At 39.6% G+C, this 576,716-nt stretch overlaps 5 protein-coding genes across 10 annotated transcripts; 1 reads left to right on the top strand and 4 right to left on the bottom strand.

The window, feature by feature from the left end:
• Window positions 1-118,116: 118,116 nt before the first annotated feature.
• LOC146306758 (C-type lectin mannose-binding isoform) lies at window positions 118,117-123,757 on the top strand. Of its 2 annotated transcripts, XM_084711010.1 has the most exons (4): window positions 118,532-118,580; window positions 118,901-119,266; window positions 121,889-122,203; window positions 122,955-123,757. In XM_084711010.1, exons 1-4 carry the CDS (start codon window positions 118,550-118,552, stop codon window positions 123,320-123,322), a joined length of 1,080 nt encoding a protein of 359 aa, XP_084567136.1. In that variant the 5' UTR covers window positions 118,532-118,549; the 3' UTR covers window positions 123,323-123,757. The 2 variants fall into 2 exon arrangements, with proteins under 2 accessions (XP_084567135.1, XP_084567136.1); XM_084711009.1 differs by lacking the exon at window positions 118,901-119,266 and having other exon boundaries at window positions 118,117-118,580.
• A 43,657-nt stretch (window positions 123,758-167,414) lies between these two features.
• grm8a (glutamate receptor, metabotropic 8a) lies at window positions 167,415-454,515 on the bottom strand. 2 transcript variants are annotated; one of them, XM_084710663.1, is made up of 15 exons: window positions 454,389-454,515; window positions 453,865-453,985; window positions 445,942-446,759; window positions 343,751-343,967; window positions 262,139-262,274; window positions 261,387-261,541; window positions 256,950-257,087; window positions 227,634-227,834; window positions 206,601-206,740; window positions 202,412-202,558; window positions 200,104-200,525; window positions 198,184-198,550; window positions 171,512-171,652; window positions 170,797-170,906; window positions 167,415-168,234 (listed from the first exon to the last, which is right to left on the bottom strand). In XM_084710663.1, exons 3-15 carry the CDS (start codon window positions 446,482-446,484, stop codon window positions 168,222-168,224), a joined length of 2,730 nt encoding a protein of 909 aa, XP_084566789.1. In that variant the 5' UTR covers window positions 446,485-446,759; window positions 453,865-453,985; window positions 454,389-454,515; the 3' UTR covers window positions 167,415-168,221. The 2 variants fall into 2 exon arrangements, with proteins under 2 accessions (XP_084566789.1, XP_084566787.1); XM_084710661.1 differs by having other exon boundaries at window positions 170,801-170,906.
• Window positions 454,516-462,190: 7,675 nt separating this feature from the next.
• Window positions 462,191-498,007, bottom strand: znf800b (zinc finger protein 800b). Of its 4 annotated transcripts, none has more exons than XM_084710946.1 (12): window positions 497,784-498,007; window positions 481,752-481,863; window positions 478,833-479,166; window positions 474,699-474,794; window positions 472,430-472,573; window positions 469,326-469,497; window positions 468,940-469,129; window positions 468,600-468,762; window positions 467,576-467,946; window positions 464,462-465,652; window positions 463,234-463,347; window positions 462,191-462,663 (listed from the first exon to the last, which is right to left on the bottom strand). In XM_084710946.1, exons 2-11 carry the CDS (start codon window positions 481,806-481,808, stop codon window positions 463,246-463,248), a joined length of 2,820 nt encoding a protein of 939 aa, XP_084567072.1. In that variant the 5' UTR covers window positions 481,809-481,863; window positions 497,784-498,007; the 3' UTR covers window positions 462,191-462,663; window positions 463,234-463,245. The 4 variants fall into 4 exon arrangements, with proteins under 4 accessions (XP_084567072.1, XP_084567073.1, XP_084567074.1 ...); XM_084710947.1 differs by lacking the exon at window positions 497,784-498,007 and adding an exon at window positions 496,076-496,190; XM_084710948.1 differs by lacking the exon at window positions 481,752-481,863.
• A 19,614-nt stretch (window positions 498,008-517,621) lies between these two features.
• On the bottom strand, window positions 517,622-554,064 carry atxn7l1 (ataxin 7-like 1). The gene is made up of 12 exons (XM_084711339.1): window positions 553,907-554,064; window positions 553,406-553,480; window positions 545,152-545,256; window positions 535,028-535,226; window positions 533,902-534,348; window positions 529,890-529,968; window positions 526,942-527,198; window positions 524,695-524,905; window positions 523,653-523,774; window positions 521,706-522,251; window positions 519,840-520,092; window positions 517,622-518,261 (listed from the first exon to the last, which is right to left on the bottom strand). Exons 1-12 carry the CDS (start codon window positions 554,001-554,003, stop codon window positions 518,244-518,246), a joined length of 2,409 nt encoding a protein of 802 aa, XP_084567465.1. The 5' UTR covers window positions 554,004-554,064; the 3' UTR covers window positions 517,622-518,243.
• A 5,626-nt stretch (window positions 554,065-559,690) lies between these two features.
• sypl1 (synaptophysin-like 1) lies at window positions 559,691-572,129 on the bottom strand. Its single transcript, XM_084711331.1, has 5 exons — window positions 571,567-572,129; window positions 562,942-563,060; window positions 561,766-561,970; window positions 561,448-561,639; window positions 559,691-560,170 (listed from the first exon to the last, which is right to left on the bottom strand). Exons 1-5 carry the CDS (start codon window positions 571,636-571,638, stop codon window positions 560,039-560,041), a joined length of 720 nt encoding a protein of 239 aa, XP_084567457.1. The 5' UTR covers window positions 571,639-572,129; the 3' UTR covers window positions 559,691-560,038.
• Between the last annotated feature and the right edge of the window lie 4,587 nt (window positions 572,130-576,716).

Genomic DNA, 576,716 nt, shown 5'->3' with positions numbered 1-576,716 from the left:
TATACACTGTAAAAATAAAACATCTGTTTTAACTTTAAAAAGTTAGCGGCTGGGCTGCTTTAAAAATTTAAGTCGACTGAACTTGAAGAGACAAGCTGATAACAAACAGACATTTTTAATCAAATAAACTTGATATTTATTAAGTTATACTTGAGAAAACCTGTTCAGTAAGCTAAAGATATTAAGTTGAACCAACAACTCTTCAGTCTTTTTGTGAAAATCACCAACCATAACTTAGCTTAAAGACTATTAGAGGCACACAGCAAGTTTTTATCATTCATGTTTTTCTTTAAATAATAAATAATGAAGGGTCTCAGGAGTTTAACTCCCACACAGTGCATGCTGGGAAGTCTGCTAATATGCAAATCATGATTCTTTAGAAGCTTACTTTAATGAGCTGATTAAACTCATCACTTCATGTCAAAATACTTCACAATCCTAGATGTCATGTTTATATGTTCTGAAAACAGATACTAGAAATTCTAAGTTTAATGGAACTTCAACAAATAAAAATAGTTTATTTGTTAAGACTGTTTGACAGGATGTGCTTCAGACTTTCATTACACTGTCATAACAATGGTATGAAACCTGTCATGAACATCAAGGGGTGTTCCTGAATGTCTATGTCATTTTGAAAACAAAGTTGCTTGTGCCATGGACTACTTAGTAACTACTTAGAATGATCCATGCCAGGATCTAGTTGAGTCCGGCTCGGCTGGAGATTGTGGCTGTACCGTAACCAAACACGGCCTTCAAGACCCACAGAGGCCAGTTTGGCAAGCAGGCTGCGAGCTCTACGGCTAACCAAGCTAACTAGCTAATGCCAGCTACAGATAACAACAGACAACAACAAGCAACAACAAGTACAGCTGTAAACTAGCTAACTACTGTCAAGTTATCATGACAGGGACATTGACAGGTTATCTTGTCTTGGCTAATGTCAAGTTGTCATAACAAAGACATTTTTGTCATCTGAAACAATTTCATCTTAGCATTAAAAATGACATAGTAGAGCAAATGGACATAATGGAAGAAGTCAAACATTCAAAGACTGCTTTATCTTTATCACAAAATATAGTTTATTCCAATGAATTCCTGTATATTTATTTTATAGTGTACTGACATTATTCTACATGCTGCAGTGCAACACACAGCTGACACGCAGCCACACAGCTAAGCTAAAAGGGCATCCATCTACGTGAACACACAAACAATTTTTCCAGTCCTGTCTCTTTTTCCATTGACCTTGAGGACGAAACAACAGCCTCTTTTGAGCAGAAAGAAAAAGTACAAGTTCCTTCATTTTCACAGGTAGTCTTCCATCCCAGTGCACGTTCCCCAAAAACAAATGTTCTGCAGTCTAAAAGACGAGGTTTATGCATCAACTCACAATGAAATTTCACATCAGCAAAACACGGCTGATGTTCTTTGACGGCAGAGGCAGCACAATAGAGATGAACGGGTAAAGTAAAACGTAGCGTTTCCACATCAGCACACTCACGTCAAAACAAAGATGCAAAGTAATTCCAAAGAGTGTCAGCTAAAATGTCTGAGACATAAAAGCTTTTAAATGCAGTTCCTTTTCTCTCCCTGCAAAAGTTTAGTTTACATCCTTGTTTTTGCTCGTGCCAACGGTTATGTCGTCAGTGTTTATTTATTTATTACTCAGCTTTAACTACTTTTGGGGTTTAGCATCAAATATGTCCTCGCAGACTTTGTTGACATTTTGTAAGAGGGATTTGGAACACGATTCACTAGAATCACATTACAAGCTGCAGTCAACAGAAATGAGAAGGAAATCCATGTCTCCTGACATCCCCTGCTGACAGAATAAATATTGATTTTTTTTTCATTTTGTAACACATACAATGTTGTACTTAAGCCTTTTACAGTGGTAATAAACTGTTAAAGCTGCAAGGTATTATATATTTGTTCTCAAATGGCCTCGTCCTACTGTCTGTACAGCAAGTACTGTAAGAAAGCACCAGGCTTAATGTCAAAGATAAGTCTGCATTGATTCAAACAGGGTGGGGAATCGCACCTTGATCGAAGTGTCACACCATGTTCTCTGTGCGCCGTACTGCTATGTGCCCTTTCTGTAATAATGCCTCGTTCAAGCTGGAACATCATCCGACAGATAACAACATTTCGAGTTACTAAAACGAAGTTGTTAAGATATAAATGAATAAATTGAAAAATGCTAGTATAGGAACAAGGCAGTGAAATATTCAGTGAAGTGAATTAATTCCATCTCTCTATATGCAGCAATTAACAAAAAAAAAAAAAAAAGAGACACCATTTCATTTTCTCATGTTTCCCACAGCAACAGCTGGGCACATCTAGTTCAATTACTGACGCAAATGCATTCCAAACATTAGCAGGATTACATTAGTTTTAATTAGGTAACCAGTGTTGGTTATTTTACATATGCTGTGTTTTGGCTGAGTTATCACATTTTAAGTTTGACTTCCATATTATCTGAATTACACAATTTCCATTACATAAAATACATAAAGATAAATGTGACAATTCACATTACATAGAAATTGCTTACATTAAGTTAATAAACTGAACACACTTAGTCTGGAGGGGTGTGCACAAGACTGTCATTAAGCTACCATAACTATGTCATTATACCTATCATAAATATGAAGGAGTCTGTATGAATGTTGTCATTTTCATTCAAAACTGACATTGTTTGAGATGTTATTGTTACTACAGATTGACATAAATCAAACAAATGATCAAACTTAACCGTTTAGCATTATATTTTAGCATTACATAAAATGTGTCATGAATATTTTCCTTGACCTCAAATTAAGTGGTTCCATTTGTACTTGTCATAAAGAAGTCATTAAAGGTTGTAAGGGCATTTTGACAACAGAGCACAAGGTCATTCACAGAGCTACCTGATGGACAGATAGCAGTTAGCTAGTTTACTTGTTGCTAATGTGGGCTAGCCACTGTCTTCTGTTAACTGTTGCCTGTTTTAGCTCGTTAGCTCAGTTAGACATACGGCCACAGCTGAGTCAGCCCCAGGTTGCCAGGAGCCAAACCTGGCATTTATAGAGATTAATTAATACATTCTCTAAATGTAGACAGCACAAAGTTACTGACAGTAATCTAAACTGAACAAAAAATATTAGACATGCACATACCTAAAAAAAACAATAAGCAGTGTCTTTTGAACCTCTCTAGGCAAAGTAGTGGCCACAGCATGAACAAATAATAGTTTCCTTCTTTAAGCTATAATATTGCGCTGAATGTTCATAAGTGCTTTTATATGAATATGAGGCAGGCTGGTGGAAAAAGCAGCAAATCCTTCACCGCATGAATAAAACTCTGGAAAAATTGAACAAACCGCCCTGTTGGAAAACCATTAGTTTGAAATCAGTGGAAGCCGTGTTCCTCAGGGTGCTGTATAATAATACTGTATGTCAGGTTGTGATAAGCAGGAGGCAACAGTCACACCCATTAAAACTAATTGATAAGTAGGATAACAAATACTGGGGAGTGTCAGTCTTTCTCTCTGTCACATACACACTATATACACAAAACTCTGCTTATATTTTCCACTATTTTTTGTCTCTCTTTTATATGTACGTCACTTTCAGACTCCCAGTTGAACGGTAACTTTAAAGTTCTCAAACTCAAAACACTCCCCTACTTCTTTTAGCAAAACCTTTCCATAGCTATCATCATTTTTGCTTAGACCCTGAGAGTACTGAACAATAAATCTCACACAGCAGGCTGAAATTCACTTAGTGGGTTCATATTCAGCTAGGTGAAGGTTGGGGGAGCTTAATTAATTTCCATGGTGATATGGATTGAAGCAAAGTGGTGTAAAAGTCATAAATGTCACACAGTGCATTTATCAAAAACAGGGAGAAGAGCTAGAAATGACTAAATTCTGCCATCCATTCATTTAGCAGTGATTTTTTTTTATTACTAGCTTACTTGTTAAAAGGTCATGGAGGGAGGGTAGAGCCTATCCCAGCATGCACTGGAATAAACAAAGGGAATACCCTGGAGAAGCTGTTAATCTGTTGCTGGGGGGACAAAACATTTGCTAAGACATGAAGAACATGCAAACTCCACACTGAAGTGCACAGATTTGAATCTAGAATCTCCGTTAACCTGATCCTCAATGATCCTGATCCTCATCTGACATACTGTCTCCTTATAAAGAAGACATAACAAATGTGTTATGAAAGCAGTCGCTTATTTACACATCCAGTACACATGGAGCAACATTAGCATTCAACTGTAGTTGTATCTGGCCAATTTGTCCAATATTTACCCTTATTTAAGCTACCTTATTCACTCCACTAACTCTTTAGCTGCTAAAATCTTCACTATGTTCTCTTGATTGTTAATAAATAGCTTGTGAAAACAGCTACCTGAATTATCTAGAACCACTGCTGAGGACTGTGGTCACAGAAAAACAAAATAGGAAAGTCGCTGGCTGAGAAAAAAAACAGAGGAATGAAAGATGCTGAAATGCTCTGTAGAGCTGAGGCAGACTGCAGACTAGTCTTCACTAGTCCAAAAATTTGAGCCCAAAGAATCTAACACAAAACCCCCTAAAATGAACAACCCAGAACCAAAGCAGACCTGTCTATTGATTGAAAGCTGGGACCCGGTCACATGCAGAACCGACAAACTGAACCACAGGTCAACTTCACAGCTAACTGTTAATTAACAAGAATGTTCAATTATAAATTGTCAAAACAAAACTTAGTGTCTTATCTAATGTAACATTACTAGTCTTCTGCCCTGTATCTGGCTGCGACACATATAATCCATCCTCCTCACTAAGAAAGTTGGTAAAATACATCCAAGTTTTCTCTTGCTGATTGAAACAGCATGGCTAATCAACTCGTTAGGTTCGTATGCTGTCAAGGTGACAGATGACAAGCGCTACTCGTCTAGAATCATCTGTGCAGTTTTGTTGCTTTGAGCAAAGATAACTTCAAATGTTTGCTCTGATTACTGATTACTTGTTTGTTGCAGTGGGCACTGCTAACATTAGCATTGCTAATTTACTATTGCTCCACCACCTTGTGGCCTCAGATGCATTTTGCAGTCTCCTTGCTGAATGTTGCAGTTTACAATAAACATAGCACTTCCATCATGATCGACACTATGCTATCTGATGGCTGAGTCTTCTTAGAGCCACTCAGGTATTACACATAATGTTAAATAAACTTGGGACCCACAGAAATAGAATAGGAAATAACCCGGATCTAACTGACCTAAAAAAAACGTGCACCCAACATTCTCGGGTGCCAGATGGGGACTTGGGTCTTAGGTCTCGGGCGGACTCCTGAAGAACTCTACTGCAGAGTGTGATTATTCTCTTACCTCATTAATACACGCGGACTATTATGAATGTTAATTTGATCTGTTAATATAAACGTATTGATGATAGCAGCTTTCAATTCAGCTGGGACCTGCTGTCTGCTCCAGCAAATTGGGACTTTATGTCCAGGACCAACAGGTGACGCCACTGAGCACTGATGTAACAGGATCATGTGTCTGACAAACCAGTCCGTTCGCCTGGAGCCTAATCCCTAAAAAAAAAATTGCTACACAAGTCCTGCATTGGCGCCCATTTTGGTTCCCATCTCCTGAAAGAAAAAAAAAACAAAACAAAGCCACTCCCTCATCTCCTTCCCACCCATGTCTGCTGCGTCTTCCCACCTCCTTTCCACTCCTCTCCTTTCTGCTTTATGCTGGGTTTGTATTTTGCGAGTACAGAGCACAGTGTTTCTGTCATTGGGGAGTGTCAGCATGTCTCTTCACTTGATATGCATTAGATTTTCCACACTTTCTGGCAGTTATCTGATTCCAACTCAATACGCTGCCGAGGGAAATTGAGTCCTAAGGCCAAGAGAGGGAGAGAAGTTTTTGGCGGCTTTTTAAATTCATTACAGTATTCTGTTGTGGTCTCAATGGAGCTCGCCTGGCAGCACAAGGCCACAGAGGTGTGTGTTATAGCAACAGAGTTAGAGGGGAAAGCTTGGCAAACCATGCTGCTACTGCAACACAGGAGCTGCCCTCTTCACCACACTTTAATACAATCTGCTTACTTGTTGAATCCGTGCAAGAGAGTGGAAAAACAATGAAGATATTAATGTCCCAGCCTCATACTGAATGAAGAATTCAGTGTTGACAGGTGGAAACTCCAGTTTCTACTTGAAAGCCTGACATATTTTATCATTCTGTAATGTCCAAATCGTGCTCAGCTGCTTTTTCCTTACTTGTGCTGGCTTCTATGAACATCTTAGTCAGTGAATCAATCAGTTGGCCAGTCCATCCAACACCTTGGTTCAGAGCAAAATAATCTAATTGGCACATTACCATTACATTTTCAGAGCACATTCATGCTTCAAAGATGAAAACCCCTTTTGATTTTAATGACCCATATGGCCTTTTCTCTCGCACTATCCTCCGGAATCAACTCTACATTAGCTGCACTGGAAGTAAGGCTCTGAAAAAGTATTCCAGCCATTTGCATTTTTATAAAGTTAGCAGACTTGGATGAAAAAAAGTCAAAAAGAAAGGTCAATCAGTGCAGCAGAGGAGGAAATACTGTCTGGTTCCTAGTTTGGGTCAAACTCCATGATACAAGCTAGCATGTTTAAAATCAGTAGCCCCTTTTTCACGCAGCTGAAGCTACATGGTACAACAGATTGAAGGAATTACATTTTGGCAAGTGCACTTATTTGATTTCCTGCTGATAGTTGGATAAGAATATTGATAGTTACTGATAATTACAGTTACTGAATGCAAAACATCATTTTTGTAATTAGTGATGTTTGTTTGTCTATCTGATTACAAAAGGTGTAATCTAATCTGAAAACTTCTGTATTACCTTTGGATTATTTTAGAAATCAAACATTGAATTTACACTTGTTGCTAAACCTTTGCAGTGAAATGTCCTTGAATTCCTCCAAGACACATTTTCTGCTGGAGTAAATGGAGCTGAGCAGTTGGATGTGGCGACTCATCTGCCTTTTTTTTCTAATTGAAAAATGTCTTAATTTACTCAGAATTAATTGTGCCATAGTCCTGCTTAAGATAATCAAGAGCTAAATTGCTTTGTGCGGCGTATTAATTTAATGTTTATCTAAAGTCTGGCTATCTGTTATATCTAAGTCACAGTCAAAATCTATCTTTGTGAAACCGGCCCCTGATCTTATTCATGGCCTGAAATCATTTAAGTCTATTTTCCAGAATGTCAAATTATTCTTTACTTCAGTTTATTTCATGTCTAACGTGTGCTGCACACCATTTGATTGCTTTTGTATTCAGTCTAAATTGCTAATCTTTACTTTCCCAAAGACCTCACCTGAACCGTTTGTGTCAGTTTGTGTGAGCTTCACTGTTCACAACAGCAGAAAACTGATGACTGCAATGTGCAGCACAGCTACATGTTTAATATGCTCTATGTTAACCAGTCAATATTAGCAGAGGAACACTGCAGCACTTTTATTACATGCCCAATTCCCAGGCATGATGAAAAATGGTTTCAATCTGTATTTCTTGGCTGAGGCATACTCACGTATCTCAAGGAGCAGCAAGAACAGAGACTGCAGTAATGTGACAGGTGATAAAAGAGAGCTGTGCTAATCAACTGCTGGTGGAAGACCACTTTCTACTTTCTAGGAATCATGTCCTTCCTTGCTTTGTTTTTCCACCGTGTTGCCAGGTAATGTTTTAGAAGAAGGCAAGCATTGATAACATGAACATCTACAATGAAAGCCAAAGGGTAGGGGAGAGCAGGGCATCTTGTCACATGGGTAAGTTGTCACTATGACTGTATCTCCAACACCAGACGACGATATCTTAAAAAAAAAAAAAAAAGTAGCATGTGTTATCTATCACTCTTATCTGAGGTGAGAACAATTATCATATTTTTTAGCCATAAAAGTAAAAACTAAGTGTACCATTAATAAGTAAGCATGTTCAGTTATATTATTTTTGCACAGAACAGATGAGAGAAATGGTGTATTTTGATGCTGAAACCAAAAGCTAGCTTGTGGTACAGCTAACGCTGGCGCAGGCAAAATAAAAATACATGTATTTAAGCAAAGAAGCTGATAAATACAAAATAAACAATGGGGTGTGAGTATCAGTATCAGTAGAGTCATTAAAAAAGGAAAGAAAGAGCTCTCTCAGCCAAAAGGAGTGTTTTTCATAGCGCACCGGGCCCAGGAGTCCTCTAACTAACTCTATATTACAGTGAGAAGCAAAAATCTGAAGATAATATATTTGTGTACAAGGATTTATTATTTAGTATAATATGGAAAATAAGTGGCTGTGATGTATTGAGACTAAGAAATTGAAGTGAAAGCAAAAAGTGTGACAAGATGCCCCAGTCTCCCCGAGCCTATTGACACAGTGTCAAATTTTCTATAGCATATAGTATATGTCAAGCTGTCTCTCTGTTGAAGTGTCTCGTTTTTCGTTTTATAAAAACTCATTTCTGCGTCTGGTCCCCAGTCACAGATGAGAAATGGCTTCGGTCTGTGTTTCGTAGCTAAAACAAACCCAAAGCAGCAGCAGGAACATGAACTTCTCTTGAGTAACGTGGCAGGTGATCTAACAGCGCGCTGCTTAATCAACACGCTGACAAAACCGCTAGCGGAAGAGCGCAGCACTTTGAGGGGGGTATCACCGCTCTCTGTGTTTTCTGTTATCCACTGAGCTGACATCGTGTCTCTGTTCTTCTCTAGTGATCTTCTCTTCTACTCAGATTTCATTTCCATCTTTTGTACTTAATTAAGTAGCAAAAGCTGTTTTGATAATCACAAAGCGCCATTGTTCCCATACCATCCCTTTGTCGTTGTTTAGCCCGGGCTTCTCTTTCCTGTCTCCTCTTCTCTTGCCTCCATGTTTTATTTCTTCCATTATCGTGTTGTCTTTTCCTCCCCCCTCCCTCTCCTTCATTTTCATGCTCTCTCCATCTTTGTCATTTTACCCAGTCTCCCCAGTTTTATCTTTCTCTGTCTCTCTGCCTTTTGAAGACCGGTTAGCTGACAGATGTGTGTAGAGAATAGCTTCTGACAACTCGGGCATTCCTCTCATCTGTCATCCTGACCGCCTGAGTATCTGTGCTTGAGAGAGGGAGAGAGACGCAGAGAGAGGAGTCACAGGAGAACCAAAGAACGAGAGTACCAGGGGAAACAATTACTTTGAAGGAAAGGCTTTTGCATTTTTTTTGTGGTTAACTGCGTGTCTTGTCATTAGGAATTATCCATTTATTTAGCCAGTCTTTGTTTATTTGCTTTCTTAGTCAACAGGTGGTGAAAAGTGATTGGCTCCAGAAGGGGTACAAGTTGTTTCTTCTATTATTTCCAGTGATTAACAAAGATGGTCTCCTAAAGGATTCATTTACTTTATGTTAAGCTTCTGTAGCTTGGATGAAATGACTTTAAAAGAAGTCATTTTTACACGTAGAAACCCACAGTTATCACCTGACTTAGGTGTCTTGGTGTCTTTCAGCTCACTGTTTTGGTTTCATGGCTCGCAATTATATTGTTTTGATTCAGTCTCACTGCTCAGCACTACTTGTCCAGCACCAAACAGGAGGCAAAATTAATTATTATGGTGTACATGCTGCTAAAGAGCCAGATATTTCCAATAAAAGAGCTAAAGCAAACTGAATGTTTTTGTCTAGTAGCCAGGAATATGACTAATTTAGCTGTGTGTGGCAGATGAATTAAGTTAGTAGTAAGTAAATAAAGGTTTCTAACTAAGCTGAAAATATGCAGTATTGTATTTAAAATCTATTGTGCTGCCCTCAACTGGCCAAAAAATAAATTAAAACAGGCTTGAAGGACATGGAATTTATGATAGATGAGGTAAATAGGGCAGCACATGGCGCAGTGGTTAGCACTGTTGCTTCACAGCAAGGAGATCCTGGGCAAGTATCCAGAATCAACCAGCAGAGACCTTTCTGCTTGGATTTTGCATTTTCTCCATGTGGGTTGCTTGGGTCTGAGGACATGTAGGTTAGGCCAATCAGTGATGCCAAATTGCTGTAGGTATGTATAATGGACAGGGTCCAGGGTGTATTCCAATTTTTTGCTTGACATGAGCTCGGAGAGGCCGGGGTTATAATAAGTGGGAGGACATAAGGTAAAATATTACACAGAATTGTAAAATGAAGTTATGCATCTGTAAAGTATAGTTCGAAGGTATGTTTACATTATGGGAAACATGGACGGATTACTGAAAGGACCAACCTGGCACAGGCCCATCAGTTTGGATCGACAATTAACATTACTTTGTGAAAGTCAGTCATGCAACTACAGAGAGACCAAAAGCAGACCCCCCCCCCCCCCCCCCCCCAAAAAAAAAAACGACCACAAGGAGGCATAAAACTACCACAAAAAGACACAAAAGTGCCTAAATTAAACAAGAAAACAACCATAAGGAGACACAAAGAGACACAAAACTACCACAGGAGACAAAAAACGCCCGCAAGAAGGTGCACAACTACCATAAGCTACTAAAGGAGACCAGTCCCAAAGAGAGACGAAACAACTACAAAGAGACACTGCATCTCTGGATAACCTCATTTATAAAATGGGTGGGAGCCTTTTACATGTCTACTTTTTCTTCCTCACCTTTGGATGGTGCATGTTTCTTTGTCAGCAGATTAGTGGAATAGCATTTCACAATGTGTATTGTATCAGCTGACTGCATGTGCACTTCGTAGTACGGTTAAAGAGGAAACATGCTCAACCAAACACTGCTCTATTGTACCACCAGTGCTGAAAATCTCTGCAAGGCAGCCTTATGTTAATCCCTAATAGAAGCACACATGAAATATCAATAATTAGACTTAAAAATACCACTTTCACATGTGCCTAGTATAATGCCTGGTGTTATTTAAAGGATAATTGCATCGCTACCTGTTCTGCATACAGTGGTGTGGCCTATGTCCATAATAATCATTCTTCTCTCAGTTGCAATGAGCACAATGATAGTCAAGTGTTAAGTGCTCCTCTGCCGGTTGGCAGGATCCTGGAATGACTTACAGGGCCTTTGGGACTTCCAGAGCTCATTTTGAAACCTTTGTGCCAGCCGTGCTTCATGTTGTGAGAAGGTAACAGTGCAGGGAGTGAAGGTCCACTGGTTCAGTGAGGCTCTCATTACTCTGTAAAGGGCCAGAGGAACTGAGTGGATGAAGCGCGTCTTCTCTGTGCTGGATAAGAGGGTCAACTATTCTTCCACAGGCCTGTAATCAAAACCCATTTTGCACTTCCACCAAATTACACTGAGTTTCTCTGCCAGCGTTTGCTGCTGTTTTGTATGCAAGGACAGTCTGTGTGTTTGTGTGATCAAGCATACATGCATTTCTGTAAGAACACACGAGGGCTTGTGCTCACTCATTCAGCACGCATGTAGATTTGTTTGTTTCTGTGATTTCCAGAATCCAATCTTCAAGGCTCGGCTCCCACCCTGCTCTCATCAGCCCCGAGTCCTGACGTGAATATAAATGCTGCCTCACTTCTCCACAGCCATGTTCACATTACCCAAGAATGTCAGCCACCGTCTTTTGGGTCTCAAATTGAAATTTCAATTATTTTCAAATGTGTTCTCTTGCCAGTTTAATCACAGGGTGCACAAATCAAAATTTAAATGGAATAAAATCGCCTCTTCTGTTCACATCAACGTCTTCACACGGTCTCTTGGTTGACATACATGAAGACCTTCCCAATTCATGGCAAAGAACTTCTTCAAAGTTTCTCCCATTTCGACATAAACCAACACCCACATAGATTTTAGTTATACCGTTTTCGAAAATTAAAGTGAACAACAGAGCAGTGCATCACAGCAAAGATTTACTACAAAATGATTTGCTTAAGAAGCCCCTTTTAATTAAAAACAGGTCAAATGACCAGGCAAAGATTAGGTCCTTGCAGGAGTGAGTTAACATTGATTGCTCAAGGTTTTCGCTAAGGAAATTGGTTAGTCGAGGTGGCAGCTTCATTTGGTAAAAAGGTGCAGCCGGTGATTATCAAACTAACTTTAATCTAGCGTTTGGATTTCTCTGCTTGTTCAGTGACCTTTTCCACACACATCTCTGCCCGATTGTGACTAATTTGGCCATTTGTCTCCACTTGTACCAACCTGTTTACTCGTCAGGCATTGGGATATGTTGCTTTGATCAGATAAATACCAGAGCAAATGTATAATCTGATTGATCAAGCACTACCTGTTGATTTAGAGAGATACTGATACGTCTTGTCGTGTGATTAAACGTGAATAAAGAGGTTTTCTAGTGATTTGGATTGCACTTCCTTCAAGTAGTGTTGTAGTATTCAAGACCAACAACAGTCTCAAGAGCACTGTTTGAAGGTTTCAGTATTGTCTTGAAACTACTTAATTTTTACTCACTCATGTCTCTGTCTCAGACAACATGGACTCACTGAGAGGACTCACTGTGATTGGATGTAAAACTTCCCGTTTCAAATCTAACTAATAACATTAAATTTAATGGGTATAAACCTTAAAGCTTTGAAGGACTTTTTAAAAAAAATATCCTTCAACAATGCATGTTTTGAAGAGTCTGATTAAACATTTGCTCTTTCTGTTCAGACTGCGCCTTTATCATAGCAGGCTTTAACTGTTGGTTATTTGTCCTTAATAACCGTATTATGTTGTTATTTTTAATTAAAGTCCAAAAAATCAAAGTCCCTCACTGGGAGAGACTGAAGCCTGATTACTTTATTTAGTCTGTTTATTCATTAATAGGCAATATTGAATTTACGTTCATTAGCGTAGGCTAATGAGAACGCCCTGCTGTGTGTGTGTGTGTGTGTGTGTGCTTCTGTTTATATGTGTGTGAGTGCAAGCAGGTGTGTGTGCCCAGTATATGTGTATGTGTACATTTATCTAAATCTACGTGTGTGTTCATATTCACAGGCGTTTGTAGGAGTCTGGAGTTGTTTGTGTGTGTTATCAAATATATACAGTTTATACTCATGGGTTTACGCACATGTACATATGCTTTTATGTTCATGTGTGTATCTGCCCCATCTTACAACTTGCAGCAGTAAACAGTGTCCTTGGAGATACTGAGCAAATCTTGAATACATTATTCATTCCAATCATCATTAAAGTCTCGCTGATGGTGAACAATGGGATCCACACAGGAGTGTAATATATCAGTGTGATGGTGCTCTCAGGTCCTGTAAATGTAAATGAATAAAAAAAATGTACTGAACTGAATGTGTGCAGTAATTTTCCTGCCAAAACAGTTACATCAAACAGTAATTAGTCCAAACAGCTGTGAACAGACAAATTGAAGCCTCATTACTGGTTAGTCATTACTTATTAATAATGGCATTTCTGACAAGTGAAGTGACATGCAGATAAATAAAGCTGGCCTGTGTGATTGTGGGGTGGATTGTTAACTTTTTCATCATCAGAATTACAGTGTTGTCAGCTTTTTGCCACTTCACAACAACGTGTAGAGCACATTTGAATTGACAGGTCCTCGCTATGCTGAATGACATTGACTCTGACAGGAGGGTGTATTTCTGCTTTGAAATATGAGTCAGTTGTGTAACTTATGAGAGATGCAAAGAATTGCCTTAAGTTCACCTTGTCTTATCTTACCTCACTTTAAATTACTTTCTGAGAAACGGTCAGCAAAGTAAACTTTTATCTATGTGCTTGCAGTGGAAGATCACTGTCTAATTTTTTTTTTTTCAAAGTTTCTCTTTGAAGTTTTAGTTTTCATCCCTGCCAGGCGTAAGCTGGGAGGGGATCATGTAATCACTTTCCTGTGAGTGCGCCTGTGTGTGTATGTGTGTAAGGATCTGCAGCTAAACTTGAATTACACAAATCACATTCATGAATATAGGCTGAATGTGATTCAGAATTCTTGAAAAAAACATGTAAAAAATGGACTATGGACTAAAATTGCGATATCTCAAGAACACCTTGAGGGAAGTTCTTTAAACTTTATACAAATGTTCACTTGAACTCAAAGATGAACTGGTCATATTTTTGTGGTCAACAGTCAAAGATCAAGGTCACTGTGATGTCATGTCCGTCTGTTTTCAAGAAAGTGATATCTCAAGAATGCTATGAGGGAATGTTTTCAAACTTGACACAAATGTTAACTTTGCCTCAAAGATGAACTGATTAGATTTTGGTAGTTAAATGTCAAGGTCACAGCGACCGAACTAAACACATTTTTGGCCATAACTCACAAGTAAGACAAAATTACACACAAATATCTAACAGAATAAAATGATGACGTGATGACATTTTATATCCAAAAAGTCAAAGGTCAACTTCACTGTGACATTATGAAGTTCAGCTCTCTATCAGTCCTCTGTACCCTTCTGTAAAAAATAGCCTCTAAGTGAAGACAACGCTGGAAATAATTCACTGGAATCAGACATGTATACTGATTACTTCCATTTTGCCAAAATATACACTTCATATCTTTATTAAATACCTTCAAAGTGACAGGTCAACATAGTGGTAGGTTCCATATTAAATTCACTGGCCACAAGTGATCAACAACTGCTTCAGTGTGAAATCATGTTTCAGCTAGGAGAGCTAGGTGTCATTTTAATATTGGTGGAACTTTGCAAAATATCAGCTAGTTGCATCTGGCAGTTGTGGTGGCACTGCAGTAGGTGCTTCACCAATCTGTTGCCTGGTGGGGATCTACTGAGTGCACTGTTCCAGTTTCTCCTGGATTGACTTTTATTGACCAAAACAGCTGTGGTACTAGTGACTTTCTGTTTTCGCTGCATCCCCTCATCTCCCCTTTTCTCCCTGACTCAGGAGTTCTAGTACTGGGACCCATACGGAGTTACTAATAGCAGCAGACTATATTTTTTTAGAATGGGCTCCAGTCGACCACTTTATGGGGCTGAGTGGTCCGGAAGGTATAGCTCACAAATTAGCCCATCGTCCCCCTGCCATTTGTTACCACTGACAGAACCCTATGTCAGTGAATTACAGCTAATACACCTGAGCTGTGCTCATTTCAATAGCAGCTGCTAAAGAGGTTTTCAGCCTATTAAGCTCATTCAGGATTAAAGTGTCTCAGCTCAAATGGTATTGAACACCTGTGGCTGCGGTTTGTGTACCCAGCAATCACTTCAATTATAAAACAGAACTAGAATTTGTTTAAAAAGCACATTAAGTAACAACAAAATAGACCATTAGGTTAAAGGTTGCTTCCTATTCTATATAAAGATGTTGTTCCTTTGGCCAGGGCCAAAGAAAAACAAAGCCCTATCACTTTTTAGTTCTAGGAATTCTTCTGACTGATTAAACCTTCTGGGTACAAAAAAATGAGATTATATGGAGTCAAATGAGACCTTTGTGAAGCAGAAATGATTGCTATTCACCATATTCATATGGTGGCCATTTTCCTCTGACGTTGAGCTCAGGGTAGAGACATAGATGTGAGGTGTAAGCCAAAAGGGTTTTCTAGCTTCTGTTTTGACTTCCTGGTTATACGGCCCACTGAATATGTGCGGTAGTGTCCCCCCCAGAATTTGATAACCCATTGTGATTACCACAGTAGTATATTTTGCTTGTAAAACGCTTTTGTGTTGCATGTAATCTATGTGCTCCAATGAGCAAAATGTCATGTCACCGACTTAACCAGAATTTTTCTAAGGTCAGGTGAAGAGACAGCAAGATATATTTCAAGCTTGATTGCACCCAGCGTGTTTTACTTCCAGGCTTAAAGAAATGTGCCCAAGATGTGCGCTGATATCTCAGATTTAATTTATGTCTTACCTGTTTTATCATGTAGCATTATCAAATGGTAATGTTAGCTAGGAAATGGCTGAATGCTCATGTCAGCTACAGCAACTACTGGGTTATCAAATATGTTGTTTTAGCTTGAATGTCCCTTGTTTGAGTGGTTGTCCTAAGCTTTCTACCAAAACTAGTTCTGCAGTATCTTAATCTTTGTAAGGCCAGTCCTACTTTGGCAATTAATAGGAAATATTGTCTTTATATATACACTGGTACACTGTCAATTGTAAACTAGCTAAAGTAGTGACGACATTTTGACATTTTAGGCACGCTAGCAGCACAGCTTAAGGGACGGTCTGCCAAATACATCATCTGAACTAACTTAACTTTTCATCCAACGCCATCATCTGTGCAAAATTTTAATTTGACAAGTACTTTAATTTCTGCAAAACTAATGACATTCTCATCAGCCTCGGATATGGTTTGTGTTTAGTGCCAGTTAACAAATGTTAGCACGTTAACACACTAAACTAAGATTGTGAACATTATAAACTGTGTACCTGCTAAACATCAGTTTGTTAGCATCATCACTGTGAGCATGCTAGCATGCTAACATTCTTAACTAAGATGGTAAAAATTAGACCCCTAAACAACATCACATTAGCATTGTCACTGTGCACATTTAGCACGCTAGTGCTCCAAACTACAATTGGAAGCATATTATAAAAATCAGCATGTTAGCATTGTCACTGAGCACATGTTAGCATGCTTTAGCATTTTGCTCAAAGCACTGATAGGCCTATACAGACTCAAAAAGCTGCTCGGCTGTGGACTCATAGGCATTTTTGTGGTTGATTTAGTCAGTATGGATATTGTCTTGTTTAATTTATACACTGCATAATAATAATAAGAAAGATCGAAAGTTAAAGTCAAAAGAAGGACCCACTGGGATCAGTATATAACTGGTAAGCCACACTTTACAAAAGTAAAATAGTCTAGTATATTGTGTTTTGCTTGATTCCAAAACATTTTAGAAATGAAACTGACACTGACATTGTATTTCTCTGATTATTATATTCCAAGAGGACGTGTATCTGTCCCTAAAATAATGTTCTCTTCCTGCAGCAAACTAAATTGCAAAATATAACTGATTACATTAGTGAATACAGCACAGCATGAATTACTCTAGCAGAGCTGCTAAATCTCTTGTAAAATCTACAGTGAACATGATGTGTGACCGGTCAGTTTGTTTGTGTGCCCGAAGGGACGTGAATTGCCAGTGTGTTTATCCCCAAGGGAGGCAATGCAATGATTCCCGAGAGAGAGAGAAAGAGAAAGAGAGAGAGAAGGAGAAGCCGACAGTGAAAATCTGTCAGAGGTGGTGGGTGGAAGAGAGAGAAGGAAAGCCAGTGGAGAAAAGAAGGACAGGAGACTTGGAAGGAAAAAAAACATAACAGCAAAGAAAAAACAACAAATGTGTAAAAAAGAAAGAAAGAAAGAACAACATATTCACACTGAATGAATGATCCTCCCATGATCTGCTTTTTCTTACCTACATCTCCTTTGTAACTAATATAAACTCAATACATCAATAAGAGATAATAACTTGTACATATTTTTCACCACTTAAGTGTTGGATGTCCCTGCGGAGAAAAGAGAATCACTGAGTGAAGTGGAAAACAAGTGGATGTGTGACAGGTAGAGTTACACGACTGTACAGGAGTCATTCCCAGAGGAAATTCCCAGCTCTATTTCACCGCTGCCTTGTCACTTCAAACTCACCATCTGTTACCTGCTAACCACTGAACACCTAAATGCTACTCTGGAAATGGCACAATTTTGTAGAATTTCAACATGATACTGTTATAGCCAATTGCACACACTTTTACTTCTTTAGTAACGCTGTAGGTACGAATGCTTCAGTTCCCAGCGTCAGATTGGGATTGTTGTCCCGGCAGAGGACAGAAAATAAAAGTTTGTTGTCAATTTTGCAGTAATTTTGCAGCTTACTGGAAGCTGGATTGCAGATGAGATGAGATAAACTTTATTGTTCCCCAGGGGAAATTTGGCTTGGGCAATAGTGCTACACAAAACGGCAGTCAATTAACGGTACGTAGACCAATAAGTTTAGCCCACTTTACTTTAATTAATAATGCAGTACATCACTGTGCATCATCTTTCTTTTTTTTACCCAAACAAATCACACCTATTTACTGAACGTTTGCATTTGAAACATGCTTTTTAATTGTTGGGCATTCACATATTTGCTTATACTTATGTGAACATAAATATACTGACAACAGGCATGTGAGATTTACTCAAAAAAAAAAAAAAAGTTTGTGCTGTTGTTATTGTTGTGTTGCCTTGCTGCAGGCCTAATGAGAGATGCCATTAGGAGACTCAGGCTGTTGTTTTTCTTTGGAACCTCTTGCCAGATTTCTTGCTGACCTGTCACTTTGGTTGGTATTTGGAGCCAAATGCCAATCACTGAACACATTAGGGTTGTTTCACAAAATGAACCTAGAAACACAAGACAAATGCATTATTTTCAACCAACCTGTACCCAGCTGTCAGTTACAGGTTGTCTTCACTTAGTCTTGGATGTGCTTTAATGTTTAGCACATTGAGTTTACCTAGAATAAAAAGCGCTGCAGACACAGAAATCGCCTTGACATTAAAAGCATCTGAATGCACCTTAAGGCCGAGTATATTATTAGTTGATAATCAGTCATATTCAAATCACTGAATCATCTAATACAACATTTATTTTGGGTCAACCAGTGTTACAAAAACGGTTCTTTAAAGGAGCAACATGTAAGACCCTACCACTTAAAAATGATTACTGCAGTCCAGATAGTGAGCTGGAGCCCAAGATGGTATATTAAATAGGTTGAATCCCTATTTAATGTATATTCTATGGTTGAAGTGAGCGGTTTCCCCCCTCCCCCTTGGACACTTGACGCTCAGGCAGGCTGCAGGGACACTGAACCTATACGAGTGCAAGACAAGCACAACAGTATATTTTGACGCTAACAAGTGACGAGGAGTCCTACACTGTAAGTCGATCAGCTATTTATAACCATGTCAACTGTCAAAGCGAAGTCCGTTATCCTGAAAAAAAATAAAAGCCCACTGCTCAGAAAATACACTAAAGCTGCAGTTCAGTGCCTGAGTCTCTACCTGCCAGACTCCATTAACATATTTCTCAAAAATTCTACTCCTTCTAAAAGATTATTAATGATTTCTTATAACTCATACAGAGTTATAACTCTAAATAAATGATAAATGTGAATAGTGACAAACAAATACACTTTCCAGACCTAACTGAAATGTCAAAGCAGACATACTGGCTGTGTTTTTTTCTTGTCGTAGAAGTCAGTATTTCAATTTGGAATGCCTCCTCAATCTTAGATGACATATCACGGTCATTTTATTATTTAGTACCGCAAAAATATTACATATTTCCCCTTTAAACTCCAATGATAACAAATAAAGTCACTGTGAAAAATTATATGGGCAATTAAACACTCACTAATGAATATCTTGTCTAATAAGTTTCAAATCTCCGTGGATTGATTCTCAGAGCGCACTGCAACAAACTAAAACTAATGGCTTCCTGGAAAGACGTCAATCCAAAATTGTCCAAAATATAAAATAAGATTATAAATTATGAATAATTTGTAGTTATGGACTCCCGTACCGTCATTTTATAATTATTTTGACAAGGGACAAGTCACCCTGTTTTATGATACTTGGAGTCACCCTGCTTTAGAATTAATTTATGATGCACAAATCTCTGAATGGACTCAAGCTGCCTCTTGATGGTACTGCACACTGAGCACATAACTGCCAAACAGGGAAAACATGATGATAACTCTGCCCTCCATAGTCCGTATCCATGTTTTCGCCTTAAGAACAGACACGACATCAACCAGCACAACAGCTCCTAGTGCTGCTGTAGCCTGTAGTCAGCCTATGGGTGAAAACCACCACACAGTAAGTGAAAATGCTGTTCGCCTGTCTGAGATGTAATATGTGGTTCATTTACAGCTGCTGGATAAGAGCACAGACCTCTGCTGTGGCCTCCAAAATCTGCTGTCGGTAAACACTCTGCCCTCAGCAGTGCAACACTGATGTAGATAGGACCAGTCAGATGGACGTGTGAGCCTGTAAACTCGCTTTAAGGTAGTTTTCATTGACAAGGTCCCCGCCATTCAGGGATAAATTGGATGGTAAACCCATCTGAACTCAATTTACTCATCTTTGAAGCTGTCATATGAATCTCTGTGACATATATTCATGATGTGCTATATGGTTATGGGGGTTTAGCTGATATCTCGACTTGGCCAGGAACAAAAGATTTCAGTATTTCCCTACAAATCCACTGTTTTATTCCTGGAACGAGGTTGTGGAACATTGATTAGACCATCATGGAAGAACACCCTGATGAATAAAATCAGGAAAATATCCTCACACTTTATTTTATCGTACACTTATAAGACGTAACAAGCCATACTTTGTATCAAATTAAAAACAAGAACATAGAGGGACATCTCAACAGAACAGTACTGTAAACTAAAGTGTATTATTTCCTACTGTCCAACCATTATTAGATTTTCTTAGAGGTGATTTGAGACACATTTCAACAGAACTGTTAAAATAATAAACCTCATTACGGGTCTAAGAAAGGGTCTAATACTGTCTAACAAAGACTATATTTCTAGTTTTTGACTAATTTAATTTAAAGTAAAAATTTGTTAAGTCTTGATAGCGTACTGTAAAATAAAGCGCAAATGGAAATATTGGATTAAAAATGAATCGCATGAAAAAATACTACCAGTGTTTTGAGAATCTTTGAAATCAAAGTTGGAATGGCATCCTGAGATATACTATCAGTGAATACATTAGTTTACTAAAGCCTTTGTCAGATCTTGTGGTGTAAAAGGCCTTGTATGAGTGTGTGGTTTTTGCTCGGGTTGAAAGAAAAATGTTGATTTGATTTTTGTGCGTGTGTGTGTGTGTGTGTGTGTGTGTATCTGAAAATGGTCAGCTAGTATAAAGCATTCATACGCCCCCTAGTTGGTAATTTGCCTACTGAGACCAGAGAGAGGCCTTTCTCATAAAAGCTACAATTGCATGGTGTACAGGCTGCTGTAGAGCACTGGCACCTTTTTTGTCACAATTCAAGTGCTGGTTATTGCAAATGGTACTGTGGTATTCTGGGTGCAAGTGAGTGAATGAGATTAATTTAACAAGTCAATTGTCAAGTGAAATTCTATCACTTTGGTCCCAGTCAGAACCCAGGCCCTCCAGTGAATCTTCCCTTTCTCTTTTTCTTCCTGTTTCCCTCTTCTATAACGGTTGCGCAGCGTGACTGGGAGAATGAACAACTGGCAGGGAACTAAAACTCCCCGAGGTCCTGAGATGTCAGCCAGATAGAACCAAGATGGAGTAAGCCATTGTTCTTCACAACGGGCTCCACTTCATCAAGTCCTGAAGCTCTGATTGCCCTCTGGACCATTAGGTGGTTGAAAACAGGGTCAGGTAGGACAAAGAGTTAAGCCCTCACCTTGAAGTAATTCACCCTACGCATTGAGTTGACAAGGATTTTATCCAGCGCGGTGCTTTTCCGTGGATGGCTCTGCAAGGTCAGTACATTTTAGATGAGCAGGGTCGATCAGCTGACATGTCTTAGTTACAAAATGTTTTCTAAAAAACATTTTGTGTGTAGGTAAACAGATTCAGTAAAGGGAGAAGAGAAGAGGCTGGAAGTTTATGGTTTTTGTAGCAATATAATGTTATCCTTGTTGTAGGGCAAATTAAATGTCTTCATGGTACAAGAGGCACAATATATCTTGTAAATTATATATTGCCACCTTGCCTCAGACTCACATGTCAGTCTCTAAATACTCAAAAGGGACAGAGTCTCCTAGCATCCATTGCCAAAAGTCAGTTGAAATAATTAGAGAGTTTAAGAAAACCTCCACTGCCAAACAAATCCAAAGTCTCTGGGGCAGCCTTTCATATTGGGGTGGTGACATTGTGTGCTTACTGTTGAGGACAATGAGGGGGGAGAGCATTATTTCTTGTTAGGATTGTCCTTAAAAATGGATGGGACGTAGGTTTGTTGATGGTTGTTCTATCTGCTGTTCGAGCAATTGCCCTGCATCTAGACATCCCCAGATGACGGGTGTGCCGTGGTGACCTTGGATTGACTTGTATTGAGAGACTAACATGGCCCTAAAAAGCCAAAACACAGTAACTACATATTTTATCAAAACTAATTTAATCTCCTATGTGTTTTATCATGTATACAATGCCACACAAGTGCGTAATTTGGGGCAGCATGTAACTTAAAAAAAAGAAATGGAGTCAGACTAGCGAGCTAGGTAGGTGAGATAAGCTTAGTTGAAGTTAATTCACTCATTTTTCCTGTTTCCTGCAATTAAAAAAAAATTAAATTAGATACACCGGCATCATATTAATTGAGTTTGTTACTTCCCACAAATAAAGGAGTAACTAAATGCAGTCATAATGTGATAGATAATAATAACACCAAATTAATTACTGAGAGGTAAATGGACAGCCAAACTCATGATACCCCATCTTGGCTAACCTTTGTTCTATTAGTCTCTGTAACTCAGTGGAAATTTGTTTTTCAGCAAAAATGAAGCATGTGAAGATAAATCTCCATCACTGCAGCAGTGTCTATAAGAAATTTTGTCATTGTAACTTTCATCATTCATTCATCCGTATCCAAACATCTAAGGTCATCTTTTCAACTCGTTGTTATTACAGACATGTCTGAGCTAGCCGTGGCTTCTTGACCCGCTCATGGCCTCCTCTATCTGGCCGTGACGTTTAGCCCACAAATGTTTAGCAGTAATAGAAAATGTGGTTCGTTGAAGGCAGATCGTTTTTCAAAAAACTACTGACCCTAGCGAGAGAAACGGCATACTGGTGAGAAAGTCTCTTTTGCATAGCAGAATTTTTTAAATTATTTTTTATTATTTTATTTTATGTTACTTTGCATTGTTACAAATGTCAAACCTTTGCATTCTTGCCTGTGCTTGCCCTGTGCTGTTTAGATTATCTGAACATTGTGCAGTAGTTTGCAGTTTTTTAGGGTTCATTTAAGGTTTGTGATAATGATTAATAATCAACCTAAACGACATGGAATCAAAATTTTACAACTTATAAATCAGATACATAGTTGGGGTAACCTTTTTTCATAACACTGCAAAGGCAAAGAGCAGCACCTACAGGAACAACGTGATGTGTTGGCATTTAACAAATCAAACACAAAAATGTAGATTTAGAAAACAAAATACTTGTATAATAGTGCTAAAACACAATACTAAAATACCATAATCACAATCATCATGGTACAAAAGCTTATCTGAGGCATTTGTCTGGGTAAATATGATGTCTTGTGACATAAGAGGTGTTTGTACTGATCTCCAAAATGTGCACAATCGTCACACAGGACTCATTGCTACGTTTGATATCATCTTGATCAACTTTTCACATGTAATTCAATGAATGCCAGCTGACATTCCCAAGACACTGTATGTTGGTTAGAGATTTCATTTCAGCCTTACTGTATATCTGAAGCAAACAAACAACAAAGCAATTAAAGTAAAGCGTCATTTCCATACCAACATCTTTGTGACAGACTAACCTGATCTTATCTGAATAGCTGTTTATCTATCGGGCGCAAGTTGAAACAGATGCTGAGAGACACATGTTGATGGTGACCTTCTCAACTCATCTCCCGTCAATAGAAATCACCAGGAACAAACATACATGGGGCGATGCAGCCTCAGGGAACATTTCACAGTGTTAATCTGGAAAAACACTGAGATCCAATTGATTGAAGTTTGTCATGCAATTATAAACTGAGAAAGAATGGATTAAAGTCTTTCATTGAATCCTTTTGTTGACATTCTGAATATTAAATGCCCATGTTACAGATTAGAGTTATTCCTTTGAAGTGACAAAAAACGATATTTCATGATCAGAGGGTAGATTAATTGGTTGCTGCCATCTTAAGAAATCCTTGTTAAAGGGAGCCTCTGATATTAATTGGTGCAGTTGTGGTCCATTAGATTTTCAGTTTTACACTGTCAGTCATTGTGTAAACTGTTTTGCCATCATCCCGAGAAATAATACTTCATCAGTGGCACTTTCTAATACCACCTTGTTTGTTGTGTTAAATGCAAAGCAATTGTTTGGTGTTTGTTTTGGCGGGATGAAAGCTCAATCACTCAATACATTTGTAGACCTATTGAACTCTGTCAGACAACTTGATTAAGTTGATTAATAAAGCTTTTGTGTACTCTGATGAACAACAATGAATCCCTGCCAAAGCCTCTAACTATAATACACTGAATGTGAAAACAGGTGCTTCTGTTTAAAAGTATATAAAGTGCTGGGCTTTAACGCTTTCGAGATTAAGGGGTGAAGTTACTGTTATAATGTTTTAAAAGGCTGAGTGGATCATTATCAGCAGCAAAATAAACAGGTTGCACTTTGGTTACAGCCTACAAAACATCAATATGGGATGGGTACAGCTATGCAAACTCACACCCACCCACCTCACAAAGGTAAACACCAAAACTGTCCAGTTACCTGAAATTATCTCCAAGGTAAATCTGGACCCACCTGGAACCCTTGATATAAACTGTTGGAATGATAGTCACAAACATGGATGTATAAGAAAATGTAGATACGGCATTGCCACTCAGCCTTGCTTCCAATTTACCCGGTATTGCAGTGACAAATCCCTCGGCAGCCCTGCAGCATTTTCCCCAGGAGCCACCATTATAGACATCTATATAACTGTTGACAGGACACGCTTAACTGCAAGGTGCTGAGAAAAGAGATTCATAAATATGTGATGTCATCACAATGTAAAGCCTATGGGCTGAGCGGGAACTCGCAGGATAAACATTATTGCAAATATTCAGTGGACTGCAAACTGCAGAAGTAAATCCAGAAGCTATAGAAAAGTTTTTTGGTGTATGCACCAGGCAAACTATTCTCACTGGACAGAATAGCGCTGCCTTTGTGTCTGGTAACCTGTGTTTAATAGATCCGTACCAGAAAAACTCCACATAACTTGACATTTTTACATTTTGGTTGATGTCAACAGTAAGTTTAACAAAGTTTGTAAGTTGTATTAATTAGCTTAATGAAATTTAGATGGATTATAACCAGGGTAGCTCTTTCTCCCATTTCAGTATTTATGCTAAGCTAAGCCAGTTGTCTCCTAACCTTAGCTCCTTGGCTATGACAGACATAACAGTGGTATTGATCTTCTCATCTAACCTTCTGCAGCCAATAAGTTTATTTTCCAAAATGTTCAACTATTCCTCTAAGAGATCTTTATACACACCTGCAACTGTAATAGACACTTCTCTGAAGGGCACCCACTCGAGGGCAAACTTAAATTGCTCCCCTTTTTCTCTTGTATGTGAGTAATCAATTCAATAGGAATTTGCTTGACCTTGGTTCAAAGAAAAAGGATTTTTTTCCCTCTTAGAAACAAAAGGGAAAAGAAAATGAGGAACAGCATAAAAGATCCCTTCTCCCTTCTACAACTAACCTTCAGGCAATGCTGAATGTATAATGTATTGTTAGTTAATATATTCTATAAAGAATCTTTTTGGGCAACTTTCTTGGTTCAAATGGAAAGGGTGAAAAGCAAAATGCAATATTATACAAGGTGTGGGATTGAAATGTGAGTTAAAATAACAGAACAGAATAAACTCATCTTAGCTCAAGCAAGGAGTGTGTTCATCCTACTGCATGAAGCCAGTAGATCTGGTTGTTGTGTTGGTGCACATTTATTTTGATATGCCAACATCAATTACAGACATCAATTCATTAATATTCATATCTGCTTCAAGTTGCCCCAATGGTAACTAAGGCCCACCTGTTTCAGTGATAAAGATTGGATTAGGGGTTGGGGATGGCACTCGGTGAAGATGCGGGCGTTTTCCTTTTGGCAACGGCGTGAAACCGAACAGACTGTGTTAATCCTGAGCGTCCAACCTCATTCAAACGGTCATTCATCACTCTGGCTCTCAAGTTGTGTGAGTGGAAAAGACCTGTGAGAATCATATGGATCATACAGGAGACAGACTTATTGTCTGTGTGTAAATACCAGGAAGTCACTGTATGTGTGTGTGTGAGTGTGTGTGAGAAAAAGTAAGTGCTTTGAGCATCACAAGACTATTGTCATCTGGTTTCATTATACTGGAGAACGGACAGAAATCTCTATAGCAGATATCTCCAAAACAAGGCAACTTACACCAAAACAGTATAGATGGATAAATAGCACTAGAGGCCAGAGGAAATGTGCATTTATTTTTTATCAGTTTAAATGTATGCTGAGTAGAATACTGGAATATTTTTTACTGTTTACTGACACCCTTCCTGATGGGAAACCATCATTATATAAGCCAACATGCTCTCTCCAAACCAGCCAGTCTACCCTGCAGGGCATGGGAGTTGCTGGTCTACTGCTGCCTCAATCTGTTAGTTTGTTCATGTTATTGTGACTTAAGAGAATCCAAACTATCCTTTTAAAACCCTGAAGTCCCTCAATAACACAAACAAAGAGATTGGGGCAGCGGTAGACCAGCAAGTCTTTGTTCCGTGCATGATAAAATTTCTGATTTTTTTCCAGTGGAGTTTGGTTGGTTTAGAAAGAAAGATATTTGGGTTATATAATTTCAGTTTCCTGTGGGAAAAGGTTGTCTGATAGCAAAGTAAAGTGGTGAAAATATTCTAAATACACTTAGACTGTGAACTGATGTGAATTTCTTCATGTGGACCTTTTTATGGTGACCTTTTTATTACTGACCGCCTTCGCTTTTCCATCGGTAGAGACCTCATACAGCCCCACTTCAAATAACGCAAACTATCTCTTTAACTAAGATTCAAGCCAGTTTAACTACAGAAACGGGGACGAGTAATAATGAAAGGCAAAGGCTGTGCAGTTGTGTGTGTGATTCAGCAAGGACAGAGAGAGCTAAACAAAGAACAAAAGGGAAAGAGAAACAAAATTGTCATACACAACTGAAAAATTAAAGGATAATCAAGAGAATTTCGTTAATGCTAGGTTGAGGTATGCAAAGATTCAACATTAATTTTCTCCTCTTTTGAGAGAAGCTCATAATTCATATTCTCATTCAACATTAATGAAGGGCTGATGGAAAAGTATCAATACTGCAATACAATTAAATACATTTATATTAGCTAAACCAATTATCTATCTTTATGTTTTACAGAAAATACAGATTTTTTTTCTTCCATTTACTGCTGCCAACAGACAACCAAACCAACAGAATTATTGGAAGATATTAGCCATCACCTGACCACAGTCCCCCTGCCCTTGGCCCCCTCTGTGGCTTAGCAGGAACACTGCATAATTTGGCTGTTAATGAAAAGGTCGGCAACTGTAATATTATGCAGGAAGGCTGTCCGCTACGGTGGTAATTTGTGCAAACATATCAGAGTTAATCAGGAGAAAGAGCCTGCAGAGCAGCAACAAAAGAAAAAGAGGAGGGAGGCAGAAGTCCCAGTGAACCAACAGCATTTCACTGACGGATGATTTTCAGAAGGGCAGAATGTACTCAGGTACATACAGTATCAAGCCTAAAATAAAATAAAAAATATCAGTTGACTCCTAAATTGTACTTTTTACATGATCTAAAAATAAAACCCAACCTAACCAATTCTGCAGCAATGTCCTCATTTTAAAATGTCTTAACTTAAACTGGTTAACACATGCAGTATGGTAAGGATGGTCACAGCTCCCACACACACATGCTCTTACCTTTTGCCTGCTCACCTTGATGCAGTGGCTAAAGAAGTGGATAGCAGTTGGCCTAAGGGGAATTTTCCTTCCTGTTCATTTCCCTCATGCCTGGTTAAACATGATGTATTTACCCTGTCATGTCTACCTGTCCCCACGGAATCAATGGGCCATGGATTCATAAATGTACAGTAGTAGCCACTGTACTCTAAGTATGCCATTCTGCCTCCATCCCATATATTATACATGAGTGCTACAGGGCTGCTGCAGGAGTGTCTCTCGAGCAGTACTACAGTAAAACAGTTATATAAACATGCTTGTTAAAGACTTCTGTCCAGACTGTTCCCTACTGTATTATTCTTTGCATAACAATGCAAAACCATAGGTGAACACCATAATGGACCTTGGTTTTAGTACAAAGTAATGTTGGGCGTATGGACTGTGTGGTTGTCTCCAAGTGCATCTGCTGTTTTGGTTCATGTATGCGCAGCAGTGCAAAGTGCAACAGGACAGGTGAAATATAACTCGGAGGGTATGTGGATTAATGTTCAGTTCAACTTTTTTTTAATTTACATTTTGCACATGAATTTTTTGTTCATGTCATTTAGTTCACACGGAGTGACCTGGATTAGTTAGAAAAGTTATTTATTAGCATTTACCCTGCTAACAAGTTAGATACAAATGTATTCGGCGTACTTGAACAGCAACATGAAAATTCACTGGGACGCTAGTCTCAGCCAACATAGACACTACAACAAGTGCAACAACAACACTACCCTTTGTGGCATCCATGGTGTTTATTAGTTTGTGTACTATGACTACCCAGGGTGAATGTGCCCCTCTGACAAAACAATTGGCTCCAGTCTGGCCCATCAGTAAAACTGGTCTAGAACTGCCACTGCCAAGAAGTATGTTACTGCAGTATCAGTAGATGGTTGTGCACAATGGCACTGTGCTCTGGCGTGGAACAACTCCAGTCGGAGGCTGCAGATTTATCAACATATGTGCCTTCAGGTGGCTGCAGGGATTTCAGAAGCTACAGTAGGAGCTTCTATAGTTTAATGCATCTAGTCCACTGGGAATTTCTTGTTGTTTACTATGAATTTTTATGATCCCACTGTAAGGGCTTTAGGATTTCTGTACGTCACAAACATGGACTTGGACTCTTAGTGAGTCAACTAGAAGCTAAATTATAGTCATTTCCAGTTTTTGGCGATTAGTTTCCTCATTATGTTAATTACTCAAATTGCCTTTAGATGACATTTTAATCATAAAAGTTCATAAGAAACAACAATGCTGGGTTTCATATAATCTGAATATGGGCTTCTGGTAGACTGATGTGTAAAATTTTTATGATGCCATTTTAAACACACATGCTGTTTGAAGAGTGATTTATTACAATGGTATATTTATATTCTGAACATTATTCCATCATTGCTTCACATTTGCTCCAAGAATTTAATTAAATTTAAATCTCAGCGCACACATGTGTGTTCATGTATGCAGTTGTCGATGTCTTCCCGTCACAGTCTCAACAAAAGTGAACACTATAAGGTCCACAGAGATAATATTTGTTGTAGTTCTATTGCATTATGTTTTAAAGGTGTTCAGAGAGAACATTTAGTTGAACAAACATGACAGGCAGAGACAATCAAAGTGGTTTGACTCCCAGAGGAGTCAGTTTGTGGCTTGTACAGGTAGACTTCAGAGCTCCGTCTCTGAGGAGACACTCTCTGTAATTGCTTCATCACAGCTTATTATCATGTAGTTTGTTCATACTGTATGAGCCTGTGTGCACACACACGCTTAAAATTCAGGTTTGTGAGAGTGTCGTGAAGACATGATGGGATCTCTGGGGGTTTTACCCCATCTCAATCCCTCTCTCTTGCTCTCTCTCTCTCTCTCTCTCTCTGGCTCAGTATCTGTGATCACAGTGAGCCTGTGTTTTGTCTCAGCTCTTGTTCCTGATAACAGTTAATGAGGAGTCATAGTGACAGTGTCTCCCTGCTTACCCCTCAGAAATGATTCAATGAACCGATAATGACATTCTAACACAAAGTAAAGGGTGGAGTGGACTTCACCTAAGATATTCAGAAACCTTCCTATGATGCCATAAACATGTTTGTGTTTGTTGTGCATGTGCAGGATGGTGTAAGTCAGGCATGGAAGAAGTTTTTAGATCTTTTCTTTAAGTAAAAGTAGCAACACCACACTGTAAAAATACTTCACCATACAGTAAATAAAAGTCATGCATTCAAACCTTTACTTCAAGGACCAATGTGTAAGGTTGATTGGGATTTATTGGCATTTTATGGCAGAAATATAATATAATATTCATAATGTAACCCTATTTTCTTGGTTGTTAGCGTTTTACAATCCTTCTGGGCTGTGGGAGTAATAAGCAGGCTTCAGCTCCTCTTTATATACTCTTTTTTACTCTTCCTTTAATCAACACCAAAATGGAAATGCAGTACAGTTACTCCCAGCTTCCCTCTCTCTGGGTTCACAACAGGCTTTACACTCTACCATGTTACAACCATACCTGCCTCTCCTAAACAATGGCAGGCAGGAACTAATTAATTCATCATCAAGACCACATGACAAAGCAACGTCCTCATTTCAGTCTAGTTCTTGGAGAACAGTATAATTTAAATTAGTAAATCACATTATGAATATTCAAAAACAACACAAATTAACATAGTAACTGAAACCATTAAATTAACCCAAAATATGTTATGTGAACTTCTACGGAGTTCACCATGTTGCACCTTTATGTTTCTACATTAGCCCAGAACAGACAAACCAAACTGTGGCTCTAGACAGGCCTTTGGCGTTTTTCACCAGTTTTGTGGCCACATTAGGGTTTCCTATATGCTTGGAAGGGGAGGGTGAAGCCAGGGGTATGCAGTTGGTTGCGACATGCAACCTCAACACTAGATGCCACTAAGACACTGTTCCTTTAATTAAAAGTAACAATACCACGCTGTAAAAAAAACTATAATACCTGTGAGAACCATGCATCTCTTAAAAAAAAAGAAAAAATCAAACTTTTCATGAGCTCATAAAACCAACCCTGTTCTCAGACCATGCATTTTCCAGCTAAGCAAAGAGGTTGTTTTTTTTTTTTTTTAAGTTTATTTAGCTTAAGCAGCAGGAGAATTTTTTTCAACCAACAAAGGAAGACTTAATCCTTTAATCCAGTTTATCAGAAACATTTAAATTCAGCAAATTTGGAGAAACAGGTTTTTAAATGACAGGAAGGGTTTGAAAAGAGTAATCTGAAAAGTAACAAAAAACTAAAGCTGTCAAACAAATGTAGTGTAGTAAAAAGTACAAACGTATTTAGTGATATTCTACCACTGCAGTGTGTGTAAGAAACCAGTGTTCCTGGATTAAACTGTGTGTAGCTGTGTGTTAAGTGTGGATAACCAATCTGCACTCTCTCTCTTGTAGACATGATCATCATCTCTAGATAAAACTTTTATCTGATTTGACCTAATAACAACATGCGGAAGCGTGACTCAAGAACTTATATTAATTGCAACTCAAATCATGACAGAACGCCACTCGTGTCTCAACAATCTCATTTTCTTCTCTATTCTGTCATGAAACAGGTTACTGTTCGGATTTGTCAGTAATGAACACCTGGGCACTTCATAACCAGTGGGTGATTAGGGACCGTTTGCCACAAGGACTCAATTAAGCGTCATTGGTGTTTGGCATGCTGATGTTGGCCAGAGCAGAGCTGAAAGACCGAGTTTGACTGTGTCAAGATTGTGTCTGCCATGATCGGCACAGCAATAAGTAAACGGCAAAAGAAAATATGCTTTACTCAATCCTTGGCGATAGAAATTCTGTGTTTCTATTAATCAAGTTCACATTTAGCAAAATATTCTAATATGCTTTCATGCTAACAGTTGAATTAGATCAATACCACTCTCAAGTCTTTTCAGATCTGCCTGTCAGGATATCTTAGCAGGGATAGTTCACGCAAAATTCAGTCATGATCTACTCACCCTCATGCCAATTTAGGATTGGAAACATGAACTTTGACAGTTTTGAAATGCTGTCAAAGTCAGGTAACGTAGTATAAAGAATGAGAAAGTCTATGAATGAAGAACGTGGGTCAACATGGACGTGGGTCAAACAAACATAGGACTTTCATTCTTTCTGGGATTCATGTCTCAGATGAAACCACTAGTCAGTGTTGATTTCTTTTTAAGTCATGGAAGTTACAAACCTGATCGTATGGAAATAACATGCTTTTTTAAACCCAAACCAATTCCTTTTGCTAATCCTACCCAAGTAGTTTTTGTACCCTATCCTAAGCAAGTCTTTTTGTTGCCAAAAACTAACCATGACCATATTTGACGAAACGGGAGCCAAGAATTAATCCATTATTATAGTTTTATACAGATTAAACAAACAATTAAAGAGACAGACTAATAGGTTCCCCCTTGCTATCCGTCTTTATGCCTAGCTAAACTAACTTTGTCATGTGTGGAACTTCACATTTAAAGTAGAGATATGAGTGGCATTGATCTTCTAACTAGCGCACTGCAAGAAAACCAACGGGCATATTTCCCAAAATGTCAAACTGTTCATTTAAGTTTTCTTTGTGATCTTTCTGCACTATGGAGTGAATACAAAATAGCGATGGCATCTGTGAAAAGTCTCGCCCTAGAATATCATGAAGCTCGCTGACTCACTGCTATCTGAGGTGTTTGAAATGGAGCGTGCAGTGAACACAGCCAAGTTCCCACAGGTTCAGCAGATTGGGCCAAGCTGAAAGATCAGATAGCCATATGGTGGACCTGATGCTATACTGCTCTTTCTCAGTCTCTCCCCTCCAACAGAGAGCAAACTGTCCGATGATGAGTCGGGTTTCTCTGAACAGTCAGTCATCCTCTCACATGGGAGAGACATCAAAGGAAACTCGGCGACTCGGTCTCAGACTGAATATTCTCTATATGCAAACACACAGCTGACCAAAACAAAACAGGTTACCACGGCCTGTATTTCAAAAGCATTTGCAATTCCAATCACTCTTACATGTTCACTCAACATAATGACATTCATCTTTGTTGGAGCTGTTAGTTTGTAAACTGTTGAGTAGGCTGTTTCAATCCAGCAGGTTTCTTATAAGCCCTACTATACCGTGTCTAATAGTACAACGTGCAACTTGGCCTCTGAACTGCAGGATCAGCTATTACTTAAGAATATGATTGCTGATACACTACCATTTCTAAACTGCTGAGGTGTCTGGAAGGATCAACCTGTGCTACCAATCCTGAATTCTGTGTTCGGTGCACATAAAGTGCAAGCTGGTGTAGATACACTGTAGTATTTTTGAGAAGAGCCAAAGCTTAGTGTTATATTTGATTTTCTTCTACATTTTATATTTACAAAAATTTCTTATTTATGTCAATATTCACTTATCTTACGATTCTGTGGAAAAATGTTCTATTTAAAGAAATACTGCTCTTTAATAACTAACTGTTCTGTATAGGTCTGCTTATTCTTAGAGGGCTTTTACATCGGGCCCACATTTCAGTGTGTAAGTGTATTCAGACAGAGAACAAGATTAAAAGCTAACTGGTGGTTTTCACTCATGTGAAACGGCCTCAGACTGACAGATGGAGCAAACTGGAGGAGGACTGTAGTGGGAGCACTGGGGTGTCAGGTGTTAATGTGTGGCAACGGCAAAGGGTCTACATGGCTTTACAGGTCAGGGAGGAGAATCCCTTGGCAGAATTTTGCTTAGAGGCCCAGGGAGGTGAGGACCAGCTCTGAACGTGAGCTAAGTTAGGTAACTTTAACATTAGATAAGGATGTTGCCTGTTTGTCTCCTCTCTTATTTGGACTGACACATCCGGCTGCTCGTCATGAACCTTTGCTGACTTTTGCTTTATTTCTCAAGGGCTAAAGTTTAAAATTGCTGTTTAAGTGCACTGACTGACTGATGCATTTACCTTGAAATCTAGAGAATCTGAGTGGCCGTGATCTACCAGAGCAGAGATTTCACAGAAGCCATGATGGTCATAGCCACTGTGCCCCTTCAGTTTTGCCTTATGCCTTCTCAAAATATTATATACTCTGCGGTCTGTTCTGCCCCAGCTGATTTCACCATTGTCCCCTCTGCTTCCTTCTGTTAGTGTGCATTTTAGACACCGGTGTCTTTTGTCGAAATTCAGATTCTTATTGGGCAACATCAAGTAAAATCCTGCACAAACAACCAGTAAAACAGCTGAAAAATATGGCCACCTGTGATGAAAGTTTGGCATCAAAAAAATGACAGCACTAAAGGCTAAGTTGTCTTGCCCCTAAAATGATGCAATCCAAGAATTGCCATTTACAGTTGCACGAAAGTTGAGCAACCTCCTCCTGATACATTCACAAGCTCCAAAATAGGCAAGTGAGTGGTCCTTGACCTTCACCAAACCTCTCAGCTTACAGACTCCCTTGTGTTTCTTGCCTCATTGAACTTCATTGTAGCAATTAACAACCTCAGCACTTACTTTGGTTATTACACTGATATCATGAGTGACAGAAATCCCGGCCAAACCTACAAATTAAACAGTAATTATCCTTTAACCCTGCTCATCTCCTTTTCCTGCAGTCATCAAACTAGTTTCTGCTTTGGTAGTTACTGAAAACACCACTGGGGATTGTTACATTGGATTCCGTGATAGTAAATGACAAATGAAAAGATGGGTTGATGCTGGAAACCCCACATGTACCCAGATGGCCTTTTTGTATCTGTGGGCTATTTCAGTAGCTGCAACTATAAACAATTTTATGCCATCTGCCAAATGATGGATTTGAGTCCATCTGTCTAATCAAGCATCTCTAGAAGCGTGTTCCAGGTTTGCACGAAGGGTGAGAAATGATAATCAACAGCCATAGGTTCATACATATGTAAATTTAAATATACCGCATAGATTTGGTCAGTGGAATTAAATGTTATCCTCTGGCCACATCCTCTCCTTCATATGGATTATTTCAGTCAGCTGTGGTAGGCCACGCTGTGCTTATTTATTATTTATACATTGCAGGAGAGGGGATATTCCCTCATTGAACAGTGCTACACCGTGGCATATTAGATTGAATGTAAACTGTTTCATTCTCTCCTCTCATATGGGAACCAGGGGAAAGTTTGTAAAGATTTCCCTGACCATGCAGGCTCCATTTCAGCATTTAGAAAAATGCAGCCATCCACACGTAGTAGTAACCAGGTCTTTTGCAATAACCTCCATGTGAGAACACAGATTGAAGCATTTGTAGCCTCATTTATTGTGTGTTTTCTGATTTCTACTTTAATGAATATGAAAGAGAAACTCAACCATTCATCAAACATTTTTATAATAACTTCTGGGGCCGGTGCCTAAGCATAACCATAAAAAAGTTTAATAATGCTGGAGAGACTAGAAGCAGATATTGTATTGCAAGAGCGGATATTTTGCTGGAAAATAAATTAAGTACATTCTCAGAGAACTCGCCAGATGTATGTTAATTAACAACATTTCCTACTTATGTCAACAGCAAACATCCATCCGGCATTATGTTCTTTAAGAATCTATCTGCTGTTGCAAATAGACCTTTTGTCATTTTCTTTCAGGGGAGTCCATGCCCTGTTTCAAGGGGGCTGAGTTCTTATTAGCTTGCCCATAATTTGAACCATGTTTGGGGCTAGGAGAGGGAAGTTATGTGGGTGCTTACAGGTCAAAAACACTCTGTTGCATCATGCAAAGTTGTACAATCAGGCTTTTTGGAGCTTGACTCATAGTAGTCACAGCATGGCTGCACTCATTTCAATCAGCCTTTTTGTCGTGCAGTGTTTGAGTCCACCACTGTACATTTTATGGGAGTGCTAGGTACACCATTTCTCACAGTGCACTTATGTTCATTTTATTAAAAATACATAAAATTCTTGACAAACGTGCATCTGTAGCTCATTACAAAAAGTATTATTTTCAGTGGTGTGTTGATCTCAAGTGAAGAAAAAGTTAACCACAAACATTTCTCTATGCTTCACTGAGAAAAAAAACATTGTTCTCAACTATTGATTTCTGACTCATTTAATATACCAAATTTCTCTCATAAATTCTTCCTCTGATAAATATCCTGTATTCTCTGCTTGCTCTCAGGCTGTTTGCACGAGGTGAGCAATGCCTGGCATGAACTACAATTACTGCATGCATGGTTCAGCCTCACAAGAGGATTGGGACTATGGGTGATACATAACTGACGGCTGTTCAGCTACTTCGAGTTAAATCCTTGAAAATCCACATATCTGCACTTGGTAATTCAGCTTGAGCTCTAGGCCTGTTGGCCAAAGTGTATTATTATTTATGCTTTCACCTGAGTCCATTCCTGTAAAACATGCCTGAGTGCTCCTCTCTCCGCCCGTACCACAAATCATCCAACCAACCCATTCACAACACACTTGCACACACATACACGCCATGTTACAGACTAGATGACCAGACGTCCAACACCCATATTCACACACACACTCAGGTGTCTGGCTAACAAGACAGTTTGACATGTGCGAGCAGCTTTTGCTGACCGGTGGGGGTTTCTAACTGACGTTATGAGAAATCCCACAGTCATTTAACTCTTGGCCTGGCTGTTTTCACACCAGCTCTCTGTAGACTGCTTAACACAAGCCAGGCTGTCAGAAGGGAGAGAGAGTGTGTCTGAGCATACCTCAGCATGTCTGTGTATGGCTCTGCATTTACCTCAAGAATATTTGAATTGTATGTGAACAGTGCAGTGTGTGTGTGTGTGTGTGTGTGTGTGTGTGTGTGTGTGTGTGTGTGTGTGTGTGTGTGTGTGTTTGGAGCAGCAGTGTGCCTCTAATGAGCTCTGAGGCCAAGGGTAAAGAGGAGCCTAAAGCGTTGAAAATCCCTCATGAGACGTTCTCACTTGTGTGTTTCTCTGTGTGTGAGGATAAGACACACTGTGATTGTGAAAGATAAATGGAGAATGAAACAAAATGGGGGGAAAAAAGGAAATTCATAAATGAAACAAAAAATAGATTAAAAAGTAGAACTAATATTTTTTTAAATGGCCAAAAACAAGGTGAGCAAATGGCAAAATGATACAGTGCAATGAGAATGATCAAGCTCTTCAGGTTTTAGTGCAGTTTACTGCAGAGTTGTCCTTGTCTATCTTTATCTAAGTCCATCTTAAGCCAACTTATCCAAATGTATCATTTCCTTTTGCTTTTCCACACAAATTGCATCGTAAAGTAGCAAAGTTAGCTATTCTTAGCCGATATCAAGACTCAGACTCGAGTCACACCACACTGAGGCTTGAGACTTGACTTGGACTTGTCCTCAGAAGACTTAAGACTTGACTTGTCTTGACTTGACCCCTCTGTAGGGGTAAGAAGCAGTTGGCAGTCAAGTGAACGTGGACAGTTTTTGCTCTGCCACTCTCACTGTCTCAGTTCTCTGTGCTGAACCTCTGGTGGCTGCTGCCTGGCTCTGGCCAATGAAACAGAAGGGGGCGGGCATCATGGAAATGGCAACCATCCTGACACGAAAAGATGCAAACATGGAGGATCTGATAATCCTGGTGTCTCAGTGCCCAGAGCTGTACAACATGGCATGAGTCATTCTACTTGGAAACAATGATTGAAGGCTTTTTTGGGGGGAAGAGTTATTTACACAATGGAGCCATTTTTCGTTCCCCCCTAACTTTATTGTACACATGTTCACATACGGACATTTGCAAGGTAGTATATGTGTTTTTGTGGCCTTGAGGTGGATTGCAGAAGCAGACACTTTTAAAAATGCTTTGCTTTCTGGGGCGAGTGCTCTTGCAGGTAGGCGGTAGTCAGGGTGGTTACTGGAAGCGGTGTGAAAGCTCCTTTAATCTGCCAAGCCTAACCATAACCAACCACTTAACCATGGAGGGCACTGAGAAGGGAAACACTAACTAATGGGGGAACACACTCAGACACAACACCGCGTCGCTTCCCTCAGAGTCAGAGTCTAGCTCCGTGAAGAAATGATCAACACCACTTTGGAAATAAGAGAGAGGAAAGACGCCTGTTCGCTGAAGAGTTACAGTAATATTGAATTTGGGAACATAAGAGATTGTAATGATGTGCATAGTAATAATAGTTTGAGTGGCACTGTTGCTTCACACAAACAGGGGTTGGGTGTAGGTGGAGTAATGTAAGAAAACAATAAGTATCTGTTATTCAATAACAGATACATCATTTTCCAGGTAGATATCATTCCTCGTGGCAGGTAGAGTTTCATAGCAAAAGCAAAGTTCTTAGGGAACCAACCTAAGCGTAGATGGCGTCATATTTTATAGACACTACACTATACAACCTACATTTATCTTGTAGTGATAAGTTAAAGCAAAAAAGTTTCCACTTCATGGTCTTTTTTAGTCTAAAACACTTTACAAATCAAGTAAACGGAGGAGATATTTTGACTGTTTACATGTGACATTCTTCTCTTCAGTGCTAGATGCATTCAAGGCATTTAAGTTATATTATATAGTGTGGAGTTAAAACACAATAATCTGCAGCACCAAATGTCACTCCAGGTAATATACCAGATCTAGGATGTAATTTGACATCACATATATACACATAGTATACAGGAGTTTTTTTTACTGGTAGTGGCTGGTGTGTGAATTTTGGTGTGTCTATGTGTGCGTGTGTGAATGTGTCAAACATCCTGTTGGTGAACCTCGGTCAGGTTGATTTGTCAGGGCTGCGTGCCAGTGTGCCTGGGTACATTACACAGCACCCAAACAGTCCTGACCGGAAACAGCCAAGAGGACAAAACTCAGTCCGTTTGTGTGTATGTGTGTGTTTCTACCTGCCCGTTCTGTGTGTGTGTTGGCGGCTGCGTGTGTGTGTCTGAATGATCACAGAAGGACCACTGAGAGGTTGACAATTTTTGGAGAAAAGAGCCAAGCTCAGCTGTCCTGACAAGTCTAATTGATGCACTGCCAAGAAATCTGTCACTGCAGCGTGTCAACTAAAGTTGCCCAGAGTAAAAAGTGGAAGGCGAAGGATGTGATACATTAGATTCATGGGCATTTAGGGCAGTTTTATTACAAAAAAAGGAAACAAAGGGGGATAGACAGATGTCCTGTGGAGTGTATAAAGAGAAAACAGATAAGGAGAGAAAATATAGATATACTGCATAATGCACAAACAGAAAGACAGGACACAACAAAATTGATTGACTACACGAAAAGAAATTGAGAGGGAAAGAAGAAATATACAGAAAGAAACCATAAAAATTATTATTTTGTTTTTAGCAAAGCAACCTGCCGGTGGAAAGCACAGGAGAGGTGTGAGTGAATCAACAGCTGAGTACTTTAAAATTTAGTTTCATGGAAGCAGAACACCGGGGGTGAGGGCGGATTAGTTTGAGAAATTCATGTCTTGCTCTTAATAAGATTTTGATATGCTTGTCAGCCTGTTGCTGCGAGAGCTTAGTGACGCACCAAACACATGTCTCCTATTGTCAGCGAGCTCGGTAATACACTTCCCGTTACCTGTCTTTGTTACGCTGTAATGAGAAGTGTATTTTGCTTGATATCTCACTGGCTCACACTACCGATTCGGCCACTGTCAGGGAGGGTCTGCATTGTGGTTTTCCGATGGGAAATTAAGGCGAGCTGTGCAGAGACGGAGTGAGGGAACAGGCCTGTGGAAAGAGGGGACGGAAGAAGGGGAAAACAGAGCACCATATGCAGAGAGGCCAGTGAGCTTTTGAAAGCGATTACAGAAGAAAACAACAAGAATGGTCAGGAGGCAAAAAAGGTTAGAATAAAAACAATAATTCAACAAAGAAGATAAATTCTATAATTTGGACAAGACAGATGCCCTCAGGGCCACTTGTGTACCGTGAGTCAAGGTTAAAACAAGTTAAGTATTCTATAGCTTTGTATGAGATTCAAACCCTCCCTCAGCTCTCCGCTTTTTTTAAGTTTGTTGCATATGCATCCAATAATATCCTCCACCATCCATCACTTTCTCTTCCCATTGTTCGCAGCCCTTTTGTACATAATAGGGGATAAATATGTGAGTGTTTGCTTGTGTGAATTTGCTCCAATATTAATCTCTCTCAGTTACAAATCACTTTCTTAAATCTCACCTGAGGGGTCAGAGGTCAGTGGTAAAACATCTCAGACCTTCAGGCAAGTAGCAGGAATGTTTTATTTGTCCGCTTGACCGAGAGCCAAACTTTACTTGTCTGAAATAGAAAATGTAGACCTATTGAATTACTTAGTTTATGTAGGTATTTATTATAGTAACATACTTTTGCCTCAGTAAGGTTTAAGGCAGAACTTTTACTTGATTTTTCTCCTCTGGTTAGCTCACCCACGGCCTAACTGAACCTGTGTGTTACCGGCCGAGCCTTCCCTTTTCAGTATGTTGCCTTTGTGGGTAGTGTGTGTGAGAGTCTAGTGGATTTGCTGTTCAAGTGAGTTTTTCCTTGGTGTATGAGGGGTAGTTACATTACTTTAGCCAGTCAAGTGTGTAGATAAGCTCAGGTTGCAGTGTAATAGTTTCTGAAAAGCTGTGTGTCGTGATTGTGGCCACAGAAAAGAAAAAAGGTCCCTGTTTATGTAACATTACTGCAGAGTCAGACTGTACTCCTCACAGCGGAGCTGGTCCAGGCTGTGAGCAGCTGACGCTAGTTAGCAGTTTTATATTTCCAACCTATAGTAAACATTTGATTGTAACCATTGGAAGGTCCACAAACCTTCATTTGTAACCAATAACACATTTCACCCTAATCTGAACAAAGCACATAACCCAAATCATGACCTTTCCCTAAACCTAACAAACGAATGTTTTGTGCCTAATTTAATTTTCAGCAAGGATTTGTAACCTTTTTGCAAGGCATAGATGAATGATGTTGTTTTGCTGATAGGGGCCTTGCAGAAAATACTTTTGTCCTTAAATTTGGAGAAATTGTTCTACCAGTGACTCACAAACTGGGTGGTATAGAGCCACCGCATCATGGGGGGCGTGGATTACCACGGAAGAAACACAGAGTGAATAATAAATGAAATGATTAGCTGAATGAATAACTTGAAATAAGTAATAATAAGTACAAGACCTCAAATCTGAAAGAATGGTGTTTAATAAATGTACATTTTACTACTGGTGTACCTTCTATTGAGCAGCAACTGATTACCTACCATTGTTAAACAATTTAACCTCACAAAAGTGTACCTATTTTCTACTTGGAAATAAAGAAAACACCGTCAGTCAACACATGAGCACCCAGAAGAGATACTTCAAAGACTAGGAGGCCATGGGACCTGATGCTGAGAAGGCCTCGGGGCATAAACACATTTTGGCACCAAGAAAAAAGAAAGAAATGAAAATCCCAAGAACAGTGTTTTCTCAACAAATTGTGTAAAGGCTGTAGGACACAGATAAATATTTTCACTGCATACTGTCTGCAAAACATCCTGTTAATGAGGACAAATAAAGCCTCTCTCTAGACACTGACACATTTGGAAATGGCAGATTTTGGTGTGTGTGTGTGTTTTCAGCATTATTAAGGTAATCAAGATCTTCACAGTCAAGTAGGTGCAAATGTGAGCTTGAGTGCTTGGTTGCTAAGATATTTCCACACTTCAACAGAGCTGAAGTTTGCTGTTTTTCACTCATAATTTTGATAGCAAAAAGGGGCCTCAATGGCAATGTACTGCAACAACAGTAAATCAGTTACAGCAGATTAATTGTTCAAGATGTACTAACTTTACCCCTGAAGCTCCATTCTTCTCTCAAGTTTCTTATACTGCTTTCATATCAAAGTTGGCATGTATATGCAGATTTTTTAAATGTGACTAACATTTAACTGTGCCCCCCCCCCCCCAAAAAAAAAAAAAAATAGGCGACTGACCCTTTACCCACTGCCAGTAGACAAGTTGGTCTGTATTTTTCTGATATACGGCAAAGAGCCGAGAATCAACTCATGTGTGCAGAAGAGCAGAGATAAAGATGTTTTTAAGTGACTGTGTGTCCAGCTCTTCGTACGTTTGCAGCTTCTAACTGAATCTCTGTGGTTTTAAGTTTAGATTTCTGTTGTGTATAGCTGTTTTTGCTTTCAGGTTTCTGCTTTATTTTATCATTTCAGCTGATAGGAGTCATGTTAGGTCACTGCTGACAAAAACCACACATTTCCTGATGTTAGTGAGTGTTTGATGGGTTTTTTTGTGCAGTATAAAAGAAGTTTTTCTTCACTATGTGTACAAAAACCTGTTTGCACATGGTCACGTATTATTCTTTGAATTTCGGGTAACATTGCACAATGGAGCTGGTATTTTGGAGAAGGAAATTGAAGGTTTCATATGCGAATGACTGCATATAATTTATTCTGATAATAGTGGAAAATGTCCACAGCAACAGAGGACCCCAAGACAAAGAGAGACAGAAAGGAAAAAGAAAGAAAGACCATTTATTTAACCTGAAAGATGCGATCATCACACAGCAGAGATAAACTAGTTATCAAATTGTATGAGCACTCCAATTTGAATCCGCCACACACACACACACACACACACACACACACACACACACACACACACACACACACACACACACACACACACACACACACACACGTAAGTGGCCCAATCAACTGCAGACTGGGGAAACAATCCTAAGTAGCATTATTTGCCTCTTGACTCAGCATTTCTTCACTAACAGAAAGGCAGAGAGACAAATGCTCACAACAAAAGCCTGTTATTGATCCGATGCCTGCTGAATCAAATGCATACAGCGGGCAGAGAAAGCCAATTTGCAGAACAAACAAAGATTTTTCCTGTTAGGCTGACTTAAAAAATTACACTGACTGACTTGTTAAAAAAATCAGATTGAACTATGTATATTCTTTCAAATACTAAGAAAGCCTGAATGGGCTGGTATCTACTCACCTTATAGCTATTCTTGGATAATTAAGGAATGTAATCACCTTAGTGTCAGGGTGATCAATTGATAGATCACTGTATTTTATCGTAAATCAGCTTCTACAGTTGACCCCATCTATGCACGCTGCCAGGCACTCCTTATTGCTGATCAACGTAATGAGTAATATGACGAAACAATTGTTTATTTTCTCATGATAACACGTTAATTATCTTGTTATCTTAAGATAACAAAGCTTGTTTTTCCAAGATAATGAAATAATTAACTCAGCATTTAAAAAAAAAATAACCGAAGCCTCCATAGAACAGCCAAACTCACAGCAGGAAACTCCTCTAAAACGAGCAGAGAGGCTCTACTTTTGCCACAGCATTTAGTATTGAATAACTAATACCACTTTAAAAAAAAAGTTGAAATCATTTATTTTATGACTCAGCATAACTTCAATACAGTAGTTTTGAGAACTCAAGTAAAATACACTTCAAACTTCTAAAACATCCAAGGCCGAGTTATGAATTTGGGATCAATCGATGATGACTATTATCAAAAGCTCACACAATAAACTTCAGATTTCAGATGGGAATACCAATTACAGAATAACAAACAGTTCAACATTCTGGGAACTGCACTTATTCACTTTCTTGTAAAGAGAAAAATCAATATTACCCTCATATCCGTCCTTTTAATATAAAGCTACAGCAAGAAGTCGTTAGCTTAGCGTACACAAAAGACAATATATAGATAGATAAGATAATATATCAACCTTACAGTAACTTTAGGTGATCATTTAAACTGCCTTGTTGTTTCAAAGCTAATTTGTTAGTTAACATATCTTGGTGCAAACAGTTTTTCAGAACATTTTTAACTATCTCAAGAAACTGGGTTAGGGTTATGGTTAGGGATTCCTGGCTGAAAGATTAATAATATCAACTTACGAAAGATGTGGAATATTTTAAGGATTGTTGAAAAGATGACCTCATAGCCTTCTGGCTGTCACCTTTTAGCAGGTTAGCCGTTAGCATTCATTCAGTCATCAAGCTACATCGACAAGCAGCGATTCAGTCACTCTTCCGGACCGGCAAGCATTCAAGTCAGCAAACTAAACACTCTGGTAGCCATCCAGTTAGCCAGCCAAATATTCATTTATTCAGTAAACAAGATGATGAGCCAGCTAGTCAGTCACACAGGCAGCCGTTCAATCACCCAGCCAGACAGAGTCTGTCAGCCACAAAGCGGCCTACGTCATTTGGTGGTCAGCCAGGCTCCCAGTCTACCACACAGCCAAAAAATCCTAGTCAGAAAAGTCACCCAAATGTTTAGCGGGCCAGGCATTCCCTCACCCGGTCTCTCAGCCAACCAAATCAGCTTTTTTTCCCGCCAGCGTTGCGACTGGATTCCAAAGAAAAAGAGCGAGAGCAGACATGAGGTTAGCAAGAGAGAAGGTGAGAAAACAGACACACAAATCAAGATAAACAGAAAGGAAAAAATAGCAGCATGCCAGAGTGCTGCTCAGCATTCACCAGCAGATGGTATAGTATAGTATTCACTGCATTCATTCAGTAATGGCCTGGTTATAAGACGTGGATATATGAATAAATATGTGTGTGTAGGTTTGTGAAGGCATGTGGTACACACATGAAAAATCACTGTGATAATGAATTTCATTCTGACAGTTTATGAGACAAAATGGTGATCATTTGGAAGACAGTCAAGAAGGCTAATGGAGTAATAAACACAATAACACAGTAAATTTTTCATTTTAATAATGGGTCTGCATTAGCAGAAATGAGTGGATATAATGGAGAGTGGCAACAGATGACACAGGAGGACCTTTGATGGTCATTGTTTTATGAGGCGCAATGCTGCCAAAAGCCCTTCATCATTATTACACACAACGTCTGTGCTCGCATGCCAACACACACCTGCACACACACATATACTGTACACGCATGGAAAAATGGGTTCCACAAGGGTTCTTCCTGAAGGGCTGAGGTTATACCCAGAACCATTTACCCCTATGAATTCAAGAATTTCCTTTGGGATTAATATAGTTTTACAGAAGAACACATTTTAAGACTAAAGGTTCCATTAAGAACCCTTTTTGAAAGAAAGAGTTCTTCAAGGATTGTTGAACTCTTTTGTCAAAATTTCTCAGGAGAACCCCCTGGGTGGGTTGTTATTGGTTCTGGACAAAACTCTTGAAATGTAAAAGGTTCTCAGTAGAACCCCCTGAGTGTGTTCTAGATAAAACTCTTGGAATACAAAAAGGTTTTCTGCAGAACCCCTTGGTGGATTCTTGTTAGCACCCTTAGAAGGCGAAAAGGTTCTGGATAGAACCCCCTGAATGGTTTCTGGGTGGAGTCATTACACCACAGAAGTGTTCTCTGTTGAACCTCTCATAGGGGGTTCTGGGTGAAACCTTCACAGATGGCTCTATGTAGAACCCTCTGAAAGGATTCCAATTAGAACCAGAAATGGTTCTCCCAAAGGAACAAGCTTAAGAATCCTATATTGTTCTAGTAAGCACTTTGATTCCTAAGAGGTTAGACACTTTCAAAATGAAAGCGATAGACACACACGGCTACACACATGCACGCCTGTATAGACATGAAACCTTTGGAATATTAATTTGCTGCCTCATGATGAGAGATAAAACCTTTTGAATGGTTGGTTGAAAGCCCATTGTACCAGCAGTAGCACCAGTCACTCCCCGGTGGTGCTGTCTTTTGTTTTATAATGAATTATGCCATAACCGTGTGCGTGCCTGTGTAATAATAGAATTAAGAAACTGAATGAATCATGAAAATGACTCGAAATTACAGTTTGATATGGCAGCCAGGGGACCGAGTGTAGAGGTGAGACAGTATAGATCGAACATTTGGAAGGAGAGATAAACCAAAAAAATAACAGGCGAAGCAGAAGGCTCAGCAAATTTGTGACGACAATTAAACAGTCCGCTGAGAACAAACGCCCACATGCCTTTAACTAATTTGATTCTCAAAACACTTCTCATCACCTCAATTTTTTTTGTTTTGCAAACTCTATTTCCTTCTGAAGACATTTATATGCCAGTATTCTTCATTATTGATTCATAGCAAACGTTCTGTGCCAGTGGTGGGAGTAGTGTGACACTGATACAGTATAACACAGCATTAAAAAAAAATGTGGAGGATTCAACACCAGCAGCCCGAGGTTGTATTGTATTACTTTTGTTTCCACCAGTGAATCTTAGAAGGAGCCAATTGAAAGTCTTTAGCAGTAAACATTTTGCAGATATGTTCAATATTAATATTCTGCCTGTTGAAGGGAAATGCACCCTGGTATTAATTACCATTAATTAACATGTTTTGCTGTTGCAGAATAGTTGCATATGTTTTTTTTTTAAATTGTCTTTTGTAAATATGAGCTTAAATATGTTTAACCCTTATCCCAAAAGAGTTGAGACACTGTGTAAAATGTGAGTAAAGGTCAAATTCAATGATTTGCAAATACTTTGCAACCGCTATTCAGTTGAATACAGTGCAAAATCTAGATATTTAATTGCATACAGTTGTATAGAATGGAAATACTGAAGTAAAGCACCTCAAAACTGTTCTTAAAGAGATAGTTTTAAAATTTAAAAAAAGAACAAAACAAAAAAAAAGGTTTTTAGCCTAAATGTCAGTTGTAGCCTCTCAGACCTGATCTGCGTGCACACGACTGAAGCAGGTAAACAAGCTCTCGCCCAAGTGGCGCAGCTGCAGCAAAGAAATGAAGTGCTCTGACATTTTCTTTCTTTTCAGGTAGCATGTAAATACGAGCGTGAAGGTTGCGTAAGAGTGGGAGTGTTTTGTGAACTGAAGATCTTCACCCATCCTGACATCAGCACAGGGGTGAGTAGATATTGAGTGAAATTTAATTTTGGGGTGAACTATCGCTTTAAGTACAGTACTTGAGTAAATGTACATTAGTACTTTTCATGATTGATGTTTTGTGTGACATGGATATTTCCACAGTTTATGTTCTGTCTTTAACCAAATCCAAATTCAAAGAGGCTTTATTGGCATAACCATAACAAAGTACAGTATTGCCAAAGCACATTCAAGATACAAAATACTTAAATTAAACACAGGCAATAAGACCAGAATAACCAGAGTCAACATTACTGCAGCTTTGCTGTAACATAACTTTTAATGTTTTAATATTACAACATCTGCACTAATTAGCAGATATTAGGCTAACAATGCCACTAGCATAAACCAGCCATGCTGCCACATAAGTGTCCCAGATTTTGAATATTTTATTTAAGGTTACCCTTGACACTCTTGTGGGAAGCCATTGCATTCAAAATGCAAATGTAATTAATTTAATAGTCTGCTTCCTCTAAAATATTGGAAGAAAATGTGTTTGTGGAGAGCCGAGAAGCTCCAAGGAAGCAATGGCTCTCAAAAGCTACACTTGATCCTCCACTGGAAACGTCTCCTGCATCCAAGCCACTGCTGAGCTGAAAAGTAGCGGCTGCTTCCACTAAGTGAATCAGACTGCTCAGTCAGACGCCTTGCTTCCAGCTGCTGTTGTGCTGTACACGCTGAGCAGCTCTGCCAGCAGAAACTATTTCAACCTCAGTTTACTGCGCACACTGCTGCTGACCTGCACAGATCTCACCTTCAGAAGCCGAGGTCTTGTCAGGAATCACAGCAGTGCATCATGACTGTTAAATGACTCATTCCATTATTTTTGGTGATTAGTGATAGAATCGCTATGTGCTGGCAGACATTTTTGTTTCCCATGGTGAAAGAGTTGTTGAGCCAAGCAGCTAGCACAGCTTTCACCACTCTTTGTGTTGGCCTTAGGCCACAAAGTTTTATTTACAAGGGTTTCTATGAAAAACAGACTGCATGTCTTTGAACATACTATGAGCATCTTGCAGACAACTTGTGCAAATCATTTCCCAAAACAAATTAAAGCATTTTCCTTATGTTCTAAGCTCACTGCTTTCCATTTTATTTAAAATATGGATGACGAAGGGTGCACCTTGTACAAATTATGTTTTAAAATGTGACAATGCTTGTTAACTGGGTAGTTTTAGAGGCAGAAAAAACTCAGTCAGGGTTTGGGAAAGGTTAGGTTTGGGTTAAAATGGTCGCTCTTTTTGCATTTTTTTTTTTTTTTGTTTAAATCATATTTCTGTTGTAAGCAGTTAAGACAGGCTCTGTATTTTGAAAATGCTCCATTGTTGTGTTCATATGAAGCAAAAACAAACATGTCTTAAGTATTTCATTGGTAAAAAAGTAAAGTACACACAAAGAAATTAACGAAAATGTCAATCTGAAACAAAACGGGGTGCAAAATATTTAAACAAATCTTTCTGCTGCTACAGCTTGACACATGAGGCCCACAGCCATACAAAAAAAAGTGGATTTTTGAGGGTCAGGGAAGGTGAGGACGTCACCGACTCTTCCCAAAGACTGTTCAAAGAGTGAATAAACTGCCCACTTGTTGAAGCGCAGCAGTGGAACAAAAAAAGTCACTGGAGCTGTGATGGTGACGGGCAGGTCAGAGAGAAACAATGAACCAGAGTCAAACATCTGTTCACATAGATATGAACTTCTTCTCTCTTTTCAAATTTAAAGAGTATTTTCAGTTCAAAGCTGTGTCATAAAGGAGCGGATGAGTTGTCAGCCTTATATTCACCTTTTTCATCAAAAGGCATTAAAGAATGTGAACAAAGCTTTTGACAAACTGCATTTTCATATTACTTTGTAATAATGCAGAGTGAGAGAGTGATGTGTCATATGTACAGAAATTATAATGTAATCAGGAGCAAAAAGTCTATTATTTTGGTCTGAGGAAACACATCTCAGCTTTACTGTATGTCAAATACCTTACGTTTGTCAGTAGAAAAAAAATCCAGGACCTCCCATTAAGTCTTTTCTCCCCCCAGGTTCTGAATTCATCTAAATGCAACATAAAAGGAGATTCAGAGTGTTAAAGATAGGTATTGTATGAAATCCAAAGTCCTAAGTATGTGGGAGTATGTGGACGAGAAAGAGAGCAAGAAAGAGGGAATTAATGAAAGCAACACAGATAATGTTGTTAAGATTTTCTTTCATTCATCCTCATGTTATATTATTTCTACAGTCTTGTCAGGGTCTCTGGCTCCTTGATAACTGTGTCCACTTTTCCTACAGGGCCGATTCTAAAGGGCTTTTATTCAGCAGTAACACTATATTCTTATCTGGGAAGCACAGACACTCACATGCGCATTTACACACACAAACACACACAGGCATACACACAAATACACAAACTTGCTGGTATTGCATTATGCTTGCACACACATTGCTCACATATATGTTCACAAACACATTAACAGCACTGAAAACACTGTATTTCCCATGCATGTGGGTACAGGTTTATACGGGATGATACACATACACACACAACCACAGGATCAAACTAAAAAATCCTAGATTATTTAGAATCTCCATAGCAACAACTAGGCATAAGAAAAGTGCCATAACTGTCTGGACACAGAGCTGTCACTCATGCTGTATTGTTGTTGTGTCTTTATACAAACAAATGAAGGACAGATACAGGGTGTGACCTTGTGTGGGTATTCATTACCATACATAATAAAGGATGTCACACTGCAGATGCAAATTACAGGCTTTGTTCTTAATGAATATCTTCAAACATTCACCCCCAAGTTCACACATGAAGAGCTGAAAAAAAAAACAATGGATAGCACTAACTAAAGCCTCAGAACAAGAAAACTATTTCAATTTTTTTTTTTTCAAATATTTGGAGATAGTGACCAACTATTGCATGTTGGGAAATGTGCTTATTTGCCTTCTTACCAAGAGTTTGATGGAAAAAATTTGGTATTACTCTCATGTCTATACAATAAATATGAAGTTGAAAGTGTCTGATACATTGTCCACCATGAAACACTAGACTAACAGTTAGGAATAACAGATATGCAACTTCTGGTTACACTTTTAAAAAGTTTAAAAAGTTTGCTGAGAATCATTTCTACCCTGGTCTCCTTCGTTGCCTGTGCATCCACCCTGGCCTGCCTCGATACATGGACTTTACTGTTCTTTATAATATGCTCTTGCTTTGCTCACATCTTTATTGCCTCCTGCTGGTATTGCACCTTTATACATGTGTGTACTTTTTGTGTTTAGGCGAACCAAACTATGACACTGACACAGTATTCTCCAGTAGACAGGGGGTGTCCATTACTCACTTTGTCCTACAATAGAATCAGGAAAAATGACACCAAAATCTTCAACTTAACTTTTTTACAATAGTGAGAAATCCATTCATGTCTGTCTATGATATAACATTATTCAAAAACTCTTTTTACATTCAAGTCATTTAATACATTCGCATTAATCTAAGATGATTTAATTGGAACTTAGACAAAAGAAACATCTTTTATTACAATCAGTCTGAAGAACAGGAAATGGTAAAGAACATAAGGGTCAAAAGCACTTGCGTTTAGCTTGTGAAGAGTTTGAATTAATGTATTGTACAGGCTGGATAAGTGCTTTCAATACATGTCCATATATCAGCTAATGAAAATGGACTCATGAGTGCTTTTAAATGCTGAGTAGAAGTTAACTGAATGTGCGATTTTCATTGGAATATCATCACATTACACACTTGACCTCGGGGCGAAAGAGAGAAAAAGTGTGTGTATGTGTGTGAGATTCAAGCTATTTTTAGGGACACATTTCAGACTCAACACCATTTAATTGGGAAAGGCTTGTGCAATTAATGACAAATGCTGTGACCCCAGTTGGAAAAATGCAGATTTTTTGGGGGTCAGTGGTTAAGTTTAGGGCTATAGGTTAAGGTTAGGGTAAAGTTTAGGCAAGCAGTTATGGGTAAGGTTAAGTTACGTCTCTGGGAAGTGTATGTTGGTCTACGTAATGTCCCCAAAATGACATAAGTCAAGCATCAGAGAGAGTGTTATCATAGGTGTTTGATGCAGAATGAAGATTTTATAGTGAACTATGTGCTTGTGTGTGCTTCCACTTTCCGCCTGTATGTGTATGTGCAGTTTAGGTTTTAGTTCACTATATAGAACTGTATGTAAAGTGTGTGTGTATGTGTGTAATTTGTTGCTTTCATTCTGATTTCTGCTCCTCTCCAGTGATCTCCTCTCAGCAGTGGTCTAACCTCACTAGTGCAGAGCTGTCAATCAGAAACAGTTGCGCACACACACACACACACGTATATACACACAGATATTCATACACATACCAAAAAAAAACTGCAAAGCTCACACACCGACTTGGTCAAACAGCAAGCGGGAAAGATGTACTGACATGTACACACACTGACATACACTCACATCCAGTGCCAAAATTACTGGAGTAGCCTCCAGAGATCTCAGTGAACTGTTATGGGAGATGAACCACAGCGAAAGACATCGATTCAATACGTTTTTGAAAAACTAAAGAGGCCCAAAATGGGCAGTGCAGCAGGTCCCACTGGTGGAAGTGGAGATAATGTCGATATACATGCTATACTGAGGTAAATGTAGCCAAACATTCACTTCATTTGTTCTAATTTGTTATACACAAGACTATATTTAATGTTTATTGCCGCTACTCCCATGTGGCTCCTGTAAATGTCATCCGAGCTGTTTGACACCTCCTATTCAGAGGCCTTTTTCCCACACAGTCACAAACAGCATGACCTCAGCAAGTCCAGAGGAATATAATCAACCACTGTTAACATGTCTACTCCTCATCCCCCATTTGTGTGATCCTCCCTTGAATGCATTGAGGAAAGAGACACACTTAGCAAACCTTTGCAAAACGACATGCATTCTGTGACTCCAGTCTTTCTCAAATGCGCTGCATGTGTTTGGGCTAGAATGTGTCACATCGACACCTGGAAAACAGTCACGAAACTTGAACCACTGACTACCATAGCACTACCATTTTTTCCTTTTATTTCCCCATTGATTCAAAAGGACATAAAGCAACAGAATCTCATTATATGAAACTAACACTTACTTTAATTTCTTTTATTCTAAATGAGAGTCATTTGCAGGCCCTCATGGGTGAAGCACACACACGCCATCTGCTAAAACTCTACCTAAACACACAGTCATCTGCATAACTATATTTAAAAATATGAAGCAAAAAACAACTTGAAATGTTGTGCACATGAATACCGTAAATCCAAACTTTCCATTTAGAGTACATTTAACAGTGAACCAAGGGTTAAGAACTAAACCCTGAGAGAGATTATAACCGCACCACTGAACCACTGGATGTTAAAATACTGAGGAGAAAACACAGGAACAGAGCAGCAGAACTCAGTGACAAAAATACGACAAATATCCATACACAAAATTCAGACCTCCCTCTTGCTTTTCCTACTGTGACAAATCTAAATTTCTGCCATGAAAGGTCCTGTAAAGGGCCTGTAAAGGAAGGTGGGCAGGCACAGCAGCTGCCCACTGTGTCTGTATTTACACTGGGTTAAATTCAGACACCAAATCTCACTGTATGTCTTACTGTGTATACTTGAAGAACACACAAAAGCTACACACATAGGGTTGTGTGAAGCGGACGTGACGTGGCCTTTTACTACGAGCCAAGAGCAGCAGAAAACAGGTCTGTTTTAGCTTAACTTCCAATGCTACTTTATGCTGTTTACAAGACTTATTACTAGAAGATATGTCAACTCAATTTCTGTGAATTATTAACGTTAAAATACCCACTTCTCCCAGCAGATTTTCAAGTTCTCAGACTGTTAAACCAATCTCCATTCTAAAAGCAGGCGTTTTGTGGTAGCGACATATTTTTTCACAGAAAAAAATTTAGACTATCATTAAGACTCTTCTCTGATTCACATAAATCTACATGCACAGTCAGCACACATGTTGTTTATTCAGTAACATTATTAACTAATAATATGATGAAGTGTTTGCCACAGACATACATGTATTGACTGGCCCGGCACTACAGTGCTTGTGTTCACCCCAGGACAGTGACTACGCTGCTCATTACACTGAGTGGGATATATTGGGGGGACATAAACAAAACCTTCAAAAAGTTATGCGCGAACTACTTTAAAAGCGGAGTTGTCTTCTATTAAATACAGGTGTACTTGTATTGACTGGCCCGGCACTACAGCACTTGTTTCCTAGCAAGGAATGTGACTATGCTGTTCACGGCACTGAGTGGGATTAGTAGGTGGGACACAAACGAAACCTTCAAAATGTCTTTATGTGTGAATTATTTTAAAAGTGGAGCAGGCAGCTATGAAATATATATTTTCATTTATATAATTTATTTGGAATAAATTTACTGGGGTGGGACAACTTGTTTTTTTAGAAGCTGGTGTGCACACATCACATCCATCTCCCTTGCATCTGCACCCAAGCAGTGAGATATTTAATATTACCTACAATACTTCTTCTATTACAGAGCAGCCATGCATAGCAAATACTGTATATCCTAAGCAAACATGGATATACAGCAGTAAATGCACGTACATAATTAGTATTTAAATTGATAATCCCAAAAGGAGAAATTTAACATTATGTAAGCGTTGCATATAGACAAAGGACTGATGGCACAAATCAAGCTAATTCTTCATAATTTTCAGCTGTGGGCAAGAGCCAAATGAGCTCACTCCCTCTCTCTGTTGTTACCACAAAGTGACATCCATACAAAACAGGTAGGGTCACAGGCTCGGTGATGTTGTAGCTACTCGAAGAGTTGGTTGGTGAACAGCTGTAGCTGGCGAGCCAACCATTAACTCGCTAACCGTCTCAGTCTTGTTTAATCCCATTTTAATATTCCCATCACATCTTTAGACGATTTTATCTAACTCTCCTGCCTTTACTGGCTGCCCTTTATCATTGGTCTGAGACAATATAATTTCTTCTTTTAATAGTATACAGCTATAGGATTGGGGGCGTAAATCGACCTGATAAAATTCTTCTTGGCCTCAAGAATTCAGCTGATTAAGCAGTGTCTCCTATAATTGCCTCAGCTGTAAGAAAGATATGGGGGATATTCTTGAATTATAGCAATCTAATAGCTATTTTTATTCATTCAAAACCTAACTGTAGAAAATCCTGAAAAAAAGGAGAAAAAGAGCTGAGATACCTTTTTACTGCTGAAGTCACAGGTTCACATACTGTACAGCCAACAACCCTGATTGCTTCTCCATGGGCCTTTTTACTCCTGTAAATTTTCTTTTAAACCTTTTATTACCACATTTTCTGTTTTCTTGGCATAACATTTGCCTTAAATAGTCAATACAGACAAATCTCAGCAACAATAATAAAGGTTTACTTTTAAAAGTTACAGTTATGTAAGTTCATAGTCATACTTTCAAGTTTTAAGTTTCTGGAGACTGTAAACAACAAACACATCAGTATGCCTTTTACTCCAGGAGAGTACTTGTTTTTTATTTATTCGCCAGTGGTAGTTTGCATATTTAACCTCCTCTCTCACTCCCTCTTCTTCTTCTTCTCAGTGTATCATGTCAAATCAAATCAGACCGCGAACAGCAAACAAGTCAGCATTCCATTTATTTAATGAGTGATGCTGGTGGCCCACTTCCATATTAATAAAAATCATATGCTAATTATTGTTTTGAGCCAGTTAATTAAAAATAACCGTGCTAACAAGTATTTATTTACGGTACTCAGCTGAGTCCAAACAGGAGGCCCGGAACATGCTCACAGGTCAAAAATAGTCCATCCTCATTAGACAAAGATCTATCAGACTTTAATGTGGCCACACTGGTCAGTCACAGCACATAATATGCAGAGTGAGGCTGCTTCATGCCCTGGGTATAAAGCTGCAATTAAGTTTATTTGCCTTGTTTATGGATCAGCAGATTAGCAAACTAACGCACAAGTGTATGTATGTAATATAATTATCCCTGTTTTTAATCATACTTTAAATGGATTTGTGCCTTTTGATCTGCCCAAAACACAAATTTGGTTAAACCACATCTGCCAGCATTAATCGTCTGGGCTGTTCTACTGACGCTGAACAGTTATTTACTTTAACTGAACTATGTGTGGATGCAGCCTTCAGTGAATCCTTGGCACAGCCCTGCACATTGCATATCTGTTCTCATAATATATGTAAAACCCCAATTCCAAAACTGTTGGGACATTGTGTAATACGTAAATAAAAACAGAATGCAATGATGATTTCTACCTTTATCCAACTGAATAAAGTACAAAGACAAGATATTTAATATTCAAACTGATTAACTTTATTGCATTTGGTATATTTACACTAAACTTGCAGATGTGTGTTGCAGATTGCAAATTCAGAATGTGAGTGTATATTTATAAAAACATGAAATATATATCGTTTTTGCACTGTATTCAATTGAATACAAGTTTTGAATGATTCGTGAATCATCGCATTCTGTTTTTGTCTATATTTTACACAGCATCCTTTGTTTTGGAATTGGGGTTGTATAGTTGACTTTTTGTTATCACTTTTATCTTATTTGTTCCTGTTAGATATTTTTTCTAATTCATATTTTTCCCACTACACCTCATTAAATTTTGTCACACATATTACTTTGTGTATGTGACAAACTTTTGAGTACTTAAATCTTTAAATGTATCCCTATCTGTCTTTACAGTGTATGTAACTATAATTATATGCACTTGACAGATATATGGATTTGAATGATTTTACTGGCCCAACTGATAATTATGGTGGTGATAAGTGGCAGTTTTATCTGCTGCCAAAAGAAGTCAGCGAACCCGTACGTTTAATCATAAGCTTTAATTCAGAGGGTCCGTGAATAGAAGTGAGAAAATATTACATCAGTTATGAGAAGCAGATCACATAAATTAGCCGAAATATGTGTGACTGGGTCAAACAGATAGTCCAGACGTACAGTAGTTTGGGGGAATTTTACCATTTTCCACTTTCTCAGAGTCAGACACTAATGAATGCCATCAGACAGAACTTTTAAGATGCACTTGGTGCAGTCTGACGTCGTGTCAGCAGCAATATTAACTTAATTATCTTACCTCAATTGTTGAGTGTCTCAATTTCAACTATACATGTGGATGGAAACTAAAGTTCGTTTACACTTGTGGTTATAGTAAATTGAGGTATGGTTAGGGTCGGAGAACTAAGACGTGGTTAAGTTAGGGCATGGATTTGTTAGTAAAAAGCCCCAACTCCCAACTCCGTCTCTTCAGTCTGCTTAAAAATAACACAACCCTTCTAACCTTCCTGTTAGCTTCTGTGGAAAGCAGATCTATAGTCAGGTGAAGAGAAGGGACTTGAGCGCCACACTCTGACTGCCCTTCTACATATATGCCACACTTCCACACTGATTATGCTGAATATCGGCACTGGACATAAATCATGAGGTGTGGGATTGTCCAATATGATCATAATAAAATAAGAAACACCTATTAACTGCCATTTAGGATTTACCTGTTGGGTTGCCATACTGTCTTCTCTATCCTTGTTTCTGGCTGATGCCTTGGGCATGGAGAGTAAACATAAAAAGAGATGGCAAACTGTTTGCACTGAAGGTCAGACAAGCACAGCTGTTAAGACCTGATGTCACTGAGGCTTCACATATATTCGATATAAACTATCATTTACACTACAGGCAGCTTGAAAAGCACTTTATACTGAATACTGCACCAAATGCATAAATGTGAAATATTGAGGCCAGTGTATTTTCAAACGTGATTATGGTAATCACCATTGTTACCCCTAATTGCAGCATAAAGGCCAAAGTATACAGAATAAGCAGTGTGTTATTATAGTAGTGATTATGGAAATTAACACAGAATTACAATCAAGCTCAGATTGTTTGCTTCACGCTTTGATCTGCACGGTAGAATATGTAGCTGTGGAGACATCAAATCTATCAGTCTATTGTGATATGCAAAAAAAAACTGTCGAGTTTTGGTGGGATGCTTTTGTGTTTGGTGGTTGAACCTTCACATCCATTGTGCATTTGCATCTGTCTGCCTGTTTAAATCCACAGAAAGAGAGAATGATGCAGTGATATTTGGTATAAAAACATTATTTGCATAAAACTACTGTAATGTGTGCCTCTGTTGAGTGTGTGCACACAGTAGGATTACATAAAAGCATGCATGCATATGTGCCTCTATGCGTGTGTGTGAGAATTAGTGATGCAGCTAAGAGCGGTATTAATGGCTACGCTGAGCCCCAAAAAACCAAAGGCCACATAGGGAGAAATAAAAGCCCTGAGAGAACAATCATTATGAATCCAGCAATGAAAACACCAGAGTGTGTGCCAATCCTCAGTTCAGTTCTCTGCATTATTCATTCGCTGACAGCAAAACAAATATTAACATATCAAATATTTACATCAACTCCCACAAGACATTCATACCACTCCAGAACTAAAAAGGGCAATTTAACGCCACATTTGAAACTTAAGTTAAAGGAATGTATTTGTGTTAGTACAGGAGAGTGTTTGAACGTAAAACAGCAGAGAGATGATTTAACATAGATTGTTTGATGAATGCACCTATAGAGGCTAAATTCACTTTGAACTTAATTCAGTTCAAGCGCAATGTCAGGTATTTTACAGTAATTTCTTAAATGGTGTGAGAAACGAGCCAAGATTCATCTTTGGACTTTTGGAAACCTCAGAAATCTCATTTAGGTCTAAAGCTCTAAAAACAGATTTTCTCCACCTTTCTAGTGATAAAAAAATAGGTTCCATAATTTACCTTATACAGTACACTCGTAAAAATAAGCACTCCCAAAAGGTTCTTCATCATTGGCTACACGGAACCATTTGCTTCTGAAGAACCCTTCTAGTTAAGTTCTTTATAAGAGTGTACTGTTGCTCTTGATGAGTAAAGGCCTATTTCAAAATCAATATTCACGTCACAATTTACATGTTAAATGAACTATGCAATCAAAACTGTACATCTCTTTTGTGTAAATTACAAACACTGAGGCATCAACAAACTGAGGTACAGGTCAGGCCTCTCGACTCTTTATTATACTCTGATAGAATCACTAATTAACTAAGACACAATACAAAAACAAGCTGTTCTGCAGAACAAAACGTTCTGTGATGATAGCTGTGAAATATGTGCTGCCTGTCCTCTCATTGTACTGTATCTCTCTGGCTGCGCAGGGATTATTTTCATAGTCCGCCCGACTTTTGTTTCCTCTGTGATCATCAGGAGACACGAGGACAAAAAGAAGCGATGACCTTTTGCACCCTATTACTCAAAAATGACAAAGATTCAAAGGGAAAGTTCTGCAACTTCTTGTCTATTGTTTCTACCTTTTGTCTGCGTCTTTATCTGAGTCTTACAGGACGATCAACAGGTGCATGACTTGGACTGTGAAATATCTTATTTTTCAAGCCTTGCTAGCAGCACGGCTTTAGGGACAGAAATGTCAGTGGGATGGTCCACCACACTGGTCCAGGCTGATGGATTACCATCAAGTTTGGCAAGATATTCTGAATCCTGAATCCCACTTACTTGGTGATCCTCGTCCACGCCATGGAGTATGGACCAGACGTCTCAGTTTGTCCAGGATTGTCCAGGGTTCACGCTGGGTGTTCAGCAGGGCACTCAGAGTCCTGACAAATATCTGTAAAACAGGTGTCCAGATTTTCAACATTCACTATCAAACTGTCCCAGTTTTGACCAAAATTAAAAGAATAATTATATTAGACTTTTTTAAGTGCTTTCACAGATGTTTATCATGTTCTGTCCCACTCATAGCTACGTAACTCAATTTAAAAACAGGAACAATGCACCACAGGTCTGAATTCAACACTGATTTGGCGTGTCTATCAAACAATGTGCCGTTGTCAAGGATTTTGATAACCTATGACAACCTAGCATAGGCTACGCTGTCAGATTTCTAACATTTAGCTGTCATGCTGACGAGAAGTCGGTCTTTTCTAAAGAACTCCAGGAAGCTTCCTCCTTCCTCTCTAAAGTGCCGGAAATGAAAATGCTGCATTAATGGCGTCCATGGTGTACAAAGGCATGCTCAGCATGTACAATATGTGCTAGAATAGATGTTAGTCATCCTCATTAATACAAGGAGGGTGCCATAAGTGGTATCCATAAGTGCATACATGTACATGTGCATGAATGTGCAGCACACTTATGAGTCAGACTACCATGGGGGGCGTATCTGTGGTTTTGAGTGAAATTTCTAATCAGCTATTAGATGGATTGCTATGAAATTTCCTACAGACATTAATGTTCCCTTCAGGTTGAGTTACTAACTTTATTAAACGTTGTACTTTTCTTCATGTGCTGTTATCAGGTGACTCTGTCCAATGCTTTGATTTATGACGAAATACCTGCAAAACTATTAACATGACGGTGGACGTGATAACACTGCACCAGCTTTACTTCAGCATGTTAGTGTTATCACTGTGAGAATGTTGTTGCTGACTGTTAGCACTGCTGTACCAAAGTACAACCTCACAGAGCTGTTAGCATGGCTCAGACCACACTGCCCTCTTGTACCTGCCCTCTGTGCCTTGCAACTCACTGAACTGCTATGGAGAAAAAGAAAAAGAGGGCGTGCACTGGAAGAATGCTGCCCCTCGTCGCTTTTTTTTCCACGTCTGTCACATATTCTACACATATGGACATTGAAACTGTAGTGAGAGGCGTCATGTTGCTGATATGTCCATGTGGCTGTCAACAGATCATTTTCACTGCGTATTTTTGCCAAGAACTGCATACATCACATGGAAAAAACAGGTGAGACTTTGACCTCCAAATGTCTAGATGAAGCATGGCTATAGTGTGTAGCTGTAGTGTGTGTGCACGCGTGTGAGCTGCACTGCTTATGCAGGCTGTGTGGCTGCTTAAACCTATTAATATGGGCGCCGAAATAACAACCAACAGGATCCGCGACGCACAAGCATTGCTCACGCAGCCTGTGTGGCCTGGCTGTTGTTGTGGTTTAGTCACAGTAAAAATCAGGGTCTTTAGCATTTAGAAAATTTGTACAAAGAACTTCACATTTGGTTATATGGCCCTATAAACTAAATCACAGAAATGCATGCCTTCTCAAGCTTGTTTATAGATATTAACTGGAAATAAAACCGTGTGTGTGGATAATCAGGTAGCACAGGAAAGACAACAGGTGGCACAGAGATATGTAAATTCTTACTTGTAAAACATTTATGGGCAGCAAACTCAAACCATACAAGATGTTTCCCGTCAGTCTGTATGTAAATTATATACGAAGGAGTAACATGAAGTGACACCTGCGTTTGGTGGGAAATTGAGACTGCAGGGTTTAGAGCAGAGACATATTTTAATCCCATATGTGAATATAATCCAGCGAAATCACCTCTGGATATGCAAATGCATTTTACAGTGTCGCCAGGTGCAGAGGAAACCTGTTGAGCTTTCCTGTCAATCTGCCTCCTCTTCTGCCTTCCCTATTGCTACGTCGTCTCCTCTCCAACTGCCTACAATACAGTATGTCTCTTCCGCGGCCTTTCCTGTCTCCCCGTCTGCCTCAGCGTCTTGGCTACAGGGATCAAATCCCACGTTTTAATTGTCTCCTACCCTTTGGACGTATCCATGCTCCCAAACTGGCAGGGTGTCTCTGGGATTTTAGAAATCCTTTAACCTTTTAAAACATTCATTCACAGGGGCAATGTTTAAGCCACTCTTTGACATCCCCTGGACATCTGCAATATGGCTCAGCTTAATACATTATTTAATCCCTCCATTATGATAAGGATAACACAGAGAAGACGAACACAGAGTGTCAGTGTAGCGAAAGGGAAGGGGGAGGATAAGAAACAAGAAAGGGAAGGCTCGACCTGACATGTAACCGGCTGGTCTGACCCTCTTTGATAGCGCTGGTGTAATGTTTGACCCCAGATGGAGGAAGAAAGAGGGCAATATGGGGTGGGCAGTGGGGTGGGGGGTTGAGTGAGAGTGGGAGAGCTAGTGTTTGACATGAGTTTGACCCCTTTCAGTGAGTAATTGGCTACAGCCTTTTCTTACACAGAAAGATGAAGGTGGGAGAAATGTGATGACAACAGACAGAAATGTAACAAGGGAGAGATAAAAAAAAAAAAAAAAGACATGTACTGATTATTATACTATCAGCTTTAACTTTCTTTGATTTTTATTTTTAATTTTTAATTTATTGTGATGGCCAGTTCAGATAGTCGGGCTGCAGGAAAAATCTTGGCTCAACTCAGGCAGAAAGAAAGGGTTCTGAATAAAAAACAAGAGTTTACTGATTGAAAGAGATTGGGATAATGACAAAATAAGTAAAGGAGGAGCAGAAAAAAATAAGTGAAGGAGACAAAGACCAGAGTGGCACCAAACACTATGGACCTCAGACTTAAAATATAAGTAAACCCGACAGTAATTTTAGTGAGTGGCTTTGTGTTTTGCGTTACAGTAGAAAGGAGAGGTTTAGGTTTTCTTCAGACTTGCGTCAAAAAATGAAGCCCCCTCATTCACTGGAATAAAGGCGTAGCTGGGGTGCGAAAACGGAGGGCTCCAGCAAAAAAGGCAGGATCGTCTGCAAAAAACATTTAATGTGTCTCTAATCTAGGAACAATGCTTTTTTCAAAAGACTTGATTTTCTAAGGTAGATTTCTTGCTTGCTTACTTGTAGATAACTCAGTTTAATTGCTTTAGTAATTGTATTCATCCTGTTACCTCCTGAATGTGTCTTTTACTGTCATCTTATTATGACTGTTAAACTCTATGATTAATTCAACTTACTTGTTCCTGCAAAACATATTAGTTTGTTGCGCCATTTACAGTCTTTGCAATTGTGTGTGTGATGGGATGTCCTTTTTAATCAAGTGTGTCCCTGTGAGCTCTGATCTGATTCTGTGTTCTTGGGATTTTAACAGGCAGGGCACTGATGCAGATGCTGGAAATATGTCAGTGAAACTCATCTCACCAGTACCTAAAGCAACACACCCCCAACGATGTACCCCTTTTGCATATTTTGAATGCTTCTTGAATGTTTTCAGTCTGAAAAGGCACTTTGCGTGGGACAATCCATCTGAATTGTCCGTTTTAACATAAAATGTCATCCTAACAATCACAATGTAAGGTGAGGGAACACATCACAATTACAATTTAAAGTTGCTCTCGCAGTCTTGTTCTGGACAAGATCATTTTAGGTAATTTCTGGGGTCATGTTGATTTACCACAGACCAAGAATAAACAATCATGTAGTCCAACATACTGACAGTTTAATCATGGACGTTTTGGTGGCTTGGCAATGTTTTGGGGGAAAAAAAATCACAACTCATTTTACTCCACTGATTGACAGCTAGTCATACTGCACTTCACTGCATTTGAAAGCATGAATTATGTCCTCTAATGGTAACAAAGACCTCACAAAGAAATTGTTGTTGATGAGCATCATTGGTCGATCTTTCAACTTGACCTCTTCTGTCATTAAAAACTGACGGACAAATAAACAGAGGTTGAAAAACGCGGCATCTTGTGCCAGAGGATGTCTGCATCCTCCGTCAGTTTTACTTTTAACTTTTAATGAAGACCTGCTGAAATGCCTGGACACACAACACACCTGTTTTAACCCATTATCCTCACATTTAAGTGTTGTTACTATGGTAACTCAATTGCAGATATGTATTCAGGGCATATCTAGCTCGAAAAGTGTCATGATCAGCAGACACATTCAATATATTTCGAGGGGTTTACCTTTTGAAATCAGACATGTCACTTGGATTGTCACACAAGTACAAAACACACAATAAAGAGAGAGGAGAGTGTGGGGGGAGAGAGAAGGGTCAACACTGATGTTTGCAAAGATGGAAAGAGAAAATGAAGGAAATGAGAAAATGAAGGAAGGAGGGGAAATAGGCTAGAAAGCAGAGGGTAAAAGAAAAGCAGAGAAACTAGGAGGAACCACTGAGCGACAGAGAGAGAAAATGGTGCTGTGGTCCAAAGCAAACTTAATTGGATGGTTGGTCACACAGCTAATATGATAGGTTCCTCTGTTTTAGACCCTTCTGTTCTGTCTGTTGTTGCTGAAAAAGTCGCCACTCTCGAGATGGTTTGTAATTGGATGAAGCGCAAATTTGGCTGTCAGAGGATGAACTTCAAGTGATCACACGATGCAAATTTACTTCAACTCTGAGGGCAGTGATGGTGACAATTCCATTGAAACAAATTGTTTTCAGCTGGAAATTTTGATGATATGAATGTTGATAAGGCCAGGTCTGTTTAAAGCCATGCAGCCCCTTTTACATCCCAAACAAGCTGATGCACCCCGAATCCCCTACACCTTCAAAAAAAAAAAGTAACATAGCTTAATCAGTAATCACGTTGGCAGCAGGCTTAACAGGGTTTTCTGGACGTCCCTCTTCCCAGCAATGCTTTCTAGCTCCCTCTGGGGGATCCTGAGGTGTTCCCAGGCCAGAGGAGATATGTAATCCCTCCAGCAGGTACTGGCTCTACCTCAGGGTCTCCTCCTGGGAGGACTTGCCTGGAAAAACACCAGAGGGAGGCATCCCAGAGGCATCCTAATCACATGCCCGAGCCACCTTAGCTAGCTCTTTTCAACGAGAAGCTTCTACTCTGAGCTCCCTCTGGATGTCCAAACTTCTCCCTCCATCTCTAAGGCTGAGCCAAGCCGCTTGTATCCACGATCAGAACTCATCACTATTGGTAACTGTTAAAATGTAGATAAATTGAAAGCTTCCTCTTCACCACAACTGCCTGCTGTAGCGCTTGCGTTAATTTTGGTGCCACACCAATTGGCCTCTCATGCTCCATTTTACCATCACTCATAAACGAGACCCTGAGATACTTCAACTCCTTCGCTTGGGGGAGCAACTCACTCCACAGCTGGAGGTAGAAATCCACTGTTTTCTGACAGACAACCATGGCCTCAAACCTGGAGGTGCTGGGCGCCTTGAGATCCTGTCCATCACATCATATTTAGTCTTTGAATTTTGGACTGTTGGTTGGACAAAAGAAACAATCTGAGGAATGTCACTTTGAGCTCTGAGAAATTGCACATTTTGACTTCAACCATGCTGCCTGGTGCATGAGCACACACTGTAATACTCTTAATGAGGGCAACAAGACAATTGCAGAGGCAGAGAGGAGAGACATGGAAAAGAGACAGAAGTATAAACCAGGAGAGGGAATGCAGAAACTGGAGGGCAAAGAGGGATGAGACACGGAGAAGAAGAAAGACAGCGAGGCAAGGGGGAACTAGGCGAGGGGCGAAAGAGACAAAACAGGGGAAGAATGAGGAAATGAGACAGAAACAGATACAGCGCGGTCGGAGGATAAGCAAGGTGGCAAGAAGAATGACAGAGATTGAGGGAGAGAGTGAGAAACGCGACGGCAGACGAATGAACAAGCGAGCGAGGACGGAGGAGGAGTGTTGAGAGGAGAAGACGTTGGCGGTGTGCAGATTTCTCCTCCATTACATTCTGAAAAGAGAGAAACAAGGGATGCAAGGGAGAGATAAGAGGAAGTTGATTAAAGAGGCACTGCCAAAGAAAAGAGGCCCTGTATTTAGCATTCTCCTGGCACTGTGGAGGCTTATTTTCATGTCCTAGTTTGTCAAAATGAGAGGGAGCCAGAGGGTAACGGCAGAGGAGACACAGGCAGCAAGCACAGAGAGATAGTCATGTTATATGATTGAGGAACAAATGCAAAGCAGACTGAGGCAGAGATTGAGAGAATGAGAGAAGCTCTTCATCTAATTATCAAACCCTTAACATCGTTCCTCTGCCACATGCCACACTTCAAGGGACAGAGTGTAAAATCACATTGTTACGCACAGATGTTGACAATTACATAAGAAAAGACCCCAAAATAAAAGATATGCTGCCATTTTTTGTTGCCTCGGTAGCATCTCATTTGTGATGACTATATTGAGTATGTTGAACCAGCAGTATGGCTTGGCAGGGAGTTTCATCACAGCAAAACAACACAGTGTGTGGTCGTCAACCTGGTTTTGATTAGACTTGCAGGCGGAGACGAGGTTTTTAGCCTGAGGGTCGCATTAGCCACGTTACTCCTCAATACTTCTTACTGCTGCCCTTTTGTGGATGTTTTGCTTGTAATTTCTGTTCTTTCCTATCATTGTACACATTTTCCCTCCTCTCCTTAAGGTTGATTGGATTAGCAACAGTTTTTAAGGAGTGTAACACTACCCATATTTCCTTTTTCTTTTTTCAATCAACATGAAAAGGAATTGATTAAAGTAAAAAAGCTAAATCCTAATGACCATCTTTATGTTTAGGCAACTCAAAGCACTTGGTGAAGGTTAGGGATAAACTTGACACCATTTACACCTAATATTAAAATGTGCATCTGGACACCTCAGGAGAAACACATTATAATGCAAGGTGTGAATACATCTGGATCAGAATGTGATCAGAAATCTGGTTTGTGCTGTTGTTTTTGTTTTAGCTAACATATAATATAGGTTTTATTCAAATTCATGGAGCGAGAAGGTTGATTATATGTCTGTTCTGTGCCATGAAAGCACAAAGCAATCTGCTATTCAACACAACATGAAAGCAATAAGGATGTGTTGCATTCATCTGTGCATCTGATCTGCTGTTAACAAGGCAAAAAATAATGTATTTAGCCTGGCCTACACACCGGTACTGCAACACATGAACTGACACATTACTTTTTAAGACAAAAAAACACAATAACATTTACCAAATTTACAAGAGCGGACAGATAATTTTGTCATAGACAGCGATTCTCAGAGTTTATAAAGTGTCCCCTGACTCAGCAATTCACAAATGGTCATGATTATTTAGGGGAGTCTGGGGCTGATTTGCAGCCACCTCAAATTACTCAGATCACGCACAGGTTTTGCTCTGGAGGAAAGAGATCCAATCTCAATGAAGGATAATGAGAACACCGTAAAAATATATGAGGTATATGTACATAAGATCTAGCTTTTTTAGACATTTTAATGTGTTACATATAGTAGCTTTAGTGTGTATGAGATTGTTTTATCTTCCTTTCTCGCTCCTGTCGTCACCTCTCTTTCAAATCTCCCTCGCTTCCTCTCAACTCCTCCGCTTTACACTCTAACATTTCCTCTCCTCCCCTGTCGCTCTCCCCTCCTTCTCCTGTCTGCGCAGCCTGTAGGTGGCATAGAGGCATGTAAATTGGCACAGAGTGCAAGGAGAGTGATCTGAAAACCCATTTCTGCTCTAGAGCCGTCATGAAAGACTCCGCTGTCATATCCCCTCCGTTCCACCACACTCCTCGCGGCTTTCACTCTTTTGGCTTTGCGTCACCCCCGCTCATCCCGTCCCATCTCCTCACTGCAATTATCTATTTTCGCTCTGGCCATTTCTCTCCTCGTCCCTCATCCCTCCTTTTTTCCTCCCCACTATCTTCTCTCACACATTTACTTTCATATTCTTTACGCCCCTTAATCTCCACTTTATCATCTGACATTCACTCTTTTGTCTCTCCATTGTTTTACTCCTTCCCTCCAGTCTCCTCTCCTCCCCTGTCCTGCCCTCTCCTCTTTGTGCCAGCCGTCAGATTATGGCCTCCCAGGCAGAGTGTATTAATAACACTGTGCCATTCGTACACATTGACAGGAAGAGGAGCGAGGGAGGAATGATGGTAGGTTGGGAGAAAGACTGCAAAAATACAAGAGTGATGGGGGACACAAAATGTCACTTTGAGAAATGATGCAGATTATTCCCTGACAAATATTTTTATTGATATGACCCAAATTGCTGGTAACTAAAAGTAAATAAAAACACTCAGCCCACAAAACAGGTGACAGATATAAAATTACATTTTTATGAAGGTGCATTTGTTGGGGACTATTTCCACCTGTGGATTAATACACTTCTGGTTTGCTTTAGTGAGTATTTATGGAAGCAGGACACTGAATGTAATCAGGATTGCATTAATTATAGTTCCCACATCCATCATAATGAAGGAACATGAGACCCAGTGTCACAGATTTTGACAGTTTTTAGACAAGAGTGGGGGTCTATGGCACAGAGGAATACGCTACTATAAATCTGAATACAAAAGCTGGTATTCAAACTGGAGAATCACAAATAATAGGACTTTCATACAGGAGGTCAGGGTTCGGCTCCAGAGAGAGACCAGTAATCATTGGTGATTGGTGATTGAAGGAAGTATTTATTTAAACCAGACCATGATTTATTCCTAAACCTATCAAAGACCTTTATTTTGAAAGTGTAACCAGACGTTGCACATTTATTATTGCTGGCTTGACCCTGGAGTAGGAATGACAGTTGATATATATTAATTTTAAAGTTGTGTTAAGTGTCATGAAAAATGTAGTAAATCGTGTCCGTGTTTATTAAACTACTTTTTACGTTTCTATTTTTGAACAGAAATGACATTGTGATTCTAAGTAATTTCTTCTTTGCATTACTCCAGATCAGTGTTAAGCTGCTGTCACCAAAACTCCCCCCTCAACTTTTGAAAAGCATGAACTTGTCCCCCATTTTTTTCTAAATAATTTATATAACTGAAAATATATATTTAATAATAATATTTTTTTTTTTTTTTCTTTAAAAAGAACAATTCATCCATCAATCCATCTATCCATCCACACTCCAGTTCAAAGCAGTGCTGTAGTGCCAGCTGGGCAAGTCAATACATGTATATCTGTGACAAAGACTTCACCACAGGTTAGTTAATGATACTGCTGAGTCAATGACATGGGCTGATTGTGCCTCCGTATCAGAGTGAATCAGAAAAGAATCTAACTGATGGAGTAACTAAAGTTTTTACTGAGAAAAAATATGATCCTACCATAAAACACCTGCTTTCAGAGTGGAATTCGATTTAATAATCTGTCCACTCACCAGGAGCAGAGGGTATTTTAACATTAATAATACGCGTAAACCGAGCTGACCTGCCTTCTAAAAATGAACATCAGTAAACAGCAAAAAAGTAACGCAGGAAGTGGAGCTAAAATCGACCTGTTTTCTACTCCTCTCATAGTAAAAAGGTGGCTTAATAATCACAAGCTGCAAGGAGCGATGCACAGGTCAGGGTTTTGAAAGACACGCACCCACCAGACCCATAACGAGAGCCAATCTGCTTCACCAGACCTGCAAAAATATGTATTAATCAACAACCCAAACTCAACCCAACCCACAAATAACTAACTTTATTCATTATAATAGCACAATAGTCAGGTTGAGGCCACATGCGGCGCTCTCCAAGGTGCTGATCTTGCTGCTGGGAGCAGAGAAACTGTCAGAATGTTCTCTTTCTCCCAGCGCAGCGAAACAGTGAAAAGATCTATGCTATTTAAAAACTGAATTAATGAATTGTTAGAAAGGGGTTTTTTTTATTGTTGAACTGCAGCAAAATAAGTAACCCTTCATTAAAGGTTTGAACTCTTGCTCCTTCTTTTTCTGCCTCTCTTTTTCCCTTCATATGTTAACAGTGAATTTTGACAGAATGGTAACCTGTGTGTGAAGGTAAATACTGAGTGGAACAGCTGATGTGACTAATTCTGGACTAATTTATCAAGACAAAGGTAAACATGGATGTGTTGGTAGGACAACTTTTGGGGTCTTGCTCTTTTCATGGGATTCACTGACAATAATAATAAAAACCGGATATTACCGGACTTATCTTGAGATAATTACATGTCGGGTAGAACATGCCTTTGACTTTAGATCTCCAAGTACTTCATGTATAGTTAAGAGATATCAGAGTGTGGAAAAGCTTAGATCTAATAAAGTTAAAGAAGAATATTTATGTAGGGTAATACTGAAAAAAAAGGAGAAGTAATTCTTAAAAAGTGGAGTTGAAGAGGAGACAGGAGGGTTACAAAAGCAGCGGGTGGGACTCAGAGAAGAAGTTGGTTACATCAGTTAACCTCTGGATGTTACTGCTGGAGCTGAGCTGTGTTTTAAGTTGATGAAGCATGCAGCCGTCTCACACAGGTCCCTCCTGCATGCTCCCTCCTCTTTCTGATCTCCCTCTTTTTCTTGCCACTTTGTCATCCCTCTACCTCTCCACCCTGCCTCCTACCTCCCACCTTTATCTCCTCTTCTTCTTCACCCCCTCCCCTCCCTCTCTCCCTTCACGCCTTCCCTTCAACGGCAGAGCTGTACCTTCATGTTTGCTCCCCCCCTCCCAACCTTCTCCCCTCGCGTGATTTCATCTTTCATCTCTCCATCCCCTCCTCCTCCGTACTCCCTTCCCTCTCTTCTCCCCTTCTCTCTTTCCTGTCCGCATGCCTGCCCGTTCATTCGTTCACTCTCCTGCCACCTAATGGGGTGCTGTTGCTATGGTAACGCAGGACGAACATGCTTGCATTCCAGTATGTGAAAGCCGATCGCTTGCAAAGTGTCTCTCTCGCACTCTTTTTCACTCTTCAGTTTCTCTTTTGCACATTCTCTCTTTGTCAAACTCAAACACAGTTTCTGCATGAATGGGTCGCATAAGCAAGTGTATCACATGACATGAAAAGAAAAGGGACAATGAAAAACGAATAACGTAATAAACCCAACATTGATTAATCTGATAAATAATTAATGACAGTATTAAGTGGAATGGAAAGCACACATAAATGAATATATACATAAAATTTGCATACATATTATAGTCATACTATAAATCCACACCGAGTACATCAGGTTGACAAGATTATCATTGGACAGCTGTTTCTCTGAGCTGATGGCAGATGAGAAATCTGTGATTATTCACGTTGCATCTGTATTTTCTCTTCAGATTAATTTATACAATTAGGAAATGTATTTCTATCATATGTTTGTCTTGTTGCGAGCTCTCTGTTTTCCTTTAGACTAGTGATTTTTAAAGTCTGACAATGAGATCCCTTATGTAGACACAGAGTCAGTTCATTAGCTGTGGGCTACATCTTTTTGTTTAGCTTATATTTGTTATAATTTGGCAAATTATCTTTATTGAAAGTTTGCTGAATTAGAGTTGGGTATCTGTACTCCATATTTTTAAGCTATCAACCAAAAATAAAAATACTGAATAAAGTAGAAAAAAGTTATCTGTATTGGTATTGGTATTTCATTTTTTATAGGATACCCAGCTCTATGCCGAATAAGCTATTAGCAGCTCCTGCGTTCACGATGTGCAAACTGTCACTGGATTACTTTGGTACTAAAGAAAATTTAAGGAACCAGTGTGTAGGATTTAGCGGCATCTAGTGGTGAGCTTGCAGATTGCAATCGTTTCATCTCACTCTACCTTTCCTTGAAGGAGAACCTTTTGCAGCCTTGGGTGTCTGCAGGCTTAAGGTTTCCCCTTTCTTAACTCATCAATGAATTTAGCCGACATTATGTACACATTTCTCTTGAGAACTGAGTGATTAGTTGTAGGTTTTAATCTCATATCTCCCACTGTTTACTAGTGAAGCCCATTTCTTTGAGTTCTCTGGCTGTGGGTGTCACAGTAAAGACGGATTTAGCTGGTGTTTGTTAGAGCAGCTCATTCCCTGGCTTCTTTATAAGAGTCTGGAAAATGGTTCTGAAAGGCAAGCAGGGAATTTTGCTCCAAAACATGAAATTTTACCCGCCTCTTCAAATTTAGATAGAAATTCTCAACTTTATCCCGTTCAATAGTGGCATCAGTGAAGAGTAGGCCATGTTTAGGACCACAGAATTTGGTGGTTTTTCATTCAGTATTTAAACAGAAACAAAGTTCTACTCAAATCAAAGTGGTTGGTTGAATTTATAAAGCTTTTCTAATGGCCTGTGATGAGCTTATATAGTCAAACCAATGGTGTGTGAGAATTTCCTTCAATAGTGAAATAATCGACCTGCATCTTTTCTGAAACACCATTACTTACCTCTCTCCACCTATCTTTAAACTTATTTTTATTCTTTCTCCTATGCTCACTTTTTCTTCCATTATTCTCAATACCACAGGGAGGGGCAGAAGTCAGCCAAGGTGCGTATAAAGGAAAATATCCCTTTTATCTCTGAAAATGAGAGGTCTGTTAACACACGGTCTGTTCCTCTTTTCTTAAATTGAGAATGCAATCAATTAGGACACGAAGCTGGCCGTTAAGTCAACTTTTTCATTAAGGCTCTACAGATTGCAGCACTTATTTGGGGTAATTTTTGATCTTCATCTGACAGCAAGGTGAAGAGTTTCAAGTTCATCTCATTAGCTGTTATATATCAAACATGTCGTGCAGGACAAAAGACCAATCAAATGCCAAAAGTAAGATGATAATTCCCAGTCGTCTAAAAAACACAGGAGCTTCTGGCTGGAAGAATTCTGATGTAGGAGCATTTTTTATGTAAATGATCCTCCTGTTGGCACTACGGATGGCAGCCATGGTGAACTGATGTACTTGTTTGTAATTTAGAGGAAAAATAATTAATATGATAAATTAATTCCGTGAAAGCCAATTTAAGACTTCATCAGGGACCCATTTTTTAAATTATATTTCAGCAACAGCTAAAAGGGTTTATTGCCGCCTTCGTTGGGAAACGAGGAGCATTTTTTTTGTGATAAACTTGAATGTACTGTATGACAGAGAAAAGATTTTTTTTTTTTTTTTTCGTCACCTTTCTGTCTGACACTTCTGCCACATGCTGATGGAGTGCTGGTTCTCCCGGAGGCTTTTCACACTACAAAATGGACCAGATTCAACTGTCCATTACCAGCATTTTTGACTTAGGAGCAGTAAATCCACCAATGCCAGACCGACAGGCATGATGACAGGATTCAGTTAACCCTCCTTCATATAAATCATTTGGCATTCTTACAGGCAAAAAGAATAAATAAATTCAACTAAATTCAACACTGTTTATCACTTCAGTAAAATAACCTGAAGGCAGCCGCTGAAATTAACATATTATTTATCTATTCTTGTCACTAACGTGGCAAAAGAAAACCCACATGGAAAACATAACACAGGCAGACTTTTAATATATCAACAAATGTAAACTAAAAAGTCACTAAAAAGAACTTCCTGGACTACAGTAATTTATTGGAGAAAGCTGCCTTGAGAATGACAACAGTCCCCAAGTACTCATTGTTTTTTGTAAGACGCCACGGGCCATAAAGGTTGACAGCTACTGGCTTACTCTTAATGCATTGAATTTCACAAGATTATGACATGCTTTCTGAGGTAAAATAATAAAAATCAAGAGTTAACTGTAGCTGTCAAAAAGTTCAATATTTTCATCTGAACAGGAAAGTAGAAGTATTAAGTTGCACAAACTAGACAAAGCCATAGCCACGGAGTCAAACCTTGAAACCTGAAAACTAATTTCCTGCCATTCTGAACCATTCATTCTCACTTGACAACAACACTTAACACTTAAAAAAATGTCACAGTCAACAGTGGTATAGGGTATGCTGCACTCAAATTACATTTGAATATGCACATTTGAACACTGGGACAGACATGTAAAGTACAAGTACATCAAAATACTGCACTTTAGTCTATTAGGCTAATTGATTCCACCACTTAATGTTAATGACCACATCATCCATTACCAATACTTTTTTTTTTTTTACACACAATACAATGCACCTGTATCAAGAAAAGGAGATGCGAAGTGTGTATAGATACACATTATCACTGATTTTTATTGTTGCCCTGGTAAAATAGATCACTATGTCTCTGGTGGTTGCTGCAATGCAGAAAAAATAAAGATATGGTGATAGGAGGGAGAGGTGGGGAAAAAAAGAGCAGAATGGTGAATAACAAAGAGATGCTCAAAAGCGGAGGAGTTGAGAGCAATAAAAACACTAAAATTCTATGACAAAGACAGATGCATGATGGGAGACCTCTATAATGGCTGCTGGTACGATCTCGCAGTGTTCAAATGCATAGATGCCTCTGGGTTATTATCATGCATTGCTATGACAGTGTAGAGTCCAAACACAAGCTAGCAAATCACCGTAGAAACAAATTCCATTATCACTGCTCGTATGCATTCCCAGTTCAATTTAAGATAACAGAGGTTTGTGGTGATTGATTTTGAATGAACGACTTCCTGGAGACAGATGTGCATTTGTGATTCTAGGTTTTCTCGACACTAAATGTATTTGCAGAATGCTTTATATTTTCCTGGTGTGAACACAAATGAACAATTTCAGGCGGGACCAGAAAGAAGTTGGTGCAAATGGAAGAAATGCCTCCTCCATTTCTTTATTTTCTCTTTTTTTTTCCTTTTCGACTTGCAAAGTCTCTGGTATGACTCCTTCAGACCGAACCACAAACAAGCATGCAGTACTACTTCGTGAAGAATTCCTGTTGACTACAAACTTTCTGAACCACACTATAAAAATAAACCATCTGTTTTAACTTTATATAATTAGTGTCAGAGCTGTAGGTCTGTCAAGCTTTCCACGTCTCTACATGTTGAAGTGGTCAGCATGGTGCAGCAAGACAAGAGATACTCACATATTAAATACATATATATCTTTTTTGCACGCACATACCCGCAACCAAATTCATGTGTTTTCCGTGGTTTCTTAGTCATGGTCAAATAATGCAAGACCTTAACCTCCATGCTGGCCCCCAAAAACCAATCTTTGACACATGCACACTGCACCAGACACACTGTCTTCCTAATACGCACGGCAGTAACAGACAGATCAGAGGGCAGTTTGTAACTCCATTAGCTGAAAGGTCAGTTTGTCTCCATTAGCTCTACTCTGTCAAGACACATAAACTCTCATGTTAACTTTAACTTTATACACAATCCATTAAAACATGAGCGTAACTACAGATAGGCCGGTGCAGAATGGCAATGAAGCAGGAAATCAATTCAAAACATAACATTTGGAATAAGATGAGCTAAGGGTGTGGGTTTAAAGCGGTTTTGCTTTGTGTGTATGTTTATCTATCTGTCAGAGATCAGACAGGAGTATCGAATCTGTAGAAATTCACAGACAGTCGGTGACGTACGGAGATGAACCTCCTCCCTTCGTCTCTGTCTCCAGCTAGGTGACATTTAATGGAGGCACCTCAACAGAATGCTAACAGAGCCCTGCAGCCACTGGGAGGGATAGAGGGAACAGAGATGGAACTGGGGTGGATTAGATTTTATTTTCTGAGAGTTAAAACAGAGCAAGTAAAAGAGAAGAACCACAGGAAGAGCCACTGAACTTAACCTATGAGGAAGGGAAATAACAGATATGAGAGTCGAGAGGCTTATTTCCAAAAGAGAATAAGATTGATATTTTGAGCAGAAAAGCGGAGAAAAGCGAAAGGTTGAAGGAGACTGGGGGTGATAAGGCAGGAGGGGAGGAATAGAACTAGGTGAGGTAAAATAGACAGGTAAAGGGGGAAGAAGACTGAGAAAAGAAACAGAACCTAGTATATACAGTACAGATGGATTACTTCACTTACACTTCAGACTTGAAAATACTTGATAGCTTGCCCCAATCTCAACAATTAAAAAGTATGTTATTTAAAAGTGTGCTATAAATCAATTAATTTCCCTTCATTTCCTGAATCAACTAACCTTAATACTATTCATTCATAAGTTAAGACCTCATTCCCCAAATTCAGTTTGTTAACAGCATCATCAAGTTGTAGGAGAGAACCATAAACAGCTAAAATTGATACGATAATTATGTTCATGCGCAGTACAAGGTCGTCAACAGTTGCCATATGCAAATCATGCAGGTTGAAAATTAGCAATGGAAACACAACAAGTTTAAATTTCAAGTTTAAGCTAATCGACATAGTTATCATTAGCTTAACAGCTAAGTAACCTTGTAAAACAATGAGCCTGGAAACACACGGTTACATTATGACTTGTTCAGGACTCACAAGTTTAGGACTTGTAACTTGACTTGGGACTTGAGTGCAAAGACCTGAGATTTACTTGTAACTTGGAAAAAATGACTTTGTCCTACGTTTGGTATTTGCTCTTCTGGTTTGTTTGTAATAACTCAACTCAGTTCAGCTTTATTTATTATAGCACCTTTTATACACACAGGCAGTTAAAATGAATCAAATAAAAACACACAAAGAATAATAAAAAAATACAAATAAATAAAAATGCAGGAATAAAATTGCATCAATAAAACAATAAAATGAAAGTCAGAAGAATTAAGTAAAAGAAACACCAAAGGTAAAAGGGAAGCAAAAAGAAAGAGAGACTGAGAAAGACAAACAGATATGGTACTCTGAGACAGTAATGAAAGAACAAAGATGGGGAGGACTAACGAAAAGGAAAGGACAAGTTAAGAAGCAGGCAGTAAGAGTTTCAGTAAGTTCAATATCCCCCAAAAGTGCCCTTCCCTGCCTTGTAACAAGTTACTGTGCTCAAATGAGCAAAATGTGAGCAGTGCCAGGATAGAGAGGCCTTTGTGGTTGAATTTCCACTATAGCTTCGTTGGCAGTTATACAACAGTTAGTTCCGACAAAGTGATTTGATTGGACGAGAGTCATTCCATCAGTGCTGATATAGATTACAAATGCATGGGGACTTTTAACTACATGTATCTCTTCGTTTTACAAGTGTCCTAATAACCGTTCGCCTTAGCATTACAATGACTAACAGATAGAGACCATAGAGACAGGAGGCTTCTTGTGCATATTTGGGGCTTATTACTGTGGGATTACAGTCACACACTTTTTAATCTGACAAAGTACACAGAGTAGGATACAAGCACAGCACTTTTAACAGCTTTTGACCTGTTCATCAGGGACAATACCCGTGTTTACATGCGTGTGTTACCATTCTTGCAAAATAATTTGCATAAATATATATATAAATGTCTCATACACATCAATTAAATGGACAGATTTCATTATCAGCAGATGGATTTAACAGTAGTTCAACTTTTGAAATCACGGTAAAGCCACATATCTGCTGTCGTAAAATCCTGTGGTTCAGTTGTTTGCTTTCAGATCGCAAGCGAACTGCACCAGAGTCTGCTTGGAAGCACACCAAGTTCTACCTTTTTAAGTGGTCTCGGTGCGATTATTTGGTCAGGGTTTCAAAAATATGAACATCAACATTCAGTCCATTAGGAAGTCTTGAGGCAGTTTTATGGATCCATCTGGGCAACTTTGCTAAACTCACCGGCTATTAACAGAAGCTCTAAGTAGGATGTATATCCAGGACACATATTCATTTTATCCAGATTTAAAATGTCTTAGCCACTAAGCATTGATTGTACAAAGCAAAAGCTTCTGCACTCTGCTTTAGTCCTTTTCATATTCAAAATACTTTCAGATATATCAGCATGTTCTGAAGGGACTTTCATTGTGGTATTTTTAGTTTAGTTAGTTTGGTTAAGGTGGAATTGAACAGAATGTTTTGACATTTAGCTGACATTCTCTATGTCGAGAAAACAATAATGAAACTTTAGAATAATCAATGGTTATTTCACCATAGTCGAAAGTAAGCAAAGTTCAGGACCACGGTGCCTTTCCAAAATCCCTTTGGCTTTATAGTGATCCTGAAGGAACAGTGCTGGAGAAAAAGTAATGGACATCTAAGTGGAACGACAGAGCCAATTTCGGAAACTAAATTAGAAGGAATACAGGAGAGATTATAAGAGTCAGCAGGGACTTGAGGTTTCGCTTGATTTTTGCCATTCTAGGTTTTCTTTCCTAAAATAGTTGGTTTTCCCAGAACGTGCACAATGATCAGCTGCCCTCTCTGACACCCTTATGTGCCAACAGCCTCCGTCTTTACACATACATCTCACAACTATATCATCACTATGCACTTCCACACATGAGCCAATGACCCACAAGAAAGTAAGATGTGTACCTACACCTTACTCACTTGGTTACACACGGTAAACAATGATAGATAGATATATAGCTTTGTGTCTTCCTCATCTCAATAAAACAACCACGAACAAAGCAGTATCATAAAACTAACAACATACATTATATATACCATACATAATACATTATTTCTTAACAGTCAGTGAGCCTGCTGCCAGAGGTAGATGTTTAGTGTTTTGATGATGAACCTCTGAAGTTCATGCTGGTAAAATATTTTTTTATGGTGACTAGAACGTTGAGCAGTCGAGGTGGTTTTTGTTGCGCTTTTATCTCAGCGCACATACAAACACATGCATATTGATGTATTTGGGATATTGAGCTGTGTGGGACAGAGTTTTTATGTCTGAATTTGTCATTTCTCTTCCCGCATCACGGTTAACACCCTTTCTTCCTACTGCAACTCAAATTGCTTTGCTTGATGTGTTACTGAAAAAAAAAAATTCAGCTTTTCTTCAATTTAGGTGATGTCTTTGTAATAAACAATTTTAACTGACTTCAGGAGAAATCACAAGAAGCAGGTTTTCATCCAAAGCTGCAGTATCTGTGCAATACTTCAATGTGGACAGTGGATACATTTTTGAAGGGTTGCATATCAGCCACATGCATAGGCTCTGTTGGTTTCTTCTGCATGCTGAAACCCTTTGAGGAGAAATTTTGGTACTTTTCATGTAGATGGCGACTCAAATGTTGATGTAAATGTAGTCGATTGAAGCAATGAATTCCTTACTAACAGCTATGTACATTGATAGAGGCAAAGGCAATTCTCCTGCTGTTTGTCACTGTATGTTAATCAACTTGGATTTCTAGTCACCTCTGGGTAGCTGGCGGCGTGTCTTTGTTATCTATTGCTACGTTTTGGCGAACTAACAGCTATAGGCTAAGGTGGTGATACACTGCGACATGGGCGTGGGCATCAGAAACTTAGGCACAATGCTTCCTGGTACATGTGGGTACAGCTGCACAGCTCCGAGACCAGCTTTTTTGTTCGGTGTCACATGTGCAGAGAAATTCCTTGCTTCGATTGACCCTCCATAAGTCCCACCCATTTTTTCTCTGTGCTCCAGTAACAGTTAAGCTTAGTCAACTTTCTACTTTCCTGTTGTTTATTCATAGATAATATATGCTAGCCTCGTCTCGATTGAAAAGAAAACCAAATTCTGAAGACAGTAAAAAGATGTTGCTGGGAGACGTCTAAAACATTCACTTCTTAAAGTTATCTAGCTAACTACAAGTAAAAAGAAAACAAACAAAAATGATAGCAAACAATAACTAGCTAGCTTGATGTAGGTTAGCTAACTTGTTAGCTCACATTTTGCAAACACCAGCTATCAGATGTCAGCTAGCCAACAACTGATGATGATAAGCTGGTTATTTAGCTAGCATGTTGCTAGCATTAGCTATCAGCTTTACAAAGATAGCTAATGATTGATTAGATTAGTGTTTGGTGAAGAATAGTGGCTAGTTAGATAATGTTTTTTACATTAGGTAACTTTGTATGTGACAATAATCTCTGTTGCTTTTTGAGGTAACCCAGCAATACTTTCTGACCATCTACAAAATTTAGATTTCTTTTCAACATAGATAAGTCAAGCACATTGCATAAGTAAGACCAAGAAATGAGAAAGGAGAAAATTGACAGAGGTTCCAAAAGGGGTGGGATTTAGGAAGGGTCAGTTGACCACCATCAACACTGAATGCGCAGCCACATAAAAAATGCTGGATTTTCCCTTTAATGCTAAAGTAGAAGTAAAACTTTAATAGTGAGAGCAAAGGAGCATTGCCACCTGCAGAGGAATACAGAAGCCTCGATAAATAAAAAAGAGGAGTGGCTGCAGCAGAAGGAAGACTCTTCCGGGGGGTAAAGGAATTACTGTAGTAAGAAAAAGGGGGATGGAGAGAGAGAGAGCGAGAGAGAGAGAGAGACTAGTGAAAGAGGAGCTGGGGGCTCACTAGAGGGAAAGGTGGAACTCTCTTTAAAGTGCAAATTGATTAAAGGGAATAGCAGCTGTGAGTGTGTGTGTGTGTCACTACACAAGACCACTATATGCGCATGAATGTGTGTTTCTGCATAAGTGTGTTCCTGCAACAGTGTGAGTAAATGTGTGTACATGGAGAAAAGTTGTACAGGTGAATGTGTGTGTGTCCCAGCAGTAGTTACTATAGGATACTGTCTACTTGTGAAACCCAGTGGACAAAGATGTGTGTGTCTTGTCTTCCGCCATGAATTCATGTGAAGGCATATATGTCTATGAGTGTGTGTGATGCAGTGTGTGTCTGAGGGTGGGTGTGTGTTGCAGACAGGAGGACAGTGTCTGGATAATGGGGAGACAGAGGGCTCTGGTCTATTGGTCTATCGGTATTCTGGCTCACTGCCCAGCAGACAGAGGGAGAGTCTCTGATTGTGTGACATAGAGGGAGGAGGAGGAGAAGAGAGGTGTGGCTGCTACCTAAATCTGTTAGTTATTTGTGCTATTATGTGACATCAGTGTTTTAAAAGAATAGTTTGGATACACTGAAGTCACACAGTAACACAAACGTCTGTGAAGTAAAATGATTGTTTTGCTGAAGGAGTAGGTAGTAGTAGGTAGCTCATACAACCCCACTTCAAATAATCTGAACTATCCCTTTAATGAGACACTCAACGTTTATATCACATATGCATTTTTACTATTTCGAACCAAATTTCCAGGGGCTTTAAAGCACACACAAAATAATTTGCACATAGCCCTTTCTCACTGCCAGACCTCCTCCACCTCCGGCACATTTGTCTAGTATTTACAGGTCTATTAGAGAGTCATTATAGCCAGGCAGTGAGGAGGGCAGCTGCAGTATAATCCTGACAGGAGGGGACCTACCTCCCTGAGCCGTGATGTCATTCATATCAGACCTCATGTGTCCCCAGACGTCTCGGCAGAAATAGCTCCTCACATTAGCATATAAACACACATTTAGGCTCACACTTACACAGACTGTATATCAGTGTGCATTCAGGCACATAAACACATGAAGCGCATACGCTATGAGCGCACATCCTCATTCGAATGAAAGGAATGTGAGCTAAGAATTGCCATAGGGGGCTAAAGGTGACAGATAATTAGCATGATCTCTTCTCTTATGCTTCCTTAGACACACTCACAGTTCTTTCTTTCCTCCATCTGTCTCCGTCTTCTGACCTTTTCCTCCACTTCCTCTCTTGTCTGCTCTCAGCCCCTTTAACTTCCTCCCTACCTAGTACTTTCTTCCCTCTATCTTGCGATGAAACCGCAGATAGAGAGGAACAGCAAAGATGTGATCACTCCTCAGAGTGCAAGACCCAGAGAGAATCAGAGTGAAATACAGTGGGTAGGAGAATTCATATTCAGAGAGGATTACCTGGTATCCCTGTCACATCCCCAGTAGCAAATCATGCAACACAGATCCAAACCTGACAGCTATGAAGAAGGAAATATTGCTTTTGCTGTTATAATCCCTCAGTAAAATAGAACAGGAGGAGAGTGTTGGGAGGTTTCACCTCCCCTAGCTCCATTTTAACTTCCAGACAGACAGGTGGAGAAAGTCAGAGAGATGGAGAACAATGGGCAGCCGGCAATGAATGGTGTAATTTCTGTATCTAACACTGACAGTCATTGCACCAGTGCAGCTGATTTCTCAGGACAGAACCTTCAGAGTCCAACCTGAAATCACAGCTGAAACTGAAAAAAACCAACAAGTGAAGAGACAAAATAAAATAGGAACTCTATATTCTTTTAACACTTGTTACTGCATGTTTTATGTTTATTTTTAAAGGGATAGGTTGGATTATTTGAGGTAGGGTTGTATGAGTTGTATGATAGTCGGTGTATTACCCACAGCAGACGGCAGTCTGCACACCCCCAGTCTGGAGAAGCAGAGAAGCGTACTAGTTAAGGAAGATAAACAATGTACTGCTGTGGACAGCACAGGTTGATCAGCAAAAAAAGTAATTTAGCCACCAAAAAGAACCCCACCTAAAAAGACTAATATCAGTTAAAGTGTACACTATACGAAGAATATTTTCATTACTCTCCTTGCAGTCAGAAAGCTCTTTACGATGGGAAACCACCGTTATGCAGGCCAAATAAACCGATCAACAGACTTCATGGGGAAAAATTGGTCTGCCACTGCTGAAATTGTTAGGTTTTCTCAGCCATGGCCACAGGCTTTATGTTTTCAGGTCATTCCATTCTTGTCAATACCATATCTCAAGAACGCCTTGAGGGAATTTCTTCAAACTTGACACAAATGTTCACTTGAACCCAAGAATGAATTGGATAGATTTTGGTGGTAAAAGGTCAAGGTTACTGTGACCTCATGTCCGTCCCAATCTCGTGAATGTGATATCTAAAGCCATGTCGACCGCCATCTACTGTGGGTAATACACTGACTCTCACTCTCAAACTCTCACTTTAATGTCTTCAAGTGCTCCTGTTAAGAATCAGTACACTAATAAACTCAAAACACCATTTACTATTTATCTACTGGTGCACAGCTGCCTGTTTTTCCCTTTATACTCAATATGATTAATATAAATGATGAAATCGCTTGATATAAAAACAAACGGAAAGCATTTGCAGTTTTAATCCCGTCCTCTTTACTTGTGAACAAATATGCCAATAAAAGTTAATTGAATAAACACATTTTAAAACAATAATTGCCCTGTCAATTTGGTGAATTTGGTGTTTTTAACAGCATCAGGAAAAGACATTTTAAATTTCTTACTATTTCAGCACGGTAGATACACATGTTGTTTCAGTATTTATTAAGTGCTATGACGTTATCATATTGGCACGTGTGTAGTCTATGCAGCATTAGACATACATATTTTCTTCACAACACTTAAAAAGAGCTGTGAAACCCACACTGCCTACTGTCTATATGTATGTGCAAGCAGGCAAAACTAATGTTAGACTCAGTAAGCAGATTTCACTATAGCTTCCTGGCCTGAGGGCCAGTCCTCTAGAAGGGCAGTCAGAGTGATCTGCATCACATTTCAGGCCCAGACGCACTCTGACCAAGACACAAACACACTCACGCATACTCACAGATCTATAATGTATGCAGGAACGCACACAACATTGTGCAACAGTGCTTATGCCTTGTCAGTAAAATGCCTGAAATGCCCACATCCACCCACCCACAACCAATCGTGTAACTGTTATTACAGCTGGAGAGAACATTCCTTAACACGTCTACACAAACGCACCTCTCATCTCTCTCTCGAAAAGCCTGAGGTAATCTACCTGTAAAGAGATGCTGCACATTAAATCTATTATGAAGGTAAAGCATTAATGTATTGAAATCTAAAGGGTGAAAGTTACACAGCTTGCAGCACAAGTATGTTGCAAACTTAATGCACAAAACTACAAATAGGAACTATTTCTTCAGGCAAAAGAAAGTCCTGAGTAACTTGGTAATTATTTCTGGAAAGGATGGATGGCTGTTAAATATTTTCCATTTATTGGGGAAGTGGAAACCTTAGAAACAGGTATCTAAAAGCCTGTGCAAATAAAACCAGAATCATCTGCATGCATAGATACCACAAGAGGAATGTCAGAAAACACATTTTTGCATCTGTACTGGCTCAGAAACTGAAAATATTTGTTTCCACCAACAAACTAAATACAGAGCAGCTTGTTTGATTTATGGAAGAGCTCTTCCAGAAATGTCCTGTGAGATTATGGCTGGAAGAGCACGCAATGAGCCAGATGTTTCCTTAATGGAATGCATGTAACACAGGTGATTGAAGGTTGATGTATCGCAATGCGCAAGGCCTCCGCCTTGGCATAATTTGCAGGTTGCTTAGGAGTGATCAGCCACACAAATGTTAGAAATACCCAACAAGCAGTGGTAGGGAGGAGTGAACTACGTGTATGTAAACAAGTACTGGCTGGCATTACATATATTTGCATAGTGATTCAAGTGATCTTTCATTTGTGTAGTTAACCACTGAAACTACAAACAATTTTGGGCCATAGTTTTCTTTCATCTTTGCTTCTCTACTGACTGCTAGTCATTGTGTACAAAACCAAAGCTGACATTCTTTGCACCTTCCCACAAATAGTCAGGCATTTCCCTTTTTCAGAAAATCTATATGCATGTGGGTGAGATTAGTCGCATGGTAACCCTAAACCTAACCAAGTACTTTTGTTGCACCCGGAATGTTTCTCAACAAACATATAATTAGAATGATGCTGGATTATACTTAATATTATATTATTATATAATTATACTATTTCCAAACTGCCATGACATGGCATCACATATCTACTCCACTATATTTCAGGGAAAAAACTTGAATATTTCTTCCACCAGTTTGAAAGTGAGAAAATACTGCTTGATATTTGTTAAATTTGGGTGAACCAACCCTTTAAAATGGATTCTGGATGCAGTATTGCCTTTTTAAGACTGCAATTGGAAGCTGAAATTACTTGAGATGAGCTGAAAACGTTTCCAGAGCCTGCGAGCACATCGAGCCGCTGATAATGCATTGAGGGGCATCAAAAATGCATTGGTCTCAGTGGGAAAGACCAACCAGATCTGAATGCTGCTAAAGTACAGTCTCACAGTCTCTTTCTTTCTGCAGAACCCGGGTAATACTTTACCTTTGAAGAGCAATAAATGTGAGCTGTATCACAAATCACACGGATCCCATAGTCTGTGTGTTATTTAGTTATTTATGCCTCATGGAGAAATGGCTCTCTATTCCTTCCAAGCAGCACTTATTAGTGTCACATATGGAAGATTTCTCCCCTCAGGTTGTCATGCCAATGTGGACGTGCCATATGAGTTTTTAAATATATTTGACTGGAAGGGAAACAGAACTCTGTGGGGTGTGCAGAGGAATGTGTGTATGAGAACTCGATCATTCCTGTGTGTTCATGTGAAGTGTGCGTGCAGATTTCTGCTTATGACATTACTATACGAGTCACGCCTCTGTGATCTACTTATGCACTTATGAGAGATGAAGTGAGGGTGTCCTTGTGTCCAGAAGCATACAGTGCATGTGGGTTCATATGGTGCATGTACCTTTATGTGGTTGTGCGTCTGCGCCGTACGTGTTGAGAAGACTCTTTATCCGCAGGGGCTTTCTGCAACTTCCAAGAAATCTGTGCGAAGAGAGACAGAGAAATCGAGGGTTAGCAGGAGAGGATGCCCAGACATGAAAGCCTGCCGTAATGGAGATAATAGGCTCTGGATCGACGAGTGGAGGCCAGTAAATTAATGGGCCCTCCTTGACACAAAGTCCATTTGTTAGTTTTGAAGCGTTGTGACAGTTAATTACTGAGGGTTGGCTTCAGTGGACCACTCCACTTAGGCCGCCTCAGAGAAGAAAAACATTTCCTGGTGTGTTGGGAGACAGAGACAGGACAGCTTTAGATGCTGTGGTTTAAGTGTATTGGTGTGTGAGTGTGTAGGTTGGATGCTTTCATGCCTTTGTGCTCAATCTATAGGTGTGTGTGTCCAGGCGGCAAAATAATCCCTATTTCCAAACTACTAATTTGCTTTGCCAGATAAGTTTTGGAGGAAATTGCTGCCTTCATTACGTTTACTGTCAACATTTTTTCCCAATCAAGGACGTGTGACATCCTTATTATGCAGGTTGGGGTGGATAATTAGGACTTTCACAAGCTAGAATGTAATTTGCATCTTGTGTCCCACGTAATGTTAGGTTTGTCTGCTAAAACACTGGGTTAAGGTTAAAGAGAGACCCCTGTTTCGGTTAATTATTTAAAAAGTTTATTGCTGTTTCTGAAATCACATACTGTGCAATACCTACCCCCTAAATGTGTACTATCATTCAGCATGTATTTGTATAAATACACAGTAGTATGATTGTTTTCGAACACACTGCTCAGAGTGTATCATGTCGCCTCTTGAGAGCAGATGCACAACCATCGTGACAAAGACAAACTAAATCAAGAAAATATACTTTACTAACATTTTAACTGAAGCGTGCCATTTACTGTTATGTTGTTGACTTTGTCGTCATCTCTTCTGCATTGCACTATGGGATATATATGCTGGTGTAGTGCCCAGTGCTTGCATAATGTAATATTTACCCATAAATAGTATGCATATGCTCAGTGTTTACAATCTGATTAGCACCTTGAGATGCAAATATTGTTAATTAGGTGTTGTAGGTCCAGAGAACATTTTAAATTAACCTCTACGAACAGACATCTGAATATTAATGCAAACTAAATTTGAGAAAGTGCATGCGACTAAAACCCGCTCAAATGTGATTGGACCACAAACAGAAACCACAGTGCCTCTGATACAAAATCTTGTCCCTTGCCTATGGATTCTGAATTTAAAAACAAAACATAACTCATGTTTAAGTTGCCAGTTTTAGACTTATTGACAGTCAACATTTGGAGGCACATTCAATATGAAGATTTTACACTGAAAGTGTGTTGATTCTTTCAAAATAAACGGTTCCTTTAATGATTAAAAAAAATAAAATGTGGGCAGTATCATGTCTCTTTTAATACTTTTTTGAATATAATCAGAATTTGTTTGTGATAAATGTGGTTTTACCTTGAAAAAAGATCTGCCTAAAGCACAGCTGCAGCCCCTGTTGCACAAGTAACATCAAAAAAGTCAAAGCTTGGAAGTGCTTCCTCATGTTTGCCTCTTCCAGATGGTTCCAGATTCAAAAAAAGATCTGGTGTTGTGCTTATGGACAAATGTTTCCCCAGTTGGAAGAACAGCTGAGCCAATCAAAGCTTTGTAGGCAGGATTAATAATGAGGATGCCATCTTTCTATCGCAGTCCTGTGATTATAATACATTAAAGTAAATTACATGACACAGCTATTGTTGTAAAACCGCACACACCTTCGATCAGCACAACAAGCATCAAGTTAAACTAATGAGCACTGACAGGGATTTCATTATTGATTTCTAGTTGAAAACTGGACCTACTGTCACCTTCTTTTCAACCAGCTAAAATGCAGTTACAACATCAGTGTGTCACAAAACACAAATTTGTTTAATCATCTTGATTATTTGTTCAGTTGAAAGAGAGATGATGTTGATTTAGTGTCAATGCATTTCTCCAAAGTCATTTTTCACTGATGGCTGATATGTGGTCTACAGGAAAAGTAGTTCCACCGCATTTAATATTTCGTATAAAATATCATAGATGCAGAACTATAGAGGCTGTATGATGTGATAGAAGGAGAACTGTAAAATAATGCTATGTGCAAGTACTTATGTGTATTAATTTCAGCTGTATATTTGTACAGAAAGTTACTGTATATGTGCAGGTTTAAATGGAGGACTTTTGAATCTGGGATTTGAGTCCTGTGTGTGGCAAGTTGTATTTTTTTGTTCTGGCTATCAACTGAGAACCAGGACGTAGTTTCCTAGTCCAAAGTGATGATAGGCCATTACTTGCACATTGTTAATGACGAAAAATGTAATTGTTGCAAATCTTAGTGAGATATGGTTGAAATTTCAACATTCAATGAATGTCTTCAGCCGGTGGGAAAAAAAATTGCTCACTTTTGAACCATTTCTGAAAGCCTGGTCAATGGGGATTATAGTCTATTCTTGAAAAAGTTGAGGAAAAAAAGTTGAGAAAACTCCAACTTGCAGTCATTTCAATTGATTTTTGAGTTCTGAGTCCAACTCAAACTCTCAGGTTTTGAAAAAGATTTACCAACCAATAATGTTTCATTGGGATAATTTACTTTTCTTCTTTAGATAAACTTGAATCTTTAGGATTTAAGTTCTGAGTCGCATTTCAAAACTTACGAGTTTGATTTAAAACTCAAAAATCTATTGAAGGCAGCCGCTGTGAAATTATGAGTTTCCCCAACTGTTTTTTTTTTTCCCAGTGTATATCTGTCATTCCTGATTGGTCGCACACACCTCACCAAACAGAAAACAGTTGGCATGAGCACAATATAAGACTGAAAAATGAAGTAAAAACTACACAGCAAGCAGTCTAATTATCAGGCTACACCCACAGAGGTAACATCATTCATCTACACCATCTCCATTGTAACTGATTGAGCTCAGGAGTGGTTTTCATTAAAAAACCTGGGTGTATTTTACAATGAAGCCTAGTTTCAGTCTTTGGAGAGTTTGTTTGAGAAACATTAGTTGGCTACTGTCACATAAGACGGTGAGAACCTGCTCCTCTCTGTCACAGTATTCACTAATCTTCAAAGATAATTGCGCTGTCTGTTGGCTGCTTGGCTTTGATGCTGATACCTCTGAACACCACACAAACACAGACGACGGAAGAAATGTGAATCACAATGCCCAAAACACACTCTCATCTTTCTGTCTTTGTGGTCTATGTGCAACAAACTCCTGATTTTATCGTAAAATATCGCTTGAATCATTCTTGAAACTGTCCACTGAATATACACTCCTGGAAAACACCTCTCTGTGGTCTTTCACACTAAATTCCAACTCCTAAAAATCTGGTATTCACCCCCGTGACTCCATCCCCTTTTTCTTAGAAATAATCACAAAGTAGTAATTTGTATTCTGGTTAAGAAATAGCTTCCAAAGAATTCCAATTAGTTGTAGTTTTTTTTCTTTGTGACCAAAGGCACCAAAGGAGGTTATCTCTGCCTCGGCATACAGACCCAGTTTATTTGTGTGAAGGTGTGTGTATATGTGTTATTTTTTTTATTTATTTTTAAGCTGTGACTGGAGTCTATCTGGCAGTTTCAAAGTTGAGTCTGCAGCCAATAAAAGATGAGAAATAAGTTCACAGTTTGAAAAAGAAACAGTAAAAGGGATAGATCATATTTGAAGTGAGGCTTTATGAGGTACTTATCGATAGTCACAGTATTAGCTACAGCAAATGCCAGTCAGCACATTCCCACACTAAGCAATGAACTGCTGTAGCCAGGGTCAGCAACAAAAGGTATCTCACCTTCTTAAAACCTAAAATAAGTAAATAAATGAAACATCAATACAAGATTGAGTGTACGCTAATATTTGTCACTCTCTCCAAAACACTCCACAAGAAAAATCAATAATTTCACCTTACAGAACATGAGAGTTGCTGGTCTACCGCTGCCTCGATTATGTAAATTTGTGTGTGTTTTTCTAAACTCAGAAATCGCAAGATAACATAGACAAGCTAACAGATCGAGGCAGCGGCAGACCAGCAACTCCTGCGTTCTGCAAGGTAAAATAAGTGATTTTGCCTATGGAGTTTGGTTGGTACGGAGAGAGCGATATTTGGCTCATATAACGGCGGTTTTCCATCCATAAAGTGGTGAAATTATTCTAAACCAGACCCAATTCTTTCATCAAGGCTAGACTAACAAGGGCATTGAGTTTTTTATGTTGAATTTTATTTCCTTGCGTCACATCATTTTGTGTGTCACAGTTTTAAAATGGCAGACATCTTATTTCAGTAAAACTCTCCAAATGTCAAACTAAAGTGAGAGACTGATTTAACTTTTGTCACAGTGATCTTGTCAAACAGACACTGTTACAGCCTCCTGCTCTGTATTCACTGCCAGTGGGAAACTCTCAGAGGAGCCAACCTGCTGGTAAAGCCTCCAGAAGCTGCCGCTGCTGAAACCTGTGCTCATTTATCTGCCGAGCCCCTAACAGATTACATTTACATTAGATTATGTTTATTTAGCTGACACTTTAATCCAAAGCTACTTATAATAAGTGCATTTAAACACGCAGATAAAACACAAAACTTGCCAGAATCATGAGAGTATGACAGCTCCATCAAATATGCTGAACTGCTTCAGGGCTACATTTAGAAATTAGGACACTTGAGAGCGCAGATCTCCACAGATCTCCACATTTTGCCACTGTGCCAGTGAAAGCCACGGCACATGGACTGGAAAAAAAAAGCTCTGCTGCAGCAGGCACAGGTTTGCAGAGGTGAACACTGTGACCATTAAGCAGAACAGCACAGGAGTTTGGAGCGATGACTCACACACTTTCGGAGAGTTAAGCAAGAACTCCACAATAACTGATGGTTTGTTTAGAATTTAACAAAACAGTGAACATGTCCTGTGTTAAAACCTTGACGCAGTCATAGAGACAATGCAGGATGGTGAGTGTCGTGAACATAACGGCACTAAAATGGCAGATCCGGCAGCATATTTGAAGGCGAAACAATGCTGATCTTGTTGAAAAGAAACGTGCATTTCTTCTCTCTTTTTATTTGCTCAAATATATAAGAATAATATAAGAAAAACATGCAGAATTTTATCACTTTTAATGGGGCACCTGATAATGATGAGCTGAAATAGAAGCACAATCAAACAGTAAAAATGTGATATAAATTAATGAGAAAGTTTCTGAGACTGTTAACAACATAATTTTCTCCTTTTATCGCTGAAACAGTTAATCAGTTGATCAATTACTTAATTCACTGCCAGTGAAATTGGCGATTATTTTGGTATTTCAGTCATTTTTCAAGCAAAAACACATTTAATGGTTCCACCTTCTTAAACAGTGTTGGGCCAGTTACTTTCTACATGTATAAAAAGTAATAATATAAGTTCACTTATTACTTGGTGTCACAAGTAGTTAGTTGGACTGCCGTTTTATCTGTTTATGCCGTTTTTTTTTTATCTGAATTTCCTTTCAGATATGAACACAATTTCGAAGTGGTCCAGACCTGTCGTAGAGTCACGTGCAATCAGTCTGCTGGTATCCAAACCAAAGTTTTTCACTAATTACTGTATATTTCATTACTTTGAAGACATTTTGAGTTTGAAAAATAAATTACACTTCATAATTATCCTGTCTGGCCACATTTCAGATTATAGTATAATTGTACATTTACATATAAAGCCTATCATCATTCACACAATGATCCATTATTACCAGCTGTCAGGTGTTTGGCTGTATATCTGCACATGCGGGTCTATTAAGTCTCTGTCCAGGCGAACATCCTCATTTATTCTGTCCTCTTTCTCCGTGATGAAAACTTCCCCTTAACCCCCTCCTCTCGCTGCAGTCATCGATCACCCCGTACTGTGGCAAGAAAGAAAAAGGTAAAATGGAAGCACAGATTCAACTTCTTTACGTAAAAGTTAAAAAGTAGGGTCTGGCTCTGAAAAAGTAAAACATTGCCATCTGAAAGACATTTCCAGACAGTTTCTGTGCAAAGTTGACTGAACGTCACCTTTTCTCAGCAGTGGAGTTTCCTTCCCTTGTTAGCTTTGACCTATGTCTCTTACTTTGTTCATATTGTTCTATGTCTTTCCTGCCTGTAGCATTATTTTTTTTTTGTCTTGTCTTAAATATAGTTTTTCATATCGTTAGACCTTTTTCATCTCTTAAGTCATTTTGTTCTTGTTACTTCTATAAAATTATTTTTCTCGTTTTTTACGTCTTTTTGTCTCATGTCATTTACGCTCTTTTTCATCTTGTTACTTTTTTGTCTTATGTCTTTTACATTGTTTACCTCATTTGTTAAGTTGCTTTCATCTTGTCTTTTACATCATTTTTGTCTTGTTACGCCTGCAGTCATGTTATGTTGTTACGTCATTTTTGTCATGTCATGTCAAATGCATTAAAACTAAACTAACAAACCTGCTTTGAAAATGTAAGAAGTAGAAATTATAGGTATTTGATACAATGTAGGAAGTAAAAGTACAATGTCAGAAAAATAAATATTGAAGTAAAGTACAGATCCTGAAAATTATACTTGAGTACAGCAGCAAAGCATTTGTATGTTGTTAACTTCCTACTTCTGTATTACAGAAACGCAGTGTTTCTTGGATTAGTAACTGTAATATACTCCCCAGCCCACCCCCGACCCTCAATTGGTGCTTTTTTCCTGATATAGAAAAGAAAAAAAACCCACACACACCAAATATACCCCTGGAATCAATATACACAAACAGTGCAACTATAAAGACCAAATGGGAGCACTTGAGAGAAACAGACTGGTATCTGTGCACATGCTTGGAGGAAATCCAACAAAATTATATTTATGTTTCTATTTATTGTCTGAAATAACAGACAATTGCCTGTGTTTTGCCCGAGGCGATGTATGTGTGTGACTGAGACGTACAGCGTGGTCGAAAGAGAGAGAGGGAGAGAGAGACCGAAAAAGAGAGAGATCAAAAGTGGAAAGAAAATATTTCTCTAAGAGTTACTGCTCAGTTTGAGTGAAATCACGAGACAATCTGAAGAAGAGAAGCTGAAGAGGACGGAAAGTGAAAATGAAAGAGAGGGGGAGAGTTGCGGACAGAATAAAGGAGGGGAACTCCACTCATTATTCAGCAGCCCCTTCAGATCTCAAACACTGTCAAGCCTCTTCTGTGTTGAAAAAGGATAAAACAGGCGAAAATAAATTTGGGAACAAGATCATCCCTGAATTCATTAGAAACCAGTCTGACCTCCTGCCAATCAATAAAGTGGCGCTTTACACTGTACTGATAAAGCTCTTGACTGAGAGATTCTTGACAATGATACCATCATTAAAGCAAAACATATGTTATATGAGCTTGGAACAAGGTGGGCAATGATGTCCTCTGATATTCATCTCCAAACAAATGCAAATAAGTTCCTTAAGGAAGCTTGTAAATTTTAATGCTCTCTGTTGAAAGATTTCCATATGTCCTTTATTGACTTAGCTTTAGTGAAAGTATGCTCTAAATTCACTGGTGTGAATTTTAATAAGTGATCTTGTATCAAATTAGAGCCTTGCAGAAAACTCAGGCTGTTTTAGTGGACTCCCTGATCTACACAGTTTAATTTGTTTCCATCAAGATGCTGGTTTTACATATCCACAGGTATACAAGGTATTTTATTTCATCAGCTATTGGTTCTTTAAAGTGGCAACCTCAAAGATTTTCATTTAAATAAATGTCAGGTAAGTCACTATTTATTACTGTGGTATGTGGTAACAAAATGATGATGGAGTCTATGGCACACTGATGAAAGTACTGCAATATTTATATATTTTCAGTAGTATGAATTAGGTAGCTGCAGCAAGTTATTGATAATGTAATCTATAAACAGATACCTGCACATAAATGCAACAGGCGGAGCAGTTTGACGTACAGGAAGCAATAGAGCCTTAGGGAGCCGCCACATGCCTTGTGCAGCAGAAAAATTAGTTGCTCACAGAACAATGTAAAAATGCCAAATATTGCCTGACTTCTTTATTAAAACAACAATAGTTTGTTTTGCTGCCCCCAGAATTCTGTGACCTGTTGTATTAAGCCGCATTTGCTCTTAGCAGCTGTAGCTACAGGTGTCAGAAAATCAGCCAGGACTTAAATGTTTGAGGTTGCCATTTAAAACAAAAATGTAATATGGCCTTTTGGATGTGACAGGGCCGACTTTATTATTCTTTGACTGCCGCTTTTTAAGCCAAGCTGTGCCTCAAAATTTCTCCAACAGGCCTTCAAGCTGGAGAAAGCTACTAGACAAGACATCTATTATTCCATCAGTGTTTTGGCAGTAACACGTTACTTCTGTCTCATGTCTGTTTTTAAGCTTACTTGCCATGAACACACTTGCTAACTTGCAAACATTAGCTTCTGGTAAGCAGCTGGCTACATGTTAAATCACAGCGTTTTCTATCTGTGGTGAGCTCAGAATATGTGACCTCAGACACTCATCTCTTCTTCCTCCATTCTCCTTTTTTTCTCCGGCCAGCATAAATCAGAGAAGACTTGCCTTCTTGATATTTGGACACCAACCAATGAGATTAATGACAGCCCGTGGCCACGACACCATCTAGTACAACTGCTGTGTGTGCGCCATGTACGCAGGATGTGTGGCAGTGCATTTTTGTAGAAAGCAGTAACATTTGTTTAGTGGAAATTAACCTTTTTGAAATGCTTTACAGTGTGTTGTTTATGGTGTGCCTTGAATATCATCTCATTGTCTGCTTCACATTATCTTTAAGAACTGAATATTTTAGAGGTCTGTGGAGATGACGCTTTCAGTAGCTCTGTCCACGGTGAGAAACCGGGAACTGCAGACACATGGAGATGTAAATGCCTTCTGTCTCTTAAGCTACTGTTGTGGCCAAATCAATTCTTAACATCTTGACTGGGGATCAATAAAAGAAACATGATACAGCATCTGACAGGCGACAGATTGTTCGCTGTTGAGCTCTAAGTCGGGCGAAAGGGAGCAAACTCGCTGCCTTTTTAAACCCCCAAATCTCATATGCAAACTTTTAAACTAGGTGTAGCCTCAGATGAGGTGCAGAACCGGTTTTAAAGGACTGTTAAGGTTAAATAATAAGTTTCTGTCCAAGCTTCTCGTGCACCAGTGTGTGGGTTCGATGTTAGTCGGGAGCACAAAGGCTGTCAACACCAGGGAAAGCTTCCAGCCTAAACTACAAGCGGGCTGTGGAGCAGTAACTCTCAACTGACTGTAGAGCGTTGAGTGATTTTACAAGGAGCAGCAGTGTGTGCAGCAGCAGTGGCACCATGGAGAGCTCCTCTCCTCAGAGCGTGAACACTCGTCCACTGATCCGTACGCCGTCTCAGGACGCTGCCTTTAAAACAGCAACAGCACCACTTCTCTACAGCCATCACTGGCTTTCAGCGTTTCTGTCTTGATGTAAAATTATTATCCAGAGACAGGTGATGCGATGCATTAGCCCTTTTTAGGGAGAAGTGTTTTACCCATTTACAAAGTGCAGTTCTTCCTCTGTTGTCTGCTGGAACTGCTAGGAATTTAACCCCTTGGAGGGCGAGTCTAAAAGCTGCTGAGTGAAAGGGAAAGCTCATTTACTTTGCTCACGCAGGTTTTCCAAAGTCACTCTGGGGATCAGACTCACAACCCTCAGCGCACAAGCTTGCTTATGAGCTCTAGGCTATTGTTACCCTTCTGCTAAGGTATGAGTTAGTCGATACCGGAGAAATACAACTGGGAAATAAGAATTGCAAAAAAATTACCCATTGAGCTGTCCAACAGAAATAATGTCTGAAAGAATTTTTGCATCTCAACAACTGAGCCTCACTTCAGTTTAAATGTAGCATTTTGAAATCAAGAATCATATGATACTGTATATTTTGCACATAATACAGATGTGACATAAAGCTGCTTATATTTGTGTATTTCACAAAAGTATCTGTAGGCTATTTTAGATTTTTAGTGAAAGCAAAATCATCTTCACTATTTCATCTCCCACCATGTGTGTCATCCCCCCCCCCCCCACCCCCCCACCCCCCCACCTATTCCTGTCATGCTTCTGCTGTGTCATCCAATAAGGCACAAAAAGCCCTAAAAAAAAAAAAACAGTTACAGTGAGCCAGCTTAATTGAACACATAGATATAATGGTTGGAATGCTCCCCAGCGATGTCTCTTGGTTAAAACATGAGTGCATTATAGACTATACTATAGTAAAATGGGAGGGACATATCGTGTCTCCCATTGGACTTTATCTCTGCAAAAAGGCAGTGAATGGCGAGAGACAAATTATATTTTGATCCCATTTGAAGTTTTCCATGAATAACACATAGGATGTTTGTTAATTTAAAAGCTAATTTTACAAGTCAAGAAAGTCACACTTTAATTTATTTTGCTGTTAGTAAAAACACAGCATTTCAAGAGTGGACACTGTCTTAGCACTGACTTACAGGGCCTAATGAAATCTGTGTGTTATAGCCACTGTCCTGGATGGGTTCTTGTTAGCACCCTTAAAAGGTTGAAAAGCTCTGGGAAGAACCTGCAGAGAGGTTTCTTGGTGGAACCACTACATCATAGAAGGGTGCCCTGTAGAACCATCTGTAAGGGTTAAATGAAACCCTTACAGATGGTTCTATGTATAACCCTTCATAACGTGCATAAAAGATTCTACAAGGAAAAATCAAATCCTGAACATATTTCAGTACGTCTCTCTGTAATCTCTTCTTTCTCATTCTGGTGCTTCTATAATTGAGACATCTATCCATTTCCCTTCGTATTTTTATTGATTTTTCTCCCATTCCACATCCACAGAAATCTATAAATAATAAGGAGCATACAACCATGGGTGGACCAAATGAGTTGCATACATATAAAAACAGAGAGGAAAGAGCAATTAACGGCATAATGTCAGCTGAGCTGTCAGTCTTTTCACCGGTAAATCCAGCAGTTAAGGAGTCCCCCGGGGATTTCTTTGGACCCACAATCTAGAGACTTGGCAGTGACCTTTACAGGGTTCACACATGTTTAGAGGTCAAACTTACAAAGAGCTACCTAATTATTCCAACAAAGGAACAAGTTAACATTGATTGCAGACTCACCACAAATTAAGCCCAGTCTTAATTGGTAATCTCCCAGACAGGCAGGATCTTGCTCTTCTTATTCTTTTACTTAACTTTTATCTGTTGGGAAGGTGCTTTCTTCTCCACAGTAATTTCCGTCTTTAAAGAGGAACTAATCAGAATCGAGACAGCAAATTAATTTCGGTTACGTCTGGGATCCTTTACAATTTTAAATTATTATCCAAATTCCAAAAAGCTTTGAGCTTTGAAGTTGTGTAAGTCAGACATAAAACCGAATGCAATAATTTGCAAATACTTTCCAACCTATATTCAGTCGAATAGATATGACAAGACAAGATATTTAATGTTCAAACTGATAAACTTTGTTGTTTTTTGTAAATATACACTTTTGTGAATTTCATGCCTGCATTACATTTTTAAAAAGTTGTGACAAGAAGGGCAACAAAAGACTGAGAAAGTTGTGGACTCCTTAAAAAACAGTTTGGAACAGTCCACAGGTAAACAGGTTAATTGATAACCTGATTGGGTGTGAAGAGAATCCTGAAAGGCTCTGTCATTCACAAGCATGAGTGGGATGAGGTTCACCGCTTTGTGAAAAGCTCTGAGGGCAAAACAATCCTACAGTTTAAAAACAGTGTTTCTCAACACACTCTATCTACAATCCATAGCATTATTAAAAGTTTAAGAGAATCTGGAGAAATCTCTGCACATAAGGACCGAAGCCAAAAACCAACTCTGAATGCCCGTGACCTCTGACCCCTCAGGCAGCACTATAGTAAAAACTGCAGTAAAAAAAAAAGTGCAAACGTCATACATCAAGCAAGAATGAAAAAAGGTTTCACTTTCAAAACGTGTATGACTGTATATTTACAAAAGGCACTAACGTTAATCAGTTCGAACATGACATTAGGGTTTCTATTTCCAATTTTACACAATATTCCAAATTTTGGGAAACTGGGGTTGTACTTTACGCCACAGTTGACCAACCAAATTCAAGTCAGATTCAGAGTTTTGTCTCCTCACCAGTGATTTTATATTTGACAGAGAGTCATATGAGCAGACAGGTAGAAAAAGATGATCCATAACTCCAGGGAGTTGACGCACAGCTATGCCCATAATCTGTACACGTCAGCGAAGGGGTCTTTTGTTGTATCTCCCAAACCAACACACATACATTCACGCACACACATCCATGTACACACAGATGCGCACACACACTCTTAGCCATTTGTTAAAGTGATTCATGAATAGCAGTATTGGGAACTGATGACTCGTAGCAGCCCCGATGTCATCCAAGGATCCTCCTTTTCCTTATTCACAGCTTAACACACACACACACACACACGCACACACGCACACACACACACACACACACACCAGCCAAACCATTCATATCCACCTCCATGTTATCCATTTTCATTTGCAGAATTTATACCCTGCATCGTAGCTCTTGGCCTCCTGCTTTAAATCCATAAGTTGATTCACAGCTGATGCAACCCAGTATTGCTGTTGTTTTCTCCTGATGATTGGTGGTTTACAGGTTTATTACAGGGGTTTGACATATCTTTCTGTGGGTCAGTGAGCTTATTACTGGATATACCGTAAATCCTCACCATGATTGACAGAGGATCATGAACGCCCGCGCTATAGTCTACCTACAGAATAGATGGTATGTCCAAACTGCTGAGCAGTGTTGAGATGTAAATACAACACTGTAGAGGTGTGAACACTGTATAGATTTGTTTTTTTATATATAAAATACAATGTTTACAAGGACCTTGTGTATTTACTTCAAAGATGTAATTTCTAGATTATCTGGTTGAAGAGCTTGTTGTGAGCAGTTACGTAGTTCTGACATGAAACTGCTCACAACAAGGTATGTGGATTATCTTGAATAACTGGGTCATGATTTCTGGAAAGAGACATTTCTTTTGGATTTTTCTAGTGTATTTTTTGGCACTTTTAGCACCACAAGCTGAGTATACAATTTACTATCATTATATGTGAGAGAGGGCAGACATCTCTACAGCTGGTACTCACACCAAGACAATCTAGATTGATGTAAAGTAGAAGAAAATATCTAGTTTTGATTTTTGGTTGAACCTATAAAAGGAATAGTTTGGAAATATGCTTATTCGCTTGTCAAAAGTTACACACAAGTGAGCCAGTGTTTGGCATGTCCATTCTGGGCTACTGTAGAAATATGATGGTGCGATATGGTGGCATCCTTTGGAAAAGGCCCCACTTTTTCTGTAGATGTATGTTAATAGCTCATTGTAAGGTAACGAAAACACAACAGTTCTTATTTTTAGGTGATTAAACACAAATTAAAACATGATTATTATATTAAATTGATGCCATATTGTGCCAATAAATCTCCATATATTGTACACACTGGACCTTTAACTCTCGGTAAGAAATGAGTAAGCCTGTTTTCCAAAATGTCAAACTTTTCTTCAAGCTGTCCTCTGGAGTCATGGGAGCACGAGCCGGTGTGGCAGAAGATTTTGGGAGGCCAAAGGGAAGGATGTTCAGCTAACTTCATAGTAGCTGTGATATCTGAGGGGATTTACAGAGTGTGATGAGTTACCGTCAAATATTTTGGGATCTTGTTCATGAGTCAGAGCAAGATGAAGCGTGAGATGGACTGGAAAATTGATTTAGGCATTTTACCAGACTGTTGTCGTGAAGAGTGAGCTGAGCCTGAAGGTGAAACTCTCAAATTACCTGTCAATCTAAGTTTCATCCCTCACCTTCAGTCATGAGCTTTGGGTAGTGACCAAGAGGCAGAGATTTTGAAGGTGTCAGAATGAATTTTCTTCAGGGTGTCTGGGCTCAATCCTCGGGGGGGAAAAGGTGAGATATTTGGAAAGACCTCAGAGCAGAAGTGATTGCAGGATGCCAACCCCAAGGCAGAACCAGAACATGCTTGAGGTATTACAGTCTGGCCTGGGAACGCCTCAGGATCCCCCCAGGATCTTCTTTATCCACACTCATGAAATCTAGTAACACAGTTATTGTACTAGTACCGCTGTGACAGGTATCATCATTCAGATAGGACAGATTACAGATTGTTCTTCCATCTAGTTCAGAGTTAAAAATCTAAATTTATGTTTGAATTTAATCGTTTAGAACTTTTATACTGTACCCCAGTGACACCCTTTCATACCATACAGTATGTTATCTAATGGGCTCCAGTTGGTTGAAGGCAACACATAAAGGAAGTGGAGTGAGTAGAGTGGAGGTAATGAGTCAGGCAGCCCTGAGCTCCAGAGGGGGGACCCATAAAGTCAGAGATTGATAGAGTTTTTTAATGTGTCCAGAGTCACATCTTGTTAAGGGTCCCTATAATTCCTACCAGTGCCTGTGGGATAGTATCACTTCCTCAAATCAAACTTCAGGTTTATGACAGTGGGAGAAGGGTCAGAAAAGGACATAACGGCCATGATGACTTAGAGGCAGATGCTGAAAAACTGCAGCTGTTCTGGAACATTTTTAATTCGTAACATATTTTAAAGGCATGCTATGCAGGATTTTCTTTAAAAACATTCCATAGAATCTCACAAAAATACAAAAATGATGTGGTGTATCTGCACAGACTCTGCCTGTATTTTTTCATTTAACTGTATTTGGGAGGTTTCTGGGCATCAGCCTTTGGGCAGTGGTGTTTAGCACCCAGAATGCTGGCTTCTCAATACCTCTAAAGTATCGACCAAAAATAACCTAGCACCAACTGGTAACCAGTCAAACAACACCTATACCCTGTACCTTGTGCTTAGCCCATCACTGCAGCTTCAGCTAACAGCTACCAGCTTCATACAGTCTGTGCTGGTGAAGTCGAGTGCGGTGTATTTGACAGAGCTCGCAAGTAGCATGCCGAGATGCCACCAAAACAAAAGAAAAGGTATCAAATGAAGTACTCCATTGGTATCGGTATCACTTTAAGGGTTCTGGTATAATTTACCCAGCCTCCCCTGCCAAAAACAATGCATGGTGTGAGGCTGGGACCGTGTCATGGATACATTAGGAACTGCAGGAGTGTGTCTGTTTTACTAAGATACACACACACACACACACACACACACACACACGCCGTGAGACAATCAAAACTTTGAATGGTGTGTTCACAAACAGAAACCTGCATAGTACGCTTTTAATACAACTTGTCACATGGCACCCAGTGCAGCTTCGAAGATTTTTTGGAATTTAATCCACCTGGTACTTCATTAGTAGCCCAATATATCCATATCCACACATATTCATTTCAGCAGAAGTGGCTCTGTTTTCATACAGGACACACTGACCACAGAGGGTGAGAGTGGGGTGGAAAGGGAACACCGCACTAAACATAGAGTGGAGTACAAAACACGTCATGAGCGAGCACTAACCTCAAACAACCTAAAGTCTAGTATTTGCATTTGGGGAAATTTACTCTAAATGTATGCGTGTTTGTATGCTCTAATAACACATACACACACAACAAAATGTCACTGGTAATGGTCTTTTTCAACTTCTTTGACTGTGACATTTAAAAATCTTTGGAAAAGCAAGGCCAGTTCGCCTCAGGGTGGTGCAGAGAACAGTGAAACCAGCCACACTATTGTTTTCAATTTTAATTGCTAATTTGATAGCGAGGGACAAGATTAGATTTGGGTTTTAATTTTTCAAAGGAAAGGAAAATCGGTTGGTGCTTGTGCTCCCCAGCAAGGATTTCAGCTCTGCCATTCATTGTCGGTGGTATTCTGAGCTGTATTGACTGCGACACAACAGTAAATGACTCAGCAGAACAGAGGGCATCCTGGGAGAGAAGGGAAGAGAGCTGCTATCCAGAAAGGAGCTTCCATTCCAAACTTCCATCTGTTTCTCTCCGTTTGAATCAATATGAGTTATAAAGGGCAAAAGAGATACTGGGGAGGGTGAAAAACAGAGCAAGAAAACAACTGAAATAAAATTCTGGATTTTGTCTTATTTGCAACACTTCCACAAGGAATGTGGCGTTTCAACAAAAAAGAAAACACATCAATGTTTTCCAGCAGACTCTGGTTTTCTTTGTTCTCCCCACGGGGCTCAGGACTTTTGTCTCCGTCTCCCTGCAAGTCAGCAGAGCCAACTAAGCGCCAGCCATTCACCGACTCCATCAGATCGCAGGGGAAGGATGAAAACGGTTTTAACAAAACGCTTTCAAACACAGCCGGCCATCCCTTTTTCTGTCTGCTCATGAGTTGAGCAAAGCCGCAGTCTTTAAAATAATGAGTGTGAGGAGGGGAAAATAGCCATCCCAAATTAGGAGAGATGGAGGGAAATGCCAAAAAAAAGAGTCGGAAAGAAGTAATAATAATGAATATGGAATCATTTCAACAAATGAGACACTTCAAAGAATGACATTTTTATAATAATCTGGCATTTTAGGCTCATTTTGCAACACATTTTCACACATTGCATATATCAGAGACATATTAGGGAAAGGGCTTTGAAATGATAAAGAGGGCATACTGTTTAATTTTAAAGGCAACATATTGTGCTTTTCCTTATTTCTGGTCATATATAATGATATAAATGTCAGATTATCATATGAAACACGGCCAAGGATTTCAATGATGAATCTCAAGCAATCCCTGTGAGCAAAAAAAACTCAGGTTTCAGCTCTGAATACTAGGTTTCCAACATTTTTTTTCTTCTCTCGTGGTAACTGATGTTTGCTCATTATGAGTTTCTTTACTGATCATCTGCTCAAGGCACAGCATGCCCACAAAGTGCACACTGAGTGCTCAAATGCTTTGAGTGCCTCCCCTTGCAGGTGTCCAGAAGTGGGCCAATCAGAGGAAAGTGGGCAAAATTTTGTTATGGACGTGATGTCCGTTGCATCAATTCCATTGTGTAACATATGTAACATAGTTATTTTAACCAAAACCGCAATCTTTTCCTAAACCTAGTCAAGTAGTTGTTGAGCCTAAACCCAACCAAACTGCAACCATTTTACAGCACAAACAATGTCAAGTGTAATGTCAAGTGAGTTATGTCATTGCATAAGAGACTGTATACTGTACATAACAGTAATTTTCAACCAAATTACAATCTTTTCCTGAACCTAACCGAGTAGTTTTTATGGCTAACCTTAACCAAACTGCAACTGCTTTGCAATGTAAACCATGTACGTAATGTCACATGACGTAGTTAAGATTCAGTAAACCTACCGGTTCTCTCCACCTGTAATATCTTGTTTTGGGCATTCCTGTCAATCCTAATCTGTAGAAATGAGGATGGGTTGTTCAGACAGAGCACGGACTTATGCAAGGAATAAGATAAATGAGGACTTCTTTTTTTGCGTCCCAGAATAGAACTATTGAACTAGAGATGAGCATATTGGTCCCATTTAATCTAAATTTAACTATAATCTGGTATAAAATGCACAAATGAAAAAGGAGCAGAGATTATCAACATTTTAATCTCGCCTTCACTGACCTTTTTTGGAGTATGTCTGTGCTGGCAGCGGAAATGAAACATGATTTAAGGCCACACAACATGATCAGAGACTGATTACTCGATAATGGAAATAGCGGTAATTAGAAGGGTTTCATAACAAACCGTAATGAGAAAGCCGCTTCAAAATCTCATCTCAAATATGAAATCAGAATGTTCCATCAGGAGAGACCAAACTGAATGTTTCACCACTATCTCGGTTCCTTTGAAGTAATCTAATTTTGCGGGGAGCAGAATTGGCTGGCAGATTAACATCTTAAACTTGTAATATGTGGTTGCCAGATAAGCACCCACACTGCATGAAATATGAACACGTAAAGCTCACGGGGAGCGTGATGAATGTGCGGCGTGGATAATATTTTCCCTTACCAACATGTGCACAACTGTTCATTACCGCTGAATTCTTATTTACTTGTGCTTGATTTATGAACACTTGAGAGTATTTGGGATGGTCATGCTACTTCTGTAAAATAAGAGTTTGGATTTATAGCACTACCAGGTAGGGTGCTGTGAAAGTCAAACCAGATTGTCGTAATGTCCTATGGATGGCATGAATCAGTTAGTTGATGGAGAAAAAACAGTGCATTATCTCTAGATTAATTAAACTGCATTACACAGCATTGCCAAGCAAATCAATTTTGCAGTTTGACCATTTCTTTTTTGCATGTAGGTATATCATTCCCCTCAGGATATGCCTATCAAATACATTTACATACTCCAACAACACACTCGCACATACTGATGAGGCTCACAGAGCAAAATCGTCCAGTTTTCATACATCAACAAAGTGAACGCAGCTCATGCAACATGGAAAAACAACACCCTCATTATTAAACTGACTTTAAATGAGGCTGAATGTTCACACAGTTTGTCTTGACTGCCCCTTAGGATTACAACATCAGTCCAATATTGCCCCCAGCCTGTGGTAGTGGCCACATAAGCAACATGCTAATGCCACGTTAAGCAGTATCCATCCAGATCCATCACTGAGCTTGAACGGTTAACGGCCAGCGCTCATGGATGAAGCAGTCTGGTGGACTAAAACGCACACAAAAATCACCATCATCATCAAAAATAAACTTTTTGTCCACTCAGCTCCTTTGTTCTCTGACTCTAGAGGCCGGTGTCGAGATTTGTGCTGGTACATGATGTCAATTAGTCTGGAGCAGAGTCGCACAAAAGTAAAATACATCAGGTCGGTGTCTGTCCCTCCCACTCACAACAACAATGGATTAAGAGGTGATTCTCTCCCTGTTAAAGTACTAGTGACTAAAAGAATGGAGTAAAAAAATGTTAAAATGCTCTATAGAGATAATTCTCTGTGAATTTGTCAGTATGAGCAACAGCTTTCACAGTACATGTAGTAATTTGTCAGTGTCAATGTTAAAATATTGATTACTGCGGCTTGTGATGGATCGTATTTGGTTTCATTTGCTCCAGCTAAGGACAATACTGCTTCATCTGTATTTTGTGTACTAGGTCAACACATTAAAGGGACAGTTCATCTCTAAATCAAAAATATATATTTTTTCACTGGCCTGCAGTGCAATTTAACCATCTAGATTTTTTTGTCGTGAGTTGCAGAGTTTCTTGTCTCTTTCTAAAAATAATGACCGGGTCACAGACCTTGTTGTGAGCAGTTTCATGTAGGAACTACTTCCTTCGATTAGAATAAAAGTAGTTCCAGTAGAGTTTACTGCAAAAAGAAAGTAGTTCCTACATGAAACATGAAAGAAAGAGACAACAGGGGAAGGAAAGAAGGAAGTACAATCTGATCTTTTGAGTCTTTAAACACTTTACGCTGTACTTTTATCTAATATGCCACAGTGGTGACCCTTTAGAAAAGAGGGCGGACATAAAGACGAAGAAACTATCTAGTTGTTTCAACAAAGCCTCAGGGATTTTCATTATACAAAATTACCTGGGACCAGCACAGATCCGGCCCAGTCAGCTGTGCAGACAGAAACACAGCCCAGACTGGCAGAACAGACACAGTGTTACTGCTCAACATCCAGAACAACAATGCCTCTGAAGCATTTTTCCTGGATCGCTGGCGCTTTATGAATAGCTAGGCATGGAAGGGGAACCTGAATTATTATAAGCAGAGAGGCAGAGAGGGTGAGAGAAAACACAGCGGCAGGCAGAAAGACAGATTAAGATAGGAGAAAGGTGGTGATAAAAAGAGTGATAAAGTCAGAGAGTTGCCCTTGTCAAGAGTGAGAAAGACTGAGATAAAGAGTGAAAGATTCATTTCGGAGAGGATTACCAAACTATGCCAGGTACGGCTGTGCAGGCAGAATATACTACTGAGTGGAAAAGTATAATCTGGCTCTATACGATTATAGTAGCGGCAACACGCCAGATATGTTGATCTTTTCTAACCTTGGCTTAAAAACCAGAGATATAGACCAAGAGACAGACAAAAGAGCAAGAGAGGTTAAATGAAACTATGAAGGCGGGTAGAGAGATGATTAGGAAAGGAGGAAACACAGCTGGCGATGCTGGCAGATAGAAAAGGCACCAAATAAGAAGTACAACCGAAAAAACACAAAGAAAAGAAAAACATCATCCATTTAGTGCTGATGCAAACACTTACTCCAATAAGTCCTCCGCCATCGATTTCACAGCCAGAGAGAATTTGCGTTCGATACGCAAGTTATTCAGCACGACCATTCACTGTGACCATCTCAGCCAGGGTAAATCAATTAAAGTTAAAAATCAAATCTCATTTAATTTTGCCAGACCAACCGCCTCAGCAGGAATTTTGTGTCAAAGAAAGTTAAAGGTTTTGGAAAAACAAGAAGGGAGGAATCACCAAAAGGATGGAGGGAGTTCTAAGAGAAAGCAGAGATGTGCAGAGAGGCAGAAGAGCGATGAAGCAGGGGGTGGGCGCAGTGGAAATGTGCCTCTTTCGCTCAGAGCAGGTCAAAGCTTGAGCTACGAAATTACAAAGACGGCTATTTTTTTCCACGGTTAGTCAGTCATGAACAATCTGAATCTTCTCTTAAAAAAAGACTCAAACAAACAGAAATGAGACAATGAAGCGGCGTCTCATGAACCAAACTTCATACATCACTGGGAGCGCCCACAATAACATCAGTTTGTGAGGAAAATAGATGCTGAGAATAATGAAGATTAAGAATGGCTCTCAAACGGCATAAATCAGTTTTTCATGCATGCGATATCAGCGCATTTTCAGTCAACTATCACTGTTAATTAGATCCAACATAAATGATGCAATTATGATGATTTCAGGTGCAGATGTGCTGCATTCCACCTCCCAAAGACGTATGATCTGTTTGTTAAACGAGCCTAAAGAAACTGCTGAAAAGGAAAAAACTGAAAAAAAGGTATCTTAAAGGGATAGTTCAGATTTTTTGAAGTGGGAAAGGTTGTATTAGGTGACTCTGGTTATAACAGTAAACATAGGGTGACTGCAATCTAAGACATTTGCAGTGTGACCTCAGTACTGCAGTAAAATATCAGCCATATCATTGCCAAAATACATCTTCCACCTCCTTTCTTTATCTCAACACCGGCTGCCATATTTATACATACTCTAGAGATAGCAATGTTTGGCGTGATTCTTAGTGCATTAATTGGTTTGCATCGCAATTTTGTGAGTAATACAGTTTTACTCAGGTGAAACTGTAATATAAATATTTTCCAGAGTCCAGATCACTGTTATCATTTTATTTTTTTAACTTGATAATTTCAGAGAAATCCCATCAGTGAACTGAGCACACCGAGTTCTCCTCCGCTTGCCGAATTTGCCTGGAAGGCAGTCAGGAGCTGATTGCATAATGAGCCGCTGCCTTTGTAAATCAGTAAATTTGCAAACTTACTGATGAAGGAAATTTGAGTAAATTTGCAAACTTACTGATTAAGGAAATTTCAGTGTGTTTTCAAATGGATCAGAGAAAAAGTTGCCCTGTGCTTTCATGTTAATAAAGCATGTCTAATGTTTATTTCACATTTTAGCTTATCTTTGAGTTGGCTTTCTGCATGGATGAACAAGAAAACCAGAAAAACTGGATAATAAAAATAAACAAAGGAAGGGGAGTAACAGAGGCAAGGAGGAGAGGTAAAACAAGGTTATATGTGACATTTTAGACAAAAACAAAAACTTAAAAAAATATATATGGAGGACAAAAGTCAGAGAGAAAGAGGCATATGGAGAATGACAAAGAATGAAACCGGCGACTGAAAGAGAAGATGGGTCAAAAGCAAGGAGACAAGAAAAGAAAAACACACAAGGGTGACAGGGAAAGAAAAAAAAAGATATAGTAAAGAAAAACAAACATGAAATGACAACTATATGAGAGGTTAAAGGGAAGAAAAAGAAAGGGAACGGGGGTGGAGGTGGAGGTGATGCACAGCAGGCTCCGGGTTGGACATGAGCCACTTTAATTTGTCTGTCGGTGTACGAGTGATGAAACTGATGGATGACACCCACAGGACTGCTAACTGTAATAACTACAGCACAAAGAAACTGAGACACAGACAAGTTACAGACTGATCTGTCCTGACCATGAGACACACGTATCAGTAGCTTCAGTTTAAAGACCTAACTGATCACCAGGTAGCCTTATTATCTATACTTACTTTCCTTCACCTGTTTTCTTTCTATTTTTAATGATCTTTTGTTTGTCTGCCCTCTGTGTGCTTTGACTATCCTGAGTTGTTTGTTATGTGTCATGTGATACAAGCATTTTTTTTGCCTTGTGGTTTGTTCTCCTTACTGTTTTTGGCATTTAACAGTATGTCTGACATAATTAGAAAGTATGTCAGAAATGGAAAGCAATGTTTTGTCACATGGGTTTATTTGAACAACAGACTAAATGCTAATGAATGTCTGACCCTGTTGGATGATAAACACTGGAAAAGAAAAAAAGAGACTATATTCAAATGCTTTGTTTGGTGAAATATTAAGATTTTGTGAGATATAAAGGTCTTCTCTCATCATCGTGACCATTTGAGGGCACAAGAATCGTAGGCCTCCAGCAAGAAAACTGAAAATTTGGGCTAAAACACCAGAAATTCTGATTTGAAAAAGTGTGTGTTGATAAATATGTCAAGGCAATGCAAAGAAATCACTATATTGACATGTTTGATTCTAGGGAATTTTGGGTGGGAAACATGCTACTGTACAGAGGACTGCTTTTGTCACATGATGCAGTGATGATCACCTGAAGCTTAATTTCAGCAAAACAAATGAGACGGTGATGGACGACAACGCTTCAAATATGGATGCTGCTGCAGAGAAGCTACACATTTTAACATGTGGATGCTTCACACACATCTTCAACCCGGCAACACAAACAATCTATACCATCATCAGAGTTTCAAGGTGGGCACCCAAGATTAGTGTCATCAGTTCAGTATTGTAAATACGGTTATCGCTCCAGAAAAGTGTTTTTGCAGAACATTATGATGTCACAGTGAAGTTGACCTTTGACCGTTTGGATATAAAGCATCATAACATCATTATTTTGTCCTATTAGACAATTGAGTGAAATTCTGCCATGTTTAGTGTATAAATTATTGAGTCATCAGTTCATCCTTGAGTCCAAGTGGACATTTGTATCAAATAAAGACCAGTTTGTACTAAATGAAGAAATTCCTTCCAAGCATTGCTGAGAAATCGCGTTTACAAGGGAGGGATGAACGCAAGTCCAAGTGGGGGCTTCTGACAAATTTAAGGAAATTCCTTCAAGGCATTTCTTAGATATTACAATCAAAAGAACGGGACGGACGGACTGACCAAACAAAAACATAATGCCTCCGGACATGGCTGTCACCAGCATAAAAGAATAAGGACACTGTGGAAAAACAAGAAGCAAAATGTCTTAAAGTACCAAAATAAGACAATAAGCAAAATTAAAAAAAAAAGAAGAAGAAGAAGAAGAAGAAGAGGACAGATAAAACAAGAGACAGTTTTGCTGAATTCTGGTTTGAAATTTTGTGGCAAAATTACAAAATAAAATATATAAAATAAAACGACTTTGTATTTAAAACTTTGTATTAAAATGCTGACATCCAACAAAAAACATGTGGATAAACTAAGAAATTTTGATTGATTAGTGTTTCAATAAACTGGCGTTTAAGTATGCAGACCTGTGTCACTCTTTTTATCTGACATAACTGTCTCTGGGAAGAAATATTACATGAGAGGACTGAGTTAAGGGTTGCTCTGCATTAGTCATACGTTCTGTTTGCTGGATTGACAGCGGGAGCCAATTACTGAATGAAGCGCAGACTTGTTTGAAGGGACAGTAGTAGGACGGCAAGCTGCAGTATGAAAAATGTGCTCAGAAATCACAGCTTGTCAGACGCTCAAATTTCAAACAGTGGCTTGTAAAGAAAATGGACACTTTAAGATTTGGTTCATCATTTTAACGCTTTAAAATGACTCAGCCTCCATAAAACACAACTATGTTGCAATAAATATCTTAAAATGAGTCATATTTTTGTGAGTGACTCAAGACGAGTTGTACTTTATCAACAGTAATTATTTTGAAAGTAGATTTTCCCTTTTATCAAAATGTCTCCAGGAGGCTCAAAATATTGCGCATATAATGGTTCTACTTTTTCAAAAATAGTGCAAAATCAATATTATTTTCTTCCATTTAAAGCCTGTTCTGGAAGTACTGGTTCTACTAAAGGGGAGGCAAATATATCACTGGCTCAAAAGAACTGTAAAATTAATACAGCTACAGTTTTTATTACAGCCTTCACTTTACCATTGGCTTTAAAATGAATGGTAAAAGCCAGCCACATTTTATATTTGATAGACTTGTTGTTCTGGAGGATAACATAATAAACTTTACTGTGATTTAATGAGAGTTCCAACAAAATCCTGTCATTCATAAAAGTATAACTTTAAGGAAAAAGGGGTACAAAAAGGGACAGCTGCTGTCTTTACCTGAGGCACAGACATGTCTGACTGCACCCCTGTACAGCAGGAATTTGACTTGCTTGATTCTCATCACAGTAACTTGGGACTTACTTGTGGGTTAAGACTTGAGATCTACTTGTGAGTTGCACATGTCCGACTTGCTCTCACTTCTTTAATGTAGTGGATCAGAGAAATGTGTGGTGGTAAATTTGTTTTGCCACCCTAAATAAAAAAAGACATCGAAAATCTTTTGAGAACAATGCAAAGGCGGGTTCACATCTGAAAGTGTTTCTTTTGATGTTTTCTCCAATGGATGGGAGAGCCGAGCCAGTTTCTACTTTTCATCTCCTTTTTCTCATCTCCTCTCACATCCAGTATTTTCCACTTGATCCTCCATTTGTTTCTAAATCATCCACCTGACCTCCTCCCCTCCGTAATCTGTAGTCTCTGACATTTTGTCACTTTCTCCTTCCCTCTTTCTTACTCCTGGCCCAGGTTGCCCGTTCGTCTCTCACACTTGTTGTCTCTGACACTTGTTGACTTCCCCTTGGCATGTCTCCTCAGGGAAGACCCACTACCACCTTAAGTACCTTTCCATTACGCTGAAAACTCAAGGGAACTTTTGTGAGATGGAGCCTTCAAGAGCTGAGGGAATAAGTCAACAACCAGGCATCCTCCAGGGGTGCATCCTAACTAGACTGTGTCACAGTTTTTCATACTTTAATCTGCACAGTGCGCTGTGGAAACTTATTTAAAGGATTCAAGTAATGCTCTATCACTTTCCTGTATGTTTCGTTGTTTCTATTATTTAAAATTATTCCTCCTGCTTACGGCTTGGGCATATTTGAACCCATTAATCTTTTTTTTTTTTGTTACAGAATTGCTTTCATTGTTTGATAATGCAGCTGCAAGGAGCTCCTCTTAATGGTGTGTCAATGATGCAGGAAAATGTAAAGGCCCGATTATAAAGTACACGGTGTTTTTTTAAAAAAAAAATAAAGGAAAATACGAAATGCACGGAAAACCCACCATTTTTCTCAAAATTACGTAATTTTTTTGCATGAAGCATGAATAAGCTGTAAGCCATCTCCCCTCCTCCTCACTGCTTTGTTCTACTCCTCCTCTACACTTTGCCGCCTGGTAAAAAGCACACTGTTTCCATAGAGACAGAGTTACTGCCTGACAACTTGTGGTCAAGAAAGTATGAGAAGGAGAGAAATAACAGGGCAGTCAAACATAAGGAGTTTCCATTGTTATGCTTCAGAGACTCGAAGGAGAAATTTTAGTTTGAGGAAGAGTCCTACACCCTGTCCAAGGCTGCTGACACAGAATGAAAACCCACATCTTGCAGTTTAAGGACAATTCAAGCATTTCCTATTTTTAAATATTCTGGGGTCTAAATGACTCATAGGTACAAAATATTTTGGCAGACCAAGTATTAGTCCAAGTATTTGACAACATCATGGAAAGGATCCACGTAGAGACAGACCCTTATTGATGGGGATCTGAAACCGTCAGACTCTTGACATTAAAGTAATTTCGCCACGCAGAACGCAGGAGTTGCTGGTCTACTTCTGACTCAAACGTTTAGTTTGTTTGAGTTAGGGTGAGACTTTCGTTCTGTCAGTGGCGAAAACAAGCATTAATGGACATACTTTGATCAATTCCAAAACTTTTTGCACCTTTTTTAATGAACTTTGGTAGAGTTTGCACATGTTTGACAGGTAGCAGAAGAACTGGAAGGCCATGATAACACATAAATGAGCCTAACAGTCTACAGCCATGATCGCAGCTCTATGAGACTGTATAGCCACAACTAATGCTTAAAAACCTAATTTAGCTTGTTAGCATGCAAATATCTGCCAGCTGGCATACCTGCAAAGTACAGTTGATGCTGATAGGGATGTTTGTTTTGCATGTATTTAATTATACACCCAAGTATTGGACAAATTATAGATCTGGCCTGATGATGGATTACCAAAGCGATTACAATTTATCCTGAAGGGAACATGTCTGTACAAAATGTCATGACAATCTGAAAAAATCCAAAGACAAAACAGACAGCAAGAGACAACAAAAGACAATAAATGAAAGAAAACTGTGTTAAGTGGTAAAAGTCGCTTTTCTCTTTTTCAAGTTATTAACTTAACAACTATGAAGCCACCTGTACATTTGCTGAAGAGGTGATGACATCACACAAACTCTCAGAAGGGACTAACCACCAAGTGCATGACTTCCACATTCAAATCAAAGTGAGCACAACTTTTCAGTGCTTCACTGTTGCTCTAGTGCCAGAACAGACTGGCTGGCAATCAGCAGCTTCCAGCCGCTCCTACCTCTTACAGCAATACACACACACACACACACGTAAACACACATAGAGCTTAAAAGCTAGCCACAGGCCTGGTTAAATGTCTCACAGCACTTGTGTGGGTAAAATGGCTTCACCTGCTGTTGAATCCAGTTGACATCTCCCTTTATCTATCAGCTTTCCCCACTATTGCAGGGGCACCTAGAGTCACTGTGGCCTCACGTCTACACAAGGGGGTTGGCAGTGATTGTGTATTGATGTTTTCCTGACACACACTGCACACTTGAAGGGAGCTTAAAAGCTGGCACGGATACCCACACACGCTCCGGGCACGTTCAACCGCACTTCAAGTAGGCACAAACAATCTGTGGTGGGCGCATACCCACGTCAGTACACACAAAGAGCCGGATTCAGGCCTCGACTATAAAGTGCCATGTGTGCACACTGCTGCACTGCTTACATGGTGTCCTTCAAGCCATGATGCAGAGTCTGGCTTGGGAATATGTCCCTCATGAGCTCTATCTCAGCAGCCTAAAACTGCACTACTATCAGTTTCCTCCAAACATAGAGTTTTGCTTCTAATAATTGCCAAAGATTGGGTGTGAATTGCTGATTCATTGAAGTTGAACTTGTAGCGAGAATCACTGAGGTCCCTATGGGTATTTTATGCAGATAGTTTTGGGTTTAGGTTTAAGGGATTTGAGATATTCTCCTCTGAAACTCTGGGACCATTTTTGAATTAAAAACTAGATAAAAGTTTCAAAACTTTTATGGTATGTGGGTTATCCTAAAGGTACCTGGGATATTGTTTTTTGTTCAGTTAAAGAGTCTTGTGTTGTAATTTTTAAGTTCATACAGCAGAATTCGTTTGATTCATGTAAATTAGCCTAAAACCTATCCAAGGCATAGCAAAAGTAAGTTGAAAGCTGTGCTTGAACCTTGTACTTTGGAGCACATGCATGGTTTTGATCTCTTTTGAAAGATAATGTTCAGTTTTTCCCCCCACAAGTCCGAATCACTGTAAATGCTGTTGGCATTGAGTAATAAACATTTTAACACACTGAAGGTTTTTACTTCTGCCAGAATATTTTTGGCAAAAATATTCCTGCAGATGGCCTATAACTGGAAAACACAGTGGGACCTCAGCATTTAACCTTACTAGAAAATTGATATTTACATGTTTTTCTGAGGGTATGTCTTGGCATTATCTTCAAGAAAAAAGACTATTTGGAGACCCAAATCAACCTGTACTTGAGAGTAACTGAAGCATAAATACATTATACTTTTTTTCCCTTGTTGAAACTATACTTTGCACACATAAAGGTGTTAAAATAAATCCTATGGTGGAAAAGCAGTTTGTATAAAACCACCGCAAATGCATCCAAATTTACATAATCTCAATGTCCTAGCTTCATAATATGTGCATATTGTGCATATTGTAATTTTCGAGATTTAATTGGCTATACAAAGCGACAGTCATCTGCACAATCTGGTCCAGCTGTCTGTCTCTGTCTTAACACGAGAGACAGGAGAGAGGCAGGTGCTTCCTTTCTTGTTGCTATTGTGAGGCTGTGGACAGGACATGGAAGCTCCTATTGGCTCAAGTCAGGTACCAATCAAATGGCCAGACTGCAGTGGCCATCCTGAGACAAAGACATTGCTTCTATCTTCTAACTCCACAGAGAGACAGATCTAAGTGTAGGATTACAACAGATGTTAGCTCACTTGTGCAGTTTGTGGGTATTCACCGATGGAAAAAGTGTGTTTTGGACTAAATATGTTGTTAATGGAGTGGGTGAACTTGGGCTTGTCTCATCTGATTTCAAGGAGAATCCGACCTGGTGCGAGGCATTAAGAAAAACTATACATGACCAGTTAAAAATCTCCTTTTAGGAGGTTTAACAGGCAGGCCGTCAAAGCCCAGGAGGGAAATTGCATTCATCGCCATTACATCAAGTTCAAGTGGTGGAAATTTCTTTTCTTTGAGGTACTGGGATTAACCAGCACTTTAATTTCTAAATAACACAACCATATTATTTATAATAGTGTTAAACCTTCACTGAATTCTTTGAATGCAGATTGGTATGCTTTTGTCCCTTCTGGCCTTTTTCTCACACACAATTAACTACACACAAATCGACTCAATATTTAAAGCATCATAAAACGAGATAGCACAATCAGGATGTACAGCGAGTGCCAAGAAAATGAAATGTGAGTGGATAGGCCTGTCCTTTTAAAGATGATTTACTGTAGATTACAGAGCTGACATTGCACTGATGTGGCTTCAGGTAACATGTGCCCTCTCCATCATGAGGTGCTGTGTCAGCCACACAGAGCGCTTCAGCTACAATATGCTGTTAGACTGTCTCTCGTGTCTGGGGCCTGATGTATAGTGCTGATGCCTTAAAGTCAACAAGCAGACACAGAGGGGATTAAAGACAGATTCCATCATGTTCAGGTTTTCAAAGTGTTGCAGACTGTGCTGTTATCAGGCTACAGGGCAATTTAACACACGGACAAACATGACAGGAATATGGTCGCAGATGATAAGCAATGTATTTGGGCGTTACTTTACTGGAAAGCAGCTATTTAAAAAAATCACTGACAGGAAAATGGGTTAAATTACATTATTATATTTATTATATAAATCGCGTATGTGTCCATAACTCCAACCACAGGTTTAAAACAATCTTGTGAAGCTCAAACATTATTCTATTTGTGTCTTGCAAATACTTCTGCCTGTTTTGTTTGTTTCCATAAGATGTCTCTCTATTCAATACCAGTGTGAGAATGAGGTTGTCTGTCCTCATATATATCTTTAATGACCCTGTTCTCCTCTACAACCATCAGTCACCCTTTTGTTAGCAGCCCAAACATCAACAATGTCATTGTTTGCTATAAACTGGAGAGAGCTGGACATATTTGCATGTCTATTTGAAATTCAAATGTGTGACTATGTGCAGATGGACAAGTACAACTCTGTTCGTGATCCCTGCTCATGTGGCTGAGCTGCTGTCCAAATATTTAGATGGAAACTTCACAATATACTTCTCTTTAAAGTTTAAAGAAAGTAGTCCAATCCTGTTTTTTCTAACTAAGAAATGAAAACCCACATCTTTCTAACTAACAAATATTACTGGAACGTCAGTCAGTCAGTTTTAAGAAGCTTTTCATAACTCTTTTATTTATAAGTACTTTATCCTGTAGCATGTTTGCCCTATGTGTAGTTTTAATTGTTTATTGTTGTTTTGTTTTTTATTATTTCTTGATATTTCCTGTTTTTACCTTTCTATTTTTTTAATAAGTTTGCACTGTACAGCAGCTTCTAACTCTGGTTTTAAAAGGCTCTATATAAATAAAGTTTACTTACTTACTTAAGCTTATCATGACATAAAAAAAAACATTAAAAACTGAAATACTAATGGAACACTGACAGCTGTTGGACCAGTATGAAGAGAGAAATGAGAAGACAGGAGTTTGAGGCAAGTAAGGACATGAAATGACGTCTGAAAATAAAACCACAGATCTCAAATAGGGAAATAACCTTGCTGTGTTAAAATCACCTGGCAAGTCAACATAGAAAGTCCAATGGTATATTTTTGCATATAATCTCCTGATACACAAGGCTATTCTTTGACATCTATGAGCCTAGAGGCTCCAACTCCCTGCGCTATGATTTGAATACCAAACAAACATCATCATTTCTGGTTACATTTTAACTATGCCACACCACTGCATGGTTTGATAATTTGTGCATGACATCCTGTATTTTGACATTTCTGGAGTAAAAACAGCAGAAGTGACATGATGAAATGGCTATTCACACACGACAGCTACAGACAAAAAAAGACTACTGCTGTAACTTTAAAAGAGCAGAGCAAAATTTAGCGTTTACAACCAGGATACCAGTCTGAAAAGTTGCTTTATATTGTACTTTTCTGTGAAAGTATGCTCATGCAAAGTTAATGGGCACCTGTTTGATGGCTGGAATCCATGTTTTTCAGTCTCTTTTTATCACCGTCTACCCACTGCAGGGATACAATTTCAAGGCACACTTACCCAATTGGAAACACAGCAAGTGAAAATGTCACTAAATTCCCCAACAGACCTTGTTCACAGCAGCCATTTTCTCATGAAACAGAGCAAACACAGGTGATATCAATGAAAGTTCTGTTCCATTCAGGTCAAGTCAGAGTCAAGGCGTTGCTATTATGCATGCTGGCTCACTTGAAAGGCTCTACTACACTAAATGGAATGTAACCTAAATTTTTGTAATTGGTAACACCTATTTTCTATCAAGAGTTCTGCAGGAATTAAAGACCCCACACATAACCAGTGGTAAAACTGCTCTGCAGTGGCTATCCCATTGTTTTTCTATGACAGCGTGGTGAGGCCCAACTAAGCAGCACCACTAGCCGACCTCATGGTGAGCCCAGGAAAAAAATTTGTATTACGTGAAGGGCCCTTTGGTCCCAAAACCTGGGAATGAGGTAGCATATTAGCCACCTGGGTTCCCTTGTCTCAAAGTCAGTGGGTTTTGTGAAAGTTTTTTTTTTTTTTTTTTGTTAGATGCTTGCAATAATGTCTGTAGTTAACACAAGCTTAAGAGAGTTTCACAATTATTCTACAAAATAAAATACATCATTAAATACCCCACTTGTGAATTTCAACCTTTTTATTGTGTTTTTAAAAAAAAAAACGTGTGGGGTTAAATTTGGCTACCACGGTTGTCAGGGACGTCAAATGTCATCACACCAAACACTAGCCATTTAGTGACGGTGACATGAAGTCAGTCGAATGTTTTGAAATATTAGCTTTTGCATTTACACCTCATAAAGTGGTTTTCGTTTGAGAAGATTATCTAACTGAATCAAACATGTAAGTATCATGAAGTTTTCTTTGCCACAGAGCTTATTTTCTGCACTAATCCAAAAGAATCCAATAGAAAAATTCTATTGGCTTTTTGTTGAGGGAAACAGAGCGATGCTAAATTCCAGATCGGCCTACAAAAAAAAAAAAAAGGTCATCCCTGCAGTAGTTTTTATGGCTGCCCTGGAAAAGGTCTATTAAGACACAGACTAAGTTGTAACTAACAAACTAACTTGTACAAAGACTATAAAGCATCAGACAGGGTGAAGATGCTCGATTACTGTGTGAACAAATGTGACAACGGGAAAGAGAGATCATCAATATTACAACATGATTCTTGGTGCAACCTCTGCTCTGCAGCAGTTCTGAGATCTCAGACCTACAAGATGAGGTGTAAAAACTGAGAAGAAGACAGGAAATTTTATTTAACAATATATTTTGTTACTCTGTATACAGAATGGCGTTGCCAACATGTTGTCATCCCAGCTCGTTGACTGCTAACGCTGCTTTGTCACCACAGCTCTGTGTCTCATACCGATGCACAAGATACCCTTTTGTCGCTCTATAAAGCGCTGCCAGAAAACCTTTTTAACACGTTGTTAATGTTGTGAAATGGTCTAACCCTGTCTCATTCCAAACTTGTCACATACCCACAGTTCGGCGACTCGTACAGACACAGATGGTACCATCCAGGGCTTCCACCCAGGAAAACAGGGTGTGTGTCCCATGTGACACCAAAACAATGTTAAAAGTTCATCAGTCAGGTGTGTGAGATAATGAGAGAACATGTCTGCATGTGCAGAGGCAGTTTAGTGATTTGAAAGGCCTCGAGCAAAAATCGAGATAAGGCCCTGCAGACCAGTTTTCACAAACAAAAGCAGAGTCTGTATAAACAAGGAATATGTAGCAGCAGTCGGTAGTCCTCCAAATACAGAACTGTAAGTATATTTTAATGACTCTTTTTCAATTTACATTTGAATTAATGCATTAATAAAAACATCATTTCAAGTGTGACAACTTGCATGACAGCATAAAGAAAGGTATTCTAAGTATAACTGATGCTACCAAAGCTAGCTAGCTAAATTATGGTTTTACATGCGATAAGCAATGATGAGACAGGCTCCATAAAGCTATGTAGCTAATGTATATATAGTTATGTTACATCAACGTTAGCTTATGTCATCTCCAACATAAGGGCTTCATGCTGCGGTACGGCTCCACCACTGACAGAGCAAGAGATGTGATAGCATTTAGTCTTGGCTCTGTCTCGTCCCGCCTCGGTCTCAACCCTTCAACGTCTTGGTCATGACTTGTGGGGCTTTTCCATTGTCACTTTTGGCCATGTTGAGTCAAATCATGCCACGATGGTTCACCTTTCCATTTCCAGTTATAACACCTCCTCAGTGGGGCCAAAGCGAGCCCGACCTGCCTCCAGGCAGGATGTGGTGATGTCTCGCAAACTGCGACCAAACCGTGACGACCCCAATTCTTCTCCTCAGACATGTCTGTCTCCTCAGTATCTTTATAGCTTCTAAGGGAGTTAGGGCTGCAACTAATGATTTTCATAGTTGATTAATGGTTTGATTATTTTCTTGATTAATCGATTAATAGTTGTTTGGTCTATAAAAAGTCAGAAAGTGGTGAAAAATGTCAATGAGTTTTTCCAAAAGCACAGGATGATATTCAGATATTCAGCTTACTGTCATAAACGAGTAAAGAAACAAAAAATATTCACATTTAACAAGCTGGAATCGAAGAAGTTTGACTTTTTTTCATAAAACATGACTAAAACAAATCGATTACCAAAATAGTTGGCAATAAATGTAATAATAGATTAATAATCAACTAATAATCAATTAATCAATTAATCATTGCAGGTCTAAACTGAATCTCTGTGGTTCGAAGTTCAGTTTCTTTCCTGCGTCGCTGTTTGTACCCAGCCTTGCTTTGTCTGCTTTTGCTTTCCTAATGTTTTCTGCTTCTCCATAAAGTAGTAGAGTTGTCTTTTTGTACTTCCTAGTGACGAATATGTAAATAAGCTTTCCAGGAAAGAAAGAAAATTTTCTGTATTATTCTAAGTAATGTGCCAAGGCGTATCTTTGAATCTTTGAAGAGGACAACGCTCTGAGTCATTTGTGAGGAACCTTAATCTAAAGGAAGAAATTGAAAAACTTTTTCTCAGTATATGCTCTGTAAAAAATGACTTTTACCCAAGTACAGTGTGACTGCCATCCAGCCACACTGGAATACCTGTAGTTAATCATTAATCTCTGTCATGTCTGTTTTTACTATGTCCACAAAAGCCTGGTGCCTCTTCCTAGCTTACATCACCCTGACACTGGCTATAAAACCTGTGACTTCTCAACACTGAAACTAATTCACTGACCTGACAGAACTCTGCGCCTGATCTCAGCAGGTAAGACACTTTTTAAAATCACTAGTAGGAGTTAGCATAAACTGAATTGCATTGACAAATGTATTAAGTCAAACCCAGTATACAGTGTAAGGATAGGCATCAGTTACACAACAATGAGAAAGCGTCGTTGTCCATTTTTTTAAAGGAACAAAATGACGTTTTTCATTTTACCTTTAGTGCTATTTATCCATCTAGATTGTTTTGGTGCCGAGTTGCTGAGTTTTAAAAAATACATTTGAAAAATTCAGCACCAATGTCTCTTTCCAGAAATCATATTGCTGTTACCCAAGATAATCCAGATGTCGTTATGAGCAGTTTAATCCAGGAACTACTTTTCCTCTAGTTAAACAAAAGTAGTTGTGATAGAGTCTACTAGAAAATAGTTCAATATCTGATGGTATCCTGTGAATATTGTTGTCTAATATTTTATATATTTTGGAAAAGGGTATTTTTGGTGTCCATGATATAGTTTTCAATCATAAATCTTGTTAAGGGGTGTGGCTCTTGGTTTTCTTTTCTTTCCTTAAAAGTGTTAATGTAATTTTTAAATTGTAAGTAAGTAGAAAATTTTGAAAAGATATGGCTTTTGGAGGGTTTACTTAATTTTTGTGTTTTAACATAAGATCTTTAGTCTTAAGATCATGCGATTTTTTTTTGTTTGTTTGTCTTCTAATACTTCAAGCTCTGTCTTAATTTGTTCCCATTGTCTTCTCCTGACTCATGTGTGTTTTATTATTTCTCCACTTAACACAGTTTTCGCTCCTTTCCATAGAGTAATACTGTTAATTTCTTCTGTATCATTTAGTTTCAGCTATTCTTTAAAGGATTATTTTTACTGTAGCCTGAAAGGTGTGTGTGTGTGTCTTTGAGCACCACAAGCAGGGTGCTATTTAGTCCCATTATATCCGGGAGAAGTCAAACATCTCGACAGCTGATATCTACAAAATTCAGCAACTCAATAAAACAATCTAGACAGATAAATAGAATTACAGGCAAAAGGAAATTATACTTTTGAAATGTCCCTTAAAACTGGTACCTTTGCTATTAAATAATCAGTTAATTTTATTTATCTCTTTGCTTTATAGTCAGCCTGATCATAACTGTGAAGATGAAACTTGTGTTGGTCTTGCTGTGTGCAGGTAAGCGTCCCTCTCTTCCTATTGGTCCCCATCTGACCCTCACATATTTCTCAGAACAGAAATAATCTTTTGTCATCAGTAGTTCTGAATAAGACAGACGTCTGAGTACGTCTACTGATAACATGCAACAACAGTAATTACGTATGCCTCAGAGAGGTTGGGATATGTGAACTAGTTTATGGTTTTCTTGTTTACTGTGATGTACACTGGATTTTGACCAAGTGCATTTTATTTCAATAGTCCAGCAGCTCAAAATGTTGTTTGCCGTTTTTAACCTGTAAATATAAGATTACTATGTTGTTTTGTCTTCCTTTTGACAGGATTTGTTCACTTTACGTTTGCATCAAATCGTCTACGGATTTTCAGTGCTAATTCAACACCATGCGAATGGACTAACGCACTTAATAAATGTAAAAACATAAATGGATCACTTGTAACTCTGTATGATGACGAGGATGCTGACTTCACAGAAAAGTTTGTGGAGTCAGTTATCCAGGCAGCTGAACACTTTGTCTGGCTCGGTCTACGTAGGAATCGAAATACCACTTGGTCAGACAATAACAATGTCACATTCCAAAATTGCACTGTGGATGTAACAAACGGAGAGCAAGGATGTATAGCTATTGTCAATGAGACATGGACAAATTTTAGCTGTTCAGAAAAGAAACCTTTCATGTGCTACAGAGGTGAGTTTTATCATATTTGATTTCTTTTTGACAGTGTATGTTTTATTTAGAAAATAAACAATATCAAAACCATATATAACACAACAAGACTTAGAGTCTACAGCCATGATGTTGCATCTCTCCAAGGCTACGCTTTGAGTTAAGTACCAACAGATATGGTGGGGCAGCTGCTATGGCTGCAGTTTGTGCCAGGTTCAGACTGATACTGGCCCAATATCCTGACAATGAAAATAGCCCATGTAAAATATTTTCTTTGCCTTTATTCAATTAATAAAATATATGTATTGAAAATAGAAACTATATATTTTACTAGGGGTGTAACGATTCACTCATGCGTCCGATGCATCGGACTTTAATGTGTAAGATATGAATGCATCGGTTCAGACGGCCCTGCATCGGTAAAAAGCTTAACATGAATCGGAAACAAATCGATGCAGCACTAGCGTATCGATAAATCTCATTAGGATGTGCATATGTTTAACTTTGGGATCAGTAAGCTGCCACTCCATCTTCTCTCTCCCACTACTTCTGCCTGCACTGCTCTCTCTGGACGTCTGCTGCTGCACTCACATAAACAAGCGCTCCCTCCTCCCTCTCCTGTGTCTCCACTTCATTTGCTCAAAACAGACGGCACTGAAAACAGTGACAGAAGTAACATTGTACTGCGTCGCATCACCACACAACTTTCATAACACTCAACTGTAGAATAAGTTTGGGTTTTATAAGAAAGATGAGAAACGCTCAAACCCACAGAGACGTAATGTCACTGTGAGAGCAGATAACAGAGCATCACCGTTCCTCCACACTAATCAAAACCACAGCACTCTTCATATGAAACAAAGCAGCACATCATCTTACTTTCTCATTTATCTCATCTCATTTACACATGAGAATCATAATAAGATATAAACACCACTGTAATGCAGGGGTTGCGTTAACCGAATATTTTCCGTCGTTGACCGGTTTTTTAAAACGGTGACGGAAAAATCTGAAGGTCATCTGTCATTTTGACAGGTTGCAATTCACAGCCCTGACCACTTGGTGGCGAGTGAGCATATTAATTAGCTATTAGGTGCGTTCGAGATGAACTGCGCCTCGCCTGGAGAGTAGACGAGATCAGGCGGCCACAGCAGGAGGTGGAGACAAAAAGCTGCAGTCAAGTCGGACAGTTTTCAACAGACTTATAGTATATAGTAGAGGAGGAGACGCGAACATCCTGTTAGATCACCTGTAGGTTACCTGTAGTCTGCAGATCATGATCATAGCTGAAGAAATAAAGTGTGTTCTTGATCACTGATTGAAGTTAAAATAGAACAGATCCTCCTTTTGACACATGTAACATCTGTTCTTTTATCTGCCTTGTAAAGCACTAAACTGTTCTTTTGATAAGTCATATATATATAACCTTTATTATTATCAGACACAAAATATCTGCTTGCTGACAGATTAAAACTTCATTGCACAACAGAAGACTGATATGTCGAGCATTAAATATTACAGTTACACAGAAAATTAGTATTTTATACAACACGTGGTGTTTGTTGTCAAAATTATGAGCCAATCAGAGCCTGTCAGCTTGTCAATCAGGTGACAGCCAGGCATTTGCAGTCGGTGGAGAGCAGCTGTGGCATCTGGCACTACAAATTGCGGCCGCCTTGATCTTGTGAGGTTATTGTTGCCCACATGTGCAAGTCAGGATCAAGTCGGACACAAATCTAACCGGCATGCACTATGCGGCGATCACCACTGATCAATTCTGCGCAGGCCTGGATCATCTCAAACGCACCTAGTGTCACGGCAGCTGAGTGTCAGCAGCTGAAGTTTCTTCAAAAAGCCCAATAACGATGATGGTGTTGATAAAAGAGGTGTGGATTCTCTGTTCAGCTTGTTTGGACTGAATATTAATTAAAAATGAATCAAAATTAAATGCTATTGAATATGTAATTATTATCATTTTAAAAATTAAAGTGACAGGTAAAAATAGATTATGACGGGATTTTTATGACCCTGTCAGTCAAAATGACAGACAATGAAAAAGTCTAGCACAACCTCTGCTGTAATGTCTCCTTCTCTCTGTCTCTACTGATACTATATTTAGTAAAACTATCAGGATTTTTTGGCAACTAACAGCACTCTACAAATGTAGCATTACTTGAATCAAAATGTAAAGAATGACACATTGCATTGTCTTGTATTGCATCGTATTGTGACAGAGCTGAATCGTATCGAACCGAATCATTGGCCACTTAAAGATTTATAAAATATATTGTATCGTTGAACATGTATCGAGATACGTATCGAATCATCTCAGTCAGTGAGATACACACCCCTATATTTTACATTACTATTTTCTAGGGTTTGAACTTCTGTAATCTGTATTGAGAAACTCCTGTTCAACTTTTTAAGCAGCTAAAGTTTATGTTGGAGATAAACAAAGTGGTGTGTTTAGCTATAATCTACTGCTTTATCTACTGTTACAATGCAAATATCACATGGCTGATTTGTGCCAACAATAAAGCATCAGGAAAAGTTCAGAGTTAAGATTCCACAGAGAGTTTGGAGTAGTAACTTCCTTACATTGTTGTCATGTATTAATAAATATTATTTATTTATGTTTTGCAGGTACTAATTACACCCTGATTGAAAATGAAAATCTGACCTGGTGTCAGGCTCTGCAATACTGCAGAAATCACTTCAGTGACTTGGTCAGCATCAGTAATGAGGACCAAAATAAGGCAGTGATTGAAAAGGGAAATAGTACAACCTTTTGGATTGGACTCATGTTTGATGAATGGAAGTGGGAGGACAATGGCTGCTCTTTATACGGAAAATGGTTTAAAGAGAATAATCAGGAAAAGAATTGCATAAGTTTTCATTATGGTGATTTGAATAAAGTTGAATGCAGCGGCATAGAGAAACACCTCTTTTGCTCCAGAGGTAAGCAATAGATGAGTAAAGCAAAGCTCAACTGCATGCTACACCTACACCTACGCACACACACCCACACCCATACATACACATACGTGTGTATGTATGTATGTATGTATGTGTGTGTGTGTGTGTGTGTGTGTGTGTGTGTGTGTGTGTGTGTGTGTGTGTGTGTGTGTGTGTGTGTGTGCGTGCGTGCGCATGTGTGTGTGTGTGTGTTAATGACAGCAGGATAATTTATGCAGCAAGATTTATGTTCAAACAAAACACATTTGGATGTAAACTGTCCAAAAACAATCCAACCTGGAGTCTGTTACTAATTCATTTTCAACTCTTTAGAAATATTAAGTACTCAGCTAGTGGCGCTCAAAGCATACAAAAAGTAAAATTTAATTTAAAAAATAAAATAAAAAATCAAAACCAGCGTCTCTTTCCAAAAATCATGACCCACAGACATTTATTGTCAACAGTCTTATGGACTACTGTCTCTCTGTAGCAGAATGTACTGGAACTACTTTCTTTCTACTAGACACAAAGTGAAGTTTTTGCCGATTTGAACACCACAAGCACTGTGCCGTTTAGTCCCATTATTTTGGGGAGAAGGCAGACATCTCCTTGGCCGATATCTACAAAACCCTTAATTGCACTACAGGCTGGGGGGAAACTACATGTTTTTGATTTTGAGGTGAACAGTGTCTTTAAAAAAGCAGTTTACTACATAAATCTTACTTTTGTATTTTCTGTCTTGGTTTCATATAAGGTTATGTGAGAATCAAAGTCATTGAACAAAATAAGACTTGGGAAGAGGCCCTTAACTACTGCAAGGAACACTACTCACGCCTGCTGTGGATCCGAGATGAACAAGATCAGGCGGCTGTCGAACAGTGGCTAAATACGACTGACGCGGACGGTCCATTCTGGATCTCTCTGAGGCAGAGTCGTGTGTTTGGATTCTGGATTTGGAGTAACAGAACAGTGACGTACCACAACTGGAGGAATGGTAGTGCACCTGAGATGCCGTTCTCTCAACACTGTGGCGTCATCGAGACAGATGACTTCAAGTGGCGTGATGAAAACTGTTTGTCTGAGCGATATTTTCTTTGTGAGGAGGATATTATATACATGTAAAAATAGTTTATAGGTCTGAAGCTTTGTTGATAGATTAGATATCAATGTAGAGCAGGGAGCTGATGCCTGATCATGGAGATGTTTGGTCTTTTTCTCATATATTGATAGTTTGACATTAGTGTTTCTATATTCTATTATTTTCTGCTATAATTCTATGTAAACTGTATTTATATGTTCGCAGTTAATTCAAGAAAGATATTTTGAGAAAGATATTGATGACTTTTAAACAACGTGAAGTGGAAAATAGAAAAATATGGTAGAAAGTAAGTCATTTATTTCACAGTGATGAGATGTAAAGAGTGATTGTATTTATCCTGTTTTTTTTTTTGTCTCACCCTGTCACTTCAATCAATCCACTTAATATTTTCAGATCACTTCCATGTTGTATATCTCCCTGTATGAAATCTCATCCCTGTTCCACAATTATAATTTTTTATCCAACTCCAAACATTTTATACTCTATAGAAGATTTTAAACCTTTAAGTTATAAATGTTGTGTGATACAGTGTGTGTGTGTATGTGTGTGTGTGTACAATAAAAGACAATAAATTTCAAATCCAGCAATTGGGAATCTTATGGATTAATGATGTGTTACCTAATACATAAATACATTAAGTTCCCTACATGCACAACACAGTACTGCTAGGAAATAACTTTTCAGTGAATTCATTGTCACAAACATTTCTTTTACGAAAATCTACAATTAAGCATCGGCTGTTTACTATATCATTATGTGCTGCAGTTTTATATAAATGTTAACATTGTTTGCAGTTAATTTGAAGATACTGTTGACCTGTAAGTAAGGGATAGTTCAACCAACAATTCAAATTCAGTCATTATCTACTCACCCTCATGCTGATTAAAGGTCCAGTTCATTTTTTTATTGCACAAAACACTGCTGGAGTTTCACAGGAAAACAGTGTTGCATAATCTCCCAAAAAAATGTAAGTGAATGGTGACCAGTTTTCGAATGGAAGAAAAACAACCCAAAAAACATAATTTTCCTCCATACTGCTCATCCAGTGTAATCTAAAGTCCCTGACGTGCCAGCTGATGTGTAAGATGTCATTTACACCATGTTTTTATCTTAAATTATCACTGCAGATCTCTAGCTTGGAGTCGTGCATGTGCACACCTTCTGAACTGGGTGTGTTTGGTGTGATGGTGTGCACATGGAAACAAATTGCATGTTTGAGCTTTTTTGGTTGTTTTTTTCATTGGTGGTCACCATTCACCAAAGTTATCTGGGACCCCTTGACCTTCAGTTGGCATGAGAGTGAGAAGATAATGACTGAATTTTTTATTTTTGGGTGAACTGTCCCTTTAAGTCATAAATGTGGTGTTTTACAATGTGTGTTTGCAATAAAAGACAACAAAGTTCAAATCCAACCATTGGGAATTTTAAGTGTCTTATGTAATGTTACCTAATACATAAATATGTTAATCTCACAAGGAAATAACTTTTTACTCCCACTACCATGCCCGCTTTTGCCAGTTGGCATGAACTGTACTTTGGCTCATGACCATTACCATACCCCCTTGTATCTAGCTGTTATTAAAACAAATATAGACCTTCACAGATACACACACACTTGACCTCCATGCCAAATTTCAGCCTCCTAGGGCAAAATTTGTTGCTACCAAAGGGTGGGGAAGTTTTGCAGACTGATGTTGACCCCACATGGGTCAACCAGCAAAGCAATCTACAGAGACTCTGGTACAGCTGACAATGTGCCAGACATCCAAAGAACAACAACAGCAGAGACACAGTTAACAAAAAAATCACAAATTGACAGAAATATTCAGACAGAGCTCTAAAACATGAGACTGGGAGAGCCACAGGTTAAAAACAGTCAAGAGAATATGGAGAAGAAGAAGGAAACTGGAAAAAAAAAGAGAAAACAGGAAGCTTGGACAACTTCCAGGACCATTATTCACACTGTGGACAAACTTAGAATGAAGGCTAAATCCGTCACACCCTCACTCATCATTATAACTCATCGTACAGCTCACAGTGTGGATGTGTGTGTGTGTGTGTGTGTGTGTGTGTGTGTGTGTGTGTGTGTGTGTGTGTGTGTGTGTGTGTGTGTGTGTGTGTGTGTGTTTATAGGCCGGTTGATCATTGCTCATTCCAGGAGAGCAGACTTTCTCTTGACTTGTTGCTCAGCTCACTTCTCTGACCATTATGTGATATACGTGTACAAGTGTGTGATCATAGCTCATCGAGAGGAATCAGAGCTTCTCAGGAAACACACTTCGCCACGGCATAAATCACCGGCCGCCGAGGATCCTGACCTGCAGCCAAGCACACTTCTTGGTGCAAAAGCAGCAAATTTTCGTTGGCAGAGAGATGCGAGACCAAATAAGAGGATGAGATATGGCCCCATTTGAGGTTGAATGACCGCCCGAGCCTGGTGTCCATTCAGCCCGAGCTGGCTCATCACAGAGTCACACCTCCATCACAAGTGGGCCAAATGTGAGCAGCAGATGTGGTCCATACAGTAACTGGGCTTTATGTAGAAGGTTTGTGGGGCTGAATCCTGGTACACCACACGCATATAGGCCAACCAGTTTCTCTTCCACATTATTCCACAAAGATTCCATAATTACTATTAATTATGTAAAAAATGTACAAGAAGTACAGTACAGTGTGCAAACAAAGTCTTCTGAAACAGAAGTCAGCTAGAGGACATTTATCAGCTTTATTTATATTATATTTTTTTTTTGCCTATGTCACTTTTGTTTATTGCTTTCTAAATATTGTGTTCTCCTCTGCCAGTGTTTCTTCATTATCTCCACCAGCTGTAAGTGATTCCTTTGCATGTGCGTGTGTGTGTGTGTGTGTGTGTGTGTGTGTGTGTGTGTGTGTGTGTGTGTGTGTGTGTGTGTGTGTGTGTGTGTGTGCCTGATCAACAAACCACAGCTATTCTCACATACTGCCGGAACAATCAGGCACAAATGTCCACTTGGACTCAATGATATAGTGATTAGATTTTGGTGTTTAAAGGTCAAAGGTCACTGTAATCCATCACACTTTCGTGAATGTGATATGTCAGGAATTCTTTCAGATTCTTTTCAAATTTTGCACAAACTTTTGCTTGGAATCAGGAAAGAGAAAGAGAGTAACTGCTTTGATGTAACTAATAACATGCAACTAAACTGCAAAATCAATGTAATTTTAATCCACTGCAGGTACTGACAAAAAATATGGAATTAAATTACAGTTAAAATCAAAAGTTTGGTAATTACAAAGGGCTAGTCCGAAAACCAACACTGAATGCCTGTGACCTTCGATCTTGCAGGCAGAACTGCATTCAAACTCAATATGACTGTATAAAGCATATTACAAAACATGGTTTAGAAAATCTCTACAAATGCAAGTTAATACCCTACCAAGCAAAGCAAAAACCACGCATCAACAACATCCAGAAATGCTGCAGACGTCTCTGGGCCCGAGCTCACCTAAGATGGACCGACACAAACTGGAAAAGTGGGTTGTGGTCTGATGAGTTCACATTTCAGATTTTTGGAGATCATGGATGTTGTGTCCTCTTTGCTGAAGAGGAAAAGAACCATCTAGACTGTTACCAGTGAAAAGCTCACTGTATTCAACCTATCCTCAGTATTACAAGCAGCGGGCAACCACCATCTCCAGCTCTAAGCCAGCGCCTTGGTCAACACACAGTATCTCAGCAATGTATCCAGTTCAACTGCTACATGCGGAAAAAATGATTTTCTAGCAAGGACTGAATACACACAACCACAGCACACAATGTGTTATAGTCCAACAACAATTACACAAGGACACTTTTTTGTTAAAAAATGTTCTTCCATTAAACTGACATTACAATATTAATGTGAGCAGAATCAGTTCTCTTATCAGACTGGAATGGGCTTCTTGTCAACCCTTAAGTCACAGCACTATCTACTTGTAACTCCTCATCACACAGTCCAGGTCTATACTGTTTGCTACAAGCCATTAAGTCTTTATATAACTGGACTGAGCAGCACTAAGCAGGTAATCAAGCACATTTTTAGTGTTTCATGGACATGCGCTCAAGTCCAAGGAGGGGTTATGACATCGTCCAAGACTTCAGAATCGCTTCTCTGTCTTGGGAATGCTTTTGCATCCCCTAGCATGGACAGATGAGCAGACTTTTATTTTATTTGAATAATTTTAGGTCTCATTATCGCCATGAGTCCAGACATCTAGGGAACCGTTTTTCTAGAAGTCTAAAAAAGCATCTCGATCGACTGCAGCTACTCTATAATGCAGCTGTTAGAATTTTAATATGGCACGGAAATACAACCATATAATACCTGTGCTGAGGTCATTACACGGACTCCCTGTCCGTTTTAGAATCAAATTTTAAAATTGAAAGTTTTGAAGGCATTACATGGTCTGGCACCTCAATATCTCTCTGACATTCTTGTGAGCTATGACCCAGTGAGACCCCTCAGGTTGTCTGGAACAGGCTGTCTGGTTGTTCTCCATGTATCCGCGAAAACTGGTGAACCTGCCTTTAGCTTTTATGCTCTGAGCCACTGGAACACCCCATCCAATCATGTACGGTGTGCTCCAGTGGTAGTGTCTTTCATAACTAAACTGAAAACGCTCTTTTCATCTGTGCCTTTCAGTAGGCTGCTCTGCCGGTCTTACCTTTTATCTCACTTTATTCTTACTCCTTGTATTGTTTTTTAACTCACACCTTATTAGTTTTTATTGATTAAATATTGGCCTTTATTATTAGTTTTTTATCCTATTTTATTCCTATTTTTTTCACTTGTTGGTTAGTGGTAATTTCCATCCAAACTTTTAAAGGTTTTTAACTCACATGTGGTATTTTTGTGTTATTGTGTTTATATCTAATGTTTAATTAGTACATTGTGCTTTCACCTGAATTGAAATCTATTAGTTTTGCTAGAAAGCAGCCTCCTAAATACTTTAAGAGCAGAGGGACGAGGGACAATTGTTTGTCCTACTTTATTACACATGTATTGTATGTATGTATGTTAACAGTTAAGGGTCTGCATGGACAGCGATGCTCATGGAAAGCACATGGAAAGAGTCTGGAAAAAGTACATTATCCCTTTGTACTGCACGAGTAACCTACCCACCCCTGAGACAGAAACTGACACTAACAAAATACACAGTAAATATAATGCATACATAATACAGCTGAACAGTTTCCCCCAAAATGTTCCTACCTTCTCAAAACTTTGAATAGAGGAAAGTACTTAGACTCTGTTCTTCTTAAAAGTTTTTTTTTTCTTTTTATGCAGGTTGGCTGTGACCTGCATTTGTCCGAAGGCACAAAGCGACGAGAGTGACAGAGTAAGCGGCGCAAAGTGATGGAAAAGAAAGCGGGGAAGAGCCAGAGGAAGGGAGAAAAAGAGGAGCAGATGGAGGGAAGGGAAAGCAAGAAGAGCAGCGGGGCCTGTCAAACTATTAACGTCATGGTGTGAGCCCGCGGCTCCTGGTGACACAAGAGATGAGTGGACATATTTAGCATAGCGCTTCGAATATGCGCGCGCACACACACACACACACGCCAGACAACTCTGCAGAAACTAGTCGACCTATTACATCCTCGAATCCCAGGTCTGATCAAGCACTTTTAGTTGGCAGAGCCATAGTTGCACATCGACAATAAACCATGTTGCTCTCATGTTATCCATCTTTAGAGGAAATATCTACAAAAACAACAAACAACAAACTTTCCACATGTGGATATTTTCGCGATGGGCCCCCTTGCCAAATTTCATCCTCCTAATTCCAAAACCGTAGCTGACAAAGGGGTGGGAAATTTTGCAGACCAACTGATGAACCAACAGAGTGACCTGTACAACAGCTGGTATTTATATGCTCTTGCAGTTATTTTCATTTATACACAACACTGCAATGTCTGTTGTCAAAATAATAATTCATTTTGAGTCACCGGAAAACGTGTTACTATTGTACTCTCTCTGCAATACTCAATTGTAATAGCAGAACCACACAACACAGCCTCTCGGTGTGTCCCAGATTCCTTATACACAAACTCACACACCAGGTGGCACAGGCATCAGCTTGGTGACTCTTTTAAAGTGGTCTTGTGTCTCTCTTTCCTGTATCTTTTCTGTTACTTTAATAGCGTATCAAACCAAACAGCCCTGAATTTGTTCTTTTCTGTAGTGAAAAAAACAAATGAACATGAAAATACACACATACCCAAGCTGGTTTTAAATGAGCGTGCATGTGTGTGCTCACACAGAGCAGGCTCACACTGAGTATAAGGCAGTGAATGGATTCAAGATGTTTATTATAATTGCTATTTGGTTACCACTGGCTACTGAAGTCCCTGCCCTTTGCTTCTGCAGTGAAGCTCTCTCATAATTAGTATTCCAGTCCAGACCCTAACAACCTTTCATGGGGTTTCTGCCGCTAATGGCTGATTTCACAATATCTGCATGAGTAATGGCATTTCAGACATGTTCAGCGTAGAGACGGCTGATTTACATTGGAAATTGGCCATCAGAGCTGCCTAAGGGTCATAGTAGGAGAGTTGATGCAGAGGTAGGTGTGTGTGTGTGTGTGTGTGTGTGTGTGTGTGTGTGTGTGTACGGAGCTGTCTATCACGACCCTATCCTCTCACTAAACCTTTGACCAGTGAGAAGTTCAAACTAGTCCCAACCCACCAATATCCACCTTCCCTGTTTTGTTCATTCGTGTGTTATAATTCACTCTCTGCACTGTGGACCACGCTTGTAGCTCCCTTTCTCACTATTTCCCCTCCCTCCTTCATTCTATTATCCTCTATTACTTTAAAGTGACAGTTCCCTGCAGATTTTTAAAGACTGTAGATGACTTTTAAAGTTGACCACCATAACATTAATACTGGAAAATAAAACTAAATCAGGTGTGTAGTGGTAAATAATGAGGTGGGTAAACTGTAGTCCCCACTCATTGACTGACAGCTGATTTGAGTAAACTCTCAGACTCATTTCAAAGAGGTGGATAAACTGAGTTTACGTGGGCTTACCCCCAACTATTCCCTTGAATAAATAGTGCTAAAATATATTTACAAGATGGACTACATCGAAACTATATTAAGATGTGGGGTCCTTATTCTGATATCAGTGTAGTATGAGTCAAACTTTTTTGTGTGCTCAGAGCGTAGGCTGAGACGGTCACAGAGCTGGTCCATGAGCTTACTGAAGCGTGCACCGCTAAGTCCTGGAAAACCACACCCATCCAAGTGAAACACCAAATTTTCAGAGAGTCCAATTAATGTTTACATCCTGCACTGCCACAAGAAAATAGTTCCTATATGAAACTGTTCACAAAGTCTGTGGATTATCTTGAGTAATCGGGTCATGATTCCTGAAAAGAGACATTGTTGTTGAGTTTTCATTTATATATTTTTTGGCTCTTTGAGCACCACAAGCTGAGGTAGATCTAGATGGACAGATGGACAGATGCACAGATAGATAGATCGATAGAAAAACAGCTCATTTCTGAAGCAGTTCTTTTTCTTATAAAAATTACTTAAGTTCCCTTCACTTCTCTGATACCGCAAACACAAAGCCTGTCTGCTGTGAGTGTGTACAGCAAATTTAACAAGCAGCAAGGTGCAGAAATCTGTGTATCAGAGAGCAGATGCATTGATTTCCAACTGTGCTAATGGGATTTCTAACCTTAAAGGAAAAATATACCCGCTGGCAAGAGGTAAGAGCCATTGTTCCTTGCTGCTGTCCCTCAAATGTTCTTTCATTCTCCTCCAAAAAGCGACGCATTCGGAGCATTCACATTCTGCGTAGCTGTTTGTTGTTTTTTGCAAGTTTTACCAGCAGACTGCTCCAAAAAATGCTTTAATTGGAGGGCTGCTGCTGCACCTCTGCTCCTGCATGTTAAAACCATTTTGAAAATGCACAGCACAGCCACACACAGTCACATGGGAGCCAGGCGCAGAAGGACCTTTGGTATTATTACATCATTCTGGCGGCGTGGACTGCTGGGACTCTTTGAGGCTCCTTCATAAAATACATCCATGTAACAACATGAAATACATATTTCTGACAATGATAATATATGCACACTCTGCACAAATTTACAATAATGGTTTGTAAAATAAAGGTATCAGGACAGCTGATATATGTTATAGAAATCAGAAATAGTTGCTTAATTTGATTGTTATCACTTCTCTCCAAAGAATACGATGTTAGATGTGATTATAATGTTGGGTAAATTACCCATACACAAGTAAAGAATTGTATATATATGACCTCAAATTTCATATTTTTTTAATTATTGAATTATTGATCATATATGTTGTGAATGACGGCAAAAGTGTGAAAGCAGCTAAGGTGATAACGTAAGTTTGGATCACTGCTGGCCTATATGGACAAAATCAAAAATCACTGTTTCTGACCAAATACCTCAATATCCGTATTTCATCAATACTGTATATATGACTATTGGTGCTTTCTTAATGAGAAATTAAGATGAGATTTTGAAAATTACATTGCGTTATTTTAATCCAGCCCTTAAAACCAGAAAAAAAGCAACACTTATGACATATCACGAGATAACGATATCCAGAATCTACCACGATATCATGAATATAATAAACAATATAATGTGGTTAAATTAATTAAAGTAGCTGCATGGCATCTTATTGATTATTTTGTTCTTCATTTATATCCTTACCTGTCATTTCTAAAAGTATTTCGTATATTTATATTAACAAACTGCAAACAAAATCCTAGTTGGTTAGACGTGTGCTTTTTTTGTTACATCTGCATGCATGTTGTGAACACTGATGTTTTGGTTTCATTAAACTGGCGGTTACATCGTTGTATGTGGTTGTTCGACTGCCTCCTTCCTGTGTTTACATAAAAATACCACTGTGAAGCACAAAGCCTCCTTTCAAGGTCACAGCGAGCAGTAAATTTGCCTTTGATGATAACAGATTGTGTCACACACCAACCAATATCTATGATAATAAAAGGTACGTTAGTTTTGCTTGGGGTGGCTCTAACAGTTGGACTATATCATTGTGTTTATCACCAGCCTGGGTTTATATCAGCCACCATCTCGTGTCATCTCAGAAAACCCACTACAGTCAAATCCATTCCGACTCACGAAGTTCCCGTTATCATCTCCGCGTTTACCGTTTCATTGTCTGTAAAGTACCCTGTATCACTGTTTTGAGAAGTGGCATGCCATCAATGTGCATTACAATTACCATAAACCTGCACAAGGTATTAGCTGCTATCTGCAGTTGTGTTTTCAAACCGTTTAATGGACCAAGACTTTCCCTCTTAACGCAGGTCAATCTACAGTAATACTGGAAACCATCTTTTCAGTGAACAGATACAGTAAGCTGGTCTCACATGGGCTGAAGCCAAGCCAAGATATTGCTGGTATGGAACCAGCGACCCTTACATCATCTAAAAAGCTGATCAACATTAAAAAAATTTTTAGGGTGAAGCTGTTAATATCAGTTGTTAAGTCCTGGAGGAATTATAATGTAATGTTTACAAAATGTGTAAAATATTGAGCATTAATGACTACAGTAAAAAAAAATTGAAAGATTAATTTATCAGGTATTTGTTAATATAAAGGTTACCATTTTATTGCCATCAAGTGTGTTGTTATTTAGTGTCTTACACCATTTATATCTCTGTGGTTTAAATATCGATTTCATCTGTAAGTAAAGAGATGCTGAGAACAGTCACTTAAGATGTGTGAGCCTTGGAGGAAAGGCTAATCAATAAAATGTTAATCTGGATTATTAGTAAATCAGTAAAAAAGAATTTCAAAGGTAATTCAGACACAAGAAATACATGTATCAAAACAGTATTCACCTAATAACTCACAGTCATCTTATTTGATTTATTTTTTTACTGCTGTATGATGCAGTGAATGATAAAACATCCTTTCATGTATAAAGCTGATTTCATGCATTGCTTATGTCAGTGGTATAAGGTCAGATTCAGGGTATTTCCTATTGTAATGACATCATCTGACAATGTAGGGCTTTCCATAACACAAACAGGAATCTGCACGCATATCCAAAGCAAAAAATAGCTAGATGCTGAGTCGAATGTGAGCCAATTTAGAAATAAAAAAAAAAACAATGAACAGCTCGTGCACTGCAGGGCTTCAATGTCAACTTATTTATTGCAACAAGGTGACGTTTCGAGCACAACTGCTCCTCATCAGACTGAGGCTGACTGACATTTCTGTAAAAGCCACAAATGCTTGCTTGACTTCTCCTGCCACAAGACCTAATTACTTTAATTTTTCAATCAAGGTTGACACATTTAAAGCTTTTTATGTTAAAAATGGAACACAGTATGTCTTCACCACTTGCGCATACATTATAGGCTATGGCTAGCATTTCATTGTCAATTAGTGTTTCTCTGTTGCTGCGTTGGCATTGTGTTGTCAGCAGTTTGCCATGCTTATCATTTTTAATTGCCATACAATTGAGCAATTGTGGTTGTGTCAGTAAAATATCTAGTTACTGTGAAATAGGCAATTAGCTATTACCACTCGAGGCGGCCATATAGATTCACCCGTAAACACACACACACACAAAAGAAACACAGACACACACATAAACACATGCACTGCCACATATCTGTCAAAAATATGTACACATGCGCACACACACAAAGAATTGATTGTTTTTGCGCTCGCTGCTGAGCTCAGCAAACATGCCATGTTGGCTCAGTGCCCACTTTTTGTGTTTTATGCTGACATTTCATAATTCATCACTGTCTCGTAATATTTATTGGAACGTGCAGAGTGCATTATTTACGTTTAATTACTGATTGATTATTATCATTTACACTGACTGATTAAACAGAATTAGCATCAAGCACAAGGAAAACAGTTGAAAGTGGGCAAATTCAAACAATCTGCATGCCAACAGCTTGTGCAGACAGTTATAGAGGGGGTCTGTATTATTCACATTAGAAAATTGTGTTTAGCTTGCCTTCTTCTCAGGAGATGAAGTTAAAACATACAGATCAGCACCCCAAGAACTGGCGGAGGTGGAAGTGCCCAAATCAAGTATTTCAATAAAAGTACCAATACCACGAAGTACTCCATTACAAGTAAAAGTAAAATCTTAAAATCTTAGGTAAATAAAAGTATTATAATCAAAATGTATTTCCAGTTTTGAGTATATACATACAGCTTATTATTAGATTTTACATTATTAGTTAAAGAATTAATCTCATAGAGTGAAGCTAGAAAGAAGTTTGATATTTTAGTCCAGTGATTTCCAACCGAGGGGTCGGGCTCCTCCAAAGGGTCACCAGATAAATCTGAGGGGTCATGAAACAATTAATAGCATGTTAAGTAATAACAATAGGGCTACATTATCACGGTCTAGCAGAGCCATCAAACCACTTCCAGGTATGCTTGAAAAAGAGTTTCAAAATAATTACAGAGTCTGAAACTGTTAACACTATTATACCACAGAATTCTGCAGTGAACTATGTACTGATTCAGTTTATTGCTCAAGGAAACTTTAGCAGCCTTGAATATTCGCCATCCCAATGAGGAGTCATCTCTTTTCACATTGAATCACCCATAATTACTCCTTGTATTTAAAAACATGCTCTGCGTATCTGGGGCTACAACTAATGATTATTTTCATTATCGATCAGTTTCTCTATTAATCAACTAAATGTCCTTAAAAAATGGTGAAAAATGTTCATCACTGTTTCCCAAAGCCCAAGATGATGTCCTAAAATGCCTTGTTTTACCAACAACCCAAATATATTCAGTTAACTGTCATAAAGGAGTAAAGAAAACAGACAATATTCACACTTAAGAAGCTGGAATCAGAGAATTTTGACTCTTTCCAAAAAAAAACAAAAAACAAAATACTAATCAATACATTGCTGCAGCTCTTATTGAAAGGGTCAAGGAGTTCAAGTTTTATGGAAATTCAAAAATCAACAAAAACTGTCAACAAGATGCAGCAGAGTTTAATAATTGTTGGTGGAGAAAAACAATAGGATAATATTGTTTTGGATAGCGACCATGGAGCAGAATGATACACAATATCTGCACACTGCATTTAGTTTTTCATAAACATACGTAAAGGATCATTGATGAAAACAACGAGCTGCTTGAGATGTCCGCTGAGATATGAACAAAAACAAGATGTAAACTAGCAGGTGTAGGTGTAGGAGGGTGTGACTCATAAAGATGTTAATTAGATCTGGTAACAAGCACAAACATAAGCTGCTCAAGATTCAATCCATGTGTCTTTGACGAGGTCATGCATATAAACAGTATGTGTACATGTGTAGAGTCTTGAGAAAGACATGCAGCCGGTTCAACCAAGTCTCATCTCTGAGCCTCTACATCAGGCACAAATCTTGCATCTCACAGTCCCACGTTTTCATCCTGCTTCCTCCAAGCAGCTTTACCACACTGCTGGTTCACACGGCTCCCTCTGTCTACTTGCAAGCACACTAGTGACTTTTGCAGTCAATTTGAAATTCTCAATTAAAGCTCACACATTTTAATCTCATTTATGATCCCTCACATAGGTCTTCCTTGTCTCTTTCCTCCTCTGTCTTCTCAAAAACAAGCTGCTTAAAGACACACCAACGACATACTTTGAGAAAAACAAATGTGAAAAAGATTTTAAGAGGCAAATGGCGTCGCATTAGGCCTCATATTTGGTGGCCGGTTGACTTGCCGAAAACAAAAGGCGTCTCTCAACATTGGGGAGAAGTTAATTCTTCCACCAGCGAAGGATGAATGCTTGAAACATTTTGGGGAAATGGCAGCTAACAAGGCTGGGCATGTTGCCCTCTCCGCTAACACAATTGAGGAGAATAGACAAAATTGCAGAGGATGTTGAGAGGCAATTGTTTGAGAGGCTTAGTGAGTCCCCATGGCATGCCATTCAAGTGGATGAGTCCACAGATGCAGAAAAACAGGCGATTTTACTTGTCTGTGTGTGATACATCTATCAAGAAGACTTCCATGGGGATTTAGTCTCTTTTATTGCTGCCAACTAGAACAACATGACAGGAAATATTCAGGGGGTTTGATAAATCGTGTAGATGTCCAGTTAAGTGGGCTGGGTGCTCTGGGTGGGTGTGGGAACCAGTGATACGTTCCAGCTCTGCTGTTGTGTCTGGTGCGATGCTGGCAATTAAGACACTATCAGTGGACTTTAGCAGTGCATTGGATGAACAGTAAAGCGTACGACTATCATATGTGCATAAGAGACAAATGGGATGTTAAGTACAAGCAGCGTCCAGTGGCTGCACAGTGGTCTTTTACTCATTCATCGTTAACCCATAACAGTGGGCTTCAGGCAAGAACCACTCACACAAATTTGCTCTTAACTGCTTTTCACACTGCACTTAGACTCAGGCTGAAGACGCTGTTAGCCCTAGGCTAAGAAAGTTTTCACACTGGCACAATCCCAGAACATTGCAAAATGGGCTTACCCCGACTTCAGCCCCGAGTTTGTGGGGTCGTCCCCTGAAAAATGACTAAACCCACAGCTAAAAAGCGCCAGTGTGAAACGGGGCTAAAAGAGCAGAGTAGTCATGGAACATTTTAAAATGTCCAGTTGGTGTATCAACAGACATGTAACCCAGGGGTAGTAAAATCATACAGCCCTGTGCTTAGCTTAACACTGGCTTAGCTATATGTGTATGAAAAGGGGCTAAATTAACCTACCACTACCATTCTACTACCACTATATTTTTCTGACTTTTAAGGAAAGCCCTGCATAGTACGCCTTTAATGTTAATTTTAACAAAATCTAAGCAGACCAGTGTGAAGCATCGGCATGCAGTTCACTCTAGTTTAGATGACTCTTCAAGCCACAATCTACCATCCTACTTTCACCTCTCAAAAAGCTCAATCATTCACATCAGAGAGAATTCTATTTTTAGCCTTCAAAGCAAAACTAGAATCTTGGGGCAAAATGAGTCAAGCTATGTGTTTCCTGCATACTGTACATGCACTACGTGGGAGAAAGAAACTGCCAGCACCTGTCAGCTCTCATGCTGCATCACCTACTCACACTGTCAGCGGGAGTCTGAGTGTTATTCCCCATCTGCAAAGGACCCGAGTACAGGAAAAGAATGATTTCGCAGCGCATGTATGCCACCAATTTGCCTCTGAATGATCACTTCTCACAACATAACATGAGGAGAAACTGCTGGGACTAAAAGTGATGGATGAAACTTAACTAATGTCCCATTCCTCTGGATTACAGTGAGGTCAGAGCACTTTGAACTTGCCACAAGAACACTAAGGATTATGCTGCACGCCACGCTTGTGTGAGGCTTTCAGTCTGGGCGGGGCTCACATTTATAATGACATAATGTAGTTTTGATGGAGGGTTCCAGCATAACCTAGACACCATTTTTATTTATCTAAAATATTGGACTTATTCTGTAATTTTGCCATTAATTTCTAGCCTTTATTCTACTCTTGCTCTTCCGCTTCTCTCCATTCAACTCAAGCACCTCCTTCTCTTTTTATAAAGAAAGCTATTTCTACATTTTTCTTATTACCCCTATAGATTATCTTTCTTCTCTCTTTCTTCTTTTCCATCTTCACACTAACTGCATGGTTCAACAATAAGTGCAAGCATGCATGCACCACAGCATGGAGATCTCAGTGGGCTTCCCTTTTCTCTCCCTCTCTCGCACACTCACAGACACACACGGGACGGGACGAGCTGCATGCCAATTTCTGCTGCCATGGGAGAGGACCGTACAGCCGAACCTCATGTGAAATATTCATTCAGCCCGTCTTTCTGTCACATGTCACGCATGCACACACAATTTCTCGCGCTGGCACTCACTTACAGACGGTGAATGCACACACACTCAAGCCTACACTACACACAGATACCCACACACACTGTGGTGGAATTTGTTCAGCCACTGGGACCGAGGGAGGTTGTGATGAATGATTGCAGATAATACAGGGGAGGAAAAAAAAAAAAAAAATGTGAGAGGGGCTGCATCAAAGAGCTCCCTTCAAAAGGATTCTCGGTTGGCCTGCTTCTTCCGACTGCTCCTCTATATGGTGGTAGGACAGTGAGTTGGTTTCATGTTTAAAAGGTGAGACTCTGAGTGCAAATTTCTTCTTTCTGACAGCATACAAACCATATTCAATGGGTTAATTATTTCTTTTCTTGCTCTGTCAGTTGCTCTCTATCCCCGTCTCCCCTCTTTCTGTCACTCTTCACTTCTTCACTTTCTCTCATGGCTCGTCTGTCCATGTCTCTTCACTCACTATTTACCTCATTACTCCACTATCCTTCTTTTTATGTTCTCTTATTCTATTCAACTGTTTCCTTTCACGTCATTGTCCGCATAAGCCTGGAGAGATCATGTGATCACTTTCTTGAGTACACGCGTGTGATCAATGGACCTGAAGAATATGACTGGACTGATTTTTTTGTGCAGATTCATGACTTTATGCTGAACGACCTCTGTGATTCACATTTTTCAAAACATCTTGAGAAACCTTTTTTTATGGCTCCAATGTAATGACGGTCACGGCCACAGGTATTATTGTTTTTGGGTCATCCTGTTCTTGTGAACGTGATATCTCAAGAACGTCTTGAGGGAGTTTCTTCAAAATTGGTACAACTGACAACTTGGACTCAAGGATAAACTGATAAGATGTTGGTGGTCAAACGTCACAGGTCAAGATCATTGTGATCTCAGGTCTGACCCGTTCTCATAAACTCGATATCTCAGAAACGCTTGGAGCGAATTTCTTCAAACTTGGCACAAGTGGCCACTTGGACTCCTTCCTTCAGGTTAATATAGTGACAACTTCCATGTTAAATTCCTCCAGAGTCTTCACTACATGCATGAAACGAGTGTGTGCAGACATAAATATAAGCAGCTATACTTGTTGGTGGAGGCAAGGCAGTAATTACAAATTAACCGGCCACTAGGGTTTGAATTCTGGTTTCAGCTAGAGACAATGTATATGGGGGTCATGTTAATGTTGGCAGCTTTTGTTTCACATTTTCTTGCATTATTCTGTACAGTCTTTTCTAATATGGCTCCACTTTCTACTCCTCTTTTTATTTTCTTTACTTTCCTCATCTCTTCTTCTTCTAGACTCCTCACCTACCACCTTATCTCCCCTCCCTCTCATTCGCTTTACTAATACCACTTCCAGTTCAATCCTCCCAGTCTGTTCTCTTATCTCTTTTTTTGTTTGCTCTATTTTGGCCTAAACTTACTCTAAATCCCTCCATCCCTCACCCTTTGCCTGCCAGGTAGCAGCTAATCATGGCCTCAGGTAGAGCACTGCCACGGACAACGGCAGCACGAAAAGGACAAAGCCAACTACATCGACTCCCAGAGGAAAACACCTCGTCGACCTGCCAGTTGTGGCTTAGTAGCCTGACACACATAGATTCACACACATAAAGGTAAAAACTGGAACAAAAAACTGAGAAAAAAGACAGAAAGATGAACACCATCATACATTTGAAAAGACACATCTGAATACAATCTAAGAAGAAAAAGGAATAGTTAAATATACTTCAGGGGAAATCAGGGAGTTCAAGCCAAGGTAAGTGGATCTGCAGACAATAATGTAAAAGAAATGAAATCCATGAAAGAAATTTAAACAGATTTTGAAGATACTTGTCAAAATCTTTTGCAAAACCTTTGGCTGGATATCATTCACAGATTAAAAAGCACTGCCAGACATTTACTAAACATATCAACGTCTGCAAACACACACACACACACACGCGCACACACACACACACTAGTGCTGTATGCACACAGATACATCCTTATCGTTTCCACAAATATAATTTTGGAAGTATTATCAAGCAGTTTTTCATTTTTATCTTCAACCTGTTTTAATTAAATGGGACACACTGGTATCGGTTACAGAGGACACTAAAGTACAAAAGATTGCTTTTTATTTAGCTTGTTTCATAATCTGAGGATTGTACAGGCATCCCAGACTATAACTGTGATTAATGACTACAATAAACTTAACTTGAGGTGATGATATGAGCTAAAATGTATTTAATTTTCTTTGTGACGACATGGATGCAGTTTTTCCCTGTCAAATTCTACAGCAGTGGTGAGTATGGCCTTTTGATTGTCACCTCACTTCAGCCTCACTGTCCACAGCTCCAATGGCCAGTGAGAGTGTGCGCTGAAAGGAAGCACCTGCCTCTCTTCTCCTGTGTAAATACAGCGCCAACTGGAAGAGACTGTGTGGCACTGCCGCTTCATATTGACAATATACAGTGCTGAAAATTTATATGATGGCCAGAGTTAGCTGGTCACCACAAATCACGTTTGATTGGATAAAACTATGCAACCAGACCCAAGTTCAAGATGAGTCATCAAAAAATATTCTCACATTTTACAAAAAAATAAGACAGTTTATTTTTGATGTAAAAATAATCTGATATGTGACATGTATTTAGCATGAAAACAGACTTTGGATCATTTTAATGGCATTTCTGCCAGGACTGCAGAAAGTGCAGAAAAATGGGAAAAGAGGAGAGGCAGGACAATGACATGTGACAATAGTCCATGGTCAGGACTGAACTGTGAAATGCCATGGCAACACGGGACGTGCCACAGGCTATAATCGACCACTAGGACAGAAGATAATAAAAAAAAGTCCTTCACTATCCTTTTGCCACTTTTTTCCTTTTTTTTGGCTTCTCCCATTCCACACACACCAGGACATTTCCCAGGTTAAACTCACACATATTTCACAGTATTTGTTTTGTCTGAATACTTTATTGTGAGAATGTCAATTTAATTCATGTCATCAAAAAAAAGTCCTGCAGTTTAATTTAGCATATGTGCTAAGACTTATGACAATAGTCACACTGTAACTGAACTTTATATCTGTGTGACATTCTGTTTCCATATGCTTTTAAATATATTACTCTATATACTACAACTATAGATTATATATACAGATGGACAACATGTCCCCACTTCATACCACATAAATGATGACAACGTATTCCACATACAGGTGCTGCCATCTTGCAACAGTGACATCGTTTGGAAAAAGAGTCTCAATTACAGACGGCCTGCAATTTTATGTTTGTGTAACAGGTCAAGTACTGGGATAGTTCAAGCTTAATGGCATTTGCTCTGATTTGCTGCATAATTGGCTCATTGTTGTCAAACAATTGTCAAATTAGTCTTAATGATCACAATGATGATATGAAAAGAAAACAAATACCCTCACTGCAGTGTTTTTTCAAAGCAACGTGGCCACATGCGTTACTGAACTGACACTTCGCCATGCCACATGTAAATCAAGCTTTCTATTAAAATCACATAAAATACAGGGTTCCTCATGGCTGTATGGTAGATTTGTGGTGGCATTTCCATCTAAGGCAATTAAACTGCAGAGTTGTCCACTGACAACTGCTTACTTTAGGTAATAGTTCTAGCAACAATGGCAGAAAATGATTTCTGTGACAATATTTGCCATGCAACCAGCAGTTTGTTAGACTATTGGAGGCCACAGAATTGGCACGGACCATGGAAGATTAAAATATAACGCAAGAATTTCCTGTAATGTATGGGAGCCGAACCAGTGCTTTTGAGAGCCACCACTGGCCCACAGGCCACACTTTCAGAAACTATGATATTGGAAAAAATTAAGCCCTGCTGTTAAAATCAGACTTATCAAAAAGTTACCACTACAGAAACCATCTTCAGGACTGATTTGTTTGCAGCCAGCCACCAGGGGACAGTCAAGATTTCAAGTCTTCGCTTGACTGTTGGGGAGCTGTCATATTCCCACTATTCATATAATCACTGACTAAAGCTCTTCGTATGAATATCGTGTGTACGACCAGTGGCTTTCAGCTGAATGTTGAACCAGGTGGACAACCTGTAATTAAAAGTCGGAGTGTCTAATTCTATTCTGCTCCTCTTTCTGCAGCAGAGATGGCACTGCGAGGATTAGCTCTGGTCTTAGTCCTGCCTCACCACCTGCTGCGTAGTAAGCATAATGATTTCACTCGCCATAATCACTGTAGCATTTGCACTGATTTTGTAATGCAGTGCGGGTGTGTAGCGACGTATTGTGCATGAGTGGTGTCTCCCAGGGGGGTTATGAATAGAAATGTAAAGCACCCAGCCTAACATGGTGTTATCAAATTGCTCCTCCTGCCCTTTTGCAAATTTGCACACACATATGCATTCACACACACTCGCAGACTCAGTCCTTCTAATCACGTTGCAGCAGCAGCAGGGGTTGGCAGTGTAGCGGTCTTGATAGATGCTGCCCTCTCACACAGAATCTGAGTTGGTCAAAAGGAGGTGAGGAGCCCTATCACTATGTGGCTCTATCCATTATTGATTAGAGAGGGTAGGAAGAGAGTGTCTGTGTGTCTCTGTGTGTGCTTGAGACAGAAAAATGGACACCAGGAGCGACTCAGAGCAGATTTAGGAGCAGAAAAAGTGGGGCAGACGGGAGCGAAAGTGATGTAAGGGAGCAACAGTGTGGGGAGAGTGGACCACAGAAAGTGAGAAGATTATAAGAGAGTAGAGAGAGCAAAAACAACAAGGAGGAGGGAATAACAAGATGTGTGGCGAAGGGAGAAAACAGCTAAGAGACTCAGAGATGCTTTGAGTCAGACAGACTAATGTTTACACAAAACTATCTGTGTGCAGATAATAAACTGCTGCATGCTATAATAGGCGAACATTTCATGTTTTTATATAGGTTAAATTATACACAGCTTGTTTTTATACTCCCACCACAAAGGGGTTTACAAAAACACTGCTGGTTCCCGTGTGTGTGTGTGTGTGTGTGTGTGTGTGTGTGTGTGTGTGTGTGTGTGTGTGTGTGTGTGTGTGTGTGTGTGTGTGGGAGCCCAAAGAGATGAAATGTGCTGTTACTTATATTATGTACCATTTTCTGCTTCTTAAAATTAAGACCACATTTCCTGCAATGACATGGCTTCATGTCTCAACTAAGATCATGCATGGTTCCTCCTGGATTTAAAGGAATAGTTTGACATTTTGGGAAATTCACAAGACTGACACTCGTACAGACATTCAGTAAATATTAAGTAGGGCTGCACGATTCTTGCTAAAATGTGAATCCTGATCATTCTCTCTCAGAACTGAGATCACAATTCTTTCACGTCATTCTTATTTCTTCAACAAAAACATCAATTGGACGCTCAAGTAAAGAAGCTGCATCTGAGATGCTTGTTGTCTAGACAAAGACAAAGTGCTGGACATAAAAAAAACTTAAAAGTCGCATGTAACAAAATAATACCTGAAGTCTATTTTCCTCTCTTTAGAACACTTAACCAAAGGACTGACTTAAATTCTGCTGAACAAAAAGAATAGAATGGCGATGCATTGTATAATGTTTGTGTGAGGGAGTCATTTAGAAATTAGATCACATACATGTACAAATTGAGGTCACAATTCTTAAAAAGATTAATCTGCAGCCTTAATATAAAGCTTGAACCAGGAGACAGTTGGCTTACCTTAGCATTCATGTTTTTTTCAGATTTTTGGGTGCCAGGCCTCCTTGAGGGACACCAGGGGGCAGCAGGTAGAAGAGAAGATGAAGGAAAAGGCTAAAAAACAAAAAATACAACAATTGTTATTGTTAAATATAATTTAGATCTGCAGTGATTAAACTGTTAATCAATCATTAAATTGCTCAACAACTCCCCAAATCTGGGGGGCTTTGACATAGAAACCTCAAAGGTTTTCAGGAACATATTCTAGTGTGCTGTTTAGCTGTAACACAAGAAAACTTCTGACTAAAACTTCTGCTTGAAGTCTCACGAAACTCAAATATAACTGTCAAATTAGACAGTGCTGATCAAAATTGCCAAAGGTGTTTTCCAAAATATATTTTCATGTTCTGTTTCACTGTAATACAAGAAAGATCACGACCAGGTAGTTGCCGTTTTGTTCCCCGCTTGGGGGACAGCCCGAGTACCGTTATGTCAAATGTTCATTGCTCTGATTGGTTCTAAGTTTATCTAGTTGCAGCAGAACCCTACTCCACTAGAAAGCCAAAATGAACTGAGAATTTCCGGAATAATTCACATTTGCAAATTAGTCTGCTGAAACCAGGCTAAGTCTTTATGCTAAGCTAAGCTAATTGGCTGCTGGCTGTATGAACGTGATGAAGATTTTCTCTCTGAACTCCCTGCAAAGAGCCAGAAATTAGTAGAGCAGGTCACAATCCCTGACAAGTGATTCCAGTATATCTTACAGTGCGCTAACCAAGTGCTAAAATGCAATCCTGCAGCTTGAGCAAAGTTGTGATTTACCTTTACACACAGTGTTAAGCACTTTGCTGATGCTGGTAGAGGCAGACAAATTTTCAGGAACTGTCTAGTTTGTTTATGTAATCAGACTAATGTTTCAAAATATTGGGTAATGATTAATTGATGTTACCTTTAAGTTTGACACATCAGCACGCTGTGTGACTCCTTGCCTTGGGAAGCATAATTCTCAGCTGCACCCCGTGGGGGAGAGCTGAAAAGCAGAGAAATATCTATTATGATGATAATTTCAATGATCAGGCTTACACAACTGCAGCTGTACTGAGAGGATCTGTAATAATACAATTCATTTTAGGTGCTGCATGCTGGCATAAATGCTCGGCAAAACTTATTTTGGATGAAGAAAGTTGAAAAAAAACAAAACAAAACAAGATTTAAACTAAGAAAAATGATGTACGTTGCTGATTTTCTTTTACCCAGCACCCTGAGGAATACATGTGGTGACACAAACATTTTATACATACTAAAAAGTACAAAAAAAAAAGTTAGGAAAAAAATGTAACCACACACCTTTATTCAGAAAGTTCCCACAGAAAATCTTGATCTGTGAGTTGCTGTCACATCATTTGTGCTGACGCCTGCGAAGCAATAGGAGTTGACATATTCCCCTCTCACAGCCGAGCTCAAGTTCAGCGACGCCTGTAAAATAACATCAAAATGCGTTGCAATGCCCTGAGGTGCTATGCATGGCTGTGAAGATCTGTTCTGAAGAAATTTTTGGTGTCAAGGCAAATCTGCAAGGTATAATTTAGACTTTTCTTTCTTTTTTTACACCTATTTTCACTCCCTGGCATCCTACTGTGGTATACAGCAACATGTTTTATATCAGTTGTTCAACTCCACAGTCATGTTTGTGTCACTTAAATGAAACATATATGATAAAGTCACTATGTTAGCGTGGGCTGACTGAGAAGGCACATTATAGTGTAGTAAGTAAGCTTACTAGTGGCTTTTTTGTTGCTAAGAGAGCATGGAAAACCTTTTCAGCTTTAGGGTTACTGATTTCACTCCACAACAAAAATAGCAATTTCTCAAAAAGACAGAAACAAAGCATGAGTTGTTGCTGTGATGCGTTTGCTCATATTTCTACTGTCAGTGACATTCAAAAGTTCCATCAAAACAGTTAGAAAAAAAGACGCAAAACACGTGTAGAGAGGTAGCAGTCTTAGACCCAGGTCCTGCAGGTGCTGTTAAACCAAGCTAAATGCTCGTGTCGGTATGGCAATTACCACAAAGCATCAGGTCAGATGGGATTTGATTGGTCTCTGACTTGAAACGCTATGAGGGCAACAAACTTTTCAGAGCTTCTCATACCTGTAAATAACCCAAGAGCACTGCCTTCATTAAAACATCCTCCTTTGATCCGTCCTGCACACTGCTGCATGTCCCCCTAACCCAACCAGCGGCATTTCAGAAATGTTTCAGCAGCACAGTGTTTCGCCCGCCTGTTCAGATTTTGTTGATTTGGTCCTCTTTCCTTCAGTTACAGTGTTTTTTCTTTTCTGTCTGTCTTTATGATTGCATGTCTGCACAAGGTCTTTTATTTTGAAAATTGACCGGTTTATCTTTGCTTTTTCTGTGCCTGACTTCCTGCCCGCTCAATCTGTTCCGTGCAGATTGACCTGACATTCGTCAAAAAATACTCGGTATATATTTGAAGCCGCTGCTGGTGGAATCACTAGCAATGGCAGCAATCAGCTTAGACTGATGTGGCGCATCTGTAAACTCGACACAGACGAGTCTTGTGAAATAAAGCCATTACTGTCCATATTTTCCGTCCACGACACGGCATGTCACCATGGCAATTTCAGATGCTCTGTTTGCTACTTCATGCAGGCACAGTAAGAAAAAAAGGCACTGACCTTGGGGAATCGACTCATGGTTCTGTTCAACTTTGCGAGAGCCTGAGAACAAAAAAATCAAAATTTAAATTCGGTCAGACTCTAAAATGAGTCAGAAACAGGCAAATCACACAGTGTATGCCCAACTTTAGCTTTGGTTGTATGTAGGATGCCGATATGAATTAAGTCACTCATAAGTACTTGGAACACACACACACACATAGCATATACTTATACATAAGCAGTATACTGTGCTGGATTAAGAGAAATGGTGGTAGATGTGCCTGAATTTTGCAGATGTTTGTGTTCTTTCTTATTTTCTCCCTGTAGGACACAGACCTCCTCTTCACAGCTTGATTCATTAAGTTTTTTGTATTTTTCGCAGCCAATTTTGCAAGTGCATTACTCTCTTATTTTCATATTCTAAGCAGTGGGATAAAATAAACGCTGCTCATCCTCTGTGTGCCGTAACTCACAATATTTTCATATTCTCTGAGCAGCCAAATTTTCTTGCTGCTGCTCATGTAACTAGACCGAGTCTGTGCCAGCTTAGAACATCGTATTACCCTCCATGTGGCTTTTAACTATCTGTGTCTGTATCAGTGACCAGTAGAAACCAAACCCTTCTAACCCATTCCTGTAGACCTGTGCTTCAGCACACATACCTCCTGTGCATGCACACACAGACACACGCACCAAACACAATCCTACTGTGCTCTTATGATGTGCGCACACACACACATACACACACGCCAACTCAATGACACCCCCAACAGGCATGGCATGACATGACCAATCACTAGGACTGCAGCGAGATGCCTTTTGGCACTTTCTGAATGGTATCCCTGAAAAGGAAAGTGGAGGAGTGCCATTTCAGCCATTAGATGAAATGCCTTGACGTGGCAGGGGCAGAGGAAGGGGCTCGTATGTATAAAATTGTGGCCCCACAATGGGCAATTCTTCAGGGGCATCCATTTTTCAGAATCAAACGCCATTACAATAATGGGCCGGGGCTTTTAAAGGGACAACCCATCTGATGGCTAAAATGTTTCTGGTATTTCCTTTCTCTTTTTGACCCATTCTGCAACCTTACAGGTGTTGAGTAGGAGGATAAAAGTGGTTTAAGATGCAGGTGAAGATGAAGACGCCGACAATACATGTGAGCGCGTGCCTGCAAATAGTACACACATAATGCTTCATCTCAGAAAAATGTATATATGTACGGACACATCTGCCCACACACAAGCATAAGGATGAGTCTCCAGGTTGAACTAAAGTGCATCACACTGCTTTAGGCTCAATGGGCAAAGCACTAATGGGAAATATAGCTGCATGGCATCGCGCGGGCAAGTTTGTGCATTTTTACAGAGAGGGGAGCTTGACAAAGCAAAGTCCACTGCTGTTCTTTTCAGCTCAGATTTTGAGTAACCAAGGTGCATTACAGAGAGGGGGGGAAACCACAGAGCCCAATTGATTGCTGTGAAATACAAAGAGACACTGCACTTTTATCAGTGGCTATTCCACTCTGCCTTTGGTCTGCAGCTTAAAAAAGCTTGGTGTTCCCTTAAACTTCTGCAAAGCTGTGGAACTGCTTGAAGATCAAAATCTCTGAATATCACAAGAAGGTCACTATATAATGTTTCTGTGGTTACCGAAATATGCGCGCGCACAAAAGCGCCCCTTTTAACTTTAATTATTTACTACAATGATTGGCCTCACTTCAGCTGCTTTAATAAGCAGCCCTGCCTCAGCCATCAGCCTCAGAGCCTATTATGATCACCTTAATGGTCGACTCCCATTATGCTGACTTTCACACTAATTTACATGAAAAGCCAAACATTAAACTTCTCCTTGTTGCAGCAGTGCACAGATGATAATTGAGAAAAATTGAATTTGCAAGTTAACAGATTTGCTCATCTCTTCTGATGAATACATACAGAGGGGGAAAAAATGATCAATGGAACAGTGAGTGAAGAAAAAAGAAGAGTCATGTTTTGGTGAACCTGCACTTTCATCACAGTATAACACAAAAATGAAAGCTATTCTTGATTCAGTGATTTTATTTTATGTTAGTGAAATCTAAAATCTCACTAAGATAACAGAGTATGATGTTGACATGTCAGCACCTTATTTGAAGGGGTGTGCACAAGACTGTCACTGTCATAACCATGTCATAACACCTGTCATGAACATGAAAGAGTCTTTATAAACTTTTTTGACTGTTGTACATATATTACATATATTATGTAAGAGCTAATATCATACAACGTTTGTTGAGTTGGTTCTTCAAATGCAACCTTCATAAGAAGTTTAAAAGATCAAATTCTGGTCCTTATAATGCATTAAAAAAACTTAAACAACATCCAATACCTTTAATTTCTTGTCAGTGAAAGAATCTGCTTTTACTCCAGCTTTGTGCCTACTATGTGTTTGAATAGCCCGTAATTATTTTCAATTGGTTGTATTAAATTGACAACAAAAAGGTCCATTTGCTCTTCTGATAATGTTCTATAAATGATTCCCATCGCGCTTTTGTTCTCATGTTTCACTCATTGGCAGTCACAATAGATGCTAATCTTCAAACAGTACAACATGTGCTATCCTTCCTCTAACATCCGAGCCACAAGCTGAGAGAATTGTTTTACACTCAGTAGGGTTCCACCCTGCTCTAGACCTGTGTGAGGATTTTTATTTCAGTTTTTTTTCAGGAATCTTGGCCATGTGAATGGATTCTGGCACTAATAAAACGTCTTTCTTTTGAATCATACTGCAAAGGAATGCTCATGAGTAACAAAAATGTCTCTGCCAAGCTGGAAATCTGCTCAATATGGTCATATATCCTTGTTGAAACGCCCTCCAGCAGAGGAGAGAGCTTTTTCTTACTTTCTTGTCACATTTTAGAGAATCAATCAATGTTGAATTTCAAAAGTTGACTTTCTCCTTTGCTAAAATGGTTTACTAAGTATTTATGGTGCTTTGTATTGAATCAGTCACAAACCCAATCCCCACAGCACTGAAATCATGAAATCAATCACCCGTCCTCTTGGCCAAACTTACTAAAAAAGGCTTTCCTTTTAGACAATAGAGTCCTCAACTGTTTCCTCCATATTCTACAGGTTATCTTCGGTTCCAAAGACTCGGTCCCTGCTTATCTGCTTCAAAGGCAGGGTGCCATTGTTGAAAATTCCAACCAAAATGTGGCCTGGAAGTTTTTTTAATGAATATCTTTTGTCAGCAAGTGATTTGATACCCTTACACCGAGTGCACATATCTTAAGTTAAAGTAACAGAGGTGAATAAGACTGGATATCGAACCCCAGAAGCCAACCTTTTAAGCAGTTGACAGATCATTTATTAAACACAGGCACGTCAGCATGGATTTCTCCCTGATGAAAATGCTGTGCTCGTATCCTATTCCAGGTTCTTTGTCCATAAAGTCGATTAAAATATGTGTGACAGTGATCCCAGAGAAATAAGCCCTGAATCATGACTGTGTAAAATGCCTTCGGGGCTGCAGAAACTTCTGTCGGTTCACTCAAGGACCGTCAATAAATTACTGTTTCACTGACACAAAACCAATGTCATTGTCAATACCTTCGCGCTGAGTTTGCAAAAATTCTGAGTAAAAAATCAGACTAAATTGTCTTCATGTAGCGCATTTATTTTGATTGCTAATGTGTAATTTATTTCTCTAACATAAAGATTTGATCAGAAAATAATTGTAGCTTTTTCAGTAGCTTCCATGTCATATGGCCCACTGACTCCAGTACTGACTTGTTTTTGTTTCTCCTTTATTATATTAATATTTTTATAAATATATTTTCACTTTTTTTTTTATTCAAGTGTAGGGCACACTAAAGGTACGCGGCTGTGTACTGTGTAGGAAAATGTCTGGGAAAAACCCTGAAAATTTTATTTGTTTCAGAGAGCAAAATGTTCTGCAGGCTTCAATTTGATAAAGTCAGAAGTTTTAAATAAATTCACAAATAACTTTTGCTTAAATGACAGACGAGGATCAACTGAAAAACAGAATTAATGCACTTCTGTGACACGCTTTTACTCTGAATTCATTTTTTTCCCCCTCAGCCTCCACTTCCCTCCCTCCATTCTCTTCGCTTTTTCTCCTTTTCGGGCTTATTTAATCCATTTTCTCTCTCACAATAGACTTCCTATCACCAAGACAAGTTGGTTTAATATTCTACCTCATTCCAGACGCATTTAAGTCACTCACTCACTTTCTCATCTCGCTCAGATGTGTTTGCCAACTTGACGTCTTTTTCATTTGCTTCTTCATTTTAGGTGTGACGAGGTGGAAAGCAGTTATATTCGTCATCACTGTAAATCTTTTCCACTTCCCGGCATTCACTATTATACAGTGTAGAAATTTTTGAAAGTATAGTGACTCTTTTCTCTATGTTTCACATCTGCCAATGTAAAACAAACCAACCTTATATCAGCTAGCAGGATCCAGAAAACAGATGCAGGCAAACCTCGCTAAATGTTACAGGGCTAAAAAAAAAAACGTAAAAAAAAGTTAGGTATTTTCTTATCTTAAAAATGTACTTGCTGACATCATGTTTATACAAGAAAAACACCTTTGTGTTACTGCTGTTTCATCTCAACAACTGGTTGACAAATTTAAATTAAATAGATCAAATTTATTTAAATACCTTCAGATAAGAGACAACATTCAAGTGTTTGCCATTTTATGATATTAGTTTTGGAGTGACATTTTTAATATTTTTTCAAGCATTGTTGATTTAAGAACTGAGCCTGAACCACAAACTATTATTTTTAATACTTCAGAGACATTACACAACCTCACACTGGCTCAGAGACTTTTTTTTAAACTCCGTTTCTTTCTTTTACTGTGTTATTTTCTACAAGCCTTTAAAGAGAATGGTGTCTATATAAGTATTGTATATTTTTACTGGTTATCTTTACATTACATTTGTATTTATATGTCAGTATTCCCTGCGTTTGTAAATCTACTCATGACTTGTGCATACTGGACACAACTGTCAATAAAATGCTTGAATATACAGCGCAGAAATCTAAACCTAAACTTAGTTGTTGTAGAGTTTTGAAAGGCCATTAATGTCATTTTTGCAATAAAACTTAGGTTTGTGTTAGTGTTCAGCGTCTTTGATTTGAACCACATCTATGCCCAAAAGAGTCGCAGGTTTCCCAAATAATTTTACGGTCGGTCGGGTGGAAAAGCCTTTGAAGCAGCATGCAGACTATGGATTAACAGTCCCCAATGAAAATAAGCACTATTGAATTTCTCATTGATCAAAGAGCTTTTACAGGCAAGACTCAGATTTCAGGAGGTTCAGGCATATTTACCACTATTGATGTTTGCACATATCTGGTAATGAGTGGTTTTCAGATATTTTTTTTCCAAAAGGCTTACAAACTGAGCCACCCTAAAAATTTCAAATCACTTTCTACATTTTGGTGAGTAAAAAATAAAAAATCACAGCTAAAGTGAAGAAAAGAAGAGGATTTTTTTTGGACATCACCTTGAAAAAACAGCAAACCTGTTTTAGGGTTGGTTTGACACCTGATATGGGAGAAAGGCTGGTTTAAATTTGACAAGCACTATCTCCTGTGTCCTTCGTTACCCAATTACAGGAAAAAAAAAGTTTAGGGAGAACTCACAGTAGGTGAAGGAGACAAAGACACAGAAAAAAAAAATGCAAAACGTCTCCCAGTGTGTCAGATACAGATTGTTTTTACAATTAATTTTGCAAACTGTAATTCAACCTTGGCAAAAGACAGCATGACCGTGACCACCTTGATGACCTAGACTCAGTGGTACAGCAGTAATCACTGCCTTCATACCAATAAGTGATTAACAAGGGGACTTATAAACTGTAGGCTACTGTGTAAACATACATACTCACACAACATTCAGTCACAGAGGGTACAATCAGCACCACAAACAAGATCACAGATCAATAATATTCAACACAAACACTGCTGTTACACTAGCAACGTCCACTCAGTCCAGTCCGGCAACATATTCAGCCCAAAACCCACAATTTGTTTACACTTTCACTTATGTTGCTGAGATTCTTGTGATTCCACTGATGTCAAGCATGTCCAGAAACAGCCTCAACAGCAGCTACATTTAGTGCGGCAAACAAATTTCAACACTTACTGTAGGCGGCATACCATGTCATCTTCCAGGCTCCTCCAATCAGTCAAACTTTGATTACATCCACATAAAATGCTCTTGTTTTAATCCCAAAGATCCAGTTGATGCAGCCCAGGAACATATTTTGTCCAAAACGCACGACTTTCATCTATAAACTCTTATAAACTGCAAAAAGTCAGCCAGCAAAACTTGTAATCCCCCACTTCCATGTCTGTCTCTGCCTTTCATCCTGAGGCCATTACAGCACCTGCTGCACTTAGCTGACCTTTTGATTGACACCTCATTTGAGCCAATAGGAGCTTCCATGGCTCTCACTGGCCTACAGTAGCCAAGGGCCTGCCTCTCTGCTTTCATGGAAAGACAACAGATTGTGCAGATGACAAGCACTTTGTACAGCCAATGAAATCCCCCAAAATGACAATATGGAGTTTTTATATATAATATTAGGCCAGAAACTAGTAAATAGGTACACGGTACTCTAAGTGATTTTATTTTTTAGGAAATGCCTGGAGATGTATGTATGCATACATGTATGTATGTACATACTTGTTGATGTTGATCACCATCTGCATGCAGAGTTCCAGACTCTATCCCATTTTAAAGGGACAGTTCACCTACCAATCAAAAATACATGATTTTCCTCTTGCCTTTACTACTGTTTATCCATTGATATTACTTTGGAGTGAGTTGCCTGGTTCTGGAGATATGGACTGGAGAAATTTCTTCCTTATCTCCAAGCAGCAAAAAAGAAAAAAAACTGACATGGTTAAAGAAAATAAGATGCTTTTGCAGATTTCACAAACGACTTTTGTGTCTCTAAAGTCTGAAAGAATGTACCACCACACCGGTGACGGATGATATCTTGCTGATATTCAAATCTGCTTTACAAAAGTTTAATAAAAGCTGAACCTAACCCAAATGGCTTCAAGGTCTTTCAACAAAATCCTGCAAATATGCAATTTAACACAATCTTTCACATGTCAGATTTCAGACACCCCTGGCTAATTCCTTCTCTCTGTCTGTCTCTTTAGTCTCATCCTTGCTCTCCTCCTCCTCCTACTTACACCTTTCCTCTGTGGTTCAATTCTTCAAAACTGTAAGGAGGAAGTTCAGGTCAGCACCAGCAACAACAGCAAAGTCACCTATTGTTAGGAGACAAAGGGCTGTGACAAATCACTCACAGAACCTTGTGTGTATTGCACTCCCCAAGTACAATGGAGGACAAGATTGTGTGTCAGCTTCATTTCCACTGTCAAGGCTCTCTCTGGCAAAGCGCGGTCGGAAAAGCAATTACGTTCATCAGGGAGACATACGTGTGATTTGAAATTAATTCCTATTGTCAAGCAAATGGGGGAAAGGATTTTTTTTCCCCCTGTCGGATTGAGTCATTGAGACACACAGACCGCAGACACACTGTTGAAGAAATCAGTCATATTTTTAGGCAGTTCCTTGCCCTCTGTCCAATTCCTTTATTCTCTCTGTCATCAACTCTTGATGTTTTTTCATTCTTGCATCCGTGCAATCAGCTTTTCAACGGAGGTCCTGTAGTGATTTAAGTTGCACTTAAACGTGGTCAGTAGCTAGTCAGATCTTTTCTCCGGTTTTCTGTTTTATTATAAGCACCCCGCACATCTGGGTTGCAGTAGAAATTGATTTGAGGGGGTGTTTTTCAGTATTTACCACTAGATTTATCGCATTAGTAAGATACAGCTATTTATAGGGTCTACTGTACTAAGAGAGATGAGTCATCCCAGCAGACACCCAAACTTTTAAACTGACTCCACTAGAATTAAAAACAAAGAAATCTATCAACACATATTGGAAAAACTTGAGCATCCCATAGGGTCTAACGGCTACGTACGTTTGTGATATTTTATTCAGAAAATCAAGACATGCTAAGGTTAGAATACTGTCAGATGTTTCTATGTTTTTTCTGCTTTGTACTCATGAAAAGATAATCCATCAGAGGACAACACAGTGATTGCAAAATTTCAAAAACAAAAGTGTCAGAGAGAACGTGCTCATGATAAAAACTGGATAAATGCCCTCACAGATCAGCATACACTACATTTCAGATATTACGGGCACATAATGTAAAGCCTTCAGCTGAGTCCTAGAGCCAAAGTGCAAATGAAATCTCTTGAGTAAGTGAGTCATGACTTTTGAAAAGAGACATTGGTCTTGAATTTTTCAAAAGTGTTTTTTGGTGCTTTGAACATCACAGGAATAGCGCCATTTAGTTTCATTATACTGGACAGAAGGCAGACATTGCCACAGCTGATATCTCCGAAACGCACACCAAAACTGTCTAGATGGATAAACGGCACTACAGGCCAGGGGAAATATGAAGTTTTGATTTTGGGCGAACTGTCCCTTTAAGGTGCAGGGGATCAAAACAAACAGACACAAGTGCTCATTCATCCCAGCAGCTATTAGCTTGTTAAATAGATAGACACTGACACGTTACTGTACTGTTTTTATTCTAATGCACTTAACTCTAGACTTACAACTCAGTGTGATGTGTTTGACTGTGTTTTGACAATGTCTCTTAACATCTACATTGTCCTTGGTGTTAACTGTCTTTTTAATTTTTTTTTTCTTGCACTGCCCACTGTGATGTGTGTGAAGTGTTTGAGAATGTCTTTTTTAATCTTTGTCTTTTTAATCTGTATTGTCTGTTGTGACATTTATAAGACTATGTCCTTTTAACTTTCATATTGTCTGTCGCTGTGTTTGACTGTGTCTTTTTAACTTTGTATTGTTCTGTTTGCTGTCTGTTGCTGTGTTGCTTATGGCCTGCAAAACTGCTGAATTGCGCTCAGGAATCTTAATAAAGTTAAGGTTCCTCCATGGAAAAATGGAAATTTGCCTTTATTACGTAAGACAGCTGAAGGAAACAGGGTGAAGAGGGGGTGGATGACACGCAGCAAAGGGCTGCAGGCGGGAATCGAACCAGAGGCCACTGCAGAGGACTAACAGCCTCCATACATGGGGCGGATGCTCTACCAACTGAGGCCACCCTGAGGAGGTGTTTTTTGCATACGGCACTCTGCACATGCTTCTGTTAAAACTTGAGTATTCATGCAAATTATGTCTTGCATGATATCAGTTCCCACTGACCAGGACAAATAACTCCTCTGCACACGTTTTGTGAATCAGATGAACATTATTCAATTTATGCAAGCAAATTTATGGCGAATATTCATGAAAGACGCCAAATTTGTTTACTGTAAATTCTAAAGCCTGGAGGCATTACCTGAGGGAGTCGTGTGTTTTATGAGGATGAGAGAACCATTTTCAAAGGCACGTTTCAAAGGTGTAAATATAATCCCGCTAAATCAGATTTGCACAAAAGCTGAATGCAAACTGGTGCCGCGTGTTAATGCCTGATACAGAACGGGCCTCTTAAAGCACCTGGCCCTCCTGTACTGTTCCCCCTGTCACAGCTTAGCTCTCTAGCTAATATTTATACAGTCGCACATGCTAGAGCAGATGTTAACCACATGTAGCAAGCTCTAATCAGAGGCCGAGCATGCTACCATGTAGCGAGCTATAAACCAGGAGTCCTCTCCTCCTTTCCCTCCCTCTTCCACCACCTCGTTTTCATCCTCTTTCAGGGAGCATTAAGCCACATATAGACGGCTATAAACAGAGCGACGTCAAACTAACACATGAATGGTTTTAGTATATATCTTTGTAACCAGAAATCCTTTCAATGTGTAATCTTTTATCCTGCCTTTCTCTACCTTTTATCCTCTTTCCAGTTATCCTCCTCCTCCACTTCTCCACACCCTCCTCTGCCTTTCCTCCCTCTGTTCATCCTGAAATTATAGTTCCCTTCCCTCAGCTTGTCTTCACAAGATTTAGGGTAGCTATCTTCTTCCGAGCCATATGCCAGATGCGAACGCCATGCAGGCAGCACAGTAGCTATTAACAGCTGCGAGTCAACTCCGGCAGCTGCTTCTATAGGTGTTAGCCGCAGACTTGTCACCCTTGCACCTCATAATCTTGTCAACATGTGACCTTAGAGTCGTGTAGATAATCTCCCCCTCAGCGACAGATGTCCTGTTATGATACCAGAAAAGAAGGACATGGGATTATTCTGTTATCTCCTGCTCCTCTATTAGTCACATGCAGGTTTTAGCTTTATTTAGAAGAAAGAGCGTCACTGGAAGAATGGGGTTTGACTGGAAGCTGACATTTCTGCACATATAAGTGACATACAGACTTTTTTTTTTTTATTCAGAATGTATATTTACAAAAACAATAAAGTTAATCAGTTTGGACATTAAATATCTTATCTTTTCATTGTATTCAATTGGAGACAACTATACTATACTATAAATCAGTTTTTTTGTCCCAACTTTAGGTTTGTATATCTACAAGGGTTAAAGTGTAAACCTGCCCGTTCCTGTCACACGTAGCTACAGTGCAAACTCAGCGAGCAGCACAAATTTGGTCTTAATTTTTCTCTGCATACAAATAAGGCTCTTAGCATTCCTTATTCATGAACATCTCCACATGAATATAAAAGAGAAGAGATCAAGAGGTGCGCTAACCTATGTGCTGTTAGCAGATGGTGTTTTGAAAAGACTCAGCAGTTAAAAATATAACAAAGTGCACGGCAAATAAAACTGTATTCACAACCACAAAACTCAATAAATACAGTTAAATCGTGACCTGTAAACTAAAAAGCTGTCGAACACGAGGCGACAGGCTGGAAGTAGTTGTACTACTGTGAAAAAGTTGCTATTTAGTGTTTTTTTTTCACACACTTCAAACATGTTCTTCCCAAAGATAAAGCAAAGGATATATCAACAGTATGGAGGGATGTGAACTAAGGGCCACAAAAAACAAAACATCTTTGACTATTTACATAAATTGTGACTGCTGTTACAAGTACATTAAGTTATAATTCAAACTGATTATGTAATACTCTCAGAGAAAGAAAAAGGTATCGCCTGCACAGGTGCTACACCCACATTATTAAACAAAAATTTAACAATTTTTCGATCCCTCCTGGATCTGTCATTCTAAAATCATCAACAGTAGAATATGAAGGATTTGTCAGTTGCTATTTGTAAACACATAATTCAAAGTGGCTCACTGAACGAAACAGGTAGAGAGTGAATTAACTGAATTTAAATTTGCCCACACTTCCTCACACAGTGCTGGATTTTGTGTGATTGCAGCCAAAGTGAACATTTAGACTGTTGTGTCTGTGTGTGCATCTCTCTCTCTGCAGCTCTCACAGACAGAGAGCAGAGGACAGAGAGAGACACAGACAGCCGATGGTCACCACGTTTTTAGAGTCAAAGCCCTCACGACCTGTGCGCTGCTTTGACTGGGGACTACGCACCACTGCCAAAAAGGCTGAAGCCCAGAAATGTCCTGAGCAGAGTAAAATAATGAGAAAATAAGAAAATACAGGCAGTGGGAAAAGTCTCTGCAGACACTGCACACACTTCTACAGGGTCACATTGGCTGGAATTATTTATATATATGTCAATACATTTTCTTTTTGGGAAAATCCTGTATAGTATTTATTTAACAAATCAAGAAATTACATAGAAAAAAATAACGTTAGGGGTTACCTTTTCCTTTGACAGTGCCTTCTGACAGCCTTGCACCTATGCCATACAAATTTAATTGCTCTACTTCAAGATATAAGTAAAATAAACTTGAAAAATTAATGTTCCAAATACATATGGAAAACAACAGCAAACTAATTACATTTTTTAAGTTTGAATTGGCAGGAATTTAGCAGAAAAGAAAGCTTCACTCTAGCTTTACTCTTTTCTATGAGCGAGGGGAAAAAAAAAAACACAGTTGGCTGTGAAAGCAATTTGGACGTGTCTCGCGTCCTGTGAGTCAGGTTTCAAAGCTGGCAAACCTGAATCATCTTATTTTTACTGCACTTGTTCATACCACAGAAAACTGTTTGGAACAGCATATGTCCCTGCGGGGACAGGATACACACACACACACACACACACACACACACACACTCACCTATTCTTTCAGTCACGCACCAGCACCATATTTCCCTCAGCTTATCTCACTCTAACTAAACAAGTCAAACCTAAGGATGACTTTAAAACTAAATGACATGACAGTTCTTTTTTTTAACATTGTGTTTTTGTGTGTGTCGACTAAATGAAGACTAAACTCGACCGATTTGTTGATTCGAACCCCTTGTTGCTATACAACACTTCTGTGTAATTAATTGGGATTAATAGAAATCCATGAAGTGTAGGACTTACAGATGTATAGCTAGTCTTAAATCTAATCAATCAAAAGGGTTTGTAACACAATTTAGTTAAATCCTCATCGATTGTTACTCTGCATGTAATGTCCCTTATACACAGATACACGTTTCTATGGTCCTGTGCAGGTATTTTGTGTTCTTTTTAATTTCTAATGCAGCTATGAGCTGTAAGTTCGACACTTGGTTTCAGCGAGAACTCCCAATTTATCTGTTTTAATTCTGCATCAGTAATCAGACTCTCAAAACTGGGAAAAGTGCCCACACTGGCGCCAGCCAGCTGTATCTTCAACAGGCATGCAAACATCTGTAAGAAGCAGGATCCGTATCACTGGTGAGTCTATTTAAGGTAATAGCTTCCCCTGGCACAGGCCATCTGACAGAGCTAATTACGATAAAGTCTCGGCTGGGAGGTTTTGCGCGCTGCCTGAGAAACCTTAAACACAGAGAAACAGGCTGTTTTTCACTGTTTCTCTTTCTTTGTTTTCCCTCTCAAATCACTCTTCCGTTCCTTAAGCACTCTTAACTCCCAAACGGAGGCCTTCCTCATTAAGGGGATGGAAGCATTTCAGATTTCTCTTCCTCCTCCTTCTCCTCCTCCTCTTCAGCACGGCAGTGTGGGAAGCTTGATTGACAGGTGAGACATTTCTGTCGCTGGCGTCTCTCCCAGGTGTCCCATCTTCTCACCAGGGGATGTTTACACATGCGTACACACACAAATATGCACGCATTCTCACAAACAGGAATGAGCTGAAGTGTACACAGCCACACACGCACACACTGCCATGGGGCTATTGATGCATTTACACGTCCAAAAAGACGACCTGCAAAAAAATGGGAGCTGTGAAATGATGGGACACTAAAAATATTAGATGCCGAGGGTTTGTGATATTGGTAGATAAGATTGAGGCTGTCATCTCTACAAATAACCAGAACAACGCATATCCATTGTTCTCTAATTTAAACTCTCTATTTGTGTACGTGCTGATGTTTGACTATATGATGTCTTAGAGCTCCAAGTGTTCAGGAATATCTTAAAATACTTCTGTGTTTATGTAGATAAGTTTGTGTGTGTGTTGTGTAGCGAGGAGAAAGTTTGCACTTGCTGAAGTAGAACCTAGAGGCTCGGAAATTAAACTTGCTGCTCCCACACTTCCGATAATTCAGATGATTGTGCCCTCACACACACATATATTCACATTGCGCTGTTCTAAATATAATACTGGACTGGAAATAATTAAATATAAAATAAGAATTGTCATTTTCTGGAAAAAGTATTTTTGATTCTCCAGTGCCAGTAAATCCTATTAGCAGCGAGATAGAAAGACGAAAACAAAACAAAATAAAATGAAAAATGCTTCCCCTTAGGCAAAATTGAGTAAAAATGTTATTTGAATAAATGAATAAATTTAATACAAAAACAATCTTCCTCTAAACTTCAGATTACATGGTTATCTGCTCAAGGTTTAGGATAAGAAGGGCAGTTATACAGTAAATCTGCAAGAAACCGTAAAATTCTATTATGGCACCTGAAGAGTAAAGTCATTTAAACTTTATTTCAACCCACCTACAGGTAATCTGAGTTTTTGCTGTACTGTAGAAAACTCAGTAAAAAGTAATGACTTCCCTCATAGAGTGTTTTATAGAAACTTTACATTGAAACTTTTATGTAAAGTCTATAGAAAAATATATTAAATAAAATACTCTTCATCTGGCATTTCCCACAACCCCCTCCCTAAACAGCAACTGTCACCATCCACATGGCTAAAAAACCAAGGGCCACAAAATTCAGTGACTACAGACCTGCACCCTGACCTCTGTACCTGTAAAGGGGTCTTGTGCTGACCCACCTCCATCATGGATCCACTCCTGGACCCCCGCAGTTCGCCTACAGTAGGTCTGTAGATTATCCCATTGATACCGCCCTCTACTTCATCCTCCAGCACCTGAACTCTTCATGAACCTAGGCCAGCATCCTGTTTGTTCTCCGCCTTCGACACCATCATCCTCGCTCTGCAGCGGGCCGAGCTCTACCAGCTGAGTTAGCCTAATTCCACCTGCACCTGGCTTTTTCCACCACCACTGAACTGGCCCTGTTCTGGTTTGTACAGCTAATTTTTTAACAATTCTGAGCCTTTCCACCACAAATAAACTGGTTCAGAAGCTGAAAAGTTGGTTCCAATTTGGGAACCAAAGTGGGCATGTCATCCTCTACAGGTTGTTGTGCTCTAAAGACAAACACGGCAATGGATGTCAGAACAAACTGAGGCCTATCTGCTCCCATCACACTTCAGTCCATCTGCTTCCTGGGCACCATCATCACCAAGCACTTCAAATGGGAGGTGAACATCAGCTCCCTCAAACAGGTAAACTCAGCAGAGGATGCACGTCCTGCAGCAGCCTCATAAATATAACCTGCAAAGGTCAATGACGGGGGTAGACAACTATCATTGACTCCATCCTCACCTCTTCCATCACCATCTGGTAGCCTGCAACCAATACCCAGGACAAAGGCAGACTTCAGCTCTGCCAAGAAGGTGATTTGCTAAAATCTGCCGTTCCTCCAGGACCCTGAAGTGAAAATCTTCAAGTAGAAGCAAGAAGCAAAATCTGAGGGTCACCAGCTAGAAATGGGAGCCCTGCTTTTGTTTCCCTTTGTCTGAAATCAAGGACTCATTGCTTCAAATACTTTTTTTCAATCATTCTAAATTTCAGGGGAAAATCTGACCATTTCTTGTTGAGTGCATAAGTGCACAGCAACAGGGAGATATAATGATAACCAAACCAAAATTTAGTTTCTGTTTGGGAGGGGTGCGCTCAGCTAGCAAAAGTAATATGAACATTACTTTGGACATCCTTGCAATAAGCATGAGAGTTAACTGCTAATAATCATGAAAGATGAAATGTAATACTGTGCAATTTTTAATCAGTATTGATAAATTTACTTGTGTACAACTTTCTGAACTTGTTTATTGGCATCAGGCTGTGGGCAGATCAGCCCAACTATTTCATTATATTGATTAGAAACCAGAAGTGCTGAGAAAAAACTACGAGATGCTATCATTCATTTTATTTTACACATCTGAGTGTCATAAAATAGTAATGTCAATCAACTTCAAAGGATTATACTACTTGCTGAGACTGACAGCAGAAAGCTCAGTGAATAACTCAAATTCTATGATAGCATTAAGTATTAGATTAACTGTCAGTGTGATTTCTAGCAGTGATTATGAGATGCTTGATAAATACGACCAAGATCAGAACCCCTCTGACATCTGGTCAGGATTCCACAGCGACAGCATCCACCGAGCCAATCAACAACGCCGCTTTCAAACCCTCAATTCTCCATCCACACAAACACACAGTGGTGAACCATCTGTTTTTTTTTCCTCTAGCAACACAAACACACACACTCACACATTTAAACACCCTTATTTTGAGTGGGAATAGGTGTGATTTCGCAAAGAGAGCAGTTTTTCTTCAGCCACCCACTGTTTTCTGTTTCATTGGCCACACTGGCAGTCTGAGATTGGTAATTGAATTAGTGGGCTGAAGACAACGTGGATTATTGCCTCTGTTGGAAAGCACGTCATGCTGCTGGCCTACAGTAGAGCTTCCAGTCGAAATGGGCAAGTAGCATCAAAACATTATAACAAAATAAAATTATTGAGAAAAACATTAAAATGTCAGGAATGACAAAAAATACAGGCATTGTTTGTGTTTTCTTCCTCAGCCCGGTGTCCAGCATTTCAGGTTTAGCAGTGAGGCATTGTGTTCTCTTAACAAGAAAGGTCATTAGGCGCTCTTTTACCTAACAAGGTCCCACAGGAACAAAACCTAATCAGGTCACCTTTAAAAAGCCCATAACTCAGAGCAAAAGTCAAAGGAAGAAAAGGCCATACTTTGTTTCCTTTGTGTCCCACAATGCCTTGAAAGTGGGTTGACCTAGCGTAAGTTACACAAGTGTGCTTGATTCATTGTAATATTTAGATCATTGCCATTTTTTGATTCATAAAAATGTCATCTTTTTGATGGTTGTGCCTAGAAGAGAACCCCAGACCTACAATCATTATGACCCAAACCATGATCTTTCATTTAACCTAATAAGTGTTTTCTGCCCTTAAACCTGAATTTAGCCACGGGATTGTCACATTAGAAAACATAATTATTTTATATAAGATGCACAATGAGGAAACTATGCATACAAATCACAATAACACAAACTAACTAGTTTGAGAGAGTGATAAACCAACAACTCCTGCAATCTGTTAAGTAAAATTACTGAAAAATTCTAAACTTAACTTAATCTAAACTGATATTCATATTTAATAGGTAGACCTTTCTTAGGTAGATAAAATACCTTTTGCTGCGGACCACATCACGAAATTTCATTGTGTAGCTTCTGTGCTGGTGCTACAATTCCATATCAAATAATGCGAACTAACCCTTTAAATCTGACTGCATGGCAGGTTTCCAGTTGACAATCCACACATAAAACTACTGAACTCATTTGACTGTTTCTATCCGGCTCACAATTCATGGCATGTTTCATTCTGTTTTAAGTGCAAAGGCAATCAATTTGAATATTAAATTATCACAAATTGTTAAGAAGCAGTTACGACCATAAATCTTATTCCTACATACACAGATAGTTTTGTGAGTAATGACATGAGATTAATCACCCTGCTTGTTTCTTGCACGGTGTGCACACAGTGTGGGTGCTCTGTTTTGCTGTATTACAACCCGTGGCGAGCTGTGAGGGGGGAAAAACACTCACACCTGATGCACCTTGACCTAAAATAACCAGCAGAATTTTCAGTTGCATCTGGCCAAAAATTTGCATAGAGATAGGATTATTTGCATGCTGAAGTGGGTGTTTTAAAATAACTCCGTGATTATGGTTATCAGTCGCTTCTTAAAATGGAATTTGATCATAGGAGGATTTCATACGTAACACCCCTGGTAATGTCATCTTCTTGGTCAGCACCTTTGTCATGCCCTTTTGTCAAAGTTGTCAAGTGTTACCTTTTAATATACAGCAGCCTGCAAAAGTACTGGATTATAGAGGAAAAGTGTCTGTTGATAAAATAAAACAAATAACATTTTACAAAATGGGTTATGGTTAGCCCATTATCAGTCCTCCACACCTGTGCTCTGTCACTTTTGTCAGTCCGATTCTCTGCTAATTAATCACACTAAATCCACCCCGTGCACGAACCAGCTGCATCACTCACCAAGTGACAACAAGGTCAAAACATCCGCCATCTGGTTTCCTTCAGAAAACACTGGATGACTCTCAGAGATTTATACGTGCGATGACAAACAAGTGTCAAAGGATGCGCCCCCAGATCCCTCGACACTTATCCATTTCATCACATTTGTTAGACAGCTAATCCGACCTTTGTTTACATGAATCAATTGCAGAACAGAAAAAAATGAAGTTTCCGACATCTGCTTTGGATGGGGATTTACTACAATTCCCAGGGTGATTTCTGATGAGTATGAAAACTCCAGAAAGTGCGTAGAGTCATGGTGATAGCACTAGCAAGAGCAAGAGAGTTTCTCGACTCAAGACAGGATGAGAGTTACTTCATTAAAATACAAAAGGATGATCTACTGATACTACAGTTTACACTAGTGATTCTAAAAACCTGTGTTTATTATTATTAAACTACAGGCTGTCATCTAACGTTGGCCAATTAACTAGAATCATAGGGGAAAATAAATCCATGATGCACCAGAAATGCTTAGCATCTATTTAAGTCATGTGAGTGACATGGCTGCAGGATGGTGATGTCAATCTTCCACTGACTGTAGGATGAATCGTCCTGAAATTTTTACAGACTTTTATGATCTCAAGAGGTTGAATCCTAATGACTTTGGTGAGCCAAGTGAGACTGACATTTGTGGTTTTGAATGAAATGTCTCAACAACCACTGGATCGATTACCATGAAATTTGTTTTTGTTGAGGACTTTATATCAATCTACTGAGCTCAAAGCAGCACTGGCCCTAGGTTAAGCCACACATGGGATTTGGGCTTCAGGACTTTCTACCAGAAAGGGTTTTGTGGCACAAAAGCTTTAGGAAGTCAGATGACATAGTATAAAGGGTGACAAAGTCCACATCAAGAGCAAGTTGTGATGGAAGAATGGGTTAGGCACAGGACTTCCACACAGGAGAGAGAGTCTAGACCCTGATGTGAGGCTTATTATTGCATTATTACTTTTAGACTAGCTATGTATTATCTACAGTTTTTTATTATTATTATTATGTCACTGATTAGTTTATGTAACAAAAGTACTTTGGTTTAGGCACGAAAATTATTATTATTATTATTATTGGTTGGGTTCTATCAGAAGGGGCTTTCTGCCAGAAATCCAGGAAGGCTTACTTCTCCCATGTGCAGTTAAGCACCAGCCACTAGCATGACTGTGGTGTCTGGTATTTCAGTGTTTAGGCAGCTTTTCTACCATAGGATAACTATGAAATTCTGCAATACGGGTGTGTAAAATATATGCATATAACATATAATAAAATATGCATATAAACAACAACTATTGTAAACTGGCAACATGTCAACATCTGTAACAGATTATTTGGCTTATGAACAAGTTCCATGGGGTTTAGGGTTATGATACACGCTTCAAATCTTTCCTGAGCAGCTTCCAGTAAACAAGCAGGTAGGAGTTTAGTGTTTTGCTCAAGGACATTTGGGATTTGGTGTTTGAAAAAACAGAGAATGGCAGCTGCAGAAATTGTAACTGTGATTTTATGTTGATAGAACTAAGCCCTTACTTCTAGGTTTATATTTACTATTTTGTCTACACATCAACCTTGTCCTCAAGTGAGCATTCCTTGGCATCCAGAAGAGACTGCAAACGTACTAAAAATAAGAAAACAAAATTTTACACCTTTTCATCTGACGTCTGCGTGTAGGACACACCATAATCCTGTAAATTGTGTGATTTGTCGTTTCATTTTGCCTTCAGCATTATTGATTGTTCCTCTCCATCACAAACCGATTCACTGACGCTGTTGACTTTCTCTTTCTTGGCTCTCGTGTATTTTTGAAGGTTGGACATCTGGTGGATTGCTGCAGATGTACAAAGAGTGGAATTCTGTCCACTTTTCTCTAATATCTATCTCATTCTCTCTCATTCGGTCTCACGCTGTCCCTCCGGGCCTTCTCTCTGGCAGATTTCTCCCATCAACATCTTGTCTGCAGGGAGATCACTACACTGAAGAGAAACCATTAAGGAGAAGAAATGAGACCTAAAAGCATTAAATGGAGGGAAATAAAATATAAGAATTTACAAATTGTGGTAAAATCAGACTTGGAGAGAAACCTTTTCTTCTGGGATTTGCTAAATTGTGCGATTTATGAAAGAATCAAAAAATACTGGAGCACAGACAGGAAAAGTCTGTTCTGTTAGAGCAGCAAATGTTGGAATATTGTGCTTTTGTGTACAAATGTAACTGGAATACTCAACAATTAAATTTAAAAGCACTTGATGGTTAATCTTCAGATTCCAGTGATGACAACAGTGGCGTTTTGAGCTAAATGGTATACTCACAATCAAGACCAAAACACACTAAAACACTAATACTTCTATGGCGTACTGCAGGTTTCAGATTTAGAATTCCAACCCCACACAACCTGCAGTATTTTGGGAAAAAACTTTAATAAAATATTGTCCTCTGACGAGAAAAATCCTCATCTTTCTTCAGGTCAACCTATATTCATATCTTTATCATTTACATTAGTTTCCTTTTGACAGTTTACATCAGTGAAGACATTTTTGACCACAGCAGACAGCAAAGTGCACACCGAGGAGATGAAGAGGGAGAGACAAAGTCCAGACACTTGGTCGTGGTTTACAACAATGTGGCACAGTGTCAAACGTTTTGTGGAGGAGACGAGCGTCTGTCTGTTTGGCCTTTACAGAGACAGATACTTTAGTCTGCAGTGCATAAACCAGAAAGCTGTAAAGTAACATCAGGATTCATGAGGAAAAAAGTCTTTATGAAGTCGGCATTTTACAAACGCTCCACATTTCACAAAAATGGTGGCAGTTCATCCCGAAGAGTTGGATGAATATCAATACCAAATTTAATGGCAATCCATATAATAGTTGTCAAGTGATTTCAGTATAAATCACACGTCAACCTTATGGTCGCGATAGAAGATAAGTCGCCAAAGTCATTATTATTCATCCTCTGGGTAATGTGTAAAACATTTTCATGTAAATTCCTCAAATATTTGTAGATATTGAGGTAAAAAGAAAAAACACGCTGTAAACTGCTGTAAGTATGACTGCTAATCCGTTATGTCTCTACACTGACATGTAACAAGCATGATATAATATTGAATAGGTGATGCATTACATAATCTATTAATAAATCCATTTATCTACAGATCATTTAATATCCAAAAACTAATCTGCACAGTGACCACCCTCAAAACAACAAACGTACAAACGACCACCAATCTACACATTTGCAAAACATTCCTTTATTATAAATAAATCTCCTTTTTGTATAAAAACTGGCATGCTTCAACCATGGCATTTTACAGGTTCACAACCCAAGGCTACAACCCGATTAGCCAAGACAGCAGGAGGAAACACACTCATCTCATTAAGCAAGGGCGATCCATCAGACAACGGTGAGACAAGAATGAAAAAATCGTCACAACCACAAAAATACTTACAAGTAGAGAATAACAACAAACATGTTTGAGTCTCATAGATTTTCTCTTACATTTCTCTTTTTAAATATCTTTTAAAATGTAATCTGTTAAATCTCTTTCCCGGCCCCACCTTTGCCCTTTTAGATATAATGTCTACATGGTTTCTGAGAGTTTTTTTTCTTTTCTTTTGACTTTTTTTTTTATTTTTTATTTTTTTGTAGGTTTTAATAGTTACTCTGTCCACCACAGTGTCCTATGGTATGTCACTTTTTTCATTTTGTGTCTTTTTTTTTTAAAACAGGTAAGTTCATGGTAGGACCAATGAGCTGTGAGCAGCGGGAAAGCAGGCACACTGACTGGCTGTTTATGTGGTCCCACCTCTCTGTGGTTTTGATGCGGAACGATAAAAAATGTCTCATGCTTGGATTCCATTGGGCGCTCTGTCTCTTTTTCCGCCAGTTCTTCGGCCGATCGGCCAAGAACGACGGCTCCTTCTTTCGCTCGGCACTGCCCCAAGACACGCCCCCCTCTCCTTCCCGTCCAATCCCTTCCTTCTTCTTCTGTGGTCCCTTCAAATGGCATGATTGTTGTAGCTGACATATGTTGTCTTAGTTGATGAAGCTGCGTGGATTTGGGAAGGGTGGAGGATGAGAAAAAGGAAAGGAGTCGGTGTGAAGTGTTAGGATAAGGAAAAGAAATTCAATATGATTGAGAAAAAAGTGAAAAAGGAAAGAAAGAATGAAAGAGAAGAGACAGATTAGAGCAATGGAGGGGGCAGAAGAAAGGGAGAAAAAAGGGAACAAAGAGCAGTTGAGAGCAGATTTTGCTACAGATGGTCACGTAACAGTGTCACATCCACAGTCCACCTGAGTTGTTGGGGCTTTTTGTCAAACCCATTATGTCTTGTGTCCCCTCAAGCGTTCCATTGTAAATGTCAATGTTTTTGCAGCAAGCACAGGCCTCTAACTGCGCCATTGTTATACTCTGATGCTTTCATACAACCCTTTTATTACTATTTTCTGTTATGTCTTTTACTTGTGTTTCACCATCACACTGCTAGAATAATGGAAAAAGGTCCTTGATGAAAAAATATATATATCAAAGAAATGAGTGCTGAGTGCATTCAGACTTGAAAAATGCCCAAAGCTTTTTATTGATATTTTCTGGAGAGCACTCTTAAGCAAAATGTCAGGTAGCAAAAAAAAAAAAGACAGAAAACTCTTAAACTTGCTTTCTGTCTGTCACTGTTGTATAACCCATGTTTCAAAAAACTTGAGACATTGAGTAAAACCTAAATAAAAACTGAATGCAATGATTCGCAAATCATTTTTGACTTGTGTATGAGATATTTTATGTCCAAACTGACCCATCAGGCAGTACTGAATTAAAAAAAAACACATATTTGTTTAAATGATTCTACGTGGGATCGGGCACACATGGGAAAACTGCTGTCTGTAAACACAGTTTGTGGCTGCATCTACAAATGTAAGTTAAGAGTCTCCCATGCAAAGCGAAAGTCATATATCAACAACATCCAGAAACGCTGCTGACTTCTCTGTGGCCCGAGTTAATCTGAGACAGACAGATGCAAAATGGAAAAGTGTGCTGTGGTCTGAAGAGTCCACATTTCTGTTTGTTATCAGAAATCATGGATGTTATGACCTTCAGGCTAAAAAGGACCATCCAGAGTGTTATCAGCAAAAGTCAGCATCTTTAATGTATGTAATGTCCAGGACATGGACAAGTTTTGAAGCAACATGTGCTGCCATCAAGACGTCGTTTTCAGAGATGTCCCTGCTTATTTCAGCAAGACAATGCCAAGACACATTCTGTCTGTGCTACAACAGTGTGGTTCATAATAAAAGAGTGCAGGTACTAGACTGTATCTAGCAAGAGTAAGAAAGAAATTCACTTTTAAAACTTTTAAAAAATTACTGTCCTATATTCCCAAATGGTTACCGAGTGTTGTTAAAAGAAAAGGTGATGTAACACAATGATAAATACGCCCCTGTGCCTACGTTTTTGGAATGTGTTGCAGGCATCAAATTCATAATGAGTCTATATTTACAAAAACAATAAAGTTAACCCATTTGAACATTAAATGTCTTATCTATGTACTGCATTAAATTCAATATAGGCGGAATAGGTTTTTGCAAAATATTGCATTCTGCTTTATTTATGTTTTACACAATGTGTTTTAGAATTAGTGGTTTTATAAATAAATGTTTGCTTCAGCCATATGGAACTTTTTTATTTGCAAACTTTTTGCAAAGTGAAGCATATGAGGAGATGACTAAGCAGTTTAACTATTGGCTAAATGAATGAACTGTGACCTGCTCTCTTCACTGGTGCTAATAAATTGCTGACAGGGAAAACACAATTCGCCTTCACAGGTCTGAAACCTATTAAACCCCCACATACAGTTTCCACAGAAACACATGCACAGCAAGGCTCAGACAAATGTTTTTACGTGATTACAGAAGATGTGTTAGTTACGCACTTAACTATTAATAGAAATACACACACATACACACACACACACTAAAAGCCCCACAAATCCATTTACATTTATAGATCGATCGAGACTCACACAAGACGTGTGTGGACACACACACATGCACACAGCTAATCATGCACATTCACATGCACTCCTGTCATTTCACTGGCAGACTGCTGACACAGGGGAACCAGCTCAACACAAAACAGAGCTTTGAAGTGGATGCAACAGTGCTTCACTGTCAGAGCTCGCAAAAAACACACAATGCTTTTTAAAAACTGTCACTGTTGCAGCTGTTTTGCCATGCACAAAAAAAGTCAGGCATGAAATAGATCTTCAAATCTAAATTAAACTTCTGTTAATTAAAAAAAGCTTCATGCATAAATGTACAACAGCTCCAACAGCTGTTGGGTGTAACCTCTCTATATGTGCATGTATGTTATTGTGCATGTATATTATATGTTTTTATGTATTATAATCAAAATAAATCAAACTCAAATTAATAACTGAGAGCGCTAGAATTACTCATAATTTCTAACCAGGTTTGCATACAGCATATAAATGTTACTTATTGTTATGGTCTGATACCTCTTGTATATTTGGCCTTATACTTTCTATGGACCTCTATGATGTAGTTTTATATAGTTTATTATATGTATAATTATAAAATTTTGGTGTTCTCTTACTCACTGTTGGTCTCCATGCTCTCACATAGTTCGGTCTTCACCTCTCCGTTGGGCCGATCTCCTCCCTTCTGGGTCAGTTTCCCCGACATGGTGGCAGCTGTCACGATCGCCTGTATTATCATTCAGAAATCCATTGATCGGAAATGAGGACTAGAAGCATTCACAGAGATCTGTTATCTTACATCTTAAATCAATATAAGGAGATTCTGAGATAGGATTTTTTTTTCCAAATTTGTCTTTCCTCACCTGAGATGGTGAGGAAATCTCACATACTCAGATACTCAAGATACTCATACTAACTACTATTCTCATCTCACTGAGCTAAACAACTCTAAAACCACTTGTTTTTCTCATTTAAAAATACCAAAACACACTGAAACACACACAAATGGAACCAACAGTAAATCAGGAGAGTTTATTTAAGATTCTGGGAAGTTAAGATGTTTGTGCAATACACACTTCCTATCTTTTGTTAGGAACACTGACCTCTGTCATGGCTTTTTCCATAAGTTAGGTCCTAACCCTAATTACCATGGTTACCAAACAGAAACTGCAAGTTAGGAAGTTTCTGTTCCACATAGAGTATTTTTAGGTCTATTATCCTCATTTAATCAGCAGAATTCATATTTAACATCAGTCAAAGTATGAAATTGAACCAATTAACGTATGGAAAATACTATGGACATGTAACATGTGACACTCATGTCCGCCTCACCTTGAAGCTGCGTTTTCGTTTGGGTACGTTCTGCTCCGGGTGGAAGAGGATGATGTAGACCTTGGGCATGTAGAGCATCCCCAGAGACACAGAGGCAGACAGGCTGAGAGAGATGGTCAGGGTGGTAGTTTGGATATACATCTAGGAGGAGCGAGACACAGAGAGAGACAGAGTCATTTATCACATTTCAAAGGTGTCAGAGATAGTCTGCGTAATCGTCCAACTACAGAACACGTCTGATGAGGGAGAGAGGAGGAGGACAGATGGGACAAGGTGGGGGGAGGCAGGAAGTAAAAGATGGTCTAACAAGAGAGAAATTAGCAGAAAATTTGTGTAGCGACAGCCACAGTGACACGCAGGCAGGTAGATCAAATGGTATATGAAATGATGGCACCAATGAAGTTGCTTAATTGCCTGTGTGCTGTAGAGCTTGTCTCTTTGTCTAAGAACGGGAAATGATTCTTAGCACTTTTTTGGCAGGCTTAAACGCCAGATGGGTGTGGTTTACTGCAAGTTGTTAGTGACAGAAATTACACTAAATTGACTTTCAGACGTGTTTTATAGTATGGATTAAGTTTGGCCCAGATGAGACCTTCCAGGAAGAGAAAAGTCTATTACTTGGAGATTTAACTGTAGGTGAAATGGAGTTAGGAATCAGTACGTTTCTATATTTAATATATATATACTGTATAATGAACTATATGACAGACACTTGTGAAAGGTGGCTGCCTCAATGATAATTATGAATGGAGATTCTGGCTTTAAGGATGAATAAGTACATAAAAGATAAAAAGCTGGGAGTTAAATTGCATTGCTTCACTAATGGTTAGGATCTAAACAGCACTGCTGTCTTACAGGAAGATAAAAATATATATTTTTCATAGATTTAGCTGTTAGTGAACGAGAGTTAACCTCAAAAAATCAGTGCATATCTGTATTTATTCTGTCAAGAGTGAGTTGAATGACTGCAGGTGTATTGTCAAACAGACAGACAGGTAGACAGATACTGTCCAGTTTGACAGACTATATGATAAGCACTAGTGAAAGCACGTCACGTACTGTCAGACTGAAAAAACAGATATGACACTAACTATAGGCAGGCAGGCAATTTTTTATGTACATCCTACTAAATTAAACTACTTTACTACCACCTCAATTCTGCCAAACAAAGTTAGAGGAAAGTCATAACTAAATAAGGCAATTTTTGGAGAAATTGCGGTGTGAAGGCTGACGCTGAACAGCATTGCTGGCTTTGAGAGTCTAATAATATCAATAATGTATGAAAAATGTGGAATATTTGATGTTTGATTGGAATGTATCACTTAAAGTATGAATGAGGATATAAAATTTGAAAAGAGAATAAAGATTTGAAAAAGTATGAAAGGGATGAAGAATGCAAAGTACAGTGCGAGCTGGGTGCTAAAGTGAATTGCTTCACTACTGACTGGGTGCTAAACTACGATGAATGGAGATTCTGGGTTAAAGTATGAAAACAGTATATAAAAAGTTGAGTTGTAAAAGTGGGAAAGGCATGAAGGATGCAAAATACAGTGTAAGCTAGAAGATAAACTGCATTACTGGCCTTAAAGGATGATAAAATCCTATTTTTTCAGAGATTTAACTGTTAGTGAACTATCGTTACCTCCCAAAAGTCTGTGCATTTCTGTATTTATTCTGTTAAAAGTGAGTTGAATGACTGTAGTTTCCAAGTAAAAGAGACAGACAGGCAGATGGATACTGTCCTGTATAATGGACTATATTGCATGCACTAGTGAAAGTGTCTAGTCAGTGGACTGAGGATAGATACGATGACACTAACTACAGGCAGACAGTCAAAATTGGTATGTACATCCAACTAAATTAGAAAGCTTTTTTTTTACCACTTCAATTCTGCTAAGTAAGTTGGAGGACAGTTATAATGAATCAAGAAGACAGTCAGACAGACACACATACTCTATGCACACTGCAGTGGACTGAGCACTAGTCCTCAGGTCCTTAGTGAGTTTCAGAGAGGAGTTTGGAGGAGGACAGACCTGACACAGCTGACAAGCTCTCAAGACATGGGGCTCATCAGGAGAGCACTGTCTGCGGGATATCGAGGGAGACAGACAGAGGAAGGAGGGGGTGAGATAGATGGAAATATGTGGGAGAATAGTAGAAATGGAAAGCCTGCAGGGGAAAGTAATAGAGAGACATGGAGAGAGAGGGGGGACGGAAGAAACATGAAACAAAAGCCGATGTTATTATGAGGTGGGGGCAAGTGAGGAAAAGAGAGGAGGGATGTGACTCGCGGAGACACTGATGAAGTGAGAAAGAAGGCAGCAGAAGAGAAAGACAACAGTGGCCAACTACGCTGTCAAAAGTGCACAGACACACTGATTGAGACGGTGCTGGTAACTACAGGCTGACAAGAAGGAGAAAAGTAGAACAGAGAGAAAGTAAAGCCGCGCTGTTACATCCACAGTGACTACACACCTCATACAGCCAGCTTCTGAAAAATCACATCAGTGCTGCACTCTGGATAACGTTTGATCCTCCACTGTTGACTTCATTTTCATTCATGAACTGTAACTGTCTCTGCACAGTCCCATTTGTGACATATATCACAGATGATTAAAAAAGCAATAATATATAGAAGCCCTGCCTCAATAAGAACTAAGTCCTTTTATATTACACTGCAGGATAGAAAGCTACCTAACAACGTACAAAAATATACCTATATATGCACACATTTATATTATTATATGTGTATTTATTCACATACACATATACGCACACGTTTATTCATACATAAATATCAACTGCAGCCATGGACACATTGTGCTAACATTTATGGGAGACTTAATAAGACTGTGTCATTTGGGACAAAGGTATCATGCAGGTTGTGCTTAATTTTCATTTTTTAATTTGGTAATTTAATTCAGGATTCATTGAAGTCTGTAAATGCTGTAAATACGCCTCTAGAAAAGGTTTCATTCTGAGAACACATTAGGCCATTTGTGGAAAATTGGAAATTGGAAATGGACATTACAAAAAATAAAGAGGATGTGACCCCGGGATTCTCAATCAGACGTTACACCCCTGAGCTGCTCTGGTATAAACGTGTCTAACCAGGCTAGAAATGAATAGTTTTATGTTCTCCAAATGCAGTAAGTAATACATGAAAAGTATGTCTGCAGAAACGCATCCTTTAGTAAAAGGTGTCTAATTTCTCAGCAAAAATGGACCAGACCTCTGGACTGTTGCATTCAACAAAAAAACAATAAATCTAATTAACTAATACTTTCATTGAAAACATACCTGAATACCCCCTCTGACTGTGTATTGGTGGGTTCATACATATTTTTACATCTATATTTATGAAAACTTAACACATTTCCTGGTCCCTAATGCAGGCGCATCAGCACTAGACGCCTAACCCCAGCCCTTTCCATATCCCTAATCTGAACCCGATTCTAACCTCAACACCGAACACATTTACCACAAATAGCAACACGACTTGTTTATTGTCCTGAGCAGCAACTGTAAAACCTACAGTACCTGTACAAAACAAGGAGAAAACACTAATACTGCAATACAGCATACAGTTTAATCCCAGGAAACAGGATTCCCAGCACATCCAAACAGTTACACATTTCCTGGGAAATATAAAAAAGTTTTGTTTTTCTTAATATTCTGAACATTTGGAAATATATTTAGAAAATAAATAGAACATAGATAACACTTTTAAAACATATTAAACAGCTGTGTGTGTGTGTGTGTGTGTGTGTGTGTGTGTGTGCTGGTGGAGCACATCAAGCGCTTTCATTAATTGATTAACGAACACAAAGTACCATTAATTCAAAAACGTCTGTCCATTAATGCAGTAAAGTAACTACTAAAAGTAGCTTTTTGTGGAACTATTTAAAAAAGACTGAACAATGATGATGTGAAGTGTGTGTGTCTGTGAACAAGGGATCAGATCAGATGCACTGGACTGAGGATCAATGAGCGGTGTAGATTTTTGATGTTTCCGTACTGCGCAGAACATTCACTCTTAGTGGAAAAACAGGTATTCTGCTGATATAAATTGTAGTGACTGCTCTTTATTTCACTGTTCTCATGGTCTGATTCCTGATTGAGCACCACACCCTGAATATATCTCTACTTTCATAAACAGGCTACATACTCTAGTGTTCGTGACTGCCTTCTGTTGAAACTGCACTGTCAGTTCAACATTTTTATGCAAAAGAAGTCACTTTTTTGCCCTTCATCTATATAAAAATGTTTTTATGTTCTTTCAGTGCACTTACATGGGTCTTTTAAAACTCTATTATGTAAAACACCTTGAATTAGTTCTGTGTGAAATATGCTATATGAATAAAGCCGTCTTGCTGTGCTGAAACCCAAGTCTCAAACCGGCTTTTAGAGAAGCCAGAATGTCGTCATTCTCAAGGTCTTAAACTTGGTCCTCGCAAATACTGTGGAGGAAGAACACACACACCTGCCTGAAGGCGTAAGTTGATAACACTGACAGTAGCCAAAGGGAAAGGGGAGTGCACAGCCAATAAACACACACACACACACACACAGATACAAAAGCCAAAAAAAAGAAAATTAAATTTGTAGCCGTGTTGTATAAACAATCAATTTAATATAAGCCTTTCATTTAAATATACATACAGCATACAGACAGTAGGCATAAGCTTACATGGAAATTACTCACACAGTTTAATTTTGTTTTTATGGATGACATTCCTGTGGCGGCATCACAGAGCAGGTCTGCCTGGGTTAAAGAGATCTGCCTGTAGCTCCCCTACAGGCTCTGATAGCAGTTTAAACTCCCTCAACTCTCAATCGGCCGACTTTCACGTCAACCACAAGATCGCACGCAAACACACATACACGCACGCTACACAAAGCACTGTTGAGAGTGTTGTTGAGACAGATCACTAATTAAACCAAAGGAAAAAACAGATCATGAGAGAGACATGCAAGAGAGAATTTGTGGATTCAGTCGTACTTTGCCGTGTTGTTTCTTTCTCATATTCCTTGCCAACAAATTGCACTCAATTGAATTGTACTGATACAGAGATCAGTGAGTGGCTGTATCAGAGAGGAACAGATGGAGTGTTTTCGGTAGGAGAGAGACGGGAATGAAACTGAGATAGAGAAAAAAGATTGAAGTCAATGAGGAAGAGTGAAAATGGAATTACCTAGAAGAAAAAAGGCTGAATACGAGTGGAAATGACAGTAAAGGAGAGATTCCCTTAAGCAGTGAACTTGCTCTTATCAAAACAGCAGTGAGACTGCTGATAGCCGCTTCCATTACATCTAGCCTTTGGTCCTAAGTTGTGGCTTCCAGCTGTTATTTACACAAAGACACACATACATGCACGCATCAAGGGCTGAAACTGTCCTCCTCCGCCCTGCTGTCCACAGCTGATAATGGCCAAAAATGTGTGCGTTGGGAAGAGCGCGCTATTATCCCAAAAGTCACACTTGGAAAGTGGACGATTAGCCACGGATGGCTGCATACAATGTGTTCCCTTAAGGTTTAAAACATTTACAGACGGAGAGTCTCTGGTCCGTGATAGGCAGAGATTTAGAAAGAGGAACAGAGGGGTAGAGTGACGGCTGATGTGCTTTTAACACCTGGGGACAGAAAAGGGACGAGAGGACCGGGGCTGGAAAAAATACAAAGAGGATAAAAATGAGCACCAGCATCTGTGGACAAATACTTGCCTTTGTGTAGCGCTTACTTTTAGTCTGAAGGTTAAGGAAAGTGATGCTTTAGCTAAATTGTTGGTCAGCATCAGTGAGTATTATTTCCCAAATTGACTTGGAAGTGCTGCGCTGATTATGAGTGTTTAGGAGTGTTTTTATTGTCCTCTCAAGTGTGCTCATTTTAAAAAACTGCTTGCTAAGGACTTTTGACAGCAGGACACCTTGTTATTTTTCAATTAGGGCTTAAAGGATACTTTCACTGTCGTTTTACCAACACAGATCATATCACAATGTGGATTACCACCATTCATAACTGGTCATATCTATGAACTTTTCCTGTTACTCTACACTCTAATAAACAGGTCTGGTCTGCTGTGCTGGATCTCTGTATATACACTTAGCTCCTACACACAAAATAAATCAAAATGTGGTGATGAATTGTATCTAGTGTGCACACAGTAGCATTCGGAGCCCTCGATGTACAAAACCTGGGCTTGATCTATATATTTTTTTTCTCTCTGTGGCCACTCTGAGCTCCGTTTCTCTCGTATTGAAAATATTTGAAGCTCAAATTCCATTTTATGCTCATAAGGCTGTATCACAGTGATCACAAAGACTGGTGGTCCCCACGTTCCCAGTGGACCACAAACACTTGAAAAAGTGAGAAAGAGTTTGTTTTTAATCCGGATCCGGATTGAGACATAGCACTAACAGATGATGAGGTGTATTCAGGTGTGAGTGAGGCACAAGCTTGAGAGACGAAGCAACTTCATCAGTCAACACGTCTTTGACTGTTTGATTCCTCATCAACTATGAGCTACAGATGTACAAACTAAGTTTCCCCAAAACAAATACAATTTATGCTACAGTTTGATGTTACACATGACATATGTACATATCATGAGCAGACCGAACAAGTTTGGACCGATGCAACACTGACATTTGTATCACAAATACACTCTCTGACTTCAGAGGTAAGTTTTCTAGATGCAGCAGCATGGAAAAAGCCTGACTTATAAATCTGAAGCCAAATACTTTTTTTTTTTTTTTTTAACAAGCGCCATCGTATCTAATGTAAGTTGCTGAATAGCTGTGTAAGAAAGCAGTTCCCGGGGGACATGTCTGATCCCTCGAGACAGCAGCAGCTTGATATTTAGGCCACCGATCAGTGAGTTAAGTGTAGAGATAGCTGTGTTCCCTTCACAGCAGATAGCTTAAGCATGACAGCTAAAGTTGATGCCTATTCTGGGTTGGCTGTACTGCAGATACATCTGGTGAACAGTACATCAGAAGCAAATGATCTAAATTAGGCCTATCTTCCGCAGGCACTGCAATTTACACTCGCTGGTATACACAGAGGAGAGGAGACATATGTCATGTGCACATTAAATTAAGACTTAAAACATATGCTGAATAATTGGAGAATGGCATTTAATCACTGCTTTTGAAAACAGGTCGTACGAAATGTGTTGAGTCAGACCAGCACACAGATTGCAGCGGTCTGAATGGTCGCATGTGCACACGCAGATAAGCATGTCATCATACAAATATGAATCAGATTATGCATGGGTTATGAGAACAGACACACACACACACACAACTCTTGGCCTCTCATGCTTGATGAACCAAGACACGGAACATTCGAAGTCATTACACTGCGTCTGTGATTTATTGCAAGCCCTTTCAAATGTACCACAGAGTGAGAAAAAGGGTGGTGAAATCAAAGGGCTCTGGACAGCAACATGACCAACATAGCCGGCAGCAGAGAAAGAGGGAGATAGAAAGATATAGAAAGCAAGGAAGAGAGAGAGAGACACAGATGGTGTGAGTATGAAAGACACTATGGGTAAGTGGGAGAGAGAATAAACACAAGGAAGAAAGAGAAGAAGCAGGCAAACAAGGAACAAGAAAGGAAAATGTGAGGACAACCATCAGTTGAAAGGAAGTGGAAGACGACAGAGAAAGAATGATGACAAAGCAGTGCAGACGGACAGCGACAGAAGTAAGGAACAAAGTCCTGCAGCACTGATGAAATGGAAAGTTTCCCCGCAGGACACTTTCAGGGAAGCTCACGCGTGTTCATATTAACACAACTTCACTTTGTGTTCAGCCTAGCAACCAGCTTTTTGTTGTGTGTTGCCAAGAGTCTGAGTAGTTGCCTGTTGTCATTTGGCGGCATTGATGTGCACAGTGTGGTGTTTTTGATGAAGTATTTCAAGCGTAACCGACCGTAGAGGCATTTAATCGTTGATAAAAGAGTAGAAATGTTACAGTGAACCTCCGAGCAACCTTTGAATCCTGTTTTAACACATATTCTTACTGATATCCCAGTAAACAGACAGGGACATGTCTTAGAGCAGGTTAACACTCAAGTGGGATCCAACCGTGATGTCACCCGTTGGTTTGTGGACTACTGTTTTGAAGCCTCGAGTTTGCTTTATCGAGGCAATGCATGCGGCAATGCAGCAACAGAACCCTGATTTATATTTGACCAATACTGCCTAGGTTGACAGTTTGATCTGTGTTTTGGGACACTCGGTTTGAAACCAGACACAACATGGTAGCCGCCCGGTCACAATCTGTCTCGTATTACAGCTAAACAGTCATGAGGCACAGCAAGGGGGTAAACACTCCAGAGTTTGATTCAAATGCACTCAACAGGGCTGGGGTGAACATACCCTTATTCCACACAGAAAGACACTGTTCATATTCTCATAAATTGGGATTGATTGGAAGACAATGACTGGGGCTAAAGTAAAAAAAAAAGTTTGACAGTAGAACAATATAGTTATCTGTTTGTATAAAGCTGAACTCATGTTCAACCCTTTGTTGTGGCGGAGTCACAGAGATCTCCCTCCAGATGTCACTCCGATCTCCTTTTGTCTCCCAGCTCTCATTTAGAATAAATTACTACTGGCGTTTTTGTTTCATGTTCCGAGTCAGTGAACGGTCAGAGAGAAAAAGAGACCAGTACTAATAAAAATATGGGGGTGAGAAAGCATTGTGCATGATGTCTTGTATCTTTCCATCTCTCCATCTTTTCCTTTTCGTCCCCTCATCTCTGCACCACACTCCAAACGACTTTGTATCTCTCTCTAAAATGTTTTTATCTGTCCTCATCCCTCCTTTTCTATATCCCTCTTTATATCTGCCTCTTAGTCTCTCTAAACTCTTTCTGATTTTATCTTTTGCCTTGCTAACTGCCTTTCTCGGTTTGTTTACTATCTCCCCATTTCCCCCATATACTCTTTTCCCCTCTCCACCTTAGCTCCGCTCATTTAACATACTACTGTCTGTGCATTGATAATGAGTTTAGGCGTCCTTGATGGGTTCCTGTCCTAACTGAACTATTTTACGAGCGAGGTGACTTTACAGACTGCCCGAGGGTCCTAAACTAACTTCGCACAGACATTCAGGTTCGTGTCTGAGCCTCCTGTGTATGTGTGCGTGCATATTTGTCTCTCCGTGTGCCTAATTGACGCCTCCTGTTTCAGTCCACACACGCCATGGGGCCACTCATCGTTTTAATCACCTAAACCATGGGAGGGTGAGGAGATTTCATTTTTATTTATTTATTTATTTAAAAAATGGGAGCATGACCAAACCAGTTTTCACCACTTCTAAATATGCATTTGCATTTTTTTTTATCTCTTTTCAAGTCAGTCTTAGGTTCAAACTATTTGTTAATCGACCAATTAAGTACAACAGTGAACAAATCCTAACTTTGGACCCTTCTTAAGTCCCGCCCCTTTTTGCTCTGTGCTCCAACAATAGTTTAGCCAACTTGGTTCGTGGTGCAACCTGAATTTTCTGCTTTCTTGTTTTTCTTAAGTTAGCTAATGTTAGCAAACACTGGCTAATTAGTTGGTTAAAAAGTGTTGTAGATTAGCTAGGTAGTTAGCACACAATTTTGTCACATTAAGATTATATTATATTACATTAAGATGTAATTATATATCCAGAATGTCGCCTCTGAATCTTTGAAATTTGGTTTTCTATTCAACAAAGTTACCATCTAGCATATATTAGAACAGGAATCAGGAAAGGAGAAAGTTGATCGAGGTGCTGGTTCTAAGTTTCCTGAGCTGTTATTGGAGCACATGGGGAAAAAGGGCAGGACTTAGAAGGGGTCAACTGTGTTATCAACCTTTATCTGAAGACTGTAAATACGATCCATAATAATTCATGGTCATGAGAGCAAGAGAACAGTACAGAGAAAACAGAAAAAAAGCACTGAGAGCAACTGTGAACGACTAGCAATGTGGTGTTTCTGGTCAGCTAGTGTGACAACATTTAGCTTCAGCTGTAGTTGTGTCTGATCGTATGTTCAGACCAAATCACAAAGGAGACTAAAGAATAGAGCTGCTTCGATTGATCAATTACGAATGGATTATTGAACTAATCGCCAGTTCGTTTGATAGTGGTTTATTAAGTGTGAGTATTTCAGAACAAAAGCCAAAATTCTCTGATTTCAGCCCCTTAAATAGAAATATTCTCTGTTTTCTTTAGTCCTCTGTGACAGTAAAGTGAATATCTTTGGGTTGCGGACAAACCAAGACATTTGATGATGACATCTGGGCTTTGGGAAACACTGATCAACATTTTTCAGAATTTTCTGACATTTTATAGACCAAATAACTGATTGATTAATGCAGAAAATAATCAACAGATTAACCAACAATGAAAATAAACGTTAGTTGCAGCCTTACTTAAGAAGAAGAATGCCTTAATGTCTAGTTGATTTTTTTTTAATCCTTCCCCTCACTCCAAACTAAATCATACTCAAGTTGTGTTGGATGGACAAAACTCACCAGAAACTATTTAGTCTATTTCACTGAGAGGGGAAAAAAACAAAAAACATTTTCACTTCTTCTTCACTTTTATTTATTCAGTTTCTCTGACCTGAGTTTAATTTTACATCTCATTTACTTGATGCTCTTCTCCTGTACAACGTTTGAATAGCCATGGAACCTTTGCATTTGTTCATGCCAGTTTTTCAGTTTTGTACTGTCGTATTGTTTACCTTCCTCTGAAATTACCGAGATAAGATATTGTTTATGCATCACATTACAAAAACATCATTTGCAGGAGAGAACTCATAATGACAAATATGATCCAAGTGGTTAATTCTGCCTTTTTTTTATCCTTTGAAATATAGAAGCACTAAACCACCAGAGTATTATCTTCCATAAAGTATATCACCCAAAGACATGAATTAACCTTAAAAACTGAGTACTACTTCTGTCAATATTTCAGTTCAAGATATTGCACTGCAGTTATGCAATATATTCAATCCATATACTGTCAGTGAAGTTTCTTTACACTGAATCCAGCTGCTTTAAATAACCTTGCTAAAACCTGGCAGTGAAGAAAAGGTTCACAGTTTGTGTCTTAACATTACTTCAGAAACATCAGTTCATGGTGAAAATATAACAACTTGACAAAAGTTACACCAATTAAAGTAAGTGTTCCAATTCAAACCACCAACTGTGGCAGCTGAGAAAGGTATAAATTAGAAACCCATTTTTTAAAAAAGAAAAACCAAGTCCTTTCACCTTTAAAGTCATTTAAAAGGTGAGAGGAGTAGGTGTTTATTTTTTTAAGTTCTCATGCATGAAAAAGTTGAATTGGTAGCTTTTTATTCTTAAGACATGTTTTATTCGGAGCTTGTTATATCCTCAAGTTGCACGTCTTCACATGCCCATCACACACATTTTTTTTCCAACATAGTGCTGTGATGAAGAAGTCTTAAAAAAAAAAGCTCTGACACAGGATTCTCCACCATAATATTTTAACTTTGTCAGTGCAGCTTAATTGGGCCCAAGCGTGGTCACTTCTTGTCCGCAAGTGCCTCATTACCTTCTACAAAACAGCACTTAGAGACATATTTTCCTCCATCTAATCCATACTGGTCAAAAGGTCCGTGTGTGTGTCATAAAGAAGTGCACACGGTATTTTGTTGTTACATCTGTGTTTCCTCTGCCACAGCTTGTTAGTGCGCCTCTCATTGATTTGCAGATCTGCACGAGGTTCGCCCAGCGATCTCAACTCGAACAAATTTCAAGTCGCGCAAAAAAAGGTTTCAGAGTAATTCATACCGATGGGGTGGCCCTGCTGTGAATAGCTTTCTATCTCTGTCCTAACTGACATGATTGAGGCCCCACTGTGCACAGCTCCAGCCAATTAAAATACCCAGCAAGGACTTCCATGGAGTGTCATCCTTCAGCAGACTGCTGTCCAAGCTGTAGGGAAAAAATGTGTCACACCTTGAGCATGTAAAGCGGGATTAACTGTGTGTCTGCTCTTCTGTTACGGATGTTAAATTGGGAGTTTCTTCAGCTGACATTATGCAATCTTCACAGAAACTGAGCTGGAAATTATTAGCACTGAGTTACAGGCCAACCCTCTTTTGTAGTTCCAGTGACATTAATACGAAAGAAAAAGAAATAAAGTTAATAAAATCTTTGTCCTTTATTTGGTGTCTTCACTGAAGTTTTTAACTGATTATGAAAGACTCAATTTAATACTGATGCTTCAAAATGACCTACATAAGTTAATGAGACCATCAGCGAGAAGATTGTCTATGTAGTTATTCCTGATGCCTGTCACTGTGTCAGTTTCTCTGAGAAATCAAATGAAACAAGCCTGTGGTTACATTTTCCCTGCCAAAGTTGCAGTGAGTATACATTACATTGTATCATTATTACAGTGGGAAAGTTACCTTGTAACACTTTTAAGGGAATTCATGAGTCGTCTCATTGTTCCCCACTTGTTTTAATTATGTTTTTATGCAGAAGAGTCGACTACCTCCTCTAACTCAATCCTGTTATGAACATGAATATGAAGGAAATCATCGTACTGTTGCCTTGATGGTTTCCTTAATGATGCAGCGGTTCACAGAAATACTGTATGTGTGCCTCCACACTGCCAAGCTAATTATCGCTAATTGTGGTGATAAAATGATTTGGTGGTGATAATTGAGACGTGTAATATTAACCTGCAGCAAATGCTCATCAACTCTGGTCAACCTTTCCTCAACTGGAGATTTCATGTAGTTTTACGAGTTTTCATGAGTCGCTCGTGGTTTGCTTACATAGCAGAAATATTATAGTTTTGTTTTTTTTATTATATTTTAGATCTTTTTTGTTTTTAAATGTTTGTTTCTAATTCAGTTTAGTTACAGTAATTTTCCAGTTGAGTTTTTACTGGTTTTTGATTATAATATGAGGGATATTTGGGGCAGATTTAATAAGTTGAGAATAGGTATTACAATACAAACACAAGGCAACTGACTCAGTCATGTAGATCTCAGTCTCTGTTAACATACTGACAATACCTCTGGATGGTTGTCTTGTTCGACCGAATTGAAAAAAACTAAAACTTAAGACATTTGCATATTTTTGTTGCATTTAGTTTCGTAAGTGCACAATATGGTTTAAGTAAGTTTACATTTTTATTCTTATTTCAGTTAACTAAAATGTGCTTTAACACCTAGTTAGTTAGTTAGTTTTAATTAACTATAATAATCTTCTTCTACAGCTGCAGCAAAAGTAAAGCTTTCCATTTTGTTGTAATGTATTCTAAAGTTGCTGTATGAAGTAAAAAATAGTACAGTGAGAACTTTAAGTGTGCTCTGCAGTAAAGCTCAAACAGCTTTCTGACAAGTCAGGTTGGTTGCTATAGTGATTTTATTTGGATAGTGGAGTAGGATAGAGGGAACAAGCTGACATTGTTTGTCTTTTCTTTTTTCATTATTGCATCTTTTGCAATCTTCTCAGGTGGAATAGTCCTACTCTACAAGTGGAAATGACGCCCTTCTGTTAACAGTAATTCAAATCAAAGTACACACACAGATGCAGCTGCTACTCTGATGGACTCGTACACTGTTTGCAGGCTAAGTATTCATTAGTATACACATAAGAATGGAACAAAAGTTATCAGTCAGACCTTATCACTCACATTTTGGGTTCAACATGCCAGTGTGTTCACATACAAACAAAAATAGTTTGCCCTTTGTTCCAATGGCTTAACACTTAATGAGGGTCGACACTCAAACGCCCCAGCAGCATTAAAGCTACAGGAACATGCACAATGCAAAACCTTCCAGCTGCCTCGCATCACTCCACTAAGCCCCTCCCACTAAACCCACAGGTTCAAACAGCAGCAGAGGGCGTCATTTCCTGCCTCGCAGGGCTTGCTCTCAACAACGTGACCCTCGCCAAGAACGCGGCCGCTCTCGCCGCGACTCTCCTTCTCAAAGACACCCCTCCAGCACTTCACGGCCCCAGGGCAGATCGCCTCGGGCATCGGAGGCAGCTGCAACGCCATCTAACAGCGGGATGAGACGAGAATACGCCACAAACACCGCTGTCTCCCTTCAAAAGTTATTTCCCACTGTTTGTCATCATGCCTCTTTATCACTCGTCAATACGAGCGGCGTGTCATCGAACATAATGAGCCCGAAGCTCCATGTGAACACGCAAATGTCCTTCACACACATTTCATACTATAAGTCATTGTATGCAAAGGAGTTACTGTAAATGTATCACAGGTTGCAGGATTTTCTGCAGGGTGTTTCACCACTTATTCATGCTTTCATCTTCTGAAGGGACACGTAGAGCAGTCGACCCTCTCTCCGAAATGACCTGCGACTGGCCAAAGTCTCCTGTCAAGGTCTAGATTTTCTAAACTCTGAAGTCAAGAGGAGGTGCACCAGTCTACGTTTCTCTCAGACCAATTGAATTAGTATGCTGAAAGGTTAATATAGAATTTCTGCCCAAGGACACCAAAAATAAACTGCCGAACACAACCCATTTGGAAGCAAAGACTGGAATGACAACTCATGCCACTACCCCACAACTCTTTGTTGACCAGACTATTTATTCTTGATTCAGCCCTGATTGCTTCCTGACACTTCGAGTCTGACAGAGCTCCAAAATGCTCGAGCCAAGTATGTCTTTACCATTGCCAGCGACTGCATGCCAAATTATTGCATCTGCACAGCAACAGCTTGAAAGGCAACAAAGTTTGAATTTCTACTGGGACAGCAGTAAAGCACTAATTACATTGGGGTATCTACAGTGCCTTCATTAATCAATTTTCCAGTGTTTTTCATTTTGCTAAATTATCATCCTCATGGTTAATAAATACAACTTAATTTCCTTAAAATATTGTGCATGCGCTCCAAATACTTAATAAATTATTCTCATAATAGACTAAAACAATCAGAATTTTTAAAATGTATATCTTAAAATTGAATACAAAGTTACAGCTAGTTAGTCAGCTGCAGTGCCTGTGGTGAAGCCTTTTATTGTCTATTTATATATTTTTTTGCTTTGTCATGCAGTCTGCCGCTCTACAGGCTGACACATGCAGAGATGAAGAAATGTCAGCTAGAGTGGAGGTGGAAAATAAACAGAATATACAACAGCATATATGATGTTTGTCGTTTTAGAGTAGTAACAGAGATGTAAGGGTTGATGGAGATGACTGTTGCATCGCGCGCTGAAAGGGAACTTTGTGCAGAAGTTTGGATTTATACTGTTCTTTGCCTGTCTATATTGCTCCCTTGAGAAGAGTTCTTGTGTGTGTGTGTGTGTGTGTGTGTGTGTGTGTGTGTGTGTGTGTGTGTGTGTGTGTGTGCGTGTAAGTGTGCTTAAACGTATGTGTTTGCGACAGCAAAGCATGTGTGTGTCTATGCAAGTGTGTGTGTGTGTGTGTGTGACTGCAAGCATCTCTGTGTGAGGTCCCCCCTTGGGCGTCCCCCCCCCCCATCCTTCAACATCTCACTGTTTGATGTCAGGATCTGACACTTGCTGTCTGTCTCTCCCCATTTTCAGCCAAACGACCAAATCCCACCAGAACCCTGCACAAGATTGCAAAACCTATTCCTTCAAAAATGAATGAAAGGGGTTTTTTTTTTTTCCACCCTTACACAGCCTTGTTGAAGATAATCACCCCAAGGATTGGTAAATTCTGTCAGAGTAAAGACGACATGACGTCTAAATCCAGCAGAGGAAAGAAACATTGGTCAGATGTGAGCTGCTCTCTGTATGTGATCCCTGATCATTGCTACTGGAGGAGTTATGAGCTTAGATGCGGGAACATCAGAATGTTCCCTGGCAAGTCTGATTCTAAAAATAGAGCTCAGTATGTTTTAATTCAATTTCAACAAATAAAGTTTACAGTTTGACGCTAGTTTCAGTCGAGACAGATTTATTTATATAACCGAATATCACAATTTGCCTCCAGGGGCTTTGAAGCTATACATATAATAGCATCTATTCTTAGACCTTAAATTCTGATATGTAAAAACTCAACAAAAAAAATTAAAGGGGGAAAAAATTGACAAAACCTAAGGCAGAGTCGTAATATTTTCTTATTTAATCATGACGTCAACCAAAGGTAGTGTGGTCAATTTTTTCTACAAAGTAGAAAAGCATTTTTCACCAGTTTGTCATGTGAGAGTTTCCTGTAATGCAATCAATGGTGCAGGGACGTCATATTTACATAATTATGCATCCACAACATGTAATCTGCATGTCAACATCAGCTACACACTTGATTGAAGAAGCAACTTAAAGCTCTTATAGACCGTGTCCATTTTTCCCTCAGGCATGCCATACACACTCTGTTTCTACTGAAATGGTGTCAATGTTATTGAATATATGGGCTGCCACATTTGAGGCTGTGCACTTGGTAATGACAAACTATTACTCCAACACAAATCAACATTATGTTCGACAGCTTGCAATTTTGTCCAATTCCCTAAAATTTTCCAAGAAAAAAATTGAATGAATGATTTTTGTTGTTGTTGTTGTTGTTTACAAAGCATCACACATTTCATGCTTTAGGAGTAGTTCTCTGGCTGGGAGGAAAATGCAGCCTGGTATGTTTAATTCAGGGCAATTTTCCCCCTTAGGATGCATAAATCCTAACTGACAAACTCTAATATTTAACCAATTCAACAGCCGCGGTCAAGATGTTATACAATTGATGTTATTTGCTTTGGTTTAAATGCACAAAAGAAATCACTACTATAAACGACCGACTTACGTGTTTGCCTCTCTGAGATGTTTTTGCATATGATGAAAGATCTCCATCTGTTTACTCTTGCTGAAGATAACACTTACTAACATCTGGCTTGTTTTTCCCTTTTTGGAATAAAGGAATGAAGAACTCTCACCTCCATCTAGGTTTATAACTTCTTGGACTCTTTTGGTCCTTTTTCATACAAACAGACATGACTTTTGTCATGAAGCTACAAAAAATGTCATAAGATGCTAAACTCCTTTAGAGCTGAAAGCGAACAAGAAACAATATAATAAAGGAGATGCCTGAAAGTACAAACTAAACTTCAAACCACGGAGGTTTAGTTAGAAGCTACAAAAGCAGTGAAAGCTGGAAACACAAAGACTTGCTTTTGTCTCTGTTCTCCTGCACTGAAATGAGAAACAAAAAACAGAAATGTAGATTTGTCTGCTGGCAATGGGAAAAGGGCCAATTGCAGGTTTAGCTGCATTTAAAAATCCTGCATATATGCTAATTTTGGTGTAAAAACTGTAATAGTAGGCACCATAGTTCTGTGAACAGTTAAAAACAAGCTACAGGCTTACTATGTCATGGTGAATGCAAACAATGTTTAGGTGAATGTTGTGTTTAAGTAACTAGTTTTACAGATTTTATAGACTCTGACACAAGCTGCAGCTGAATCATCCTGTGGCCAGCCGAGGTACAAATGGAAATAAATTGAGTGTTACAATAAACCCTGCAATGCAATTTTTCCAAGGTACTTGTGTAGAATTGTGTTTGGGACGCCTGTGGGTCTATGTGTGTGTGACAGAGAGAGTCAGAGAGTCAGTGATGATCTTAAAACACCCATGACCCCGGAGCTTTGGCCATCTGCCCGATTCAGACCTTCTTCTCTGCTCCTTCCTCATCTTCAACCCTCTCTTTGTTTCAACTTCACTCCTTCTCCTCTTTGAGATAACTTTCTCTTCCCCTCTAACATTACCTTGTCTCTCATCCTCCATCTTTAGCGTTGATGGATCTGTAACTCTCATCCTCCTTTGACTCTGCCTGCTAGTAATCGTTGACGTCTCTCTGCACTCCCACACTCTGATTCAATCTTTCTTTGCTGCATTTTTGCCTTGCTACATTCTCTTCTTTTCCTCCAACTCCGTTCCCTTCTTTCATCCTCCATCTTTCTCTTTTACGCTGTTGTTCCCACCCTCCTTCTCAGCGTGTCGCTTTTATTCTGCTTCTCCGTCTCTCTCCTCAGCTGTCTCCCCCAACCTCTTCAGATTACTATAGATTGATTACCGACGGTTACCTCGGGTAAGGATCTGGGCGGTCACCGGCCCTCCACCGGGAACACAGTCACGGCCATAAATCTGTCTGAGGACAGTGAGCCGTAACACAGTGTGTATATGTGTGTGTGTGTGTTGTGAGCAGAAATGGATTTGTGAGGCAGGTGTATAGATTGTGTGTGCTCTTTATATACTTCTGAGGACCACACACAATCACTGGGAGGGGAAAAAAATGAGGAAAGTTACTCAAAGTGACGCCAGTCTTCATTCCTTAAAGGGGGGATTTTGATGTAAGGGCAATTTTAGGTCATTCTTGGGTCATTCCTTGGTCAAAGGTTAGCGTCTATATGTGTGTGTGGGAACATGAGTGAATGTAAGACAGAGATATTGAATGTGTCAGAGAGGTAATGTGAATGGGAGGCCTTGAGAGACATACTGCAGGTGTGCATGAATAGCAGCTTGAGTGACTAAACCTGTGGAGTCATACTGTTCAGAACACACGGCTCTGTCCTTCAAACTACAACAGTGCACAATTCAGCCTGTTCCCAAGCTGGGTTTCAGGTGTGCCGCCTGCCTTGTTGTTTCACTCTGTACCTATTAATGTAGACCAAGATGTTCATGTCCACAGCAGCCAGTGCCCAGCTGCACAAAACCACTTAAGCTAAGGTTTCCCTTTAATTTTCATCTGAGGATGCCTTAGAAAACAGAAGACAGTCCTTTAAAAGTTAAATAATTCATGCAACATAAGACAATGACTGAATTTATTGTGACTGAGGGGGAGGAAGAGAGAAAACCCACTGGATGCTATGAGTGATACATTACATTTGACATTAGCACTAGCACCTTTGTAGCTAGCTAGCCAAACATTAACATAACTTTGTCTCATATATTAATGTTAGCTACATTGTTTTATTGAATCTCAACAGTTTTTGTCCCCTTTCTTGCTATCACAGTCATATGTTCATATTTCTTCAATACTTCATCTATGGTTTGCTTCACAGCAGATTTCTCGCATTGATTTTGTCCATTACTTTTTTTTTCACACCATCTGATTGCATGTATTTGTTATGTTCTGGATTAAATTCTGCTTTGGGTTATGTGCCTGTGCTTTCCATATTCTTTGAGGAGAACAACATTTTCATCTTCTATCCAGTTTGGTTTTATTTTCTTTTTGTTCTCTCTTTGTTTTTAATTTTGGAGAAGCTAGCTAACACACACGCTATGAAAGGTTGTTAACAACAATGCTGTCAAAAAAACAGTTGTTTTTTTTTTCCCCATAAACAGCAAAGACATGTACCGCCCTACTCTGGATCTGATTGGCTTGCCCTGATATTCTGCAATGAGTACTAGCCAATCAGAGTCAGAGTAGGGCAGGTCATGACTTCACCATCATGGGGAAAAGATTTGCACCAAGTGATATTATCTAATCAATTGAGAGAACCGTAACCGTGGTAAGTGAAGTGCATGTGTGCTGTAATATGAGAGTAACTGCCAAAAGAACATTAGTCTGAACACGAGAAGACAATCTAAAAGGCTCTGAGGAACAATCCCCTCAGCTTAGGGAACTATTTTGCTTCAGGGACAAACTTAAGTTTGAAACTGAGCACAGATTCACATAAAAAATATAAAAGTTTAGCGAAGAATATCTTCTGGATGGACAAAAACGGTGCATCTTGTACATGCAAATCAGACATGTTCATGGTGTGTGATACAAAATATCTCAGCTCATCTACACTGTCAAACAAACATAACTAACAAAACCAAAGAAATAACTTAAACCACTTAAATATGTGTTTGCGCAAGCAAAAACAAACACAATAAAAACACACATGCTGTGAAATAAAAAAGACGCACATGCTCATGCACACACGCAGTGAATGGGTTTGTGGGTAGCAGCAGGGTGGCTGATTCTTCCTCTGTTGGTGGCAGGAGATAACAAGCTGACCATATTTAAGACATCTGGAGAACAGGAGAGGTGGCTCACGGGGAGAAAGGAAAAGAAAGATGTGAAGACACGGGGAGAAGAGAAGGAAGAGAAAAAGAAAGAGATGAAAGATGGTCTTCCATCCATAGTGTCAGGCAAAGAAATGATGAGGCTGACACAGAGAGAGCTAGCTGGAGAGAGGATGTACCCTGTGGTTAGGGCTTTACAGCTAGCAGAGAGGGGCAAAGGCAAGCACACACACACAACACACACAACCTTTCCCATTTCTGCAGGGTGCGGCAGAAGCTGTTTGGAGCCAGCAGCCTCTGCATGGTAGCATGACCTATTTCAAAACAATACTTCCCTGGCTGGTGATGGTTAGGAATCCCTCTCTCCCTTTCTCAATTTATCTCTCACATTCTTATTCCGTGTCTTGCTGTCTCCACGCATGTCCCCCTCTCTCGCTGAAACTTTCCCTTTCAATTCTCATCTCTCCCTCGCTTTTACATCTCTTCTCCTCTGTCTGTTTTTTTTTTTTTTTTTTTGCTCTCCTCTCTTTTCTCTGCCTGCTGTGACTCAGAGCCATGTTGAGCATTCAGAGGAGAAGAGTGTGAAGCACAGAACACAAGCGATGGGGAGGAATCGGAGGGAGGGTGTTAAGACGGGGGAGAAAGAAAAGAGAGAATATGAACATATGCGAAGAGGTCATGGAAGGGACGAAACAAAACTACATGGGAGGGGAAGAGAAGAAAGCGATGGTGAGTGGGTGAGGACAGAAATCTGCCTTTATCAGTAAATGAAACACATATGCACATGCCGAGAGAGAGTGTGTGTAGCAAGAGAGATAAGGTCTTCATGTTAATGTATGACAAGTTTTTATTTAAGCCTGAAGCTAATCATTCTTCAGCGTGGTTTCGAAGTACAAACTCAGATTTCACCATCATATTGGAAAACCAATGGAAGATTCCAACAAAAATTCACACTAATGTAACTGCCTTGACCTTCCTAACTACACACAGAAGAATTCTGCTACTGTGAAAATCCTTCGTACTTTTAAATCTTGGATACACAATGTCATGTTTTAGTAGGTAAAAGTAGGTAAAAATCTGATTTTCCATAAAGGGTTCCTCTGATAGATTTTATTCTCACTGGCAACCATTAAAAAGTTATTCTGATCAGTTGCCTGCCAGTAAAATTTTGCTTTGCTTTGCTTTGTCTGCAATGTGTGAGTGCTTTGCCGCATGTTTGCCACAAACTGTAAATTAAGGATATATGGACGCATAGATATGGTTGCTATAGGTACGTGTTCCTGTGTGTATGTGCACTGACCTTTCAATCTGAGTTTCGGATTCTTTACATTCGTCCAAGTATCCAGTCATGCAATTAATGACTGACTGCCTTTTTGTTTGGTAATTTGCTTTTTATACTTAATTCCTTCCTGTTCGTCTTGTCACATTATTACAGTTTACTATGATCCATCCATTTCTATTTTTTACACCAAATCCCACTGATATTTTACACCTTTACTGCTATCTTTGTTATCTATACTACCAGACAATCAGTTTGTCCTTTGTGGAAGGGGTCTGTGGGCCACGGTGTAAGAAGATTAAGGGGGTTCTGGACTGGATGAAGGCTTTACACTCCAACAGGCTTCACAGGCTTCACCTCTCTATTCTGCTCCACTCTGACAGCTCTGCTGATCTCACTGTACCACGTAGAAAGATCCAGCTCTTCACCCATTCAATGAGGCCTTTTAAAACTTTTTCAAACCGACCCAGTGAGAGGCAAGTCGTGCCTTTTCAACTCCTCAAAGGTTGATTATAGTATCCTATAAATATACACAGGAAAATTGCTTTTCTGACAAGAGCACAGACCCCAAAAAGGATCCTGAAACATCTAACAGCTGATAATGAGGCAAAGAAAAGTGGAGCATCAAAATTCATTCTTGACCTTATAAACAGTAGTTGGACTGGGGAAAAAGTCTTAACTGAAAGTCAAACTACTGTCATTTTCCGAGGCTTTCAAGCACTTCATGGCGCACTGACCCAAAACCATCTCTGTCTGATTATTTAAGTTTTTGAAAGTTTTGCGCTTCATAATGCACCATACATTTTTAATGTCTGTTTTCTTTTTTGTGTGTTTTCTAGTACCCAAAACCAAATTGCGTCCTACCATTATCTTGTTGAAATAAGCAGGGATGTCCCAGAAAAAGACGTCATCTGGACGGCAGCAGAGGTTGTTGACCTAAAACCTGTACATACCTTTCAGTACCAGTGGTGCCATCACAGATGTGAAGCACTAACACACCCAAATTACATCACAGATTCTGGCTTTTGAACTTTGCACTGATAACAGTCTAGGCGGAACTTTATGCTTTGTCCTGAAGGACACAACATCCAGCTGAAATGTGGACTTTTCCATTTTGTATCAGTCCATCTCAGATGAGCTCAAGCCCAGAGAGGCTGGTGCCATTTCTTGACATTGTTGACACAAGGCTTTTGCTTTGCACGGCAGAATTTTACCTTGAATTGGTAGATGCAGCAACAAACTGTGACAACACTTGTTCAAGGTTTTCCCATGTCCATGTAGTAATATCCTTTATAAAATCATTGTTGTTGCAGTGTTGCATTAGGAGTCAAAGGTCACTGGCATTCAATCTTGGTTTTCAACATACTTCACACACTGTATATGCTCATAGCCATAATCCAAAGGATGTTCTTATGGTCAAGTCAAGTATACACAGTGCTTAACAACAGTGATAGTGTGTTGTGCACTGAGTGCTTCCAAAATGTGGATGACCTACACAATACTGTGCCTCAACACAATCCGTTTAGACACTTTAGAAGCTGCTGTTGCTCTCCTACAGTGCTGCTTTCTCTACTCAGCCTGCACAGACATCGCATAAGACTGCGAGATACAGGTTGAAAGTTTTGGATAAGTGCTAGTAAGAGGACCTTGAGGATTTCCTGTTGCCAAAACCAAGGCAAAGTTTAAAATGCTCCCACAGTGACCCTAAAAAGAAGCCCGCCCGGTGGAAGATTCAAGTCCTCGTACTACAGCCTTCACGCGGGCCACTGTCTCAACAGGTGCCTCTTCAAAGCCCCAAGGCCAATAACAGATGAACAGCTGCCGTAAGAACCTTTCAAACACTTCAGGGCGAGCAGGGTCACAAACATGATGCAAAAATTATGAAAAAGTGACGAAATAGAACAACTGATATTCAAAGTATTCTCATGCTATGAATCACGCTAAGTATCTAAGAGGGACTATCAGTTGTTGTGTTGCAATATAGTCGAGTGTTTATGCACGCAAATAAGTACAGCAGTTTTAAAACTAATCTTAGACCACTGACAATACTGAGGAATGATTAGGCAGAGCACGGTGGCCATTTGATGACAGAGTTAATCATAATGTGACTTGCGTTGTCATCTAACCTCCACCTAACTTCATTGTAGCCACCTTTCCCGTCTCCCCCGTCGGAAACCAAACCTATGCCCTTGGTAGATCTCTCCTCATTAAAGCCCCATCAACGAGTCACATCATTACCTGTTTATTCCTCTCACTCGTCTTTCTCCTCCCTCTCCTCTGCTCTCTCTGTTAGCCAGCCAGCTGCCACATACTCCAGAGGATATTCCAATTAGAAACAACATACACAGACACACAAACGTGCACTGGTGGATATTCCAATTAAATACAACACATCAGACAAACACACTCAAACGCAAATACACAAGAAGCCGCTGGTGGACATTCTAATTAGCTCAACAAACATGGCGTAGACACTGCTCAGACCAACCTGTAAGATGCTTCAGCAGGTCAGATAACATACACATGCATACACACACACACACACACACACATAAATGACTTCTGCAGCCACGCACACACATTAAGACTCCCTAAAGGTAAGATGATGACTGGGTTATAGCCTCTGTCTGGGGACAGTGAATATGCAATGCTCTTCTTATTAGGTCATAATTGCGTGAATGTGGTGAAATGAAAAAAGGTCATTGCTTTTAAAAAGAAAAAAAAAAAAAAGAAGCGAGCCACTTAAAACTTCCTGCATCAATAACCACTGTAAAACTCCTTGGCTTCGTGAGGCTTCTCAGAAAAATGAGAGCGAGCAAAAGCAAAAACACTATGAAACATCCAGCAAGAGTATGATTTCCCTGATGTGTGATTAGACGGGATCACTTTGATGTCAGCTTTTTGCCATGCGACAGAGGCGGGCACCCGCCTTTGAAAGGAAAATGGGCTGAGACGCGAGAAGAGGAAGAAATGAAAATTGCTTGACTGACACTCCAAAACAGAATATAAGAGTTATGTAGAGGAGGACGACACAGTTGAACAGAAAATTTATATTTGAGACTGTGTAGATGGACTCGTATTCACTGTCAAGGACACACTTTGTTTTGTTGTTGGTCATCAGTTTGATTAATTTCTTTTCTAAACTGCTTTGGATCTTTTATCTCTACAGTGTATGAGTTTACATGCCATCTATCACATGCCTGCCTGTGTCCATATACTGCTTATCTATCTATTGTGAGTGTGCATTAACAGTATAAAAAGGTTTAGCACTGTGATGTACAACCTGTGACACCTGTGATCAGTAACTGTATAAGATGGTTTATTGCTAAAACCAGAATAGTTGCTTCACTAAACTGCTGCTGCTTTCGTGCAACTAAACACAATGATTTATTATGTGTGGACTGTTCTGTATCAGAGTAGCCATATGACTCTTATCTAATAAAATGAAAGGACACCTCAAAGTCAACTTTATCATCAATCAAGTAATCGAACAACAAGGTTTAAAAATACTTGGATAGGAACAAAATACTAAAAGTAACAAAATACTAAATACTAAGAATTTAAATATTTACAAGTTAAGCAAGGGGTAAGGAGGGAAATTTACATGGCACAGGTAAAGAACAAGAGGACCAAGAGAAGCTGCTGCATCTGTACGAGCCGCCATGTTGTCAGACAATCAGTCCATGTCTTACCTGCCTTTTCCAAAGACTTCCAAGCTTGCAGGAGAAGATACTGTGGAGCGAAACTTGCAAAAGGCCTGATCTAGAGCCAGTGTTTGGTTTGTCTGTTCTGGGTAACTGTTGAAATATGACAGTGCAACATGACGGCCTCAGTGTACGAGGATCTGCACCCTCTGCAGATATAAAAGGCTCATTCTCTCAAGTTAAAACAAGAAAAACACAATTCTTATTTTCAGACACTGGCTAACATTTGGAGATGGTCCCCGGGCCCTGCACAGTGACGGCCCACTGCTCCTAATACTGGGACGGGTTAAATGAAGAGACTAACTGTATACTGTACATATTCGAGGCCTGAGGAGGTGAATACACCCACCATTAAGCAAAAAGAAATTAAATTTTAGCCATATAAATATTCTGTGATCCCTAACATTTATCTTGGGACTTCTTGGGGGACCCGCCCCAAAGGTTGGATACTGCTCCCCTAAGGGATTTAAGTATTTTAGTGTGTAATTATGGACTGCATTTTGTAAAGTGCTTTTCAAGTCCACTCTAAGTGCTTTACAACAACATGTCACATTCACTCATTCACACACACCTTCATACACCGATGACGCAGCCATCTGGAGGAATCTGGGGTTCAGTATTTTGCCCAAGGACACTTCAACATGCAGAGTGGAGGAGCCAGGGATCAAAACACTGACCTTCCGATTAAGGACCTGCACTACCTCCTGAATATGGTAGTGTAAAATACAGTAGATAACTGTACGTAAAAACGCACACCTTAAAATATCCAATAAAATGTAATCAACATGCAGACATTGCACTATGCATCGATAATGACACTGTCATTCATTATCTGAAACCTGAATCCTGCGAAGGCTGCCGACACACACACAAACACACCTCCACCTTGTGAAAGTTACATCTTACTCACATCATACAGCCATCAATAATTGACTAAAGGTAGGAGGAATAAGCCCGACAGTACAACCCTCTAAAAGCCTGGACTAGGGCGTGGATCCAGTCAATCAGCCACACAGAAAATCCTCTTGTACTAACGGAGGATTGTCAGGAGATTTTGGCCCCTAAGCCATTAGTACAGCTCCAACTGAAGCACATATATCTCTCTCTGAGCACCAGGAGATGCAGTTTTGATCTCAAAAAAGTTGTCAGGGGAGGAGAAGAGAAAGCAGACTTTTTGCTATAGCAATACATGCAAATTTATGAGTCAAAAAGGTGATTCCAAAACTTAATAATGCTGCAAAATGGTCTCAGGAGAGCTTAGTCATGCTCACAGAAAGCCCATAAACCACAGCATCACCACCCACTTGTCAGTGAATTGTTATCTTATAAAAGACATTTCACACAAATAAACATCTAGTGTTACACAGCACAAATACACACACATGCACACACACACACACACACACCTGTGAAACTCACACGTTCACACTTTAGTCATCTTTCCTGTAGACAGTGATGTCTCAAAGAAAAAATGCTTTAAATCCAGAACAGGTCATATACAGGGTAATCCAACAGATAAATGTGCACACCAGCAGACACACACCACGGCCTCATCCTCTCTGCAGACTCCTAAATATGATGAGGATGAAGTACAGACATCTGCAATATACTCACTCTCTCTGTAGACTGTAGTTCACAAAAGAAAATGTTAAAAACAGCAGTTTAAATATGCAGGTTAGGTATATAGCAGGACAGACGCACATAAAACACACACACACTTACCCTCTCTGCGGACTGTGACGTGCCAAAGAAGATGGGTATGAACGCCAGCCAGATGATGCAGGTGGTATACATGGTAAATCCGATGGGCTTGGCCTCGTTGAAGGTTTCGGGCACGCCTCGCGTCTTGATGGCGTAAACCGTGCACGTCACCATCAGCAGGATGGAGTAACCCAGGGAGCAGATGAGGGACAGGTCCGAGATGTCGCACTTGAGGACGCCGCGCGCCGCCGAGGGGTCTTGGGTCCGCTGCTCGCCGTAGTCCACGACCGTGTGGGGCGGGTCCACCGCGAACCAGACGAAGACCCCCAGCAGCTGAACGGAGATGAGCGAGAAGGTGATGACGAGCTGGGAGGCAGGAGAGATGAACCTGAGGAGGAGAAGAGGATTACTGACGTGAGGAGCCTGATATTCCCAGAAAACTTTTCCCTGTTGTTGAGTGATCCCAGCAGGATCAGAAAGCTGATTCAACTGACACCAAGATGTCTGTTGTTACCCAGACAAGTAGTGCTTCCATACTGTGACCAGTTGTGAAACCAGAAGTTTGAAACCAAAGCAACTGTTGATGATGGTGGTAATAATGAAATAATGAAATGGGAACAGGATCGAGGGAACAGGTGGTGTCCCTCAATGTGTTTAGAGGTGTAGTTAACAGTCGCTGTATTAAAATTTGATAGGCCACCGGAGGGAGGACAAATATCCGGAAAATCAATGGCAGCAGAGAGAGCTGATGCTACTGTTAATGTCCGCAATTTTGTCGATGAAAAAGTTTAAATTTCTATTGTATTGCTCAGCAGATGATGGCATTGAGGGGGCACTGGTAGGCTTTAAGAACCTGTTGCTTGTGGAAAATAGGGATTTGGGGTGACTGGGGCCATCATTTATTAGTTTAGAGTAGAAAATAATTCTAAATCAATAGCTGGTCAAGACTGTCTATGCTGTTGTCCTTGACCATCAACTTGAAAACAAGGGTGTTTTCTACCTGGCAGCAGCAGTAGCAGTGCATTATATTCTTTCACGTGCAGCCATAGACTCCTACTAACTCACACTGAGAGCTGGATGGAGATCAGGGAAAAGGTAATAATGGGATTTTAGGGCAGGACAGTGGGACCATGTGGAGCAGTTGGAGTGACACGGAGTCCTGGATGGTGGAAATGTTATGATCATCTGGGATTCCAGTGAGATAAAAATGGGGGGCAAATAACACCCAGAAAACAAAAGCTAGATTTTCACTCACACCCTTAGTGAAGAAACAACCTGCTCCTTCAAGCTCCCAGGCTCAAAGGAAGCTTTGTGCCTGACATCCTGGAGGCACAACACACGCTGGAACCTGAAAAGAGCCTTGAAATCCTCACTGCCAAAAGTCATTGTATGTTAACTGCCTTATTCTATGTCTCACAGTGCCCTTGTTTCAATTGTGTAGCAGCTTTTGATCAATGTATTTGCTGTAATTTGCCCTTTCCTCGTTCTTATATAACACCTACAACTAAAAAACAGCTAAATCATTTGTGCCTCTTTCCTGGAAAACAATTTGGAAATCCTAATTATCATAAAACAGCAGTAGAACAGCAGTAACTCTTACAGCTGGGTGGTGCTGATGGAAAAACAGGTGACCATCTGGGTAGCAGGGACATGAACCTGAGCCCTATTAAATACCGCATTAACATTTTAGCCACTTAGTTGATACGCTCTCTCCCAGAGTCATTCACATTGAGTGCAAACAGTACAATAGGTGAGTGTGAGTTCATGACTCTCATAAATAATGGATGAAAAATAAATGATGAATAATGATTGCAAGCAGTTTAGTAAGGAAGAAGTGGAGGTTATGTGAATACACACTTACAGCGACCTTCAGTGCCACTACACTCATCCAAATCTACGTGTACTGAAAACACAGAACAGGGAGTGAGTGTAACAACAGACCTGGGCGCCGTCACAGACTTCTTCCCTTGTTCAAAGATGCGGTGTATCCTGTTGGTCTTGGTGAGCAGCGCAGCATAGCTGAAACACATCCCCAAGCCCAAGAAAATCCTCCTGAACGAGCAGACTCCCACATCCGGCGTCGCTATCATCAGGAATGTGATGGCGTAGCACAGGAAGATTCCTGTCAGCAGCACGTAGCTCATCTCCCGCCCCGACGCTCGCACGATGGGTGTGTCATTGTACCGGACAAAGGTGACAATGACGAAGGAGGTGGCGATGATCCCCAGCATGGAAATGAAGACGGGGACCACGGCCCAGGGGGAGTGCCACTCCAGCTTGATGATCGGGATTGGAACGCAGCCAGTGCGGTTGGCGTCAGGTCGCATCTCGTATGGACACAGCTCACAGGTGAACTCTGACGCCTGTGGCGAGACAGTTTTGATAATGTATGTTAAAGATTTAAACTGGTGCTTCAGTAATCATCAAAAAAGTCTTTTTACATGATAGTGAACATTAACATTTTGTCATGGCTTTCATAACGGACCTTTAAGCCATATGGATCAAGCTAATTTCCTCCTCTGTCATAAAATCCATCACAGAGTGTAAACCATGAACTTGAACTGCATTGGCTGTGCATGGAGTGATGCTGAGGCTAATTTTTAGCACAGAAGAGTTGTCAATTTTCTCGATTAGCGCTTTGGGCCCACAAAGCAATGGGTATACAAATGATTAGGTATGCTTGTAGTAACTCAGCAGGCTTTTGGCTGTTTGGAAAATGTATTGGAAAAAGATGGAGTAAACAGAAATAGAGACAGATAAGAAAAAAGAAAAGCTAGGGCCAGATAAAGGCAAATGTGAGAGGACATAACTACTACCACCACTTCCTGATTGATCAGCAACTGAAAAGACAATGAATAGTGACAATATAGAGCGACATGGAGCAAAATTTCAAGGTAAAACAACACATTTGATAATACATTAGCTACCATTACAGCTAACATTAACATTCATCCACTTCCTGGTTAACGTTACTGTTTGATAATTTTACATGATATGACGGGAAAGACGTTGATGACCCACATTTATTTACATATACTGTAAATCCTCAGTGCTTTCACCCAAAGACATCTCAGCAGCTGATTTATTTTCCAAGCAGTTAAGAATGAGTTACTGTGTGTTTTTCTCTGTAAACTGACTTGTTAATGAGGAAAAAAAGCCTCTCTTTTACACATTTTTGTACACTTGCTCTTTAGTCCACTTATTTGTTTTGGTCATGCTGCTGTACTATTTTCCATTCCACTAAAATCCCAAATCTATAATAAAAGTGTCAACAGATTATGGATTTTACAGCGAATGCATGTATCTGCAAAATGAGTATTGATTGTTGGCTGTGACAAGCATCGCCTGCTGCTGTTATGGCTGATATTTTCTTTTTCCTTTATTGCATCCTGAACGAGGGAAACTCTGCACACGCGCTTGCTCACTCATGGATTTTTCTAACTTAATAAGAGGGATGATGGGCTGCCAAATTGTCCCCAACCGTGATATAATTAACACAGGGGATGTATTTTTATAATGTGTGTGTTCAGACCTGTTTCCCTCACCTCAAATTATATACTTCCATTTGCTATAATAGCATCTGTGGGGTTCTTCCTTGTATACATAAATCTAAAATGGCACACATAAGAGGCTCAATTTTTTGATTGCCTGAAATGAACTGAAACAAAAAATCCTGATCACTGCAGAAGGGAACAGAATTTACGGGTGGAGTAAAAGTAAGAAGGCAACAGCTGTCAGAAAGTTGATGCATGCAGATACTAAATGCAGCAAAAGTGCTGTTATTGCAAACTAATCTTGTAGCTGATTCATTGTTAAAGCCTGGACTCGAGACTAATGATGTCCCGTCATCCCGGGAACAATAGAAAATCCCCAGGATGCGCATTATGTATGTTTTTTTTTTTTTATTTGACTACCAGATTGCAACAGCTGTATGCATCAAGCTGAACTGTGACTTGTTTGGTGTTCTAGATTCAAAAAGACAGTTTTAACAGTTTTGTACACATTCACTAAATCAGCCATGATTGACAGTAAATGAATTATATTTTAGGTGTATTTTTCTGGCTGCAACCTGTGAACCATGATACTCTTAATATATTGTCCTAATTATGTGCTACAAGCTACATTTGACTACAGCTTGACAGGCTGTTGAGAGAAGCTGTTTATGCAGACAGATGTGGGACAAGCAATGGAGGCCCATAAGTTAAATGTCACAGGTAAATGGTGCCTTGCATTTCTCCAGAGACCCTACCTGATAGTGGTATCCCTCACAGCGCTCGCAGTGCCAGCAACACGGCACGCCTTTGACCACTTTCTTCCTTTCGCCCGTACGGCACGGGATGCTGCACACAGAGGGAGGGAATGATGGGTCACCCGTCTTCCAACGCATGGCCTCAACCTGGGAGAGGAGAGGAGAGGAGAGGAGAGGAGAGGAGAGGAGAGGAGAGGAGAGGAGAGGAGAGGAGAGGAGAGGAGAGGAGAGGAGACGTTTCACAAAAGGTTTCAGTTCTGTTCCATATGGCTAATGTAGGTTTTGTTTGTTTTTTGTCTTAAGTTCAACAGAACAAACATGAAATCTTTTGTGTGTTCAGGTGGCAAAACTAAACATCCAAACTTCTTATGGGATATTAAGGGACACAGAGATTGGCAGCCATCTGCTAAAGCTGACATTACTGTGTGTTAACAGTCCTTTAAGACTCAGTTTTCTCTCTACCTGCAGAAAGTGTGTCTTCGGGGCAACTTGGAGAGCAATTAGCACAAGCTGATCCTCTGATCGTTTTCCTGAGCGCTGCCGGGCACGAAACTAACACCAGATAGTCTGGAAGCCAGCAATCAGACCATAATCAGATCTGGCACAAACAGGCCATCTGTATTTCCTTCTGTGTGTGTGTGTGCGTGTGTGTTTGTGTGTGTGCATATGCTCTTCCATGTGCGCGCTTTGTTTGTTTGTGCTTGTGTCATGCTGGCATTATTGTGAATCCCAGAGCTTTCCGTATGTCTGTCTGGTATGTGCGAGTTTGGATGCGTGTGTTTTTTAATTTGTCGTTATGCGCGCGAGTGTTTGCAACTCTGTCATTATACCAAGTCCCTGAGGTTCATCCGTTGCCGAGGGTGCTGGGTAAAATGGAGCATTACTGTTTTAAACAGGCGCACGATGTACCAGTCCAACAAAAACTAGTTAGGAGGAAAAGCCCATCAGGGACGGAGAAAATGGACTTGATTTGATCATTGACACACATATAGAAACACACACACCCACGACGTTTAAACACCAATATTGGGTTGCTGGCTGGTGACAACTTAGTGCTGCAAATATATCTGTCAGGAGAAAAACTAATGATGAGAGAAAGTGTACTGTGTGTGTGTATGTGTGTGTGTGCAGGCGTGTATATTAGCATTGCTTAAAACTTTTCAGACTGTTTTTGTTGGGTGCTGTTTTTTTCCTGTTTGTACAGTATTTTACTCATTATTTATTCATAGACTCAACAGTTCTTGCAGAATTTTTACATTACACTCAGATATGCACCTTATTTGGTCACAATAACCATAAATTATGCACAACCCAAAACAACATAAGCCCAGTCATAAGCCTCTTTCCCATTAATTACTTAAATGACACAATAATAGCTGTATTCGGATTCTGCATTAAAGGGATAGTTTGGATTATTTGAAGCGGGGTTGTATGAGGTACTTATTGATAGTCAGTGTATTAACTGCAATAGATGCTGGCTATACCAGCAACTCCAATGTTCTGGGAGGGAAACTTACTGATTTTTGCCATGGAGTTTGGTTAGTTTGGAAATAGCGATACTTATTCAATGGTGGTTTCCCATCAGAAAAGGCTTTCTGATGGCAAGGCTAAATATAGCGTACACTTAAACTAATAAGTTTTTTTTTCTTTTTTTTTTAGGTCAGCCTTTTTATAAGTGGTGAAAATAGCTTTTGCTGCTGCCCCTGCCCACACCAGTACGAGCTGGTTCCCCTCTCCTAACTATGTTTGTGCCTTCAAGCACTGCAGCTAATAAACTATCGACTCATACAGCACTGTATAAAATAACCTTTACCTTCCCTTTAATTGTACACAACATCTTAACTGTGCATACATGCCCACACACTGTAACATTTACCATGAAACTCACTGTCTTGACTTGTACTTTGCTTGTCGTACGGAGCTGTTCTCACTTTATACCGATGAGCATTCAAACAGTTTGTTGATCGTAAAAACTTTCACCTGCCGCCGTCACTCCATCTGCCAACTGGATTGTTCGGCAAATCAAATACATCTGTTAATTTGTCAACTGTCAAAGCGCCCAATCATGTGTGTCTTAACTATTTGTTGTCCTTTGTGTTGGCGCAGTCCCTCTCTCTCTCAGTCAGCCGGGCTGTCCATCAGGCAGAAAGCACTTTGTGTCTATTAGTCTTCTCATCTGTCATCTGGCTTTTCTAATGAAGTCCTGGGTGGATTTATAACACAAAGCGCTACAGCATCCTGCTCGAGGAGTTAGTGTGCAGCCACCGAGTGAGAAACTGAGACAAAGACAATGGGATTCCAGTGTGCTTGTGCATTAAATTATGTGCTTTGTTGTTAAATGTGTACTCCAGCTCTGGTGCCAGCATTCACAGGCTGTCCTGTACATATTGTGCGAGTGACCCTGAGTGGGCTTGTGGGCTTGTGTGAGCGTGAGTATGTCACTGCACAACACTTAGCATTCTGAAAAGAAGAAAAGGTACACACTTTCAATTCAACTTTCGCGTCTCAACCGAAGCAATAACTCAAACAAATCCAGCCAGGGAGCTGGGGATTGTGATTGTGATTGTGAAGTCATGGCATCTGCTCACAATGATGATGAACTTTCATGTCTTCTTGGTCTACGACGCCTCAGAAGACGCTCAACTAACCACCCAAATCAAAATACACTCGGATTATTGTAATGGCAGTTTTTTTTTTTCTTTATTACACTGAAGTCAGCGAATCAAACAATTGGAGATAGAAAAGAAGGTTCAATATGCAGTGAGCTGCAAGCACATTAACAATAATGGAGGTGTTGTTTTGCACTTTTGTTGTTTAGATTATAATTCCTTTACTGCATTTCCTGAGAGGAGTGCGGGCAGGAAATTAAGAAAACAGTAACTCTTTATGATCCTTAGCTTCAGTTGAACTCATTGATTCCCATGATCACTTTAAGTCGGATATCTTGCTTTGGTTTTACTTTTTTTGAGGTGGCTGTCTTGTGTGCAACTGGGAATTATATTTAATGTTATGTGTATGAAAAAAACAAAGTAAGAAAAAAGAATCACACATGCTAGCTCTGGATATGTATTTCTCTTCTATTCTGATGGTGTTTCTGCCCTCAGGCCCAACTCGAGATCAACAATCATAGTGAAAACAAAGACACTGGTATGTCTGATGCTGATTAGATTATCACGTCCCACCATTATGACATAGTCACACATGCACAAATTTGCATCTTCATGTCACCAGTATGGCTACAACTAGTGATAAATTGTATTGATCATTAATCTGACAATTATTTTCTTGATTAACAGAATAGTTGTTTGGTCTATAAAATTCAGAAAATGGTGGAAAATGTTGATCATGGTTTTCTGAACCCCAAGATAACATCTTCAAATGTCTTGCTTTGTCCAAAACCCAAAGATGTTCATTTTACTTTCATGAAGGAGTAAATAAATTAGAAAATATTCACATTTAAGATGCTGAAATCACAACAAATTATCACAACAGTTGGTGATCGAGTTAATAATCAATTCATAATTGATAAGTCGCTGTAGCTATGATCACGTCGAGTTCAACCTTGGTGGACTTTGACAGGCGAAATCACAGCCTCAACCCACAGTGTAGAAGTGTATGTGGAGGACAATGGTCACCCTGCTACATTCATGTAAATGTGGCCGTGCTAAGAGGATGAGGAATAAAACAATCTATGCTAAATAACCAGAGACAGCAGCCACAGCCAATCAAATTACTTTAAATAAAATTACAAGAACCACTCATACCACATACAGAGATTCAAAGTTTTTTGTTAGGTTTGGTTTGTTATGTTAAAAATATTAAAAATACATACATTCACTGCAGGCTTCTTGGTTGTTTTCTTTTCTCATCCTAAAAGGTAAAAACCTGATTATCTAACCACCATCAGATGTGTAAGTGGGGTGTGGCCTATATAACATACCACTGTCTTTGTTTTCACTATGTTTGCTGATCATGAAGCAGGCCTGAGGGGCAAACAAAACATCATCAGAATAAAAGAGAAATGCAAATGGAGCCATAGTGTGTCAATACTTTCAAGTCTATTTCTAGTGATCAGCACCTCACTACAATCCCTGGCATGTGCTACTTTTCTATATTATATGATGCGTGTGAAAAAATAATAATGCATACGGGAGCTTTGGTGTGTGTGTGTGTGTGTGTAAAATCTTACTTTGAGGTGTAATTTATTGGTCCAGGAGCCGATGACTCTGTACTCGGCAGTAGACCTGTTGGTGATTTGGTACTGGAAGATATCATATCTTCCTGGAGCATCTCCGTTCTCATTGAAAACCACTGGTGTACCGGCGCTTCCTGGAACAAAGATAGTACATGTTGGAGAGTCGGTCAACTTTAGTCATTTAATGTGATACCATTACATATTGATCTGAGCTCAAATGGCTCCATTCTTTATTGATCACCACTGGAATGACCACAACTCCCTAAAAGTAAAAAGGACAAAAAAGTTCAGTGAAGTTTGGTGGCCAAATCGTTGATAAAATACAGACTGGTGTATCCACTTTGAAGCTTTTTCTCAGAATAATCAAAGACAGAGAAATTCAGAATGATTATCATTTCAAACAAGTACCTGGTACAGAAAATGTATCAGAGTATCAGAGTAAAATGTGCAAATATCTGTATTCATGATGAAGGAAAGTTCTTATTGGGTAACTAATACTGCATGTGTTGTGATTTGATTTAAGTTCATTAAAAAAGTTGAACTGCTCATTAACACAAATATCTAATCAATGGCAGCAACTCAATACATTTAGGCATGTAGACATGGTCAAGACAACCTACTGGAGTTCAAACCGAGCATCAGAATATTAAAAAAAAAAGGAGATTTGAGTGACTTTGAACGTGGCATGGTTGTTGGTGCCAGACGGGCTGGTCTGAATATTTCAGAAACTGCTGAGCTACTGGGATTTTCACACACAACCATCTCTAGGGTTTACAGAAAATAGTCCAAAAAATAGAAAATATCCAGCGAGTGACAGTTCTCTGGGCGGAAATGCCTTCTTGATGCCAGAGGTCAGAGGAATGCAGATGCAGAAGACCATCTCTAAATGCACAACGCGTCGAACCTTGAAGCAGACGGGCTAAAGCAGCAGAGGACCACACCAGTTGTTCCTCCAGTCAGCTAAGAACGGAAAACTGAGGCTACAATTCACACCAAAATTAGACAGTAGAAGATTGGAAAAACGTGGCCAGATCTGATGAGTCTTGATTTCTGCTGCGACATTTACATGGTAGCATCAGAATTTGGCATAACAACATGAAAGCATGGCTCCATCCTGCCTTGTGTGAATGGTTCAGGCTGCTGCTGGTGGTGTAATGGTGTGGGGGATATTTTCTTGGCACACTTTGGGCCCCTTAGTAACAACTGAGCATCGTTTAAACATCACAGCCTACCTGAGTATTGTTGCTGCCCCTGTCCATCCCTTCATGACCACAGTGTACCTATCTTCTGATGGCTACTTCCAGCAGGATAATGCAACATGTCACAAAGCTCAGATCATCTAAAACTGGTTTCTTGAACAGGACAGTGAGTTCACTGTTCTCCAGTGGCCTCCACAGTCACCAGATCTCAATCCAATAAAGCACATCATCGTGGACGTGCAGCTGACAAATTTGCAGCAACTGTGTGATGATCTCATGTCCATATGGACCAAAATCTCTGCGGAACGTTTCCAGCATCTTGTTAAATCTATGCCACAAAGAATTAAGGCAGTTCTGAAGGCAAAAAAGGGGTCCAACTCGGTACTAGCAAGGTGTACCTAATGAAGTGGCCGGTGAATGTATTATATGTATATATGAATGACATTTTAGGCACTGCAGAAAAATTATGTACATGAGATAAATATACATTTCATGAAACATTTCCTCAGGCAGTGTGTTAAGAACCCGTGATAACAAAATCACCCTCACCTTTACTCTTGAGTTTTGTCTGTGCTGTATTGCACCTGTATGTGTGTGTATGCATGTGTGCTATCGAGTGGTGTAATTTAATATTCACATGCATGGGTAAGTTTATGTGTCCTCTAAGGTTTAGTTTTCTCACCACCAATAAGGCTTAACACAAACCTTTTATCCCTCTCCCTCTCAGTCTTACTCGCCTCCCTGTCTTTTATGTAGCGATACAATCAAATCAAATGGCTGAATCTGGAGTAGCATAAAGGAAATCCAATTACAGCATGCATGTGGAGAAAGCACAGCATTATGGAAATTCCACCTGTATACTATAAGTCATTGATGTGGCGGGATGATGCTGAGGAGAATATATAAAAACAATTACGTGTTTAAGGCAAACCGAGTGGGAAACAGCAGTGAGGATGAAGATTGGAAAACAGAGACAGACAAAGTAGACTGTCAGACAGATGGAGGAAAAAAGAAAGCATTCGTGCCAGAAAGAGAAAATACCAACAGAAATACGTTTAAAAGAAATGGAAAAGTGAAGAAACTGAACTGAAAGACAGACAAAAAGGAGGAAAGACAGTTAAGAAGAGGGAGGTGGGTGGAGAGGAGATTGTACAATAGACCAGAAAGAAAACTAATCACACAGACAGAGAGGAGAAAAGAAAGACAAAGGAAAAAGAGAAGAGAGAAACTCATACACAGAGAAGTAAAGGCTCTCTCACTTTGATCTTGAGAGATATAAAATGGGTGGAAGAGAGAATAAGCAAGAATGAGTATGAGTCTCATTGAGAGAAGGTAAGAAAGATGAATGGAGGAGGACTAAATCAATAGAGAGACAAAAGTGGAGGTCTCAATCTCTCATTGTTACTACCAGTTATGAATGAGGTCCATTTCTGTGAGAACTGGTACATGTCCAACTGTACCTATTATCCCTCCAACTTTAATTGTCCTCCTCTCTCACACACACACACACACACACACACACACACACACACACACACACGGACTCACAGTCGGTGCCCAGTGTATTCTTTTCCCTCACACTCCAACTCTAACCTCGCCTGTAATTACTGAATACCAAAAGGAAGTAAAAAAAAAAAAAAGAAAAAAACCTGCAATGAGGTATTTTGGCAACTCGCAGTGCACCGCAGTAGGAGCGGCTCAATTAGTGTGATTTTCACAGACTTTGTTATGAGCCAAATTGCATTGATTTGAATACAGCATAGCCAGTGTTAAATGGGAATACTTTTGGTGTGTAATTAATGTGCCTGCTAGGCAACACACACTACCGTTATCCCTTAGTCTTAATTAGGGTGTTTACTGTGTAGTAGCACACAGGATGATGTCATCGATGTCTTCACCCTTGTGACTAACACAAATACAATACACCATAGCAACAGTGCAGTTCTGTCTAGCAACCACATTCACCGACCTAACACATCAGCGTTAGCAAACACCTGATAATTACCCCGCAACCAGACAGAGTCACCATAGGATCGTTTCCAAGCACACTATAGAACCAAACAACATGTTTGTTTACAATAACTATCAGGTAGAAAAAACATGTGTCACATACATATAATTAAATGGCACAATATGTTGAATGCTTCCTTGTTTAAGTTATGTTATTTCATGTTTTTATTTGCATTTCATTCATCGAAAATGCATGTTTTCCACTTTCATTAATGGGTTAAGGTGAGGTGTGCGTGGCATTGTAAGGTTGTAGGGGGGTTAGTTTCTGCTTAGAAACACAACCACTGTGAAACAACGGCATTCTCGCCACCAGCTCTCTCTCTCTCCTCATTCAGTTTCTCCCTTGCTCGGCCACCGCTGTAGGCCCCTCTCGCTATTTCAGACAAATGGACACAAACCAAAGGAAGCTTCCTGATGTCACTATTTTACAGCATAGTCTGCAAGCCAGATGATAAACGTCGAAGCTGAATCCATGAAATAAACCAACAAGGACAAATGACATCCATGACATCCGCCTGGGTAGCACCCGGTTTCAGAGATTATTCAGGCTGAGGTAGTCCGACTGGCAGTGAGACGTCACTGTTGGGTAGTTTATCAAAGGCAACACCAAAGCAACACGCTACATAAAATAAGCACAGCAGAGATGTCAAATCAGCTGGCCCGCCATGTTTAATTAGATTTCTTTGAACAGTATGGTTATGGCCAAAACTGACGACAGAAATAAAGACATTTGTCAGTTTTACATTTCCAGCTGCCAGTTATCTATCCAAAAGGGACTGCTGTTAGCATGATGTTATAAAAATTCAGTCTGTGAAACTAACATAGCAACCAGCTAGCATGCTTTAGCAACTGCAGAGACAGAGTGCAACATATCATACTCTAAAAAACACAACTGGCAAAGAATCAGCACCACGACATGCTGGCAATAGGACTGAAACACAAACAAAAGGCTTGTAAAAGGTTATTTTAGCACCATCTACCAGAGAAGAAAATTATACAGGCAAGCTTAATGTTGTTGGTCTATTTCTTCTTAGCTTTTCCTGGAGAAATGATCCCACTGTCTCCATCTTGTCTTCCATATTTTGAGGACACTTGAAATATAAATTAGTTTTTTGTTTATCTCATCCCCGTAAGAAAGAATTGGCTACAGCAAATATTCATGGCCATGACCACCACATCTTCTTTCCTTCCTCTTTCTCATCCACTCCTCTGCATTTAGTCACCGCAGATAAACAATAATAAAGATGTCTTGCTTTAGTTCTCTTCCTTCTGTCCTTCCTCTTGCTGTTGTTCCATCTACCAACTCTGATGCTTGATTTGGTCCGGCATTTTTTGTCCTTACTTCCAGATCATTCTCTTTCCACTATTTACTTACTTACTTCCTTAACTGACTCCCTTCGTCCCTTGTTTTAATCAATCGTTCCCCACCGCCCCAACTCTACTCCTCTTTCACTCAATATCCATCCATTCCTCTCTCCCTTGCACTTATCAAAACAGAACTTTTGAGAACAAAATGAAAGGAAAAAATCTACATAAACAGGGCCAAATAAAAAGAGAGGCAATTAAGTAATTTACTAAATTCACTAGAGATTATACAATGCCAGGCTCACCATCAAGGACCTGCCTGGGTTGATTGCTTTATTTGCGCTACTTGATTGGCTAGTCTGTAGCCCACACCAAAACAGAAAAAGGTTTATTTCTCACCCAGTGACGAGCATGTCATCTTTTCCTCACCACTCTCCTATTGGCTGACTCTCTTCTATTTGTCCTTTTACACCAATCCTGTCTCTTTAGAGTTAGTTAGTTAGCGTGCAGCGAAAAAACAGCTGTGTAGAGACACACTGGCAGGTACTTTGAATCATGCAGAGCAAAAGCAGACTGTTTGCTCTGAAAGCAGTGGTTGCCTTGAGTGGAAAATGATTATTCAATCTCAAAGTGTTTGTACCATTTGTTGGCAATTTCTGAGTAAGGTGGATAAAGACAGCACACTTTTATAAGCAGCAGCAATTACGCCAAACACACATACAATGAGCATGACGTGAGTTGGCAGCATCTAGCCACTATGTTGAGAAAACAGGTAACTGAAAACCCCTCATCAGCTCTAATTTAATGTTTTAGTTTGCCAGACGCATGGACAGGCTTACTGGCCTAATGAATTTCCATTTGTGTTTTGTTTATTCAACACAACATTTCAAGAAAAAGGCTCATGTGGGCTGAGGATATGTGCAACAGGGGCATGTGGAATTTTACTCAGCTATTAAAAGCTTCTAAAATTAACTAACACAAAATTTATGCACTCATTCGTCATTTTATTTTAAGAACATTTAGTCACAGAATAAACTGTTTGTCTGCTGGGTGAGTAAAAGACAAGGAAAGCAGAAAAATAATAAAACTGTTAAACCTTTGAATGTGTTAATGTATTCTGACTGCAGTACGTGTCCTGGGTGTGGGAGCTGTGACATATCAACAAGTTGATTTTCACAACTTCCTGCTGTAGTTGGCATGACCTTGAAAAATAAATGATTTGCTTGTCGCCCTGGCAACACACCTCCACCTCATCCTGTAGTGATCATGTTCAGTTATTCAACTGAAGGTGCTGCACTGCAGAAACGTGTTGCAGCTATAAACTGGAAGTTAATACTGTATTCATTCGTGAAATGACATAGCACTTAGTGTTTCTCCATGTCCATAATGTTACATGCTATCTATGTGTCCTTGTGGTAATTTTTATTCATCACTACAAACTGTGCTTTATCATTTAAATTATTTATTTATATTTATGTAAACTGGATTCATATCATAGCTGCATTCATGTGATGTGATTCACTGCAGATGTTTAAGGTTGAGGTAACTGTAGCTACTCAATATACTTTGTGGTTAGTTTAATCTACAATAATGCATCACATTCTGTAAGATCACCATATGTTTGTAGCATCAGGGTCAAATTAGCACAATTAGCATAAGTTTTCAGCCTTGTGAAGATACATTTTTAAAGATAACCTGATGCGCCAGATGGTTTGTTACAGAGAACCATCTGGGGAGTTGTCATAAGAAACCGTTTGGAAAAGGACGGGCACTTTTTTAAAAAAAAAGAGCACTTGGCAGGTGATTGGATGAACCATCCGTCTATCCAGTCTAACAAGGGCTAACTTCAACCTAGCAAAAACATTTTTTTCCATTAAAGCCTTCAGTAAAAAGAACAACATTTCCTTTAGAGACATAGTGGAGCAGAGGTATGAAGTTGCATAAAATGGAAATACTGAAGTAAAGTATAAGTACCTCCAATATGTACTTAAGTAAAGAGCTTGAGTAAATGTACTTAGTTACATTCCACTGCTGCCTTACAGTCTTCATTATATCTTTAACACAGCACAAATATCTTTTGTGTAATTGCTGATAGTAAAGAGCTGCAGGGATGACGCATTTTCTAGGTCAACCTGGAAGTTTGCATCACTCTGGTTCCCTCAACAAAAAGCCGATTCGATTTTTCCACTGGATTTTAGATTGGTGCAGGACCTAAGCTCTGTGGCGAACACAAGTTGGACACATTTTGTTCAGCAAGACAATCTTCCCAAATGAACACCTCTGTGACTTTTGAAGCATAAATGCAATCGCCTGACGTAAAAAGGAAATGTTGGGCTATTTTATGTCACAGAACAAAACATGAACATCTCTTATGTTAACCAGAGACCTTCTTTCAGGGGTGTAACAAAGAACCTACTGACTTCCAGATGAAGGATACAGAGGGGCAAATATGCTTACTCATTTCCGGGTTTTAGGAATCATTCCTGCAGCACTCTATACTGAATTCCTGAGCATCCTGCAATGCTAATGTCTTCTTTGACTCACCTGCATTCATTTTGCATAGCAAGCTGGCAAGCTGCTAAATGACACAGAAAGTGCTGGAAGGTCCATGGGGCACATACATATTAACACAACGCATTGTTCCATTTGCTCTGATTTAGAGAAATAACAATGAAATCCGAGTTTGAGTTTCTTATTGTGGTGAGATTAGGTTGGTTGAGTCTGGTGAGAATAGCTGACGTGCAAGCGAGCAAGCATTTTCCTAGACTTATTTCAACTCCCCAGGTTTCCTCACTGCCACAGCAAGGCACCGCAGCGTCACAGGCATGAGCTCTGCTGGAGTGTCCTCGAGCAAGATACTGTTTCCCTTCCTGCCAGAGGCGCCGCTCTGTAGCTTCCCTGCAGAGTCGCAGGCTTTCCCTTTGGGGATGAACTATAGAATATCACAAGAAACCTACAACTCTCACAACTTTTCTCTGGATTTGCAAGGGAAGCTCACAGGTTATGACCTTTTGCTCTATTTATGTAATAAGATATCCACTAACGAAAGAAAGATTTCATGCAATGAAGCCAGCATGAATTTAAATTCAGCTGAAATGGACTTGCAAACGAAGGAGAAGGAGAATAAGAAAGAGAAACAGTAATATTGGCACAGGAAAGCAGATGAAGAATTGATTTGCTTTGCCACTAAACTCAAATATATTTGATGTCAGTGACACCCATCTGAATCACAGTAACCCACAAATAGAGAAGGAGAGAAAGAAGGAAAATACAGAGTAAGATGCATAAGAATAAAAGTGAGAAAGACAGCAGAAATGCCTCAATCCTTAGCCAGCTTAACTGCCACAGAGAGGCAGAAGAAAAGGAAAGATGGAGGCAAATGAGTGACAGAGGAAGATAGAAGTAAAAAAGGAGAGTAAGCAGGTCTGCAGGAACACATCAAGCCCCGTCTATCTGACAGGCAGACACAGAGACACATAGATCAACTTAAAAGCAAAAGAGGAGAGGGAAAAATGAGGATGAACAGGGGAGAATATGTGCGAATATCACATAGTAAGGCACCTGAAAAGACTCCAAACTTTCCTTGTTTGACAAAGGAAAAGAAGAAGAGATGGAGCGCAGAAAAAAATGTGTGAGAATATCAATTAGCATAGACTGTTAAATCTCTTTGGCTGACAGAGATGGAAACGGGCAGATGGAAAGAGGTACAGAGGGAGGAGAGTATACCAATAACCTTAGACCAGTCCCTGTTACTGGAGCTAGACAGACAAAAGAGAAAAAGAGGGATGGGCGGAGAGAAAGAGAAGTTAAGAGAGGAAGAAGCAGAAGGGCTGCTAAAGAGCCCTCAGCCTTGCCTGGTTCACTTTAGAAACACTAAGGGTGAAAAGCAAGTCCTCATATCAGAGACTAAATGTTTATGACAGGGAGATGCAAAGACTACACTGCAGCATACATTAATAAAACATGGGTCTGCGTGTGTGTGTGTGTGTGTGTGTGTGTGTATGTCTGTGTGTTGAGGTTTTGCCAACAGGCTCCCATCTGTGTGCTGTGCATCGATAGCGCTAATAGAGGAGAACATCACAAACAGACAGTTAAAAGAAACACAAAAAGAGAACAAGAAATGACAGGAGAAAAATAATAATGAAGCCTGAATTCATTCCACAAAAATTATTGTCATTTTCTCAGAGGTCTACAGAGAAGAAGGTACACTCTTACAAATATGGGTTCTACCCAGAACTATTTGCTTCTGAAGAACCGTTTTTTCAAGTAAGGGTTCATCAAGGGTCCTTTGTAAGACTGAAGGTTCCAAAAAAGAAAAAAAAAAAAGAGTTCTTTATGGATTGTTTAAATGTTTCTTTGTACCATAATATAAAAGGGGTCTGGGTAAAACCCCCTGAGTGGGTTCTAGATAAAACCTTTGAAATATAGAAGGGTTCAAAGTAGAAACCCCTGAACGGGTTCTTGCTGGCATCCTTAGAAGGTGGAAAGGTTCTGAATAGAACCCCATGAGAGGGTTGTGGGTGGAACCAATGCACCATGGAAGGGTTCTCTGTAGAACCTCTCAGTATAACCCTTTCTGCTGAATAACCCTTTATGGTTTAAAGTAGCACCTTTATTGTTAAGAGTGTAACTGAAACTCAGAGGCTGGTTAATTCCAGTCCTTGTTACTTATTTCTGGACCCTTTTCTCCTCCTCTCTGAATTTTCTCTCACATAAATTGGCTTTCTGTGCAGTCTGTTTGCAGCGTTTTCCGAGCCAGTTTTCACTGCTCGCTGTAAAACCATCCTTACGGCCAAAACCTCCCCTCCTTCCACAGCAGCTGTTTCTCCTTCCTCTTCTCTTGTTCAAAGCGTCTTTTGCCTCTCCATCCTCTCTCCTCTTTCTCTTTTACCTCCCAGCTTCGCTTCATCCCACCGCTCTCAATCTCGAAAACTACCCATTTTCTCCACGCATCTCCAAAGTACTCTAACTTTCCCTCCTCCCCCTGTCTATCCATCCCTCCCCTCTGAAACCATCCCTTCTCCTCTCAGCCTCTCTGTTATCAGCATGCCTTGTCTGAGCAGGGAAAGAAAGACATGCGAGGAGAGAAACAGAGCAGATAATAGCACAGGCAAAAGAAACAATGCATGTTTGACGAGGATTCAGATCTAAATGGTTCTCACTGTGAGCAAGAATGAAACAATTCGGCTAAATAGTGAAAGTGAGATTGAGATGGAGGGAGGGAGGGCCAAAACAAAATAAAGATTGCCAAGGAAGGGTAAAAAGAGACCCACAAGCACAGAGCTCAAGAAAGCTTTGTATGGCAATCACCAGTAATTACAAAAAACTAATTTAAGGAGCCTCCATCTGTGTCATGATCTGCATTCACTGCAGTCTGAGAGAAAAGAGGAAACAGAAAAACGCAAAAATAAAAAAAAACAGAAGGAGAGCGCCACTATTCAGTTGATCAAAAGAGACAAAACAGCCTGAACAGGGAATGGAAATACAATTTACGGAGAATGAAAGCGAGGGAGAGGAGAAATAAACAAAACGAGAAACAAGGAGTTACATTACCAAACTTGGCAGAGGAAAAGAGGAAAGAAAGGGCCGAAAGAGAGAGCCTGAATAGTGCTGATAATAATATTACACCAGTTTCAGACTCATGTAGCAACCCAGGCCAATATTATAGCACACATTCAGTGGCAGACCATGGGTTTTAAGGTTAGGCCTTATGCAACAATTTGTTTTGTACTCACACAAAACATCACTATTTCAACATTTAAACACCCCATTTTTCAGCGTTTTAAAGCAAAAAGAACTGAGGAATTGCATAGTGTAAAGGGTAGCTTCTGAATTTTTCAACCTGGACATATTTTTCCTTGTTCTTATGTCTAACCCCTCGTCTCAAGTGTCACATTCAAAGCATCCAGCAGGAAATGAGCAGCCAAATATCCTGCACAGTCTGCAGTTTTCTTTTGATGTGTGTGATGTTTCTTTCTTTCTTTTTTTTGTTTAATATTCACTGAATAGTTAATTGTCTCTAGCTTTAGAAAGGATATGACATCCCTGGGGTTTATTTTGATCAAATAAATGGAGTTGGTGATTGTTTGAGTTTGAATGAAGACATTGATGACAGTGTTAAAATTACAGTTTTGCAAAGGGAGGCTGGTTAGTTTCGCAAGAGCAATAAAATATCTGTTTCTGGTTAAAGAGAATGTATCTTACACTTTTTAAAGAAGGTCCATCTCTGTAGTGATCCCTTCCACAATGTTGTCAGCCACCTATCAGTGGCAAAACAAGCACTTTAAAGGGGACTTACTTTGACAGTGCACAATTGTCTCTAGGGATTTAGCTATAGCTTAATTTTGCTCCTGGCAGCTGCAGCGCTCCCCCTCAATAAGTCCCACTTCTTTCTTCTCTGTGCTCCAATAACAGCTGAGCAAACTTGGTACCTCAGTCAACTTTCTATTTTTTCCAATAAAAGCAGCATATGGGGTCACTTCTTAAGTTATTTAATGTTATCAAAATGTGAGCTAAGTATTTAGCCAATGATTAATTAATTTGCTTGCATTTTGCTAACATTAGCTAATTTGAGATTTGAATATTTGTCACTTTTACAGGTCCCTCCAGTGATGTCTTTTTAAAAAAAAAAAAGATTTTTTGGAGCTTTTTGCCTTTATTGGATATGGACAGCTGATGAGTAGACAGGATAGGGGGTAGAAAGGTGGGGAAATTATACATAGCAAAGAGCCACAGATGGGAATTGAACCAGCGGCTGCTGCAGAGGACTGACAGCCTCAATGACGTCTTTTAACCATCTTCAAAATTTGGTCTTCTTTTCAACAGAGATGAGCCTAGCACACAGCATGTATAAATACAGGGAACAGGACATCCCACCGCTGTACACATATAGTACAGGTCTATGTGCATGTTTTTTAACAGCAGCTATGTCGATCAAAATATCCAAAATCTTCCACTGTTTATATTTCATCTGTCACTGCTTTCCCATTCCTTGTGTCCCTACTGCCATCTGTCCATCCTAACAGTACAGTATGACATGTACGTCATGGCAAAGTGCAACTTTGTGTCACTGCCTGCACAAAGCTGTCTGTCGGCAGATTAGGTGTGCTTGTATTTTCCTGTCTCTGCAGTTGACACTCACATTTTATCTGTTTAAATCTAATCTCCGTCAACAACACGTTCCTGACACGAAAAATATATCTGGTGTCAAAAAAGCTGCACAGATGTGAGATTTAGTGGGGTCTTAGGATATGCAATAACATATTATTATTCCTGTCTTTCATTTCCTCAAACTCAATTCAACAACAATTCCTGGTTGTATTTGTGTTTGTGTGGATTCACGTCTGCTTGTCTACTGTATTCATTTTGGTTTGCTTTTATATCTGCCTATTTTTATTCTGTTTTCTTATCTAAAATTATATTCAGTGAATGATCCCCTTGCAGAAATTAGCCCAGTGCGGTGACAAGAGGTAACACGGAGAAAATAATGAGAAGGAGGCGAGGGTAATAGAAAATACTGTATGGTGGAAGACGAGCTATCTAGATATTCAAAAAAGAGCTGTCAGTCTGCATGTCTGTATATTCACACTATATGTTCTGACTTTCTGCCATTATAATGCAACTGTTAGGGCTGTCAGTCTGTCTCTCGTTCATCACACTGAAATTATACATAAGTGTACAGCTTCAGCTTGCAGTGGATGTAAATTTGCCTCTCATGCACTTTTCACTGTAATGGAGAATCATGGGGTAGGCAAGGTGATACCACCTGCACAAGGTTGGACTTTATGTCAATAATCTCCTACTTACTACCTGTGGCTCACTTACAAGCAGCAGGTAGTAAGTAGGAGATTATATCCGAGACTGAAGAGTTATGGTCCTAACTGTGTGACAGACTGAACAATATCAGCGCACAAAACACTTGCAAGAAATGGCGCATTAAAATATCCGCATACAAGGTTTGCAACTAATTATTATTTATCACTGATTTACATCCCAATTAGTCAGTTCACATGAGCGCTCTCTCTCTCTCTCTCTCTCTCTCTCTGCTGCAGCTGCAAGTCTGCATCGCTTTTCTCATCAAAACAAAAACAGCTTGACAAAGACGGCCCTCGCTGCAAAAACTGCACCCTGTCTGATTGGCAATTACACTTTAGTAATGATTCAGTCTTCAAGGACTTATATAATAATGGAAAATGTGAACTAGAAATATTCTATTTCTTCATTTGGACAAAAAAAAAGTTGCAGAGCATCTGCAGCAATACATCTACAATTACTAGTTAGACACATTTGCTTGAAAAATGACTAAAATTATTCATTATTCAAATAGCTGCTAATTAAAATTCTAGTAATTGACTTATTGCAGTTCTAATGCCAATTTCCCAAAATGTCAAACAACTACAGTAAATTTGTGCTGTCCTGTTTTGTAAAGACCCCATTACAGTTTAGTGATACACATTTCTATAACTGCTCCGGTCTGCAGCTGTAGCCTTCAGCTAATTGTCTGCTTGGTTCGCTATCCTGTCCAGTTGAGTCATGCAGACATCCATGGTTCTATGGCCAGGACTGATCACTCACCTTGAGTTTCAATAGAGACAATCACACAGTACAGACTCTATTCAGTAAAGGTTTTTGTTTCTGCTCTGTCATGTCTGCTGTCAGGCAACAGCCCAACAATGGAAAAGTGTTTATTTCAGTGTTGTGAAGAAATGCTATGTGCTAACCAAAACTAGTATTTTTGAGCTGCCATTTTGAGACCCTTGATCAAATACATATTTTATACCTGTACACTCACACTGTGTTGTATGATTGGCTCTATTCAACACACAGTAAGAAAGAAAAGAAAATGATTTGACAGAAACATTAAGTTGAAAAGGCTAGCCAATGAAAGGACATTATTATTGTACAATGTTTATCACAACAATTGCATCAATTTTTAGGTGATTATCACATCCAAACTACTGAAGGAGACCACCATTTTCCAAATAATGTCCACTTTGGCTGTCAAAAAATACCAACTTACAATGGACGAAAATGAAGAAGGGGAGAAAAACTTATTTTTTTCAAATATAAATGCATTTCTTTGGACATGACCTATGTTCTGCAGCCAGGAATCGCCTTGTCTTACACGAAGTTTGGATGCAAATCTTTCAATCTTCATCCTCTCCTTCCCAAGGTTGCCATGACCCAAGAAAGTTTAGCCTCTTTAAGTTCCTACAGCCATTGGTTCACCACTTATTTCTCTATTTGTCTGTCTGTCTGTCCTTTCTCTCAAGGTGGACATGCTAACTTTCTCAGCAATCTTTGTCTTTCAAAAGTTACTACAGTATACAGTACCTTTTCATTGTTTTCTCATAGTTTCTTGCTTCTCAAAGTCATCATGCCCTGATGAAGTTTGATATATCCCAGTCAGCACCTCTTCGCTGTCACTCAACATCTCTTCTCTTCATTTTTAAAGAACATTTTACTTGGCCAGTCAAGTACGGCTCCATTTTTTTTATTCTTGCTATGACCTGGCTTTCTTTGCCAAATGGAGAAACGGTACATGACTCTCTGTCCTCATCCATTTACTGCTGTCGAAAGGTGTCATTATCTAAGCAAAGTTCACCTTTCGTCTGTGTCTTTACCCCAACACACTCTCCATTAATATCTTTTGCACCTGCTTTGTCTTCCCTGCCAACAAGCCTGTGTATTTTTCCAGCCAGCTCTCCGTCTTTTCTCTCCATACATTATCTGATTCCCTCTCCTATCCACCTACACCTCGCCCTCGTCTCCTCGCCATATGTTCCCCACTCCATTTCTCTCCAAGGTCATTACACCCAGGTAGACTTTTCCCTCCCATAACCCCCTGTGTCTCCTTCGCTCCCTCTTCCTCTCTCCAGGATCATTAATGCCCGGTCAGGTTCATCATCTTCAAGTAAGTTACTCCTCCAGTGCTGTCATGATCTCTCTGTCTCTCTGAGGTCATTATGAGAAGAGTGAGCTTCATCATCTCCCAGCTGGTTAGTCCTCAGGATCTCTCATCCTCCGCCACACCCCTCCCTACTCCTCTCTCTCCGCCTAAGGTTGTTCAACCAGGTATGGAGTTCATCATGTCAAAGTCAAGCCGCTCTAATTAGTGCGTGTCAGTTCTCATGATGATGTCCATCTTGTCTCCCAGCAGGAGATATATAACTTGGCAGTGATCAAATCACAATGAGAGTTTTCTTGCGTAACACAAACACATTTGTGCAGAAGACAAAAGTAAGCTGCTGTCATTTGTTGAAGACTGTTGTCCGGAAAACAGTTTCCGTTCCTCAGAGCATGTGGGTGCCTCAGGAGAGAAAAGTTTAACAATTTGACACCTTAAATTCTTAAGGAAACACAACATAGCTGAGAATTTCATCAGCTGAAGTGCAGACAAGTGACAAGTGAGCACAGAAAGAAGTGGTCTTTGATTTGTTACATCTGTTTGGTCTTTTACTCTCTTGGCAGTTATTACAGCAAGCCTCTTGCTGGATTGCTCTGTATTGAGGACTTATACAACTAACAGCCACAATATTAAAACCACAGACAAGTAAAGTAGACAACAGTGATCATCTTGTTACAGTCGTACATGATGTATAATATATTATATTACCAGTGAGCAGTCAGCTCTTCAAGTTGATGTGTTGGACGCAGAATGGGCAAACGTAAGGATCTGAGCAACTCTGACAAAAGCCAAACAGCGATGATAGTGATGACTAGATGACTGGATCAGACCATCCCCAACATGACAGGTCCAACCAAAAGTGGTCAAAAGAAGGAAAACCGGTGAACTGGCAATAAGGTCATGGGCACCCAACACTCACTGATAAGTTTGGGCAGCAAGAAGAACGACCATCGAGAGTTTTGTAACTTGCTTTAAAAAAAAAAACTCCAGTAAGAAAAGTGTTGGGTTGAAGTTCTCACAAATTTAAAATCACAATTTCATCCAAACCTAAAAAAGAAAAAGGCTTAAGAAACCATGTGCAAACTGTAGCCTTCAGTTTATGAGTCAATGCCTTTAAGAAACATAGGAGTGATGGGAGAGTGAACACGAACAACTGAGTCGACTGAGACAGAAAGCTAAGAGGAGAGAAGGGGAGGTGAACGGGAGACAATAGAGAGAACGAGGCAGAAAAGGGAGGTGACAAGTGAAGGACAGAGACATGACAGGGAGAGAAAGAAACAGAAAAGGATAGTACAACAACAAGAGAGAAAAGGAGCGATGGAGCAAGAAACATTAGCAATGGCTTTATTTGAAAAGCCACTATGAGATGTACTTACAACCAACAAAGCCCAGGGAACGTGAATAGGACAAATTAACGTGTGGGCGACCACAAGGTGTGTGTCGGTTTGAAAAGAACAGTATCTCGTATTTTTGACAAGAATGAGCAATGAGCAGACCAAAAACATAAGTAGCAAGACAACACAAACACAGGGACTGATGGAATTGTTTTTTAGTGTGTTAGTTATTTTAGTTTCACTTACTTTGTACCTTACTTTTAGGCTTTCATTTCATTTTCATTTTAGTTTTCTGTGCTGCTGGAAAAAATCTATTTTCTTTCTTATTTTTCAATTTTTTTTTCATTTTTCAAAAGCAATTTCAGATTAGTCTTAGCCACATTTACAAAATAAGAGCCATAAAAGGTTGGAAGCATTTTATATTTTGGATCAAGGTTGGCCCAGCACCTTTTCAAGGTGGGTGTTAATCACGCAGACATCCCTGATTCAACAGATAGTTTCACATCTTTTCATCTTTCTATGCACTCTGATTGCTGATTGTTCTGCCCACTGCAGCATGACGTTACAGTCAGTTGACTAAAGCTCCTTCTCTCTTCAGTGACAATCCCTGATAGATTAGGACAGTTTAAATTCACGCACTGACCTGATTTCACTTGAAGGACAATGTCTGAACATTTCTTCAAGGTGATGCTCTGATGTCTGAAGAAAAATCAAGCAGTTCTAAGCTTTGGACAAAGCCTGAAGTAGACCTTGAGTCACAATTATTTCATCAAAAAGTGAAATAAAGCTTTTCCAATACAATTTTTCTTCTGTTTTAGTGTTGGATTCCATTATTCATGATGGTCTTGATATATGTGTGTTAGCTTCTGCATGCTTTTTAGGTGCATGAATGTGTGTGTTTGCTTGGATAAGCCAATAAACTCACAGACAAATAAAAGCTGGACAGCGTTGTGCTGCTCCAGGGTTTGTTTCCTTATTGTTTGTCCCACTTGCTCTGCAATGCATCAGGCTCCGTTTGTTTTTGTGTCTGCTGTGTTTCAAAATAGGTGAGTTTAGGATAGGATATCATTTTAACAATTTACTGTGTAGCCTATGAAGATATATTATTCCAATATGTCTAAAAATGGGAATATGAGGAATAGTTATAAATATTCAGATTTTCTGTACAACTGCAGGAGTAAAAAGCTGCTGAATTTATTCAAAGCAAACACTTTCTGTATACATTATAGAATGCTAAATCTTCTCTAGGGTAGATCTACCTTATTGTTATTGGCCGATTAAACCTCTGTAACCAGGAAGGATCTTTTTTTTTCATGATTAAGATATCATTTTAAAAACTGGGGTTTAATTGTCTCTTTCCTTGTCTCCTCATCTTTCCTTTTCTGTCACTCTCGCCTGTTAGACCTCACTTTGTAAGTGAAGTTGTCTTGGTACACATCCAACAAGAGAACTATCACTGCCCTAAAAGCTTGAAATGCCCCGCTCCCTCTAACTCTGTCTTGTTCTCTCCTGTAGTTGCTCCAGTGGTAAATTTGGTATGGATCCAGAAAGAACAGAGGGAAAGAGACTCTCTGATCCAAAAACGTATTATCTCCTTTAATGTGCCTCAAACACAGAGAGAAACATAGAGATGCCACCATCTTTGTCTGTTCTTCTTTAGTCTTATCAATGTCATGTCAACCCGAAACAGATCGATACCGAACCTTCTTTAATTTGGAAAACGCAAATATAACAAGGCAATTACACATAAACACACATAAAGTTAAGATTTGAAGCTTAAAAGCTCTAAATCTTGCAGGCTTCTGCCAATGTAAACAACCAAGATAAGAGTAACCACTACAAAGAGCCACCTAACAAACCCCATCAATCCTCCTCTGTCCCGCAGACAGAGGGACAGAGGAGACACCTTTTAAACATTTAATGGAAAGTAGTGAAATGAGAAAAAGTTTGATGATAACCGCCATTGGAAAGATGACAAATAGGGGTCAAAATATAAAATCCTGAATCAAAAAAGAAAAATATAAAAAAACAAACCTAAAATTAATTAATTACAGTACAAAGACAAGTCATTTAATGTTCAAACAGATATACTTCATTGCTTGTAAATATATACTAATTTTGAATTTGACTCCAGTAACAAGTTCCAACATCATCACTTTTTTTCAGATTTCAGATTCTGTAATCTGAGGACACTAATCACTGAAGTTTTTAAAGTTAAATTCAGGAATGTCCCTAAAAAAAGACGTCATCTGGATGGCATCGTATGTCGCACCAAAACCTTTATGTACCTTTCAGCAGTAATGAGGTGAGCACTAACAAACCCTCATACCATCACAGATACTGGCTTTTTAAGTTAGCTGGAGAAACCAACCTAAATGACCATTTTCCTCTTTAGTCACGATGGGACAGGACACAGTGATTTCCGAAAAATAAATTGAAAAGTGTGCTTGTCAGACCACAACCCTCCACCGCTTTTCTGTTGCAATATTTGCTCTTCGTGGACATTTCCAGTTTTATTTGACTTCTGTGTTTTATCACAATGCAAAGAACTGAACTCAAAACGGAGACAAAATAGTTTTTCAGAGCTGGAAGAATAAAATTCCAACAACTTTTTTTTTTACGTGTTTTCAGAACTCAAATAGAAGCCAAATGACTTCATGGGAAAAGACCCAAGCGAGACCTGTCTGTGATTTCAGAACTTGCTGGTAAACATGAACAAAAGACTCAGAAGTAACACAACTATTCTGTATATGTATTATGCATTTCCAGATTGATGTTCAACTTCTATGAACCAGTGTCAGTGTCATCACACACCACCACCATCATTCTGCTTCTGCCCCTTAGACAAATACAGCAGAGAGGCCTTTTAAACATTTAATGGAATACAGTGAAATGGTGCCAAAGAACCAGTACCCAAGTTAAGGTTATTACTTCTGCCTTTAAAAGAAATTATATATAGGTGCCAGAATGAACAAACTGTTTAATGATACAGCCCAACTTTGCCAAGTCACCTAGGTTTCTTTTTGCAATTTAATGTAAATTCAGGTCAAAACTCTGCTGTGAAAATCAAAATGATGGAGGTATTAAACCTTTCACTGTTTCTTCTGTTGCAAAATTTGCTCTTTCAATTTCACTTCTGTGTTCTATCGCTATGCAAACAAATGAATTCAAGACAGAAACAAAACTAGTTTTGGGGAGTTGGAAGAACAACACTTCAAGGCAGGCAAACATATTGAGCACAAAAACTTTACAAAACCACAACTTTTTTTTTTTTTTTTTAAGGTTTTCCAGAAATCAAAAGGAAGCAGAATGGCTCTACGGGAAAAGACCCAGGAGGGACCCATCTATGTGATTTCAAAACCTGCTGGTAGACATGAACAGAGGATTCAGAAATAACGCAACTGTTCTGTACAGATACCGTGCATTTCCAGATATACTTCAAACCGAAGTTCTACTGGCGTCAGCGCATCAGAAACATTTCCCAGCAAGACATGAGTGAAAGATATACAGGAATATAATGCTTACATAACGGTGTGATGAAGCAGCACATTGTCAGACTACTGTGTGTTTAATTCCCACCACCGGTTGCTGCACAGACTGTCAAATCTGTTGCCTCTTTTCTATTCACATCACTTCATCTTTTGTATCAATGTTCAAGGACCAATTCAGTTCTTTTTTATCCCCATGTTCTAGACAACTTGATTGACTTTAGTTAAATGATCTGCCAAATGTGACGCATTAATGTTACCATACTCATATATTCTTCAGTTACTCTCAGAAAATACCAGACGGGAGTCGGGTATGGGGAGTGTACTATTATTTATTCATACCTCTATTAGGATTGGAAATTTGAGGACATGTGATGCAGACAGGCACTAAGAAAGGGAAGCAGCTCCATATGCATTACAAAAAATCAGTTTCCTTTACTGAAGGTGATGCTTTTATCTGGAACTTTCTGTAGGGCCATCTGAAGGCGTCATGGGCATATGAAACCTTTGCAATGGCAGGTGCCTGTTTGATAACTCCAACATCAAACCGATATTCCCATATCATTTTTTTAGCTCCATCTGATCTAGTTTTTTTTTTTTTATGTTCTCTCAAAATACTGCCAGGGACGGCTGAAGCACATTTTGTGCAGGGCAACTCTCAGTAAGTGAGAAGAGTGCAGTGATTCATTGGGGTATAAAGTTTGTGACCTTGTGGTTACGGGATGGTTTCTCTACCCTCTGGGCCAGCAATAACAGAGAAACACACTCGAGCACAAACCTGCTGTTGCAGTATGAAAGAGCAATCAGTGGCTGCCTGCGAATTGGTTTCTGACATCTCTAGCAATGACAGACAGAGATAGCACAGGAAACAACAAACAGACACATATTTTGCACACATTCCCGCACAGACACATTTGTTCAATTTCAATCTTGTCTCTAAAACTAAAAGACAGACAAGCATTTCTGTAATCCTCACTATAAGACTGCCTTTCTCTCTCTCCATCCCATATGTATTCTACACAATACTTGACAGAGCAACACAGGAAATTAAATGGCAGGCAGAATAGCAGGTACAGGCACATCAGCGGGAAAACGGATTAATAGGAGAATATTCAAATGAGGTGTCTGATATTATTTAGAAGGAAATGAGTAAATGTTTTTCGCCCACTTAAATTTGTCATCGGCGGTGGAAGTCACTGGGAGAGAGGGGAAATGAAAGATTGCGCACTACAGGTTCAAAGTGACACAAGATCAAATCACCACCTGCTAAAAAAAAATATAAGCAGATAATATGTTTGGGGAAAAGCAGCAGGCTTAAGTTAATTAGGAAGGTGAAACGCAACATGACATGTTTTCATGATAAGGATAAGACAAATTAGACGAGGAGCCGAGCTTTGCATTGTTAAAGTACGAGCTGAATTACTCAAGTCAAGGCGGATAAACTCTACAGGATTACCACACAGTGTCTGAGCTTTTGAAGGCTCTAACTTGTCCATTTCTAACTGTTCTGACGAAATATCCTCGCTTTTAAGACTGAATTTTTCTCTGTAAGTTGTTTTGTTAGGTATGTGTGAGCAGTTCAGTTACCTTATATGTTTTTAAATGGAACAAGCTCAAAATTATTTATGGTGCGCATTAAAAGTTTTGCATACAAGCCGAGCCAATTGGCATTTACCATGCATGCAAAAGGTTCATTGCAAAATGAAATATTCTAAATTTTTCTATTAAAAATCAGCTATTTAAACCTGAATGGTTAAAGAAAAAAAAGAGGTGCATTAACTCACCATTGAAGTTGACAGCGCGAATGTGGCTGAGCAGCTCTTTGCCGTCGATGTTGGCCATGCGCGGGCAGAGGCCGGGGTATCCGTAGCAGAGCTCCCGGTGCATGCGGTGCAGAGCGTGGGCCATGGCATACACCGCGTCCATCACAAACTGAACCTTCCCCTCTTGTTCATAACTGGAATCACGACCAACTTTTTCTAAACCTGAAAAACAAAGAAAAGGAAGTGGTTAGAGGGGAAAGGAGGGAAATAACACGTCACTTTACTTTACAAATCACACGTCATTTCTATGAGAGTCAAAGTGCAAACACAGCTCAGTTAGAGTATTTAAGTATTTAGAGTAACAGAGACCAAAGTAGAAAAAAAAGTAGGTAGAGTTTGTCTGAGGTAGAAGTGGAAAAAGAGATGAAAATTTGGGGCGAAGCAAAGACAAACTTTAAAGGGGTGAGAGAGGGAGAAAAAGAGAGATGAAAACACTAAAAAAGAACTAGTGTGAGACAGTTTGACCATCAGACAGGTGGCAGGGCACTCAGCCTGACAATGACAAATAACTCCTCTCAGTCCATTCTCGCCCTGGTAGCAAAGTTACAGAAGAAAAAAAACAGCATGTTCCTTCTTTACATCTTCTGAACCACTGATAATGGCATTTCCTTGTATGAGGGGAAAGGCAAGAGGGTGTTCAGAGAAGACAAAATATACTTCATCCTCTTTCTGACCCCGGCTACATGGCCTTGTGATGAGGACTATTTGCATTCTACAGTCATATTCTATATATTTGACAAAGTATTATGTATATTTTGTTACCTGCTCAAGCTCAAGCTTAAACAAAGATTAATGCCTGGGCAGGTAAACAGAAAGCAAGAGAGAGAGTTTTTAAAAGTCTTTGTTTGTTCAGCTTTCAGTACTTTTGTAGCTTCTAACTGAATCTCTGTGGTTAAAAGTCAAGTTTTTTCTCCTGCCTCCCTTACAGCTGCTCAGCTCTTTGTCCATCCAGGTGTCATGTTTCCTTCACTGCTAACTGGAGCTGGAGCTTTCACTACTGCAGAGTCATTTTACCTGGGAATAAATGCCAACTGCACCCTTTCACACTGAAGACAAAAGCCAGATGCTAGTGTGTCTTAGGTTTTCTTTTTTTACACAGTGTAAAAGGAGCTTTAGCCGCTCTCTGGTGTGTCTCTGTTGTGCTTTTGTCCCTTTTCTCAAGCTACATGGTTTATCTTTTCACTGCAGCCTAATTAATTGCTGCAGACTTATGTTTAAGTTCACCAATTGGCCACGAAACAAATGCACATTTACATTTGGCCTTCATGCTTGTCTGAATGCACAGTGGTACACAATACTGCATGCACATACTGTACATGCACACACAGAGACACACAGACACGCAAATAACCTCCTTGCTGCAATTCGTTGAGAGGGTTTTATGTAACGACTGATTAGCATAATGAGTTAATGAAAAAAAGAACAGAGAGAAAATAAACCTCCTTGATGCATTAAGATGGAAATCAGTAATTGATGATGACATTCATTGTCTCTGTTTTTCATCAAAAGGTTCAAGGGACTAGGGACTCCAAACATCCTAAATTCATTACGTTTCTTTTTTCCTCCCTATATGTTTTTGGTATATCTCTCGTTGATGCTGCTACCCTCATCTCTTATTTCTGCCTCATTCTTTCTCTGTCTACTTTTTCATCTCCCTCTCTTCTCCACTCCCTCTGTCACTCCCTCTTCTGTCTTGCCGCCTTTCCCTTGGCTTTATTCGCCCATTTCTTACAAGTAGCAGTCACCTTCAGGCAACACAAACTGCATCAAAACCCCGTCTGGGCTGAGTTAAATTAACAAGACCAGAGGCCCCTCAATCAATATGAGAATCCATAAGGAATTAATGGGGTCCTGAGAATGAAATCCAATCCACAGTTATATAGAAGACTGTCGGGTGTTTTGTATGCACGTCTGTATTTGTGCGTTTGTTGTTGGTGGCAATGGTGGTGGTGTGTGTCTGAGAGCCCCACTAGGAAGTTAGTCAGCATTGTCTCTGTGCCATGTGGTCCAACCAAGCAGCTGATCACTATGCTGGACTAATAATGGACCTCATCTCCTCTTTATCTCAATCCCTGGATAAAAGAGCTATGTAGTACCTATAAGTAAGTGTGCGTTTGTGTGTCTGTGGAAAGTCAAAAGGCAGACAGACAATTAATGTGTGTGTATGTGTGACTGAGAGCAAGTTTCCTCTCTTTCAGCCTCACACACTCACATCTCTGCCTGCTCCAGGGGGTTAAAAGGATTGTTTGGATTTTTTTTGTTGTGGGGTTGTATAACCATAGTCAATGTATTACCTACAGTAGACGGCAGCTGATGCTTCCTCAGTTTGGAGAAGTAGCAGGGGTACCGGCGTAGGTGGTCCGGGTCAGCAGCAAAACATATTTTAGCCATCAAAAAATGACTGACACTATATTTAACGTGTTTTCACAGCTTTACTTTGCTGTCAGACAACCTTTTCTTATAGGAAACCACTGTTACATAAACCAGATGTCATTCTCTTGCAGAACACGGGAGCTGCTGATCTGCCGCTGCCTTGATGTATTAGTTTGTTTAGTTAGTTAGTTGAATCTGACTAACCCTTTAAAACACAGCAGTCACACAATAACATTAACAAAGTACTCAATCGAGGCAGCAGTAAACCAGCAACTCCTGTGTTTTCCTAGGTACAATTACTGATTTTGCCAACTTGTATGGTTGCTGGAGAGAGTGAGGTTTTCAAAGCAGGAGGCAGGCTGGGGGGGGGAGACTCCAAACACTTTCATATATGAAGGAGAAAACATATTACATCAGTTATCAAAAGGAGTTCACACAGAATAGCTTAAATGTGTGTGATTCAGTTAAAGATAGTTCAGAGATATAGTAGTTTTAGATCATTTTACTGTTTGTCTCACTTTCCCAGAGTGAGAAATTGATAAATGCCTTAAAGAGAGACCTTCTGTGTGTCTAGGGGAGCTAGCAAAATAATAATGATCCCAAAGACATAAAGTAATTGAGCAAATCTAAGCCAGTAAACTAAGGGGGGCACCTTTTTACCAAGCTTTGTGTGAGGGAAGGCCATCTGTCTCAGGCTTTAAAATCCCCTGGCTTATACAACAATAGTTTCCCAAGGTAAAGCGGCGAAAATATTTTAAATATAGCATGACATTAAAGTGATATTGATTTTTTAGGTAAAATATGTTTTGCTGCTGACCTTGTCCATAGCAGAACATTGCTTGCTACACCGGTCCTCCTGCCTTTCCTTTCTCTCATTACTGCTGAAGTCATCCTTGTTTGCACACACAACTGGCGCCCAGTGAAACCACGACTCTTCCAGCCAACTCTTTCCAACCTAACCAAAGGTTCAAATTTGTAACTAATCATTTTGTGATTGCCTCATTATTGGCTGTAACTACTACAACTGGTTCCATTGAGGCAACAAAGTATTGATTTCATGAGAACATGCTTGGTAGTGATTCAGGAGGTCATGCTTCGAGCAAAATGCGTATGGGGGGAAAAAAAACTACCTGTTTAAGGCAGCAGACTGAGACTCAAACATCTACTGAGTTGCAACTTGTTGCTCTTCTGAGTTGGCCACTATGCTGGTTTGTGTATCACTGCCTTTAAAGCTGACATTTTATTAGAAAAACAGCTGCACAGATGACAGTAACCTTTATTTATCCAGAGAAGGCATGCACCTTTTAGCTGACAACCTGCTCGATGTTCATAATTATACACATTCACACCTCAGTAGTCGCTGAGAGAGGGGAGAGCTTTTCTCATTAGCTTCTGAAATTCTGGCCACAAGCCCAGTATTATAAGCTCACAGCTAAATCTATATTTAATTGTCTTTATTTCTTACCAGTCAACAACAAATTGTACAGTGGAAAATAACCATTTTTTTTGCACACAAATCTCTTGTTTTTTTAATTCTGATTTTGATCAAGCACATTGCTGTTTTTCTTCTCTCTAAAAACAAATTTCAAACCACAATAGTTTACTGGTGTGAAGCTATTACATGTCAAACAATGCTACTGAGGCAGAAAAGTTTTCTAGAGGTTTTAAAGTCTTGTCGTGCCCTGGAGTCACTTCGGTAACAGCCTCAGTAATGTGATTGATGCTACAGACAAAAAGCCTCTGTGCAGCAAGGTGAGGTGAATACTATACATGACCAAACACTCTGTCTGGTGGAAACTAAAACCAATAGAGAGGTGCCCGCAATGTGAAGCTAATGCAGCTAACTGACTGGCTAACTGCCTTGATGGATCCAACTGGGGATCAATTTACTGCCCCTGTCACAAATTTCAATGCAACCTGTCAGCGAACGCAGAGTTAACATTAAACCAAGAGTTTGTGGAAGTCGACACTCGGATGTGTTCCAGCACTTTAATCTATGCAGAGCACCAATTAAAATAGTACAAATCTTCCATTTAAGCTATAGACTGAAATAATTGAATTGTGCTCTGTGTGGATTAAAGTATTAAACATATTTGTGTGTCTCTTATCCCTCTCACTGTGAAATCCCTTTACCCACTGAAAGCAAGATGTTGGATGAATGCATTTTTTGGAATGGAGCAATGACCTCCTAACTGAGACCTCTGACTGTGACATCTGATCTTTATGGCATGTTTTGTTGCTGATGCAGTCCATGTCCTTTGAATACATGGAGGATCGAGTTGCTATGGTTTAATCTGACTGTGTAACTCAAAGAAACAACCTGGACATCATTCACACAGACACAACTAGAAATACCACCTCGCTGTTTTATGTCTAAACCTACCAGGCAAGTTGAAGTTTACAGACATATCTGTCCAGACTTTTAATATGAAGGAGTTTAATGAAAGGTATGAAGGTATAATGTTTTTGGCAAACTGGAAGTTTACTGACATGTATAATTACAGTGAATAATTTCAGTGAGAAACATGCTGTCCTCATCGAGAGATGATTTTTACAAAGGACTGATGACCTTAAAGTAGTGAAATTAACCTTTGGCCTTTTGAATATAAAATGTCATCACTTCATGATTTCATCCTATTAAACATTCGTGTGAAATTATGTCACAATTAACAAATGAATTCTTGAGTTATGTTCTAAAAACATGTTTTGTGAGGTCACAGTGACCACGAGCTTTGACCTTTGACCACCAAAACTGAATCAGTTCATCCTTGAATCCATGACGACGTTTGTTTGAGTTTGAGGACATTCCTCTATGCGTACCTGAGATACTGCATGGATGGGTAAACAAGTCTCTTTAATATCCAGTCATGATATTGTCACCTGTTACCAATTAATGACATGCGATAACCAATCAATTGATTACCTGTGCAATGTTTCAAACAAGTGTTTTTTGAGCGTACCATGACTTTTCCAGTCTTTTGTTGCCCCTGTCCCAACTTGTTTGAAACATGTGGCTAACATCAAATTCAGAATGACTGTATATTTACAAAAGTCAATGAAGTTAATGAGGTAGAACATTAAATATATTCACTTTGTTCTGTTTTCAGCTGAGTATGTCAAAAAGGATTAGCACAGCAACAAATGGGCTGTAAAAGATTTGTGTTCACAACTTGTCTTCACTGCCCATAAGCTGCAAAGAAGTCACACACTGAAAAATATTGGCTTAACACTAAGCCAGTGTGAGGTCAATATAGCACCAACACAATACTGGGCTAATTTTAGCCAGTTCCAAGCACCCAACAGAAGGGTTACTTTGATCCAGTAACCCAACAGTTATATAAAAATAACATCAACACTGGGTCAAAACACCCCACTGGTTCTGGGCTAACTTAATTTTACAGCAGTGCAATATTGACCCAATACTGAACTCAGTGTTTTTAGTGTGTACTTCATCACATTTTGTGAAAACAGCTGTCTCACATGAAACAACACTTGAGAAAAGACTGGATGGCTCCTGCTCTGTATTTACAGTTTCATTCTCCTCCTCCATGTTTTCTTATTGCTCCCTTCTTCAGAGCCGGTTCGCAAACCGGCTTAGAGGTGGATTACCGCCAACAACTGTCATTCACCACATGAGAAAACATAGTTTTCCTTTTGCACAAATCACCCCACCATGCAAGGGAGCTGGATTTGCAAGATCACAAGATTATACAAGTTCACGTGAGAATAGCTTCCGCAGTGGAAATGTGGTCAAATCTGTGCTGGTGACACATTTCTATTGCGCGGCATAGCATCATATCGTCCAACCCTGGGTTCAAGGCGCAGCAGCAAAACAGGTGAAACAAGCTTGAAATGTTTAATCAGATGGCAGGGAAACTCTGCTTTTAAACCTAGTGTTGAGTTTTTATGTAGTTTTTGCGGACGGCAAACATAGAGAATAGAAAACGAATAATTTAGCAACTTTCAAAAAATGTACAGCTTTTTTCTCTGTGCATATAACAATAAGGCATATGACTTTTGAGAGGTTATTTTTGCATTGAAATTAAAACAAAAAAGATTTTGTTTGGCTTTAATTGTGCCTGGTGTTCTCAGACAATTAAAAGTTAAATCTGTTACTATCCATTTTATACACATCTTTTGCACAATAGCAGTTGTTTTGCCAGAAGCTTGACTGCTTTTGGGAGTCTTTAACTTCTAATATGAATGCTCACACAGGAAAGCCAATTGACTTTACTGTGCTTATGGCCATATGGCTCATTGTCATAACACTCTCATAGGCGAGCACATAAACATGGATGTCTACGTATGCACACACTCACATCCACCTTGGCTGATTATGTGCCTCATCTGCTGCATCGCTCCCACAGTGCAGAGTGTGGTTAAGGGCTGCAATCTCTAAAACTACCTAAATGATAATATAGCATATTCCATGCCAGGGAATTGGTCATTTATGCCACACAAAACAGAAATCAATATATATTGTGTTTGTGTCTGAGAACAGATCATTCTGAAACAACTCTAACTAATCAACAAAAGGCCCCTTGAGAAGCCTGTCTAATGTCCTGCCATAATTACAAACCTAACTGTGTTAATAGTCATTAAAAAGACTAAGCAAACCATAAATTAGGAAATGCTTTTACATCAATGTACCGTCACATAGCACACAGATGGCACTGAAGTGACGCTGTACCCAGAATCAAGCTTCAAACACATGCCAACAAGTTTCAGCTTGAAAGGTGGCAGACTGTGGTTAGATCTGTTACAATGGAAACCAATAGTGATAAAGTGTAACGGTAAGAAAGAGTATAAAAACATCCATCCATATCAAAACTACTCCTGCAGCAAATTCCACTCCTTCACAGTACATAATATGCTCAATGGCCTTTTTACAACAGAATATGGCTAAATGCCTCCATTTGCAGTTTTGTAGCCTATGCAGTCGGCTCCTTAAGTCCTCCTGTGCTTCACACAACATCATTTAGTGCATTTTCATACATTTATTTGAATAACACTTGAGTAGATGTATTTAGATATTTCCTCATCAGTAACACAAGTGCAGTGCCCGTTTGGACCACGTCCCCATTCGAAACGGGCCCATCGCTCGGCTCCAAGTGTTGCCACTTGCAGTGTTGTCAGGGGTCATGCAGTTCGGAAGACTTGTGGCCACTTGCTTGGCCCCCTGAAGTGTTGCTTGCAGCATTGTCAAGAACCGAGGTGCAGCATTGTTGAGAAATGCTCATTTGACTTCACACTTGACACTGCACTCCCTTGGGTCCTCAGCAATACACCCACCAGTCGATCGGACGAGCAATTCTCAAGATATGCAAAGGACAGTCATGAACACATACTACAGCAGCATCTATTGTCCAAACAGAACCAAATTTATCATGGTCACTTTGACATCATATCTTGGGTGCAATAGCTTAAAGTGTTTTTTGTAATACAAGCCCTGCTTGCAGCGTCTGAACAAACTTTGAGTACCAGCTATAGCAAATCTGTATAGAATATCAAAAATCTAGAGAAGTATACTTTCTCCAGCTTGGTCCAGAGATATTTTTACCCATAATTATGGAAAATCAATCTACACAAAAATGGTTGTGGATTATATGGACAGATTCTTTTGGATTGATGTAATTCAGGAAAAAAAATGTTTCTGAGATTTAAGGTTTAATAGTTACTGGCCAGAACATACAGTCAATTGCTTAAGGGCCACAATGCCGCCAAATTACACAAAATCTGACACAGCACTTTCTTGGGTCCTCAGCAATACACTTCCAGAGTGTGAAGTCAGATGAATGGTCAAGAGTTGCGAGGAACATGCGCACATACATTGAATGTGGCAACCTGCATTTCTCTACATGATCTGTAGTAACAATCTGCAATCTTCCTAATATCTTGTGTAACAGCTGCTTTTTTGGTGATCCTCTGAAATTTAGCTAATGATTTACCTTTCCAACCTCTTGCCACAGAATGAGAGTGTACTTCAATTAACAATGGTTTGTTAATGCTGTGCTAATGAAGGTTACAAGCTGCTGTAGTTTCAACGCACTATTTGAAAAGACACACTAGACCTCTGATGTCCAATTAAGGGCAACTCAAAATTACGCTGAAATACTTCAAATACTCTCGTTGCAAAAAGAAACATGAAGAGGATAAAGCTGCTTTCCAAACAACCTTGAAATAAAGGCATCGGTAGAGGAATATTGACAGAAGAGTTTGTCTTGACCTTTTAAAACTGACACATAAATATTGCAGTCATTATTTGCAACCAGATTTGTGACCTCACATGTGTGCGCACGTGTTTTCACTCCGCATTCATGCACGCTTCCATTCAGAGAAAAAGTACAACAAAAGTGCTGTACTCTGAGCCATAGATCAACGTGTCATGAGATAATGAGAATCTCTCTCTGCTGTTCTTACGAGATGTGAAACGACACGATGCATCATTAATCAGCATATCGCAAGAAAATGCAATCCCTGCCCTGAGACAGTTAAACGACTGGTGCTGTTATGAGTGGTGCTAACTGGGAAAACACTACTGTCTCTGTTTCCTGGGATTGCGTCAGGTGTTGTAACCGGAGCAAGGGGTGTGTGTGTGTCTGGGTGTGTGTGAAGAGTACAATACAATGCAGCTTTTATTGGATCTGTCTGCCCATTGTCTGCAGTGAGTATCAGCCTGTCACATCAATGAAGTGGCCCAGAAACGATTCATTTCATCTGTACACATAGCGTGTGTGAGCAGGTGGAAAATAAGACGTCTTTAACTAAATATTTTATAAGTGAGTGTAATGTATTTAGAATAGTGCAGTCTTGCTTTTGTGTGTGCGCCAAAAGTGAAAGAGATAAACAGGGATAAGAATTTAAGATGGAAATGGATAGGTGTGTGATGATCCATCAATTCCATCGATTCCTACACATTCAAGCAGTGCTACCACCAGGCAGATCACGGCAAGCAACCAAGAAAAAGACAATAAGAATATTTCACTCCCCTTTAGAGAATAAATCAGCAGTGTGGAAATACTTTGGATTTCAGAGAAAAGATGCGTCCACAGACAAAGCACATGCCAAACGCAAACAACTCCATTGATCCAGGCATCTCTCTCAGGAGTCTGTTAACGCTATTTGTTGGTCTCACTAGATTACTATTAGTTGGTCTGTTTCATCAGTGTTAGCCTGAAAAATCATATACCCAAGCTTAAATCCAACTGTTTTCTGTTGGGAGATGCAGTGACTGAAACCAGTGGTGAGTAAGAAAAAGTATAAATTATTCATGAGAGGTGTAAAAAACATTTTTTTTTTGTATCTGTATGTGTTCAACCAACAAAGACCCCCACATATGTTGTCCTGAGCCTAAACAAGATTTCAAACTGAAGCAGTTATTGATCACTTGCAGTCCCCAACGGCTGGTTGAGAAGAGTGAAAAGTCATCTGTCAATGTTGTATTAAACAGAGCAGTCAAAAAGTGGAATTACTGCCTCGTAGTTGTGTGCCTCCATTATGTCTATCCAGACTCATATAGTGTCTGTAGTGCAGACTGTGAAGGAATTTAATATGGAAATTACCACTATATTGACCTGTATTAACTTAATAATAAGTTTTAGGTGCATTTTTCTTCTGGCAAAATGGAAGTTCACTATAAATGTATGACTCACGTGATTAATTTCCAGGGAGAAACATTCTGTCTTCACTTTGAGACTATTTTTAAGTTGACCTTTGAGGTTTTGGATATAAAAAGTCATCACCTCATAATTTTATCCTCTGAAATATGTGTGTGTAATTTTGTCATAATTAGCAAATGAATGCTTGAGTTATGGCCAAAAATGTGTTTAGTGAGGTCACCGTGAACTTGATCTTAGACAACTATAATTTTAATCAGCTCATCCTTGAGTCCAAGTGGTCGTTTCTGTCAAGTTTGAAGAAATTCCCTCAAGGCGTTCTTGAAAACATAAGAACTGAGGCCACGGCCGCCACAGGTAAAAAAAACATTTTTCAAGATTTCTGAAAAATAAACTGAATCTCAGAGGTTGTTCAGCGTAAAGTCATTAATGTGCACAAAAAATCAGGCTGATTGGTCCAGTTGTATTGAAAATGAGCTCCGGACAGGATGCAGGTCTGCTGATCGGAGAAGCGAGAATTTCAACTTTGCATGTTTCCCTAATCTCTTAAAACATATTATGGTCATATTACGATTTAGTGCAGTAAATGTATTCCATTTTACCTTTACAGTAAACTTACCTGCACTTAATCAGTTACAATTATTTGCGTGTTTTTTACAGCCAAAAGCACAAAAGAACGGTAGGCATTTTCTTTCGTAACTGATTGTGTTAAATGGACATATGATATGATATCGTCTCATACTGATCGCAGGCCACTGAACTGAATCAAAATCGTATCGTGGCAAACTTTGAGATATCAGCAAAAAACATGTTGTTGTTCAAAGAATGTATATTGTATCAGACTGTTATGAAACTTGTTATTTACACCTCTAGAGATGGAGACAGAGACACAGAGATGCACAGAAATAGATGGACAAAATATTTGTATGTTATTATGCAGACTGTCTGTCTCGTACACATTACACTCTATTCCATTTTCCAGCCAGCAGCTGCTAAATTAAATTCAGCCTTTCTGCTCAGTGTTAATGACATCGGAGACCACAGGCAGCTTGGTTGGTTGGCTGCTCGGTAAGGGAGGATTTGCATTGAAAACTGTGTGGGAAAAAAAAAAAAAGAAGAAGACTTGAAAAACTCTGAGAGGCAGAAGCACAGATGAAAAGTGACTTTCATGTCTCCTAAAAGATCTGCTAACCAAAAACTGCATGAGGACGCAATCATCTCCATATCTGCCTCCAAGTCATTTTCATATTTTGTGGTTGATTATTTGTTCTTGTTGAATTGGCATGCAGGCCGGGCGCTGTGATCAGTTTCTAGATCTGTGGAAAGGCCTTACTCATCTTGGTTCAGTGTAATAAAAAGCCACGGGCACGGCAGAAACTTTGTTCAAAAAATTGTTTCATGATGAAAGTTTGTTTGAAATTGAGATAATCTGCCATTTGTAGATCACGACACCTGCCATTTCAAATTGTACAGTTGAAGAAAATTGAAACTTTAAAGTCCTGAAATGACAAAAGATAACAGTTTTACAACAGCACTTTAAGGAGATCTTTGAAGACGAAGTCACGGTGCTATTTTTCATCGTTATTATTATTCAAAATTGATACTGCATTTAGAAACAGACCTCTTCAAGTAGCTCTTGAGATTCCACTTGGATCGTCTAATGTGCCACTTCAACATCAATGCAAAGGTGGTGGTACTATGACTCACACTGGTAAGAACATCAGCATTACGGCGGATTACAGCAACCCAAATATAATCTTAAAGAGTACAAGTGAAGCTGAAATATAACTTTATGTAAGAAACCTCGAAGAACAATGAATTCTTTTTAACCTCCAAAGCGAAATAAAAATGGGAATTCACTGTGATTATTTGGCTTTTGGAGCATGATTTGGCACTGATTTGACAAATTTTAGCAAATGTTTGTGTAACAGATATTAGATAACAGATTAACACGGGGGGATGCATTAAATGTCCTGTAAAATGAAATGAAAGCCTGCTGAAGATTCATCTTTCTTCAGCTATAATCAAACTGTCAGAGTTGCAAAAACAACAATTGTGTCTAATTATGAGTTTCCCCAAGGATTTGTTTTTGCACATGTAATGTATCCTTCCAAGGATGATTTTTAAAAGGGTGCATACTTATTTTCAACAATTGTGTACTGTATTTCTTTGACACTGAGATGATTATGCATTTTTTTATTCTTTATTTTAAGACAGCGGTCTATATTATAGGTCATAAATCAGAACAAGAGTAGTTTTATTTTCCCAGACATCCACAGATTTTTACAAAATCTGAACTTTGAACATTTGGGAAGAGGTAAAGTGTGCAGATATGTAATATAAAAAAATGTTGGAGGGAGATTGGAGAGACCAGAAAAGAAAAATCAGTGAGGTCTGGAATAACAGAGTAGAATATAATAACATTACAGGGTCATTCATTCTATACATCCACAGTAGTTCAGTAGTCGCCGGTTTGACTCCCATCTGCGTCCCATTTACCGCGTCATCCTAATCTAAATAAATAATATGGACAATTGCAAGGGCAGTCAGTGTTATGCATATTTTTTGGTGCTTTGTGAGTTGCTGACCAGAAATGTCTCATCACTGGACACTTCCAAAATATGTATCAGCGATTGGCTTCCCCAAACCCACAATGTCTCCAACATTTGCCATTCTGACCAGCAAAATGACAGATTTCCTGCCTGACTTCCAGCTATTGGTTCAGGCCTCTATTGTATGGACAAAGTAAAAAAAAAAAAAAAAAGTCTTGTTGTGGGAGTTCATCATAAGAATTTGAAGAAGTTTGAATGCATCAACAATGTCCCTGCACATATCTGTATTACCACTAAACAACAATGTAACTTTGATAAAGGTATAAAGTGAACAAAATATGCTTGACATCAAAGTTTTAAGTCTCTCTGAGTTACTTTTTCAACTCTAAGTGAAACAATGTTGTATTGCCTATCAATTACTTGCCATTGTCTATCAAGTTCAGAGAATTAATAAATATTCCAAAGCATCATGACGGTTTTTTAACCTTGAAACATCTAACCGCATTCAATCCTCGGAGCCTCCATTTACAACCAGTCTACAACCAGTTCTATCTGCTCTTTACACTACCTATAGCTCATGACCACAGGTGAGTGTTGGGACGTAGATCTACTGGTAAGTTGAAAGCTTTGCCACCCACCCCCCATTCAGCTCTCTCTTCACTACAACTCTATGACTTCACTTGGGGCAGCAACTCGGTCCCCACCGTTTTCTGAGACAGAACCACAGCCTCAGACTGCTTTGAAGTCAACCGAACCACATCATCTGCAAAAAGCAGAAATGCACTTTTAAGGTTCCCAAACCCAGACTCTCTCCACACCCTGGCTGCACCTTGAGATCCTGTCCATGAAGATTACAAGACTGAAATGTGTTTGCCTTCATGCCAAAATTAGGGACACAGCTCTCACTGTGGTTATACAAGGGTAGGATGGCTCGGCAAGAAGGACCGCGAAGTAGAACCACTGGAAATGTACTGATCGCCTCACTCATGGTGTACCAACATAAACCACCATGTGCTGTAAAAATACAAGACAAACACTAACAAACAGCAGCATTTTTATTTTGGAACATACAACAGCTAACTTAAACTCTCAACAATGCATCATGGGACATTATGCAAATGAGGGCCATCTCTCAGTCTGTCAGCTGCACATGTAAATTTCACAATGTACAATCCTACAGCGCCCCACAGTGGCTGAAGGATACCATTACACAAGTTACATTACACAAACTGAAGAAGCTTTCCAGACTCAAGTTCAGTTTTACCCTCATTTAACCTGACTGCTACAACTACTGTTACTACTGCTACTACTACCACTCTCCCTCCATTATAGTGTTGAGGTTAAACAAACACTTGTTCAGCCCCAAAACTTTTAACCATGCCCGTCCCTCCTGGTTCATTTGCCAGGAGGCTCAACAACTAGATCGATGCCAGTGAAATCATTTAAATATGTGCTTCACTGCCTTGCTACTGAAGCCAGTGCTGTGTCTAATACAAACACCAACCAATACATTAAGGCAGTGAGGTGAGGCTAATGTAAGAATGCTGACTGGCTAAGTGCCTTGATGGATGCCTTCATGGACCAGCGTGCCAGCCAGGTTTTACACAGAGAGTGATTGATGGCATCATGGATGACAGACAGACTAATGATTTGGACAAGCTCCTTAATTAAACATCAATTAGAAACACATATTCAATTCCCCCCTTCTCCACTCTGGTCGCCTTTTCTTTTTTTTATTTTCTTTCTCAGGTCGGCTCACATATATATACAGTATATATGTATATATATAAGCACACACATTCTTTTCTTTTCAAGATGCAGATGAGATAAATATGGGAATAATTAAGTGATGAAAATTTATTTATGAACTTGAGGATAATGCAAACTCAATTCAGATTGCGATGAATACATTTACATAAAGGTTGCATAATTAGCTTGTCTCTCATTTATCAAACATGTCTGAAACACATCAGGGAGATGACAGGATAGGAAAATGCCGCCCACACATGCACACCACTACTCTGCAATATTTATAAACCGCTGTGGCAATACACACCCCTTTTTCTTAAATATGTTTTTGCTTTATATGTCATAACATGAAGCAAGGAAAAAGTGCCGCGCCCGCCCACAAAAAACCACACACACACATACACAGAGTTTGCTTGTTATAACTATACTTGTCTGGCTCTGAGCTAGCTTCAGGGCTAATCTGCCAAGACAGAAATGAATAATCAATAGGAGAGAATAGGAAATGAGCATCAGACAGAGATTCTGCTCTACATGATTTGACAAGAGAGCACTGAAGCCAAGGGTTATGTCAATACACCGCTGCACGAATACCAGTCATTAGATTCAAGCCTGTGTACGAGAGTGTCTCTACAAATGTGTGTGTGTGTGTGTACTTGTTCCATAATTGGTGTCTAAATTTTGTTTGTGAGTGGAATCAGAGATCAATGTCAAGTATCATTTTAATATTATTCAGCTGGTGAGTTTGCATGTGTGTGTAGAGCCAACAGTCGGATCAATAAAATAAAAGTGTGAAAAAAAAAAATCTGTCAAGAAGTCAAGCATCAATTGTGAGAAAGTCTTGCTGCAGTAAATCAGTTTCAGGTTTTTGACTAGAAAATAGAGAAAATCCTGGTGAAAGAGTTTGGTTTGATTTTTAAAAGGTACAATTACTTTCATTACAACTTCATTCTTATTTTTGTAGTTATGGACTTGATTTCTAGAGGTTAAATATAACACTGCCATTGTTAAGATCTGGGGATGGCATAGTGGCATAACGTCATCAGGCAAAAAACAAACAGATAATTGTGGTTTAAAGCAAGGTAATGGTTAGATTATCTACACCATATTGTTTAGAGGCTGTAAACACCCAAAGCGTTGGTAATTTGTGGCCACATAACTATGGCAAGTGCAGCAGGTCACAGTTTAACCAGGATGTTGATCTTTACAATATGGTTTTGGTGATAAAACTTCAATGTTTGTCTTCAAAAAAAGTTTTGCTAACCTGTGAGTTTCACACACTTTGTATGTGAACACAATATTGAACCACAACAAGTACTGAATGCTGATAAATTCTAATACCGATCCGTTTTTTAACAAAAAGGTTGAAAACAGTGCAACACTACTATGACATCACTCTTGGCTGTGTGCAACAGAGCCACCACCAATCCCAGATACAACATGTAGTCAGAGATAAGGAGAGACTTGCAACCAACTCTGCTTTTCAGCCTGGTGTTAAGTTTTAAATTGTGCATTCACTGCCACATCAGACTTCCTTTTGGGAATGTTGCTGCTTTTCCTGATCTCAGTAATTAATTTGCTGAGTACTGTTACTGATAGAAGTGGTCAAAACTGCGAGAGTTTTATAAACCAGAGGTTCCCTTTAATGGCTGACAGATTGTCTAACTCTCTTGGTGGCTACACTGTAGGTTTAAATTCTTTACTGTCTAAACAGATCTGTATTTGAGCCAGCCCCTGGTTTCTTATCCTCCTCTTTCATCTCCTTTCCCCTCTGCCCTCAGACCTCCTGTCAGACTGCTGCGAGAACGTTTTCTACTTTATAAAGGGCAATTGGCTGCAGAACACCACTTTTTATGAATAATGTGATGTCACAGACATATGTGGCTAATATATATTACACATCTATATTATTATGGGTATATATTACTGCTGATAGTACACAGAGCTAATATAAATTATTCATTAGTCATTATTCATATTATGCTGAATCACTGTCCTGGCACAGCTCGGCTATGCACTAGCTCTCTATCTTCTGCCTTCAACTTTTTTTAATTTCCTTTTGTCAGTCCGTTCTCCTCTTAATCTCTCTCCTGCACAGCTTTCACACGAACAAATAAACAAGAATTTTCATTTGTGTCGCTGAGGGACTGTGTGTTTTATGTCAGCGGGCCTCCCGTCCTTCCTGCTCTCAAACAAGCATATATGCACACACCCTAACACACACACACACACACAAAGAAAGAGGAGAGTGATGGAACAAAAAGAGACACAAGTGAAGGCAGAGAAAGAGCACGATAACGGTAGTGGGAGAGGAGAGGGAGAAAATTGGATCAAACAAGACAGGGATGGAAAAAAAGAAGTCTAAACAAAAGCAGGAATGGCGGATAATAAATAAAAGGTAAGTTCACGGAAGGAAGGCTGAGAGAAATGAAAGAAATGAAACAACAGAATAAGAGAGAGAAAAGAGGAAGGAGGGGGTGGGGAGTGGAGGTATGCAGCTGAAGTATTGTTAAAGAAAGGACGAACCGTAAAATCACATTAGTAGAGCAGCACTTGTTCTCTCTAACCTGCAACAGCCTGTCAGTGGATATAGGAATGTGTGTGTCTTTGCACATGTGCATGTGGGACTTGAATGTGTGAGCACATGCACATACAGGTACACACCTGAGGATTCATGCAAGGACAGAAACACACAAAAATGCGCGTATATCTGCTGCTATACTACACATTTTTGCATTGAACCCTTCTATTTTAAAGCCTGCACACGAAACAAGGAGCAAGAACGGAGGGCGTAATCATAGTGATAAATTTGGCTCTGGGTCATAAGACTGTCAGTCGCATTGGATTTTTTAAAGTCATTAGGGCAAGAAGCCATATTCCCTTCAATCACCCTTTAGTACAAGCATCTAGGATTAAATTAAACTGAAAAAAAAATCAGGGTTTACAACCTAGGTCTTAATTTTATAGTGTCAGACATCATTCTTTTCAGTTGTGGCAACATTGCTTAAAAAGGGTAAGGAGCATGTGCAGTCAATGTCAGATCAGTGAAAAACAAGGCCTCTGTTTAGCCATTATCATCTAAATTACTCATTTGGAAGAGAAAAATGGTTAAAATCACTCATTGCATTGAAAAATTGGAAACATCAACATTAAGTAATTGAAGGAAATGGTGGCCAAAACTAAAAATAACAATCTTGGCTGTAAAAGACTAGAATTTTACAGCTGAAACTGCCACACAATTAAATTGATGATGTCTCGTTTTCATAGATGATTTGTTCATTCCTGACTAATTAAATAATTATTTTATCATCTTAATTATTAAGGCCGCATTAATCAAGATTTTAGTTTACAGATGGTGTGTGGCTCATAGAGACAAACCCACAGAGGCTCATTCCCAGCGCTGTAGATATCCTCAGCTCTACAAGGCTTTTAAATGACTTTTAGTGTACTGTTTTGGTTTTACGGCCGGTGACTTTGCTGTATTGGTTCAGTCTCACTGCTCTCATCAACACTTTTCTAGTCACAGCAGGTCGCTCTTTTCAGGGAAAAAGCTCTACAATAATTGCACTGTACACTACCTGCCCAGCACAAAACAGCAGAGAGACAAAGTTAGTAACTCGCTGGTGGACACAGTGGAGCATTAAGCTGGTAAAGAGGCAGATATTTCCCTCAGAAGGTGGTGGAGACCAAAACAGAGCTAAGATGGGAGTGAATATCAGACATAGATTTGTTGGTTGACCAGAAACAAGACTCTAAATGAACACCGAATGTTGTTCCATGTCAAACAAATTCCCCACAACACCTTTAAGTTCTTCTTTAAGGTGTCATCCTGCATCTTTTTCCACTTGTACCCAATGAGGAGACAGACATCTACAGCAGAATGCACCACCTTGAGAAAGGCGGTGCGCCCAGGACTTACAGGTGAAAATCTTTTCAGAGAGGCACTGGTGCCATCAAAGTCGCTTTTTTTCAGGCAACCAATCATATATTAGATGAGGACTCTTCGCCGTCGTAACCAAGAGAGACAGAGACAAGACTCAACTCCTGTCCATGCAGAAGCCCAGACAGAAAGATGTTTTTAAATGTGTCCGTGTGTTCAGCTCTAAGTATTTTTGTAGCTTCTACCTGAATCTCTGTGGTTTGAAGTTAAGTTGCTCTCATGCGTTTCTCCTTGTATTTTCAGGTATCTGCTTTATTTTACTGTTTCATGTTCACTTTCAGCTTGATAGACGTCATGTGACATCACTGATGCTAAAATCCCAACATTTCCTAATTTTTGATAATAAAAGGTTTTGGATAACAAAGTATTGGGTGACTTTTATCATGAAGGATAAACTGAAGGAAATGAAATGTGGTTAACCAGTGATTTATAGCTGCTTGACTCAAGACGAGCCTGTGTCAGGACACAGGCCTTCAAGCAGGTAGCCAAGATGCAAATCCCTGCTGCTCTGGTCTGACACGTCATGCAATTCGAGCCAGCATGTGTGTGGAATAGGGCCACATGAGACCAAGCAGTGTTTTAACCTATGCTTAGGTAAAGTAAATAACAGAAAATAAATCAGAATAGCATTAGTTTGGTTGAGAGTACAGAATCATATGTCACATGTCTGTCTGGATTGTTTCAGTGTGTCTGCTCATCCACTAGTGCACGTTTATTTAATTTGTGTGCAAGAGTAGTTCTGTGCCTGTATCCATTTGCAGGTGTGCTTTTAGGTGTGTATCAGTGATGAAGTGGTGTGTGACTGGGCCACAGTGAGCAGTGGGTCCCCTGGACCTGCTCGAGATGGATTACTCTGTGTGTGCATGCGTGTGTGTGCGTCTGTGAGTTAACAGTGATGGATGGGCAGCTCAATTCTGATTCTTTCAAGCACACAGTGCCACCTATGATTGCGACAAGCAGTTTCACACATGCACCTCCACACATATAAAGTTCTCTACATAAGAATCCTGGAGTACATTACATGCATGCTCTGTGTCATGTGACTACATCTCATCAATGCATTCAGTCACACACACACACACATGCACACAGAGTCATCTATGAGAGCTGTTAGATAACCGTGTCCTTGACAAGAAGATGAAAAAGGATCATTTCACTGCAGCTAAATGACACTTCGCCTCACCTATACCGAAAAGTAATGCTGCAATGAGTCATAAACCGGTGTTGGTCTGTCCGCAATCTGTCTGTCTGCGCCTGTCTGTCTCTAATTGTCCATCAAGCTCTCCATCTGTGTTTGTCTCCATCCTTCAGTCTGTTCGGCCCTGAGGCCGTTTCACAGGGGAGGGAACAGTTTATCCAGCCTGCGAGCCTAATAACTCTCCTTCCCCATCGACCTCGTTAGGATATGGTCTATTTGCAGCGAGCGAACATGTGTTTGTGTGTGAGGGTAAATGTGTGCATGCCTGGGCTAAGTCAGGATCTAATTAACTCTGTAGTAAACTGTAGTGTGCATCTCACACAGACAGATCCATGCACACATCAGTGATGCTGGATATAGAATTTGCATCTTCAAAAAGAGATTTTTTTTTACTGATTAAGAAAATCATCCTCATATGCAGGAAGCACAGCACCAAACTATCGCTGAGTAGCCTTTAGAAGATCATTTTGCCATTAATAACACTCTGAAAAGTATTAATATTTTATGTTAAACTAGGGAAATGTAAAGCTTCATACGTATGTGTGTGGTGTGTGTAAGTGTTTGATAATCTTCTCTGTTTGCCCATTAAGTGGGAAGGAAGTTAAAGCACAACCTTTATTAGGCAGCTGCAAAGGGAACTACAGTCTCATGGTAATCTTGCTAATCAAGGAAAGTAGACCAGAGAGCTTAAACTATTATGGGAGGATTTTCTTTCAGAGTTTCACTCTCTGCACGCACCCTTTACAGTGACATTCTCACCTGGAGGTTTTATTTCCCTTCACAGATGGTAAAATGTCCCTCATATTTTCTCACAGGTGTGACCTAAAGTCTAAAAAAAAAACTGATTATTTGCTGAACATTTTTTGTGACCCAATCTCAAGTTTTGCCTTTCCCTGAGCACACATTTAACACATTGTTTTCAGAAATTGTGGCTGTCATGACTACCAGGCCAAAGAAGAAAAGGACCATCCAGATTGTTACCAGCGCTAACATCAAAAGTCAGCATCTGTGATCATATCAGGGTGTGTCAGCACTGATGGCATCACTAACTGTCAAATCTGTGGAGGACCCATTAATACTGAAAGGTATATCCAGGTTTCGGAGCATCAAATACTGTCCTGGCTGCAGTCCAGACCTGTCTCGCATTAAAAATGTGTGGTGCATTATGAAGCACAAAAGTCAACAACAGACCCTGCACTAATGAGCATCTGAAGTTTTTTGAAAATTATCGCATTCTGTTTTTATTTCCGTTTTACACAATGTCTTGACTTTTTTGGAACTGGGGTTGTAATGTATGAATTTTATTTTTCCTTTTATTAAATGTACTCAGTGCTCATAGCGATTCTGCATTGCTTTGTTCACTCTTCACTGGCTGTATCTGCACCGTGTGTTCCCCCCACTTAGTGGGATGAAACGACCTCTGACTGAGTGTTATTGGACCCATTAAACCCTGCATGAACACTAGCTTCCTCCATAATAATAAGCAATGCAAGAGCAGACTATACAACTGCATAAAATATACATTATTACAAATAGCTTTGCAAATAGCTCTACAAACAGCTCCTTGCAGATATCCAGCCCATTATAACTATCTAAATGTAAGCACTGATGTAAAAGTCTGCTTCGTTTAAAGATCGAGCTTTTATTTGCCACATTTACAGAGAAATATAACAAAATGATGTGGCTGATTAGTTTTTCTGACCATGAGAGCAATCTAAGATTTGACTGAGCACGCATCAGTGGGAGTGAATACAAATAACTGTGGCAGAATAGTGGAGTGGCACAAAGAGAAGGAGAGATAGCAAAGCAGCAGGTTCGGGAGGGAAACAGATCCAGCTATATTTTAGGAGGGTTTTGCTAGGGCTGGGTACCAGTACTCGATAAGGTATCGACTGAAATAACCTAATACCAAACGTCTCCAGTCAAACAAGGCCTGTATTCAGTTCCTTTTGTACCCATATCTAGAAAAAGAAGAAAATCTGAATTGTGTGCAGCCTCAAGTGGTCCACCAGGCCTTAGTTGACTCCCTGCTGGGCCTAAGAATCTATGATTTTTTCAAAAAATGTATTCCTGAGATGTTATTTTAACTAAAATGTGTTATACGAGTATTAAACTCCAACTGAGGAAAATAAATGCCACAACTTCTCAAGGCCCATGCCAAGCTCCCACACAAATACTCCTCTCACGTCCCAATCTCTTGACAGAAGAATGACTCCCGTCCCACCCTTGCTTCTTTATGTGGAGGAGGGAGATGTGTGTGGGGTAGTCTTTAGGAAATTAACAACAAGAAACATGAAAAATACAAGAATTTGAAGTCCGCCACAGGGAATTATAGAGTCAGCACTTAATAGATAACCCACAGTTCAACTGTCAATGAATGAGTCCTTATCTCAACAAAAAAAAATCCTCTCTGGGAATCAGGATCCCAGGAAGCAAACAAAAGTGCTCAGTTTGAGACTCAATACAAGAGCTGGCCGACGAAAATAAACCCAAGTGACGCCTCTTGTTTTTAAAAACAAGCTCGGGGATTCTCTGACAACTCCAGTGCAGCCTGTACACTGCTGTCAGCTGGGAGCTGGGTGGTTTCATTATACTGGGTCTGCATGGAGTAGACGATGGAGTTGGCGAATGATCTGATTGATTGTCACTTGTTGTTGATTGTCATTGATGACAAGTGAACTATGAATTATGGATTTTTGGCTCATTGCCAAGGGTAGGCAAGTCAATCGACGATCAAACTGGGGCAAACTGGGCCTGTTCCACTTGTGGTTGTTGATGTATTCTCTGAGCTGACTGGTACATGTGTGTGACGCAGGGGTTAATCACTACAATATTAGACCTGCCTATTATTATTATGATTCCTGTCCTGCCTGCTTCCCTTGACTTCTTTCCCTGTCCTGTCCTAATCTTGTGATGTATAGTGAAATTTACTCCTGTCCTGTGGGATCCAGTGACCCCTAGGATTGCCGAAAAATGCCAGCCTCTATGGTGGACTGACCTTTAAGGTGAAGCTATTCTCATTTTACTGTCAAGCTGCTCCTCTCACTCTTAAAAGTTCAGTGCGTGTACAGTTTAGGCAATTTGTTGGTGAATAAATGCTGCAACTCCTCATGACCCCGGCCAATTTCCAGCGTCTTACATGCTGATGAAGCTCCTAAGTTAGCATCAACTTCAGAAAGAGGTTTTCTGCAACATTATAAACTCATATTCAACTTTTTTGTTGCCCCCTCCCTTTTTCTAGTTTCTGTTTTTTTAAATATTGACATTTTTTTGTGTTTTGAATAATACATATGGCAAGCTTTTTCGCCGATACTTATATAGAGCTTTGTCAATACTGTATCTCAATGTGTTCATGCCAATAAATCCCTTCATATTTGAATTTGACAGATCAGGGAGAAATGCCAGATAAACAGCTAGGAAGACAGGGTGAGAGAAAGTCAGACAGAGAGAAAGTTGAGTAAAGACTGGCAGTCAACACAGTAAAGAAAGATCACAAAGGCCAAGGGAAAGAAAGATAAAATATGTTTCATTCCCTCAAGAGTGACACAACCCACACAAGAGAAAAGACAAAGAAAAAAAACCCAACGGTATAACGACCTTGTTTCCTGTTCGTACTGCACTTTAATTCCTGTGTGTGTGTGCCTACCTGAGGCTTATAGCTCCTGTCACAACCGATGCTATTCATTGGTGGAACAGATTCATTGATGGGCCCAGGTGGGAAAGTGTGAGGGCCGAATATGTGTACGTGTGTGTGGCTTTCATGTCTGTTCTGCCCTTTGTTTGTGTGTGTGTTCCCATGTGTGCACATGCCTGCCCCCGGTATGTCTGTGACCAGCCCAGAGCTGGGAGATGCCAGCTCCACAGAACGAGGATGTGACGATTTGAGAGATCAGCCAGAGTTACACTGCGGCAGCATCCTGCAGAGCGTGATGGGATTATAGGTAAAAATTTTCCGTGTCCTGGAACGGGTGGAAAATGGCAGCACATTAACCAATCACATCTGAGATTGGTCATGTATTTGATGTATTTATATTTCAGCCTTTTTTGTTGCCATTTTACTCCAATTAGGCAAATCCTGCTCTGATCTGTTTTAGTTGGAAGACTGATCAGAGCAAAACCAAATTCCAACAACCATGAAAGCAAATAGAGAATTCTGTCATAGTTCAGCTTAGTGGATCTATTCTAAAAAAAAGAGTGTGAATGTGGATGAGATAAGGTTGTCAAATGTATCGATACTTCAATCATTTTTCAACACCACGTGATGAAATATACAATACTAACATTTAATAGTATCAGAAATACCAAAGTTATAAAAAGGAAAAATCTAAGTGTTCATTCAAGACTTCATTTTAGTTTTGTCTTGACTTTTTCTGCACCAGCACACATAAAATAGATAAAAATCATTATAGTGTGAACTTTTGTTCTTTTTGCCTTGGTATCAAAAGAGGTATTGAGTATTGTTTTGTTTTTTTACACTAGTAGTGTGTCGAAGTCTGGTATCATGACAAACCAAGTGTGAGAAAAACCTGCATCTTTATAGAAACAAGGCCAGTGGGACTTGAGGATCAGGTGTCAAAGTGCCATATTAATTAACACGGGTTTGTGCACTCATCCGTGATCGTATCTGCAGCCACTGGGCATGTCAGTGTTTGTGAGCATGTAAGCGTGCGTGTCGGCTTATCTATGATCTGGTGTCTGCTTCAGTCAGCTTCCCCTCGGGCATCGGTTTTACCTGGCTGCCGCTTTCAACAGCACAGATTTTATTTCAGTATCTGAGCTGTCCTGGCTGATGTGCTTACGAACATATCAACCACGCTTGAGGAGAAGAAAAAAGGCTTTTTACTACGTTCAGAAATCTGAGTGCCTTGGATTTCCCTTTTCTTTTGTGCTCACAAATGATGAAAGATGAAAAGTTGAGGTAATGTGCTGTAAATAAATTATTAAAATGAATTTATTGGACTGGAGAACAGATGTCTGGCACTGCTGGTAGCAGTAGTAACACACCAGTGAAAGATATCACTCAGCAACTACAACAGTGTATATTCGTTGCTGCTTTCAACAGAATACTGAGTATATTTTTCCTTAAAATATGCATTAGCTTCATGTAACTTGTTTTGCACCCGTGCAACAATCAAATTAAAAAAATATTTTGTAGGTGGGACTGAAAGACAAAAGCAAAGGAGTTGCATGAGTCATGTGTTGAGAGAAAGCCCCGGCTGAACGCCGACTGATGAAACACTGATGCACTCGTTTGGCATCAGACGAAACCAAACAGTTGCTCGGAAATTGCAAGACTGGATCCGAAAGGTGCGATGTGACATTTAGGAGTTCATTTTCTTTATCTCTTAGTGGTCATCTGTGAAAGTTAAAGCAATTTAAACAGCACATTACGGCACTGTAGATAATGGCGCCACTGATGGTGCACTAGCAGTGGAAATGCAACGTTCAGTGTGTCACAAAAATGTAATGTCACATTGTTAAATAGAAAAGCTGAGTAAAGATAACTTCTACTTTTTCCTGATATATTCAAAGACTACAATCCAAGTTGATGTTGATGTAAACTTTTGTGAGCGTAAAAATTTCAGGCACTCTTACTTTAAAATCACCTCTTTGACATGCCATACTTTTTTTTTTTAGAGGAAAATGTTCTGGCAGCTGCATATTAAGGTTTTACAGTATAAAATATGATGCACTGGTAGATTACAACAGTGGGTAGGAAGTTAAAATTAGTTCCACCTCGAACAGAAATAATGATAAGCTACTTACACATTAAGCCTCCTATTATTGTTGAAAAAACTGACATCCATTATGATATGGTTCAACTCCCAACATAATGGAAGGGTTAATGCAGCAGTAATGATATATTATCATTTACGCCTTATAATATAATATATAATAGTATAACACTCATGGGGGCATTACTTTTGACATTTTAAGTTCATTTTGTTAACAATACTTATCTCTGCTTAAACGGCATCCATAGTCTTTTTACAGTTTTATGTACTGTTTTGGAAGTGGGATGGTCCAAACTGTTTTTACTCAGCATTTTTCTGTATGTTGAAGCAGTGAGGCTCTAAAGAGTGTGATACTCTGTGTCTCATGAGTTTGGAGGATGACGTCTTTTTTTTTTTTTTTTTTTTTTGCAGTTTTTCAAGAATGCAAAAGACGAGAGCAAATGCGGGGAACGGATTAAACTTTGACTCTATCTGCTCTGATGAAAGCTGCAAATGTTAAGCCGTAATGGTTACCTGCAGCTGTTAGATACCACTGCAATGCTAAACTCTTGGCTTATTCCCAGGGGTTAAATTGGGAGGATGTGGGCTGGTGCAGAATCAGTTGGGCCAACGAGAATGCATTTCTCTCTGGCTCGTCTTTCTAAGTCTTTCAACAAACCTGGCTGAGGAAGGAGCTCAGGTCATTTTTGGGCAAAATTAGCTCAGATTCAGGAAGTTTTGATGTTCATTTCCTTCTCTTTTTCTCAACCTTAATGTCTCTTATTGGTTTGTCCTCTCTCATTTGTTGTTTTTCCTCCATTATTCATCGATTTTATTGTCAATTTTTTGTCTCTCTGTTTCTAATTTGTGCATTCAAACATTATTTTTCATCCCCTCCTCCTGTTCATTTTCTTATTTGCACTTGTTGACAATAGCTCTCCTTCTATTTGTCTCTGCCTCTCAGCCCAATCACATGCAATAATAATCACACCCATTTCCACATCCTCCCATCAGCTGTGTCACCACGGCGACCTTGAGCAGCAGGCTGCTGATTGGCTTCTGTGTTGATGATTTGGAGGTCGCGGACCCCGGCACTTGGAATTAATGGACTCTGTCGCACAAGTACAGGGCCCACGACACATACACGCCCACGTACACAGATGCCACAGCTAGTAATAGACGGTCAATGGGAGTCACAGCCCTTACAAACCTAATTATGTGAACTAATGGCGACCATCAGCCGGGGAATACTCACTGTAACACACACACACACACACACATAAACATACAGACTCAATCACAGCAGCATGGGGTCACAAAGAACCCAAACTGGAACAGTTTTATGTCTGCGATCATGGACATTCATACACACTCTTGGAAATAAAGATACAAACCAGAGCTGTAAAGGGTTCTTCAGCTTGCCCCCATAGAAAACCCTTTGTGGTTCCAGGTAGAACCTTTTATAAAAGTTAGACTTAGAACCCTTTCAGAGAGTTATACCAACAACCATCTGTGAGAACTTGTTTAAAGTCCTATGGTTTTATCTAGTTCTCGTAGAATTTTATATTCCTGGAATCCAAACAGGCGATTCTCTTAGAACCTTTTTTGTTAAATTAATTTTTTCGTTGACTCGCAAAATACAAAACAAAACAAAAAATGCACATAAACAAATAAACATACAAACCCAAACTAAACCCTTAACCAATACACCCCTCTAGTGATGTCATTCATAAACACCTTTACTATCCTTCAATTTTCATGGCGCCTTATCTTACAGCACAGAGCAATGCTCATTCTGCAGAACAGCACTAACAGAGAAAAAACAACAGCAAACAAAAACAAAACAACAAACAACAACAAATTTTAGTTTAAGTCAGAAAAAAATGCATTTTGCAGCCTAAAAACTTCTCCATTCTCTCTGAGTCGGTGTGTTTTAGGCACTTATTCATGATTATGTTCTTTGTAACCACACAGAACACAAGAAAGATCTTTCATCCACTGCTTTAGTTATCCAGAACCCATCCAGCAGATTCCAAAGAGAACCCTCTTAGATTATAATACAAAGAACCCTTGACAGACCTTTTCTTCAGGAGCAAATTGTTCTGGGTAGACCCTCAGCTCTTCAAGAACAACCCTTTTGAAAGCCTTGTTTCAAAGTGTGCATATAACATCCATTGGCATCAATAACCCTGCGGTAAGTGTGCCATTTGTTGTGTAGCCAGTGGCGGATGCAGGTGCTGTGAAAGTGCACACACAGCCCCATCTAGATCATGCACACACAGCACAAGACACGCAGGTTACACATCAGTAGCAGCGCCTGGCCTTGTGTAAAATAACAAGCTGCCAGCATTTTGATACGACAGCAAAATGCCGGTAAAACCACAAATACATGTATCATGAACACACACACACACACCCCAAAGAATTCACAAATACACACACACACACACAGAGGAGACTAAATTACCGTATTTACGAGCAGAGCCTGCAACAATTATTTAATTTCCCTTTTAGCTTTGAGAACACAAACAATTGTTCTTGTTGAGCTGTATTGCTCCTCAGAGCCTAACAACAAGTGTGATCTGTGCTTTACAGGTACTTATTAAAGGCAGCCCTGCTCTCCACAATATATATACTAATTAAACCCCCATGCCTGTCCCTGTTGACAAATGTTCAGAGCCAGGATGCTCCAGTGAAGCCTGAGACAATCCACAGTGATGTGGTAAATCTGCACAGATTTTTGTGGGCCGGCCTAATTGGAAAAGGCCTGAGAGACAGGGTGCTTCCAGAGTGAACTAGTTTCTCTGGTAACTTCAATCTTGTGACAAGTTAAAGCTGCAGAGAGAGACATAAAAGAACCCCAATAGTTTTGAGATTTCTTGAAGGGATAGTTCAGATTATTTAATGCGAGACTGTATGAGGTGCTTATTAATAGTCAGTGTATTAGCTACAATATATGTTGGTTGGCAGGCCCACATTTAGTTGAAGTGGAGAGGGGCACCAGCACAGAAGCTATCCGATGTACTGCTGTTGATGGGGTCAGCAACAAAAAGCCACCTGAAAAAGGTCCACCTTAAAAATAATCAATATCAGTTTAGGTATACACTATATTTAGAATATTTCCACTGCTTTACTTTGCTGTCAGACAGTCTTTTTTTTGACGTTCCAAACAAAACCAAACTCCATAGGCGAAATCAGTCATTTTTACTGTGCAGGACACAGGAGTCACTGATACCAGTGCCTCAATCTTTGAGCAGAGTTTGTGTTAGCGTGTGACTTTGGTTATTTTGAACTATCCTTTTAAAACACAATAACTCAAACAAACTAAAAGATTGAGGCAGCAGTGGACCAGCGACCCCTGCCTTCTGCAGGGTAAACTGTCTGATTTCACCAATGGAGTTTGGTTTGTTTGGAGATTACCATATTTGGCCCGTTTAATGCCAGTTTCCAGTCAAAAAAGGTTGTCTGGTCGCAAAGTAAAGCGGTGACAATATTCTTAATATTGCACACACTAAAAATGATCTTGATTTTTTTAAGTGGACCTTTTTTAAGTGACTAAAACACCTTTTGCTGCTGACCCTGTCCACAGCAGTACATTACTTGGCTTCTGTGCTGGTACTCCTCTCTGCTTTACCAAATAGAGGTTGAAAACTATTACAGCACCTCATACAACCCCACATCTAATAATCTTAATTATCCCTTTAAAGTGGAAGCTGCATTCAGGAGCATTTCAGCTAGTCCTTGTTTTACATTGACATAAAACAGGAGAATGATGTGGGGCAAGCTGCTAGGATCTAATTGATGTGGTGCAGGGATGAGAAAAGACCAATTACAACTGACCACCTGTCAGATTTGTTAGAGGGTACAACTTACAACCCAATATAGAACATCTGTGGAGCTCAAACACTTTTTCTCAAATTGGTTAAATTATTTCTCACAGCCTCTGTTTCAGGTGTAAAACCCGACTCTAGCTTGAAGCATTTTTATTTGTTTTTGTGTCTGGACTATGGAACAATCAGGACAAACTACACCTAATTAACATCTAAGAAGAAAATGCTGTCTGCCTGGCTATTTCTTTGTTTTTCACCAAACAGTGCAAACCAGCATTTCATATAATGAAAAAAATGTAGACTCTCACCGGTGCATTTCTTCAGGCTACCAGGCCGTTTACCGTGCATCCCAAGCTTACAGTTGAAGTTTTCCTCCCAGAACTCAGCGAACCAAACGTTTCTTCTGTTGTTGGACAGCGAGCGGCTACGGAAATACCTATCAAATGCTGTAAAAAAAAAAAAAAAAAAAAAAGCAGACAGAGAGGGTAAAAGTTAAAATACACAGTGGGAAGAGGGTTTTTTCCTTTTTGAAACTGCACTGAATCCATCTACCTGTCCACATGGAGGACTGAACCAGCACCATTTTGCTAATAATAACGGCTTTATTTCCACTGGGTAATATATTTTGACTCACGAAGACATATGTTATGAATGGTATATGGATCTAAAGTATGACTGAAAAGCCATTTCTGTAGAGCCATCTAGTGTAGGAGCCTCTATCAAATACTGAAGCCAAGAGCAGGGAGCGCAAACATTTGAGAATGAGCTTTCACAGTCCACGTTGGCAACTTGTCCAATTTAATAAGTAGAGAGGAGGATAGAAACAGGGAAGAACACATTTCTCCACTCACAGGAATGGAAAATACCTGTCAGAGACTGGCAGGCTGAGATAAAGAGATGGGCAAAGGAAAAGAGAAATGAGGGAGACTAAAACACTCCTTGTACTTGTACACTACTTAGTTCATACCAAAATTAATTGGGAAAACAGCTTTTTGCTTTGTAGTGTGTGAGGAAAATATGCCAAAACTTTTTTAGAAGATGTTTTAGAAGGAGTCCTCTATCGCCATATTGCTTCGTAACCCTCCTTAACACCATTAGAGGTGTGTTGGCTACTTGAGCGCAGTTCTGCCCCAACATACTGATAAGAAACATTAAACTTCACTAATAAGAGGAAGGTGCCATTTCCAACACCACTGGGCTGTAGTTTAGGGCAATACAGTGAACGTGAGACAATCCACAGAGGGTTGGGAAATCACTTGGGACTATCAGACTGACTTGGACAGCCTGTGCCATGCCTGACTCGCTGTGAAAGCTGACAAGAGCTGCCTTGATTAATCTCCTCTGCTGTCAGGGAAATTGGTCCCATGTGTACCTGTGTAGCTCAGCTGATGCGTCGACTGCTGCGAACACTCCATGTGTAGCTCAACAGGTAGCACATGTCAGCTAGGATCACATGCTTCTCAGTGTAATCACCAGTGAGATCATCAAAATATAACCATTTGTGATACTGTTAAATAACAGTGAGTTTTGGTCCCTCAAATTAGGCAAAGAAATGATCTCTACTAAGTAGGTAATTGTTCAGGGATATAAAAAGTTTCTACAGTTTTTTGATTAAGGAAATAGTTTGACATTTTGGGAAGAATGCTTATTTGCTTTCTTGCCAAAAGTTCAATACCTCTCTCAGTGGCACGGTGTACACTTAATATGAAGCTTAAGACAGCAGGAGGTAGCTTAGCTTAGCACAAATACTAGAAGCAGGGGAAAACGGCTTGCCAGGTTCTTTACAAAGGTAAAACTAGAATTATTTTCTTGTATTTGTATGCTCTCTGCAAACCAGTTAAGTTGCAGTTAAATCCATGTCTGTCCATACGGAAGTCCTAGAGGGAATCTAATAAAATGTATTAAATATGATTCCAGTGAATAATTTCCAGTGACAAACATGCTGTCTTCACTTAGAGACTGTTACTATTTACAGAGGATTGAGAGAGAGCTAGATTTCCTATTAGAAATTTGTGTGATATTTTGTCATATTATCATACGAATTCTTGAGTTAGGGCCAAAACCATGTTTTGTGAGGTCACAGTGACCTTGACCTTTGACCTCCAAATTGCGATCAGTTCATACTTGAGTCCAAGTGGACGTTTGACCCAAATTTGAAAAAAAAATCCATCCAGGTGTTTCTAAGATACCCACAAAACATGGGATGGCCATGAGGTCATGGTGAATCTTGAACTTCCACCTCAAATATTGAATCAGTTCATTGAGTCCAGGTGGACATTTGTGCCAAATGTGTATCAAAATCTGTCCTTGAAATATCACATTCACACAAATGGGATGGACATTCAGGCAATTTGATCTTGATCATTGACCTTTGACTACCAAAATCTACTGAGTTCATCCTTTGGGACCATGTGGTCATTTGTGCCAAGTTTGAAGAAACTCCACTGAGGTCACAAGACTGGGATGGAGAGGGGAACAACCCAAACACATAATGCCTCCAGCCACAGCTGTTGCCAGTGTGGAAGCACAAACAGCAACATCTAAAGATGACTAAAAAGCACGTCATATCTGGTTTGTTCACCCATTCCAAAAACAAAGCGTGAAAACAACCAACTGTGGTTTTTATGAGGATTAATGTGGCAGACGATTTCTTTTCCTGGAGCAAACTTCCTGGAGAACTCTGTGGCGTTGGACTGCAAGAAACCTGGATGTGACACTGGAGAACCAGCTGTACCGCTGCAACAACCATCTCCTGTAGATTCATTCTCCACAATGTCAGCATGTTCTTTACCCAGAAGGCGGTGCATTTTCTGCTCCAGGCTCTTGTCGTCTCACGCCCAGATTACTGCAACTTGCTCTCGGCAAGTTCTTCCACACCACACTGCCTCCGCACCATGCACTGGCTGAGGATGGCTGCTTGAATCCAATTCAAGAGACTGGTATTTGTCTACCAGTCTGTGAATTGCTCAGGCCTCAGGCAGAGTAAAAACTTACCTGTTCAGACTACACCTTGGCTCAAGTACAACATAAAATAAAAACTCTTTCTCTAGCTTTTATCGTTTCTTAATGGAGCACCTGAAGCAGTTCAGAATATCTGATAAATTAAAGATTTCTGCAGTTTCGGGGTTTTATCCATATGGATGAATACACTTACAGTAAGTTTCTTTAGATAAAAGTGATATGAAGTTTTGCAATGAGTTGTCACTAGTTGCTTAACAACCTTACAGTGACGACAACACTTATCTATGCCTTTTTTTATATTTGAAGAATATGGGGCGAGCTGCATCCCTATTTCCAAGCTTTATGCTAAGCTAAGCTAACCATTCTGTGGCTCTAGCTTATATTCAATGGAAAGATATGACCATGGGTAAAAGTAAATCAGCCTGAAATACTGAAATTTAACGTTCATTACCTTCATATTTGTTTTCGGTTTGCTTCTTATAGCTGGGTCGGTTAAAAAATATCTCAGAGAAGATTGAGTTGTCTCCACCGCCTGGAAAGAAGACATCTTATTTTTGTAACCACCTGCTTTGGCCTCTTTAACCAATCAGTGTTTCATTCTTTGGAGATCCCACTCGAGGGAACCTGGTTAGACTCAGTTCCTTTGGAAGGACGCTATTTCCACTACCCACCATTTTTATTCATGAAAAACTGGGGAAAAATCTCTGCATCTTTAAAGTTGACCAATATCCTCCTTCCAGTTCACAGGGCAGCAGTAAGTTCTTTAAACTTTTGTCCTTAATTACTTCTTTTAAATTCTGAAGTTTAGCTTTATGGCAACATTGATGGTTGCTAAGTTGCGATTTAGCTTTACAGCAGCACTATTCCTTTACATGAAGAAGTATTTGTGAAATATACAATGTTCTAAGCACAGTATGCCCATATAACAAAACTGAGAGTAGTCTTAAAGGGAAAACAAAACAACAAAATAGAGTCCTTGGAAGGGATTTTGTGTATTTTCAAAATGTACCGTAAAAATAATGAAATGCCCTCCTCAGGAATGGTGGAGAAGTATTGGACAAAATATGAGAAACAACTCTCATTATAACGGAGCACTAACTGCCGCCTTGAAAATGACCTTTAAGTTAAATCAGCTCTCCAACCGAAGATTCACAAAGGTGGGATCTGTTGCAGGGTTTAAGGATTATATTGCATCAGATTGGTCACGGTGTATGCACCCTTCATTACTCCTCCGCTGGTTCCGTCACTCACAACTCCTTGGTCTATTCTGAAGGCCCCATTGCGTGCTCCCTCATGTCAACCAGCCGAAGCCGACTTTGATTCATTTAAACCTCTACGTAGGCTCTCTCTCCCCCTCTTCAGGTTTATATCTTGTCGCCTTTGTGTCCCTCTAGGAGTCAATTATCTAATAGGGAGCTCTGACAGGGAGCAAATGAGGATATCCTCCCTGGCCTAATGGCAAAAACTTGTTGCCCACTGGGATCAAGAGTGAGGGAACATGACTATATTTCACTTTCTGTTTCTGGTCTTTCTCCCTGTCCCCCTAATTTGATCTATTAGATTTCGCACACACACACACACACACACACACACACACACACACACACACACACGACTTCAGCTTCCTCTCATTTGTCCCGCAGCCAGGTGTATGGAAAGACTCACAGTGCAATGAAAACACCAAAGTCAGAAAAACGACTTCCCAGCTCAGGAAATGAGACCATCCAAGGAGCACGTGAATACAGCTATGAATGTGTCTCTACCTTCTTCACATGCACTCTTACCATCTACTGATGCTCGTTTGGGAAGAATCGTGATGGCTCCCTCGGCCACTCTCTCCTGGCCAATCACAGGAGAGATTTTGGAGCCCCAGCTGTCTGAGCCAACCCACAGGAAGTGACCAGTCTGGTTGTTCCTTTTAGCTGCGTCCAGAACTCGTCTGTTTGAGGAAAAAAACAAAGTGTTCATGTAGCAGATGAAAGAACAACAAAAAGGGTGGTGGTTTTAGGTGCGTCTGGCTACATGTCACTGGTGCACATCTGTCCTGTTGATGTATAATTACAGAAACGTAGATAATGCGCTCTCAATTTGACATGCATCTGCCCGTCTGCCATACCGGCAAAGCATTAGGAGATGCAGTTTTCACTACTACTAAAAAACTATGACCGATGAAAAGGCTACATCACATGTTAAGTTTAGTGTAAATGGTGGACACACATATGCATGACAGAGACATACAACAGCAGCCAATGAGGTATCTGCATTTCTAGATCTACGTTTTGCTGTCCTTCCTCAGTAAACTGCATCAGATAATTATTAAAAAGTTTTTTAAAAAATGAAGAAATATTGAATGAGAATTGACATCAATTACTTTATTGCTGTTTTGAAGGACTAGACAGTGGTCCTTATTGCTTGTAACTGAAAGTGACACGTAGATACTCTTTAAATTATTATGACAGAATATGCCGAAGATGCAACAGAATATGTCACTGAAGGGAAAGCAGCAGTGGGACTTGTTTAAGTGCGCAGCACGTACCGTATGTCGTCCTCATTAGCGAACATGATGATGGCCCTGGCATTGGAGGTCTCCAGCAGGCGTCTGATGATCTTGTCAAACTCTCCTGGCCTGGGTTCCCTGGGGATCTTCAAGGACTGGGCAATACACACACCACCTGGGACAGAAAAGAAAGCGAGACAGAGGAAGACAGAATGCATTAAGTGTTTTAAGATACTGATTTGCACTTCTTCATTTTGTATTCATTACTCATATTTAGTTGTTCTGCCTTGATTTTGGCCAATGCCCTGTTTAAAGAACTGTGCTCTAAACTTGGTGGTAAACATTCCCTTTAGTGGAAGTGATGTGGTTTTACACAAGCAGCACATTCAGCACTTTGAGATAAATATAAGAATAAACGGTCGGTTAGTGAAAAAGCAGCAGCCATCATAAATAATAAAATAAAAATAAAAAAACTCCAAGTAAAATCCAAACTACAAGATGTTGTGGGGATTTTGGGCCAAGTGATTCTGACTAATGCCAAAACAACACGGCAACAAGCAATAAGTCACGTATTATTTAAAATATATGAGGATCACAGAAATAGTCACCATATGAAACATTCATACCAAAACAGACAGGTTATAAAACAAGAGTCAGAGAGCTGAGCGAGATGAGACGAGGTACGGCACTGGAGCAGGGAGTTATGAGAAACCAGAGGTTGGGAGAGAAAGAAGAAGGGATGGTGGCATTCAAAGGTCACATTAACCAAATATTTCCTGCCAACAACAAAGGAAAAATCTGAAGGCCGTCCATCATTTTGATGGAATAAAATACTGCTGACTCAGATTACGTTTGAATATATTACTTCCCTTTTCCATAAGTGTCTGAATAAGTCACTAAATCTGTTGCTAGTTGCCTTTTAGAAATGAAGTCCCTAAAAGTCACAGGTCACAGTTTGCAAACTACTTGGGTGCGTTTAGGCGGACAAGAAAGTATAACGCAACCTCTTGTGGCATGATGGACAAAATGAAGGGGAGTTAAAAAGGAAGAGGTAGAAATTTAGACAGTGTGCTACAAAGAAATTATGGTGAAGGGAGGACATGTCGATCCCAACAGAGAAAACATCTAAAAACAAGGGGAAAAGATGAATGGGGCAACATTATGATTCAAAATGTCACTGTGCACTGTGTGAGGGCCAGGAAATATCCACTTCACACTCCTTCATTTCCTATTGTTGAAGATGACAACAGCAATCACAGGAATATTAGTCATTTCACTCACAATATGTGATAATGAGGAAGATGCCTTGCTCACACACACACACACAAATCATTCATTTTCACCCTGAAAACATGACAAAAAAAAAAAAAAGGAGTTTCTGAATTACTTTCGGTTTTGAACAAATGGACACCCACATACACAAACACACACGCTCACTCTCTCTGCACACAAAGACACACTCTCACACTCATGCAGAAAATCCAACATCTCATACTGCTTTGCACTAATCCTGACTTTACATTGAAGCTCTGTCCTGGAAATTAGCTCCGCTTCATTAGCTCATTAGCGCAGCTCAAAGTGTAAAGGTGTGTGTAGAATTATGTCCTTGTCATACATCACATCTGTTTTTATGCTTAACCAGTCAACAATAAGACTGACTGAGTGTATCCATGTCTTTTTTGTGTGTCTCTGTGTGTGTCTGCGTGTTCAATTTTTGTCATTTGTCTGAGGGAGTGTGAATGATGTCCCCTTTCCTCCCCTGCCTGTTCCAGCCCATTTATTGAACATCTGTACAGTCTGTCACTTTCGCTATATCACACTCCTTAATCACACACAGACACACACGCACAGTTTTACCCACACAGACGCACGTATATCCTACCAGCATGCATGACTGTTAAAACAAATACTCATTAGCCTCAAATTAAAAGCCTCTCAAAGATAATCACTATACTCACAAAAATCTGCATAGCACCCTTGTCTATCCCTCACACACACAAACACACAGAAACGCACTTTACACTAAAGAAAAATACTTTCTGAAGGATAAACACCAGCTTTGTACATTTTTTTGTATATACATGACCTTTGGCCCCTCCGGCTGCTCTGCAGTAAAAACCCACATAATTTCTACAAAGAATACTACCACATGGTCTCAGGAACACTTTGAAAAACAATTGTTGGAAGACACTGTTCGCTGTTGCATCTACAAATGTAAGTTAAGACTTTCCCATGCAAAGCAAAAGCCATAGATCAACAACATTCAGGAACGCTGCCAACTTCTATGAGCTCATCTGAGATGGACTGGTGTAAAGTGGGAAAGTGTGCTCTGGTCTGGAGTCCACATTTCAAACTGCTTTCAAAAATCATGGACGTCATGGCTAAAGAGGAGAAGAACCAGGCTCCGTTAATATCGAAAGGTACAGACAGGATTTGGAGCAACATATGCTGCCACCCAGACAACAGCTGTATTAGGGATGCCCCTGTTTATTTCAGGAAGAGACTGCCAAGACACAGTCTGCATGAGTTACAACGGCGTGGCTTCATTCTAAAACGGTCTGGATAATAGACTGGCTTGCACTTAATTGCTGAGCAACTAAAATCATATATCAAGCTAGAATGAGAAAGAGTTTCACAACTTTCACAGTTTCAAAACTTAAACAATCTATATACCGTGATTAATTGAATATACAGGGGGTCGAAGAGTATTTGCAAATCATTGCATTATGTTTTTATTTTCATTTTACCCAACATCTAAACTTTTTTGGAATTTAAGTTTGTACATAAACAGCATATTATGAGAAAACAAGTCATACAGGCTGTACAGAGATGCACAAGTGCTGATGTTTGCATTCTCTCTCCATTGTCCTTGGAGCAGTATCAAAGTGATTAAATCACTGTTTGTTTTATGGCCCATCATCATCAATAACTGTTCCATGGAGAACAGATTTCCCAGATAAAGACGAGAACAAATCAGTCCTGTGCGTCTGTGTGCAAGTGTTTACGTACACACCAAGTGTCGCAGGCAAATTCACTGCTACCCCTAAAACACTTCTCTTCTTTGATGGTGCCAAAAAAAAAGCAACTTGTTAAAAGCAAACGTCAGTTATTAGAGTGCACCCTCACTGCTCCGTTGAAAGGGAAGCTGTGAGGTTAGGTCAGGAGAAACATCGCCCTTTTTTTTTTTTCCTTTGAATCGCTCACAGAACATCTACTTGAAAGCAAAAGTTGTTGAATAAAAAGGCGGCTTTGGAAGACAGAGATTCAACATCAAAACCTCCACACGTACGACACTCCAGAGAGGATTTGCTTCACATTGCAAACTAAAAATGTAGAGAAAAAGAGAGAAGGAGACGCAGATATGTTGTAAACAATAATACCTAAGCTATTTTTGAGGCCATGCTTTTGTGTCGTCTGTTGAGGCGTGTGGGAAGCTCCTAGCGCAAGAAAAAAAAGTTTGGTCGGATGTGAAAAAGTGTTCCTGTGAACTACAAGCCCTGATATTGATTTCAGCGGAGATCTGGGTTAAAAAACCTGCATCTCAGGTACCTGACATGGTGTGAAAGCTTTCTGCGGGCTGAGTCAAATAACTATCCTGCAGCTCATGCTTTTCCAAGGAGAGAAACTGTGGCTGATGGCATCAGACACACATTATCATAGAAATAAAGAGAGCAGTAAATGCTTGATTTGGCAGCCAACTTATCAATAATGTTCCTCGTTTTCAGATAAAGTCGAAATTAGTCACTAGATTTAGAGAAATCAGAGTGAAAAGCTGTTCAACTTTAAATTTGTTATGGATAGAACTGTTTCCCTCCCTGCCCTCGACCCACAGAAGCACAATCTGCCGGCTCATTATTTGGCTGATTGTGTAAAAACTGGATAATTAATTGTTTAGAGACATCACATCACAGGCCGGGCATACTAATGGGAGACCAGTCAGAAATTCTCTTTATTCACTTCTGATAAAAGAATGGTCTCAGCTGTATTGGATCACAGTAATAGCCAGTTTATTACATAATTCAGCAATTGTAGCATGTTCATCTACAACAGGCTAATTGAATTACGGGCTCTTCATCCGATGAGCAGCAACACACTGAGCTCTCAGTTTATCTCTAATAACCTGATTATTGAGGCTTCAATGTGGAAAAGAATGTGGCTGAATCCTAATTCCTTCTGTTTATTTATGTGTACATCTGTGTATGTGTACCTAGTTTGTTTACCTCTCTGGGTGTAAGTGTGAAGCATATTTTGATGAGCCTTAACGTCTGTTTTTGTGCATGTATGTGGGTGTCGACCAATGAGCTGGCGTGCACACAAATGCATGCAGACTTGAGTGTGCATTTGCATCCATTTGTCCCCTCTGCAGCTGTTTAAAAAAAAAAAGGCGCAGAGTGCAAAGTTGTGATGATAAATTCGATGCTAAGTGTGTCCAGCACTTCTCCATATCAAGCCCCTTATAGTCAGTAATTAACTCCATTCTGGTTTGAGATGAAATTCATTCCATTTCAGGACGGGAAACGCCGCTGTCTCAACGTTTAATTAACAATCTGCTTCCCTCCCACACTCTCTGCTCTCCCTGCACAAATTCATCCATTAACCAACAGAGGCATCCTTTTCACTGTCTGTATCTTGCTCACGTCATTTTCTTCCCTTACTTTCTCACTTACTAGTTTCCTACTTCTTTCATTTTCTTTTCTTACCTTCAGCTTGTCAGACTTTTTAGATGGGAGTGCATCTATGAAGTATTCAAATAATGTAACAAAAAGAATAAAAAGAAAATCAGCACTCCATTTTCCTGAATGTAACTGTCATTTTTGAAACACTTTTTTTAAAGGAAGGCACAATAAATGCCACCAAACTTTCTCCCACACAAAATTAAGAACCAAAATCTTTAAACACATTGAAACTTAGCAGGAGAAAGGAAGGGGTGGTTGTATTTATAGTTAGTGATATGAGCTGAAAAGCAGCCATCAATGGAAGCTTGGAAACTTTGAGAACTATAATTATATGCACACAAATACACACAACAGTGAACTGAATATGAACTTGAGACCATCTTGCAACATGCAACATGAGTACTTAGTCATTACAACATTATTACATGAGCACTCAGTACTCATGGGTCTCACCACACCCATCCAGGCAGATCTACGAGCAGTTTGTAGAGTTTAGGGCCTGCAGTTTCCCATTGCAGGTGGGTGGCGCAATGACTATGATTCACACACCTCATTTTCTGGTGCTGTTGCTCTGACCACACCCATCTTTGCCATCAGACTTCACTTCACTTCACATCTGTGAGGTTTTGTGGCTGTGTGACTTTCACGTTTGTGACGCTACTGCATTGACAAAATCTGTCCACAGACATAATAACACCTGGCGAAGTGCTTAATACTACTTCTGTGGTGGTTCCTGCTACCGTAGGAGTCTCCAGGACACACACAAACACACACGAACACAGAGACTCACAATGTGAAAACAATACCAGCCACACACTGTTGTGGCTGATAATAATTGGACGGCAGGAGAAAGTTGACTTGCACCTTTAGACAATTGACTTTTGGCAGATTTGTATCAGTGGCGATAATCAACTTCTTCTTCAATGTCACCTGGTTTTCCCTATTTCTCTTTCTCCCCTCCATCTTTGTTTCTTCACCCCCTCCTCTTTGTTTTAGGTCTTCACCTTCAATTCGCACACTTATTTTCCCTTGGCTGCATCCTCCAGCAATTTTAAAAGTATTGTTTGAAAAGTTAAACTCCGATGGCAGTCATTTGCATCCCCACCATACAGCTCGCCACACCCTGCACAAAACCTCTTTTCAACACTGCGGGAGGAACCTGACACACTCTTTGATACACTTGTGCATCCTGTAATGTATTTATACCGGAATTACGGCTTCAACACACACTGACAGTAATGTGGTTTCCTGCTAAGCAACATGAGTAATGAGAGTAACTTTAAAGCTAGCTGCCTTTATGCCACTGGTACAGGAGTGTGTGTGTGTGTGTGTGTGTGTGTGTGTGTGTGTGTGTGTGTGTGTGTGTGTGTGTGTGTGTGTGTTTTTGTGCCTGCATGCATATTTCTGTGTAGATGTGAATGTGTAACAAAATGAAAGGGAGGCAGTGGAATCAAAGTCTCAGCCTTTAATGATTCCTCCATTAAGATACAGTGTCTCCCTCACGGTCTTTCTTTTTGTGTCCTCTCAACTCTGAGACAAATACACGTGTGCCTTGTCATTTTTTTTTCCATTAGCATGTAACATATGAGCTGCCCAACAAATCCACGCAGGAAGAAATTAATTGAATTCTCAAGCTTAGCAAGCCTTTCTTTGATAAAAACTGCATCCATCCCCACAGAAATACCTGCTAGTGAACTATTACGATTGCAGAATTCTCCCACAAACATGCAGCAAACACACATTTTGACACACTTTCTTTCTCTCCAAACCTCATTAGCACTGCTTTAAAATTAAAAGTTGCCCTCTGCTTCTTTATGCTTTGTTCATGGCTCGGGGCACTGCAGTGTGGGCCTTTGAAGTCACTGATTTATGTGTGTGTGTGTGTGTGTGAATGTGTGTGTGGCTTCGTCCATGTGCTTGTGTGAATTTGTCTATGCTTACCAACGAACGCTCGCATTTTGCATGTATTTGTGTGCACTCCAGTAACTCTGCGCCCAACACACACGCGCTCGGTTTTGCTCGGGCGTGGATGAAGTGGTGCGGTAAATATTGTGTTCTGCATTTTTTCGCTCTGAGTTGAAACTTTCTCCCCGGGCTTTCTAATGAATCATTGACAACACCCACAGAACCGCTGTCCCAGGAAATTTACATCCTCCCATTAAAATATGCCTTAAAGGACACGGGCTTAGAGCCTCAAATGGCTTTGGAAATTTAAGACGGTCCTAACCCAAACCCGAAAAAGATGCTTCTCAGACCTGCACCAAGCCTGAGGTGGAAAAGCTTATGTGAGCCCACAGCAGACTTAAGCTTGAAATTGCCTATAATTTGCTGATAATGAAACACTGATAAGCGGACGGGAAAAATGGGCAAAGTTGTCTCAGTTTACTGAAATTGAATGTACTTTTGGTAAATGTTTGTTCGATTAGCACGGTGTGAATGCACACACTGAGATAAAATTATGAGCGACATCTCCACAGCGCTGTGACTTATCACAGTATAAATTGAGGCAGCAGTTTGGATCGGCAAATGGATATTGGATATTTGCCATGATCTACTGTGCACATAATAAAAATGTTTCAAGTGGTGCTCAGACAAAATACAATAATTTGTGGTATCTATCTAAAAAGCTAATTCACACTTGAGCATCAGTATATTATGGCAGAATTTAATAATACAGTGATAGCTGCTGGAGTTATCCTTCACTCTGTATCTACTTTGTGTTATTAGTATAATATAATACAATGTAGAGATTCTCCTTCCCTTGAGTCTGCCATAATACTGCAGTGGTACCTTCTGTACTTGAGTAAATGTTCCATAGATACAGTCTTGACTTTAGGCAAGGGGGGAAATCACACAAGACAAAACTTTAACACATTCCAAGATTTCCCAGTCGGGCAACTTTAATCCCTCTACCTAGCGTTCAAATGCAATATATATCAGCATTTAAGAAATAGGTTATGACACACCATGATGTAGTTTTACTGTAAGCAGATATTAATGTTTACCCATAAGTGGAGGCTGGTGTATAAAGAAAAGTTAAATGACAATATAGTAAAACACAGTTGAGCTTTACTGTCAGAGGTTGTAGTTGGTGATGTAATCATCAACACGAGAAGTAGACAGGAGTACCAGCGTGGAAGCTAAGCGATGACCTGCTGTGGACGGGGTCAGCAAACAAAAAAGTCCCACCTAAACAACTTTATACCAGTTTAATTATCCGCTGAATTTAAAATATTTTCACAGCTTTAACCTGCCATCAAACATCCTCTTTTACCAGGAAACCACCATTATATGAGACTCTGCTGGAAGAACCTAAAAGGTCCGCCTAAAGATCAATTTCAGACACAATATTTAGAAAATATTTTCACCACTTTCTCCTTGCTGTCAGACAGTCTTTTCTGACAGGAAACAACCCTGATATAAGCCAATTATCACTCTCTGTCTGTCTCTCTCTCTCAAGCAGACACAGCAGTCATTTTATATTGCAGAACGCAGGGGTTGTTGGTCGACCAGCACCTCAATTGATTGGTTTAGTTGTGTTATTATGTGACTTTGGTGAATCCAAACCTTTAAACCAATGTAGTCACACATAACACAAACTAAGTGAAAGAGGCAGCGACTCCATGTTCTGCAAGGTAAAATTATTTATTTTGCCGATAAAGTCTAGTTGCTTTGGAGAGAGCAAAATCTGGCAAGGTAAAGCGGTGAAAATATTCTAAATATAGTGCACACTTGAACTGGCTTTTTTTTTTTTAGTTGGGCCTTTCTAAGGTTTTGCTGCTGACCCTGCCAGCAGCAGGCCATTGTTTAGCTTCCTACACTGGGACACCTGCTGCTTCCCCAAACTGGAGGTGTGTTTGCCACCATTTACTGTAGGTAATACAATATCTAGCTCGTATAACTGAACTTAAAATAATCTTAACTACCCCTTTAACGCTTACAATGTCCTTGCATCTGCTTAAATCAAATGTATTCCAAACCATTTATGAAATGTTCATATATTGCTTATAAATGATGATCCATGTAATAATGTTGTGGGTTTGTAACTCACTGAAAAAATGGTGTGCAGCATAGTAAAATTTGACGCTTTATCCTGTGCACAGACGACAGATAGTGATAAATGTCAGTGTAAAAGAAAACACAGAGGTAAATGTGCAGTGCATGACATCTCCATCTTTCATTACATTAATATTACAGCAGTAACCATAGCGAATAACCCGTATCATCCATCTACCCTGCACTTGCATTATTGAAAGTAATAGCTTCGACTGCCATTGTAGAAACCCCCGTTCTTGCTTGTACATCTGCATTATTTATCAAATTAGTCGCCATTATGGATATCCTATGTCATGTTTCTGTCTCGTATTAGTAGCAGATACAATGAGAGCATGGGACAATTGCTCCATATTGCCTCCATTAATATAGAAAATTATGAAAATGGGTATTTTGTGATGTCACTGACAGCTGAAAAGAGTGCAAAAGAACGAATGCCAGTATAATTTACCTCTCTGGGGTTAAGTGGCAGGGCAGCAGCTCTGCAGAACAACTGAATTAAAAAGCAGAACCATCTTTATTTTATACATCGAGGACAGGCTGTACCGCTTTGCAGTATACAGATATTGAAAACTGGGAGAGAACAGTGAGAACAGAGTGGACCTTGTACAGACATAGACATCTTTCATTATTCCTGTGTGTGTGTTTGTATGTGTGTGTGCTGGAAAAAGATTTGGAGGTTTGAGTAGGAAGAAGGAAGACAGACAAAGAACACATGAGGGAGACAGAGTGAGTGAGCAAGACAGAGAACAGGCGGAGAGAGACAGAGGATCTCTGCCTTTTTAACGTCTCACTTCACACACCTTCCTGCAGACAGTAGGCGTGGGTGTGAGTGTGTGCGTGCGTGCATGGTGGTTGGAGAAGGGGGTGGGGTGGCAGGTCTGTCTTCACCGCAGGAGCCGAGTAGTCTAGCTGAAGTCAGCATTTGCTCACGTCTGAGAGGAGACAGGTGGACACCTATTGCATGCAGCACAGTGTGTCTGTGAGTGTGTGCGTGTGCCAGGCTCATATGTGGTCAAGCCATTCTCCCACATCATACATGCAGTTTGCAGTGCATAGACAATACTTGTGTCTGGAAAACAAGCTATTTGAAAAGCCTCAAGTGGCCCTTGAATCACAATGATTGTGTCCAGACAGAGGACAGATAAATAAAGAGTGAATGTTATGAATGTTGTAAATTGTCTATCCACTAAAGGTCCAGTGTGTAAGACTTAGGGGGATCTATTGGGAGAATATGGCTGGAACTCAATGCTAACACAAAATGGGAATTCAAAATAAAGATCTGACGGAAAGTAGCACTGTGATTGTAGTAATATTATCTTAACAAGCGTATTCATTTCAGATATTATACTTAACATAAATCGACATGCATGCTCACACTTTCAGGCAAACATTTCCTGCTCTGTTGAAACAAACTAAAACCTCCTGACTTCTACAGCATCCCAAAAGGGTCAAAAACCCTCATTTGTGCTGCGTGCAGCATGCTCTAATCATTTTGGCCCAACATCTTATTGGATTTATTTTGGTCTTATGCAGCTTGATGAGCAGGGACAGCTAAATGTATAGTCTACTTCAAAAAGTATTATATGTCCTACTTTTATATACAGTATAGCAATGATGCTGCCAGACTGCCAAAGACTGACTGATGTGATATTTATTGTTCTTGGAAATATAAATCATAATATACAGTCTCTGTAAGTGTATGATCCAACTGTCTAACATGGTCTAATGTTAAAAAAAAGCAAATAAAAATCACAATAAATTGTAATAACCAATCACAGTATGTGCAAAACGCAATACGCATGAATCCCAATACATTTCGAATCCCAAGTATCATGATAGTATCAAATCAAGAGATAAATCTATCATCCCAACCCTACTTTCTACAGTAACCCAGAGCGGACAAACCAAACACTGGTTCTAGATAGAGACTTTTGCATTTTTCACGAGTTTCCTGGTCACAATAGGTTCCCATATTGGGCTTTTTCCTGATCAATTTTGGCATCATAAAGCGTCGAGCTGTGCCAAGTCGTGCCTGAGATGCACCATCTCAGGAGTCGAATCAAAGTGTGCGGACCTGCCTTCAAGCAGTTTACAGAAACAACCCATGATGACCTCCCTTCTCCTCCTGAAACAGGTGTGCGTTGTGTGTTCCACTCAGGAGTGAAAGCGAAAGGTTCTTAAAAGTGTCTCTGTGTTCAGCTGTCAGTACTTGTGTAGCTTCCATCTGAACCTCTGTGATCTGGGGTTTATTTTTATCTCCTGTGTTGCTGTTTTACAGACATTCATCTCAAGAAAAGCATGTTCCCTGCTGTGCTGGGCTGATGTGCCGAGTCACACCGAGCCAAGCCAAGCCAGCACACGTATGAAAAAGGGGCTCTGCATGCTTGGAAGGGGAGGGTGAGGTGAGTAGTATTCGGTTCATTGCAGACAACTTCCTACATACTGGTCCTTTAGAAAGTTTTATCAAATACCTAAATAAATAACTGCATAAATCAAAGTGTAAATACTGTAGAAGTCACTAAAACTGAACTACTACAGCCGTATTAATTCATTTTGCCCACCTAGTGGCTATAAAAGGAACATCAAGGGACTACTAAACATTTTCTCTGAGGTTGACTTGGAAACTGCAAGCTGTAGTGCAGTAACAATCCACACGAGACTTCAGTAATGGCGTGCATTTGAACCATTTTGTCAACAAAGCACATACAGTATATTTGATCTATTCTTCAATGGAGATTTCATTGCTTTTCTTCTTCTCTTCCCCCGTCTATAGTGAGAACATATTTTACGTTGAGGAAATGGTACTTCTTCAAATGTACTTTAAAACGTCTTTGCAGGAGCACAGACTCTTATAGTCAGAATATTTACAAGACTAAAACAAAGCATCAACGCAAATGCTTTCAATCGATCGCCTTTGTTTACACACAGATGGGAAAGCATGTTGCAGGCTCGTCTCTGCAGTCTCATCAACTGCAAATAGAGCCCAGTAGCCTTTCAAATGAACTGTTTACTATCAGTCCTGTGGTGAGACTTGACAAGTTCAACTGGAGACTCGTTCTGTGAGTCTTCAGGCGGCAGACAAGTCAGTTAATGTCTCCATTGACTCATCTGACCTTCTGCCGCCTGTCACGCATCACCAATACTTCCAATCAATCAGATTAATCCCACTGGCTTTCTGCTGGACGGCGGGAGACGGGCAGTATCAGGTGTGGACAGATAGGACGGGGGAAATGGATGGAGAGAAGGGAAGGAGGAAATGAAGGATAGGTGGAAAACGGTGGACGGAAAGAGTTGGAAGAAAATCAGGGACGACGAAAAAGGTGGGAAGGACGAAATGAGGAAAGGATGGAAAGATGAGAAGATGTAGGGTGTAAGGCGACAGAGGAGAGAGATAAGGACGGTATGATTGGATGTCAGGCCACAGATAAAAAGCACAAGGTCAACGTTAAGCTCAGAGATCACAAAGAGAGAACATGTCCACTCCTCTGTCTGGTACTCTCTATTCGTCTCCGTCTCTCTCCGACTTCTGAGCCTCCATCTCTCTTTTTCTACTCTACTGTTGCTAACATTCTCTCTCTTTCCCTGAGAGAAGACTTTTCTTTCATTTTTCTGGCATTTCTTCTTATTCGCTCTCCCTCTCTCCTACACATACTATCTGACAGTAATCAGACATCCAATTACAGCAGTGCCCTCAGACGAGGGCTGTGTGTGTTTGTGTGTGTGTGTGTGTGTATGTGTGTGAATATGTGTTGCAGTGGCTGTTTCTTTTCTGAACATACACACACACACACACACACACACACACACACACACACACACACACACACACACACACACACACACCAATAGAGCGTCAGATCCCTGCTGATGCTTGTTACTCCCAGAGCTGGGATGCCCTGCTGTCCTCCAGCCCATGTCTTATCTGGGGATGAAGGATCTCACATGTGGAAACACACACACACACACACACACACACAAATATACACACACAAACTTCATTCAAAATATAGCAAACTAAAGAAAAACACTACATGTCATCAAACTAAAAAACAGCTACAAAGAAGGATGTATATATAAATATGATAAATACAGATTTGCACTCACAAACATAAAAGAGTTTATAAACAATTTATACACTCAAACACGAGGATCTTAGCGAGGACGTGCTGCTCCGTTTCTCCTATGTGTTGCCGTGGCGTCAAACTCCCAGCACTGAAACGGATGAATGACAAACCGAAAATGTCATTAAAACTGCTGACCTTTACTGCAACCTTTCTGACTAGGAGCATATTAAGTTTGGAAACGAAATTAATTTTGTAGTCCAAATTTTTCTTTTCCACATTATAAACCGCAGGAATATATACATATATGCACAGAAATCGTTTTACTGATTTGACAAGGAAGGTTTGAAGTTTTTACACTTGAAATCAAGAGGTACGTTTGTTGTTTTTAATCATCTCATGAGTCATTTATATTCAAATTTAAGTGCTGAATATAAACAAAATAAACTCACTGAATTCAAGTTTCCATCTTTTGCTGAACTAAGACAAGCTTAATTGTCTTGTAAACTCATCATAAAACAACTACATTCAATTTTGAATCCACCTGATTTGGTGGATATTCGAGGGGGAGTTGGTGTTGTTTTTTATAGAAATATGACCATGTGTACAAATTGTGAATGTGAATTGTGTAAAACATACAGTCCTAGTTAGGCAATATGATGTTTGCTCTACAGAAAGAAAGACCCACACACACAGCTGTTGTGCTTTTTACATGTACTGTATGCAGTACCTAATGGTGCATAGTTTCCACATTTGTTAAATAAATCTGCAGGCAGAAATACTTGATTTCTCACCAACACATACACACAAGCATATACACCAGACAGTAACAAATGTTATCCTCTCCACATTAAGCAGTGATCCACCAATCATTCAGCCAGGCTATAGCACAACAAAAAGACACAAATCTAATTCATAGCAGTTGTGTGTTTAAGTACACACACAAGCACACACACTTTGTTAAACAGTTGATCACTGTTTATCCCTGCAAAATCCACAGAATCAGTCACCCAGCAGTGCACAATGAGCCGGCTGCGATATGAAAATTGTGCATCTGCAAGTTAATTTAGTCATTCGTAAATGAATATTACAGTGTTAAACTAAACACACTTAGAAATACATGAAATATTTAATAGGGACATCTATCGATAAGTCAACACAGCAGCCAATCAGCCGGCCCGTAGAAACCTCAGCCAGTAATTTGTTCCCATTAGAGTCTGCCAATGAACACAGTATATGGGCGACATTATGGTTTTTGAAAAGCAATGACCGCACAGGCTTATTGCTGCTGATAGCATCTGTGTGGGAAAACATGACGCCTGAATGGCAATGAAAAGAAAAAGCTTGGCTGCCTGTGAATACATTGTGGGCTGTGTGTGCTGCATACGTGCATGTCGTGGTGTGTGTGTGTGTGTGTGCGCACCACAACCGGCCCTCACACCTGACACTCGCAGAGGCTATTGTGTGCTATGCTAATGTATCTCTACAGATAGATGGGTGGCATGGTAACACTGTATATTGGCAGTAACTCACTTTTTCCTCACAAAGATGATTATATGGGTGTGACGGGGACAAGCAAACAGACATTAATAGCACTGTTTTTGATATGCATCGACAGTGAATTTATCTAATGGGATTCCAGGTATTTTTGTGCGACTCCTTTTTGTTGGAGTCAAATTTATTTGCTTTTATGTCACATTTTGTTTTGGCTGTCATTGCGGTGTATTTTTTACTGTTATAAAAAGGCAGCTGGAAAACTGTAGGTGGTTGTATCTTGAGGATTTTGAACAAAAACAGGATTTGTTTGCATTGTTTCCAGGCATTTATTGGCCTGTGAGCGATTCTGCTATTGTGGGAATTCTGCCCCCCTTTGAAGGAATATTTCTCTTTAAGTAAATAATTGTCAGGGAAATATGGGAGGTCCCATTAAGCTTAGAGCAACTTTAGTGGCTGTCTTCCCATACCCTTAATCCTATATTTTCTATTTTATGCAATCCTGTCTCTGGCAGAACACCCCCTGCCTACTTCCCCTTAACATATCGTGCATGAAAGCACATGTTTTTCCTGACAAATCCTCCTAGGGTCGAAGCAACACTGCAGGAACTGCATTCAAAATGTGGCTGACATTTACAATTGGTATGTCTACTTCAAAGCGCGCAATGAAGATGAAAAAGAACAGAAAAAATGGGTGGGTTTTATATATATTTCTCATGGAACATTATTTGCTTTACAATGCTGTGTTACTAAATTGAATTTTAAGGAGGTTACACCATTGCCTTATGTCAGCTAAAAAGTGCTTGTTGAAATTGAAGGGTAAAGACATTCCTATTGTTAAAATGTGGCTTTATGATCTTCTCAGCACTCTTGAGGTTTAGAGGATTAGATATATTAGAAGTGATCAGCTGAACTTGATGCCGTTTGGTAAACTCTCATTTAGTATTTGGAGAAGATACTGAACAGAGCCCAACGCTACTTAGAAAATCTTTGTTATCACCACATAGCAGAATCTTGTGTGTGGTGTAATCGGGTGTGGGTTGCTTGGGATTTGATGTCTTTTCTTTTTCATTTTGTTTCAGATACTGACTGGCATTTAAAGTGGCCAATAGTGCCACGCATTACACCCCCCCTCCTCCATCATGTAGATAATGCGGTCCATGGATGTAATGCTACGGGGAAGAGTGTTCCTATTAGCTGACACTTCTGGGATTAAGGGCTTCTAGTGAACGCGGCCAGACAGGGTCCAAAACAGCCTCCAAGACTAATGCAGGCCAGTCTGAGGCAGAGGCAGATCTACGGGTGGGCCTGGATTTGTGCAGGCCCGAAGAGAGCTACCACAAAGATGCGTGACCTTCTTTTATAAAGTTTTATCTGTGTCTGCGCGTGTGCATATGCGTGTGTGTGTGTGTGTGTCCTTGATTCAACCCAAATGTTTTCTCATTTGGTCATTTCTGAGAAATGAGCATCCCCAGATACGCCATTGTTCTGTTGTTCCTCAAAACACATTGGATCACAGGCCATGTTGGAGTCAATAATCTCTTAAGGTCACAGAACGTTCTTGGTGCACACAGAAAGAATTACACTGTTATTTGTGATATAATATGACACTTTATATAATATATTTATGTGACTCTACCATATCGACCATATCGACAGTTGAAGCTGAGCAGCCAGACGACATCAGATGGAAAACCAGAAAATGTTTTATTCTCAAAAAGTGATCCAGTTTCATCCAAAGGAGTGAATAAAGTTGTGTTTTTGTACAGTGAGACTGGTCCCCAGACACACTTCGTCTGCACCGATGAATGGATGTATTTTCAATCTGTGCTCTGCTGTGTTCGAAGCTAAAAAGTGTTTCATTGGAGGCAAATCCAGTACACGCCCGAGTCCAGGATGAGTCATCAGCGGTTTCAAATTGTTTTCCAGAAAAAGACAAACTCTGAAAGACCATTAAAAGTAAATGAAAATATGAAAACTTTTTTGTCTGGCGCACAGGTGACATATAGCAATACATATGTAATAAAAACATCTCTTATATTTATATATATATTTATTCTTTATATATATCTACTATGATTTGTGCACAGTGGACTCTACTCGCAATAAAATATTTGAAATATATATATTAAGAGGTGACACCTATCTATTGTGTAATCACATTGAATTGATCCACAATTTTTTATGTTATTAAAAAGATTTTAACACATCAGCCTCATCAGCATTCACTGATTATCATTCAAAGGGTCCAATCCAATACAGTGTGCTGTTTTCTTCACAGTGAATATAAAGAGCACCTTATTCTTTGGCCAGGTGCTGCGAATGCACTATTGCTTTGGCCAACTCTGCCCTCATGCATAGATTTCACCAGATCGATACGTCTTGCACATGAACTATTCTTCAGGTATTGACGCGTATTCTATTGGCCGAGGGCTCCTGCTTCTTGAAGCATCAATGGCCACAGCACTTACTGCCAAAAGCTTTGACGACAAGATTTAAAAAAAAAAAAAAAAGAGAGATAAACCAGTGCTGCATAGACCTCCATGAGTCAGAGGGCTCTACTTTCATGACAGAGCATAGAGGGGCTTTGCGCTGGTTAAGTGACATTTTCAACAGATACTCAATGGTTTTTCTCTCGTCTGCAATCGCTTGATATTTTAGTGACTTGCCCTGAACTTGACTGCACTTACTGTAGGCGGAGAGGCACAGCAGGGGTGGCGTTCGTGGCGATAATGCAGCAGAGTGATTTTGATGTTAAAGGTTGTGGTGATTTGAGCTTACACTGCGTACCTGCTCAGACCACGCCACCAGTGCACTATGCAGTGCTCATGATGTCCCCAAATCTCTTGGTAATGTTACTTTCATAATCCAAACCTCCTGCCAACTTCACCACTGTTGTGTCTGCTCATTAGGTTACAAAAATAAAGGCCACTATCTGTGCGCTCAACTCATTTGTAAAAATAAAGCCTGCCTGGAGAGTTGATGGGACTGCTGTTTTTTTTTATCATTATTATTATTACAGGTAAGTCATAAAAACAAAGTAGGAAATTCTTCACTTGTGTGCTTCTGCAACTACCTCAGTACCAGTAATTATTATGAACACTTACTGCACAATGTCAGTGAACAACAAAGCATCAGCTCTAAAAAGCACTCCAAAGGCTTTTATGCTCATTTACATCCTTTTCAAATGATGTAATCATCACTTCCCACAAACCTCCATGCGCCCTTTACATTGGCGTCTATGTCAAGCAATACGTCCGCTAGAGGGCATCGCTCCGAGTCGAGTTACCCAAAAGAAAAAGAAAAGCCAATTTGACAAAAACAAACTAAGCAATGCTGGAGGAGATGAATATATGCAGTCAGTGTCCATCAGCAGACATAAACCACTGGACCCTACTGTGTCAAGATGTCTTAGGTTTGCTCTTTCTCTCACTTGCTTGCTGTTTGCCTTCCAGTCTTGCGGTGAAAAGCAACAGCCTGCTTATTCTTCATGCCCTTCTGTCTGTTTTCAAAACAATTCTGTAAAATCTTCTCGGGCATTTCTACTTTTTTTTCAGTTTCATCCATCCTCATGAATCTTTGATTGTCTTTCTATCTCTCTCATTATTTCTTTCCTTTTCTTTGTATTTAAATCCCAGGTAGCGATCAACAGCATGTTGCACATCTATCCTATCTTTCTTCTTCTTTATCATTACACTCCTGCAATGCAACCCGTATCACACAGCCACCGCCTCACTCACCCCTCCCTGCCTGCCTCCACATGCATCATCCCTCCAACTGTCTGTGCTGTCAAGTGTCTACATGTCTGTCTATCAATGCTCTGACTTTGTATGTCTATTCTTTACTCTCAATCAGCAGCACTGTTTTGCACCGTCCTCCCATCCCTCCTTCTGTGCACCCAGTGAGTGATATCAATAGCATGTGGCTTGTCTTTACTCAATTACACTTCCCACTAGAAAAGTCAACAGTGAGCGTGAGAGAGAGACCGAAATAGACACTGTTTGATCCATCTAATCATGGCCTCTATATTGCCGCCATGTAGAAAACATTAGCTCTTTATTTACTTGGCAGTGGAAGCAGCATGCAGAGCATGCACTGGAAATCACGCTGTCCATTAGAGTATGACTCAGAGATCAGTTTACCAGTGCAACGAGCCAACTCTGGACATTTTTTAACTGCTATATAACTTACATAATACACAATAATGCCAAGCATCTGATGAGGAATATTAATATATAGACAGCAGAGGTGCACATAGATGTCATTATTTTTTATATCTGTATCTGTTCAACCACCAAAATCATCCAAAGAAGTAAGCATGGTTTACACCGGAAGTCACGTTGCATTTGTATTCCAGGTGCATCCCTAACAGACAAATAGATACAGAAAGAGATATTTCTGCACTTTCTTTGCTCAGTGACATGATGATGTTTAATTGTGTATGTGTGTGTTTGAATGAGCGCTCAGTTGCACTGAATTGTGGAGAAGGGCAGCATGGCCTGTAGACAAAGGGCAGACAGACAGAGCAGAGTCTATTGGCATTTACTAAGTACTTAATAAGGTGAGTGTGTCACAGAAAAACAGGGACAGAGGACCAGAATATTATCTGACTGAATAACTGCACACAAACACACACACAAAAGAAACGTCCGCTACCGAACAGACGTCATAAACACAAAGGCATTTACACAAAAAGAGATACACACAAGCATCCATAAACACACAAAAACACACACGCACCTTTACACTTTTAACCGCAGCCAGTCGAGCATGTTAGCGAAAGAAAAAGGGGTCAGTGGTGATGGTTTTACAGTTCAGTAGGGAGAGAACTTAAAACAGTTCGACTGAACCCTGACTAGACATTATTGAGGGATCACTGAATGGAGAAGAGAAGAGAAGAGAAGAGAAGAGAAGAGAAGAGAAGAGAAGAGAAGAGAAGAGAAGAGAAGAGAAGAGAAGAGAATCATTATCATCATTCTCCGGAGATGGATCCGGGACTTCTTTTCATAATTTGAATAATGTTGTCATGGAAATGAACATCCCAATTATGTGGTTGTAAAACTTACTCCTCTTATTTGAGGATATTGAGCCAACATTTATAAAAGGTTCCACCAGCTGGCAGTTCCCCTGGAGACCAAAAAAATAAATAAAAAATCTCTAAAAAACATTGCTGTACCTGCAGATTTCAAACACATGCACACCTGCACACACACACACACACACACTCACACACACACCCTATTAGATTTGCTATTTGAGAGAGAAACAGTGGATCAATCTGGCTTTCCCCCTGGGTCAGTAAAAATCTCTGGGCTCATTTTATCTATCCATCTTTCTCTTTCGCTGTCTATAAGATAGAAACTGATTATATATATGTATGATGCACGAATAATGGCTAAGACCAGGGGATTATTGACAATACATACACAAAAACAAAGTGTGCGTGGGAGGAAATTGCCGCTGGGGTCTGGAATAGTTTTCTTTGTGCTGTCTCAAATATGATTAAGTACTTTATGAGTGAATCCTCATGTTGGTTCTTCCAGATGATGTTTTGTACTGCACGTGATTCATTCTGACCTACTACAGTCAAAGTTCAAACATAAGGTAGACAAAACAAACTATGAGCAGCACTTTGACTCTTCACCAGGAAGAAATCAGCATCGTTCTGTGCTTAACACTGGAGCACTACAGGACTGTGTGCTCAGCCCCCTCCTGTTCTGTACCGTACACCGATAAATACAACCCCCGACATGGAGAGAATCCTGTTATTAAGTTCACTGATGAGACCACCATCGTCTGCCAGGTTTCAAACAACACTGAGACTTCGTGTCGGGAGGAAATCAACGGTTTTGCAAAGCGGTGCACAAAAAAACAGCCTATTGCTCAATGTCGGCAAAACCAAGGAGCTGATTTTCAGAGAAAGGAGGCAAAGACACACACCCCTGTCTACATCAATGGAGCTGAGGTGGAGCAGGTGAACACACAGAACCTGTCACGGACATGACACATCTCTACCCTCGTAAAAGAGAGGGGAAAAAAAGGCTCAGCAACAGATGTATTTCTTAAGGGAATGTAAAAAGCTAAAATCCTGTGCTATGTTTTGTTAACTTTTACAGAGGAGGAATAGAAAGCATCAGCAGGTCATTAAACCTGCCCATTGGTATTCATCTACCGAGCATCAGTGACACTGAGGAGGTGAGGTGCCTGCACACCCTCACCACAGCCTGTTAACCCTGCCTGCCTGGCAAGAGGTACAGAAGTATCCACTACCACCAGACTAAAGAGAAGCTTCTTTCCTCAGGCTACAAGACTGCTTCATTCACCCTCACCTTATTCACTCCACCATGCAAAATAGTTTGTAGTTTGTTCATTTTTAGTTGGACTAAGATTTAGCCCTACATATTTTATCTTTTAGAATTGTACTCTTTGCTTGCTCTTTTACTAGATAAATTACAATCAAGTACTTCCAGTGGGTATTTAATGTTCATCTTTTGTGTGTGTTCATGTATATAAATGTGTGGCTCTCTCTCTCCTTCACATACACACAAACACACATTCTGTTAGAGTCTATACATACTGTAAGAGGTGAGGTTAAGATGTTTTCTTTTCCCTCTGTTTCCATTAAAGAGCATCAAAAATGATCCGCTCTCTGCTGTGCGCCCTTTGACCCTGTAATCTAGGAAGTGTGAGACTGATCTGCTCCTCTGCGGGGCCCCATGCTGCTCAGGGCCAATCAAGTGGCCACATAACACCATTATTTCAGCCTTCCCCTGCGTGGGGGTGTCAGTACCCATCCATCGATTCCCTTCCGTCTTTAATCCCTCTCCTCGTCTTCATCTTACCTTTCTCACTGTCTACCCCACACCTTCTCTTTTGCTCATCCCTCCCCTCCCTGCCTGCTGCACGCTTTCTCCCTATCTATTGACTTCGCCCATCCCATTCTCTCTACCTCCATCTACCCGAATATCTCCTTCCTGTCCTCCTTTCATCCAGATCCCAGCACCCCTCCTCTCTTTAGAAACTCTCCATCCATCTATCCCTTCCTCAAAGGCCCCTGCGGCCAAGGCTCCATAATGAAATCTCAGCAAGCCTTATTGTGTTGATTAAAACTGTCAGAAAGGAACTAAGAGAGGAAAAATACAGGCGGCAACTGGGGAAAACAAGGGCTCAATGGTGCGTTGCCAATGCCCTTGTTTGAGCTACTGTTTGTTTCTTCCTTCCTCTCTCCTTTCTTTCTCCTCTTCTCTCCTTTTTTGTAGTTTACACACACACACACACACACACACACACACACACACACACACACCCTACCTCTCTGTTGGTCTCTTCTCTACCCCTCAGCTCCCCTCCCTCCATCCATCCATTTCGGTGTAACCAGCACCTCTTGAGGTATGTTCAATAACCCCCTGACCTTAACTTAATGTAATTCTGTCAAACCACGTCTGCCTCTCAAGCCGCTTTCCTCGAGCTGTTTCTCAAACACCTCGCCGCAGAACATTGTTTTAATGTTATTGGTCTGGAACTACATTTATCTTTAAACAAACAGAGTAGGAACTGCAGCACTGCTTGTTTAAATACTGCAAATATGCAGTTTGTGATCTATTTAGTTTTGCAGTGTCTCTTGCTATTATACCTCATGCCTACAATGGGAGAAATCTACCTGCTCAGTACTTTGGCTGCAGCCGATGCTATACTAATTCTTACATTTTGCCATTTATATGAGTGACTAACAGTAGCAAGGTTTCCTACATTTTATAGTGGAGGCCCTTCACCTCATCTGAAATGAAAAGCACCATCACGAACATCTGAAGACATTCAGAAAAAATCTTAATCAAATATTAAAGCGGGATTATTTAGCTTCAGGGAAGATGAGCAGTGGTGCTACATCAACCAATGGGATGAGCTGCATAAGGATCTGACTGATCAATCACTTCGTATGTTTGTGTGATATTAATTAATTAGATCGGTAGGCTTGTGTGGGATCGTATCTTTTCATACCTTCCTAACATTTTACTGAAATATATGGTACTATGGCAGTATTTGTGTAAAACTTGTATCAAAGGCCTCAACTTGACTGTACGGCACTGCAGATAGTATTTCCTCAAAGTGCAAAATGCAAAATGCAAACCAATTTCCTGGGAGAAAACCTGCAATGAAAACATGCACAAAATATGCTATCACCAATATACAAAGCAGTAAACTGAAAGTCGAGCAATAGCTCTCAAATAATTATCACGATCCTGAAAATTTCTCAGAAAAGGGAAAACGGAAACTAAACTAAGCAAGGAGGTGAAAATTAATTTTCAACTTGAAGATAACAGCACATTAGAGCAGGCAGAGGAGGAAGACGGAGAGAGGAAACAATTCAGAGGAGAGAGCAAGACGCCTGTATTTTCCCTCAGCCAAATATTGTCGGCAAACACGGGTTACTTCATTTCAGAACCACAGGTCTGATATATTAAATGTGTGCACAATGCACAGAGGAATACTGACATGTGAAATTGTTTACATATTAGGGATTTGCACCATGTGTCAACAGGCAGTCTGTAAATCTAGTTAAAAAACCATGAAATGATTGTGTCGATCAACAAGTAACATGCAGGCGCTCACACAATAATGCAAACACCTAAGAAATGGAACACACAAGCATGATATATGTACTCATACAGTAACATTACATTATAAAAGTAAGGTTACCACACACATATATAAACATAAATACAGCTTAAATCCCAGAAGCGTTGGGAGGCTGTGTAAAATGTAAGTAAAAACAGAATTCAGTACATAGATAAGATATTTAATGTTCAAAGTGATGTACTGTATATTAGACCAGTCTGCCTGCAGTCAAGACCTTGGTCTGTTGAGCGCCTGAAGCTAAATCAAGAATGAGAAAGAATTTCACCTTCAAAACTTCAACAATTAGTTCCCAACACTAACATCAAGTGTTGTGAAAGAAAAGGAGATGCAGCACAGTAGTAAACATGTCACTGTCCCAACTTCTTTGGAATCAGGGTTGTACATATAGTTCATGTCGGTGCAAACACCGTGCCCCTCACACAAACCAGTACTGGAAAAGGATCAAGCATTATCATCATCAGGCAGCCCTGAAAGGTATTTCCTCCAGAGGCTAACCTTCTATTAACATTACATTAACAGAGAGACAGGAGTATGACAGCTCGACATGGCTGCATATCAACTGTTTCTCTTTCAATTACGAAGATGACAGAGAAACCGCAGGCAATCTAGCCGGACATCCACGAGGGGTCCTTTGAGGAGGCCTTGGAAGCAATCTACCTGTACGCCCGTGACAGATCAGCCAGCGGCCCGTCCAGCTGGGCGTAAAAACGAGTTTGAATTTTGCTGTGTGCTTTAATGAGGACAGTGCAAAACAATCAGCGACTCTGTCACACTTTGTCATGGATTTATAAAGTGCTGGAAAAGTCGAGAGCGAGGCAATGAAGGCTTATTAAATGCTCTCAAATGGGGAAACATACACTGCGTGGTAATGCTCATGAACATTTTATTATAGTCGCAATCGACCCAACACTCAAACTTCAAGGAGGACAAGATTTGCATTTAACACTGTGCACTCGTGACAACTCTTTAAACTGAGGAATATGAACATTGAAACAAATTTCAATCTGCACTTATTTTATGTCACTATAGGTGAAACTAAAAGACCATACTGGAGGCTGTTCCAGGCATCATATCCACAGGGCAGAGATGGAAGAATAAAATACTGTGTGGGCACAATATAAAAAAAGAAAATTATACTTCTGTTCACCAAAATCCAGCAGCGGCTGCAAACTCAGGTCTAAATTGACGGGAGAAGGATCAGCGTAATTGACAAAAGGTACACCGTTCCACTTTCTGGTCTGCCTCTCATTTACATTCACAGCGCAGACGCTCGGTTGTTTCTCTCACACAGAGCGACTAACAATGAATGCAACAATAGTATACGATTGAACTTCAAGAATAACAACAATAGTTAGCTGTTCAGAGACCAAAACTTTATGGTGAATGCATGAAATGCCCCTCCTTTCCCGATAATGACAGTAAGGTAGAGAAGTGTTCAATTAACAAATAAGAGACTGGTTTGTTTCAAACAAGACAGTATCAAGAACAGGAGCAAGGAAAGTGTGCAATGTCCATCGCCCGAGTCTGCCTGCATGATAGACTGTGTTCTATCGATTGAACTAATTCCACAGCGTTCTGATGAAGTAGTTAGAGTTTAATATTTCCACCAGAAACACACTGCAATTCTCTCAGAAGAAAAAAAAATAGAAAACCTCTAACAGGCATTGATTTGGTGTATAATTACGAGTGTGGCCCTGATAAAAGCACTCTGAAAAAGGTGGCTCAGGCACTTATGAACCGAGTTTCATTATAAAAATGTAATTATTTCGGAGACTCAATCACTGAAATTGTTTAGGAAAGTCACTTTGACATCCTTTGTGCCCTTTTGTCCTGTCATGTTACAGTATTATTATCAACTTGTTGATCTTTTTTTCCAGTTAATCAAAGTATAATTTAGTTTATTGAATGTCACAATGCCTATCACAAGCTCTGAGAACCACAGGACATATCTTTAAACTGACTGTTTCGTTCCCCCAACAATCCAAAACTCATAAGTATTGAACTTTAGAAAAGCAGGGACTCAAGTTGGTGCTGATACTAAGTGGATCAGGTTTCAAGCAGACATAACCAATTCATATTAAAACTGCTTTTTAGTTTGCAACTTTCCTTCCACCTGCTTTTATGCGCAATATTGGAAATTTTTAAAAATATTGTTTAAAAACATCTTTACACAGTTGCATCAGAGCTAAATGAATTTTGAGCACAACAAAAGCCCCTTGTGCATGATATTGCAGTATTTATCAGTATTTGCCAGCAGCTATTGTTCTGTCAGTCAAATGAAATTCTCATTCCAGTGTTGTTGTTGTTTTCTGTCCTGATCCATTTATTTATAACATCGAGCATCGTTGTAGTGCTGCAGTGACGTGTAGCTACAGCCTCATGTTACCTTACAAAAATTAATGAGTGATCAGTTCAGTGCAGTGAGGTTTACAGATTTTCTTTTGGCCAGTACTCAAAACTGGGTTATCAAAACTGTCATATGGAGTGTAAAAAGTCATCCATGTTTAATTTACTGCGACAGAAAACGGAACAAAACAGCAAATCATTACATTTGCTGTTGAAAGCAGCACATTTTGGCTTGATAAATAATTATTATTAACAATTAATTTTATTGTGTAAAAGCAATTATTCAACTAATTGTTTAACCACAATATTGTTGCACTAATTATTTTAAAAGAGTTTGACATTAACCAAGGCCCAAGGCCACAAAAGGTTAATCTGTGGCCACAAATATTCTATGTAGGTGTCCCCCTGTGGGCAATAAAATAAAATCCTCAAACTGTAAGCTCTGGCCAATACAATGTCATAAACATCCATCCATTCCTTCACGCCTTTAATTAAGTGTTTAGGCTACAAAATGTTAAATAATTATTAATTTTTATGCTATTTACAATTTCCCAGAGCCAAAGTGGCACCTTTAAATTACTTCTTTTGTTGATCCAATAGTCCGAAAGCTAAAACTGCTTCATTTATTATTATAAATGACAAAGAAAAGCAGCAAATCCTCAAATTTAAGACGCTAGAATTAGCAAATGTTTGATATTTTGCTTGAATAACAGCTAAAACAATTAATCAATCCTCAAAATAGTTGGCAATTAACTTTCTTTCTATCCACAAAATGATTGCTTGACTAATCACTGCAGCTCTATTATCAGGCCCCAGTGATCAGAAGGTTGTTAACGGAGGTAAGATGCCTGATACATGATGGCAGAAGGCTGTGATGCTGAGACCTCTTGACTCATTACATGATGGTGGTCCGACCGTTCAGTCAAGTGATTGTGCCACAGAATGAATCAATAACTTGATCAGAAAGTAATTTTGAGGGTTATTGGTAGTCTGGGTAAAAGGTTGTTTATCAGAAGGAGGTACAGAGGTGCAGGAAAACACATGACCCGGCCATTTCTGCAACAGCCTGAATCAATGGGAGGATGATCAGGGAAGATATTGGCAACATGAGAGCAGGATGAGCAATACTCTCCTCAGCACAAAACAATTGATAGGCAATCTATCTCAGGCTACAGCCAGGAGACACACACCGACTGTCAGACCCGAAAAAATGAGGGGTGTCACACACACACGCACACACACACACACACACACACGTAGTCAGGTTAAATCAGTAAACAGTGTCTCTGCAGTGGAATTAAAATCCATTTTCTATTAACAGGCACACCAAGAAATACATTTTCCAAAAAATATTTATTGGTAAAATTGTGTCCCTGGCTCCATATATAGTATATATATTTTTTCATTTTATTGTTTTCAGATGACACATTTAGGCATTGAAAACGCAAGTCAACCAACCTGTTGAATTGCCCAGTTAGTATAATTCTAGGTGAGACCTATCAAGTATTAGGTTTCCACAAAATTCTCTCATTTGTGCAACTATGTTTAAGTTTTTTGCATAAAAACAGAGACTATAATATGTCAACAATATTGAATATTTCTTCAAGTTACTTAAAAAAAAACATTTTCTTATTCTACATTATACATGAAAGTGCAAAAGTTAGTATAACAGAAAACAAACCTAAAAATAAAAGTAATATATTAAATTTTGAAACTTTGATCGCACAGAACTTTACAGTTCTATCCAAATGTATTTTTTATTACATTAACGTTACATTAAGATAAACCAAAGGCATCATGGGATTGCCAGTGGACAGCTAACAACCATGCTAACAACAACAGTGGTTTAAAAGATGAAGAAATGGATAAATAATCACAAAAAACATTCAGTTTTCAGATTTATCATTATGGAAAGATTCGGGTTCAGTTCACCCTAAACAAGCAAGTCAACAGGGTGGTCACGCACTTCTTTCCACATAACACAGAGTTAAATTTTATTGTCAAGTTTCTGGGATTCAACAAAAATATATTTGTAAGGGGGTCTGGAACATGATAAGATTCTTTTTTTTATGTCAACTAGAAGTCATATCAGAAGAGCAGCTTCACACCAGTCAACTTCCTTTTTTCTCAGCTTTTGAGGCAACTATCATTTCACAACATTTCCCCCTAGTGGATATAATCGGCATTAGACACGATTCAATCAGGGGAATACCGATAAACAACCAAATGTGGGTTTTACTACATCAACTTGGTAAAAGAGGTCAACCATGCAGTTACAATGCCTGTTAAGGGATTAAATTTGAGAAGTTGCATCCAATCAAGTAGCTTGACATGTTAAGCTCTGGACAACGACAGATGTGCACATACCTTCACCCTCCCCCGTGTCCCTGATTTCTCATTAAAAAAAAAGCAGAAATCATTCCCCCCTTTTTCCCTCTAGTGTCCCCTGGGCGGCTCTTATTCCTTGTAACCAGCTGGATGGCTCCTGGCTAGTAAATAAAGCACAAGAAAGGGAGTGAATGAGTGGAAGGCAGGTAGAAGAGTGGCAGGAGGAAGGGAGGGAGGGAATGAAGGGGAAAGATGGGTGGATGAGGTAGAGGACAGGAGATGGGTGGCAGGGACTTGTAAAAGACATAAGATTCATTAGGCATTCACACTGAGCATTGGAGAGCCCTGATGCCTCGCAGTAAAGGAGAGAGAGGGGATTTGAGATGTGGGAGGATGGGGCAGAGAGGAGGAGGAGGAGGAAAGAGGTGGGGAGAGGCAAATAATGAGGGGGAGGAATAGGAAATCGCAGAGAGGAAAAGTGAGAAGCAAATAGCAAAAGATGGTGAAGGAGCTGCTCGAGACGAGAGGGGAATCTGGCGAAGATATGAAAAGACAGACAGAGACAGCCTGGAAGACATCAAACAGGGAGATGGGGAGTGAGTGTGTGCAGAAGAGAGAAGAAGAAGAGGAAAAGGTGAATGCTGTAATGCAGGGAAATACTGAAAGAGTGAGACAGGGGGAAAAAAAGGAAAACAGGCAGCCAAGAGGAGCGTTGCGGTGCCATAAAATGCCAGCTGTATACCACTGCAGTCTCTCCCCTCTCATCACAGTGCTGTTTGAGTTATCACTGTGTCTGCTACCTGACACACACACACACACACACACACACACACACACACACACACACACACACACACACACACACACACACACACACACACACACACACACACACACACACAGACACAGGATCATCCTCCCAGTTTATAGCATGTTCACTGATTACTTGGATCTCCTCTCCAGGTCTTTATGAGCTAAGGGGCCGCTAGCGACAGCAACATTTACTGGCCACTTGTGAGCTTGCCTGTATCTGTATGTGTGTGTGCAAAACATCACAAAGACTATTTCTGTGTATGGAGTGTCTACATGTGTTCGTGTGCATACTAAACAGTCTTGCCTGGCTCCCTATAAAGCAAAGTTGTTTCTATGAATTTTACCCTCCAGCCTTGTAAAATCTTCCATCTGAATAGACGGATAGATGCACAGAAAGACACTTGGGCAGAGACGATATGATTAGACTGCCTCCTAATCTGATACTATTACAATCCTTGGGTGCCATTTCTATTCTATTGCGATACGATATTATTATTTATTGCTATTTTGTCTGTTTTTTAATACTAGGCCAGAGAAAAATGTTGAATCTTACACTTCTAAAGAATGAATATCATAAGTCCTATTTTCAGGAATAATGCACATCAAGTAATGACTCTTTCTAAGATTTAATTCAGCAGCATCATTGCTATACTGCATATCAAAGTGATAAATAAAACATCTTTTTAAGCAAATTGCTAGCTATTTGTGTTCCTCAAGTTTGTGTCATAAGAATAAATAGTAAGTTAATAGTATTTTTTCCCCTTTGTAAATAGTATTTTTGCACATTTTGATAATTCCCTCAGTGTCTTAGATAACGTTAGCAATGTTAGCTAGCTAGTTAGCAGTGTCATCTTCATTGCAGCTCAGCAAAAACACATTAAACATCATAAAAACATTTTGGCTAATCTTTACACCCGCCCAATAATCACCAACTCTGATTTGGTCAAAATAAACCCTTAATTCACTGCGTTAGATGTGAAAATATTCTGGCTCTACTCTGCATTTCTACCCGCTGCTTCTCTAATGTCCAACCTCACTCTCGCTCCTCCCCCAATATTTTCACATCTAACACATTTGATTAAGGGTTTATTTTGACTATACCGTTTTTGATGAGTTTTATTTTGTTTGAATGAAGAAGATGATGCTAACTAGGTAATGTTGCTATCTGTTATCTAAGACACTGAGACGATTATCAAAATGGTCAAAGCACACGTGGTGTTATATGTTAAGCATGTGATAGAAATGGATTTTTCTTTAAGACAGTATTACCATGATTGTGATGCTAATTTTCCATTAGCTTGTTAATGATAAATCCCATTATATGTTATCATCAAACATAGTTAAAAAAAAAAAAATGGAATGACAACATTAATGAGAATCTAATTTGTCTCGAATCCCAAAAAGACATGAAGATACACAGACAGACAGGAAGATAGACAGACTTACTATAAAAGCTCCAAGAACACAGAATGCTACAATATGGCACAGGCCAAGGTCAGACATGAAAAGCTCTATTATGGTGAAAATGAAAGGAAAAAGAAATCCCACAGGCAATTCTATCGCCCATTCAAAGTTATAAGAATTAAAGGACCACGTCATTAGTTTTGTATTAAATATAAAACATTTCAACACTTCAGATTAATGCTGAACATTTTCTCAAAACTTCTTAGGTTGAATTTTTGTCTTCCAGGCAGCCACTGCTCCAGCTCACCTCAACGCGCTACGGAAATCAACTTGCGGAGACTTAAATCTTGCTTGAAATAGGTAATCCATCACACTGAACAGTTCATTGCCTTTATTTTTGTTATATGCATTACATTGTCACTGTGTGGCAATGCATTTGTCAGCAGACCGGTTCAAAAGCTGCTGCATTCAGGGACATCTGACATCTCAGATGGAAGAATCAGGTAGTAGAAAGGAAACCTTTTCTTAATGCATGAAACAGCCAAATTCACGTTGTCCTTTCCAAAATATTCATGTTAGATCACTCGCTTGACAATGCTTTCTGGCAGCCTATTATTAATTCTCCAATGTATGAGCATCCTTGTCGGCTGCACCAAGGGGAGTTTAGAGAATGCTTGACAATTTAATAGCTTTTAAGCCACTGCTACAGCCCTTTCAGCTGCATGACTTGCCTCTACATAATTTACTTATAGGAATAAAGAAAAAAAGAAAAAACTGCAATTTATTTCACATTTGCATGCATCTTCTCTCAAAAGTTTATTGCACGCTTCCTTCCTGTAGAGCCCAGGTATAAATGAGGTGTAATTCAACTGAAACAAAACCTATATTTCCCTACAGACTGTGACTTTGTGCATAATTACGTCCCAAAGAAAAGAAATACTTTAATCACTTAGTCATCCTCACCAGGACTGTGGATTTTTTTTTAAGTACATGCATGAGCCTGAGCCCAGTGGACCAAAGAGGAACCTCACTAGGAAACACTCAAGCCCACTTAAGTCACTAATCACTGGTTTCCTTCATACTGAGCGAGAAGGTGATGTAGGGAGTGATTCAGTGCACACACATGCCTCACTGACACACAAACACACACTCACATGTACAAATAAATGCACACACAGTGACTGACACGCTTTGGTCTTATCAGTGGTTCCCATAGGCTTTAGGTCTGTCTCATTCATTCTTATCTTAATAAGGTCGGTCTTAACTCTAATGTGATGGACTGCACCTCTCTGGTAATGGATTCAAAATGACACACACACACACACACACACCAACTATTCTCCATGCTTGCTCATACACTCCAACACACACAACCTTTATTTCATGATCACACACAGGCCATTCTTCCCACTCTTTTGCACTCACACGTCCCGTCTCATCTTAAAGAGGCTGTTGGTGCTGTCAGCCTTGTCTAACAGCGTCTCCCCCTGATCTCCCCTTGTACGATCTCACCACCCACATCACACTTAAGGTTGAGAATTACAAGGTTAAGTCGAGACTTGAACACGCAGCGGACTCATTCGGCTCTGTGGTGCAGCAACAGCAGAGGGTTACCACAACTGGATCCAAACTAGGGCTGGAACTGACAACTATTTTCACTTGTTTATCACTCTGCCAGTTATTTTTCTGATTGAGCCGCTGATTGTTTAATCTGAAAAAAAAAACAAAAAAAACAGAAGTAGTTAAAAAAAAAAGAAATTTCCACATTTTCCAAATTCAACCTTCCAAACATTTCCAAAGATATTAAAGGTATACTATGAAGGATTTGTTGGCCACCATTTGCAAATGCATCACTCAAGTTGGCCCCTCCTCCCAACCAGCTAAGGAGAGAGAGTGAGAGAGAGAGCATGAGCAGCAGTGGTCGAGAAAGCTACAGAGTGAGCTGAGAGAGGAAGCGGATAAAAGATTATTTTCTTATTGTTTCACAGCAATTATGTTCAAATGCACAAATAAACACACCCACAACTCCATTCAAGGCCTGATTTAGCGTGAATGCAGGTAAGTAAATGTTTCATCCTGTTCACTGTTCTCTGCCTGTGTGTGCCTGTGTGTGTGTGTGTGTGTGTGTGTGTGTGTGTGTGTGTGTGTGTGTGTGTGTGTGTGTGTGTGTGTGTGTGTGTGTTCACATAGGCAGTTTTGTTGCTGCACTGCTGCTACTGCCAGCTCTATCTTTTTATACTGAGATCACAGAAGAGTTGTGAAGAGTAAGTAAAGTTTAGCCAGAAAGCAGTGTGCGTGGCTGCTCTAACCTGGTCACAGCATGTGCCGTGAAGTCCCAGGTTTAAGTCCCAGATGAGCCCACATTTTGTTATAACCCGGCCCACCTGACGCACTACACAACACGTTATGCGACAAACATGTGGCGCTCATGCAGGCAGTGTGGCCCAGGCGTGAATGTGTAGCTCATCCCTGCCTTCGGTCGCACAAACACAAGGAGACCTGCAGCTCTCACAGACAGACAGGAGACAGAGACAGCGCTATAATTAGGTCGCTATGTTTATAAGTCCAAACTTCACAACCTGCACGCCGTTATTGGCTGGGGGCGACACGCTGCTGCCTGAAGGCTGGCACCCAGAAATGTCCCGAACACAGCAAAACAATGTGAATGTAAGAAAATACAGGCAGAGGACAGAATCTCTGCAGATAAAGACACAGCCACAACACTTCTTGTAAGTAATTAGTGATAATTAATAGGGACTGTTTTTATATATTGAGGAAAATCCTGCATAGTATACCTTTAAATAAGGAAATATTTGTGATGCTTGAAGAAACAAGTGCATTTCTTGAAAGATTACAAATAATTACTCAGTAAGCATTGGTAAATTTTCTCTTAATTAATTTGTCATTTGCTTCAATTTGTTTTAAATATTTGGGAAACAAGTGGCAGCATCCTCTCATCACTTATTCACTCATTTAGATTTTATTTTGGTTACTTACCGACTTATCAGAAAGTAAGTAACTTGACTCATGAGGTGGTTATGAAATTGCGATTCCTTGTACGTTCTGCAGAAGAGTAATTCTGAAGTGCTAAGTGAGTGGAGTGGTAGTTTAAATCATAATTTGATTTAATGAGATATAGTTATGAGAAGAAATGCCCTGTTCTATTTGTCTCCATCACTGCCTCTGGAGTGATCTGACTAAATTCTGTGGGCCCTTCAAATCAATTTACAGCTCTGATGATTCTTCTATCTCTCTCTGCTCATCTATCAATTATACTCACTCATTCATTCCTTCAATCCCTTGACCACCATCTGCTCACTTCTATCTTTTTCTTACTTTTTCTCTACCTATCTTTCCCACCACTCACTCCACCCATCTCTTAATATTTTTCCCAATCCCTCGTTCCCTGCTGTGTCCATTTTATCCACCTCTTCTCCCTTCTGTCATCACCTTTGATCTATGTCACCATCCTTAATATATCCTTAATCTTTTTTTCTTCTCCCTCCCACCTTCCATCCCCGTACTCCCTCCCTTCATCTTTCTCTCGTTCTTCCCACCTTCACAATCGGTTCCTCCCAATCACTTCACAGGTGAGCCCAGAGACGAAAACGGCTCCAGTAAAAGATTATGAGGCAGATCCATAACAGCTATCAAAGCTAACAAGGGGGAGCACTGGATCACACACACACATTATTACATGCGTTAATACAATGGTATCATGTACACACACAGACACTCTCTTAAGCACACGGCGATGCATAGATAGACATATACACAAAGGAAGTACATGCAATACATACTACATGGCGCATACCAACAGCAGAAAATCTTCACAAATGAGCAGACACCGACAACACACACTCCCACAAATACACACATAATTCATTCTAACTCAATTATAGCCTTCTCTTAAATTTCATTTAATTAAAAGCGTCAGTTAATGGTGTAGGCGAGGACCCACAGCAGTTTGAATAAAAGACAACAGGAAAAACGCTGTTCATTTTAGAGAGAAATACCCTTTCAAACTTTATTTTATAGTTATTTCAATTTGTTCTTTATTATCCCTTTTCTACCAACTGATATTGTTGGTGCAGAACACCCCATAGTTTACATCACCGATAAAAAGCCCTGGTGTCTGATTGGTTGGCAGATGGTCGTTAAAGTTATGTAAATGGACATCTCAAATAGAGACACAGTTAATAGGTTCTAAATCAGTGTATAAAGTATATTAAACTGTGACTAATCCTGTTAATAACATTTTGGCTTGAGGCTGTATTACCACACAACAATTCTAAACATCTGACTACAAACAAAACCTGAAAAATGGATTATGAGATGAACACAGTGTCTATTGTAAAAGTGAAAGTTGCTGTTTTGGGAAATATGTTTTTTCCTTTATTGAGAAGTTAAATGAGATGGTCAATGCCACTTTGTCCTTAAAATAAAAAAGGCTACAGCCAGCTTAATTCACAATAACATTAAGACTGGAAACAGGGAAATAGGGTGCCGGTCTCTCTCTTTTGTTTGATCTAACAAAAGTAAATAGTCAGTTTGCTGCTTTATGAGGGGTTATATGTCAAACTACTTCTTGGCTGGTACAAATAACTTCCTGGTCTCACTTTTTGTTGCTTGGCAACCTCACAGTGATGACAAAGACAGCCAGGAAGTGACTTCTCCGGCCAAAAATAATCTGGCACAAAACTCTCAGTAAATCCTGGCTGTAGCTTTACATTAACCATGGAGACATGAAAGAGGTATTGATCTTAGAAGGCTACAAGCACAGTTGTGAAATAATACAAATACTTCCTTACTGTTCTTCTGTAGATTTTTTGGGGGGTGTCTGTTCTTTACTTGAGTATTTATGTCTCTGACAACTTTTTACATTATTCCTCACACAAATATCTGTACTTCCTACTCCTTACACAGGCTTGTTACATTAGTTTTAATGCATTTGAGGGGAAATACTGACTATTTTTATTTTACATAATTGCATGCTGCCCTCTGAACATCAAAACTGACTTCAACCTAAATGAATAGGACACTGACACACAGAAAAGACGATTCCTTGGGGTATTCATCAGTGCATATCATGCAGACATTACAGGCAAGACAACGATGACGTAACAATACAAAAAAGACGTGGCAAAACATAAAACAAGTAACAAGACGTAAAGGACATAACAATGTAAAGACGTAACAAGATGTAACATGATGACGTAACAAGACCAAAAAGACAGAACAGACAGAGAAGCATGACTCAAGCAAGGAGAAAAGGTGAGGTTCAGCTAACTTTGCCCAGAAACAGCCAAGTAAAAATGCCTTTCAGATGGCGAGCTTTTATTTTCTTTTTTTACCCAAGTATCTGTATTTCTACTTGAGTAAAAATGGTGTTTACTTTTGCCGCCCCTGGTTGCAAGGTATATTTTATTTATCATCACATGGTTGTGTAACAAGATGCTTATTGTAGTCGTATCGTTTTATGTTGCTCACAAAAATATACAGAAATTATATAGAGTAAAGCAGTCTGGTAATGTGGCAGCGGATACTTCTGTATCTCTTGCCGGACAACAGCAGGGTGAACAGGCTGAGGGTGGGGTGGGTGTTGTCTTGTAGTATCCTTCTGGCTCTACAAATGCACCTCACCGAAATCAGCCACTGTGCTTTTTTTAAAACATCACTACACCTCATTTTGTATTGTTGGATACATATTTGTCCCCACATCATTATGTCTCCTTTCAAAGTATTTATAACACTATTTTTATTTAATCTTTACTTCTCATGCCGATCCAAGAGGGGCTCCATTCAAAGAGTTGAATCACCTCCTTGTGGTGCAGATTTTCTCACAGCAAGAAGACCAAGGCAGGCAGTAAAATAGCCAGAAATGGACAGAAAATTTGTTTACTGGACTGTTCTGTTTGTTTGATAAGAGAGAAACAGAACAGAGAAAGATTCACTTCACCTCTCCACCTTTCCTTTTCCCTCTCCTCCGTCTTCTCTCTCTGATCTCCATGCACCTTTTGTTTTTCTGCTCTCCTCTGCTGCATCACATTTTCTTCCCTGCCTTTCATGTGACCAAAGAAAGAATACAAATCGGTTGCTGCAAAGTCAAGGAAAGACAGAAAGGACTGAGGAAAAGCAGACAATTTAAAACATTAAGATGAATACAAAGGAGGGGAATCTTGTGAACGTGAACGGCACGGCTGCCTCAGCAAGTATGAATATGAATATGAGTTCCACTGACAGGGGAATATACTGTAGAAAGTGCTTGGAATAATTTCCATCACATGACACCCACTCCTCTCCCTCCCTCTCTCCTTTAGTGATTCAATCTTTTTCTCTCTCCTTCCTTCCTTGTCATATTCGTTCATCCCTCCCTCTGCCGTGGTTTGCAGAGAGGTCTCAGCTCTCACCCGCTGGGGATTTTCCTCCCTTGGGATTCTGTGATCTCTCTCCCTCCCTTTCAATTTCAATTTCAATGCCCTCCATTGGCATCACACTTGAACAATATTGGCAGAGCATCAAAAGCCTTTCTCTCCCTCTATCCCTCTCTTTTTCTCTGCCCTTCACCCTCTGCTCTGTCTATCATTAACTTTCAATTTTTGAAATTTCAATTTCAGCCATCAGATAACTTAAAAATAAAGCTTACAAATACTCTCACCCCTCCTCGCTTGCAGTTTTTCAGCTCCAGTTGAAGTTTCTGTCTTCCTTTACCTCTTTCGTTCTTTTCTCCAGTCATACATGTACTAAAATCTCTCAGGCTTGTTCTGTACTCTCTCTGTCTCTTTCAGTTTTTCCGTTTTCAATCTCGATGTGCTTCCGACTCAGTGAATCAGATTTGCAATGAAGCAACAGGTGTGCGCTGTGTACGCCCCAAGTGGCCCGAGCAGCCCTCCCAGGCAAGCAGAAGGTAATTTACATCGCCTCAATCCAGACTCATCCACAACTAGGTTTGTTTTGTTGCCTCTTATTCACAAATTCACAGTCTGGGTCCACCGCACTCATGACTACCTCCCTGAATTCATCATCACCTGTGCCGGAAACATCACCCTACAATATTCCCATCCAATCAGAGACGCTCAGATAGGCGTTACTCATCTGAGGTGGGGGGGGGGGGGGGGGGGGCATTTGAGGAATTAGACTCTCCTCAGTCATGAGACTTAGTCAGTGAATTAGTCAGCAATTTGTCTTATGCCTAAGACACAAGCTGTTCTGATATGAGCGAGGACGGAAAGAATATAATCTGTAATGTAATTAATTATCTTGGTGAACCAACGTGTGTGCCACTAAGACAGCAAGATGGGTCACACCTGCCTATCTCTGGTAACAATTTACATTTCAATTGTTTAATTTACAGCTTGTTTTACTGCAAATCATATTAGACAAATGCAGAATTAATCATTGTTGCACTATTTCTAACCTGTATATCTCAAGGGCTATCATTGTAAGAGGTGCGACAGAATGGTATATCTTTGTAAGTCTGTTGTGTTTGTGTGGTTTTGACACAATCTGTTGAATACGTGCATTTAAATCCATGTTAAGCTTGTGATATTGACCTGTTGTCTGCTTCCTCAAGTTCTTCATTGACCAAACTCTGTGGATCCTGATTGAGAACCGATTTTCTCCGAAGTATCTGAATCTGACTGTCCTCCAGAACATAAGAGCCCCCCGTTGTCCAATGCATCAAACATGCAGTGAACTCCATGAAGACTGTCTATCCCAAGAATAACGAGATTTAAATCAGCACAATCAAGCCCCATTTTGCCTCAGGGTTGGCTCGATACTGCTTTTTCATGTCTGATACTGATGCCGTAAACTTGAGCATCCGCTGATCCTTTTTTCCCCAGCTAACCTGTCATGGTGTAAATGACAAGATTCATCCCAATATGATATTATATTGATTCTGTGGACAAGATGATATTTACTGTCTTTACTATATCACAAAGTCTGGCAGGATACGATTTCTATTTGATTCAATTCAGGGGTCTGCGATCAATATCAGACAATATCATATGTCATATTTAAGACACTCAGTTACATTTATGTCATCTTACAAAAAGCAACTAAATTATGATCTGACAATTTTAGGACTGAACTCTTCCAAACATTTGTGACACAGATACCATGGGAATTTCAAAATAAAGGTGAGTTGCTGATCAATGTATTGATCCAGATGGATGTATCGTTACATCCCTAGTAAGCTGTTAATAAGACATTTATCTAAAAAAAAACATCATGGTCAAAGTTTGAAACAAAAATTCTCCTCTCATGAAAGAAGAAATACCCACAACATGACTCAGTTTAAATACTGCTGCTTGTTTTTTTTTTAAACTTTTTGACGCACAGAATATAGGTCACAATAATAAATCAGCACTAGGACCGTACTCAACTTCTTTTCTTTTTTCCAATTGAATCAGAGTTGGCTGTTCAATACAAGGATTAATGATTTGTTCCTTTTTTCAGTTCACTGTGCCACACTAAACTCCTCTATCAGCCTACATGAGTGTGCTTTATCAGTAAGACTCGTGACAGGAAAGGGGGAGAGGACCAACAGGCCCAGCACGCGGGGCAAACGCTCCACCAAGCGAGGCCGCCAGGCCACCGGGAATCTTATTTTAATACATTTCTTCACCATTGGTGGTGTGAAAACATCACCAGTGACACTCGATGCGACTGACAGCGGGGCACCTGCGCTCCGTTTCTATCATCCTTCTCAGCTTCCTTCACAGTTAGTTTTGTGGTTTGTGTGGATTTTGAGACTCTGTTGAAAGGTTCCTCCTTGAAATGTTATCCCCGTGCACTTTTGGAAGCTTATATCTGTTTTATGCTGCACACTGACACGACTTTAAGAATCTCAGTCAACTGAGTGGTCTCTGACTGATGAATCCAACCTTCATCTTTCAGGGGGAAGCCCCAGTCAGCACCGTTCAAACACTCAAAGTGAAGTTCTAATAAACTATACTCTGCTGTTTTGCTTTTTTCTCCTTTGACAACAAAGCTGACGTGATGACAGTATTGCTGACAGGTCTTACTCACTTCCTACTGTTCATGTGACACATGCTGCTCATCTGTGTTATTCGTGACACATATCTCCGTTCCAACACGTTGCTCAAAGATTAGTTAAGCATTTATATGAAAGTTTAGGCTCATGGATGTATTGGATTATAAATATTTCCCCCCATCAATATCCAATCCAGTGATTTTAGCCGGCATTGGACCAATACTAAGTATCAGACCAGCATATTTGCTTTCTCCGAAACCAATGGAAGTCTCATTAATGTGTGGTTGTATACAAAAGTAGAGAATAGCTACAAAATGGTTTGGGGATGACAAACAAAGAAATCCCTGGGATAATTTTCTACTAAATCCCTTGAAAAATCATTCTTTTTTTCATTTGTCAAGGATATAAAGAATATATAAACGGCGTGAAGTGACTGACATCATTAGAGCGTAGCACACAGAGATTTTTGAGAAGGAAGACAGAAAAAGAGGAAATAACGAGAAAAATTAGAACTGTTCAGCACAACAAGTAAACTAAACATTAAAAGGACTATAAATGGAAAGGAGGCAAAAGAGATCACATGTCAGAGTCACTTAACTAACATGAGTGTGCGAACAAGAGTGCCGTGACCTTTCTGATGAACAGTGGAAGAGGACATCAAACAAAGCTCGCAGGTCGTCAAGAGCTACAATTAGCCAAAGTGGCGATACCTGGCCTTCAAATTAATTCCATCTTTTCATCTCTGGTCCTGTCCTTCTGTTTCAAAGCCTAGTTAGCACTATCTGAGCCTCAAATTAATCACACTTTCATCTCTATCTCTTTTATGCCATATCTCCTCCTAGCGCTGTCTCTTTCGCTCTCCTCTGCAGCGGCCGGCTAAATTAGTTGTTCTCTCTCATCTTCATCACCTTTCTGTCACTCCCTCCCAAAATGTTCATCTCTCTGTCACGTAATCGTTCCCCAAATGCCGTCATCCTCTGTCCAAAATCTGCGCTTTGGCTCTTTTTGCATCTCATTCTTCACTCATCCGTCCCTGCCTTCGTTTTTACAAAAGCCATCAAGCCGTCCAGTTCTCTTCCGTCTTTACCATCTGACAAAAAGAAAAGCTCCGCCCTGTTCCGATCAAGTACTCTCACGTCTCCCCTCTCCATTTTCCACAGGCCATCAACCTCTCCCTCTTCCCCAAATCTCTCTGTCTCGTTTTACATTTCACTGAATCAGAGAAAACAGAGAGGTGCTCTGTCCTTGCATTAATGTTTGTCCTTCTTCCAAAAAGCCCAGGGTGGCGATAAAGCAGTGTGAAAACAATAAGCTGTGATCATTTCATATCAGGCGCGCAGACACAGTGGTTGCACAATGACCAGGACCAGAATGAAGATTAAACAAAATGTCGGGAATCAAAGAGTCCGTTTCAAAAAGGCCACAATTCCACAATGGGGGGGGGAACACATTAATGCTATCAGAATAACAGGTATACAGTCATCCATGTTTACTGCTGAGCATTTTAATCATTTAATTTTAATCAACACATTACCACATTTGGATAATCACTGTAAACAAATCAAACAAACACAACAAAACATTGTCAGCTTTGTGATGGGAAGAACAAAAAGGTTATGAGGAATGGGGTTTTAATTTGTAGGCACACAAGAATTAAAGGCCTCAATCACACAGTTGTTTTCAATATGGCCCAATTAGACCTCTTATCAAGACTTAATGGGCATTTAAAGGCCATGACTGATTGAAAACTCCCTCACTCTTTTGTTGTTTTGTCGTACCTGTTCGATCGGTGACCTCAGCAATGACACAGCGTGTCTACATGAAACTACCGCCTGTAAAGGTGGAGATACCCATTACTACAGACGCTTTTCAGATAGGCAGCCATATTTACATGAAATAGTGAGGTGAACACAGGTGTTACCAGCAGTACTAATTAAGGTTCCATTCCATTTAGGTCAGGCAGAGTCAGGGTGCTGCTATTGTGCATGTTGTCAAATCCTGGATGTCTACAGGATCGTCAATATGTCCAGACGCTTGATTTTCAGTTGAGCCAAGGCAGCCTAATATTGCTGCACCAAATACATGAAAGGCATTGGATAGTTTCTGACTCTGGAGAAAACAGTAAAATTCACCAGTACCGAGCTGTCTCTTCAACCAAGTCGCACAAATTTTGGCTTTTCTATTCTATCTCCTTTTGATAGCTGATGTAACATTCATTCATTCATTCATTCAAGGGTGAGCTGTCAAACTTTGCAAGAGTGAAATGCTGAGACAGAGGCAGGTCTCGAGTGAAGTGAATTTTCTCCTGATTTGTTTGTCTAAAAATACAATTTTAGTGTCAGACTGTTCAGATATGTGGCTTGTCCAATATTGACTTTGGTGACTGTGGGGCAAAAGAATCGGTCATAATCTGTGTCCACATTCACCTTTCCCAATGGTTTGAATAGACTCGGGATTCTCCCAAAGGGGCGAGGCGGTGATGAAATCCATGTGGCAAAGATGGAAAAGGAAAAGCCTCTAAAGTGCAAAGCCTCCTTCCTAAACCATGTCTGTGTCTCATTGTCTCTGAGACATGCCCTGTCTTGAGCCAATTAGAAACCTGTTTACGCATGATATTTATAAAAAATCTGTTAGCTTCAGGAGACATCTACCTGGACAACACACGATGTTAAAGAAATCTGTGTAATTTCAGCAGGAATTACGGGATCGCCCAGGAGCACAAGTGATTGTATTCAACCCCTAATCCAGTGTGCTGTTCTCTGCCGTTCAAAACATGGTCCTCTCTTTGACTGTCAAGAGTAAAACGATCTGGTAATGTTGTTTAGGTCTCAATGAACTAATACTACACTCTGTTTCTCGCTCAACAAGGTCTAATCAATCAAGTATATTCAAAAATGTGTAATGATGTCAGTCTGTCTACTGGAGCTTTAAAAAGCTTTTTGCTCTCCTTTTTGTATTAAGATTAGGTGTTTTGCCTGAACAATAAAAATCAAGTAAATGTAGGTATCAATGGCAAAATATGTGTGAATCAAAGTGTAACACACAGAAAGAGAATATACAAGAATACAATATTATACACTAAATTTTACACAGAGGACCACAATCATAAAGACATACACAGACTTTAAAGAGGTGAACTGCACCTCACTGCAGTCTAAAAGCTAAAATCACACGGGAGGAGCCGCACATATACACTAAACTGCAATTCCCAAAGAAAATACAGCTGCCAGAGACAGCAACACAAACACACTTACACACACACACACACACACACACAAACACACACACAGCCCAGAGGGTGTTGTTGCTCTTTCTATGGTAATTGCGTGATCAGGTATTCTGGTTAAGCACTCTCAGGAGAACTGCCTGACGCTATGTTAAACAGTCCATTCTGTTATAGCTGTCACTGTTGCGCCGCATTCGTGTGTGTGTGCGTGTACGTGTGTTTGTGTGCTGTTTTTCCACTCCGTGCTGCATGAATCCTTTGTTTGTCCTCCTAACAGGTATGTCTCAGTCTTCCTCCTCTCTCTCTCTCTGCGCCTTTTGTCAGCCTCTCAGTCAATTTACATTTACATTCTTAACAGATATATGAGTGACGGGAGCAACAATGGCAAAGTGCAACATGGGAATTTGTTACAAAGGGAAAAAAGGATGACACCTGCCATACCTTTCAGTAAGTATGTGCGCAAAATCTGCATATAAGGATCAACAAAAGCCCTCTTTAATTTGGTGCCAGATTTGTGTGTGCATGTTTGCACCTGCAGGAACAAAAGACTGTGCTGGAAGCCCAGGCACATGAGCTACACACTCCGTCTCGCAAGTGTTTTTACACTCCTCAACATACACACACATATATGCACACACATGCACACACACGTACTTGGTTGTTAATTAATGCAATGAAAAGGACAACATGAGCTGTGAGTGGCTGAAAGAGAACCAGGCTAGTCAGGCTGCACTCACAATGGGCTTTAACTGGCAATACAAGCAGATTGGTTATTAATGAGTGCAAACTCACACACACACACACACACACACACACACACACACACACACACACACACACACACAGAGAGAGAGAGAGAGAGAGAGAGAGAGAGAGAGAGAGAGAGAGAGAGAGAGAGAGAGAGAGAGAGAGAGAGAGAGAGAGAGAAATGCACACAGAAAAAGAAACACAACAGCACAAATACATGAGGTGCTGGACACATTTAACACAAATGAAGCCATTGGTGCACACACAAAGCGCACTGCAGTGAGTATCCACAAACACACACACACACACACACACACACACACACACCTTAAGACAGCACTGACGCTAAGGGTTGTAAATGGCTCCGATCCTATTTACAGTGTGTCTTTCAGGAATGCCTGAAAAAACACTTTAAAAAATGATTAGATCAATGACTTTCCTATGGGTCTTCATTAGCTCTTTCTCTTACTGTCACGAACACAAATACACACACACACACACACACACACACACACACACACACACAAAACACTAACACACATTTTAGGGTTGCTAGCCAATTACAGAGGCAGAAATGGTGGTGCTGGGAAACTCTTGAGATAATTAGATATTTATTAACAGGCAGATACTGAGGTCTCAAAAGATGAAACATGTATTATATATTATATATTCTATATTATATACATATATACATATGCATTCACACACAAACACAATGATAGTCTCTGATAAGAAAATGTAAAAACTATACAATCACAGCAAAAGAAATCTTTTTCAAACCATCCTTAACTCAGCAGGCAATCAATTGATCATTATCATCCTGCACAGTTAGTAAGTCCAAGTGAAAAGCTTCTAACCACCACAACTTCCTCCTACGTGAACTACACTTCAGCCGACACTTTAACTGGCATCTTCTTTGAATTTATGCTCTTGAACTGGCGCTGATTTCTTTCAGGACCTCCACTTGAACTCAAACTCACAATCAATCCATTCATCACCTACGCCTAAACTCACACCTCAACTCCTTTTAACACTTCCGTGACTCAACAACCTCACTAACCCAATGACACTATGACTTAAAGCTACTACAAGTTTTTAAATGGTTATGAAACAGCCTCAATTTAAGACTGATGCCTCTATATGACCTACGCAAGCAACTGAGAATATCAGAGAGTTTTAGTTGGGCTTAAAACTCGAAAATCTGTTGAAGTAAGTTGCCGACATTTTTGTTTTTACAGTATAAATGTGTGGTCCTTCTACTAGGAGATCTGTGTGTAGGATTAGCGACATCTAGTAGTGAGCTTGCAGACTGCAAACACCTTGTCTCATCCTCCCCAGTGCGAACCTACAACAAAACGCCAAAGATCATATCCAGAGCCCATGTTTAGTTTGTCCATTTTAGGCTACTGTAGAATCATGGCAGTGCAACATGGTAGACTTTATGAATCTCATGCCCTCTGTATATAGAGAGCTCATTAACACAACTATTCCTCATGTGATAATACTCTAATGAAAGCAAACTTATGTATATTAAGTACTTATGTACATTCCATTTCTGCCATATTCTGACAATAAATTACCATAAATCTTAAAGACGAGACCTTAAAAAGGGGCCAGTGAACTCCCATCAGAACTGCATGTCAGATGGTCTAATGGCTCCAGAAATCCCCTCCCCCGACAGCTCCATGTCAGATAATTTTGGTAACTTTCCAAAACTGAAGCTCTGACATTCAGACCCACTTCACGCTGCGACCGGCCAGAGGTGTTGAGGTGAGGAAAGAGTCAGTTCTTCCATTTGTTACACAACTATTTCTGCCACAATACTCTGAATTAAAGGAGAGTGTGCTGAAATATGCAGAGTAATGCCCATATTTAAACAATGTCACATCTCCAACCACTCTCTATGACAGCAACCTTTTCATTCTACTTTTGAGTGTGGCCGTTTGGAATAACTTAACTTTTGATTTCCAATGTGGTTGTCAAGTTTTAAACCAATCTAATTTGCATGTAACTGCACCGTGGGAGAGTAAAATGTATGTTTTAAAAACACACATCCTGATGTCACTTTCAACAGACTCCATCGGTGACAGGTTTTCGAGTGTCAACCCACTCCTGCAGTATGTTCATTTCTCTCGCCACTGGAATCCATTGCACCTGACGCAAATCCAAGCTGCTGTTCTTTGTCGAGGAGCAAACTACAAACTTTATACAGCCACCTTTTCAGGTCTGTAGTGGGTGAGTGTTGACACGGAAAAGATGAATTTTTAGGTGGAGTATCACTTGAAAGGCACCAGTGTGGTATAACTAAGTAATTATGCAGTTTCTCGTGGCTGAGGAGGATAACACACATCAAACCATTCAAAAATGCCATCATGCTTTTGATGTAAAGTGGCTTCATTTCAGGGTTGATCACATATTCACGGAAATCAAAAGCGTAATCTAGTTTCATGATCATCACTCCCACAAAAACACAATCTCAGAGTTAATCCACCCTCACACTTTATTAATTATTCAATGCGATGCCATTTGACGGTTACTTTTTTTATTCAAAGCATCTCGCAATGCTGTGGTTTTAGAAGCTGCTCCTCTTTTACTGTAACATGAAGCGATCCCAGAGGAGATTAAACTATAAGCACCGCAGTGTGACTACATTAAAAAATTGTTGGTACAGTGCAATTATGCGTGTGCATGTACGATACAGATGCATTTACAAAGCCACACCACGGCAGCTGAAGTGAAGGTCTGCCATGTTAACAAATATCAGGAAAAATTTTAACTGAAGTAAAGTCTGAGTGACAGAAATGTCTAACACCCAGTGGTAGTTGTTGCCCTTTTCTGTGTATATATGTGTGTGTGTGTGTGTGTGTGTGTGTGCAGTGAACAATATAGACTTTAAAGCTGAAAAAATCCTTTGCATATTACGAGTCAGCTCAGTACACCACAGACAGCCTGTAGGTACAGGATTGGTGTTATAACTGTTTATGTATCCTGTCAAATCAAATGTCCTGTGGTGGCACAATTGTTTATGTAGCCTGTCAGAACTGGGGAACCATGGAAATCACATTCACCTTGCAATAAAAACTGAGCCCTCTATGTGACCCTACATGGCACCCTGAGGGGACTGACACCTCTCTATTGTATAGATAAACACTTCTTCCCTTCCCAATGATTTCTTGTTTTTTCTGCTTTGGCGTCTACCTGTCTGTTTCTCATTTTAGAGGTAAAGCGCAAGCAACAAAGGTGCTGATGGATTTGTTACAGATGTAACCAGGAAAAAAGAAGGAAGAGCTGGCGCAGTCCAGAGGATATACTGGCACAGTCTATACAAAAACACTCACAGATTGGCCAGGCAGGCACAGAACATAACAGGGTGGGGAATTCACTTTTTAAAACCCGAACACCTACCAGCCACTGACAGATAAATGTTCAAATTCAGTCACTCGATAGTCAATCGTTATTTTGTGTCTGACATCTACCAGCCGCTTTCATATTTTAAGAGCTTTTGGCTGGCGGACAGTGTTAATTTCCCCCAACCGGGATCTAAACCAGACAAACAGTCCATGGAAAAAAAAACCTAACAGGACGTGGACCAACAAAAAACAGGCAGAGGAAAAAAAAATCACTGTAAAGATTCAAAAGAACAATGGAAACTAGGGCTGTGATGATAACCACATTACCACAATACCATGGTCATGTGATGCCTAGCATGGGGTTGAGCTCACTGCCATCATCATCAAATTTTCAATAAAGTCCCATAATTATTTGCACAGTCGCAGTAAACTGCAATCCCATGGGAATATGTTGCTTTTTCACCGCAGTAAGAAAAAATCCATACCCTCACAGCCCTGCTGGAAAAACTAAACAAATCACTGACAGGTAAAACTAATCGGCAATCAAATTTTGGGCATAGCAATATCTTTGTGACTGCTGTCTGTCCAAAACCCAACAACCATGACTCAGGCTGATAAAAAGCAGCTGATAATGTAGCTGGTCACCATATTGGTCGGTCCATTCACTTGAAATAGGGGCAGTGTTTGTAACAAATAGCCAATCATATGCAACACGGACAGATGTAGAGCAGCCTATTTGAGAAGAGATGGGACTTTATTGATCCATTTGGAAAAATGAGGTCATTGCAGTGGAAGAAAGCATCCAGTGTAAAAGACACAAAAGCTAGTGTATTAAACTAAACATCGAAAGTGAAAATTAGTAATAATAGTGGGGCTGTGGTGACACACTGCAATTTTAATACAAAAGTAGACAGCATAAAAAAGAAACGGTAATCTCAAAAAGAACAATTACAGTCGTAACAGGAGCACGCGTGCAAACACAAACCAACAGTCACGCCTGACTTTGCTGTTGCTGCCAAGGCCTCAGAGAACTGCTGGAGGAAAACTGCAGATGGTATTAGTTAACTGTTTCATCACTATCCTGTCATGAAGCCACGGTGGGCATACTTCTCTCTGACTCATTACTGTCGTCACACTCAAGCTTTGAAATTATTTTCTATTCAAAAAGTGTGCGTCATTTCCCCCATGGCTGCTGTGTTGAGGCATATGGGGACATCTACCACTCCTGGGAATCTATGAAAGAATTTCAATGCACTTAGTAAGCAACTGGATACTTTATTAATTATTCATAAACCAACAGCTCACAAGCAAATGCTCTTGCTGTTTATTTCTATTTTTGTTTTTATCCTATTGTACTGTCTTTTCTATGTATTCATTACCCTTACTTAGGGTCTGTATTTTACATCTTGCTTTTGTCTTTTATTGTGAAACACTTTGTAACACTTGCTCTACAAAGGGTAACATAAACTTGGATGATGACTCGAGTGCCTGAGGCTATGTATATTGACTTCAGAGAATCCACCTGTTCTGTAGTAGCACAGTGCTATTATTTCCACAATCACAGAACAAATGACATCGACCCAACGCTGTGCTTGTCAAGCGCTTCTTTGAATTCAATTATATTACATTACTTGAATCCAAGAATTTGGCTGACGCAAAGAGAAAGCACACACTCGTGGCGTCTGACAAGCTTCAAAACACCTGCAGACATTCTTGTAAATATTTTATAACATTCACTCCCTCGATCAGCCAAGTCCCAGTTGCCATGGCGTCCACTTCTGTCTCTATGACATATTCTATGTGTGGCTATGGCCTCTTCTCATTCCCAGCTTGTTAAATACCGACGTTTTGACATCCATCCTCGGCAACTCACGCAGACACGCATGGTACCTGTTGGCAGCTGGATCAGACACACCAAGTTTTCCACAAAGAGAGAGAAGTCCACGTGTGGAGGACATGGGGTGGATGGATAGCTCAAATAAACACAGGACTTTCAATTAGGAGACTGGGGTTCGTGTCCCATGTGAAATCCAAATCGCTATTACAACATCTAAGGTACATAACATGACTTAAGTCATGTGACTTTCAGGAACATAGTAACCCAGAACATAGTTTTAACCTAAACCTACCCCAAGACGTTTTTGTATCTCAACCTACCAAACTGCAACCATTTCACAACATTAACCATGTGTCAAAGACCGCCTGGTAGCATTTCATATAGCTGCATACCTTGTGCATTACTATGAGACATCGAGGGGCATGGAAAAGCAGCATCGATGGTTGGTAATCTGGGATGAGAACGGATTGCAGCGGAAAATACATTTGAAAAACAGCAGTGTCTCTTTCAAGAAATCATGACGTGGTTACTGAAGATAATCCAGCACCCTTGTTGTTAGTTTCATGCGGGAACGACTGTCTACTGTCCATCAGCCGTATCACCGTGCAGAAGAAGGTGAACACCACACCGCAGGCCAAGTGGCATGTAGTTCCCTTATCCTGAGAGAAGGAAAACATCCCAAGAGCCGATATCTTGAAAACTCAGCAGCTCACATCAAAACAATCTAGGTGGAGAAATAGCACTACAGGCCTGAGAAAAATATGTATTTTTGATTTGGGGATGAACTGTCCCTTTAATGGCACACTGGTACCAACAGTGCAGCTTTTTTTCAACACCAGAGCACTACTTTAATAGAAGATGTGTCACTGGAGGCTCTGAAGAAAAACACAAGGTACTCTAGGAAATAAGTTTTTCTATTCTTAGTGTACCACAAAACTCTTCAATGTCATCTGGCAACAAACTGTCTTGGCCAAATACTATGACTACATAAGGGCATGTACTGTCGCAGATTAACCTTACAAGCACCAAGAGGAGCAGTAGTAAAGTAATGTTACTATGACAACTTTCCAGAGGTTTACAATCCTACCTTGAAGGTATATAAACCATCAATGTCTTGGAGTTTGATTAAACTTTCAAACTGGACTCCCTGGATCATATTTTATCTTCTGTCTCTACCTTGTGGCAATACGCCCACACCAACGCCACCCATTAGGTTTGTCCTACCGTTGTGCTGTTGTCAGTCTGACTGTGCACTCGCAGTGTACGGAGAGTTACTCTGTACTGCACACTGTGTGTGGCCACAAAATGGTGAATTTACTGTTTCCTCTTATTCGCTCATGCATTTTTTATAACAATGTTATATTAAGGGTTTTTTTTTTTTTATCCCATTTGGTTTAACATTTTGCTGCAGACTGCTCTATATGCATATCTGATACTTGTTGTTAAGCTGTGGTGCATTCATAGTGCTGTAGGAATCTTCAGATTCTTCAAACTTGACAGTGTGATGATAAAAAGCAACCTTTTGAACAACAGACACAAACAAAGTCATATCAAACTTCTGATGAAAATTTGTGGTTGCTGCTTCTTTTCCGGATTTGACTACATGAAAACACAACATCCGAGTCCAAGTGGACATTTGTTCCAAATCACATTTTTCTGTCTTATCACAATCATGAGAATTGGGTGGAGTCACAGTGACTATGACCTTTAACTTCTGATGACCAAAATCTAATCAGTTCATGTCTGAGTCCAAATAGACATTTGTGCTAAGATTGAGGAAATTCGTTAAGGCGTTATGAAGATATCGCGTTCACAAGAATGGGACAGATGGCCAAGATCAAATTAAAAAATGCTGCCTATAATACTAATACATTTTTTTAAATAGAAATAATCAACAATACAATCAAAATAATGATTCCTTTTATTCAAAATTTCCAAATTCTTTCCACCCCTAATCTGTCGTTCTAATGATAAAATGCATTTAATACCTACTCAGACAGCTCATTCCTCTCTTTTGACCCCATGAGAAAATGTATAGGCTGTGTGAAGTGTCGATGTTATGACTTCACGCAGCCTGCTGACCCGCTGAGACATACTGGCATTTTAATAAAGTGTAGGACCCTGGCACTTGACTCTCCTGGAGGTCTACTGCGCCATCTCGGGCTCAACATCACCCCCCTGGCATGAGTTAGGGCAGCAAATTTTATGAGGGTCACTGAGGTTGAGAGAGCAAGAGACAGAGCACTTTAGATGAAGGGAAAAAAAATCAGACTGTGAGAAAGGAGACATCGAGAGGAATCGTCGAGAGGAATGAGCAACAAAGAGCTGTGAAAACTTGAACGGCGAAGGAAACGCTAGCGTGAAAACAGCTGAGCCGTCATCGCATGATGTCATTTTCTTCCATCGCTGGTGGGAACAGCAGGTCTGTAATAACACCATTTATAGCCCGGTTCACACCTGTAGTGAACCAGACACAGGGAGGATGGTAATAATGGTTGGATGGTGATAATGAGTCACCACATTCCTCTGGGATCATGGAAAGAGATTTTAAACAGATCAGACTGTACGAAATCTAAGGACGTGTTCCTTTTGTAAAACTCACATCTCAGCTGTCTCGAAACTTAAAATCCCTCGTTAGCTTTGCTGCTTCCCCTGTCTCCCTCTCTGTGTTTGATATAAATTCAATCAGGGATAATTGCTTTTACCTAGATTCATCTCTCGAGTGTACTTTAAGTGTCTACAGTCTTTAGGAGACTCAGTATATCATGGAGCATGTCCTACCACGGCCAGCTAAAGTGTAAATCAGTGAGGAAAGGTTTGCAGTGCTGTAGATCAATAGGACAAAGCTAATCTTGTTGTCAGTCAAGGACAAAGCTAATTCCACTGACAGTCAACACTGAATGCTTAATTTGACTGTAAGGCAAAGAGAAAGGGTTGATTCAGTTGGAAGTCAATGGGTCAACATTAGTTTCATGCAATAGAAGTGAGGCAAAGTTTATCAATTTCAGTGCAACAGGACAAAGGCACCAGAATTTTAAATGAACCACTGGCTAAACCTCTTTCAAAAACTTTACTGCAGCCTTGTGCTACTTCCATCGTCAACTAACTGAGATACTTAAAGGGGTTACAGGTTACGTTAAAGACAATCCACTCCCACCACCAGCAAATGGAGCAGATCACTTCTTAAATCTCTGCTGGGCGAGCCTCAGAAATAAATTATCATACTAATGCTGGGTTTAAAAAGGTCTTTGTCTCTGCGCTACATGTCTGAAACGTGGGATTTCAGCCTCTGCAGGTGGAAACAAAGTTAGCCAGCTAGCTAAACTGTGAAGGCTAAACTCGGGGAAACAATAGCACAAATAACAACGGCACGATTGAACAAAACATATTAACAGTGGCCAGAAGAAAGGAAACACTGCTGCCACCGATTTACCTGTGCAGGTTTAATGAGAAAATAATAAATGGGACACGTAGACGTAGTCCAACAGCATCAAAAACAGAACTTCGCCAACAGCTCCTGCCTTACAGCAACTCTGAGGGGTCACAGTACCAAAATCACAGAGGGCTTTTAAAATGACAATGTTATTATAGTAGAGGGCTCAGTAGTCAATGACTGTCAGCTATCCACAATGCATCGTCCAACAGTCACTGCCTGGAAATGAGACGGCCACTTTTGTCATCCTGTCTGAAATCAAGGATCCATTGTTTTGAAAATTACTAAACATTTTGAGTGATAAATCTGCCCCTGTTGTCATCATACACTGCATGTGCGCCATGTGAGGATGGAAAGCTTGACAGGGATAGTAATTGCATAGTAATTCGTTCAGAACTAGTTCATTAGAAACTCTGCATGAGAGGTCAATGAGAAAATGTGTTCTTCGTTCTTACTAAAAGGGGATATAGTTGGTCTATTAGAGTGCAATGAGGCAAGCCTGGTTTTAGTTCAGATTCAAGTCAAGTCTGTAGACAAACTTTGTTATTTCTGGTGTGTTCAACATATTACTGAAATTGAATTTCATTGGTATTCTCCTGCAAGGGGAACATTACATTCCTGCTCCATTTATAGTCTGACTAGCACCTGCAATTCACTGCAGGGCTAGTCTGTCTCTTCTGCTGGTAAAAGCAAGAGAGAAAGAGAGACGTGGAGGGGCTGATGCGATTTTTATTCCCTCCCCACATCGCTCATCTTCCTCACTCTACATCTGTCTGTTAGTGATTTCTCTCTACCACTCTGTCTTCCACTCATGCCCGTTTCCCTTCTTCAGGTTTGCAAGTTGTGGGGTTTTAGTAAGACAAAATGCAGCAGCAGCAACAGCTCGCAGGAGCATCAGCAGGCAAACCACAGGTGTCTGAAACCAAACGCCTACCACAACCCACTCCAACATCCCCTGGTGATAGATCAGACTGGCTCCATTTGTTTGCCAAGGCTGTTCTGGTGATTAATTGGGCCAGGGGTGCGGACCATGAGCTAACTGTATTGTGGATTCAAGTCTGCTCTGTATTATTTATGACAAGATGAAACTTGGAGGATCCCTGCAGAGGAACTGGGTCATTACAGCAGCAAGGATTACAGCACAGTAGTTGACACGGTAAAGTTTGCTTTTTAAATCGAGATATTAGGGTTGAACAACATGGCTTCAGTTTTATATAGTTACATAATCTTTTTCAGGTGTTTTCCTGAGCGATATTTTTAATGGAAAAGAGTGTTTCCAGGTCAAAAGGTAGAAGAAAGAGCTAACAACATTACAGAAATAATTAATGTTAAGTTCTTCTATACAATAACATTACAGCTGTGAGAACTTTATTTTTACCGCTAAGGTTAACCCTTTTCAAAGTCTGTGTGTTAATGAACATGCTAACCAGCTTACATTAGCACACATACATTAGTTTTAAGATTACTCAATTCTCTTTTATCTAACTTTTATTCCACCCATAATATTTTTTCACCCGTTCATTTATTTTTTCTTTACCCATGTCCCCTTAGGGCTCTGTTTTACAATAATATTTATACAAAAACATTATATATAATAGTAAAACACTGATAGCAGATACTTTAAGTAAATCTTGCTATGGTACTTACACACTTTTACCTAAGTAAGGTTTGCTTATGTTGGAGTATTTGCAAAATAGGGCATCAGCCTGGTAATTTTGCTTAAGTAATGGTTAACACAACCCCAGCATGACTGCACCTGTGTGTTACTGGCCAAGCCTTCCCTTTTAAGGAAGATGGGCTTGTGGGTAACCTGTGTGTGTGAAGGAGGTCTAGTGGGGTTTTGTTAGTAGCCGTAACTAGCTAGTTAGCAGCTGAGTCAGGCAAAAGCCTGAATAGACTAAACCCAGAAGTCTTGCAGATATGTTTCGGAGCTGGAAGCAGCAGGTAACAAACTTGATTAGACGATCAATCACATTTTCTCTTGTGATTTTCTTTCCAGCTTCAGCAAACAAATTCCACATGACTTGCAGCTGCTAATTAGCTAACTTTTCTTTTCACAGTCTGGACAAACTCTGCAGACACAAGCAGACACAGTAGTAATGTGACAAAAACAAGGAACTTTTATTTCTTTTCTGTGGGCGCAAACACAACACACAGCCTTTTAGTAACTACTGTACTGAAACCTGAGCATATCTACACACTTTATGTCAGACTAAAGTAACATAACTACCCCGCAGCAATGACTAGTGGAAACACTGAAAAACTGAATATGACAATGTGGTCATCTGCCATACTGAACATTAATTCATACTCAAATATGTCAAATATATTTGATATATCACCCAGCCACAGGATATATTGGACTTCTCCTGCACAGACACACAAGAATACAGACAGAATATGTATGATAAGAGGCAACAGCAATCTAAAAAAAATGCCTGTTCATGCATACAATAAAATACAAAGATGAAGTCATCTGAAGCTGTGAATCATTGCTCAAGGAGAAAAGTATTAATCTCCATGCTATAAATAAAACTTATATCTATCACTAGAATAAATGAGAATGAATGTCTCATTTTGGTCTTGGTGTACAATCAACACTCAAATCATTAATGCCATGATGGACTCATTGGGAGTTTAATGCAAAATCACATATGGTACAACTGTCCTTGACAACCATTTGTCCTTATCATTTTCAAAAAACCTTTAAAAGCAATCCACGGTGCAGTTGTTAATGAAGTAGACTCCGAAAGTTTGGACTTCATTCGATAATTTGCTGCTTCGTTCATGAGATATTAAAAAAAAGAGAGAGAGAAAATCCAACACTAACAGCCTTCTGTGCGAGCCTGGCGAACGCTTTCATACTGGAGCGGGATAATGATCCTCCGCTTTACATCCCTATGGCTTCCAGTCAGAGTGATCATCTAGTTGTCTGTGCCTGGCAGTTGGACAGACAGCTGCACTACCAATTAGGCTCATTCAAAAGCAGGCAGTTTAATTAGTTGAGGGATAGTTGTTGAAGGGGCTCATTCTGAAACATTCATTGTGGAAAAACAATGATTACCTACACTACAGTCGTGTTAATTGCTCAATATTTCTCAAATTACCTCCTATAAAATTGTGCTATTTTGTAAACCTAAATTAAATCTAATTAACAGAATTTCCACATTAATAACTCATCCAATGTCTCAGCAGCATAAATTTATAGTCAGAATGACTTATAATAGCAGTTATTCTGAAGGAAAAGCTGTTACTAAGGTTGCCAGAAGTATCAGTATTTCAATACTTTTTCTATGCCATGTGTTTAAAAGATCACAATATCCATGAATTATAGCAACGCAAGCGCCAAAGCTCTAAAAAAAAAAGTCAACTAAGTGCTCATTCAAGACCTCGATTCAGTTCAGTCTTCATTGTCCTGCCTGGAAACCAGCACAATCTGCTGAGATCATGTTTTCGTTTTATTCACGTTTTTGTTCACATTCGTCAGTCTGGCAGTACCAGGCTAGGAAATTTGGTTTGCAGCAGAGTCAAACCAGACAACATTCAATGACCTCTCCTGTACCAGCACTGTCTACAGGTTGTTAAAAGAAAACACAAAAAAAACTTTGAGTGCCAATCGCTTTTATCTTTTTACTGTGGTATCAAAAGAGGTAACAAGTAGGTTAACTGTTTTTTTTATCTACACCAGGCACAATTCAACCAACAATAGATTACTAGATTACTTTCTAATCTAAATCTAATCTAATCTAAACGTAATCAAGAATAAACCTGCAATGATTAATCAATTGCCCTATTATGAATCGATTATCAAATTAATTGTGAACTATTTTAATGATGGATTCATCAATTTGAGAAGCTTTTTAAGTTAAAAAAAAAAAGTCAAAATTCCCTGAGTCCAGCTCCTTAAATGTGTTTTTTTTTTCGGTTTTCTTTACTCTGTTATGTTTCACCATTTTCTGACATTTTCTAGACCAAAAAACTAATAACTTAATCAAGAAAAAAATAGACAGATTAATCCACAATGAAAATAACCATTTGTTGCAGCCCTAATAAATACACATATACAAATTTCCCATCCGCCAGTCAAGCACACATAATCCATTAAGATGGAAACAGTCTCTTTCAATGTGGGTATTGCAAATATTTTAATACGTGTCTAGTATCTTTTAACATCTTTCTCTTGTGTTGTTCTTTTATATAACTAAGTAAATGGGCAAAAAATAGACCACGTCAAATTACTCCAGGCAACATAAATGAGGGGGTTCTCTGTATATTTTCTTTTTCTTACCTTGTAAGGAGTCTTTGGCTGAGAAAAAGATGAGAACCTTTGCAGAGACCACTACTTTTCTAGTAGAAGTATTGTATAGAAGTTTAAAATTCTGGTAAGGTGACAACTCTAGCTGTTATGTTTTCTCAGTATTGGATATTTTACTTTGAAAAAGCCAGTCAAAGGCAGAGTAGCCAAGACCTTTAGGGCAAGAACACATTTCAGTCGTCTGTCCACAGTTTACAATCCTTCTACCAAAACCTACGAGCAGCCTCTCTCCCTGCTTGAAAGGACACATGCACACACTGGGAAATAACACTTTGCAGGGTGGCGTGGAACACACACGCGCACCGCGGCACGCAAGCAAATGCGCACAGACGCACACATACACGAGTATAGCCACATGAAGACATATGGTCATCCCCACCATAGGGGTGGAAGTGTAATACAATAAGCCAGAAAAGCTTTGGCAGGGTGTGCATGTTATCTGTGTATGTGTGTGTTTGGGGGGGGGGGGTATGTGTGTTAGTGCTCAGTGTGGTGTTTCCGAAATCATCGACCCTTCCATTCCATGAGGAGGCCATTTTGCCTTTACGCCTCAGTGAATCTATGACTGCAAACCGGTGAAACAGACAGAAGGGGGGAAAAGGGAGTGCCTCAACTGAGAGAGGTAAGTGTGGAGACAGAGGAGAGGAGAGGAGAGGAGAGGAGAGGAGAGGAGAGGAGAGGAGAGGAGAGGAGAGGAGAGGAGAGGAGAGGCTGCTGCAGAGACCCAAGTGTGTGTAAGATGCAGCAAAGGAGAAAGTGACAGAGAAGATAAGGGAGTATGAAAGCCTGTGTGTGTGTGTGTGTGTGTGTGTGTGTGTGTGTGTGTGTGTGTGTGTGTGTGTGTGTGTAGGCACAGGTGTAAGTGTGTGTAATTTGCCTAAGCCTCTGGATTTGTCTCTTCAGAGTGATTCCGAGGGAACATAGGGCTTAAGGCCATAACACTGCGGGGATTTGTTACACACATGCAGTATGCTCACACACATACAGGCCCGTGCTCGCTGGCGCTCGCCCATATTGACACATACATACAAAGACACCTGCACAAAGGGAGCAGTGACACACACTAACAAAGAAACACACACACACACACATCAGGAGATACAGCCATCAGCAGGGTGAGCTTATAGGTTCACAGACGACAGGAGTGTTTGTTTCATTAGTTCCAGCACTGGGCTTCCTTTGCCGGCTATCTGCTGCTCTCAGTGTTGCCAGCTTTGCATTCCCGCAATAAAAAACTCCATTAAATTTCACCTGAAGTTAAGTGGTACCCATTTCCTAGAGGCTACAGTACCTCAATCTTCTGTGGTCCATCTGCTTTTTCAATTATAGAACTTTATGAAAAAGATATGCCCCTAATACACCAGATACTGTATCTGCCTCTTAGCCAAAATGTATCAGCAGGTACACTCTTATGGACTTAAAGGCTTAGAATCGGTTAAAATATCAGGAAGAAATGGCAAATTAGGTGTTCTTCTGCGATTGCGCCGATCCAATATTGGTACTGGAGCCCAATACAAATGTAATTCACTCATTGGATGTTGGACTAACATCACCGACCTGCAAACCGATTCGATATCTGTTGTTTTAAATACGTGACATGCAATTAGACATAAAAACAACTCTGTTGCCAGTTCCATAGGAGACTAGGACTGAGACACACTGCTACGAAACACAACTGGAGTGAAGAAATGTGCAAGCTACCTCACTCATGTGTAAAACTATAAATCAGCACCAAAATGAGGGATGCGCGTGATTAGTTGTAAGTCAGCCGCCTGTGGTCTGCAGCTCTGGCAAATGGGAGCCTCTGTCCTGGGTGGCGCAGATGTTGTGATCAGCAAGGTGGAACCGACCATCTCGGAAAAAAACAGTGCACGTTTTATCTAGAAAATAAAAATAAGGTTGAGTGCACACGCTAACAAAATGTATAATTGCAAGTGTAGTTGTATTTTGGAAGATAAAATAGTAAACATAAAGTTTGAACAGTTCATGATGGGATATGAGGCCCATCTCTCACTATCTGCAGCACATGTGAATGGCACAAAACAGAATCCTACAGCGCCCCACAATGGTCGGAGGACACCATCACACCAGTCCAAAGCTCTGGAGCATAAAGTTACATGAACACTAAACAAGCCTCTCAGATGCTGAAAATTCTGACTGGATGTGAACCCGAATACAGTCCATCCACAACTGACACAGAACTTTTCACTACTAAACTCAAGTCCAATTCCAGCTTCAAGTTACCTGTCACATGATACCAATAATAATGATAATAAATCTTGAGTTGCTTTATTTATTTCTCAAATGTGCTTGTGCTCACTTTTTATTGTATTTAATCAGCTTCCGTCAGCTTTATTTCTCTTTCTCTAATTCTATACCCTCTCCTTCACTATGTCCTGAAGTTGATGAGTAGGACAAGGGGATGACTCTGTTTGAGTGTGTGTGTGTTTGTGTTTGTGTGTATGTATGTGTGTGTCTGACAGTGCCTTGGGGAATGCAGACTTTGAGCGGATTAATATGATCTAAATATAAACAGTGCTAATCAGGACATCAAAATAGGCACAAGGAGACACAGATATATGCACATTCAGACACCCTTTCAAGTGCGCGCACGCACACGCGCTTACACACACTGAAACTTTCATGTGCACAAATATGCATGACCACAGCGTTGCCTTGCATCTGTCTCTTTCTGTCATTTTCATCTGTTTTATCTTTCAGACTAAGAAAACAAGTTTGGGGAGAAAACATTCAAGGACTTCAAAACAAGCAAGTCATCCATATCCCGTGGTTTATAATATGATTACAAGTTCAAAACTAAACACAAACTCCAAAGCTGGGTGCAGACAAACTTGGGGTGTGATCTGAAGTGAAAACAGCGGCAAAAACAATCAGTTTAATTCTCCTGTTTTGTCAATAAAAGACAAAATCCTCAATTGTGAAGGGTAATCAGCATAGTCTATAGTATAGTACACTACGTATGCACACATGTACATGTACCTGCAGCAGACACACACACACAGCCACAGTTCAAGATAGAAACACAGATATGTAAATTGCCTGAGGTACTCCACAGAGGAGAGTTAATAATATGACCTGCTGAGATGAGATCTCATCATCACTCATAATAGGCTACTAATACATCGTTAGATTAAGATGCATGTATCAAGGTGTGTGTGTGGGTGTGTGCGTGTGTGTGTAGGTGTGGGCAGGGAGAAGGATGGAGGATCAAGAGACAAAATGACTGCAGCCTGCCGACAGGAGAGACAAAGAAAAAGGCAAACAAAAAGAAGGACTGCAGAGAGAGACAAAGCCATATATTTTTCTCTTACATCGAAAGCTTCCTGCATTCTGCTGCGCTGTAAGAACAGCCGGAGGCATGTGCATTGTGAGTCCAGCATCGACCACCACAGACACACACACGTACACACATTCTTGGAGGTAACACAAGCAGCAAAACACTGCTTGTTGAACAGCACATTTCCTTGTATTTTCCACCTTATGAATTTAGAATAGGGTCAGAGCCTCCTGGAAGAACAGGGGCACACCATTCTTTACTTTTCCATGCTTGTGAGGACCTTCTGGTCACACTTTCTGTGATGAACATGTCTATAATGCATTATGAATATGCTAATGATGTGTTACAATCTGCTTACGGCACTGTTTAATTATAGTGATAAGCACTCATTAATACTGAGAATGCTTTGACTGACTTTGCAAGGATCATAGTGTATTTTCATTTTTATTACAATCATTTACATTAGCATTTTATAAGGCATTATAGTCAATGTTATAATGCATTATAAAATGACTTTAAGTTACTCTTAGTGGCTGATGGTACTTTCAGTGTACTAACCAAACCCCTAATAAAATAACCCTACCTTTAAAGGGATAGTTTGTATTATTTGATGTAGGGTTATATGAGGTATTTCTCGATAGCCCAAATTTGGGTTGTACTGTCTACCTCTACTGCATTATGAAATGCTTTAAAACTGAAAACTGTTATAAAGCATTACATAATGCATGATAGTGTGGGTAGGGTGTCACAGAAAGTGTAATCACTGCATCAATATGTACTCACCTTACTTAAAACATACAAAGATAACTCATAATACTGCAGGGAATAAAACAACATATTTCTCCTCGCTATAGTTGACTGTTTACGTGTGTATAGGTAGTCATAATGTATTATAATCCCCATCAGTCGACCTCTAAATTATAAACACTGCAGTCGAGAGCATCGATAGGACACCTGAAAGTATAATTCATTATGAGTCAGTCTATAATATTTTATGGCTGTTGATACAGTGCATCAGAAGGCATTATGTGTTTATGAGTGCAGTCACAAAGCACTGATACATTACAAATACCCTCATAACATACTAAATGTGGTCTAGAAAGGGTTAAGATTTGTTTTTTACTTTTATAGTTATTTTTCAGCATTCACTTTGACTATAATCCATGTAAAAAGCTTTCACTTTAAAATGAAATATAATCCCTAAACCCACTCTTAACCCTAAACAAAACTTGCACTGGCTCAAATAAGTCTAAACTGGGTTTACCCTCCTGCCCGGAGACCAAACTGCCAGCATGCTCCTGTGTGTGGGAAGCAAAATGAGAAGAAACCTCCAAACGAGGAACACTGCACTGGAGACAATATCCGACATCATAAACTTTCCTTTCCTTTTCACAAACAGAGTCGCCACCACTCCATCCCTGCCTCCCTGCCTGCATTCCTCCACCTCCCTGTCCCTGCTGCCATAGCAACACAGCAGCCAAATCCAAAAAAACACAGTCAAGTAATGAAATCAACCAAACGACTAAATAAATAATTTGTGAGGAATGGATTTAAAAATCAATGCATGAGTAATGCTCACCTCTTTCATTTTAACTAGATATTTTACTGGATGTCTCTCTGTGTTTAGGTGCTTTGGGTGCCCATCCGTCCAATAAATAAAGCCTGCTATAAATCAGCAAATAAATGTATCCACAATTTAAATGAGAGGAGCCTGCAGTCTCAGTGCCAATACCAGCTCCTGTATTTTGTGCATAGAAAGAAGAATAAAAACATGAATCATGTATTCCTTTAATTACATTCCTGCATAAATTAACATATTAACCTCAAATTCTCACATCAAAGAATCGCAATTTTGTATGTGAGAGAGAGAAAAAGAGGGAGAGAGAGTATTAGAGAGAATTTCGCACATAAATAAGAACTGAAAAGTTAAATACTAAAAGAATGAAAGGAGAGAGAAAGTTTGAATACGCCCACATCCTCTCTCAACATATAGAATATTCAATACATGATGTATGATACAGTACATAATGAGTTCAGAATTATCTAAATAATGTAATTAGGTCCAAAGAAAAAACTCCCAACAAGCTTTGTCCCACTTTCAATTTTCATTCAAGCTGCTGTGATCTATGGTGAACTGAACTGATGCTTTTCTTTAACTTTTTCTTTCCTGACTACGCCAGCAACAGACAACACAGCTGATGAGACACAAAGCAAACAGATCCATGCAAATACACCAGTGTGTCTATCATTTTCTTCTCTTTCAATAAACAGGTGGTAAGTAAGCTAGAGCATGCTTCTTCTGATTGTTTGGACACAATAAAGGGGTCTAAATTCTTGTAATCAAAATCACAATAGCTTCCTGATATTGGCTTATGTCCCACGATGTTAACCACAAGGCCTTTTTTGCAGACCACAGTATCAACACCACATTTGTGGCAAAACAGAATTTTGCGTAGTTTTGTTTCCCTTTTCCAGAAAAAATCCACTTATTATGTAGACTGGGAACCAGAAAAATCTGCCAAAGTCATGTTTTCATTTGCTCAGACAGAATTCCACCAGTCTTGGATCAGTCAGGACATTCTATACAACGATTGTCAGTGGAAATCACCGGTCCAGATTTTACATAACACGTAACATGTCACACATTTCGCTATCCAAGTGTGTCCAGTCAGCAGGTCCATCCAGTTCAATGCTTCAGGCTCATGACCATCTGATCAAACTGTTAAACTAAGCATCAGATATGGATCAGGATTCTGTGCATTAACTATATCTCACCTAAAATTTTTTCAGAAACATATTGTAGTGTACTGTTTACCTGTAATACGAGAAAGATTGCGACTAGGCGGCTGCTATTTTGTGTCAAGCTTTCAAACAAAGGCTCCTGAAACTATGGCAAAACTGTAAAACGCTTCTAAAATGTTTTCAGAAACATATCTTAGTCTACTGTTTTTGCTGTAATGAGAGAAAGGTTGTTACCAGGCACCCTGCTTGGAAACTGACGAAGCACTGGTACGCTGAGAACCTCCTTTGGAAATCTCAGATGTACTGAAAGGTTCCAGACAAGGTACAAACATTGTACAGCCACCTTTCAGACCTACAGGTGTGTGTGTATCAAAACATGTTGAGTATTGCTTGTAATACTTGAGGCTGCAGGATGCCAGTGTTTGTTTATCATTTGTCTCCCAGGTTTGGCATCCAGCATGGAAGTCCCAGATGTTTGGAACTTCCCACCAGCTTGTGAACACAATGAGAGTAACTGAATGGCCTGCTTTAATTGGGATTGTGTCGCCAGGAAATAATTTAGGTCCAGGTTTTACTTCCTGTCAGATGCTAGCAAATGCTGGAACCTGAACCCATTGAGAATGTTAATGACTAAATCCAGTCACTATAGAATTTTAATGAGTTAAGACATTATAGATTTTTTGCCCCTTGTGCCTTCTGCACAAATACATTCTTGCATGAACATCTGGCATCAGTTTTAGAGAGTATGAGGATTGAATATAGTATGTACAGCTGTGAAAGAAAGGGGGCGGTTTCAGTATAGGTCTGTAATATTCATGTTCACCTCTGTTTCACCTCTGTTTGAATTTCTAAGTGTTTAAATAGTTAACATACTGTATGTATGGCGGTGAGTGAGGGGCAGGGTCTTCAGCAGACGCTGCAATCATTTCACCCTGAGGTGACATTTTCAGGACCTTTGATGTTTAAGTGATAACACTGAACATGGTGATGGAGTAGGTGCTTAATGTGTCTGTGTGACAGTGAAAGATCATAAGATAGATATGAGTGCATGCTTCCTTGCACTGGTTGCGCAAATTGGTGCGCATGCAAGGATGCCTCTGCCAACCAGTCAGGTTGCAGTTTACGCCTGTCCAGACTCATAAAATATATGAAGTGACGACTACATCACTATACTGAAATATATGATTCTGGTGAATAATTTCCTATGAAAAATAGGCTGTTCTCACTTAAGAGTCTGTCGCTTTTATGCCACTGAGGAGGCATAAAAAAGGATATGAATGGAACACCTTCCTCTTTCTTTCCTCACCTTTGCTCTCTGCACTTGTCTTGCCCTCTTACCTTCCCCCACCCTCTCTCCTTCTGCCACACTTTCCTCTAATCCCTCTTAATTCATTCCTCCATGCTGTCTTTTCCACTGTCTCCCTTTACAGTGTGCACCTGTCTCAGACTGTCCTGACCAGAGACAACGGCACTGCGCAGTCAAAATAACCTTTGTTTATGTTTTCATGACATGTGATTGTCACTAAGAGGCGAAGACTGAAGTAGTGTGACTACATTATAGTGTGCAAAAACTTGTTCAGGAAGATGCCAGGATGGATGGTGACACTGATTGTGAAAAAAATGGAAATGTTGTGTGTCATTTTAGGGGGGCAGTGACAAACGACTAGTTGTCGATTATGCTGGATTCATCCCACCTTATGTCATTTATCTAACCTCTTCTTTTCTTATCCTTTCCCTTTCCTTGTTGTCGACATTCTGCTATTTCTTACCCCTCTTTTCTCCTTACACATCTTTTTCTGCCTCTCATCACATGAAACGGTGGCAGACTTCTAAGTTTAACACTTTGAATTTCTCTTTCACGTGTTCACACTCAAACCAGGTGCCAGCAGTGTCACATTTTCAGTCCATCTGCGCGTGTGTGCGTTTTCATGAACGTCAGTGAGCTTTGATGTCTGTGTGTGTACGTGGCAAACATGCTCATGGATATGTTTTAAGGTGCCACCACCAGCTGTTAACACTCAACATCATTTGCAACGTGCAAGTGTAAAGTCACTGCACAAGACACAAGCAGTCAAATGTTGTGGATCTAATGCAGAATATGTTTTACGTCAGCTATATTCACATATTTAACATATGAAAATTACATGAAGCATATGATTATCTAACTTTAGAAGTGCGTATATAAAGTAGAATGACAAGAAAGTCAGGCATCTAGTCAGGTGGGAAAACTTACGCATGTGACTTTCGAGGCTCACATCTTTTTAAAGTACTGCACCACTTCAAAAATGCCATACTTCAAATATTTTATTAAGATTATTTATCATATATTTATGTAATTTTTAAATCTTGTATACCATGCATTCAGCCTGTCTTTCTTGTGAACAAACTCTGCTCAGTTTGAAAAGCTGAATTTAAATTTACATGAATCCAATGTCGCCTTCATCACTTGAATTAACAGATCAATATGAACTGATTTATGCCACGTTCACAGTCTTCAGTAAAGTGAGACTGTCAGCAGAAGAGAAATGCAAAAAACAGGCAGGAGGTGTTCACCAAAGACAAATTAAACACACAAGTTGTGGCACCAGAACCACATAATGAAAAACACGAAAGCAGTAAACAGGGGGGGGAAAATGGGGAACACAAAGGGAGGGAAAGAAGAAAAACTAAGTGAAGATATAAGGCCATGTCTAAGCCTGCATAAATTCCCATTTCTCTTTTGAATAATAACAGTTTCATTCTGGAGTGAAAAATGGGGAAGGCTTGGGTAAGTGGTGAAACTTTTAAATCCGTGGTTCCGTGCCGGCGGAGTGGGAATAAATTACTCTGTCAGAGTCAAACTATGGAGACACAGCTACGTTTGTTAGAATGGAGAGTGTTGCCTTCAACTCTCAGCCATTACCCGTCATTTGTCAGGTCCCACCGCCAACTCCATCGCATAATTGGGTCTGCGCTACCGCTGTCGCCATCAACAGTCATTTAGATGTAAATATGAGCGGCAGCCAATGCAAGAAAAGCACGGGACTTTGATAAGCGAGACTAGACTGGATTTTCTTTATACAACGGAGATTGAGTGAGGAGTTAAAAGTCTGAGATTGTAGGGCATCTCTTGTAAGGATTGCATTAGATGAAGAGTTTAATTTGAGGATCATCAATGGGGGTGAACATCCCACAAAATAACTTTTCAGAATACTCAGATGATGTGATTCACAGTTTTTGAAAAATCTTTTTTTTTATGCCTCAACACTGCCCACAGCCACGACCAAAGGAGTTTATGTGTTTGGGTCATACGGTTCTTGTGCAGAGATCCCTACAGAGTGCACTTTCTAGTATAGTTATAGTTATGTTTAAAAATAAATCTGTTACGTTACAATTTTTACCATATTTCCACCACTGTGAGAACTACCACCACCTGTACCTGTCACCAAACACTCTGAGGGAGACTGTAATGCATTTGAGACAGAGGACAGACAGTCTGCGGTCTCTACAGACTCTGAAATCGTCTCAAGCCGGGTCTTGAGATTGATGTATTGAAAAAATTCCCAGTGATCAAATCTTTATTCATGTCAATAGTGCAACACCACCCAGTGCGCCTGAGAGGCTTTTGAGTCTTGGAAGTCTTGTCAGAGGAACCAACTATCTGACCCATGTTTTAAAAAACTTCTCTTGCAATCATTAGTTACTTGTCGACAAATGATGTCCAATATACTATAGGAGCCTGTGTTTTATTGTTTTCATAGAGGCAGCTGTGTCATGACTTTGCCCAGTTTGCTGTCGGACTGTCAGGACAATATAGCAAACATGTGCAAGGAATCACAAGTGATTTTAATTTTTGGTGACACAAAAGTACTCTGACAAGTTATTTTTCTCACTAGGTAATGCTGCAGCAGAACAAGTTACTTTTTAATGGCAGTTATTATGTAATATAAAGAGTTACATTTAGGGATGTTAATGATTAATCCCCCCCGTCTCTGTCAGTCTGCATTCAAACAGTATAAAGCTGATCTCTCCTTATGTGTTAACTTTCAGCTTGCTCTATGTTTTTATTCTAGCCTTACAGTCAATACAAATTTACATCTCGCTGCACTAAATTATTCCGTCTGGGCCAGACGTCAACATCCTCACACTGACTTCCTAAAGATCATTGAATACGAAGCAGAAGTTGAACTTTAAGGGGTAGAGAGGAGTTCTTAAAAGATGCAAACAAAGGCTGGAGGCCCACAGGGGAAACACACACCGTCTGCTCTCAGATCTGATTTTAAGCTCAGTGTTTTATCATATATCTTTTTCTATTTCTTCTCTGTATGATCTCTTAAAGAGAAAATACGATAAAGACCGAAGACAACAATCAAACCTGATGTCAAGGTACATGAGTGGAGTAACAGAAAACCCCTAAAAGCTGGTGTCTGAGTTTCCAACGGTTTTTAATGTGCTTCAGAAGTATTGCAGAACCAAGAAATTTAGTTTTAGAAAACTCTGCAATTTCATGAGTGCCAGTGTGACAGTGAGAGTGAGATTTTTTTTATACCTTTAAGGTCTGGGAACAAATACAAACGGATGACACATAGAAGAAGAGAACAAAGAGGTCAGGAGAGACGGATGGGTGTGAAAAAAGTGAAAGGAGAGAGGGTGAACTGTGACAGAGAAAGAGGAAAAGGGAATTATTAGGTAAGAAGAAAAGCGCAGGGGCATGTCTGGAACATTTGTTCTGTGATTAAGGCAACTTGTAGCCCAATAAGCTGGTAGTTCCACCTCGGGAATAGGATAGTGGAAAGGACAGAGGATAGCAAAGCAATGAGCGAAAAATAGAGTGAAGGAGAAGACAAGATAACAGAGGGAACAATAAAATGAAGGAATCAGAGAGAGTGAGGATGGTTTGAGAGAAATAAACAGAGAAAGAGACAGATGGAGAGCATCGATTACTCTTCCTGCATCCCGGCATTCCAGCAATCCGACATGGATCGTTGTCGAAGTAACAATGCAATCGCAGCGCCGACAGAGTTGTAATTCTGCCCCATTCACTCCCAGCTAATCAGCCCCTGCCAGCTCGCCATCCATCAGCTTGTTGGGCTGTGTGTGTGTGTGTGTCTGTGTGTGTGTGTGTGTGTGGTTGTGTGTGGACAAGTGTGTATTTGTAACTGAGGAGAAGAAGACGGAGGGATGATATGAGTAGTTGTGTCCGTGCACATGCATGTGTAGTTATTTAAGTTTGATTTATTAGCAGCACGGCAGCGAGTAACAAAAGACACCCAGAGTAAGTTCATCAGTGCTCCACTTGCTGGTCCTGCCAGGTGGAGGACAGCAGGACTCATTTGTCTGTGCGTGCGTGTGTGTGTGTGTGTGTGTGTGTGTGTGTGTGTGTGTGTGTGTGTGGGCCTGTGTATCACGCCTAATGTGGTCCAGCTGAAGAGAGACTGGCCGTATCTCAGAGAAGTTCTGTTAGTCAGATGCGAAGTCCAATCAGTCATTTGTTAATTTTTTGAGATGCCCCAGTGGGAGCATCCACACCATCCACCCAAACACACACACACCCGTGTACACCTCCTAAAGCACACGGTTCCAGGAAGCCTTAACTTCGACATTCTCAATTCTACAAACACATTTTATCAAATTATCTTTCTTCTCTCTATAATTGGCTGTTCCTGAGTTTTTTAGGTTCGTCTATGCTGACAAGAAAAGCACATTTTAAAGATGGTTGAAAGACATTGCTGGGGAACCGGTAAAAGTGACGTGCTTTCACATCTTGAATTTGCTAATATTAGCAAAATGCTAGCTATCTAACTAGCTAGCTAATTAATATCATTAGCCTACCCCAGTTAGGTCATCAATGCTAGTGCTGTATTTCTGCAGATGATTCAGTTTTACATTAAAGTTTCATGTGGAAGTGAGATGGAAAAGCCACCATTGGGAAAAAAAATGCTATATGGTTGATGAGTAAAGGAGGATACAGGAATAACAGATCATCTCTTACTTTGTCAGACCTCAGGGCAGGGGACAGATGAAGTGATCTACCTTATCTACAATCAGGTGAATTCGACATTTGAGGAATTTAATGTTAAACACCGTTATGAGAACAATCACAAATCCTTCGACAACTTCACAGGCCTTCCTTTAATCATATGCTAGCACTCACCAACACTTTCAGAACCTCTGGCAGCCTCCAAAGACTTTAGTTTAGTTTGCATGCTTCTCATACAGTGTTAATGATTGCAGTCCAGTTTTCATGGTTCAAACGACAACGTGCATTTGAATTCAGCTGTTTGTTCTGTTTTGATTGATCAACTAAAGTTTCTTATAGATGTTGTTACTGTAAGTAACAGCTAGTGTACCTAAATACTGATATTTTCAGTGTGGTTAAGCGAGACTTGAGCACTTCGATGTACACATTGTAACACACTGTGCATGATTTTCCTTAAAAACAATCTATAGACTCATAAAAGTAATCCCTCTCAAGCATCACTTGCGATCCACTAGAAGTGTGTGGTGATGTCTGTATCTGCACAAACACTGCCAAATACCTTTATTTGCTTTTTTACCATTATTTTTGCTGTGTTTGAGACACTTGAACAACCTACAGACTCTACAGTATTTCATGACCTGGGAGTGAGACTCAACAATCAACCATCTTTCTGGTACATTTATGAACAGCAACCTTTAAATGACCTGACAGAAATAAAAAAAAAAAAATAAAAAATAGTGTATTTTGTGATATAACGCAAGTGAAGCGTCTGGCACAAATAATAAAAAGTGAGAAGTTATGTTTGCTTACCTGCCAGACTGCCCTGTAGGGATCTTTCTCACTCAATAGTGACTAGTTCAATATTACAAAGATCTTTGTGTGTGGGTGCAAATTAAGTATATTGAAGCTTTCACACCGAGTTTTGGGATGTTGAATTTCAGTGCGTCATGCCTTCTGTTCGAGTTTGGATTAAAAGGCGGACATTATTATCATCCAAGACTAGTTTGTAATTTGTTTCATTTCATTTTCATCTCTACTACAGCATGTTTCAGAGTGATCCAACTGTCAATATGGCAGTATCACACTTCTCTCTGTCTGTAGTGTTTTCAAAGTTCATTCATGTGTTCCTCCATTTGTTTGCTGAGTAGAAATAAGGAGTCTAATTTTCTCAGGGTTTTTGCATCAACATACAATGGATTGGATGTGATCATGAGAGGCTGACAACATCAAAGTTAAATTCTGCTTTGATCGCCGACTGTAAATCTAATTTTCTACAAATGACGCTTGCGGCTTAAAGCCGGTAAGCTACACTAAGCCTTTTTCCTAAAATCATCCAAGTGACAGTTTTTATTATGGTGAAACTGTTTTTTAACAGATGCAATGAAAGGGGATTGCATTTCAATGAGACAAAGTGAAGTTATATAGCATATATATATATCTGTGTAAGATACATTCTTCTTTCTGTCTGTGACACCTTCCTTTGTGGTCGCATGAATACAGCATAATTTGCTGGGTGGTTTTGTGTCGGAGCTCTGAGATGGAAGCACCTTGAGGTTTTAGAGTCAAGCAAGTATTGTTTTTTTGCAGTGTGCCAGCTAACATTGGTTCTTGTCATTTATTTTAACCGTGACCCCAGAGCCCTTCTGCAGACACAGATGAAAAATTGAAAAAAAAAAAAAAAAAAGATGAGGAAGGAAAAGAGAAAACACCTTAAGTTACTGGAGCAGAACGGTGAAGAGGCTTGAAAGTGCTTTTAAGTTGTGCAGGCAGATTCCCCTGAAAACACGCACTTGCATCAAAACACACACCACTGCACACACCTTCTCGCATAAACACATATATATACACACATAAACAAACATGGCACCCTAAAATCGCAGCGAAAAAACCCACATACACCTTGCCGACGTAAGCTGCACAAACACACACACACACACACACAATCCGGGACATGCACACACACAAACAAACACACACCTATGTGTACCAACCGGTGCAGTAATATTGCTGAAATTACTTTTGGGGCTTAGCAGCAACTGGCTGAGCTTTTTTTTTTCTCTCCCCGATCTCTTGGAGGACTCGAGGAGGCCAAATAGGGACGGAAAATAGAGGGCACACACATATACATACACACACACACACACACACACACACACACACACACACACACACTCCAATACCCTATTACTCTCCTTCTATCTGTGCGTCTGTCTGCGCAATATCCTCTCTATTGCTCTGTCATAAGGGAATATAAGGAGTTCTCACCTCTGTCAAGAAAATCACTGGACCTGAAATGGACACTGTACATCAAATCGATAGCACAGACCAACGTACAGTAGAGGCTTTACAGCACATTTCAAAATTGCCAACATCATACAAAAGCATATAGAGTCTGTAGTCTGTGTTATGCCTCACTTTACACTGGGACATCATTTTTACACCATAAGATGATTGACCCTTTTCCCATTGCTAGTAGACGAGTTTGCTTTTCTTTTTTTATCATTGTTGATATGTCACTGGAAAGACAAGACTCAACTTGAAAAGGGCGTTTTTAAAAGCCTCTGTGTTCAGCTCTCAGTGCTTTTGTAGCTTGTAACTGAATCTCTGTGGTTTCTTTCCTGCATCTTTGTGCTGCATGTTTGTACTTTCAGGTATCTGCTTTATTTTACTGTTTCATGTTCGCTTTCAGCTAATAGGAGGTATGGTATGTTACCCAAAAAACCCAACTCTTGATTTTGATTAAAAGCTTTCAGATAACAAATAATGGGGTATTTTTATTGTGAAGAACTTACAGAAAAGAAAAAGTTTGCATCCACCATTCAGACTAACTGCAGGAAGTGCTCATCAGTGGATTATAAATCTAAAGCAGGTGCAAATGCAAAAAGAATCACAGAAGTTACCATCAGAGGTGACAAGCCTTTATTGCCTCCCCCAAAAAGTGGCGAAAATTTGCGCATCCATCTGGTTATCATGTTTCCATCACTGTCAGTCAGAGCTGAAGCTGATAAATACCTGTGACCACTTCAGAATCATTTAACCAGGGAGTGAATGCCAATTGTACCCTTTTCCATTTGAGACAGATATTAGTGTGTGCCAGCTGTTTTTTTGCCAAGTGTAAAAGGGGCTCATGTGAGCTTTTGTCGCCCCTTCTTGTATTCTGAAAACTTTAACATGCCGATATGATTCTGCTCAAACAAGACAAAATTATGTCTCCAGCTACAGGGCCGTGAAATCTGCTCTGTAATATACTGCACATCAGCAAAACCGCTTTGTAGGAGGCAAATCTAATTATTCCTTCAATTTCCTACCACTAGTAATCACTGAGACGTGGCTGAAAATACAGAGGTGGTTGAAAAAGGTTGAAAAAGATTGAAAAAAAAAGCTTTGCAGGCAACCCCAGAGTTTTCTGGAAATCAGTAGGTAATTTCTGCTGGACTTTATATCGGGTCGGCTGGGGAGAACTGCTAAAAATGGCTGTTTCAGCTGGATGGGATGGATTTCACAGAGCTGCTCAGGTAATAATTACCATCTCTAGATGTCCTCTGGCAATACTAATGCCATCCGCAGAGGGCTGTTAACTCCTAATAGATATTGTCAATTCCACCCAGGTGAGAGATTGGCAACATAAGGGTAACATCAGCCGGATCATAATAGAGTCTTGAGACTTAGAAAGATGTTAATGACCTTTTCAAGATAATTTATATTTTAGAGAAAAAACACACAAACCATTTTCAGCAGGGCAAGGGCAGGAAATTTTGTATACATGTTTCATTTTGCAAGAAATGCAGAAAGAGTAACGCACACATGCAGTCACTTTGGGCAATTCTACACACAAACACACAAATCCATATACAAGAGGCTTCAGAAATACATTTTACAAGGTCGAGCAGACCACAAACCAACAGCATAAACAAGCCTACAAGCAAAAGAGACTTTGGGGCCTTTCGCGAAGACAACAAAGACAGCTTCACATTGAGATGAAAACCAAGGCTGGTGTAATTAGTTACAAATGGATGGGTTGATGTTTGCACGCCGTCTGTGTGTCTGCGCGTGTGGTGGTGAATAGTATCAGTCTTAAGTTGTGAGGGGAGCGTAATCAAGGACAAGAAACAGAGAGCTAAATCGACCCGAGGGACACAAGTCCTCAGTTGAGTGTGTTTGTGTGCATTGTACTGCTTCTTCTTGAGCATTTATCTTTGCTCTTGTGAGGCTGTCTCTGTGTCTTAAAGGACCAGACTGCAGGATTTAGTGGCATTTAGCAGTAAGCTTTCAGATTGCAAACACCTCATCTCACACTCCCTAGCTAGCTGAGGGAGACTCAAGACTAGCGGACAGCGGAATTTAGAGGAAAAGGTGCCAAGCAAGGAAGTTTAGGTAGTAAGTTAGTTTTGTTAGAATTTTTTTAAAAAGTAAATCCTGTCAGTGTATAGACCAGAATGTAAGTATCACTTTATGTCTACAAGAACGGAAAATTTAAATGTGGTGTTGGTGAGTTTCCAAGACTTTCAGAGTTGAGAATCCGACTTCAGAGGTTCTGGTTAAAATTTCCAACTTGGAACACAAAAATTCTTCCCGATTCCAATGGAACACAATGGAGAGATAACGAACACACAACAATTTTTATTATTAGGTGATTATACACTCCATGAAAACTTACTTTTGCCATATTGTGATGATGTATCTCCATGAATCTTACACAATGGACCTTCAAGAGAATTCTGTGTTCAGTATAATCCCTGTCATCACTGTATCATGTAACTGAGAATTCATGTAACACGTAAAACACATTGATTTCTTTGTGTCTTATCACAATAACTTCTAATTGTACTTACGACATATCACTACATTTAAAATGATTGCTGCAATGTAGTATAATCAACTTATCTTCCTAAAATCATGATATTGTAAGAAGAAGAATACTATAATGCATGCTAAGTGATTTTCCAACATGTGTGGTCTAAGAATACTGTATACATGCCTATATATAGACAAATATTATGTAGAATATGCATCACAATGCATTTCAATTAAAGTATGATTCTTCTTGCCTGAATAAAGCAACATAAGCCAGTAGCAAGACTCGGATAATGACAAGGACCGAATCCATTGTGGAGGGCAAGAGTGGAGTGAAAGCGAACTAAAGAGGCAAAGCTAAGCAAAAAGGCGGAAGATTAGTTTAGAGCCAGAGAACTAATTAAATGAATCTGGAGATAAACGTTTAATTATTTTCTCTCAGCCCTTTTCTCCCGCTCATTTTCTTCCCTTCTTCATTACTGCCTTCCAGAGCTTCTGTAGAGCGGCCAGTGTCAGGGGGAGGTGACTGTTCTGTGCCGGTGAATTCAGTCCACACACACGCATGCACACACACACACGCACGCACGCACGCACGCACGCACGCACGCACGCACACACACACACACACACACACACACACACACACACACACACACACACATATTCCTTCACTTACAGGTTCCCCATACACACAGATTCACCCACAGCCTCTCTCACTGACATAAAGTGTCTGTCTCGCACATAAGCACACACTCACACACTCGCTCTCTGTCTGCAGTGCGTCTGAATGTAGATGTGGTGGTTTTAATCCCAGATGGATTCCACAGAGAGGTGAGGAAGGGTACTGGAAGGAGAACCGGCCGTGACTTGATTTAAAAGATCCCCTTGTCTTCGGTAAGTACACTGCCACCTCTTGTTTTATAGTACAGCGATCCATATGCTCTCAACACAGCCTGATATAGGAGGCTGTAGTGTCTTGGCGTGGCGAGATTTGCCGCCATATGCTATGGTTTCGATGGCGAGGGTCAACAGCAGGGTGGTACATTCTTAGAAGGAAAGATGTTAAATAGAATCATAAAGTGTTCTTCAGCTTGTCCCAATAGGAAATCTACAACCATCTGTGTAAGGTTTCACCCAGAACCCATTACAAGAGGGTCTACAGAGACCACTTCTGAACCTTCTCTATGGGGTCTATCCTGAACTTTTCCACCTTCCAGTAGTGCTAACAAGATCACACCCAGGGCGTTCTACCAAGAACCTTTTTGTATTCAAAGGGTTTTGTCTAGATCAAACTCCGAGCCTCTTTATATTCCACAGGTTTTACCTTGAGTACGTTCAGGGAATTCTACAGAAAACCTTTTCATATTCTAAGGGTTTTATCTAGAACACGCTCGGGGGGTTCTACTGAGAAACCTGTTAAATTCCAAAGGTTTTATCTGGAACACATTCAGGGGTTCTACCAGGAGCCTTTTTTTACACTCCAAGGGGTTTTATCTAGAATCTACCTCAGGGGTTCTACTGAGAAACCTTCTATATTCCAAAGGGTTTTAACTAGAACACATCAAGGGGCTTCTATAGAGAACCTTTTTAGATTCCTATGGTTCTTATCAAGAACCCACCCAGGGACTTCTACTGAGAAACATTTTATGTAACCTTTTATGGTACAAAGGTTTTATCAAGAACACACTCAGGGAGTTCTACCAAAAAACCTTTTATACTCAAATGGTTTTATCTAGAGCCTTTGCTCTAGAAATGTTGACAAACCCTCTCTTCAAGACAGGGTTCTTCAGAAGCAAATGGTTCTGGGTAGAACCTCAGCCCCTCAGGAAGAACCACTGTGGAACCCTTATTTCTAAGAGTGTAGCTGAGGCCACCGCTCAGCCAGAAAACCTGGAATGGAGCACTTATTTTTAGAAAACACCACCAGGTCTGGACACGCAGGTGTCGGGTCACACTCAAGAAAAATGAAAAGAGCATCTTCTTCTTGAGGGAATCGATGTGTGAGCGTCAAGAAAGAGACGGACTTCTCACTGCTAATAGTCTCTTTGACATAACATGATGCACATTTTACCACTACAAATGGACCGCTGCCTTCCCGCATGACCTTTGAAACCAATCTCCCCCAAGTTGCCCTTTATACAATTATTTGTTCATTAACCTTTCATCACCAAGCTACATCACCTTATTGTGTACAAAAGCAAAAGCGCTGCATTATGCATCCAGTTTGTGAACACTTAGTAATGATGAGTAAACACGTTGGGGCCATGCTCACTGAGCTGCGTCCGTTACTAGTTCTGCATGACTGGAAAGCCATGGCTGGGGGTGACAGCACACAGGCTGCATACGCTGTAAAAGTCATGGTGAATATATTTCAAGGATGTGGGCACGGCTGAGCAAACTGCAAAAATGTTTTGCAAAACATACTGCTGGATAATCGCAGGGCAATGAGACTTTTGAAGTGAAAACAGAAAAATTTGCAGCAATAGTGAAAAAATATCAGAACGGATAGATTCAAGGGGTAAAAAAGCCTTTATTGCTGGTAAGTGGCACTGCACTCATAAACGTGCAGTAATGCTGAAGCGTATGTGAGAAGAATTTCAGCTGCTTTTGTGCAACTTTTTACAAGAAATATGTTCAGGAAATCCCGTCAGATGTGCTACATGTTGAAATGCTGTCATGAAAACCAAAAATTGAAACAACAATCACGTTTATCTAGATTTGTAAACAAGATTAAGAGTCAGCAGCCATGCTTGTGACCCTGTGAGGCTGTACTTATGAACAGCAGTGCTTTGAGCTAAATGTTAATGTCAACATGTTAACATGCTCACAGTGACAAAGCTGTCACAACATACTGATGTTTAGTCGGGTGATGTTTACCATTGTCATCTGAGTTTGGCGTGGTTTCATGCTACCGTTTGCTAATTTATGTCAAATACAAAGTAGATCTTGGTCTGATGTGAATTGTTATTAGCTTTTCAAATATTCAGTCATCAATGTTGGAGAAATTAGAAATTTAACTTGATGATGACGATACATGAACATTCATCCTGAGGGGAACATCAATGTCTGCAGTCATTAGGATTAATTCTCTTAGAACCACGAATGTCATGGCAGTGATTGCCGAGTTATTTAACTCTGGAGTAAAGTGGTGGACCAACTGGCTGACTGACCAACATTGCCACTGATAGCATGCCTAAAAGCACGTTTCCACGCACAACTCACCAAAACAGTTCTTGCTGGGCTATGCTTTTGGGAGGCTTTAGAATGATAAACATCAACGGAAGACTTTTTCCATGTTAACTGATCTGACTCTCCATCTAAAGCCAAACTTTTTGCAGATATTTCCCACCACAAAGATGAGAATTTCAGTATTACACTTTCATGATTGCAATGCAAGAAATCAGGGAATGCTGGTCAAGTTTAGACAGCATGTTATTTTACATAAACCATGTGACGCAAGTCATGGTAAGAAAATTAAAACATTACAAAACATTAACTGACAAATGGGACATGAACCCCAGCCTCACTGGTGAAAGCTCTGTGTTTGCTTGACCCATCCAACCACCCTACTGTGCTATATGCAATGTATGTATGTACTGCACTCAATTTCATTTCATAAAAAACACATTCTCTGTCTAAACCCATAATTTGCATAGATTTCCTGCAACAAAGAAGGGAACTGTTGTAAGCTACCCACATCTATTTGAGGGCTTTAGCCTGTGGTTAACAGAACTCTTCCACAGTAGATAGTTGTCGTAGCTGGAAAAGGAGGAATTAGTAACAGCATTAATGGTGCCAATATTCAAATATTCAAAAAGACATCTCTCGGCTCCTCCGTTTTCAATAACCTCCGCCCAGTATCTAAGCTTCCCTTCCTGGCTGGAAAAAGACAGGCAGCTCATTGATCATATGAATGGCAACAGCCACTCTGATAAATTTCAGTTAGGTTTTAGGGTGGGTCATATTACTGACACAGCACTTCTCAGAGTTCTTAACAATATTCTTTTAGCAGCTGACAATGGTCCAAACATCGCTTTTATTGCTTTCAGATCTCACTGCAACTTTTAATACAGTCGATCAATCATGCTTTGTGCAATGTCGAAATATGTCAAAATTTGATCTCTTTTATCCACTATGAATCTGTAAACTGTCATCCATGCTTTCATTACATCTCCTTTAGACTACTGTAACTCACAGTATTCCTGTCTCATGCAATACAAACTCTGCAAAGTTGCTGCAGCAAGATTACTTGCAAAATCTGCTTATTCTAGCATCTCTACACTGGTTTAATTATTCATTTTAAAAGACGTTTGGGACTGACTAACTAACACCTTACGAGCCTAAATGGAGTTGAGAGGTCTGTTTGTAATTCCTAGGTCAAAGCTAGAAATCAAAGGAGTTGTAGTCAGAGCCTCGAGACTCTACAATGTCTTGCCTGTGACCTGTTTTTAGAAAGTGTTATATAAAAAAAATTATTATCCTGATCATTATTAGTACTCCATGCCAATACAGAAAGTAGTTCAGCAACCATTTGGATCATCTTCAACACCAGTATCCAGGGTTGCATCCGTGCTGTAACCTCAAATCTAAAGTTATTTCAAGTTTTCCTTAAAGCAGTCCTTATGAAACAATAAGATTTTGCTGACTGCCTCGTGGACTTGGCTGAAAAATTAGTTGTGTGCAATTTTGTACATAACTCCTCCTGGGAGCAGAGAAACACAGCAGCTGTGGAGCAGCAAACACAAGTAGGACATATTCGGTTTCATGGTCTGTATTGGAGAAGTAAATATTTAACTTTTTCCGATGTGTTAAATAAGAAAAGGCACAAGACAGAGAGCACAGAGAGGCGTGACTGGACTGAATTTAACAAGTAACTAACACGAGCGACCTGTAACCCCTGACTTCTGCTAACAAGACTCGAGCAGCTACTCTGAAACTTTTTGGTGATTAATATGCATATAGCACAGACTCACGCACGCACACACACATTGTCAAGAATCATCAGTGAACGATTACACACCAATTAATATGGATGTTTGGTATCAGTATGCAGAGTGCCTCGTAAGCTGCAATCATTACACTGCAATCACAAAATAATCACCAAGAAACTCCCCGTGGCTCTGTATGTGTGTGCACGACTAAAAATGTCCACCTGTGTCACTATATATATATCTGTGTGTGTGTGTTTGGAGAGGCAAGGAGTGCTGTGCATCTGTATTAGAACCCCCATCATTATTCTGTTGCTGCTCCCACTTCCTTGTCCCATTCGCTGTCTCTCCCTGTCTATTTCCCCTGCTCTTCAGCTTGATTCACAACTATAGTACACAACTACAGTACACACACACACACACACACACACACACACACACACACACACACACACACACACTGTGAACTCTTGGTCACTTTTTCCTCTCCTTTCCTCAGCCCTCTTCTTCACCCTAATTTTTTCTGCTATCCCACAGTCTTAGAAATAAAGGTTCTGACTAGAATCATAAAGGGTTCTTTGGCTTCTTCCCCTAGGAGAGCCCTTTTTGGTTACTGGTAGAACCTTTTATAAAGATTCCACATGGAACTACCCACCTGGGACCCATTATAAAGGGTTATACCCAGAACCATCTGTGAAAGGTTCCACCCAGATTCCCCTATTAGGCCTTTACCACCAACATGGAACCAAGCCACGCTTAATTTTGTTCTCGGCATTTCCACCAAAAATAATGTGCAAAGTCCTCCTAGCTGTTCCTAGCTAGAACCAACAAATAACAGATTTTTCTTGGGAACCACAGTGTCTTATTCTACAGGTTGTTGTGCATTTTCGAGTCCCCTCTGTTGATGACATGTTTGATTATAATGGTTCCACCCAAAACTGGGAGAAATACAGACCAGTCCACGAGAACATTATATATATTATATATATTGAACAGAACTGGTTCAAGCTATTTTGGTGAAAGAGGGTCCTCTAACAAATTTTACAAAGAACCCTTCTATGGTATAATGGTTCCACTTGAAACCCCCTCTGGGGATTCTACCCAGACCCTTTCTTCTTTCTAAGGGTTCTAACATGAGCCCAAGCAGGTGGTTCGACCAATAACCTTTTTTATATTTCAAGGGTTTTGTCTAGCACCCACCCACTGTGTTTTATCAAGAACTCTTTAATATTTGAAGGGTTTTATCGAGAACCCACCAATCACCCAACAGTTTTATTTACAACCCACCCAGGTGGTTCTACCGAGGATCATTTTATATTATAAGATCCCTTAACAAACCCTAGACAAAAGAGGACAACAATCTTTGAAGACTCTTTCTTTCAAAAGGTTTTCTTTCAATGAAAAGGGTTCTTAATAGAATATTTAGTCTTACAAAGAACTCTTGATAAACCCTCACTTCAAACAGGCAGAAGAAAATGGTTCCAGGTAGATCCTTAGTCCTTTAGGAAGAACCCTTTTTGAACCATTATTTCCACAAGTGCATCCCCTCATCTTCTTGGTTCTGTTCACATCTGCAGAGCCGCAAAGTAAACAAGTGACTGACTGCTGTCACAGCATGTAGCCCTCCCATACACACACACACACACACACACACACACACACACACACAGAGGGTGAGGGAGTGCACTATCTGCTGACTCCCAGAACACAAACACACACATTGCTGAGGACTGCTTTACCCTTTACAGTGGTACACACACACGCGCACACTGATCTGACACCACAGTAAACATCTATGTGCTGACTGCCACAGCATACCGCCCTGGGCGAGCCGGCTCCAGACACGCACAGAGGCAGAGATGGACGGATAGACGGCGGCCCCGGACATACGCAGAGCTGTCATGCCTAGAGCATCCCAACACAAAACAATGCAGAAACAGCAACGTTGGGAAAGACCGGAGTCAGGCATCAGCAGCAGAGAGCGATAAAAATAGAACCATCTCAACTGATACTCTCTCTCGAATGGATTCTTTACGTGTCCTTAGTCCCGTCAGTCTGTAAATATTTGTCAACATCCGACGCGGTGCGTTTTCAATAAACATTTGAGACATAAACAGGGGAAACCGACAGCATTTTGATCTGTCAACATCACTTGGAGGATTTCATAAACTGATTTGAGGCAGCGTTCAGCCCAACTTGATGCTCTCAGGACCACAGGGACCGTGCTTTTAAGTCTCACATCAAAGCCGACAAGTGATCCGTCTCTCTGTTTCTCTGCCTTTCTGTATCTCTGTCACGCTCATTTACTCTACTATAATTTACCCTCATCTCATAGCTAATGAAGGAGTGACGATGCGAAATTTACTCTGTATTCTACTATTGACTCTAGTGTATTACTACTTTCCTTTCCATTCACAACCAGCCTGGTTTTAACACTGATTACAGGTGATAAATTAAAGGAAAAAACTGAGTAAATGGGTGGAAGGACATAATAAATGCAAATGCCTCCATACAGGACACCAGGGGTCATGAAACACTTTAATGAGTATGAAAATGATGTGATCTTAAATACACACTTGATGGCTATTATAATGCTAAATGACTGATGCTAAAGATGTCCAAGGCCAAATAAATTGCATCTCACCCACTGAGTGCTTGTAGTTTAAGTCTGAGCAAAATGGTACAGAATTCTAAATAAAAATGCACTTACAATCTCTTTTCATCGTTTACAATAGAAAAAACATGACTTAATGAGGACTAAACTAGTAGCATCTTGGTATTTTCTAAAGTAACCTGTGATCCTACTAGAGCTGCAGCTAATCGGAACTTGCTTGGTCCACCAAATGTCAGAAAATACTGAAAAATGTTCTTCGCTGTTTCCCAAAGCCCGAGGTGACACCCTAAAACAACCAAAGAAATATAAAAAAATATTCACATTTGAGAAGCTAAAAGGAATTTGGACATTTTTCTTAAAAGAAAAGGATAATCAAAATAGCTGGTAATTAATGCCTTAAACTTTGCTTTTTTGTTTTTGATTTTGGAAAACGCAATAACAAAGATACAACCCTTAAAACTCCCAAACTGTCTTGGCTCATCTTTTCACTGTTCACCAATGAAATAAATCCTTAATTCAAAGAGTTAGATGTGAAAATATTCTGGCTCTACACGCTTGTCCCTCTAACTTGTTCTTAAGCTGAGTGGGTTAGTCCCTACAGTCCCATGAACACAGCTTCATCATGTTAGGAAATCCAAAGCCTGACAGATCTGCTGTGCCTAGTTACAGATGCTAATCACAGCTTAGCAACCGTAAACTTTGATTCTGTTCGGGGAAGGTCACCAACACGTCTGACAGCATTCTCCAACATCTAACGCCAAATGAGGTAACATTTTTTTGGCAGAATGGTCTTTGCTTCATCCAGTAAAGTTCCTGACATCTGTAGAATCTAAGCTGCAATGCACTGAACACCCTCCTTTACATCCCTAAGATGTACTTAACAAGCACAAGTCTAGTCTGTCGTCCATCTGCCGATATGTCTTTTAATTAGAGGTGACAGAGCATGTCGAGCTGATTCCCAGACAACATGCGCGTGGCAGCAAACATTTTTGTCATTGACTTGTTAGAAACTTCATACATATAGAGTCAAAAGTAAAGTTAAGAAGACAGCAGCACTTGTCCATCAAATGCTTGCTGTGATAACTCTCGGTCTCAGCTCGCTCAACACAGCCTGCAATTTACCCAAGGAGTGAATTTTCCCTGGAGTTTCCCCGGAGATTTAAACAACAGGTTTCTGCTCTGTTCTTGCTAGAACAGAGCTTAGTTCTCCTCAAATTACAGGCTGCAGCCACTGATCTTGTATCGCACCCCAAAGTGCACTATGAACATCATATAACAGTTATTGTATCCTAATGGCGGAAAAGAAGGAGCAAACTTGCCTTTCAAAAGTTTTACCCACGCTAAAACACCATTTAAATCATAACCTAAACTAGAGTGACAAACACTCAAAGTCTCTAACACTTTTGCAAAAGTGCAATCTAGGATAACAAATGTTGTAAAGATAGAAGTCCTCACTTTACTGAGAACTTCCCAGAAGCCCCGTCTTGACAACCATCGGTCCACTCATCAGTGACACACCACCTGACATCCACACATCACAACAGTCTGGAAGACCTCATGCTGCTTTCACCGCGGTGACACGAAAGAGCTCCTACCAGTTTCTCTGGAGATCTGGATGAAAGCCTCCACTCCGCTCTCTCCGTAGTTGCCCTCCGAGGCCAGCGTTGACACGTAGTTCCACTCCATCGCCGTGACGATGTCCATCATGGCCTGGGCTTGGTAGGAGTCCGGAGGCACCACGCGGGAGAAGAAGTCATAGCGGGTGTTGTCACTCAGTTCTGGCGCCGTGGAGGCGTAGCTGATCTGGGGAATCTGGACAAAAGAAGTTAAGAGAGATAAGACAGTGAGGAGCAGGGGCAAAATACAGCTTGCTGATTAAATGTTTCGCATGATTGCAAAAAGTGTAAAAAAAAAAAAAAAGGTGGCGCCTTTCTGACCAAAGTCACAGAATAACACAAACAAGCTGATGGACCAAAACTGATGTTGATTTTTCTTGGTGAACCTTTTCTTAAGTGGCCAAAATAACTTTTGTCACTGATCTTGTCCACAGAAGTACATTGCTTAGCTTCTGTGCTGGTGTGCCCCCCCATTCGATGAACTTTTGCACTCACTATGGATAAATACCTCACCCAACCCCACTTCAAATTACCCGAACCATCCCTTTAATTGTGTTACAGTCTGCATGCTAAATGTGTAAAGGTAGGAGGACTGTGTGTTTTCTCAACTAATCTTTCAGTTTAATTACATATTTATCTTCATAATCAATTTCTTTGCCTAGTAGCAGAAAAAAATCCTTTATCTAAATAAAAAAGGTGAGTCAGGCGGTGATAATTCTCATCTATTTTATGCTTTCATGCATATTCTTTATGGGATGTATATGTAGGAGAGAGTTATAAATGCGTCACACTCCCTGTAGGATTGCTATGATTAATAATTCTCTAGGATGTGAGGAGAAGTTGTCATCGCAAATGTTAAAATTCAGCTGCAGCGCTGTAGACTTATTGTCAGCTCAGAGATGAGAAAGAAGCAAACAAACGATTTGAGAGGGAACAGGTAGGGAGGAGAGAAGTAGAAGTGGTAAATAATTGGGGAATCAGAAAGTGGAATGAAAGTCATTTTTCAACTCTGGGTGTCATGGCCGACAGATTAAGGGGTAGGGAGAAGACAGTTTGACACAGGAAGATGGACACAGAAGAGACAGCGGTGACCAGACAGGGGGACAGACAGACAAAAAGCACAACAGGCAGATTGGAGGATGGAGAGACAGAGGTTGACAGAATGACAGGAGACACACACACACACCCACACACAGGTATTGGTAGTGATAGGTAGCGTAAAAAGGTGGAAAGGTGTTAGATGGCTGACAGGCAGATTGATTCTTCCACCGACAGAGGGGGACAGCAAGGGAAGACCCTGTACTTGCCAACACACACACACACACACACACACACACACACACACACAGATGTTGGACAGACGTCTCATTGGCATTCATTGGAAGTAAGACTGAACTGCCGATCTAAACCAAAACATAAGGTGTGTCAGCTGTCTGTCTCTTGAACGCAACACACACACACACACACACACACAAACACACACACACAAATATAAACGTCTACAATTGCTGAACACAGCAGCACCCGTTGGTACTGCATGAAGAGATTTAAGATGGACAGTGTGTGCGTGTGACTGGAATGTTTCTAATGCCCATCACTCACTGTCTTTATTCGCTTTGAGCGTCATCTGAAGTCGCTGCCACCGTGCATCTACGCCCGTCTTTGCCATTTTAAAAAGGTCAGAGATTGTTCTTCTTTGGTGGTGGTGAAACACTGCAGGAGGCAGGTATAAAAGGACCTGAATCTATGGGTGGAAATCTTTTGGTACCTCAAGATTCGATTCCATTCTGATTATTTGGTGTCCAGTTCCTTCCAGATTGAGTCTCTTGCTCCAGTTCTACTGAAATATAATATGAAACATAACTGGCAATTAAATGGTAAACAGCCATAACGTGTTTTAAATAATGAATTAATGTGAAAGCACCTTATGCTGCCTCAGTAAAACCTCGTACTACACACTACATACTCAAAGTGTGTACTATTGTTCTGTATACTTTTGCGTAAATAAACTGCAGTGTGTAGCAAATCTTTTCAGACACACTGCTCAGCACATATCACATCACTTCATGACAGCATCCTTGCCAGTTGGAGACATGTAACCATGGTAACCTGTGAAAATGACTAACTACTTTTAAAAAAATATCACGCTTAGCACACTGAAACCTTTCTTACGTTTAAATTTAAGCATTATTGACATTACACAGAGCTGCTTCAGTCGTTGTCTGCAGTTGTCTGTAGGTAGTTACTTGGACATTTAATCAAAATATGCTTACAGCCCCTGCCTTTTGTGAAGATGAATTACAAGAGAACTCAGATTTCTGCCTTTTTCTTCCCCGTCAACATCACATTATTAACTAACATTTCCAAAATCGATTTCTAACATTTGAATTTTATCCTCATTTTTTCCCCCCACCCCGACCTGAATCTGCAGACTTTCTTTCTCCAGGAGCTTGTTTACCAAAAAAAAAAATGTATTTGACTTTCTTGGGCCAGAGCAATAACAAAAGATGAATTCCTGACCTGAGCGGTATTCATTTACCTCCTTGGGTATTGAGAGATCAAACAGCTAATATGTTTTACTACCACGACAGCGATCGATGCACACCACTGGGAGGACGGCGTCTCATTCTTTTTAGTAGTTGGATATCTAATTTTGGATCACAACAGTTTAATTCTTTTGTTTTTGTGTTTTGTGTTCTGGGTGAATTCTGGGTGACTTTGGTAGAAGTTCACATCTGGGACACTTGAGTGCTGTTATTTGTCCTCTCTGCCAGGGGATTACAACTGGAAACTTTCATAAACTTGAGGATGTGTATGTATAATTCATAGAGGATGGAGATAAACAAATAGAAAAGAAAGACTTGGTAAAAAAAAAAGAAAAGAAAATCAAAGCTGGGGCCAGCAGAGGGAAACAACTGGTAAGACAACTAGCGTGGATGTGATTGTGGATTTGCAGCGTATAGATGTGCGTTAATGTGCATTTGTGTGCTTGTTTGTGTGGCTCCTCTGTTTCACTTGTCCTTTTACTCTCTATGTGCATTTAAATAAGAGAATATCCATTTCAAAGAGAAATGAATGCATGGCTGTGGGAATATGAGATATTTGTCTGTTTACAACAGCAATGGGAAAGTAACCCTGTGACCTGGGCCAACCTGGTACTTTGATCTTGTGTTATTTCGCTCTGCAGCTGGGAGAGTTGGGAAACTGAGACATATGCAGGCACAAACAGACGCTTGTGTACACCGCACAGCCGTCCTCTTGTCAAATTTCCCGAGTCATTACCGAGCGAGAGGAGAAAACGCAGAGAGAAACAAAAACAGCGAGGGGAAAGAGAGATTCAGTGACATCCAATATTGTCTGCTGCAGGCACAGACCCAATACTGTCTGTGCGCAACCACACCTGTGCTTTCTAAAACTGAATATTTCTGCAGATATTTCGATAGTCACAAAGCCACAGATCCCTCAGACACACGTGTATATGCACAGAAACCTGCTTAGACTGGGCACACCTAATTACATGTGACATTTGAGTGTTGTAAATCATTCATGTGCTGCGAGTTGCGACTAACTCCAGCCTTTTTCAAAGCAAGCAGTTTTGGAGTTGTAGTTAGAGGCGGGAAATTAACGGCTTGGCTCCCCCACATCACTGGGGAAGAAGATTATACCTCCAATCCCCCTAATTCCATTTGCTCTAATGAATGTGTGTGTGTGTGAGAGTGAGTGTGAGGAAAGAGAGGGTGAAAATGCAAGCATGTATGATAAAAAGGGAAAGAGTATGTGTGCGCTGTTGAATATGCAATTTCAATTTGCACTGGAAAACACTTTCTCGCTGTCACACGCACATTTATCAGTGAGGTAAGGCATTGTTTTAGTTTCTTAAAACCCAAACCACCCTTAATCGATACTTTCAAGCCATGCTGGCAGCATTGCTTTAGGGATGGCAATGTCAGACTGTCAAGTCTGTTGATCAGACTACCACTTTCAGCCTGGACTGAAATGTCTCAACAATTTTTGGATTGATTGCCATGATATTTTGTACAGATACAGAGAGGATGAGTGACTTTTCCTTTAACACCACCATGAGCTTTTAAGTGAAATGTGTTAACAACTATTGGATGGATTGCCATGAAATTCAGTACAGATAGACATATTCACTGCAGGATAGTAGAATATGCAGGATTGTTTGTACATGCACTCTCTTGTCAATTTAACATACAATTTTACAAGTAAATAAAGTTGCAGTTCTCCATTAATCTGTTGAAGTACAACACTACATGCTATGATGTATTTTCGAGTCTCCAGTTTTCGCTTCAGTATTATCGGTAGTTCAGATTCTGTTTTAGTTCAATCCGAAGGCCATTTTCAGTAGATATTTATGGTCTGCTGTAAAAGACATATGCACCACACAGCTTTTTTTCCCATTTCTTTCATCATTGTTCAGTAATCAAGACATGTTGAATCTTTGATCCTCTGTTCCCAAGGTTCCCTCGGATTACAAAAATTCTACTGTGCATGAAAACTTAAAGGCTTAAAGCTCTGCAGTGTTCACCCTCATGCACTATTTTTAGCAGAGTCAGAAGGCGTCTGAACCAGCACTTAGTCCCTGTACCTCCCCACTAAACCTCCTTCGAGGCCTGGTCTCCTCTCCAGCAAACAACAAACACACGCTCATCTATTTCATGTAGCGTGGCTGCCGCTGAACGGCAATTTGGCCGATTGTGCGAAGATATTAAATCTTTGTTCTTTTGCCTAAGTAGAGAATTGATCACAATGAAAACATAGAACAGACTTCCCCTGGCCATAAAATAACAGAGATTAATTCTTACTTGAACTGTACTCCCACCTCCAAGCAAAGACTATTGAAAAAGCAGAGATTAATATGTTTTCCCTTCATGACAACAATCAATGCACACCAGTCGGCTGATGATGTCTCTGAGTGGCAGAAAACACACTTCATACTGAAACTTTTCTTAAATAGTGTTCTTAATAGCCAATCAGTGTTTCTCTTCTGAACTCTGGAGCGGTGAAACCAGTAAAAACCAGATGTCGCCGAAAGACACTCAGGTCTGCCCCGTCTATTCCTTAATGGCTTGGCTGATAGTGGGGAACAGTTTCATCCTGCACTATAGATCAAGCCGAATCCCACTGGGGAGCTGAACAGATAACTAACAGCCGGATTTGGACCTTAACAGACCTAATGATCCGGGACAGTGATTTTTCTGAGTGCATGTTTCCTGCCAAAGACTAAAAATCCTCAGTTCATTCGTTCATCAAGTTTCACTCATTCTCACAGACATTTTAACAGTATTAACATTCAAATTTATCGTGGCATCGCGACCAAAATGAAGGGCACCAAAGCTAAAACCTACGGTGCAATAACACAAGGAAATGTGGGGGTTTCTTTTGTTTTTTGTTGTGTCGCATGTAGTTTTGAATAAGGAACTCCATAACTTTCTTTTAGGAGCTCAAAACATGGCACACCAGACCCGCCGTGTGGGCAGTTAATTTTAGAAGGGGCATTATGGCCGCACTCCGGGGCATCCATGGTTCTGTCCATTTGGCTGCTGTATAATTCCCGCCCTGACATGATGCTGAGTAGTATTGGAAATGTAGCTGGTGTAACCACTCTAAGGTGAGGAAGTGCTATAGTGAGCAACCTGTGCTCTTCTCTCAAGCTGAAGAAACCTTTAAACAGCTCAAAGTGACCTTTTGAAATGCCACTTTGAAAGTCTGAGGAAAATCAAGGATATTTGAGGCAGAATAAACGCTACCAGGCTAAACATCCTCTTAAAAGGACGCTGCAGAGCCACGCTTGTCATGTGAAGACCTCACAGAAGTGCATCTTTGACCTAAACTGGCCCTTGAACCAGAGGCTGATCAACATTAAGCTACTCTTAATCCTAAGCCGTGTCTGAGAGGCTGATTGTGTGTTGTGGTTGTGTGGAGAGCAAAGTTATGAATGTGTATGTATGGATAGCTAATAGCATGTGTGAACAACATGACCGTGTGCACAAATCATGACTGTGTGTGCGTGTGAGTGCGTGCATGTGTGTCTGGCGGTAATGGAGCTGTCGGGGGCCACAGTCTGAGCATTAGGTTGATAGATGGCAGTGGTCTGAAGCTAATTAACCCCACTGAATTACACACATGCACAGCCTCTCAGCTACACACACACACACAACAGTGTCAGACAGAGGATTGGATATGTTGTAGAACTTGAACACACACACACACACACACACACACACACACAGCTACAGTAAGAGGGCAAATGTGAGTAAGATGAACAGGGTCGATGATGGTGATTAAATTAATTGGATTTACTGAATGAGCATTAAATTCACTTGCGTTCAACCTGTTTTAAATTAGTCAGCCTCTCAATATTTAGACTTTTGGGCGGAGACAAATTGCGAAATATTTGAATTTGTTGATAATTTCTCATCTTGGCCCAGAATACCGTTTCCCAGACGGAGCAGGAACAATTTTTGACTGAGATATCAGAGCATGGAGGCCTAGAGAAGGAAGGCGCACATACTGTAAATTGATCTGGCCGTGTGGAGCCCTGGTTTTGAGTCGGCCTAGAGAGTTGTTTACTTGCTCGAAATTTGACTCAGCCCTCTAACAGCCAGCCGTGGTCTGTGTCTAATGAGGAGAGGACTGGCACAGTGGGACCTCACCGAGTTAATTTACCAGGATGGAGACTGTTGGGGTTGAGAGTTGGGTGTCTCTCGCTCTGTCTAACCCCGCCGCCTCTGTCTGGGTCCATCTGTCCCTCTTTTCCTTCTCGCCTTTTGGCCCTTTGCCTCTGTGTCTATCCTCCCATTCTTATTGTTTCACATTCACTCACATTTTGGTGCTTTTTTTGAGTTGACTACATGCAGCTAACACTACCTAAAACAGAAATACTTCACATCCAGTAAGAAGTCACAGCGGTTATATTTCTTGTGTATTTAGTGGTATTTTTACTCAAAACTCATAGAGTGCTGCAAAAATGAGGAATGCGGTATTTTTGTAGGCCAGTCCAGATGTTAGCATCACTCTGGTTCCATCCACAAAAGGCCAATGGGATTTTCCATTGGAATTGGATTAGCACTTAAAATAATCTCTGTGGCGATTAAACGTTTATGATACTTAAACGTTTTGTTCAGCTACACAATCTTCACAAGCGGGCACTGCCTTTATGATTCTTAAAGCATAAATGCAATCGCCAGAAATAAAAGGCTGACGTTAGCCTATAAACAAACCACACCATAGGTGCAGGACTTTACGTCACCACTACTAAGTGACTGTTGTTCAGCGTAATAACGTTTAATGTCCCCAACAACCTCTGCAGTCTCTTTTTCACTGTACTTGTCAGCAGCCGCCTTTTTAATATATAAAATATATCTAATATGCAAACTCATTTAGGGGTTTTAGGATTTATTCCCACAGTGTTTCTCCATTATTCCCTTAAGAACTGTAGCTTTAAGAGTGGTTTACCATTTTTTTTCCCCCCAACTGTTCATTGGAGCATCATCAAATGAGAATATTCTAGCTGTCTTGTGCATCATTTTATACAGAATTTAAAATACAGTTGGGTGGATGTTCAGTCTCTTTGCTGGTTGTTCATTCACATTCAGAATCATTATCGCTTTTGATGTTTGCATTTAACAGGCGGCTTGCTTCGTGCCCCAAAAATACTACCAGTACTCAACTAATGGCTTCAGTTGAAGTCTACTAGCTGACTAGGAAAATCTTGAGCTGAGGGCAGCCCTAAAAATTTGAAAAGAACATCTATATTACAAGACTACCAATGTCATATTGATCAAAACCTTGTATTTAGTGCAGAAAAGCCCAAAAGACACATTCTAAAGCCGGAGAGACGGGGAAGCACAGGGAGACAAAGACAAGAAAATAAATATCACCTCGCTCTATTGAACTTCACTGTCACTCTCTCTGGATCAGAGATGCTACTTTAATTGCCACTAAAAAACACAGATATTCCCTTTACAGTTTTAGTTTTACCCTGTGCATGCTCCTCACATCAATTCATAATAGAATAGTAGCCTGTAATTTGTCTGTTGACAAGCAAACAAAAACAGGTAGACAAGATGAAAGAAAGACAGTGAGGGAAAACAAGTAAAAGGAAGACAGTTCAGTTGAGCACAAAGACAGAAAAAAGGGATGATAGAGATGAGGAACAACAAAAAAGATGGCATAAGAGGGGGGCAAGGAGCAAGAGGCAGGGAAGAAGAGATGACATAGAAACATTTAATGGGAGCAAAAGGAATGAAGAAGAAAAGCAAGAAACATTGAGGGGAAAAGATGAGAGGGAGATGATGAGAGGGAATGTTTAGCAGAGGCATAAAGAGGAGGGAGGAGAAATGAAAGGCTGAGAGAGAAACTATGGGACAGAGAAAAAGATGAATGAAGGAAACTGAGATAATTGATGGGAGACAACAAATCGAGACAGGAGGCAAAGCAATGCAGATTCCTCGAAACATGCACAACGGGAGAGATCTGAGTTGAACAGAAACTGAGAAGCGAAATGAGAAGAGTGTTTAAAAAGCCAAGAGGTTCAGAAAAGAGAAGGAGATGACACTGATAGAAGATGAAAAACAAAGAGAATGGGGAAGAGACTATTATGCAGAATGCAAATGAGCTGAACAGAAGTGACAAAGATGAGATTGATATAGGCAAGAGCGAAGAAAAAGAGAAAGAATTACAAAGAAGAAACTAAGATAAAATGGCAGAACAAGACAAGCAGACACAGGTCTGTTTTAAAATGCATACTGGGGCTTCATTTAACCCCTTCATGCCCACAGCTCTCCATGCCGTACTTGTATAGAACACCAGTGTTAGAATACGCAGCCTCGTTAGATTAATCTACGTCCAAATCTGTCAGGATCACACAAATTTAAACCTTCAGCAGATGAGAAGAACTGAACCGGAGCTCTCCGTAGACATCGAGTTTATTGGGGAGTTCTAAGTGTACGCGAGGCACTGAATTAATGACTCAGTGAGCCATTAATTCCCTGGAGTTTTTCAGCAGGCTTGAACATATTCTAACAGCGAAGGTGTTTGTCTGGTGGTAATAATTCCTCTTACTGGCCGCTTTGTTGCAGAAAGCTACTGGCAGCACTCTGCCAGCTGAACACGCATCATGCAGCATTTAGCATCAACTACTAGCAGGTAGCAGGACTGTTAATATCACTATTAGCTTAGCTGTCATCCACCTGTATCTGCGTGTCATGTGTTCACATTTAAATCTGGGGGAGGCAGTTTATTTTCGGCATCATTGGACCTTAGTTCAATAACTTTTGGTCAATTTTGCTTTGACTGTCACTATATCCTGACAGTAGTACATGGCGCCATGTTCAAAAGTTTGGTGGCCCCGCCTCTCCTGCATTTTGCCTGTTTTGAGCACAACGTCCGGTTACTCACAATGTGAACGCATTTATGCACTCAAAACAGGAAGTATGGAAATACGCAAATTGAAACACAGCCAATGTTAACATGCTAAGCAGGTATAATGTTTATCATGCTAACTATCTTAGGTTAGCGTGCTTGCATGCTAACATTTGCTAACTGGCACTAATCATAAAGTACAGCTGACACTAATGAGAATGTCATTAGTTTTTGCAGGTGTTTAATAAAAAAAACAAAAAGTAACATACAAGTAACATTACAACTCATTTATTTTCTTTTTACCCAAAAGGGTAATATTGTTCCTTAATAACATAACAGAATAGTTTCAGGAAGTTTATTTTAAATAGTAACCTTGCTTAATCTTTGCTACATATTATGAATATTATTGCTAATGTTAGCCGGACTTAATGATAGCTGGTTTTGTTCAGTAAGTTTATAAAGACGTAACATAAAAACATAATGTATCTTGCATTAGACTTAAGCTTCCTTCCGAGTCAGAAAGAGTAAATGTCGGCTCAACTGCAGGGGTAAAAATCTGGAGGCATGACGGTGATTTAACTGAGTTAAGAAGACCATGATTGCAGCAAACATGCTGAGACAAGTTAAAAGCCTGGATTATGGGTCACTGGATTGAAGATATTGATTGATTATAGATCTGCTTCAGGACTGATTAACCCCTGAAGCTGTCCATCTGAATTCAGTTTGCTGTCAACAAACCCTGACGATTCCAGCCGCTGGTTTACAAAAGATCTGGTTCTTTTGCAGTTAAGTTCATTGTTGAGTAATATTTCCATTTAGCTACAGAAATGTGCTGGATAACTGAGCTCCTAATATCTGCCAGCGGCTCAGGGACGGTGTCAAGCTAGATCAGGTAGTTACCGCCCACATCACACATACCTACATTACTGAGTCAGACATTCTGTTCACAGTGTTACCAAGTGGGAACACGAACATGCAAAATACAGGATGGGACCTAAAATTGAACCCCCCGCAGGTATTACATGCTCAGGGTGACAATGAATTAACCATGGTGGTGACACAGAAAGCTCTGCTACAGAGGAAGCAGGTAATGCCAACCCACCGCCTCAGTCAATTTAAATTTCAAGTGGAGCCTTATTAAAGGCTGCATTTAGGTTGAAAAGATTTGCACTTGCAGCGATGAATATGCTCCTGCTGCTGGTAGAAGGTCAGAGGGGCGACTGGAAAACAAAGGCGGCCTGAGCAATAAAACAAGCACTATCTATTGGCAATAAACGCTTCATCAACAGCAATGAGAAAATCGTTCAATAGGATGTTCCACAGTTTCTCTTAAAGGAATTAAATGCAAATCACCATGACAGCACATAATGAATATACCATGGCTAAGTCATAGAAATTATTGTTGCTGACTGGAATGAAACATTTTATCATGATAATTTTTTCAGCGATATAGCCCAGCCCTAAGACGAGGTATGACAGATGAATGAGGGAGTGGTGGTGTTGAAATAGAAAACCAATGACACTAATTAAGGTTCCATTCCATTCAGGTCAGACAGAGTCAGGGTACAAAGTCATTGGAAATGCTTTGCTACACTAAATGGAATGGGACTTTAAGTACTGCACACTTAAATGTTATTAGCTGTAAACTAAATTTTATTCTGGGGTTAATAATGACTGGGAATAAATTTAGAAAAATCTGTATTTGATGGGTTGAAAATGGCTCAGAATGCCTCCGCTGTTTTAAATCCTCCTGAGAATTAAAATGCTCACATGTAGTCAACCATTTGGGGTCCTCTATGTCATGGACTTAAATTTTAAAAATGTCAAAAATACCCGAGTCCCTGCTCTTAAATGTGTGTCTTTGGAACAACACTCATTTTCAAATAACGCTAATTTTGCCAACCCTCTACTTACTGTTTGTCAATTTTGGTAGCCCTGCATACACACACACACACACACACACACACACACACATTCACATGGCCAATTTTGCTGAAATGATGTCTGAGTTTTAGAGGCATGAGCCGACACACACATCACCAGAGTATCACCTGTGTCTAAACACACACATACACACAACCACTGCCAATATCAGAGAGGTGAATGTGGCCAAGGGCCCGGAGGCTGCGGCCTTTAATATATCTCTGTCAATACATTATCACTCTCTCACACACACACCTCTATTGCCCTGGAAGCAACACAAACAGCCATCTGTCCTCACCTGCCTTTGAATTTCCTGAATACAAATCTAGTAATTACACACAACAAACACTGACGGATACACACACAAACCAGCAGACTTCTATCCTTCTCTCATCTTAAACTATCACTTTTAATTACCAGTATTCAGCATGGACATCTTGACAGGTAAAGCAGCATCTGAGTGCATCCAATGTTCATTTTGGATATTCTGACAGGAAGGCTTTCCGAAACAACTTTAATGACTCTTTGAAAAAAAAAAAAAAAACAGCTAAAAGTGACAATTACAGGCAGAAAGATTTAGAAATGAAAGTTGTATCAGTGAGACGCCTAACTTTCTGCAAAACCATCTGACATGCAGAAGGATTAGTCCAGCAAAATGACATCAAAAGAAGAACAAACACCACAAGTATGTGGATTAATACTCTTATTATTCCTGACAGATAAGAAGAAAGCCTCATTATTTTGCTCATTATGTGGTATCTAATATTACTCCAGGCAATAAAATCAGTATGAGGTAGTCACTAGCTTAGTTGCTGTCTATTATATTTATTTATAAATCAACTTCTGTGATGGAATAGAAGGAAGCAGCCATTATGATTAAAGGCTGATTTGATAACTCATCTCTTCTCAGGCACCCAAGACAATCTACTGCATGAGTGATTTTATTGATTGAGCAAATAAATAAATAATAACTTTTATAGCCTTAGAGTCACTCCTGATGCTATCGCTCAGTTCTTCAGTGTCTCTTCCTTTGTCCTTATCTCTTCAGCATTTACTTGTCTCTCCCACGATAAACATATCAGGCCTGGAGTACCTGGAAGGTCTCCTGGACTCTTTCCTTTCCCTTTGCTTTTGTGTATTATTTAAATACACATACACATTCCTCCGACAGCTGCATCACTTCAACAACCTACATCTCATGTGCTGTGACACACATGCATTATAAGGAAGGCAGCAGACTATGTGATTCAAGTCAGACATCTGCAGCTTCTCCTCTTTGTTTTGTATCTCCATGCCGTTACACAAAAGTGCTATCCAACAGGGAGTTTTATGCATGATAGTGTGTTTGTGTGTGTGTGTGTGTGTGTGTGAGTGTGTGTGTGTGTGTGTGTGTGTGTGTGTGCGTATGTTTGCATGCAGGCAGGTGCATGCGTCAAGAATAGAGTTTGACACCTGCCAGCATTCATGCTCGGTGTTTCTGTATGCATTCCTGCATCCAGCTGTGTGACCGAAGCTGTAAATGTCATGAATTCCTCCAAATATATGCGCAGAGCTAAACTTACATATTTATCAGTCACTTTCATTTTAAATTCACAAATACAGTCGACTACTTGAAACTAGGCTTAACACATCAGATAGAGCACGGTTTGTGAGAGGTGCATATTGGGTAGTTTGAGTAATTAACGTAATGAGAGAATTAATTTCCGAAAAAAGGAAAATGGCTCTAATTTTGCTTTTAATTAACTTAGAAATTTGATCTGAGAGTCCATGATTGTTACTCTGAAATCCCAAAGTCCTACCTGCTGTTTCAAACATTTTGGGCTTAAAAAAATATTACCAAAGATGTGCACTCCTTAATTCCCCACCCCTATAAAATAAAAGTATGTAATTTTTATGAAACTGTAAGTTAGTTAGCTTGATTGCCACCTAGCTAACTTTAACCACCTGATATGTTTTTATTACAACAAGCTTGTGTTTCTCATTATTTTCTTGTAGTTGTATGAAGTATGATAGCAACTACAAGCATTATGTAAAGAAGAAATCTATAATAAACTTTAAATTTATCATAAAATGACCATGATATGCCATCAGAGATTAAGGAAATATGTTAAGCTGAAATACTCGCTTCTTCAACAACACTACCACCGCAGTGTCCTCCGTTAAAATTTCTACTCTGGACTGGATTTTTGTTTGCCCTTTTCACATCAATTAGAGTTCAAATTAATGCTAATGTTCGCCAAATGACTTAGTGCCTGTTCATGAGTTGTAAAAAATCCTTAATAATCTTTTTAGATGGAGTAATTATATGTTAATGGAGTCTGGCAGGCAGAAAGCAAGCAGCCACTGAACTTCAACTTTTTTTTTTTTCAAGCAGTGAGCTTTTATTTTCAGGATGACACTTAGCTTTATATTGACAGACAATAGACAATGATAAACAGCTGATTAAATAACAGTGTAGGGCTCGTCACGTCGTGTTATTGTCAAATTACAATGTTGTGCTTGTCTTCAGCTCCTGCAGTGTTCCTGAAGGCTGCTTGAGCTTCCTTGAGTCAGGGGAGGATGGCGTGAGGGAAACAACTCACTTCAACCACACACTGTATATTAAATAGGACTTCAACCTATTTAATATACAGCCAGTGGCTCTACCTCCCTATTTGGACTGCAGTACTCACTTGTGGATGCACAACTGCTGAATAACACTCCATTAATTGATTTAATTAATTAATTGCAAGGATACTTTTCTGCTGTTTTTCACTACTTTACTATTATTTTAATAATGAGATAATTATAAGTTGAATTTCATGAGACCTGTAGATGACATTTCAGTCATAAAAGTTGAGAAGAAACACTGTTGCTGCATCCAAGAAATTTCCAGTAGACTATAGACAGCAACACACACTGAGAAATACAGCAAATACATCTGCCAGTATTGGAGAATTAGGAGTCAGAGCGAGTTTCAAACAGGTATTCCCTAGCATCAAAGCCATTAGGCATATATTCCCATTGTTACACTTGTAAATGAGCCTCATACATCATGCAATATGCCAGCAGACCTGCACGGAAAGCATTCTAAATCTGTTTAATGAAAAACAACTCAGCAGCAAATTAGAGGCTTGAAAGTCTTTAAAAACCATTTGAGCGTGCATGTTCTGGTTATGAAATAAGTTTTGGTTAAGTGTTTGGTGCGAGGACTTTTCCGTTCATTTCTTTTTTTTTTTTTTTTTTTTGAGACAACGCAAGGATGACAGGTTTTTCCCCAGGGGAAGATGAAATCAAAGCATGCCCACACGTGGCTCAAGCACGCGCGGCCACTGTCGTGACTGCCCAGAAGAGTGTGTGTGGGTTTTTTTTTTTTTTGGATGGCGTGGGAGCGGGGACTCCTCAGCGCTCCTCCATTTCCGCAGCGTGCATATGCGTGCATGTGTGATTTATTTCCCTGTGCGAGCTTGTTGACCCTTCACAAGAGGCCCATCATCGGCTCAGCAGGCGACCACTTCAGATCGGTCATGTTTTGCATATTACATTATGTATCAGCATCAGAAGGTGCGTGTATGTGAGTGTGTTATCACTGAAATGCTTCAACACCTGCGCTGATATCATAACTGCACCATCGGGTCTTTCAACGTGAGCAGTGATGCATTGCACACACACCCATTGCCAGAATACATATGAATATTCACAATTGCTTTGTGCCTGTCTGAAACATACAAAATAAAGTAAATAAAGACGTAATCATAAACAGTATGATTATTTTTAATTTCTTCTTATATAGTATTTTGTCCCTGTTTTCTTGCTTAAAGAGACAGTCCAACCCAAATTCAAAAATACATATTTTTCCTCTGGTTTGCATTGCTATTTATAGATATAATTTTAGGTATAGAACTGTGAGGCTGTAATTGTACTTTATTATTTTGCTGTGCTCGGGACACTCAAGACAAACCCAAAATGTTGGTATTTGAAAGTCTGGCATCTTTCTGGTGTGTTACAAACAACAGAGACAAATCCTACTTTTTAAAATATCGGCTGTAGAAAAGTCTGCCTTCTCAACTTTTCATGTAGGAAATACATGAAGGAAAAGTCTGTGGATAATCTTGAGTGACCAGGTCATGATTTCTGGAAAGAGACATTGCTGCTGAGTTTTTAAAATTTTCTGCTTTTCTGGTGCTTTGAACACAAGCAGAGTGCTGTCTAGTCCCATTAGATTTGATAGAAAACATACATCTCTACAGCCCATATCTCCAAAACTCTGCAACTAACACCAAAACAATCTAGATAAATAAATAGCACTATAGGCCAGGATAAAAACATGTAGTTTTGATTTTGGGGTGAATTGTCCTCATCAGGCTGCCTTGACAGTGCCTCTTTCTTGTGGATGAACATGGGAGGGAGGTTGTGTATACTGTATCCCTGAAAATGACATCAGGCATCGAGAGATGTCTTACAGAAGTCTTTCATTTTCTGTTTCTCCATCAGTTGCTTTTTAATGCGTGAATACATCAAACAATCAATGTATGAAATCATGTAGCGGCAAAAGGCAATCAAATGATAAAAGGGGATTCATTAGATCAAAATGAAACTTTGATTGTTCTTCAATTGATCTTGTGTGTATTTTCTTATCTATATTTCTCCATTTTCAATTTATTTCTTTTATAATGTGCACAAAGCTGGGTCGTATGGTACTATACTGTCCATATTTGAGTCAGCCTGGCCTGGAGATTCTGGGGTTGTAACCACAGTCGTACCAGGGACTTGATTATTTATTCAATGCCTCTGTACCTGATTAAGAACCAACCTAGGCTACAAATGCTGCACTCTTTGTAAATTAAATAAAGACGATTATTTTTAAAAGAGAGGATTTAATTGTGTACACAAAAGAATTTACAATATCTTTGGACTCGGCACCTGGATATGAAAGATGAGTGTTTTGTACACTAATGTGCAAATAAATAGATTTTAAAAAAACACTGAAATTAAAATAATGCACACACTGGATTACATTATACAACAACACCACAAAATATGCTCTCACAAATTACCATAGAGTTGAATCAATACCTTTCTGACACAATTTCAATACAAATGTAACATTATTAATTCTCTGATTCAGATTTTGTAAGGACTACCCAGTCAAGCTGTTGGAATTGGCTTCAGTGCGTTTTGGGCGATCGTAGTTCCAAGAGCTTAGAGGATTTTTTGCTGATGAAGTGTTTCCTTTATTTTTATTTAATACGACTGCATAGAAATTTTGATGGTTCTGTTATGGATATGAGTTTATATGGGGAGTTTGGGGATGTGACCTGCACTTCAAATAGGTGTTTTTGTGTAGTAGGAGGTTATTAACTGCCCAATTTACCCGCTCACAAGTCTCATGATTGTTAGAGATGGAGCTTCTGATTGTTTGTGTGCCTGTGGATGACAGAGCTATTGTTGGATGTGAAAGGTTTGTGGAAAGGAAGAAAAAACATAGGTGAAAGGGCTGATCCCTGGAGGGATTCCTGTACTGAGGGGTGGAGGGCAGGATGTAGTGTCATTAATCCTCACCTTATGTTGGGTGTTCCATGTGAAGCAACTGATATAATGACAGAGACAAGGGTCAAAAACTATGTCCAGCACCCATACTGTAAAGTTTGAAGGGGCTCATGGTGTGACAGGGTATGTCTTTGGATCCATGAGGGGTGTTGTACCATCATTTAGGTGTGTAAGGATCACAACTTATGTTGGGATATTAGACATGTCTGTTTCAAATGATATTACTGCATGCACTGCTGTGAAAGACATCCACTTGAGGGCATCTTTAGGAGTCAAAAGTTTTCTGACAACAACAAACATGATGCTAGAGAAAGTTGTAATAATGCACCTCTTTAAATGTGGAAAAAGTGGAGGCAGCTTTGTAGGCGGAGGTTGTCTGTGTGGCCATTAAATCCATCGTGAATTATTCTCACTAACTAACTGACAGCAAACGTAATTTCCAATACTTTGGTCATGTCTCGCTTGTTACTGCTACTGCTCCATTTTGTCTGTATCGATGAGCTTTCAGAAAAAGTGCACAAAATACACGCCGAGTACAATTTGTCTGTATCTCAATAGGTATGTAACGTTAAGCGTAAATGAGCCTTATGAGTGATGCTCTGTCTGAGATGGTGCGGTCTTTTTGCTTTTCCAAAATAAAATGCACAAGACCAAAAGTGTACAGCTTGCCAAAGCATTATTTTCATACTAATTAACCTGCTTTATTTAGCAGGGTTATAGAAATAACTGTTCAGAAATTTACGGAACATGTCTTTGGTTTGGGGAAGTTGACACACTGGCTTTAGCCTCAGACTTTTAGTATTACGTCATGTATGTAGCTCGGCATGTTCATATTTAAGATCCTTTTTCTGTGTGCTTGTTTTTCAAATATTAAGCATTAAAAAGTCTACTGGAAACAGTGCTGACAAACAACTTACAGAGTTTGCACCGGCTTGTACCAGCTACCTACAACTGATTAAATCTACTACAGTCATCATTTCAAAGTCAAAGGTCGTTGGATTGAGATGACAAGCTTTTTGTTTACATCTGTTTAAAGCATAAGACCGACTGATTAAAAAAAATACTGTAAGGTTTGTATGATAAGTTTTCCTCAGATGTCATTGTAAACTGTGTATGTCCTGTTTTGTTAGAACAGAGAGCTTGACAGGCAGAGCAACAGTACCTCAGGGAGGCGGGGCTTAGAGAACAGGTCATTAGATAAACAGGTGATCATTATTTGTGTTTACTGCCATATAATTCCCTGTTTTCTGTATCTTATATTCCAGTAGAAGCTTTTTCCCCTGTGTTCTAAAAATGTCTCTAGCCGCGTTGATAAGATGAAACCCTTGAATGTTTATTATACTGCTGATTACAGCGATTCTAATTTTGAGAATCAAACAGCTTGTTGCCACAGCAGTCCCTGTGCCTCTGTGAAGCAGCAAAAAGCACAAATGTATTCTGACATTTCAACAATTGGTTCAGGGTTGAAACAACAGTGCAGCAGATGGCGAGACATTACACTCATCTATTTCTTGTGCTCTCAAGCATCACTAAATGGCCGTTCAGGCAGGCCCACCAACAGGTTAACAGAGTCAAATAGAAAGTGACTAGTTCAAACACGAGCAGTGCTGTTGAAATAGGAGGTGACTGAATTCGAATGGCAGAAAAATAAATGGAGAGTAATTGTAGTGATAAAAAAAAAAATTGTCATGAAAGATCAGAAAGAAAAATTAGGTTCTGAGTCATCTATGTTATTCAGTGTACATACTGTGGCTGTGAATAGTTTTAACCTTTTACACCTTCCAACCATGCACTTATTTTTGTCAGTTCTTGTCAAGTGGGAGATAGCAAGTCAACCATATATGCCATAGACATTTAGTACACACCCCCTGACAGCTCAGCACTCAGTGTCAAGTTTTTGTCCTCATAAATGTGTAAGTTTTAAAGTTTAGAGGTTTCCAACACGATGATGGAAGTATGGCCAATCCCATGCTCTATTATGAATGAAATATTTCTGTAAAGAAGAGACTCTTGGCTACCCACCGATATCTGGAGGTGAGATGTTAAGGGACTCCTTTGAAAATCCATGCTAGTTTTTCATTCGTCAAAATTTAGCCTAACTTTGGAGTATTATTTACCCAACTTTCTTTTTTTCTTAGCTATTCTAGTTTCCTATGATACCAGTAACAGTGGCCAAGGATGAGGACGTCCAAGCAGAACTGAAGAGGCAAAGAGGAAGCTGGTTAACACGTGTTTGTACCCATAAAACAAACTGTAATAAGCACATTTAATTGCCCTGGAAGTTGGTCAGTGGTCATTCCCTCATAAAATGTGAATTTACCAAAAGGTAATTTGACTCAAATGTGAGGTGATTGTGTTCACACTGAGAAACAGGTGTACACCAGAAAAACAGCTGCAGCATTATTTTTCAATAATTCACCTGCTTGTGCCTTTAAAGTCAAGGTTAAGGGAAAAGGATACAACATTTCCCCACTTCAAAGTTTCCCCAACACCAACTTCACTCCATTCGGCGAACAATCCCAAACGAGAACCGTTCTCTCAGCCCGTTGGGGAAAGAACATGCAAGAAGTGTTGGAGGACCAGCTCATTATCTGTACCATATGGTCTCCAGGGAAGTGGTATCATTTTATTTTTAGGGAAGAACGCACTCACGCTTGCACATGCACACACCCGCTGAGAGGAAGCAATACCATTTCCGAGTACCCCCTGTGTCTTCCAATTCCACCTCCCCCTTCTCACAAGACTGACTCGCAAGTCTTTACATGTGCGCACACACATATTTCTAACGTTCACACACAAGCATATAAACAACTGCAAAAAGTTTTGTACGATCCCTTGATCATGTTTTTATGAAACGTGTCAAATCATATGACGAAGTCACTCTCTGACAAAGATCACCGCATCACCTGAGAGATGTTCGGAGTTGTGTTCTCACTTTAACAAATTTGTTGTGTGACTCATCGGTTGCTCTATTAGCATGCATGTAACGCACTTGACTCCAGCTCAGTGAATATCAATTCTTATACTTTCCTTTTGTGCATTCAGTAGTTTCATGCGTATGGAAGATAGATGTATTTTGGTATGTGCATGCACGCGTGTATATCTGACAACAAGATTAACTTGTGTGGGCCTGTTGGAATATTAAACCACCCTGTGTGTATGTGTCTGTGAACATACCTGTACACTAGAGCATACGAGTGCAGCGAGCAGTCTGCCATTACGCCGTTAATGTGTCCTACTGAGTAACAGGCAGCAGTGTGCACACAGACTTAATGTGCTAATGCAGTGTTGGCTAATAGAAAGAGCTACTGCTGAAATCACACACTCTCAACAGCCTATTAATATAATGGGATGGGTGGGAGGGAGGAGGGGAAGGAGGGAGGGGAAGAAATAAAGAGGAAAAAGGGCGGGAGGAGAAATAGGAATGGAGGGATGATATTAATATAATCTGTGGGTGGGAGCAGACTGGGGCAAGAACGGTGGAATGAGGGATGGCGGAAGAAAAGAGGCAGTGATGGAGAGAATCTGCGCAAAGATGAATGGATAGAGGTATAGGGCACAGAGGTAATACGAATATCAATATAAAATATCTATAATGTCAGGCAAAGAAGTATCGGAAGGGAGAGAATAGGGATGGGTTCTTTCTTAGATGCATTATGATTTTCTCCTGAAAGATTATGAACTGCTGCAGAAAAGACAGAAATCTGACATTTAAAACCAAGTTCTCAACATTATGATCACTTGTAACAATTTCGTAAGACCAGGCTGAACCAATTCGATGATGAAACATACCAAACATAATCATGTGCATTATGTTCACATTTGAAGCAGACTACTTCTTGAGTTTGGGTGAGGATGGCTATGCATAAGCAACTGCAGATGGATGCAATCTGACCAGCACCCACTGACATATACAAGAATTTTGGTTTCTATTAATTTGAAGGGGAAAAGGACCCAAACAAGAGTTACACTGTATGAAAGTTGTGTCTGAACTATGGTTGTGACCATATGATTTTTTTCTTATGACGCTGACAAAGCAACATATTCCCGTGGGATGGTGGTTCACCATGACTGCCTTCATAATTGCATTTTAATGGACTTAGCTGAAGCTCCTTTAAGCAATAGGGCAGTCTGTGTAAGTGTGTACGGGGTGCAAGATAAGGAGAGTGAGCAGCAGGCTGCTAGTGTCGCTCATGGCGGAGAAGAAACATATCAATCTGGCAGTAAATGTACTCTACAGGTTAGTAAATCTTGCAGTTTCTCAAGACTAGGAAAAGTCTTGCATGTTGTTTCCTGACTGCTGGAAAAGCGAAGCCCTCAAAGTAAGCTAAGTAAGAAAGGCTAACATTAACGTCAGCTCTGATGCAGCGTATCCCTTTCAGAAGCTTAGTAATACAGCCTTTAACAGCAGTGTCCTTTTTGGACACATGGTCAAATTAATCTATGATGATAAATTGATCACCCAGTGTCATCTTAGTTCTTTTCCATCTCGAGAACAGGTTGTTGTTAGCATGTTGGTAACCACCCACTGGCAATCTCAAGATGCCTTGGGCTGAGTCTGTTGACCAATCAGAGACTGTGTTCCTGACTTGACTCACTTGACTTGAAATGGATACTGGAGGAAAAGTTAGGAATGTGACAGATATTAAAAGTTTGTAAAAAAACCTTACTTAGCCGAATGATTGTGGAGGGGAAAAACTTCCAACTTTGTTTGGCAAGCATACAGTTCAGTAAGCAAAATCATGTTTGAATTTTATGAAAAAATGATATACAGAAAACTAGTGAAAAATGAGGATTTAAAGCTGGACGCTGGCTCATTAGTTACAGATCCACAGGCTCTGTATGAGCAGAAAGCAAACTATAAACCATGGGCTCATTAACAATCAAACCATGCAAATGTTGTTTGAAACTTCACCACCACAAATTAGACCACATTGTAGAAGAATTATATCAGATGTGACGTTGACTTCAGCTCTCTCAATGCAGCCCTCGGGGAGAAGTCTGATTAAAAGGCAATGCAAAAATAGATGTGAAGACAGAGACATTTGGGAAGTTGACAGTGTGACCAACTCTTTTTTAAGAGTCTTTTCAATGAACTCAACTGCTCAGCGCCGGCCCCTATTCACTCCACAAAAGCTCTGTCATCAGAAAAGCCAACCATCAATTGACTCATTGTATTCAGCTTAGCATTTTCCTTTTGCCCATCTTCTTTATGTTTTCTATCTGTGGGGCTTTTAAATACTCTGACTCCATATAACTTCATTTTTTTCTCCACACATATCCTCTTTATGTCTGTTGACAGTTAAGTCTTCTCAACTTTTTTCGCTCACCTTCTTCTTCTCTCTGAAATCCACTTTTCTCTTCTTGTGCTCACACCACCTCTTTACACGTCTTGTCCTCTCCGTTTCCTCAATCCATCATCCTTTTACTCTTCTATATATCTATTTCTAATCTATCCATAACAGGAGACACAAAGGAAGATCATCTTTTAAAGTCTTCTCTGCTTCCCTTCCACTTAATTGCCATTGCTCTCTATTCACAGCTTTTCTCATCAGTTTTTGTTCTTTCCACGTGTTTCTCTCATCGGTCTTTGAAAAATGTCTTGTGTTTAGTTAAGGTCAGCTCATTTGTGCTGCCGCCAACAAGTGTGTTAATTAATAATCACTGACATTTTCATTTAGGCCCACAACAAATGAATGCCAGTTTTGCCAATGAACACAGCATCATTATCAAACTTGAAGAGTGCACTCAGTAGAGCGCGGATCCCCGCCAGGCAAACAGATGGTGAAGCACCTACTGCAATGCCACCACAACTTCCAGATCTAGCCAACAGAGATTTGAAGTTTTTAATGTTTTTTCTGTATAGCAGAGTGCAGGGTTTTCCTATCCAGATGTATGCAAAACTATTTACTATACTATACTAAGTATTTCCGTATACTCTCAGGTTTATTTAAAACCTTCTGAAGCATCTCAGGTTTATTTAAAACCTGAGAGTGTACTGTACAAAAAAAACCTGAAATAGACTATCATCATGCACATGACTGCAATTGGGCCCACTGAATCAAAAAGAGTTTCAGCTTTCCAGTCATACCCAATTTATACAATTCCAATACTGTTTATGGCCCCCAGTATGCAGGAATTTAACTGATACATCCTTGTCTTGAGTCAAGTGGCTATAAAACAGTGGATAAATAAATAGGTTTCATTTCCTCTAACTTAACAATTAAAGGCCCTTGTTACATTGTTCTTTAAAGCTTTATTATGACAGATGAGACATCACTGCATCCCACTTGGAGACGGGACGGGTAGACTTTAGCTCCACTCCTGAGATGGTCCTTCTCGGGCGGGACTCAGTACAGCTCGGCACGTTATAAGTGCTAATGGAGATGCAAATCAGTGTGACATGGTTTGACTCGTGTGGCCAAAAGTGACAGTGGGAGACTTTAGGTACCAATAGAAAATACCTATTTCCATTCAGATATTTGAGGTAAGTGGTCATTCCAAGCTAACATGACCTTGTTAATCCTAATGGCCTTTGGTTATCTGGTCTCATATTATACCAGTATCTTCACTCTAGCTTAAAACCTTCTAGCCCACAACAGACCATGAAAGACAGAGTGTGTCACTCATGCTCCCAAATGCATGATCCCCTCCATAGATAACAATAATGATTCAACCTACAGTGTACGCAATCCACTAGAACTTTTACATCTGTTGCCGGGTAGTAGGACATGGATCAACAAAAAATAGCAACAAATTTCTTCAAGACCAGACAAGCTAAGTGCAGCAGGGGGTTGGGTACCAAATACTGTAAGTTGCCAATTAAAAAGAAAATAAAAATCACTTTAACACAGCGTAGAAGTGATGCATCCTTTTTTCCCCTCACATGTGTCCCTCTGCAATCAAAAGTGCCCACGCTGCCGTCTCATTCCCCAACCTCATCTCACTCCCTGCTTTTCATCTCTGCTCCCTAACTCCCCTGCCGCTTCTCCCCACCTCGATCCCTCTCTTCACTTATTTACACCTCTGTCCTAACACCCCCGCAGGTGTCCTGTCCTGTCTCTCCTCAAAGCTCCGAACCCCGCTGCCTGTACACATCGTCTGTGCTTTTATCCATTCAGGGAGGAAGACGGCGACTTTGATCGCTTGACTTGAAAAGCTGGCGAGCTAAACTGGAGAGCTACTGAGGGAAGCAGCTAGGGGTGCAGTCAAGTTAGCAATATTGGTCATTATAATTTCATGTTTTGGTCGACATTTTTGTGCACAGCTCACAGACACAAATGAGCTTGTTATCCTTGTGGAGAAAATGGATGAGACTCCTAAACAAGTCTTTCCCTAAATTTGTGGCACCTGGGGCAACTTGCATCCATCTCACTCTGTTTACGTCTTTGTTACCTCTGACTTCACACACATTTGCATCAGCCCCGTTTTTCATTCACACTCTCTTTGAATAGAGGATTTCAGTTTGCTGTCTGTCTTTGCATGTCTCTCTGCATCTAGGTGTGGTTAGTTCTTAGTTGGATACTCTACAGAAACCTCAGGAAAAAGAGCAACAGAACAAGGGAAACCATTTTTGTGAGCAAAGACAATTGTGATTGCAGGCGCTACATCATATGACACTGGTCCTTCTCACACTCTCTCTCCTTCTCCCTCCATCTCTCATCATAATGTCCCATTTTCCCCAAGTCATTCTCACCCATTCTCACCCTCTCTTCTCCATTCACATCTCCCTCAACAATTTCTCATGTTCTTTCACACATTTCTGTAGCTCTGTGCCACACTCTCACCAAACCACACAGCTTTTGTAAGTCTATTTCCCACTCAAGTTGAAACCAAGAGGAAAGTGACGCATCTCGTGCTCAGTTTACTTTCTTTTATGGAATGTTTAAGTGAAATTTTGCTCGTGTCTTTTAGTTAGAAATAAATCTGTACAAGACATAAATACCAAATGGATGACTGTTTACCTTGAGGATGAAGTGTATTGGCAGTCCCACCCCTTTCAGCAGTCATGCCCTATCATTTGTCACATATCTTGATGAACTGTCAGCTTTGAAATGACAAGTCTCCTAACACTGAAGTAACTGCCTGAAGAAGCAGACAGTAAAAGCCAACATACAGGTAACTATGCTCATGTTTAGCACTGATGTGTCAGCAGCACAGCTTAGCTGTTTTCAGCTTTTATTTCACCTATTACTTCCCCCTCTGCTGCCACTCCCTTTTTTTCTCATTATTTTGCTGCGCTCAGGATGCTTTACTAATCCAAACAGTCAGGATTTGATGTCCTGGGAATGACAACTATCTTTCTGGCACATCTACAGACAGCAAAGACAAATCCTTCTTATTTTACCTTTACTGAAGCATCTTCCTGAAACTTCTTGATAGCCAGCTCATGACTGGCTGTGTAGAAGCAACAATAAGCATATATGTATATTCTCGACATTCACGATATTCCTGAAATTTGTAAGTAGCAGAGGGAACTGGGGCCTCTACATATAAACTACATTTCCATATAAACCATAAATATTAGTAACAACTCTACCAGATCTGCAAAAGAAAATGCATTTTAATGCATGTTGCAAGCCACTATTATTATGTGAATAAAAAGCTGGTGGTGCTAATTTTCCAGTTGGGTGCCATTAAACCACTGCAGAATATAATTATATATCCTCTCCCTTTGTGGCTTCCAACCGAAGGCTCTCCTACACACTTGGAAGGGGAGGGCAAATTGAGTTGGTTGCAATCTGCAAGCTCACCATTTGATGCCACTAAATCCTACACACTGGTCCTTTCAGTCACGAATTTCCACTAGTGAGATTGTACTGTTTGTCTGAGGTTAATTTATGCAAAACAAACCATTGGACCGTTGCTCAAGGTCTTAGCAAGTTAATGCTATTGAGGTATCAGACATGACATTTAACCTGTCCAATTTTGAAAATGTTGTTAGTTCATGTCTGCTAAATTGATCAAAGCTGCTGAAATCAATATCTACATACAGACTACTGAAAAAAACAGCAGGTCGACAGAAACAAGACTCTGCTAACAAATGCTAATGCTAATATTTACTGGATGTGTCAACAGGCGACTATTGGCTCTAACATTTACCATATGAACTTAAGGTGGTTATAATATGACAGTGTTGTGCTTACAGCTCGCTTCTGCTGTGCCACAGAAGCCAAAAAGTCAGTTATTTCAGGTCTAGCTTAGTATTCCTGAACAGGCATCTGTAAAAATGAATTAGCTTCCATACAAATCAGTTATTCTGGGTATCAGTGGCTGTAACAGCACATGAAAGTTCAAATCTGGCTCTCTGATACAGATGACAAACTGAACACAGGGGGGTCTCGGGGACTTGTCTGTACCCTGCCGGTGTGTTTTGCTTTCTCTGCCCCAGCCTCCCCCCGTGTGATTCTAATGTAGTTTCTCTCCAGAAATTTCAACACCGTTTCACGTCTCTCTCTCCTAATGATGACATTAATGAAAGGTGATGGAGCTGCTGTCACACACTCGCACATACCTTCCTTAAGTAGGCAGCAAACTGTGGTTACACACACTCCCCAGCACACATACAGACATAAACACACAGCTTGTTGGGCGGATTACATAATAGAGGTGCAGAGACATGTATTGGGTGGATTTACAATAGATTTCTCCAACTCAGCAATGGGAGGTGTTTACAGAGTCATGAGCACAGTAACCACTGAAGAATTTGAAGAAATGTGTTTTATGTATGAGATACAGAATATATTATCACCGTTTCCATCAACTCACATATCATTTTAGACTCGAGGGAAAGACACAACTTCTACGAACATTTTCAACAGACAAATGTCAAAGAAAAAAACTCTCCTAAAGCATCCTATAACCCTCCACTGCTTTGTCATTCCTCCTCTTCACTCTCATCTTGCCCCGGGACTGATGACTTGGATTCTTCTCTGTTATTTCCGGCTGTCTGTCTCAGTCCATCTGTCAGTCTCTTTCTGAGAGGGACAGTAATGTGATTTCTACCATAGGACACCGCAATTTTTAACTGACTGTGGGTTTAGCCTCTCTGTCAATCTGTCTTTTTTTTTTTGCAAGGAGGAGAGTGATACAATATTACCCCAGAAAACACAAAAGCCCTCCTCTCTACCTGGCTGTATTTCTCTCTGTCTAATTGTCATGGGACCCATTAAAACTGTGAGTTTTCAGTGTGACAGTTTCGTGTTGAAGGATAATCAAAATGCAATTTGTCATTTTGACAAATAAAAGATAATTGCTGCCCTGCAACACAGTTACTCACATATAATTGAATCATCGTCAACAGCACAATCATCGGCATTAATTCAGGGAAAGCAGCTGCTTAACTGAGCACCCAAGCCACCGAATAACGTCCTTAGGACATTTAAACCCAGCCAGCTTGACGTTGATTGGGAGGTGGTACCGAGCAGCCAATCACCGGGCTGGAGAAACCCTGCAGGTAGTCAATCATGTAAGTGGATCAGCACACAGCTGGCTGTATTACACAAGTGGTATTAAACTTTCCGGAGAGCAACTGCGGAATAAAATTAGTGCTCTCTCTAGGTCTCTTTTCCCCAACTACACTATCCAACAACCTGTGATTTTGTCTGTGAAGCTACAATTCAGCCTTCACTGTGCCTGGGTGCTGTACATGCAAATCACTGAGTCTGATCAGCTCACTGTTGGAATTTTGTACTTCAGATTTGCAGACAAGCCAGTGCTCCATCTGGATTGAAATAACCATGAATAGCGTATAGCAGAGTATAGTGTAGGTATTTTCTTGTCTTAATGTATGCATTTTTAAGTGTTTTTGTACAGTATAGTCTCAGTTTTTTCAGTGTAACTGTATTTTAACCAAGCGTCCCCAGTTCACCTAACTGACAATATAAATGTAATGTGTCCAGACTTTTCAATTTAGGCTTAAACATTATGATTATTCATTTAGAACATGTTGTTATTTATTTATAACATAACAAGCAACCAGGCACCAGCAATATAACAGACATAGAAATCTACTTTTTCACAAAAACTGAAATCACAGACACAAAGTGGAGCTGACGGCACAGCAAAGAAAACAGTGATTTATCCATTTGTAACTTGTACTTTTAATGGGTCATAATATATCAGGTGTGGATTTAATCTGCAGATGTCCCAACTTAAGATGAAATCAAACTTTTCTATGGGTGTTGGTTTTTGCACCAACTGGCTAGTTCAGAGGAGTTATCAGTAAAATGTTTTTCAAAAATTGTCAGTCATGGCCACCAGAAGAGGTCCTTTAGCATGCAGTCATAAATGTGCACAGGAAATGTTAAGCAGTAGCATATAAGATTAGCTGTTGAGAGTCGCTCCAGCCATGTTGGCCACACACACATATAAACATCCTAGATAATTAAGGACTGGCAACTTCAAGGTTCTGCCAAAACTGGTACGATCCTTGGTACATCATGAAAACTTTTCTATGAGTTGCTTTATAAGAATACACCCACACATTTTTCCTGTAACTTAAAGCTTTATCCTGCCCAGAGCCTTTAATCGAGAGAGAAAAGTATCTGTTGAATTCTGGAAACATAATGTTAATTCAAATAGGCAACCATGAACAGTTGCTGCTGCATGTCACGATGTCCATCAGTCTACCAGCCAACCTGCAGGCATGTCTTCCTCCCTGCTTATCTCGTCTTTCTGCTCTCCAGCATATCTGTCTGTCTGTCCATCAGTCTGGAAGAGATGCAGCTATCACACATTATCCTGTGACACAGCAATTTTCCTCCTGACTGTTAGTGAAAAACACCCCTGTGGTTGAAAAGGGATGCATGTGTGGGACCCCTCTCACAATGACACAGGCTCATCAACAGCAACAAAAAAAAAAAGACATTAAAGGAGCTGATATGCAGAATGACACTGCTCTTCACTTCACATCAGTTCTTTCTGGTCTCTCTCCTTCCAGTTCTTATGTCCTCTACTGTCCTCCTGACTGGTTTAGCCCTTTTCTAACATAGTTTAACTTGAATTACATCCTACTCCACTCCATCAGACTCGATGCTGTTGTGTTGCACTGTACCGCCATATATTCTCTTTTCAAAGGCAGCAAAATTCTTTGAAAAAAACTTTTTCTACTTTGCAGAAAATGGTAGCTGCTGGTATATCGCTGCCTCGATTCACAGTGAGTAGTGTCAGTCTGGATCTGAATTTTGTGTCAAAACACAGAAGTCGCACAATAATACAAAAGGACTAACCAGTCAAGGCAGCGTTAGACGAGGAAGTCGTGTGTTCTTCAGGCGAAAATTACAGTTTTTGTCAAAGGAGTCTTGATGGCTTTGAAGACAGCATAGATGGCGGCACAATGCAGTACAACGGCACAGAGTCCCCGTCAGAAAAGGCTGTCTGACAGCAAAGTAAAGAAGTTCATATATTCTAAATATAGTGTACACTTAAACCGATATTAATTATTTTAGTGGCTAAATAACATTTTTCTACAGCAGTACATTGCTTAGCTTCTGTGTTGAGAGTCATGAGGGAGATGTCAATCAAAATTTACCAGAAAAATGTAATGCATTTTTACAATTTAAAGCCAAATTTCCGATTAAAATTGTTGTATCAGTATGCAATGGAATACATACTCAAAACTACTTTTGCATGATCAAGGAAAGGCTACTAATGTGGATGCTGAAATTGCTCTACTACTCCACTAATTGCACATCTATTCTTTTGTTTTCTCTTCCTCTTACAGGATGTATCAAAAGATCAGAGGAAAGTCAGCATCTGTGTGTGTGTGTGTGTGTGTGTGTGTGTGTGTGTGTGTGTGTGTGTGTGTGTGTGTGTGTGTGTGTGCGTTTATGTGGGCTTTGAAGCTCCCTGTCGGCAACCAGCTGCATCTACATATGTGTGCGTGTAAATATACAAAGCCAGGTACAAAAATGAACAAAGCAGGCCTTTGCACAGAGCCACACTTGAAGTATTCATGTCCACACATACACATTGCATCATTCACACACAAACACACTTAGAGCTGAAGAGGCTGAGAGCAGGGTTACAGGGAGGTTAACAACATTTTGGAGTTGTCCACTATCATACAGTATGTGCACTCTGACTGGCAGCCCACACCTCCTCTCTGTCTCTCATCTTCCTGTCGGCTGCTCCACTCCCTGTTTTATCTCTGACACACAATCACATGCAATTATTTACACACCGTTTCCTTCTTCTTACACACACTTGCTCACGATTTACGTTTCTTTGCTTTTCCTCTTTGTAAACGTTAGTGCTCTTTTTTTCCTCAATCTAGTTATACATTTCTGTCTCTTCCGATTCTTTGATCAGTTTGTCTGTTTCATCTTTCCTGCTGCCACTCTGTCTCTGACTCTGTCTCTACGCTGCCCGCCATCTCCTCACAATTTCCATCATTTTGACAAAGCAACTCTCCATTTACTGCCATTTCCACTGATCCTTCACTTCTTTTCTCAGTAAAAAAAACACACAAGAGCTTAGACACACATAAGTGCCTACATCTTAATCAAACCAACAATCTACTCTACTATAAAGCCCCTTGTACACTGGGCAAAAAAACACTAATATGTGGCTTTTGTCTTCAGTTGTCAGTGGTACAATTGGCATTCATTACCATGTCAAATGACTCAGCAGTAGTAACAGGATATTCATTGGCTCCAGCTCTGATTGGCAGTAATGTATACATGACACACGGGTGGACACAATAATTTTTGACCCAGCAGAGGCAATAAAGGCTTAATGCCTCCATCAGTAACTTCTGCGACTCTTGTGCTCCTTAGAGAACTCCACACATACTCATAGAACCGAAGTTACATCCAGGTAACTACTGTTTTTTCATACACTTGTTCCTTGGCTTGACTCGGCATGTCAGGCCAGCACAGCGGAGTTTACACTCACCTGAAGGTGTGTATTTACTGATGAAACACTTGTCTTTAGTCGAGCGGATGTAAAACGGTGGCACGTTTTATTTCCTATTAATTCATCACAATAAAAATCCCTCATTATTCTGTTTTATTCCAAGAGCTTTCATTATGAAGCAGAAAATCCCGTCATTGGCTCAAACTTAACACAACGCCTATACAGCAGACAGTGAACATGAAACAGTAAAATAAGGCAGATTCCTGAAAGTGCAAACAAAGACGCAGGAGAGAAACTAAACATCAAACCACAGAGATTCAGTTAGAAGCTACAAAGTTCTGACACTTCTGAAAATTCTCTCTTTTCTCTCAGCTCTCTTGCACAGATATGAGTTGGGTCTCAGATTTCCAGAACACATCAGAAAAAAAAAACAGAAAGACAAACTTCTCTAGTTGCAATGGGAAAATGGTCAGTCACCTATTTTTTTAACAGGTTTAAAAATTTGCTTATACGTGTATTTTTGTGTGAAGACAGTATACGAGGCAGGAGTCAGGGTAGAAGAGAGAGCGTGATGGAGAAGACAGATATAAGGAGAGATCTTTATTTCATGTGGAGTGGATGGGCCAAGACGGAACGGGGAAGGGAAAGGATAAAGGATAAAGGTTTACTGAAGAGGTGGTAGTTGTAAAAAGAGAAACCAGAAAAGAGGAAGTGAGAAAGGGAGGCTGAAAGAGGTACAGAATGTATAATTTATTCCCTCACCATTTCATTAAATATATATGGGCATTAGAGCAGAGAGCGATCATCCCGACTTTAGCACAATGGATCTACTGAGATCTCAGAGCAAACACACACACAAGGACACACCCATGCACGCACACACTGTTGCACAAAAAGACATCGACAAACTCACTTTCCCTGACACACACACACACACACAAACACACAAACAGTTCTTTGGCAGGGGAATCAACTATTACAGTGTCTGTCGGTCATTACGCCTTATTCCCCCAGTGATGGATGTAACACTTTGTGGCGCTGCAAAATGTGTTTTGGAAATGTGTTTGGAATTGCTTTGTGGCACTGCTGAACGCTTTTGGAATGAGATCATAACAGGCTGAGAGCCACTGTAATACCATTGTGGAGCAAGTGGCAGGGCGCCGCGTCAATGTAAGTGACTGATTGGTGTGTACGTGTGTGTGTGCGCGAGCTGTTTAAGGTGTATTTCTTATATTTGACAGCTGCATGTGTGTGTGTAATATATAGCAGATTGACGATTGAGCATGTGTGTTTATGTGTGCGTCACAGAGTGCAGTCACATATGTATTTATGTGTGACACTGACAATCAAGTGCATGTTGACAAGTGCAATTGTGTGCTAAGTAGGAGTGTTAGAAGGTTTGTCACCTGCAATATCCTGTCACCTGGAAACCGTGCATCTGAGGAAAAAAAAATCTGATTTTCTCTATATGCAGCTATGGAAGCAGAGATTTAAAGTTATGAGTTTTGGGTGCTAGAGCAACTACACGGGAGAAGATTATCAAACCAGATTAGAGCATTTATGAGCATCTTATCAATAACAGGGAAATACCCACCTGGAGTGATCTGAGCATCACAGATAACAGCAAACATTTTTGATATTTACAACTCAATGCAAAGTTCAATGCAAATTTCCTAAAATAGTAAGACACAGCACGGAATGAGAGACAACAAGCAGATCTTTGCAATGTAACCCTTTGAAAACATGCAACATAGCAGACTGCATCTGGTGGTGAGCTTGCATAGTGCAAAGACCGTGCCTCACCCTCCCCTTCCAAGCATGCAGAAGAAGAATAAATCCCTGTTTAAGTTACTGTATTACACGGTTGGAACAAGGCCACTAGCATTTCAGTGGACAGGTGAGGCGGGGATAAACTTAAAATTACACTAATTTGAAAGATTAGATAAGATTAGGTATTTAATATTCATGGTTTATTGTGTTCTTTAGTAGTTTATAAATGTAGCTGTTATGGCAAATTATATGTTTTTGTAAGTTTAGGTCGCAGGGAGACACAAAATTTTTCATCTGGGTCTCAAAATGAAAAAGTTTGTGATTCCTGTCTTAGAGTAAAGATCTAGACAGCAAATGTGCGCACACACACACAATCTCACAAACAGTACTGTCAGGAAAGTGGTAAAGCTGCAGTCATCCCTGACCAAACCCCACAGGCCCCCTGGCCATCCAGGATTAATCAATGGATCTCAGCCTCATCGATCCAAGACATGGATGCCAGCCATGTATAGATTAGCAGGTGTGATCCTCTGCCCTGTAGCCCAGGCTCGCTTGATGTGAAACTTTACACGGAGATACATTACACACATACACACATACACACACACACACACAACAGCTCAGCTCAAACCCAGCACAAGCAGATCATTTACAAAGTTAAAGTCTTGCTCATTAGGAAACATTTACTATGATTGCTTTTTTCAAACTTTTTTGGAAAACAACTCCAATGATTAGATGTTTTACTTCCCCTCCTGCAGTGTCTATCAAACTTTTCTGCAGGCTCTGCTCAGCCTGAACAAAGAATATGCGGACCCCAGAAGAGCAACTGTCACTTTGATGGATGTCAGCTAACAGCTATTAAACAAAGGTGCAACGAGAGATTTTAAGTAAAGCACAAATAATTGATGACCGCTGATAGCAGAAAGGGCCAAAAGTCGATGTCTGATAGCTGGAGATCTCACTTGGGATGTTGCTGCAAACAAACTACTAATGTTCTACCAAAAATCTCTTAAGATGAATATTGAATTGAGCATGTTTAATTCAGGTTGGTATTGAATAATGAACTATAGAGAGGAGGGATTCACGCTAGAAACACACTTATCGTGAGGGAGACATGAGAAGGGACAAGCATCTCTAATGTTAGCAGATATCACTCAATTCATCAAGTAGAGGGTTGAGGGGACACATGAGGTGTGAATTCATCACATACATCCTGAAATAGAGCGAGCGTAAAGCTTTGAAAAGCCTTGAATTGATGAAGTGATCACATGATCCTTCCACAGACTGAAGACTTGACCTTAAAAATGTGTTTCCTGCGTGGAATACTGTGTATGAAAGATGGAGGGGGGGGGGGTGTGTGTGTTGCAACAAAACATATGACAGTAACAATGCCTGTATCTCTAACACACACACACACACACACACACACACACACAAACACCACAGTATGCAGGGGTCACACAAACATGACATCTGGAAGGAGATGCCCTTGGGTGAGCATGATTTCAGCCGGACTACCGCCTTCAACATGTCAGGGAGACAAATGTGTGTGCGTTTGTCTGTATTTCCCCAAAGATAACATCTTCCAGCAAAAGACCACAAATGTTCACTTGAAGGTAAAGGAAATCTGTTTCAGTAAAGTGTTTTCAAGGATTTGTGTGTGTTGTCAGTGTGCACTGTACAGGCTAGTGTGATAAGCAGGGAACAGGCAGTTTGTGTAGCAAGCATGACTGTCTGTGTAATTCATAACTCTCATACACAATTGTACCATTTTAATTTAATGACAAGGCTTTCGCCCATACCATAATGGCATTTAATCTTATTAATCCACTTGCATTAAATAGGAAAGTACAGCACAGTTCTTGCTCCGGTTAGAAAGACATTTGTGGAGTTCATTTACAAAAACAGATTAGCACTATTCTAAAAAATTAATAAACCAACACCAGTTTGATTGATAGAGAGGGTATGCACCAATGTCACTTTCCCACTGGAGCAAGTCCCCTCAGTTGAACTGAATGGAGAAACATCCTGCAGCACGGCTGCTTCAGCAGAAACTATGAAACCAGGAGCAAAACAAATGATTATCTGCTTAATACTGGAGGAAGTCAAACTCGATCACACACTATCACGACACTGTGGTTCATGGACCGTGACATGTGGCCCACTAGTCATTTAAATTGTATATATGTCAGCTCTAAAATCCAATAAAAAGAGGTATGTCTTTTTTGTCCAGTGTAGCAGGCCTAATGTTTTGTATTGATTTGGAGTCTTTGGGTCACATGCTTTTGAAATAAAAACCCCAGTTATTTTGTTATAATATGGGAAAATCAGTACAAAGGTATTGGTGTCAAAAAAATAAAAGCCTTTTTCCACCATTGAGTTTGATAGGAAACTCCTGGGCCAGGAATCACATTTCCTGACGGTTATGTGTACTTGATTTTGATGGCAGGGAAAAAAAAATACACAAAGCAAAGAAGGCATACAAAATCCACTACACTTGGTTGAAACTTTTCATCACAGTAGAGTTTGTTGGCCAAATTAAAGCAACATTGACACCAAAGGATATTCATATAGGACATTAGTATGTAGACAGATATTTTTCTTTCATGACAGTATTGGAAAAACATGTTCGCATGTAGCAGCGTTGATGTTTGCAGTATGTTATTTTCAGATACCAAAATTTCCAACATACCTAACACAAATCCATGTTTCAATGCCTGTATGATTGAAATTATTTGTACAGTCAGTAGCACAATAGCTCCTTTCCATTTTAGATGTGGTTTTTTGGGGGGCATATAAGCTGAAAGCTCACGCTGCCTCTGAGTCTTTTTCACACTCAGTGGGTGTAACTGCAGTGATTTTCACATACTGTGATGTCACATGCATACTCTCTATTCCCCTCAACGCACAATGAAGAAAACATGATTTACTGTATGAAACATTTTAAATTGGATATCTAATAAAAAAAAACAGACCTGTTAGATTTGAGAAAATCGTCATTCAAATCCATCATTAATTCAGTCCATTTGTTAAAAGAAACCTGACATTTTAGCCAATTTTACTGGCCCTCATCAGAATACTTAACATATTTGAATAGAAACGTTTAATAGATGCCTCCTTTTACTAAAATGAAAACTACTCAGGAGGGGAGGCCAAGGCTACATCCTAAAAGAAGCTCCGAGGGGATTTACTGTATTCCTTATTATATGAAAGACAAAAAATATTCTCCTTATTCATTCCTGAATATCCAAGGTTTGTATCCATTATGCTTCTCTGACCTGCAGTGTTCATCAGTTTCACCTCCACACGTACTATAATTAATCCTTCAATTCCAGAGTAGATATACTTTACATTAACCCGTGACGCTTTGTGCCAAAAGACGTTACTGCAGACAGCTCAGCTTTGCAGAATTGTATAAACCGATTAAATTCAAAATGATTCATTTCATGCTAAATGGTTAAGGGTAGGTAGCAATGTCATCTGTGGGATTACGTACAGCAGGCAGGTCATTGTTGCAAAACGAGACCCTACAGGATGATGAAGACCCTGTTCGATTGTCATAATGATTGGATCGCTGTGCTTCACAATCACTCATCCAGGATTTTCACACCATTATGTGCTTAGCCACGATTTAAGAAGTGTTCAGTGGAAGGCTGAGCCATACTATTGAATCATCCATACAAATAAAACATATTTAAAATTGTTCTTTTCAGTACAACAGTGTGAGTAACCTTCTCTGAAGGCAATTTCCCCCAATGGTGTACTGCTGAGAACCATTAATAAAAAGGTTTCACCATGCATCATAAAAACAAATAGCTGAACAGTTCTTTAAAAGAGAGGAGAGGAAATATGTTCTGTGATTTTTTTTTTTGCCCTGTAAGTTGTACATTTAAACGTTGACATGATTATTTCCGTCGAAGTGGAAGCTGGGCTGTGTCGCTACAAACCCTATGGTGTGCAACATACCAGTTTGTACTGTCCTAAAATAGACCAAATGGACACGATTTAAAGAAATTTTAAAGACATATATTTAAGGTACACTCTAGGGTGTGTTACCTTACAGCAATGGTAAATAAAGGTAAAGAAAGAAATAGCTATTGTTTATATTTTTAGTTTGCAATTTGAAACATAAGAAAGCTTGCCAGGCTGTAATAGTTTGTTGAGATAATTTACTGTCCTTCTTTAGATAAACTTGAATCTTTGAGTTTTAGAAACCTCCAAAAATTGTATTTCAAAAACTGTTTACAGTGAGTTGTGAACCTGATTTATTTGGGTGCTTGAAAATTAAATGGATGCAGTTGAAAACTGAAAATAAATTATTAACCATTACTCACTTTTACTTTAATTATTCACTTCAGCAACTTTTGAAATACATTATTTTGGGGTAAAGGGGAGTAAACTGTCTCAACAAAACTTTATTAGTTGGTAAAACTTTTTCAAAACTTAATAATTTGAAGCGGGCTCAAAACTCCAGTAAGGGGTCTTGCATTTTTGAGTTCTCTCAACATTTTCATTTTTGCAGTGCAGGAATGAATGTGTTTATGAGTGTATGTGTATCAATCTATCAAACAAAATTATCATTACCCTCTTCAAAGCAAGACAACAAGTAATATTTCAGTGTTTGATCATTTGTGTTACATACATTTGATTGCTATTAGCTTCCTAAGGGTCCTGGCTCATTTCTTAAGTATTAGACCATAACTGAGGATGAATTGTTTGAGTGTAAACAGCCAAAAGTGAGGATATTACTTCCAGTACCACTATACCATAGAGAGTTGTGATGTTTACGAAAACAGCTCCTATGGATTACAGTAGCACTAGAGAGTGACCTCCCAATGACATATAAGAAGATGTATTCAACAGATGTACATATTATACACACACTGCATCTATGTATCGACAGTGTGTGTTCAAAGAGGAAGTCCATGCATATAAACAAGCACACTGTGTCCACAACAGCCACATTCAAACACACAAGGTGACCTCCTGATGTTTCTGTTAGCTGACAAAAGATGACCTCACAAACATGTACTAAATGTTTTCTCTTGACCCCCGTCACTGGGTGTGTGTGTGAGTCAGACATGTACACAATCACACGTCATACACACATATACCAGTGAATACATGTACATCTGAGTATTTATAAGAGCATCTTGTGTGTGTGCGTGTGTGTGTTTGTGTGTGTGTGTGTGTGTGTGTGTGTGTGTGTGTGTGTGTGTGTGTGTGTGTGTGTGTGTGTGTGTGTGTTTGAGGAGACAAGGTGCAGCACAGCGATAAACAGGGATGAGTCACCTGTGAGACTGACCTTTTAATACACACACACACACACACACACACACACACACACACACACACACACACAGAGACACAGACACACACAAGTCCAGTATGTTTGTATTATCCACTGACTGCCTCTCTGCATCCCAGTGTGAGGTTTACTTGTGCCTTGTGTGTGTGCATGAATGATGAATGTGCGAACAGTCTGTTAAGTGTGTGTGCGTGTGTGTGTGTGTGTACTCCAAGCACCCATCAGACTGGTTTACGCCCAGAGTAACGGAGCTGGGCGGCTTGGCTCCGCTGGGCACTGAGAAACTTTCTGATGTCTCCTCCAGTACACCTGCCTCCAGACATGAATATTTATGAGAGTACATCAGCAAACCAAAGATACTAATTATAATATTGTGCCGACTCAGCAAACCCGCTTCGCATTCCCACCTGCCATCCTCATCTTGGAAATCTTTTGCCTCACCAGCTTGGAATCAGGAAGCGTCCTCCTCCTGCTTCATCATCATCAATATTTATGAACCAGTCAACAGACCAAGGAAACTATTTATTATAATAGTGTGCAGACCATCATACGGTTGCACAGTTCTTCGGTAGCTTGTGTCCCCATCTGGCAGTCACAATCTGGAAATCTCTCCCCTGCCATTTTAGATTCCAGCAGCCAGCCTTGGCCAGAGATTAAACTTTACCCTGAGGAGGTACACTCCCCAGTGCTTTAACTTTTTTTTAAAAAACTTTCTCCTTACTATCCTAAAAATGAAGAAATTCTCTTATGAATTCCACTCCGATCCTCCCTAATGAGACTATATATTTGCGCCCTCAGTCCCCACATAAACCAATTAAATGCCACTTGCTCAGCAACTATCAGTGGAGGCCAAAGTGAACAAGTGGCCAGTGAAGAAGGTCAAAACGTTTAAGAAGGCTAATAAAGCATTTTCTGATACGTTTTTAAGTCTTATAGTGAAAAAGTGCTTCATGCAGGTAAGTGAGTCTTATAGTCTAATAATGCTGTTTCACTTATTAGTTTGTTACTGGTTTATTTGCATTGTTGGAGTGCCTCCTGCTCTGCACTTACTATCTCACTCCTCCATCATGTATTTTTGTCACTCTCGTCTTCTGAGGCAGTTGGCAAACCGGCTTACAGATGAATTACTGCTACCAACTGTCACATGAGAACTTGGTCAGCAATCCTGCTGGATTTGTGAGAACATGCAATATTTTTAAATATCTACTATGGTGGAAATTGACAAGTCTCTACCAGTGGACACATTTCTGGCAGTAATTTAGACTTGAGCAACCAGACAAATATATCGACGATCGGCGGATATTTATTTTTTGGGGGGACGGGCAATTTTTTTTCATTTTTGTTAATTTAATGGTTTGCAGAGTGAGAGCCACTGCTCAGAGGGACACTCTTATTCAGCAGCACACTGAGGAAGAGGATGAGTGAGAGGAAAACAGCCTATAGTGCCATTTTCACAACTAACACAGTGAATTATAGTGGTCTTTTTAACACATCACCCAACCCTTGGTAACAAGTAATGGTTTCTCCAACTAGTGAATAATTAGGCCTGAAGCCTTTTTTCACATCCATGGTCAAATCTTAAATGCATAAAAAAAGAAGAAAGTCTGTATTTGTAGAAATAAGATGAAACATGCTTGAGAGGGAGTTGTACATGGCCAAGGAAACCTCAGAGCACCAGAATGAAACCAGCCTTCTATATGAAAAACATCATGCCCTTTCTACAGGGTGAAACAGAATGCCATGTACAGCAGATGGTAAGAATGCCAAAGGGAGACAACAAAGCGACTTACAAGGGTACATGAAGGCCAAGACAAAGTTCCCACTCCACCAGTATGATTCTGCAGCACTGTCAGCTAGGTACTGTATGTTCCTGTGTGCTGCTGTCATAGGATTTGACACACGCTCATCCACATACAGACCACTTGCATGACCGTGACACATATAGGACATCCACGTGCACGCAGACACAGTCAAAGTCTCGTCTCTCGCTCATCAGCGTGGCTGGGTTATTTTTAGAAAATACAACAGGGCTTGCCGTGTCTTATTCTGTTCCCCAAAGTAGCGAATATTTTGTTGAAGTAAAAGTCCTTCACAAAGGAAGCAGGAACAGGGGCTTGCGGGAATGCTGTGTGAAGTACATCTGAGAGACAGATGGTGAGAATGCAAAAACGAGACAGGAGGAAGACAGATCAAATAGGAATGGATGCCCAAAGTTGTTTACTAATCCCTGATGTGCAAAAAAACATAAAGTATAAATTCTGCACATTAAAGGGACAGTTCAGATCTTTTCAAGTGGGGTTGTATGAGAGACTTATCTACAGTCAGTGTAGTGTCTATATTATATTTTATTATATTATATTTTATTATGTTATATTATATTATATTATATTATATTATATTATATTATATTATATTATTATGTATTACCCATAGTATATGATGGTCGCTACGGCTCCAGCTTGGAGAAGTGGTACTGGTGAGGAAAGCTAAGCAATGTCCAAATATGATAAATGATAATAAACAATACAGATATGATAAAGACATGAAAAGGAGAAGAATGAAAAGAGAGTAAACGTCACAGAAAGATGTTCGAGAAAGAAAACAAGAACAGCCTGGAGAACAAGAGAAATGAGTCTAATTGAGCAAAAACAAACTCAGGAAAAAGTAATGGTGAAAAATGGCTATAATTAAGATAAAGACACAAACTAAAAAAAGCAGCTAAAAGAAGTTATTTATGAAGGGAGATTTGCAAGGCAAAATATAACAGACGTGTCGAACTGTTGGTTAAAGCTTCATTTACATTTTTATCATCATCTGTGAGAATTTACAAACATCACTGTGTCACACCCCGCATGTTACTAATGATGATGTTGTCACATTTCCAAATCTAGCCTCTAGTTCGCCAGGTGTTCTTGTTGTTGAGAAAGGGAGTGATGTGACTCTTTTCTCTTTTTTTTGGGAGGTTGTCTCTTCACAAGAGGAGGAAGCCTACTTTACAAATTAATTATCAACCGCTCTTGGCAGCTTTGTCACAGCTTGGCTGTAAGTGTTGTCTGCTGTTGTATTTGGAAGTGAGACGATGTTCACGGGTTTGTTGACGAGCCTAAAACAGACAGGTAAATATATAGTGTGTATGTCTACTTGGGTTGGACCGATGTAAAAATTATCAAAACAGTTTGATATTAAACTAAATACTGGAGTGGTAAAACCGAAAGTTACCACCAAGCATCGCATGTGACTCAGCTGTTCCTGAGTGGAACCAGGAATTAGAGTTGCAAGTAGGTAAGTTTACCACAAGTTCCTGCAAGTGTTCCATAATTAAACACTATCAAGAAATGAAGGGCTTATAATTTGAAACGTACTTTTACTTGTACTTAAGTATGAATTTCATGATGCAATCTACTTAGTTACTTCTAAAATCATAATAGAGAACTGAAAGGACAATTTAAATTATTATCCAAACCTTTCACCTTCACTTTTGTAGCCACTAAGACTATCCAATGGCAAACAAGAACCAATGAAAACCAAGACATATATATGAAAAAGAAAAACAAAGCAGCAGACAACCCCAAAGCTGTTAGAGAAACAATGTCTCGCTTAAGGACACTTCAGCAGGGCAAATACCCCCATGATTTTAATGCAATTCACATCTGCAAGAGCATAAGGACTCAGTTTTTGGCCAATTTGTCTTTTTGTAGGTTAACATTAGCATGGCATGAAATATCTCTGTTAATAGCATACTACCACTTCATCTTGTATCAGTGCCAAGATGGAAAGTTACCAAAGCTTTTAAGGCAGGAGTTCAGATTTGGCATCAGGTTTTTTCTCAGTTTATTGCCAAATTAGATCAAGTGTAAAGAACAGCAGAGATAATATGAGGTCAAAGCTATATTTTTGTTCAAGCCAGTATATAAATGGTGCAGAGTGGATTATTACACTACAAGTGCCTGTCAAACATGATTTTTTCTATGCCAATATTACATTTCATTGCAGCCAAGACCTTTCATTGTTTCCAAGAACAGCAGTAGTAATTTTCTTCTTCTGCATTTCTGATTATACTGTAGGTCACAGTGACATTTTTTGAAATCGATATAAAATGATGACAGGTGACTTGATCTTTCATCCCTACTCGAGTGCTACTACAGCAGTGAAACTTCTGTATGAGCTCAGGGCCTTAAAGACAGCTAATTACGGTTGGGTTGACATGTATATTTTGTTCCCCAGTGAAAGCATATTAAGTGAAAGTGAGGAAGTACTGAGAATGGAAAAATACCAAGAGAAAAAAAACCCTCCTTTTGGGAGTTTTGAGCTTACAACACCTGCCCATTTCTGATAAATGATGACTGTTTGCTACTTTTGGGGATTCTTATTTATCTCTTTGAACAACAGCAAGAAGACAGAGAAGCAGATAGCGGGATAGAGCGAGTTGAAGGGGAAAGACAGAGACTGAGAGATACATAAAGAGACAGCGACAGGGGACTGAGTGACAAAGATCTTTGCCTGCAGCCTCACAGCTGGCAATCCTTCTCTCAGCTTTCTACAGCTCTATCTGCTTCTTAGGAAAGAACAGATAATGACAAGAGGATGAAATAGGAGATATAGAGTATAAACGCTTGAGGATAGCTGATGGACAGAGCATGCGCCGGTGCGTGAACACACTCAGACACACAAAGCATGACCACGTCTTTTACATTCTCACGGGTATTTGTGTTTTTTCATGCTAATGTCTTTGAAGATGGATCACGACACGACGTGCTGTTGTGTGGGTACCTCATTAACAACCCACACGAAACGCAAACACATACATAAAATTAATTCCGCCGCAGTGTCACATGCTGTAAAACATTCAGCGACACTGCTGTCATATAGGATGGCATAATTAGAAAAAAATTTGCATTTCTACACAATTTGTATGAGCCATTTTGTGTGAAGTAATGGAAACGAGGCTGGTTTATATACTGTAGGGCCTCAGCCTCATGTGTGCTGCATTCTTTGAAATTCAAGTGTAATTAATTAATCTACCATATCTGTGGGCTACTGTGTTTGAATACATATGTACTAGACAAAATAGGTGCTGCTAGGGTTGGGGGATATGACAGCACGGTGACAAATTCAAATTTGTCTGCCTTCACAGATTACAGACAACAATAGAATAGTAGTAATTAGTAGACAAAGGCACCATGACGTCTTGTGAACTATGCAGGTGGGTGACATAATGCAAATAATGGTCTCTCGTATTACAGCTAAACAGTACACTAAAATGTGTTTCTGAAAACTTTTTAAAGTGATAATGAAGCAATGTAGTGACACAATCTTGATCCATGTTTAATCATGACTGTTTTGTGAGGCCTGTGCATTACACTGGAGGGACTCACTGAGAATCACACGGTAGCCCCGCCCTAAAGCATACCCTGCTTTATCATCTATTCTACTCTAAATGGGACCAGAATTTACAAAATGAACATCATGCTGTATTGAAGAGGATTTGAAACTAACAACTGAGACCATAAAAACATTAGAAAACTGTTTACTGAGGTCCTAAATCAATAGGGGCCTTAGGGTCATTTTCTCATATGAGTACATACAATCAGACTTCTTTCTGCAACCAGTGGAGTCACCCCCTGCAGTCCAGCAGAAATAATACGGTTTAAGGCTTTTCTGTATTGGCTTCACTTTTTAGAACCAGAAGCGTCATCCTCTTCCGCTACTGTCTATGTTTACAGTACACAGGTGTTGCTATGATGTTTTCGGTCAGTGTCGACTCTGCCAATCAATTAGCAGGTTTGTTTGATGGCAACATTAGCTTATAAATTACTCTATTTTGCCAGCTTTCCAAGTTATCTATTAACAAATTTCATTATGTTAATTTCGAGAAAAATTGCTATATGGAGGAGGCAACATAGGGGTCATGCCAGCCTTAACTTATTGTATTACTTTAAATGCAGAATTCACCACAAGACACTAACAATTAAGAGGGCTGTACTGTAGATAGTGTTCATATGCGCAAGGAATAATTCAACAGACAAATATTTCAATGCAGCCTTATGGGATTTATTAAATCAGCCACCCACTTGTAAGAATATTTCACACTTTATCCAGTTTAACTATCTTGTTAAACTGCTGCTCTTTTGTTGGCCTCTCTGAATGCAGATCAACTCACACATTTTAGTCGTAATGATCCAAAAGTTATATATGTTGTAAATACAATACAGTACAGTGCAGTTCAGTGCTATGTACCAACAAATTTGGCAGATTGCTGTGGCATGATATTAGATGATGACTTCCCAAGCAGTTCTTTGTGGACTCAGAACTTATAGCATTATATGAATACCAACTGTACCAGCTGATAAGCAGGTCACTGGAAAAGCAGGACAAGAAATAGTATATTTCATCAAAACCCAACTGCTATTTTCCCTAGCGTCGTGGTTCAAGAGGATACAGAGAGAGCGCTGGTTCAGCTGACACAGCGACACAGTGATTGATGTGACAAGAAACAGACTCTGTGAGTGTCACACACACACAAACAACCACACATGTTTCAAAGGATAGGAATGCTCTAACCCTACCAACACACACAAACATGCAGTACAATGCCCCCTCAGGTCTAGAGGCAGATCAGAGGTCGCTGTGTCATCACAGCTGACTGTCAAACAGTGAAAAAGAAATCTGCATACAGCAGAAAAGCGGGGTACAAAGAGGGAGGTGAAGGGAGAGAGCATGGGGGGAGCTTCTGAAGACAGCAACAGAGAGGAATAGACAGAAATCCACTGAAGCAAGAGAGAGGAAAAAGTGAGATGACTTGCTCAGCACCATCACCAAACCCCTTGATAATGTACTTATTTTCATGTTGAAGCTGAAAGCAAAAAAAGAAGTCAAAGAAGATGACAGGACTGTCAGAAAAACATTTTTAAAAAAAATAGAGCAGCACTGTAAGACTACAGGCAAACATCTCCAGATGTAGTTGAGCAAAACCGAGGAACGCAGTGGGGTGGACTGGTTTCTGTCCTGTTTCTTCAGGCACGCTGAGGCGTGACGCTGCAAGATGCAAAATCCGTCTTGGAATTTCAATGACTGAAACTTTCTCTAAGTGTCTCTCCCACACAAATCCTCTTAACCCATCTCTGCTAACAAACTGCCAATCTAACCACTTCTGTCTCCCTCTCCGTGTCTCACAAAAATCCTCTAACTCCTACTCTTCTTTCTACAAGATCTTTGTTTTCGTCATCCATCCCTCCTTTCTCCCCTCTCAGCTTCTCAAACCCACTTTGCCCTCACCATTTTTCCATCAATCCGTCTATCTAAGGTCCACATTTCCCACCCGGCACCCCCTTCCTCCCTCCCCTTTTGCCTCCCATCACCACCCTCGCAACCCCCCTCTCAACCTGGCTCAACTCCTCTCAGCCTCTCTCCTCTCTGTCAGGGGCCATTAGTTCAGCCTGGCTGCTGATTTCCCCCAGCAGAAACCCCTCTAACCTCACACCGCTCTAGGGAGGGGGCTGAGACACCTTTTAAAAAGCAAAACATCCTTGGCTGGCTCTCAAAACACAGTAGTGCAGCACGCAGGACTTCTCTGTCTCACAAGCTGCTGCTGTCCGTCCAGGACAGTTTTTCTGTCTCTGCCTCCTTCTCTCATGCAAGAATACAATATTAATTATTTCTAGTAACTAGACTCACCACAATCTCGAATATGTCACTCAATTATTTAAAAATAAAAGGACAACAGAGTAGACAGTATGTAATTCATCTAATTTATGTGCACTTGTTTCATTTCATGTCAGTGTGAGAGCCTCACTGCATTTTGCTGTTAGTTGGTCGCGTTTCTCTCTCTCCTTTCTCTCCTCTGCTCTGTGTGCTTCACCAATCATCGCACACGTGGAGCGGAGGAGAGACAAGTGACGTTTCTCGAACTGAACTTCTTATGTTATTCTAAGTGCATCAAAAGTTATTTATTAATGTGATCCATCTAAAGCCAAAGATAGGCATATCATCATGCCCAAACCAGTCGTGCTGGCTTTAACTTCTCCCCCTTAAACAAGTGTGTGTTGTAAGATTTAACACATTTTCATGCAGGAGACTAGAGAGAATGGTGCTTTTTAAAGTCTCTGTGTGTTCATCTCTCAGTACTTTTGTAGTTTCTGACTGAATCTCTGTGGTTTCCAGTTCAGTTTCTCTCCTGCTTGTCCTTTGAGCTATCTGCTTTATTTTACTGTTAGGTTTCATGTTGAGTTACCCAACACTGTGGCCCATCTGCCATCCTCAAGCATCTATTTTGAGTGGACTGGTATCATAGTGAAAAGACAGTAGAGGTTCAACAAGGCAGTAAACCTCTGTGATTACTCTTCTGGTATGTTTTTTTTTGTTGTTTGTTTGTTTTTTTTTCTCATCTCCCACAAAAATCAATACTATGCTTGCGAACAGACAAAGACAGACTGAAGTTATCTGAAATGTAGGCCTGTAAAGTGGTAGAAGCCATTTTTAGAAAGACATGTTGTTTCCAGTGGTTGATTCCCAGCACCGTGAACATCATCATCATCATCATACGTGTGGTCATTAGTGTGACCCATCATGAACTCTCACTGAAAAATGGACATTAAAACAGGAAAAAAAAATGTTCCAACCAGACAAAGTATGTGTTGTGCGTGTGTGTGTGTGTGTGTGTGTGTGTGTATGTGTGTGCTTGTGGTCATTAGTGTGCAGAGATAGTCCTGGGAGGTTGTACAGGGTCGTGGTTGAAACTCCACCAGCAGCATAATGACATGACCTATTGATCTAGAGAGGATTGCAGGATGTTACTGACCTCTGGAGAGAGATAGCAGAGGCAGGAGAAAAGGGGAATAAAATCTGTAGCATGTTTGTGTGTGTGTGTGTGTGTGTGTGTGTGTGTGTGTGTGTGTGTGTCTGTTCGTGACAGTTTTGTGTGTCACGGACTGCAAAGTTTGCACAAACAGGTGAGACTAAGGGATGGTGACAAGAAGCATGCTGTTTGGTTAATATTCCAGACAAGGTTCACCTACTTTTATTACTGGAGTTTTTAATCATATGGCACAGCCTTCTTCAGCAAATAAAGGTCATATGTGACAACAACTGTCAAAATCAGATCAAGAAAAAATTACAAATATTTTTCGTTTCCTGCTTCTCAAATGTAAGAATTTGCTGCTTTATCCAATTTCACATCACAATAAATTGAATATGTTTGGATGTAGGACTATTGGTCAGACAAAATAAGATTTCTGAATGTGTCAACTTGAATGTTGAATGTTGTCAAATAGAAGCGCTTTGGGTTGGTTGCTTGGACTGACCTGGGAATGAGACTCAACAATCAAACCAATTCAAATAGTATTTGATGTCTTAAGGATGAGACTCAACAGGAATTGCTTACTCAATCTTTATTTTCTCACATAGTTACACTAAATGTGCCTCTAGTGACAGTCAAAGCTCCCCCAGACTCCCAATAGCTTTTCATGGCTCGACAGCTCTGACTCTCTGCTCTATGACACTGACATGACCTTCTGTGTCACACTACATAGCCATAGCTGTTGCCGGGAGGGTGGGTTCTAGCAGAATATCCTTCAAAGGAATCACCAAAATCATTAGGCTTCATCTTTTAGGGAACTTTAATGTTATTACAAAGTTTCATCTTAATCCATCCAATAGCTGTTGAGACACTTTAGTCAGGCAGTCTTCAGGCTTCTGGAAGTGATGAACTGACCAATTTTGCATTTTTGGAAAATCGCTTCATGTCAAAATGAGAAAATGTTAAACACTGCTACCATTTTTCCTTATTAGCAATACATGAACATTTCTGGAAGGGGAGCGTGACATTAATGAACCAATATTTGACTTAACTTGTGAGTGGGAGTTTCTAATTCAGGCTTTTTGTGGTGCTTGTTGGATGACCTCTGAGAAGGAGGATGCCTGCGTGCAAACGGCCGGCGGACTCTGATCAATAAGTGTGTTGTCTCAGCTAATTGAAGCTGACACTAATAATTGGGAGAGCCAACGGTAACATGCCTGCAGATACTGCTATTGATGAAAAGGCCAACGGTGACCCCATATACTCACTTTGACGAGAGGATGGTTGTAGCAATATGCAGCATTTATCTGTTTGACGAGGTCAATCCAGGTAAATGCCATTATCCCTTATTGATTTCCCTTGTTATGTTAAATCTATACCAGTAACAAATGAGAAGATGCAGACCAAGAGTTTCAGATGACTCACAGGATCTTTGAGATTCAAGGATTTGCTACAGCTCAATATCACATTTGGATATTTGAACACTCATTGAAAGTCGGTATTTCTTTGTGTTTGGATACTGTTATTGATTGCTAAAGGGATAAGGCTGTCAAGATGGTAGGAGGAACCGTGAGTAAGGATGGATTCTGCAGAGACAGAAAAGGGTAGATAAAAGAGATGCATATGGTGGTGAAGAGGTGGAAGGAGGGATAAAGGGACAGAGACAGAAGATAAACAGATGCGTCTGTGGAGAGTTAGGCTAACCCGGCGGCCAGTACACATTGTTATGATCGAGTACAAAATAACACCTCCTGTCCCCTGCATGCTTGTGCTCTCTTTCGTCATCCATCTTTTTCTTTGGGTTAGTGTCTCTTCCTCCTCTCCTCTCCTCCCCTCTCCTCACTCCGACTCCACCCCTTCTTGCCCAAAGAGAGAGCTTACCTTCCATTTTTTCCCTCTCCCTCCGGTAACACTTACATCTCATTACATCTTACATATAACAGGCTGTTTTTTACTGCCTCGACCTTAACAGACAAATGGCAACAGTGCATTATTGATTGAAACAGGAAAGTTCACATTAAGAGCTATTTAGGGGAAGAGCTAAAAATGATGACGAACAGAAATTAACCGAGTCAGGGGGAGGTTTAGTGTGTGACAGTAAGAGCTACATATAACTTGAGCTCCTAATAATCCATGCTGCCTTAAGGTCTTACACATTCTAGGACATCACCTTGCCCACTTTCATTTTGATCTTGACACGCGAGGTGTAATCCCCCAACTGAAGGAGAGAAGTCTGCCTTTGGCGCAACGTGTTATTACCACTTGGTGATCTGAGCACTAACGGCTGTCTCGTTGTAACCTCGAAGGGTTGCTATCTTTGGATTAGCCAGCCTTATTTGAGTGTTTTATCTTGAGTTTAAATCTGTGGGGAGGCAAGTGCACAAAAAAGTGGTGTAAGCATTTCACAAAAATCTTGCTAATGTATTGTCTTACAAGTGTGGAAACACAAAGAGGGCCCGCAAAGTAACACAATAAAAGAACTTAAAGCAGGCGTCAGACATGTTCTTTCAAAAGTGACTCAATGTAAGTTTTGAAAGAAGAGATGCTGACTGACACTGTAATGAATGACTCTTCTCTAATTGTGCTGAAGCAGTGGTTCTCAAATTGTGGGGCGGGCCCGCCTGGTGGGGCAGAGAGCCACTGCAAGGGGGGAGCGGATGATGAGGAAAAAAGTAGGGAGTGAAGTTAAATGAGTATGATTTATGGAAGGAAAATAAACAGAACAGAATTTGCTTATGTTATCGTGCTTGCCTTTGTTTCACCAATTTTTAGCTGCGACCAGCAGCTTTATGGGAAGCTCAATCAGTGGGTCCGTCCACAAAAATTCTGCACCCTTTGGCGGCCACGGTTTTCGCCATAGGTGGCTGAAATTTGGCATTGAGGTCAAGTGTGTGTGTGTCTGTGTGTGAGAGTGTGTCTTTGTGTTTGTGTCAGTTGCCAAAAATGGGGCATGACAATGGGAGTGGCCTACTGCAAGAAGGCACATAAATTCTAAATTGACTCACACAAGATTTAGTGAAAAGATTGGTTATGAGATTAGATGTTTAACTTTATTTTTCTATCTGATTAATCATTTGTTGATCCTAGTGCAGCTCCACTGTAAAGGACAAAATCCATAGTTCCCCTTCAGTGCAAAAATCCACTCCAAAGGTCAGCCCAAGCCGATATGACATTTCAACAGTATCTGTTAGCCAAATCAAGTGGGTATCTTAGACCTGGCAGTCACAAGCAGTCCCTGTTGAGTAAACATGCGTCAAACAGGACAAATTCTTGGGTGACTGCTCAGCAAGAATAGAAATAAAATAGTTTGTGGAAACACAGAGGAGTGTTGTACTTGAATGACTGTAACTTTAGACACCCACTCAATTTTTGTCAAATTCAAACTGTTGAAGTCTCATATTAGCTTCATCTCATTTTTGCATAGAATAAAGGCTGGGGATTTAGCACGCGAGTATCATATTTAGACAGTCAATTCATACCTACCCTTTCATGTGTTTTCCTTGTTCAGATTCTTAATATTTTCTATAATTTCACCTCTAATCACAGTATGTGATACATTTTTTCTATTCTTGAAATGAGCATCTGTTACGTGAACAATTTCCGCCAGGGATCAATAAAGTATTCCTGATTCTGATTTTGGTTGGTTGTCAGACATGAATGAATGCTACATTCTCACATCCGGTGGCTTTGTGACAGAAACCTATTTGTACACTGTGTTGTTTCATTATCTGTGTGCATTATGTGATGGCAAATTCTGCATTAAGTGCAAACGCAGCACTTCTTTTCATTTGTTACACTTGAGTAAGGCCACTGTAAGGCTTTCCCTTCTCTCTTTAGCATCTCTTTTTAACCACCTCTTTTATCTCACACCCTTCATCTCTCATTACCTCCTCTTCCTCTTTCTGTTCCTCACTTTGAAGATGCCTCCCTCCTTCCTTTAAACATTCTCCAATCCTCTTGACCTCTCCAATTCCAAGTCTTTTGCCACTGAACCACTCCATTTATTCCACTTTCCTCCTCATATTTTCCTTCTACTAATATCTCTTACCCTCACTCTCCTGTTCAATATCTCTTGTAGCAGCATCTCTGTCCTCCAACAGCACTTCTATCCTTCCATCACTCATCTCTCCGAGAGCACAGCCACTGATGCCTGCCGCCACGCAGAGGAAAAAACACATTTTCTGTCATATTGCCATGTCAGTGAAATTTAGGAGCTCTGTGTGTGTTTGTGTGTGTGTGCGTGTATCTCTGCTTCAAGGGTACTTTCATCATCAAATTCCATTTCCTTTGCAGACAAACACTTCTGCCGGCAGGCTGGCAGACAAGAGGGAATGAGAGAGCGAATGAGTGTGTGTGTGTGTGTGCATGTGTGTGTATATGTTGGCTACTCAGGGCAAGCATTAGGATGCATTGGCTCTTGTTTTGCTTTTATTTTTATTTGTTTGTTTTCCCCTCCTACAGCTGAAGAGAGCAGTATTGAAGACGATATTCATATTGGATTTTTCTCTTATTCAAAATTGCTGCGAAGAGGCTTTACATGAGTGGAACACACTGCGTGCACACACACACACACACACAGGCTCAAATAGATAGTACAGTTATTGGAAAGAAAATTACAATGGAATGTGGCAGTACAGTGGATAAATTCCCACCAACACAGACACATATTAAGACGACACAACAACGGCACTGCAATATAACAATACCACAGTGCTACCCACAGACACACACACACACACACACACACACACACACATACATAGTGCATATTCATCCCTAAAGGAAGAAAATCTGCTCTTCATGAGCTGCATCCGGCTCCACTGATTGTGTTTGTGTCCTCTCGGTGTGTCTGCACTTCCTATTGCTTTTGACACAACTCTGCAGTTGGTTGGTTGGTTGGTGTTTGTGTGTGTGTGTATGCGTGTGTGTGTGTGTGTCCTACAAGTACAGGGACAACCCTGCGGTGAGTGACCAATAAGTGACTGGTCACTGAGCTGGCAAAAGCTGGATATCCCCTTGGCACACCGCCCTCAGTGTGTGGCACAGGAAGTCCAGAGCTGATACAGGGGAACACCACGGCGAGCAGACAGTTGGCACCAGATGATAGACAGACACTCACAGGAAATGTAAATTAGAAAATGCAACTATGCAGATAAATTATTATTAGGGATGTTCCTGGTGACTAATTTCCCTGTAGATTAAACAAAAGTTTTAATTCAGACTAGTTGACTTTTATAAAAGTAAGAAAACACTCAATTAAGCACAATTTGCTAGTTGATAAGCTGTTGTTGATGGTTGATAATATTGCTGCATAAAGAGCGACCTGAAGCCGTTGATCGCATTCTTCAACAATCAATTCACATTTTAAATAGTGTAACTGACTAGTGTTTCCAATGCCAACTAGTGATGACAGCAACATCCCTTATTAGGCCTATTACATAATAAGAAATTAACTATTTAGTAGTAATGATCACACTGCAAGCAATCAAGGTTATTATAGTTAATTAAAACTAAGGTTTTTGTCAGTTTGGTCAAATTTGCCAATACAACAAACATCAGGAGCCACTGCTGTGACTGCTGATTGAGAATAGTATGTTTACATGACTGTGAGTCAGTTTTTTGTTTGTATCATAGTACTTATTCTGAACTTCTTAAACTAAACTAAACATTTACAAACAATAAAATCAAAACTGAAATAGCAAAATCCAACTGAAACTAAACTGAATTATATGCATAATAACGTTGAAGAGAATAAGTCAAAAAGTTTTACACTTGTAGCTTGTTACTTGAACCAGAAAAGACTTTGCCACATTGTGAGTTCGACCATCCACGGCAGGCGAGGATCATTCTTAAGACCTACAGCTGGATCATGCGGAGCAGCCCTGCAGAGCACCTGATCTTCACCAGAGAGTCTTAATCACCTGGTGGAAAAAGAAGCCTGGGCTCCCCTGAGACAAGCGGCAGAGTGAATGAGGAAAATTAATGAGGGTGTGACTGTGAATGGGAAAAGGTGCAACGCCGAGTCCGAGCTGAAGCGCTGCTGGGATGAATGAGTAGAAGAGGGATATGGGAAGACAGAAGATGGAGGATGGATCAGCGTTCCAGTGCTTAATATCTTTATGATCAAAAATCCTCATTTTCGATCTGTAACAGTGTACCTGCTTTACATGCAATTATGAATCAAGTTCAACACTAGAAGTACTTTGAGTAGGTTGCACAAAATGTGCAAACATGTATTCCAACATTTTATATTTTACTATTTTCTTTCTATTTAGAGAAATCAGAGAATGTGGACATTTCTTATTTTAAAAAGTGACTCAAAACAATCAGTCAGCAAAATGGTTGGCAATTAATTTAATAGTCAATTAATAATCTATTAATTGATTAATTGTTGCAGCTGTACTTTTGCCTATATTCACATGCTGCCTTTTCTCACATCTACACTAGCCATTTCTCTCAGGTGCTCTCTCTCTCCACTGCAGATTATTACACTTGGATAGCCCGATGGTTTTCCAGCAGTTCATACCAGGCTCAAAATCCAACCCACCACTGGTTATGTTTGCAGTGTTTCACTTGATGTTGCCCCGATCGGAATCTCAAAAAAACATGTGCCAAAAACTATACGGACAGGAAAGAGGCAGAGGAGAGAACAGTGAAATCAGCTAGGACAGTGCGTGTAGGGCATCAAGGCCACTGTGGCCGCAGGGCAGATAATCTTTTAAGGGGCAGTGATGGCTGTCACGACTTTCCTGCACTCGTACTGACCAGTGCATACTGAGGACACCCCATAAGATCTGCCATTTTGACTTAATGCAATAATAACACCAATTACATGATTATTAAAATAGTTGGCAATTAATTAATTAATCAATTAATAATCAGTTACTTGTTGCAGCTCTACTGTCTGGTCACCAGCTGCCTAATGCATTACACCTTTTAACAGGTAAATCTATAACAAGATGATGAATTTGCTTCACCTGTTAATGATGTTAATCATCTAATCTAATCATCTAAACACAGACTAAATGCTTGTTGTCAGAGTGCTAACAAAGAAAGACCAGGAGCAAGAAACAAAACTACAATCTTTAAATGAGATATTTTTAAAAGACGGATGGGAAGCAAATAGGTTTAGCAGTGATGTATTGGCACTGAAGAGATGCACATATTCTTTTGGGCAAAATCATGCGAAGCGAGAAAGCAAAACAAATTCTTTCATGAGTCCACAGAGAGATCACAGACAAGTAACTGGCACCGCCACCGTCCTCACACAGAGCTGTTACACTCTTGCCAGTGGGTCTGTACGCCTGCAACAACCCTCCCTAATTGTTTGATAACATGAAATCATATAAAGTACAAAAAATCAAATGAAGTTGTTCATAAAGATGGCAGAGGGGAGGGAGTTGAAAAAAAGATTGGCACTGACATATTGGCAACGGAGAGCCGGTAAACAGTTGGCAGCAAGTGAGCTTTGTGCCTGTATAAACACATCTAATTGCACATTGGATGAAAATTATTATAAAAAAATGATATAGAAAACATGAACAAGTTTAATAGAGTGGGATGTACAAGCAAAAATAATAAGGGATTGGCAATGAATAGTTGGCAAACACTCTGAAGTGGTGTGTCTACATGCATTCAAACATTTATAATTGAATATTTTATGAAGAAAACTAATAAAAAGTGAAATAAAACGATTCTGTCTCAGGCATCTAGGAATATATTACAGAAATTGCAGGCACAGGGGTGAAATAAACAGTTCACTATGTTGTCTGTGGGCATCTAATAAAAGTGTTTAATTACAGCAAACAGCATAAAAATGAGGAAATATTTAATTTATGATCGTAGCGTTGGTGGAAACTGAAATAAATAGCAACCGCCATTCACATTGAGCTGGTGTTGCATCAGCAGCCAGTCTACTGTCACCATGATTTTATTTGATCTGGTGTAATTTAATAAAAGGAGAAATAAAGTTAGAATGGCCTTTCAGTGTAGCAAGGTAATATAAAGGGAAGGGTATGAGAGGAAGATGGTTGAAAAGCTGCCAGAGGGTATATGTGGGTGCAGGTTAACTTTTCTAAACTCAATATATGTGTTTGATTTGTTTAAAAAGTAACATAACTTTTGACTTTAAAGCACTTGGCTTCATACAAGGGATCAAATAATCAGCACATTACCCTAAAGGAGCTTTTTACTTCGCAGTAAGATAAAATTTAAATACCATGCGGGGAGGTGGAGGTGGGAACACATGCTGAAAGCTTGACACTGATTTGGCACTAAAATGGTAGTTGGTCTGTTTGTGGGCTTGTAGTGATAGTCTCGAAACCGCATTCATATTTGATGGAAAGTAATAAAATATGAATGTGAGAAAGTGAGAGTACCAAATCCTCGAAAGCTGGAACTAGGGAGGAAAACCCCCCAAAAAAGTGCTTCACCTTTACTTAACCCGACAGCTTTAGCAAGAAAAGTAGTGGTGATGTTTGGGAAACCGAGGTCTTCCCCTGGTTGCTACAAAGCTAGCTCCACTGGGCATTTCAACGCTTTGCTCAATAGCACTGAAACGGGAGTTGTTTACTGGGGATCAAATGCTTCTCATACACTTGCCTTTGCCAAGAGAGTGCACTGCGAGAACACAGAAAAGAGAGGTTGCCCAGTTGGAAAGTTATTCCACATCTGGCGGTATGTTAGGATATAAACATCAACAGTGCCTCCGCTTCATATTGGTAGTTCAGTGAGAAATGCCTGGATACACACAAAACCACATTAGATTTATTTCATAACGTTTCATAAACCGCTCAGCCTAAACTAAATGAGAAATTCACCTTTAAACTGAATTCTAAATTTAGTGACAGGGCAAAAAAAATACAGTTCATAACACACCTCACATTTCAGACAGAAGAGGAGATATCCAACCTAACAGACCAGAATGCATGGCGGCTACAAGATATGCTGTGTTATGGTGTAACAGGACATAGAGATGAATGACTGTTGTACCTCTGCTTTTACTATGAACCAGGCTTGACATTAAGGCTCCCCCGGGGCAAGTAAACCCTGTGTTCCAGCAAGTGCAGTGCCTCATGTTGTGGTCCAATACAGCAAGTAAAAATCAAATTGTGATATCTATTTTTCTGGATTTTTGTCTGTGTGGCAGCTCTGGTCCCAAACGTACCGCAGTAAACCACAAAAAAGATTACGGGCGATCAATATTACCATTTTAAATTTGAATTAATGGTAAAAGCCTTTGAAAAACTCTCAGTAAATAATGTCCCATCACCAACCAAAGTCAGCAACAGTGTTCAAGAAACAGGAGCAGCAGCAATGTGGGTTTATTTGACACTGACATCATGAAGGACCTGATGCCATTTCAAATCATTGAAAGGTTTTGATATAAAACTTGGTGAAATGATTTCTGTGTGTATCGGGATGTTTTGAACACTTTAGGACATTTTAAGTAAACCATGAAAATAATGATAACCATAATAGCTTTGGTCACTATAATGATGATGTGAAATTTCCATACTATTTCATCTCTACAATGGAATAATGAGCAACTGTCTTGTTTTTGGTTTAAAATGTTCTTCGAACCACCAAACATTGGCCAGTCTTCCCATGATATGAAGTTACATTGCCGCCACTGCTTCAGAATTTTAAGAAATGTCATCAAGTCACAATTCTAAAACTCAAAGTTAGCTAGTCAGCAGCTATAAGACATTGTCATCTGATCCCTGTGGCTTCCAGGTAGCAACCCCTCATACACCAGGAAAAACTCACTTTAACAACAAACCCACTAGGGTCCATCACACACACAGGCTAGCTACCCACGAGGTGATGTTCCTTGAAGGCGGGGGGGGGGGCTCAGCAAGTAACTGACAGGTGTAGTTAGGTTGTGGATGTGCTAAACAGAGTTGGAAGCAAAAGTACTAAATCCAGCCCCTCTGTGAAAACTAAATTTTTCTAAGGTGAAAGTGTGCATGAATAATGAATAATGAATAAATTATCTTAATCCTTTTTTCCTTGTTTTACTGGCCTATGTTTTCCATTTTGGAAAAAAGTTTAGCTGGCAGGCAAGTAAAACATTCCTGAAAAAGCAGTTCTTAACAGTTTCTGGACTATGTAAGGTACAACAAAACAACTGTGAGAAAATGACTCCTTGAATCCATTTCACAGTTTCTTTCCTGCAAAGGTCTGAGACCGAATTTCACAACAACAGCAGAATGAAAAACACTGACCTTCAATACAAAGACACAAAGTATACAAACCTACATTCAGTACAGGCGCCATGAACACGCAGAGCCAGAAGGTGTTGCTGTTTACTCTGCTCTCAGTTCGAGTTTGCATGATCAAACTGACTAAAGTGAGAGTGTAGCTTTGAAGATGCCGAGCAAAGGAAACCCCCGCTGCTCGCTATAATCTAGAGACACACTTCCTCTTGTGTCCTCGGAAAATCTCACTCCCGAGTTTGTCCTCGCTTGCTCTTAAAACGTGTTCTGCATTTATGAATCTGTCCCTGCAAGCTCTCAAATCTTGATTATCTTTTAAATTCGCTGACAGCCAGATTCTTAATACGTCCAGAAATGTGGATTTATCAAAAAAAAAATGATATCATCTGCCCTTGCCAGTGTATTTGGGCTTCTGTGTGTTTGCAGTTGTGACTCTCCACATCCCATATGAGAATATTAGTTTCCTCTCAGGAGAAACTCCTCTGGCTCGTGTTCTCCATTACCTAAACTGTCAGTGCATCATGAGGAGAGTGCTGCTTTTAAATGGGATGAGAGGAGCCGATGTGACCTACTGATAATGCAGATAATGGATTCTACCTTATCCAATACTGTGTCCGCGTGTGTGCGGTGGACCTGCCACTGCCTTTCTGCACCCTACCAGTTGATTTACAAAATAAGAGCCTCAATCAATCAAACGTGAACAGACTCTGAGATTCAAGAAACACTTATTTGTTCATTGTGCATCACTTTCTCACTTCCACATGCGCTCACACACTGATCAGTGCATTGATTAAAGCTCTGTTAGGAGGCAGAGATCATGTATCGCGACCCCCAGCACACAGGAAAGAAAAAGAGAGGAGAAAGTAATCAAGGCCTCAGAGACCACCGCGTGTGCACTTCAGTATGCAGGTCATACGTGCACGTGTGTTTGTGTGTGTGTGCATTGTATCTTCATGTAACTGAGAGAATAATCAAAATCTACAGAGGCCTCAGCATGGATTACAGCCAGAGGATCACATCCTGCATACTAAACCTGGGGACCCTTGGGATACATTTACACAAACACACACACACACACACACACACACACACACACACACACACACACACACACACACACGTGCGACCTCCCGCATACTGAAGCAGGATTCCAGAGCTCTGTGACTGAGATAACCGGGGTCAATGTCTTCCTTAGAGAATATGGATCATCTTGGTAATAATAGAAACATATGGATTGTTATAATGAAGGGTGTGCATTATTGTGTGTTTGCAAGCAATGCTTAAGCTCTGGCATTTTGATTCTCATAATGTTAATATATTTAATTAGCTCATTTAAATAAAGAGTTTTAAATGTGTATGAGTCAAACTGTAAAAGTGATGAGACTTCGGGCAAGTTTTCGCTTCTGAATATGCAAAAGCAAGATGTTTTACAAAGACACACACACACGCACACACTGCAGTCTCTCTCCCACAGCTGACCCTCAAAGTCTGTTTCCATCTCCCAGGGAGAATAACTGAGAGGAAGAAGAGAACGTTCTTTTTTTATTGGAAAAACAATCTGTCCTAATCTGCGGAGAGATGCTTCTCATCACCCCCTCTATTCATTCCTTCCCATCCCTTGTTCCCATCAGCAGAGCGCACCACCCACTCACTCACACAAACACACACACACACACTTTCACATACACACTTCCGGATACTTAGACAGAGATACTCTTTTATCTGTCTCTCTGAGCTTCTGGGGGTAGGTAGATGTGTGCGGTGTGTGTGTGTGGTGTGTGTGTGTGTGTCCTGCTGTGAATGTTTTCACTGTGTCACCAAACAGGAAGGAGGAAGTTCCCTCCAGCGGCTTTTATATCATGTCTTTAGAGCAAAAAAAAAAAAAGAAAACAGCACCATGGACAGATTCATACAATGCACAAATATGGAGAGCAGAGAGAGCTGGATGGAAAGTCTGTACCCGCTGGTTTGACTACAGAACACCAATGCTAACTAGCTATTCTGGACACACTGAGAAAGAAAATGTAGAGTTGTTCCAACCAAAATGTGTCAAAACAAAATTCTAAATGGAACAAAGACCCACTTCTGGTGGGTTCCCACAGGAGTTGACATACATCCCACTGAGACTCAGACCCAGGACAACATGCTAAATTTTTCATCTCTTGGGAATAGAAAATAGGATTGTCTCCATCATCTAAAGGCTATAGTATATTATGGTAGTGTCACACAGCAATGAGGGCAGTAGGGTGGCCCTGCTGAAGTGTAAGAGCAACTTAATACCAGCCGTTCCATTTTTGACGCCAACCCTGTGTTGAGACCACAAACTTAATGTCAGTATCATGCTCACATGACAGTAGCGTTCATGTCAAACTGAAGCATCTGTCTTTATAAGTTCTGTTATGTCCATGCATTTCAAAGCGTCAGCAGCAAATGAGCAGCCAGACTCTCTCTCTCTATTCCTTCAATATATTAAAAATTCCTGATGTTCTTCCAGCAACACAATGCATATGATTGTGGCATAAGCACAGCAGTGTGTGTGCAAAGTGAGTGTAAATGTGCTGAAAAAAAGTTTAGAAGTGAAGCTGTCTTGTGGCAGTAAATGTACAGTGAAGGCTAAAGTTTCTCCTTGAATAAACACTGCAGAAGAGAGTCTATGGGATTACAAACCAGAGCAGAATGCTCTTTGATTCAGCAGCTTACTCTGCTCTGTCTATATTGCAAAATGTAGATAAATCATATTCAGTGCCTTTTTATTTGGCATCAACCTCATGTTTCCATGCATATTAACAAAAAATAGACTTGACACCTAAATAAACACTGTAGCTTGTGTTCACGCCTGTGAGATGCAGCCGAGACATGAGACGCACAGCACTGGTGCCTTACAATGAGAGCGAATCTGTTCTGTTCTGACTCGCTTGTGAGCAAGACAGGGGGTAACTTTTCTCTTTAGGGCAAAGTCTGCAAAAGGGGTATTTCTCTATCATTTGATTGCTGTCCACTTCAGGGGTTAAACTGAGCAGGCATATGCCTTAAAGCAGTTGTTAAGATAGAGGCTGACTGATCCATTTCCTCAAACATATTTTCACCAGATGGTCCTTGCACCCAAGCTGTTGCCACCTCATTACCGTAAAGTACTTTTAATTTGAAAAGTTCATGCACAAATTAGGTTGAAAAACACTCCAATACTATTTTGGGGGTTGAATGAGTCATTGTGAATATGAATGTCCGTGAACAGACGCTTCGGTCAGTATCGTGATAGAATTTTAATGATTTTTTTTTTTTGCTTGCATCCTTAAACACACACACACACACACACACACACACACACACACACACACACACACACACACACACACACACACACACACAGAACCCATCCACAGATGGCAAAGGTATCTGTTATCAGTAGAGACGTGACAAGATGCAGACTAACACCAAGATTCTTGTGTCTTTCTAACTCACAAATAAACAAGAGTTGAAATCAATCTGGAGTAACAGACACACACGCTTCTGTCTCACTGTCAATGTCCAAAATCCCACAAATCCGTCTCCCTGCTACACACACATCACCTACTCCCTGTGGCCAGTGGCTATAGATTTCCAGGCACTTCCCATCTCAGATGACCAGCCAATCAATGAGCTATGTTCAATTAGCCAAGCCCCAGCACCTGGTAGCTGTGCTGCAAGATGTGTGTGTGCCTCTGTGAGTGTGTTTGTGCGTGAGGGGCAGGGTGATGTGTGTTTTTGTGTCTGTGTTACCGGATAGGTGCTCTCAGGGCAGAGCTCCAGTCCCATATCTGATGCAAGCCCAAGCTAATTGAGTGGCCTCTGCGTGCACACACACACGCATGCACACACACACACACACACACACACACACACACACACACACACACACACACACACACACACACACAAACCTTGAGAACAGCTTTCTGGATCTCATGCACATCTGCTCACTTCTCTTTGCACACATACACTCCAGTGCAAACCTCAGATATAGACACACATACACACTCGCACAGAAAAATCCAGCACACACACTCACAGATGTTCATACACGCTGTATAGTACACACATTTCACACACATACTACACACAGAGAGGCTTTAAGCAGCTGCGCAACAGATCCATAAAACTGTCTGAGCCTTTTACCTGTAGCCTAATTGCTGTGCACACTGATGTTTCTGGGGAATACACTGATACATAAAGAGCTCTCAGTAATTGCATACCGCTGACACACATTTCACACATACTTGAGAATTTGTTTCGAGGTATATTTCAAAATTGGCATTATGTGAAAAAAGTCTATATTAAAAACTTAAGCAGATATAGAAGATACGAATCAAATTTTGTCCCAACCAACCACGGAATTGATCCAGACCCATAAACCACAATATAACACAAAAAAAGAGCAAAAAGATAAACACAATATTGAACCTTTTTCCAAAATGTGGGTTTGGCACAATTTTTATGAGCTCTTGACCCTTTCACAATCTAGCAAAAGTGACCAAAACAGTCGCTGTTTTTCAGTTTTTATTTGGAGTTAACAGCTACTAATCATGCAGAGGTCAAGGGAGAGATGAGATGGCAGCGTGGCAATGAACAGCTTAACAGCACTGGCAAGGACTGTTAATGCAATCCTGGTACTCAACATACTCTCTGTTCTAGCTGCAGATGTTGAGTGTGGGTGATGAGGTGAATATGCGCCAGCAGGTTTGACGATCTTCCAAAATGAGTGACCTTCTCCTCTACCATGCACCCATGTTTAATAAACCATTCATCACACTGAGAAGAAGCAATAAACAACGTCAAAACAAATTACTTAGCGCAATTCATTTTATTGTAGGAGAAAAGTGTTTTGAACACATATTTTGGAATACTTTGTAATTTATACAGTTCATGGGCTGTAATTATCAGACAGTCCTCCCTAACCTGGACTTCCTGTAAGATGCTACTTTCAGTACAACTACTGACTAGAGCCTGGTTACATTAAAAAACCGGACGTTAGCAGCTAGCAAATTTGTAGCTGGCTAGTCAAATGCTAACATAACTCTGTCTCAAAAGTTGCTTTATTGAAATTTACCATTTTTGTCAACTCCTCTTAATGTAGTTTGGGGTGCAACTAATGAATATTTTCATTACTGATTAATCTGTAGATTTTTTGAAATTAATCATTTAATTCTTTGGTCCATAAAATGTGAAAAAACAGTGAAAAATGTTCATCACTGTTTACCAAAGCCTTAAGTAATATTCAGTTTTCCTGTCAATGAATCCTTCAGCCTAGGAAAATATTTTGTTTAAGAGACAAACTTCAGTTTGAAACTTCAGGGTTTATGCAACTGGGCACAGATGCTTACTGCCAATGTTGGTCATACACATACATCTATGATAATTTGGTACAAACCATACAGTTAAATTTAGCATGCGGAAACTATATGTACCATATGCATTGCTGGATGCATGTTACTGGATACTGTCTGTTGTCAGTGATTGAATTCCAATGCTTTTTTTTTTAATATTTAGTCACAAACCCATCATGTTTCCTGTAAGGACATGCCAAATTTCTGATTCAGTTGTAGGATGCTGCTGGTTTCTGACAAGCATAGAAAATGCAACAGAGAAATAAATGCAGCTGGGACATGAACACATAAAGACAATCCAGATGGATATGCATCAAAAATACTAACAAGGAACTTTAAAACAACAAAGCACTATCACTTCTGAACAGTCAGCAACTTCCTGAAATGTCATAAATGAAAACAAGGAAAGTATATTTGACAGACAGGAAGGCAAAATTAGATTAGCGACAACAGATGGATGAACACGCTCTACAAACCACTAGTGAGAAAACACAGACGCAAAGTGAGAAAAGGAGTCAGAAAAGGCAGAAATAGAGATTAATTTATTGAAAAATTGACAACTGAAGACACACTGAGCAGATTGTGCCTTACAGGAATGTAGGCAAACAAAATGAGCAGGGGAATATAATGTGGGGTATATTTTAAGAAGGTGACACCAAGTCATTGATGGGCAGGATGAATTTCCATGAAGACAGACTCCATTAGTCAAAAAAGTCACTTAACTTCCAGGCAGAAATCACAGGCTGACAGCAGACAGATCCCTCCTTTCAAAACACACATGGATTTACCGTCAGAGTCTGTCCTATCCTTCACACACACACACACACACACACACACACACACACACACACACACACACACACACACACACACACACACACACACACACACACACACACACTCATTCATACAGAGGAAGCTCTCATGCACCCACACCTAGATCTCCTCAGAGGACCAAATGCACTTCGACAGGCCTGCTTAAACCTCTCACTTTTATTCTTTGGCTGTGAAAAATGGTGCAAAAATAACTTTTTTCTTAAGTAACACAGATGTGTAACGTGCACGCACACACTCTAAAGGGTGTAGCCAAGCCAATTAAAGGCAAGCACTTGTGAAGAGAATCAAAGACAGGAGACATTATTTATAACTTCAAAGTCTTTAGTGACAATATGACTTCTGCTGGAGAGGAGTGCAGCTGCCTCCTCTTTGCCTAAGATATAGAGGCTCTCTTTCAGCTTGTACTACAACAGACTCTGCAACGTCTCAACAGAAGTGGCACTCTTTCACACGCTCGCAATCAAAGAGAGAAGAGATGGCAGTACGAGAGCAAAGATGAAAGAGATGTTAAAGAAATAGAGGACAGATTAGTGAAACAAAGAACAGAGGCGAGAAAGAAATGGGAATACCTAGTGCAGAAATTTTGGCTTGACTCTCCAAACCAAAAGACACCATTGTGGTCCTCAGCAAGTGAACATCTGGCCTGAAATATTACAATTTCTTCTTCTTTTTGTTTTGCTTTGTGGAACAGAATCTCCTTTTCCTTTTCTGCCTGATCACCTCTCTTTACCCGTCTGCATTCGCAGCGTGTTAGATAAATCTTTATCTGTGCCAAGTGGTGTGGAGTGTCAGGAAACAAACAATACAAAGCTGCAGCAGGTTCTGTACACACACATTTGTATGCAGCAACATGTTCAAGTGTGTGCTGTGTTTTGGGCTAGTTTGCCTTCTCCACAGGTGCACCGCCACCTTCAGTGACAGGAAGAAAGAAACAAAGAAATACTTGAACCAGTGTATTTTTAACATTCCACAATGTAGACGTGAAAAAAAACACTCCCCCTCACATATACACACGAAAGACTCAAATCCATAACTGTGAAGTGTAGGCTGGATATCAAGTTGATTTTTTTTTAACACCAGAGCAAAGATACTGACTTTTTTCTGACAAAAACTTTTCAAAATCTAACTAGAGGAACACTCAAATTATGAATCTTGTAACCCAAGCAGTTGTAAAAGGACTATGTCAAAAAAAAAAAAAAAAAAGATACATAAGATAGCACTAGGCCTGGGTGATATGGACAAAATCAAATAATAGTATTTTGGATCAAATTCCTCAATAATCAATATTGAAACAATATTGTAAGGATGAGTGCTTTCACAAAATAGTAACACAATGAGATTTTGACATTCAAAATCTACAACAACGTATAGCCTAATATCACAATATCAATATAATATCTAGCCCTAGCTGCTGGTTGTCAGCCACTATCAGGTGTAACGCTCCGTTTCAATCACTCTTATTTATAATTCCTCATTGAAATGTTCTCTCTCTGCATTTTGGTAAGCTTCTGTCTGTTTTATCCTGTTACTAACGAGGGGAAAAGATGACTTCTGGACGTCTCTGCGTGACGATTTGACTTATCGACCTTCAGGGGGCCGCCCCCCACTTGACAGCTTAATACTTTTGTTTGGTACCAGAGGAGTATTACGATTTTACACCCTGCTCCAGTCATGTGTGCTGACAGAAAGGAGCCTTCAAGAAATAAGGCCAGCTCTGTCTATCATTCAATTAATACAACACGCACACACACAGTTAAACAAGAACACACACACAAATAAGCTGTATCCATCCAATAAGCCTACAGATCCCATTTAACGTGCTGGTAGATAAACCTTTCCACTTCCCATGACTCTGTGTGTGTGTGTGCGTGTGTGTAATAGTGATTAATCCAGTGTTACTAGTAGGAGGTGGTGATGCCCTGAGGCTGTACTTTCCTCTGATGAGATCTTGACAGCTAAGGTTTATTCCTCTGCATCTCTCTCTCTCTCTCACCCCCCTCACTGCACCCTCATTCCCTCTACTTTTCTCTTCCTCCACTTTAATTGCTCTCCTTCTCTTGTCCGTCATTGCGGTGTGCTTCATCCCCTCTTCCCTCCGTCCTCCTCCCTCCACCCTAAAACCCTCCTCATCCAAATGAATCTCTTACTGTCCTCCTCTCACCCTCGCTTTCTTTATTACCGCTGGTCATCCACCTCAGGGTGCACCTTCAAGTCCCCTCATCATTTTCTTGTCTGCTTATATCTCTCTTTAAATCTTCTCCTCCTCCTCCTACTCTCTCCATCTCATTTTCTGGCTCTCCCTCTCTGCAGGTGATTAGCAGTGTAGAGGTCAAAACATGTGAACCCTGCGAAATGAACAGCTTTAGTTCTAACCCAGCAGTGGGCGTGCAAATGGACACACACACACACACACACAGAGACACACACGTTTCACAACCTGGCAATAAGGAAAAATAATTGTCTGCTTTCTTCAACTTTCAAATTTAATAGCGACCCTTTTCTAAAGGAGAGTGTGATCTTCGCAGTACAGTCTAGTCCTCTAGTTCCTGTGTGTGGGCATATACACACAATAGAAAACAATCCGCACACAAGCATGTGAATGTAACCACAAAGAGCTTATCCAGCCACTCTCTGATATCAAGATCGAAATCTGACCACGCTTATCAAACCGTAGTGTAAGGGCAAAATAGTTCACAAGCTTTAAACTGATGTATTAACACACCCTGATGTATTACAGTGATATTAGCCTGTACGCTCATGCTCCAGAGATGTAGAAATCCATTACGTCTTTCGATGTGACATTTTAAAAAGGTCACATTTAAGGTGTTGATAAATTCATACAGCCTGGGAGCAGAATGCGGTGTGGGTCAGGTTCAAAGCACGAGCGCACTCAAGCGTGACCAACTAATTTTCGGTGATTCTGTAACCAGAGGCCCAAGAGCAGTGTGGGATTGACTGAGGATCAAATCATGGGTGTATTGATCAGTATCCATATTATTTTACACTATATTTTTTTATTATTTGTACTCTATACTCTTCCATATAAGGGCTGCACCTAACAATTATTTGTTAAACAATTAATCCAATTATTAATTTTTCAATTAGTCAACTAATTTATCAATTATTCTAAAGATTAGTTTTTATTACTCGATTAATATAACAATCTATTTACTCAAAATTTGTCAGATGGCTGATAAGAAAAATACTGGACCTCAAATTCAAAACAACTGTGGTGATACAGAGATGAATTTAATCACTGTGTCAACTCTTTTCCCAAACTGAAGAATCTTCATTTTTAGTACTTGACTTAAAACTTACAACAGTCATGACATGGATTTATTTAATTTATTTCATTTATATCACTGCAGTAGCATGCCATTAAGATTATCACTGGCAAATACACTTTTGCATCAGTGCAGGTGGATCTTAAAGGGGAGCATTCAGTTGCACATCAGATGTCTGTATGAATATACAAAATCTTTCTCTAGATCTATCCCAAGTCCGTTATTCATTGACTGATGAGTTGATCTACAATCCCTCCAAAACATTTGATAAATTACTTTAATGACTGACTCAACAGTTGAGATTCAGAGCGGTACAGTTTATCGCATTAGAGCAATTTCATCTTACTTGCTTGACTTATCTCTGTGGGTGGGTTAAAGCCTTTAAAAATGTACACTGTATAACAGATTTGTTAAAACACTCACTCACTCAGTCTCACACACTCTCACCTCTCACTTGCAGTACAAACTAAACCCAAATTCATCATGCATAATTGATGAGGTCTTCACTCAATTTCTCTGTCTCTCACTCACTCTCCCACATTCACACGCCTGTTGCTACCGCATGCATTTACATAGAGATAAATGTACACTATATATGTGTACCTGTGTGTGTCTGTGTGTGTGTGTGTGTGTGTGTGTGTGTGTGTGTGTGTGTGTGTGTGTGTACTCTATGCATGCATGCATATTTCTACCCATCTCTCTAACATGATGACACAGAAACAAGCCCACTGGTGTAGTCCAACCCTAACCTCTACCATGCGTAGTTGCAAAAATAGAAACTGTAGATTGGATGCAAGCAGCTCTCAAGTCTCAAGTCACCACTGCAGAATGTAAATTACACTCACATACACAAACTCTCTCTCAGACACACACAGATGCATCGCATCAATAGACAAGGCCTTCCAGTTGTGTGGACACAGCTGAGTGTGGTGCTGCCCATTGGCTATGAGTGCCAAACTGTCCTTTTAATATGAAACCTTTATTTATGTCTGTACCATAACTTCCATGCTTTATTTTGCCCTAAAGTCAAAACCTTTGTCTTCTGCTATGTTAAAGTTCTAGTGTCACTCAAGTGACCCTCTAGTCAAACTAAGCAATAATTCATTCAGTACATTCAAGTTCCCAATACCCTATTTAGTCCATCAAAGTGCCCCTCTTTTATGCCCAATACAGCCCCTCTGGTACATTTCTGTTCACCTCTAGCAAGCCCAAGTGTTTGTTTGTCCACTCATGTGCCCCTCTTATATGTCCAAGACTCGCATGACAGGTGTACAGCGCCCCTGTACCATGTCACAAGTGTCCTTTTTCTGGTTTTAGAGGCAACATTATAGTAAAGTGATGAAATTTCTAGCTGTTCTATTATTTGCCTTTATCCACTTCGTCATTATAACCATATTGTTGATGATTACTGTTCAAAAATCTCTTGATTTAATATTTTTTGAAAGCACCAATAGGGCTGTCTGGTTATACAATGTCACTACTGGGATCTTAGGGCAAACCTAACCATACATCCAACTCTAACCCGAGTCACGGTAGAGGTGACCTTCACCTCATCTCATTACTTCCTCATTCCCTTTCCCCTCTCCCTTCCCCTTTTTCGATATTTCTCTCTCTTTCTCCATTTCAAAATTTATTAGCTATGACAAAAGGAGGGAACACAAAAAGCCGTCACTGTCATTCACGCACGCACAAACGCACTGAATGGAAATAACTTATATCTCTGGGAGCCGGCACTCTCATTTGGAAAAACAAGAAATGGAAGACGAGTGAGGGCACAGAGACGCGGACAAAGTGCCGGGTATAGATTATGACAGGAGAGGGGAAAATGAAGAGGAAGAAAAAAAACTTTTTATTTCTTGTTCTCCCAAAATGAATTTCAAGGCTCATCTGCTCTGGGTGATGTTGGCGTTCACGGCCTAACAGCCTCAGATAAATACAGACTCAGCTCTGTGAGGAGGACAACCAGCCAACATCATCTGTTATATGGACATAGACAGACAGAGAGGGAAGGGGAAGACAAATTAAAGATTGAAATAGGAGACAGAAAATGGGATGAAAGAGAGGGGAAGCGAGTGAGTGTGGGACAGGGCAGATAGGAGGAACAAAGCCACAACACAAACGTAAAGAAAGTGAAAATGGGGCTAAAGTTGGAAAAGGTGCTGATGTTGAATGATTGTCAATTCTGATGGTATAGTTTTCTTTAAAACTACAGTGCATTGGAAGACTGAGAGCAGATATGCACACAAATCCCTTGAAAAACATCCATGCCCATGCCTAGATACCCTCTGTATGAACATCTGAAATATATTTTTACACCATTTTCAGACTGTCCAAACAGTTAATTTACTGTCAATCAACTAATCACATTAATACAAGAAGCAAAATTAAAACACAATCTGTCTGCCGCAAGCCTCCATAACATGTACAGATCACCATATTGATTCAGCCTTGACCTACCAAACTGGCTGTACTTGTGCTGACACACAGCTTGACTGTACTCACTTTCAGTTTTACCTCCAAATAAAGTGATTTAGATGAACTGCTGGCTTATTTACTGCCTGCCTAAACCACTGACTGCTCCTTTCTCATCCTGTCAGATTTTGTTTACATAAACGTCAACATCTTAGGAATTACTTTGTCAAGTACAATGTCATAATAACTGATAGTCAAAACTATAAAAACAAGACAAATAAGAATTTCAAGCATTTCAAAAACCAGTCCCTCCAGAATAGTGCAGACATTTTTTTTATGCTTTTGGAAGGTTGGATAAAGAAGTGCGCAGACTGAGATGGCAGTGCCTCTATCTTACTTTCCACTCCTTTCACCTTTTTGATTTCAATCTTTTCTGCTCCCGTTCTCCCTCCTCCTACCTATTATCTCATAAAGGCTCATATCAGACTCTGATGGTTTCTAACAGGGACAGAAGTTAAAGTTTATCACTCAATCTACTTACCCCTCTAAAGCTTAACTACAATGTCTGGGGCAACAATAAAGACGGAATGAAGACACTAAGAGCTGATACGACTCAATTGCCTGAAGGGTGAAGGCTCAATGCCGTGCTGACTGAGAAGTTAGTGAAGCGGGCATGTGTGCGTTCAAATCTGTGTGACAGAGAAAACGGCAATATTGCCGGCCAATGTCAAATTCAGTGTGTGTGCATGTGTGTGTAGAGGTCTGCACATCTGTCGTAAAGCCTGTTCCTGGATTGGACTATATAACCATCACCCAATTTATTGAGTGTGTGAGTGGAGTGGAGAGTGTGTGTGTGTGTGCGTGTGTGTGTGTGCATGCAGGAGGCCTGGATGCTAGTGTTTCAGGGGGTGTGTGTTTGTTTGTGTGTTGGCCTCGGTGGTGCCAGTCAGGCATGACAGGAGGAGAGAATTAAAACCCGTAGGCACCAGGAGACCTTCTTACATACCAATGTGGTGTTTGTGTGTGTGAGTGCTTGTGTGTGGGTGTGTGTCTGTAGAGAGTGACCTTCTCTCCAGACTAGTGTCACAGACGGCTGGTTTTGGTACCAGCCCTTTGGCTTTATAGAGGCCTATGGGCAACGTATACTACCGTCTGGGAGAGAGTTTAAATGTGAGAGTGTGTGTGTGGGACTGTGTTTGTGTGTGTGTGTGTGTGTGTGTGTGTGTGTGTGTGGGACTGTGTTTGTGTGTGTGTGTGTGTGTGTGTGTGTGTGCGCCAACACTGTTAGGACAAGCTCCTCTCTTACCACTTCACTCCCACGTGGTTTACTTTCTTGCTTTCTCAGCTGAAATGTCAAAAACGTGGTTTGGGTTATCCTCATTTCCTCCCTTCTATTATTAACAGAACTTTTTTTATTCTGATAAATAGAAAAAAAAAAACATAGCAACCAGTTTACACATTGCTGTTCAAGGATATTATCTCCCATGTCCATCATCACAAATAAACCTACATAGATCCACTTCAAATCATAGAAAAAGATCACCAAAACTGGCTATAAAAATCACATAAGACCCTCCTTATAAGTCCAGAATTGGCCACTTGCTAAAAAAATGACGTTTTTTTGTCCACTGAAATACTAGAAGGCTTTTAATTTGAAAATGGATACAAGAAACCTGTGTTTTTATTAACATAACGCCATAACTTCAGTAGGACACAAAAAAAGGCTTCATACTTCTGCTGGTTAGCTTTGTTACATCCATGGGTGTTCTGCAAAGTGCTAATTGGGCATAAAATTTCAATGTTGCCAATTTGCCAAAATGTAAGCAAATATAGACTTAACATCTGAAAACTACGACTAAAATACATTAAAATAAACTTTTTTTTTGTCAGGTGGCAAAGAAAAGCAACAATGACTGAACTGTCTTCTTGTTTTTCTTTTCCATTTTGACACAAACTGGGTATCAAGAACTGTGGAAATGCACTTGTGCTGGTATCGACTACTAAATATCTGGTATCATGACATCCCTATCTAGAACAATGGGCAGCCACTGGCTTAGAAAACAGATGGTTAGAATTCTTTGACACTGCACACTGTAAGATTTTATTTCCTGAATAGAGCAGACTGAAACAGACTCGGTCCAATCAGCCATGATGCCCAAATGAGAGCAAAACCATCATTATGGGAGTCCATGCCTTCAGAGGTCAAGGTGGAAACAGGTCTACACATCAGTGAATGAACAAGTAAGGTAGAGTGATCATAGCATGTGAAAGCCTTAAGAAATATGGCACGTGTCTTAGCCTTTTCATGAGGTTAACCATACTTGGGAATGACTGATGAATTTTTCAATAGACTGTGTAGTGCCTCCTGCCTTCCCACATGTGCCATTTCCCTTCATCCAACTACCCATCCATCCATTCAATTCGCCCGGCCATCTATAAATAGTTGTCAAGTTGAGAACATTTGAACAAGGCTAGAGGCCAGGAATCGCTCTTATACGAGAAACATAATGTTACAGTCTGTGCCAATTAATGACCTCCCTGAAGTCAGGAACGAATTTGTGAGAACACAAAACGCACTTGAAATGCCCGTCTTTCATTTATTTCATCAAAATAAAACACTGAACCCTAAAAATCTTTGGATTCATCAAGTTTACCAGACAATTAGCAGGAGCTCACAGTTCAGTCCGCTACTTATTGTTCATTGTCTGCTCATTGGATCTCATCCGCAATATGCATATGTTGATAAAAGACACTTCTTGATTTTAAATGAACCCTCTCTGTGGTCTTGAGGCGGCTTTGCTTTGTATTCAGCTCAAGTCATGCACAACCTCTCCTACATACATAAGCACAGGCACCCTCTGTTAGTCTCTCTATCTTTCTCTCCCTCATGCACACACACACATTTTCTCTCAGAGCCTCCACAGGCCCAATTAAACAGCCATAATTACTGCCAGACAGGAATGAGAGGACGAAATAGAAAACAGCATTCATTTTTTAACCCAGACTAGATGTTGCATTGCGTTCATGTCCCTAAACATGACAGCGAGTGAAGTGGAAAAGGAGAGGAGACAAGAGCCGAGGAGATGAGAGCAGAGGAGTAAGAGAAGAGAGTGGAGGAAATTAGAAGTGTGTGTATGTGTGTGTGTGTGTGTGTGTGTGTGTGTGTGTGTGTGTGTGTGTGTGTGTGTGTGTGAGAGAGAGAGAGAGAGAGAGAAGAGAGAGAGATGTAAAGAGTGTGGTGGTGGAGGAGGCGGCAGATATTAAATGGGTGTTTATGTTGCCAAAGAAGTTAATTTAGCAAAAGCAACTTAAGGATTAAAAATTTACGCACCAACTGCACACTCTTAATCACACCCATAGAGACACACTTATACATAAAAATAGAAATATTATGAATAATGCTTCAAGGTCCAGTGTGTAAGATTTACAGGGATTGATTGGCAGAATATATGGCAGAAATTGAATATGATATTAAGTATTATATTGAATTATACTGTAATGATATTGAGTTAAAAAAAACATGTTTTCATTAGTGTAAAAAAAGAATCGCTGTGTTTCTGTGACCTTAGAATGAGTCATTTTTATCTCATGGGTCCTCTCCCATGTTATACCACCATGTTCTTACAGTTGCGTAGAGGGGACAAACCAAACACTGGCTCTAGATAAGACAGTCTACATTTTTCACAATGTCTGCTGCCATTGTGGGTTCTCCTACATGCTTGGAAGAGGGAAAGCGAGACAACATGTATGGTTCCCTATAAGCTCCACAAACTACAAATGGCTTATCAGGGCAGCACAACTGTTCTGCACGAGTACTTGAAGTAAAAGCACCTGAGCACTTGGTCAAGCAACCACAGCAGTGAGACAGTGCTCTCCTATATTTTGTCAGCACCCAAGCCTGATATAGTAGGATTATCAACATGTAGAGCATGTTTCTGTCAGTAGTAGTCACCTGAAACTAATTTTCTAAATGTTTCTTCATGGCACTGGTACCTTCTGTATCTTAACACATCTCTACCCTCTGCATGAGTCTGGAAGACACCACAGATGGATGAAGGAAAGGAGGCAGCAGCTATAACATCACTGCCTAATGCTGAGCAAAAGAGTGATTTAAAAACAGCATAATTTAACGTAATTTGCCTCAAAATCAAAATCAAGTGTAGCACTAATGTGTAGTGGAAGTGCTGTTTCTATGATGATAAGTACCCACAGAAAAACATTCAGCTCAGTCTTCACAGCCAAAACAGGGACAGATGTGAAGCCAAATATAAAAATATCTAAGCAAGGAAAAAAGAAAAAAAACAGAAGACCATGTAAGCACTGTGAACACTGAACAATTTATTTATTTCATGTGTATGTTAGGCAACTTGGCAGGCTAGTTAAGCGGTTGGACTGACAGCCCTGAAACTGGAAGGTCATAGATTAACCACGGCTATGGTCAATGTGTCTATCAATAGCTGTAAATCCTGTCAAAGTGTCCTTGAGCAAGACACATTTTATGCAATTAGCACTTTGACATTCCAGCTCCTCTGAACTATAAAAAGTCCGAGCCATCCTGCCACCTTAAATGTATGATGTTATGACAGTATTTCTGCTGCTACTCTGCATCGTCTGGCTCATCCTCCCCAGACCCACCCGCCATGTCTAGAAGACTTTCAATTACTGCTTATTTCATTAGGGAACTTAAGAGGCACTTGGCCTATATTCAGGGCTTATTATTTTCAGCTCGTACTTTGAGTTTTTATTGAAATCAATGAATGGATCACATACATTTAAATATCAGAAACAGGAGAGAAAAAACAGCCAAGACTAAAGCTAAGATCAGATTATATGTAATTAAGTGTCAGGTCAAAAGTTCTGTGATTCACTGTTTATGCTTTTTAATTGGTGGGTCTGTGGCTAAAACATAATCAACAGTTTTTTTGTGTTTTCTCTACAGTGCTCTCATCGCCATGTGTTCATCTCATTTATAGTAAGATTAGTGTCCTGCAGGAAAGAGGGCTACTTTTGATGCATGGGAATATAAAATCTAGGTCAAAAGCAGTTGAAAAGTCTGAATTTTGTACAATGACATTTGCCTACAGTATAAATGGGTGCCCCTGTCTTGTCTTTGTATATGAGAGGATGCTCTGCTAAACTCCACTGAGAAATACTGTTGACACATTACTTACTTTTTCTAAATCGTTCATCTATAGGATCCATCAGGCACTACTCATTCAAGTAAAGTGTCAGCTCGTTTAAATGGGTTGCCTATTACTTGGCCAGTCTTCTTCTTCCACCAAAATTAGAGGAGTACCGATCCACTTTTCTCAGCTCAGATTCTAATATCTGAATTTGGATACCTGCTGATACTAATAGTGTACTGGTTGTGCCTTTTTTCTTGACCTTCATGGTCATTTATGATTATTCTGATCATTATTATCATTATTATTATTACTATTAGTAACAGTAGTCATAGTAGTAAGATTACATGAGGCTGAAAAAGAACTTCAGTCTGAAAAGCTTGAGTTGTTTGTGTAATTTAACTTGTGTGATGGAGTTCTTCAACCATTGTTCGGCGCTGTGGGATTCTGGTTTGATTCTGGACCTTCTTAATTTAATTTCTAATGACCATCTGATGATTAGAAGAGGCAAAATGCTACCATCTGGAGAGACAAAAACTAACTCTGAATTTAAATTGCAGGTACGGTAATGGGTTTAATTGAACTGGACTGACTTTCAATCAACTGAAACTGAACTGACACTGAATTACACACAGAGAGACAGAGCTTGTTTTAAATTCTCTCTCTTTTTAAAATATGCAAACTTGCAGTCAGAGGTGAGGTTGAGGTGGCAGCTAATGTGAAATTGTAGGTGCAATGAAATGTGCTGGTTATGGAAACTCACTGCACCTGCTGCTAAACCACACATTCACATGCACACACACACACACACACACACACACACACACACACACACACACACATGCACACCCAACCCTTTCTGTCTCTGGCTGCCAAAAACCTGCTATGGCAGCAGAAACCTGACAAGGGCTCGATTTGACACATCTTCCTCTCCCTTTTTCTCTATTCCTCTTTTTCCTCTCTGTTGTTCACCATGTCTCTCTCAAAGGAATATACACACACACCAACAGTGCACCGCCGGGCAAGGATGTGTGTGTCCGCTTCTTTCAATGTTCCACGCTCCTTCACTGTGTCTCAAATGTGTCTATATAAGCACATATGTTGCATCTCTGGCTGCAATAAATGTCTGTTTATGTATGAGCACATTTGTGTGTGTGTGTGTTTAGTTGTGTGTTTGGTTTACGCCCAGAGAGTCATACCTCAAGGCAGTCTGTTATCACCAATAGCCTGCTAAATTAATCAGTACCCCTCAGGCCTCTTGACCAGACCCCAGACACACACACACCAGTCATATGTTTTGCAATATTGCAGAGGCATCACTCACTGAGTCAAACAGGCCGAACAGCACCCCATGGAGAAATACTGAGACCAGGTGAGAGATATAGACACTCATACACAAATACACAAACAATTGCACACAGAAACAAACACACACACACACAGGAGTACAAGGGAGAATACATAACTTTGTAAAAGTAGTGTTATTGTTTATTATTTTTCTGTGAGGTGTTGGGCAAGAAATAGAGAAAGAAACGTAGAATGAACAATCACTCTGCCTTCATCACATTGTGCTGTATGTACAAAATATGCAAGTGTGTGTCGATTGTTAACCTGTGTTTTTGTATTTTTGTGTACGCAGTATGTGTGTCTTTATGCAGAACAGAAATACATGTCACTAGGTTAGTTATGAATACATTACCATTGTTGCTGGCACACAGGAAAGAGGAAATTACCATGGAATCTCGATGAATGTGTGTGTGTGTGTGTGTGTGTGTGTGTGTGTGTGTGTGTGTGTGTGTGTGTGTGTGTGTGTGTGCATGCAAGCAAACCGCAGCAGTGTAAATCTAATTCACATTTCCATAATGGCACCTCCAACTGAGGAGCGCCTGCTCCTGGTCCCTCTCACTCCCTCTCGCACTAGACACATATATTTCCCCGCAAAACCTATTCTAACATCCTCATTTTCGTAAAGTACAGTCCCAACATACACACACTTTTCTGTTTATGCACCTAGATGTCTTGCTATAAAGGGGGGAAGCTCCGTCTGCCTGTCTACTGAATATGTATATACTGTGTAAGTTATACTGTTTTCTCAAAAACTTCTCTCGATTTTCTCTAAGTAGGTCTATCGCTGGTGCAATTTGGGCAGATGGTGTCACAAAAACAACAAACTTTTTATTTATGCGTGTAACTTTTGAACTCAAAGTCTCAGAAATGTTTTTTTTTCCTTGTTTCTGTAGGTCCAGACAAATCTATACATGGCATCTAGATCAATTTTCTGTCATTTTGAATTCTGTTTACATCTGAAAGATTTTTACAAGTTTCTCTGTGTGAATTTTATTGTGAAGAATTTATGCGGCATTAAGTGTTTGTTTGCAGTTTTACAGCCTCTCAACTCAAGCCAAGTTCATCTTCAGTATGTATGTATGTATGTATGTATTTATGACTGTCCTTCACATATCTCAAGGATCATTCATCCAATCAATTTCTCACTTAGCAGGTGTATTGCTGAGAACCCAAAGGAATATAGTCTCACATGCGAAGTCGATCAAATGAGCGGTTCTCAACAATGCTGCAAGCAACACATCCAGGAACCAAGCAGCCGGCCCAGTCCAAACAGCCATGCTATGAATGGGCACTGCACTAGTGCCTATAATTTTAATTTAAAGCTGCAGAAATGTATCTTTGGTTACCAGGTTGGAGAAAAATAAGCTGGCAAAGTCACCATTACAGGTTTTTAAAAAGCAGCCACAGTGCAACATTGGTTTTCATTTGCAACTGTGCCACATGACAGATTAAAACCCAATACTCCCTCTGCTTTTACCTCTTTCTTCCTCTTCAGCCACTGCTGAGGAAAAATACGTATTTCGTTGATGAAGATGGATGGATAAGTCTGCATCTGGTCTGAAGAGGGCCTTTTATGTGTCTGTTGTGGTACATATTTCAAGCATTTACCTCATAATAAAATGTACTTCTCTCATACATACCTTTGTTTGTGTCTGTCTACCTGTGCACACAAAATCTCCCCACACACTCCCTCTGTTTCCTTTTGTGCTAATAGCAGACATTATTCACAGTACACTTCACAGCAACACCCTTTTGTTTACAACAACCATGTGGTTTACAACTGTTACAACCAACTCCTCACTTACACATAATGGGCTTAGTCCATTAGTAGCACAACAGACATATCCAGACATACCCATCCACACAGAGACAAGGCTTTAACACAGCCTCACTTAACCAGGCTGGAACAACTATCCTTAAGTTAGACTTTAAGAGTGAAGAAGTCTGTCCATTATCAAAAGACAACAAGATGTACAGCTTGGCAGGACAGGTCAAGATTAACTCTATTTTTCCTTCAAGGTACTGTGACAGAGTGATGATTCAACTAAGGACCTCAAGGTTTTGGTGTCTTAACTGAGGAATTTTGGAGAGGTTTTGACCTGTATACACTCTAATCATTCAAAATGTGAATAGACACCAATCCTGTTTACTACAGATGTATGAGTGCCGTCCTGCATCTTCACTTAATTTTCAGGTTCCCAGCTTTCAAAGGATGAAGCCTACATAGCCTCAACATGATGCATGTTGCAATTTGGTGACAACAGGCCCTTCTAATGGGGTCACAAAGCCACAAAGGTCATCCACAACCTTAAAACTTAAAATATATTCTCCAGCAGCAGACTTGGCCAGTAGCACATACACCACACATTTAGCAAGACACCAGCAAAACACTGAAAGTACGGTTAGTGGTAATGGACTAATAACTTGTTCTGAGGCTACATAAACACCATCTTAGCGATCACTTTTGATTATTTGCTGTTGGAAAGCTGAAATATAAAGGATTTTTGTCTGAAAAATCGCTGTCTTCATAACCATGTGATAAAGTGAGAATAATGAAAACAATTTAATTATGAAATAGAAAGAGAATACCAAACAAAAGACTTAATACTTGAGCTTCAAAGCAGGAAAAAAGACAGACCAACAGGTCCAAATTGACGCAAGACACTGCCACACCACCCCCAAACAAAGCTTTTTGAAACATGAATTCCCCTTTAGCAAGCCAAGTGAGCCCCACTGGGATACATAAGAGTTCAGAGTGTGTGTCAGTGTCCTTTGAAGACAGGCTTCACCCTCTTACCAGTTTTAAATAAAGAGACTTAAGCTGACATTAAGCAGTACCTTGAACTCCACAAACCAGAATTTATTTTCATTTTTAGTACGATTCATGTGTTGGTTGCAGTTTTATAGACTGTTTTTAAGCAGGCTACCAACATAAATAAATCTGTTTTCATCCTCAAAATAAATCATGTTTGGTTGACAGTGTTCACTGCAGCAGCAGTCAAGAGGAGGCAGAAAATGGTAACACACTGAAATATACCAGGTGGTATTTTGTTAGAAAAGTTTTATCGTTTGCTTTAACTTTTTGACTTTTATCTAAGGATGCTTTTCATTCAACTGTGTTTGTTTTATGTGCTTTATTCCTGAGCATATTGCAGCAACTTTCTTATAGAACAATGGAGCTTGGATGTAAAAGAGTCCTTATCTATAAGCTAACACTGAAAATTTAACCTTGACTAAATGTTTATGTCTCCTGAGCAGGAAGGGTTCATCTTTCCTCAAGTCCCTCCGCAAGTTTAGACTGCCTCACTCCTGTCCTTCAGTTTTTAAACAGAAGACAGAGTACACTGCAATTCAGGCAGTAAGACGTGATTTTATCATAGCATTGCATTTTGTCTCCACCTGCAGTATACTTCTGACACAAAACACAAAAAAATCAGAGAGAACATATTTTGTAAAATGACAGCCAGGACTGTTTGGTTTAGATTACAGTGTGAACCACTGAACAACAAGCCTGGTGAAGATTCTGGAGCAGGACCACAGTTTCACACCTCACCATAAAATGTGCAAATGTGTCTCTAAGGTGTGTGTCTCCCTGCCCGAGTGTGCATCCCAGTGTGTAGACGTGCGCCTGTGTACGTGTGTGTGCGCAAAACTCATTTTTCCGTGCATAAACCTTGGCAGGTGTCCAGCTCCACTTGGACAGAGCTCAGTGAAAGAAGGAAAAGACTTGTCTTGTCTTAGCGGTTAAATCCCCTCTGAGACAGCGAGTGAAACGCGCTCAGAGAGTTTTATGTATTGTTGCAAAGCTGCTTTTTTTATGGAGTTAAGCAGTTGTAAGCACCCCCAAAGGCTTACTCAATCGCCTCACCAACAGGTATTATGATACAAAGGCTTAGGTTCACCAGCAGACCATGAGAGGAAAAACTAAACCAAAAACTTGCAGATTATGCAGCTGCTATTAACTAAATTATACGACATCAGAATTGGTTGGACAAAACACTCAGTAAGTTAAATAAAAAATGCATTTCTAAAAGTTGCTTGCAAATTCAATTATAAGCAGAGAATTATGTAAATTTCAATTGTAGAGAAGCTATCTTAAATTGCATTAGAAGCAAACAGTTTCACTTAGGCTATACTCAAGATAAACTACTTATTCCATCTGCTATGGTGCAACTAATAGAGGAGTCAATTTAACGCTGAAAGAAAAGTTTTTGACTTTGTACTTTTTTTTTTCAGAGGCAAGGTCACGTCTGATGCTGTCAGGGCAGCAAGGCAATCAAATAAAACAATGATGAAGTCCACACAGGGCCTATAATTTTTTGTGGGGATATGGACAATCTAAATAAATCACTAAGTCACTGCAGCCATGGCCATCATGAAATTCCTGCCCTGTTTCTGTGGGACATAAATGCCGCACTTAAGCAGATGATGGCTTCTGTCTGTGTTAAGCAACAAAGCTCCATACAGCCATGCTGAAATCACTCTTTAGGACTTGTCACATTGACAGTAAGCTCAAACTTCGCCATAGATAACACTTTACACCAACCAGGACTAGCTCAACCAGAATATAACAGATTAATCAGTTTGAGTATTTTAAGGGAAAAAAAGTGTAAATTCTCTGATTCCAGCTTCTGGGATGTGGACAAACCACCAAGAAAATAATTGACAGATAAATTGATTGTTAGTTGCAACCCTAGTTTTCTTATGCAACTATATTATTAAGCTCACACAGCTCCATACCAGCAAGCATCCCAAGTACTGCTCAATAAAGAAAATATCAATACTGTAGGAGATAATATCATTTAATTCTGCCACTGCAGCACAAAGTTATTCTGTGCCACTTCTTTTCTAAAATAAAACAAAGAAGTTAGCAAAAAAACTACTATAAAGGCAAGCACCAAAAATAGCTTATAGGGTCTATTTTGTTATTTATGACTAAGTATTTGATGACATGGCAATCTGTATTTTAGACTTCAAAGCACTGAAATAAAAGCTTCCAAGTAGTGTGAGCAAACAACAAGACTCTACCAGCAGGGATTCCCAGAGGGGGGAACTTGTGACATGGGAAAATCTATAAGGTCCTGAAGTAACTATTGAACGTAACCATTGTTTGACTTCAGAACACTTTAGTCATGCTGCACACGATGTTTGGAGCAATTTAATGTTGCCCTTTTTGGACTTTTAAACAACACACCCCAGCACCATGCAGTTTTAATCTATGTGTGAAAATAAATAGTCTTCTGAACCACAGAAAGGGCTTAGAGTTAAGTTTGCTGGAAAAACATCATCAGCGCAATTTTGTTTTACTTTTATCATTTTTTATGAGTGTCATATATAAGGCCAAGTGCGATCCCTAAAGCTAGGTTGCAACAAAAGAAACTTAAAGGAAAAGAGTAAGGAACAAACAGCCTTAAAGACACCTGGTCAGGTGTAAAATGTTTCAGGCTGTGTGTGTTTGTAAAAGAGAGAGAAAGCAGGTGTTTAGCAGGGAGTCGTCACTGTGAGTGATGCCCTTTGAAGGTCAAGGCTTACTAAAGGAGAGGCTGGAGCATAAGAAGGGTTTGAAATGAGCAACGGGGGGGTGTCAGTACCTCAGTGGTTTCAAAAGTGAGCTTGTTATCAAAATGTCACCAGTCTAAAGTTTTAAAGCAGCTGGCAGTGGGTGATTTGAAAGGACATGTCACAAAATATCAGAGAGCAAAACAGTCAGAGAAGGACAAGGAGACAAAGAGCTTTAAAGAGAGTGCAATTCACAATAAACACAAGTCAACCCAAGGGAGGAAAAAAAAAAAGAGATCCTAAATTATGAACAACTTTTTCAAGTCGGAGCACTGGTGTTTCCTACTGAAAATTTTAGGAGCACAAGTACAAAATTTAGGAGCACCACTTAAATTGACACGCTTCTCCCGAGGCCTTAAGCTGAATTCTACTAAGGGGCTCTCTTCCTTAACCTGTGAGTCTCGTAAACCATTTGCCATTACCACACAGACATATTTGACATCCCAACACTCCCACTACAATCCTGTATCCTTTAAAACCATTTGCTCCATCAGTCTAAGGATAAGTACAGTAATATTTTCCATAGTGTCTTAAGATAGGTGAATATTAACGCCAACATAAATAAGAAATTGTATAAAATATTAAATGTGGAAATTAATGAAGAAATAAATGCAATATTTAATCAATAGTAAATGTTAATGCATTTCTTCCCATCTTGCATTAGTCCAGAGTTGTTACTGTCAATTACTGTTTCCGTAATTTCTGTATGACAGGCCGTTGCTATGAAGACCAGACCATTGCTATAGACACAGTTCTGATCATAGACTCTAGAGGAGCAAGAAAATCATTTTTAAATCCATAAAATCATTTAAAAATGATTCACCTCAAAATCAAAAATACATCCTGGCCCAAAGTGTTTTTTATCCATCTATTCATCTATCATTTGGTTGGTGTGAGTTGAAGAGTTTTAGAGAGTTCGGCCATAGAGATGTCTGCCTTCTCTCTACTTGAGATAATCCACAGACCTTGTTGTAGTTCCAGTATACAGTGTTCTACTGCAGAAAGAAAGTAGTTCCTACATGGAATAACCAGGTCATGATTTTTGGAAAGAGACACTGATTCTGTCAAACAAACAAAACAAAACAAAAAACTGTTTGTATATTTGCAAGTTGCACTGGTGCTCCTAGATAGAAAATTTAGTTGCACTCTCTCCAAAAATGGTCACAATATGTGGCCAAATGTTCACAGCCTGGAGCCCTGCACTAAAATTTCAAATCATGCTGCCTCATGATCCAGCCACATTAGTACTGAATGTTTCTACAGTGTGGTCTGAATATCAGTGATTTTTTTAAATTAATTCAAAAGCAAAGCAATCAATGATAAGACAGCATCTACATCCATACTAGCAAACTGAACAAATTGATATTTGTACATGACAATGATGATGCTGCAAGAGAAAAAGTCATGAGAATCAATGAAGTCATTTGCATTGGTCCTCTTGGAAATAACTGAATTTCAAAGCAATCCATCCAATGGTTGTTAAGATATTTCGTCCAAGAGAAGGAAAGAGAGAAAGCCTGGTGATCATCAAAGTCAGTGGGATTCATTCTCTGGGCAAAATGAATTTCTGTCCAAAATTTCACAGCAATCTATCCAATAGTTGATGAGATAATTCAGTCAGGACCAAAGGGATGGACCGACCTTGATCTATAGCCACCTCTCAGGAACTCTGAATGATGCCAGTTAAATACAGTGTCACACTGTGAGCCTACACCCACCAGTGTAGCTCATGTTCTCATTCCTTACCTTTGTGCTGCTGTATTAACTTGTGACCTATAATACTTTGATTATCCCTTTAATGTTGTGGAACATACAGGCAGGGTGTGATTTTCACATTTAGTATTAATGGTTGTGTGACGAAATACTTTGATGAGAACTCCACTCAATTAACACCAGCTTCATTTACAGATCAGTTGTGGTTTTTAGGCACACGCTGTTGTGTGGGTGAAGCGCTCATTTACGGGTATGATAACTGTGTATTAATGGGGTGTGATTGTTGGTGGGTTAATAAATAGCAGTCAAGCCTCCTCAAACACACATGTGTACCTGGGTGAGAACAAACATGCATCGCCTAATTTAGAAGTGTCACTGTTTTACAGCATAAAATCCAAATTGGTGTTTTATGTATATTTTAATATTATCGCTTAATTCGTACTTTGATTAACACCTGTTTTTGGTGCCCTGCGATTTAATAAAATGAACTTAAACATTTTTCCTTCTCTGTCTAACTGCTTAGTTACTAGAGGTGGGACCAATCAAATTTAATATCAATACTGGCGTAAGGCATTCATCAGGAATATAAAGACTACACTTGGCAGCCTGGGGTGAGGTCTGAATTGCACTTTTCACTTCCACCATGCATTTTTATGTAATGTAAGTCAAAAGCATTCCAAATTACTGTGACACAATACAGCTGGAGTGAAGAAATGCATGCTGAAGGACGCCATTACACAAGTTACATTACACACACTACACAAGCTTTCCAGACTGATATTCCAGATATCCAAATTTAGGCGTCAGAATCAGATCGGATCCAAACCTCCTTTCATCTGCTTTCCTCTCCTCTCAACTCAAAGCACAGTGTGAACCAATAGTGAAAACTGTAATTGATCACAAGGTCATGTGAAGCAGCTAAATGCTCTACTGGAACTATATATGTACATATTCACAATCACTGTTGGGAGATTCCCTACATCAGTAGTTGACACCAGGGATGGTTGCCCATCCTTTATCGTTGGTTTGGATATTAAGGTCTTAAATTAGAAAACAAATCAAAAAAGTAGCAGCAGGTGTTGTTTTTGCAAATGTTTGCCTGCTGACAGCTTCACTCTGTGGTTTATATTGCATGGGATAACTGACTCAGTTGACAAAAGGCATATTCATGGGCTTTTAATATTTGTATTGTCAAAACACTGCATAATCAATCATGTAAATCGTTAATTAATCACCAACTCAACATTCAGCACTCAGGCCCTTGAAAGCAGCTTCACTAGAATGACTGGAGGACATTTTGGAGTAGCCGAAGCAAAGCACAAACCACTTTTTGTCTCCGTGTGTTCCTCTCTTCGTGCTCCCTGACTTGACAACAGGAAACACATCAAAGCTTTTCTAAATGTCATCCTAATTATCACAGACGTCGTGCTGAAATATCAAAAATGTACCAAAATACCAAAGCCTCAAGGTTTCTCTCATCATGTAACCCCTCAAATTTATCTTCAGCACTCAAAGCCATATCAGAACTGGAGAGGAGTCAACAGCAAGTTGGGCTGTGATGTGTGATTCACCGTGACTCACATCTGAAAGACAGACAGCTGTAATGACCAAAAGTAAACATTGCCGGCTTTAAAGAATAACGACTTCTAGGGCTACTTGCCCCGGCAAGTATACAATATACTGCCACAACTATTACTGGTAGGCTAACAATTTAACCAATTCCAAATTGTCCAATCCATTGAAATGCCTCAGGGGTTATCACTTCCTTCTCATTGCAAAATGATGACGTCAAATTCATGTCTATGTGTAGTGTAGTCAGCGTTTTTCACAATTATTGACATTTTGCATACTAAAAAAAACTGATTTATGATGAAGATAATCGGCAGATTAACTGATAATGAAAATAATTGTTAGTTGCAGCCCTACCACATACCTCCATCAAAATTCAACCAGAGGTGTACCCAGCTATGGTATTAATGTGTTTTGATGGTGTACAACGTTTGTTTACATCACTGTCAAACTTGATATTAACTGGCTTTAAAATTTACAGATTGGGTTTTCAAAAATAAAGAACAGGCTGTCAATTCCAGAACTTGAGTAGTTCATCCCTAAAGAAAAAACACATGTAGATTTAGATGTGTTCTACAAAATTTGAGCTACCTGAGAAGGAATAATGAAGTAAATGTGTGAACTTATAGACCTAGAATGCGATAATTCAGCTACAAAACTGTTGGATTGTGCTGAATGGGGATCTGTGAAAAACTCACTGTAACTCACTGTGCGTTTGTTTGTTCTACAAACTTGGGGAGAGTAGAACAATGGCTGATTTTTTTATTCCAAAGTGATCCATTGCTTCATAGATACAGCACTGGACCATATAACTCTATGTTGTCTAAATAAAACTACTATGAATCTACATAAAATAATAACGCTGGCTGCACTTATATGCGCCACCTACCAGCACCATATCTTCCTTCCCTCAGACTGTGGAGACTGGGAGACAAACTGTTTAGACAGTAATAGCTTCTGTTCACTAATGACAAAACTCACCATTCACTGTGTATGGAAACACACGCATGCACACCCTTTTTGCACACACATAGCATATAAGCTACTTAAAATAAGAAAGGAAGAGAAAGTAATAAAGAAGAGAAATAGCCGAGTCACAGATCTGCTCCATTATCTCATGGTAAGCATTCCAGCCACCTCCCCAATGTCCATTACCAAGAAGGATGTGTGTGTGTTTTTAGGCCCATGATGCTAATCAATAGTCTGAAGTTTTATGCCATACCTGTCTTTCCTTTTCTCCATACTCCATTTTTCTTTATGTTTCACCCCCATTTCTCTTCACCCCTCCTTCCCTCCAGCATTACATTACCACAGCTACACACACAAAAAGGGAGGCAGGGAGATGAAACGGGTGGAAAAGTAAAGGAAAATGAGGAGCGAAAGTTGAGGACTAAGAGGAGTATTAAGTTTGGGGAGAACGGAGGGAGCGAGGGATGTAAAAGAAGAGAGATAGCGACAGAGGGAGGGGAGAGGTGATGAAATAGCGAGACAGAGAAGAAAGGAAGCCCTGGAGAGGAAGAGAGGGAGATGAAGGGATGCCGGGTGTGGAGGTGAAGTTGGATCCAGGGGTGGAGAGAGATAAAATGAGAGCTTGATGGAGAGAGGTGAGAGGTCACACTCTCCTCTCCTCTGTTAGGGCTGTGATTATTCCAAAATACACATCTCTATCTCTCCGTTTCTCTATCCATCTTTTCCACTCTCCCGGCATGTTTTTTTTTTTTTGTCCTCAATGATCTCCTATCCCCTGTCATCTTTTATCCTCATCTTTTTGTTCTGTTTCATACCCTCTCTCCTTCTCCTCCCTGGCTCCGATCCCTCTCTCTTTTCTCTCACTCATCCTCTATGCATAATTCAAGCTGAGATTCCAGCATGACGGGCGTGGCCATTAAAAATACATGGGGACACTGCGCCGAGGCCGTTTAGTGCTGCCTTACCTCGGAAGAGGAGCGCCACCGGCTAGGGCAGCAAGGGCAGAGAGAGGGAGGGAAGAGAAGAAGGAGGAGGGAAGAGGGTGGGCCGTGAGATGAAGAAGCTGGAGCAAAAGAGCAAAAGCCAGAAAGCATGAGAAAAGAGGAAGAAGGGAAAAGAAGGTGGAAAAGAGCATAAGAGAGTAAATGTATAGCCATGTGACACTTTCATTGTCTTCCATTTGCTTCAAATTTATGCATGTGGTTATTGTTTCGGCTCTGGCGAACTCGCAGGTCAGAGTTCACCTTTATTGAACTTTGAGCTAATCAATGCAGATGTGAATGGTTTGCCAATAGAAACACTGCTGCCTTCTGTTTGGAAATGGATGGATCCTTATTCAAGCATGTGTTACAGTATTGTTTTCACAGTTTTTATGGTCGCTCTTTTCAATAATCATTTATTACCCACATTGGAACCATAATTTCACTGTGATATATGAAAACTCTCATTAAACAGTACAGTACCAAATTAAAAAAGGATAGCTGACAGCAATCCCAAAACTTCTACATAGAGTTCATATCACCTCCCTCAAAACATCACGTCTACACTGCCAAAAATCAACAAACTTCTGAATCTGTACACTAATTCGGTCCTTTTGGCCAGAAGTCATGAACGAGCCATTAAAGATCCTCTGCCGCAGCATCTCTCTTGGCCAATTTATCATTCTTCTGGGTGATCTCTGCCTATGTCAAATCACACACCAGCTCAAACCCTTCATTTTGACTTTAATTGGTCTAACAGTAGCTGAGAAGAACTATATGACTCAACTGAAAATACAGACCTCATATTTCTACTGGTTTAATCTGCTGACTTTAAACATTCCAACTGAGAAAATTTCATAGCAATCTCAAAATCTGACCCAGAGATGCCAAGAAATTATACTTAAAGCAAAATGGGCAATTTTATTAATATATCAGGAGTTCTCAAAAGTAACTGCATTACTCAAAGGTCCACATCTAATATTCATTCAAGGGTAGAGAGCTGGAAAGATTGGCAATAACAAAATAACATTTAATCAACTCCCATATAACTTTTAAGCAACATACATTCATGTTCAAGACAATCAAGACAGTCAAAATACCCACTCAAAGCCACGCCAGGATGCTCCACTAGTTATTGCTCCATGCTCAGCTCAGATTTCATCCTGCTCCGCTCAAATCACACACTCCAAAAAAGAAAAATCTGCAGTGCAATTCAGCTTTAGTTTAAACCGTAGCCCGCAGGCCTAAACACATTACAAGCTTCAATATACACACGTCAACTGAAGCTTCTATGGTTCACTGCAGGCTTCAGAATTAAAATTCCAAAACCACAGAACCAGAAGAATTTTAGGAAAAGGTCGCTATTCATATGTATCTTTTTATTTCTTCACCATTATTATTGTTAATAGTAGTTTATTTCTTTAAGAAAATATTGTCCCGAGACTAACGTGATGCAACAGTTTGCTGCAGTAAAACTTTGCCAATGAGAAACACAGACGCAGAAGTTAAGCGAGTCTGGATGAGAAAATGTTTTAAGAGACACATCAACACAGGTTGTTTATTCTTCAGCCAAAACAGGAGGTGAGATTTTAACTGTCCCTCTATGAAGAGCAGTCTGCTGCTGGCTAACATTAGCCTGAAGAGCTACAAAGTTTACAGCTGTTCTGCGACATTGTCAGCTGCTCTGTTTCGTTGTAGACTGTCTGTCTTCTCTTTATCCTACTGTTGGAATCTGTCGCCGACACCGATTTCATGCAAGCATGTGTCTGAGTGTGTGTAGCTGTGATCAGCGCTGTGATAGCTGTGATATCACGGTCAGTTTGTCTGCTGTGCGCATGACGTGACCATTGTGCAGAACACGTGTGTGACAATGACAGGCACAGAATCAGATATGCGATGCTGACCGGCCGGTCACCGGTCAGGGCCGGTCACGCTGAAAAACGGTTCCGGTCTCTGGCTCGTCGATCGGCGCATCCCTAAAAAGAACTGTGACATCACTTCATTTTTCAGGGATGAGCATGGGAAAGTTTCGCAAAAAGGATGGCTACAGCAAGATCATGCCAGGTACCAGTTCAGGTGAGAAGATAAGTTTGAGTCTTATCAGAACACTCCTTAAAGTTATCAAAACAGCAACTATTTCATCGTCTGCTCAACAATCTACATTATTGACCCGGAATGTGCTTTTGTACATATCTGACATACCTAGACATCGCTGCATTTAATTCTGCATTTGTTGGACAATCCTGTGTTTTTCTGACAAAGGTCCTTACATCAGCACTCTTGCAAGCAAGTGGGCTCATTGAAATTAATGGGGAGCGAGGAGAGGAGAGGAGAGGAGAGGAGAGGAGAGGAGAGGAGAGGAGAGGAGAGGAGAGGAGAGGAGAGGAGGTCCCAGCAGGCGATGAATGCGGATTAAGGGAAAAAATAAATATTTTCTCTCTCTCCTCCTTGACCTCCAGCTTAGGGGGGTAATTGGCAAAACCCTGCAAGTAATGCACTCTTTCTCTCGCCCTGCCCCGCCACACACACACGCTAAACCAATCCAGCCCAATACACACCAATAAACACAAACCATTATGCCATAAATAAGCTCTCATTTCCCATTTTATTCCCTGTCTATCAATAAATCAATTATATCGATCACTTCCATTTGAATAGACAGAGGTGATAGAAATACTGTGTGTGTGTCAGAGACAGAGAAAGAGTGTCATATCCAGCATATGTCATGTTCTATATAAATCTCCAAAGGAGGACATCTATTTTAAACACACAAACAAGCACGCACGCATTCTGTCAATGTCCCCACAAAGATAGTGCTTTTTGCAGGAGGACCCTGCCTCTCTGTTAATGTTCTTTCCATGTATTCTCGCCTTTCTTTCATAAATAATATGCTGCTGCTATTAACATGGTCAGAAAAGTCTGCAGAAGATGGTGCACAGACAAGAAAGCTGGAGCGAAGGCAAGAGAAGTAAACTGAGGCACGCCAGGAGCGGGAAGAGCAGGGATGTGGAAATGCCTAACACTTAACCTCTTTTTTTTTTTCCATTTCCTCCCACCTGTTCGCGCTGATCTAATGTAACATTGCTGCAAGATGTAAAAACACCTCCCGCAACCCGTCTTTATCCCTCGAGCCTTCCGCTGCTCTTTTACTGAACTCTTTTCCTCTGACGATTACCGTTTTACTGCCATCCCTCTCCTTATCTATCACCTTTACTGCCCTGCCTTCTTTCTGTGCTATCAATTTTTACTGGCCTCATCCTCCTCTTTTAGGAGATGGCAAAGGGAAAAAGATAAAAGGAAAAAAAGAATACAGATGAGAGAAAACAAGATAATGACACTACAGTACAGAGAAAACAGATTAAGAGGTGAATCTGTATAATAAGTGGAGAAAATATGCAGGAAAATGAACAAAAGCACAATTTTCTCTCCTGCCTCATTTTATATCTGCTTCTTTCGGCACCAAACACCATGAACCTTTTATGTTTATGTTCATTGCTCCATATCAGACACACATATGATGTTATCCACTGAGTTTTAGCTCTACATCAACAGTTACTTTCCACCTCCTCAAAAACGGTCCATTTCTGAAAGAATCTCTTCTTCCTTTCTCGAAGCTACTTCCCCCTCCAGTAAGTTTCCCCCAAGCCTCATTTCCTCTCCTTATCTGTCCTACTTTCACTCACATTTATTAAACACACCATATATTGAAATATGTTTTAAAATCTTTGAACTATTTGGGGTGTTCTTGTTTTAACTTCCCAGAGTCGTCTTCTGCAGTCTCAACACTGGGAATGCTGCTTGAAAGATAAGGCAGACTTAATGAAGCACTTGTCTTTTTTCCCTCTGAAAAAATATTAAAAATGTATTCAAATGCTGAATTTTTTTCATGTTGAATTCCTGTCTACACCCCAGTAACAGACTTGGGAAATTTATTAAGCATGTGTCATTCAATTTTAAAGAATTTCTACTTTTTGTCATAGGCTAAGAATCGTAATTAAATCTCATTGCTTTTTCCTTTTGAAGTAGAAAAACTTACTTAAAGAGGCAGTTTGGATTATTTGAAGTGGGGTTGTGTGAAGTACTTATCCATCAGTCAGCGTATTACCTATAGTAGATGCTGGTTAATACATCCCACAGTTTGGAGAAGCAGAGACTACAAGACTGGAAGTTAAACAATGTACTGCTTTGGACAAGGTCAGCAGCAAAACATATTTTAGCCACTTAAAAGAAGCCTGTTGAAAATATCAATATCACATTAAGTGTATACTATATTTACAGTATTTTCACTTCCTTACCTTGCTGTGAAGACAGCTTTTTCTGATGGGAAACCATTGTTATGTAAGCCAAATATTGTTCTCAGTCTTGCTCAACGAGACTCCATTAGCAAAATCAGTCATTTTACCTCACAGAATACGGGAGTTGCTGATCTACCGTCGCCTCAATCAGTGGGTTTGTTTGTGTTACAGTATGACTTTGGTGAATCTGAAGTGACCTTTTAACACATTGAAAACACAGAATAACACAAACTAACAGATCAAGGCATAGGTAGAGCACCAACTCCCATGCTGTGTAAGGTAAAATTATGGGTTTTGCCTGTTGAGTTTGGTTGGTTTGGTAAGAACAATATTTGGCTTATAACTGCACTTTCCCGTTTAAAATGCTGTCTGACAGCAGGATGAAACAGTTAAAATATTGTACTATTGGCATGTTGACCATCACCTACTACAGGTAATACACCACCTGAAGAAACTCATACAGCTCCACTTCAAATAATCCAAACTATCCCTTTAAGAAGCGAGAAACAGTTTGAACTTTAATGAACATTGTCTCCACCCATGTGGCTCAACAGCACGGTGCTAAACTTGTCACCCTAGTGTTCAGTCTGCCACTTATGGTAGCAACCATAAGCATGCAAAGCAATAAGATCATTAGCAAACCACACAGATCGATTACAGTGACGCCGGCGAGCAAGCAATCAGATGATTTGTGATAACAGAAGCAGATCGAGAAGCAGCTGTCAGCACAGACTGGTTTCCAACATGAACATTTGGGTCTTTTTTTAACAGAAAGACACATCTAGCAGAAACAACGGCAAGTCAGTACACTTGGACTGGAGGCAACAGATTCAACAGAATCTCTGTTTTCCTATTTCAGACACCTTCCATAGTCATTTTCAGGCTGCCACCAAATTTCACACCTGTATAGCTGCAGTATACATTATGTGTGTGTATGTGTGCGTGTGTGTGTGTGTGTGTGTCTGACTGTGTCTGTCAAGGCTATTCTAACAGGACTGAAAGATGACCTAAATAGTTTTGTAAGATGTAACACACAGCATTCTCACTGAGGAAATATGACACACTCCCCTTACTCATGACGTGATCACAAGGTTGTGTTTTGAGATGCTGACCTGTCGAACAGTACTCCACACTGTTAATCCTCAAATGTTTTTTTTTTTTTTTAATGTAGCTAATATGACAAGAAACAAACATGTAAACAGGTCCTCACACACCAGTCAGCTATGCACAGTTATCACCACTAAACCACAGGGGCCAGACTGAGGTCAGCTGTTGTTTTTGAGGAGTCAGTGAGATGAGATCTAAAACTAAGCAATGACTTCATCAGCCGTGTGCAACATCACAAAGAAATGAGGTATAATGTAGGATCAAAGATACAGTGTGTACGATTTACAATGATCTATTGGCAGAAATTGAATATAGTACTTATTAGTGATTAAAATGATTGATGATTTATACGTACAGTGGGCTTGGGTCCACTTCCATGGAGGCCGCCATGTTGCTGCACAATGTTTCTACAGTAATAAAAAAAAAACACTGTCTCTAGATGCAGCATTTTTCAGGAGTTTGATGGCAACATCTTCACAATCTGCAAACTCACTGCTCACTACCACTAAATCCAACAAACTGCTCCTATAAAGGTCATTTTACTGAAAGAGTGTACAAATAGAGATTTTCTTTCAGTACCAGTTCATTGTGGTGTAATGCAACAAACCACATTATATTTGTAAACTTTAGGATGGTGTTAAGTCAATTACGGTCACATCAAAAAGAAACATTCTCACATTTCTTATGCACCCTCTTAGCATACATAAATATTTATGATACTTCTTAGTTTATACTCTGATAAAGGGGTTAATTAAATCATTAATCAATAATCAATAGTGTTGCATTAAAATAAACTTTGATTTTTTTCAGCCATATTGTGATACAGGTAGCGATCAGTACTTAATAATAAAAAAGACAAAGCATTCACAGATTTCAATTTATGTTCAGATCATGAAATATAAATGCATGTACCAAATACATGACTTACTGTTCTTTTCTACAGTATTCTAGTGAGCTAATAACTCTTCATACAGCGTGACACACACTGCAAACTCTGTATTCTCTCTATTCAGTATATCTAGCTAGCTAGCTAACCTCCATAGCATCGGGACATACACAGCGACCAGTTAAGCTAAACACACAATCACAGAAAAACATTTAAGAACCACAAAGAAACCAGCCAGCACCTAAGTCAACAAATAACGTTAGCATTCATTTAGAGACAGACAGACAGGTGTTGTATTTTACTTACGTTATTTGACGCCCACGTCGATGAGATGAAGTGATTAATATCCGATATCCAGAAATATCCCAACCGTTAGCTATCGTGATATCTCCTACTAACATTTAAATGACGTTGATAACTTTCCACAGTTTGTTTTGTGGCCAGAGTAACAGTGAAGACAGGCTTTACACTTAACTTTTAGAGTTTGTTTTCTATTGTCATCTAGAGACTGCTTCACTGACACATGACACGTGCATCCAAATGTTTGTTTAAGATTTTAATTAGCTTTCCCCTCGGTGGATTCGGCCTCAGATTTAAAGGTGCAATACCGCCTTTGACCACACAGGCCGGGTGACATTAACAGCCGTTACAGCCGAGGGGGGCGCTGTTTCGCTCATGTGAGAAAAGTCAGTAACCAGAGGGGGAGGCATGAACAAGACCGCAGACTAAGATGACTAATGCACCAAATAAAATAAGATCACTTTATGAAAATGTCCACTTCCCTAAAATTATTTAAACTCATATATATCTTCTCTTATTCTGTCAAAGGCAGTTTGTTTTAATTGTCAGTGATAAATAAAACAGTAACAGTACAGAGAATGTTTGTTTTTCTAAACAACACATACCTGTACCACAACACATCCATTTGCCACAAACAAACAAAAACAAACACACAGACAACCACAGCTGACCATGGAAGATATATTCTAAATAAATGGCTAAATAGAGTCAAAGACAACAACACAGAGAGAAGGTCTATAAAATACGTTAATAGTAACAGAAAAAAAATAAGTCAGTAAATAATAAAAAATAGAAATTAAATGACTAAATTGTTTCTCAAAAAATGTCAAGAAAAATTTACTCTGTTCCCCTAATAGTATAACCGATTTTCTCTGGAATGTCTCTGATCCAGTATGAATGGGAAGTCATACTTTGCAATGAGTTTTACTTACATGACAACGACTATATTTGCTAAGAACAGGCATAAGACTTAGTACATAAAATGCCAAATATCTAATTTTATGCTGTAGAATCCAGTCTCCACTCTGCGAGTTCTCCCTCGATCTCATTTTCTCTCCTTGTCAAGTTCATTTATTTCAAATGAGAGAATCCATTACTGCTGCATCATTCCAATGCACATACACTGTCTTCAAAAGCAAATGGTGAAATCATGCATGCTGAAAACATTTCATCAGGGAACCAAAGTTACAACATGAATTCATGTTGGAATGACAAGTTGAGTTTCGTTGAAGTGTTTGAACCATGGTATGCTTTCACAGAACTAGGCACACTGTTTGCATGATGATTAAGGTCTTTAATAGATGGTAATTGCATCATCAAACAAGCAAATGCAGAATAAATGCCAAAAACCCAAACCAATATTATTATTATCTACATTTTAGTGCCGTTCTTGCTGCAGCCAATTGCTCTCCCTCACAGCGGACATGTTTTGTGAAACAGAGGTGTGACTAATACCACTAATAATGTCTGCATCCCATGTAAGTGTGCCAGGGTCCTGGTATTGTGCATGCTGGCTCACAGGCACAGCCTTACGACTAAATTACCACGGGTGCTGGCTGAGTGGTTAGCATTGGCATCTCGTAGAACCCCAAATCCCAACAGGGTTTAATGGAGTTTGCAAGTTGCCCCTGTTTTCACATGGGTTTCATCGCAGCCCAAAGGACATGATGCCTGCAGCAACAAAATAAGAACTTGAGTTGATCCCCAAGCAGTGCGCTGGGGCTGCCAGCTTCTCCTGAATAGTTAGGATGAATCAAAGTAGAGAAAATGTTACCTGAAAAAATTGGACCAGCCTTTCTCACGGCAAAATGTTTCATTTTGTTAATTTTAATAATATAATATTGGATGGGGGCAGACACAGTTTCATTATGGAAAAATAAAGAACAGGAGTTAATAGCGCCAACAAGGTTAAATAACTGTCTCTTTATTTATATGTCTTCCAAAAAAATGTGGTTTATAATACAGTCCAACTTTAACTCTTCTGCTGTCACCTTATATTTAGGGGAAGGCATTCGCAAACAAAGCTTGGGAGGATAAAGGTATTACAAGTCTTCAAGATATTAATGGGGCAAACACCATCCGTTCAAGAAGTTGACTCTCAAGTCAGCTTGTAAAGCCCACAGGGTTTCTTGGAGGTCAGACTTAGAAGATCATCCTATTTTAAGTTGGATACAGAGTGCTCCAGGATGGACAGCGTCATATGTCTATAAAGACTACCCTCATAAATGATTTATAAATTGCATACAGCATATTTCATACATAGATGTGGGCTCACTGTTTGTCAAGATCCAGAAACTACTAACAACTAATTAATTGTAATAATTAATTACTAACATTTATAATCAGCAAGGTTAGTGTATGAATTGTAATTTGCAGAAAGACACAACACCTTGATCCAGGACATGGCACAACAGTCCCTGGTTTCCAGTTGCTTGGCCCTTTTTGTCCATTTCCTTTTCTGACCCAAATATCAGTCCAGAGCAGCTTAAGTCCAAGCTGGTTTAGCAATTTACACCCCCATTCCCTCCTCTCCTCCTGGGGTGGTCCGCAGCCGTGCGTCCAGCTGATCTGACTGCGTGGTTGAAAGATGCCGTTGCATTTAAGTTCGTCTCAAGTTCTGCTGCTCTTTAGTCCAAACTCCACATTTCCTTTTTGCAAAGGTCAAAAAAATAACAGATTAGAGGAGAATAGCAGCAAAGTTTGAAGGAGCTACCAGCCACAGTATCTACATGCGGCACTGTTGCTATAGCACTGAGGGGGACAGTTAACACTGGACCCTGCTGTATAACTTCTAAATGGTGACTCCCACCTTTCCCTCATGGAAAAAGCATGCAAAATCTTGCTGGCAAGCATAATTTAACCTGACAGGTCCTCTGTCAAATTAAGAACACTTTAGTAGAGATCAGTAATCAGTAATCAGAAATTTGCTGGTGTTGCAATAAAAATGAGTGATTAATGATATAAGTTACACCTGTGTGTGATGAGTCAAAATGTAAAGTATAAAATGACACAAATATAACAGAGCCATCATCCATTTTGTTAGTCACGACTGTACTTTTCCTGCGATGACAAGTCCAAATGGCCTGCATTACCCCGCTGTGATGTGTGAAACCACTGCCTGTGTGTAATGGCTTCACTTGTCCCTTATCTGAGCTCCTATTCAGCCACAAACCTGATGAAAGCAAGAAGAGAGATAGAATCTCATTCCACTTTAATGCTCTATACACTGGTCGTCTCCATACACACACATGCAGATAACGCTCACAGACCATCTCCATCTCTGTTACTCTCTCCATCTCTCTCACAAACACACTAACACACATTCAATTAATGCCTTTCAGGAACACACCCACCCACACACACACACAAATAAACCCACACATTAACACGGTCAGCAGTTTCTGAACACATTTCTAATAACCTCTTGTTTCTCATCAGAGAACTTGATTACACTTTGCTTTGCTACCGTATTTCAGCAAATGCTGAAAGTACACATATATGTGTTTATATGCTGTGTGTACATGGTGATTGGTAAAGGTTGTGGCAAACTGCTACACCTGATTGGAACCGGATGAGAACCCATGGACTTGCCCTGGTAGCAACCAGACTTGAAACTCGTGATTGAGACCATAAACTTATTAGGAATATTAGGAAACTGTTTACTGAGGTCATAAATCAAGTGAGTGGGAGGGTCATTTTCACATAGGCTAACATACAATGAGACTTCTTTATGCAACCAGTTGAGTTGCCCCCTGCTGTCCAGGACATAACTATCACTTATACTGTATGTATGTGTTTCAGGTGTACTTATATTCTGTCATATTCTTCATGTACACTAAATTTATCTACAAATGTAATATTAACATTTCATTTCTACATAAGCCTGTTTACAAAATGTTAATTGCTATGAAAGGACCAGTGTGCAGGATTTTGTGGCATCTAGCAGTGTACTTGCAGATTGCACACACCTCATCTCACTCTCCCCTTCTGAGTGAGTAGGAGAACTGACAGTAGCCACCAAACGAGTCTTATTTTCAGATGCCATATTCTACCAATAAATTCCTATAAATTTTACACACTGGACCTTGAATTACTGTTTAATTGCTGTTGTTGCAGTTGTTTTTCACATCTATCACATGTCATGGCCTCAAAAGAGACAGAATGTCTGTGTTGTACAGATTATAAACCCCTTTGATGCAAAGTTTGGGCTGTACATGTATAAATCAAAATGACTTGACTTATCCAGGGGAGGGTTTGACAAGTCACACACTATTTTTAAATAATGCTCAAGATTCACTTTGACACATTTTCCAGCATGTTAATACCTGGGAAAACTGCTCATCCAGCTTCCCTGCTTGTCACTTTCAAACAGTTCAAAGGATTTTGCTCTATTCAGCTGCTAACAAATCCAATTTAGCCCGTGTTCACACAGTGCATATGGCTCTTGTAAATGAATCATCTCCAGGCAACACTCAACAAATGAAAGTAATAAATAATTTCAGAAGGACAATTAAGTCTCCCTTCATTAACCATTTGCTCATTATGTCTGCCTTCGTTAGTAGAGGTTGGATGATCGCGTCCTGCCTGTCGTCTGTGGTGATATTTCCTCGCCGCAGTCGGTTCGGAGTGAAACGCTGACAACACGCACGCACAGACACAAAACAAGGGGCGTTCGAGTTGGCACAAAAGTCGAGACCCACTCATGTCCTAATGAGTTCTCCCGCTCGCTGTTCAGTGTTCTCTGTGGCTTCATTATCTTCACCCTCTTAATGTATAATGCCTCCATGAAAGAAATCAACACCACATCATTACACTCCAGAGGATGCCGTGGTCTCCCCTGCTCGCTTGGTCTTTTTTTTGCCTTTTTATCTGTCTCTTACATCTTCATCACTGTCTTTTGTGTCTTTGGCCTTCTGTCTTTATTTCAGCCTGTCTGTCTCTCATTAAGTCTCCTTTTCTCAGTCTTATTCTGTCTTTCCTCAGTATGTCTCCTTCACACTCTTTCCCATCTCTGCTGTCTTGCCTTTAATCAAACAGTCTGCAGGATTAGGACAAGAAGACCACGGAAACACAAACTCCGCCTGACCTTGAGAATAATAGCAAATCTGCTAGGAACTGCGTCTGAATTGGCATCTGAATAAAATGACTTCCTGTTAATTGCATTTTAATGCAGCTGTTGTCATCCTTGTGAAGCTTGAACACCAAATTGATTTGTAATTCAGCGGGTGTCACTGTGCGTGAAAAGGAGATTGCTCTGGTACGCCTTTTAAGTGCGCAGAAGCCCCAGCCTGCTGTACATTCCAAGGGTTTGAGCAAACATTTGTTCTCGCTAATTTAAGAGTGGGATTTTTATTCGCATGTGCATGTGTGCTCTGTGTTTGGAGACACGCTGTGCACAAAGAAAAGGAAGTTTCATACATGGAGACTCATTTTCTGGGTGTCATGGGTGCCTCCTGGGAGCAGGGATGCTTGTGTCGCACCATGTATTGTGCAAAATATCCACCTCAAACAACACAAAGAGGGAGAGCAGTACTCAGAAAAGCAATCATGGTGATGGTAATACACAGGCAGATGAATATATCAGTGATATCACACAGTGCAGCAGTTAATTCCCCAGACAGATAGAGAGGAGAGGAGGCTGCGGCTGAATTATGGAAGCAATTGAAGGTCTCGTCTGCAGCTATTCTTCCTCATACATACGAACATGTACATGTGGATATACACATATGCATATTTAAAACACACTTTAACCAGATGTAAACCTTGAGTAATGGCACACACGCTGCTCACGCACACAAGAAGACATATGTGAGGCGGTATGGGAGAGCGTGGGAAAGACTTTTGCTTCTGACCTTGGCCTTGAAACACACAACTTTATAAAACCAGCCAGCAGAGATAATAAGTTGTCTCCTCAAAGGAAACAAGACAGTGCGTGTGAATGTTTGCATGTGAAAGCCTCAGGCAGAATCATGTGGAACTGACGCTGATTGAATGAAGGGTTGAGATGCTAGTTTGAGTGTATGTGTGTGTGTGTGTTGTGTGTGCCTGTAATAGCAGTGTTTCCTAAATTCCCAGAGGGAAAGTCGTTTCGTCCGCTCTCACCAAGGGACTGCCGCCACTTATCAATTTATGAATTGAGTTTCATTTCGAGTGTCCAGCACACAGCGTGCGAGTGACACTGAGTAAAAGGCGTCTTTCACTTCATTGTAAAGTGAGTGAGGACTTCCTGGTAACAACGCAGACACACACACGCACATACACACACAGTCCATCAGTGATAGCATTGATGTGAAGGCAGCTATCATCTTGCTTTTAAGAAGAAATACAATTTGTCATAGTATCCATAATTGATAGCGTTAAAGAACCAGTGTGTAGGATTTAGTGACATCTGGGCTACACTGTTGAAATGTTACAACATAACAAATATTCTACAGTATTTTTGCAACATATGTTCAACGTTGTCTGCATGATTGTTGCTGTTCTTTATATATTAATGTTGCTGTAACATTGCTAAAGTGGTGGAAACATGGAGCACAGCTTACATACAAATGAAAACATACTTATGAATGTTATGCCATATTCTGCCAAGAATCTAAATCTTACACACTGGACACTGGATTTTCGAGTGCAACCATTAGCAGCTAAAGCTCTGGTAGCCGTAGCTTCCTTCAAGATGGTTTGAGAGCTGACCAAAAGTCTCTGAGGTTCACTGATCCATAATGGAGCTGTAATTACCAGCCGTGCACAAACGCAATCAATATTCAAGGGTGACGTTTGTTACTTTATGAGGATGAGTGGTCACAGACAAAAATAAAAACAAAATACGGAATGAGAGAAAAGACAAATATGAAGGAATATATTAATTTATTAATATAATAATATGTTTTTCATTAGAGGTGCAGAGGAGGAGAAGCAAACTAGAAACAGGACCAGGTTAGTGATCCAAAGGATGTTACGGGTCCCGGGTATGTGCTCAGCCATGTTAAGGTTGCAATTTGTGAAACCCCAGAGCAGCACGAATCTGGTCGTCAATAGTTTCTTCATTAATTCAATTCCCTGTAGATGCAAGGAACAATGCACACTGGAAAAAAAAGCTTGTATGAGAACACACTAGAGGCTAGTCCAGTTGTTGTTCCACACAACCTATTCACGTTGGAATATTGACTATTTAAGGGATTTACAGTTTAATATAGCTGCACGGGCCAAAACCTCCAGCACTATCGTCCGGCCCCAACCGTTGAAGACTGCATGTTTTCAGCTCGTGCTCATGCAGTAGAGAATACAACAAAAGTTGGTGATCCGGCAGCAAATAAATAAAGACTTATGCCTTCCTTTCTTTGCACTGTAATGTTGTTTGTAGTGGTAATCAAATCAAAACTCTTCCAAAATGCAGCATTTCCAAAGCATTAAAAACTTTTGGGAACTCCCTGCATGGTCAAAGTGCATGCATATAAATAAAACACATACATATAATATTTATATCTATAATATAATCAATAGAACAATATTTCATACAGTATTCTATTCCAGATGGGTATTCCATATCTCATATTTAACGCTATGATCTATGTATTTTCCCTTTTTGAAAGTGGCGTTGAAATTGCCAGCTTAGTGTGTTTGGATGACCCCCATTTGCTCTGTTCTTTTTATATGCTAAACTCCTTTGGAATTTCCTCTGACAATCTGCTGTTGCAACGGCCTGGTTTCCCCACGAGGATTAACAAAGTTTCATCTTATTATATCTTATGTCATCCCCTCTCTCCACTGCGTATCATCCCACAAAGCAGAACCGGTTAAAGATAATCTTCAAAAGAGGAACCAGTAACAAAAGAAACACCAACAACTTTTGTTCGACTTGATTTCTTTCTGTGATTGTCAGCGCATGGTTCCCTCTGCGGCTGAGCACGGTGTGAGGGAGAAAAAAAAAAAGAGAGAGAGACAGAGAGAGAGAAGCGGCTGTTTTCTTGAGGATTTGGATGTGGAGTTTTTCACACAATCTGTTGTTTGAATTTCTTTTGTCTGCCGCTAGATTAGAGGACACACACACACACACACTCTGAGTGCTGTATTTGCTTTCTGAGCCCCTTGTGTTGAGTGGGCGACTAGCTGTGACTGGCACTGTCAGATTAGCCCATTTAAAAAAAGACATATGTTTATTGCAGCATGTTGTGTGTATGTGTGTGTGTGTGTTTGTCCTCCATACTATTTTCAGACCGTGATGCATGCTGCATTATTCATGTTAAACCATGCAGAGAAAAATACAGTCTTGTGTCATATAATACCACTGCCACAGGCCTCTGGTTGATATCATCACACACACACACACGCGCACACACACACACACACACACACACACACACACACACACAAATATGTTGACTAAATACTTAAGACTCCCACACACCCACAAACAATCGCTGGCACACTTACCCAAACATACTGTTATATATCGGTGGACACACACACGAGATCCACTCCCACACTGTCATACAATACACACACATGTAAACAGACACGCACAATGCACTAAATCGCATTAGGCAAATGAGAGCGAGGCAATGCGGAGCCAGAAAGGCGCTCTGTTCGAGTGCTGTTCCTGTGACAGATCCTGGCATAAATCATGTTTAGTTGTTGTTTAATGTGCAAATCTTCCATTCAAAGCACGAGCTGGTTGTTAACAAGTTCGGTCAAACACGCGCACACACAAACACACACGTACTGTATGGATTTTCACAAGAAGGGAGACACAAAATGTGTGGCTGCTAACACACACACACAGTTGCTGAGAAAGAGCGTGGGATAGATGTGGATGTGAAATGCCATGGGCGTCATTACCAGACTCATATTTCATAATCATACGGCTATCCATCAGTTGTGTTCGGCTAATGATGACAACGCCAACACACACACTCACAGAACACACACCTAGAGAGACACAAGTATTCTCCATCACAGACATGAGAGCTTCTGCAAGGACACAAGCATGAGCAGAAACACTGTCGCATGCATACACATGAGCACTCCTAAGGATGCTCAATTAGGCCCACACATGTACTAGAAAACACACTGACACAAAGAGTTATCCTATTGGTTAACGCGCACACACTCACACACACACGTATACACACACAAACGTACGCCGCAGTGAATGAAGTGGCTGTTGACAGATTTCAACAGTAATTGATACCCGTGTTTGGCAGCCATTTTTATTTGGCTCAACCACAAGCCAGAGATGATCTAAGCTGTGCAGCACACACACACACACACACACACACACGCACATGCACACACGCACACACACACACATAAAGCCCTTCCTTACAAGCATCACTTGACACATCTTGACACATCTCTTCTCACACACACACACACACACACACACATCTGTACACAAGAGATAAAATGACACTTTAGGCTTCTAAAGGCAAATGCACAGACTAAAAAAAAGAAAAGATTTCCCTTTTTCCTGATCGGTAAAGGAAGAGGTGGCACTGCTGCCGCTGTTGAAAACTCCAGTGAGACTGACAACATTTTAATTGGTTGTCATCATTGAACTTTATCTCAGCAGCGATGACAAGTGAGGGGAAGAGTGGAAATGCCACACATACACTAAAGAGAGGAGAAAAGAAGTCAAATCTTACTTTAAACAGGCGCAGGATGTTGGCCACCATAATGGACACCGAGCTGGCCGCAGCTCCAATCACCCCGACGATTTTATCCGGCTTGGTGAAGACTGGAGTGTCTCCGTTAGCGCAGCGGACGTCTGAGCCGTCCCTCTCTATCAAGGCCTGCACAAACGTCAGAGACTGCTCCAGCGCGTACGTGTCCCTGGAGCAGGTATCCAAGATCCGGGCCCCCAGCGTGATGTTGGGCAGCAGCTCGGGGTCCTTGTTGATCAGGTCAATGGCAAACATCATGGCCTCCAAACGGTGGATGCCCTTCTCCTTTTTCAGCTCCCCGCAGGGCGTGCCACGGTCCCCCCGCGAGTGCACGGGAAATAATCCGCCAAGGATGATGTCCCCATCCAGTCGAATGGAGTGGGCATACTCAGGCGCCGCCTGGGGGTCTGTTGGGATCCGCTGAGGGGAGGCAACAGGAAGGAGCCAAGCGTAGGAAGTAGCCATGAGCAGGAAGACAACAGAGGGAGATTGCGGGTAGGAATTCGGGTTCCACTGCAGTTCCATGATCAAAGAATTATTACCAAACAAGGGCCAAGGTGATCTTACAGAGCGCTTTCAGATTGGTATTCCAAAAGTGAGGGGAATATCAAAACATATAGCACCTTCCTATTGAAAAAAAACGGAGGGGTAAAGGACCCCAGGGCTAGCCAAGCCCCATGAGTGAATCATATTCCAAAAGAGGCAGCGTGATAAAGGGAGCGGTGGTGTAGAAATCTTGGAGAAATCTAGTTCAGTGGAGTTCGGAGCCGGTAATCCACAAGTCACATCTTCAGCAGAGCCTGTTGAAGAGAGACAGAGAGAGGATGTCTAAGTAGCAGTGTGTGATGTGAACATCAAGCTGCTGCAGGGATGTACGGTCCACCTGACAAACATGTGTAAGCCACTCACGGGCGAGGCAAAAACGCAGCCAAGCATGCCAAAAACAAGTCACAAAGATACACTTTCTCATTCGTCTGCACACACACTCACAGGGGTATAGTCCTTCCAGCAGACCTGTCAAAATTTGCACTGCCATTCTATAATTGAAAACCCAAAGTCTGTCAGTTTGTAATCACCTCTACACACACGCACGCAAATACACACTCATCTCTTGGCATATCGATGAGTGGAACAGCTGTTAAAATGACAGCAGAGAACCTTGGCGAGCTCCTCGGGGCTATTCGCACGGAGGCGCAGCAGACTACCTGCTGCAGTGGAGGAGAGGAAGAGCGGGAGGAAGATGAACCGAGCGACAGGGGGCGGGGTGGGGTGGGGGGGACAGACGGAAGCGAGGGAGACAAGCGAGGGGAGACAGAAAGAGAAACCATGTGAGACAGTGTGAGAGAAAACAGAGACAGCAGCGAAAAGACAGAGAGCACTGCCCCGGAGCGAGCGTGTTGCATCATTCAAACACCTGCTGTTACTGCTGCAGCTAAATGAACACATTACATCCAGTACACCCCGCTATGCACACACACACACACACACACACTCACAGACGCAGAATGAAATGACAACAGGTAGATCTAATGTTGAATGTTGTCTCTTTACATTAACAGTATTAAATGTTGATAGGCCGCGTCTGCTTTCACCGCTGCAGGGACGTTGCACCTCTATCCCTGGCGGTAATACTGTCACGCTCTACCCGCCGAGCTGCACATTACGCAGCCATATCCTTGAAAAGTGTTATAAGTTGGTTTGGGTCGGAACTGAAAATTGGTTGTGACAAACTGGTTGGTTCTTACCTGATATAAGTGCTAATGTGCTTTCATTAGCTGGGGCCCTGGGGATTTATTTTCTCATTTGCCTCCCATGAGCCACAATCCCTGATCTTATTTCTGCCAGGGCAGCCACTGTTTCGATTTAGATCCTTAAATAACTATCTGAAGGTGGGTTAATTGTTGTTTTCTCCGTACATTACTTCCTGATATCTGTAGTTAACAAACGCAGCGTTCATTATTGCCAGCGAGGGATATATAGCTCTCAGCGCTTAGCTCTTAATAAAGATGTATGAAGAATTACACCAGATATTACATTTAATTCAGCACCATTCACAGCTATTCAAGGCTGTCTGGTCGACATTTATTTCATTACATCATTTCTACATATCCAGGTCATCACTCTGAGACAAGACTCTTTATTATAGATGTCCTGCTTACCTCAATACACACAAGCTTTTCTATTGAGGTGGCCTTTTTCACACAATTTAGCCTATTAATTAGCTTTGTAGTTCATTCCACTACTTATCTGCCCTTAGAGAATAATTAACTCTTATAGTACAAATGGACTGCAGAGTAATATAGCTTTCTTGCTAAGACTTAGATGAGAACATTGATGCCTTTCTCATGTCTGTAGGTTCAACATAAGGCTACAGCTAGCAGCTAGTTAGCTTAGCCTCACGTACAGGGGGAATCAGCTAGCATACTCTGAAAATAACTCTGAAATGGGGATGAAATGATCATCAGTTTCACATAAATCACAATAAATCCTGATGATTAGTATCATCACTTCAAACAACATCAACGGTCTTAAATAGAAAACTTGGTGAAATTATTTCAGTATGTATCAGTACTCGTTCCATATTTTCAGCACATTTTAGCAAAACCACAAAAATATTGGTAACTGTTATGATTCTGATCAGTTTACACATGACATGAAATTTTCATTACATTTCATCTCTAGTCTGAGGAACAAAAGTAACAAAATCTGCCCACCAGCACATCTAAAACTTATTAATTAACATGCAATATCTTTATAGTTAAAGTCACAGAACAGCTGAAGTATAAAAATGACAAATCTGTGGTTTCACATGGGGTTTATGTGTCAGACTATTTGTTGGCCAGGAGCAGAGACTTCCTGACCAGCATAGATTAAGTAAATATTGCATAACATGTCAATTAGTGAGCTTTACAGACATTAATAGGTGGATTTTGCCATTAGACAGAACCAGGCAAGCAGTTTCCCCTTTGTTTCCAGTCTTTATGCTAAACTGAGCTAAGCTAATTAGCTGCTGGCCATAACCTTATGTTATAAAAATGTACAGCATCAAACACACACTCACATTCAACTTGACAACATTTAAGTGTGGATTATATGTATGTATAAACCTATAGGCCAAATTCAAGGCTGGAATATCAACCAGGAAAAGCGAGCAGCTGCCCCCGGGCCCTAGACCCTATTGGGCCCCAAACTTTAGGTTCACCATCTGGCAATTTGTTTGTGGTAAACAACTTTCAGCAGATGAATGTGAAAACATCCTTCTAGTGCAGGGGCCTGCAAACTGTGGCTGGCTCTTTAGCCCCTCTCCATCAGCTCCCTCTCACTTTGACAAAAAATTATGTGGACATGAATAAAATATGTTTTTTATTTAAATTTTCCTTTATCCTAGAGGTCTAAAGTGATGCTTAACATTATTGTATTGTAAAATGTGTAGCCTATACACTGAATTGTTGATGGTTAGTCTTGAGTCTCTCTAGGCTTGTTACGAATGCCAAAATGCCAAATCCAAAAAATGTAAAGTCCCAGAGGAAAATACAGAATTTAATAGTTGCAGCTCCAGACAGATTTAAAAATGGCTCTTTTGGCAGCAAAGTTTGCAGACCCCCGTTCCAGGGTTAAATTCTGCACATACATCATTCTGTACAGTGAAGCTCAACCTGTAGGAACAGGAAGAAACGCATATTTTACTTCATGAAAGTATATTATAAACTAAAATAAAGACTACCTGAAAGGGATAGTTCAAATTGGCATTTATCAAGAGTCAGCATTGACACACCCCCGGTTTGGAGAAGCAGTGAGGAAGGAAGGAGGAGGAAGCTATGTGATGTTTTGCTGTGGACAAGGTCAGCAGCAAAAGGTATTTCAGCCACTTCGAAATGTCCACATAAAAGAAACAGCACTGATTTAAGTGTAAGCTATATTCAGATTATTTTAACTGCTTTACTTTACCATCAGACAGCCTTTCCAATGGGAAACCCCCAAATATCGCTCTCTCCAAACAAACCAGTCTACATTGTCAAAATCAGTAATTATACCTCGCTGAACAAACACAGAAGTCACACAAACAAACTAAACTGAAGTAGTGGTAGACCAGCAAATACCATGTTCTGCGAAGTAAAATGATTGATTTTGCCAATGGAGTTTGGTTGGAGAGAGAGACACTTCACATATAACAGCAGTTGCCTGTCGTCCCTTCAAATAGTTAGAACTATCCTGTAGTATTGCTTCTTAAGGTCCCATGCAGAGAAGGAGGATCAATCAGTCCCACCCTGCCCATATCATACTGCACAAGGTTCTACTAATCATTCTAAGCATTGTTTCTGCTGGCTTGATATCAGACCAGAAAGCAAAGCATCGTTTAACTGTAACTTTGCAAAATATTCAGCAGACCTGCTTAATTTCACCCACAAGGACCCCTAACAGGTTTCGGGCTCAGATCTCATCACTGCGTGAGCCGCTCTCTCGATGAATCCATTTATAATTCGATTCTGTCCCAATTAATTCATCAGTTTCTCTCCACTCTAAATGGAATTAGGTCAAAGCCACTCATACACAGACAAGCCCTCGCAATGATGAAAAACCCTGCTTTATATAGGTTAGCCAGTATTCTACTCGAAGCAATATTGTTTATTCAACACTTTTTCCCTTGGACTCAGGCTCCACTTGGCTCAGGCACAGAAAGGGTCCAAATGAGGTCCCAAACACAATTAAACAATTCATATCTAAGTCTAATTACAGTCTAATAGGATCAACGATTGGCAGAGATTGGATCTTCCCAAACACCGCATGAGCTTGATCTAATGGACACCCTTAACCCAGGGGGAGCGCATTCATAAAAACAGCTACATTAATTTAAGATGTAAGTACACGCAAACGTCCCGAGAGAGGCACCAACAAAAATCAGATCAGGGTAATGTGTGAACGTTTCGTGACTGAACTGAGGCCCCGAGGTTATTAAAAGTTTCATGTCTCATTTACACTCATTGAGAATGATCACATTTCCGAGGGGGTGAGAAGCAGCGACATCCTCATCTGTATGTTCATATGTCACACGCTTATCTTATGCTACTCTTAATAACCTCATTTTGACTGTTTTACACAGGAAAATCAACTAATCCCTTCTGATTAAAGCTACTACAGGGTTTTTAACTGGTTAAGAAGTTTGATATTGATGCCTCGATATGAACTTTGTAAGAAAACAAGACCGTCTGTGAGCAGATTGGATGTTATGCAGTTATTCTTAATGACTGTCACCAGGTCTGAGTCTCCTTCATAAATGTACAAGGTCTTTTAACTTGAAGAGATGAGTTGAATGAATGTACTGTACAGAGTTCAATTAACTCATCAAATTAAGTTTCTAAGAAACACGATCAGTATATTGGTAGACTTCCCAGCATGCATTGTTGGAGAGTTAAAACTCTCCTTAAACCCTTATTTTTTAATAGTTTGAAGAAAACATATGATGAAAACTTACTGTGTGTCTCTGATACATTTTAGGGTAAGTCATGATTGTTAGTATTGAAAGTTAGTACTGAATTCTTAACATTTGTTCCACTCATTGATATGCCAAAATTTTGTCTTTTTGGCAAAGCCGGAACAAAGCAGCCCCAACAGGAGCAGTTTAAGCTGTAAATTCTTTGTGTGAAATGTAGCACTGCCACTTAAAATTTAGAAAATGTAAAAAGAAAAAATCAAATTTGTTTGTAATGTTCGTCAGTGTCGCTGAAGAGCTATTGGTTCAACAATATCTTCAGCTAATCGAACATGTTTTCTCAAGTACAACTGAATCAATGTCAAGTTTATTTGTTTTGAATCAGTGACTGAACTTGTCTTTTCGAATTCAGGCAACTAACTTTTTTAAGGCAGCCCAGACACAAACTTTTTTTTGAGTTAAAACAAATAGCTTGTTTTTACAGTGTGCTCCCACTAGAGTCCTACATTGTGATGCTTTGCAAAGTCTCAAAACCCACATATTTCCTCTCGTGTGACACCTTAAAAGACGGCAGCAGATCAACGCCCCAAAGATGAAGGAGGTTTCCTGCACTGTGATGGCTGTTGGCTCAAAGATGAGGAGGCTGTCTCATCACTCTTATTAATTTACACCCACAGCTCAGCTGGCTGTCTAGGTGAGAGTTGCCCACTCCTTGTTGTACTCTGCTTTTAGCCTGTATCCTCTTCAGGTTTCATTCCCAGCACCTGGTCTCCTTGCCCTTTCTCTTTTCTCCTCTCCACCTCCTACAGATCTCCTCCATTTTTCTCCCATTCTGGTTTACCCTCTTCCTTATTTCTCCCTCTCTCCTCCATCACATCACCTTCTGCAGGCCTCCTCATCTCTGGGGAGCGAGCTGCTCTTTTCAGAAAGTGATAGCATTTCTGCCTCCCTGTCCTCTTCCTATCCTTCCCTGCTCACTCTCACTCTCACTCTCTCTCTAAGTAGGTGTTTTTCGGAGTCTCCCCTTCCACAATTGCAGTCTGTCTCTCCCCCTGTCAGCTATTTCTTGGTCTCCTCTCATTCATACCTCGCTTTTTTCTCTCTCTACCTGTTCCCCAACCCTTTTTCCCCACTTCAGCCATGTCTCACAGTTTCCACCTGAATTCTCTCTGTGATATTAACAGGATTGATGGGATAAAGAGGCACGCAGTTGGTGATCCAAACTCAAGCTGCAGCAACGAATCAATTAGCTGCTGACTATTAAATGACTTGCCAATTATTTTGATGATCAATTAAAGGGTTTGTGTAATTATTTAGGGAAAAAAACATCACAATTCTGGTTTCTTTGCTCCTCTACAACAGTATCCTGCGTCTGTTTGGTTTTTGGACAAAACAAGACATTTGAGGACCTCATATTGGGATGATCAGAATTTTTCACCATTTTCTAACATTTTTTTTCGTGCAACCAACTAATTGATTCACCAAGAAAATGATCAATAGATCAACTGACAATAAACATGATCATTAGCTGCAGCCCCACTCCGATCTCAACCATCTTTAACACTTTCCAGCTGCATTCTTTCTATGATTTCAGCAAGATTGTGCGCCACAGACGCACTCAAATGGTGATTCTCCCTCCTCTCCCACACCTCTGTGGATAAAACCCCCAATTCAGCAAAGAATAAATAAATATTAAGTGTAACGCACAGGTATACGAGGCATATCCATGCATGTAGATAACATCCATGCAATATAATAAAATTCCATGCGTATTTTCCCTATGATTTTCTCCACCACATTGTGACTGTTTCCATATATGGATAAACACATTAAATTCCCAGCTTATATTGCTAAGAGACGATAGAGACGCAGCTCACGCATCATTTTTTTTAAAAAACACATGCTTCTGACGTGATTAAGTCATGTGTCTGCAGATAAAACACAGCCCACAGCTTCAGAAATAACACTATGGGAGATCAAAGTCTCTGGGTGTATGCTCATTATGCAGCCCTATAGGCTTCTCTCTGTCTCTGTACAGGAGCAGCAGCAGTGGTGGCATCCTGATTGCACCCTAATTAAGACAGTGCCATCCACAGTAAAAGCAGAGAAACACCACTGCCAGAGCAAATTATGATGCTTATTTCATGTGTGTTTCCTTAATGCTCCATATACCCACGCAATATTGAGTTACTAAGTGACACATACCTCTTTCCATGTGCTGACAAGGGTGAGACATTTACTCACCTAACCACTACTGCCCAGAATCCATGTGAAATGAAAATGATGAAAATCAATAAAAATCCCAGATGAAACAGGCAGCAGGGCAAATTGGAGATAATAAAATAAGACAGACTGCCCAAAATCCGCCAGTATAGAGGAATGCCAGAGAGAAAACACCCACAGAAAAACCACAAAAAAAAGAGGCAACAGCATTTAGAGGAAAGAAAAATACCAAATGATAGTATATGAGATACCTCAGAAAATCTAATTCATCCGACAGTGTCTCCAGCCTCCTGCTCCTCCTCCGCGGACTCCTCGGGGTCCCTGTCCGCCTCAGGCAACTTCCTTGCGGAGCTCAGCAGTTTTTCTCCCCCCCTTTCCAAAAAAAAATAAAAAATAAAATAATATATATATATATATATGTCAGTCCTCCTGGAGAAAGATCTTTTTTTTTTCCACAACAGCAAATTCAAAGACAATAAGAGCATCCGCAAGGCGAAGACATGAAGAAGGAAAATATATATTAAAAAAAAAAAGGAAAAAAAGTGCTCCGTCGTGACCAGAAGAGCTGATTTTACTGGTGAAAATGGAATTATTATTATTAAACCTGCACTTGTTTAAGGTGACAATAGAGGGAGGCTGCCTGTAATGAAGTCAATACCAAGAATGAGGCTCAGATACAGAGAGAGAGAGAGAGGGAGAGAGAGAGAGAGAGAGCAGAGGAATTCATCATACACCGAATCTGTCAGTCATGATCAATAATGCTGGTCAAACCCACCTGATTTCTATCCATAGTCCTCTGAGCTTCACGCACTTTGCGCATAAAGCCCGTGGAAGGAGTCGCGCACTCGCGAACCACTCCGGCTCCTCCGGTTGGTGCTGAAAGGGACAGCGCACGACTCCACCACAGCCAACTGAAGCACAGGAGAGGAGAGAGAGGGAAAAAAAAAAAAACACACACACACACACACACACACACACACACAACCCTCCACTCTCTCTACATGAAACATATGTATTTCAGGCATCCACCCGCCTGCACCAAATCATCGTCTAATTGCGCCACTGTCGTCCAGCAAGAGTCCTCTCATTCAATCAAGTTTATTACTAATCAATCGGATCGATAGTTTCCACAATGGAGGGCTTTGGTTGTTTGAGCGCATTAATAAGTCATCAAAATATGCTCACACAGGCGTTGCGCCACACTCTTAATTGCCTCAACTTCAATCCATTTTTACTGCGCCCATTGATTCCCCCTCCTTGTAAAACCAGAGCGCCACGGCTCTTTGTGGTGAATGGAATTAAATAAATGAACCGCATCCCATCTGCTGTGTAATAACAATTTGATAAGCTATGTGCAGTGAGAAACCAGGCAATCGAAACGGACCCGGGTGTTCTCTGATGTGACAATGTGGAAGATGCGCGCAACATGTCCAATTGGAGGCATCGGCTGCGTGGAGGGGGGACGCGGTGCAATGGCGCCATCTCGTGGGTGAAGTCGTGTAATTGCAGCGGGGGAAAAAAAAAAAAACAGCAGATGGGGGAACTCAAACTGTTGTCACCTGAAAAATGACAGTGCAGGAATTCTCCTCTGAGGCACTGATGAGTTACAAGTTATACTCCCGCATTGAAAATCTTACTTAAGTAAAACTGCAAAAGTATTAGCATTAAAGTTAAAGTTCCACAAGTAAAAGTACTCATGCCTCTGTTATAATTACTGATAGAATAATGTGTTTATCACCTTAATGTTGCAGCTGGTAAAGGTGAATCTTATTATTACTTCATATACTGCTGGGTGGTGTAATCTATAATAATATATCATTAGTTGATCAATCTGAATCTGCAGTGTAACCAATAAATAATGTTAAATATACTGTGTGTAGTGAAATGTAAAAATACTAATATTTTTCTCTGACAAGTAGAAGAAAATGGAAATACTCAACTAAAGTGCAAATACCTCAATATTGTACATAAGTACAGTACTTGATTAAATGTACTTTGCTATATTTCACCACTGCTTTGTGACACTTAAGAGAATTTGAGTTTCTTAAAGTACCATGCACCATTATGATTAATAAAACTGATTATTTTAATTGATTATAATTATTGATGCATTATGTTAATACTTGAATGTTGCAGCTGGTAATGGTGGAGCTAATTTTTATTACTTTATATACTGTTACATGCCTTAATCTATAATGATATATCATTGTTGGTTTATATTTTGTATTAATAATCTAAATCTGCAAAGTAACTAGTAAGTAATGTCTAATAAATGCAGTAAAAAAGTGCCATATTTGCCACTGATAGGTCATGAAGTAGAAGTATAAAGTAACAGAAAATGGTAATACCACAAATAAAGTACGAGTAGCTAAAAAGTTGTGCTTAAGTGCAGTTTTTGAGTAAATCTACTTAGTTACATTCTACCACTGCTTTGTGGCACTGAAGAGGTTTTCAAAGTCTTCCTTTTTCTTAGCAGTAATATGGAAGCAGAGGAAAGTTTGGAGGAACTTGCATGCAATTTACTTTCATTTCACGCTACTTTATACTTCACTACATTTCAGAGGGAAATATTGTACTTTTTACTGCACAGTAGTAACAAAATTAAACTACACTATATATGAAATGCATTAAAATAAACCCCACCTTCACCAGCTACAACAGTAAGATCCAACTTACGCATGAACGCATCAGTATAAATAACCTAACAGGCCTTTTTCACAGCAGCTATAATGAAATGAAACAGCAGTGAAAACACAGATGTTACCAGTAATACTAATTAAGGTCATGTTACATTTAATGTGCCAAAGAATTTCCAGCAAGCAGCACCCTGACTCTTAACAGAATCTTAATTAGTATCATTGGTAACCTGTTGTCCTACTATTTCATGTCATAATGGCTGCTGTGAAAAAGGTCTGTCAAGATTTCACAAACATATCCATTTATTTAAAGGCATAATATGCAACATTTTCCTCAGAAACAATCCCTCCAAATCATCTCTCATGACCTGCTTTAAGTGTGTGGTGTTTGTATCTGCAGAGATCCTTCCCTCCGCCTGTATGTCTTAATTTTCTCATTATTTTTCTGTGCTCAAAATGATGAATGATGAAACTAATACCCAAAATGTTGGTATCTAACATCCTGGAAAAGAGACTCAGCAATCAACTATCTTTTTAGAGTGTTTACGAGCAACTCGGACAAACCCTTTTGATTTAATCTTTAGGGAAAAAATAAATGAATTACACGATAAATTAAGTGAATTCAAGTGAGCTCCACCTTCATCAACACTCAAATCCTACTTACACATTAAGTCATCAGTAATGATAAACCAATAATGTGATATATAATAGTATAACACTCACAGGAGACAATTTTCTGTACTGAGTATTTTCAATGAAGGACCTTTACTTCTAATGTAGTAGTTAGTTGTAGTAGTATTCAGGAATTAGTACTTCTACCACTGTAAATTGCAGCAGGAACTACAGTACTTTCAAGTAACTAAAATGTTCCTTCAACTGTATTAGTTAATTATGCTGTGTGAACAAAATGAACAAAAACAAATTGGTTTGCACCTAAAAATGGCTACCAAAATAATGTCCCTGGAACTTCATTTAGACCCTTTTCCCTGCAGTGAAAATGTTCCTCCAAAGGTTCCAAGTTCCTGGGAAAAGTTCCTTCACGTAGAAACGCTGCTTTACGATATGAGACTACACTGGACTGATGGACTACAATTGTGTTGGCTTCTGCTGAGTGGACACCAACGCTCCTGGAAGGTCTACAGAGGGACCGCAGAGGGCTCCCTGAAAAATAAAGGCTAATTTTTTTGTCTTCTTCACAAACAAAAAGATCATGACAAAAGCGCTGTGCCGATGCATACTGGTTTCAGGGTTACTCAAGTGATTTATAAAGCTGGGGAAGTTGTGGTAGACAAAATGGAAAAGAGGGGTCAAAACTGAACCAGCAAAGGACTTCTGACGTTTAATCCGGCAAATTCTTCATTCCCCATGATGCAACCATGTGAGATCCTCCGTGACAGTTGAATTCTCGTGTCTTTTAAACATCACGTTCATTTGAAAAAGGAAGTAAAAAAAGGTGGAAGTGGAAGCCAAAGCAGAAATAACCCTGATCGTTCTCCAGGCCTCAGTAGAGGCAGCCAAAATCCTTTCAAATCAGACATTTAGTTCATAGAAATGTATGGTTTTAAGCTGTTTGAGTTCACAGTGTACTCACACAACTAAAACACATCCTGCACCGATTCTTTTCACCATATGTGGCTCAATATGCACTGAAATACTGTCTCATATTGACGTCAGTAGCATAAATACTTGTATCACTCTCAGAAACGTCAGAAGAAAGGACGTATCGCAGCACGGGAAATAATGTAGGAAGGGAAAGAAGAATCTCTAACATATATGTGAAAATGCAAATGTCCAAAGAAGCAATTCCTGAGAAGGCAAATGAAATCTCTGTGCAAGTGAAGTAAACAAACATGATTGATGGAAGTATATGAATCATATCTGAGGACCAAAAGAAAAAAAACAAAACAAAAAAAAACCACAAAGCCACACAAAACTCCCCCCGGAGGTTTGAAGCAGTACATTTTTATTTATTAAGTGGTTGGTTTTAACATTCCTGTCACATCTGAAATGCTTCTCTAACTCTTCTATAGAAGGTGAGCTTAACATATTACAACTGATGATAAAGGAAATGACAAGATTTAAAATAAAAAAAAGTCCTAAAAGTCTCTTGAGGTTTCATTACTGTTCTCTTCTTGTCACAAAACCTTAAAAAAAGGAATGAGGTGCAAAAAAAAAAGACAACTAATTGTTAAGCAAACTTGCCTCAGTATTAAACAGTGACAGAGTAGTAATAACTAGTCAGACATGTTCGAAGCGTATGGTCAACCAACAGTTAAGTACAAGTCAATAACTATTGTGACTATAATAACTATTATTTATACCATCCGTGCAGGATGAATCCATATATACATGTTTTCAAGACCTTGTCGCAGTAGAGTTTTCAGTTATAAAAATAAAGTTTGGTCTTTCATTTTTTCTGGTTTTGTTCCATCTCATGGCTTTCTGTTCGAACATTAAGACATATCTACATTTGGTCTTCCTCGGTCCTTCACTCCCAACTTATGTGCCAGTGTTTCAAAGACTACCTCTGGGTAACATCGCTGCCAACGCAGCCAACTTAAGTAAGAAAGCACATTTTGAATGGAACTGAGGCAGCACTTTAACACAAAAAATAATTATTATATTAAACAGAAAAGTTGACAAAGTTGGTTTAAATGAGCCCCTGCAATTTTTTTGTTAAAGGGATAGTTTGTATTATTTAAAGTGTTGTAGGAAATGTATTTCCGCCACTTAAAAAGGTCCATCTAAAAGAAGAGGGAAAAAATCTAAAAAATCTATTTATATTTTCACTACTGTTATATAAAGTCATAATCATTTTACCTCGCAGAGCACAGGAGCTGCTTGCCTTGATCCATGAAATTTGGTTGTGTAATTGTGTTACTAGCTTTTTAAAACACGTTACAAACTACCAAAGGAGGCAGCGATAGAAAAGCAGCTCCTGTGTTCTGAGGTAAAATGACTGATTTTGCCTTTGTCTGCTGGCAGTAAAAGCTGTGGAAATATTCTAAACACAGCATACACTTTAAACAGATATAATTTTTTGTGGACATTTTAAGTGGTTAAAATACATTTTGCTGCTGACTCTGTCAGTCAGCAGTACGTCAATAAGTACCTCATACGACCGCATATCAAATAATCTTTATTATCCCTTTAATGGAACGAAATTTTAATGTAAACTCTTATACTTGGAGAATTGAACCGTTAAGTTTACCAGGGCATGTTTTCTTGTTTACAGCTCCCACATTTTGGATTGTTATAATTAGGTTTAGCACCACAAAGGTAAATTGCCAAACAGCTGGTGTCTGAGGTGCTACAGTCAACACACGTCTGCTTTGCAATAAATCACAAGCGCCAACTTTACTGGGATAAGAGGTGCAACGATTAGTCGACTAATCACTCAGGTAACAAAGAAAATTAGTTGCCAAATATTTTGATAATCAATTAAATCACTGTTCAAGTAAAAATGTCATCATTTGCTTATTCCAGCTACTTAAATAAAATGTTTTTCTCTGTCTTTTATGATAGTAAATGACGAGTCTTTTGGTTTTGGATTGTTGGTTGGACAAAAGAGGCAATCTGGAGACATCTCTTTGGGCTCTGGAAAATTGGGATAAGCATTTTTCACAATCTTTGACATTTTATTAACAAAATGGTTAATCTTGAAAATAACTGACAGGTTGATTGATAATCAGCATTAGTTGTAGCCCTTGCTGTGATGTTGCACTCTTGCCAATCTGGGTTTGAGGACTGATTTCTGAAGTGTCCAGAGGTGCGATCTACAGCACAGTAACACTGTGTGATGACTGGTTTAGATCACCTAGGCTCAGGTATTTGCAAGCAAGATGACGGCAGTCAACGACGTTTCACTGAACATAAAAAGTCTCCCAGCTAATGGTTCCTACTATCTTGAGCAATATAAGTGTTGCTGTAACACCAAAGGCAACCTGTCTGCAAACCTCTGCATTCAAACACACATTAGTTCTTAATAAAACATGCAGTCCCATCTTTCCTGCTCACTGTAAATTGGATTCTCACACATTAACACAAGTGATTTACCATGTAGGGGGGTAATGATGGTGTTAATTTGATAGTTTTGCCTGTGGTGGCACACCTTTAGAGTCAACAGTCCCAGCTGTTCGACTAAAAAAAATAATTCACTTTTGGAAGAAAAATAATGTAAAGCCAATGTGATTTAATAACTATTTAACATCTGTAAAAGCATTCTATTGTCATTGTATCACCTTGTATTGTTTCATATCATCGTAATTAGTGACGGTTGAGGGATTTTGGTTATTTTGGAAAAAAGGAGTCACTTTTTTTTTTTATCTTAACTGTTGCCTCATTTCAGAGCAAACCTCCCTCAGCTCAGAGACAGATGTCTTATTGAAGCCTTGTCTCACACAGCCTGGTTGTAAGAGAACTACTGGGAGATTTTTGGGACTAATAAAGAGGTAAAACACGGTACGATCAAAGTAGAGGAAACGCCTTTCATAAACGCTTCTCACATTCAGTCCTACAAAAAAAAAAATAAAATAACAGTGAGAAGTAAGAAAACAACTGAACACTGGAAATTGATAGAAGTTTTTAAACATAAGCAAACACACAGTTTTCAAGGAAATCTGACTGGCAAAACATATTAAAGGATTTCCCTCACTTTGACCATACCTTATAATAATCAATATTTAATCTCCCAGGCTAATACAAGACTCAGCCTGCAGACACAACAGGCTACAATATAAGACTGGGGGCTGCTTGTGTGAAGAATGCTAAAACTGAAATGTTTGCTTCTCAGTAGCAACACAAGAGAAGCAAAACATATTTTTCAGCTGTAAGGCGACCAGAAGATTTGCAGGGGAGGACAGTATGGGTACGGTCTCTCTCTGTTAGATAGTAGGACACAACAGTGCTCCAGTTGTCAGTGGGAAAATGTCAGGGAAACGAAGTGGAAGAGAAAAATGGTGAAAGTGAAAATGTGTTTTCTGTTCATCTGTTATAATGTTAAGCAAGTGGTGTTGAATAGAGGTCTTCACAAGTCCATCTGAACCCCGCGACCCGAAACCCAACCTGTGACCTGTACAAGTTCGGATCTGAGTGCCCTGCACAGGAGGTGAAGGGTCAGAGGGCAGAGGTCAGAGGTCAGACTTGTCTCGGAGAGCACAGATGATGGAACGTTAGCAATGCTAGCATTAGCATCTGTGAACAAGCAATTGTTTTTATAGTTCAATAGGGCGAACAGTCGAAGTTATCTCTATCATGCTTTATGCAACAAAACCACAGATATGGTTCTAAATGAGTTGCGTTTGTCATCTATAATCATGACAGAAAGTGGACTTAATTTATTAAACAGCGAATAATAATTTAATTAAACAGCAAGAGAAGAATAACAGAAAGCCTAGATATATTTTATAAATTTTCTTGGTGAGGGTTAGGGTTAGACGACTTATATGCATCCTGGTCAGGCACAGGGGAAACGGCTACAAATATCGCATTAGGTAACACACAAAGTTTTGATTTGCCAACTCATAAATGAATGTTGACTTGATAATAGCAATCAGCTGTGAAACCCAGGCAGACTGGGTCTCCTGGCTGGGCCTGACACTTCTGGCTTCTGCATGGGTCTGAGTCCCAACTGTCAAATAACTGATGGGTCTGGTTTGGTTCTGGGTGGTACATTTCATCTGAGTAGGGCACAAATATTATATTTGGACCTGTGAAGAACTCTAGTCTGGATGATATTAAATTGTCAACTCAATATTTAAGGTGTTAATGTACACAAAAGTTGCACATTCGCTGATTTGAAATGTTAACAGCCAAGGACCCAACAGGTTTTGTGTATCTGTGTGGGACTGCAGGGGATAAATCAAGTTCTGCTTTCTCCAGGAAAAAAAAAGAACAACAGTTTATTTCCAGTCTATTTTCAGTGGAGGCCATAATTCTGGTCTGATTCCTCCACTCTTTCACACACTCAAACACACACAGTCACACGTCCATTGTCGACCTTCATCATTTTGCTAAAGGTGGTTTATACCGAGAGCAAAGCAGTACAAATCAGCTGCATATGGATCTATATTTACATACTGTTGTAAGTAAATGCAGATATATAGAGTACTGTAGCAGTGAATCTTCTGTCCACTGTGGTCTCCTTGTCGATAGCAGCGCCACCGTCCAGCAAGCTGGCTGGCTTCATAATGAAACTATACAAAACAAAATGTCAAATTCCAACAATATATTTGGTTCCAAAGCAAAAGGTGGAAATCCTTTGTACTTCACTCCTCTATGGTGCTCCATTGTTCCTTTTGTTTGTTTCCTTCATCTCCACTCTGTGCGCCTTCCATATGTCCATTATTTTTTTCCCAACTTAAAAGTTTTGATTCCTCGTTGTTAGTGGCTTGTCTGTCCATTATCCCTGGTGGACTGTGAGCAGAGAAGAAGAGAGATGAGGAAAGAAGAGAAAAAACAGAAAAAAGGGAATACAGGGAGCAGGGGGAATAATCAAAAGGCAAGAGGGGTAAGAAATAAGCAACAGCAACAATTAGACAAAGAGGAAGATTTCTAATGAGCAGAGTGACACACAGAGAAATAAGCGAGGGGGAGAAACAGCTGGTAAACGTGTTGAGTGGTCAATTAAAGCCTGCAGAGTGATTGTGGTTTCTCATCTCTGCCTGAGGGAATGGCTTCCTACACAAACATAAACACACACCTCCCTTGCCACAAAGTAAACTTATATATATTACAAGCAAGCTCACTCACACACACACACACACACACACAGACATCCACAACATTTGCTCAAGTATACAGCACACAGCAGCGCCTATTTGTGGTTTCTGAAAACACAGCTGCTACAGAGAGAGAGGGACAAGACAAGACAGGGAAAAATGTGGAGCAACCCGGGAGAATAAAAGCAAAAATGAGAAGAGGACGAGCAGACAGCAATGAAGCAGCAGAGTCTCTGTACAGCAGGTAAACCCTCTGTGTTCTTACAGTGTGTGTGTTTCACCAGGCCAGGGATTTGGAGCGGGTGCTGACTCCTTTCCTCCTGCTGGCCGCTGCCGTTGCTGCGTTACGATGACTTCGCTTGTGAGACTCCAAGTACAACTGACAAAACAACAAAAAGAGCAGAATTTTGTACGGGAATAAATCCAGTTACATGCTATAGACCTTTTTTCACAGCAGCCATACATGGTAGTATCATTGGTAACACCTATGTGTACCTATGAAGGTCCCATTCCATTTAGTGCAGCAGAGCCTCTCCAGTAAGTCATCTATAGTGACTTTAGTTACTGAATGATCTGTGTGAATATACACGGCTTACACAGATCAACTATATGATCACTTCCTTAACAGATTTCATGATCAGCAGATGTAACCCAATTTTTAAAACGTAAACATAAATAAAACCATAATGTAATGATCTGCAAAACCTTTTGGACCTGTATTCAGTTGAATACAGTACAGAGCGTATTTACCACTATGATGCATCACCTTTTCTCTTAACAACACTCAGTAATCATTTGGGAACTGAGGACACTAATTGTTGATGTCTTGAAAGCAAATAATGCACCGCACGTTTACAATGGGAGACAAATGAAGTTTTGTAGCTGCACTCTTTTACAATAAAGCCACACTGTTGTAACACATGCAGAATGCGTCTTGGCACCATCTTGCCGAAATAAGCATGGACCTCTCTGAAAAAGATTATCTGAATGACAGCACATGTTGCTCCAAAACTTTTATGTACCTTTCAGCATTAATGATGCCTTTACAGACGTGGCAGCTAGCCACGATGTAATGGGCACTATCACAACCTCATACCATCACAGATGCTGGCTTTTGAAGTTAGCACCGGTAACAATTTGGATGAAATATGTTGTAACAGTACACTGAAGACACTGAAATAATGGAACAACATCTATAATACTGAATTTATATAATGATGGAATTTCTTAAGAATTAGGGAATGACCGATCAGCTTAATCAGTATCAGTTCACAAACATTAAACACACTCTAATCTGCATTAAAGGCAAGATACCAATGTTCTTCATCAAGAGTCTTATGAAGGTACATTGTGTGATGATAGTTATCTAATCTACCACACTATATGTCCTGACAAGGACTGACTTTGTTCTTTTTAACTTTAGTGATGAGTATTATTCCTCACAGAGAGTCTACAAAGTGTTTCTTTTAAAAGACTAATTTAAAATCAATTACCTTCTTGGCAAAGGCTCGTCCACATTGGTCGCAGGCGTGAAGGGAGAAATTCTTGGTCACTCTGACTTCAGTGGAGGACGAGCCTGTCCCGCTGCTCTCTGACTGGGCGTCGTGCCGTCGGGTGTGTGGTGTTTGATTGCTGGAGGAGGTGTTGGAGGAGGAGTTGCGTTGGTGGGTGTATTTTTCACTGCGGCGGGTCAGTGGGGGGCTGATGGGCCGATGCTGGTGGGTCTGCTGTCTCTCTTGCTTACGAGTTACAGGAGGGGAAGGTGTGAACGCTGGAGACGAGGGGTCCTGCTGCTTCCGAGTTATGGCGGCAGGAGGTGGGGCAGAGGAGGAGGAGGAAGAGGAGGAGGAGGAGGCGGCTGATGTGGCTGGGGGGGCTGTGGCGCACTCTTGCTTGCGAGTGACGGGAGGTGAAGGGGAGGAGGAGGAAGATGATGATGAAGACGAAGCGTGGCGTCCATTTAATTCCTCTTTGACACTGCTACTTGTCCTCTTGTTGGTGGTGGTGCTGTTGAGGACGACCTCGGCGAGCCTCTTCACTGCCCTGCTCTCCAGTTTGGGCATGATCTTGGCGAGGTATGCAGACGACTTCTTGTGGACTACAGTCACGTGACGCAGGACGTCACGTTTGCGGCGTGACTCGTAACGACAAAGAGGGCAGCGATAGAATTTGATGAAGATATCATTGCCGTCTGTGTGCAGCTCAATGTGCTTTGTTAAGTTCTGACGTGAGCTGAACTGGCGCTTGCACAATTTGCAGAAGAGCTGCTTGAAGTCAAAACCCACCGACAGTTTGGCCATTTTGGCAGGTACGCCTCCGCTGCACATGTTGCCCCCACGTGAGGACGATGAAGATAAAGACGACGCCATCTTTGGACTTGATGGGGCCTCCTCCTCCTTCACCTTCATGGCATTGGATGCCACAGAAACACCTTTAGTGGTTCCAGTGCTGTCACTTAGAGACGGGGCTGGACTAGAGTCGATGTCCTCATCATCATCATCATCTTCATCTGAGGGTTCAACAGCTTCCTCTTTCACTCTGATATTATTACTTGAGCCTAAGCTGGTGGTGCTGCTGCTGTTGGGAGTGGCTGCTGTAGTGGAGGTGGTGGGCGTGGGAGCAGGCCGATTACTTTTGATGCTGTAGATTTTGTGAACGATACGCATGTGTCTCTTCAACATGAGCTAAAATATACAAAAAAAGACAGATCAACAACATGTTTATAACACAATTTGGATATTAAATCAGATGTTATTGTTCTATTAACAGTCAAAATTATGTTTCATCATAGAATTCTACAGAAGGGAGACAAATTAAAGGAAAGCAAAACAATGTTTCATGTTTCAAAATGTCTCACACGGCTGAGCCGATATAAAACTATCATTCAAACAATTATGACACAAATAACTTCAATTTCAATAAAATCCTTTAAAAATGGTTTCTAGCCAACACTCAGTGAAACCCAGCATGATGGTTTCTGTTAGCCTCCCACTCACTCTTCCATCAGAGGGCGTGCATCAATACTCATCGCAAACTAAGCATAGTACATAATAGCACAGTAGTGGAAAGCAAGGCTTGAGTGGAGTCATCTTCAATTTGTGCAAAACGCAAAAGCAATTAGGCTCTCGCTGACTTATTTTATTTCTTTATCTAAAAAACAAACTATTCAGTCAGACAACGATTTGTTATACAAGTAATGCAATTACAATGTCAGGCAGTTTCAAGCACTTTCTCCAAAACCCAAGCACTTTTCAAACCTTGAAAACATTACATTAAAATTCAAGTGTTTTCAAGGATTTCTAACACCCTTAAGAACTCTGTATAAAATATTATTCAGTGAATGTGTACATTTTGAAAATCATTGTATTTTATGTCTGCATCTGTCTGTCAGTGGGCCATCATGGTAAGAGTCAGCAGTAATATGTTAATTCGACTATGGAGGAGACCTGATGTTCTCTGCAGAAAATGTGTACATATATGAGTATCTGCATCAACAATTAGCCAAAATGAGCTGGAAATTATCAGCATATGGGATATTGGCAAAAATCCAATATTGTGCATCCCTATTTAGCACCACAACCTCTTCAACAGTTTTTAACATGATGTAGAGCTGGCTCGAGGTTAACAAGAGTTTGCTCTAGAGCAGTGGTTTTCAAAAGGGGAGGATGGCTTCCTCAGGGGGCTTCAAACACTTTCAGGTGAGGCTATTACATAAGCTATCAAACTGAGATCAAAATTTGTGTGATTTGGTTAAAGAGATAGTTCAGAGGTAGAGTAGCTTTGTGGGCATTTTTTGTTATTCTCAATTTCAGTTAGAAACATAAATGCCTGAACAGACTTTTTTTTATGTACTTGTTGTAGTCTGAAGTTACCGCTAACAGTGATAAAAGGCAGTCTTGGCTCAACTGTCAAGTGTCTATGGGATCAAAAAAAATCCAATCATGATCCCATAGGCATCTTTAAAACTTTAAAACTGCTCTAGAGGGGGCCGCTGCATTTAATTTTGGTCCACAATATTTGGGAAAACTGCTTCTCAGTTAAGGCAGCCAGGATTAGGAACTTTTTACCACTGAGTATTATAAAGTACAATACATTTTAAAGTCAGTCTGAAAACATGGTCGAGGAATAATCAGGCCTGTAGGCACTGAGATAAAAGCCACTGAATATAACCAGTACTGGTACTGACTCTGAGTGTTTGGCTGGTAATTTCTTGTACTGATGAACTGTCTTTTTCAATGTTGTTTGGATTGCTGATTGTGTGTGCCCTAGCAGAAATTCAGCATTGTTCTTCAGTTGTTTGTGTCTCTGTGGTTGTTTGGTTCCTTAGTTTTTCATATGGTGTTTTTAGTCTGTGTAAGGTTTTGTTTTACTATAAGCTTCCGCATTCTTTTATCTCTGTAACCTGCAAATCAGCGGTGGCCTCCTCCGGGACTACAGATGAAAATGAGCTTTTAGCTACTTCTAGTACAATACAAATAAATAAATGAAATACCACCCACAAGAACAACTTGAGAATGCCTCGAGAGTGCCTCGCTGCAAGAATCTGAGACTCTGAAGACACCAAAAGCTAGAAAAGCTTGAAGCTGCCAGTGGGGCATCAAACTGACCTGAGAGCTGTAGTTCCTCTTGCAGAGTGTGCAGCGAGCTGGACATGAGGCTGGGTTTGCCTGTGGAGAGGCTGGGAGCTGATTCTGAGGTTTGGGCTGGTTTTGGTTTGAAGGCGTGGTTTTAGAGTTCACAGGGGTGGTCTTGGAATTGGGGCCTCGAGTTGGAGAGGCATTGTTGCTCTTCCGGGGGGGTGTGACCTCCAGAGAGAAGGGCTGGCCGGGCCGCGAGGCGATGCTGGGAGTGATGGTGTCCCGCCGTAGACCGCGATGCACCTCATCAAAGTGACGCCGCACGTTGGCTTTAGTGGCAAAGGTTTTGAGGCACACAGGGCAAGACTTTCCAGTAGGTGTGCTGAGAGTCCTTGGCCGACCTCCACCAACAGAAAAAAAAAACAATTATTTATTTCACATGTGTCCTTAGCAAAAAAGCAAAAATTAAAACAATTTCTATAACAAACAAACCTAAATACAACACAAAACTTTTTAACAGGACAACGTTTCAACTGACAGAAACACATAAGAGCTGACCCCGAGTGTTACTAAACCTCAGCCCAATATTTTTCCCCCCAAATTGAATAATGAGCATCTTTATTTATATGGTAAATAAGGAATAATGTACAGTGAGTGGGTATAATAATGGCAAAATAAACTCTGACAGGGTGATGTAGGACTTAAATTAGCCATGATGACCCACTCACAGAACATTATCCCTCATTACATGGCAACCTACAGAAAAATCATTCATCTAAAATGTTATTTTATTAAAAATTATTTTTATTTAAAAATGATTTTATTGGTTCCACTAAGTCCTCTAGAGTCTATGATAAGAAATGCATCCATAGCAGTGCTCTGCTATCCACAAATAACAAACTGTAGAATGTCATTATTGACCAATCAGAATATAGTATTCAGCAAAGCAAAAATAAGTGTTGTCATCTATTTTTCTACAATTATTTGTATCAATATTTTAGAACACTAAATGACCATATTCAATCTCTTTCATTGTAATGTGATTAACCCTTACCTTTCACCATAGAAAGCAGGCTTGTGGGGACTGTACGTGTCTCTGTGAACTTTCGGAGCTCTTCCAGTTTGGTCTGGTGCATTTTGCGGCAGTGACGCCTGATGCTGCGGCGTGAGTTAAAGTCCTGACCGCACAGACAACAGGAGATTGTCACATCCTCAACCTGGAAGTGAACAAAGAGGAAAAAAAACCCAGATTGACTAATTATATCATTTAGCATATGAAAATGCACCTCCTCTGAGAAATGACAGATATACATGCTCTGATTTCCGTTGGATACTAACTTTGTGCATCCCCAGTCTACTGTCACTTGAGCCTCCTGACGTGTCCAGTCACCTACCCCACTTGTGGACTCCTCATCTTCATTCTGTGGCTGCTCCTCTTTAGCCTCCTCCTCAGTGTCCCATCTCCTCTGTCCTTGATTGTGTCCTGGGCTGCCGTGGCTTTCTGTTCCTCCTGGCTGACTCGCCTGGTTGTTGTCCACACCCTCCACTGGTTCTCCTTCCCATGCTACCGGACTCTCTCTGGCACTGTGAAGTACATGGAGGCAAACAGTCAGAGACAAGGGAAAGCTGGGAGTAGCCTCAGGGATGTAGGGTCTGAGTGGAAAAGAAATTGAATCAATAGAAATCACTCTGCACAAACTATGGTCCTCTGTGAACAACTAACCAAGTAAAATTCATTTGAAAAGTGCAGCACATTTTAATCCATCAGCATACCACCTACCTGGGAGTCTGTGATGGATATCTAGCTAGCTCCTCCTCGGTGGTGAGGTACTGAAACACGGCCTTGGTAGTGGTCTGAATGGGCTCCAGTCGGACAACGTAGTCTGGGCGGTCAGCTCTGGGATAAATGGCATCCAGTAAATCCTTCATGGCTACACTCTGTCTGTCATCACCTAAAAAATAAACAACAACAATAAAATGAACAAAATCATTCAAAATAAACAACATAATAATTCATAAAATTCAGATATGACCAGGCCAATTTGGGGGTTGGTTACAAGTCCTTAAAGCATCAATTCAACTATCTCTACCTCCTGTCTGTCTCTGGGCCATAGGAGGATATGTTTGTGCTTTGCCTTAGACCAAACAGACTGACACAGAATTGGAGTAAAAGGCACTGGATATGACATGCAAATGTGACTTAGGAAAAGCAAGTTTTCAAAATCACAACTGGGTTGCAGTTACACAGTAATTCACTTTGTGTTTCTCATCTATTTTCCTCAGTTGAGCTCCAATAAATACTTCTGCATAATCCATCAAGGTTTCCTGAAACTTCTTCAAATCACCGGTTAACCAGCTCAAGAGATTTCTTCTGTGGGTCCAATATTATATTTAGTATCATGCTTTCTGACAAATGTCAATCACTATTGTTATTTTTGTGCCTGCTGAGAATTTCAGTATTTATAAACAGACAGACTCAGCAGAGCTCAGTTTTCATGGGGATGCTTGTATTTCCCAGGGCCTCTGAAGTACCTACAGTGTGCTTAGCCCTTGGTGTAAATTTTCACAACCCTTGTGAACAATGGTGCAGTGTTTCAGAGCTGTTGGAGCTTCAGCACTGTTCTGGAGCTAACAGTATATTAGGGAGCATATGATGTAACTAATGTTAGCAACATAAACAGTTTTGTTTTTGCTGATGCAACGCGGATGGTGTGAGGCTGACACAGCATTGTGGTTAGTTAGTATTTTACACATTTAACATCCCATAAATTGTATCATAACTTACTAGTTTGACAGTTTAACTGATCAATTTAGCTAAAGCACGATGAAACCACCTCACTTGAGTCAGTTTGTGCTCAGTGGATGTTCCAGTGTAACATTTAGAAATGTAGTGAAGGGATGAGTCAGTGCATCATTGTCTCTATCAGTTCAACCAATTAAATGACTGTGTCTGTGCTTTGAATGAGCAGGGCTTAAACCAAATGTGGGTGTTGCTTAAACTGAACACCGAAGCTGTTTCTTTCAGTCTGAAATTGATATGGATTGACCAAAAGGTGCTCTGATGGTAGTCATACTCTTTGAGGACATTATGTGCACCGGACACTCTTTTCAGCTAAATACTTGCTCAATCCTGCAGACACACTAACTCAGGTCTTATATCTGCACTGGTCAGCCGTCTGACAATGGCTGTTTGGCCTGATGGTTAGCAAAATGCAAAAACAAAAAACGTTTGCATCAGCAGCCTGTGTGTCCTCACAAAATGTGTTTGAGGAAGAAACTGAACCCCAGGCTGTCAATTTCTTGTGGTATCAAATAAAAGCACAAACATCTTAAAAAGACAACATCTTCTCACAGAGGCTGTCACCCCGTCTCTTCAATTTTCTTTTGTGTTAGTGAACAAATTTAAAATGGCCACAAAAAAAAGTCACAATGGAAAAACACTTAATACACGGACCATAGATGGGTTTGTGTAACTCCCATTTATGTACTGAAAAGATGAGGGTCTAGGGCTACAAAACATTTTTATGTTTGCACACTTTTGGCTTGGAACATATTTTTATCTACCCAGAGCTTTCTTTCACAATGAATAAAATTATTTTGCTTCTCTAAAGCTGAAAACGATGTGGATATCCCTCTTTTAGCAAACAAGCACAACATTTTTCTAAAATCCTTTACAACAGAAGATAAAAAGAAGATAGAAAGAGAGGAACTGAGTTTTAGACGCTTTAAAAATGGACCTCAAATCATGAATGGAGACTGTAAAGGTTCACTGTCTGGGCTGGATGGTGAAAAATGGAGTGTTTCAAAGAAAATCATTTTGTTTATCCAGTAACCACACATTAATGCCCGGTGTCTTGATGGTGAAAAACAGACACCAATTAAGTCATTTATCAAAATAACACTACAATACACCCTCAGCCACTCGTAATGGCATCTTGATTAAGAAAAATAAGTCACTGGTGCAGGGAGCAACTTTATTAAAGCCACAAACAGATGAAAAGAAGAGTGTGATGAAACAAAGTTCTTTTTCACAACGGCAATCGTTACAGTGGATAAAACTGAGAAAAATATAATTGACCGTTTGTGTTGAGATTGATTTCTCTTTTAGGAGGAGATGAGAGGAGAGTTGGGTAACAGAGAAATTACTTGAGGAGTCTCCTAGGCTTCATTCTCTCCTTGAGTCTCCTACCACTTCTAAGCAACAAAGAATAGAGACATGGATACATACTGTGACTAATGAGAAGTAGATAAAACACGAATGCTGCGAGATCAAAGCCAATTTCCTTAGTGATATGAGAGGAGAGCAGAGGAGAGAGTGCACTTTGAGTAAAACAAGTGATTGATGGGTTGAACATGTTACAATGTGCACGTGAGTGTGTGTAAATGTGTGCGTAAGGGAATGAAAGAGCGCCGCATGCAGACAGAGGAGATAAGAACAGAATAATGAGTAGGAGACAGATGGTGTAAAGGCGAGAGGAGAAACCTTGGAGAGTCAGAATGTGAAAGTAAAGTGCAGAGAAGCGCTAGGAGGTGCTGAAATAATCAATGATTCTGTGCACAGGTCTGTCTGTTAACTATGCTAGTTGTTTATGGGTTACTCACTCAAGTCAGTTTGATCACTGTTCATCTGTGTGATCTGTACAAGTTTGTGTTTGCGTGTTCTCAGCATGCCCAAAAGCTCTGGCTCACCTGGATTTGTGGTTCACCTGTTCTGCCTATTGATTTTATGGTAATTTTTTCATCTTTTATGCTCTTTTGCTTTGATTTTAGGACTTTGAGAGTGTAACAGAGTTTACAAATGTAGTATTCCATAGGTGTTTGTATATGTGTGTGTGTGTGTGTGTGTGTGTGTGTGTCTGCATACTAATCTGTTGTGTTGCTAACCATCATGCTCAGGCAGCCGTGACAGGCAGTAGTACTCTTTATGCGTGATGAGATTGGGCAGGCCTCTGAACAGACTGCGACACAGTTTACACTCGAAGATGGTGTCCACCTCCCTCAACAGCATGTGCTTCAGCTGGCTGGTGCCTGCAAGCCAAAGAAAAGCAGCGAGGATTACTGGGAGAGCTATAAAGACATAGGACATGCACATAATGCATGCTGTAAAATATATAATCAAGAATGAATAGGGTAAGAGAAAAGGATCCATCCATCCATCCATCCATCCATCCATCCATCCATCCATCCATCCATCCATCCATCCATCCATCCATCCATCCATCCATCCATCCATCCATCCATCCATCCATCCATCCATCCATCCATCCATCCATCCATCCATCCATCCATCCATCCATCCATCCATCACATGGTCTGACCAATACCTTAGCCATTAAAGACATGCTCCTCCAAGGAGTATGTACAATTCATTGCAAAAAAATGTAAACTTATTTATATTTATAGTCTTGTGGTAGTTTGTAGAAACAAGACCCCTTTCAATACACAGAAGTGTATGAAAAAACTAAACTATAGAAATTTATATGATTGTATATCACCAATATTGCTCAGAAAACAGGGGAAACAAGAGTTAAACATGGAACAAAGCAGATCATTTCCAGTCTATATAAAAGGCTTGTGCCTCATCCCATTAAAGAGATCTCATTGACCTTTTAAAGACTCAGATGATGATAGTCTTTGTATTGAGTGCCTCTTCCGCTTTACTGCTGTCATCACCTTTACTTTTGCCGTCATTCTCGTCAGCATGCTGACTCATACGTTCAATTTAGATGTAATTTGTCCTCATGGAAGTATTCAGTGCTTTGTTGGATGTCTGACTCATGTTTGCGCACAAAAAGACAAACTCCTCTGCCTCTGTGTGAGTAGCAGCATGTATTGTTCACTCTGGTGGACATTTTACTCATACGTGTGGGCATACACATGTGCACTCACAGATGTAATTACCTGCACAACTGGCTGTCACAAACACACATTTGTGTCCTCTCACGTGTCACTTAATCTCTTTCAGAGTTGTGTATTATTGCCCTCTATTGGTCTTTTACCAGATGCAATCATGGTGTGTTGTGTCATGAGCATATACCACAAGCAGCAGGGAACAACCTTGCTGACCCACAACATTATAGCCCTGCCTAAGAGCAGTGCCGTCCAGCAGCAATCTCAACTTAACCCTTGAATGAACTTTGGTTGTTGTGTTTAACTCAGAACATGTGGTCATGCAGGCATCAAGGGAAAAAGCTGCACCAGTCTGCTTTGCATACTTAGATAGCTCCCATTTAAGGAAACTGAAGAGAATAAGGGTTGCTGTCATGTTAATGCAAAGCGGGTATTTCCAGCTACTGTTTTACATTAAATGCTTCCCTACCAATCAGCCACTGGAAAGCTATCACTGTGAATCCAGCGGAGGAAGTGCTAAAGTGATGAACTGCTGACGACAGGCTGCTAGCATTATTTTCTACTAGAAATTGGGCTACTCCAAATGCATTTGCTTCTTTTTCTTGGTGGTTAAGTCTTAAATGCGAGGATACACAGACACAAGTGAGCTGTGGAAAAACATTTCTATCATCAATAATAATACATTAGAAATAAATCAGTTTAGTTTAGTTTTTATGAATATGTTAATGGGGTCTGGTAGGCAAACTGCAAGCAGTGATTAAACTCTATCTCTAGGGTGTGCTTTTTCAGAAGAGTGGGCCTCTTTTTTCAGGACAACTGGCTTAGCTTTACATTGACAGACAATTGACAGTCATAAACACCTGATCAACTTATAGTGGAGGACTCGTCCTGGCTTGTTATTGTTAAATTATAATGTTGCACTCGTCTTGCACTCATGCAGTGTTTTGGCAGCTTGCTTGAGCTTCCTCAAATCTGGGGAGGAGGGGGCTGGCAGAAACAACTTGTTTCAACCATAGACTGTATAGATTGTATATTAAGCAGGATTTCAACCTCTTTAATATACAGTGTGAATCTGGCAACGTTCTTTTGAGTGAGTTGGACTGAACAGTACTCAAGGTATGAAAAAACTAGAGCTCGAATCTCTTGGTTCAGAGTGTCTGATGTTACATATCTAGAACATTACCAGGTAACATCAATACTCTAGCTGGTCTAGCATCCAAGAAAATACCAATGAGCTTAACTTTTTGTACTGGCTTTGAAATAAACAAAATAAAATTAAATGAGAAAACACATGGACACAAACCTGAACGGAAACATTCGATGATCTGCTGAATCCCAGATTTGGAGGTCTGCAGAGGCTGCTGAAGCAGAGGAGGATCTCCAGGCTCCAAGCAGACACCTACAGACCGACAGAGAGAAAGAGAGATTGTATTTTATCAAAGTGAGTATGTAATTACATGAGAGTGTGACAGTCTTTGAGAAATGCAACATCACCTGGGAATTCTGGGGACCTGCTGAGGCACAAAGTACATTGCAGCGTGCTTTAAGGGTACACGCCATCACAGCCAGACAATGAGCTCTGTATGGGACAGTGATTCACTCTGACCTCATTACCTCCTTGCATGCACGCACGCCCGCACACACACACACACACACACACACTAAAGGATGACTATGACAAAGCAGGTCATCTGTCTTTTCCTTCCAATTTCAGTGTATCATTAGATATACCCCTCATTACTTAGTTTTATCAAGAGATGTGATGAGAAAGGAAATACGGAGCGTGGATGTTAAAAGATGAATGGAGAGCATTTCTATCTATTTCAATCAGTTGGTGATGCTTATTCAGAGGACTACAGCTCAAGTGGGGCTGTTGGCAAACATGCAGTGTGGGGGGGGCAGAGGCGTGCTGATGACAATTTTTTGTGCTTAGTCCAACACTGTTCAGAGCCAGAGAAGCATCTGATACTTCAAGCTTGGGTGTCACACAATGCCACTTAATCAGGAAAAGCAGGAACACGACCAGGAGGAAATGTATTGATGTGTATTGGAAAATGTTTCGCTTTTGCTCGATCTCAGTCATGAGGGAATGTGAGGTCAGTGGGTCGTTTGATTGCCACAATAAATACTGTGAGGGCACTGAGAAAATCACCTTCACATTTCTGGTGGCTTGTAAGCTTTGTTGATCCAGAAATTTAAACATATACCACTGCAGCCCATGCCTGCATCAGACTCAAATTTCTAGTAGATCAAGCTTCCTTTTTCCATTTGGAATCTTTTGCCAACCAGGCTTTGCATTTGGGATCATCAAGCCTGCCGTCAGAAGACTTTCACAACTTTTTCCTAAATGAAAATATTCTCTCATTTGATCCGTTTTAGATGATGACAGACAGACTGTTGTTACAGCTAGCTATCAGGCTAACAGGTTTCTATTTAAACATCATTGTTAAACAATGGTAGAGTTTTTGCTCACATGAATAATATGCATGCCTTTTTATACTCTTTTTCTACACTGCGTTTCGACTCAGAGATAATGAAGTTATGTTGATGCCATACAGAAAACTGATCACAGGTTAATTAAGGGAATCTGTAAAGAATTGGGCCAATAAGCAGAAGCCATAAGGTCACTGGTATCAATAAAATATTATCAACTCCTATGCCCAAAACTGGTTAGCTTGTCCTCCGCCAAATCTATAACAATGCTGACTAAAATACTGCAGAAAACAGACACCACAAACTATTCCTATAAAAGATGCTGCACAACACAAAATTACAAAACACATATTTCTGACCACAGAAAAAATAATTCACCAAATATGCATTTAGGATCTTGTTTTTATTATTGATCTAAAACAACCAACTTCATTTTTTCAATTTCAACATTACTTTTCCATCAACACTATCTTAACTTTTCAGAAAACAGAAAAGGGTGAACAGGCACAAAAAGCATACAATTTACACTCACAAACATCACCACAGACCCTGTAATCAAATGCTTAAGTCTAAATTCTCATGTCATATTTATATGAAAGAATGTGACAGGGAGAGCACCATTTCTGCTGCAAGAAAAGGGGCATTTTGTAACAGCAATGACTGTGACAAATCAAATAAAACATTGTCAGTGTTTCCAGCTGTGACAGATGTCCTCCGTTTGTTCAGTTTTGAAGCACACACTTCAATTATAGTCCACAAACTACCATTTATCTTTAGCCAAGATGCACTACTGTCAATCAGTGGACAATGCTGTGTTTTGTTAATTCAGAGCAACAAATATTGTAAATTAAAATATCTGCTGTTTGTTTTTTTCTTCCCTTCAAATAACAAGGGCAGAAGTGGAAATTTCACGTTTAAAACCACACTGGCCCAGAACCTGCTTGAATGCACACAGCAGACAAACCTTTACTAGTGGAGGATGTGTGTGGGTGTGTATTGGTGAACAAGAGACACACCAAGGCAGACACAGACAGAAAAGAGAGCTAGAAATGTGAATGACAACTGTGTGAACGGCTTTGACACAGAGTGAGAGATGGAGATTATGTATTAATGTGTGACAGAATGCATTTTCCTCATGCCCATCCCCCCACACCTCTCCCAGGCAGGCTGCTATAATCCACACGGGGCAGGTCAGCGACCCATCGACCTCCACACCCCCCCCTGCAAGAGGGTCAAAGATCAACCAATCAGAAACGCCAGTAGAAGTAAACATGCTTCCTTTTACTATGTGTGGGGAAACTCTCCTTAGCAGCACAGTTAGAAATTAGAAAGGTTGTGGGCAGCCAAGCCAAAAGGAAGGAAATAAGGAAGCAAACACGTCAGCATTCAGCAGAAAACATTACATCATCATATTGCCAGTTTTAATTTCCATGTATTACATTGTAAAATCCAATATCAAAGGGTTTTTGTGAATGAAGTGGTTACACCTCAATAATAATTCATTCAAGCAATGGCTTTCCTAATAATGCCCCACAGGCTTTTATTTTTTCACTTGCTACATACCAAAAACTCTGAAGAGGTAAGCTTTCCCAAATCCCCCTTGGGGCCTTTCTGGGGCCTATGACTAACACTGCACTGAATCCTGGCAGTGACAAATAGCTGGTGTATCTGGGTACTGTACAGATGAGAGCAGCCCATCCGGATACTTTCTCACTCTAAGGCCTAGTTCACACATACATGGGTATTTTTAAAAACAGTGAATTAAAACCAAAACAATATGTGTCCAGACAATCGTTTTAGTTAGGTTTCAGAAAAAAACCCTCAATTTTCACATGTCCTTAAAACACCCATCACATGAAAATTCACCTACACTGGGCATGCCCCTGCCGGTGTGAAAAAGAAGCTGCTTGGGTGACTGAGGCAGAGAAACCTGACTGCTGTTCACAGTATCCTCCTGGATAATGCTGTATCTATTAACACATTTTCAGATGCATGTGTTTTTATCTCTTTTCCATCATTGTATTTTCAATGTCCTTTTGTTTCTTTCTACATACAGACAATATAACATCAATTTAGTCATAGAACAAACTCAAATACTCAGTATCATAACACATACTGAATACATATTTCCCTGTGATTGTTGTGGCCTCCATACACATCTTTAAACTGCATAATATGAATCCATTATTGACAACAACATCCCTTAAACAGTGTTTGTAGTCATACCACGCTTGTCCTTTCAAAGAAAGTTTTACCCTTTCGTCTATGTAGTCTGAGCAAGCACTGTGGCACCTCAGCCTCTGTACTGGTTTGATGATGATATTCCAAATGCAATAGCAGTTTTCCAGAGTCACAGAGGTGATACAATGTGAGCCCAGAGACACCCTCATTTTTGTTGCTGCCACATGTCTGTCTTTCTACATGTCTTTCACTGAAGCTGAAACATTTTCTTGCCGTTCCTGTGTTACACAAAATAGCCCCTGACGTAAACAAACGGGGTAACCATGGAGATAACAGTACACGCTGACATTAAGCTCATGAGATAACAGTGCATACTCTGATGTTACAAGCCCAAAACTTTCCCTGTTTACAGGGAAAAGTGAGTTTTCAAATATCTTCACCTTGACAGGCATTTTCAAAAAGGCCAAAATGCACAGATAAAGTAAAAAAAAAAAAAAATACCTATGTAGGTGTGACCAGGACTTCATCTTTATTCTAAAGATAGGTCCAGGTGCTTCCATTTTTAGTTAGTTACCAGCTTCCTAGTTTGTTATTGGCTCGAGTCTGTTCATTCATCCCACAGCTTACATAGTGGGAGTAAACATGACTTTCAAGCTCCATTTCTTCTGTGGGGACACACCATTGGATTTTATTTGGAGTGCACAGCCAGCTGTATGCTGCTGCTCTGGCAGTGAAGCTACACAGGGGGCTGACAGACAGTTTTAGCCTGTGGGTGGATGAATCAAAACAGCAGGAAGTGCAGTGGGAAGAAAACTTTACCCACCTGTGTTATGACCATGGCTGCTGGCGCTGCTCTGCTGAAGCTGCTCCTCAGTCTGGCAGCTCTGGTCTCTGGTCTCAGTGTGGGAATCAGGCAGCAGAGGGGGAATGGGCTTCCACAGAGGCTTGGACTGGCCAGCACAGATGCCCTTTTCCTGGATGCCTATGGGACTTTCCTCCTGGTCCAAGTTCTCCGGCAGCATCTTAGCTGAAGCAGAGGTCTGGAGTTGGGCTTGATCAGAGGATTTGTTTCCTCCTTCTTGGGATGCCTCCTCCTGTGGTAGATGCTGGGTGTCCAACTGGAGCTGGTCGCCCTCCATCTCCGCCTGACCGCCAATCTGTGGGACCAAAACCAGAAAAACATCAAAACATGACCTACAGAAAAGGGAGTACACACCACAACAAATACAAAGGTAAAAAAGCCACTATATGTATGATTTTTAATTCATTACAGCAAATATGTTTGTAGAGCAGTGAGGCAAAACATTTGAAAATGGTGCAGTCTATGTGCTGCTTTCAGTCCAACAATCTCAGTGTCCCTAGATCTTCTTTGTGGGTGGTGGTGGACGTAGCAGGCACTGCTGTCTGCCACAATGAATGCTTTCTTGATATTACCACTGGATGGCGCCAAAGTCAGAAAAATTAAAATTCAGTACAAACTGAAATAAAGAAACTAGTGCAAATGACTTTCTGGCTTCCTGCACATTTTCCAAAGTCAAATTCAAGCCCTGTTTCAGCAAAACACTGCATTAAATTTAAACTGTTTTAAGAACTTAAACTGCATTTTGATTTTAGATTTTGCCGACATCAACTTTGCATTGTGAAGTTTAAGGATCCAGATGATAAAAGTTTCACTTTGTTAAAGAAAGTCTTACCTAACTAGAAGTACTGAAAAATAATACATAAAAACACATACAGTCTTTTGGCACATGATCATATGTAAATAAATACCTCCATAAATCCAACAGAGGAAGTAGTGCCCATCGCAAATAAAATTAGAAATTGTGATTGCTTGCTGAGAAAAATTCAGATCATTGGGCAGAATAAGAGGTCACAGCGGGTGAGAGTGTGTGTATGTGTGGAGGCTGTCATGTCTCTTGAGCATCCACAGATTTTGTAGGGGGGGACATTAACCTTGTCGCACACAGCCACCCTTCAGCAGATAAGTGACTCCACACCGACCCTTCACTGTCCACAGATACATCTGTGTGTGAGTGTGTGTGTGTGTGTGTGTAGCTCTGTCTCTTGACCGGACCTCTTTTTCTCTCCAAGTCCCCAATCTTTTCTCGTCTCCCACCCACCAATTTATCCTCATTTTCTCCCTCTGTCTGTGTCTGTCTCTCTCACTCCTCGTGTCCCTGCTGCCCTTGAAGAGGGATAAATGACTCCCACTGTTCAGGCACATTACAGCACATCACCACAGGACAAGTGGGCCACTTGGACACTGTGTCACTTACATACGCACACGCACACGCACACACACACACACACACACACACACACACAGTGCATACCACGGCATAATCAAATGACCACAAAATAGCTTAACAGTATGTTACAGATGCTCAGTGAAGCCATCTGTGCAGTCAACACACATAACTCATTACATCCAGTGAACACAAACAGTTTCTGTGTGAAGAGGTGACAAATAAATACAAAATAAAGTAGAGGCTATTTCATCAAAATCTACAAATTCTATATTTCTATGGCAAGAAGAAAAACTTCTAGACTGTCAAGTGCACAAGTACAAAGAAACATCAGGGAGTGTCACCATTATTTTCACATATGAATTTATCAGTCATCGGTCCTTCTTAGAGTAGATGGACTAACCCTAAATTTGGATTTACCGTTCAATAGATCTACTACATGGAATAAACAAAAAAAATTAACAGATAAAAACTGGATTAGAGAAAGTGGTTTATAATAATTTATGACTGATTATTTAACATTATTAATTTCCCATAGTCATAAAAAATAAGTATCTTATCTGTTCATTATGGTTCTTAGATGACAACAAATAACACAGACTGACAGACTGCAATGAACATGATTTCTGAACAAAGTACTTGCATTAATTAGGAGCAACTGCTTTCTCTTTGTACAGTGGAGAATTTGGACAACATGAAGGAAAAAGCGAGCGGAGGAAGATTTTTTAAACTTTGTATTCAACAATAAAGTTGAAATGCTGAGAATAAGGTCAAACTTTAATTATTTGTGTAAGGATAAAGTCAAAATTGTATTTCAACTTTTTTCTTCACATTTTCAACTTTATTCTCAAAATGTATAATTTAAAAAGAATCTTCCTTTTTTCATCTTTTTCCTTACTTGTCATAACACAATTAATTATACTGTATTGTCAAGAGTGTGTAAGCACAAACTGTCCCTCATGCAAGTAAAGGATATGGCATTAAGTTTGCATACTGTAATTTCCCTAAACACAACAAAAATATTAGATACAAACAAATAATTCTATGCCTGTATGTTTGTTTGTTTGTTTTTTTTTAATTACTAGGCCAGGACTAAATTTATTCCCTACACAGAAACTGGATACATGATTTTCTGAGCACCTTGTGTGAATAAAGAGGTTAAAGTTTGGGGCCTACAATTTGCTGGTTTCATAATGTTAACAGTGCACATTGTCTACTAAGCCAGGATAAAAACATTCAGATGGTGCCTTTTTAATATATTCTGGAAGGTTAAAAGTGGGATATGCAGTACTGTGTACTCGTCAACCCAGCATCAAATTAGAGATTTCCTCCACTGACACACACACAGGAAAATTTGATCAGTACATTATGGATAGTTGTTCAAGTAACAAGTTGCACAGGTGGGTTCAAGTTGATCTTAACATAAAGGAAGTGTCTTTTCCACAATCTGACAGTGAGCCAGTGAGACTGGACAGTTTTTTTTTTTTTTCCAGTACCTGTCTGCGGTGACAGAGAGTGCTCTTCCTCCCACTTGACTTCTGGGCCTTCACCATGCTGCCAAGACTGGCCTGCGGCACCACTCGTTCACTACCAGCTCACACCTGTAACCTGCAACAACACTCCACATGAGCCAAGGAAAGGCTAAGGATAACAAATTACACACGCTTCTCATGTCTCATCCCTGCACACTGTTGCCAGCGGTTACCTGCAACAACAAAACTTTTGTAGAGAACTGTCATGACCTGTGCATTGCATGTAGCTGCACTACAACCTGAAGCATCATTGATACTTAAACATCTAGAGAAGAGGAAAATGCATTACATACAGAATGGCATTAATGTACTCCAACATAGACCCTTTTATGTTTTACAATGCAATAAAGAATACAATGCTTACCATATGTATGTTTTAGTTTGCAGATCCTTTTTATTCAAAGAGATTAAATTAATTAAAGTAATAAGAACTGGCAAGCTGGGTTTATCATTAAAAACCAATAAAACTCTACTTCTGTTGCCAAACAGTACACCCACAACACACTTCTGTGTGGACATTTCTTGTGAGAGCATGTATAATGCATTAGAAAACACACAGTAAACATAACAGCTTTGTGTGTTTACTGACTGTGCAGTGCTTAGAAACCACTAGGCAACTAACTGAATCTAAATATAAATACATTGAATATTTTAAGGTCACAGTAATGGTTTTCCACAATGCTGATTTGACTGCTCGTCATATTGCTGGCAGGACAATTAAACCCATGTTACCTGCAGCATCACTCTGCATGAGGCACACAATCCCTGTGCACATTTAAAACAAGTACAGTGGCCTTTCACGCATAGCTTATGCTAATGGATATATATACACACATATCCTACAGCACCTTACAGTGCTGTTACTGCATATATATGTGGATCTGCATTAAAAAAAACATTGTATAACCAGTAATTTTATGCAAATAAGTACTGCAGTAGTCAACACACACATACAGTATATACTGTACATACATGTTTATGAGGTAAACAAAGCACTTGTGCAGGGAGTAGCTGGGAAGGTGCCTCTGAAATGCATACTGTGAGTTGGGATGAAAAGATATCCACCTCATTTCTGGTATATTACTAAAGTATATGTTATTTCTGACATATTAGAGGATGTGTCAGGATGAATATTTAGACCAGTTTTCATGATGTTATATCCCCTATTGGGCGATAAATAAACATTCCCTGGGACAAACTGGTGATATTAAAAATACTCTATTAACCATCATTTAAGACAGAAAGGAGCCTCAACTAAAAAAATGTGTGCTCATTATTTTTTATTTATATGGCAGTATCAATGCTGAAATAAGATTTGCTGCTGCCCTCTAGTGGCATTCTAAGTTAATGTTTGGTCCAACTCAGTCATGTGCACCTGACACCACACTAGTGCTCAGTTCCACTCAGCGTCACTGTTTTCTAATTTGTTATCCTTTGTCAAACCCAGTAACAACAGAAATGGACATTTTTTGGTCAGTTTTTGCCAGTGCATAAGCTTTAAATGCCTCAAATGGTAGAATAATTAGATGAGTTGCAACTGACAGGTGTTCAATGCAGTTTGGGCCACTGGTGTCGCAGACTTATGGAAATCTGAAACAAGCAGACAGCAAGACAACACCAATTAACTGAGCAGAATATGAGATCACTTCTCCTCTAAACCCGATGCTTTAACTCTATGGTTAATGGTAAATTATGATAAAATAATTTGTACATATCTACAACTAAAAAGCTAGAAATGATTATCATGCCTTACAACTAGGGCTGCAACTTCTGATTATCAATTCTTGCCACACCGTATTAAATGCTATTAAATGAGGTATCAAGTTTTCCATATACATGTGTGAAGAGCTTTTTCTGATGGATTATGTATTTCATTGCATTAAACACCATTTAGAACTGGAACTAATGGTTATTTCAAATGGGACTGCAATTAACAAATATTTTCATTATCAATTATTCTGCGCATTATTTTCACATTAATCGATTAACTGTTAGTCTATAAAATGTCAAGAAATTGTGAAAAATGTTCATCACAGTTTCCCACTGACCAAAGTGACATCTTCACATTGCTCCTTTTTGGCTAAAAAAGCAGCAAATCCTTGCATTTAAGGAGCTGGAATGAGCAAATGTGTGACACTTTTGCTTGAAAATCAAAATCAAAATAATTGGCAATTAACTTTCTTGTGACTGAACAATCAATCGAATAATCATTGAAGTTCTCCTCACAACTATGGGGAAACCTAGATTCAAAACAAGGAAAAATTAACAGAAATAGAAACATTGTCTCTTTGAAATTTGTGGATTAAGCCGGAGAGCTTGACCCTACACCTACAGTGAAGTTACACGACAAGGTGAAAGGTTAAGCTCATTGTAACACTGGCTGTATAGCCAATGTTACATGCACAGGCACACCCCCTTATTTGGGTAGATTTGTAGTTCCACTAAAACTCCAACAGAGGGAGACAAAGCATGTATTTAAAAGGTTTTTCTAGTTGAAAAGTTTTGTAGTCTGGTGAGGTCTCCAAAAGACATGACACGAGGGGGTATAGAAGGGCTGCCAAAACACAACATACAGTATGTCTTAATACAAAGGATGTGAATCCACTGTACAGTATCACTAAGGCGTGTACACAGATGGAGTTCTGCCTCCTAATTAAAGCAGCTGAAGCAAAGAGGAGCAGGCGAGACAATTACAATTCAAAACAACAACTACACAACTTCACTAACTTAATTATCTGCCATAACAATGTCAACACAGAACCACTGTGTACATGAAAAGACAAAGGTCATATTGCTCTTGTAATGGGAAATGAAATACTTTGCAAGGTAACAGCTGTGTAAATCATGTTATCACACAGGTTGGTCCTGGACACAGAGGATTCACTGACGCCGTTTACTTGCACACTAATAACTACTATGATGCACACTACTATTCCAACCATAACAATACTCTGAATTTGATAGGGGTCATACAGCATATTCTGTTTGGATATTCTTAATTAGGCCTTATCCTGAATGTAGCATTTTCCAACTGAGACATGTAGTATACCAACATTATTGGGATTTTGGGAGTCTTCTTTGGACATGTATACGGCACATTTACAATAGAGCATCAGAGCATCTTTGTTGTTAACAAATCAACCAGCCAACAGTTTGCATGGCAGGGGTAGAAATGCATGCACTAAAAAACTACATTTCTGGTTGTAAGGAGAAACACACCTACTTTAAAATATTATGAAAGACCTGGATATCAACAGGTTCTTGGATATGATATATATAAATATAAGCTGAAGGACACACCCCATTACATGGCTGCTTGTAAATGGGAATATTAGTGTAATTTTCATTTTCATTAGTCATGTAAATAGCTTAGTAGAAATCTTTTTTTCAAAAACCAAGATATTTAGTGCATGTAAATGCAGTCACTGTAGGAAGAGATACAAAATACACTTCCATAACAGAACCAAACTGTGGGTCACACATCTGTTGTATTAAAATCACTTGAAGCACTTGACATAGCCCAAAATTGAGTCTATTTAAAGCCAGAGTTTTGAATACACTCTACAATGATTGTTCAACTTGATCATAAGTCATGAGGACTAGGCAATTTGCAATTTTTTTTTACTTTATAGCTGATGGTTATTACTGACAATTGCAAACATAATACAGTGAAAAGATTTTGCAACTACATAAATAAAGCAGCAAAGTCTATCAGGTTGTATCAACACTGTTTATGAATACTAATCTTTGCAGTGATATTCAGGAAAGCCAGGTGTAGATGTTTTAAAAATCCCAGATAGATATAAAAAATACACAGACTTTTGCAGACCACAGTCAAATAGAATATAAACAATTCTCTGAGTCTGGGTGAACCTGATCATCTGTAGTTAGACCTAGTTAACTGCAAACAGGTTGATATAATTGTGAGGGCATACAGATGTAAACAGACTGCCCATGATGATGAGTAGGCCTGGGTACTAAACTCAGTACTTCTAAGGGTACCAACTGAATTATGCCAGTACTACCAAGTACCAATTCATGTCAAATCCATCAGTACCTTATTTCAGTACCTGAGAGTACATCTGGGTGACATAGTAAATTTAAGTATAGCGAGAAAGAGACAGAGTGAGACTAAAATCCCTACAGCTTGTTCATGTCACACTGAGTCAGGGCATGACAAGCCAAAAGCAGTCACAAGAGTGGTTAAACGTGTGTGTTGTATGTAATGTGAAATGCAAATCTGGCCACATCTAACCCGAGGAAACACCTGGTGAAACACAAAATAAAGCCTATCTAAAAGCTGAAGAGTGTACCACGTTTGATAGCCTGAAAGCAGCCACAGCTAATGTTGGCTGGCCTTCAGCCAGCACCGAACATGTCTACCCCTCCATGACTTTAAATGAGACATCAACAACTTCACAGATATCCTCAGGTAATTAATTAGCTGATTGGATAAGTTGTTGTTGGAGGGGATTGGGATTCTCTCAGTGTCTTGGTTGATATTAGCTTTTTAGATAATAACAATGTTGAAAATTAAGTTTTTTTTCTCCAACTGAAATTACATGCTATTATAGAGAGTTAAGCATCGAAAAAAGTACTGCTGGGTACCAATACCAAATTCCAGGTATTGGTGCCGGTTCTAATGTGAACAGTACCCAACACCACATGCGTTTCTTTTACGGGTTACAATCAGACTTCAAACTGTACAGTTTGTACATGAATTTAAAATAAACTTTACCAGACATCCAGACATCTGGAACAACTCTCCTTTTTCTTTCAAACTCAGGTTGGGCACATGAAACAATCTGCTTTTAGTAGTGAGCATGAACCGATTAAGAACTGTGCGATAACATGACAGCAGAGGCTACTTAAGCTGTTACTTAGCAGTCAAACACAACTTGAATTGAGCCTCAGCTGAAGAGGAGTAGACAAAAGGACGTCGGGCTGGCAAAATTGGAAAGCAGTATCAGTCCAAAACAAATGAGGGTAAAATAAGACAAGACGCTTTTGACTTGTATAATACTATATTAATATAGTACATGTTAAAAAACCACAGTTGCATCAAATACTGTGTAAAAGCTGAAGACATGTTAAAGATGCTACAGGCGGAGTATGATTTGGGGACTTTATTCCTGAACCATTTCCTAGCACTGGTTTGCCTTGTTGAGATTTAACTGTAATAAAGACACAATTAATTTCAAACAGAGCTATTAGATAAAAAATAATTTATATTCTAGCGAAATTAAGAGCAGGCATATTAATGCATTATGCACCTTTCCAGGTTCTATTTATATCAGAGAGGGAGATTAACACTAGCCATTAACTATAATGGGAAATTAGGACTTTGACCGGAAAGTCTGTCTACCCTACTGACTACTGCAGCAACCTCATTTAAAGATTGTATTGCTTAATTTAAAAAAAATAGAGTTCATTTTAGTCAGTATTGTACTTAAAAGGTGCTGATTAATTTCAAAGTCAGGTTAAATTGTCCCTCTCATATCCCTCTGCATTGGTCTTAGCTGTGAGTTTGAGCTTGAGTGAAATTGACTCTCTATTATGTGTTAGCTTGTTAGCTCTGTGGCCCCTAATGACCTGTTGAGACTGTTTCTCAGTGTTTCACCTCATGCATGCTGGGATACACTCCAGCACCCTGTCATCGTGAGTAGGAGCAAGCAAGTACAGGGTATATGGATCAGAAATTTCAGACAAAAGAATACTTTGAACATGAAGAACTACAAATGAAGACCTCTGTGCATTAGGGAGCATCTCAGTAAAACGGAGACAGAAGTCAATAGGCCTCATGGAAGAACGTTTGCATTTTCTTATTTTAAACCTCTCAAAGTGTGTTCTAATTCAGATTCACCATACTCCCTTAATTGCACAAACTTGTCCTACAATGCTTGTTTTAGCTTGATGAATGCCACCTGTTAAACAAGGAGGTGCATGTTTGAGAGATTTCATCATTAGCATAATCAAAAATTTTACTACAGAGTAAAAAGAAGAATATTTTATATTTTATGTTTTTATTAGTTAATAGTACAGCTGCCAAAATGTGTCCTTTGAGCAGTGTAACATGATGTTATGCTAAAAGAAAGAACTTTTCTAACAACCTGATTCCACCGGGCATGGACGTGTAGCATTACGACTGTGTCACATCTGCCAGAACTTATCGCAACCATTCTGCACAATACTTGTGACTCCACCAGCAGCACCTGGGCATGTCCTGGCTCTCGATTCTGCTCTGCTTCAAATACATGCAAAGTCTATCTTTACGAATGCCACGTCAAGCTGCACAGAGCAGATCAAGCGGGCAGAAGTCAGACACATAAACAGCATTGAGAATCCATTTGAGTAAAAACTCTGTGCACACTCACAATCATAAAAACAGACAAGAAACCATTTAACTATGTAGCCTATTTATTCATGGTAGTAGCTCATAAATTAAGAGAAGAGAACCAAATAAACAAAATCTGAGCAAGTAAACAAAATCAGGGGGGTAGAACACTTGGCCTCTGAAACGCTGTTGGTGGGACATCGAAGCATGTGTAGGATGATGAAAACACGACGCGTTCAGTGGAATCAGAAGTCAAGCAAAGCGGAATGATGAGATGATAGACCTTTTTTACAGCAGCCACATTGATATGAAATACTAGGATAAACACAGATGTTACCAATGATATTAATTAAGGTTCTGTTCAATTTAGTGCACCAGAGCCTTTCCAGTGATCCAACATGCACAATATCTGCTGACTTTGTTTGACCTGAATGGAACAGAATCTTAATTAGTATGATTGGTAACACCTGTGTTTACCCTACTATTTCATGTCAAAATGACTGCTGTGAAAAAAGGTCTATTGTATTAGACAAGATAATATTACAGCCAACAGTAGGTGATTTACACTGTCAGGTGCAGCACAGGATGATAGTGGACAGCAACCGACCTGCATAAAGAACCTCAGGCAGCTGTTGGGAGTGAATTTTCCCTGTCAACTAGTACTCTGAAAGAGTGCTGAAATACGCCAACAAAAATCCATGAAAAACTCATGACTAAATTCATCCAGATTAAGGCCATCTGTCCTTGACTTGTATAACAGGTCTGGACTGCTTGTGAATTTCGTTCACATCTAAGAGAAAATTGGTGTATGTCGAACCCCTCTTTACATAACCGTATTTGTTCACAAGCTAGTCTTGACTGGACCAGTATGGCGGCGATGTTGATGTATCACAGCAACAGGCCAGAGTGGTATAACTCTATCTGGAGCTGCAGCTATTGAATTCACTATTATTGTCAGAGACTCTTCTTTTTTGGATTTGGCATCCATACCTGGCCTAAGGAGACTCAAGACTAAACACGGGAAAAAATTGTAAGAAATGACACTGAGCCATAAACGCAAGCTATGACGCACATCTTAGTTTTTTTCTGATTTGGATACACATTTTAACAATTATAGAATATACATATCACTTACAGCCTACAAATATGATAAATGAAAACTGAAATTAAAAAAAAAAATCCTCTTTATCCATTTCCATCATTTCTTGTCAAGGCCACGGGGCACAGGGAGCCACTGGAGTGGGGCACAAGAGCTGCATGGAGCTCCGGAGCCACAGGTTGCAGACTCCTGCCATACACGCTGGGAAGAGGAGAGTGAGATGATGTCTTTGCTATCTGCAAGCTCACTGCTAGAGGCCACTAAATCCTACAACCTGGTCCTTTAAGATATAATCTGTTTGTACAAATGATCTTTACATGAGGCCCAGTAAAGAAGTCTATTACAATCACAGCAACAAACGCTACTTCACTGCCTTCATTTACATACACAGTACCATTTAATATGGTAATCAACAGCTTGGTTTGTCATGGGATTCCGAATTTCATTTCATTCTAGTGCGCCATGGCACCGAGAAGGTTGCAAATCCCAACCGAAGACCAAAAGCAGCCTAATTACTTTGTTGAAAAGTGTTTCATAAAAACCTGACAGGCAGCAGTCTGCTGGTGTTGCTGACCGAGGCTTAAAAACCCCAGTGTGGACAAGCGTCTAAGAACATACACAACACTCTCTTAACTCACTTCTGGAGAGGATTTATACACTACAAAAAGGTTTAAAACAAACACACACACGTACCAATGATACACTCACACACTAACACGAGGGACTCCCCGGTTTCCGTGGCAACAGACCGACGTGGTTGTGAAGTAGTGATTCCTGTTCTGACTCAGGTAATGAAAGCAAAGGTGTCCTGCGCTCAAACTGGAGATTTTTTGGCCCAACCTTCCAATCAACACTCCACTTGCTGCCTAGCCTTCAAGTTGTAATTGTAATATTTACAGATAAGAAATTCAAGTTTAATTCTATTATTCTTTGAAATGTCTATATTAATTAAATGCCAAAATATGCCAAAGTCTTTTTAAATCTTTGCCAAAGTCTGTAAATCAGCGCTCATTGGTGTCCTGATGTCTTCTTTTTTAAAACAACACTTCCACACAACTAAAGAAAATGTTATATTGTTCTGGATGTGCCATGATGTGTTGTGAAAATGTGACAATATTATTTCCATCTCTAGAAGCTGACAGAACATTTTCTAAGGGTCAGTGAAAAAGAAGCAGATTTGAAAATAGCATCTTCTTCGTCCCCCCCTCAGCACAGTGCTTGATAAACAGCTGTTGATGATCAAGATAACACTTGGAAGATGGCTAATACTGCATAAAATGATGAATAAAATGAGCCTCTGTAAGAAATGAATGGGGGAGATGTGACCAAAACGCCTGAGGCACTTCAGGAAAAAAATGAGAGTGACAATCCTAACAATTAATCACTTATGGCTAAAACTCTGAAAATAAGGTATTAACTTCTCCTCTGCTATACAGTTATAACCCTGAACAAATCCCCACTACCTGGGAAGCTTAATGGCTCAATCCATCAGAAGCTTTTTAACTAAATCTATAATTTCCAATTTAAAACTTTGATGGTCTTGACAAAGAAGAAAAAGAAGTTTATTTTTAAAAACTAACCATCTCAGCAAACATGGCACATACTTTGCTTAATATCTGACAAAACACCTGATGATATCCCTCTGATGTTAAATATTTTAAAAGCAAATATGTTAAGTTCTAGTGATAATCCATAGTGAATTTTGTTTACACCAGCCAGAAATCAATTTGTCAAAGCTTTTCCCTTTTGGGAACATCTCTTATTTTAGGAAACAAATCCTCATTTGCTCTTCCAGAGGCAACAGATTCATGTCAGACAAGCATCTCTTTCGCTTCCATGAAGTCTCATCTTGTCTGCTGTCTAAGAAATAAAGAAACTTGTTTCATCATGTACCAGTGTGCATGTATATATTCTATATGTATGGATTTCCAGAGCCAACAGATGAGGGCCTGCAATCACCGCTGCCTTCTCATAGTTATTTCCGATGGCTGTGTGGAGGCGGTCTGACAGGACTTCCTCCTAATGGAGGGACTCCACACTCACTGACATGATGCTGACTGCTGGCAGACACACTAGTGATACCACCTGACCACAGGATAGGATGGGAACAATGATGTGGCCTACTGACAGAGTTTCCCTGTGCTTAAAAAATACCCTTTTTTTCTGGGCATTTTCTAGACACAGGGTTACTGAATGGTAGAGTTTAGGTTGTGTGGCTCTGACCTTTTATTACTTCTGGTTCTCTAATTGACAGCCAAGGAAGTAAAGCTTATTATCCTGTTGTCAACATCTCATTCCTGGTAAATTTAGTCATATTTGACAAAAATGACGACATACATAAAAAGTAAAGATGTCAACTGTATCAAAGTATTATTGTATGTATGTAAAGAAGTTGCACTATATGTTTAAAAACAATACAACACTAACATTTGATGGCATCTAAAGTACTGAAAAAAATATCTAAGTGCTCATTCGGTTCAGTCTTTATTGTTTTACCTGAAATCTGGCTTGCAGCAGCAAAACCAGACAGTGTGCAGTGACTTTTCTACTGGCACTGTGTGCAGGTTCTTAATTAAAAAAGAGGGGGAAAATGTTTTATTTAGTGTGTCCACAACTTTCTTTTTGCCATGGCAGAGGTATAGAGCATTGATTTTTTATTTTTTTTTAATACTACTACGGCATTAAAGTTTAAATTTCTGGTATCATGACAACTCTAATAGTTTACCTTCTAAAAACAAGTTACCTCATGAAGGATGTGTACAAATGTTCAATTAAACATTTAACATTTGAGTCACAAAACAAGAGGATAAATGAAGTTGTGGTGTTATGTTGGATATCCAGACCACCTTATCAAGCTCATCAGAAAAAAAAATCACCCCACATATACATAAAGTACACTGAATAAAGCCTCTTTATGTCCACCAAAAAACATCCAGAGGAGCTGTTTCCAAAAGCCAACATTTCCAAACTTCCATCTAGCCAACTGGCCACCTCACGTTTTCTAAATGGTATTACTATCCCAGTTCTATGACAGTGAAACAGCTCTTGAAAATGTTAAATATGCTTAACTGAGACGACTGATTTTCAAATATGATTGTCTAATTTATCCTATGTGATAGCATTAATACACACACGCCAGTGAACAGACATATGGTCTCACATATAAACAAATAGTACTTGGTCTTAAGTGTGGAAATATCACACTACTGTATTAGGAAAACTCTCAAACATTAATCACTGCGGCAACAAACTCTGGCCCTTCGCTGAAATACCTGAGAAGTCCACACCAACACACATGCAGAATTGTGTGTACACATACATTCCCTCATCACCAAATTAAAGACATACTGCTCAAATACCACTCAAACAGCAAATTTCAGTTTCAAGACAGATTTCATTGCTCAACAAAGTTTACTGGGCTGAAACGTGCTGTCTTAAGGCTGTGGAATAAGCTCCACTTGTTTTCCTGTGATAACTTTCATCACCCTATCAAGCCAGAACACACTTGGTGGCAGGACAGCGGGTACCAAACAGTTGTATTTGGCTAAATTTGCTATTGGATCTTCAAAACCAGAAATGAATGGATATTGTGCACAGTACATTGTGTAGCAGTAGTCACAGCAGGCACACAGCACATGAACAACATAAAGAGCAGCAGCAGAGTGTAGAAAAGGAACGCGGACACAGATTTAAATAAATATAGCCATGGGAGATACATAATGGGCATTTTCAGGCCAGGTGTGGATGTGCAGCCTATGATCTTTGAATCAAGCCTTGAAAATCATATGTAAATGTATAAATAAGCACTGTATATGATGATGTCAACATGATGAACAAAGCAGTGATTCCTAAGATATCCAACAAGCACCACTGAACATTTTTCTCCAAGTAGTTGGAGAATGTTCAGTCACAATGGACAAAAAGTAGGCCCTTGCTGACAAGTGGAGCTGTGCTGGAAAGTCACAATGTTCACCTTCACCAACACAGCAAGACAACTGTTTAGGTTAGACTGGTGTACTTAATAACTGGTTTGTGGGATCTCAAAATATCTGACCGCAGCTTCATGCCTTGCTAGTAATAATTAAGGTGTTGGGTAACAAAACTCTGTACCAATATGGCTGGTTTCTACATGGCAAATATCTACCAGACATCACAACTTAGATTCAGTTGTCACTTAAATACCTGAGCTGTTGAAAATTTGAAAGTTGCAATTTTGATAACATTTCGATTCATTGTTCAGCACTACCCCATAACGAACTTTACAGAAAACAAAGGCATCACCACACATGGCTTTGCTAGTTAACATTACACTTACCTGATGGCAGCAGGTAGCCTACGGCTACCTAGTACCTACACATTGCTAAAATGCCTAAACTATTAGACTAGACTGTATATTACTTGAAATGATTTCAACACTAGAATGTGCAACAAAAGTTTAAAATGAAGTATCAGTTCAGGCACCATTTAAGCACCAATACCATTTTAATAGTGTAGTTTTGGCACCAGTCTCAGAAAAAAACCCAAATGACACCCAACACTAGTAATAAGACTGACTAACAGCTTAACTGGATAACTACTAGTTGACTCGACGCTGATTTTGTGGCTGCCTGTGCATCTCTGTTGGCCTTACTGACAGGTTACAGGTTAATTGGTTTGCTGAATGACTTAAATTTCACATTGGTTTGGTGAGGTGACTCAGTGACTGAACATAGCACTACATCATTAAACTGACTGAATCACACAGTGACATCATTGAACTGTTGCAGTCAACAGACACTCAGGTAAGAAACCACCAAAGATACCTGGGAAACTTTATCAGGGAAGAGAGCCAGGGAGTCTTGGCTGCTGTTCTAATAAGGAAAGACTAATCTCAGGTTGCTATAACCCCAAGTCTCATGGGACAATGGGAGGCCAGCTGAGGCAGTCAAAAGACTTGCAAATAGGATGAATGCAAACTATAGTTTATATATGGAACAACAAATACATAATATTTGAAATACACAGGGTGATGCTGTCAACTCCAGGCTAATCTTTTTTTTTCCATTTTATTTTAGTTCCTTATAACCCACTTTGTTATCTACACTCATGTCCTAGTTACCCGTTCATACTCCTCCTCAAGGTTAGACTGGCCATCTCTACTGTGTCAGAGTCACTCATGTACTGCGTTATAGATTTTAGAGGGGATGATGGCAATCTGAATTGATTAACTTTACAACACATGTACAGTGCATTTGAACTTAGACTGAACCAGATTCTTGATCACTATGCAACGCAAAATAAGTTTCCAGTCGAACAGTCATATACTAAAATAATATAACACAAAAGAAGTTGCACCGATGAACCTTGAATTGAACCTGAAATTATCAAATATAAAAATAGTTCATAGACTCAGGCCTTCTTGGCTGAATCTCTATCTGAGGGAACATCTTCCCAGGGTGGCAGCAAGGCAGCAATTAGAGCCTGACTGATACATCGGTGTGCTGATATTATCGGCCCGATATTGGCCCTTGGTCTATATCATTATTGGCATATGTTGTCTGATATGTGCTAATATGAAAACTTTTTTTCCCCTAAATATAATGCAGTTTCTATTCGTTAGCTTTATCGGCAGCATTCTGGGTATAACTGATCCTTTTTCTTAATTCAGTTTATTACGTAGCTTATATTTGCTCTGTTTGTCTTTTTATTTATAATAATTTAGAATTATTAAAAAAGATATTAGTTAAAGTTAACTGTGTCAGTGCCCTGGTGTAATTTTGGACAATAAAGTTTGATGTTAAACTGTAAAATATGATTTAATTCTACATCTTTGTCACAAGTTTTTGATAACCATGTTTGAGGGGTCACTGCAAAATATATTTTTCTGTATATATTCTATATTTTATTCTGTGTAAAGAATGTTGGCTGATTTATTGATACTGGAACATTTTACTGCCTAATATCTGTATCAGCCCCAAAAATCCAGCAAGGGTCAGGCCCTAGTAGCAATCTCTATTCCTTGATTTGCACCTGTAACAATACACTACATGACTGTACCTGCAGCCTTTTTAACAAAGCACAGTAAGTGTACTCCAAAACTCTAACTCAAAATAATAAACTACATGTAAATGCATAGCTTTAGCTTAGCCACATAAAACAGCTTCAAGCAAGATTAAACTGTGTAAATTACATTACACAAATTAAAATGCTGTTTGCACAACAGTATAACTTATTGCAATGATCCAATATTGCTGCCATTCAACATATTCAAACATGTTCATTTAAAGCCTGCTTTTGCATTTTAATGCTCACCACAGGCTACAGTACATCTTATCATTAGAAGAGGTGTTATGGTACCAGCATGTTACCAATGAACCAGTGTAACTGAGAAAAATATAAATTATACCTTTCCCCCACAAAGGCCAATAAGTGATTTCCGTGCTGACTGAACCTGCACTTTCTAGTTCGTGAATTTCAGGAGTTTCAGCCTCTGAACAACTTCTTTGAGCTCTCGTGGATGAAACCATGCGCAGTGCCCAAAAGCGCAACAGCAACAAATAAAACGTTCCTGGATAAAAACGCCCTGCTCATCTCCATACCAGAAACGCGTGGCGCGCTGTGGATGTAACAAAACCGACGCGAATGTGTTATCCAGTGTCCGAATCATAATCCAACCTTGTTTCTGCGCTGTTAATAAAGGTTTTACGGTCTTATCATCACGATCCAGTGGAAAGACATCCATCCACACATGAGCGACTCCACAATAGCCACATGCACCGAGCACCATGAGGGGAGGACCGGACGGATATGTTCCTCTCCGGCTGGCCTGTCGAGCCCTGAAGCAGGTCTAACCAGTGTGTGTACGCATCCACTTACGCATCCCAGGCAGGGCGAGGGAAACCTAACCATCCCGAATAAACTGCGCGATCTTCCGCGTTCATACACAATCCCAAGTCGGTGCACTACTGGAGAGTGGAGGCGCACGGCGATTGTTGCCGCCCGGGTCCGTGTCTATTGGTTCCCTTTCAGCTGGGGCAGCGTCAGCACACACACATACACACACACACACAGTCTCCATTTGCAACTCCATCGCCCCCCATGGGCGTGCGAGGCCGCGGGCTGTGACGCAAATGGCACTGGGTGATTTGCAAATGACATATCTTCCTCAATCAGTGTCGTCGCCGCAGGGACTGGTCCAATTCACCAGATATTACACACAGAAATATCCATCCGATGGTGGGTGACGAGTAAATAAAGGCGGATGAGCAGTTCGCTCTACGGGGATGCGGTTGCATAACTCAGGAAACTTAATAAAAATGTGCACGGAGCGAGTCTCCACGACTGATGTTTTGTCGTTGTTTCGAGTTGATCGTGATGGCCTGTACCACAACACTCTGTACACGAATCAGTCCTCCACTTTTGGCCACAGGAGGAACCAAGCAGAGCGTATACACAGGGAACCGAGTGGCCTCGCTATGGTGGATGTGTGGTGGCCAGTGCTAGGACGCATGCACGTAGCTGACGGGGGAAGACAGGACAGCCGGAGTGGGACTTAGGACCGCATTCACAGGCCATAAAGGGCCCGCATGAATACTATTGTGCTCTTTTATCCAAGAGTCCCCAACTATTTACAAAAGGTTGGCCAACACACACAAAAAATATCGCGGCGAAATGGTGGCGGCGGTTACAGCAGCTGCCACTGTGCTCTGCGCAAAGCAGCAGCACAATCATTGCGCAGCGCCGGACTTCCCCAGTTTTGTGCAAACTATGTGATTCGTCCAAAAGACTTTTATTTTTATCTCATTCAGACTGTCCGTGTCTGGCAAGCAGCGAACCAGAGCGCAGGGCAGTCGCCGTTCTCATGGCACGATTTGCATCGCCCCCATTATCCCCGAAAATCTCTTTTTACACGCTTATATTGTCAGCCGAAAAACGCCACTATTTTGAGCAACAAAGGGGCAGCTTGACTTGATCAAAGGAAAAGCCAAGTACAAAATGCACCTTTCAAGCCGTAAAAGAGAGGCCCCTCGTAACGATTGCAGCATGGCAGGGGAGTGCGGCGTAAAAACGAGCTAACCCGAATAAAATACACACAAAGACAAGGTGCAGTGCTCCCATAAATACGTCCATCACCACCGTGGTAATAATACTAAAGCATCCTCGGTTGTTTGGATTAGCTTGGAGCGGGCGATGATGGCATTATTATGAATGTAAAACGCTGCGTTTTGCGGCTCCGTGCCACCTTTTCCAAGAAGCAGCTTGGCGCACAGGACCGGTGACCCTTCCATCTTTGCGCGTCCTTCTACCGAGCGAAATCACCAACTATCTCATCATTTGACCGATCAATATTGTATAAAACACATTGTAGTAAGTGATTTCGTGTTTGAGGAGGTAAACACTACGTGCAAAGGCTGCTACAACTCTCTGAAACTATTCCTCTCCCCACCGCGGCCAGGCAGAAACAAGAGGGCGATGACGCCATTTTCTGCAAAAACAACCATGCTCGGGAAGCCAAAGCGAAGGAGGTTTAACCCGCTCCGCAGCCATCCAGCCCCGCTGAAACGCGTTAAAAACAACTCCTTACCTTGTATTTGTTGGATGGTTGTGGTTATAGCGTGTTTGAGGAGGTAAAACTGCGCGGCCGTGGCTACTTCTCGTCCGGAGATTGTTTATTTCGCCTCCCAGCGTCCCCGGCTCACTCTGAACAAGTTGGTCTGCGAGCCGCTGTCTTTGTGCACCCAGAGGAGCCTCTCAGCATTAACCAGTCTCTGCGCAAAGGTGCACCCTTTACGTCCAATTTCAGCTGGAATTACCGGCACTTCAGGGTGACATTGCGAAAAAATGGATGATTTGGCCTCTTACAATTTAGAAAAGTTTTATAGTTTTCAATCTTTTTAACCAAAAACCACGGATGTAGCGCTAATTTATCTCCCAAAACGCACAACCATTTGAGGACACACAGCTCTCCACTAGAGTCCACGGCGCAAACGCAAAATACAATAGGGGTGGATACACCCTCCCAAAACTTCAGACTTCAAATATTTCAAAATACTTTAAATCACATTTAAATACAACCCTCCATCGTCCACCTGAGTAACAATTAGAAAACTCGACTGAAAGTTATATTCAGAAATTGTGGCCATTATTAAATACCATTATACATGCAATATATTATGTAAGATATAAAATCACATTCTTCAAGAAGAGAATTCACACCAGCAGAGACACATTCACCTGATCATAGACATACATTTGATAAAATCCTCTATGAGGAACCACACCTGAGAAGTTTTTTTTCCCAGTGTATAAATATTATATTTAACTTGTTCAGCATCACTGCCTGCACTGTGCAAATGACTATGTGGGAATGTTTGTTAATGAACCATCCTTAATTTGGATGGAGACCCACTTAAGTCCCCCTAGGACCCCTTAGCCTCACAAAACTTTGGCAGCTACTCATGATAAATTCATCTGCCACAACGCTGATTTCAGTGGTTTTAGTCTAACTTACATTCCAAATCCCATAAGTGGTAATGCAGAGTACAGAAGGCCAATAAACGTACCACTGAGTCAATCAATAATTGTCAAAATGCCATTCATTATTATTGACTGATTTGTTTTACGGTATATGTTAACAATGATCACACATCTCCTCTACAAAAATGCAGTAGCATACAATTTAAATGCAGTAGTGGAATGTATATAAGTACATTTACTCAAGTATTGGACTTAAGTACAGTTTTGAGGTGCTTGTACTTTACTTGTGTATTTAAATTTTCTGCTACTTTAGACTTTACTACAGCCCTGAGGCAAATGTACTTTTTACTCCACTACATGTGTCTGACATTATTCATCAGTTACTTTGGAGATTCAGATTATTAATATAAAATACAAATCAACTAGTACTATATAATTATAGATTAAGCCATCCAGCAGTATATAAGGAAATAAAATAAAATCCAGGAAGAGGGGGCAGGTATGCCAATTTTGTATGATGGGATAAATTAGACTGTTATGAACAGAGGATGCTGATCTTGCCTGATGGCCTTTCAGGCGCCGCAAAGTGCAGTAGGATCAGATACTAAGCTACAGGTAAGACAACTACTACCTGAAGAGGAACAAAAGTTATGCAGAAATGAGGACAATTCTGATCACATAAATATGTATTTCAGTCTAAAAGACCTTTATTTTGCTATTCATTGCATCCAGAAGTTTATGTTTCTGATCATGAATCATCCCCACATTTGAGTGACAGCATGATGGAAGAGGTTCCAGCTATGTTAACTGTTGAATAAACTCTTTCAAATGTTACCAAAGCATCTACAACTAAAACCAAAATGCAATTATTAGATGCAGTAAAGTATCTTATTTACCTGCCACTCCTTGCACCAAGTCAATTTAACTAATAAGTTAATAAGTCAGCTAATTTGAAAATAAGGGATTTCAAATAAAGGAAAGGCAATTTAATGTTTAATAAATTATCTGATAAATAACATTATCATCAATTTGTGTATTAACTGGCCCCTGGCCTCCTTTCATTTTTGAAAAAGTGGCGCCCTAACAGAACAAGTTGAGTAACTATGATATTAAGTGATTAAAATAAGCCCCACCTTTACTAGCTGCAACATTAAAGTGATGGACATATTAATTAATCAATACTATAATCAAATAATATAATGTTCTGACATGGGCCATTCTGTATAATGAGTACTTTTACTTTTGGTACTTTAAGTATATACTAATGCTAGTACTTTTGTACTTTTACTTATGACTCTGAATGTATTTGAGAGTATTCTTTACACTGTATTATTATTTCTTTTATTTAAATAAAAGATATGAATACTATTTCCACCACAGTTTAAAAGTTTTTTCTATTGTTTAGCAGGGAAAGGTAGTCCCCTCCTCATTAATGTCCAATGACATTTTAATTTGTACATGGATATGCTGTCCCTCATGACAAAACTGATTGCACTCTATCATATTTTGAAGAATTATCTGCTGTAACCTCTGATTAAAATACACTGACTTTATTTACCTTTGTTTATTTTATGTTTAGACTTTTTTATAACTTGCTTCTTTTTTCATATTTTGACTGATATGTGTACATCTGCTGCCTTTTCAATGGTAAGTAAAGAGAAGATGCTAAAAAGTAGTCTTGACAAAAAGAAAGAAAAAAAAAGTCAAATTTACTGGCTAGCCTTTCTGCTAGTTAGAGCTAGTAGTTAGCTAACAGTCAACAGTTTAGCAGTAGCAGCTGTTTTCTAGCCCCAAGTAATTTAGGTTATGTCAATTAACTGTTAAGGCTCACTCACTTTCCTCTCTTGTCCCTCCGTTTAATTTGGTTATAAACAGCCCAGAAAACCAAAACACGAACATGTGTGGGACAAATATCCGACTTTGAGTCGTTTCTTAGTTAGTTAACTATCACAAACAGCTAGCTAGCTTAATCGCGATGCAACAGCTAACGTTACGAACATGTTAGAGCTAACAGTTAACGGTTACAGTATGGTGGCGTTCACTTTTACACCGAGAGGTGGCTCTGCAGTTCAGTTTATGTTTGGAGATTTACTAACAATAATTAGTCAAACTAATAATTAACGTCACTGTTGACAAAAACTTTATTTACAAAAAAACACGTTAACCTTACCTTGTTTGCAGACTGCTGATCAGAAAGCTGATGGTTCGGGTCATCGGTTCATATCTGAGAGATGAAATAAATCTGCATAATTCATCTCAAACACCTGTGACCGCATAACAACATGCCTGAATATTAATTCACCGTCTAAAGTGCTCCAAAGCATCCAAGACATTAAGATTAGGTTAGCTAACTAATGTGTTAGTTAAGTAAGTATCTTACCTTTTCTGTTACTGATAAAATGGCGATAATTACAGGCAGCAAACATTTAATTATGGTGTATGTGAGTTTATGCAGCTGAAGTAAAGCTGAGGTGATGAAGAGGAGGATGAAGGGGTTACATTACGGGAAACAGAGTATAGCCGAGGTTATATGCAGTGTGGGGTAGTAACGAATTACATGTAATCTGGATTACTCAGATTACATTTAGTAGAATGTGAAATTAGATTTTAGTTGCACTGTCAAAGACTTGATTATATTTTTTGATAAAAAAAAAATAAATCATTAAAATATGTCAATTTTAAAATTATGAAACTTTTTTGACAGCAGCAACAAAAACTTCGCGCAAAAGAAACAGCATCCCACATGATGTAGAACAGTGGTTTTCAAAGGGAGGTTCTGGGACCAGCAGGGGTCCTGAATGGTTTGTAGAGGGTCCCCTAGGAAGAAAAATAATATTTTAATTTTTATCACATTTTTGGAAGTTGGAACAACAAGGAAAGGAATAGCTTAGCTGTTTTGATTGACTGTAATTGATAGCAATTCTAGTTTTATTATTGATTGACTATAAGACTTTTTATCTTCAAACCTAAAAATAAAAATAAAAAATACTCAGAGGGGGTCTGTGGTCTAATGTCTAATGTGCATGTTTGGGAACATAATTATGTTTATGTAGGTAGATTTCAAGTGACTTGATAGAAAGTTTTATAAGACAGGGAAAACTGTTGGGCTGCAACTAATAATTACTTTCATTATTGATTAATATGTGGATTATTTTCTTGACTAATTGATTATTTTAGATTAGTTTGATTAGTTTGTTTGGCCTATAAAATGTCAGAAAATTGTGAAAAATGTTGATCTCCTTCCCAGAGCCCAAGGTAAAGTCCTCCACTGTCTTGTTTTGACCACAACCCAAGGATATTCAGTTTACTGTCACAGAGAAGTAAAGAAACCAGAAAATATTCACATTTAAGAAGCTGCAAGCAGAGATTTTTTTTTTCTTAACAAAAAGAAAGACTCAGAACAAATAACAGATTATCAAACTACTTGACAATTAATTGAAAACTTTATTAGTGCAATACTATATAAGTGCAACGCTGTTACCAAAGTTTTATAGGGATGATTTTGTTAATATTTTCTCATCGATTAATGTTCAAATTATTACTAAAAGCGAAAAAAGTGCTTATTGGGATATTGAATATTGATACAACAGTCTAAGTAGTTTTGTGGAAATGATTTGACACAGCGATAGTACTCTAAAAAGAGAAAGCATGCATCTACTTCTGCTTTTTAAGACATAAGACACTTTATGTGTCATTGCAGGTATACAACTGAATTTTGTTTGGTAACTCTCAGAGACCAGGAAAAGTATAGGACAATCTAAAAGTATTTAAACAGAATAAAAGGATAAAAACAAGAAGAATAAACAAGTTAAAATAAACAATCTGAAAGTATATTAGTCCTACAATATAATGTACTACTATAGCATACAACTATAGTTAAACAGTCTTGATGCCCTGAAGACAAAGGACTCAAACACAAACCGTATGACTGGCTGTCTGCAGGAAATAACAGAGATTTTCTTACTGGCATTTTCATATCTTATAGTACTTTTACAGTGAATGTTACAGCCTACTTTTCAGGCATGTTATGCTATTTGTTTTGCTCTCTCAATATGTGCTTATTGTCATTCAGAACAGCAGGGTGCTGCTGGCAAGACCAATTACCTGCCTAGTAACTAATTTTAATGAGAAAACTAGCAGTTAAGTGGCTTAAGAGAGATCAAATTTGAGTATATGACTTCATAAAAGTGTTTCACTGAAAGGGACAGTTCATCCCCAAATCCAAAATATAGATTTTTTTCCTCTTACCTGTAGTGCTATTTATCTATCTAGACTTTCTTTGGTGTGAGTTGCAGATTTTTGTAGACATCTGCCTTCTCGTTAATATAATGGGACAAGACGGCATTCGGCCTGTGGCGTTCAGAGCACCAAAAAAAAATAAGTTTAAAAACTCAACAGTAGCGTCTCTTTTCAGAATTCATGACCTGTTTGCTCAAGATAATCCGCAGACACACTTGTTCTAATTTTTCTTTGGTGAAATCTACTGGAATTACTTTTTTTTTTCTACGGTAGAATCCAACAGAACTCCTTTGTTTCTGCAGTATAATCTACTGGAACAACAAAGCAGAAAGACAGTAGTAGTAGTGCCTGCACGAATCTGCTCACTACAAGGTCTGTGGATTGTCTTGAGTAAGCAGGTCATGATTTCTGGAAAGAGACGTTGCTGATGAGTTTTTCAAATTCATGTTTGTTTTTTTTTCGGTGCTCTGAGCACCACATGCCGAGTGCCATCTAGCCCAATTATATTGGAGAGAAGGCAGACATCTCAACAAATCATATCTCCAAAACTCGGCAACTCACACAAAAAGAGTCTAGATGGATTAATAGCACTACAGGCCAGAGGGAAAATATGTACTTTTGATTTGGGGATGAGGTGTCCTTTTAAACTGCTATCATATTTTACCCATAAAATTATGACATTAAGCATTAAATTTGAACACACTGTGAAGAAACTGATGTTTTATGCCTGTTGTAAAAGACCCCTCTTATTCAAGCGACATTGTGAGCTATTCATAAAAATATTTCATTTAACTGCTATGTTAGGCAGCATTTGATAGCTATATCATATTTTGTGTAAAATACTGCAAAAACGCTCTACCTATCCTAAATACGAAAACCAAATGCAAAAAAAAAGTGTGTTCGTTGGAGGAATTTGAGAAGTTCTATAAGAGTTATAATCCCTGCCAGCTCTTTCCTTTAGGCTCATGAGAGCTCTCAACAAAAGGTGCCCACCACTATCGCCTATACACAATTAACTAAAGCACCAGCATTATTCCATTATCATAAGAATGCTGTTTGCAATGGGGGGAGAAACTCCTCGGCATTCATGGACGTCGCCGAATGGAGCCGAGAGCTTTTATCTTCTCAATTACATGCAGGCCGCATTTATCACACCACCTAGTGACATGTTTGGACACTTTTTGTGCATGGAGAAATAATTAATTTACGCTGCTAATTTAAACAGGCTGTTTATAAATATAGCACGGGCTACAAGTGGGCCTTGTTTGGAGGGGACTGGTGAAGATGCTGAGCGTTACGGGGCGCAGCTAGATTCCAGTGGGATCCACTTAGAAAAAGACAAACAAGAGGAACAGATGATTCAATCCTTTGTTTTCCCCTATTAGGCTTTCAAACAGGAGCAAATATTATGATTGACAAATTTGCACAGGTTATGAAAATCCCCAAACATTCAGCAGAAAGTTTTTTTCCCCCACCATTTGGAGAAAACTGAAGTCTGTTTCTATTTGCGTGAGTATCTGACATCCTTGGAAGTCGCCTGGTAGCTTCTATGATTATAAATTCAGCAGTCGACCTGCGCGGTAATTGTTCATCCCAGCAGGAGTATCAGATCAGAATAAATGAAGACTAAATCAGAGCAGTTCCCCACTTTGAGGTTAGCATCATTTTGCTCATTTCTTTCTGAGTGCTTTTGATGTGATGTGCGGCTAGTGAGATTTGGGGTCGTGTTAGAGGTAACTGACCACAAGGTGTCAATGTTGTCGGGAGTGTGTTTTTCTGTCTGTCATTTCAGTCCATTAATGTAAAAAGGCACTGAGGAAAAGCAGCGGGTAGAAAATGCCTGCTGGAAGTCATGCTCAAATAAATCTAATTGGATGTAGTGATTTGTCCAGAGAGCAGTGATAGATGGCAGCAGAGCAATCTCTACATGTAACTACAGCCACTGCTTCAGTGCTGTTTAATATGTTTGCCAATGTGGGTTTTGACACACGCATAATCTCTTTCAAAATGTCAAAACATATTAGTAAAAGGCTGATATACATACAGTATGTGTCAGACTGAATCTCTCCTCTTAAAAGAAAATGATGTTTGGAAAAGGTGTATACTGTAAAAATAAACTAAGTTTGTTTAAACTTAAAAAAGTTGTACTGGGTTGCACCAAAAAAGATTAATTTAATCTATGATTAGTTGTAATTAGAGTTTAGCAAAACTGGGTTTAACATAAATCCAAATTTAAAATTAAGTAGAGCTCTGTTGCACAGTTAGTTTAATGATTTAAACTTAAATTACACAGTGTTTAATCAACATGGAGATACATGCTTACACACATTAAAATAAATTTAATAAATCTGACAATGCATGCTGGGAAGTCTGCTAATATGCTGATCATGCTTCTTTAGAAACTTAATTTAATGAGTTGATTTAACTCTGTATAGTGAATTAATTTTCAAATCAAAAGACTTCAAGTTAGAAGAACTCACATTTACATTTATATTCTGAAAATAAATACTGGATATTTAATTTGAATTAACTTGAATAAATAAAACTTGTATACTTACTTTAAGTTACTGAAAAAATATTAGTTGATTCAACTAAATTCCTGTACAATTTTTTATAGTGTAGGCATATCAGTGACATAGCTGTGCAGAACAGTGATCATGAAACAACAATGTAGCAGCATCTTTTGTGGAAAAACTCTCCTAAACGCCAGCCTAAGATGCAAACGTTGGAGCAATCTGTGGGACTGTAAGCACCAAGGCACCACTGAATGACCCTGCAGTGTTGTGAGTTTAAGTTTTCATGTTTTCATGTGTAATTTAACTTCCCTTCGCTCCCTGCCAAATGAAATTCTGCTTCTTTCTGACCTTTGTCACATGCCATCTCTCCTCAGATAAGAGAATTACCATAAAATGGGTCTGTAAGCTCAACTAAAGAATCTTATGGACAATTTGACTGTTACTGTAATATCAGTCAAATGGCTTATAGTTTGCAGCTTGGTATAAACATTTTTCATTCAATCTTGACCCTAATCATTCACAAACCGGAGGAAAACATCAACATTTGGTTTAAGAAGAAACTATGATGAATAGATCTAAGTATTGGGCCTAATTCAAGGTTTACAGAGATCAGGGTAACCTTTTAGACTAAAGCATAGAAGACAGACTGGTGGCTCTCAGAAAAGTTATCCAGATAACATTCAAAACCTCAGATGGATCAGGAATATTGTGTGTCAACATAGGTTGAAAATGATAAAATTCACCCTGAGGGGAAATAAGGATAAGTTCAAGAAAGACTGGATGTCTTTTACGATTTACTCATATGATCTAACTGATGTAACAAACTTGGTTACCTCTTGACTCGAGCATAGACGATCCAGCTTGTATTAACGGTGAGATGTGAGTAGTTTGATGTGTATATTTAGTGAACGATGTTGAAGCTGTTTGTTTTCCTTACTGATTTATCAGTCTTGTACCCACTGTTTTTGTTTTCGGTTTGTTTATCTCCACCGGGTGTAAGCTGGGAGGGGATCATGTAATCGCTTGTGTGTGTGCATGAGTGAGCGTGTGTGTATGATGCCTGGACCTGCATCTCGTTCGGAGCTAATCTCGAATAGTACTAAGCCTATATTTTTGTGCATCTTCATGACTGTTAGCTGAAGGACCTCTTTGATTCATAATTCTTGTGAAACCTTAAAGAAACATTTTTATGACTTTTTTTATGGCTGGAGGTAATATATTTTCACCTTTTATTGAATTCATTCAAAGTTATAGGTCAATAAAGTAAGTTCCATATTAAATTCCTTCACTACATACATTATATGAGTCTGGACAGACATGTGACTTAGTAACGATTTGCTGTTGCGGCCTTGGTCTGCGGGGATAGGTGCTAATATTTTAAGTGCTGGCGGTGGCCAAAGTACATTTTTAGTGGCTTAAATGTAAACTTTTGTAACAACAATAAAGAAACGTTGATTTCAGGAAACTCAACTTGCGTAACTGTGGCACTTATTTTGTCCACTTTTTCCATGAAACGTGATGTGGTGTTTCCTGACGGCATTCCTTCTGATAAAAAACAAGACTTCTTGGTTAGTTGAAGAGATGGGCAGCACCCAGCGCAGCAGGCTGCAATTACATCCTTAGATGTGTCATACTGTAAACTCCTGCTTCCATTTACCATTACATTTTTGTTTCGTTTTTCATGCAGGGTCTTTTCATGCAGGCTTCGAAAAGTTAAATTTAAGATCTACTTCACTCCCTTACCAGCAAAAAGAATGAAGAGTATGAAGGAAAATTTGAGACCCATAATTACAATATTCAACTGAACATGAATACACACAACTATATGTATGCAAGAGTAATAGATTAATTCATTTTTTTAATGTAACATTAAAAAATTAACATTACGTTCATAATTCAAACAATAAGACCTATGGAAAACACATTTAAGACATTTTACTGCCTAAAATTCTGATTATTGGATTTTATACTATAAGACTTTTTAGGGACCTGTGGAATCCCTGTCTGTTCACGTTGTGTGTTTGTGGTTCTTCTGTAAGGATCACATTAGCAGTTTGAGTAGGGTTAGTAAACAGACTTCAGGAGCCCTGATATATTATATATTTGTAGAATTTTGAACTGAAAGATGCAGAGGAATTGAGATGTTTGTGGATCTGTAACATTACGTTGGTGAAGGCTCAGAGTATGAGGATAAACTCAGGGGCCACAGAGTAACATTTTGTGGCCACTGTTAATGTCAAACTCCAGACCACCAGCTTAATGAGCAATTAATTTTTGACATTTTGTCTCCACTATATTTGTGGTTTTGTACACTGTTTTTTTTATTTACCATCATTCTCCTTGTGGGGACAGTGATTGCTGGACGAAAGTTAAATTGTTCTTCTTTTTAATTTTATTTGAAATATTTTAGCACCTAAACTGTATTTTCACATTTCTTCTGGTCAGCTACAACCTCTCTATAGTTGTCGTGTTTCTTGTTTTTTTCTAACTCAGTCTCTTGTCACCACTCTCTGAGGGTCTACAGTCACATCTGACTCAGACTTGAGCACAAATTAGCAGCAGTGGCATGAAGCCCTCACAAAGGCTGAACGGAAGACAGTTCTTTGTGATTGTTGGAAAAATGTTGGCAAAAAAAAAAAAAAAAAAATCTCAGATGTGTTTGGGTTTTTGGAATCCCCAGACATAAAATCACAACAGTAGGCCCGTTATTTTTATTTTGCTGCACATTTTGATGGCTTCATGTGTAATACCTGATCTCTCTCCAGGGATGATAATGCCAACAGTGGTAAATACTGTGCTCCCTTTCTCAGTCAACTAAATGAGCATTAAACGCAGTAGACAGCAAATGAAGCCAGCTAATGAGGCCTGAGCTACAATCAAAACTAGCCTCTGTTTTAAGCTTGATCTTAAAAGTAACCGATTTCTCACTTTGGTCAGTTAGTCATAAATGATCTGCGGGCTAGACACAAACACAAACTGCCGTCTTGAGGGTTTTGATCTAGAAAAGATGCAGGAAAACTGTAAAACAAAATTAACCGGCTAACAAATTGATTGTGTGCACTGCCAGAAGAAAGGATTTCTTTGAGTTGACCACACTGCTTTGGACATTAAAAGAAGATGAAGAGAAGGAATGTGTTGCTAAAGTTGTTAGAATCCTAAGAAAAAATGTATTACTTTCACTTTCCTGACCTCTTTTCATAAAAATTCACAGGTATGACAAGTAAAAAAAGAAAAAGGAGAGGGAGCGACTGTCTGATTACTGTTGACAGTGTCCTTTCTCAGACTGAGCGGGCATGTGTCAGTGTCTCAGCAGACTTTCCACTGTAAACAATGACAACATAAAATCAGTGGAGTAAAGAGAGAATGGCAGTGAAATGGCGTCACAGAACAATCTGGCTTAATGTTTCATCATGGGCTCCTATTTTATCCTTCTTACAGCACATCGGACGAACATTATCAGAGACAACTGTTCTGTGCTGAAGTTGCATCACGAAAGACTCATCAATTTGTCTTCCTTGGAGGTCAAAGGTTAGGGACAGCTACAGCACCAATAAGGTCTAAAATGTTGAATGTATGCAAAGACGGGGAGCTGCGCCCATGTTCTGTGATTAAAAGAGGGTATTTCTGACTAATAAGCAGTGTTTAATGGTTGATAAAAGGGTGGAATAAAGAATTAGCTTAGCTCCGACTAGAAGCACCAAGAGAGACTCCCTAAAGATCACTTGTTATGCACTTAATTATGCACCCCACAAAATTAGTTTTCATTTCATTTCCTTGCCAACATAGGTGATTTTCTGCCCGTGGAGCTATAGTATCAAGAGAACAAATACTGCTTTTGTGTTATCAGCATTTAGAGCTGGACCTTAAAGGGAAAATTCACCACTTTTCATATGGATGTCCAGTTATAACTGTAAATGTAGTCAATTGAAGCAATGAATTCCTCAGAGCGTGAGTACATTGACAGAGAAAGTTGTGCAGAAAAGTTCAGAATTTTCCCTTTAACCAGGCAAGTCGTCCTGCTGTGGGGAAGAAGCTTCAGAATCACAATCCAAGTTCCTCTTTCTTTCCTTTCTTACCGAAAGACGAATTAATAACAACATATGATGTTTTAATTCAATACCGTATGTGTTGTCCAACACAACTTGACACTGATTAGCAGAAATGGAACACTGTGAGTGGTGCCGCAAGTCATCTCAATTTATGTGATTACCATTTTATTACCAAGGAAGTCTGTCAGCAGGATTACGGGAAAACTACTGGCCCAATTTTCAAGAAACTTGCTGGAAGGGTAAAGCAAGGAAAAACCTATTAAATTTGTGAGTGGATACGAATCATGGGGCAGATACATTTATTATTCTTCACTTCTAGTGACAATGTGAGATATTTCTACTGGCCTTGGTGGATGTCTCTGTTCTCCAAGTGGCCTTCTAATTGTAATTTACTGTGGATTAGACGAGATATGTATCTAACTGGTTTGTTATAGATAGGTGCCACTTAATGATTTAGTAGGTTAACTAGCTAACATGACTGCACAAGGATTTATGGGTAGCCTTTTGTCAGTGTTGAGTAAACTAAATACTTTTGGCTGGTTCTTGTTAAAAATAAACTAATTTATCTTTGCTATGTTGGATATACATTAATGTGTACTTTCAGACAAAAAAACAAGAATTGGGGGGACCCTCTGTAGTAACTCCAGGTGATCCCATAGGGGTGCCAAGACCCTCTGTTGAAAACCCATGTATTAGCAGACTATGACAGAAACAGAATACAATTCTCTAGTAAAAGTGTTAAAATAAGAATCATGTTTTTGTTGCTTTGTTTTTCTGTTTTACCTAGAATGAGCCATTTATATCTACAGAGGTTGTGGGTCCTCTTCCATGGAGGCAGCCATGTTGAACTGCCATGTCTCTACAGTAGCCCAGAACAGACAAACTAAAAACTGGCTCTAGATGCAGCCTGCAATATTTTTTACTTCCACCACAGGTATTCCTAAATGCTTGGGAGGGGAGAACAAGACAAGCGGTATTCACTTGGTTGCAATCTATGACTTAACCAATAAATAACAATGAATCCTACATACTGGTCTTTTAAGGTACAAATTTTGACCCAATTATTACCAGAGCTATTACAAATGATCCCTTAGGGGCCATGAATATCTGTATTAAATGGTATGGCAATTTATCCAATAGTTTCACCTGCTGCTGGCACTGAGAGAAAAGGTCGGGGGATCACCAAAGTCAGAACGATTGATTCTCTTCATCCAGTAGTGGTGGACTGACTGACCAACATCACAATCACTGGAGCCAGGACACTAGAAGACAATCCTGAAAACAAAAGTCAGCAAAAACAACTATTTTCAGATTTCGGCTTGGAAGTAGCACATTTGAGCATTTTTAAATGATAAAAATGACAATTACAGATGCATCTGGTAAAATGTAAGCACAAAATATATAATTGAAGCTCCTTTGTGAAACATTGACAGCCACAGAATAGTTTTATGCTCTTCTCCAGCAACACAGAAATATCATCTGACAGATAGTTGCAATAATGACAAGTCAAAGTTACAAAACAAACATTCGTCATCAGTGGGACAAAAGCTGCATCTCTGATTTACAAATAACACAACATCCACTTTCAATCATTTAATAAAAGCTTGGATATAAGACCATTTTCTTTTTACAGCAAGTGTTCAGTTGTTTTGATGGGAAATCCATTCTCTGATCCAACTGCAGCGAGACTGAACAAACCCCGACTCTTTACAAGGCATTTTTCAGACATTCAACGTTCCCCACAGTTTGGATCAGAAACACACAACAACAGTGCGCTGGTTTGGGGGCCAACTCACCACGAATAAACTCTTCATCTGCTTTCACTATAGTTGCCAGAAACACTTTTACAAATATATAGATATAGATTTGTTTTTATATCTCAAATATTTATATAAATAGAAGTTGATTAAAGATCTGGGCATTATGACAAAGTGCAAAAAAAAGGAAGGGGGAGGGTTTAAAAAATGTTAATACCTCCATAAAATTCAACAGCAAATAATACAATATACAACTGCTCTGAAATCAATATCCATGAGCTTTTGTCTTAATTTTAGCTGCAACAGACTGTAAATTCCCATTTCTATTACTATAAACAGTAAGTCAGGGTGGCATTTCCCAAAAAACATCTTAGCGTGAAGATCGTCATTGGAAAGAAATGTTGTCACGTGAATGTAAATTCCCACCTAAACCATGATTTTCAGCCATTAAACCAACATGAAGCATCTACATACTAGTACATCTGTTTGTATGTTGCATTAAACAGAGAAAACTGGAAAAAGAAAAAGATTTGTTTATACTGAAATTGCTGGCATATTACCCAGTTAACTGATAATAAACCACGTGTATCTAACCATGTATCTACAGTAGAATAATGACCACCTAGCCAGTATCACTAAACTGTTAAAAAGAGCTGATAGACGATCTCACGCGCTGATGAATAAAGTGTCATCATGGGAAGCACTTGGGAAAAGCGTAACACAGATACAACTGATTATGTACAATTCATTCATCATTAGTGCTTAGACGCTTTTGAAAAGAATAAAAAAAAAGAAAACAAACGAATCCTAGACGCTATTTCCGCAGAAGCGCTTAGCAAGTACCAGGTGGGGAGCGTCGCTCACGCTTCCATCAAGCAAATCAAAATGCTTTCAGTTACTTTAGCTTCATCAGCAACATCGGATGAATAGATGTATCTTACAGATATTCTGAAGGCTTTTATCATTTGTTTTTTTATGCAATTTTAGATCCATGATATCACTTTTAAGCAAGGAAACAAACTCTAATTCCTTGAATTTAACATTTTTCTTGCATAAACACAATATGACATTAAATTTAACCATCAGTCTACTATGAGCAACAAGAACCCAGAAATGCATTCAGAAACTGGAGGATGCTAACTTGCACATTTAGCGTAATTAGCATTTTCATCTGTATGGGCAGAATCTCAGCTACTATTTGGCCTATTTAGACAATTTTGTAGTGGTTTTGGGGGTTACTGAGGATGCTGAATCCATTTTTGACATTTTCAAAATGAATATTTAACCTGAAACAGAAACATTTAAATTCCCAGTGGGAAAATTTTGATACAGGTTTAGTCAGAATTGATGTTTTAGATATTTGCAAATATAAAAAAAAATGGATTCAGCATTCTCCATAACCCCCCAAAACACTACAACATTGCTCAATTCTGCCAAGTAGTTGCTAAAATATTGCTGAAAATGCTAATTATGCTAAATATGCAAGTTAGCATCCACCATTTTTTTAAATGCTGGTGACCCATTTCCCTTTCTGTCTTCACAGTTGGCTGGCAAACACACATGTATGTGTCACACAGTGAGCTGCTATAGAAAATATATGCACAAGAAATAATCATGAATTTTCCCTTTTAATTAAGTTTTGTCTCTCAATTTAGCGCTTGTTTTGTACATCTGATGCTGTGTGTGGTCATTTTTTATATATTTAAAAATACTTTAAAATGCTCACAGGAAAGGCTATGTGGTATTTTCAGTGCAGTAAACAACTTAACCACAAGAGAAGAAATGGCACAAAGCTTGGCCGTAAGTGAAAGCATTTTGACCTGGCTTTGATTTTAAACAAACACAACAACCAAAGCATAATCGCACTGAGACTAGACCAATAAGTCCTGGAAGATAAAAAGTTTAAAAATATAGCTATAGTCTTGAACATTGGAAGAAGTATGAAAAAGGGTGGAACCACAGGCAAACAGGAATGTGGGGCCCTTTATACGAAAATACTACCCAGGGCCTGGTTTCACAAAAATCAGTCTTTGTCCATGAGCGAAAGCCAAACTACAGCGTTATTAGAAACATGAAGGAGTAATGGCATACTAGAAACATATCAACTGACAAATTTGGACCATCAACTCTTAAAGGGAGAGTTTAGATTTTCTGAAGTTGGATTGTATGGTGTACTTATCCATTGTCAGTGTATAGGCTACAATAGATGGCAGACTGCATGTGCCCAGTTTAGAGAATTAGCAGGAGCACCGGTGTAGGAAGTCAGCAGCAAAACGTATTCTAAACATGTTAAGAAATCAATATCAGCTTAAGTGTGCGCTATATTTGGAATATTTTTTTACCACTTCACCTTCCCTTCAAACTGCTATTTCAGATGGAAATAACCATTATACAAGTTAAATATCGCTCTTTCCAAATCAACCAAACTCCGCTGACTAAAACTAATTTTATTTCACAGAACACAGGAGTTGCTGACCTACTGCTGCCGTAATTTGTTTGTTTCTTTATTGTGTAACATTGGTGTTTTAAAGGCTTTTGTTCAGACTCACCAAAGTCCCACAATAACACAAACAAATTAACTGATTGAAGCAGTGGGAGACCGGCAACTCCTAGGTTCTGCAAAGAAAAATGACTATTTTTTGAGTCTGGTGGCTTTGCAGAAACTGATATTTAACTTGTATAACAGAAGTTTCTCAACAGAAAAGGCTGTCTGACAGCAACATTACTTCAACTGATATATATATATTTGGGGGGGGGGGCTGAAATATGTTTTTGCTGCTGACTCTGTCCAGAGCAGTACACTGGTTAGCTTGCTACACCAGTACTCCTGCTGCTTCTCCAGAGTGGAGTGTGCTGACTGCCATAATACACAGACTATGGATAAGTACCTCACACAACCCCACTTCAAAAAGTCTGAACTATCCCTTTAAGTATGACACGCTCTAAAGAGGACAAAGTCCCGACAAAGTGGTGAATAGGTTCACTGAAGTACTTAGGTCATGTGAGGACACATGAGCCATCTCCATGGCAACTGAGTAAACTCCATCTGCTGATGAGGGCTATGGCTGTCCCGATTTCAACTATACACTAATTCTATGCAGGTTTTGAGTACGTACTGTGTTCACACTGGAAAACTGACAAAATTAGAGTAGACTTAGTAAAAGTCAGCAGGGAATACCAAAGAAGAAGACCTTTAAGTGTGCTGTTGATTGAAGTGGAGGAGCTGTTCATTACTGCAAAAAGGACATAATTACTAGGCACTACTAAATCTTTGGAAATAAAAAAAAAACTTTCTCTTTGTGCAGTTTACTGTATTTGCCAGTACCTTTCAAAAGCTGCAGTTTGAACAACATCAGTTGGCGCATATATACCTACGTTAATTTCTTGTAAACTAACTGCAAGTAATGATGAGTAAACAGGCCATACTGTACTACAATTAAAGGGATAGTTCAGATTATTTGACACAGGGTTGTAAGAAGTACTGATCAATAGTGCGTTACCTACAGTAGATGCCAGTTGACATGCCGCCAGTGTGAAGAGGCAGAGAGGGACACCAGCACAGAAGCTATGTAATGTGCTACTGTGGACAGGTTGAGCAGCAAAAGGTATTTTATCCACATAAAAACGGTCTACCTAAAAATGGAATATTTTCACCACTTTACCTTTCCATCAGACAGCCCTTTCTTACGGGAAACTGTCATTATATAAGACGACTATTGCACTCTCCAACCAAAATGGTATCCCATCAGGAAAAAGCTGTCTGACTGGACACGTGGTGAATATATTCTAAAATACAGCGTTAACTTAAACTGATACTGATTTTTTTTTCGCGCTAATATACATTTTGTTGCTGACCTGTCAGTACATTACTTAGCTTCTATGCTGGAACTCCTTCCTGCTCCTCCAAACTGGGGTTGGGTCAACTAGCATCTACTGTAGCTAACAGCACGACTATTGATAAGTGCTTCATACAGACTTGCATCAAATAATCTGAACTGCTCCTTTAATGACTTTTATGGAATTGGGACATAGTCAGTGAGATGTGGTTGAAACCTATGTGAGTATACCTTGAGTTAAGATATTTTCAGACAACATAATTAGCTAGAATTAATTATGAGAATTGAATAAAATAGCTTTTTGAATTGATCACGGGCTGTTGCTGAACTGGAAATGACATCAACAACAGCGACAGTCAGAGGTCATATTTGGCTGTGTTTGAGTATTGATTAGTATTATTTGATAAAAAAAAAAATGCTAATGAACAATTTCTTGAAGATTTTGAGAAACCAGGCCAAATCTTATCAATATTATTAAACACACCGCAAGGTCAGAGGGCAAAAATACTCCCTCACTTTAGCTCATATTAAGCAAAAGGGGAAAATTATTAATAAATACAAAAATAATAACAGATATGTACACATTTTCAACAATATGAACTCATAATACTTTCAACATTTCTTCAAAATGCCATAGAAATGATTTTTTTTTGCTCAAAAAGTCTCTGTAGCTCAAACCTTGATGGTCAGTTAGAAAATCATTTAAGAATGATAAATTATTATACAAAAAAAAAAAAAAAAAAAAGATCCAACACCGTAGTAGTAATTCCTTTTTGGATGCAAGTCCTGACACACAGACAGGAGTTTGTGTTTCTTGCAACATTTAAAACCAGAACGACGAAAAAAAAAAAAAAAATCTTCAGATAAAATTTCTTCCTATATTGAAAAGACAATGCATTGACGCGGCGTCGTTGGTAACACAGACGTTTGTTTTTTTTTTCTTTTCTTCCCTTGTGTGACTGTGAACAGGTCCTCGTGTGGCACTGCTGGAGAGACTGCTCTGGGGAGGGGAAGTGAGGGGAAGCGAGGACAGTAAGTGCACTTTGAACACGGGCATGCTGGGATGGATGGGGGGAGAGGGAGAGAAAGGAAAGAAGAGAATCGTAAAAATGTCGACAAAGTTGTCTGATCTAAATAAAGATGGAGAGAAATAAGGGAAAAGGAAACAGGTTGAAAGAGGAGATTTGGTAACAGCGGCTGTTGAAGAAGAGGAAAAGCTGAAATCAAGAGAAAACGGGGGTAGAAGCAAATAATGTAATATCTATCATTAATGTAATATTTTTTTAAATTCTTAACGTAATTATTTTTATTATTGTTATTGTTACTGTTATTCTTACTATTATTATCATTATTATTGTTATCATTGGGGGGAAAAGTCAGCTCCAGGATTACTAGACTTAAAAAAGGTCGTATCTAGCTTCTCAATCACTGATTTCATGCAACGAGATTATTTTGATATTCTTTATCTGATTTTTCAATATCCCCAAGTAAAACGGGAGGTGGTGGTGGGTGCCAGACATTTCTGAGTTTAGTTAGAAATAAAATAAAGAAAGAATAATAAAAAGTACAGAATGAGGACGTGGAAATATATTTCATAACTAATTATTTGCGATGCTTTGTGGGCACAACAATTGCACTGACACTGAATATTAGGTTAGAGAACACAACATTTCCCTGATTTAACATGACTTGTTCTTCTATCCGAATACAGATTATTTTGTTGGTTGATTTAGGTTTTATTCATTGGCTATGAAGTGCTGCACTTCCATGACACTTAGCCTCATTGTTGCCTATAAATACCTGCTACAAACCTGATTTACTTTTGATGTTTACAAGTTGCTCAGAGTTAGGAGTAAGATTCAGGTGTCAGGAAGTGTTAAGGAAGTCTGACACTGACACAATGATAAATAAAATAAATAGATACATAAAATAAATACGGCTGAAACACAGTGATGTAAGTATATCTTTACATCATTAGCTCCAATTATTATTTTTGTATTATTTTGTTTAATCCAGCTAATAATTATTACCCTATTGGTTCAGAAATTGTTTTATATAAGCAACTATTATATTCTAAAAACAAAAAAAGTGGAGAAACTCAACATTTCAAGGCAATTTACTGCTAAATATTTTTGAGTTTTAAGCTCAACTCAGACTCTTAAGTTTTGAAAAAGTTTTTATAACTAATAATGATTTGTTGAGATAATTTACTTATCGTATTTAGATCAACTTGCACCTTTTTTTTTTCAATTTTTAAGCACCCAAATAATGACAAATCAGGTCCACAGCTCACTGAACTTTTTTTTTTTAAATACAGTATTTTTCTTAAACTCAAAGATTCAAGTTCATCTAAGTAAGTAAATTATCTCTAAAGCAACAATTTTTAAAATTTATTTCAAAACTCAGAATTCGATTTAAAACTTATAAATCTAGTGAAGGCATCTGCCTTGAATTTATGAGTTCTTTCAACTTTTTCTTTTTACAGTGAGCATTAAGAATGGAAAAATTATGTTATTGGCAGTTGATACATTAATGGTATTTATCACATTATGGGCTGCTACAAGGGGAATTGGGGTGAGGGTGAGGGTGGGGGGTGGGGAGGGGCAGTTGAGGTGGTATAGCTGAAGGCTGAATCCTACAGTAGTCGTGTCAGTAGGTCCTTCAACCATCGAACTCCCAAAACCAATCACAGACATCTTTCCTTGTCAGCTGACTGGACGCAGCAACCAGGAACAAGGTCAGAACAACCAGAACATGAACTCTGATAGCTGACAAAAATCGTCTCCCTAAAAGTTGTACAGTGGCGGTTTTATTAACAATGCCTTGAAAACTGTGTGAGGCATATTCCCTTTTCAGAGGATGAGTTTTTGGATTCCACTGTCTTGTTCTGAAAAGATCGCGACCACAGTGATGCACGGCAGCTTTCCATCAAAACGCTCCATAAATTAGAGGTGGAGAGTAGAGGTGACTGCCAGCCAACTAAATCTGCGGGCTCCAGAGCCCCGGTGTCACAGCGGGTGAACTGAGCTGTCATTGGGTAAATAGGGGTGACATCGTCCAAATGAAGCAGTCTGATTGGTGCCGTCAGTGGAAGAGTGGTGAGGTCAAAGGTCACAAACGGTGGTGGCCTGCACAGCTGCCCAACATTCAGTCCGTGAAACTGGTTTCCATCAGTGATGCAACTTCGCCTGCGGACAGAGGAAGACAGAGGCTTAGTGACTCCTATTTATTGTTTGTTCAGTGATTGGTTTTTATTGTATGGAAAGCATCATCGCACATTTTTGATAAATATACATAAAACTAAAACTAACAAATCTAACTGGGTTTTAAGCTGTCTTTTGCCACCAAAAGCATGAATAAATGTAAGGCTGCTGGTGGTTTGTAAAATACACAACAAAAAATGTGAGCTTATCAGTTTTTAGGATTAGTCTACATGGTTTGCATTCAAAATAATTTGAACAAATCACAATGTGTGTTCTCATTCATTCAGGCTTGATTTTTTGATAAAGTAACAGCTCTAATGCATGCAAATTTGATTTGTTCACAGCAATGTTGTATTATTTCAGGTTGAGATAAACTTTCAGGTTCCAGATAGTCCAGTAACAGACTTGATGATGAAATTTGAAAAATGATGGCTTTCTAAGAGAGCTGACACTAATGCAGAGAGTGAGTTTGTACAGTTTTTTTTGTAACTCTGGGATGGATGGGACAGATATAATGTTGTAATCAGACTGCTGACAGTTTAACAAGGCAAAGACTCTCCAGCCATGCTGTGATTTGAGTGAAGTGTGAATGTCAGCATACAGCACTGACATGCTCACAATGACAATATCAACACTTTGGAAAGAAGGGAGAAGAAAGAAGCATGTTCACTGAAGAGGTAAATTGAAAGCTATTGTAATTATGTGCATTGCTTAGTAATAACAGAGTAGCTTTATTGCTTTGCACAAACAAGTAAATACAGGAGTGTTTGGTGTCAGGCTGGAGGGAGGAGTGAAGTAAGAAGACAACATTAGGAAAACAAAGTGTGAATTTATTCAATAATTTAGTCTATAATGGAGACATCATTTTCCTGAGAAAAAATGGTTCCCAGGAATCAATCCAGGCATGGACAGTATCATTATTCTATAGCCAGTACGCTATGTAATCATTGTCTGTTTCCATTTTAAGAAAGATCTTAGTTTAGCGTGTTAGCATGTTAACATTTTCACAATTATCACTAAACACAGAGTACAGTGAAGTACTGCTGTGATAGTGCTGTGGTGTTAGTGGAAAAGTCAGGACATCACCAAGTGAGTAGGATTCATCCTCTGAGGACAATGACTGTCTGAACCAACTTTCATGATAACATGTCCTGCAGCTTTTGAGATATTTTAGTCTGGACCAAAGTGGTGCACAGACCGACTGACCTTGCCATTTATGGATGATGCTAGCGAGGCTAAAAATGTTAGGTCACGCAATGACAGCTGAGCCGTCTCCATGACAACTAAGAAATCTCCATCCATTGATGAAGATATTAGGTGTGCTTGAAAACTGTCTGTTGACGTCAGACACATGCCCTTCTACAAACCAATCAAATACAGGGAGACGCAGCCCCTGTAAGCGATAGGAATCAGGTATGACATGACCCTTGATTTGGACTTGGTGTGAAAGCTCATTTAGTTGACTAGAAGCTTGGATTGACAATTCAGAACAGAGCACGCCAAATCACACTTCCTAGTGGTTAACAATTAAGAGACAGCCTGTATCCCGTATCTTAGACACACCTGTCTTGGGGACTCAGGCCCTGAAACCAGTATTCCCCCGCTGTCGCTCACATTCCCAAAGAGGCTCTCCAAGCCGGCTGGCCTGCTCAGCTTGCTGGCCTTCCCTCTGTAAGAGCTGGGACTTCTCCTCTTCCTCCCCTCTGCTCCTCCCCCGTAAGCTAAGGGTCCAGAGGGGGGAGCCAGGGGCTGATGTGGGGTGGATGCAGGCTCCCTGTTGGGCAAGTAGGGTATACTGGCTGTGCCAAGTTCACGACTGGGGAGAACAAGAATAGGAGGAAAACTGCCATTAATTATATACAATAAGTTCAAGTTCAATTTTCTCTGTACAGTAGAATCTATTTGGATGGTATAAACTCATCTAAGCAGATTTTACAGTGCTGTATATTTTAGAGGAAAGCCAAACACCTGTCATCACAGCCTCTGCACTGCTGGCACTGTCCTCTCTGTTTACACACTGCTCTACTTTTAATAAATTGCCCTCTCATGTGTTTCTCTACATACTGTACTATGTTATGCTGAGCTGGGTCTGTATTGTGTTGCTTATTTGCATCCTTGGCAGTGAAAATGTCCTTTGTTAGGCCAATAAAGACAAAAGCATTTTATCTGAGGGCAATATGTTCATCATATTTAGCTGATGCTTTTTATAGAGGGTGAACAGATCCTGTCCAGTGTCTTCTTGATGACACACACTTCAGAGAAAACTGTCACCTTCTGAAAAACAGTGACTCTTCAGTAGCGTCATTAAGTCCAGCATCCAAAGATCAAAATCACAGATTTAGCTTTTTTTTTTAAGGGGTAGTTCCAGTTAGTTAACAGGGTTTCTGCAGGTTTCATCAAGTTAAATTTGAAAACTTTTTAAGACCTTTTGAGACTGTTGTGAATGTAATTTGAGACCTATTTCATGTCCATAATGAAAAAGAAATACATGCACAGTTTGCATTAGTGTTTATTAGTGCAATGTTGATTTTGTTTTATAGTTTTTACAGTGTGATCAATACATTTTCCCTATTTATTTAACAGCAAGACTGAAGTCAGATACAGCTTTGTAAAAGTAACTTCATAATTAAATTTTTAAGACTTTTTAAGAACCTGTAGAAACTCCCATAGAATAGGATAATTACCTATACAGTAATTATATAGTAGATGCCAGTCGGCAAGCTCCCGGTTTAGAGAGGCAGCAGCAGTGTCAGCATAGAAGCTAAGCAATATACTGCTGTGGACAGGGTCAGAGGAATAGGTATTTTAGCCAAGGTTTTTTTTTTAAGCCAAAAATGACAGGAGACCACCATTATATAAGCCAAATGCCACTCTCCAAACCAACAAAACTCCACACACAAAATCAGTCATTTTAACTTGCAGAACACGGGAGTTGCTGGTCTACTGTTGCCTTAGTTGGTTATTTTGTCTGTGCTATTGTGTAACTTCTGTGTTTTAAATGGTTAGTTCGGACTTGCCAAGGTCACATACTGACATAAACAAATTAACAGATTGAGGTGTGTGTGTTTGGTTGGCTTGGAGAGAGTGGTATTTGACATATATAATAGTAGTTTCCTGTCAGAAAAGGCTGCCTGATGACAAGTTAAAGCAGTGAAACTATTCTATATAGAGTGTGCACTTAAAAAAGGCCACAAAAAAATCATTAACAGTATAAGTGGCTTAATTACCTTTTGTTGCTGACCATATCCACAGTAGTACATTGCTTTTGTACTGGCACTCTTCTCTGGGGGTGTGCCAGCTGCCATCTACTGTGGCTTATACACTATCAATACAACCCAACATCAAATAATCTGAACTATCTCTTTCAGATCTGGGGCCAATCACATGAGTTTCTGTGCCTGTCTAAAATTTCAACAGCTCTGCACCAACCTGTTCTGTGAGTTGTGGCTTTGAGACCCATCAGTTCTGGACAGCCAGTCCTCTCCGCTGCTCCACAGCCCACTTCCCCCACGCCCAAGTCCCTTTTTCTTGGCTGGGCTTGCTGCTGTGGTCGCCCCTGAACCTTGTAATGTTGGATGATAGCTGCTGCCGTTCCTCTTGTGATTATCCACAGTCGGAAACAGGGAAGAAGAGGAAAAGGATGAGGAGGAGGAGTAGGAAGAGTTTCTTCTCTTCTTAGATCCAACTCCTGCATCCTCCATGTCTTTGGATGAGCGGCTGGCTTTATGCGTGCTGTTACGGGCTTTACCCAGCGCAGAGACTGGAGCGACAGTGGGCTGTGCAGCGTCTCGAATGCTGAACACTCCAGCCATGGATGCGGACTGAGGAAATGTGGCGATGTAGGAGAGGGAGTTAGAGGGGGAGGAGAGTAGCGGAGAAGTGACGGAGGAGGGAGAGGGAGTCTGTTGTGAAGTAATGGGGGAGGTACCAGAGGAGGAGAGGGAGAGGAGGCTCTCAGAAGCCAGAGGCACCTTCCTGAAACAGGAAGAGGATCGTTTCAATAAGAAGTGAACCAACAGAAACAGATGCTTCATTGAATAAGCACTTAGATTTATTACTAATCAATATGTTGTATTTTACTGAATGGTGATTTTCTAGGTTGTCTGTTGAACTGGGTAATATAGTACAATGTTCTGGACTAATCTGGCATAGCTAACCAATTAGCTACTGTTATTCCTCCCACAATTTTATCAATGTGATCAAAGCTCAAAAACTAGTCTTTTTCCAATCTTGAGTTCCTTATGGGGATAGCTCAGATTATTTGAAGTGGGGTGGTAGGACATACTCACCCACAGTCAGTGTATTACCTACAGTAGTTGGCAAACATCACGACCCCAGTTTGGAGAAGCAGCAGGAACCAAACCAACCAAACTCCACTGGCAAAAACGAATTATTTTACCTTGCAGAACACAGGGGCTGCTCCTCTACTGCTGCCTTGATCTGTTACTCTGTTTGTGTTATTGCGAGACCTTGGTGAATCTGAATGAACCTTTTAAAACATCAGTCACACAATATCACAAACAAACTGACAGATCGAAGCAGTGGCAGCTCAGTAACTCCCTTGTTCTACGAGGAAAAAATAATTTTTTTGCCAATGAGGTTTTGTTGATTTTAAGAGAATGATATTTGGTTTATATAAGGGGGTAGTCCCATCAGAAAAGGCTGTTTGACAGCAAAGTGATGAGATTACTCTAAATAAAGTGTACACTTAAATTGCTAATGATTTTTTTTCAGGTGGTCCTTTTTGAAGTGGCTAAAACATTTTGCTGCTGATGCTGTTCACAGCAGTAAACTGCTTTTGTTTCCTACACAGGGACTCCTGGTGCTTCTCCAAAATGGGATTGTGTCCATTGCCATCTACTGCATACTATATCCGTTGTATTTGTATAGTTGTGTAAACAATAAATATAGTTGATTTATCATCATCTTTTACATAAAATTACTGATTAATAACTCATACAACCCCACTTAAAATAATGAGAACAATCCCTTTCATCCACACATGCATTCAGACACATCATCTTTCTGTATTTCTTTGGTCTGTCTACTAACACTTAACCCTTAATTAACTGCCGTCTCATTTGATTACATTTACACAAGATAAAAAACACTTCCTGTCTAAACACTAAATTTCATTTCTCTTTACCTCATAAAACAGGCTGGTTCCCACTTCACTTCCCCCCAAATTTAAACCTGTTCATAGTTTTTTTTTCTCATCCTGAATGTTTGACTTACAGAGGTTTACACAGTCGCTGTGTATATACAATAGCTTGAAAATAAATTACATAGTTGTTGTGTCTGTTTACAAATGAACTTTTATGTATTCTAATCAAAGAAAAGACAGTTGACCCAGAGTGTACGTTCATGCACTCTCACCTCCACATCTGTGCGTTAAGGTGTTTCTCCACCATGTTCTGGAGCGCTAGCCTCATCCTGTCCCATCGCCTGTCGAACACATAGTGGCCCCGACCCATGAGCCTGCTGCTGAATACGCAACACTGGGAGGGAGAAGAAAGACGGTGAGATATAAGGTGAGGCATGGAGAGACGTGTTGATGGGAAAAGGGAGAAGACACATGACACAGATGTAAAGAGATGAGAGAAAGGGAAAGAGAGGGAAAGTAAGAGGTGGGAGATGGAGATGGGAGCAGGATGCGGAGTGAAAGAGGCATCATATGAAAGAAAGATCAAACAGATGGAAAAGAACAGATGACCAAGAGAGAGCAGAGAGGAGACAGAAAAATACCTAATTAACACTGACTGATATGAAAGAGGATCTAACATGAGCAAAACTGTAGTCTACTGAAGAACTTCAGACGTCTGAAAAAAGGGCTGTAAATCTGAAAACTCTCATATGAGTAGGCAGCTCAAAAGTTTTAATGTCACAGGATAAACGACAATGTAAATTATAATGCATAATAAAGTTAAGACAGAATGAGTGATGAGTCATGTATCCTTCCTGTGATAACCTGTTCAGTTTGTCAGATTGTGAACAAGAGTTTCTTTATGAATCTTACATTTTCAGTAGTGCTGACAACTTCTGAATGGTCACTTTACTTTACTTTACAACTTTACTTTGGACTGCTTTCTCAATGAAGGGCAACTGCTTAAGGGTTCAAGCTCAACGATGATCCAGAATGGCTCAGTGTAACCTCACTTTATAAAAGAAGAAGAAGAAGGTACACCGGTATAAGGTTGCCCTACAGTATGAATTTGGATTGCACTGAAAACACTCACTAAGATCTACACCTGAGTCTGAACCCAGACAAATATAATTCCTCTACATGGAATATAAAAGTAGACCCTGGAGGCAAAAAAGGAAACATTGCTTCTAACTTGCGTGAATGGGTATTTAATGCCCCGAGGTTATGGACTATAAAAATGTCTGTTAGTGCAGCATTAGTAGTGAGTGTATTTACCCCTAAAGGCTGTGGGTGGTGATTAGAGTAGTGAAAGGCAGGTCTGTCAGTGTCCTCTGGAGTCTCTGGGTCTCCCTCGTCACTGGAAAGTCGACCGCCGTCTCCTGCTGCCATCACCCAACTGTGGGTGGACGGCTCTGAGTTGGGGGCCAGGCCAGTGGCTGGCGCTGGGGGCAGAGGGCTGGAGGTGGAGGTTGTGGAGCCTGGAACCCTAGAGTGGAAATGTCAGAAACAGAGATGGCTGTAATATAAAAGAAAATGTTAGTAGTAAGGAGATGCAAAGAAGAGATTGGGAGAGTAAAACAGGGAGGAAGTGAAAGAGAAGGAAGAAAACAGTGGAGTAACAAAGAAGAGAAAGAGGAAGAAAAGAGTGACAGAAGGAGGAGCACAGTTGGGGGAAGAAAGCAGGATTGAGGCACAGAGTAGAGGAAGGAAAAGGGAGAAACCACAAGAAAAAGAGACAGAATGACAGAAAAGTCTTGACAGCTTTAAACAAAAGCTCATGTCATATCTTCACCCACATGTTTGCAAACAGAGGATCATCCTCCAAATAGAAAGAGGAAATTAGTTTCTTGTAACATTTTCACAAGAGCAGACTTTTACTATTGTTTCTCCTTTCTGGCACTCTTGTTTACAGCATCCCCTGGTGGAGAAAACATGAACAAGGATTTCCCATGCATATGTCAGGGCCCAACACAGTTTAACTCCAGTTATGTGAAAATCTGAGGTAGTACAAATACTTTCTTAATGTATTTAAGTATAGTAACTTGAATACCATTTTTTCTGTTAATTTTTACTACCTACATTTTAACACAAATAACTGTACCTTCTACTCCTTATACTTCCAAAACAGGTTCATTAGTTTAGTTTAAATGCATTTGAAGGAAATTATTGATTTTTATTTTGCATCATTGCAGGCTGCCTTCCCAACATCAAGACTGATTTCAACCTAAATGGATTGGTCAATAACATATAGAACAGAAGATTAGTTTGTGTATTTATTAGTGGATGTCACACATGACGGATGTAATAAGATGAAAACAATGAAAAAGATGCAAGAAGATGAAACAGACAGACCCAGCTAAGGAGAAAAGGTGACGTTCCGTTAGCTTTGCACCAGAACAGCTGGTAGAAATGTACTTCAGGGGGCTACTTTTTACTTTGCCTTGAGTACATGACAGAGCCTGAACTTTTTCACTTTTACTTGAGTGAAAAAGTTGAATCAGTACTTCTACTTTTACTAATCTTTTTTTTACACAAGTATCTGTAGTTCTATTTGAGCACAGAATGTGTGTACCTTGGCCACATCTGGTGAAAAGAAAACATACCAGTTTTTTACTTTTACTATGTTTATCTAAAAATCAATCTTTATTTTAAAGACTGCTTAGAGCTCATGTTTTGGGTTAAATGGAATAAACACAGTATAAAACATAAAGGTCAACATTTCATAACCAGATTGGACAGATTTATTGATCCTTAGTAATCTGGATGTTTAAGTTTGAATTTTTATTTGAATTTTTGGTGTCTGAATTTCATAAATCCCATTCCAGAAACACAATTTTTGGACTTGATACCATTTGTTAGATCCAAAAATTAAAACTTGAAATGAGTTTATCGCTCCACCAAATGAAAATCTCCTGAAAGATAGTAGACCAGCCTCTGGAGATTCATAATTCCATAATAACCATAACAATATTCTAGGACTGGCCAACAACATTGTCTCAGAGAAAAACAAATTAAGATTGTTACAGATTATTACCATCAAACCAGACACACAAGGTTGCACAACTTAATGAGATTAGACTGCAGGACAGTTTTATTTTTTGTGATTGAAATGAACATACTTGATTGTGATTTTAATGTATTGTAAATGTATTTATGCCTTTTTAGCATTATGCATGTATTTTTGTTTCCTGACTCAATTTTTTGTGATGTTGCAAATGCAGTTGCTGTGATGCATCATCAAGTATTGAATTTTCTTAACATGTGTGAAGTCAAAAGTAGCAGGGGAAAAGGTTTTTGAAATCGCACCACTTGGAATTAGATGCTGGAATTTTTATACTTAAATCCACACAAAGTTTTCAAAGTAAAATATATAACTGCTATAAATGTAGAGGCATTTAGATGTTGACATTAAGTATACTTTTGTGATTCTAGTCAAAGTTATTCGGCTTCTTATTAGATTCAAAGTTTATGGCATTTCTTCCCTCCTGTATAAGTTGGTACTGTGAGTGTCCACTGTCCTACCTGGGTATGTGTGCATTTGCCAGCCGTAGCTTCAACGTGGACAGGGGTCGTCCATTTGGGCAGTGAGGCTTGCTGGGACTTGCAGTCTCTTGTGACGTGATACTCTGGCTGCCGCCTTCCTTCCCTCCTGGTGCTCCATCCTTGTCTTTCTCCTTCTCCTTTGCTCCCTCCTTCGGCCGCCCCTTGTGCTCGGCCAGGAGGATGTCGAAATGTTTCCTTCTGCCGGGGACGGCTCGGCGGTGGGTTAAGGAGTGAGTCTGTAACAGCCAAGAAACACAGAAAAGAAGTTAACAGCAGTTTTATACTTGTCCTCCTGTAAGCTAATACGCATCAAGAGATATGAGGTTATTTCCAGAGAGACTTAGTTAATGAAAGTATTGATCTGTGAAGAATTCAGTGTGTGGGCCTGATGGTTGCACTCACAGGGGCTTGAATCATGGCTCTCTGGTTTCAGGAAAGTTTCCATAATCGCTGCATCATGCTGCTGCCCACGCCACACCAGACTAACATGGGTAAATATTGCCAGTGCACGGTGAGCTTGTCTACCCTTCCAACTACTCTGGAAGGTAACCAGGCGTCAAACATTTGGTTTTCAAAGAGTCCAAATAGAAGGAAAAATGTCTCCTGCACTCACTCAACAGTCGTATTGAGAGTAGAGACCTCTTGACATGCTTTAAGGCCTGAAAGGTGCACCTTTTATAGCTGTGCTGATTAAGAATGTGATAAGTCACCAATTTAAAGGGGCACATATCAGTCTACCCATCAAACAGAGGGCTACACAGCCAATGAAAACAGTTGTATAATCTTTTCAGCGTCAACATTTTGGGACTGAGACAACAAATTTGTAACAGACAGCCTGAGTCACAAACTGGAGGTGTGGAGTTTGACAGATATGGATGTGAACCAAGCTGGGCAGACCTAATGAAAGATCCGATCCAGAAAAGACCAACTCATTTAATTGACGAAACTGAGATAAAATTAAATGTAAATCCCAAACTTTTTTTTGTATTTCGTATTTATTTGTATGTATTTTGTTCTTTGGTTTGTTTGTTTGTTTGTAACTTCATCTGCTGTTTTTTGTGCATAAATGCTGAAATCGTCAGTAAAAACCTAAAGTAAAAAAAAAGATGCTATCCAAATGCATTAAGAGAATAGTAGTAGTAACCAGAGTCCAGTGTTTTTGAGGGTTTTCCCAGGGCCCTGTTCCCCAATAACAATCAATCTTTGAAGTTAAGAACATTTTCAAAGTGTTTCCATATTCGCTCTTGAATTTTTACATGCATTTCCCAAAATAGCACTTAAGAACAAGCGCTCTCCAGAGGAGGATGAATTTTCTTTGTTTTGGGTATATTATAAACAGTAAAGAGATGACAGAAAATGAGGGAGAGACATGCAACAAAGGCCAGCCAGACTTGAACTGGGGATGAAGGTAAAATGTGCCACAACATATATTTATAAATAAACCATTGTTGTACTACAGAGATGTTCTGACCTACAAATCATATTCTTCAGACATAAGGGAACATGCATTTTTGGTACCGATCCTGGCCAAACTCACATCATTTTTATACTTTTTTCACTGAAAAATAAATGCAAAATTTACTATTTCCATTCAAATTTTGACTCATATCACAGACGTAATATCTGTCAAAATAATTGCAATATGCTTTATTTTGCATATCTTGCAGCCCTGCTATGTAAGCTGTGCTATAAACTGACTCTTCACAAATCACAAAAGCGCAAGTACTGTTAAAACGTTTTATACTTGGAATGTTAGAAAACAAAGGTTAATGTACAGTCGACAGTCTACAGCTTTGAGCTTGCTGCCTTTGTGATCCCCATTACAGGGTGGAATAAAGTTTCAGGAAGTTCACGTTTGATTGATTTGACTGCAGCTCAAGGCAGACCTTACTCCTAAAAGCGTAAATAAAATCCCAGATCAAGCTGTGATAGTTCTTATAAGACTCATGAATAAGCATGTTATCTATTGTAAAGGTCATTATGTAATTCTTTCTGCATCTATTAAAATTAAAGATGTAAGAAAAAAACAAGCTATGGAAACTGCACATCAGCCAGAGATTAATACATTAGCTGAGAAGAGGGAGAGAAACGGGAAAAACAATTGCACAAATCAATTTCCAATTAATTTAATTTTATGTGTGTTTTATTTTCTCATTTAGAAGTCGTGACTTATATAACAAGAAACATCACTTAACATAGAGCATTAGTGGTCATTAAATCTCAGTGAAACATGTAGTTTTCAGTTTCTCCTGCAGATTAGGGAGCTTGTTAAGATGCTCTCACAAGGCAGTAGGAGGTACTGAGAGCAGCTTCAGTTACAATTGTTAGGAGGAGAGATAAGGGTTCTACAATCAACTCAACCTTAAACTGCTTTTGAGAAACAGGGCCCAGGTCCCGCTCTTGAAATTGCGGTTCTCCCCAGCTGCTCTAAAAAAACATCAACACACTAGCCTGATACATCTTTAATTACTTAATAACCAGTTTGTAGCGATTAGTAAAGCTTGCAAGAAGTAATTAAAGGGCAGTAAAATAGAGTTTTACTGCTGAAAGATGTTGTAGCCTCATCCAACATCTATAATTAGCTCATCAAGGGAAGTGTGGGCCCTATAATGCTTCTGCACTGCTATCCCGCATTAACTAAGAAATGGGAAGTGCAGACGAATCACAGAGACAGGCAGGGCGGCAGACAGACAGGGTCATAGCGGTGGCTGCAGTCCTACAGCGGTGACGATGGTGCACCCTTCAATATATTATTGCTCTCATAAACAAACAAAGCTACGTAGTTTCCTGGTCAGATGGCCTCAGACAGGAAGCAGGAAGTAGGGTGAGAAACCATCACTGCCTGCACGAACACACCACACACAGATGGAGGGAGAGAGCGAGTGATTGTGCATTTGCATGTGTGAGAGTGTCTGCGTTTGTGTTACCTTGCAGGTGAGAGACCGCGTGCAGGGTCGCTTAGTCTCGGGGTCCTGGACTCCACAGTGCTTGTTGGGATCAAACACTCTCCCTGTTAAAAGAACACACACTCAAATTAGACAGGAACTTAAGCTCACAATTTAGTCATTTCTTCCTTTCCTCCTTCAAGTATCACACACATTTGCTAAGAGTGGGAGCATGCCAGTACTGAGACAGCAGTTCACTCACTGCCATTTGTCTATTCACATACTCTTTTATTCATTCATTGATTCAGTCGTGGGCCAACGCTACTGTGCTGTAGTCTAATAGTACTATTCTGTGTGACATTGTTAGCAATGCTTCCAGTTTCAAACAGATAAAAGTGTACAGATCCCACAAGCTATGACAAATCAGTCCTGACAGGACGAACTGGCAGCCTGACAAGAGTCAACTGTGACTGGCAGCCCAGGAAACTCTCCCCTGCTTTAATGAGAAGAATCTGAGGGGGAAATGTACTTTGATGTCTGTTAAGACTGTGTCAGTCTGCAGCCAAAGTCTCTGAGGTTTACTGTAAAGAGCTCTTCTTATGTCAAAGTGTGTTTTATGTGATGAAAATCCACAGGTGTTCACAGCAGCAGACTTAAGACTAATATGGAACATTTTTACTACATATTTTCTCAATTAGAGTATTGGGACCCTACATGAACCCAATATTTTCTGTCATGTTGGAAGAGTTTTGGTCACATCTGGTTAAATTTGATCAAACCACAAACCACACTGTCCCGAAGAAGCAGATTAGCTCAGTGTTGAACTACATACAGTAATACAGTAATACCTAATTCTAATAGAAAAGAAAATATTTCAGCTAGATTCTGAAGTAGCTCTGGTAGATTTTAAAACCAACAAAGGTATTTTTTTTTGGTGCTTTGAACGCCAGATGATGAGTGCCATTAGTCCCATTATTTTGGAGAGAAGACAGACATCTATACAGCTGATGTATCCAAAACTCTGCAACTCATGCCAATAAAATCTAGATAAATAAATAGTACTACAGGCCAGAGAAAAATATGTACTTTGATTTTGGGGTGAACAGTCCCTTTAAGATAGATTAATTGTTAGTTTGTCTTGAATATTCAATGTTATATGAAATGCTATATTTGAATTTAAGGCTTCAGGGGCTTTATGGGGTTAATTTGCCAGCTGTCACCAAACCCGTACTATGAAAACATCTTCAAAAGTAGCAGACAGCAATAAATACAAGCAGAAATGATTGCATGCATGCTTGTTTCTTACAAAAATATCACAGTGAGTTAAAGGAAATGTTGCTTTTTTTAAACCTGTGTCATATTTTCATAGCTTTAGCCATCATTCCCACTAGATATGATAACATGTTACTCACAAATTTTGATTGCCTGGATGTTGGGAGTAAAATTCAAGCACTTCTGAGGCACCCAAACCTAAAGTTTCCAGACTCTCAAAGCCTTGATCATCACATCTTTGTTTCTGTAAATGCAACTGCAAATTCTTTTTTTTACCCATCTGAATCAACATATAATGCCATTTTGTTTATTTTAGTAGCCGTTCATATTAATTTTTTATGTTCTGATCAAGACTGTTTAATGCTTCCAAAGAAAGCGATCAACAGGGTCTTTATATAGTTATGAATGACAAATATTGTGGTTTATTGTGGTTATGTTAGCTATTATGATTTGTTCACCAGTCATGTTGTCATAAAAGGAGGGCCGGTTTATTCTGCCCGTTTCCCCTGTTTGTGATTAGGTCCAAGTCAGTTGTTGTTATTGAACTCATTTAGGGCCTGTTTTAGTTCACACTTAATGAGTATTTATTCCATTTTAGGGGAAATAAAAAGCCTTTTGAGCCTCATCTCTACCTGCTCTGTCACTAACATCCAATAAGGTAGTGACAAGAGTGATCATAATACCAACAGAGATTTGAAACTAATCCTCAGTTTAACTGAATCATCTCTAAACAATACATCCACTCTCTGAAGTAGCTCTGCCAAATCTAATTGATGTTTACAAGTGACTGTTTGGGCAATTACTTAAAATGCCCACTGCCATTTTCTCTTTCACAGAAGTGTTTTTAGATAATATGGTTAAACCAGCCCATGGTTTAAATTGTTACTGTTGCTTGCTATAATGGACTCAATTTTAAAGCTGCATCTTATGTGCAACTGCTGCCAAGTCCTTTAATCTCACTCAACAATGAAGTTGGTGAATAAAGTGTTGTAGGTATCACAAATCATGATCTGGAATGCAAAGATATTTATTTCCTTATAATTTATATTATTAAATTAAATTCACAAAATAACACAAAGAAACTAACCTATCAAGGCAGTGGTAGACCAGCAATTCATGTGTTCTGCGAAGTAAAATTATATATTTTTTTCTAAAGGAGTCTGGTTGCTTTGGAGAAAGCAATATTTGTCTTACCGACCAGTTTCCCATCAGAGAGGCCTGTGTGACGACAAGTGGAACAGTAAAAAATATTCTAAATATAGTGTACACTTCAACTGATATTGATACTGTTGGGTGGACTTTTTTTAAGTAGCTACAATATGTGTTGTTGCTGTCCACAGGAGTGCTTCTGTGCTGGCACTTTAAACTGGGGGCATCTACTGTATACACTGATTATTGATAAATACCCCATGGAACCCCACATCAAATAATCTGAACTATCTCTTTTAAGTGTTAAGTGAATTTTCTATGCTTTTCTACGGCAAAAGCATTGCTCAGAGACACAGAGAGACCTTTGTTGTCCCACACAAACTGGTCGGCCAACGACAACCTCCGGTCAGCAGGTTATCTTAAAGAGTGTTACTGTCAGAGGACTGTAATCTAGTGCTGGCCTTTCCTATAATCCCTGTAATCTTTTTGTGTTTGCAGTATGAGACAGCTCCGGTGGATATGGGTGGACAGACAAACACGCTCAAACGTACAACCGCAACAAACATGCACTAAGACGTAAACAAACTCACATGCTCACTCACGAGTTCACACAAACTTAAAAAGGAAGTTAAGACGGAGCAAGAGAGAACATGATAGGTTGAAAGCAGAAGAACGAGACGAGTGAGAAGCGAGACGATGAGAAAACGCCAACAGAAAGGAGGAAATGAGGCCAGAGTAGGAGTGTGTGAGAGAGAGACACGAGGAGGTCGAGGCAGGAGGTGGAGAGTGAGAGGATGAAAAAATATAGACACGCAGGAGGTGGGGGAAATCTCTCAAGAAGACAAGCAGCTTTTTGGCAGCAGGAGCTTGTGAATTAGAGGGTGTAAATCAGAGGCTCGGAGCACAGCGAGACTACAGCGCAAATGAGGAGAAAGAAGAGAAGAAATGAAGAGGAAGCTGGATAGAGAGACATGACACTAACAACCATACCCTAAAGCATCGATCACAAATCTTTTTAACTTTATTGCTATGCATGTTGCACGTGGCATCCATGTTAATTTGAAATCAAGGCAGAGGAAGTTAGAATTAAACAGAGTGAAAGACATTTAACGTCATAGACACACAGTCTCACTCCACCACTGTCCTGTCTGCAGCCGAACATTGAGCCTGGAAGCTTTCCAAAGGATATGGAGATAAGAAATACTTGTGTGTGTGAACTTGTGAGAGCGTATGCATGTATATTTATGTATGAGTTCTTGTGTAAAGCTTAAGAGAGTAATTTAGGAGTGAGAAGCCAGAAATATTTAACTCTTCCACTGCAGGAATGTTAAGAAGTTTTAGAATCAGTTTTTTGATCTACAGATTGATGCATGAGGTTAACAAACCAGCTGAGAGAATGCAGGCAGGAAAATGATTAAAGGGGTAGTTCAAATTATTTTAAGAGGGGCTAAATGTGGTACTTATCAATAGTCAGTGTAGCTACAGTAGAAGCCAGTTGGCACGCCCCCATTTAGGAGAAGTAGAGAGGGGCACCGGCACGGAAGCTAAACATTAAACTGCTGTGGACAAATAAATAATCAAATAATCCCCGGCTGCAAGAAACATGAAAACATGAAACACAACATTTTAGGACTGGCCTGAGAGTCTTTTCTGCGACCTGGAGGAAGTCTTAGTCCCGTTTTGGTGCTTCTTCTCCAAAGGTGATGATGATGATGATGATGGCAGAGTGCCAGACCGGTGAGAAGGAGAAGGTGATGGAGAGGGTTTCTGATCCAGCTGGGAAGGAGAAGGCATAGACGACGGCCGCCTGTCCAGTGGAGAGCGCGCCGGACTAGGTCGGCCGTCCAGGGAGGATGGAGACGTGGTGGAGCGTGGCGTGGATGGCCCGCTGGTGCCACGGCCATTCATGAGCTTCTCGCTGGACCGCTGGGAGGATGGGGGAGTGAGGGACGGAGGTTTGAGGGAGGAGGGAGAGGGTGAGGAGGAAGAGGAAGAGGAGGAGAAGAGGCGCACGTGTGATGCTGAGTCGGCTCTGTTGAGGCAGGGCATCTTCTCCAGGCTTACAACTGGAAGGGATACACTGCAGAGGGGAAAAGCTTAGTTAAAACATTATATCACTAAATGCTTTTGGATCAGCAAAATAATCATTTTATGAATTATCTTCACAGTTATTCTACCTTATTTACTTGCTTATTTATGTTAACTATAAGATGTGAAATACAGCTAAGTTGACTGTTTTTCTTGTAGTTTCTTTGTACTGTATGTTCTTTTTCCTACTGCACTACAACCACATGATACTGTCACTAACAAGTATATACACTTATATTATTTGATTTTTCCATCACATTAAATCAGATGTTATTGTGCCATAAACATTTGCCTAACATTTGCTACATTTTCAGTTGCAGGAAGGGATTAATATTACTTTTGACATTATTAGCTACATCATTTAAATCACTTAATGTTAGCTGTTATGTGAACACTGTGTGTAGATAACTCCTCGTTTCAACTTCACAAATCAACTATTTTAAATATTTTAAATGTAGATGACAGGAAGAAACAGAAACATAGCATCCAACAAAATTTAAGCTCAAAACAGTGTACCAGGTCGTGCTGCATCACTTGTGGCCAGTTAGGATATTCCCGTAGAAAATAATGCAGTCTAACTGATTTTATTGCTGATGCTTGCTAATGTGGCATTCAGTTAGGACAAGGTGTAAGAAAGCCATTATATAGGGAAAAAAGAAGTATGTGCCCACCATGTCTTATTCCGTGCCCCCTTTGGTGGGTAGACTGCAAGTGGTGCCTTGCTGAAGCGGGAGTGAGGGTAATCTTTAGGCACCCTAAAGGCCAGCGTGTCCCCAGGACTGGGAGCCACAGCAGGAGCCACTGCAGGTGCTTTGGGCTTCATGGGGACCAGGGGGCTCCGGGAGGGGACAGGGGAGACGTGGCGCTTCTCTGAAAACAGGTCAAGACAGAAGTGGGGACAAAGATCTTGAGTCACACACATGCATGACACACACTCAAATCAAGACACACTCCTACCCCGCATTGCTAGTAGGTACTTTTTGGATCTGGGTACTTTCTGGATCAGATTTGCATCTTATTAGCACCTCAGTCTGGTACTGAGTTCAGTACAGTGTGGTATTTACACCAACTTGTTTTTTTTACCCTGCTTAGATGCCAGATGGCTGCGTTGTAACACAGGAGAGACAAATCTGTGCCAGAACCTTTCCACAAAAAGAATGAAGTATTTACAAATCAATTAAGTGTGCTTTTCTCTAATTAGCAACTTGCCTGACACCATCTGAAGTGTCCTTGTGTGATAAACTCCACCAATCTGTTATAATGTGAAGTTCAAACAGGAGCAACAATAATAAATACCTTGTGACCCAGATCTGATCAGAATACACAAGTCAACGGATGCTGAGACACAGGTAGAGAGGAATAAATCACGAGGCTGTGGGGGGAACAAAGTAGGAGAGGAGAGGAGCTCACACTTACGGTTTTTGCTATGCATGTCTTTGTGGGAGAAGGGTGGGGAGGGAATGAGGGGTTGTGGTCCAGGACTGTCTGTCTCTCTCTGACTGTCTCACAGGGAAACTACACCCCAGCTACCTGAATGAAAACAGAGCGGTGAACACGTCATAAAAACAGAGAAATGAGGCTGGGAACAACACACTGCAAACGCTTTTAAACAGTAGTTTAAATTTCTAGCATACAGTGTGAAAAGTATTTTAAAGTATATGAAACATCTACCTCTCAAAGGTGTAAAGTCAAAATATGTTCACAGTTCAAAACAAAGCGCCTCGGGAGATAAATAGCCTACATCTGCAAGATCTAGCAAGATTTAACTGATAGATAAAATAGTGAAAAGCAGCAGTTATTTTTGGGATGAGATCAGCCCTTGTGGTTAGCTGAATTTCCTGCCTGCCGATAAGATGCAAATCTAAAACTAAAAGAGAGCAGTGAAAAGATGAAGAAACCTAAGCAGCTCAGGTAGCACACGTAGACTGTTAAATTTAAAAGTTAATTACAGTATTGAGTATTTGGGGGTAAAAAAAACTTCACTTTGCAAACCATGCATGGCTATGCAAATGAATAATGATCACTAAAACTGCACAAGCATGCAATGGCACTTATGTGCAGAGCCACATATGCTCACAATTGCACAGATTAACAGCAAATAAACAAGTGTCCACAAACATCTTTTCTCAGGCCCTGCCTTAAAATACTTGACAGAGACTATGATATGCACAAGCCAAGGTCAAGCTTAAACAACTCCCTAATACAACCGCACACACACACACAGTGACAGAGTCAGGCAAGGCAAAATAGTATTAACTTAGATGAAACTCCAGAATGTATGACTACGTGCATAGCCCTCTAATGGGCTTCACTATGATTCTACCCTGTCAAGCCTCTGCCTTGGCACCCTGAGACAGCTCTTTGTACCCACTGCCCAAACAGGTGGTCTAATGCATGCCCTGTAAAACAGCAGAGCACCTGTCCCTCTGCTCCGCTGGGTATGCAGAACTGGAGTTACATCCAGGTAACTACCATTTCAATTTCATATGTGCTTTCTCCTCCAAAGGGCTTTGCTTTGCTTAGTAAACACCAGGGTATGTTAAGGATGTGATGTTCTCTCAGCTGCGCCCAAATCAAGGCATAAAATACCTCAGACTAGAGATACATTTTCATCATTTTTTTCCTTCCTTCTTCTGATACCTGAATTTTGCATATCGGCCAATTCCAAGTCTCAATCTGATACCAGTGCATTAAAAAGAAACATTATTATTTTTATTATTATAATGTATGTATCCTATTAACCCTGTATTGTTGCAAGCCTTAACTCAAGCTAAACCCAAATACATACAGAGAATGAATGCCACAGAACATGACTTCGCCATCCTGGGAAAAATGGTGTACTCAGAAGTAGCAGGGTCCTGTTTTGGGGGTAATAAATGATAAATTACTGGATCTGTGCATGGACTACTGATACAGGGATCTAAGGCAGTTATTAGAGGCATTTTCTGATTCTGGTATCAGTAACAGAACAATCCTAACTCAGACCCAACTGCCTACTGGGTGAAAAGAAGTTAGGTGGCAATGCCACTGAATACCACACACCTAGAAGTCCCACAGGCTAACCACATGCCTTTAAACTTACTGAACGTAACGTAAGTGTGTTAAATCCACAGACAACTACAGCAGCACCTGTACAGTTCTGTTTACATGGCAATGCTCCTGGTCACATCCTCTGCGCAAATCACAACACACAATCGAGAGCTGAAGGCAACTGTCCAGTCAGGCACACAAGTCACACCTGCCATCAGAATTAACAAGCTAGTACAACCGTGATTCCAAAAAAGTTGGGACACTGTGAAAAATGAAATAAAATGCAGTGATTTGCAATTTCTTTTTGACTTGTAATCAACTAACAAAAAACCCCCAGTATATTTAATACTCAAACTGATAAACTTGATTGTTTTTTGTAAATACACACTCATTCTGCATTTGATGTCTGCAACATGTTTTGAAAAAGTTTGTTGCCAAAGTTGTTTTACTCAGAGAGTATTTTAACAGATTCTGTGTGTGTTTGTGTCATAATGTTGAACAACCCAGTTAATGAGTGTAGTAGTAGCCTACTAACAGTAGCACACTGGAACAAAAGGGCAGAGCAGACAGACTGACTGACCCGGTGTGTTTGCTCAGACTGCATGAGTGCACATGAAAGTGTGCTGCAGGTGACTGAGAGAGAGTGTGTACAATGTGTGTTCAAAGTGTGTCTGTGTGTATATAAGAGATTAGCCACTGCATGCACAAGTACAACAGGTGTGTGTGTGGGTATGATACCACACTGAGAACTTATACGGTATATTGCAAGTGTATGTGTGTTGTTGCTTAAGGTATAAGGCATATGTACTTTGCACATATAATAGAGTGTATGCATCTGTGTGTGTAGTCTATATATATATGAGTGAGTTTGTAAGAGCATAATTTGTGTAGGTGATAATATATGTGTGTGTGTTTGTCTGTATGCTGTGTGTGTGTGTGTGTGTGTGTGTGTGTGTGTGTGTGTGTGTGTGTGTGTGTGTGTGTGTGGCAGGTGTGTAAATAGGCCAGTGGAAGCAGAGGCAGCTGCATTCAGAGTGGTGGGATCAAAGTCCAGAGCCACATTTGCAGGTATGCAGCTACAACAGTAACGATTTCACACGTTAAATCACACCTTACTTCACATAGTTTCACACAACACAACATTTTCGTCAATGCAGTTGTACAGTTTAATGAAGCTCAGCTGCAGGAATTGACTGGGAAAAATGTTCATGTGTGCATTTTTTTCCTGCATGTGTGCACCGGGGAGTTTTTATTTTATTTCCTGATTTCAGGACTTTCTTATTTTTCCAGGCAGAAATAAGGAAAATAATAAATCTGAAGAAATATGATCTCAGATGTGCCCTTGGGATTATCTGGCCAAACCAAACACGCTCTGTGCTCCAGATTATGTGGGTCCAACTCAACCTGCTACAAGATCGGTTGCATGTTTCTTTTTCTTTTAATTTCTGTTCATTTTTGTATTTAATACAGGCAAACATATTTTAAAAATGCTTTATGCTCTAAGAGGACAAATTCAATTTAGAGAAAAAAATAATTCTGCAAAATGACAGAATAAAAGTCAGGGTATTGATTGGAAAACTATAAATTTCTAGCAGGAATAACAGGAATCTTATATTGTTGTCTACTAAAAATTATTAAAGCCTTTACAGCTAGTAAACCTGTATGTACATTAAAAGCTCATGACTGATAAACAACTTAATTTCCTCCCAACACAGACTCAGATATATTGTGTTTTGTATCCTGTGTGCAGAGCCGGTTGGAGCTAACCGTTCTGATTTACAATGCATGGACGGCTGCCCAGGCAAGGTCACTAAGCCACTCGACCTCAAGGGCACCCTCACTACTATGCTCTCCTGCCTGCCTGTCGTTATGGCAATGCTGAGAGTCCAGCTGGTTGCCGATTGGCTGCTGACTCATCCTGTGGGTGGAGCTGCTGCATGATGAGGAAGCAGAGGCTCTCGGAGCTCAGCTGGGTTTGTTTACATTCAGAGAGACGCGGGGAGAGAGCGACAGAGAAACAGATATGAGGAAAAGCATCTGTGAAGATTCTCAGTCATTCATGTAATCTAGAAATACTGAGTCAAATCCTCAATCACAGCGGTCCCAAGGGGTACCTTAAGGACAGCTTAAGGAATGCAGCACCCTTGACTAGTTCTGTTCTTTTAATAATATTTTCCCATGCAAAAAAACAAGAAAGCATTTAAATTAGCTACATATTCACATTATTAAACAAATCATTCATATGACAATCGGGAGAAATAAACACTGAATAATTAGATTAGGGCCTAACCAATATAGGATTCTTGGGGCTGATGCCAATAATGATATTGGGATTATAAAAAATTCCCATATCGATATATTGGTTGATATATGATCTCTCAAATGCGCTTATCAAAAATTTATGAAAAAAAATATGTAATGGAGGCAGGATATTCTACTGTAGGTTTTACAGTGCAGCACAATAAACTTAATCCAATATGACATCAGGTCACTGAACCGGTAACCTTCACTGGTATTTTTAATAATTATATATAATTGAATAAAAACACAAACAAAAATGTACAGTATATGATAAACTTGAATTGAGAAAAAGCATCAAATATACATAAAATACTCCCTATGAGGGAAAGCTTAATCGGTCTAGAAATGGCTGTAATTGCACCTTATTTGACATTTTTTTGTCTGACACAGCCATTTGTTGAATAAGGGCACTTACATTTAAAAAACAAGAAAACAAATTAAAGTGCTGGAAAAATGACAAAGTGTGTTTTGTATAGAGTTAATTATTAATGATTAATTGACAGCCTTTTAAACTATTGCTTAAGGAAAGCACACAAATTTTGCAACTTCAGCACATATGGGAAAACAAACACTGACAGCAATATACACCAATAAAGCTGTGATAGGCCAATATAGGTTGATAATTTCATCCAACCGATGTCTCTGTCTTGCTCTAATTAAAATCACCAGATTAAAAAAATATGTAGTTATGTTGCAAATAAGGCTATTCACAGTTGCAGGTTGTCATAGTAATGCAATAACATTAGTGAAAACAATTTCAATGCCATGCACTTTGCTTTTCTAAACACCATACTAAGTTAATTGCAAAGAAAAAAGCAAAGAAACTACCTCTGAAGTCCAGTAGCAGCCTACATTTTAATTGGCCCAAGCCTGAACTAATGGCTCACACACAGCCAAGCCACAGTAATAATAACTCAACAGTGGAATGAGCAACACCACCGGTAAACGAAACTACGCAGAGCTTCTGTGGTTAAGGGCAAAACTTTCCAACAACAGACAAACACCATGTGAAGTGAACAGCTACACCACAGCTCAGACACACTTTTACATGAAAACAAACCCCGACACGGAAACATCAAGCAGCCTTAAACAACACTTGTTAAGTTAGGAGCGAAATGAAACCAAAAGGAAGCAGATGATTTTTGTTTTTTTATTGACCTGCCTTGGAGCTCAATTAATCCACCACTACAGAGAAAAGTTGGAAGGCAAGTAGAGAGAGACAGACACCCCCACCAACAACAGCAACAACATGACTCTTTCATCATGCACTTGACTTACACGCACGCAGCAGGCCACCAGCAGGGGAGACAGACTGAAAGAGTGGAGGGAAGGAGTCATAGTAGATGAGAAAATTGGAAGAAATACACTGAAATATGTGAACATGGCATGGAGTGCTGCTGATTTATCCAAACACACAGCTTCAAAAGCATGACAAACCAGTTGTGACTCTTAAATTTCTTAGTTTGTCATGGTGTTCAGGGGTCAAACCTGCCAACATATGAAAAGCTTTTTGAAATGAACTCAGACTGATCATACCAGGTCTTATAATACACTTGAATATGAGAAAGTTTCAATACTTTCCACACATTGCAAAAAGAGCAGTAAAATCATCCATCTTAATTGGGAAAATGTCTTTACAACCTGTCCATGATAAGCTTCGAGGTTCACTCACAAGCGTTAAAAACCATTTCTTTGCAAATTTTCTCTTTTGCTAGCTCATTGGAGAGAACATGGTACGGATGCTGCCAGAGTGAGGGATTTATTTGATATCCCACCGGGACCACTTATGCTAAGAATATACATGCTTGCCTTACTCTAAGGAGATTTAAATAAACAAATCCACTAAATGGAGCGAGTCTCTGATGTATAAAAACACAGTATATATTAACCTTTCTGAACACAAAATGTGGAATATATGAAGCATCTATCCAGTGCAGGTCCTAGCTTAAGTTGTGACCATTCTCCTCCTCACACAGCAAAGCTTGAGCAGCAAACTGGGCGTGTATAACTCAGAGCTACTGACCCCTAAGGCAGCCAAACCCCTCCTCCTCCTCTACTGAGCGTGTGTGTCTGCATGCATTTCTGTATATGTAAGGCCTCAGCACTGATTCAATGCACAGGTCAAGCATGAAAGCAGATCCCACGATGGAGACACACTCAAAGACAAATACGAGGCCTTTGCAGTGAATGAAAATGCTTCTCAGGGTCACAACATTTTAAGCAGAAAGAATCCCCTGCAGGCAACAAAGGCACAATACTGTACTTGTTTGGATATTACAGTGACACGATGGGAATGTGCAACAATGGGAGGAAATGCATAAAACATCATAAGAATATCCTGATGGGGCCAGTTTCTTGAGGCAATCCACTCAGCAGAGGTCAGGAGGAGCATTTTTCATCATGACACAGAGTCTGTGTGTGTAATGCTTCAAATTTAAGAATGAAGACAATGAATCAACTAAAGTGGCTAGACAGCTTGACTTCAAGGTCACTGCATGGCAGTTAAAATTATTCTAAACACAAAAGTACATAATGAAACAAGAAAAAATGACTCAAACATAAGGACAGAAATCAAGAACTGGTTCCAAATCGACTGAGTTGTCAATTGCATTGATCAATGCCGGCATGTTTTCCTGACAGATGCACACATAAAAACAATTACTTGTGTGTCTACGCCGAGTCATAGTGGAGAAGAAGAAATGGTCATACTGTAAGTGTGGCTTCATTTCACAAATAAATACAATAACAAAGCTAGTTGTCATGTCTGTAAAATGATGATTTCAGTTGAGGGTAGACGGACCAGTAATATGCTGAAACATTTTTCTACAAAACATTCCAGGAATGCCATTTATTTAACGTTCCTTCAACAAATAAGTACCACTGCGTCCAAATTGAGCCGTGTCTGTTACCAAGAGTAAATATCCAATGTTGTATAAACAGAAGATGCTTTCTTTGACTAAGAAAACCTACATGAAAACGAATGCGATAAATAATTTCTCAACTCATAAATTTTAGATGATTATTTTCATTATGGGTTAATATGATGCTTATTTCACAATTAATTGTTTAATTGTTCAGTATATAAAATGTCAAAAAATTGTGCAAACTGCTCATTACAATTTCCCAGAGCTGAAAACAATGTCATTTGTCCAACCAACAGCCCAAAACCCAAAGACTCTTCATTCACTATCATAAATTACAGAGAAAATGTTTGACATTTTTGCTTGAAAAATGACTGAATTAATCAATTGATGATCAAAATAGCTGAATTTTTGTCTTTCGATCGACGAATCATTGCAGCTCTAATGACAGATGGAGTGTTGCTACAGCCAGTTCTCAGGCTACAATCAGCGCAGGGATCGATAAGAGACTCAGTAAAGAATCTGACAAGTTGCCTAAGTGGAATGGATAATGGCATTGGTATCAATAAAATGTTTTTAATTCCTTTCCCTACTCAACACACAACTTTTCTACAACTTAGCATGTCACATGGCCTGCTGGGCCACTGCGACGTCTGCTTGTTATCGTATTGTGGCCCAGAGATATTTTTATATTACGGGGAGTTCTCAGGAGATTCCCACTCTTGACTATGTGTGTGTGAGTGTGTTTCAGACCTGTTGTTACCCGACTCTGTGTGCGTGTCAGCAAGTAGAAACGCTGCCAACAAGAGGAGGGGGGGGGTGGTGAGGGCTGCAGGGGGCAAGAGCAGGGACAAAACAACAGCGCCTGCCAGGAGTCTAAGAGTGTGTGTGAGTGTGTGTGTGTGTGTGTGTGTGTGTGTCTCACAATGCTACTGACCTCTTTCTGCCGAGAAACAGAAAGTGAGAATGTGTGTGCAAGCAACTTCACTGGCCTCTCTCCTCTCAGGGAGACATGTGTGTGTGTATGTGTGTGTGTGTGTGTGTGTGTGTGTGTTCATTAAGCATGACCATGTGTCCCCCTCCTCCTCCTCCACATTCAAACAGACGGTTCAGGCTGGTGCACGTGCCGCCAACAGAAGGAAGCAGCAGCTCGCGGGCAGATGCGAGCGCGCTCAGTAGAGCCACAATCAAAAACAAACAAGAGGTAGATGGACGGGTGGACAACCAATGAGAACAACAGATACTGCTGCCTACTTTCTATATGTCCTCCTCCAGAGTTTTGCTAACCTGAATACAGATTTTAATACTTGTTTTGATGTTCAAAATAAGAAATACAACTGATAATAGCTGAGCAGCATCTCAACTAGATTGGTAGGGTTTGTTGCTAAAGATTGCAGTCTCCATAGCAACAAATAGTGCATTTATAAAATGATGGGAAGCCTAGAGGTAGAGCTTGACTGAATGTAATGTTTTTTATATTCAAAGCTTTTTCCAATACATCTTTGAATGTCTGTCATCATATTTTATGAGGTCATCGCCCTTAAGAAACTAATCCTCCAAGAAAATTCTCAGTTTGAATTAAGTAATTCATTAGATTCAATAAGTTAGTATTTTTTTTACTACATAAAGTTTCTTAGACCAAGGGCTGGGTATCGAACTTCAATACTTTTATGGCACCAAACAAAGTGCTTCAATACTATCAAATATTGAAAAATGCATTTCCATTCCATACCAATACATTACATTACATTATATCTCATCAGCAAAGAGCATACTTGTACCAAGATCTAATAATACTGGTGGTTTCTTGACTGCAGTGAAAATGTTGTTTTTGAAAGGCTAAACTTTACTAGATAGGGACTGAAGCAGAATATTTTGTTAGATAAATACATGTTATGGCTTTTTTTGAAGTGATTGCATCTGAATGCATGTTTTTCAATAAATTTTGACTTTTGGACTTAACAATGCTCTGAAGTTACTAGAAATGTTTGGATCACACGTGTGTGTACCGAATGTGAAGGGGCTCTTGTGAATATTGTTAAAGACTTAACCAAAACATACATTTTTCAACATTTTCCAATCCTGCGTGAAAAAAACAGGAAAGTGGTACATTTGCAGCCAGATGTTTAACATATGGCTCAACCCATTACCCTGGTTAATCTTCCTTTTGCATGTGCTTTTTTTTAGTTTAGCAGCACAAGAATACAAGAAAAATTGAAGCTATATGTAAGAGGAGAAATTTATATTTTCATAATTGGTTTTGACCATATACTTACAATATTTCTTGTGTAAAAAATTGCACAATGCTACATCTGGGCTATTATTCTGTAAATGTGTTTTTCAGTTAGTATTAGCCTGCTGAGTGTTAGAAGGTATAACCCAAGTGGTGTTTGTTTGTGTGAAGGATAAGTTGCAAGGTGGATATGTCTTAAAGAGCCCTACAGGGATGAATACAACAGAAATTATCAAATTGATCTGAATGGCTCTCTGTTTTTTCTGTGCCTCCCTGTGACAACTGGAGATACCCTGAGGTACACACCTTACTGAAGTGTGTGATTGTGCCTTGAGGTTTCTGTGTGACACTGAGCCCTGAGGGGTCTTACCATAGTGTGTGAGGATGCCCTGAGGAGTGACCACCTGATCGCAGACATGGCAGACAACAAGACAAAAATCCTCCAGTGCTGGAAACTGGCTGTGGACAAGCATCTCTGAAAAGGACGTGAAGAATAGAGACCACACGTTAGAAAAAAAAGAACAGCCAGAGTTAGGAGCATGTTTTAGCAAGACTGTTTTATGGGTCAATTTAACTTAACAGCAGAGTCCCAACAGACCCTTTTCAAGGCAGCCATACAGATATCAAACAGCAGGGTTTACTCAGGTGTTACCAATGATCACGCTGCTGCTATTGTGCATGTTGGCTCACTAGAAAGACTCTGCTACACTTAACATAACAGGACCTTCATTAGTACCCTACTATACCCTACTGTTTCATATCAATATGGCTGCCTTGAAAAAAGTCTATTGGCTCACTTTATTATACAATTAGCAATTTCTTCTGCAGTAAAATGACTTTCTCCTTAGTAATACATCATTCATGGATGAGTGCAGCTTTTATTTGGGGTCTGAACCAATTCATGTCTTCAACCATGCATTATTTACCGTTGACTGTTTTCAGAATATTCACTTCCTATGAAACCATCTGGTTCTGTTATTAATACAGCTCTTTTAGGGTGGCAACTAACTTATTTTTATGATTCATCTGGTGACATCCACATCAATCAATTCAGAATTTCTTATTTCTTCTAGGAAATGTCAGAACCTAGTGAAAAATTACACCTATAACCTACATGCAATGTTGTTATGTCATGCCTGAACAAAGATGACAATTTACAATTATATAGATTTTACAAAAAACAACAAATGGATCATCAAAATAAGATGCCAATTAATTTTCATTCAATCAACAAACCAATTAATTTACAAACTGTTTCTGCTCATGTCTTGAATTAAGTTCAAATCTTAAATGTTTATGCAGAGACTGTAGAGAACAAAAGAGTTTTAAAAAATTAAAGTAAAATATACTGTGTATTTAAATTATTCTGAGAGCTTCTACCAACCACCCCTGTCCCAATGCAGATAATGCCTGTCACCTGTTGTCACAGTTAGCACTTACATGGAACACTATAATTCACCACAAACACATGGATGATAATCTATGTTCTCATCACTGAACAGACAGACAGGAAGGACAGACTTACAGACAATCAATCACACACATACTAAAATACAGTTTTCTGCTAGCATACAACAACACCGTGCCTGGAGTTACAACACATACCCAACCACCCCATTCGAAAAAAAAAAAAAAGCTTAAAAGAAATATTCAGAAAAACAAATATGTCCAATAGAAAATAGCTATTGTCTCTTTTGGCTAAGCTTTGAGAACCTAATCTTCCTGTGCCCAAACAAGCTCCACTGACAGAAATCATAGTGCATATTAGCATGGGGCTTAAGCCAGACTCACTGAGGGGAGGTTGGGTGTGTGTGGATGTGTTTGTTTGTGAAAGAAAGGAGAATGAAGAATGTGTGGGTGTCTGACAGTGTATGGGCGCTTGTCATCATGACCTTGCTGGCGAGTTTTGTCTCACCTGGGAAGTAAAAGAGACTGGTAGTCATGCTTAGCACCTGTCATTGTGTGTGTGGAAAAAAGTTCTGCTGGGTCACTCAAGGTCAAGTCCATATTATACTTCCACTGTATGTAGTGCATGTGTGTGGGCATAATGTAAAAGGTCAGATGGCTTCATTACAGATACATGAAATGCTCAAGGACATATACATGCACACTGAGGCTGTCATGATCACTGGTAGGAATATATATATATATATGTTATTATTTCTGAGTTATGTTAATACTGACTGACAGTTGCTGTTAGGAGCAATGAGACTGAGTCAAATTAAGGGCCAGACAGTAATACCAAAGCAGTAAAATAAACTGATATTAGCAGCTGAGGAAGGGGTTTTGAAATCAGACCTACAGCTGGATGCTGTGCAGCTGAAATGAAGCAGTTAGCGGTGAGATGCTTCGCCCAAGTTCACCCTGTCAATAAAGATCGAGGAGATTATTTCTAGTTTATTTTCCATGGCACATAATGTCTAAACCTGCTCCTGGATTTAGGCCACAATTCAACCTCTCCACTTCCTGTGTCTGCTGAACAAAAACTACTTTCCCTGACTAGCAAATAAACTGTAGCGTTTGGCTTTGACTTAACAGAAAGTGGCCTGATCTGAGCCACAATACAAACACAAATGAAAAGGTGTGGCCGAGTGTGAAAAACAACTTTTAAATATTGTCACTGTAGTCAACAGGTTGTTAATAATTCTGTAATGTGAGCAGTTAAACAAAGAGAGTGGAAACGCCACTGCAGGTTAGCTCTACCTGCCAAGTGGTCTCTGTTCAAAAAGTAGATCAGTGTCACCACGGTCTGTGTCTTTCCTGTGATCATTTTCAGGGGGAAACAAGCACATTTTTTGTTGATAAACTAGCAGCAAAGCCAAGCCAAAAAAATGATGGGAAAAAATTTGTTTTCCAAGGTTTGCAGCAACAGAAAAGAACTTTAGTGGGAGTAAAAAAGAAGCAAGAATGCAATTTCCTCTGCATCTGCCAAGTCAAATGCAAACTAAGTGCGTAGCCTATTTCTGCAGCCTGAATTGTGTGTGTCTCCCAAGCCAACTGCAACAGGCTGCCAAATGACTGACAGGCCAGAAAATGAACTACAAAAACATCAGTCACTGGTGAATAAGTATGTTTGGAGCTACTAAAACAATATATCAGTGGACACTGATTATATTTAGAGTATGTAAATTGACTTCCCATTGGTGAATTGGGGTTTGGAAGGCAACCTAGATGACCTTACTGGTAAACAAAAGCAGTGACTATCAACATGACAAGAAAAAAGAACAAGAAGTTACAGCCCTGCTCTAGAAAAGTGAGGTTTGGCTGACTAATACCAATGAAATAATGCAACAGTAACAAAGAAACAATGACAAATTAGGGGAAATGTTGGAGATAGGAGCCACATTTGAGTAATCGCTGTGTTACAACACTTTCAGAGGAGGGCACAGGCCACAGCTTCAACTGAAGCACAACAGATCTTTTTTTGGTACTGCACCAAAATGTCTGACGAGAGTAGTCTCTCTATTTTTACAAAAATGTCACAGCCACAAATTTGGGTTAAATTTTTTATTAATATGAGTTAAGACCTTTATTCTTAATAAGGTAGTAGAACTTTTTCTTCTAAGTTTACAATCACAAGAAAGCTGCAAAGACAGCATAGGAATGTGCTGTGTTATAATCAAGTATTCATCATTTAAAAAATTTAAACCTCCTCCAAACAGTTATTACTGGATAAAGTTTCAAACTATCAGTTTTCAAGGTCAGAATCATATGATCATCGGGTATAAAAGCCAGATAGAAAATGACTCCTGCCAGGGAAACTATTACATGAAGCCATTTATGAAAGAAACTGTAGAAATTGTGTCATTGATAGATATAAGGCAAAACTAGAGTTATGATCTAACATCTAGGCTAAATACATTAGCATCTAATGCACTTGACTTTTTCAAGTTCATTCACCTCTAACTATTCAGAAGGCACAAAAGTATGATTTATGTGCTCCTTATTGTCACATATTCTCTTAATTTCAGATTATAATTTAGTTTTTAGGACTAAGTGGTATGATTATTTTCATTATCAGTTAATCTGCAGATGTTTTTTATCAATTGAAATATATTTCAGAGTCACAGAGCCTCAGGTGATGTCTTCAAACTGCCCTCTTTGTTCAACTCATGGTCCAAAACCCAAAGATTTTCAATTTCTTGTCACATTAGATTAAGTACAACAGCAAATCCTCACAGTTTAAGAAGACTGATGATCTAGTGAATGCTTGGTTTTTCTGCTTGAAAAATTACTTAAAACAATAAATGTGGTTAAATGTGGTTAAAGAGCCAGTTAACAGATACAATTTGGGGGAAATCTGCTGTTTTTCCCCAGAGTCAGCAACTAATAAATGCCTTTGGACAGACCTTTATTATGTATTTGGTGAAGTCTGAAATGATGTAAAACAGCATTATTAGCCTATCTTTTTGCAATTGGAGTGTCTACGCAATCAAATAAAATAATTACAATTGCACAGATATCCAGAAATTGAGCGAAACTGAGCAAGTAAACTAAGCTTTGTTCAAGTGTAGGCCCTCAGTCTCAGACGTTTAAAAACCCTGCTTTAATGCATTTTTCACTCAGAAAATGTTTCAAAAGACAATGTGTCATGTATCTGGAACACCTCACTTTACGGCCTTTGCGAGACGTACAAGAAATGTATGCATCATTTTCTTTGACTGCATTCAAGAGCTGACAGGGAAATATGACTAATTTCTTTGCAATCACTTGAATGCAGACAACAGTACCCCTTTTACTAAATGACTAATTTAGAGGTGTCTGGTAGATAAGAGAGACTTTTTTAAAATCCTCAGAGGTTTCAAACACCAGAGGAAACAGCTCATGTGCTGCCACAGCCTGCATAATGTGGTATGTTCTCTTGTGTTTGATATATACACTGCAGCTCAGTGAATTCACACTCATAATGGATTTGATATGGGATGCTTGCTTGCAGAGATGTCTTCATCATAGTAGTGACATAATGAACCTAACAGTTAATAACATGATGTTCCAGAAAATTCCAACACCTACTAAAGACTATCAACAATCCACATTTTGTCAGAACTGATCCGATTCTGATACCAAAATCTAGATATATAGACTTTTTTTTCTTGATCATTATTATAATAATAATTATTATTATCATCATTATTATGTGTAAGATTATATGAAGCTGAAACTGAATTCCAGTTTAGTGGTAAAAAGGTCTGAGTGAGTTGATGTTGAGGCATATCCAGTCAGAGTTCTCACCATCTTGAAAGTTTGTTTTAGATTAGTGTGTCATGTGACTTGTGATAGTGTCCTCCAACGTTATGGGGTGCTGTAGGATTGCGGCTTGTGAGATTCACACGTGCCACAGGCAGTGCTGAGAGATGGGCCTCACTCCCCATAATGCATCGCTGAGAGTTTATTAATTTAGCTATTTTATGTTCCAAAATGCAACTGTTACTTTATGTTAGCATTTGTCGTGGGTTTGTCATGTGTTTGTTAAGAACATGGTAGTATATGGTGGCTTAATTGCCATTTTTGTGCTGGTTTATTGCAACATGGCTGGTGGCTGTTACATTTCTTCACTCCAGCTGTATTTCCAAGATAAAACTTGGTACGTGCTTCCCTTGTATTACATGCTAATGCAGAGTAGACCTGAAAAAAATTCTATTCACCTCTCCATTCACACTATTAGTGAACAGTATAGCATTTATAAATAGAAAACATCTGGGGTCATGGAATTAAGATCGGAACACAGATCGGTGATGCGAGTCTGATATACGACGAGTGAATTACGTCAGTATCGGCCCCTAATACCGAAATTTGATCAGATCAGACCCATCTCTACTAAAGACCCTGGTAAACATACAAATAGCAGCATTACAGCACCGCCTATTTCTAGTGAGATGATGACAGTGGCTGCCAGCCTAGCCCCGCTAAGTTGCTGTTGGTTGTCATCATCTCTGCTGTGTGTGTGTGTATGCGTGTGTTCATATATGAGCGAGAGAGTTAAGAGTGAGAACGAGACATAGATACCAATCATGTCCGGCACCACACACCAATTACTGCCAACCTAGCCTCATCATCTACAAATATGTGTGTGCACTGAAGTGTTAAGTGAGTAAACATGTAATAAATCTATGATGAATCACACTACTTTCTGCTAGATACAAATACACAAATAAAGCGTTTAAGATGTGTTTCCCTGTGTTTTTGTGAGGTGTCCGTTTGTGTGTGTGTGTATATCACTCTCAGCAGGCCTTAGTGTCATGTTGCCAACAGATCAGCAATTCTGGAAACACCGCTCCAGTTTGGCTCTGAGAGAGGAAGATGAGGCATGTGAGTGTAAGTGTGTGGGAGAGTGGGGAGGGGGGGACGGTATTTGACCAGCGAGAGTGAGAAGAGTTTCCCCGGCTGCATGTGTGCGTCACTGTGTTCGTACGAGGGCTGCAGCACGCTCCAACTTTCAGGGATGACTCAAGTGTGTTACTGTGCAGCGCATGCTCCTGTGGGTATTTATACGTGGTGAGGTGTGGAGGAACTCCTCTGGCTCTGTCTCTGGGGGGGGTGGAGGTACCCACTCACTGCTTAGGGCCACCCCACAACCCCCTCCCACATGCTGTACACTTACACATGATACATATCTATATTCTTGCACAAAAGCCCAAATGCAGCACAATGAGTAATACACTTTCAGCCATACACAAGAACGTTAAAGTCTATCACACATACACTATTGACAATAATTAGAGTTTCAATGATTAGGCTAATTGATTAGTTGTCAACTCTTATTTGACAAGTATTTAAATAAGTGATTAATTGTTTTGAGTAATCTTTTTAAGAAAAAGAAGCCACAACTCTGATTTCAGCTTCTTCTGTGTGTTTTTTCTGGTTTCTTTGTTCCTCTATGCCAGAAAACCGTATATCTTTGAGGACTTCACCATGGGCTTTGGGAAACACTGATCAACATTTTTCACTGCTTAATAGACCAAACAGCTAATCAATTAAATTTTTGTTACTAATTGATTAATCAACCATAAAATAATCATTAGTTGCATAATGCCCTAATAAATATCCAATGAAACACAACAGTACAAGCACTTCTAGTGGACTGCTGGTAATAATGTAGGCCTATCAAATAGATAACAAATGCATTGATTATGGAACCACAGCTAATACTGAAAAACATATTAGCTCTCAAGCTATATTCATCTATTTTCACCAGCACAATAGCTTAAGCTAAAGTTATATTAATATGTGGCTCAATACATATACCTTTTAACCCAAATAATGACAGAGACATTTATGACTTGTGGACCGATGCTGAATGACCTAAAACACCCAGATCGCGAGATGCATGTAGTAGCTACTGATTAATATTTAATGCTGTCCTAACTGTATTTTTCATTCTGTTTGTCTGGTAGAGCTGAAACAATTAGTTGATTAATTGATTGACAGAAAATTAATTGGCAACAATCAACCTTTTTCACAGCACACACACAATATTGATATGAAATAGTAGAATAAAAACAGGATTACAATTATGGTTCTGTTACATTAATTTAGTATATCAGAACCTTTCTAGAGAGCCAACATGCTAAGCCAAACCAATAAAAAATAATGATATGTATTGGCAATAGACCCTTTATCAATACCAATAAACTGCCAAACGGCCAAACAAACTGCCATAAAAGCATATAATAATGAATATACCCTGACTCATAAACAGTCTACCATATCCCTTGATAACGAAATGTGCTACAAGCGACAGGCAAACAGCCAGTCACTTATCATTTAGGTGTATTGTTCAGTTGCACTATTGACATGTGACACAACAGAAACAGCATGGAGTGAGAAAACATGAGTAGACAGTGAGGAAATAAATTAGCTAATAAAAAAGGACAGGTCAACTTGCCAGTATTCGTTTTTTTTTTTTTACTGAGTCTATTAAGTGTATTGTTAGTGTGCCTTGACACTAAAGCGATTAATTCAAAATAAAATGGTTGATTCACTAAAAATTATCAATAATTATTGATAAGTATATAACATGCACAATAGCAGCACCCTGACTGTTTGATCTGAATGTAACAGAACATCACTGGTGAAACTTGTGGTTACTCTAGTATTTCATGTCAAAATGTCTGCTGTGAAAAAAATCTATTACTTCAGGGCAACAAGACTAAATATTCTTGTTCTACAAATGTGATGTCTGATGCTTTTATTTTGTGATATATGATAGTAAACAAAATATATTTTGTTTTGGGACAGTTGGTCGGCTAAACAAGCAGTCTGAATGTATCACCTGGAGAAATTAACTCTATTATGGAAATTTTACACAGTTTTCTGACATTTTATGAGCAAAATGTTAATCAAAAATGGACAGAATATTAATTTCCTCGGCAGATACAGGATACTTACTGTAATGCAAATTTCCAACAGACATATCACAGATAATGTTTTTTTCCTCTTCAAAGCTCATGCATTTAAGAAGTATGTACAGTATGTAGCATCAATACTGCCCAGTAATGCTGATTTCTCTTAGAGGAGGTTAAAAATAGACCTAGCCTGGCATCCTTTAATGCTGCACAGCATGCATAACAAAACCATAACAAACCATCACGGTGTAACTACGTGACAGCGTGTAACTTCCTTACCTTGTTTGCTGAGCTTCACGGCTTCGCCGCGGCAGTAAAGCTCTTTGTCGCTGTTATCCAAGGACGAGTCTGCGTCTGAGTAAACACAACAAAGCCACTTACAAACACACAGGAGCGGTCACAACAAACTTTAGGGGCCATGCGTGGAGCCATGCTGGCTATCTATCGGGTTAGCATTAGCCTGCTAGCTGCCTGTACAGCGAGTGAAGCTGTCAAAGCTAACAAACTTACAGCCGCTGGACAGTTAAGGATATCATTACTGCACAAGACAGTGGTACAAACTCTGCACTGTAACCGTTAGCTCTGCTCATGCGCACTTGCAGTAACCGTTAAAAACACATATTAATATTGCATTTGGTAGTAATATTTTTGACAGTTACTTTGCTGCGCTTTGACAGACCCTGCATGGTGGCTTACTCAACTCAATCACAGACAGTTGGACCACGCACTTCCCGACAGTTTGTCCGCAAAAACAACAACGCTACCGACGTGCCAACTTACTGTCAACAAAACGTAATTTAGCCGCACTGACGAAGGAAGACCAAGGCTCGCAGAGGAAGGTATCCAGACTTGGTATTTGGCGATCCAGTGTCGCCATTGCTCTTCCTTCTTGTTGCTTTGCTGAGAGCCGTTTTTTCCTCTCTCTCTCTCTCTCTCTCTCTCCCCTTCGCACGCAGCAGGCGAAAAACGAAAGAACGAGATATGCTTACGTCAGTGTCGGGGAGACTCGGCTGTGTTCGGCTTCCGTCGGAGGGTTTGAGGGGTTGAGCGACAGACAGGGAGCTATTCACGAGTTCAAAAGTTCAGTGTAAAGGTACAACCCTGAGCCTGTTGGACTTGAGCAGGTTTCTCACTGAGGGACGGTTACATGGTAACATTATGGTGCATTAGAAAACATTAGAATGTTTTTTCTATTCAAAGAGTACTGGCAATCATTTTTATTTCTTCTCATCAGAAAAGTTTAACCTACTTCATAAATTAGACAAAATAAGTGTATTTAGGCAGACTTAACAGGCTGTCATTTTTTCCTCTCACCAATAAAACAATATAGCCTCCAATTTTAAAATACTTTGTAAAAGGTATACTGCAGAATTAAATCTTAAATATGCAGAATTTCTTCCATTGTCTTTTATTTATTTGGCTTGACTCAGTCTGTGGGAATGACTGAATTCAAGAATGTTCCCTAAAAAAATCTTCCTTTTCTACCCTCTAAGAAAATACTCTTAAATATTACTAAAAACTGTAATGTGAAACTCCATCACTGCATGGCAAGAAGCCCACAGTGTCATTATTTCAGAAAACTCCCTTATGAGATAACCCCAACATTCCTATCCCATTTGCAGATGGAATATTAAAAAGTTGGTTTAATAACAGTATAAAACACTTGAAGAGCAATATAGTCAGGATAACCTCTCTAATTTTCAACAACTAACTAAAAACTTTAAACAACCAAATCATAATTTATTTAAATATTTTTACCGGGTCCGCAATAGTGATACCAACTTTCCACAAATTCTAAAAGATTGCCAAAAAATTAACTTAATGTCTGTTATTAATCTCTTTCAAAGTTACAGGTTAATATAGTGGTAAGTTCCATATTAATAATTATCTGATTATATTATCTGATCCCATTGATCCCTGTTTTAACATAACTTCAGATGACACTCAAATGCATAAAAAGGATCTGTCCAAAGGCATTTGTAAGTTTCTAACTCTGTGAAAGTAGAAAAACAGTAAAATTACCCAATACTGTATCTCTGAATTATCTCTTAAATCAAATTATACACATTTCACTTCTTTTGATAATAATGCAATAACTAATGTTATTTATTTATCTTTTTTTTTTTTTTTTTTTTACCTCTGTTCACTCAGCCTCTCCTGAAACTGTTTGGATCCCCCTGGGGAAGCTCGCCTCCCACTTAGAAAACCTCTGACCTACATTAAACTGAAAAACTGAACATTTTGCAAATGTCAGAATGAGTGTTTAATATTAGACCTGGCAGGAATGAATGCAGCTGTAAATGTTAGACCCTTGTTTGAACCTAAAAATGTACCCAAACTAGATTTAAATCTTCTCTCTGCTTCATTAAAACAAATTAAAGTCCAATGAGGGCTTGCCAGGAAGTTTGCAAAGTAATGGGTCTAATGGATTTTGGAAAGAGGAGGTCCGAACTCTAAGTAACACTAAAACCCCTTTACTTTCTAACATTATGTGTTAGTAGATCAGATTGTATTGCAAAGTTGCAGCGGCAGCATTACAATGACTGCTACGATTCCCTCATTTAAATTATCGTGATATAAAGTATATTTATATTATTTACTTACAAACTTTTTATAATAACCTGCATTTATTTTATGATTAGATGTTTTGCAAGCATTATTTATTGACACTATTTTTGTTTCCTTTCCACAAACAATTTTTTAGGCCCATCTTATTCAAGCCCCAGGCTAGGCCAAATAATTCTTATTTTTATTTATATTTTTCTATTTATCAGTGTTTTATATTTTCTCCAATTTATATTTTATACAAAAAATATATTGTATAATATTAAAATAACCAGAATCTACATTTTGTCATATGTATGCACTAAGAGTGAAAGACACTCTCTTGATTTATGTGTTTTATGGGTATTCTGTTGAAATGGTGCAAATATTTTTAATACATGTCTAAAATCTTTCTAATACATTTCTTTTGGGTTTTTGCATAAAATAGACTGTATAAAATCATTCCAAGGGACGAACATGAGGAGGTCCCCAGCATATTGCCATCTTGACTATGAAAAAAAAAAAAAAAACAGAATCATAAATTTATAAAAACTGAATAGTGGACATCTGACAAAATATGTCTCAAAAAACCGTCCCAGAATGTTTAGGTTCTCGAAGTGGCTCAGCAGGTCGAGCTCACAGCACTACATTGACCTCTTGTGGCTGGAAACAGAACCTGTTCTACTGCAAAGTCAGGTTAGACTCCTTTTCAAGTAAGGTATTGTCAAGTAGATCACAGTAAACAAAAACATCTGTCTCAGTATGGGGAACGTGATGAGGGGTTGAGTTGGATTAAGTTTTCTCTCTCACACACAATGCGTACATACACAAATTTTCCACTTTTTGTTATAAAAACCTGAACAGATTTAAAGAATCCAGTGGCCATACGCCTGTGATCACATGACGCAGCATGAAGTAGCTGCTTTGTGGAGTGAGAAAACCAGATAAGGGTGGAGATACAGAGGAAATGATGCCTTAGATGAGGGCAAGGAAATGATTTTGATTAGTTTATACACATTTCAAATGGTAATCTATGGTTGAATACAATCCGTCTTGTCTTTCTCTCACACAGACCAGCACACTTCTGCGTTTCCTATCCTTTATTTTTCTCTCACAAAACATGACTGAACCACAGTGTTGTGTTTGTTTCCCACACACAGTGATCATTGAGGTCACAGGACAAGTCAGTAGGTCACAGGAAAAGTCAGGAAATACAGGGTGCTATCTTTTCTGTCTCTTCTTCTTCTTTTTTTTTTATTTCAGTGAGGGTTTTCACATTCAAGATGGCCACTTACTCCATTCATTCTGTCACATTTATTTAATGTTGCTATAATTTTTGTCTCTTTGAGGGTCATTAAAATGATTTTGATCATGGATGCTTGAATGTCTGAGTGCTTTCACTCTTTTATTTATGTTGTAGATGCAGACAGTTGAGTCCAAACAATGTTTAAATTCTGTATATTTCAATTTCACATTTCTTTCTGATGTTTAATCCTGTTGAATGTACATTTTGTACAATAATGGCTTTCATAAGGGGGGCATGCCAAAAAATGGACAAACACACTAACAAGACACGCAGAAGTACAACCACACACACATCCTCAGATAGACTGGATGTTCACTGAAGAGATTAATGAAAAAAAAATCATTGCTTTTATTGAAAAACAAAAACAAAGGTACACTGAAATTGTGCATGTCACAAAGTGAATGTATGTCTCTTGAATAAGACAGTTTGGCAGGTTACATGCATAGGAATCATTGACAAAGCTATAACTTATGGGATGATGATTACAAGAGTGCAGAGGCATAACCAGTATACCAGTAACACATTTGTTGTTTCAAATTCTTTCAGTTTACATCATCCCACTGACACTGTTACTATATCACAAGGAAATAGATGAATAAAGAAAAAGAAAATCAGGGATTTCTTCAAACGGTCTTCTACATGTGCGAAAAATGGAAAAAATAAGACAAAAGTGACAGTTGATAAAACAGGTCACTGTTTGGTGAAAGGATTTTCAAAAAAACTAGACAATCGAAAAACAAGACAGACAAGACGCAAACTATCTGATTTAAAATCACGAAGAGATATGGAATAAAATTAAACCAAGAGTAATAAAATAGTGCTTTGGCAATTTTTTAAAAAAAGTGTTGAATTAAAATTAAAATAAAGAAAAAGTCATGACTACATTCGCAATGATAATAAAAAAAAACAAGATTTTTTTTTAAAAGTACACAATCAAGGAAAGATTCAACTTTTAACTGGTACCTTAATAGAGACTTAATAAATCAAAGCTTTTAGATGCAGATGAACTAAAGGACTTCAGACTTTGGCTGCACTCACACGCAAGATTTTCTTGGATGAATTAAGTAGCCAATTCTCAATCAAGTATTCTTTATGGATTTACACCGTCACAGTGCTTTTAAGGACGGCATATTAAAGGGATAGTTCAGATTTTTTGAAGTGGGGCTGTATGAGGTACTTATCCATAGTCAGTGTATTGCCTGCAGTAGATGGCGGTTGACAGCAATGTACAGCTGTGGACAGGGTCAGCAGCAAAACATAGTTTAGCTAGTAATTATATTTTTTGAGGTGGGCCTTTTTTTAAGTGTCTTACATTGCTTCGTCCCACACTTGCCTCTAGAAAGTGGGGGTGTGTCCGCCATCTACTGTAGGTAATACACTGACTATGGCTACGTACTTCATTCAACTCCACTTCAAAAAATTCAAACTATCCCTTTATGCACTGAGTGTACTCTGCATGTTTTGATAAGAACATAATATACAGGATGTGCAAACTCCTTTCCTTATATTTGGGTTAGAAGCCATTCTGCACAGTGCATGTAAGAAATGTCTTTAGGTTTAATAAATCTAACCTGTCCCCTTGTCTGCATGGATTTACTTCACTGTTAATTAATAACCCTAGTTTAGTTTTGTCTTAACACTGCAATACCTGTTAACCACCACTAGAGGGCACATGGGCTAAATATGAGAGAGCCCATGAATGACAGAATGAATGAATATTTGAATGAGTCACTTTTTTAGACACACAAGGTGCTTTGAATCTAAAAATACACATGAATCATATACAAAATATACATGACTCTATTTCAAGACCAATATCAAATTAATGCAACATACAATATGTCAATAAATTACAGTGAATGTAATTCTAATTTTTAGTATTATGCTTCATAGTGCACTGCACCGTCTTACCCTCTCTGTTACCCTGACAACCTTGATCACATTATCCTTATTGCTGCTGCAGATGTTAAAAATTTAATCTTGTGGTTGGACTCACGTAACAGACAAAGAGATGAGTTCAAAGTACCTTACATTCATCATAATTAAGCATAATAAATTCAGCAAGTATCCTAAAATTGGATCAGAGAAGTAAAGAAAGACTTCTCCGAGCCTTAATGCGGCTCTAAAGCTCAGGTTTAAAAGACATATTTGGTCATTGTCTGTGCACACATCTGCTTTAATAAAGCATAAGAAACATCTGGGAAGTGTTGTAAGAAGGGACGTTTAAAGGGATTTGACATATTACTTGCATTGGTGTTGCTATTGTATATGAAACAAGTAAAAAACAATAAAAATAACACGGCTAACCCACACATGAAACTATCTTCTCCCCCAGCATTCGGCTGCTGCAGGGCTGCCTGGGCCTTCAGAGGACATCTTCTGGGAAATGTACACTGCTCTGTTATCTGTTCAAGTATGCCACAACTGTTAGAAAATTTGGGTTGCAAAATATCAATTACGGGATAGTTCGGATTATCTGTAGTGGGCTTGTGTTGACGTACTTGTCCGTAGTTAGTGTATTAGCTACAGCAGATGGAGAAGCAGAGAGGAGCACCAACAGGAAGCTTAGCAATAAACTGCTGAGGACAGGGTCAGCAATACCACGTATTTTAGCTACATTAAGAATATTTTCATTGCTTTACTTTGCTGTCAGACAGTCTTTTCAGACTGGAAACCAAATACTGCCCTCTCCAAACCAACCAAACTCCAATCAGTAATTTTACCTTGGGGGCGTGCCGACCGGCATCTAACTGTAGATAACTAGCTGACTATGGAAAAGTGCCCTCATACAACCCCACTTCTAATAATCCAAACTATTCCTTTAAGTTCTGTGTACTACCTACACAGCTGCTACTGCATTGATAAGGTCCAAATCCATCTGTCATTTTATCCTTCATTTTGTCTGTCTTCATCATCTTCACAGACATTATTTTTTATGTCTATGTGTAATAATGTCTTCATGTGCTCAAATTGTTGTTGTTTGTGTGTATCCTATGTCTAGTGTATACTGTGAGTGTTTGAATGTGACTGCCTGTTTGTGTTGCTTTATGTCATAATGAATGTTAGATGGGTGCAGGGACTTGTTGCCGTCCAGGTCCGGGTTGAGAGGAGAACTTTTGCGAGTGCCAGCGAGTCTCCTTGTACACAAACCAGGCGTTGCCTGCCCACACAAACATGTTGAGGTAGCCGAACACCTGGAAGAATGCAGACAGACGAAAAACACATTAATAATACGAAAAACACTTGCGATAATGGAGGACTGTCTTCTAAAGCGACAGTTTGAGGACTTAAACTGTGGTTACATTTGTGTCCATTCCAACAAATTTGCTCTGGACTTGTGACACAGACAGTACTGAGCAGATGACAATGTCTGATCAAATAAAATGTGTAAAGTGCTTTTGCACAGAGTCTCATGACTGTGAGTCAGGCTGCTTATTGTTTATGCTTAGGTCTTCTGGTGCAGTTATTTTTAAACAACAAAAAAAGCCCCTCGACAGGCTAACGATTTGGATTTTATATGTCAGAGGACAAAAAAGACCTTAAAGGGATAGTTTGGATTATTTGATTATTGAGTTTCAGAGTATCACCAGAATTAAAGGCGGTTGATTGGTGCCCAGTTTGGAGAAGCAGAGAGGAGCACCAGCACCTGCTGTTGACATGGTCAGCATCAAAACATATTTTAAAAAAGCCCCATTTAAAAGAATCTATATCAGTTTAAACACATGTTATATTTAGAATATTTTCACCACTTTACCTTGCTGCCAGAAAGACTTTTCTGACAGAAAACAGTCCTTATATAAGCCAAATATTGCTCTCTTTTGCTCAGTCAGACTCCACTTGCAAAATAAGTAATTTTACCTCTCAGAACTGGGAGTCGTTGGACTCCCCCTGTCTCGATCAGTCAGTTTTTTAGTGTTATTGTATGATTTTGGTGAATTCAAACTAACCTTTTAAGCACAAAAGTCACACAATATTACAAACAAACGAACAGATCCAGGCAGTGGAGGACCATCAACTAGTGTGTTCTGTATGGTAAAATGACTGATTTTGCCAGTGGAGTCTGACTGAGCAAAAGAGAGCAATATTTGGCTTATATAAGGGAAATATCTGGCAGCAGTTTGCCATTGGAAAAGGCTGCCTGACGACATGGTGTGTATCAAATACAGCATACACTTAAACTGATATAGACTTTTTTAGGCAGCTAAAATACATTTTGTTGCTGACCTTGTCCATAACCATACATTGCTAAACTTCCTACACCTCAAGTCCCACTATTTCTCCAGACTCAGGGCACATATACTGCCAACTGTAGGTTAAAGTGTAGGTTATACACTAACGATAAGTATCTAATACACCCCCACTTTAAATAATCCAAACTATCCCTTTAAGGAGTGTTGACACAAGAAACAATTTGGCTGAGATGAATGCAAGTGCCACTTCTCGTTTGTAAAGCCTCTGTATTTCCTCTCACCACAGAGATGTTGAGGGACCGCATGTTGGCAAACTCTGTGACCTCACAGGTGATGTTGCTCCCCTTGCAAAGGGCCAGCGTGTTGCTGAGGCCCTCCGTGTCTGTGGCATCCTTCACATTCTGCAGGCCCTTCGCCCAGGCGGACGAGCACACCAGCCACAGGAAGACCAGGATCGCTGTGATCACAAAGTCCTGCAAACAAGGACGAACACATCAGCGTAACAGACCATAAATCCCACTGTGAGAATTCATCATTTTCACAGCTTGATTTAAATGTGTCCATTGGAGGTATATTGGAAAGCTGAGATCAGTACTCACAAAAATGGGTCCAAAGTCAGAGTCCTTGTAGACATGCATGTAGCCCAAATACACCAGCAGAGCCACCATGCTGTACAGAAAACAGATGATGGCGATGCCAACAAAGAACTCCGCTGAGGAGGCTGAGTCTCCCACCATGTGTGTCGTCGAGACAGAGTGGTTACAAATAGTGGTGTTTCCTTGGACGAGTGGGACCTGACTTAACCTGACCACAAAACAAGATGGAAGGTCTTTACTTTAGTTTAGTCGAAAATATTTGAAGTCTCCATCTTAATAAGGTTAAAAAGTTATTAAGAACACAAAATTAACCTATACCCTTAGAAAAAACATTTCAAAATGGTTGTTCCAGAAAGGCCGAAACTCTATAGAGAACCATCTGCCTTTGAAGAACCCTATTTTAAAGAAAGGGTTTGTCAAGTGTTCTTTGTAAGACAAATGGTTCCATCAACAACCCTTTCCATCCAAAGAACCCTTTTTGAAAGAAAGATTTCTTCAAGGATTGTCGAAATCCTTGAAAAAGGGATTTCAACAAGGGTTTGTACCATAACATAAAACCATAATATAAATACCACAATATAAAAAGGTTCTATGTAGAACACCCCAGGGTGGGTTCTAGATATAACCCTTACAATAGAAAAAAACAGTTCACTGTAGAACCCACTGTGTGTTTTTGATAAAATCCTTGGAATATAAAAAGGTTCTTGGTAGTACCCTTAGAAGGTGAAAATGTTCTGGATAGATGGGTTCTTAATAAAACCCCCTAGATTAAACCCTGTAGAATATATAAGGGTTCTTGGTAGAACACCCTGGGTTGATTGTTGTTAGTGAAAAGGCTCTGGATAGGACCCCAAGGAAGGGATCTGGGTGTAACCATTACACCATTCTCTGTAGAACCTTTCACCAGAGGTTCTGAGTGGAACTTTTCACAGATGGTTCTAGGTATGAGCCTTTGTGTTGGGTTTAAGGCAGAACCCTCTTAAAGACTTCCAAGTGGAACCTTTACGAAAGGTTTTCCCATTGGCAAAAAAGGGTTCTCCTATGGAGGCAAGCCGAAGAAACCCTTTATGATTCTAGGTAGCACTTTTATTTGTAAGAGTGTACTGGAGCTTTGAAATTGATTACATGACTGATGATAAATGACATTGAAAATCACCAAAACTCTGTTATGATTCTCACCTAAATGGGTAGTGAAAGTTGGCGTTGAGGGTTTCATTCCTGCCATCGCCACAGGAGACAGTTACGACGTTCGTCCCTGAGAATCCGCCGCAGCTTCCAAAAGCAAATATGGCCGTGAGCTGTTTGGACAGACGAGAGAGAGCGAGGGATTAGGGAAATGCCTGAAACTGATGTGAGAAAAAAAAAACCTTCCTTCGCTTTAGGGAATCAATATTAAACCCAAGAAACTTCAGATACTGAAGCTTTGTTTCAGAGGACAGAGTGATATTCATTATACATGTGGACAATACAGCTTGAAAACACAGTGAAGAGTCATCAGAACTTCACACCCAGAAGAAAGCTGGCAGCCTGAAACACAACGTCAGCAGAAAAGAGCCAGAGGGACCAACAGATGGCCGGCGTTTTACTTTTACAAACAGCTGAAAATAAAACTCACTACTCAACAATTTTTACAAAATCAGTTTTCTTGAGTCATTTGCTTTTCTAATGGAAATACCCAATACAAATCACATTACTCGCTGTGTTTAGAGCAAAGCAAACGGCCGTGACAACAAAAATCAAGAACATTTTTATTTGTACACTCTTAAAAAGAAAGGTCCCGAAATTGTTCGTCCTGAGGGGCTGAGAGTCTACCCAGAACCATGTGCTTCTGAAGAACCCTTTTTTGAAGAAAAGGCTCTTCCAGGGTTCTTTGTAAGAAGCCTTGTATTATTCTTCTGTAGAATACAATATGGTTCTTTGTAGAACCCTGAGAAGACATGAAAGTTATATGTAAAACCATTATAGAAAATGTTTAAATCCTAGATGAGTTCTACATGAAACCCTCAGAATATAAATGGGCTCTTAGTAGAACCCACTGGATGGGTTCAAGATGAAACCTTTGGATGTAAAAGGGTGTTTGGTAGAACCGCCTAGGAGAGTTCTGGATAAAGCCCTTGGAATATAAAAGTGATCTTGGTAGACCCCTCTGGGTGGGTTCTTGTTGGCACCCTTAGGAGGTAGAAAGTTTCTGGATAGAAGCCCCAGAGGGGGTTCAGGGTGGAACCATTACATCATAGATGAGTTGTCTGTAGAACCTCTGCTGTGGGGTTCTGGGTGGAACCTTTCGCAGATGGTTTTACAAGCCTTTATGATGGGCTTTACACAGGAACCCCTGGAAGGATTCCAGGTGGAACCAAGCCAAAGCACCCTATATGGTTCTAGTTAGCACCTTTATTTCTAAGAGTGCACATTTTTCTGTATTTCTGCTCTATTTGCAGCTGCAGTCATCCAGTTATCGGATATGAATCAAATGATTTTAGACATGATTTGGTGGATCTTCTTCTCACAGAACTGCTATCTTGAAAAACACAATAAAAAGTGGCTTACATGGCTGCACTAATGCTGCTATTCAGCTCTCAAATTCTTTCTTGCAGAGGCAGACAGCATCTGACTCAGCGTGTAGACCATGTGACACTAATACTCTCCTTAAAACCAACACATACTAAATTCTTTTAGTCAGGGTGGCTGCTGCTGAGCTTAACCCTCAGACTGCAGTAGGCGAGACCATAATCATATAATTCGCGGGCACTGAGCTCATTCAGACTCTCACTGATATCAATTTACTCATACCTCATGGGTAATGACGATCTGGCAAGAAAATACGCACTATAAATCACAGTACCCTGAAGAGGAAGATGTCGTTCCTCTCAAAATGTGTTTTTAACAGTCACACATTCTCAACATGCATAACGTCATGTCTCTGCCCGCCATCGCACATCCTGACTGAACGTTCCGGTACAACAGTACAATACTAAATCAAAGATTAACAACAAACCACAGAACAACTGTTTGGCTTCACAGAGCAGGCATTTTGACCCCGTGAAATCATGTGGCCTAGGAAAATGCAAACAGGCCTTTAGTTCAGCTACTGTATGTCTTGTGGTAAAAGAATACTGGAAACAAATTGAAGTTAAGAATTTTGTTTTTGACACCTGGGGCCTGCACAATAAGCTGTAAACACAACACTGAACTAATCAAGAAGCCATATGTAAGAATTTTTGTACCTCATGAAGTGAAGCAAGAGTGCTTTCTTACTGTTAGACTAATCACATAGTCTCAATTAAAATTTGTGTTTAATCGACAGGAAAATCCCAATCCCACCTTTTCTCACCTTTTTTTTCTGATGTGAAAAATAACCCTCTCTGCGACTCAAAAACGTGATACCATCTAAACAGTGAGTTTTATGATCTGATGCATCCCTAAGAAGTACTGCTTCCCCAAGTGCAAGAAACTTGAGACAAGAAACCTGTTTGAGAACAAAGAATTTAGTGACAGAAATAGAAGGACAGGAATTAACACCGGTGTTGCTTTCCACCACAATAAGCAGCTCTTGGTCAAGTAAACGGATGTAAATGCTAATGTTGGTTATTTAGCGATACTGACAGACACCACAACATTTGGTCTCCACGAACTGGAGATAATGCACTATGTTCACAAGCTAGATGCTGAATTTGTCTGTCCCCAGTAGCTTAAAATATGACTACAGTCACTGGTGAAAATACATTATGGATAGGATCGGCTTGAAAGTGAAAGTTTTTCACCAGGACTATTTGACGTTTGATTGAACCTTCACATTTGGACCATATTTCTCTGCGATTTGCAATAGTGATCTGAAGGGCATTTTTCATTTCATCTTGACTTTAACATGATCTTTGTCCCTTTTGTACTGCAACTCTATAGCTTGAGATATGGCCAAGAAAATCATCAGAACGATGCAGAAATAAATAAGACATACATTATGTAGATGAACTTGTCTGTGGTAGTAGACAGCATGCAGTTGACAGGAGCTGGATTACAACTTGCAACAAAGGTAATGACCTTTGATTCACACTGCACACCACATGGTAATGACTTGCACCACAGGACACACCAAACAAAACATTTCCACAGGAAAACCTGTAACTGACCTTCTAAATTCTATTTCATCAGCGAATCTGTATCACACGCATTCACACCCCTGAAAAACGCTTACGACAGGCCACCTCGACATTAACTTCACACCACAAGGCACACACACAGAGTACTACACACACCCACGCACACCTCGAGGCCTCTCTCCAGATGTTTCTCCAGATGTCACTGCTGCCACACTTCCTGTTTTTCTGGCTACAAACCACTGTAAGCTACTTCTCTCACATTCTAGTTTCACCGACTCCGCCACTTTCCCGCTACGAGGTCATGCAGCCTCAGCGTGAAGAACTGTAACAACCAGCATGGACCAGACACACACCACACATCGACAACTTAATTCTTCTGTTTATGTTCCCACTTTTAAACAGAAGCATAAATAATAGACTGTGCAAACACCGTCTGACAGTTTGGTATTTTGTCATGTTTCCAATATCACCACTTAGTTCCAATTAAGGCTACAGGTGGCACCTTCGCCAAACATGGCGACTGCAAAAGACCGTAGACAAACAAATATACCTTGCCAGTCCTTCCAGACATCTGCAAACCACAAGGTACCAATTTATGGACACCCCAGAGACTGTCAAATATTCTTCGCTCGTAACCAAGCTGTGAGACAGGATGCAATTTGCATACAGAAACCATTCACATGTGAGAGAGGTTAGGTGTCAGGTTCCTGTATGAGATGCAAACAACGGAAAAGAAAAGATTGCTTCTAGTGGGGATGACCTGTAATCTGATCTGTGGACATATTACAGACACTTCACAACTTGCAGATCCTATCTTTCTTGTTTAGTAACCATGGTAATAGGTAATAGAAAAAAAAAAATCCATTGCAGATGAACAATTCCTAAGCCAATGCACCTATTCTAACTTTAAATAGGAAAAGTGTCGAGCGCTGCAGCAATGAGTCTTAAAACCTGGTAATGATTGAACATATTAGTATCTTGGTTCTCTTATCTCAAAGTGAACATATTTTTTCCAATGGGCTTTTGGTTAGTTAACATAAACTCAAGAGATTTTCATGATTTGTACTATCACATAACGTATGTCGGTAAATACCCCTTTTGTTTGTCTTAAAAAAGATGGTTTTTAACAAATTCCTAAATGAGACTACAGAAGTTCTCTGGGATATTGAACATCATCACGCCAAACACTAGTCACTTAGTGGAAGTGATGTTGAGTAAAGCAACTGTGGTGTAGTTCTTTTTTAGTGTTAAAAAATAATACAAGTTGTTTGTTTGTGAAGATTATCTTGCTGAACAAAATCCAAAGGAAAAATTTGGCTCGCTGTCATGGGAACCGAAACAATGCTGGCCTTCAAAAATATGTTATACACAAGCATCCTAACTTCCCAGAGTCTTAAATAAACTCTCCTGACTTTAGGATTGTGTGTTAAACTGTCCTAATTTTTACTTTTCCACCTATAGTATTATCTAACTTACTAACTAGCTAATGGTAGATAACAGTGTTCGCTAATAGTAGGTAGGTAGAGTTTGCCAGAAGTTTCTAAAAATAGCGTCAGCTTTCTTGTTTAGTCAGTATGGCTGCTTTTTTTTAATCACTTTTACACAATGGATGCCAGATTCGGTGGGAACTGTGTCTGCTATCTTAGCCCACTCTATTTCTTTGATCGCCTTAGTTAGCGTTGTTGTAAATCCCCCCCCCAAAAAGAGAACATATTTGGATTTTTCTGGAGATGTTACCAAAATCTCTATCTAATCTATCTTGAAGTAAGGGCCCATTATTGTTTTTGCACCTTTTTTCATAAATTTCAACATATGTTTAAAAGAACAACTATGTTGTTTAGCTCAGCAAGATGAGAAAAGTAGTGCTGGTTGCTAGGTAACAGACATGAAAGTTGATTCGCAATGTTGTATTGAGCATTTAGGATTGCCTAAACTGATATAAAATAGGGTGATGTAAGATAGGCTATCATCCGTAAAGTTAGTTAGGATTTGCTTCTGTAATACTAAAGTGGGGAAAATCCCGTCGTAGACTCTTCCTGTCTTAATTTAGGACTAAAGATCGAGAGTTTCTGTAATACAACCCGAGATGAATATCCTGAACAATCTAAATCCTTTAATCAGTCATGTTGCCTTCAGTTCTTACACAGAGGTCACTAAGTCCAGGTCGGTCTGACCAGAAACCCCCTAGCCGGCGGAGCATGTGCCCACTTTGCCACTGGGGCTCCTTCAGATGCCCAAACAACCTGGCCGCCCGTGTTTTTGGCAGAGAGACCTGGCACAACCGCAAGCCCAAAAACAGAGAAATAGCTAGCATTTGTTACTCCAAACCCTCCTTCCTGTTTACTACTGTGTGGGAGATAATATCTAGGGAGGCATGAGTGTTTAGTCCAGTCCACTTACGTGCCAACGAAACTACTTTTTCATTTAGATCACTCAGAGGTTCACGGGGTGAACTGACAGAAATGTTGGATTTTAGACAAGACAACCTGCTGGATACCCTCCAGTTCCACTGACAGCAGTCAGTAGTGATGAACCATCTGTTAGAACTCCAAAATGATATCATCAACTTGCTGTTTCCACTCAAATGCTACATTAGATTTATGTCCAAAATCCATGAGCCAGACACACATCCAGTGCTGCTGCCTGAGGAAAAGACATCACATTACAGTCATGTTAATTATTAATGGAAGGGTTGCAGAGAATGAATGCACCAGATGTACGTTAAAAACACCCCTGAGTGACAGAGATTTGGTGAGGTGGACCACAATTAGAGGTCCAGTGTGTAAGACTTGCGGGTATCTATTGGCAAAGTGTTACAGGAATGGAATATAATATTCATAAGTATGTTTTCATGAGTGTATAATCACCGAAAATAAGAATCATTGTGTTTTTGTTAGTTTAGAATGAGCCCTTTATATCTAGAAGAGGGAGTGGCTCCTCTTCCGTGGAGGGCACCACGTTTCTACAGTAGCCCAGGAAAGACAAACCAAACAACAGCACTATATACCGCCTTTAGTGCTTACGTGTTTTACCACCACTGTAGTGTATCCTACACGCTTGGAAGGGGAGGATGAGGGGAGTTGGTTGCAATCTGCAACCTCCCTACTAGATGCAACTAAATTCTACATAGTAGTCCTTTAAATAGTTTGATGTTTGCTAAAAAGTGACAGTTACCCAATGATCTTCAGTTCACTACATTGCAACACAAAGAAAATCGGCAAATCCTCAAAACGTTATAACCAGAAACAAGGACATGTTGGATAAAACTGACATTATAAACAATATTTCTGATCTGTATTAGCACATTTAACCTCAGCTAACCTGAAAGTAGCTACTGCAACATTAAGTTTTTGTGTAAATTTGTCAACAATCAAATGGAATTTTTAAAATAATCTACTGAATGGTGGTGCCTATATTGAAAAAAGACTTTTGCTCAGGTATCAAATAATATATATATATATATATATATATATATATATATATGTATATATATATATATATATATATATATATATATATATATATATATATATATACATATATATATATATATATATATATATATATATATATATATATATATATATATATACATATATATATATATATATACATATATATTTAGTATGGTTTTTCAAAGTTTTGATGACTGAGTGCCAAAGCATAACTGAGGGCCACACAGGAAAGCCCATCAACCTGTGTTCAGAGTTGTAATTGTTCACATAATCTTGTTTAACATTAAATTCCTTGAGCACTGAATCCACCTGTTTGCAGATAAGGCTGATCACTTCATTTGTCAAGTTGGTCCATTTTTTTCTGAAACCCCCCCTTTTCTCAGCCACACAGCGTTTCTTTCCATGGTGGCTTTTCCACTGGGTTTTCCACCAAAACTGTCAACTTGCGCTAACGGCACTAGCATTGACGACGGCATGTATTTCCTGTCGCCATGCAACCAGGAGAGTATCGAAACGGACGTTGGATGATAAAAACAACGCATGCGTTTCATGTCACGTTTTTGGCCTGTGGACCAGACTCTGAGAACCCTTAAATTAAATTGTCCTTTTTTTGTTTGGTATCCATCTTAATTTTAGTGATGTTTCCTGGACCTGCTTACTGATGTTTTATAGTCCTTACAATCTATCGAGTGAGCAGGGATCTCTGTATTATCACATGACATTCCAGCATTTAATGAGTGAATATAAACACAATTTATCACCCAGCCCCTTGTGAATAACAAAATATGCCCGGTTAAATAAGGGTTACATAAGGCCAACACACAAACAGCCTTGTCCTGAGTCAGATGACTGGCTGTTACTGCTGCTCTATAGCTCCGTATGTGTGTGTGTGTTTGTGTTTGTGTGTGTGTATTGTGAGAAAATAGAACAGCTGAGAGAAACTGTAGCTGAGCAGCACTGGATTCCTCTGACCCAGTTATGTAGAGCAGAACTGATTACTGGACTTTGTGTAAGAAACCATGTTTTCTCATGACTCACAAACTGCGAGCTCGAGTGTGTGAGCGAGTCTTCTGAACATTCTGCACCGTTATCTAGAGGTAAATTATTTGTGAGGGATGCATTAATCTATAACTGTGTCATCTGAAGGGCACAGCTGGCAGAATAATAATCCAAATGTAATGGAAAGAGCTGAAGTTTACTTTGTTAAATACACTTTTAATCTGGGAATATTAAATGTCTTAATTTATACCATGAAAGTAGAACAAAGCATATTGTTGGGTATTAGCTTGTGATAAATACAAGTTTACCTCTGAGGCTTTATTAACTACAAAACATGACTGCTTTCAGTCTTGGAAGCGTAAAACTTTAATCTAAGTTCTAATCAGAGTTTAGGTTTTAAATAAGTAGGCTCCACCTAGAGTTAAAATTAAACAGAGCTAATAAATATGCTTGCTTCTAATAAATAAATAAATAAATAGATTTGAGTTCTCTTGTGATCTAACTAATAACTATAAAACAGGGGAGAAACTCTTAACTTTCAGCTGCTCCTTAACAACATTGCATTGTTTGCCAGCTGGCTAAAAAGTAAAAACAAACAAACAAACAAACAAATAAATAAGTTATATTGTTTGCTATCCAGCCAAAAAGTTAGACTACTCATGATGGCTGGGCAGAGATGCTCTAATTTCTCCTCCTTTGAGGAAAAACGTATTGACCAAATTATCAGCTAGAATGAAAGACAAGAGACACGTTATGAAACTCAGTTGCGTTGGACACAATCCCTTAACCTGATTATTTTCTTCTTAAACCTCATCAACTGCAAGTTTAAAGTTAATGCTGCATTACATTGGAGTTGAACTGGAGTTTAAAGTTTTGGTGAGACAGAATTTAAACTAAACTGATGTTTAATCTGAATTTTAAACTAGTTTAAAAGTTTGGTGCAACATCATTTAAAGTTAAAACAAACATTATCTAGGTTGAAAATTAATCCTTGTTGGTGCAACCCAGTCAAAGCTGCAGATGAAAAAACATCAAGAAAGTTGGTGTGTGCTTTCAAAATGATGATCCTGTTGTTGTTGTTATAAACATCTGCATTTTTTTAAACAACTTTCTCCTAAAACAGATGACTAAGTGATATTTCTCAAGGGTGAAAATCGCCGGGAAAAGGGAAAATCCAAGGACTGAACCTCCCTGTCCTCTGGGTATGACACACACACACACACACACACACACACATCATGCATCTAACTTACCCACTCCACCAGTTTGACGAAGCCCAGAGGCTCCTTCAGCGGCGACAAGTTCAGCCGAAATCCGGTCATCATGGTTGTGCTTATGGTCCAAAATCTTTATCCAGTTGTTCCTAAACTGTGGATGTTGGTGCAACAGGGAGGAAAAAGGGGAGTTGTTTGACAGAATGACGTGGTTCTACTGCCAACGCTGCAAAAAATGACCAGCTAAAGTTATTTTAAGTGAGCTTTGCAAGACAAATTTGAGCTAAATCAGCTGAATGTAAATCCAGAAATGAAGTCTTGTACTTCAATACAGTTTTATTGGTTGCTGAAGCGTCCTGCAACACAGTTCAGTGAATAAATCATTAGTTAAAGTGGATATTTTTTGCAGTGGAGCTTGAAAAACGAGTACTTAGCGCTCCTCTTGGTGATGCGCAAAATACGCAGGCGATGTAGCTGATAAAATGCGTAAAGCGTGCCAAATTACGCGTTGCTTTGGGTGAGAAAGCGTCATGTGCGTTGAGTTACAGGAAAAGGATGCTACCGTAAATAAAAAAAAGCGCAACAGATGGATTCCACACTGTTGCAAGAAACTTTTGCTGAAAAAAACGCAACTACCAAATGATCAGATTATAAAACAACAGACAGCTGCAATGTAAGTGATGAATTACCGCAGACAGTCCATGCACAGCAATATGAAGACGCTCCTTTTCACTCAAAAGTTACAGCCCGAGTACCAAAAAGCATCAGAGGAAGCGCCCTACTGAGTTTTCACTGGATCCATCCTCCTCCTCCTCCTCCTCCTCCTTGCTGAGTCTGCAGTTACCGTGTGACGCCTCTTTGGAGCTGACCTGGGTCACATGACTCCCAGAGCAAAAAAAAAAAAAACACAGATTCTCAAAATTCTTTCAACAAAGAAGAAAAGACACAATCTCAGAGAGCAGCTGCAACTGAACAGTAAAATTAGAAAAGGGTCATTTCACATCTAGACATGTCTGACATGAGATTATTTGAACAGTGGTGCTCTCTGGTGGACAACCTGGAATAAGGCACTGCCTCTAAATGTCTGACATTTCTGCGTGGACGTTGTCTGATCATGAAATCTCTTTTGTGTGTGTGTGTGTGTGTGTGTGTGTGTGGTCCAGAGCTAATCTTGAATACCACTGGACCGATCAGCCTTATTTCTTTTGTGGATCATTGAAAAGTGTTTTCTTTGTTTTTATGATCTGTTAGAGATGTTGGGAAATCTAAACTGAAATCTAGTTATTGTAGTTTTGTGTTTTTCATTAATTTTTTTTATTGCATTTTTAACTTTTGTATTCAATTCGGTTTTGTTTCAGTTAGTTTATGGAGTGGGTTTGCTCATTTCAATTTAGTTTTTATTGTTTAAAAATGTTATGTTTTCTTAGTTTTGGTATTAGTAGTTTTTTTTGAAATTATAAAATGGGGGTTGTTTCTGAGGGGCAACATTTCAGAGATCTCACACTTTGTGAAGGCAACTGACTCACAGTCATGTAGACATCCCAGTGTCCATAAACAAGTTTACATTATTTAGTCATTATTATGAAAAATTTACATGTGGTTTTCTGGACAATACACTTTCAACTTATTCATTTTAACTTCTAATCTAAAACAAATCAAAAAGTATAAAAAATAATGTTTCCATGAGTAATTTCATATTTACCTTGTATTTCATGGAGCAGTTCTTTCACTAGATATTATTCCTAAATTACATAACCTCTTTTCAGGAAAGGTTCTGGGAAATTATTAGAAATATACAGAGCCATTATTTGGATTTTTCTTTGTATGTATGTGTTATTTTTCTGTTTTGTTTTTTCACAGAAACACATTTACCAGTCAAAAAATTAACTGCTGACACCATTTCAGGTGTTTGAACACAAATGAGCAATATTAAACAATTCAAATAATATTTGAAATCAATCCTTATAAAAGTAGAAAAAAGAAAATCAACCATTTCAAACTGACAGGGTGGCATCTTTAATCAATGTATTGTTGACAATATAGCAAGTTATGTTAGTTAAAATATCAGTTATCAGTTGTGTTGGGAGAGAAATTTGGGACAACCAACATATACATACGAGTAAAACAACAACAACATAAAGAAAAAAAAGTATTCACAAACAATTTTCATCCGTTACACACATGAAGCATTCACACAAGACTACGCACACGCACACTCTCTCTCTCTCTCTCTCTCTCTCTCACACACACACACACACACACACACACACACACACACACACACACACACACACACACACACACACACACACACACACACACACACACACACACACACAAACAGAAGCTAAAGGCTTGACAGTCACACGAAACAGTCACACTGCCAATTCAGTCAAGCTGTTTTGGATATTCATCTGTTGGTACAAAAAACGGTCGTTCTGACAAAAATAATAATAATATCATCTATTGTGGTCGTCTCCCGAACCTGCCCTCACTGCTTTCAGTCAAGCTAATTGTTGTATGTACAAGTGAGAAGGCAGTATGGCCGCATCGTTCGTAAATAAGGATATTTACTGCAATATTTCTGGCATTTTTTTTTCTCCTTTGTCATACAAAATAAGATTTCTCTGAGGTAAGAACCGAGACAGTATCAAAAAAGTAAAATCAAAGTTTTACTAAAATGCACCCCATAATTGGAAAAAAAAGAAAAGGACAACCGGAACAACTGGAAAACAAATGATTTGACGGGTAACAGTAGTAGTGACAGGTGCAAAAAACAGAAGGAAAAATAAAGGAAAGAGTGCGACATTGTTTCAGCATGTGACCAGCTGAGTTGTTTACCAGCTTGTCTGTGTTTGAGCGGGTTGGTCAGAGCCAGAAGTGTGAGGCGGGAGTCGGTGACATCACAGGTTTCTTCAAGGTCTTTTTTTTTTAAATCACAGAGAACTAGCAGGGTCGGTGTCCGTGGGGGAAAGTGAATAAGGTCATTGAGCCTTTAATAGCTTCTAAGTGAAGCTGTTCAGGGGCAAACACTTAGCAGACTGTCATAGCAGTGGGTGGCTCCCAGGAGAGACAGTGTGAAACTATCAATGCGAAGACAGTTCAGACAGACAAAAAACCATTAGCTGGTGTTTTAAAATTCTCATCAAGGCAGTCTGTTACCATACTAGCAGCTCTGTGAGGATGTACTTTGAGCTAAATGCTAATATCAGCATGTTAACATGCTAATATTTCACAGGTAAACTGTTTACCATGTTTGCCATCTTAGTTTTAGCTCGCTAGCATGCTAACATTTGCTAATTGACCCTTCTTGAGTCCCACCCTCCTTTGCTCTGTGGTTCAGTGAAACTTGAGCAAGCTTTGCATGTTGGTCAACCTTTAAAAGCGACATATATTCTCTTCTTAAGGTAGCTAGCTAACTAGCTAAGCTACAACAATCATTAGCCAGCTAGTTAGTTGGTTAGCATTTTGCTAGCATTAGCTAGCATTCTGCTAACATTAGTAGACCCGTGTGTCTTTTACAAGCCAAGTTGACCGAGGTACCAAGTTTGTTCAACTGTTTTTGGAACACACAGGAAAAAATGGTGGGACTTAAAACTTAAACCACAAAATACAGTCAAGACTGATGGGAATGTAATTAGTTTTGCAGGTATTTGGTCATAAACCAAAGTAAGATCTGTCTGTATAAAATTTCATGACAATACATCCAATAGTTGAAGAGATATTTCAGTCAGGACTGGTATGGTAATACCTTGAGCCAAATGGATAAAATAACGTTACGGTTATTTTTTCAAAACTTTGGTGGGAGCAAATATGGTGCTTTCTGCAAAATCTGAAAATTTCTGACAAAATATTTTGCCGCTCGCAATAGAAAATGTGTTTTCCTTTGATGTCACCAGCTCCTATCTTCTCTTAAATAGCCTCCTAGCTCTGCAACAGAAAAATCCCTTCACTCTGAAAGGGCCAACTCAGCAATGTGACTAAACACACCTGCACATAGGATGTGCTCTGAATGGGAAGATAATCAACTCCAAAAGGCATTTTTTTTTAAATCAGCAAGATCACATTTATACCAGGATGGATCCTAATGAGAGAGCAACGTGCCGTCACTGGGCACATTTATCCAGAAACACAAGTTTCCTGCTTTTCACAAGTTAAGGCAGTGATACCAAGGGGCAACGTTTTGCTGATCTGAAACTGTGCACCGCCAACTGCCAAAGCATGGCTGGCACATCGCCGCCAGAAAGTCAGAAATTTCTCACTTTTCTGCCTCTTGGTTGCTTTTACATTGCCCGAAGGGGAAAAACACACTCACTACTCATCACCTATCACCTGTTTGTCACAACGCTGCGTCTCCTTTCAGAATAAAAGGCTGGCAAAAGTAAAAGGAAGAGTGTTCTCTATTCCCCCGATCAACAAGTGCGTTTGCATAAAGGAATACTACACAATCCTTTAGAGGAAGAAAACATCAGTGTACGCACACACACACACACACAGATCCAAGCACACACACACACACATCAGAACCAACATTTAACACACATTTCTGCCCACAAGCCACATATGCAATCTTTCATACACACATAATTAGATTGTCTTCATTCCAGTGAAGACAATTTCTGTGATGTAATTGTTCTTTTTACATCAACTCTTGGTCTTAAACAACAAAGACTGGTTTCTAGAGCATTCACGATGACGAAGACCCAACTTTCAAATCCAATCTCTTCTCTTCCAATCTCAATCTGTTCAGGACAAAATTTAAATAATTGTTGGAAAAAATATTAAACATTAAAAATGTCACGTAGACATAATGAGCAGCTGAGGATCAGGCCTTCGTGATGTGAACGCTCTGTGGGCAACATAATGGCAAGTAGATGATCATTTATATACCTTCAGAGATGCACCAATAACATTTTATTTGGCGGAGTAAGAGTACAGAGTATTCAGGTAGTACTTGATATATGTTGGCCTTATATAATTTCGGCCATAACTACTGAAATGCAAGAAAACTGGGAAAAAAATATATTCCTTCATCGCAGATAATTACAGTCAAAGTGTTCATGATCCAAGTAGAAGCAATATATTAGCTGATCAATGTTATTGGTGCACCGTTATATACCATAATCATCGTTTTCTTCCTTCACGTAAAAGACAAAGCTAAGTAGATTCAGACATGTAGTTTTTTCTTA

The sequence above is a fragment of the Lutjanus erythropterus genome, chromosome 22 (genome assembly GCF_056507025.1).
Source record: "Lutjanus erythropterus isolate fLutEry1 chromosome 22, fLutEry1.hap2, whole genome shotgun sequence".
Lineage (NCBI taxonomy): Eukaryota > Metazoa > Chordata > Actinopteri > Lutjaniformes > Lutjanidae > Lutjanus > Lutjanus erythropterus.
Note: the sequence above shows the minus strand (reverse complement) of the source record. Positions and strands in the feature narration are given on the sequence as shown.

Coding starts and splice junctions, on each gene's coding strand:
- LOC146306758 (XM_084711010.1), top strand. CDS start 118,550: ATGAAACTTGTGTTGGTCTTGCTGTGTGCAG. Junction 118,581..118,900: donor GTTGGTCTTGCTGTGTGCAG/GTAAGCGTCCCT, acceptor TCCTTTTGACAG/GATTTGTTCACTTTACGTTT. Junction 119,267..121,888: donor ACCTTTCATGTGCTACAGAG/GTGAGTTTTATC, acceptor TATGTTTTGCAG/GTACTAATTACACCCTGATT.
- grm8a (XM_084710661.1), bottom strand. CDS start 446,484: ATGGAACTGCAGTGGAACCCGAATTCCTACCCGCAATCTCCCTCTGTT. Junction 343,968..445,941: donor ACATCCTGCGCCTGTTTAAA/GTAAGATTTGAC, acceptor TCTTTTGTCCAG/ATTCCCCAGATCAGCTACGC. Junction 200,526..202,411: donor GTGAGGGATACCACTATCAG/GTAGGGTCTCTG, acceptor GTCTCGCCACAG/GCGTCAGAGTTCACCTGTGA.
- znf800b (XM_084710946.1), bottom strand. CDS start 481,808: ATGGTGAAGGCCCAGAAGTCAAGTGGGAGGAAGAGCACTCTCTGTCAC. Junction 469,130..469,325: donor TATCCATCACAGACTCCCAG/GTAGGTGGTATG, acceptor TGTACTTCACAG/TGCCAGAGAGAGTCCGGTAG. Junction 465,653..467,575: donor AGAGGAACTACAGCTCTCAG/GTCAGTTTGATG, acceptor TGTATATTTTAG/CTCATGTTGAAGAGACACAT.
- atxn7l1 (XM_084711339.1), bottom strand. CDS start 554,003: ATGGCGACACTGGATCGCCAAATACCAAGTCTGGATACCTTCCTCTGC. Junction 545,257..553,405: donor CGTGAAGCTCAGCAAACAAG/GTAAGGAAGTTA, acceptor CGTCCTTTTCAG/AGATGCTTGTCCACAGCCAG. Junction 535,227..545,151: donor GGGCATCCTCACACACTATG/GTAAGACCCCTC, acceptor ACCTGTTTTCAG/AGAAGCGCCACGTCTCCCCT.
- sypl1 (XM_084711331.1), bottom strand. CDS start 571,638: ATGATGACCGGATTTCGGCTGAACTTGTCGCCGCTGAAGGAGCCTCTG. Junction 561,971..562,941: donor AACTTTCACTACCCATTTAG/GTGAGAATCATA, acceptor TTTTGTGGTCAG/GTTAAGTCAGGTCCCACTCG. Junction 561,640..561,765: donor CTGACTTTGGACCCATTTTT/GTGAGTACTGAT, acceptor CCTTGTTTGCAG/GACTTTGTGATCACAGCGAT.